Source organism: Cheilinus undulatus, linkage group 22 (genome assembly GCF_018320785.1).
Source record: "Cheilinus undulatus linkage group 22, ASM1832078v1, whole genome shotgun sequence".
NCBI classification, from domain to species: Eukaryota; Metazoa; Chordata; class Actinopteri; order Labriformes; family Labridae; genus Cheilinus; species Cheilinus undulatus.
In genome coordinates this window covers 8,950,873-9,504,001 of record NC_054886.1, presented here as the reverse complement: position 1 = coordinate 9,504,001, position 553,129 = coordinate 8,950,873, and the positions used below count along the sequence as shown (strand labels likewise).

General features: G+C 39.8%; 6 protein-coding genes across 36 annotated transcripts; 3 read left to right on the top strand and 3 right to left on the bottom strand.

The window, feature by feature from the left end:
* The first annotated feature begins 1,733 nt into the window (after positions 1-1,733).
* On the top strand, positions 1,734-15,758 carry LOC121504930 (leucine-rich repeat-containing protein 72). 3 transcript variants are annotated; one of them, XM_041780039.1, is made up of 6 exons: positions 1,734-1,771; positions 1,867-2,068; positions 10,093-10,342; positions 12,773-12,955; positions 13,046-13,123; positions 15,449-15,758. In XM_041780039.1, the coding sequence occupies exons 3-6, from the start codon at positions 10,179-10,181 to the stop codon at positions 15,645-15,647; spliced, it is 624 nt and encodes a 207-aa protein (XP_041635973.1). In that variant the 5' UTR covers positions 1,734-1,771; positions 1,867-2,068; positions 10,093-10,178; the 3' UTR covers positions 15,648-15,758. The 3 variants fall into 3 exon arrangements, with proteins under 3 accessions (XP_041635973.1, XP_041635974.1, XP_041635975.1); XM_041780040.1 differs by lacking the exons at positions 1,734-1,771; positions 1,867-2,068 and adding an exon at positions 9,127-9,188; XM_041780041.1 differs by lacking the exons at positions 1,734-1,771; positions 1,867-2,068 and having other exon boundaries at positions 10,079-10,342.
* Positions 15,759-26,025: 10,267 nt separating this feature from the next.
* Positions 26,026-33,750, top strand: paqr9 (progestin and adipoQ receptor family member 9). Its single transcript, XM_041778788.1, has one exon. It carries the CDS (start codon positions 27,313-27,315, stop codon positions 28,465-28,467), a length of 1,155 nt encoding a protein of 384 aa, XP_041634722.1. The 5' UTR covers positions 26,026-27,312; the 3' UTR covers positions 28,468-33,750.
* Positions 33,751-39,179: 5,429 nt separating this feature from the next.
* On the bottom strand, positions 39,180-58,527 carry aco1 (aconitase 1, soluble). Its single transcript, XM_041779955.1, has 21 exons — positions 58,436-58,527; positions 54,736-54,868; positions 54,476-54,644; positions 52,143-52,280; positions 51,957-52,026; positions 51,684-51,867; positions 50,641-50,780; positions 50,351-50,522; positions 50,166-50,266; positions 49,808-49,924; positions 47,849-48,008; positions 47,308-47,443; positions 44,561-44,645; positions 44,172-44,328; positions 43,850-43,974; positions 43,657-43,761; positions 42,113-42,255; positions 41,682-41,829; positions 41,464-41,586; positions 40,524-40,709; positions 39,180-40,443 (listed from the first exon to the last, which is right to left on the bottom strand). Exons 2-21 carry the CDS (start codon positions 54,842-54,844, stop codon positions 40,324-40,326), a joined length of 2,688 nt encoding a protein of 895 aa, XP_041635889.1. The 5' UTR covers positions 54,845-54,868; positions 58,436-58,527; the 3' UTR covers positions 39,180-40,323.
* A 25,430-nt stretch (positions 58,528-83,957) lies between these two features.
* Positions 83,958-361,699, top strand: ank2b (ankyrin 2b, neuronal). 24 transcript variants are annotated; one of them, XM_041779233.1, is made up of 52 exons: positions 83,958-84,375; positions 261,027-261,128; positions 270,132-270,230; positions 271,428-271,526; positions 272,389-272,487; positions 274,356-274,541; positions 282,365-282,388; positions 285,429-285,527; positions 287,755-287,853; positions 288,200-288,298; positions 288,407-288,604; positions 290,619-290,717; positions 290,869-290,967; positions 291,049-291,147; positions 291,233-291,430; positions 295,453-295,551; positions 296,574-296,672; positions 296,956-297,153; positions 298,683-298,781; positions 298,948-299,046; positions 299,230-299,328; positions 299,411-299,509; positions 299,625-299,697; positions 299,992-300,045; positions 301,264-301,405; positions 304,350-304,361; positions 304,643-304,727; positions 304,887-304,990; positions 307,084-307,122; positions 312,665-312,889; positions 316,036-316,134; positions 318,899-319,053; positions 319,191-319,402; positions 321,330-321,534; positions 321,620-321,716; positions 321,797-322,025; positions 322,394-322,519; positions 322,603-322,725; positions 323,378-323,410; positions 325,704-325,725; positions 329,244-331,349; positions 331,788-333,812; positions 334,319-334,396; positions 334,509-334,640; positions 335,889-336,038; positions 337,136-337,367; positions 337,901-337,961; positions 353,078-353,161; positions 354,297-354,461; positions 355,708-355,896; positions 356,027-356,118; positions 358,205-361,699. In XM_041779233.1, the coding sequence occupies exons 1-52, from the start codon at positions 84,289-84,291 to the stop codon at positions 358,431-358,433; spliced, it is 10,056 nt and encodes a 3,351-aa protein (XP_041635167.1). In that variant the 5' UTR covers positions 83,958-84,288; the 3' UTR covers positions 358,434-361,699. The 24 variants fall into 24 exon arrangements, 21 of the variants coding, with proteins under 21 accessions (XP_041635167.1, XP_041635168.1, XP_041635171.1 ...); XM_041779232.1 differs by lacking the exon at positions 83,958-84,375 and adding an exon at positions 161,535-161,703; XM_041779241.1 differs by lacking the exon at positions 83,958-84,375 and adding an exon at positions 245,299-245,439 and having other exon boundaries at positions 329,244-330,791.
* A 6,157-nt stretch (positions 361,700-367,856) lies between these two features.
* Positions 367,857-498,930, bottom strand: camk2d1 (calcium/calmodulin-dependent protein kinase (CaM kinase) II delta 1). 6 transcript variants are annotated; one of them, XM_041779152.1, is made up of 18 exons: positions 498,643-498,930; positions 490,327-490,421; positions 434,770-434,829; positions 422,367-422,421; positions 416,910-416,975; positions 413,250-413,322; positions 403,125-403,227; positions 398,896-398,979; positions 398,273-398,367; positions 395,898-396,020; positions 395,725-395,808; positions 395,480-395,522; positions 392,507-392,547; positions 382,715-382,763; positions 370,650-370,725; positions 370,468-370,562; positions 370,147-370,375; positions 367,857-368,081 (listed from the first exon to the last, which is right to left on the bottom strand). In XM_041779152.1, exons 1-18 carry the CDS (start codon positions 498,702-498,704, stop codon positions 368,078-368,080), a joined length of 1,437 nt encoding a protein of 478 aa, XP_041635086.1. In that variant the 5' UTR covers positions 498,705-498,930; the 3' UTR covers positions 367,857-368,077. The 6 variants fall into 6 exon arrangements, with proteins under 6 accessions (XP_041635086.1, XP_041635089.1, XP_041635087.1 ...); XM_041779155.1 differs by having other exon boundaries at positions 392,507-392,544; XM_041779153.1 differs by lacking the exon at positions 413,250-413,322 and adding an exon at positions 412,322-412,394.
* A 25,887-nt stretch (positions 498,931-524,817) lies between these two features.
* On the bottom strand, positions 524,818-549,838 carry arsj (arylsulfatase family, member J). Its single transcript, XM_041779824.1, has 2 exons — positions 549,511-549,838; positions 524,818-528,375 (listed from the first exon to the last, which is right to left on the bottom strand). Exons 1-2 carry the CDS (start codon positions 549,804-549,806, stop codon positions 526,977-526,979), a joined length of 1,695 nt encoding a protein of 564 aa, XP_041635758.1. The 5' UTR covers positions 549,807-549,838; the 3' UTR covers positions 524,818-526,976.
* Between the last annotated feature and the right edge of the window lie 3,291 nt (positions 549,839-553,129).

The window sequence follows — 553,129 nt, the reverse complement described above, 5'->3', positions numbered from 1 at the left end:
TAAAGAAAAAAGTGAAGAGACTTTATGGGTCTCGCCCCTTACAGGTATCACACATTGTAGACAACAGTAAAACTAACACTTAAACTACTAAAAACTCAACTAAACCGATGCATTTTTGTAAAATAAAAACTAAACTAAACTAAAAAAAAAACAGCAGTAAAAACTAATTGAAACTAAACTGAAAATTAAAACTAATGACAACTCTCAAACTATTACATCCTTGGTCCAGACTGCTTTGACTCTGGCCAGTGACGTTCTAAAAACTGTCTGGTCACATCGCAGATCCTTAGTCTGAACTGGCTTTAGACCAGTGGTTCTCAACTGGTTGAGTATCAGGACCCACCATGACCACCCCAAGACAATTTGCAACCCAGATTTTTGAACTGCTCAAATTTGTGGAATAGATATTTTGGACCCTGAAGACCAAAAAAAAAAAAAAAACATACTGAGAAAGAGACAAGACCAAGCAAACGTGTTCAAAAGCACATCCTTAGTAACAGACATGCATACATCTTATTTTACCTTATTCTCCAGAGTCAGCATGAAAATTTGGTTCATTTTTGAGAAATTATCGTATTATCTTGGGACAAAAAAGCTTTCTTGTCCAAAAAAAGAGATAAATAAGAGGAAAGCTTGAGACAAATGATGAATTTTACTCATAATTATAGGAAACCTTAAAAATACATGTATGGATTTACCTTTTGTCCACTTAGGGCTTCTGTATATAGAATTTCTGCCTCCCTCTTTTTTCCTAGCATACATTGGCAACCCAGTGAAAAGAGCTTTGGGACCCACTTTTTGGTCCCAACCCACCAGTTGAGAACCACTGCTTTAGGCCGTCAAACACTGAGAAAGTTTTTACTTATAAATGCTTGATGTTAACTGCAAAATGAACAACACATAGGCATAAATTAATGCAGCAATTTGAAAATAAACAATGAAAATAAGGGCCTCTAATGGAGCAAATGACTGCTTTGAGACCTCACACAGGTTTACATGTAAGTTAGTGTCTTTGCATGAGGCAGATAAAATGTTCTGGTTTCTCTGGTTTGTTTTCCAAATATTTTAGTTGCCAAAATAATTGTTGATATTGCTCTCAATAAGCAATTTCCTCCAGGTCCTGCAGCGCACTGCATCCAAATCCTGTTTGTTTTAATATATTTAATTTGTGTTTAATCAGATTACCACAATTTAACAGACAAACAGTGCTATTGTAAAGGGGCACTGTTTGCTTTTCATGTTTGGAAGTGAAATGGAATAGAAATAATATTTGTCTGACCTGGAGGGAGGAAAAAAGGGATTATTTTGCACAGATAGCAGTGCTGAATTCAAGCAAAATATCACAAGTTTTGCATCATCATTTATTTAGTTTAGTAAAATGTGTTAAAATCAGTTCATAATGTTGAGAAAAAATGCTTTAAATCACAATATATTCTCTTTATACTGATTTTGACTTGTGAAGAGAAAATATTGAAGTAAATTCTGAGATTAAGTTATTTAAATAAGACAAGGTCTTCAGGAGTTTTTTTTTTTTTTACAATCAGTTCTTATATTTTCTTTATTTACAGATGGGTAAAAGAACATGCATACAAAAATATGGATTTTCTTTTGTTTTGTTCAAGTTAAATTAGATGTGGGACATAAATCTCAGATCTTTCAGATGATCATTCCGATATTTTAATAAAAATCTGCCCCTGTAATTTACAGTGACTGTAATTTCTCACTCCAGTAATGTGCCGTTGTCCATGATCAGCAGTCCAGCTTTCACTGCGTAAGTTAGCAGCTTGTATTATATAATTTGTAATCATATTATCAGGTATTATCATGTCCTCTCTGCTGTGTTTAAGCCTGTGTTGTTGTTGTCAGCTCTCCCTCTTTATGAGAATCCGCTGCTGTTATGGAGATCTGGGCCAGTGGGTCCCGCGAACCACAAGGTTAAGCGCCAACGTGATTATCCCCATCATGTGATCTACAGACCGGCCATGAAAGAGAGCTTTTTATATGAGCTGTAAGAACTCCTCAGAGGTTTGCATGCATTGAAAGGATACACGGGATCCTCTTCAGCTCGGTGAGTCGTCTTCATACTGACCAGATACGTTCGTTACATGTGTGTGATGAGACTTTGTCTGTTTTTCACTGCTGAAAAGTCAGGGGGTTGTCTTGCTATACTGTATTTGAACAGTTAAAGATCACTAACAGCATGTTTTTCACCATAAAAACTAAAAAATGACTCAAAAGTTTAAAAATCTGTATCTTAGATACTGGTCATTCTGGAGAGAAGCCTTTCATTTTTTGATTCAAGTGCATCTTCACTGATTTTTCACCCCCAGTGCTGACTAAAATGGAGTCCTAGCTGATAGCTAACATGCTAACTGACAAGCAGCTACTCACTTACTTCAGTGTGTCTTCTTTGGGCATGTGCCATGAAAAAGACTGACAGAAATCACACAGTCATTTACGATACTTATCTTTTAACACAAAGAACAGCCTCATTTTAAACAATATAAATCTTTGTGCTGGTTTCTCTCAGAGTTTACTCCACAGTAAGTCATCCTGTTGTACTGGCTGTAAGGAGCTTTTTGTTTTCTGTTTTGCCAAAATACTTTCAATATTTTTGGCTCACTAGGTGAATATTTCTGTTATTATTTGGCTCCTGTGTCAGGTTGTATATCATAATATCCTCTCATCTGCCTTTTGTCTCTTGGAACTTTGTTCACAAGTTAAAGTGTCTTTTAAAAAGTGCTACTAGGACTGCAAAGCGTGTGCATCTATCAAGTTTCTGGGGGAAATGTCAATTCCTCTCATGTGGATACAGATGTGGAACAAGAAAAGAGGGAGATGGCAAGGAACCAAGACTGTCAGACAGGAAGATTTACTTGATCTACCCTCACTTTTCCCAATCACAGAGGTTGTTGGATTACTTTACAAAGTAGAGATGGTTGTGCATTAATAATATTCATATGTGTGTGTGAGAAATCTGTTGTGCTTTGACGTGTGCAAACACAGAAACAAAGGTATTTGGCTTGAAGCTGTTAAAGGTTTGTCGATACACAGCCAAGGCGTAGATATCATACTATTTTAGACGGAGAACTTGAAATATGCAGGGCAAAGAAATACATTTTTAATGGATGCTGTGTAATGTGATGTGATTTCTGCTGTTAGGACATGGTGTAATGATTTCTGGGCCTAGAAAGTAGACAAATACTCTTTCATAGATTGAATTTTGTGTGGATATTGTGTTTATAGTAGAGTTGTCACAATATAAGAATTTGAACAAGGATATGACAAACTATTTTGATGCCTGTTTCAGTACCACTGCATCATAACATGACCCGAAATGATGAAATTAGTTGTTTTTAATTTCCAAACTGCACATTGCAAAAAGCAACTGAACACATACTTTAATTAGATGTACTTGCAATGGTATTAAAACGTAAAATAAAGAAAATTTTCTCAAAAATGTACACCCCACATCATATAATTTCTCTAAATGATCATTAGAAGAAAATGTCTGCAGGAGTACTGCTATTGAGTATTCAATGAATATTCAATTTTCCTTATTTAGGTTGTTTCATGTGCAGTGACGCACTGATATGTAGTGGTGTGATGCATTTTTTCAGAAAGTTGGAGGTTTCAAGATAGAAAGAAAAACTTTTAGGGACCAGGAGACATTGCTGACCCTCTCCTTTGCTTTTTGTTTGTTTCAGCATGTCGTTTAATCTATTCTTTAAAAATAACAGGAAACTCAAAATCAAACAGGCCACTGTGACACAGGGAAGAGTGGCTCATCCACAGGTTTAAACAGAATTTAGCCAAAGACGCTGTTTCTTTGATAATTCAGCCCATTTTGCATACAATCAAGGATTTTTGAGCTTCCTGTTTTCCTGGCCTTCTAACATTTTCTGATCAAAAAGCATACACCTTTCTAATACCTTCCAATCCTGTCTTATTTGTCCATACATGCATGGTCATACTAACTGTTAACTACATATAAATATAAGCAAAATGGCTGCCACATGTCCCTACAGTCCATTTGATGAGTCAGCTGTGCATTCTCAAATAATCTACAGTATGCACATGCCACGTGACAGTCAACACAGCAGCAAAGACAATGATCACTGACAGTTTTATAGACAAACCAGGTCTACCCTGTCTCTAAACAGAGCCAAACATGGCTGTCTAACTAGCTGCGGCAGAAGCACTGGGTTGAATGGGTCAACGTTTCAACTTGTGAAATGATGAAAACAAGATCAGTGTTTCAGTTCAATCAGTTATTATGTAAACTGGTGACTTTTAGCTTAGTGCGTCGCCGTCTGTTTGTATTGATTAGTTTTTTATTCAATCGATTAATTTCATCCTTCATTTTATTTGTTTAAAACACACCCATTTACATTGGTGCAGAGGTACAGACAACAATACAGATACACTGTATGGACAGAAGTATTGGGCCACACCTGTTAATTATTGAATTTAGGTGTTTCAATCAGTCATGTCCACAGGTGTATAAAATCAAAGTCCAGCGTTCTGCTGAATCCAAAGCTGAAGAGTTCTGAACTTCCACTGGCATTAATGTAAACACTAAGACTGTGCAGCAGGAGCTTCATAAATGGGTTTCCACTGCACGCAAGCCTCACATTACCAAGACCAATGCCAAGCATCAAATGGAGTGACATAAAACACCGACACTGGACTGTGGAGCAGTAGAAACGTATTCTGTGGAGTGATGGATTTGGCAGATGCCAGGAGAAAGTTAGCTGCCTGACTGTATTGATCCAACCGTGAAGTTCAGTTTGGAGAACTTGAACATTTCACACAGAGCCCTGACTTCAACCCCACCCAGCACCTTTGGGAGAAGTGGAATTGAGATGGCGAGCCAGGCCTTCTGCTCCACCATCAGTGCCCGACCACATAAATGCTCTACAGAATGAATGGGCACAATTCTCACAGAAACAGCCTTCCAAGAAGAGTGGAGGCTGTTATAGCTGCAAAAGGGGGACCAACTCTAAAGTACATGTATGTGAATATAATGTCATTACAGCCCCTGTAAGTGGAATTGTCAGGCGGCTGAATACTTTTGTCTATATGGTGTAACTGAATACTTGTCTAATGAAGATATTTTGGCATTTTAATGAAAGACCGAAGAAGGAAACATTCACAAGGACTCTTTCTGTCTTCACACCTCTGAATGCAGTCTGCAGAAACTCACCAGATAATGGACACCTAATACACCAATTACATTAAACTGATACGAGAGCCTGTATTGGTGATCGGTCAGAGCTGACCTGATGTTACTATTGATTATTGATGTTGATAGAATGTTAGTTCTGATCTCTGAGTTAACCTCACAGTAACCTCGTCCATCGTGTCTCCATGTTTGTAGTTTAATCCCACACATCAGGATGATGTATAAAGTCTGAGCTCTACTGAGCACCCTCTTAACAGTGTCCTCCATTAAAACATTTATATACGATATGCAAACACAAGTTGAAATAGCAAGTATACCTCCAGCCTAAATCTTTCTCATTCTTAAATTAATAAATCATTAACTCATCAAAGTAAAACAATTAAATTATACTAAATGAGAGGATAAACTAAACAGTATAAGAGGATGAATACCAACACTTTTAATGCTAATTGGAGCCTCAGTTCTTCTGTATGTAACAGCTGAAGGTGACCCTGCTCAGCTTGTTTTGAATCATTCCTACCTAGTTTCCCACTGGTTAAGCTTTAGATATCTACCTAGAAATGCAGATTCTCCATGAAAAGAGCAGATTTTTGTGTCTGGGGCACTGAATTTAAATTTTGAGCTGAAATGCAGCCCAGCTTATTTGAAGCTCTTGAAGAAGTTGCACATATTTATCAAAAGGCTTCCTTAGAGGAAACATTAGAAGTAGCACTAGTGCTGGCGGCACTAATCTTTAATCCAGAACCGGTGTAGTCCAATATTCTGAGCATTCAGCGTCCTCAGTGTCAACTGTTTTTGTTGCCATGCTTAAAATGTTTTTTGTTTGTTGCTGTTCTCATTTGAAAGCCGTTCAACATCTGGAACAGCGCTGTGCTCGTTATTGTCTCTTCTCCCTCACTTGCCAATCAAAACCATGAAGGAGCGGGGCTTTTGACAATAGCAGAAGAGAAACCGGTCCCGCTTGTCTTTTCTGGAGGGTAGTTTTAAGGTTTGCAGCTGCTGCCTGTGTCAGGACAGGATTCCTTTACATTATCTGCATGTTTTTCTATGTGATAGTCCTATGAAATACAGAAATACAAAGTACATAGAGCTATTTGTCAAAACGCTACAGATTTTACCAAGGAAAGAGGGATATATTTTCTGCAATGTAGCAACAATGGCTGTCTAGAAGCTTTCTGGAACTGAGGTCCTAAAAACACAGGCTATGGACACATAGCCTTAAGGTTGTTCAAACATGAACACTCTGCATGTGATTTAAAACTTGGTGTTATTTTGATGTAATTTAAATATTCAAAAGTGTCAAAGTGTGAAAAGATCTCAAGTCATTCTTTTTAACCAAAAAGCTGAAGATACATGGTCCTCTGTCTAGTTGTAAAACATGTTTACAATTTTACATTTTTCAATCACTGGTGTTAAAAACAAGGACATAGAGAGTGCTGGGTATCTAGGACTTCAATATTCATAGCTGTGGTGTTGAATCATTCATCTATATTGATGATTTTTATTTCTAACATGTAAAAATTCTGGTATCAGGACAGCCTTAAGTTGAACTGTCCAAAAGTTTTTGAGCTGACTGTGGTCGTTTGAGGAATGCAAAATAGGCTGAACACATGAGCCATAATGAAATACAATCATTAAATTTGGAGTTTATCTATCTCTATAAACAGATATCTTTACATAAACAGCTTTTTTACTTGCTTTAAACAGACTAGGGACTGAGGAATTTGTTTGTCTTCAGACTAAAAACCTTGAATAATTGGCCATGGAAACCAGAGGTTTATGGTTGTCAGATGATAGCCGATGGGTTTCAAGATTGTAGATAACGTGATAGAAGTTGCGCTAAAGATCAGATAGTGTTCAAGAGTGTGGTTCATCTCTAAATGTCAATGAGCCGCTGGATATAGAGCAGTAGAGCTGAAATTATTAGAATGGCATGTGATGCAGTTAGGTTAATATTTAGGAGAGCATTAGAATAAAAGGCTTGACTAATGTTTGGCTGACCAACTGATGGGATCTTTAAATGTGATGCGAATGGAAAGAATGTCTGATTTATTCAGCTGAATAACATCAGATATTTCCAACAGTTTTCAAAAACAAAGAAATGCTTTATTTTACAGTTGTAGCAGGATGTGTCTGATGGTGGCTGTGAAAATACATGTTCATCTTATGTGGAAACACTGCTGTTCTGTTGCTCTGTTGTATCCATGGACTGTAGAAAATACCAGACAGAGTCTGAGTGACTCCAGCCGTGCGGTCACTGAAGAGGGCTTTTCAGTCCAATCAATGGTGCGTAGCTAAAACTGGAGTGTTTATGTTACAAAATTAAACAATTCAGAGCTGAAGTATAATTTTGACTCCATTCTAAGTTTAATGGCCTTCAGTGTTGGAGTTATTGGACGGTGTTGATCCATTTAGTGTTGATTCAACACTGTAGAGTCAGTCCCACTGCCATGTGAAATCTGTGGGGCTGAGTTTTCCCATCATGCCCTTGGGTAGAGTGTTTATGTGTTTTAGATATTGCCTGTTGTACAGTGATCTCTTTTGCTCATGTTTCAGTGAGTTATGGCCAGTTTTGATGTTAAATACTTCTGCACCATGAATGAAGTTATCCACTAAGTTGGTCTTGCCTGTAGTAGGTGATCTGTCCTTTTCTCCTTTGCTATGAAACCCTTTACTTTGCCACACTTGTTTAATGCAAGGCCACAATCTTTCTAAAGAATGAGAATTGTGCTTTTTACTGTGTACATAAATGTATACCCCAAATATATTTATTTAGAGTTATATAAACCCAAAGAAAGTGTTGAATTTAACACTATGGGAGTTGAATTAACAGTGATAATTCTGATGTGAACTGTGTTGGAATAACTGGTTAAAATAAAAAATAACAGAAATAGAGGGGACACATATAAAGAGAACAGATTTTAAAATATGACAGCTGCAAGATGATTGGATTGCGAGAGGTCATGTCTGAGAGGGATTGGCTCAAAGCTTAAGTGAGTAAACGCCCACTGATGATTATTAGAGCAGGAACAGGTGCGGGGAAAAGGGGGGGCAGGTGAATGAGTGGTTACTAATGAATGAAAGAGTGAATTGAAGTGAAACTTCTTGCATCCTGCATGAACTTACGCTAAGCTTCATTAGTCGAAACTTCTTCTTAATTCCTTTTACCCATTTCAAAATGCATTTTAGGGACAGAAAGTAAAAGCAAGTCGCAGTGTGATCGAGGACTTTGTCAAATAAAAACTGGGCTCCAAGGTCTATTTGTTAAACAGTAAACCGTCTGTCAGGACGAGGGGAGTTAGGACACAATTGCGGATAAGGCAGAGGGTGGGGTTCTTTAAGTTATCCTAACAGGATAACCACTAAGATCGTAGGCGATCAATAGGAAGCGGGGAAAGAAAACAAAAGCTATATGCTGGTAAGAAATAACCTAAAAGCTCCCGTTCAAAGTGCAAACAAGAAACTAAACCACTGCTGCCAAGCAGCTGACAACAAACTGAAACAACTTGGGAGATTGAGTAAACTCAAATGACATGCAAAGGCAACTAGATCAGCTTAAACAAGGAAACCAAAAATGGCTGGGTAAAAACCCTCAGCACTGATACTCAATGATCTTTCAGTGACCAGTAAACTAAGTCTTCCTTTAGAAAGGTTTATAAATGCTTGTGAAAACTCTTTCATGCAAAACACACACGAGAAAACCCAGGGAGATGCTCTCAGAATCTCTGAAGGTGAGACAATGAGTCAGCAAGGAGAGCTGGAGCTCAGGAGCATATATAAGCTTCCCACACCTGGTCATCATCAAGGCTAATCAGCCACACACCTGACTCTGCAGGTGAGTTGAATGATTGCATCACCTGCCTCAATGAGCTGCAGGAGTGAGTATCCTCACACCGTCTTTTTGGTTTCATGGATGACTTTAACATTAGTGAGAGAGAAAAGCTGTTCAAGGGAGCGAATGCCACAAACTGCTCACAAAGCAACAGCTTCCCTGCCTCATTATGTGAGAGTCATTCAAAACACAAACAGCGGTTTACTGTTTAGCAAAAAACACCTTATGGGTTGCATTTTTTGTTGAAAAGAGTGCTCTATGAGCTCAGTGCATGTATCATTTCCAGTGGAGGGGAGTGAAAGTGGAAGATATCAGCTTTAAGCTCTCATGGTTGAGTGTTTTCTATTCACTCAATTTTTCTTTGCAAAACTAGAATAAGAGTAAAGTAAATTAGTAGTAGAGTAAAACTAGAGCAAGCAGCAGAGGTGGAGCTGAGCATGGCATCTCTACTCGTCATCTTTTATCATCAGCTTAATTCACTATGCTGTTTTAAGCTGTATTATTTGTGCCCATGTGATCTTTAACTGTTGTTGTGAGTTGTGGAGGCATTATGTGTGGACAAGGTGATTCTTCTTATTATAGGCATTACAGAGGCAGAACAGGATCAGCAGAGCCAGCAGGGAAGCGACCACTGTGCCGTACTCTCTCACTTTCATGCAAAGCTAAAACACAAAAATGTGAATTGAAAGGCGAGGGCATGTAATAACACTCTGTTGCAGTATCTTTTTGTTTCATTTGGCCTTTATTTAACCAGATGAAGACCCATAGAGATCTCTTCGACAAGGGTGACCTGGCCAAGAAACATATTCAAAAGACGGATTGAAATCAATAAATTTAAACAATAATTTAAAGAGTGCAAAGCTCATTTGCAATTTAAGTGCAGTATGAATGTCTGAAGTCATACTGACAGTGTAGCTCCTTTAGGGTGATGTTGTGGAAATGCACTTCAATGCATTTCCACAACTGTGTTTTTTGATTGAGAGCCTGTTGGGGGCAGAATTTACTCCCTGTATGTTTAAAAAATGCAATATTAAATACCAATTAATTCAGACTATGTTCTTGTTCTTTATTCCAGGTTTGATCATGACAGATTCATCTGAATTCTCTCCAACTCTTCAACCATAAAAGCTGGAGCTGAAGAGGTTAAACTGGCGCCGTCCCATGGATCATCAATCCTCAGGCCAACACAGTCAAACCGGCCAAGCCCCAAGCTTTCAGTGGCTTTCTTTTGCGTACCAGGGCCTGACAGAAATCCCCTATGAGACTATTCTAACACAGACGGAGAGCCTGGAGGTGCTGGACCTGAGTAACAATTCACTAGAGGAGTATCCTTTTATGAACAAGCAAGCGAAAGGCAGATGGGAAGCATGGATAACCAAGTGGTTTGTTTTATGCTCTAGCTTCTTGCCTTCACCAACAAAGATCCTGATTATTTCTGTCCATGTAAACATGGCTGGTGAGACACACTGAGGATGAAACATAAGAAGTCAAAAAGTGAATGTGATGAAGAATTTCTACTCCTATGAAGGGTTGCAAAAGGGGGATTTGCATGTCATGATTGGCTTAAATACATCAGTGGACATCTGATGTGTTTATAAAAAAAAAACACAATTCACTGTTTATGACAAAGTCTCAATTTTGTTTTTTGAAGGAGTTACAGGCCAATATCCAAAAGCCAGTATAGGCCAAGATTTACCATTGATACAAGCCAATATACGTTGATATCTACAGCTGACAAAGGCCAATATTAACAGCTGATACAGGCCAATTTCCACAGCCAAAATTTACCATTGATACAGGCCAGTATATGCTGATATCTACAGCTGACATAGGCCAATATCCACAGCCAAAATTTATCATTGATACAGGCCAGTATACACTGATATCTATAGCTGACATAGGCCAATATTAACAGCTGATACAGGCCAGTATTTACAGCCAATATAGGCCAAAATTAACCTTTGATATCGGCCTATATAGGCTGATATCTACAGCTGAAAAAAGGCCAATATTAACAGCTGATACAGGCCAGTATTTACAGCCAATATAGGCCAATATTAACCTTTGATATGGGCCTATATAGGCTGATATCTACAGCTGAGAAAAGGCCAATATTAACAGTTGATACAGGCCAGTATTTAGAGCCAATATAGGCCAATATTAACCTTTGATATGGGCCAATATACGCTGATATCTACAGCTGACATAGGCTGATATTCAAAGCTGATACAGGCCAGTATTTACAGCCAATATAGGCCAAAATTACCATTGATAGGGGCCAATATAGGCTGATTTCTACAGCTGGCATAGGCCAATATTAACCATATTTATAGCTGACATAGGCTGATCTTAAAAGCTGATCCAGGCCTATATTCACAGACAATATAGGCAGAAAATAACCCTTGATACAGGCCAGTATTTACAGCTAATATTGGCCAAAATTTCCATTGATACGGGCCAATATAGGTTGATATCTGCAGCTGTCATAGGCTGATATCAAAATTTAATACAGGCCAGTATTTACAGCCCTTATAGCCCAAAATCTACCATTGATATGGGCCAATATATGCTGATATCTATAGCTGACATTGGTCAATATTAAAAGCTGATCCAGGCCTATATTCACAGCCAGTATAGGCAGAAATAAACCTGTGATACAGGCTAGTATTTACAGCCAATATTGGCCAAAATTAATCATTTAAAATGGGCCAATATAGGCTGAGATCTACAGCTGGCATAGGCCAATATTAACAGCTGATACAGGCCAATATTTACAGCCAGTATAGGCCAAAATTTATCATTGATACAGGCCAACATATGCTGGTATCTACAGCTGATACAGGCCAATACTACAGCCAATATAGGCAGAAATTTACCATTGATAAAGGCCAATATATGCTAATATCTACAGCTGACATGGGCTGACATTAACAGCTGATCCAGGCCTAAATTTACAGCCAATATAGGCAGAAACTTACCAGTGATATAGGCCAGTATTAACAGACAATATAGGCCAATTTAGGGTGATAACAACAGCTAACATAGACCAATATTAACAGCTGATACAGGCTAATATTTACAGTCAACATAGGCCAAAATTAACCATTGGTACAGGCCAATTTAGGCTGATATCTACAGCTGACAAAGGCCAATATTAACAGCTGATGCAGGCCAGTATTTTAATCAGCTATAGGCCGTTAGTTACGAAATGCAGCACCTCATCACAGCAGTGATGTTATTGTCAGAGCAAGACAAACTTCAACTGTCTGTCAAAGCACCAACTTCATTATTCTGCTTTCACTTTAACAGTTGCTTTGTTTACATTTGTGACCTTTGCACATGCAGAGCGCCGCACTCTCACTGGTCAACTTCACTGATAAAAGAAATAGAAGAAGGCAGAAAGAAAGCTCTTTTGTCTGGAGGTTGTGACGAACCTAAATGTGGCCTTTACTGTTGTCCTCTATGTCACACAACACAAGATGAAAGTGTTTCAGGGCTGACAGGTCCCACATATAGTTGTTTGACTTATTTATGAGAGCCCCCATCTAATATCTGCACTGACTATTTTTAGGCTTATTTTGCCTTTATTGACAGAGGATGAGAGACTGGGAAAAGACTTTTGGGAAAGGAGCCACAGGCATAACTTGAACCAGGGCTGCCTGGGTACATGGGGTGGCAACCTAACCATTAGGTCCTTTTTAGGGTCTCTGTAAACCTCTTGTCTCCGTGTGTTCTCCTTCATTGAGTCCTTATTGGAACCCGGCTCTGCTGGGACGTCTGGAGAAGCTCAGTACGCTGATCCTGGACTGCAACAACTACACGTCGCACATCAAGTTTCCGTACATGCCGAGCGTCACCACAGTGTGCATCAACAAGAACAAGATCAACAACCTGCCCGTGTTCGTGGAGGAAATCAAACGGAAGTTCCCCAACATAAAGTAAGGCCGGGGCTGCTTGTTATCTCTGCACAGGAAATACTGCAATAAAAGCAAGAACTGATAATCATTACTGCTTTTATGATCCTACAGAATCCTCAGTATGATGAACAACGAGGCAGCGCCGAGCTACTTCAATGGAGGAAGTCTGACCCAATACAAAGACTACAGGTCGGCATCATGGTTGCTTTCTGTGCACCTGATATTCTCTCATCTCATAACTGACGAAACTTCACATTTAACAGGCTCTTTGCTTTCATATGTCTGGAAATGTAAATATTATAGGCTTATTCAGGTGTTTTAAACCACATATACTGAATTGGAGAAAGAAGGCTGGAACATTTCCCTCTTAGGATCAGGCAGTGTGCAGCCTGTTGGACTTGTGAGTCTTTCTGACTCCGGCATCTCTAATCAGTGAACTGATTCACAGAGTTTTGCATATTTTGCATTCCTTAGTTTTGGCGTATCGTTAAAAAAAGCTAAGCTCCTGATTCTCTTATGTAGAACTTATGTGGACCTAAAAGGCTGTGAGGGATTATAAAAACATCTTATAACGAATATTGACCCAGCTTTTAAATCAATCTTAAAATGATTCCTGGAAGGCCTTGGAGTGATCAGAAAGCAGCTAAAACTGAGTGCATATGCTCCTTCTTTTTTATATTATTGTAGTTTATCCAGAGATTGTTCTGGAAAGAAGGAGGAACAGTGTTAACTTGCTGTGTGTTGTAATAGGAACGGCGTAACCTCTCTTAAGAGAAAGAAAGCTGCTTTAGTCTCCGTCTTTATATGAGATTAAATTTAAGTCCTAGCTAAGGATAAAAACCAGACTCGTGATTTGTAATTTAATCTGTAGTGACGTGTTCATAAAGAACATGTGAGCCTTCAGTCTCTTTATAATGCTAAAGCAGGTGTATTCACTGTTACTCAGGCCTTTTGTGTTGACTTAATTTGTAAAACTCGTAATGTGATACTCTTTTAGTGTTGCTGCTTACTGTCTCGTCATCTCATGTTCAATCTCTGCCTCTGCAGCCACCTGTTGGCTTGTTTTACAAACCCGTTAGACATTTAGTGTATAAACCACCGTCTCCCAAACTTCAGTTTAAAACACGGAAAAACCTTCATTTAACCATAACGAGAGACTCAAAGTATTTGTGCCCTTATTTTATTTCATAAACAGAGGATTTCAAAGCTAATGCCTGGTTTCCAAAAAAATTAACGCCACAAGAAAGTCATGGTCATTAAGCGTTCATTTTGTTTAGACAGGCATCTGCAAAGGATAAGGATAAACTTTATTGTCCCCGGGGGGAAATTTGTCATGGACATAAGTGCAGAGCTACCTATGCTTTCTTTTCTTATGTTATTTGTATGTTTTAGGGAACATGCATTGCAATTTAAGGATTATTTAAGAATTTAAATTGAATTTTGGGGGAATTTTTTAAAAGGAAATTTAGGCTTCATGATACTCTGAAACATTTGAGAAATGTTTAAAGAAATTTTAGGGTACTTTATATGGGAAACTTTAAAATTATTGTGTAGAAATTTCACTTAAATTTTAGTTTTTTAAAAATTATTTATTTAAGGAATTTATTTTGGTAGTAGACGTCATTTTTGAAAAAAAAAAATCCTGTTCAAAGACAAGGCTGAGCTTTTAAACTTGTCAGGCTCTAATTATCCCAAATAAGTGGGAGAAAGTAATATGTATTCAAAACAAAATCTCAGGTCTCAGGAAGTTAAAGCAGCACAGTTGAATGTTTAATGGGGTCACCACTTAATTCAGCACCAGTTAAACCATTACACCCACCCTAGACATCAGACTAAATGAATGTTGAAAAGATGACATGTAGGTTCAGCAGGACATCCTGATACATTTTAATCAGGAGAGACTTAAATATGAGTGAACCGTTATTTACTTTACAGATTTTGATGGAAGAGAAATATGAAATGTCTTTGGCGAACAGACTCCATCGTGATGACGTCATGTACTTGATGGGGTAAAGAGGCTGACTGCTGTAATAGGACAACCCCCCTATAGAGTCCAGACACTGGTGGCGGTGTTGATGAGAGATTCAGGATCAGATGAGGAGTAGACTCCTGACAAGCTGGACCAGGACAGTAATGAGGTGGCTTAAAGGGGGAGACTGAGGTGTGCAGGATGAAATTAGCAGGAGACCTGTGAGGATCTGGACTGGATGCTGATGATCTGAATGGAGGTGGCTGGGGTGGAGGAGGGTCTATCGTCCACACTTGAATGACTGTGAACGAGAGGGTGGCAAATGTAAAATATGACAGGTGCCTGATGAATCTGAATCTGTTTAGCTGAGTACTTAAGAGAGTGAGCGTCCAAAATCAGCTGATCGCCAGAGCAGGAAGAGAGAAAGAATGGAGGAAGGGAAAGATATGAACGAGTGGCAACTCATAATGAGTAAGAATTAAGTAGAAGTGAGTGTCAAACTGAATGGTTGTCTCGTTAACGCTTCATTTTCTTTGCCTTCATAGACAATATGTGATCAGTCAGATTCCAGGCCTGGAGATCCTGGACGACACAGAGGTCCTGGAGAAGGAGCGAGCACAGGCCAGAAAAACGTACCGGCTCCAGCAGAGCAGACAGAGACAACGACAGAGGCGGAGGAAGGAGGACTCGTCAAAGAAACAGACGCACACGCAGAAAAAGTCAAGTGCCATCATAGACCAATAGTTTAGAGTTTAAGTTTTGGCCCCTCCCCCTTTAAATCCCACCTTTATCTGCTGTTTCAACATGTTTACACTGAGTTAATATTCAAATGTTTTATAAAGCTGCGCTATTAAATAAAAAAGGAATTATTCTACAGCTCATGTGCTTTTTTAAAAACATGAATACTAGCCTGGATCACTTTGGAAAAAAAATATTATATGTGTCTAAAAACATCAAGTAATTTTGGTTTATTTAAATCATTCTGGGATCATAAAGTAGAGTGGGTTGTAGTTTCTTAGTTCCACAACTAGAGGGAGCCAAAGTTAAACAGACAGCAGCAGTGGACACAGTGGCCTTTTCCTACTTACTGGTGTAAAAGTGCTGGATTTTCAGCTTCCTTAATGCAAACAAATGAAAAAAAACCTTTGAGTTAAGGAAAAATAGTCAGTGAAAATTTAAATTTTGATGTAAATCATGAATTGAAAAGATGATAGAGTTAGAATAACACTTAAAGAGTTACAATGTAATGGTAAAAAAAATACTGACAAATCTTGAATGGAGGACTTTGATGTGCACTAGGAAACTTTCAAAGTAACCTGATCATTCATTTTATTCCTTAGTTTTACTTCTTAATAATCCAACTCTTTATTTATCTTTAATGATTTTTTCAGGTTTCTCATCAAAACCTAAAGTTTTGAACACATTGATGGCATTTTTTGATAATGATAGTCATTTTTCTGAGCCAAACTTGAAAGCATCAAATTGAAAGCTGTTGCCACTGTTGGTTTCAACATTACATTTATAATTTTAACTAACTGGACGTCATACAAAGTTTGAGTTTGTTCGCTGCTCTGAGTGAAGATGACGAAGAGGGTTCACACTTCTTCAGCTTTTTCACCTCATCTCTGCTTGAGTTTTTGCCACTTTTATGCACAGGAGTGAAATATCATGGCTTTTTAATGTCCAACAGTTCAGCACCAACATTCTAGTCTAATGATTCTAATTTGTACTTAATATTCACGCATCAGTGGAACTTCTCTCCACCTGAATAACTAAATAGGTTTTATTTTTCATCACTAAACTCTATCTAAATTTATCTTGCTGATGTTGTGTTAAATCAGCACTTTCACTTCCACAGTTAATGTAAGGTTTTGTATGATCAGCACCCAAACAGAAGACTAACTTCCAGTTTTCTTACTGAATATTCTCCATTAAATCAGAAAAACAAAACATGTCCAGAGTCCTCCACTCCTTTAGACATTTAAAGGTTTCAGTCTGGTGTTCAGACTCTGTACATGCCCCATTTTTAGAAAAAACCCAACAACATTGCAGAGTTTAATTCTAGAGAAGTGGTTTGAGGTTCCTCTTTTTTTAACAGATGCATGTGAGGCATAAAAAGATGACTTCACAGAGTCTGTTTAGGGAAGTTTTTTGAAGATAAAATAACCGAGTAGGGAAATATTTCCGCACAATGTTTTCTTCTTGTAAAAACATGCCATTTTATTACCTTATGATAGAAACCTTTCTCAGCGTTTTTCTTTTTTCATATCAAACCGCTTGTCTAAACCCACGCTATCTTATCTCACTTCCTTCCTGTGCTGCTCGACTGTGCTCTCTGGTACCTCTGCTATCTTTACTCCTTTTTCTCTGTCTCCTCACCCTCTAAGGCCGATATCATTCACAAACAGACCAGCAAACACCAGCAGTCCTGCCAATGCTGCACCAATCCAAATCTCTCTGTCGTCTCTTCAACAACGTTAAGCAAATATGAAGCTTCTAAAAGCTGTCGTTTTTGTCTGTGAGCAGCTCTGGTTGCTATTTAAGTGTCAGAAAGCAACACAGAGCAGATCCCTGCAGATGCCGAGCTTTCTGTTAAAGTTCAGAACATGCTGCAGGAGGCTGAGCCTGGAGATTGTTCAGTGTCGACATTTAAAGGTCATAATTTTTATTAAACGCTGGTGTTTGTGTGCTTTTGGGTGAAGTGTGTTGTCGCTGTTGAATGTTGGGAAGGAAGTCGAATTTCCTTCAACAGAGCAGACGGCCTGTATCCTTTGGATGGTGTTTGTGGTTCTGACTGTTTATATTTGAGGTTTAAAGCCTGTTTTCCTGTTGACTTGTGGATTCAGCGCTGCCTCCAAACTCCACGTAATAATTACAATAAACACACAAGCTGTCATTTAGGGAAAACAGAGAGCTCAGATCTTCACTTTCAGGCTCTGCAGTTTAACTTTAGTAGGACTACACTATTCTTAAAACTTCAAGTGTGAAATCTTTATCAGGCCTTTTATAAAGCATGCAAAAATTATTGGAAATACCTCATCGTCCCCTTCAAAAACATGATGGAATATCCTGGCCTATTTGTCAAATTACACTAAAAGTCCCCTTTAACCCACTGCATCAGGTTTGATACCTGTTTTCAGCACAGTCACCTTTAACCTTTGCATTGTCCTCCGATCACCCTGATCTTAAAGGGATATTCCAGTATTTTTTAAGGTGAGCTATATGAGGTACCTAGCAGTAGTTGTAGCATTCACCTCCAGTGATTCCAGTGAGCGTTGCTCCTTTAAGAAGGACTGGCCAGGAAGCTAGGCTATACAGCATCAACTACATTTGTACAAGGGCCAGCTTTTACTTGGAAGACGCCAAAGAGAAGTCTTGGAAGACTTCCCCAAAACTAAATTTAACTAAACATTTTTGCCCATTTAAAATATATTTACTCATCATTTTATTTTTTCTTTCAAAAATGTAAATAATTTCTGCCTTTGGCAGCGAGATCAGCCCCAGTTGCTTGAAGTGCAACTGCCACTAGGGGGCGATTGCGATGTTTTGGCTGCATTTTTCTGGGGCTGGCATGTTGTCCATCACTGGGTTTGAGGCTAAAATGCTGTGTTGTGATTGGTGGAGAAAAGAGGGCGGGAAACCAGTCTAATATTGTGGTTCCCAGGCAGGAAAAATGTACGGGCGCTTTACTCAAGAACGGACTAATGAGTGTTATCACACATCATATTCACTAATTATGTCTGATGGATTTCTGTAAAATTTTATGTTTTACATTTTAGAGCCCAAAGGGAGTTTTTGAAATAACATACCCCAAATACCACAACATATTTTTCCTATGCACATTTTCTGGTTTCAGAAATCTCCAGGGGACCAGATGGGAAGCTCTGGCGGGCCTGATGTGGCCCCCAGGCTGCCAGTTGTTGGTCACTGCTATACAGTGCAACAGATGGGTACAGTTTCTCTGTGGAGTTTTTGGTAAAAATGACCTCCAAAACAGTGTTGGCTCAAACATACGCAGTTTCCAAAATGTTTGAAGCATTTATTTGTTACACAGAGTTAAGCCTCTGTGTTTTAGTCACTGTTTTGCAATGCAGGCTATGGCTACCAGTTGTGTGCTTTTGCATAAGATAGGGACAAAACACAGACAGGCTTTATGGGTGAAAATGTTAAACGCTTAAAGAAAATTCAATAGAGCATACGTTTGAGCCAACATTGTTTTGTGGCCCATTTTTACCATAAACACCCTAAATTCTGCAGAGAAACTGTACCCATCTGTTATACTGTACAGCCCAGCTTCCTACAACCAGCAAGTCCTTCTTAAAGGAGCAATGCTCACTAAAACCCCTAGAGGCAAAGGCCACCACTACTGCTAGATACAGTTGAAACCAGAAATTTACATACACTATATAAAAAGGCACATAACCTTTTTTTTCTCACCGTCTAACATTAAATCAAATTAAACTTTTCCTGCTTTTGGTCAATTAGGATTACCAAAATTATTTCTATTTGCTAAATGCCAGAATAATGAGAGAGATCATTTTTTAGACAATTTTTTATTATATTCTTGAGAGTCAGAAGTTCGCATACATTTCATTAGTATTTGGTAGCATTACCTTTAAACTGTATGACTTGGGTCAAACGTTTTGGATATGCTTCCACAAGCTTCTTACAATAGTTTGCAGGAATTTTGGCCCATTCCTCCAGGCAGAACTGGTGTAACTGAGCCAAGTTTGTAGGCCGCCTTGCTCGCACATGCCTTTTCAGCTCTGCCCATAATTTTTCAGTGGGATTGAGATCAGGGCTTTGTGATGGCCACTCCAAAACATTGACTTTGTTATCCTTAAGCCACTTTGTAACCAGTTTGGCAGTATGCTTAGGGTCATTGTCCATTTGGAAAACCCATTTGCGCCCAAGCTTTAACTTCCTGGCTGATGTCTTGAGATGTTGCTTCAGTACTTCCACATAATGTTCTTTCCTCATGATGCCATCTATTTTGTGAAGTGCACCAGTCCCTCCTGCAGCAAAACAACCCCACAACATGATGCTGCCACCCCCATGTTTCACAGTTGGGATGGTGTTCTCAGGCTTGCAAGCTTCCCCCTTTTTTCTCTAAATGTAACGATGGTCATTATGGCCAAAAAGTTCAATTTTAGTTTCGTCAGACCACAGAACATGTCTTCAAAAATTAAGGTCTTTGTCCCTGTGTGCGTTTGCAAACTGTAATCTGGCTTTTTTTATGTTTCTTTTGGAGTAATGGCTTCTTCCTGGGAGAGTGGCCTTTCAGCCCATGTCGGTACAGGACTCATTTGACTGTTGATAATGACACACTCTCACCAGCTTCAGCCAGCATCCTCACAAGGTCTTTTGCTTTTGTTCTTGGGTTGAGATGCACTTTTTGGACCAAAGCACGTTCATCTCAGGGACACAGAACCCGTCTCCTTCCTGAGCGGTATGATGGCTGGACATTCCAGTGGTGTTTATACCTGCGTCTAATTGTTTGAACAGATGAACGTGGCACCTGCAGGCATCTGGAAATTGCACCCATGGATAAACCAGACTTGTGCAAGTCCACAATTCTCTTCCTGATATCTTGGCTGATTTCTTTTGGTTTTCCCATGATGTTACACAAAGAAGCAGTGTGTTTCAGGTGTGCCTTAAAATACATCCACAGGTGTGCCACTAATTAACTCAAATGTTGTCAATAAACCTATCAGAGGCTTCCAAAGACATGACATCATCATCTGGGCTTTCCCAAATCTTTAAAGGCATAGTAATCTTAGTGTATGACTCTCAAGAAAATAATAAAAAATTGTCTAAAAAATGATCTCTCTCATTATTCTGGCATTTAGCAAATAGAAATAATTTTGGTAATCCTAATTGACCAAAAGCAGGAAAAGTTCAATCTGATTTAATGTCAGACAGTGAGAAAAAAAAGTTTATGTGCCTTTTTATATAGTGTATGTAAACTTCTGGTTTCAACTGTACCTCATACAACTCAACTTAAAAAAAAATACTGGAATATCCCTTTACTGTTCTTCATGTTTTGCAGCTGTTATCTTGTTACATAATGAGTTAATGTTATTTAAATTCACTGTGGGTGGGAATGATGATCACAAAAGGGAGAATGCATGGTGTTTGTAGTCGACTTATTCATTGTACAGCAAAAAAAGAACATGCAACATCGCTGTGAGTCCTCAAAAAAACTTCTAAAACTGATTTTTCATTTAAAAAATTGCATACAGGCTACACATTCATCTCTTGTAAACGAAAGCCACAATTCCAAAACTTATCAATCATGATAAAAATAATGATAATAAACCTTTAATAAAGGAAACACTTATTATAGGTAGGTTGCAATAGTTGCAATGTTTTGGTCTTTCTGCACTGCAAGGAGTGGAAACACAGATGTTGACAAAGTTTGTGATGAATAAGAGGATAATTTAATTTAAGCTAATTTTGATTCCTTAACACAGCAAATATCCCCAGAAGAACTGCAGTAATTTGAATGTTTTTCTGTCTCTTTCTTCAACACAAACAGGCAAAATCATATCATTTGTAGATTATTTTTTCACTGATTATGTCTAGGCATGTTTTTCTTTTTTAGGTGGATAAATATCTCATTGAGGATGCGGTTGTCTCAGAATATGATTCATTCAGCTTTATAAGGTAGGGAAGTGGACAAGAAAAACGGAAACGGCTGTAAAAATGCCTAAAAACAGCTACAGCCCATCAATCTCTCTTAGTAGAAAGTGGTGCAGTTTGTGGTTTTGTGTCTCATCGTTTTCATTCCTCCTCAGGCTCTGTTAATCAGAAATCTGTGTTAAAACTCTGAGTCATCAGCTGGAACAGATCCTGCTAACTTGTTCAGACTGAGCTGTGTGTTTCTGTACATCTCTGTCTGTGGACTCTCGCTTTAGTACTGATCGATTACCCCTCAGTCCTTCTCCACTCTCTAATGTCTGAATCTTTCCCTCCATTTATCAAACATGCAGCATTAAAAGAGTAAAGACTTTTCTTATTGAATAACAGAAACAATGGTAGGTTTATCATTTCTATAGCCAGAAGGGAGAGTTATAAAGGCTGTTTGCCTCTCTTTAAAAACATGACCAGTCAGGTAAAGGACTCACTGCATATTTGTTTCTGCTCTGATGAGTCTTTGTCTTGTTTACACACGCACACACGGCTCCTCCGCTTTAAAGAAACACAAACATGGACGCCTCTGTTGGAGACTGAAGACTCTGCTGCAGGCTGAAGCTGCCGCTGATAGAAGCTGCAGTGAAGGTGAGCACCTAGGAGTTTTGAAGGGTATTTTAGGTCTTGGAGCCTGTTTTTCAGGGATAACCAGACATGCTGTCAATAAAAAAATGATGAAACAGTGAAAGGAAAAAACTTGAGAGCTACAAGGAAACAAACCGACACTCTTTGGCAGTGGAGTGTGTGTGACTAAAATGTAACAGCCTTATAAAATCAGGGAGTTCTGCTGATTTGGTTAGTTGTTTGACTTTGGTATTTACTGATTACATCCAATCGAAAACATAGTTCATATAGCACAACATGTAAAGGCTGGAAACGTAAGTGGTACTAATGAAAAACAGCTGGAGGAGCATTTTGCAACTAAGTCAGTGACATGACCGGGTATAAAAGAAGCATTTTAGAGAGGTAGAGTCTCTCAGAAGTAAAGATAGGCAGAGGTTCACAGATCTGTGAAAAACTGTAAAAATTATGAAGCAATTTTAGAAAAATGCTCATCAACGTAAAACTGCAGACTTTGAAAATCCCACTATCTACAGTCCATAATATCATTTAAAAAACTTGAACAATGGACAAGGCTTAAGGTCACTATTAGATGCTGGTGATCTTGGGGCCCTCAGGGGCCACTGCATTAAAAAACAGACATGATTCTGTACTGGAAATCAGTACATGGGCTCAGAAACACTTCCAAAAATCACTGCCTGTCAACACAGTTGGCCGTGCCATCCACTAATATCAGTTATAGCTGGATCATGGAAGGAGGAAGCCACATGTGAACAGGATCCAGAACCACTGCCACCATCTCTGGACCAAAGCTCATTTATAATGGACTGAGGCAACATGGAAAACTGTTCTGTGGTCACATGAATAAAATTTGAAACTCTTTTTAGGCTGAGTGTCCTGAGCTAACATAAAAATGTCTCCGTTAAACATCTGATATGTTGTTTATGTTCTATAATGAATAAACTATGGGATTATGAGATTTGACAATCATTGACTTCTGTGTTTATTTACATTTTACACAGCAGCCCAACTTTTTTGTAATTAGAGTTGTACATTTCTTGGGAAATAGTTAGAAATCCTGGATAATATGAAATGCTTTTAAAGTTTGATTATACGTACTAACCTTGTTTGGTGTAATTTAATTTCTTCATCACTGGCAACAAGCCCTCTTGTTTTTAATTGTCATAAAAATGGTTGCAGTCTGACTAGAAGGTAACTGAGACCTCAACACTGCCCTCCCTGGTGTAACATTTCAGTCAAAGTGAATCAGGAGCATTATACTGGTCTCTCTGAGGGTCTGTAACATAACCCCACACAGCCGTGTATGTCTCTTACGTAGATGCAGGCGTGGTCCTCATCCATTTAACCCTCTCTGCCCGCCAATCACTGATTAAAAAAGCATGTTGCAGATCTCTCCCGGTCTGCCTCACACTCAGTTGTTGACTTCTTCTTATTCCTCCGGGGAATTTGGAAAGTGGCCACTAACCCTCCACCTCCTCCACCCCATCCTGCAAAAAACTGCTGCTTCAAAGACTTCCTGACATCTGGCTGCAGCCGCCATAGCTGGAGGGTAAACGAGAAGATGGATGGGCTGGGCTGGCTGATGAGCACGGTCTGATAGAGGGAGATACAGTTAGTTTTCTCAGTAGGAAATGTGGCTAAAGGGCAGCAAATCAAGACTTTAAAATGAATTACCTTTACTTACCTTTACGTATAGAGCTTTTCAGTTATAGCCTATTAATAAAACACAGGCGAACCTCTGGTCATCTTTACTTCTGGGAGACTCTGCCTCTCTAAAATGTTCCTTTTATACCCAGCCATGTTACTGACTTGTTTGCATTAACCTTATTAGTTGTAAATTCTCCTCAAGCGGTTTCATTATTTCTTGCACAGCAACCCAACTTTTTTGGCTTGAGAATTGTAAAAACATTGTACAGTCATAGTGCCATTAAACACAGAACCTATGATAACACAACAGCACAAGAGACGACAGCGCTTAAGGTTAAAACAGTAAATTCACTTTAATATTATAAATATTTCTGTCAGGACATTTTAGTCGCATTACTGTGATTTTATGGTTACTGTACGGTCCGTCCATTAACTTTATGGTAAAAACAGAGGGTCAAAACACCTCCTGAAAAGATATAATGAGAGTCAGATAAAGGAAAAGGGGGACACAGGCAGGGACTGGAGCTCTAGCGGGATTACTCAGTGGGGACAGAGTGTGCATTTTAAGCAGATAACAGCGCTGTAGGCACGGCACGGCACGGTATGCTTTTACTGCTGCAGTTATAACATTAATCTGTTTTATTGACTTTAATATCCGTGTCAATGCCATCAGGCAAACAAAGAGCAAAGACAAACGGAGCTCTAAAGTAGTTCAGCGTTCGGTTAAACTACCGCGAGACACGTCCTTCGCCAGCACGAGGCCGGAAACGAGGTTTATTTCGCTTCAAAATAAGACATGGGATTTCTTTCTTGAGTTTTCAATTCAAATTCAAATTTAATTTTGACGGTGATTCAAAGCCTGTTCTAAATGTTAGCTGTATAATATTGATTTTAAGAAAAACAGATGAATAATATCTTGTAAACTACAACACGACCTATACTAGAAAAATATTAAACATTTTTTTATAATGTGATCTAAAGAATATTTGGCAGAAAAACTAAATGTATAATGACAAAACAACAAGAAGAATAAAAATATTCAAGGCCAAAACAAAATAAACAACCTAGAAAGGGTCTTGATATTAAATAAAAGTCAAGATGAATAGAAAAGAAAAATATAAGTCCTCATCCCACCCTGCCCAGCTTTCCATGCACAAAATTAAAAAATATATCATATTAAAAACAAACAAATAAATAAATAATGGCACTGAAGAACTGAGATAACGCTTTCTTAAATTCATAGTAAGAAAACACTGGATGTTTCATCAAAATGTCAAAGTAGAAAATAGGATAAAAAAGATAAGAAAACGCTTTAGAAAAGTATATTTCATTTGTTTAAATGATATGTTAAACATATTATCTAGAGGCTATCTATTTAACAAATAGAGGTTGCTGTGCAAGACAGCAGAACAAAACCATCAAGTGCAAAATAGGTATAAAGAAAAACATACTAGATAATATCTTAGAACGATTTAGAATTATTTTTTAAAAATCTTGTATGTAGTGTAAGACTCTTGCAATGCCATTGTCTCTTGTGTTTGACCAGGAAAATACAGAAAAACAAATATGCAACATATCCATTTTAACAAAGGACTTCGTCTTCCAAAAATATAATATAATATAATATAATATAATATAATATAATATAATATGACTGGGTTTCTACCACAGTGCTGTTTTTTTTTTTTTTTTTTATTACTAAATTAACAAATTTAATAAAACGTTCTTTTTTTGCTTCTATTTCCCCTCTTTAAGTCTTCTCCGAGCCGACACATTATAACATATTTTTCCGCACATTTAATAAAGTCTAATGTTGTGTTCACACCAGTCAATGGTTCACACCAAGTGCGAGTGAAATTACTCGCGAAAGAGAATTACATGTAAAGTCAATGTAGATGCGAGTTGACGCCAGTTCGCCTCTGGCGGCACGTTTCGCGCGAATTGAGCGAGTGATATAACATTTATATTTAATATGTAATTTCAGGTAGTGTAAAATCAAATATTGGTTTGGTGAGAGACATTTCAGGGCTGATATTAATCGCATGCATTTAGTTATGTAACGGAAGTGGAAACGAGTGTTATAACCTCTAATGACACGTAACAGTTATGTTTTATTTTGAAACTCCTAACCGGAACTGCAGTATTTTGGCGCCTTTAACTTGACACCCGTGCCGCTACCTGTCAAACAGTGTCCGTTTCCCCACAGTGTTGGACTGAAATGCCGGCTGGTGTTTTCAGCCTCATACGGCTGGATGTTCACGGCCGTTTAAACGATTATAATCTGGGATATTTGTTTGAAACATAAAAATGGCGGATTTTAAACGTGACGTTGCACTATAGACTGGACGCCGGCTCCGACACAGTCTCTCTCTTGTCCCGGGGGATTTTGTTTGTCTCCGCGGCTCCTCTCGGTGCTCAGAATGGGAGCTGGGTGATCTGACAAGCGGACGTGGATTCAGGCTCATTACCCGGGAACAACGGGAGCCTGCTGGAGCCTGGCAAAAGTCCTCAGTGCTGGCATGACCTACATACTTAACGGGCTGGCTTAACGGACGATCTTCAGGACATCTCTGCAGTATGGAAACAGCTACCGACGTCCTCTTCAACCTTGTAACACGGCAATAAGTGACCTTCAGTTTTATATGCTGCTACGGAACTATGCAGAACAAGACACGTGAATGTGCACGGGGCTGATAAGAGAGGATCCGAATGCAAACCTATGCAAAATAAAGGAGTGGGAGAGCCAGGATTGCGTGCTGGAGGCTTTTATGACCTTTTTGTGACGCTGTGGGCTCATGAGGAAACCAAAATGAAAAATTAATCAAGCAGGTGGCTTGAGGATTCGGGATACTCACTCCATTTTCTCTGCTGTACTACCAGATAACCACCCAGTTTTTTTCTAAATGGATTATCTATAACGGCCTGCAGTGGAGCTGGGATCAGAAGTCCAAAGAAGAGGAAGATGTTTTTCAAGCAGGAGCAACTAATGGCTGCCTTATCTACCACTAATAATAGACTGAAGGGCAGTAGGGCTGCACGATTAAGGCAGAAATCATTATCAGGATTATTCTGACTGATGCTGAGAGGATGAAAAGTCACGTATGAGAATTTCAAATAAGATTGGGAGGGTTGTAACCGTGTAAGTCTGCAAGTCTCTTTACAGTGTTTCACGTCAGACGCCTAAAAACCAAAGTGGTTCCATATGACAGAGGTTAACCCTTTTTTTGTTAACTGACTGCTGCCTTTATGTCATCTCAGTTAATGTGGCTCCTTTCTGCTCCTCACTTAAATTAAAGTGAGAGCTGTTTTGGTGGGAAGGGCAGAGCATAAAGCAAACAAACTCAGTATGCAGCAGGGTAATCATCACTGCCCTTTCCCCACAAAGATGAACTGAAAGAGGGACTTTGCCTGGTGTCATACAGGGTGGCGTTTAAAAGCAATAATCCCAGCTTTCAAGGACTTTCAAAATTTACTTTCCTTTGCAAATATGCTCCTGAAATGTGGCCAGCCGTTACCTCTCTTGAGGCACACGGATGTGCCGCCTCGAGTCATAGAGAACTTCATCCTGACCGGGTACCGTTTCCCAAACTACAGCCTGAAAGATTGTTTACTGTCAGCGTTCAGGCCGACAAATGAGACAGGAAACTTCTGGACGCACTTCCTCCCAGTGTTTGTCTTTTCATACTATTTTGTGGATGTTTTTGGCTGGGAAGGTGCTCCACATGGCGATTCCCCTTTCTTCTACCCTTTCTGGAACTACTTCATTGGGGTTTTCTGCCTGCTAATGGCGAGCAGCATGGCCCACCTGCTGAACTCGATGTCCCTGGTGGTTAGAGAAGTCTGCTTCTTTGTGGATTATGGCACTATCAGCGCTTACACTGTTGGATCCTCTTTGGCGTACTACTATTACATCCACCCTCAGGCGGGGATAGTGGAGACAGGACGCCACAATAGATCTGACCTGAAACATGAGCCCACAGAGGCTGTTACATCATCCTATGCAATCCCAGAATTCAGTGTGTTCTTTGAGAACTTGTACATCCCGAGTGCGTGCATTGTAGCGATCATCTGTGTCCTGTCCTGCTGCAACACCCGCCAGAGATGGAGGAAGCACCGATACGTAATCCGAACCCTTGTTTTCCTGCTCCCGTTCCTCGTCTCTTCCACGCCAGTCTTCTACCGCCTCCTCACCAGATCGCCTTACTCCTCCACCTCGTCCTCCTTCGCTGCCTCCAGCTCCACTTCCACCTTCTTCTACCGCCATTGTTTCTGGCTGGTGGTGTCCGCCGTTTTCAACATCAGCAAGGTTCCCGAGCGCCTCGCCCCGGGTCGCTTCGACATCTGGGGGCACAGTCACCAGTGGTTCCACTGCTGCACGTTCCTGTCGATCCTCGATGAGCTCCACATGATAAAATCCGAGGTTAGGGCGATCCTGCTCAGCCCGACTCTGCTGCTCCCACCTTCCACTCTCTCCCGTCTACCTGGACCTACTGTCATTTCGACCTATGGGGTGATGCTTCTCCTCCAGACCACCATCATCTCCATCATCGTGTGGTTCTCCTGGCGGGCCAACTGCATTTACGGACCGCAGAGGGACCAGCTCGCGAAGGAGAACCCCAAGAAGCACATGAAATGTCACTGAACTCTGAAGACTTCTCTTAAATTGACCTAAATGTGAATAGAAGTTTGCACGTTGACCCAGAGCCATGCCTCTGGAACAAAAAAAGAAGCGCACAAGAATTACAACACCCTCCTCCTGATTTCATGTCAGTTTCATGTTTTAAACCTTTTGAGAGCGTTGTGCAAGCTCTCATCGGGTAAATATGGGACAAAGAGAGATGAGAGGATTATAATCGGAGCTCACCGCAGGGTGGCTGTCTGGTTGAATGGATATTGGGAAAATTCACCAGCTCGAGCATGTTCCAACAGGACGTCTGGTGATTATAAAAGCTACCTCTAGAGACTGTTCACTTGAGGATGGAGGAAAGGTGTTGGTACCCAGGAGAATGTGTTTGATAATGCGGTTTAAGCATCAGCCAGGCCACATGTTGTCTACTGCCGTTGGACTTCCCTTTCCTTTGACTTTATAATGCATCTTCCTCTTTGGTTGCAATTGAACCTTGTATGGAAGACAAAGAGGGCCAAATAGAGAAAAAATGAGCTTGCAATTCAGATTAAATCTGTAGACTTTAGCTATTTTTTCAAGGTGACTGTCTTTAAAGATGCACACAGGGAATAAGAAAACCAGAACTCAGCTTGGAGATTTAAAAAGAATTTCAATTTTTCATGGAAAACAAAAAAAATGGAAAACATGAAAGACCTTTGAAAATCAACCAATGATTTTCAGATTTAAAAGTAAATTCCTATTTCTAACAAAGAATGAACTATTTTTTTTTAGAAGAAACATGTTTCAATAAAATTAATGAAAAAAATTAACAAATATTAGGAATGCATGATATTGGATCTTTGCTGATTACTATCACACCGATATGTACGATGTTATTTCAGCTGATTTTGATATGGATACGGAAATATAAATGTTGTCAGACCTAAAACTTCAATCTTTAAAACACACTCTTAAGTTTAAGTGATAGGTTCTTTGCAGATGACATCACGTAGCGGCAAAGAACTCCAGATGGGGGGCAAGTAGTGATTTCTGCAAAGAGAAATGCCACCGAAAACATCATGTTTTACGCTGTTACTACTTTGTCAAGCATTCAAAGCATGAAGATAAAAACATGTAATTCTTAAGCTACTTTTGTGTCCTGAGAGTAGAGACATATTCAGACAAATATTGATTACTGTTATACTGGTTGCAAGTATCGTCAGAAATCTGCTGATAATTAACTTTTTAAGTTAATATCTGCTCATATCAATACGTAAAAAATATCATGCATTTCTAATAAATATAGGTCTCGGGCACAGTTCATGTGTACTTGAGCACTGTCTACAGGATATGTCAACTGTGCTCGAGTACAGGGCACTGATGAATGGGTTGAATTGTAAAGTTAATCCTAAACGTCTCTGGAATCTTGAAAAAAAAAAAATCTGCACAGCATGGGTCCATTTCATCCTCTGAGCTCCAAGGTAAATGTGGAAGTAAAAAAAAAAAGAAAAAGCTTTTTGTTGGCATCTTAAATAATAGAAATGTACAAACCATCACCCCCTACATCAGACTTGCATATGGAACCGTGCTCGGGTATGGAAAGATCTTACTGATATGAACAGACCAGTAGAGGAATGAGGGAGCAGTTGTGCTCAGGTATGGTACAAAACAGTTGTGTCTAATGTGAAAATGACCTAACATACAAGAAGTGGGCAGTAGTGATTTAGGTTTGGCAATCTTAGATTTAAGGCATGCCATGAAACAGTAAGGTTTACTTGCTGCTTAATGGCATGTCTTAAAAACAAATGAGATCTGCAAAAAAGCCTGTTTAGTTCAACTGTTTCCTTTTAGATGTCATCGTGTAAACAGCTCAACAGCTCCGTTTTTACAGGACAGGACGTCTAACAAAGTGCTGAGAATATTTTCTTTCAATTTAGTGAAGCACTAATAATATCCAAATCCAGCTATTTTAGATCCCAAGGCAAAACTATTCAGCTCTCTGCAATCAAAGACATGTCAATACAAAGCTCTGTTTTTGTTTCCCTACCCTCAAAATAAAAGCCCATATGGAACTGTTTAAGGGAAATAACCAAGCAGATTGGACAGCAAGCATTCTCTAAGTATTACAATCTACTAGTATCCTTACTTTATTTGCTCTTATATATTTCTCAAATGGTCCTTTTTGTCCTCCATAGAACCCATAATTTGACTTCTTGTGAGTCTGTCTCTTTGACCTTAGTAACATCACTTCTCTTCCTCTGAAATAACCGCTCACACGCCGTCTCATTTCCTCTCTTCCTCCATTTGACCCTTGTAACAGGAAGTGGGGTGGCCTTGACGAAACTGAGAGCTCCTATCAGTGAAGCACTTTCAGGCGGGGTTGGTTTAGAAACCCCGTGGTTGAGAAGCCATGCTCGATTTTAAACCTCAGAAGAAGCATGTTCCGACGTCCTGCTGATGGGCTCGGCCAGGACGTTTTAATGTGAAACGTGTCTTAGTGCTGTTCATACGTCTGCTGTATGTTTGGTTTCCATCACACTGATGGAAACTTCCTCAGATTATGTCCACAATGCTTACACTTCAGATTAAATGTGATGCATATATTTTCCAATCACTGTGGAAAGCTTACAGGATTTTCCTGCAGTACACAGAGCTCAGTAACACTCTGTGGATGCAGATCCAATCTATCATTCCTAAACATCTCCGGGTTTACAGGCCAGTTAATGATCTGCATTGTGAACATGATTTAATGAGGATGCTGCTTTCTTTATGTGATGTACAGTAATCTCTTAGAGAAAAAGCCATAGTTTAGGATAGTTGCAGGTGAAATGTAGGCAATATTTTATGTTGTATTAAATCATCAGGACCTTTATGGATAGATTTGCACTGACAGATCAATCAGGTTAGTATCTAACATTGTCTCTTGTACCTTTCAAGTATTACCGTTATATTGGAGTCACAAAGTTGAACATCCAGGGTAATACCTGCAATCTTTAAAGGTGTTTCCATATGATCTTTGATTGGAAAAGTACAGCAGCCTAAAAGTGCCAGGCATGTAGAAAAAACAGAAGGAGGAAATATTATGTAAAAAACAAAATTAGAAACTCCTGAAATCAAAATTTTCCCCCTTATATATAAGTAGTTTCCTCACACATTCTAAAAACATGCTTGTTATGCTAACTGGTAACTCTAAATTGCCCATTGAAGTGAGTGTAGCCTCAGTCCTCTGCAACCCAAAATAGTACAAGTGGTATGGATGAGTGGATAAAGACCTCCAAAATTATGCATTAAGATTCAACATGGCAGTTTCATAGAGATGAAGTCTCACAGAAATGTGAGATCAAACGTGACTTTGAACATGATAACCATCTGAAAGAGCTGCAAAGTTGCAGCAAAGTTAGCATTGTTTCCTCATAGCGATAATCGAAAGACCCGGTTAGTCAGGGCATTTCTGTGCACTTGTTTTCCCCATGCATGTGTTGGTTCTCTCTGGCTTCCTCCCACAGTCCAAAGAACATGCTCATTATGTTAATTGGTGACTAAATTGCCCATAGATGCGATCGTAGCCTCAGTCCTCTGCAACCCCAAAAAGTATAAGTGGCATGGATAGATTGATGAAAACCTCCAGACTCACACACAAGACGATTCACTGTGGCAATTCCATAGACGTCAGGTCTCACAGAAATGCGTGATCGGACGTGACTTCAAAGAAACTATCTTTATATGGAGAAGTATTGACATCATTAGCTATCCTGGCGTGGGTTCTTCCCAGTCTGCTCGTGCTCAACTAACATGTTTGATGTTTAAGATTGCATTGTAGAAGCTCTGGCTTAATCAAGAGAACTAAAATATATGACACCATTCACTATGGGATTATTTGGACCCGGCCTCCAATCATCCAATGCCCCTAGTTATTTGAGGTGTGTGGGTGGAAGTGGTCCCAGACTTAAAGTCGGTCCTAAAATTGTCTACTTTAGTAGTTCTCAACTGGTTTAGCATCAGAACCCTCCTTGGTCCCAAAGTTAGTACATTTTTCAATCATAAGGAAAAGTTTCTAATGAAAATAGATGGAGAAATTTCCTTCCTGGGTTGTATGGAAGCCCATTAACGCCAAGTAGAAGAAAAAAAAATGTAAAGTGTGCTTTACTTTTTACATTACTACAGTAATACTTGGACCTGTGATTCGAACATGATGGCAATACTTGAAAGAACAAAGTGAAATCACTATGTCTTTATTGAACATTTATCTGCATGCCGCAATGTCAAACATTTTTTCTGTACAGTACGGATCAATTTTACCTGCACAAATGAGGAGATTCTCACATTTAGTCTTGTCTGTTAACGAAGTTTGCTCCCTGAATTCAGACCCTTTAGTCCTTGTTTTGTTTGATTAATGTTTAGACTGCAGCTCAGCTGGAGTTTGATTTTAACCCAGTTATGAAATTTAATGTTTAGATTATGCTAATTGTCTGTTTATGTCATGTTTTTAGTGTACTGTTGAGAGAATGGAAACAGAAAGACAGAGAGTTAGCTTGCTGCTAATGGCTGCTCACCAGGCTTAAATAGGGCATACTGTAGAGTTAGCCTTTTAGACCCTAGCGTTTCCCCTGGCGTCCCACATAAGAGAAAATGAAATATTTTCATTTTATTAACTCATATTATTCAGTTTGTGGTCCATAGACTTCACAGATTTGTATATTTTACATTTTTCACTAGTTTCAACAGTTCTATTTCTGCTGAGTCACCATTAGCTTCAGTTTTATTCAGACAAGACTGCATTTTTAGATGATAGGAAAAGAATAGAGAACTTTTATCATTATTATTAGAGAAATATTTCGTTTAATTGATTTGCACAATGAAAATGGACCATCACTACTGAAGCTTGATTAACTGTTTTCTTTGTGTGTTTTTAATGTGTTTTGAGTGATTTGTACGGTGGTCCTGAAGGTCAACTGCAACAAGGCACTGAATGAAAAAAGGAATCACACGAATTGCTAAAATATTTAATGGAATGCAAAAACATTTAATGAAACACAAGACATGAAAATTTTTTTTAATTTTCAAGGGATGATTTAATTCATAGAATATTTCTGAAGTAATGAAATCATTTTAATTCAACTGCAAAATATTTTGTTTCTTGAACTCATTTGACATTACCAGAATGCTTTGTTGCACTTATGATTTTTTCTTTTAATTTTTAATGCCATAGGAAATATTTCTAGTTCACTTTTTTGATTTCCAAAGATTTTTTTTCAATTTATTGAAATTAATATTATTTTTGCTTAGTGAAAAAAAATGTATTTTTGAAAAATTCTACATTCTTTTTTCTCGCATTTTACTTTTTTCTTTTCTTTTTTTTTTTTTTCACCCTTAAGCCCTTAAAGACATTTTTCTTTAGTGTTCCTGGAATTCATTATAATATCTTTTTTTTTTTTTTTTTTTTTTGCATTTACTGTCTCCCCCCACCCCCTTTTTTTGCATTTTGTGAAATGCTTTAATATTTCCCCTGAAACATTTAAGGGTTCTTTTTTTTTTTTTTTTTTTTTTTTTTGCAGTTGACATCAGGGGCCACCGTAAATTTCATGGTGTTGAGCAGCCTTTGAGGGAGTTTCATCATGTCACGTGTGAATAACTGCTGTCAGTCACTGTGTAATGTTAGAAATGTGATGATAACCACTGTATTACTCATGCCTGCACATGCAGCGATGCATCACTCTGCACAGGAGAAAACGCTGAGTCATTATTAATGTGATGAGGACCATGCTGAGAGTCTGTTCGTGGTAATCATGCTGTTATGGTGCACTTTAAACTCTTTGAAATGCTCCTTTAAGCAGTACTGTATTATTCAGACGATGCGTTCAATGTCAAAGGGATGTTTCTACCTCACGGAGCATTTCTGTCACAGAGAGTCATCGTTAAACTGTGGAAATTAAAATCAGTGTTCAGAGTGAATGTTGGAGTTAAACGAGCACTCAGGGCGGACTGAAGAATGACATTTATAAATTATTTAACATGTCTAAATTATAAATTAGTAAAGATGGAGGATGATTACTGTCTGTCTGTTAATGCTGAAAAAACCCTCCATTATTTTAACTGATGTGTAAAACAGCACTAATGTCAGTGATTTCAGATTTCCTCAATAAATTCTGAAGAGAAATATTCCTGTGGTGTTTCATTTATTTTGGATGTTTATCCTTAGGAAAGAACATCAGCTTGATGTGCATGTTATGGATGTTATCTAAGTTAATTTTGCTTAATCTTTTCCAAAATCGAATATGAACAACAAGAAGAAATTCAAACAGAGAATATTCAATTATTCCCTTGCAGTTTGATATAGACATATATGATGAAATAATAATGATCAACATCATCAGCGGCATAGTAAAAATGGTGGTAGAGAGCCAGTCAGAGAAATCAGGAACAATAGATTTATTATATGGAAGCCCTAAGATGACACAAATCTGTTATCCATTATGAGCAAATCAGTTTTGATGTCTGAAGATCCTGTGGGAAAAGCAGCATCATGTCGTCAGTTATTAAAAATAATATTTTTGTGCTTTATGGGTTTTTTTTTTGTGTTCAGTTAAATGTTTTTGTTTTAATATCTTTTATTGCACCAAGTTAAACTTTTCTGCATGTTTCATGAAATCTTTACTTACTTACTTACTTTATTTATCTTTATGTATTTATTTATTTATGTATTTACAGAAATAATTGCTTGATTTGTAGACTATTTTTGCATTTTTTAAATGTTTATGGGGTTTTGAAATCTCTGTTTTGTTTTTTCTTACTTTTTTCCTGCAAATGTTTTTTTTACTTTTCAAAAAGATTTAGAAAGCTTTTTTCTGGAAAAGCATTTCAGGAAATAAATTTGTGCATCAAATGTATTAATTTTTTTACTTTTAAAAAATATTGCATGAAGATTTTTTTATTTTTTTTTTTGCTTATTAAAAAATACAATAAAACATAAAAACATTGAACAAAACATGAGTGTTTTGTTCAATGTTTTACGTGCTTTATTTATTTGCTTTTTTTTTTTTAATGAAACATTTTGTGTATTGTTATTTGTATTTATTTCACTGTCTGAAACTACTTTTTTTTTTTTTTTTTGCTTTTGGCTAATGAGTGAAATGTTTTATGTCCGACATAAATTTTCTGCTGTTTTGCAAAAACATTTTTGCATTTTACGAAACTTTTCCTGGGCTTATTGATTTATTTATTTATTCATGTATTTATCTATCCATTGCGTTTTTTTGGCTTTCCTTATTCCTTTTCTGTTTTTCTCTGTCTGAGCTGTAGTTTCTCTGAGCCGTCAGCACACAGCCGTAGACTCTAAGGGTAAAGTGAACCGAGCTTTCCAACTCTTTAAATAATTCAAATGTCTCCTGACCATCAGTGATTTGCATGCCCAGCCCTCAGCTGTTTGTCTGTCTCTGTATTTATGTTTGTTTATTTTATATTTGTGTGAAGAAGCTTCAAATGAGTTTATCCTCTCAGAAAAACACCTGCAGCTGTTTTTGTTGATTGCACTCTAAACTCCGCCCCTCAGTCCCTTCTTCACCATTATTCTGTGACAGATGGAGAAATATGACACAGACAGGATGTAGGTTTTACCATCAGGCAAAGGTAGACGACTGTCCAGGGCCTCAAGATGAAGTCAATGTAGGACGTCTATTTTCAACACAAATAAGGGGCTAAGAGTGAAAGCATAGCATCAAAATAGGTATTGCTTAGCCAGAAAAGTCCCTGTGGAGGACCCCTGGCTCTTAAAGCAAAGCCAAGGCTCCTCAGGAAGCCCCCGAAATATCTTCATATCATGCTCATGACCTTTTAAAAATACTGGATCAATGAATCAGAAGATTACTGGGTGGTAAAATGACAGCCAGTATTTAATCTAAACTAAACTCAAGGATGAACTGATTAGATTTTGGAGGTTAAAGGTCAAGATTAAAACCCACTCAAGTCCTTTTTAACTACCTGGCTTTAGTTTAAGTGACAGAAACAGAGCAGTTTGTCTTATCATGAGCATTCATGAGAAAAAAATCTGCTCAGTGAGGCCTCCTGCTGGTGAAATGAGGACTTTTTTTTTTTTTTTTAACTCACACTTTAAAAAATCTAAATCAGAGGGCCAAAAATGGTCAAATTTGACCTTCACATGTAAGAAAAGAAAAAGGTTCTCTCTACATTTAACTTTTGACAACACTTTTAAAATATTTCTAGATCAGATGCCAACGTTGATCAAAGCGTGTTGTTCCAGCTGTTTTTGGACTCAAAGAGCTTGATGAAGCTATTTTTAAAACTCATATTCCCTGAGGTATTAAATAAAACAAAATTTTCAAATATAGAAGCCAACGTTAACAGAGAACTGCTGTGTTGTTATAAATAATTCAAGGCTGCAGAATAAAAGAATGAAACAGGAGTTATAGTCAAAAAAGAATCACATTTATTAATCTTCAGTAATCTATGGCTTTATGTGTTCACATAGTGTCATGAAACAAACACAAAAACAGGATTATTTCAGTCTTAATCACATAAAGAGTGTTTAAGGACAGAAAAGACACAAACATGTTTGAATTATAAAGTAAGGCAGTCGTTAATGGAGACAAAGACGATTTTAATAAAGTTTGGAATGTCTGAATGAAGAATGAGCGTGCTCAAAGGATGAAATGGACGACATGGTAAATCTTTAGATCAAGCTTCTTCATACCTGCATATTCAGCTCAAATATTCACATCTCATAGAGCTTCAGTAAATATATTTATAGATTTATCTTTACAGAGTCAGTACACTCAACCAGACACACAAGAGAGGAAATAATCTGGTGATGAAGATTTAAAGTGACGGTAAAACTTTTATCTTAACTGTAGCTTTAAAAACATCATAGTAGACATTAAAAAAAAACAACGCAACAGGTTATAAGAAAACTTTTCAGGACAAACATCGCAACAGAATGCTTGACAAACATGTTTTCTATAGATTTATGTGCGTGATTATTCAGAAAAATGACCCAGACTGATACATTTGGGCCAGAATGGTTTAATCTGGGCTCTCCGACAGATCACAGATTTTCAAAATGAACCAATCTGGAAATAAAAAGAAGAGAACCGTTTAATCAACTGAAGTTGAGCTCGAAGTAGAGCTGCGTTTCCACCAGGTGGTCTAGTGTGATTAAGTGTGGTTCGGTACAGTAAACCCTAAAATAGTCTGCATTTCCACAGACACCCGTACCCTCTCTACCTCGAGTCTCTGCGGTTCCAGCTGCTGACTGGCAGAAATCATAGGGAGTGAACTGCTTCATTTCAGCTGTCGTTTTTATAACTAGATCTAAAAGATGTCCACCGTGGTCGGTCCAGATCCTCAGCTGATAGAATCTGTGTATAGAAATGTTGGAGCCGTAACGGTACCTTAATAAAGACACAAGATGAAGCTGGATTGTAGTAGCTCAGCATTCCTCAGCCTTTTTTCTGTCAAAGCTTTGTTAAAAAAGTGAAAGGTCTAAGACACCCCAGTCAAAATGTATTATTAAAAAAACAAACCAACATTCTACCCTGTAGCTACCAGGGGATTCATCTAGTAGTAGAATTAACAAGATAAACAAAATACACCTATAGCAGTGGTTGGACCCAAAAGTGTGTTGTATTTGTTTAGTCCTGTCTTTTTTTAATCATGAATTTTGATCCATCCAAGATCAGAACTGCGACATTTTCATCAAATAAATATGGACTGTTGAATTGTTTTTTATATTTGGGTCGTGATTTGAAGATTCAAAGGCCACATATTTTATCCCTTTAGGACAAGTTTATATCGGTCTCAGAGGTCCCCAAAACATGCCTGTGAAGTTTGTTGCTGAAAAAAAAACACTTCATTGTTGGATTTTTGCATGTCTAAAAAGCCCTCTGTTTCAGCCCTGCTCAGAAGCTGATCCTGTGTCTGTGGCATTAAAAGTTAATGAGCTGTCTGACTCCACCCCTGACCATGCCCCTCCCAGTAAATGGATGTCGATGTGTCATATTCATGGTAATTCCTGGTTGGATTTAAAGCAGGGATGAGTTAGACTACAATAGATACAAACATTCAGTTAGTGATGAATATAAGCTAAACCCCACTTATTCTCTTCCCCTGACCTTAAAGGAAAATCAAAACTTTAAAATTTAGCAGATTCGAGGCATCTAAATGGGTTATGATTTAAAGCCTTATAAAAAGTCCCGTGATGTCTGATTAACACGGCTGTTTTTATAGTAAAAGGCTAAAAAATGTAGAGTCCACTGATATTTATCACAGATTAAATACAGCAGCCTTTGTAAATTAACCTGATTCCTATTTGGTTAAATACTTCAGTTATTTCTGTTAATTCTTCATAAAGTGAATGTATGATGCTTTAAAAATTTAGATGACAAAATATGAACGTTTAGAACTGTACCGTGTGAATTTGTCACATTAAAAATAAAAGGTTTAACAGGTGTATTTTAAAGGAGACATATTTTACCCTTTAAAGACAAGTTTATATTGTTCTCAGAGGTCCCTAAAACATGTCTGTGAAGTTTGTTGCTGAAAAAACACTCCAGTATTGGATTTTTGCATGTCTAAAAAGTCCTCTTTTTCAACCCTTCTCAGAACGAGCTGTTTCTGTGTCTGTGGCTTTAAATGTTACTTAGCTGTTTGACTCCGCCCCTGACCACGCCCCACTAAGGAAATGGATGCAGCACTCCTGATGTTACAAACACTTTTATGCATAGTTTAGGACCTGACTGAGATTTGAACCATCAATCTCCCAGACTGCAGGGGATTTTTCTGGTATTTGAGGAGATTGTGGACAGGCCAGGGGCACATATTTGTGTTAGAAAAGCCTGAAAAAGAGATTTTTGCATAATACGTCCCCTTTAAGGTTAAAGATTTTTTGGGTCTGTTTGGCTTTATTTTGATGGGACAGCTGAGGAGAGACAGGAAATATTGGGAGATAGAACGGTTAAGATGTGCACCAAACATGCGCCAAGACTGGGATTCAATGCAGTGCACTGAGGACTACAGCTTCTACAGTCCAGGTACATCAGTCCGGTTTTAAAGTACACCCTACACTTTTGCAAACAGCTTTAACAACCACTGAGCGATCTTTTTTAACAGATTACCTGCAGTAAAAGAAGTAAATAAATCACTGACACCTTTAAACTACAAACTTCCTCATTAGTCACTTTCACATCCATCACTGATGAACCAGGCTGATGTGAGCCTTCAGGCTCGGCTTCATGTACTTAAATCAGGTCCATATAAACAAGGAAACCTGATCTATGACCACATATGAGTGTCAGAGGTCCAGGAAACAGTAGGATATCTGTCAAGTCCAAATATCCAAGATTTAAGCTGTTATGAGTCTATTTTTCTCCAGTTTCTCCCACTGCTCAAAGAGCAGACAATCATGTTTTGCAGTCCGGCTGAGCAGTCATGTCACGCTGAAATGTCAGTGTAAACCCTCTATTGTGTGTAGCTCCACCTTAGGGACGGATCGGTAAACTTGGCACCTCTATGGAAAACTGCCAAAAAAAAATAGGACGGATCCAACTTTTGATAAGGGAAATGCAACTACAGACGTTTGGTACCGCACCAAACTGAACCGAACCGCTAGGTGGAAACGACCTATAAGACACTGAACCACCAGAGTTCCTCTCTCTCTCTCTCTCTCTCCAGGCTCTCTTATTTCAGTTTATGTCTGCTGTAGTTTACCAGAAGTAGCAGCTTTCTCATGGTGATATTTGTTGCGTTTTCTAGCTGTGAATGTCTCTGCACCAAATGTGGACGATTAGTTTTGGGCAGTTTTCTTCTTTAACAGTGATTGTGTGTTGAACTTAGAAATAAAAACCCGACCTCCTCCCCCTCCGTCTTCTTCTTTCTCTGTACTTATTCACTTTCTGACATCTTTCTGATCATGTAGTTGAGGATTCCTCCGTGGTGGAAATACGCCAGCTCCACGTCGGTGTCGAACCTCATCCTCACCTGGAATGTTTTACCTGTGTCCAGCTGCGAGAGCGAGGAGAATGAAAGCATCAGTACTAACTTCACACGTAGTATAACAGCAGATATGAGTTAACGTAACAAACCTTGACGTTGACGATCATCCGCGGTGTGAGCTGTTCGGGGATGATGACGGTGTAGCGCTCTCGTCCCGTCAGTCCCAGGCTGTCGGCAGTGTCTCCGGGTAAATACTCTAGAGGAATCACCCCCATCCCAACCAGGTTACTGCGGTGGATCCGCTCATAGCTCTCTGCTATGACTGCTTTAATACCCTAAAGAGAGAAAACGCTCGTTATCAAGTCTGGAAGTTGTCACTTTCTCGCCCCTATTGCCCTGTTTACATGACAATGTTTTCGAGTGAAAACGCAAAAGTTTTGTAGCGTTTTGACTGTCCGTTCACACGGCAACAGCATTTTGGTGCCTAAAAACAGAACTTTTTGGAAAATGGGCCCCAGAGTCAAAGTTTTTCAAAGCGCCCCCGTCTCCATGTAAACAGGGAAAACGGCACTTTCTGAAAATGAACATGCGCACTGCGGCTACAGTAAATATCCATGTGCGAGTAGGTTTACAACGCACGCGCGGATGGGAAGCCCAAAACAAAGTTGGCCGTCACTAGTGTACTGTTCATGCTCCTCACTCTTTTGAATTTTACTGTACTTCTCCAACAAAGTGTTGATTTACCTCACCATCACTTGGATCAGCTGAAACGTATTTCGTGCCTGCACCAGATTCTGACTCTACCCATACGCCCTTTCGACGGTGTATGGGTCAAGTCAGAATCTGGTGCAGAGGCTAAAATCACACCACCATCTACTGGCCTGGCGTGTATACCACATTGTTTTTGGTGTTTCCCGCAGTCTCATGTTAACGGAGATTGTTTTGAAAACGTTGCCATCTGAACATGGAACTGTTGGAAACAAAAACGGAAAAGGAAGCAAAACGTTGTGGTATAAACGGGGCATATGTCTTATTTTTTTCAAATCCTCAAAAACTAGGCAGAGAGCAGGAAGTCAAGGCTGATCTTACCTGTAGAAAAGGACCTTTTGCCGCCCAGTCTCGTGAGCTTCCCGATCCATACTCTTTACCAGCGAGAACCAGCAGAGGGATGCCGGACTGCTGATACCGCTCTGCAGCGTCAAACACATCCAGCTACACACAAATATCAAACATTTATGTAAGCAGAGGAAACAAGATGTCTGCATGAATCTTAAAAACAAGAGAGAAGAAAGATGCTTCCTGCTGACCGTGTCTCCGGTGGGAAGGTGGATGGTCTGAGGCGCCTGCTTGTTCAAGAACTTGTTAAACAGGCGGATGTTTGCAAACGTCCCTCTGGCCATGACAGCATCATTTCCTCGTCGTGAGCCGTACGAGTTGTAGTCTCGAGGGCTCAGACTGTAAAAACATGACAATGAAGCAGAATACACGTGTGGAGAGACTGCAGATTAGTTCCTGCAGTTTTTAAAGCACCTGACTTTGCTGACACGGAAAATCAAAGTTCTGACATCACACAGGAAGAGAATTAAAGAGTGGATCTCAAAATTTCCTCTCCAGAAGAAGAGCTGGGTTTGGTTGTTTCAAGTTGCCTGTTTGGTGCCTTTTAGTTTATTTAAAGCTCACATTAATCATTTAAACATCACCTAAAGGGAATGTAAGGTTATAAGAACAGCGTTATCACCCTCTGCTGGTGAGGTAGCGCGCTGCAGGGCTGTTCCTGGCGATGTTTCCTGCAGGAGAGATGTGGTCGGTGGTGACTGAGTCTCCCAGGTTCAGCAGCACGTGGGCGTTTTCTATCGATTTAGGAGGATGAAGCTGCATGGTCTGAATAAATGAAAAAATGAGACAGAGGGTCAGCCAAGAGCAAGAGAGTAAGATAAGGAACATAATAATTGTCTGAATAATAACCCAGCAGTAGAGGCAATAACTATAAAAGTAGTATTAAGAACTGAATAGATTAATAGATAAACTTAGCACTAAAAGTAGGGAAATTTGTGTTTGGTAGATTATTTCTTTGTTGTAACAATGCTTCTTGGTAATAAATCTTATACCGTTAGAAAGCCTGTTTATAACCCTTTTAAATGGTGCCACATTTGTAAGGATCATGCATTAGTGGGATGAGCAGCAGAGCTGAGTATGTGGGTTGCGCCCATGAAAAATGTGCCAAATCTTTTCTGCCAATGCCTTATTTTGCTGTTGCTACTGACTCTTGTTTTGAGCTTCTGGTACCCCCTGTGAGCATGGGCCCTGCTACAGTGGTCAGTAGATATCTGCTTCAAGAATCAGCATGCCACGTTTGACTGATCTGAATAGGGCCCATGGGATAGGGTAACTTTAAGCTGGTGTTCCACTAAACCAAGTTGCGGCATTGTTTGGAGTGAACCCTAGAACCATCTCCAAACTGAGAACAAGTTCCATATAATGGGGGATGTTAGAGACAGGCCGTGAAGTGGGCATCCCAAGAAGACGACACCCCAAGAAAACCGTTTCCTCACCCTGTCAGGACTTAAGTATCATAAGCTGTCCTCTACAGATTTGCAGTCAAGATTTGCAGGACAAAATGGCCGACGATTCTCTGCCCAGACAATCTGGAACAGAATGCACACAGCCAGTCTCTGGTCTCACAGGGCTGCCAGGACTGTGCTGTTCGTGCCAGAGTGACCAGCACAACCACATTGGCTGACTTGTGACAGATGCTGGTTGAAGAATGGGATGCCATCCCACAGCAGTGTGTGACCAGGCTGGTGACCAGCATGAGGAGGAGGTGTCGGGCTGTTGTGGCTGTATATGGTTCTTCCACACACTACTGAGGCTCCTGTTTGTTAAATGAATAAATTGTTAAATTGTGTTAAATTGTCAATATGTCTTGTTTCTTCAAACTTCAATCATGCCATCCACCAAACACCAAATAAGAGTCAATGGCAGAATCAGCTGTTTGGCATTGGCAGAGAAGATTTGGCACATTTTTCATGGGCACAACCCACATACTCAGCTCTGCTACTCATCCCACAAATGTTCCTTACAAATGTGGCTCCATTTAAAGGGGTAATAAACAGGCTTTCCAATGGTATAAGATTGATTGCCACGACACATTGTTACAACAAAGAAATAATCTACCAAACACAAATTTCCTTACTTTTTGTGCTTAGTTTAGATTAAATAACTGATTAACTGGAGTATTTTCTAAAGTTTGTGAAGGTGTTTCTGTTTGTATTTTTTTTTTACCAAACCATCGAAGAAAGGTGGAGACTTGATGTAGGTGGACTCTTGGTCCCAGGTGTAAAGTTTGTCTGAGGGAGCGACCAGAGAGTTCCAGCGTTCGTTCACTTTCTGCAACAACACAACAAATAGAATTTTTTTGTATTAGTTTATCAGCACCATGCCACTGAAAGCTTCTTTTTAGGAAAACTATGGGTACCTCAATCTTCTCGTAGACTTCTTTAAACATAGACGGGATGACGAACGTCCTCTCAACCGCCTGGATCTCCTCCCGTGTGGGCCAAATATCCCGCAGGAAAATCTCTTTACCCTCAGAGTTAACAGCTAAAAAGGAAGCAGAAAATGAGAGGGATGTGGTAATAGTGTAGAAAACAACAGAAACAATACAAAAAGAAGCAGTGAAAGGCCTTTGGGGCTTTAGAGATTAATGTTGAACAGGGTTTGTAAATTCAAAATAAAAAATGAGACAAGCTGAAAGGAACAGTAGTTTGTTTTCTCTCCCTTGTTGCCTCCCTACTCACCAATCGGCTCCTTCTCAAAGTCTATCCTCACGGTGCCAGCGATGGCGTAGGCAATGACGAGCGGTGGAGAGGCCAGGTAGTTGGCTCTGGTGTTTGGGTGAACTCTGCCCTCAAAGTTTCTGTTTCCTGAGAGGATGCCTGCTGCAACCAGATCCCCCTGAAACAAAAATATGTAAAAACACCTCAAATTATAGGGAAAAATGAAAGATTTATGGTCGTTGAAAACAAAAACAAAAAGAGATGACGAAAAAGTAAAAAGGAACAAAACTAAAGGTAGGAAATAAAAGTCAAATAATACAAATTTTCCTCTTAGCAAAAGCTATGTAAAATCAAGGAATGCCTAGAATGAGCTGACTGAGGTGTGAAATGTGTAATCAGCTGATTGTTACCTGTGTTATCGCCTCCACCACAGGCTCAGGGAGCGGCCCGCTGTTTCCTATACACGTCATACAACCATAGCCGACAACCTCGAAGCTGAAAGAAAACACAAAATACTTTTTTTATAAACCATCTTTTAAATGCGACTTTAGCTGACACTGTATCCTACAGAATAACATAATGGCACAAGCCTTGAGTATGAAGCTTCTTCTTCTGTGTTGGTTTTTAAAAACTAGATTGCCAGTTACATTTCAGACTAAGTGTAATAACACCATCATCTTTTATCGGTGGTAGGGCTGTGAGCATTGACACATTTTTTAAAATTACAAACAGTTTTGTCATTTCAAGCTTATCACATACTACATGATAATCATACTGATTTCCACCCTGATTCTCTCCTTTCAACCAAAGTCAGCAAAGACCTGGCTATCAGATGGTTTAAGGAGAGTACACCGAGATTTAGACGGTACAGAGAAAGCAGCTCAACATGAACTCCTGAAAAGCGTAACTACTGCTCCGTTAACAAGTGGACATCAGTAAGTCATTTTGTACATGCACTCCTGCAAATTTCTTAATGTATAACATTGTTAAGTGTGCACTTAACAGAGTAAGCAACTTAAAGCTGTCTTCAAGCTCTAAAGCATGGTTTCAGACCACGCTGGTGTAGCAGTGCAGCACTATAATCAGTCTGAAAGTCAACATAATGAATATATCTATTTGACTTTATTCAATGTACTAATCAACAAACTGAAAATTGATTTGATCTTTTTCTCAAACATGACAAAAAAGCTGGTGCCAGTGTGGCTCAGTGGGTAGAGCAGACACCCACAAATAGAGACTATAGTCTTCAATGCACTAGTCCTGGGATTGATGCCCAGTCTCAACGCATGTTTGATGCATGTCCCATTCTCTCTCTCCATATTTCCTGCCTCTTTTCGGCTGTCCTATCAAAACAAAGGCATAATGCCAAAAAAGTTATCTCAAAAAACATTACAGAAAAGTTCAGAAATTACACAAGAAGTGAAAAAGACTATTCAAGGACAACGCATCAGACTGTGTACATTTAAAAAATATACATGATGCATCCAAGAAAGAGCAGAATTTGGCAGAAAGCTTATCTAGTCCTGCCCCTTAGTTAATGAAACATTAGCAATATGGATCTAATAATTCTAGTTTTCAAATGCAAATACTGGAATTTCAACATGCAATTAAACAAGCAATTATTGTCATAGTCCAGCATTTGATCAGGTATGAGAAATTAATCATTTGACAGCACTAATATGTGGAATTATTCTTTTCAGTGTTGTAATATTATTCAATTTTCTATTCCCCTATATGCATTATGTTTAGGGGTGTAACGACTTTTGTATTTGTCCAATGTAGAACCACGACATATGCCCAAACTATCAACAATAAGAAAAGAAAACAAAGGCGGCAGTATTTACCTGCCAATATTGGTGGCAGTAATGCTGATAAGTGTTTGCTGAATGCTATTAAACCACCAACGAAGAAGAAAAATTGCCTGCCAGTGCTGACACTGGCTCCCACTGCAAAACACCTCTCTTCACCTCCGCGCTGCTTTAAAAAGGGTGCCGATGCAAAAGCAGAGAGGGTCGAAGATATTACAGCTGCACGGAGCTACACGGACCGGAAGAAGTAGAGAACACCAACGACAAACGTGTTTGCAAGCGCTCGTTGTAACGTCGCATCCTGAGCTAGTCTGGGATCCTTCACTGACGAACATGAGTCAGGATTTCACACAACCACATTTTTTATTAAAAACAGTTACAGCTGTCCTTAAAAACAACAAAAAAAGGATACACTGCTCTTGAAAGCATGTGTTTAAATTTTCACATTATGTTGCTTTTATTTTTAATTTTTCAAATAAGGAGATATTTGTTTGTGTTTTTCCTTTCATTTTGCATATTTTTTTAATCAATGAACCAAACATGTATCAAACCGTGACCCTAAAACCGAGGTATGAACCAAAATCATGACCTCTGTGAACCGTTACACATTTAGTTATGTTGGGTATTTGTTTTCTTTTTGACATATTTTATTGGTATATCTAAAACAATTTAGGATTAAAGTTTGTGAGGAGCTCTATGATTTACATTTAACCTTAATGTGATGAAAAGCCTTAAAGTATGATGAAGTATTGAAACTTGGAGCCATATAAAACATAACTTTGGCAAAAATGTATGTCACATTTAAGCTGAAGAGGATCGGCATAAGGCTTTCAACGGTTTTAAAGATATAAATACTTTTTAAAAAATAATTTACCAATGTCTTCTGTTAGTGATGGCTTTATTTCATCAGTTAGACCATATCAGCTGTTACTGATTCTCTGTACTGTACTGTTTTGGATTTATAAGCTTGATCGCTTGTAGACAGATTTACACAAATGCAATGACAAGAAGAGTCCAGCAGATGTTGCCACTTTCACATCATCACAAACCTCCACTGCATTTTATCATCTGTTAGATGAGTTTACCTAGCCGTCCTCAAATACTGAACTTTTTCATGTATGACATGTTTTTATATTAAAGTAAAAAGTTACATAAACTACAGCTAATTAAAGCTTATGGTTTGTTTTCATGGGCTGTGTCCTTCATAAAAGTATAAACTCTACCTGCTGACATGAGTAAAAACACATAGAAGTGATTTATTTCTAACCTACAACCTTTTCTCTGCTAAAAATTAACATGCAAGCATGTTTGGTAGTCCACAGCATGAATGAGCAGTTTGACCATCTTACCCGAGTTTGGAGAGGTACTCCATGACTCCGCTCTCCTTCAGGTAATAGGTGACGACCCCACTGCCCGGTGACAGACTCGTCTTTATGTATGGCTTCACGCTTAAACCGCACTCGATCGCCTTCTTAGCCAGGAGTCCTAGAGAGAGAGAAGTGACCATTAATGACTGATCGGGACTGAAAACATCTTTTACAATATAACAGAATTTTAGGGCTGGTTGGAACAGATGAAGATTAATCAAGTCCAGTTAGTTTTTCTGATTGGCTCTTATCTGGGTTTTGCTAAATGAGGAAAACAAAAAGCGAAAACCAAATTTGAATCAGACATTAATATGTTCTGCTAGTATAATAATTTTTAAATAACTGATATAGATAAATACAAACAACAATCAGATACAAACTTTTGGTGCCTTTTCAGGATCTCATTTACAAAAACGTTGGGAAAACTGCTACTTCCAACTTTCCTCTGTACGCCTCTGGTGATTTCTTATGGTTTTAAAACTGTCCTAAAGTTTTATTCCATGGAGAAAAAGCACTGGATTACCTGCTCCAAGCATGACGGACGGGTTGCTGGTGTTGGTGCAGCTGGTGATGGCAGCAATGACCACCGAGCCGTGGCTTAGTGTGAACTCTTTTCCATTAAACTGGAAGGGAACAGACGCGCTGTGACGCTCAGGAGACACCTGGAAACCTTTGAAACCCGTCTGAAAATGTCACCAAAAAACAGGAAAGGGGTTGTTATGTGAAGGACATAAGCTCTGCCAAACAATAATTTTTATTTGTACATTATTTTGTAGAATACTTATTTTCCATCATCTTTCATTTGATGTTATTGTATTTGTTGGACATAATAAACATTTATCCTCTCTCAGCCTTAGGAGCATTTAATATTTGCAGTGCTGTAATAAAGTATTTGATCCTTTTCTCATTTCTTATTTTTTCTTTATATTTGTCATACTTATATGTTTCAGATCACCAAACTAATTCTAATATTAGACAAAGATAACCTGAGTAAATACAAAAGTCAGTTACTGAATAAGGACTTCATTTATGAAGGGAAAAGAAACATCCAAACCTACCTGGCCCTATGTCAAAAAGTCATTTCTCCCCTTGTTAAATAATGGATTAACTGTGATTAACCACATTTTCTGGAAAGCTGAGTTCAGTTTGACTATCCACATCCAGGCCTGATCACTGCCAGACCTGTTGAATCCAGGCTTTGGGACTCCAACTAACCAGGATGTGAGCCATTATCTACAAATGGGAAAAATTTTGAACAGAGGTGAACCTTCCCAGGTGTGGCTGGCCTACCAAAATGACTCCAAGAGTGCATTGACGACTCATCCAGGAGGTCCCAAAAGAACCCAGAACAACATCTAAAGACCTGCAGGCCTCACTTCACTCAGTTAAGGTCAGTGTTCGTGATTCAACAATAAGGAAGAGACTGAGCAAAAATGGCATCATGGGAGAGTTCCAAGGCCAAAACCTTTGCTGAGCAGAAAGAACACAAAGGCTCATCTCACATTTGACTAAAAACATCCTGATGATCCCCAAGACTTTTGGGAAAATATTCTGTTGACTGACCAGAAAAAGTTGAACTTCCTGTTTCACATGGTGAAAACTAACACAGCATTTTATCAAAAGAACATCAGACCAACAGTCAAACATGGTGGTGGTGTGATGGTCCTGCTCAGGACCTGGACTGCTTGCTGTAATCGATGGAACCATGAATTCTGCTCTCCACTGGAAAATCCTGAAGGAAAACATTCAGCCATCAGTTCAAAACTTTAAGCTCAAGCACACTTGGGTTATGGAGCAGAACAGTTATACTAAACATACCGGCAAATCCACCACTGAATGGACCAAAAAAACAAAATGAAGGTTTTGGGAGTACCCTGATCAAAGTCTGGACTTAAAACTGTTTGAGATGCTGTGGCTGACCTCAAACAGGCCATTCATGCTGAAAAACCCTCCAATGCAGCTGAATTAAAACAATTCTGCAAAGGAGAGTGGGCCAAAATTTCTCCACAGTGACGAGAAAGACTCACTGACAGTTATCACAAATGCTTGCTTGCAGTTGTTGCTGCCAAGGATGGAACAACCAGTTATTAGGTTTAGAGGGCTATCACTTTTTCACATAGGACCAGGTAGGTTTGGATGGCTTTTTTCCCTTAATAAATGAAATAATCATTAAAAACTGCATTTTGTATTTACTCAGGTTATTTTTTTCTAATATGAAACATTTTAGTTTGATACATATGCAAAAAAAATGAAATCAGGAAGGGGAAAACACAAAAAAAAATTTCATTAACCTGCAGATTAGTCAATTGATGTTTAAGACAATGCCTTTCACTGTAATCAAAACAAAACCAGAACCATGGGCCCTTAATATTCTTGATCCTCTAATCATTGCAGCTCTACATATATTATTTCTTCCTGAACAGATCATTTAATCCTTGACTCTTTCTACTAAATACACGCTATCAAGTGTGCTAATTCCCACCTTTGCCCCTAGGCAGGTTTCAAAATCGTTCTTCATGTCGGACACTGGGATCCGGTCTTGGGGTCTTTTAGGTCCACTGCAGCACGGGACAACAGTACCCAGATCCAACTCCACGACCTGAGAGAGAGACATTTCTATTATTTGTTGAGATCCTCACAATGCCATCTTTATTTTCTGTTTTTATTTAGGTTTCATGAACAAGTTCCTGCAAAATAACGGAGGAAAAAGTCAACAACCAGCTCTGATGTTTCACTCTAAAACTTGGATGTTTGCTGGCTGTTGCATCCTGAGCGACTAAAAAGTGCTGATTAATCAATCAGAAAAATTACAAAAAGTTAAGTAAGACGTGCAGGCTGACCTGGGTGAAATCTGGATCCTGAGAGACGTTGTTGTAGTCTCTAAACATTGACACAGCTTTCAGGTACTTTGTGATGTAGGCCAGCTTCTCTGCTTCTCTTCCTGAAATTAAAAATATATAACTGTCTGCACTAAATCCAAAGAGTGTAAAATAAATTCGGAATAAAAATGTTTGTTTGAGCTCACCGGTCTGCTCGAGGTACTGAATGCTGACATCGTCTACAGGGAAGAACGCCGCCGTGGCTCCGTACTCTGGACACATGTTAGCGATCGTAGCTCTGTCAGCGATGGACAGCTGAGCGACACCTGGGCCGAAAAACTCCACAAACTTCCCCACAACGCCCACCTGACGGAGGTGCTGAAAGAAAAGGAGAGAGAGAGTCAGAGATGTGAAACGCAAATATTTTCTATATACCTTTTCTGTTTTAGTGATTGAAATGACAAAGGCTGAAATGTGTAAACAGCATTGTAAGTACCTTAGTCACAGTGAGGACGATGTCGGTGGAGGTAATGAACTTGTCGGGGGTCCCACTCAGCTTATATCCCACCACCTCTGGCAGTACCATACTGATAGGCTGACCGAGCATCACGGCTTCAGCTTCAATCCCACCAACACCTAAAGGTTTAACCAAAAGAGTTTCAACTAGACAGACAACGTGACAGTTCCTGTAAAGTGGAAACCAAAACATTTTGAGTTCTGCATAGGCAATAAGCGCCGCCTTTCTGATACTTAAAGTCAAGAGTGTGACTGTTTTTATGATTTACTTTAATTCAGACAATGCTGATATCTTGTTACTCCTCTACTCACTTCTGTGTTTGCACACAGCCCTGCAGTCTCATGTACTTATATAGACATAAAAGGGGCATTTCTCTATGTTAATTAGGAAAAATGTGCACAAGCTCCCAGCTCACAAGGACAACATCAGTTCAAAAACACAGGAGTGAACACTTAAGCAGTTTAAGAACACGTCATGAATCTGACAGGGGTTTCTCTACAAACTTTAAGAATAAATTTAACAAAAATTGGAAGGATATTGGGAAATGAGGCCATGTGCTGAGGTGATTGTTGACGTTCTGCATTTTATTGAACATGCTACCAGACATTCCTTACATGTAATCAAGCTGTGACTAAATTATGTATTTAACTGATACAGACCTATGTAGTTATCTGCTGTTCACTGTTGATGTCTTTTGTTGATTATGTGTTTATGCTCTTAATGAAAGACAAACTCCCACAGGAGCAATGCAGGTTTATCTCATTAAAGTCACATTTTTAATGTAAGGACTAGCTAACCAGGGAGCATTTATATCCAACTAAAAAACACTGGAGAGGTTTTTATGATGAGCTAGGCTTACTATCAGTAGATACCCATGGCTGCTCACACGTTGCATTTTAAAATGTAAAAGATCTTCTTTATTGGGACTAGAATCTGTTCTGTATTTTTGCTATTTACAGTATCCATCGACGCGTGTGGATTTAAAACAATTGGCAGAAGACTTCTGAAAGTCTTGGTCTTACCCCATCCCAGGACCCCCAGTCCATCGATCATGGTGGTGTGAGAGTCGGTGCCCACTAGGCTGTCAGGGTAGAAATATCCTTCATAGTTAAACACCACTCGAGCCAAGTACTCCAGGTTGACTTGATGAACAATTCCTGAACCAGGAGGAATGATTCGCATGTTCCTGAACGCCTTAGAGCCCCACTGAGAAGGACAAACATATTCAAGGGTTAACACATCTCTTTACATGTCTGATATTTAAATCCAACACTAGGTTCTGTTTGATTTAATACCTTTAAGAACTGAAACCTTTCTCTGTTACGGTCAAACTCCAAATCTTGGTTTTTCTGAAGGCTGTCGGACCTGAAGGGAAAGAAACGCTGTGTTTAAATGAATGAGAATGACATAAAACATACACCAAAGTAAGATGGTAAAACTGCAGCTGTATTCTTAAAAAAGGTTGATGAATGGGGTCTTACTTTCTGTTAAAGTCCACTTGGATGGAGTGATCAATGACCAGGTCAGCGGGACAAACGGGATTGATCTTCTCTGGGTCACCACCAAGTTTCATCACCGCATCACGCATGGCAGCAAAGTCCACGACAGCAGGGACACCACTGCAAGCAGGAGGAGACAGTCCATTTCTGGCATCAGTACCTCTGTTAACCTGGGATTTACTGTTATTTATCAAGGGCTGAGTATGCAAGAAAGTTACAGAACTGCTCCATTAGATGACTTCAGCCTGGATCCATGAAGCAGCACACATAATCTTTATAAGGACAAACAAGCTCTGTCATCTTAAAGTCTGTTTTTGTCACTGACAGGCTCAGATTGTGTCTGACAACATTACAGAGAAAGAGCTTTTTGTTACAGAGAGAGATGCTTTATTGATCTATAAACAGCCATTACATCTCTTTAAATAAAGCAACCAGACTCCTTTGACAAAAACAGTCATGTAACCTCACAGAATAAAGAAGCTGCTGTTCCACTGCTGCCTCTGTGGGCAAGTTTGTGTATGATATTGTGCAATTTCGAAAATTAAACGATTAGTTTGGATCCAGCACAATACTGAGCCAGCATTAAATAGCAAAAAATGAGGCCATACCACATGAAAGTCCCCACATTCAAGAGTTAAAGTTTCCTGCAGCACTGCAACAGTCAAAGCACATTTTATTGTTACCAGCTGAGGGGAAAAAAAAGACTAATTCAGGAACATTTAGATCCTAGAAGTTGAAGAAATACAGGAAATATCCATGAGCTTCATGACATCATACATGCAATTATCACAAAAGTACAAAATTAGGCTGCAGAGCTTAGATCAGACCCAAAAATTTAGCCTGACTGTACTCAAGCATGTGCACATTCTTGTCCCATCCCATTATATATTTATGGACCTGAGCATGGTTCAAACCTCACACTTTTCATAATTTGGCTGTTAAAATCAAAGTTTTAACCAACAATACTGTGTTGTTTGAACGGCAGATCTGTTCAGATGAGATTTTACTGAGCACAATACAGAAGCATGTATTACAGACTATCGTTTATAATAAACGGAGTAGTGAGGACGAGGAGCAGGCCTGCAGACATTAATACATGCTAAACACACTGAGCGTTTTGGAGATCCCTGATCTGTTAACAGAGACTACAGTCTGCAGTGTTGTTCACACAGCTTAAACGTAAACTGCATCGCAACAGATGTTCCAGTGAAGTTTTTGTTTCTTGTCCCTTAACCTGTGTGATTTTGCACACCACACGTCCTCTGTCTCAGTCATCACCTACTGCAGTGTATCACAGTGTGCCTGCAGGTGTAACCAAGCTCTCAGAGCCACTTTTTAACAGCTTTTCTCCCTCATTATGTTAAAGGCATTCATTTCAGAGGAACTGATTCTGGCAATAAATCTCATGGAGAGCAGCTTTAGTTAAAAACACACCATATTCAAGAAAAGTTAGCAAAGGAGCAGGGCAACGCATCACTAGTCCTTCTTTAAGGTTGTGGGGCCGCACCATCAGATGTTTTGAGATTATTTCTAGAAAAATGAAAACATAAAAGGTCACATAACATGCAAAGTTCCCTTTTTCAGGCCTTTCTAACATAAATATGTGCCCCTGGCCAGTGCACAATCCCCCCAAGAATCAGAAATCCATTCTCTCCCCCCTCTCTTTCTCCACCTTTCAGAAAATGTGTGTTTTTTCAGCAACAAACATCACAGGCATGTTTTGGGGACCTCTAAACTTGTCTTAAAAGGGCAGAATATTTGACCTTTAAGGATTGAATCTGACACTCTTTGTCTTACTGTATAATTCCACATCCCTTGAGTCTGGCACAGGCCAGCTCGAAAGGAGCGTCCTGGCCTGCGGACAGCCAGTTGTGCCCTTGGGCAGAGAATTGAGCCTAAAAGTAAAGTCAAACATACTCTGACTTTGAGTGTCAACCTGCAAAAAAATTGACCCTCAATTTTCCAAAGTGAACCTCAGTACAAACAGATATCTGAGAGCTTCACAGACCCATCCAAAACAAAAGCTCCCAGTTTATAAAATAAACTGTTTTGAGGTCTATCATTTAAGGGTGGCACTACCCTCAGGGTTTGTTTCCAGACAAGATAAAGCTTCTCCACTGTCAAAGAAACATTAAAAAGCTCTTTTCAAAGGACAAACCTGCCACAACTGTGGCTTTTATGTGTAAGATTAAGAATCTTTTGTGCGCATAAAGTTCTGTTAGTCAAAAAAGGGGACAGGAAGGATTTCTTTGGCTTCTATCAAACCAGGGATCAAAACAATTAGATGTGTGCAAATAAATGTAGTGCTGACATACGTAAAGTCCTGCAGGATGACGCGGGCCGGTCTGAATGGGACCTCCACTGTCTGAGTCTGAGTCTCCTTCCAGTTCAAGATACTTTCCACATCTGAACTCTTAACCAGAAACTCGTCACAGTTTCTGACAGCGGACTCCAAAAGGACCCGGATGGAAAAAGGCAGACGGTCTAAGAAACAAAGAGAACATTTGGTGAACATCTCACAAATATAAAGAACTCCAACTACCAAATAAAAGTGACAATATTGAAGTTCTGTTACCATATCTGGGATCTCCGAGTTTGGTAAGATTGTAAAACTGCTGCTTTGGTTCGTCTGGATCGAGAGGCTCAACTATATGTTGAAAAGGATTCTTCACAGTCGTAGACATCCTCCTCTAAATGTCAGTACTAATCTAGACAAAGAAAAGAGAAAAACACATTTATTTTAAGAACCACTGAGTTGGATATTGGTACATCTTATTGGAAAGCAGCAATACATTAACCTGCCTTCTCATTTACATCAACAATCGACTCCTTCATCTCTCAGCAGTTACCGCCTTCGCAGACCAGCCGTGTATGCTCCAGCCAAAAACTATGTAGTAAAAACCTTTACAGGCACTGTTTCCTCTTCCTTGTCTGAGCTTAATAGTCCCTTTAAACTTGATAATTTTACAAGCATTAAAGATTCTAAACAGGATTAAGGATTATTCCAACACTGAATGCACATGGTCTGTTACTGAAATATGCTGAGTCATTGTTTGGGGTAATTTCTGTTGCATAACTCAGATGGTCTTACATGAAGAACATACAATGTGGTTCTGAAAGTGCCATAAATAATGCAGAACACATGTAAAAAAAGCCTGGTCAAAGAAAGAAGGAAGAAGGACAAGAGGGAGAGAGGAAATAAGATAGAAAGAAAGGAAGGAGAGCAGAGAGAAAGGGTTTGGCAAAGGAGGGAAGAAGAGACCACAGGAAGCAAGAGAGGAAGGAGAAAAGAGAGGAAGGAAGGAAGGATAAGGAAGGAAGGTAGAAAGAAGGGAAGGAGAAACGAAAGGAAAATGGAAGGAAGGGCAGAAGAAGAAGACATGAGGAAGGAAGGGTAGAAGAACGAAAGGAAGGAGAGAAGAGAGAAAGGAAGGGTGGAAGGAAAGAAAGGAGAGACCAGAGGAAGGAAGGAAGGAGAGAAGGGAGGAAGGGTGGGAGGAAGGACAGAATGAAGGAAGGAGAGAGGAGAAGAAGAGTGGAAGGAAGAAAGAAAGGAGGGAAACAAGGAAGAAAGAAGGAAGGTTGGAAACAAGGATCTATGGAAGGAATGAAGATATATAGGAAGGAGGAAGGCTAATAAGAGAGAAAGAAAGGAAAAGAGGAAGGACAGAAGAAGGAAAGAAAGAAGAGAGGAGAGGAAGGGGGGAAGGAAGGAAGGAAGGAAGGAGGGAATGAAAAAAGCAAAGGTGGGAAACAAGGGTCTATGGAAGGAATGAAGAAATAAAGGAAGGATGTAAGGAAGAAAGGAAGGACAGAAGAGAAGGGGGGAGGAAGGAAGGAAAGAAAGGAAGGAGAAATGAGAGGAAAATGGAAGGAAAGGACGAGAAAGGTAAAATAGGAGGCAGGCAAGGAGGAAATGAATAAATAGATATATGAAGAATAAGCCTAGGAAATCAAAGAAGATATCAGGTACTTAACAAGCAAACAAACAAAAACAAAACAATTATCTTGTTTGACATGATTTCCTCTTCTCTCAACCTCCTAATAACCTCCTAACAGCGCAGATCATGATCAGATCAAACAGGGCAACAGTGTCTGTTTACTAAAGTCTAATTAAAAGCTCTGGTTTACAGTCTTTCCACAGTCAGTGTGGAAACAGATTAACCTTTATGGTTTCAGTCCACGTGGGCTGTCAGGCCTGCAGGTTAGTGAACTGTCGGTCCACGTTTTACAAATCTTACATAACTAAAAACTCTTAAGCAATCAAAACTTTTGCCATAAAAACATGCAGCTTAGCATTCAAACTATAAAGCTTACACAGAATGAATTTAGTAAATCCTGATTTGTTAAGATCAGTTCCTCGAGAGGTGTTATCTGGGTGAAAGGTGAGCTGATAAAACAGAAGCCTTTGACAGGGAAAGCACATCCTGAATATCCACATAGTTGGCACGCTGCGGCATGGCTGCAAAGTGCAAAGTCAGTTTGTGACAGCGCTGTTACTACAGAGTGATATAACACAAAGGCACAGAGCAAACAGCAGCTTTGACTTGATCTGAAAACACCAGCTTAATGTGGAGACAGGGGTAAAAACCATACTTTACTAAGCAATACTTCATAGATAAGCAGACACTTGGCCTCTTTCTGTTATTAATCACAGGGGCTGAACAACCATTTACACAGAAGTTCCCACTGTTCAGGAACACTGCCCACACATGTTTCAAGTTCAACCCTGGTGGCTTTAAAACAAGATCAGCTGCTTGGTTTCTTTTGAAAAAGTCAGACTTTTTGAATTAAAATAAAACTTAAAACATAAAGCTGATGTTGGCATGTTTCTCAGTTGAAAAAAAAAGTTTATACATTTGTTGATAGGGTACAGGTTGTGATTAGATAATGCCACAATATATTTAAAAATCAGAAAAAAACTGTATTGAGACTAAAATACTGGGATAAAATTGATTTTGAGGTCTCTTGATTCTCAACCAATGGTAAAAATGTCAAATGTTCTAAATAGAGACATCCATGTGAGAATCTGGGGGTGATAGCTGATTCATATACCACTGACTGCACTACAGCATCTCTTTCCCGACAATATACATATTGTATTTTGCTTCTTATGTACAATGTTGGACATGCAACTTGATGTTTTGATGCATTATGCTCATATCAAGATTGCATATGTGTATCCAAGCTATTTTTATGACACATTTGTCTGTTTGGATATTCTTTAATTTTGGTTTTTAAACCGTTACCAGGGACAATGGATGGAAAGTAGCCAATGACATATTCACACTGTCTTGTCCTGCGTTTGTATTGGTTATAAATATGCACAGTCTATTTTAGATAAAGCCTTTAAATTACTTATTTTGCTGCAACACTCCAACTAAACACTACACCTGTGCATGCTGCATTATTTTTCTGCTAGCGGATGTCCATCAACAGGGATACTGGCTGTTAACCTGATGTATCAGTACACCCCTGTTTATAATACAAATATACACAAAAATAAATTTGTAAATGAATTGAACATGAGTTATGAAGGCTGTTAAGTATCATAATTATTTGGTTACATCAGAGGAGCTGTGGTGAACTAATGAGGAAAACAAATCTGCAGATTTAATAGATATTGTTTTGTTAGTGATTTCTCTCAATACTAACTGTCATTTGCCATTATAATACCATTATAAAATCTGTTATTTAGGCTCATTCTTTGAGGGTTGGGTAGGTGAGGGTTTTGTCTTTAATTAAGCTGAAGCAGTGAAAATATGTTTACATCCATCTGGCTTAGTGTAGCCCATCTGTAGCTTTATTTACAGAGTGCTCTCAGTGTGTTTATCCTAAATAAAAGTACTTCATCATTACCAAACTTGTACTGAGAAACTAATAAAATAACCCCTCCTTGGTTTTCATTTATATATCTAAAGCTCCATTTCAAACCCTCTGACCTGAAATGGCCTTTCTCTGACGTAAGTTAGCATTAGCTAACCTGGTCAAACTTTAACATGAGCTCACTATAGCGGTTAGTATGGAGACACAGGAGACAAAAAACATGCTTATAGAGAGCAGAGCTACTGGAAATTACATACAAAATATTAACATAGCGAAATAAAGCGCACAAATGTTTACAATTTGATACGAAGTCCAAGTTAGCTAGCTTTATACTTCAGCACCATAAATGACAGCAGAGAGCCTCCTGCTACGTCAGTTAACTTCTTTACGGTAATTTAAGACCATTTATATAATATCTTATTAAACCTTGGTAGATTTTAAAGACTTACTTAAATGTGCAGCAGAGGAGAAACAAAAGAGCACGGCCGTGTGGCTGTCAGCGAGATAATCTCATACAGAAAACCCTCCGGCAGCCGCTAACTTCCGTATAGTCAAGAAACTACTACTACCACACACCACCGGTCAGACCTTCACAGTAAAAGCACGCACTAGAAATGTACGATGATGAAAAAACAGTTAAAAAAAATAAAATAAAATAAAATAAATAAATAAATAAATAAATAAATAAGTCAGAACTTTGGTTGGATAGCCTCACCAGGGTTATAATAGTAAACTAAAACTAAATTACTAAAACTAATATACAAAAATCATTTGAGTTAACTGAAACTCAAATAAAAACAAAACAAGAAAATTAAAACGAACTTTTATTTTATGCTTAAAAACTTACTAAAATAAAACAGAATTAGGGACAAAAACTCAGTCTTTGACAGCAGCAGACTTATTTACTTATTTGTCCGAGACTGGAGACTGTAATATGTCATAATTTAATTGTGGGAGATTTACACGATGGTAATTTTGAGTCTAGTAAAATGCCAGATTTGAATAAATAAAGATGGGAGTGAGGGTGACCCATTTAAATATGTTTTTAAAATTTTATAATGCTTACTGCTTATATGCTAATGATAATCTGATGATTATGGGTTCAAAACACTTGTTTAAAGAATAATTATGTGGTGATTGTGCACATTCTCAGTTTTATTTTGAAATCCTTCCGGAGATTTGTTTCCTGCTTCGTGCTGTTTTGTTTTGTCTTCACAGAGATTGGGCCCCTCCTCCGCACTGGTCCACGGCACTCTCGCACCTGCACGCAATCACTTCAATCACCACGTCCTCTTAACCTCCGCTGTGAGGATCTGCAGGCGCCAGATTGTTCCGCTTCAACCGTGGTATCGGCCTCACGCTCGCGCTCTGAGAAACTCAATGATTAATCGTACATCTCCATTGCTTACCTGTGACTCTTTGTTAACCTTGCTTCTCCTCCATCTCTTCCAGTGCCTGCCAGTGCCGCAAACCCAATCTCTACAATGGCGGCTCAGACTACAGGAATTCAGCCAGATTTAAGCCCGACCGTGACGTCGCAGCTCGTCGTCAAAACTCGGGCACGATTCTGAGAGTCAGGAACGACTAATGGTCTTGTAGTGTGACATAAGTAACGACGCGTCCAAGATGCCTCACGACTACGATTCAACAAGACTAGCATGTCAGAATTTTTCGTACATCATCGTCTAGTTTGACACCCTGACCTGACGTTTTATTTTATTTATGCTATCACATGCATACCTTAAGTTCTATCTAAAGGAGAGCCAGTCCATATTGTCCTCCTCTTGATACATCCATACTTATTATCCATAATCCAATCCATTATTGTTTCTTATTTTCCTTTTTTTGAGCAACAGACCGCTACAGTCATACAGAGTGCTTCTGTTACAGAGTGACTGACACTCTTTAGCCCGCCCCCCGTCAACCTGTGAACTCGTACTCAGTCGCGGAGACAGGGGTGACGTCAGTATACAGTGAGCGGTCGGGATCACTCTTGCAGTGTGGCCAGGCTGTCGGCCAAGACGGGACAAGATTTTGGTCGCATAGTCTGACATGGTGCCGTCGTGAACGACCAAAAAAATCGTGTAGCCTGAGCCGGCCTTTACTCTCATTAAGGACACTCTCACTCATCTCACGCTCAGGACCTCCAGCCTCCCGTCACGGACTTCCTCACTCACCTCTTGCTCAGGACCTCACGCCCCCCCCCCCCCCAAGTTAGGAACCTATGCAGCTTGGCAGAGCTTGATTAGATCCACACGAATGCCAGCAGCAATTTAATAATAAACTGTGTATCTACTGTGGTCTAGCTGGACACTTCATTGCCTCCTGTCCTTCGCTGTTAAAAGACCTGGCTCATTATTGACTGAGAGCACTATGGTGAGCCAAACCTCCTCTCCCCCCAGCTCTCCTCCTCGCATGTCTATTCCAGCAACCCTTCTCTGGGACCAGAACACCGCTCCCCTCCACGTGCTGATTGAGTCAGGTGCTGATGATAATTTCATTCACGAAGGGTTAGTCCATCAACTCCAATTACCTCATGAACCCCTTCCCTCTCCCAAGAAAGTCAGTGCTCTGGACGGACGTCTCATCTCTCAAGACACGCACCAAACCACACCCCTCACCCTTATCCTCTCCGGCAATCACAGGGAAACCATACAACTGTTCATTATTCCCTCTCCTGTCACACCTGTTGTCCTTGGTTACCCCTGGCTTCTGCAACACAATCCTCAGTTTGAATGGAAGAACTCGACCATCTCCAGCTGGAACCTTTCATGCCATTCTGACTGTCTCCTGTCTGCCAACCCTGACTCCCAGACTCCCCAGAAGTCCCCGTCTCTCCCCAATCTCTCCAGTGTCCCTCCTGAGTACCATGACCTCGCTCCGGTTTTCTTTAAAGACCTGGCACGATCCCTGCCCCCTCACCGCCCATATGACTGCACCATTGATCTTCTCCCCAGAGCTCCGCTACCTACCAGTCATCTATATAACCTCTCTCGTCCAGAGAAAGAAGCCATGGAGGCTTACATCCATGAATCCCTCGCCAATGGACTCATATGCCCTACCTCTTCTCCCCGGGGGCAGGCTTCTTCTTTGTGAAGAAGAAGGACTCCTCTCTTCGCCCCTGTATTGACTTCCGAGGACTCAATGACATAACCGTCAAAAACAAGGCACCTCTCCCTCTCATAGACCCCTCCTTTGAGCCCCTCTGTCACTCCAAAGTCTTCTCCAAGCTGGACCTCCGTAACGCCTATCATCTCATCAGGATTAGGGAGGGTGATGAATGGAAAACAGCCTTTAACACCCCCCTTGGACACTTTGAGTACCAGGTTATGCCGTTTGGACTCTCTAACGCCCCTGCTGTCTTCCAGACTCTCATGAATGACATCCTCAGAGATATGCTTAATTGCTTCGTCTTCGTCTATCTGGACGACATCTTAATATTTTCCAAGGATCTCCAAGAACACAGACAACATGTCCGCTTAGTGCTACAGCGCCTCCTAGAGAAGAAGCTCTATGTCAAACCCGAGAAGTGCGAGTTTCACACCCCCTCTGTCAACTTCCTGGGCTACGTCATAGCCCAGGGACAACTTCAACCAGACTCTGCCAAAATCAAGGCCGTTACTGATTGGCCCATCCCTACATCCAGAAAGGAGCTGCAGCACTTTCTGGGGTTTGTCAATTTCTACCACCGCTTCATCAGAGACTACAGTAAAGTAGTTAGCCCCCTCACACGTCTCACCTCCTCCAACCATCCCCTTCCAGTGGTCACCTGAGGCCTCTGTAGCTTTCTCCCGTCTCAAGTCTCTGTTCACCAGTGAACCTGTCCTCACACACCCCGACCCTAAGCTTCAGTTTGTTGTGGAAGTGGATGCTTCAGACACCGGTGTTGGAGCCGTGCTATCCCAGCGGAGTCCAGAATCCAACAAATTACACCCCTGCGCCTTCTTCTCCCACCATCTGTCCCCTGCTGAGCGTAACTGTGACGTGGGCAACAGAGAGTTGCTGGCAGTCATCTGGGCACTACAAGAATGGCGGCACTGGCTGGAAGGCACTGAGACATCTTTTTATCATCTGGACTGATCACAAAAACTTAGCTTACCTGCGCTCAGCTAAATGCCTCAACTCCCGCCAGGCTTGTTGGTCCCTTTTCCTCAGTCGTTTCAACTACACCCTCTCCTATAGACCTGGCTCTAAGAACCTCAAACCGGACGCTCTGTCACGACAACACTCCACCTCCTCCTGCCCCATTGAACCCCATTATTCCCCCCTCCTACTTCGTGGGAGCAGCTACGTGGGAAATAGAACAGGTCGTGTTAAATGCTCAAAAGGATCAACTGGACCTCCTCATCGTCTTTATGTACCGGATGCTGCCCATTCTCAAGTCCTCCAATGGGGGCACTCTTCTAAACTCTCCTGCCATCCCGGGGTTGCACGCACCCTCCAGTTTCTCCAGGAACACTTCTGGTGGCCCACTATCTCCCCAGACACCAAGGAGTTTGTCCTAGCCTGCTCTGTCTGTGCCCAAGGTAAAGCCTCACACCAACCCTCTGCTGGTCTGCTGCGCCCACTGCCCATCCCCAGCCGTCCCTGGTCACACATAGCAGTCGACTTCATCACCAGATTGCCACCCTCTGAAGGTAATACTGTCATATTGACTATCATTGATCGATTCTCCTAGTCAGTTCACTATGTGCACCTCACCAAGTTACCCTCTGCTTTAGAGACTGCTAACCTTCTTGTGCTCCACGTGTTCAAATGGCACAGCATCCCCAGCGACATCGTCTCGGACCGCGGGCCTCAGTTTGCCTCCCAGGTATGGAAAGAATTCTGCAGGGCAGTGGACGCGACAGCAAACCTCTCATCAGGTTACCATCCACAGACTAATGGCCAGACAGAGCGGGCCAATCAAAACCTTGACACGGCTCTGAGATGCGTCACCGCCCATCATCCTGCCCCCTGGAGCTCGCACCTCCCATGGATAGAATAACTCCCTCATAACTCCCTCACCAGCTCCGCCACAGGTATGTCTCCATTCATGGCCTGCTATGGATTTTAACCACCTCTTTTCCCTAGCCAGGAACGTGATGCGGCGGTTCCGTCAGTGAGGGAACATCTCAAGCAGGTCCAGGAGGTGTGGAGGAGAGTCCGGGCAACTCTCACTCAGACCACCGAGAAGACTAAACGCTTCGCTGACCTCCGGAGATCTCCTGCACCCGAGTATAAGGTGGGACAGATGGTGTGGCTCTCCTCTCGGGACCTTCCCCTCCAGGTCGAGTCTCGTAAGCTCTCTCCCTGTTTTATTGGACCCTTTCCTGTTGTCAGAATCATAAACCCCTCCGCTGTAACCCTGAAACTTCCATCCTTTCTCAAGATCCAACCCACCTTTCACGTGTCTCTCCTCAAGCCTGTGTCCTCTATTGACCTCAGCCCTCCGGCCGTTCCCCCTCCTCCCCCCCGGATCATTGATGATCATCCTGCTTTCATGGTGGCGATAGATTTTGGATGTGAGGCCCCAGGGTCAGGGCTACCAGTACCTCGTGGACTGGGAGGGGTATGGTCCTGAGGAGCGCTCCTGGATCTCTTGCAAGCTCATATTGGATGACTCCCTCCTTAGTGACTTCTATTCGACTCACCCAAAGTCAGAAATAGGCGAAATTTGGTAAAAAGTGGCCAAATGATAGGTCAAAACTGGCAAAAACTTGTTGAAAGTGTCAAAATAGTGGTAAAAATGGGTTACAGGTGGTCTAAAAAGAATAAATGTAAAATGGTGGTAAAAATGTGTTAAAAGTAATAAAAAGGGGCAAAATTGGGCAAAAAAGCAGTCAAACAAAGGCAAAAGTGGGTGAAAATTGGAGCAAAGGTGGCATAAATGGGTTGAAAGTGCCAGGAAAGTGGCAAAAAAGGGTTAAAGTTGTAATAAGGTGATAAAAAGGGGTCAAGGAGTAAATAATGGCCAAAAAATAGCAAAATTGGCCAAAAATTGGCAAAAAGGTTGCAAAAATGTGTTAAATGTGGCAAAACGTTCCAAAAAAGAGGCAAAAAATTGTTGAAAAGTGGCTAAAAGAAGCAGTAAAAATGGGCTAAAAGCAGGTGAAAGGGTTAGGGTCAGTTTCTGTTATCTTAATTTTCCATCAAATATGTCCTGGGTTAACCCCTGTTATGTTTGAAATAGAAGAAGGATCCAAACCATGGTTTTACATACAGAGTTGCTGATATGCAAACTGAGCAAAGAGCATTAATGCACCATAAAATCGTTGATGTATAAACATGTAGCGCAGTTACTGTAGATATATGAAGTTTTACCATCCAAAATGACTCACTATGTCTGTAAGACTCTTGTTTCTGTCCATCTTATGGACATACAAATCTTAACTTTTAGATGCTATGTCTTCTCTAGGTGGTGCCGTTTATCTTGGTGATCCTGCTGCAGCTCCTGCAGATCCTCCTGCTGCACACCCTTGACCTGCTGGTCCTCCCTCTGCTTCTGTTGCTTCTGCAGATCCTCCTGCAGCTCCTGCCTATCCTGCATTTCTTCCTGATGCTTCTCTTGCTGCTAATCTTCATGATCCTGCTGCTCCTTCTTCTGTGGTGGGTCTTGCTGCTCCTTTTGAGCCTGCTGCTTTTCCTGTTGCTTTTCATCTTTTCCCTGGAGCTTATCTTCATGCTACTCCTGCTTATCCCCACACTTAATCTTTGTGTATCCGTACTCTTATTCTCCTGCTTTTCCTTTTGCATATCCTCCTGCTTATGCTCCTTCTCCTAATGCCTATCCTTATGCTTTCTCTCACGCTGCTCTTACTTTCCCCCATGCTGGTGCTGAGGTTGCTGCCTCTTTACCTTTACCTCCTGTCCTACATGATGACCCTGAGCCTGACCCAATTGCTGATGCAGTTGATCAGCTTCATGCTGATCAATGGCAGCAAGCAGCTGATCATCCAGAGGAGTATGATCCAGAGCATGATGTTCCAGAGGAAGATGTGGAATCAGAGTCTGGCAGCGAGCATCCCAAGGCAGGCGAGGAGCCAGAGTCTGGCAGCGATTCCTCTGAGCTTGGGGACAATGATAGGGATATGATCCATCTCCCATCCATTGCTGTCGAGATCATCAGACTAGGTGATTCCGACAGCTCTGTGCCAGAAGCTGAGCATAGCTGTGTTGACAACCCTGTTCCATCAACCTCTGGACTCAGCTCTTCGGTGAGGATGCTTCGACCATGGGAGGACAGCGACTCTGAGGAGGAGGAGGAGGAGGAGGAGGAGTAAGAGGAAGAGGAAGCTGTTCCACCGACATCTGGACTCAGCTCTTCAGGGAGACGACGAGCAAGGAAGGACAGCGACGAAGAGGAGGGTCCTGCTGCCAAGAGGCTGATGACAGCGACTCAGACTGATCCTGTAGTCGTCCACCAGAACTCTTTGGTCCTGCGATATGGAGGATCATTGGTGCTGCACCAGTCCAGCCAAAGATTCTGGAGGACTACTTTGCTCTGGCAGGATTTTTGACACCCTGAGTGGAATCTTACACCAGGATTTATAATTTCTAGGACAGGCAAAACGCCTGTGAACAAGCCTTTGCATCTGGCTGGGCTCAAGACAACGGACCCATTCTCAGGCCATTTATTTCTGTAATTGTTGGACCTTTTTAAATTTTGCCTTTGTGTCTGGCAGGGCTTCTTGTTTATTTATAGTACAGGGATAACGGACCCTTTAGACCTTTTAACAAGCCTTCTTGTCTGGCGGGGTTTGATAACCCGAGTAGCGTCTTGCACCAGGACATTTCCTTTTTTACCAACAGCAGGGGAAATGGACCCTTTATGACGTCTGGCCTTTGTGTCTGGCTGGGCAAGATAGTCCTCAAGGAGCCTCTGCATCCTGCAGGGCTTCAAAGATCCCAGGTAGCGTCTTGCACTGGGATTTTAACAGACTACCTCTTTTTCTTGAAGCAAGAGGAAGTATCAACTTGTCTTGGATCCTGAGGGATCCTGAGGCATCGCTGTTCTTCACAGGAACAGCGATGCCTCAGGTTACTCTTGCATCTGGCAGGGCTGTCGACACCTTGTGTATTCAGCAGGACAGGATCAGAAGAAAGAAGACGGACCAGAAAGCTGCACAATGAGAAACTCCCTAAAGGCTGTTGGACCACAGCTCACACCAGGATCTGGACCTTTCAAAGGCTTGGTGAAACCTGCACCACATGGACCTGGATCAGTCTGGAGTTAGTGGAGCTCATGCAGCGAGAAGAACATGAAGAACAGTCTACCAACCTGGAATTAATGGAGGACGTCTCAAGCAAGCTCCTCCCATTCATGTAACACAAACAACAAAGGTAAGTATGGAGGTCTGGATCAGCTCAGACGATGGAGCAGACGCCTCGTTAACAGAGGCTTCAGTCCTGGCCTCAACATTTCTGTTTCTCTTTAGCCGTCATATATAATAAAGGTAAATCCAAAATGAAGAAGACGAAGAAGGTAAGTACGAGTTTCTGACCTTAAATAATCTACAAGACCAGGATGGAAAGCAGTTATGTGATTGTGTAGAGAGGTACCAGTACTGCTTCGACTTTCCAGACTACAGTGTTTGCAGATACGAGCCGCTTTCACACTGTCACTCCTCAAAATGTCAAGAGAATTTCAGGCAGACTGTCCCTGAAATCCTCCTGATCTGGTTGGTCAAACATACATCTTACAGCAGGAGATTTCTCTGTTAGACCGACAAGGGGTCAGGGGTCTCCTGCGGTAAGACATGATGTAAAAAGAACAACATGGAAGTGGTAGAAGAAGCAACACTACACAGCCGTATGAGAATATTTGATGTTTATGCGCAGCCTTTAGCTTAAGAGAACTGGAAATAAGTTTGATTTATGTAGGTAAAGAAAACAATGGAGCATGTACTTGGGATTTCTGTTTTTAGGATTTTGTATGGTATCGGAAGAAATTTTAATTCTGATATTAGTTTAAAACAATTCTACTGATGATTGAACCTACTTCTTTTATAATTTATCATATTTAATCTTTAATTCAGTCATTCAAATATATTTTTCTGTCTTTACTAACCTTTATATATCACTCACTCTCACTCCACCTTATGAGCTGTGGTGACAAAGGTAAGCATGAGCTTCTGACTTAAAATAGACTCCAGTGTTGATGTACTTCTGCCTGTCTTAAGGCCGCATTTCCAAGGTTTGAATCATATTTTAGCTTAAATTAGTTTTTATTTTCAAACAAAGAAGACTATTTTTTTCATTCTGAGACAAAGCAAAAGTTATTCTGAATTTGACTGAAAACATCCTGCTTAAAATGCAACCAGTCACTTGATTTTGAAATAAATTGAACTTCTTAACTTAACTGTTAATCTCAGGGCACATTTTTAATAAAACACTTCTAAAGGATCCATCATAGGCCTTGATACGCCCTGTAGTGACTTTAGTGACTAGCAGACTAAAATGTAAAGACAACAAAAGAAATATGTGTTATTGTTGTGTTAATGTGAGTGTGTTTATATTATCTATCAATCCATATCTAACCAATAATGTAACGATGATCTTACTAACCATCTCTCTCTTGACTTTTACTAAGCTGGACCATGTGAGACACTGCTTTTTACTCTCCATGACAAAGGTAAGTACAAGCTTCTGACCTAAAGAGACTCCAGTGTTGTAGTACTCATGACAACCTCTAGACCACACCTTTAAGGTTTGAATCTTATTATGGCCCAAGTGACCAACCAAGGGTCAGCGAGGACCCTATTATTACTCTGAGTGCAAAATTTCTGGCGATTCAAAGCCTTCAATGGGGGCCTTAATATGTGTGAAAACTCTGGGTTTTTTTGCTCAAAAACAGTCCCCCCGAGAAATAGCCATCTGGTGGTTGAATGGTGAAAGTCCATCCTGCAGTTTTTTCTAGGGGGCGCCAAAAGTGAGATAGAGCCCTGGGTAATACCTACGTGCACGAAAATCGGTACACATATGTATCATGATGAGACGAGAAAAAAAGTTACATTATGACCAGCCTCTTAAATGTACAGGAACTGAACTACAGACACCGAAAGGTCCAAATTTGGCATTTTTTTTGGCCTTTTTCACTGATGGACTCTTTGCATATTTGAATGACCTTGTCCAAGGGCTTTTATCTGATTGACTCCAGAATTGTTTTACCCAAACTAGACAACCTTGAGACCCAAAGTTGTGCGGACTGTGAGTTTTCACCATAGGGCGGAGTCATTATCAGAGCACAAACTTGAACTTTATTTTTTTAATTTTCGGCTATGAAATTACACTAATTTTGCCTTATAACTTTTTAGTGTTTATTTCAATCATTACCAAACTTCACAAGGATAATCACACATTAGTCCTGAATATATCTATGTATCAATATCATTACTTTGTCACAACACCCTCTTCTGCCAGCCGAAACATTTGCACCACTGATTTTTGATGTGTTTTTCATGTGTACTAAAACTGTTACTAGTTTGGTGCAAAACATTCTGCTTAAAATGCAATCAAATCCTTCATTCTTACTAACTTGAACATTTCAAACTTCCTGTAAGAGTTTGTGAATGGCAAGGTGTATTTTTAGGTTGTCAAGCATGAGAATGCTGAATAAACTGGCTCCATACTCCACCTGAAAACTTTTTATGTTATATTGTTTTCTAAGTGATTTAGAGAATATTTGTCAGTCTCACCATTACTTAAACGTTTTGAACTTAACTTTAGTTTGTGTTTGTCCATATAATATTCTAACTGATCTTACTAAACATTTTTCTCTCCTCTGTTCCAGACATAGTTGCAGCTAAACACCAACCGTGTTATTGCTGGGAAATGGCTGTGTGGACAAGTGCTGGTGAGGATTATGGCTAGATACAGTAGATGTGATTTTGGACCCAGCAGAATGAATAGCCACCCTTAGCTCAGCCCTCCAGGATACTGTTGCCTGGGACCCCTCTTCTTGTCCTCAGCCCTCATCACTTCACCCCCATGCCACCAGTTTTGGATGGAGGTAGTTGCCCACAGCAAGAGCAGATACCATGTGTCAGCCTCACTACCTGGCCTGAGTCTCTCTAACCGCTATGTGGCTCTATCTGACCTGCCCCAAGGAGAGCTGCTAGATATTGAGCCGGGTGTGTCACATCATGAGCAAGATCCCTCGCCGCCAGCCGCTTTCACTCACACCTCCACTTCTTTAATGCCAGTGGCCAGGCATCCTCAGGCGATGGGGGCTGTCTACTACAGGGCAACAGGATAGTATGCTACCTCACCTAGTAGCAACCTCCTCCTCCTCCTCCTCCTCCAGTTGTTGAAGGAAGCTGCTATCCAGAACTCAGGCAGTCGTTGCCTTGGAACAACTGGTTGACTATTAAACTCCAAAAGTGGTACCCCCTTGCCACAAGGAGCCTCCTCTGTGCCTGAACATCATCATCAGAGCCTAGACCAGGTGTGCTGCGAAAAAGAAGCCCCGACAGTACACCCCTTCCACAGAGTGGGTGGTGAACCCCAAGGCAGCAGCCACTGCCAGTGACCATCCTCACACAGCCTCCTTATCTCATCTCCTTAAGCCGCTGAAGATTCTCATTATTAGTGTTTCCATCATCAGACATGTGAAGGTCAGAAATGCAGGTACAGGTACTGTCCTGGAGCTACAGGAACACGGCTACATTTGGCTGTGGCACTGGTCATTTCAGTGGGCTGCTTAACTTGAACACCTGGCTGTCTTTGGCTTGCTCTTTTCATGGAGTGAACTTTGTTAATGATTTTAATGAATGTTGGGAACGTGGGGAGCTCTTGACGACCTCCACCTTAACCACACAGGAGCTTGGCTAGAGAATAATGCTCTCTAGACCTGACTCCCCCCCTGCAGAGTTCTACGTTGTTTCGTCTCCTCTCTATTGGACTTGGACTGTTTCAGACAGTTCAAGTATTCCCATGAAAATTTCCCATAGATCTCACCATGTCCCCAGAAGTGGTCTCAGTGCGAACTTAACTCAGCTCTCTCCTGTCCGTAACGCCTACCAGTATGATGTTTTCTTTTTCATAGAATTTTTCATCTGTATCATTTTCATCCATCATCCAGTTATTTTTGTTTTTAATCTGATTCTGGGTCACAAAGAATAACCTCATCAGTCACAGCATCTTCAACCTGATGCATCTTCTTCCAACACCTTCAACTGACGCCTGTCATTGCTGTTGGCTGTAAAGACAAAATAAAAGACTTCACAAAAAGACACTATGTAAAATTAACAAACCACAAGATTGATAAATGTTTTTAAAAAAACCAAACAAACAAGGAAACTTATTACAAAGGTGTTGCATACCAAGGTTTTGACACCCCTGGTCTGCATGCAGCTGAGTACAATGACCACTAGATGGTGCTGTTGATGGAGAGATTACAGCTTCCCTTAGTTTCTGAGGCTCTGCAGAGGTTTGACCTTTGACCCCATGGTGCTGCAGAGTGGAGCATCAGAGGAGAGAAAACATGTCAGCATACTTACTTTCTTTGTAATTTCATCAAAATACTGCATCACTTTCAATGAATTAATCTCAGAAAAATGAATGCATCAAAAACCAACCAGAGTTTAAACTCAGTCTGACATCTGCAGCTCATATAACCTTCCTAAGTAGCTTTTTAAATGTGATGAATTAAGTCTGTCCATGATTATTAATTGTGGTTAAAGAATACATTTTTTTCATTTTCTCATAAATTAAATCCTATATAACCTTTTTTTGGAAATAACCATCCAGAAGCATGGTAATACAGTAGGTCTATCTGCAATACAATCCTTCTTACATGAATGATACCATTAATCGAGAATGATAACTCACCAAGTGTTCAAATAAGGATGATGAATATATTTTTAAGGATATATATTTGAAGAAGACAGTGGATAGAGTCAGAAACAGGGATGAGAGTGTGGGGGAGAAACATGTAAGAGAGAGCCACAGGCCAGACCTTCTCTACCCAAATCATGATGATCAATATTTTTAATTGACAGGAAGCAAAAATCATCTTCTAATCTCTTACTGAAATTAACTATTATTTCAAAATCTATTCATACTTTATTTTGTATCAAGTGAGCAAATCTCATCCAGAATTGTTCCTTTTTTCCCTCATTATTGAGGAAACAGAAGAACTCTGCATACGCCGCCTGCTGGTAATGATGTTTAGATCCATATGTGTTGCTGTATGTGTGCTTTATGAGCACCGAATGAGGATTTAGCTTCAGAAAGCACTTTGTAAATAGTTTTACCAGCTAAAAGTACAGCTCAGGATTATAATAACAATGGATATTTTGTTGAAAAAGATGGATTTATGCATTTAAAAGGTTATAAAGACTACCCCTGTAGATTTCACTCATCTGCTGTCATATATTTTGCAGAACCCCCTTACATTTGGTGTCTCTTGCACAGCACGGATGCATATGCTTGCCTGTTAAAGTCCTTATTGAAGCCTCTGAAGTGTTTCTAACCAGCTTAGTCACCATATTTGGCAGTTAATCACTATACTGCACACATTCATATCATTATACTCCCTGCACGGCTTAGATACATACTGATTTGTCAGTGACGTTTATTATGATCTGATCTGATTGTCCTTTGCATGAATGTCGGAGTATCTGCAGGAGGAAGGTGGTAGAGTGACTGACAGCTCAGTCTGTTCCTGCGACTGAGACATTTTTCCACTGAGACACACAGTCTGCACCAACAATACACACACACATTCAGAAACACACAATTGTTGATGACTTCAGAGGGGGCTCGGCTCAGCCTGCAGGCTCTGATTGGCTGTTTAAAGATTGGGGGTGTAGTTAAAGGAACATCAATCAGTTCTGACTCCAGAGAGCCGGGATACAAAGACTGAACATGGAGACTGAGGGACATGAAACCACAACATATCTATCTAAATATAAGACAAATGACTCTACTTTCCATCTCTGCTGTCTTTTAATCAGGTTGTTGAAAAGCTTTCTTTTTTATAGATGTTTTTGATATCTCTTTGCCCAAACTAAACTTCTTTGCACCCAAGGATTCTATTAATCTGCATGGTTCCTGCAGATTGTTTAAATCTTAAATCTTTTTTAAAAAATTCTTTATCTAAAGCTATAAAATGACCTTCAAAAGTCCTATTTTGCCCATGAGAGGGCAATAGGTAGCACTCTGACCATGACTTTATGCAATATTTTATCATCCCTTTTTGTGGATTTACTTCTTGAAGTAAAAATAAAATTCATACATGGCACCTATTGCTGCAGCATATTAGTTACTAAAAAGGAAAAAAAAAACAATAAGTAAATGCACATTAAATGAAAGTGGCAAAAATATCACCTGAAGATGTGAAAAAAAATCAGTCAATGAACAATGTAAGATTAAAGACCATGTAAAGTGAAATTCAGAAACTGAGTCTGTATCATCTGTTTAAATTTGTTAAAAGCTGAGCTGCTGCATTCTGAGTTGCTGGAGGTTAAAGAGAACAGCCGGTTTTGGGCATAGGTGAAATAGGCGGATGCCTAGGGTGTCATGTTATAACTACTGAACATATTGAATAAAGCCCTAATGTAAAACTACAGACAGTTAACAAGACAAATGGTGCAGACATTCAGAATTAAACTAAAAGCCATATGAAGACTTATAATAAGTTGATCTATAACGATGGCTGCTGAGAATTTATCGTGCACAAATTTAATGTATTTGGATTAAATTAAGAGGAACAAGAAGAATAGTATAGCATAGAAATGGAGCATGATGATGCAAAATTTCTTCGCTTAAAATCTGCTTCATCTCATCACATCCAGCATGTTGTAGTAAGCTAGATGTTGACTGAAATATTAGATTGACAGCTGTGGTCTTTGGATTACACTATGCAATAAAGTATAAAGTACTTTTATTGTAGAGAGACATATACTGAAACAAAATTAATATTTTTGACTAATATGACTTGCAAATAAACTGGAGAATTGGAATACCATTAATCCTGAGGGAGAATTCCCTGGACCCCTTCTGAGGTTTGGGCTGTACCTGAACAGGCCCAGTGACATCCCTTTACGTCTGCACACTGTAGTTATCTCAAATTATAACAAAAGAGCTCTACTGAATCACTGTTTTACAATCCATAGTACACTATGTGAAAATATTTCTTGTAAAGAATCTAAACAAAACATAGATGCTATGCTAATATTAGTGAGTAAAGTTGGTTAACTCTTCTCCAGGTGATGACAAAGTCCTGGGGATGGGGGGCATCCCACCCATCTTCTTCAGCTTATCTGGGGTCAGGTCACGGTTCTGGCAGGCAAAGTAAATCAACACAGACATCCTACTACCCAGCAACGAGCAATCCACTGTTTTCCGGCAGAGGACCATGGCCTCAGACTTGGAGGTGCTTATTCTCATACCAATGGCTTCACACTCATCTGGAAACTGTCCCAGTGCCAGAGGTCCTGGGCTAAGGAAGCCAACAGAACCACATCATCTGCAAACAGCAGCAATGAGACTGAGCTCCCTGAACTGGAAACCCTCCTACTCCTACTGCGCCTTGAGATCCTGTCCATAAAAATCACAAACAGAATTGGAGATAAGGGGCAGCCCTGACAGAGGCCAACACACACTGGAAATGTGCTTGACCTTGTGCTGAGGATGTGGACACAAGTCTCACTTTGGTCATACAGAGACCTGATGGCTTGCAGCCATGGGCCCTGGAACCCCATACTCCCACAGTACACCCCACCTGACCCCACAAGGGACAACTGTAAGCCACAAAACACATGCAGACTGGGGGAGCAAACTCCCATGTTCATTCAAAGAGCCCTGCAAAAGTTAAGAGCTGGTCCACTGTCCCACCACCAGGATGGAATCCGCCTTGTTCCTCCTGAATCTTAGATTTGACAATTGGCTGGAGCCTCCTTTCCAGCACTTTAGGGTACACTTTCCCTTGGAGGCTGAGTGTGATACCCCAATAATAGGAGTAGACCCTCTGGTCCCACTAGATGCTTGCTGCAGAAACTCCAGGAAAACGTCCAGTGGGCACGAATGGAGCTCAAGCCTGGTAAATCCTGCAGCATCTTGGTTGTTAAAGATCAACTAACAGGCAAGCAGTTCAACATCAGCAGCAATCAATCCTAATAGCCCTAGAGAAGCCCACCAAGAGCCTCGGAAGATGGCATAACGCAGACCTAAGAGACAGCAAGCAACTGGAACAACTATGGCAAGACACAGCTAACAGCGTCAGGCAGATCAATAACACCGCGCTCCCAGGGTCCAAACTGAAATTTTGGGGCTTTCAGTTTGGACTGCTGCCAAGACTCCTGTGGCCGTTGACCATGTATGAAGTCTCGCTAACTCATGCCAATCGGTTGGAAAGGCTAGTGAACTCTCATGTGAGGAAATGGCTCAGACTTCTACAATGCCTCAGCAGCGTTGGCCTCTACAGCAATGGAGCTCTGTCACTGCCAATCTCTAGCCTGGTGGAAGAATTCAAATGTGCCAAGGCGAGACCGGACATGTCCCTCACTGACTCTTTAGACCCTGTCGTGAGAGGTGTCACTTCTACCTTAGCAACAGTGAAAAAGTGGACTCCAGCCACAGCCGTTCTACAGGCGAAATCTGCTCTCCTTTATCGTGACATTGTAGACCACATCCAATGAGGCAGGAGGAGGCCTTGGCCTTGGAAAATCAACCCCATCTTGGCCAAAGGCGTCTACAACAGAACGTCGAACCATGGTAGTAGAGGAGGAAGCCAGATGTTTTGGAGCTGTAGCACAAGCCAAACAGGACTGCTGGATGAGGTGAGAGAGTGTTGAAAAGAGGAAAGTCACATGGAGCGACTTCTGGAGCATGGAATCTAACAGGCTGAGCGTAGTCATCCAAGCCACATAGGACGTTCTGCCCTCACCCACAAATCTGCAACTATGGCTCGGAAAGTACCAAAAGTACCCTGTGTACAGCCCAGGCAGCACTCAAGCACATTATGGTTGGCTACATGACCAACCTCACTCAAGGGAGAAACACGTGGAGACACAACCAGGCCCTCAGGTGTTTAGGCGATAAACTTTAGTGCAAATGGGTATCCATCAATGCCCAAGCCTTCAACAACAAGGACGTGCTGACAAGTTGACTTCCAGCCCCTCAATCCCTGATCTGGGCCCACTGAATGCAGCCAGGGATTGGCAGGTGCGAGTGGACCTGAACCAGAAGCTCATCTTCCCACTGGAGATTGCAACGACCACCCTGCGACCAGACCTCGTTCTCTGGTCCAACCCCTGCTAGCCTCCTTACATCATCGAACCAACAGTACCCTGGGATGATCCGGTAGAGGACACTTACAAGCATAAGAAGCTGTGATACTCCAACCTCGCAGCTGAAGCAGAGGACAGATGCTGGAAGATAAAGGTGTCCCCGGTGGAGGTGGGGTGTAGGGGCTTTGTAGCAAACTAAACATCAAAGACCCTTAGAGAGATTGGAGTCATGGGACAGGCTCACAGAAGAGCAATCAGAGAGCTGGCCAAGACCACCGAGAGGACTAGTTACTGGCTGTGGATCAAAAGGAGTGAATCACCTGGGCAGCTAAGGCAAATGGCTAACCACGGGACACACACCCAGGACTGATCAACCTGTGGTGGGCTTACCTCAGCAGAGGGTGTACTGTGATAAAAGGCCGAAACACCCTATGACAATGAGGTGCACAACTGATGATAAGGCCTCGTGGACTTATAGCAGCCATCATGGAATCAGTAGTGGTGCAAACAATAGGGATTGTAACACCAAGTCCTTTTATCAAATCATGTAAAAATATTGAAATTATATTCCATTTGTTTTGTAGAATCTATTTTTTCTTTAAATTTTTCTTTCTTGGCTTTGTAAAAATACATTATATTTCAGGTTTTTATATTTGCATAAGTAGTTAGTAAACATCACAAAATATCAGATAATATGCAGATGATACCCAAAAGGTGACCTAAATATCAGTATTTGAAGATCAAACAACAACTCAGTAATTAGAAATCTGGCAGTCCATTTTCTCTTCCTTAAAATAGGTTCATTAATTTTTCACTTTATTGATTGACGAATAGAAACCTCACCTCATAATAATTAACTTTAAGCAATATCAAATCACACATTATCAGAGGGAGAGAGCAGAGCATTGTGGGATATTTGAGCCCTCGGTCAAACGCACACTGAGTCAGATGGATGTTTGACGTCACACCAGCTCCACAATTATTCACCCTGCCTGCAGACAAACGCAGAGAAGACTCATAAAGACGATTTCTGCATGAAATGACTTGAAAGAGCGGCCTGGACACGAGACGGTCAGAGAGTTACATAAACAGGAGGTCCTTTTTGGTCACAGAGGGACACCGTACCAACATTTTTAGAGGGTACAGGTGACAGCTCAGCAGTGATGAACCACCGGGGACGTGAGATCAAGATGCCACTGATTCACTCTGTCACCTGAGGCACAGATGGAGTCCCAGTTCAGCTTGACTTACTTTATATTGACCTTCAAACAGCAACAATTGTGCAAATAATGCAATCAGGACATTTTAACATGTTTTACTGAGTTAAAATAACAGTAAGAGCATTTAACTATATGACATTAAGCATAAAAAAGACATTTAATTACAAACAAAATATACCAAAATATATCTAACAGAGATAACATTTCATATTTTGCTTAAACCATTAATCTGATGTAGAAGCTGCAGCTTATACACCGGACCAACTTATAAACCAGTATTTCCATACTTTGAATACTTGACATAGTCGAAAACAGCTCAATTAGCAAGGCCTTTGGTGGCGTATCTCTATGCAGAAATCACTTCTTGTCCCCTATCAGCTCTCAACTGCTACGTTCAACATCTGAAAAGAACCTGCACAGTCCTGAAATCCCAGTCAAATGCTCTTTTGAAACTGTAAAAAAGCCTGCTTCCTTTCTCCCAGACCTTTCCACTGTCTCTTTGCCAGACAAAAACAGGAGAAGCAGTTAGTGTCTTGGCTAGTAGAATGGCTGTGTTTTGAACTAGAAAGTTGAAATAAAGTTGTATGTAGACTGCTGAGGGTTAATTTGCAAAGAGGAACAAGCCTGGCACAGCTAGCTGCTGATTTTAGCTACACCCAACTCAGTGCAACAGCGTCACATGATGAACCCACTGACACCATGACACTGTGATGAATTTGGTTGTTATTGAAACATTTTCTCCAGTTTAGCCTAAAAGCAATTTCTATGTGTGTTTTGCCAGATGAGTAAACAGTCCCCTGGGGACATTAGGAAACACAACAATTACTGGAGGAAGATATTTACACTAATATGGAAGAACTAGAACCACCACATGGTGGTAATATGCCTCTGCAAAGATTTCCATTTGCCAGACAGAGTACAGGATGGTTCAAGAGCAAATGCTGGTGTTTTCTGTTGTAGAAATGGGCGTCTAACCTGACACGCCAGATGGATTTGTTTCACACATCTATATGGGAAAAGCTTCAATAGGAAACGTTTGGGAAAAGGCAGAGGCTTTGAAAAAAACCCTGAGTGTGATTGGATGAATGTTCTGTCTGTCACATCTCTATGGGCCAATCAGAGCAACAAAACACGTGATGTAGCCGCTATCGAGCTGCGCGTGCACAGCTACTGAGGCATAACACGAAACATGGCGACTATAGACATGTAGGTACCCGACAACTCAATGCTGTTCTTGGTTCTTTTTTAAATGTTGTCAAGTTCTGATAAAACTGGCACTTTAGCAGCACCCACGCTAAGCTGTTCCGCCATAATTGCACCAGCCTCTTGCTACAACTTGTTTACGTCACGATTCTGCCGCACCCGAAAGTACTGCCCCTCATCACTGATTGATCCTGTCACTTTCTAACCAGGCCCAAACGGTTCAGACGGGAGCTTTGCAAGATGGATTCATCAGTGAAATACAAGGAAACGGGCGTATCCATCTGCTTTGCAAGGTTAATGGGCATCAGCATAAAAACGAATAAGCAAGGACCAACCAGTCAGACTAATGGCCTTTACCTTTGACCCTGGACCTCCATATTATAAGGACTTCATCCTTGAATCTTAGAGGGCATTTATGCAAAATCTAAAGAAAAATCCCTCAAAGCATTCCCAAGATATGCTCACAAGACTGGCTTGACAAGCAAGACATGAACATAAGGCCTAATGACCATATTCAGTTCATTCTTTGGTTAAGGTGAACTTATGTGCAACATTTGGTGAAAATCTAAGCATCCTTAACATACCATGCTTACAAAAACGGCCCAAACACAGATGGACAGACAACCTAAAAACATGTTCATGCCAGACCAGTGTGGAGGCTTAAAAAACAGAAGAAAATACAGAGTGAAAGAGAAACAACCTCAAACACAGTTGAATAAATCAAACATTTCATCATCTACAAAAGTTGGCAGTCATTTTGAAATAACTTTTAAAATAACTAAGTTTTGTTAAATCAATCTACATGCAATTTTAATCAGAGATGATTCAGTGGATTTATTGCATAATATTTTAGAGTGTATGAAGCAGAAACCCAAGTATTCATGAAAACAGGAGTCCACACAAACAGAGCAGTGAGTCTTTGTCTCTCCCTCGGGCCCGCTGCGGTCCAAATACTGAAGATTTTCACCCAGCTGTGATTTCCTCTGACAGGTGAACTGAGTCATTCCTGCCCGACGCTAAAATAACCTCTGCATGCTCACACGCTCATAAACACACAAATAACCACGCAAACACCGAAATAACCACGCACAAACATGTCTGACTGACCCAACCTTTGGATTCTGCTCTGTCTGGATGAAACTGAAGCTGTCTGAGAGCCGAGCTAAAATGATCCATCAGTCTGTGATTAACAAGGTTTGAGACCTTTAAGACTGAGATCCTCCTTCCCTCATCCATCTTTCTTTAAATTACCTCAGACGGCTCACTTTTGTCTCCTGCCTCTTTAATTGAATCAAAGCCCCACCCACAAACCGCTCTATGTGTGAGCTGGTTAAAACTCAGAAACAAAAGGATGGCTTACCTGCAGCTAGGTTGGACTAAAGTGCTGTTTAGGGTTGGAGGGATGATCTATTGTCTGTATTTCATTATTAACGCTAATGCTAAGATGTCTTGTACCTGCAAAATGATGAAAGTAGTGATCATTTGTAGACATTATCTCTGTGAAAAAAACAGAGTTTAAACTTTAATTTGTTCTTGTTTTTTTTTTTTTTGTTTTACCACTGAGCTAATATTCCACTTTAATCCCACATCCCATGGAAAAACCCATAGGCTTGTGGTCAATTAAAACTTCATGATACTATCTTCAGGGCTGTGTGTCATCACTATGATACTTTATAGACACCAGACACTTTAGGGTCATTGGCTCTGACAAGCCCTGGGATTGACTGGTGACCAGTCCAGGGTGTATCCTGCCTCTTGCCTCTTGCACCAACTACTGGCCTAGAATGCACAGTCCTGTACCAAAGTTTTAGGCTTTGAGGGCATTAAGGGTTAAGGGTTGGGGCTTGAGAGGAGGGGAAGGGTGGGCTTGGGTCCCGTCCACATGGAGACAAATTCAGGACTGTATGCTGGCGTTTTTTGCCGTATCGGCGTGTCATCTACATGGAAACAACGTTTTTGTAAATGCTACTTTTTGAAACCGGGTCCCTGAGTGAACAAATCTGTAAATGCTTAGTGTTTCATCTGCGTGTGGACATCTTTCTTGAAAGGATTGTGTCAGACATAGAATAGCCCACTTAAGCTGCATGCGCAGGTCAAGCCAAAACAACAATGGCGGATTACAAGACTGTGTTCGTGCTGCAGAAGCTACTGAGCTTATTTTAGCTTTTGCAGCAAAATCTGATGCTCCTTTACCACCACAGCCAAAAACAAATGGTCATGGAGAACAGCATACACCAGATGTTCTTATATCCACCACAGATAACAACCAGAAGGGCAACCAGGAGAAAGTTTTGGGCAGTTTTCCATAATCTTCTCTCTTTTGGTGCATTTCCATGGCAACGTCACAGTGCCACTAACAGACTTGGCATATTTACTACAGTGGTTCTGTGCTTACGTGGACATTTCCGTGTTTACGGAAAACTTTTTCAAAATGAAACAGAAATATATCGTTTTCATCTCCGTAAGGACAGGGTCTTGGTCTAGCTCAATAGCATCTCTTTTGTCCAGGCTTTGTCACCCCAGGTAAACCCCCAGAGACCTCCCTAGATCTACGCATGATAGGAGAACCTGACACTGTGGCCACTGAGATCGTCCCAAAGTCTGACACTACGGAGGAGGAGCCTCACATCCCTATTGTGGAAGGCTTTCTGCTTTACACCTATGAACATTTGATCAACTAGCTGAACCAATGTTACTTTATTTCCATCCTGTACGAAGAATACAGAAAGAGGAGGTGCTCTAGGAACTACATGGTGCCAGATCCACCCGGCCTGTTTAATGGCCATGTCTGGCCCATGTATTTGAAACAAAAGAACAGTTGTTGTCAAAACGCTGCTGTCTGACGATGTGGCTGTCCAAGCCATACAGCAGCGAAGTAGTGACGTCCCACTGGGAATAAGCTGGTTCAAAGAATCTGGATCTTGATCCTGTTTCAGGGTATTTTTTTCAATATTTTTCAAATATAATGGACAAAAGAGATGATCATATCTCCACACTGCTTTACTACCTCATCATGCACTTAGAATTTGTGCTTGATGGTAAAACATTAACATTTTATACCAAGGGTGTCATATGGGTCAAGAATTTCATGTATTAAATGTTATGTTTGATGTTGCTTTACTGCACAGCTTGTACGGACAGGATGGCCTCTCCCTGAATGACGAACCTCTTCGAACAACATTTCCATTTTCACTGAATCGTTTTTGTATAAATGTGGTCTAACTAAAGTAACAGTGCCAAAATCAGCGTTCCCTGTATTGGGAATGAATCTGGCTCTACCCTGTCTTTTCATTAGAGAGAAAGGTACCATTTAAGTGACTCTGACATAGATACTTCAAGGCACTTTCTTACATAATGTTGCTTGAATTGGCTTTTATTACTTAATAACACGCCAACTGACTGATGAAGTTATCCGCACATATTAGGAGTTTTTGCCTGATTTTTATCCTTTTTGACGAATTACAGAGAAAACATGGTTCTTTGTCTTTTCTTACAATGACTCCTCCACAAACATATCGTCTTTCTTTAATTTGGGGTACAAAGAAGCCATCTCCCCTTCTCCTTTCTTCTGCTCTGGGGTCACTCTGAGAGGCAGTCAGTGTCACCTCCCTTAACCAGTTTAACCAATCATGTGGAACCAGCTGGGACCCCCGTCTTCATCCAAGCACCACACCCCCTCCTCTGCATCGCCTGTGACAAATCAGACCACTCAGTAAAGGTCTCCTCTCCTTCTTTTGGTACCCCAACCCCCACAAAAACAAACCCCCATCCCCCCATAGACCGCTGCATGGTTAGAAGAGGCAGGTGTATTTGTGATGATGAGTAAAACCTTGATTTTAGGGGGTTTGGAACATCCAGACGGTGGCAGAAGCATCAGACAAACATGATCGTGCACGATGAGAGTAGAAGATCATGTTGTCAGTTTTGTAAGTGGGCGTTCAAACAGAAGCAGAGGATGATGCTGCATGGATTTTTACCGTGGACGTGCAAAGTCACAGTTTTTCTAGAACAAATCTGTGAGATCTGACATTTTGAGGACAAAGAGTGAAACAAATTCCAATGTTTCCACTCCTAATTATCACTTTATACAGTGGAAAAGGTGCAAAACTACATTTTATATGATCATGCTTTGACAAAATACATATGCCCCCAAATATACACATATTTTCAAGTTTGGTCTGATTGGGACCTGAACAATTGACAATTTAGTCCATCCAGGCTGAGCTCTTGCAGCTACAAGGCCTTGGCAGTTTTATTGGATTTGAGACCATACTTAAATGTTGGTCAGTGATCAATGACGGTTGCTGCATTTTCCTCAGAGGGGGTTATAACAAAATCCAAGTTTTATATGTTATCTAAGTAAAGCATATCAATGGACATTACTACACTGTGAGGTAAATTACTATGGCCGACACGGTCGAAAGTCAGTATTGGATGCTGATGATCTTTGGGCAGTTAGGGGGCACTGCATTAAAGACAAGTATGACACTGCACTGGAAATCATTGCATGGGCTCAGGAACACTTCCAGAATTAACACAGTTGGCCATGCCACCCACAAATGGCAGTTAAAGCTGGATCATGCAAAGAAGAAGTCATATGTGAACAAGATCCAGAAACACTGCCGTCTTCTCTTAGCCAAAGCTCATTTAAAATGGACTGAGGCTGAATGGAAAACTGTTCTGTGGTCACATGAATCAAAATTTAAAATTCTCTTTGGAAACCACAGACGCCATGTCCTGTGGACTAAAGAGAGGGACCATCCAGCCTATGGTGTGGGCAGCTTACACATCAGGAAAGACACTATCAATGCTGAAAACTAGATTGAGGTTTTAGAGCAACATATGCTCCTATTCAGATGTCTCTTTCAGGAAAGGTATGGGCTATTTCAGCAAGAGAATGCCAAACAACATACCACACCCATCACAACAGCATGGCTTCACAATAGAAGAGTAATCAGAAAATGACATCATAAATGAAAAATCCAGCAAAGACCCAGGACTGCTGAGCAGCTAGAATCATACATCAGACAAGAGTGGGACAATATTCCTCCCCCAAAACTCAAGTCCCAGATGTTCACAGACTATTGTTAAAAGAAGAGAGGATGCTACGTGATGGTAAACACGGCCCTGTCCCAACTTTTTCAAGATATGTTGCTGCCATCAAATTCAAAAAAGAGGAAATTTTTTTTCATAAAATGGTCAAATGTCTCAGTTTCAACATCTAATGTGTTGTTTATGTTTTATCATGAATAAATTGTGGGTTTATGAGATTTGACAATCATTACATTCTATTTTGTTTTTTTTTACATTTTACACAGTGCCCCAACTTTTTTGGAATTGGAGTTTCATAAAGTACGATATGTATTTTATTTGTAGAGATGAATGTACATTATATAAGTTAAAGAAAGGCGTTTTTAAGTGAACTTAGGATGTCTTTTTTTTTCTTTCTGGAGGGAGTGATGGGGGGAGGTTGCCATAGCGACCCCTATTGACCAGCCACTACGGTTTGAAAATGAATTTGCAGTTGGTGGTTGATGTTTGAAAGCTTTTGGGTTTTGAATTTGGTTTCCTCATGCCTTAAAACCAACAAATATCCCCAGCCATGTCTGTCCAATTACTAGCAGGAGAAATGTCTCAACTAGGACCGTCCCATTTCTCTGTGTCCCAAATGCCAACATTAAATCTTTAAAATACTTAACTGTCCATGTTTAAAAAGTTGAAATACCAACGCAGCACAGACTTTTCTGTATATGTGACCATCAGTGTTGTTGCTAATGCTGTTGCAAAGGTAGGCTCCAGGTAGGCTTGCATAGAGCTCCAGGAGAGGTACAGCTTCCTTTGGGAGGTACCAGGCAATTAATATGCTTTGTTTTCATTTTTACAACTATGGCACTTTCCATGATAAAAAATCCAACCTAACTATGAATTAAAATTAAAGTCCATATATGGAGGTATGAAACGTGATTATCTTGTCTATTAAAATTGTAAGGTCATAAAGCTTTTAGAGTTTTGTCTCTTTCAACTGAAAACCAACAAAAAGAAAAAAAAAAAAAAAAAAATCAAAGCCGGCTTTCCACACCATTGCATGTCTGATTACAAGCAGCAGCCATGTCCTGACAGTATGTTATGGTCATCTAAACATCTAACAACACTGGTGGACAGCTGGGTCTATACTGAACATATTGTGTTGACAACATGGGATTATGTTCTGTCATGCCAGTGAAATGTCGCACTGAGCTGGAATAACAGAGACATGCTATGAGGGTGAAGGAGAACAGCAGCAACCCAGATTCACAAACCCACTCTGTCTGACACAGAAGAAGAGGAGAGGAAGAGAGATGTCAGGGAAAATGAGACTCTCCTCCTGCAGATTCAGAGCTCAGTGAAGTGGGACGAAGTCAAAGCCAGGGAGGACACTGTGACACAGAAGCAGAGTGTGGAAAAGTGAGAGAGACACCCGGGGGAAACGTCATCTGCTCGGACTGGACTACCGGACTGTGAGCATACGAGCCCCGTCCGGAGGAGAAGGAGGAGGGACAGAGGCTGCACTGTGTGGCCGGACAGAGAGGCACTGTGCTCGGACAGGAAGCCAGCAGCGGCGGCGGGGTTTAATGCTGGAGAACACCGAGGAGAGTGACACCGGGACCAGCTGTTTAATGAGTGAACATGGCCTCCTCTCCTGTCCCACCAGCATCGTTAGAAGGAGGGACACCGTCACCCATGGAGAATGAGGGGACGGCTACAACCCGACAGGTCTGTGCCCTGATTGCATGCCCGATAACGTTCCATTTACGCTTAAGCTCAAGGGAACCTCAACTGAAAGACAAAATATTCAAGAATTACTTGAGATTACTCGACGGAAGGATCGTGTAAAATCCACAAATCACACATAAGCTGATCAAGGAAACTCTACTCTTTAATTCGGCTCATGTTGAATCATTTGTTGAACGATTTATTTAGAATAAAATCAAAATGTATTATCGCTTTCTTCGAGTAGCCCTGCTGCACAAAGTCAACTGTCACGGTGTTGGCTCTGCTATGAAAGACCACAAAAGTTAACATTTTACTGAAATATGAGCAAACTGGTGATTAAAAGTTACACCGAATTTGAGATAACACCTACACACGTATCTACCACGTTAAATCAGTTGTTCTTATGACTGTTTATTTGCTAGTTTACCTGGAAATGTAAATACTGTACAATCTTAAATGAGGTTTGCCGTGATAACGTCCCATTCATCAACGGTCAAAGCTAGCGAACCTCAATTGATGCTATGCTAATTTGAGATTTAATTGGGTCTTCACAGCGGCAAATGCTTGTTCAGTCAAGATGTGTCACATAATCTGGTTCAGGAAACCATATTCTTCAATTCGGCATACATTAAGTCGTTATTTGGTAGAAAAATATCAAATTGAATTAAAATATAGTAACGCTTTAACGAGTGGCAGCGCTGCAAAGAGTGAACAGCATAGGCAGTTTGCTCTCGCTAGGACAGACCATAAAACTTAAAATTTCACTGAAATATGAGAAAATTGTTTATTAAAATTTACGCCGAATTTATCATTAAACAAACATACACATTCTCATGAACAATTCAGTTGATGTTATGTTGATTTATTAATCAATAAGCGAGGAAACACAAACACGGTAGAATCTCAAACGCAGTTTGGCGGGATAACATCCCATTCACGCTCATGTTCAAAGCTAGCGAATCCCCATTGATGCTATGCTAATTTAACAATTACTCGACTTTCTGCAAAGGAACTTACATGTGAAGTCATGATATTATCATGACCTGATTCAGCAAAGCGTAATCTTTAATTCGGCTGTCATTTAATTGCTTGCTCGACGCTTAATTTCAAATTAAATTAAATTTTAGTACTTCTTTTCAAGTAGCTTCGTCCTACAAAATAAAACGAGACGGGCGACGTCGCGCGGTATGACGGACCATAAAAGTGAAGATTTTATTGAAATTAGACAATCTTGGTGAATACATATCAGGCCGAACTCAACATTAACCCCAAAGACGCATGCTTTAGTGTATGTTACTTAGTGTTATGTATGTATATTTATTCCCGTGCGAGGGAACATAAATATAGTGGAATTATGAACTGGGTTTAGTGTGACCTACTGTCGCTGCTGTCACTCGTGTTTGCACATTGCTGACACTGATATTAAACTCATGGAGGATACCTTGTCCCATAAGGAGACTGCAGCAGGCTCTCCTTGAATGTGACACTTGCATTGCCATTCAGATTTGCTGGAAAGTCATAAAGTTGTCCTTGGTAATCCTGCTCATCCAGAGCCAGACATAGCCTCTGATGGTTTTCTTCTATGCTCTGTTAAATAATCATATCACGTCTGTGCTCGGGAATTCAATTTTTGCACTCTTTGGTCATAGTTTTACACATACCGGGCGACGAATGCTTTCCTCTGTGCAGCGCGCCAAGCCGCAGGTTATGGTGCTTGTGAATGAGTCATACTCAGCACAGCCAACATGTGCGTCTGTCAGATAGTACTGAAGGCTCTGACACTCATATTTAGACACCATGCAGCATGTTGTCTTTGTAAAGGTGATTTTGTTTACGGCCTGCTTCACACAGGGGCCTTCACAGCAGCTGTAGGGTGGTATCAGTGTCACCAGTCTGCAGCTCTGATGTCCTAATGTGTACTTATGGTTGGAGTGACAGGAATGCAAAGTCAATGCCAGGTTACTCTGCTGGCTCTCAGACACAGATTCAAAGGATATGAGAGAGAAAGACTGGCAGAAATGAGGATTTAATACCCAGAAAGTCACCTGAATGTTGATGAGTGTCACGTCTCTCCTGTTACGTTTTAACAACCCTCCTTTTGGGAATAAAGAAATATAGCTGGACACTTTATAGGACCATTTTTACAAGGATATTTTTATTAGGGCCTGCAGGATGAACTATAAACACATGGTTACTTTAAGAACCCACTACAAGGTCACCTTATAATAATAATTCATTATTGTAGTGTTGTGCTGCTGCAAAACAAAATTTTGGAGCAGAAGCAACTGATTATAAAGGAAACACACCATGATAAAACACTTTTTAGTTTTTTGACATGTATCTGCCAACGCAGCGTCAATTTCAAATTAACCTTGCAAAGCAGACATCCAGATTCCATGTCCATTATCAGGTGGATCCATCGCGCAAAGCTTCAAGCTGATATGATTGTCCCTCGCTCAGGGAATGATCGGACCAATCAGCGTCATTTGAGGAGGGAGGTGGTCGCTACAGGGCTGGTTTAAATGAAGCAACTGCGAGATTCAGGTCGAAAAAACATGCTCTTTAGGTCAATTTGTTTCTCTAAATTGCCCATACTTGTGAGTGAGAGCATGCCTGGTTGTTTCTTTCTTTACTTCAGCTCTGTGATTAACTGGATGCTTGCTCAAGGACAGTTGGGACTGGCTCTAGCCATCTTGATCCTGTTCTTTAGGGTCAGATAGGCATTCTTGTAGGTCGTTTCCACTGAGTGGTCCGGTTCAGTTTGGCATGGCACGGCAGGTAGATATGTGATGTGTTGTTATAAATCAAGTTTCCTGACATTTAAAGTACTGTACAGAACTTTAAGGCATGTTTGGGCCAAAAATTGGGCTGCGTAAGCCACCTGAGGGCACTAGCAGGCAGGAAGGAGGATTGACACAACCCTAGTAGAGCTCTGGATGTCTTGGCATAATACCAGGTGCATGGGAAAATAACCTGTTAACAAAATAACAAAGTCCACACCTTTAGGGTGGAGTAAGAGGTGGAGGGGTGAGTATGCATGGCCTTGGGTATTGTCCAAGTAGGTAGTAGGGTTGCCATGAGCCTCTGGTCATTCTGTGGATGTCCCAAGGGCCCAAAAACAGCTGGCGGTCTCTGGGCGTCTAAACAAGGGGTGAATAGGCCCTGACTACAAAGATGCCGTCGAGCTTGACCTTGGCTGCTGAGTGAAACACATGTATTGACGTGTGTGGAGCCTGACTCTGCCCCATTGTGCTGACTTTATGAGACCGCACTTCTGGCGTGCATCATATTACAACATGACGACATAAGTCAGTGCACCCTAAGAGAATTGTTGTAGCTGCAGCCCTGCTCGGTGAACTCATTGGTTGATGTTGCAGGCCTTTTACATGCAGATAGGTTGAAGACTCAGTTATTTATTCTGTGAAGAGTCATCTTATCAGTAAACCTCAGGCACCAAAACACCTGCATGAACTCTTCATTTCCTTCAGCATCTTGCTATCTCCTTCTCATCATCATCTATTGACAGTTTCATATTTATAGGCAGCTATCTTTCTCTGACAGAGCTGACATTTGCAGAGCTCACAGGTTTAAGTGTAATGTAGAGAAGAGGTTTCTGTAAAGTCGAGTTTTGGACGTCAGAGAAAAAGATGGAGGAGGCTGAGCGGCAGAGCTGTGACCTGTCAGACTCCACAGCTACAACACTCCATCATGTTTGGTCCACAGTTTTCCATCCAACCGCTAATGTATTTCCTTAAAGTGAAACAAATAACCCTCGTAAAGGACTGCATTATAATGGACACAGCCAGGATGTTTTTATCTTTGCACATTTTTTCATCCTGAAGAAAAACCCAGGCTATTAAACATCCATCAGCATGGCCAAATCAGTCTTTTTCTCTGGTGGTTTGCTTTGAGATTACAGCCTTTAATAATCTGCGTTTGATTCACAAATTCATCAGAGCTCAGTTATTTAGGGTCTATCAGTGTAAAGTCTCAGAAAGCAAATTGGTTCTGCAAATGCAGTCGACTGAAAAGACTCGACTTGAAACATCTCTGTTAATAGAGGTTTTACATAACTGAGACCAAAAACCTTTTAGTGCAAAAGCCTAAAATACTGAAATATTTAAGGTTGGTCTGACCTTGAGAGGCCTGTCTGATGCTATTGTTACTTCAGTTCTGTTCTTGGATTTCCTTACATCAAAATGTGAGATCTGATGAAGTTTTGTCCCTTCAAGTCTTAAACCAGGTGAAACTTTTAGGCCATAAAATCTGCAGCATTAGAGTCACATTTGCAGCAGCAGACATGAGGAAAATAAACAGCTACTAACCAGAAAACAAGGATCTAGGATTTAAAGGTGCTGTCATACCTAGATTATTTGGAGAGGTTGTTCTGAAACACAGGAGCATTTAATCAAACCAAGTCGCAACAAAACAAGCAAGCTTAGAAGACCTGAGGCCTGTACTACAAAGCTGGATTTTCTCTTACTGAGATAACTTCAGGATTAACCCTGGATTTGCTGTATGATGAAACTGGTTCACTTCTTACCTGGATAAATCACCGTGGTAACTTATGCTGAACGGCTAACCTGCTCTGGAGCAGGTTATGTTCTGGATACGAGATCAGCGAGTATAAAAACACCGCCTCCTGACCAATCAGTTCTCTTGGAAAATGGCCTGCCCATTCTTAGAAGATCCTGGTTGGTGCACGGGAGAGCGCTAAGGAGAGAAAGAATATTTAGGGATAGATGCAATCGTTTCGATTTACCCGATGACATCCTGTACGAAGGTATAGATCAGTGACACTCAACCTGTGGTTCTGGAGCCACATGTGTTGTCTTTGGTGATGATTTGAGGATATCTTATGTCTTGATTTCAAATATTATCCCCCCGAAAACCATAAAAAAAACCTTTGACTTCAGAAATTATCCATTGCAAGTCACATTAATCTGTTTGTTTCCCACGATTATACAGTTTGCTTTAACTGTCAACCAATTTCCCCCTTTTTGCCACTTGTAATCTATTTTTACTGCTTTAAGCCCATTTTGGACACTTCTTTTTGCCACTTTCATCCTGTTGTTGCCAATTTTTCACCAGTTTTTGCCTATATTATCCTGCTTTTTGCAAATGTTTGCCCTTTTTGGCATTTTTTTCACCCACTTCTAACTTATTTAAGCTGCATTTTGTCATTAAATGCCATTTATTCCCCCATTTTTGCCACTTTTTACCCATTTCCCCCATCTTCTCTGTTGCTTTTTGCCTGTTTTGGTCACTTTTCACTCATTTTTGTTATGTTTTTGCTAGTTTTTGATCATTTTTGTCTCATTTTTTTGGCCTTTTTGACCCATTTTGTCACATTTTTGGCACTTTTTACTCATTTTCCCATCTTTTTCGCTGCCTTTTTCTATTTTAGTCACTTTTCACTATTTTTTTCCATGGTTTTGCCTCTTTTTGATCTTTTTTGCCACATTTATCTCATGTCTTTGTCACTTCTCATCCATTGATGCCACTTTTTGCCCATTTTCCCCACCCTTTTACTGATTTTTGTCACCTTTAACTTATTTTAATCACCAATTTCACCACTTAGATTGAGGCTCTTGCAAATGTATTTTTTGTAGTAATCTTTGTTGAAAATTGCAATATGGCGAGTGTCCACTTGAGGCTGGCTGCAGGAACACCTCACTGCGCACTGATTGGCACATCTCATTTGATTGACAGATAGCTTGACAGGCACACTACCACCAAAGCTTTAGTGCTTTAGTGATAGCTTAGTTGACAGGAAGTCCAGCTCAGTGGAAAGGCTCTTGTCTGCCATTAGGTTGATCCAAAGTTCAGTTGAGACAGCAATTTCAATATGGAGACGGCCACGGATTGGCTTTAAAAGCTTTACCCTTATATTGTGTCAAATTTGACCTGTTTTCAAGTTTATGTAAAAAGTACCATTTGCTTTTCTGTACTGGAACGAGGCGTCATATAATCCTCAGACGCAACTATTTTAACACAACAAAAGAAATTTTCACAATTTTAGTAAATTCGAAAGGTCTCAAGAAAAAAAAGTGACATTTGTGGTGTTACAGGTCAAATATGACCCGGCAGAGAATACTGGCTTTTGTATGGATCACTTAAAAGCTGTGGGTTGCTCTGTGGATCAAACATGGCTCAATTTGCCTCAACACACACACACACACACGCAAACACCCCAACACACACACCTTCATACAGACACACACACCTTCATACAGACACACACACTTTCATACAGACACACACACCTTCATACAGACACACACACCTTCATGCAGACACACACCTTCATACAGACACACACACCTTCATACAGACACACACACCTTCATACAGACACACACACCTTCATACAGACACACACACACCTTCATACAGACACACACACCTTCATACAGACACACACACCTTCATACAGACACACACACCTTCATACAGACACACACACCTTCATACAGACACACACACTTTCATACAGACACATACACCTTCATGCAGACACACACACACTTTCATACAGACACAAACACCTTCATGCAAACACACATCTTCACACATACCTCCCCTGACACCATATTGTTGTTTTATGTTCAATTTATGGTATGATTTTCAATTTGCTCTTGCTATTCTGAGTAAAATGAAGTTGGTTTTATAAAAAGAAAATTACTTTTTGCCTTTTTCCTAACCATAAATCTATACGGGTCAGTTTTGACCCGCAACACCACCGATGTCACTATTGTTAATAATGTTAAATAAAAAAAAAACACAAGCAATTTTTTTTTTGGTAGATATGCTCTAATATTAGTCTATTAGACTTGGATAATATACTTACTGATTATCTTCACTGTAGGCGATAAATTAAGTAAATTTAAACAGTTTTTAAATTGAAAACGAGTGGTATGTTGTAACAGAGGAGGTCTATTTGGCCAAAAAAATAACATTTAAAACTGTATTTACATGGATATGAATACATACTAAGTTAGTTATGAGGTGAAAAACAATATTGGATGATAACTAATGTTTTTTAAAGTATTTTCAAGCTGAGTTAAATCACGGGTCAAATTTGACCCGCTAACACTAAAGACATGGGCAGCTTTCTAACAGCTCACATGGGTTAAACAAACGACTGGCGTCACACAGGTTTTGTCCAGTTCTTTTTAAAGTCAATGATTTAAACTGGCGTAGAACTGGTTTCTCCTTGCTGCTCCCTCTGCAAGCCCCTCTTTCCAACCCTCCTCCACCCCAGCTACCCCCTTTCTCTGCTTCTGACTTTATCAATGTCATTCTTTTGTCATTGATGCCTGCTCTGCTCTGGGTTTTTTTGCTCAGGCTAAATGTGAAAACCTATACAAACTACTTTTTACAAAAAGAAAATTTAAAGGAAAGAATCGATAAGGGAATCAATACAGAAATGAATCAGTAAACAGAATCGATAATGGCATTGATATCAATAAAAATGTTTTAATTCCTATCTCTATTTTTAACCTTGCTCTAGCCTGGCTGCCCCTTTTGCAAGCCCCTCTTTGAAACTCTCCTCCACCCCAGCTCCTCCTTTATACTGCTTCTGACTTAGCCCCCGTTTACACGATAACATTTTCGAGTGAAAATGAAAAAATTTTGTAGCATTTTGACTGTCCGTTTATACGGTGCCTGAAAATGGAACTTTTTGGAAACGGGCTCCAGAGTGGAAGTGTTTCAAAACGCCTCCGTCTCAGTCTCCGTGTAAACAGGGAAACTGGCACTTTCTGAAAACGGACATGTGCACTGCGGCTGCAGTAAATATCCATGTGCAAGTAGGCTTACAACGCATGTGTGGATGGGAAGCCCAAAACAAAACAAAGATGGCCAACACCAGTGCACTGTTCGTGCTCCTCACTCTTTTGAATTTAACTGTACTTCTGTGTGTTGGTTGTTGGTGTTGATTTACTTCACCATCACTTGGATCAGTGGAGACGTACTTCATGCCTGCACCAGATTCTGACTCGACCCCTCAAAGGGCAGCCCGAGGGCGCTATTGGACATTGCAAAATCACACTGCCATCTACTGGCTTGGGATGTATACTACATTGTTTTTGGTGTTTCCCGCAGTCTCGCGTGAACTGAGATCGTTTTGAAAACATTGCCGTCTGAACGTGGAACTTGGAGCAAAACGTTGTCGTGTAAACGGGGCCTTAATGCCATTCTGTTGTCATTGATGTCTGCTCTGCTCGGGGAGTTTTGCTGCTTCCCTGCCTGAAACTTTTCTTGTAGGCACAGGAAAGACGGGAATGTGTGCTGTTCCTGCTTGATGCTCTCCACATAGGCTTGTGGAAGGGCAGGAGGATCCCAGAAAAGCCACGCCACCAAATATAAATAACAGCAATAAAAGCAAATTAATAACTGCTAATAAAGAATATTAATAACTGCAAATCATGTGTTTGCTTGACAAGGTAGTCCTGACTGAACCGTATTTCAAGCATCTTTATATTTGGCTCTAAGGCCAGCATTAGATAGATTTTCTCATCAATGAATATTAGGTATAAATCATGACAATAATTTAAAGATGGCATTGCTTACCATCTTATATAAAATGGAGACTTTAAGCCTGTATAAACAGTAAATTCAAGCAGGAAGCCTTTAATTTCCTTGAGACCCTGCAGCTCTGAAGATCACATGACCCTCCTGTGCTTTCACCTCAGAACCTCAGATCTATAAAACCTCATCAGATCATCACAGCCTTCAGTTTATTTTTGTCTGCATGTGTGAAAGTGGAGCGATGAACATGCAAACAGGAGTGTGAGGCTGTGCTGACGGACGGGGCAGTAGGAGGGGGGTGAAGGTGTAGTTCGCTCTGACTCTGCTCCTGCAGAGGAGGACATCTGCCACTCCATTTTTACTGTCTCAGCCAAGGTCAGAGGGAGATTGAGAAAATCTGATCTGTGATTCAGAGAGAGAGAAATGGCTCTGTGGTAGTGATCAATTAGAGGATGTTAATGTGAGAGTCACTAAAGCTGCACATTAGGGTTTATATTTCCTTCTCTGCGAGAAAAAACGATCGATACGAAGGAGATTAGGTTAGGGTTTGAGCCTGAGATGTTTGTGGGTTTACATCCCAGAGCAGAGAGATTCATGTAGAGGAGAAAGGGAGGGAAATTACTAAATGATGATTTAGAGGAAATTTTCATAATTTTGTCACATCCTGCACTTTAGTAGTTTTGGATTATAAATGCAGTTAATCTACCTAGTTTTCTGTGTGCTTCGGCACGGATCAGCAAACTTATTGAAAAAGGAAATACAGATCAAACAATCATCAGGGAAGTAGGATGCCTGTTTTGAAAGTTTAGGATTCAGAAAGTTGAAGCTAGCAGGTAGAGATGTGTTCAATTACTCAAATTATGGAGTGTTTTGTCACTCTGATTGGCTCGTAGAGATGTGACTGACAGAACGTTCATCCAATCACACTCCGAGCTTTTTTCAAAGCCTCTGCCTTTTCCCAAATGTTTCCTATTGAAGCTTTACTGGTGTGTCAGGTTAAGTTTTTGTTAGGGATGCACAATAATTATCGGCACTGATAAATTATCGGCTGATATTGCATATATTTTACATATTTTAATTATCCCGATAATAAAATATTAACCAATAAAATCCACCGACAATAAAGGCATTTGTTTTCTTTCTCACGAGAATACACATTCTGAAACAGTAGGTGGCGCCGCAGTAGAAGACCCGCTGTTAACCACCAGAGAAGAAGAGGAAGCAGCTTCAGTGCCGTCTGTGCTCAGTGCTAAGCAGCGCTTAGAGGCACTGAGGATAACACGACAGTGTTTGCAAAATTTGCCCCGCAAAGATCCCGAAGAGTGGAAAACAGTCCTCGAGTTTTAACACAATGGATCTTATATGTCACTCAAAAATCATCATCCTAACGACGTTAAAACGAAGCGGCAGTAGCCGCTAGCGCTAGCCGCGGGCATTAGGACTAAAGTTTGCCAGAGCCAAAAGGCAACACTAATAATGACAAAATCAGTCTCACAGGCTCCTGATCCATCGCTGTTTGATGTGCTTTCATTCGGTCTGATGGACATTAGGAAAGAAGTTTACCCACAGACCACAGTAGACTTTACAATCTTAACCTATCACTGATAAGACTTATGCCAGTGCATATTTTTAATCTTTATGTAAAACATCAGCTCTATTTCTGACTTATGCAGCAAAAACAAAAAAGAGACCCCCAAACATTTCAATTTGGTAAGCATGACGGCCTGTTATCATTTGGTTTTATGTCTGATTTGACAGAAGTCAGCTGAATCCTTGTTTAGTTGATTGAAATGTCAAATTGGACCACTTGTGATACTTAAATTTATTTCAAGGGAAAAGGGGAAAATGTCAGTTAGAATTAGTTATAAATATCTTTGCTCACTACATATTAACCCCTTCTCACCCCCAGATGTGCATAAACAGATGAAATAAACAATTGCAAAAAAATAATTGGTTCTTATCGGTTATCGGCCATCACGAGTAGGAAATTATCTGTTATCCATATCGGTTCAAAAAAATACTTATCGTGCATCACCAATTTTTGTAACATTTTGGTACATTTTGAGTTTTGTTACATTTTTGTGTTACATTATGGGTTATTGTACATATTTTGTTAAATTATGAGTTTTTGTCCAATTTGGTTAAATTTTGAGTTTTTGTTTCCTTTTTTTACATTATGAGTAATTGTTACATTTTTTTGTTAAATTATGAGTTATTTTAAATTTTGTTACGTCATGAGTTATTGTTACATTTTTAGTGACATCATGAGTTTTGTGACAGTTTGTTACATTTTGAGTTTTTGTTACATTTTTCAGTTAAATTATGAGTTTTTGTTACTTTTTTAACATTTTGAGTTTTTATGACATTTTTTGTTACATTATGGGTTATTGTACTTTTTGTTACATTAGAAGTTTTTGTTGAATTTTATTGTTACACTGTGAGTTTTGTTACTTTTTTTTGGTACGTTATGAGTTTTTGTTACAATTTTGTCACATCATAAGTTTTTGTTATGGGTTTTTGTGACATTTTGAGTCTTTGTTACATTTTTTGTTACATAATGTGTTGTTACATTATGAGCACTTACAAGCCTCTTATATTAGTCCTGCCTGTCTGAGATCTGATTAGTGCAGTGCCACCTAGAGCTTTCTACCTAACGTGCCTTCATTCCCATTCCTCACTTTCTGCCCACGTCTGACTTTTGCGCATCTTCATGATCATGTGATTGCAGACAAACCATAAATCCCATGATATTTGTAATTCTTTTTATGTCGACATTTCCATACTAAGTAGCCTGTACCTTAACTCTTCTTGTTCTTCTGTGTTTAAAAATGGGCCTTTTGATGGTGATTTTAGTGTTCTGGTGTCTTACACTGATGCACAAAAATCCTTCAGTAACGTAACTTTCACTGAATGTCATCCAGGGAGTCACAGCAGGAAAAAGAACAAAATTATCATTCTAGTAAGTAGGTGAAGCAGTCAAAACAAACAGCAGTAGTGTGGTAAACATATTGATTTCTTTACAAAGCTCATTTGGCAGAGAGGAGGGTATCTTTTTCAGACTCTGCTTCTACCCTCCTGAAGTGTTTTCACAAAGATCTCAATCTGAGAGTCAAACTGAGACTCGTCCTTATCTCTGTCTCTCCATCAGACGTCTCATCTCCACCAAAATAAAAGGAGCTTGTTGAGAAAAGAAATCTAAACTCTGCAGGAAACACAGAAATCAAACATTAATCCGTGTGAATATTCTTTTATAAAGTGTGGATGTAGAGGAGTGATGGTAGAGGTCACGTCTGTGATACAGAGCTGGAGGGTAAACGTGGCTTCCTCCTCTGCAGTCCCACCGCCCAGCATCGCTCCGTCTCTGCCTCCACCTTACAGAACATGACTCAGCATTTTACCAGCACAGCAGACGCTTAAGGAAAACGTGAGGTGCAGCACGCTGTGGCTTCACCTTAAACAAACAAAATGCACATCTTCTTAAAGAAAACATCCAGAGAGCTCACAGACATGACTGTGAGTTTAAGGTGAAAAGTTTAAGATCATCCGTCGGGATTAGACATTCAAGCTTTAAATCCTCGCTAATTTATTCTGTTTAAGGTGCAAAGAGCCTGAAGGCAGTCTGCCCAAGTTCACCCTTTACTCTAGAGGAGTTGAAATGATCTGAGGTCTGCTGGTTTAAAAGAGAAGGAAGAGGATTTCAGGAAAACTTTATAAATAAAAAGATGAAATGTAATGCACTGTAATAAATGCATCAGGCTACAAATCCACCTCCAAATGTTGGCAGGCATTTCTCAGCAGATGTCTGTAAAATCTCATTCATCACCGTCCTGCCCACCAGCCACAACAAACATCGTCCGTTCAGACAACTCGGTCAATAACCCACACATCACTGCAGCAGAGAGAGGAGGGCGACCTCAGGGTTTTTATTCAGGGAAGGCTGCATTTATGAGGAAGCGTGAAATGTTTTAATTCAGACAGAACAAATCAAATAGATGATTCATTCATAGCACTGGCTCCCACAGAGTGAGGCTGTACTTGGGTGGTAGGGGTATCAGAGCGTGTCATCCCACCACCTCATACTGCAGGTTTATTCTTTTTGTGCGTTTTTGACAGAAATCATCAGCAGTATTTTGTTAAAAGACCTTCAAATGGTTGTGGTTGTGAAACGCCTTAACGAGGGTTTGAATCTGAGGAGAACGAGGAATTATGCTATTTAACATGGTCTAGACTACAGGCCTTAATAGCGCTGCTATCAAAAATGACAACTAGTCCTACCTGTATATGTCTTCAGCTTGCCCTGTCTATCATCTTCAGCAGGTGACATCCTTTCGACTCTGTCAGCAGTAGAAGGTGACACAGGAGAGAATTTTCATTCATTTCATACTAGTCTGCCTGGATGCATCTGCAGGAAAGTACCAGTTCACTCAAAACTGAACCATATTTTCCTTTGAAACAAGGAAGAGTCATATCGAAAGCATGTCTCTGCAGAGAACATGTTTTTGCACATCTCCCGACCTCCCGGCCTCACTTTATTCACGGAAAAACTCCACTGTTCACATTTATGGCAGCAGTAGCCTGTCAGGAGAAGCACATGCCTGGAATCTTACTTTGTCTTGTCGCCCTGATTGGTCCATCATGAATGTGACATAATGAACCTCCAATCGCCTTTTATGAATGTTTTGAAAAGTCCTGCCCTTCCCTTTCTATGGGAGTTTTCCCAGATCAATGTGAAATGTATCCATGCAGTAGATAAGGAACAGTCGATCTGGTATGTCAGGTTAGCTCTGCTGTGGATATCTTGTTTAGAGGGAGAAGGTGGAAATCCTCCTCTCCCCTTTGATTACAACAGGTGTCAGGGATAGACGCAGTCAGCTGTATACTAGATTTTAACCTAGTGTTGTTTTTACTCCAGTCCCATCAAGCTCATTTGAATCACTGAATATACTGGATATGTGGCTGTGGCAGTGTAGACTGTGGTCTGTGGCTAAACTTCTGTTCCTAATGTTGATCAGACTGAGTGAAGCCACGTCAAACAGAGCAGGCAGGGATACATCTATGAGAGCAGTGGTGGATCAGGAGACTGATTTTTTTCATTATTAGCATTGCCTTTTGGCTCTGGCAAACTTTCTGCAGTTTCCAATGCCTGCTGAATCAGCACTCTGCATGGTATTAGCCTTTGGCTTGGTCCTTATGCCTGTGGCTAAGGCTAGTGGCTTCTGTCACTTTGTTTTAACATTGTTAGTATGAAGACTTTTAAGTGACTCATAAGATCCGTTGTGTTAAAACTCGAGGACTGTTTTCCACTCTTCAGGATCTTTGTAGGGCAAATTTTGCTAACACTGTCGTGTTATCCTCCTTGTCAATACTGAAAAACGCCAGTACTGCCGTGTTGTTAGCCTCAAGCACTGAGGCTGCTTCCACTTTTTCTCTGGTGCTTAACAGTGGGTCTCGTACTGTGGTGCCACCTAACTTGTTGGTTAATTTTTATTATCGGGATAATAAAAATATGAAAAATATATGCAATATCGGACGATAATTTATTGGTACCCATAATCATCATGCATCCCTAATGCTAATGTCTTCCGTTATAATTACACCAATCTCCTGTTGCTGCTTGCTTAAGTCATGACTCCGCTGTGCCTGAAAGTACTGCCCGTCGATGCTGATTGGTCCTGTCACTTTCTAACCGGGCCCAAATGGTTCAGATGGGAGCTTTGCAGGATGGATTTGCCTGTGAGAAACATGGAAACGAGCTTGTCCATCTGCTGTGCAAGGTTAAGAATGACTCACACCCCTTGTGAATTCCGTTGGAATCCTGTGACCTGTGGGAGTCCCGAAAAAATGTAAGCCTCTAGTCAGTAGTGGCTGCTTGCGCTTCATGTGCAGAGGGTTATGTATGATGTGAGAGACTGAGATCCAACTTGAATTTATAATGCACCTCAAAAAACCGTGTAGCACAGATCAGTTATCTTGTAGCAGGTATGACATAGATGTTGCTTGTTACAGCCCTACCGTAGTGCTTAAGTTCAGGGTACTCTTCTGCAAAAAAAAATCTGATTAATCTCCCACCCTGCAAACCACGTTCACACTACCACCTACTGCACTGGACTGTGTACATACATGCTCAGGCACAGAACAGTTTCACTAATGTGAAAGCAGACCAGCATGCTTGGGCACCATGCAAAGCAATCGTGCCTGAAGTTAAAATGCCTGTGAGCTCATCTGGAAATGCTGAGGGAATAAATTAATCAAGTAGGACCATTTCAGTGTAGGTTTCTTTTTGTAGAGTGGAGAGCGCTCCTAAAGATAACACAGCTTTAAGGCTAGTCTGCATGGACTCCAGCCACCTCTAATCCAAAATCACTGCTGCTTTTTCCTGATGTTTGTCTTTGCCCTTTAAACATGACTGTATCATTTCTATTTGAGCTTTAATTCTGAACTGTCTGTCTGCCCTCTCAGTAATCAGATATCACTCAGCCTCTCTACAGGGCGTTTGAGGATTATTGGCGGGATCAAACCCCACAGATGTGTTGCTCAGCTGGCAGTAGACGGATGTACCGGCCTCAGACTGCAGTGTCATGATGCCGTTTGGACTCATTCATCTCATTACGGTTTAAATCACATCCTTTCCTCCTCCGTCTCCTGCTCACATATTCTCTTTGTTGTTTCTCCTCATCTGAACTCTCGCTCTCTTTTACTCTTCATTAGCTAACATTACGTCTCTTTCTCTTCTCTCCATCTCTGAAACCCACAAATCCCATTACATGATCGTTCTGCAGACAGTAATGACAAACCAAACCATGAGAGTGTCAGAGGCCTGAGGAGAGCAAAAATAAGATCATTAGACGGACAAAAATCATCATAATCTTTCATTGAAGTGGACCATGCTATAAGAAATAAGATCAGGTTACTGTTACAGCTCTGAACAATACTCACACTGACTTTAAAAGACCCAACACTGACTGAATTTCCTCTAAAGTTTCAGATCTGTCTTTCTATTTTAGGATGTGTTCAACATCAGAGCTACAACCAGAGGAAACAAAGATGTTTGGATTTCTGGGACATGTCACCGTCTGCTATTTTTATCTCATTAGTGGAGAAGCCTAAAGCCTCGTTCAACTCAAATATTCACTCCTCTTAGTGTGATTGTGGGAAACCAGTGTTTACTCTTGTTGGTTAAACATGAGCTAGAAGTACAACATCCTTCCAGAAACATCAGAAAGCAGACACCAGCATGCCTGGGTTTATTGGCTACATACAAGCCAATTTTAGGTCAGAATAACCTGCAAAGATTGGGGCATAACTTGATCCAAGGCTGGTCTTTATTGAGTCTGAACCCCTCAGATCCAGATTTGTAAATAGGTTCTTTGCAGTCACATTGTACTGATGACACACAAATGTCTTCTGGGGGTCAGTTAGTGGGGTACAGCTATGGGAATAGAGGAAAGTTGGTACTTTAAAGCTCTTAATGGACCTGCTTTTATCATCAGAAAATTTCTACACAGATTGAATACAATCCCTACACTTTACGAAAAGTGATTTACGACAGTTGCACAGATTTAACTGGCGTGGGGGTGGTGGGGAGGTGATCAATGTCAAAATTAAATAAGTCCTGCAGACTTCCTAGCATCTGTCATCTCACCAGATGAGATTCTCCTTTTGTCTCAAAGGAGACAAAAGTCTAGAGAAGTTTTGTTCTGAGCTAAGAGGCTATCTAAGCCCCTTTAACACAAAAATCCAAATTTTCTCACAAACATGCTTATGATTGAAACAGTGATGAACTATCAACAGAATAAATCTTGTAGGTTAAGAGACCAAGAGAGGTTGAGCTGTTCACGAGCGAGCCCGTACAACACGGCTCTTAAATGTGAGCCAACATAGCCAGCTCCTGTTTGAGTGCCAGTTTCCTTTCCTCCATCCTTTGTCGTTATTTAATCCACATTTAAAAGCTAAACTGTTACCAAATGAACAACCAGCTATACGGAGCTGAGTCAAATGATGTGGATCTCATAAAGGGTCGGATTTCCCGTCAAGACTGGAGAGACGTCAGCTTGGGAAACACGGTTAAGATCAGAGTTTAATGTGTTAAACCATGTCAGAACTGGACTGAATTAAATCACTTTGTGTAAATGAACCATTCAGGAATGTTGTGACACCACTCGTCCAGGTCAAGCTTTAACCTCTGGTCCCGAAAAATGAAGCCAATGCAGAACTGCAAAAAATTGCAATACGACAGATTGCCCACTTGAGGCTGGCTGCAGGAACACTGCAAGTAACGTACATGACACACGTTAAAAAGCTGCTTTCTACAGCCTGGTTCAAAAAAACTGAAGTGCCTTTTAAGCATAGACTGTAAAAAGAATTGAAAAAAGCATGTGTGATGTTAGCAGTTTAATTACAGTAGGTGGACTCAAACAGCTTTTGAAGTCAATCTGCGGTGGCTTTCATATTGAAATCACTGTCTCAACTGATCTTTGGATCAACCTGACGGCCTACCCACTAATCAGTTATCTAAGATATTTTGAATGCTACGAACTTTTCAGTGTTTACAGTGCACTAAAAATATTAAGTCTTGCACACTCAAAGTAGCCTAAGTCCTGCAAACTTGAATTAACATTTGAATCTCAGTTTTGAGAACTTAAAATAATTGATTTTAAACTTGTAGTGAATACTTAAATAGTTCATGTAGAACAAGTACTGCACACTAAAAACAAACGTTTTTTGTAACTCACAAAAGTCATGTGTAATTTACTTGTTATTTCTGAGGCAACAAGTTTTCATATTTTTTTAAGTAAGCTCAACAAATTTTGTGTTAAAGTGTGAAATTGTTTGTACCACAATTGTTTCGATTCGACTGTGCGCTGATTTGTGCATCTCATTTGATTGATGGATAGCTTGACAAGCAGACGCTACCCATCTGTCAACCTGAATGCTAACTAGCTAGCTTAGCTGACAGGAAGTCGGGCTAAATTACATTTTAGTCTTGTTTTAGTTATTTTTACTAAACTTACTTTAGTCAGTTTTAGTCTTTAAAGATCTGTTTTTGGCTAGTATTTGTCTAGTCTTTCTCATGGTAAAAAGGTAGTTGAAGAACATTTTTTGTCATAGTTTTACTTGATGAAAACCACACTGTAAAGAGAAGGGCCTCATGTGGCCCCTGGACTACCAGTTGGCCACCATTGGTGTAGATCAAGACAGACCTGTGTGACTAAAACTCAGTTTTGATGGCTGCACATGCAGCATTTTGCCTATGAGCTACTATATAAACACTTATTTGTCAGCAGCATGTTAATTGTTAATGCAGTTATTTTATGTCCTGCAGCACATTCTTGTATTTGCAGCACGTCTTCTTTGATTTGTTTTTGACTTTTGCCTTTTCTGAATTTGCAGCCTTTTTCTAATGGAAATAGTTTTGGTGACTGAAGAGCGATTGCCCTTTTTTAGCCTCCTAACATCTGCATGAAGATTCGCTTTTATAGCTGTTTCTACAAGAAACCAAACCTTTTCTTACTTCTACAAGTCTGGCTGATATATTGGCAAAGGCAGCTGTAAAAAAGGAAATCTGATTTAAAGGGTGTTTATGATTCCTTAAAAGTTAAAGCTAACATAATCCATGAGTTGCACAAGCTCTGACTAGAATAAAGGAAATGGTTGCTAGAGGGGGTTTATGTGTTCCTCCATGCTGGTTCTGTCCTTGCAGTTGTGCATTAACTCAACAGTTTAGTGGATTATAATAAATCCTTGTTAACACTTTAGATGGAGGGTGATAAGAACAGAAGCATTCATGTTGTATCATCTAACCTCAAACTTATCACAAACATTGAATTTGTTGCTCCCATTCTCCTCAGCCACTCTCTGAAGTGGACCTGCAGGCGCTGACAGCATATTTTCACTGAAGTGGGCTCATAGAGACTCTTCAGAACGGCCTGCAGGCGGTGGGCGGTGGGCATGTGTCACATTGGTAGCATGCCTTCACTCGACCTCCTGCAGAGCTTTGTAAAGTCACTCAGCGTGTCTGTGTGTGTGCTCATGAGGACAAGCAGGACGTTTAAAGAGCAGAGAGGCGGACGGCTCAGAGAAGAGAAGGTGCAAACTGGAGTCTTCTTTTGATTTACACCACAGTGTGTTTGCCGTCTGAATAACCTTCAGTGTGCAGAGACAGTCAGCAGCCTCCAGAGGACAAAGATCCACTTGTATTCACACAGAAGGAGGCGGATTTTAGGGAGCTGTTCGTTTACTGAAAAAAAAAAACAATTGTCCACTTGACCAGACAGCCTGTCCTCACTGTGCGCAGCATCTTTTGTGTCTTTGGCCTTTGAACAAAACATCAGAGCCCTAAGTGCTGTGAAAACATGCTTCCTTCACCAGCTAGCTTTACTGGTATAGTATGAAAGTACAACAGTAGTATAAATAATAAAAAACTGATTTTAAACACCAAACAGCAGGTATGAATAAATATAGAGAAATATTTAGCATCTTAAGAGTTTGATTTATTTCCCAGGAATTACTGGAGTCCAAACCGGAGTGAAATTGAGCTTAAATTTTGACATCATCAGTGGGTGGAATTTGAAACTAGTACTAGCTATGAGTCTGATGGCCAGAACCTGACATGCTAAGTAGACTGTTTGATATATCCAAAGGATAAATTTCACATCCATCTGGGCAGCACCTTTTAGATGGTGTTTGGGAAGGGCAGAACCTTTGAAAAACTTTCATTGCAGTTCTTAACTCTTCTTATTATAAATGAATTTCATCCATGCCCACTCACACTGCTGCTGTAGTTGCATTAATGCTAATCTCTTCAGCAGCTGCCATTGTTTACAGGCTTGCAGTCACTTCAGCAAGACCACGCCCATAGCTACCGCCTCTTTCTTCTTAGGTGACACTGATTGGTCAGGTCAGTCTCTGACTGGCCTTAACATTTCAGCATGAGGCTTTGCAAGATGAATCTGCCTGTTGACAGACATGAAATCTGGACAGTGTTAACTTTGTAAGGTTTGCAAATCTTCTTGGGACAGCTCACACTAAACTAGAAAGATCACTTTTAACAGCTTTTCTCCCTCATTATGTGAAATTTATCCATGAAACAAAAACTCTGGTTTACTGATTAGTAAATACACTTCAGTTTTTACTGACGGAGCTGCAATATTATGGGCGGGGGGGTGATGTATGTGTTACCAGGATGAGCTTGACTAATTGAACTCAAGCTATAAACATGAATGTGATACAGCAACAGAATGTAGGAGTTCATGCTTTGTTGTTACCATGACATCCAGCATTGCCATGGCAATGGTAAACAATTTGTGCCTGTTACAGCAGCTCCATCATGACAGCCGCTATAACAAGACAGGTCCCATTATAGTTACAATATGCTAGAATTTCTCTGGTTTTGATACCTATCAGTAAAATATGAGGTAATGAGAAACCAGCGAAAATATATTTTTTGTATTTTTGACATTAATATAGACATTTTAGATCAAAATTCTTCACATTGTAGCTTCAAAGTGTGGTTTAAGGATGAAAGTTTTAGGTCTGAAATACATTTATATATTGATATCATTAAGTTCTTTGTAAATGTAAATGATGTATGATTTCTGCAGAGAGAAACGCTACCAAAAGGCCATGTTTTGAGCTGTTCACAACTATGCAGAGTGTCCCAAGTGCAGAAATATAAATATTCTTAATTTTGAAGCTGCTTTTGAGTCCTGAAATTAGTGAAATATTCTGGCAAAAAACAGAAGCAGTCCAGGTTGATTCAGCACAATTCTGTCATGGTTTAGCTCATTAAACTCTGATCTTACCTGTAATTCCTCAGCTGTTGTCCGTCCTCTCTTGTCTGTTGTGATGGGAAATCAGTCTTGTTTTAGGGATCCAGATCAGCTCAGTAAAGCTGGTTGTTTGGTTTTCAAACAGCTCTTCATTTGGTGCCAGTTTGGCTTTTGTAAATGTGGATTAAGTAGGAGGAAAGGAAACTGTCACTCAAGCAGGAGTTAGCTACTGCGGCTAACATAAGGAGCTGTTTCTGGATCGTTTGTGAGTGGCACATCCTTACACGGTCTGTCACCCCTCAAGGTTTATTCTGCTGATAGTTCATCACTCTTTCAATTAAGCATGTTGGGGCAAGATTAGGATTTTTTTTTAATTTGACGATTCTAGACAATGGAGGTCTGAGTAAAACTGTGATATTGGTCACTTGATTGCGGACTACCTATGCTGAAACTTGTGGTTAAGAAGGGTCTTCTTTAATTGGAGCATTGCTGTGACACTCTTGGATTATGGGTAGTGTAGTTCTCTTCCCCAAGATCATGAATAAACCTGGATTTTTTAAAAATGAGGCTGATTACAAACACGCTTTTGTCTTCTACAGAGGCCTAGATCATGGTTTCACACTCAGGTAGCTCATTAGTATGCCTGCTTTGGATAGTTCTGACATTCTGTCAGTAATCAAATGAGCAAAGCAGCATGACAGCACGATACTGTGGCTGATGGTGACAGTAGTAGAGTGGGTGCGTCTTATCCCTCCCTCTCTCCTAGTCCTGTTCATGACGTTATAAAGTATTCCAATGTCTCAGCTGAATCTCTGTGGCTTATTTCCTCTTTAAGAAATGTATCTGGTGTTCTTCTTGTGGTTTATAGGAGCAGTAAGCAGACAGATGGATGTTATACCAAACACCATTAACCACAGTCAGCCCCAGAAGCACCACTCAGGGCCTGATGCCTCCATATTGAACTGTGACTGACTTTAAACCGGATGCTGATGTTTAACAGGCCAAGGATGGATTTGGTGTGGCATTTAATGAAAATTCCTCGAGTATCCGTCTTTCTGGAGTCTTTTAAAGTAACAGAGGGAAGTGTCAGCCCCCTCCTCTGTGAGCCCCTTTCTTCAAAAGCTCAGCCCTCGATGCTCTTACTCCAGCCTGGAGCTTAATCTCAAAGTGTAAGCCTCTTGAGTTTTCATTTGTCCCTGGGATTTCTTTTATAGCACGCGACAAACAAATATAGGGACTGCACATTACAGCTTGTACTTTCTTACATCAGCGTTGTAAGCTCTTTGTTGCAGCAGTGAAAATCGAACCTATAGAAAGCAGGAAAAGCTAGTTTCATTTAGCCTAGATGGATGTTTCTGGTTAAGATCCTGATTACAGACTTAAATACAGTCTGAAGATGAATGCATGCCTTCCCCCCTCTCTTTCTCTCTAAAAAAACAGGTCTATTTAAAACAGCCTCTAAATAAAGGCTGTTTTATCATCTGACCTGCAGCTATCATAGAGGTCAGTGGAAGTACTTCCTTATCAGACGCAGGAGCTCAGGAAACAGCAGACATGATGTATGCACTGAATAAGCTATATTTAAATCCACGTATGTCAGTTTGGAGTATTTTTTCTAGAATAACAAAAATCAGAGAGTATGTAGCTAATGCTTCTTTACCATTAAATGTGAATTAATCCCAAGTCGCTGCCTCTGATAGTAAAGATGTGAGGCATATTCAAACCGAAGGGTGCATGTCTATATTTAGACGTGAGCCTGGGGACAGTTTAAGCTGCAGCGTGTTAAATTTTTATGCTAAAGTCACGATATTTACCATATTTAAAGGCCCAGTCCAGATAGTGTCTCTATCTGTTTGAAAGCTGTAAATCTAAACACTCCCATGGTGCTTTAACCCATAGGGATTGTTTTAATATTAGTCACACTCAAGCTGCTACAATAGCTATAAAATATTATACATTAAGAGTTTATTCAACTTTTATTGTGCTATTTTTTTCCACAATATTAAATATTCATTAATTTTTTAAAGATTTTAACCCTTAAATGCCAGATTTTTTGTCATGATGCCACTATGTTTTTTGAGTTAACAAAGAAACAGAAAAATAAATTATTTTCAATATACTACGTAGGTATTTTTTTGTGTTGATTTACTACAGCCAGGGATATGTCAATGATTAGTAGCAACATTGATCTTTATGCATTATCATTTTTTTGTGGAATGTCAAATACTGACTCTCAAGCAGCTAAGTGCAAAAAATGTGCTTTTCATAGGATATCTATAAAATCACTTTATATTAATATTTTGTTCTGCTTTCATTGTGCAACATTTTCCCCTACAACTGAACTTATTATTCATATCAAATATGAATTAATATTAAAAGATTTTAACCCTCAAATACCTTTTTTGTCATGATGACACCATGATTCAGGATGAAAAAAAATAAAAACAGGAAAATAAATTATTTTAATATGATAGATGCAAGGTACATGTTTAGTGTTGAATTATTACAGCCTGGAGTATGTCAATGATTTAATAAGTATGTCAGTAATTTAATACATTGTAATTTTTCTTGCAATGTCAAAAACTGACTCTCAAGCTGCTAAGCACCAAAAATGCACTTTTCATAGGATATCCATAAAAAACTATACATTAATATTTTATTCTACCTTCATTGAGATGAATTTTTCACCTACAACTGACCTTATAATTGGAATCAAATATTCATCAATATTTAAAGGTTTTAACCCTTTGAATGGCAGTTTTTGTCATGATGCCACCTTGTTTTTTGATAAAAAAAAAAAAACAGAAACAGTAATTGTTCTTGTTATATGCAAGGTAAATGTTTTGTGTCGTACTGTTACTGCCATGGATATGTCAATGATTAGCAGAAACATTTATTTTTATGTTTTATTATTTTTTGCACATTTAGCAGATTTTTTCTCCTTACGTCAAATAAGCGCAAAAGGCCCTCATCTAGTCGAGAGTAGTAAAAATGATCATTTCCATGGTAAAAGCCCAGATTGACACCCAGGTATAGTTAAATGTATGCATTATGCTTTAATGAAAGTGAGACCAGAAATTGCAGTTTGAATGGGTTTCAGTGGTGCATTTTTTGCGCTTAACAGACAACTCTTGCTTGTAAACAGTGTAGTTTAGACCTACTGAAGGAAGTGAGCAAGAAATAACAAGATCAAACAAAAATACACAATCTTGCCAAAATTCATGCCATATACACGAATACAGGCTAAACTATCCAAAAATGAAGAATGATAGGTGTGTATAATATGCACAAACTCCCCTAAGGGATAAGCTCTCTTAAGTAAGTGATCTGTCCTAAGGGAGACTCAGAAAATCCCATGCAGAAAACAAGAAAAAAAGAGCAAATATGTCACTCTGATAACATGATTTGATTTCACCAGACATAAGTGGAAGAAAATAGATGAAAGTCGGGTGCTTGATATCGGATTTTTGCCAATGTACAACATGCCTGTATGGCCAAACTCATACATATATATATAGGCACCTTTTTTTTTGGAAAGGAACACCAAGTGATGTGTTTGCAAAGAGAGGCTGGTTCAAGTGGAGCTTTCTATATTCCTGACTTGTTAGAGATGTTACATTATGTCTAAAATGGAAAATACAACAAATGTTAAGCTTGTCTGCATCCAGCTTCTACTATCTCAGCTGCTGTCACAGTCAGCAGACAGCTATAGCTATAACTGCAGTTGTGATGGCCACCGAAGATGGTGGCAGACACAAATTGGCTGTTGGGTTCACCTGTAGACAAAGTGCAGTTTCTGTGCAGCTGTGAAGCTCTTTTAGTACTATGTTTTCACCTTGAGGGGTTTGTAATCCTGCTAGCTAAAAGTTGAGCTAGTTGAGCTCTCATCTTGCAGTAACTTTGATGATTGTGAAGTACAGACTCTGTCCACCTGGTCACATGTTGCCCTTTAGGTTGGTTTTAGATCAAATGGGCACTCTGCAAGGTTTATTAACTGAGCAGTATATTGCAGTTGTCTGTAGATACAGGATTATGACCTGATGAGGGAGAAAAGATGTTAAAAAGTGACACCAGCCTGGTCTATGTTGTTATCCCAGCACATTTTAAATGGAAAATAGTCATTAAAAATGCATCTTATTCACTGGATTCTATGGTATTTGTTAGCTTGATTGAGTATGAAGCTCCTCTGAAGAAAATAAATGTCACTCCAGGCTTGTCTTTGAGTCCTTGTTGTGGATGATCAGCTGTACTGTAGCTGCAGTAGGGTTGATGTGATCCGTGGAGACGTTTGGAAGCTGTCTGTTTAGAGTAGAAAACAAATTAACGTCACTCTGAACATGGCACGTTTTCTAAATTTAAAGTCTGATAAGTCTGTTACTGTTAGCGTGAATTAAAAGTGACACTTCCTCTCCCTCATGTTGGCACCATCAAAAGGTCAAACAGTGTCATCTCACACAGTCTGCTGAGTTTTGGCTGTTGGCTCACAGCGGAGGAATTTGATTTATTTTTACAGCCTGTGAGGAGGTGATAGAGATTTTTAACACGGACTACAGATCCCTGCACTAGACTAGAATGTTAAATGTCTGTTCCAAGATATCCTTGGTGGTCTTCTTTATGTTGTTAAAGCAGACATTGTAAGGCTTGCACATCCGGACTATACTTTTCGATAACCTTTTCTCTGAGTCGCTTGAAGTGTTCTTTTTTCATCAGGTGCAATGGTAGTCATTGGTAGTCACTTGAGACACCTTCACTGCACTCGTGATCCCCATTTGACTGATTATGAGACTACTAGCACCAACTAGCCTAACCTATTTTAACTTTAAAGGGGGTGAATATTTATACAATCAAAAAAGCCAAATTATATCAACCCTAATTGATTTATAAAATCAATAAAAGGGTAAAACATCCAAGCAGGTGAATACTTTTTATAGGGGCTGTATCACTGAGGGTGGGTCTAAACTGGCTCATCATCATTTGGCCTATTTATAAATGATCGTCTATTACCTTTCTTTAGTATAAGTACCAATGTGGCCTTCTGTGAGATGGAAGCGTTTAGTGCTGCTGCCAGTATGGAGGACGAGACTGCACACGCTCTGTCCTCTCCCATTCGTCTCTGTCACATCCATCAGTGTCGTTAACCCCCCCCTTCGCTCCGAGCTGTCAGTGAAGGGGGATTGACGCCCAGCAGACCTTGAGGTGAAGGTTGTTGTGGGTTTGAACCCCCATTACGGCTGATACTGTGTATGCCGAACACCACACGGCGGATCGATAACACTGATGAGGGGCCTGTCGTGTCTGCAGGATGCTGCGTTAGCACAGTGGAGACGAACGGGGAAGGTTTCTCTTTGAACTGATGGTTAAAATAGTCCTGTGGGTGAGAAAAGAATCTGCTGTATGTGTTAAAGTTAATTTAATTCAAAGAAAAATGCTGGTTAACACTCTTCATCACACACATGAACGCTGACTTTGCCTTCCAGTTGCATGAGTGGATCAGCCCAAAGCTGTGTGCATGATTGTGTGTTTGCAGGATAGATTACTGTGCAGGAAATGTTTCACATTTCTGCAGATTGGGTGCATCAAAGGATTTCTTTGAAGGTTTTTCTGCTTCTTTCTCTCCACAGTATTGTTTTTCTCGTGAACGTATCTGAAGAATGTGACTGTTGCGACTAAAATCTAAATATAGTAAATCATTCTGGATGTAAGGAGCTCAGTGACAGTGATATGGAAGAGGTTGCTGAACAGGAGATGGCTGAAGGATATTGGAAAAAAAACAGACATTGGGATAGGTTTTCTTTCTGCAATATATATGATGTATTTCTCATTAAAGAAAGAGATTAAACTAGAAAAAGCAGTGCCTTTTATTAAATTTGAATTACAATGGTGTATTTTTTCTTTAAGCAAAACACAAAGACACACCCATGGAGGATGAGGAAAACAAAAAAAAGAGAGCAGGTAGTCAGAGTGACCTTTTTCTTCATGAAATTTCAGAGTAAACTGGACTCAGACTAGCATGTCTGTGCTGTAGGCATCCACTCAACAAGGACCAACCTTGTGGAATTCAGTGTCTGCCTTGAGCATCACTGTGTTGTATCTGTGACAGCATAGTCAGCTGTAGCATGAACATACATGCATAGGACTCTGCTTACTCAGTGCTGAGTTCTCTGGTCACAGATGATTTCAGATAGACATAAATACACATTAGTCATAGAAAATGTGCGGTTTTGGTTTACATCCAACAACAGAGGTGACAGAATGATGTGTTTCAGGTCACATGACAACACTTACACGTCCTGCAATTTGACTATTGCACATGTACACATTGCCATCATGGTTGAAAAATGATACTTACAGGGTAGCTGCAGCTTCTTAAAAAGGCTAAAATTGCACACTTAAATTAAAGGCCTTAAAAAGTCTGAATTTTACCAGTGAGAGGTCTTGTATTTTAGTAGGTACTGTGACTAAGGCCGGCCACACACTAGATGATTTTTTAATCTGGAGCAATTTTTAAACTGTGGGAGACCACAGACTTCAGGACAATTTCCAAAGATTTTTCATCTTTAATCCTCTGAACACACACAGTAGATGAGTCAGCCAGACTGTCAGATCACTGGAGACCACACACCTGCCGACCTGCCTACAACCTTGTGTGATCACGTGACTTCAGAAAAAAAGAAAAACAAAACACGGATGTCTGTCGATACCGTCTTGCTGTCTCTCCACAACAGGCTGTCCTGGCATGCGTTACTGGTGAAGCAAAAATCATTATACAAGGAAAGACTCAGGATGAAATCATGGCTGAAATTAAGTTAAAGTTTTGTTTATGGTTGTGAGCAGTGAAAGTATGTATGATCTGGCTGTGATGCTACCCGGTGTGCTCGCTCTCATTGGTTGTTGTGGGTACTCCGTCAGCGGCACTACGACCTAGTTTGATATTTACGATTCGGGATTTTGGAGGCCACGACGAGATTTAGAGCAGTAAAACAATCGTGTTGACACCACGCACATGCAGACTACCCAGACAAATAGTCATTTGCAATGAGGCTCCTCTCGGGATACGCCCCCATGATCGTCGGGGGAGGCAAATCTTGCCCCAAATTGGGCTTAAAATCCTGTAGTGTGTGGCCGGCCCAAGACATGTCTGCAGAATTCAGGGAATTCAGTGATGGATGTTCTAGATTTCCTGGGGGTGGACCCTTAGACCCCTTTTTATTTTATCTGGATCACTGTGATCAAATACACTCTGAACTAGTATAAAGCACCCATCCATTTCTCTAATATCTAGGCTACCAGGTTTTCCACCTCTTAATCCATGCAGGCCACCCTTATTTTAACAGGTTACCCCTACTAAAGCAGTATTCTGCTTTTTAATAGTTCTACAGTATCTGCTAAGCTTACCTGCTTAATATCAGCAGATGTGCTGCTATATACTGATAAAAATCAGAATCAGTATCAATTTACTGATATTTAACAAATATTGATGATAAATTCATCAAATTTGGTACAGGCATTTGACATTTCAGCAGCTCATTAAATCAGAAAATTCCGCCCTGGTCTGGTGTGCTGAGAAATCTCACATGCCTCTCATTTTAGGCTGTTTACTGTGCAGAAAGTGGTATTTATTTTTCTCAGTTCAGGTTTTAAAAAGTCTTAATATTGATCTTTAAAAAAGTGCAGGAAATACCATTTTTGGTTACGAACACGTTTGTCTACAGTTTTACTTGGCAGTGAGGGCTCTGCTCCCTGCTGGCAGCATGCATTTTCTTTCCAGGTAGAGCATTGCTTGAAACACCCTATTATAACAATGCCATCAAACATAGTGAAATTTAGTTCAGCAGCAATCTACTCCGTAGTAGCATCAAAGTGAATATGAGGGGAAAACAGAGCTTTTTGCTATAAAGAAGGAGACTGGGGTGGAGGAGGTGAAGCTTTTCCGGCAGTGGTGTTGGCGGCATTGATGCAGCAAGGATCAGTGAGAGGAAGGTAGTATTTAAATGGACCACATTGTTATGAGGATGAGCTGTGATTGTCTGCCATCAGCTGGGATCTGGCCGTCAGCTGATTGCTGCACGCAAATGACTTCTGTCATTCTACGCACCTACTGCTGAGCATCATATCATTCAGCGGCAGTGATCGGTGTATTGAATTCTGATTTGCTAGGAGGTTTTTGTTGATTTTGATCCAATTTAATGTAGCCCCTAAGGTGCGAGAAGAAAGTTAGTCTCTAGCCCTTGTTTAGGCGAGGCTGACAATGAGGCCCAATCATCTTGACCTCTAGAATGGGATCAGTTCATCCTCGAGTCAGAGTGGATAGAGAAGATACTACATTCACATAAAGGATGATTATGATGTCTAATGACCTTGACATTTGACCTGTGTGTGAGCAACGATTAAGGGAAATTTGTTAAAGCGTTCTGATGATATTGCATGAACAAGTGAGCGATAAATATGAGGCTTAATGATTTTGACCTAAGATCAAATCTAACCTCTTCATACTCGAGTTTGGATGAACATTTTTGCAAAGTTTGAAGGACTGATGTTAAAATATAATGTTTAAAGGCAAACAGATGGAGCCATAATGCCTCTGACCCTCGCTATTCAGGGTGTCATCATCAAATTCTTAGATATATATCCATTAAGGGACTTTAATGCCACATTTTCTTTCCAGGCATACACTGTTCTGAAGGCATGCCACCTTTATTGTATTGGTAAAGTGTCCTTCTTTTGAAAGCTTTTGGATCAGAGCAGGTTTGGGAGGTTTTGGGATAAATTCTTTGCTGTATGAGCTGTAATAAAGTCATGACCTTTAGTTATATCATCAAGATCAGCCGTCCTTTTTCTCTAACATCATCTAAAATCAAGATTTTTCTTGGATCATTTGCAGCATTTTTCAGATCACTGTGTGCATCCAAAATGCATCTCAATGACTTCAGCCTATAAAAAGTGACAACTCCCACCCCAGAGAGAGAGGCTGTATATGGGCGATGTCCAGTGAGCCTCCCTCTGAGCTGGACCGACCCAGGAAACTTTAATTTAATCCACTTTTAGTGTTTCCATTACACCTCACTACAAGCCTGAAATGTGAAATCAATTATCCATGGTGGTGTTGGGCTGAAAAATAACACAAAACATGTTGAAAGAGGGGAATTCTCCACTGCCTTTTCTTGATAAAGGCTTGGTGCTGCTCGTGCTTTAATCCCATGATAGAATATTCTGAGCAGAAATTAGATTAGCATTTTAGTAGCGCTAATCCAGGCCGGGTTTTAGCTGGAGGCTTAGCCCGGTGCTGCAGCGGCAGTGCTGGATGTATGTAGAGATGACTCAAACACACAATCAGAAGAGCTGGGAGGAGGCCAAATGTTTAAAATGCTAACAAGATGAATCAGAGCGTCTTTGGGGAAACTTTAGCAGGACTGAGCGGGTTTTTGATTGGTTCATGCTTGGCTTCATGTGTCCACCCTGCAGTGTTCTCACCGCCACAATCTGCTCTGTCGTCATGATGCTTGAAGCAGAGGAAAGGCTCTCATAACAATGATTTGATTTCATATCCATAGTGGCAGTAAAAATGGGTGTTTTCCCATTCAGTGTTAGAGCTTGTTGCATCACTGTATTTGGATGTTCTCTTTATTTTGTAAGCCTGCACACAGGGAGAAGTTATAAACCATCATACCTGAAAAGAATGAGTTAAATAGGAGCAACTAGTGCTTGTCTTCTTCTAAATGTGACTGTAAAGGCTGTTTGGCATCTCATCATGCTGATCAAACCAAAGTAACTGTGTTTGTTCTTCTCTGACAGGATTTAAATGAAACCCCTCCGGCCCTGTCAGCCATGTATGAGCTTTGTGTGCCTGCATGTTTACATGCTGCTGACTTTAGACTTCATCACATCAGTACGTTTACTTGTTTTCAGTCCATCCTGAGCTGATGCTGCAGAGCCGGTAACATCTCCTCGCCATAACGATCTTAAACAGCATCTGCCCCTCTCTTAAACCATGCATGTCTCTTTCTCTTCCTCTCTTCTGCTCAGGCTGATGTGTAGCTGTTCTGTTTCTAGTCCTCAGGCCTCAGTTCTGTTTGTTTTCTCTCTTCCTGTTAAATCAGCCCAGGCGTTCTCTGGTTGTTCATGTTTTTTTTTTCTTGTTGTGTGAGTTTACTCAATGTGATGTAAAAGTTTGGACATCTGACAAAATCCAATTAGCTCTAAATAAATTTAACAATTATTCACTTTGTGTTGGTGTGAGAGCAGGAAGTCTCCTGCTTCCCTCATGCTTTTAAATTCTCTATATTTCCTTAACTGAATGTCCCAAAACAAGTTCATCTTAATGGCCAAACTTAGATCAAGAATATCAAGGCGTAAGCATCCTCCAGTTTTCCCCCTTTCAACCACACAAGTCATTGTAGACCCTAATGTGGCCATCATTACTATTATTTTATGGTTAAGGTTGCAGAGGTTTTATAGTCCCTTACAAGTCTTCACTCCTGTCTTAATGTCACATAAGAAAGACTTCATCATAAAGGATACATACATAAGGTAGACAGAATAGGTAGAGTAGGCAAACTCCATCATTGTACTCTTTGTATGATTTTTTCCCCAAATTTTAAAGATTATCTTTATTCTAAAGAGGAGAACATCAGTCAAATTCCTCACAGGGTCACTGTGTCAGCGGGTGTGATGTTAGTCTGATATACTCTCTACAGCATTGGTTCCCACCCTGGGGTCTGGGACCCCCTTGAGGGGTTGCCAGAGATTTCAGGTGGGGTGCGAGGCTCTGTTTGCTTTGAGGTTGTCAAGATTAGATTGGCATACATTAACTAAGATCATTTAAATAGTTTATACAAATGTCTTTTGGTATAATAAACATCCATCTATTTTCTATACCGCTTATCCCGTTGGGGGTTACGGGCGCTGGAGCCTATCCCAGCTGTCATTGGGTGGGAGGCGGGGTTCACCCTAGACTGGTGGCCAGTCAAGCGCAGGGCTGACATACAGAGACAGAAAACCAGGCATGCTCACATTCACACCTATGGCAAATTTAGAGTTGCTAATTAACTTGACCAGCATTTTTTTGGTGGTGGGAGTAAGGCGGAGTACCCGGAGAGAACCCACACATGCACGGGGAGAACATGCAAACTCCACACAGAAAGGCAGACCAGGGACCTTCTTGATGTGAGGCAACAGCGCTAACCCCTGCGCTGCTGTGCAGCCCTATAATGAACATATATAAAGCTATTACCTTTAAGTTTTGTCTATGAAACAATTAAAATTTATGTTAATTTTTGACATCCAGCCTTTTGTTTGTGAGGGCCTGGGGGTCCTCAACTCATTCAAGTAAGATTCAAGTAAGGGGGGCTCATAGGAGAAAAGGCTGGGAACCACTGCTCTACAGCATAGCTAACATTAGCAGCTACCTCTGCTAGCCTTCGCTCCTCTTTGCAGATTACTATTTTGCTTTGATATTTGATCTCCTTTCACTTCGATTAGGTAGTTATATGTGAGTTCAACCCTCCACAGCCTACATACCACTTTACTTCCATTACTACTTAAAAAACTGTCATACCCCGCTGCTCCTACTACATGCTAACAGCTGAGCTTCTTATATATGTCTTGTGAAGTGCCAGGGGAAAGGTCAGACTGAAGGGCAGCAGCCTCTAACTGAAGCTACAGCGGCCTCTAGTGGCCGGAGGTTCATTACAGTTTAAAAGAGCATTTCAGTTGATTTAACTGACTTGTAAATCACAGGCTGGCTAATTTGGTTAACAAATTTAACCATTTAACTGTTTAACCACACACATCTCTAGTGCATACCTCTGGGAGCCTACTGCTTCTGACTCAGTCAGTGTAAATCTGTTGTCACTAATGCCTGCTCTGCTCTGTTGCTTCTCTCCCTGCCTCATTTCCTTGTAGGCACAGGAACATGTATTGTTCCTGTTTGGAAGGGCAGGGGGGTCTTAGAATGGCCACACCACCAAATATGAATAACAATAAGCAAATTAATAACCTCTATTAAAGACAAAAGGTGAATTTTTCTTGAAAAATCTGTTTTCAATCAAATCTGTTTTTATAGTAGAGGAACATAAATGATCCTTTAGACAACAGCCCTTGCTTTCTGGCGCCACATGATCTGAAGAGAAGGGTTAAATGTATCTACTAAGTGATGTTTCAGTTTCATTGTCTTTGTTTCAACTACGCTACACACTTATACTAATTTAATTTTCCATTATCTCCAAAACCTTCCTAACTTAATTCAGTTATTGATCTAATTTTGCCACTCCCAGGCCTCCATAGTTTGACATGAGTGAAGTGAAGGTGTGCTAGCTTCCTGATCACAGGGGGCTCTAATCCATTTATCACCTTCACTTAGCACAAATGGTGTCTTTCATGTGTTCAGACTGACATGAGTGTTTCATGCTTCATGGTGTAAGCCATTCTGGCAGTGTTTACTCTAATTGTTGTGTTTGTGAGTGACTGGTTTGTGAGTAGGTTTGTAGATATGACTGAACTCATGTTTACACTGAGGCTTTATGTAGAAACAGATCTGTAGACATGATCTTTGGACTGGTCCTGAATTTGGATGTGTTCCCAGGGAGACAGATTGTTGCATGAAAACATCCAATACCTCTCTTTCCTTTCTTTTCCTTTGTATTTTTATTCTTGGGTGGAGTGTCTTTCTGTTAATTTGTCCGAGTCTGTTAACATGACAAATAAACACGTTTTTCCTCGGTATCGCTCCTTCACTTCTCAGAAAGTGGGAAATGAGAACCATCTGCCTTTGTTTCTGTCGTTCCTGACATTTCTTTGGTCTTACTCTGTTTTCAGTCTCTCTGTTTGAACAAATGGAGCTTGGTTGTGCTGACAGAAGATGATTTTACTGTTTCAGACATTCAGAAGAGATACACAGACCCTCTTATGTCAGACTCTGCCCTCTGAAACTGTAGATAATCGTACTCCGACTGTATAGATTAGATTTGCATCTATTATGACATGGAGACAATTACAGTGAAAAAAACTCAAATATAATGACTAACTGTTTATCCCTGTAGGATATTTCTGGTGTCATGACTTTGGTTTCACACATACTCGATGAATGAGTCATGATTTGACAATATTTTAGCTCATCTTTGATGCACAAACAGTAAATTCACAGCTTTCATTCATTTGATTGGTGCAGAGGCCTGCAGGGTAAACGTAGCCTAGAGCAGTAACAGCCACAGTTGACCACTGTGTGGCGCTATGGCACTATGACTAGCACAAGTGTCATCACTGAGAGTTATGGAAACAATGCTCTCAGATGTCACACAATTATATGCACGATATAACATGTTATGCTGCTTTAACATTTGTGCCTCCATGTTGCTCTTCATGCATTTATCACTTAAATTACCAGTCACATCCGACTCTTTTAGTTAACTCCAGAGCTCTCAGTAGCTGCGGTGACTCCATGATGTCAGACGTCTTGAATCCACAAGGTCACCAGAAACCGTAGTCTGCGTCTCGGTCTGCTGCTCCCTGCACCGTCACTGACCTTAGCCCCATTATATCTCCAAACCTCCACTTAGTCCTGACAGAAGCATTAAGTCACTGCTTGAGTATGGAGCACACATCTAAGGTCTAAAAAAAGGAGACTTTACCTGAGCTGGAAAATAAGAAATAAAATCTCTGCTCAGGCTGGGTCATCTTTTAAAATCTAGATAAATATATAAAAAACTGATTTACTGGTGTTAATCAGTAATCCTGTTTCACTGACTTGCATTAGCATTAGGTGTATGTTTTTAAGTGTCAACTAGCCTGCATCTACAAGCATGGCTGTGTGTCTGAAGTTGATAAATGGACTTTAAAACAAACACTGCAAAAAAATGGGTGCCTTGATATAAGGTAAAAACACCAAATCTGAGAAGAAATGTACTCAAAACTAATGAAATTATCTGTCCATGCAGCAAGATTATTTGACTTGATAAGATATCTTCAAATAAGATTGTTAAATCTAGAAATAAGTAAGTCTGCAGAACCCTTCAAAAGAGTTAAAACTGTTAGAAAATGTTGGTTTTAAGCTGAGATTGCTTAAAACTGAACTACAGCCTAGAATTATGTGTAATATACTCAGTATAAGCAAATATATTTATATTATTATTATATATTTACTTATATTTCAACCTAACAAGCATGCTATTTGTGCTATTTTTAACCAATTAATCCACTTTTACTATCAATTTTTGCCACTTCTTTTAGCCACATTTAACCCATTTTTGTCCCTTTTTCCCATATTGTGGCCCATTTTCGCCTCTTCTCTTTAACATTTTTAACCCATTTTTCTTGTTTGTTTGTTTGTTTTTTTACCTTATCTGCCACTTGTAATACAATTGGCTAATTTTGACTATTTTTAATCACTTTAAACACATTTTTGCCATTGTTTGGTTACTTTTTGCTCAATTTGTCCACTTTTTTAAAATCACTTTTAACCCATTTTTTTCCACTTTTCACCCATGTGTTGCTCTTTTCAATTATTCAGTTCTTCTTAATTAGAGTTCTCTCAATCTCTCCTGCTTTATTTTCTGGCATCCTGATATTTGCGAACATTATGACCTGGCTCTGAAGTCGACTTTGCTTTCCTCATCATTTAGTTCAGTGTGCCTGCACACAGTTTTAACATTACCTAGTTTGTTGTCGGGCAACTAGAGCAGTTGGCAGCAAGAAAGATGCACTCTTAAGTTATATCTTGGACTTGTAGTGTTTTTTCACAATTAAGTTGACAACATATGTTAAAGCCTGTGAAAACAAAGAAGATGGATGGTCCAGGACATCTTTGAGACAAAGAACGAGAAATTTCCATCAAGAAAAACCCCAAAAAGGTGAAAAGAAGACCTCAGTCTCAACTACAACTCCTGGCTAGCTTAAAAGTTAACAACTGCCAGTAACTGCAATGTAGCACTTACTAATCAACAGGAGACTACTGAATGCTACCTACTGAGGTAGCATGGGGCGGCGCGTACAAACACAGCGGACCAGCGCTCCATCACTAGCAGCAAAACAAAGCCCAAACTTACACCAGAACTGACAGCGTGCCCACTGAGTTTACATCTTTCCTGATGGAGATTATCGGGAGAACGTGGCGCTTGGAGACTGACAGGATGAGGACGTGGAGCAGCACAACACTTACAGCCAGGTGGGGAGGAGGCAGAGACGGCATTGTCGGGAACGTGAAAGCCGGGAACAAGCCGGAAACAAGCCGGGCTACAGGCTAGGCTAAGAGCATCCCCACACAAACCTGTAGTACCAAGCATCTTTCCCACGGGTGCCCGCTACCTCGCCAGCGGGATGGATGATGTGAGGCTACGGATTTCTAGCCACCGCTTGGACGACTGTGTTTGCTGCTACAGAGGAGACTGCCAAATGTAATTTTGTTGTGTTTTTAAAATGCGATGACAATAACTGTCTGTCTATCTATCTATCTATCTATCTATCTATCTATCTATCTATCTATCTATCTATCTATCTTTCTATCTATCTATCTATCTATCTATCTATCTATCTATCTATCTATCTATCTATCTATCTATCTATCTATCTATCTATCTATCTATCTATCTATCTATCTATCTATCTATCTATCTGTCTATCTATCTATCTATCTATCTATCTATCTATCTATCTATCTATCTGTCTATCTGTCTGTCTGTCTATAAAAAAGTATATCGGTTTTGAGGGGTTTACATTTTTTAAGAAGACTATATCGTACCAAAGCTTTTTGTTGCTTTGATGAGAGTGTTAATTATTTGGGTTAAATGTATTGGTTATCACAGCTTTTCTTAACAATTGACCTTGGTTTTGCTGACCTCCATGATCCCCCAGTTGGCTGGGGCCCGGAAAGCTAGCCCCTGTATCCCCCATTATGGGGGCCTTGACTGTAACATTATTCAAAGAGTCTATTTTGTATCGATATAAATATGGTGTGACTTGAGATTTTGGCTTAACTTCAGGTGTGCCTAGGGCAAAAAATAATAATAATAATAAAAAAAAAAATTTAAAACCACTGGTCTGGATTGCACAAAGACATTGCCAGTTCCAGTGATTTCTGTGTTTTCATGTTGCAATTACGGTCATAATTTCACTCAGTTTTTTAGTATTCGCTGCATCCCTGTCTTCATGGTGTTAAATAAAAGACTGGAGAGCTTTGTAGAAAGATGTGAGCCTCTCTCTGAGTATTACCTTCATTAACCTGCTGTAGTTACACCTTGTTCCTTCATCCTTGAGGACTTTAAGAGAATACGGCTCAGTAATAATGAAGCATGTAGGAGAACAGAGCTCATCTGTCTCTGTTCTCATCTGACATCGTTTAAGGCTGCCTGTCACCGTTACCAACAAGGCTAATTTGATATTTAGTGTTTGCATGTGATAAAGGTTTTAGCCTGGTTTGGAGGAAGTAAAACACTGAAAAATGTTATGTTTATTTCTGTCAGCGTTAGTCTGAGTTCACATCCTCAGCGCCAATGAGTCGTGGAGGCTGTGGGGTTTATGGCACCGATGATTCTGAGAGCAGAAAGAGCCAGACGTGTGAAACAATCTGTGTCAAGTCAGAGCTCTCTTCTCTCCCCAGAGAAAGAGCAGTGAGCCCATAAACTTTACTCAACCCTTTTTAAAATGCGTCTCAAACATCTGTCGTTGTCGAGTCGTGTTTCAGTCTCTGCCTTCTTCAGAGCGTCCAGCCTGTCAGCGGGGCCTCAGACGGAGATTTGGTCCCATTTTCACCCTCGTTTGTTATGCCACTTATGGTTCTGAATCTCAGACGGGCCTACATTAGAGAGACAGTGTTGGAGTGTACAGTCTTAACTTGGTAATCTGTGAACATATTTGATCAGAAAGGCTTCCATGTGATAGTAATGCTGAGAAAGAGAACTAAATCACTGATATTGGAAAATATGAGGCCACTGTCTCTACCCTTGATGTTCAGACAGCAGCTTCATTTTAATTCAGCTTTTTGACTCTTTAAGAGCATTTGTTGTTCTTCCAGCCAGCTTAATCTCAGTCATCCTCTCTTAAAGCTGCTGTCTGAATCATCAAGAGTGTTAATTTGTCACATCATTTCTTTGGATCTACTCTTTAAACACTTCCCCCTTCCTCTACTCACATGTAGAAAGTCACATAACTCTAAGAGCTGCTCTGTTTTGGTATTATTGACAGAAATGGATGGTGTCCAGGTTTAACAGCGCCGTGACGATGGAAATAATGATGGCAGAGTTTCTGCTAAAGTGTCGCCTCTTTGGTGAAGTTTGAAGGAAGTTGTTTAAAACTCAAAGCTGCAGACAGAGTGTCGAAGGCAGGGAAAATTACCACCTTTACTGTTCACTTTAAGACAGACGGAGAAAAGGTCAGTGAGTGGGAAACACTTAAAGATCTGGAAAACATTCATTGACTGTAAAAATACAATGATGTGTGTGGTGGAGTCTGCTGTGTTGAATGTAGACGTCGAGTTCCTCCAACAGCTGTTTGAAGCCAGTGGAAATACATTAAAAGTCATCCAGTAGCATGCTTGTTAAACAAGGAGCTCTAAGGAACACATCAGGACTCAAAGATGTTAGAAAAAGATGACTCAGCAGTTTCTTTTCTGTATTGTAATTTTTTACAAGTAAAACAGGAAACTACACCAGATCTACTGTCATGTATGTAAGTTTTAGGCATGTAGGGTGCTAAGTATTCATCATGCAACAACTCTGGCTAAAAAAAGCATGGCCAAAGTTGAGCTTGGCAACTATTAAAATACAGTACGTGTTGCTCGGCAGCCAAGGTAAAGCTCAATAACATCTCTTCTGACTGCACCTTTTCACCCCTGGTAAGTTTGAGAACCGCCTGCAGTTTTCAGGATCTTAGGACATCCACAGAATGACCAGGGGCTTTCTACCAATCCCCATACCCACCTGAACTGTACCCTAGGCCAGTGTTTCCCAAACTTTTTTCCTGGTGACCCTTTTTTTGAAAGGTTCAAGCCATTGCTTTTCAACTCTGCCTTCTTCACTGTGCTTGACTGGTTGGTTGGGTGATGGCGGGTGCTAGCTTGGATAATTCTGGACTCGATCTGGTCCTTACCTGGTGTTTTCTGTTTAACAAGTCTGAATGGGGCCAGTTCACCTCCGTCACATAGGCTTTCATTGCACACTCAGCCCATACGGCTGTCATTGGCTGTGTAGTCTGTAATAATGAGTTTCTTTTGTATTAGCCAAGCATCCATAACTTAGCTCTAATGCAATGACCTTTGGGTCTTGCTCCCACACTTTGGTAATGAGTACCCTAGGCCGTGCTTATTTGCCACATCCACAACTTACTCCACACTAGAGATGTGGACTTTGGTATGTTTTCAACAGACTATTTTCAAAGGCCCCTGGTAATATGCATGGACATCTAGAGTATGACAGGGGTTGTGTCAATCCTCCTTCTTGTCTGATTGTCCCCTCAGGGACTTGCCACATCTACTCTGTACTTCAGCCCCAGTTTTTTGCTTAAACATGTCTAAAAGTCCTACACAGTACTGTGTGTTGTATCTTTTTATGTGGGTTGCCCTCTGACAGCTTCTTTTGATCAGAGCTGTCACGTAAACAATCAGCAGCATAACTATGCCGTTAATGTGTTCGCTGTATTAACAAGCTCCAAGGCTGCTGGTCGTGGGAATGAGCTCATTAGAATGATATTGTGTTGAGCGTCTGCCTCAGGCATCGTGCAGGTGTATCTGTGACAGCAGCTGCATGGCCTGCAGCATGAACAGGTTTACATCCAGGAGACAGACTTTATATGCACAGTGTTCGGTTTTCTGACTGTTGATGATGATATCAGACTAGAGAAAAACAAAAAATATTTTTATACTGCAAAAAGTGTATTTAGTTGATTTAAGTTAAAAACAGTAGCTTTGCTATGCAGAGATGCAGAGTAACAGGACATCTGCCTCTTATCGCAGAAATCATTTCCTCAAACACAGACAGAGTCCCCTTTAAGTCACTTCTGCACTAACATCTAATCTCATTCTTTCTTTTTCCAGTCATCATCTCACACTCACTGCTCTGTCACATTAGTTTAAATCCTGGACGTCCTGAGAGGCTCTTCTTTAATTCCCTGGATGTCAGGCTGTCTTTGGTGTCTGTGTTTGTCCCTGTGTGCTTGTGTTTGTGTGTGTGGGAATGTTCAAGATGGAAAACATCAACCGTCCTCTGTCCTTTATGTTTCAGCGACCCTTTTTTACCCTGAGCTGTCCATCCTGTCAGACCAGTGAGTCAGATCCTTTTCTCCTCTCTCTCTCCGGCCCTCCTGTCCCCTATTTCTCTCAGTTCTCGACAGTTTGGTGTCTGATTTAGAGTTTCAGATAGCAAAGCTCTTCTTTGAATGCAGCACTATGGATATAACGTATAACCAATACAAAAATCACTCTCAATGATTATTTTAAAGAAAGGTGAGGTGTTACAAAGGCAAAAGGAAACCCTGCTCAGATCTGGTTAGGCTCAGAGCAATGTGAGTGCAGACCAGTAGGGGACTGAAGAGGGGGTAGGATTGTGCTTTGGCATAGTTGGGGGCAACTGGGCCTAGTGTGAGTGCACCCTAAGGTTGTGAGTGCACAACAAAACTTAATGGACATGGCCCCTTTGAAATCCAGGTACGATTAGTCAAAACCCCCCATCCAGGAATACCCAAAATAAACTGAGTGCTGTGTTTGAACCATTTGAAATCCAACAACATCTAAGGTGCCTTTAGAAAGGTAAAACTCTGAAGTTTATTCCCAAACTGTCTGACTCACTGTAGCTGTGACTCATATTGAGTAGTACAACATATTTTTCTTTTCCATCTTAATGTTTTTAGTGAATATGAATGGGTACCTTTCACATTTGAATAGATACGGTACCGATGCCCAGTACATGGGAATCGATACAGGTACTCAGCGGTACCCATTACCACCTACTCTTCCACTCTCTCACCTTCACAAGGAGCAATATAGTACCATTACATGAATTAATTTGGTACCCACCCCCAATAGTGAAACAGAGGCCTGTTGATGACTGCAGCTAGGAGGTATAAGCTTGAAAATTCAACTAGACCAAAGCATGAAGCCTTATGCCTCCCACAGGCTACTTTTTAGCAATCTTGTATGTTTCTGACATCCTACACTGTGCTACATCACCTCATACAACATCAAGTTTGATGTGTGCAGACTGTACGATGACAGCTGCCACTAAACACGTATGAATCGCAGGCTACTACGTTCACCAATATGCAAGAAATAAATGTCATCAATGTGTGCCATCCATCTTTCCTGGCATGAACAACAAAGGCGTTGTAACTGTAGCATTCACCTGCTTAGAAAAACATCTGGGATCAACATTTTCATAGAATCCCACAAACTTCTGCATTTTAGCATGTTTGTTGGCACCATGTGCAGCATTTATCATTACATAATTTCTTCCTGCATTCATTTTGGTTGGTTAGTTGACGTAGGTTGTGGCAGCAGTCACATTGTGAGAAAGTCATCTAGGCTTATCCCAGGCTATCTTTGGTCGCAAGACCATGACAACAGCCGTCTGCCAACCTGTCTCAAAGTACAATGTGGGGCCACCTTTGTAGAGCCATGACCAAAGTTATCCCCACGATTGGTCATCTTTCATCTAGAATCACACAGTGCATACTAGACCTTATTTCAGATTTAAAGATGAGAACAACAAAACAGAAAATAAAAATTTATACTAGTTTTTATAAGAAAAAGTCCAGGTGTTTTCAAACTGGAGACTCCAAAAAGCAGTGCTGTAGAATTCACTAATAATGTGAAATTGTGTTTAAACTCTGCATTATTGCAATTATGATTTTGATATGGTATCATGAGTCAGTGAAAATACAGAGAACAATGACAGTTTAGAAGTTGGTATTTCTCAACTGAAAACATACAGTACTGCTTTCATAATAATTTAATATTTTTCAACTAATAAAAGTTTTCAACTACTACTGAATACTAAAATAACTGCAGCATTTATGAGGCTGTATTATCCAGCCTGACATTAGGATTGTGATTGTAATTTGATCAATTGTTCAGCATGACCAAAAAGGTCCCATAGCCATAGTCCTACGATAAAGGCTGCTACTCCTGAATGCTTCAAAATTGGTCTCTATGGAAAGAAGACACTTAGAGGAGTCCTGTCCATAGTCCAGGATCATTGTCAGTGTTACTGGAACAGAAATAGAGGAATATATATAATTTAGTGCATTTTTGAAAATTTGTGCATCCATATTGAGCATTAAAAATGATTTTATGTTTACATATTATCCTGGATATCACAAGAGAAGTGGGCACTTCCCTTCAACCCAGGCTGTTACTGTGCTGGATGTTGTAGACTGTTAACAGTGAGAAAGGTCCCAGCTGGTCAAATGAGGGGTCAATCTAAAGGTCAGGAGTTTTAATATATAGTAGAGCTGATCATTTCCTGGAAAAAATACATTATTACAGTGAATTCAGTGGACTACTAAGAACAACAATGCTAATTTGAAATGATACAACACCAGTCTATGGATCTTCATAATTGTAATCCCGTGTTTGACTAAATGTTTGGCAGGATTTTGATTGTGGGGACTTTCTGATGAAGCTGTACTGGTCAGAATCCTGAGAATCAGGTCTTTCTGCTGGTATATGGCATGGGATATACTTACGAACAGTCACTGATTCAGTGGTACTGTTTAAATGTGAAAATTGTTCTTCTGCCTTTGTGGATGAAAGGAAGCAATCCTAACAAAAGCCCCTTGGTGATAACTAAGGTTAAGTCTGTGGGGTTTTAGTGACAGCTCTGGCCTTTTAGGGGCTCTGCAAAGCAATACTTGCAGATCTTCTTCAATACTTGTTTCTTAAAGCAAGAAAAGTAAAAGCAAGAAAGCTAATAATCAAATGTTTGATGTGGAAACTAACAGAAGCTTTCAAGTGTTGAGATGGATAGTAAACAAGGAAATCGATCAGTCACATCCAGTAGAACAAACGTAAAAGTTTCAGCTCCAGTCCACTGAAAGAAAAAGACCGTACGGCCCCATCCATTGATGTTTTAGTGAAACCCTTCTAAGGATCCAGATCCTCTCCCCCTCAGCTCCACTAAATAACTTTTTGTTTTTCCTTCCTCCTCTCTCTTTACTATCAGAGCTCTGTGTAGCTGCAGACCATCGATCATGTCAGAAGTAAAGGCAGGCAGAGACAAAGGCAGCACCCAGTCTGTATAGAGAGAGATCTGTCACCTTTGACTCTGGAGCTTTGTGGAGAGGCATGTGTGATTCAACAAAAACTACTGGATCCCCCTTATTCCGCCTGAATATAGTGTGTGGTTTACACTGAAGCCACATACTCTCTGAGTAGCCATAGTTACATACAGTATACCGCAGTTTAACTTGCAGAGTCTGCCAAAGAAACGAGCTGATGCTGTAGGCCAGAAGCTGCAGGCGTTATTAGTCATTACTAACATGGTAAAGAATAACGGTGCAGATGCTGCTCTCATTCAGTCACTGTGATTACTACTGAAGTTAAAAACTGTAATTCACACATAATCCTTGTTATCATGACCCACTTTCTAACTGTCCTCAAGCAACATGTCATCAAGCATTTGGTAAGGTAGGTGTTACAGTAGGACGCTTAAATTCTGCTTGCGGTGCTGCGTGAGGCAAAAATGATGAATTATTACCAAAAAGACTGAAGAACAAATTACATAGAGTACAATAAATTATAACCTCAATCCCATAAAAGGTTGGAAACCAATATTTTATTCACAGATGTTGAAACTGAGACATTTTACCATTTCATGAAAAACATTAGCTCGTTTTGAATTTGATGCCGGAGTTTCCCTTTTCTGATCCTCCAAATGTTTTCTATTGGTGAAAGGTCGGGACTGCAGGAAGTTCTGCACCTTTTGTGAAGCCATGCTGTTGTGATGGATGTGGTATGTTGTCTTGCTGAAACAGTCAAGGTCTTCCTTGAAAGAGACGTTTGGATGGGAGCATATGTTGCTCTTAAACCTCTATCTGCTTTTCAGCATTGATAGTGTCTTTCCAGATGTGTAAGCTGCCCACGCCATAGGCACTAATGCAACCCCATACCATCAGAGATGCAGGCCTTAGAACTGTGCCAGGATAAGAAGCTGGATGGTCCCTCTCCTCATTGGTTTTCTAAAAGAATTTTAAATTTTGATTCCTCTAACCACAGAACAGTTTTCCATTTTGCCTCAGTCATTTTAATAATGAACTCTGGCCCCTCGAAGACGGTGGCGTATCTGGATGCTGTTCACATGTGTCTTCTTCTTTGCATGATCCAACTTTAAGTGTCATTTGTGGATGGCCCGTCCAATTGTATTGACAGACAATGAGCCCATGCAGTGATTTCCAGAACAGAATTATGCCTGTTTTCAATGCAGTGGCCCCTGAGGGCCCCTTTAGCCTTATTTACAGATTCTCTGAATTTTTGGTGGATATTGCAATTTCACATTTTTCTGAAATTGTTCCACAATTTTTAGACCCAGTTTATCACAGATTGGTGAACCTCTACCCATCTTTACTTCTGAGAGACTTTGCCTCCCTTAAATTTCTCCTTTTATACCCAGTCATGTTACTGACCTGTTGCCATTTCACCTAATTAGTTGCAAAATGCTCCTCACACTGTTTTTCATTAGTACCATTTACTTTTCCAGCCTTTTCTCGCCCCGTCCCTACTTTTTTAACATGTGTTGCCACCGTCAAATTCAAAATGAACTAATATTTTCCTGAAATGGTAAAATATCTGTTTCAACATGTTTTAATTCACATTTACTACAGTGCCCCAACTTTTTTTAAATCAGGGTTTTATTCTATCCAACATCATGAACTGTTTCCTCAACTTCCTGCACCTAAACCTTAAAAAAACTGACAGTAGGGAGTAGCTTCAACAGATGTTGAATATAAGGCATAAATCATGTCTACAAGGAACTATAAGGGACACATGAAATGTTAGATATATCCTGCACTGTTTGTTCCTGGTGAAGCTGATACTGTGCAGTGTTTTAGACTGTTTTAATGCGCATAAAAATCCTTAACGACTCAAACTGTCAGATTGTTTAATTCTCTCCTGAAGCACAGAATCCCTAAAGTTTCCACCTCCTCTTTAAGTGACAAGATTCCCTGAGAACATGCTTCTTTATTCTCTGTGAAGTGGCTCAGCGAGGACATCCTTTATTCTGATTGGTCTATTATGTATGAGTCTACCTTCTCTAAGATCTCACTGTTCCTGGAACCAAAGGGCTTTATGTTGAAACAGTTTATAGAGGGAAAAATATTTACAACCCAAAAAAGGTATAAATGTTCTTCTGTGAGTCCGTGCATGTGCATTAACTTTATTTGGAAACTGCATGTATGTTATGACAGAAGAGACACACTGGTTAGAAACGAAGCCTTTTTACACCCTCTTCAGTTTGGTTTCAGATGTCATCATTCACTGAAGTAAGCTGCCTGTTTATTACTTGAAACATGAAACAGTCTCCTGATGAAGGTAGTATCTGCAGTGTTCCTGGATTTAAAGAAGGTATCTGACACCATGAACCATGACATTTTAATTCCAAAATTTTTCATGTTTAATTTTTCTAAAAGGTCAGAGTAAAGGTTTAACTCGTATTTATTTCAAAGGTCATCAACAATGTGTCGCGATTAATAACATCAAGTCTGTTTTTACAAAACTCAAACAGGAATTCCCCAAAGAGCTGGCTAGTGCCAAGTTCCAGTTTATATATTAATGACCTGTCAATTATGTGTCCTTATATTGGTCTTCAGATGTACGCTGATGAAACATTTATTCATGCGTCCACTAAAACCTGTAGTGCTGGTGTAGATTAACTAACTAAAAACTTTCCAACATTTGAGATTGTGTTCAAACTGTGACTGTTGAGTGGTTATCAGTGTAACTGTGACTGTTGAGTGGTTATCAGCGTAACTGTGACTGTTGAGTGGTTATCAGCATAACTGTGACTGTTGAGTGGTTATCAGCATAACTGTGACTGTTGAGTGGTTATCAGCATAACTGTGACTGTTGAGTGGGTATCAGCGTAACTGTGACTGTTGAGTGGTTATCAGGGTAACTGTGACTGTTGAGTGGTTATCAGCGTGACTGTGTATGTTGAGTGGTTATCAGTGTAACTGTGACTGTTGAGTGGTTATCAGCGTAACTGTGACTGTTGAGTGGTTATCAGTGTAACTGTGACTGTTGAGTGGTTATCAGCATAACTGTGACTGTTGAGTGGTTATCAGCATAACTGTGACTGTTGAGTGGTCATCAGTGTAACTGTGACTGTTGAGTGGTTATCAGCATAACTGTGACTGTTGAGTGGTTATCAGCATAACTGTGACTGTTGAGTGGTTATCAGCATAACTGTGACTGTTGAGTGGTTATCAGCGTGACTGTGACTGTTGAGTGGTTATCAGCGTAACTGTGACTGTTGAGTGGTCATCAGTGTAACTGTGACTGTTGAGTGGTTATCAGCGTAACTGTGACTGTTGAGTGGTTATCAGCGTAACTGTGACTGTTGAGTGGTTATCAGCGTAACTGTGACTGTTGAGTGGTTATCAGCATAACTGTGACTGTTGAGTGGTTATCATTGTAACTGTGACTGTTGAGTGGTTATCATTGTAACTGTGACTGTTGAGTGGCCATCAGCGTAACTGTGACTGTTGAGTGGTTATCAGCGTAACTGTGACTGATAAGTGGCCATCAGTGTAACTGTGACTTTTGAGTGGCCATCAGCGTAACTGTGACTGTTGAGTGGCCATCAGTGTAACTGTGACTGTTGAGTGGCCATCAGCGTAACTGTGACTGTTGAGTGGTTATCAGCGTAACTGTGACTGATAAGTGGCCATCAGTGTTACTGTGACTTTTATTGGTCATCAGCGTAACTGTGACTGTTGAGTGGTTATCAGCGTAATTGTGACTGTTGAGTGGTTATCAGTGTAACTGTGACTGTTGAGTGGTTATCAGCGTAATTGTGACTGTTGAGTGGTTATCAGTGTAACTGTGACTGTTGAGTGGTAATCAGCATAACTGTGACGGTTGAGTGGTTGTCAGCGTAACTGTGACTGATAAGTGGCCATCAGTGTTACTGTGACTTTTATTGGTCATCAGCGTAACTGTGACTGTTTAGTGGGTGTCTGAGTAAAAGTGAGTGTGAAGAGTTAAATCAGAGTAACAGTCTGGGTGAAGAAACCATTTCTGTGTCTGGAATGTTTTAGTGTGCAGCGCTGTCTAACACCTACCAGATGGGTTGGGTCATAAACAGTTTGTGTCTGGGCTGTGTGGTCTCTGCAGCGATGTTACCTGACTTTTTCTTGACCCTGAACTTGTCTAACCTTGCAAAGCAGCTGGATATGCCTGCTTCTCACTGGCAAATCCATCTGGCAAATCTCCCATCTGAACCGTTTAGGCCTGGTTAGAAAGTGACAGGACCGAACAGCGGGGGGCTGTAGTTTCAGGCGTGGCAGAGTCGTGATGTAAGCAAGCAGCAACAAGAGGCCGGTGCAATTATGGCAGAAAACATTAGCGTGGATGCTGCTTAAGCGCCAGTTTTATCAGAACTTTATGACATTTCTTCATTAAAAGAAGGACAATGAACAGCATTGAGTTGTTTTCAAAAACACCAAAAGTCGTGTACTGATATGTTGCGTTGGTTCGCGTTATGCAGTTCTTTATGGAATATACTGCTTTGGTAGGGGCGCAGACGCAGCTCATTAGGGGCTATGTCACGTGTTTTGTTGCTCTGATTGGTCCGCAAAGATGTGACAGACAGAACTTTCATCCAATCACCCTCTGAGTTTTTTTAATCTCTTCCTCTTTCCCAAACGCTGTGTGTGAGTGGTTTTCCAGATGGACGTGTGAAACACATCCATCTGACGTGCCTGGTTAGAACTTGTCAGGGTCAGGAAACATTTTTTTCAAGTCTGTTATCAGGTTTCATCCATAGCTACTGTATAACTCTATTCCCTATATCCCTTTATCCTTTAATGTAGTTCACTCCAGCTAAAAGTCTTATTACATTCACACTCTTGAAGTATTCACTAGTTTAAATCTCTTAAAGCAGACTATTGCATTCACAAATGCTATTAAGGTCTCCGTTTGGAAAGCTCTCTCATTTTCTGTAGTATACAGCTGCTTCTGTTTCTGTCTTTTCCTACTCAACAGCAGACTGTAAGTCACTGTTGTGAAACAATTTAGTTTTCATTCATCACTTTTTCTTGATACTAAATAGGCTCTATGCACTGCAGGGTGTGACGTATTTCTGGTGGAAAATAAGGCCCCATTACAACTTCCACCCAATTATTCATGCTAAGCCAAAACAGAATCTAAACTGTCCAATACTCCATTTATTCGTCAGTTTGTTTGTTTCGATTGTTGTTTCTGTTTACTCTCTATCCTTATGGCATCCAAACATGCTATAATGATGTTTTAAAAACAGGTTAATAGCACTCCTGGACATCATTGCTGTGTGCTACAATATACATCTTCGGCTAAATTTAACTCATCATTGACAGCCAGCTTGGGTAACTCATGCAAACAGCGAGTCATAAGCCTTTCTCTTCTGCATTTAATTTCCAAACTGGAAGTTTGGGAGTCGCCTAATGCTAATTGTGAAAGCATTTTGTGCATAGAGCGTATTTAATATAGAACTTTCTGAAGGGGTCAAAGGTGCTTCTCTCTATGTTTTATTTAACCTTTTTTACATATCAATAAGGTTAGAGCTTGATTTTTTGTAATTTTGACAAGATTAAACTCTGTTGACTGTTAAATACAGGGACCTTAAAGATAAAACCTGTCTTTCTCTCAGCTGTTTTGAATTCTAATCATTTTGTGTGTTTCTTTTCTTTTCCAGGTAAGTTTCTTAAGTTGGATATTGGATGTTGGATGCAGACCAGAGGCCTTACAGTAGGTGATTTTATCTAACTGTTTTAGCTTTTCTGCCACGGTAGTCGTCATGGTTTTACATCTTTGCTCTTTGTGTTTGATGTAGTGCTTTTATCGGTATTGACTTGGACAATACATTGTTGAGTTGGCTCTTTCAATGGGATGGATGGGCATTAAGGAGACTAGCTGCCAGTCTGATGGACTGGGGTTGAACTTTGTGTGTAATTGGTTTGGAGAGTTGGAGCAGCCTCCTGTCTCTTATTTGATTTTTTACCATCAGTATGATCTGAGTGGAGGCTTTCAATGCTAATCATCCTGTCTTAATTTTGTTGACTTTTGTTAATCTTTCTGATCACTCTGCACTCTTGTAAAGTTTGCTTTCTTGATGCTAGATGCTTTATCATCATAATTGTCTGCATGTCTATAAGACTGGAGCTGATAAAACATGAAGAATCACGTCTGTTTACATGAGCAAGCAACCTTCTCTCTAATGAAAATCAATGATGACAGAGCTGTCTGTGTTTGTTCAAAACAATCAATAGATCCTGAACTACACACACATGTCACAGGATGACTGATTGTGTATTATTCCTTAAGAAAGGCTGCTGCTGTTGGACAGACTCATAGATTATTTATGAAAAGGCCCTCTGAGAGCCTTAATATGTCTGTATGTGTGGTAATTATCATAGATATCTATAATTAATATAATGACAGATGTCATACTGGGATTCTAACAGCAGGGGGCAGCACTGACACACAGTTACTATTCAGTGTTATTAGAGCTGACCAGTTTAAGAGACTGTATTTAATTGAGTTTGTATGTATTGAACCCTGTGATTATTTAATGATCTTTGCATATTCCTCAGAGCAGTCATTTCACTCTAATTGTGTCTTGGCTGCAATTTTGAGGAATAATGAGATAATTTCAAAAAGCAGTAGATAAAGAAAAGTGATTTAGGCTTCATTTGCAGTAACAGAATTGTATGCTGTTGATAGTTACGTATATGCATGGATCTTTATTAAAGTAGATCATTTTCAAATTTAATTATTGATACAACAAATTGCAGATATTTTTAAATTTTTTTCTTACCAGGCAAAATATTTGATTCATGTTTGTCCTCTAGCTGCTGCAAGGATCTATAAAACAGTATCCCCTAAAGAGTTACATTCAAAAGCATTTGTTTGCAGAGTGCAAAAGCAAAGATGATGCCTAAAGACGTAAACTAGAGTAGTAAACTACAGTAAATTAGTGGGTGAAAAAAGATGAAAATGACATAATCCACCTTACCTTTTTGTCTGGATTGTAAAAGATTATCAGCAGTCTGCCGATATCAAAATATGATCAATTCAAAGTGAATCAGAGAAAATGAAGTGTCTAAAAATGCTTCCATAGCAGACTTGGCAAATTAATTGTTTCATCGTGTAAATATCAGAATTTTTTTGTTATTCAGTGTTATTTCAATGTGTTTATTCCAATCAAAATATGACAAAATCTTCTTAATTTTGGTCTATATCGCTGCAGTAGGGGCTGCATGGTGGCGCAAGGGTAAGTGCTTTTGCCTCACAGCAAGAAGGTTACTTGTTGCCTTCCCGATAGGACCTTTCTGTGTGGAGTTTGTATATTCTCCCAGTGCATGCGTGGGTTCTCTCAGGGTACTCCTGCTTCCTCCCACCACCAAAGACATGCTCCTTAGTTCAGTGGTGCCTCTAAATTGGCCGTAGGTGTGAATGTGAGCATGCCTGGTTGTCCTTCTCTATATGTCTGCACTGCAATTGACTGGCGACCAGTCCAGGGTGTACCCCACCTCTTACCCACTGACAGCTGGGATAGGCTCCAGCCCCACAATGAGCATAACACACGTATCACACGTGGCGATAAAGTCATATCTAGTGAAAGTTATTCAAACGTGGGTGTTTTATTTGACCTTTAATGCACTAATAATCATAAATTCTGTCAAAAGAGCAGAAATATAAAACCAAAGCTCCAAAATGAGGCAGGGTGAAACGATGTGTCTGGAGAGCTGCAGGGCTGGTTTCAGTCATTTGGAGGCCCAAGGGCATAGACCAAAATGAGGCCCCTCCCCCTTTAACTAAATAATTAATAATGAGTGGAAAAAAATTAGAAAGCATCTCTTTTATGTTAATAAAGCCACAGAACTCCAGTAAATGCCCCAATGTGAGATATAAATACCCAAATAGCCAACCATCATTCATCATTTTCTTTGAAAAGCATCTCAGAGCTCAAACTCAGCACATTCTAATATCTTAACAAATCTTTAGGCCAGGTGGAACTTTCATAATGCTGGTGTTGGGCCAAAGATTGGTACCTCCAAAACGACCACTTTTCATGGAATGTAAAGTTTATAATTTATAAAAATGATATAAATATGAATTATAAAAACAAATTGAAATCATGAAAAATTGAGATACAAGGTTTTAGCCTGATGTCAGTGATAAATAAAATAAATATATGCTCATTATCAGTGACATATTGGTTCTTCTGCTCTATACAGACATTTGCATCCCATTTAACCTCATAATTATCCACAAATCCACTGTTTTATTTCATTTCAACTACAGATTAACTGATCTATTATCTACCTTACATTCACCCTCCTGGTTTGTATTGTGGCTCTCGCTAAAGTATATTTTAGACAATGTGGCTCTTTGGTAGAATAAGGTTGAGTACCACTGGTCTGACTGTTACAGTTACAGGGTGGAACTGTGAAATAGCACTTTAAAGGGGTACTATGTAGTTTTGGGAAAGACATTTTAATCAAACAAGAAAAATCTTAATTGGTTGATTTTCACAAGTCAGCATAATTTCTTCAGTTTCATGATGAATAAACCAAATAAAAACACAAGAAAAGTACCATTTTATACTTGGTGCATATGTAGCAGACCCCACCAGCTCTCTAGTGTCAGTGTTTTTCTGACCTCATTTTCCTCTGAGAATACTTGGTTTCATCAGTTACTAAAAATTATTTCTGAGGTTTGTATTATTACCTTATTAGTATTGTCCAGTATTATTAGTGAGTCCAAATACGTCGCCATCATTGAGTGCGCGTGTGTAATGAACAAAATCTCACTCCAACCAGGAACCCAAAGTTGTCAACCCTGCATTAAGCATTAAGTTGGTTCATCACTGATCCCTATAATAAAGATTCAGCTATTTGAAAAAAAATTGACATGTCAATATTTGCAAAATATGTAGAATTTTACATCTCTGCTGGAAAAAGGTATTGTATTTTGAACACACATTTTAAGTTAAAGAAATACTGCACTCTCTGCAAATTGAATATTGCTCTAAGACATATTGCATTTTTGATTCTGGGTAGCTGACTCCAGCAGCTGGCCAGATTTGAGCTTCAACAGCTCAATTCAGACAGCTGCAGCCGTTTTGACCTGTTTTTTTGGCTGATTTACTTTATAATTTTGAGTGCATGGTGAAGCTTAGTGACTGATTTTTTGCTGTCCTCAGTAAAATATCTGAGCAATGCTCTCTTAGGATGTACAGTGTGTATGCAGAGCTGCAGAGTTTAATACTGAATGACATCTCTGCTGGTGCAAATGAACCCAGACTCCCTTTAACAAGGGACTGCACATCTCCCAGCTCTTCTGTTTCTGCTGGTTCCTGTTCAACTGAGTCAAAGTTGATTTTGCAGCGACTCTATACACTCTCTGAGTCTGCAGTAACCTGATCCCGGTCTGTGCCAGTCACACACTGTAGCTCCAGTCACTGATCTGATATCTCTTTTATTTATAGCAGACTGTCAGCAGAGTTATTTTAGATGGGGACAGTCAACGTCTCTTCAGCTCTGTGTTCATGTATGTGTGTGATGAAACACTCTGACACATTAGTGAATCATGTGAGCAGCTGCCAGGAATAACACTGAAGTCTCACGATAGGTGTGAGTCTGTTGAGAAGGTCAGCGGAGAGAGAGGACAGGGGAGAGCGGGCACAACAGAGTCATTGTTCAAGGTCTCAGATCAGTCTTTTTAGGGTTAATCCAGGCTTCATTTACTACTGTAGGTAACTCTACATGAGGTTTAAAGATCAATACAAGCTTTAGTCTTACAGAAAGTAACCATGAGGATGTGTTGGCAGGGAGGATCCTCAAGAGGGCGCCATAAACCTGTTAAAAAGTATGACCCCAAACACCAAAAATGTTAGGACACTATGTGAAGTGTAAATAAAAAGTGAAAACAGTCATTGGCAACCTTTATGCAACTCATTTCAGCACAAAGCCATATTGTTGGAACAATATGCACATTATTAATTTGATGCCTGCAGCACATTGCAAAAAAGTTGGGATAGGAGCAAGAAAGACTGGGAGAGTTGTGGGATGCAGAAAATGTCAGTGATGGTCCAAGTTTTTCCTCTTTGTGAAAGACTGTGTAGGCAAAAACTCCAGCAGTTTCTGATAAATGTTTCTCAACATGCAACTGCAATGAATTTAGAGATTTGACCAATTTCAGTCCATAATATCATCAACAGATTCAGAGAATCTGTAGAAATCTCTGCACAGAGGGGGCAAAAACCAGCACTGAATGAACACAACCTTTCCCTGAGCCAGAGTCCATTTACACTAAAGTGGAAAAATATGCTGTGGTCTGACGAATCCACATTTCGAATTGTTTTTAGAAATAATGGCAATTGAGTCCTCTGGGATATAAAGGAAAAGCACCATCCAGATTGTTATCAAATTGCAAAACCAGCATCTGTGATGGTGTAAGGGTGTTAGAGGAGGAAGAGGAGGAACAAAATGATGACAGCACATCAAAAGCAAAATGCAAACAGGCTTTTGCGACACAAATGTGCTAGAACTCAACAATATTATAGTTTGCATTAGTCAACATGCAGACCTGTTGCAACTGCATGTACTGAGAACGCACAGAAAAATAACAGTCGCAAAATAACTCTGATAGCCTAATTTAAACTTAAACAGCTGGGATAACACATACAGTAGCTCTACGCCGTAGGAGCACCTCTCAATTCCCAAACGATTCTATAAAATAATTCAGATTTTATCACAGAAATTCACAGGTGAAATAAAGCCTATGAAGTCTGTTATTTCTCTTCTGTTTGACTGCTGAGGAGGTGGTTTTTAACTAGTTTGAAAGGTGAAAAGCTGTTTAGAGATCAAAAATCAGGTTTTGAATGCAGCATTTCATTTTAAGAGCTCAAGATCTGTTACTGGACTTGATGGTGGTTTTGAAGAGAGGTTAGCTCCCGATCTGGTGATACTGCTTCTCACTGAGTTTAAGTGGCCAGTGGTGTCCTATCAGTCTGTGAACATGACGATGGGTTTGACACCGGCACCTACCTGGTAGCAAGCTAGCACCTGCTGCCACGTCTGCAGCTGAGGGGTTCGAGCCATCAGGATTTCCACTTACATTCTCTGTAAAATAAATCTCAAAACTTCTCTCTCTGCTCCAGAAATCCTTCCTCCTCTAGTAATATTAGTAGACTGGGCTGTCATTGGCTTGCGAGAGTTGAATCTGAAGGCAGGGATTAGATGAGGCTGGAAGTGCTGATTGACATCACATATCCAAAACACTGTCAGGCAAAGGCAGGGCCCTTTAGACTGTGGGGCCCACCAGCGGGGGGCTGCAGGGGTATACTTTATGGCCCAGCATACAGGGATGTCATGTCTGCAAGTCATGGCATATGTGGTTTCGAAAAAGAATTTCAAATTTTGATTCATGTGACCACAGAACAGTTTTTCCTTAGCCCATTTTAAAATAGCTTTGGACCAGAAAAGACGGTGGTGTTTCTGGATCCTGTTCACATATGGCCGCCTCTTTGCATGATTAACCTGTCATTTGTGGATGGCACAGCCAACTGTGTTGACAGACAATGATTTCTGAAGAGTTTCTGAGCCCATGCAGTGGTTTCCAGTACAGAATCGTGTTTGTAGTGTAGAGAAAAAATACATTTAAAAAATACAAACATAGAAACCTGCACAAAACTCTGATTTTTGTATAAATATTGTAGTAATGTTGAATCCAGTAGTTTGTACTCAAAAGAGTATGTCTAAAGGCTTTCAGGAACTTAAATGAAACATGTAACATACTGTATATTTGAGAAATATTGTCTAATATTTTGGCAGAATCTTGCCTTGTAATATTTTATGTGACAATAAATAAATCAACAGAAAATAATACCCTTTTCCTTTTTTCTTCTCTGTTAAACTAGGCCACTGTTTGCTCATTCTCTCTTTGATTTCTGCTCCTAGAGATGTTTTACACTCGTCTGGGGACGGAGGTGGGCGAGGCGGCTGCTAACGAGGAACAAGATTAACGAGCAAAGATCAGGAATAATTCATTTTTATAAAGAAATGGGTCTCCTGTGGATCTTTTCCCCAGTGTCATAGCTGTGAAAAAAATCACTATTAATGTGAAGCTAATATATCTGCTGTAAACACTCTCCTACAGGTCTGACGTTCATTCTGACCGTGTTGTGCATCTTTAACGACTGATATTCCTTCTTTGAACGCTCTCCTCCACGTCTGCTCCTCCATCCCTACTCTGACCATGTTTGTGCATATTTAATGACTCTGAGATCATCCCGGTCTGCGGCCCCGCCTGTCTTTGTCGTCTCCACATCAGCCCTCCTCCGGCCCCCTCTTCTCCATCGGTATTTTCCTCTTCAGCGTTTCCCCCCTTTGCCCCGTTGCCCTGACAACAGACAGACACCTAGGCGAGGGTTTCCGTGGAGACGGGACAGATGAGGGTTTCCCCGCCCCTCTGGTCTGACGGCTTCTCTCCACCTGTGAAATCTGATTTAGATGATTGATAAATCCTCAGGCTTTTTCCTCCTCAGCCTTCAGACGAAGCGTTCTGAGTCTGTTTGAGGAGTCAGGAAATGAAAGTGCAGCTCTGGTTCAAGGTTCAAATAGATTTGACGTCTTTCTTGATACAGATTATGAGTGTGCTGGTTTTATGGCAGATTGTGGATTTGAGGACTTGAAGGGTTGAGGGCAGAGGATTAAGAACATCATCATCTTTATTTTTCTTTCTCTTAAAGTCTTCGTGTGTCTGACTCAGCTCTAACTCTCAGTAAACAAACTTCTTAAGACCGACTGTTCACAATTTAAAAAACAACTGCTTTGGTGAATATAAACAACTATAAATGGAACCTATAGTTATTATTATTTTGTATATGAAACCTAACAATTCCTGCCAACAAGATACTAATTACTGTAGAGCTTCAGTGTGTTTCCACAGAAGGCATGATTGTTTCATACCGTACCTGAGTGTGGTTGTTCCCCCCTTCCTTTTTTCCTGGTCTGCTTTCACTTTCGTAACATCCCTCTGAGCCAGAGCACACTTGGATATGAACACAGTCAGATACAGTAGGTAGTGAAATGCATGTATGGTTTGGTAAATCCACAAAAAAAAGGAAGCAGCAATAACTTGCATTGACAATCGCTAAAGTTTTGTTTGGGCGGTGAAGTCTATCCTGCGGTCCACTATAGATGATTTTATAATTGTTACTATTTAAAGATTTTGGGGGGATTTTAGGCCTTCATTTGCAAGGATGGACAATGACTAGTGTCAGAAAAAGGGATGAAAGAGTGGCGAATAACAAACAGGAAAGGCATCACACGATGGACTTACCTCCGATTTCCACAGCGAACGCACCGCCAACCTCCAGCGAATCATACTGCGGAGCACATCGCTCCCTCTCTAGTCCATCAGAGCATTTCCACAGCTGGCGCTCCAGACTGGCAGCAGCATGTGCCTGGACCGACACATCGCTCAACTTCATTTGAGGTACGCTGCAGGTCTATTTTCAGCATTGGCCGCTGCCAAACCACGTCAATACCCGTCGATCAGAAAGCTCCAGAAGAGGAAGTCACATGTGTAGAATATCTGGTTCTTTCAAAATACAACGGCACAGCACTCTAGTGGGCGAGGTTGCTCGCTTTCGGTCAGACCAAACCCGCAGCGCTTCGGTGCTTGACGCAGTCCTCCTATGTGGAAATTGCGGGTTAAACTTGTCAACCACATACAAGGAGTATGACCTAACTGCTAGGCCATCTGCAGCCTGCGTTTTTAAGACGCTAACAAAGGCCCTCTTCCTATTTCCTCATCTACTCTGCAGTTCGGAGGGTCAAATGGGCCTGTGCTGCACAGCAACCTGCAATGCCCTGTACTTGTCAAAAGTTGTGTTCACATCCTCCACATACCATGCCTAATTTCCCAAATTCCACATGCTTTCCATATGAAGCACACTGTGGAGCAAATCACTCCCTTTCTAGTCAGTTTTTGCAAGTCCACTGCACGCTCTCCACTAAATCTCATGTCACAGAAGTGCCCCTTGACTGCTGTCCACTTGAGATATGCTCTATACTAGTGCTACTCAACGTGTGGCTCTTTTATGTCTTAATTTTAAATATTATTCCCCCAGAAAACCTTCATAAAAGGGGAAACTTTTTTTTTTGGCCATTTTCACCATTTTTGCCACTTTTCACCCATTTTAGCAATCTTTTGCTATCAAAACCCCCATTTTTTTTCCTTTATTTGGGGCCATTTTGCAACTGCTTCTGCCACTTTTTCCCCATTTATTCCACTTTCATTAAATTTTTGCCCTTTTTTTGCCCATTTTTTGCTCACTTAAGCTACCTTTTGCCATTAAATACCCCCTTTTTTCCTATTTTTCACCTATTTTCGTCACTTTTCTTTACCATTATTTGCCACTTTTTGTCTAAATAAGCTACCTTTTGCCATTAAATACCACTTGTTTCTAACCTTGCAAAGCAGATGGATACGCCTGTTTCCTTGTTTCTCACTGGCAAATTCATTTTGCAAAGCTCCCATCTGAACTGTCTGGGCCAGGTTAGAAAATGACGGGACCAATCAGCAATGAGGGGCGGTACTTTCAGGCACGGCAGAGTCATGACGTAAACAGGCAGCAGCAAGAGGCCGGTGGAATTGGCGGAAGACATTAGGATGGATGCTACTAAAGTGCCGGTTTTATTAGAACTTGACAACATGCGCACGCACAGCTCGATAGTGGTTATGTCACGTGTTTTGTTGCTCTGATTGGCCCGTAGAGATGTGACAGACCGAACGTTCATCCAATCACACTTTTCATCCATTTGAGCTAATTTCTTACTTTTTTCCCTCTTTTTCTCCCCATTTTCTCCCCTTTTTACACATTTTTGCTGCTTTTTAACCTTTTTTACCACCTTTAACTTATTTTTATTGCTGCTTCATGCAATTTTTGCAAAGGTATTTTTCGACAATTTTGCTCTTTGGTTGAACAGGGTTGAGTAATGCTGTTCTATGTATTTTCAGTGCTAGCTGTAGCCAAACTGCATCAATCCACGTAGAGCAGATTGTTCCAGACAGCAAAATAACTTAAAAATACAACACAATGCATGGACTCCTGAGAGTAAATCATCACTATTTTAACATTAAGTCCCATCCTGTGGCGCAGGCTACAGGTCATTTGGAGGGCAGAGTTGTCCAGAGCTACCACAGCTCCATTGATGGAGAAGAGTTAAACACAGAATTTGACACGAAACCACACATCCTTTGTAGCAGACATAAACCTTTTAACTTCCCCATGTAATCACCCATGGTAATAGCAAAAAAATCATGGAATAGTATTGAAGAGAACAGCAAATCCTCCCCCAAAAGGCAAAACAATATTTTTACAAACTCTTCTCGTGTGAAGTCATAGTTCTCAGTGATCTTGTGGTCTCTAGTCTCCAATTGCTCAGGACTGCCCCTTGCCCGAATAAAGGAATGCTTCCAGTCGGCGATGGCACATGCCATCAATCGGAGAAAAGCAATTCACATCAGACAGAATATGTGGAATTTAAGGGTTAAGTCCACATGAATCATGCCACCTCGAGACCACCTCTTTGAGTGGACTTGGCATCTGGGACTTCTTGTTGCTTTTCTCCTGCTTAACCTAAACACAGACTGAACTTTGACCCCAAAAAGGGGTGCAAAACAGACCATGTGCACAATTAGAGCCCTACAAGTAAATGACATTTAGGATTACATTAAGTTATTTTATCCATTTTAAATATTGAAATAGAATAGCGTTTTAGACATTAACTTACATTCATAAAACTAATCTGGTGTTTTAAAGTAAAAGCACTGCTCATGTTGACCCATACTGGTCAGTGATAGCTCTTATGCACTTACTCTACAGTGAATTTTCTCTGCTGTAAGCTATTTTCTCTAATGAGTCTCTGTACTGAAGTGAACCCAGCAGATTTTCATCACTTCCTCCTCTACCAAGCCACAAACAGGTGCTCCACTTCCACAGTAAACCCTGACAGGTCGTTATTAGACAGAGGGATTAGAGAGGGTGGCTGGGTCATGAGGGAATACCTCCTTTCTTCTTCCTCTCTGTTCTCTTTCCTCTGTCGTCTCTTCTACCCTTTATTTCATCCTGTATTCTCCCTCTGTTCCTTTCCTCCCTCTCCTCGTCCTCTAACAAACATCCGTCCCGTTTGATCTCCATCTCTGAAAAGCAGCAGCTAACTCAAAGCATCTCTGCGGTTGCTATGGTAATTCACTTAGATACAATTACTATAGCAACACTGTTTCTGAGGGACAGGGAGGAAGTGCTCGGCGGGAGTTCAGGTGGAGACACAAGAATCATACAATATGTAGAAACTTAGACACTACATTCTGTTGTTTGTGTAGAAGTGAGGATGTATGAAGGGTTTAAGGAGGTATTTAGAATGAAAATCTACCTTTTCCCCCTCATGTGAAAAATGGAATTTCCTGAATGTATCAAGTGTATGTTGAATTCCTCTTAGCTGTTATCCATTGCACAGTTTATTTAATCATTTCACATTCACATTAAAGTAAACATTCAGTGTATCACTTTACACTTTTTCTGCACAATGAGGATCTACAATGGCTTAAGAATAAAAGACTTGATGAGAGAAACATTGCAAAAGTAATTTTGTTAATTCTTGCATTTGTCAATTTATTTTGCCATCTGATAAACAACTGATGCTTCTCGTTTTTGTATGTTTAGTTCTGAAACTTGCACAAGACTTTTGCATAGTAAATAAGTTTAATCAAGAAATGACAGTGATAGTAGAGACACAGATGAAGAAATGCATGTCTTATATTTTCACATGCTGCTGAGTAAATTCGACTAGTTGCATTATTGTCTGCAGCCATTTACCTTACAGAACAGTGATTCTCAACAGGCTATGACTCAAGATCCACTGTTACCCTCTTAATGAGAATCAAAATATATTGAAATTTTTCAGTAACTTGGATGAAGTTAATGAAAACTTTGCCATTAACCTTTGGGTTGAAAAAAAAATAGTCCTGTGCAGATCCTTCTTGCTGTAGGCCTGTAATGGTGAGTTAGCCCATCTGAGCGTGACACTGGGGAGAAGGAGAACTTCCAGAACCCTAGTCATGACCTGGATGTCCTTGCATATTACCAGGTGCATGGGGAATTGTTGAAAAAAAACCCCATAAATAACATACATTTAGGATGGGGTAAGGGGTAGATACATTGTGACTAAAGCCGGGTGTACACTGTGAGGCTTCTGAAAAGTATGTTCATTTCTATGCAATCAATACTTAGTCGGGCCTCCTTTTGTATGAATTACTGCATCAGTGCGGCGTGACATGGAGGCGATCAGCCTGTGGCACTGCTCAGGTGTAATGTAAGCCCAGGTTGCTTTGATAGCGGCCTTCAGGTCATCTGCATTGTTGGGTCTGGTGTCTCTCATCTTCCTCTTGACAATATCCCATAGATTCTCTATGGGGTTCAGGTCAGGCCAGTTTGCTGGCCAATCAAGCACAGTAACACCATGGTCATTGAACCAGCTTTTGGTACCTTTGGCAGTGAGGGCAGGTGCGAAGTCCTGCTGGAAAATGAAATCAGCATCTCCATAAAGCTTGTCAGCAGAAGAAAGCTTGAAGGTCTCTAAAATGTCCTGGTAGATGGCTGCGTTGACTGTGGACTTAAGAAAACACAGTGGATCAACACCAGCAGATGCCATGGCAGCCCAAATCATCACTGACTGTGGAAACTTCACACTGGAGTGCCTCCCCACTCTTCCTCCAGACTCTGGGACCTTGATTTCCAAATGACAGCAAAATGTACTTTCATCTGAAAAGAGGACTTTGGACCACTGAGCAACAGTCCAGTTCTTTTTCTCCAGAGCCCAGGTAAGATGCTTCTGACGTTGTCTCTGGTTAAGGAGTGGCTTGACATGAGGAATACTACATTTGTAGCCCATGTCTAGGATTCGTCTGTGTGCAATGGCTCTTGATGGGCTGACTCCAGCCTCAGTCCACTCCTTGTGAAGCTCCTCCAAATTCTTGAATGGATTTTGCATGACAGTCCTTTCAAGGCTGCAGTTATCCCTTATGCTGGTTCACCTTTTCCTACCACCCTTTTCCTTCCACTCAACTTTCTATGAATATGCTTGGATACAGCACTCTGTGAACAACCAGCTTCTTTAGCTTCTTTACCTTTTTTAGCTTACCCTCCTTGTGGTGGGTGTCGGTGACTGTCTTCTGGACATCTGTCAAGTCTGCAGTCTTCCCCATGATTATGTAGCCTACTGACCCAGACTGGAGACCATTTAAAGGCTCAGGAAACCTTTCCAGGTGTTTGGAGTTCATTAGCTGATTAGGGTGTGACACCAAGACTTTCCAATTTTGAACTTTTTCACAATATTCAAATTTTCTGAGACACTGAATTTTGGGCTTTCTTATCTGTAAGCCATAATCATCAACATTTCAAGAAATAAAGGCTTGAAATATTTCACTCTGTGTGTAATGAGTCTATGGGTTTCACTTTGTGAAATGAGTGACAAAAAATATTGAACTTTTCATGACATTCTAATTTTTTGAGATGTACCTGTATCTGCAAACTTTCCAATGGAATTACTTTGAATTCATTTCAAAATTTGATAACATGAAGGACATTATTATTCAGTTATCCCCTGCCAATGTAAACAAGTAATGCATGTGAAGTACTATTTTATAAAGTTTGAAAAGATAAAAGAACAAAATCCATTCAAAGCATGCATGTGATGGAAAAATACAAGTAATTAAAGCAAAAGCAGTGACAAATTGACAAATACATGTCTTAGAAAAGCAAGGCCCTGCAATATCTGATAGGAAAAACTATAATTGATCTTAAATCATTAGCTGCGGTGACATGACCAATTTTTTTCACAATCCAATTAAGTTTATTCTGGTCAGAGATTTAAAGCTGTCTGTGCACATGTCGATGCCATTGACAGTTCTGTGTCATCCAGTTTCTACATCATACATCATATGAGCAGAAAGATAAAACCTGATGTCTTTCCTCAGGGATTCTAGTCTACAGTTTGGGCTCTTTAGTCCAGCACACAGACGCTCCACTCCTGAATCATGCAGATTGTTTCAACCCATGTTTAACTCTCTCAGATGTGAGGGGTTGGACTTCAGGGCTGAGGCCACAACTTCACAGTGTGATGGACTCAGTCCACTGTTATAAAATCTGAAACGATATTAATGTTACATGTTATGTATTTATAGAAAAGGATTATTTCTTTTTAGTCATAACTGATCTGAATTCACTATTGGTAATGTAAAAACAATAATTCCCATCACTCTCTTGTAAATCTGCAGACTTGTAACTTCATATTTTCTTTATCTTAAAGGACAAAATTGAAATACATTTAGACTTCCTGTTGACATTTATGAAAGGGATTAGTTAACACTGATGGCGACTCCATGTAACAGTCAAAAAGTGAAAATACACAAAAAGCTACTCAGTTAACATTAGGGTGATATACGTTTATAAAGTTAGTCTCCACTCTGTTATTTCATCTTATTAGTCCCACCAAACACAACAAAGAGGGCAGACTTGTAGAGCTAGCCCAGCATTGTATCTAATCACTTTGTTTTTATATTAAAAATATATTCTTCAGCTTTAACCAGAGAACACCTACCCTATCCCCAGTGTGTTTCTGTGTCTTCTGCCCCAGCCCAACATGAAGTCTGAACTCTGACTGACAGAACTATTTCACTTTTATTGCTTGGTTGCGTGTTTGCGCTGGAAACCTGTTCCACCAGCTCAGAGTTTTTCTTCCCCTTGCTGTTTACCACAAATGGAATATTGTATATGTTTTTCTTATCAGTCCAGGTTTCTTTATGACCATATCCCTCTGCTGATTACAGAGTCAAATCTGTGAATCCAAGCTAATAGGCTAATGCATGTCTAACTGCATATAACCTATCTTTTAGGCATATATTATCAAGTTTGCTCAGTCTGAAGTCCCCACTTGAATCCTCTTTAATCCAAACCTTTAGATATGATTTACAGACAGGTATCAGTATGGTCCCGTCTCCTTTATCCTCTGAGGTGGATCGATAGCTGGCCTGTGTGACCCTGCGTCATCAGTCACCGCTGCCTGCTCTGCAGAATCAGACACTGGATCAGATGTAACATCGTCACGGTATAGATCCGCCCGTTATCTCGATCAATCCCTCATCAGAGCTTTATTTAGCCACCCTCACTGTGCAGGTCATCAGCAGCTGCCTGTAGCCTTATTAGACCCTGGAGCTCTCGGTGACATCGTCTCACTCGATTCTCACTGTGACTGGGAGTGTTTGTGGAAGTTTACAGTATGGCTGTTTCAGTTCTTCAATACTTTCAATGCAAAATGTTTAAAATGTATACAGTCTCTGTCATTTTAATGAAGGGTAGTGTTGGAAAGGACTATAGAGCTAGGACAGCACTGCCTGAATCCCTCCAATACATCAGTGAAGTCTCAGTGCCAAAACATTGCACAAGTGTTGTGCAGTTTAGTCAGTGTGCAGGAGTTTGCCAGCAATTTAGTTTGTTAATTATACCCAGGCCTGCACACAGGATTAGCTGGGCCCCTGAAAAACCCAGAGAATGGGCCCTCAGCAGCTGTGATTTTTGTGATGATATCGATGCATGTGTGTTAGATCAGTAGCATTGGTGCTAGCATTCGGGCTAACAGTTACCTCCTTTTTAGACAGAAAAATGTGTCAGTTCTGTGTTATTATTACTTCTGGCTACTTTTCATCCCATTTTCAACACCTTTTACCACTTTTAACCCATTGCTGCCACTTTTCATCCATTTTTACCACTGTTTTTACAATTCAAACCCCAGTTTGCTTTATGTTCCCCTTTCTTGCCCATTTTTTTTGTCACTCGTATCATTTTATTGACATTTCAGCCAATTTTTTGAATTTTTGGCCCCTTTTTTGCCATTTGTTTGTTGCTGTTCTGTCACTTTACACAGATTTTTGCCACTTCTTTTGCCACTTTTATCCATTTTTTGCTATTTTATTTGTCACTTTTAACCCCTTTGCTCAATTATGCTGCCTTTTATCCATTTTTGCCACTTTATTTTGCAATTTTTTCTTCCATGTCTTCTATTTCTTTTTGCCACTTTTTGGACATTTTTGACATTTTTTTTGCAGAAACTGTGCAGGAGTTTGCCAGCAATTTATTTTGTTAGTTATACCAAAGCCTGCACACAGAATTGGCTGGGCCCCTGAAAAACCCAGAGAATGGGCCACAAATTTTGCAACCTGAAATGTGTCAAAATATGTTTGATATCTTTTTTGCAGTAAAGTTGGTCTGTCTACACATTATGCATACATTCAAGTGTCAGTTTATTCTAGAATAGTTCACAAAAAACTACTTTTCTTGTTTTTGTTTGTTGTTCTTAATTAAAATGTCAATGTCATAATTGATCCCTTCTTTTTAACAGCTCATATCATATTTGCAATATAAATCCAAATAATCAGAATTAGATGATTATCAAGCAGGAAATTCTCATCCTGATACTGTGCCTACTGTTGAGCCAAAGTCCCCTGATCCACCTGTGATCACTCTGCTGTGTTTGACATTTTGATTGTGGTTTCTGGAGAGTATATGAAGACAGATTTCTAAGATTCAAGGTTATTTCTTCTTCTTAACTGTCCCATGACTCCCCGTCCCTCCCTCCCTCCTTTAAAACCCCAGCCCTTACTTGATTACCCCCCTACCCACTAATAAAATATTCAGAGAGCCTGGCGCTCAGCCAGATGCCCCCCTTTCCCCGTCATGGCAGGCAGCCAGCTGACAGGGCACGTGGCTCTCAGAGGGGCACCGAGGGCCGGGACACAAAGAGCAGGGTGGGCTTTGAAATGCAGAACAGACGCTGTTTTCTGCTTATAATGAAGCCAGTTAGTGTTGATTTAAAAATAGAGACATGAACCCTCTTTTAGGTACTTCTCCTTTTACCTCAGTGAGGTAAAAATCAATGAATTACATTTAAACAAGCTCTACATTTCTCTGTTATCTGTAGATTCAAAGCTGAGCGGGGTTAAAAAGTCTAATTTAATGCTGCTTCTTCCTGCCAGACATAAGAGGGACTACAGGGCTCTGCCAGTATTTTAAGTTGCTTTAATTTCAGTATTAAATACCTGCATTTTTCGTATTGATTTATAAAAAAAAACTTCTAAAGGACAGTAAAGCCAGGTTAATGTCATTTTAGATAATTGAAAGATGATGCATGCTAACATGAAATAAAGAAGCCTTAGTTTCAGGGGTTTTATGAGGATGTGTGTTGTCGCTGTAGATGAGATTGATTCAGAGTGACGAGTAAACACAGAGCTGCAGAGCTGGGTGATAATTATCTGTGAGTTAATCAATATCAGCCAGTGTATGACGCTGCATTTTCAGGATTAAATATGGATCAAAATGGCAATGAATGGGATGTAATTTTAGGACTTGAAAAGTAATAAAATGTCTCTTAAAACAAACATATCAAACTGTGCTGCATGAGGTAATAAAATAAGACATCCCAGGATGCACTGGGTCAGTGATGTCACACATGTTTATTGGGTGTTATGTTGTGTGTTTACATGTGCACACAGTTTATAGCTCATTAGGTTCACCTCACTACACTTACACAGTCTAATACAAAAAACATCCAGTAAAACCTGAAAGGCCTGTTTCTAATGGTAAAAATCTTAGTTATGATTATTTGGATAGATTACGAGATCACAATATATCCTACTGCAATTGTCAAATAGCAGAATTTGTGTCAATATTTTGAAAATAATCTACAAAAAAAATCAGATTTGTCTTGTATTTATGTTTTTCTTAATCAAAATGATAATGACATAAAAATGGTCATTCCCAGCAGTGCAGCAATTTATATCAAACTTGCAATTCGAGTTTAAATATTTTTTTCCAAAATTATTCAGTCCTAGTTTAATCTATTTGATATTGCGTTGGTTAAAATATAGATTAAATTGTTGGTTGTTCTTATTATAAATACATAAGATGAGGAACTTATAAAGTAATTGCATATTAAATTGCAATATTGCCGGTGTAGCAGTTGGCCCAGATGTAGCTTTAGTCTAGAACTGGTTCTTCATTAAATATTGAGCCTTACTGGAGCTGCACAGTTGATTGAATATTAACTGTGGTCACAATTTTTTCCCTCCTGCAATCAAAGAAATATGACTCAACACAGATCTTTTGACGTTCACTTCTTACATGATTTTGCTTGAGCATGGATATTGTGGATTAGTTTTTAGTCATTTTTGGCCACCTTTTACAGGCAGATGTGGACCAAAAATGCCCAATACATTTTTTTTTTTGTCCAGATCCAGCTGCAGCAACAGATCAATAGTTGAATGTACACATTTTAGATGAACCCAACACAAGACAGAAAAGTCCTTCAACTAGTAACTAGTTGGCAGTGTTGGGAGTTACTAAGTGAATAATCAAAATGCAACCTAGGGCTAAATGGTAGACTCAAGGTAAGGCTTTGTGATTAAGCTTTAGGGCACTGACTCATTTGAAAAATGCTAAATTACATTTGACATGATCAAACCAAATGGAAGGCATTCAACTTGGGTGTGACAACATTCCCAGCACTGACACCCGACTTCTGAGATAAAATGGTACGCAGCATAAGTAACTGAGTGATGACTCAGCACAACATTTTGGGATTTTATAGAAAATCTGTACATATTGATGAATTTTTCATGGCACTAGTTTCGAACCAGAACATCCAAGAAGTCTTCTGAGAAGGATCGAGGACAGTCAGAACTACGGTGTGGTGTGCAAATCGACACAGACAGACAGAAAGACAGACATGTTGCAAGATGTAGTATGATGTGAATGTGATATGAAAATTTCTGCCAACATAAAACAACTACCAAACCGTCTACTTCTTTGTGTTTTTTCATTATAAAAAGGGGTTTATATAAAGGTACTGGTATACAAGTGACAAGTGAGCTTTGAAACATTGGGATACCAAATATCAGCAACAGTCTAATATCATGCATCCCTAAAACAAATGCAGAACACTGACCTTTTTTAAAAAAATGTTATCATTTATATTTATGTTTTTAGAGGGTGCCCTACTCCCACACATAAATGAGTAAATCGTAGGGGTGGGGCTAAGTGGGAGGGACAAGAGCTGTATTGTGATTGAGCCTAAGTGCCTTCACTTGTTTGAGAGGTGCTAAACTGTTTTTGATAGGTAAACACAGAAACATGAACCATTCAAACAGCTTTGCTCTCCAAGCTCACATTGCTCTCACATTTTTGCATCTACATCCCTTCCTGAACACACTACTTGCTTGTTCCCTCCCAGCATGGCCCGTCTGTCCTCTGAATGTAATTCCCTGTAAGACTGGATCGTGTGAAAGTGAAAACTCTTGATTTTCAGGGCTCCTAATGGTTTGAGGCCCCGGGGTTATTTGCCCCACTTGCCCTTTTGGTAATCCACACTTGTGCGTAATTAGGGTCTTTGCTGAAAGCTAATCCCCCCGTGTTTCTAAACAGAAGAAGAGCAGACGCTCAGTTTGGAGCAGCTTTGAAAGTGAGTGACAATACTTTCTAGAAAACTCACTCAGAGATTCTCTGTCTGCTCTCGTTAAAGTGACGGCTAACGGCTCAGAGCTGCTAAATCACTCTGATGGTGATGGGAATCCTTTAGAACCGGGAGGCATTCAGTGTCTCTGAGGAATGTGGGAGTTCCTTTTGTCTCTCTGTTTTTTTTTCTCTTAATGGAGGTGGTGTCAGGCCGGGTCAGTGTCATCACCGGCCTCTGTGTCTGAAAAGATGTCTTCTTCTTCTCCAGGTCATAAAGTGAAGAATCTGGGTTTCCTCTTTTGTGTTTTAATTTAACAAGACTTGAACAAAGACTTCCTTTGTTGTTGGCCTTATCACACATGCTCTCACACATGAAAACACTCCAGCTGATGTGTATTTACTTGTTTAAGCGAGGTCTGACTATCCACATCATTAGTCAGAGTGATTAGAGCTGCTGCTTGAACTCCAGTTTCACTTCACCGTATATGTGGTCGACCTTTTAAAGAGGGAGAGAAAAGACGTACCCACCTTTAAAACAAACATCACACAGATGCTGCACAAAGCATCAAAGCTGAGATCTACAATACATCAATGAGCCGTGACTCAGCTGGAGCTGCAGGTCTGTGAACATGGGTGGGTTTGGATTCATGGAGCGGAGTAAAACTTCAGCTTCCAGCTGTTAGAGAGATTCTATCGGCCTATAGTTAAAAAAAAAGGCCTCAGCCACCAACCTGTGTCTTTTTGTAAGCAGTCTTTTTTTGTTTCTCTCCAAATGGAAATCAACAGTAGAGGTGTTGAAAAAAATCCCCATGATGCATCATGATACAGACATGAACAACTGCATCAGTGCACAGGCAGAGGACAATCATTGCAGACTGATGTTGCCTTTAGATTTCCCCCTGCAGTTGAACCATAAATGGTTAAATAAGAGAGAAGAAGAATAGTCTTCTTAAACATGTGAATCCCTTTTCTTAAAAACAGAATAAAAATGGGATAAATAATGGTTAATACTGGCAATAATGTGTCAACAGAGAAAATGATAGGCGAAAGTGGCAAGAATTAATTTAGAAGCAAAAACAGGCAAAAAAAAAAAGAACAAAAATGGGTTGTAGGTGGCAAAAATGTGTTTAAATAGGCAAAATTGGTGGGAGAAAGTGATGAAAATGGGTTAAAATTTGGCAAAATTGGTGTAAAGTGGCAAATATGTCATTTAAAGGGGTTCCTCATCTCCGTGTTGTAAACCACTGGTTTGCTCTATACATGCTTATTGGAAGTTTTGCACCAGCTGAGATAGTTTGAATGTAGGCGCAAGTTAGAGCTTAAATATTACACCTACCACCTACAGGTGTATCACCTCCATAGAACATGGTTGTCATGGTGATTGATTTAAAAGGTGGGATAACTGTGAGGGTGTCTGTTTGATGTTTCTGGGTCAAGAGAGAGCATTTCCACCATTGAATTATCTTGTTTTCTTGACAATTACATGACTATGTGGTTATTTTATTCTGGCTCTAGGTTTAGGCTGTAGGCCCAAAACATTTGCCACACAGTTGGAATCATAGCATTGTCCAAATATCTTGGTATGCTGAAGCATTAAAATTGGCACTCACTGCAGATAAGGGACCTAAACCCTGAAAAACAGCCCCATTATTATCCTCCTCCACCAAACTTTACAGTTGGAACTATACAGTCAGGCAGGTAACGTTCTCAAAGCATCTGCCGGACCCAAACTCTCTTGCAGGCTGAAGACTGTTTATGCACCTGTCAATCATTTAGACCGTACAATAAGCAGAAAATAGTTAACAATCTAAGGCAGTCTCTTTAGGATGTGGGTTTAAGTCTTTTACACTCAGGACTTCCTCAGGAGATAGAAAGTACTAAAATCCTCAGTCTAGCGGAAACAGAGCGTGTCAGCTTCTTTCTCTTGTCTCTCTCTGCTGTATCAACTCTCTCTGTCAGAGTGAGAGAGTAAAGGCGTTCATGGATGTACCAACAACTGTAGAATAATACAGTAATGCTGAATAAAGGCAGAGATCTGATTAAGGGGGTCTCTGTGATTTTCTGGTTTTACTCCGTAGATTGTCTTGTTCAGCTGGTAAACATCACCCAGAGGGGATTTAATCGCTGACTCTGTCTCGTTAGAAAATAATTGCGTTGCTTGCTCTAACATATTGCTGTTGTTAAATTTTAATGACCCGTCCTGAGCTGTGTTTGCAGAATACTTCTATTAAACCTTTCTGCAGTGTTGGATGAATTTCATGTAAAAGTCCATGCCCTGGGTCAGTTCTTATATTTCAGGAGGTTCTGTGAGGAGAACAAGAGCAGATCTGAAAGGCTGGCTTTATTTTTGTCGTTCATCAGCTGGTTTCTGCTTTGACGTGTTTTTTAGAGAGACTCTTTTCTGTGATACAGACGGGTCTGTTAAAGCCTCCTCGCTGACCTCATGTCTGCTGGAGCCCTTCAGAGTTGTAATATTTTCCAAGTATCATCCCCAGCTGATGAATTACACTCACAGATAAAGACTGCATTGTTCATCTCACATTTTAAATCAGATTTTGAGGTTGCGGTTTCTTATGTTTTCCTGTAATGACATAACTAACACGCCTGTTCAGTTTTGGGTTAATACGTTATGGAAGATTACAGATTTTAATCTAAACTTTCTGATTACTTTTTACAAAATGAAAAATAAATGTGAAAAAGTCTTAATAATGTCTACAAGCTTTACTCTGCAGAGATTCTCAGAAAGGCTTTTGTCTGATATTTTGTCTGCCTTGAGTTGGCCGACTGGTTGCAGCAGTTGGCAGACTCGGGTTGCCTTGAGCGTTGCTGATTGACTGGATTGGCAGGCAAGAGGTAGTGCATATTAAAACAGAAGAATAAATCTGAAGCATGACATTTAAAATACACAGAACTAGAACACTTGTGGCTTGAAAACAGAATCTGTGTAGACTTAAAGACTGTTCTGTGAAGACAGCTTTTCTAGGGCAGGAGCACCGACATGATCAGTGAGGACCCATTGAAATTGAAGGGGTTATTTTTTTCTGTCTCTTTGCGGCCTGTTTTGGGAACCTTAATATATGTAAAAAGTCCAAGAAACATTCTCAAAAATTATCCCCCTGCAGGAAAAGCCACCTAGGGGTGAGTCCCTTGGGCTATCCTCTAAAACATATAGCACCCGCTCTACAAACAGCAAAAGGTCAAATTTTGGCATTCTTCCACTGACGGACACTTTGCACATTTTAACAAACTAGTTCAAGGGATTTCATCTGATTGACTCCAGAATTTGTTTGCTGAAACTAGACAACCTGATTATCTAAAATTGTGAAAAGCTTGGGTTTTCATCATAGGGCGGGGCTGCAACCTGAGCCCATACTTAAACATCGTTTTGTCTATTTTTTTGCTGTGAATTTAAACCTATAATGCCTTATAACTTTTTAGTGTTTATTTCAATCATCACCAAACTTCACAAGGATAATTACCCATTGAACCTGCATCCACGCATCAATATGATTACCTTGTCACAGTGCCCCCTTCTGCCATTCACTCCACTGATTCTTTTGTGTTTTTATGTGTTGCAACAAAAAGAAATCAGCCCCTATACACTCTTCAACCCAGGCTCATGAATTTTGGTGTGCATATGGGTCATCATGAGACCTACAAAATAGCCTCTTGGACCCATGCCCAAATCTCAACAGGAAGTCCACCAGCATCATTGCAATTTCAAAATAAAGCATTTTTGATAGTGCCAAATGACTTTGCAGTCTGTTTTGGGGTCCTTAACATATGTATGAAGTCACCACATTTTCCCCAAAATTGTCCTTCTGCGGAAATAGCCATCTGGGGGTAGAATTTTGCAAGTCAATCACACAGTGGCCCCATGGGGGGTGCCATAAAAAAAGATAGGGGAATAGGTAAGACCTACAGGCATGAAAATTGGCAAACATATGTATCAGGTCTAGACGAATAAAAAAGTTTCTTGGGGCCATCTTCTAAAACATACAGGAAATGCACTACAAACAGCAAAACATGAAATTTTTGCATTCAGACACTGCACATTTTATCAAACTACTCCTAGGGATTTTATCTGACTGAGTCCAGATTTTTTTTTTTTTTCTCAAACTAGACAACCTGGAGATCAAAAGTTATCAAAAGCTGGAGTTTATACCATGGGACGTGACCGCAATCAGGGCTCACTTTTACACTACTTTTTGTCTATTTTTTGCAGTGAAATGGCACCAATTATTGTGTTTGTGTTTTATACACTTTAAAACAATTTTGCATTCTTATTTTTTATGAGGTGTAACGTGGTATTGTTTTCTGTTTTTTGTGGTAATAGTATTATAATGGATACAAAATTTAAAAAGATTGCAGATTTAGATGGCTGTTCAAGCACTATGACCCCCTGACCCTCCTTTTGCTTGCATGTGAAATTGTGGTTGGAAGTTTGGTCTCTATCTGCTTCTGAAAACAGCCCATTTCCTGATAGTGCTGTTTCATAATAAAACCATTCCAACAACATAACGACTAGGGACCTTAGTTACAAGTTCTTGCAATGAACTTATTTGGAATAAGATGCTTTATTAACATGTTTGTTTTATCATAATTCCAGATAATACTCCTTAAGCTGAAAAGTACATGAAATCAAATAAATACAATATTTACAACATCCATACTTTTAAGAAACATGACTTAATCATTCAAGCATACATCCAAGTTTGACCCACATTAAAAGACACAGAATTAGTTTGTTAAAAAAAAAATCAGATAATTGAGAAAAAAAAAACATATATTATGTAGTCATACTTGCCATTTCTGCCCCACTAATCCCAGAACTTCAACAGAAGTCAAACCAAAGTCTGACACTAGAGCTAAATATTGAAAGCCCAACAACTGTCTCTTCTTCTTTTGTTTCTCAGATGTTTTCCAGGATGTCTAAGTGGCCTTTTTGTAAGATCTTTGAGTCTGATTTTTAAATGAATCAGTGTCTGCTTGAAAAAATGCAGATTAGTTCTGTCTGATGTGATTTCTCCTCCAGAGCAATGAGAGGACGCAGATACTGAAGTATTTGAGGAGAAAAGAGGAGTGAGGATGTGACTGTGAAGTCTGCAACAGATGGTGTGGGGCTAATAAGGTGTGTGATTAACATACCCACCTGTGTCTGATGATGATGATGATGATGATGATGATAATGATGATGAAGATGATGACGGTCTCAGAACGTCTCATCTGCCTCAGTTTGGTCTGGTTTGGAGAGCTGTTGTGATTCCAGTTTACACATGAACACAAAATGCTGCTTTATCATGGCCTGATTTTGACTTACCTGGTAGGTCCACACCAAACAGAGACCTCTAAGCTAGTGCAGAGATGAAGGCATGTAGGGCTTCATCTGTTAGACATGAAATTCTCATGTATGTTGAGAGGTTTTAAGCCTACATGTCTCTACACTGATCTGAAACAGAGGGAAGCATGTTAAGATCCTTCCTCTTCAGATCTGGTCAATAACTGTCAACACAGCGAGGATTACACACCAGACAAACTCAGCAAATCCACACCGGCCTGTCACTCTTTGTTGTCTGAAGGCAGCCAGCTCTTAAATCCATGTGTAGACCCCCCACTCCTCGTATCTCACCCCTTCCTCAGTCAGAGGCAGCTTTCTGAGTTCCTTTGAAAAGCATTGATTGGTGTGTCTTAATGATGGCCTCTGGCTGTTGGCTACCATCACAGCAGACTGGAGCAGCCTCTCGTTAACAGAGATGAATAATTAGACATTTGGACTTCATATTTTTCTATCAGCGTCTTTTGTTCACATCTTGCCTGAAATAACTATCATCCTGGTTAGAACAGTAGTAGATCACCTCTGGACTGTATTACCTGTTGTTAAATTAGCCTGAATTAACCCTAGTCTGGGTGTTTAGACTGAGATTCTGTCGTTTGGAAGTTTAACCCCTTTATTCATTCTCCTTCAGATCCATTCTTATTTCGGCCATGCTAACCATAACAGAGATTTGAAGACCTCCTTAACAAGGTGTTCTAGTAAGTGGCAACCTCCAGTGTTGAAGTGCAAAAAGCTGCATATTCTCAAGTGTCCACTAGAGGCTGTCTGAAAAAGCCAAGGAATCCCATTTGGTCCTATATTAAAACATCTGTTTTACAGTAGAAGTAGACGTGTTTACAGCCTAGTATGGAGACTTATTTTCAGGTCTTCATTGGTACACACTTTACATTGTGTACATTTTTGATAAGTCATCTCTTTTGATTGTATTTACCCTTTGAGACCAGCGTTGTTGTATACAACAAGAAGGGATGTGTGTTACTCAAAGCTGAATAACTTTTGAACCATAAATCTTAGCCATTTACTTGTTTTTCTCCTCTTAAAGCTCTCTGTTGTGCCGTTCTCATGATGCCACACCTTTGTAGCTCTTACAAAGGCTTTTCTAGCGAGCTTGGAACTTGGCTGACATTCCGGGGTCTTTAACTCTGGTACTGAACTTTTTATTCATTTATAATCAATTTTTTAATTGTTTGTTGTTTCCCACAATGCATTGTGACTGGGCAGTGACAACCAATGGCTGGCTGTTCCGTAGTCGCGTCATGCTTTGCCAAACAGCGCCTGTGCAAGCACTTAGAAACTGGAGAAGAGAGCCTGAATGACTCATAATAGTGAGAAAGAGACACAGAGAGGCCGTGAGGTGTCCCTCAGTGTCGCTGTAGACAGGAACTGCTTTAAATAATCATTCAAATTCCCGAAAGTGCAAGGACTTCTTCTGTGAATATGAAGCCTAGCATTAGTTCATGCAGTACATGGTAGTCGTACGCCCAGCTGTGATCAGGTGACTGCCAGCTGATCCCAATTATCACCTGCCAGCTCCCACAGCAAATCATGGCTCTTTCTCTCAACACATATTCTTAAAGCCCAGGTTGCCTGAAAAAGAAGATGTTTAGAGCTTGACTGTGGACCACAGGGTTATGTTTAATACGCTTTTTAAGACAAGAAGTCCTGGTGAGACACAATGGTTAAAAAACAGCACAAGGTCTCAGAGGGGTAAGGCTAATGGTGGTGATATACAGTGCTAAACAAATTTATTAGACCACCCTAACCCCAACCAAAGTAAGGTTTATGCCACAGCTGCCCTAAATTAACAGTATTATTAATTATCCAAATCATTTTTTTATGTTTCTGCAATGGTTACTAAACCAATATGTAGAAGCTTTTTAACCCAAATGATATTTTTAATGCTAAAATATAATTATTATTGTTATCCATGAGTTTTCAAATTCACTGCTTTACAAAAAAACTGAAAAAAGAGTAAAGCACATTATTATTTCTTGATTATTATGTCAAATTATAGTTATTTACTTGCATTCCAGAACAGAAAAATGAGTTTTAGTGGTTGAATGTTATGCTTGATTCATTTCTGACTTCTCAGAGAAGCCCAGCGAGCCAGTTCAAAGTTGGATAAATTCAGTTTGAAAATCCTCATTCCTGTTCAAAATGGTAAAATGTGGAGAGCTCACTGAAAATGAAAGAGTCCGTATTAAAGCACTTCACGATGCTGGATGGTCTCTGAGACAAATATGACAGGTGGTCTAATAAATTTGTTAAGCACTGTATATGCTGTCAACTCTGCAGATGTGGATGCATCATGGCTGCCAAAATCTCCAACATCAGTTTGACACAGCGACTACACACGCCCTCGAGAATTAGCACAAGGTGGATGCAGGATGCATTACTCATATTTGGGTAGAGGTGGTGTTGGTTTCTCATTTTGTTCTCATTTCATCACCTGCTGGGGTCATCACCTGCTGAGGTCATAAACCAATGCAGTTGGCTAAAAGTCACCAGTTAACCAATTAAATCAATAACCAGGAGCATTACTTCCATTCAAGGAGGAAAAGATTGGAACAATGGAGTGCAGATGGTGCTGATATTATCACTTATTCTTGGCTTAGAGTTATCACCATACTCACTGTCTTCACTGTGGTTTATGTCATGCTGATGACATAGACAGATGATGATGCAAATGCAAGGTGAGGCAGCGAGTACATCTCCCATCAAGAGAAACTCATGAATTGCCATAACAAGCGCTCTGGCAGGGTTGATAGGCAGGTAGGTGTGTTCTAGCTGTTTGCCAGGAGGTTGAAGGCCTGCCTCAGCATTTTGGAACAATTTTAAAAATCTTAACCCTATACATGACAAAAAATAATGGATGTTTTGTTTTTATAGTAGAACATCATGACCAACACGCCACACCACATACCAACATTCATTCACAAACTAAAACAGTCCTCCTCTGCCCAGAAAGTCCAATGAAAAGTATTTCCAAACTTTGGAGCAAGTCTCTTTAGCCAAAAATATAAATCCAGTGCTGAAATCGCCTTGAAATTGTCTGAAAAAAGTTAATAAGCTCACTTGATGAGCTAATGTTATATTTTGATGTCTGCTCAGTTAAAAAAAGAACTAATTGAATGTAATTTAAATGTCATGATGACCGATCTGTTACCAATTTTGTCTTTTGCCTTTCCCCCAAACAACAGAAAAGTGTTAATAGTGGTATTTAATGAGTAATGTTGTCCCACTCTTTTTTTAGAGATTTGTTTTAATTCAGCCACATAGGAGGGTTTTCCAGCACAAACAGCCTGTTTAAGGCCATGCCAGCATCTCAGTCAGATTTAAGACCAGACCTTGACCAAGCCACTCCAAAACCTTCATTTAATTTTTTAAGTCCATTCAGAGGTGGACTTGCCGGTGTGTTTGGGACTATTGTCCTGCTCCGTATCACAAGTCACGAGCTGATGGCTGGACATTCTCCTTCAGGATTTTCTGGCAGAGAGCAGAGTTCATGGTTCTATGATTTACAGCAAAAGGGGTCCAGGTCTTGGTCCAGACCATCACATTACCATCACCATGTTTGACTGTTGGTATGATGTTCTTTTAATGAAACGCCATGTGTAACAGGAAGTTCAACTTTTGTCTGGTCAGTCCACAGAACATTTTCCCAAAAGTCTTTGGGATCATCAGGATGTTGATCAAATGTGAGACCAGCCTTAGTGTTCTTTTTGGTCAGCAGTGGTTTTGGCCTTGGAAATCTCCCATGATACCATTTTTGCCCAGCCTCTTTCATATTGTTGAATCATGAACACTGACCTTAGCTGAGTCAAGTGAGGCCTGCAGGTCTTTAGATGTTCTGGGTTCTTTTGGGACCTCCTGGATGAGTCGTCGATGTGCCCTTGGAGTCACTTTGGTAGGGCGGCCTCTCCTGGAAATGTTCACCGCTGTTCACAGTTTTCTCCACTTGTGGGTAATAGCTCTCACTGTGGTAAAATCTTAGAAATAGCTTTGTAACCCTTTCCAGACTGACAGATGCCAGTGATCCTTGCCAGTTATCACAAACGCTTGCAGTGATTGTTGACAAGGGTGAAACAACCTGTTATTAGGCTGTCTTTTTCACAGAGGTCCAGAAAGGTTTGGATGCTTTTTTCCCTTAATAAATAAAATCATCATTTAAAAACTGCGTATTGCGTTTACTCCAGTTATCTTTGTCTAATAATTTGCTGAAGGAGTCACCTGTTTCATGGTCAAAAAAGAGAAAATATTGGCCATAGTGGGAGCATAACACCAAAAGAAGTGATGAACAAAATATTGGCTCAACAAACAGCTACATTTTTGTTTCAAACATTCCTATCAGTCCGTTTTTTTATTTTCTACTGGTCTTATAAAGAATGGGATAAACATCTGATGCGCCTGTAATATTGACTTTTATTTTAAACCCTTGTCTCCTCTCTCCTCTGGTTTTAATGGTGTTCAAAAAAAGGAAACCAATTAAAAAAGTGTAAAATCACTGAATCCCACACATGTGGCCGCTCTCTCTCTGCGTGTGGCAACTATTTTGGTTCTCCAGCGAGGGTTTCCAGATAAACACTGGTGGCAGCTGCTGCCATAGCAACACCATTGTGCTCCCTCCTCCCGACCACTCCCCCCTCCTCCCCACCCTCTCTCTCCGCCTGGCTCGTTCGCCCGCTCGCCCCTCCACACATTCAGTCAGAGCGTGAGGAGCAGAGAGGAGGAGAGAGGTCGGCTCGCTCCGCTTCACTCCAGGAGGCAGAAAAGAGAAAAAGTGAATAAAGACGGAACACAACCAAGGAGGAATTAACCAGACTGAGGGAGACCTGTTTGTTTTTGGGGGGACAACATGAGTGAGGACAACCACTCCCACTTCAGACTGGACCCCAGCGACCGCCTCAACGGGCTGGGACAGAGGAGAAAGAGACCCAAGAAGGTAAATGAACAGATGGAGCCACATGGAGCAGAGAGATGGGGGAGCTGGAGGAGAGACGGGAGAGGCTGTTTGGATTCTTTAAATTTTTATTTATTTATTTATTTATTTATTTATTTATTTATTTATTTTTTTTTTTTTTTCCTTCAGCTTCACTCCTGATGATTGTGTTTTGATTTTCCTCTCCATCTCCATCCTCATCCTGGAGTAGGGCTGGGCAATATGGACCACATATCAGACCTCTGTAGTTCTTATTAGCTGAACGGCAGGTTGACTGTTTTAATGAATATTTACATTACATACATGTTAAGAAAATGAACATCAAACCAGATAATTTTACATCAAATTTGTCAATCAGTGACTAAAAAAGCTGATGTTTGCCGATCCTCCTCCATTCTAGGAATAACCAAGAGAATCAGGAATACAACCAAAAAATAATGGGATGATTTATAAATCAATGTTTTTTAGCTGAGTGGCATTACACCATGTATATCTTGGTATTTTTCCAGCTAAATGTCCATACACATAAGGTAAATGTGAATATGTTTTAGCAAAATGCTAATACATGATACATACATTAAGTTTTATTAGTAAAATGGTGATAAACGTTAGGTAAATCTCAATATATTTTAGCTTAATGCTAATACTGGATATAAACTTCTATATATTGGTAGTTATTTTTAGATAAATGGTGAAACATGACTCATGTCAAGGATTTTTTTTTAGCTAAATAGTGATATTGGATATACTTAAATCTTGATCCTTCTTTGGTTAAATGGCAATAACCATATGAATGTCAAGTAAGTGAATAGTGAAACCTTAACTAACAATATTTTTGGATGTAATGCATGATACATGTCCTACTGAGACCTGCGCTTCTGTTTGGAATGCATTTTTAGCTTCTTACTTTTTTTTTGGAATCAGTAGGACCTGATAGATTTATGTGGCTTTCACACTAGGGGCCCGGTCCTGGATCCGAGTGCACTTGAGCCCAAAGTTCAGTTCGTTTTGGTAGTGTGAATGCAAACGAACCGCGCCCGGGCACCACGCCCGGGCCCCCTTGGGGAGGTGGTCTCAGGCGCGATTCAAGTGGACTCTGGCACGGTTCGGATGAGATGTAAATGCAACCAGAGCGTTGTATCAGCTTTATGACATCATCGTAAAAACTAAACTTCTTACCACAGCGCAACAGTATGTTCACATTTTTCCTCAATAAAGGGTGGAAATCATCAGAGTCCAGCCAATAAACGGTCAGTTGTGACTCACCTTACAGATGAACAAGAGTTGGAGTCATTGAGAGGAAGTGCAAAGGCAATAAAAGTCTCCTGTCACCTCAAAAAATGCTGTATCTTTGCAGCGTGAGCCCATTTAATCCTCTGAGCTGGAGTAGATGTGCAGATGCGAAGTTGCTGGCATCTTAAAAGTGATTTTTATCATCCATGGCGGCAGGATGGACTTTTTGCTGGGTCAAAACAAAAATAATCTTTGCTCAGGTCATGACCCCAGTGGTTGCCATGGTAGCTTCTTCTTCTCTCTCCTCCTTTGCGGGGTTGTAAACCATCTACGTGCATACCGCCACCTGCCTTTTCAGACCGAGTATACACAAGTGCGCCTGGGCACTGTTCGATGTTGCTAGTGTGAAAGCAAGCCGGGGGGCCGGGGGGCAAGGGGGGAGGGGGAACCGCGCCGCGGTTCGAAACAACTGGGCCTAATGTGAAAGCAGCCTTAAAACCTCAGTCTCATCTTGGACCAGAAATCTCCTGAAGGTCCCGTTTCTGCAGAAAATCCATGATGGATCTCTTTAGAACAGATGTTTTGGCTGTCTGTTGACCAGTTGGTCACATTTCAATTAAAGTTTCCAGAAAAATCTGTTTGAAGTCCTGGAAATGTTCAAGACTATTCCCCTTAAAATTCTTATCAAAGTCCCAAAAAATGTGCAAATATGTTCCCCATTCCCTGAGAATTAGCTGTGAATTTCAAAGGACATGTCCACCGCCAAATTACCATCATACCCCCCACCCCCGAAAAAATACAAATAAATTTCACAAATGTCCATGAAAAGACTTGAAATATTCAAATGAAAATTTCCCCAAAAAATTTAATCTAATCCCCCTAAATTACTATTAGATTCCCAAATTTAAATACCTGATTTAATGCATGAAAATTCTCAAACAATTCCCCCCAAAACTTCCAACAAAACTCTGAAGCTTACCAACAACAAGTTTCCATAAAATAACTGAACATTTCCAAACAAATTACTATAAATATACAAACAACTTCCCTAGAGTTTCCCTGAAAATTTCAGAGCAAAGTCTCCCAACAGTTAAAACAAATTAGATTTTTTTAGTGGACTATGCAGACAAGTATGTCTAAAATTCTAGTTGCAGAAATGATTACATTGTAGTAGGAAAGCCTAAATATAATTCCCTTATATACCTGCATGGTCTTAAGAGGATATGTCAAGGTTTTTTTTTTCATCTAAATGATGATGTATGACAAGTTTATCTATGATTTTAGCTAAATGGTTGTCACAATGCCAGAATAACCAACTTTTGTGTGAGTTAAGTTAAAATCAAACCGCATTGAAACCTGTTCCACAGTGACAAAAATAAAAGTCAAAGATCCCCAAAATGGGGCAGTTTTTCTGTTTAATGGTCAGAAATTGGTAACCTAGACACTGAATCTGTCATAAACATTGGCAACATCTCCATTTGTTGAGGTTTTTCCAATTTTCTCCTCTCTGAAATATCAAAATGATCAAACCTCCATTTATTAATGATCGGTTGGATCAACATGTACTAAAACCTTACCATCCGCAGTTATATTTTTAACAGAAGGGAGTGAGGATTGTCAACATTGCACAAATACGTTGGCAACATTTGGGAGGAACTCAGTAGGAGCTAGGTTTTCTTTCTCATTTTTGATCATTTAAAACAACAAATTACTCAGTGTTGGGCGTCATTTTTGTTGCTGTAGAATAAAGCAAGCATTGGTATTGTTTGATTTCTATCCCTTGGCTTTTTCATGCCTTCATTGGACAGTGGATGGGGCTGGAAATTGGGAGGGAGAATTGAGAATGCCCACCCAGGCCACTCACATTGAAGAGAACAGCCTCTGTAGATGAGGCTTTTAGACCACTAGGCCACAGGCTCCCCTATTTTACTGATAATATAGAGCTACTGAATTAAACTGAATCTATAAGATGATAATTCCCTGCACTAATTACTCTCATTAATGGATATTTGACTTTCATTACACATCTATATACTTTACATCCATACAATACATCCATATAGCTTAAGGAGTGGAGTTATTGCCCAGCCCTATGGTGGAGTAGCTGCCCCCCTCAGGGAGCGCTCCATCTCTGCTGATTCCACCTTTTTTCCCTGATGATGGATTACACCTCTGCTGCTCCCTCTGCTCTCTCCTCTCTCCTGTTTTTTCTCCTTTTCTTCTTCCTCCCCTCCTCTTCCTCCTCTCCATGTGTTGTTCTCACAGTGTCCCTGCTGCTGTTGTTATTGTTTTGAACACCTAAATGTTGGTCGTAGTAGAAGCTGCTGCTCTTACACGCTGACAGGGTGGGTCCCTGCTCCGCTCTGCTCTGCTCTGCTCTTTGTTGTTGTGGACGCTGTTGCGCTCTGATATCAGAGGCTTTTTTTTACATCACTGTAACTGTGTCAGTCATGTTTGAAGTCATTTTAACATCCATGTAGGAATATCGCTGCTTTGTTTGGCTGTTATGGATTATAACGCCCATCATGAGCATGCACACGCCCGTCAGTCTCTAGAGCTGCTGTTACTAAAGGCACAGATTTGAGGACATGGCATTTTAGGGGAAAACTGGCTGTCATCAACATATGAGCTTAATGCCAGGCTAGATTTGTTGTTTCTATTTATTTTATAGCAATGAGTGTCCATGCTGTCGTTCAGACATGGTCACATCTGGCTCCAAATACAACATGATGACAGGAAAAAATACAAAAACCAGTTCACAAATCGATGGGTGGATTAAAGATGGCTGCACGTCTCTTACAGCTCATGATCAATACATGACAAAGTCACAATAAGGAACAAGAAAATTGATTGTGTTAGGTTTTTCACGATACCAGAAACCATTCTAGTTAAAATTAAACAAAACTACAGCCTGATCAGAAGCTCTATGCACCGAATATGTGCTCATTTCTTGTCTTTAATAACTTGTTATTGTAAGATGTTTCCTAGCAGCAAGGCCGTCCATAAGGGGGGATAAAGGGGAGAGTGTTCTGGGGCCCAGTTGAATGAGGGTCCATTGGTGTCAGCAAAACCAAGGTCCATTATAAAATTAAGCTGTGATACCATATTTTACATTTAGCCTGATTAATAACTACTCTTATCAAAGCAACAATAACACAAAAATATATATATATTTTTTATACTGGATTACAATATTGCCTTTTTAAGAATGAATACCAATTTTCTTAAAACAGAATTAACTTTTTTGGATAGTGTTAGTAATGTGGATGGGCACACTGAACTACACCATTTAGAAAGTAATGTCATACTTCATAGCTAAGCTATGGTGTGTACAAATGTCAGGATACCAGAGATTAAAGTAAAAGAAACTGACAAAGCTTGAAAAATGTTGCAAAAGGCAAAAAATGAGTTTAGAGTGGCAAAAATGGTTTGAGGTGTCAGAAATTTGGTTAAAAATGGCAACAATGGGCAGTTAAAGTGGCAAAAAGCAGTTAAAAAATTGGCAAAAATGTGGTGAGAAAAGGTTTAAGGGTGGCAAAAATAGGTTGAAAGAGGCCAAAACAGGATAAAGCAGCAAATATGGGTTTATTTAAAAAAACAGTAGCAAAAAATAGGGGTAATAATGGGGAAAAAAGGTTAAAAATAGGCAAAAATGGGTTTAAAGTGGCGGAAATAGGTTAGAAGGGGCCAAAATGGGATAAAGCAGCAAATATGTGTTTAGAAAAGAAAATGGTGGCAAAAAATAGGGGTAAAAATGATGAAAAGTGGTTAAAAAGTGGCAAAATGGGTTTAAAGTGGCAAATATGTATCAAAAGGTGCAAAAATTTACTTAAAGTGACAAAAATTGGTGTCAAAATGGTGAAAAGTGGTTAAAGAGTGACATTACTATATTAAAAGTGGCAAAAATGGGTTGAAAGTGGCAAAAATTAGTTAAATGTAGAAAAAAATTTGGCAAAATGGGCAGAAACATCGATTAAAAAGGGTTCAGAAATCACATAAATAAATAATTTGAACATCAGAACCCAATAATAGTTGACACACTTTTGGCTAAAAAATGTGGTAACTATTAGCCAGGATGCACGCAGCAATATTACTGATCCAGCACACATGCATTAACATAGTCAATAAAACAGAACTGGGGAGGAACCATACACCAGGTTTTCAGGAGCCCAGACAGTTCTGACTGGCAGCTTTTGGTTAAAAAGCTTTAAAGCTTAGGTTTTTCAATCACCAAAACAGAAGCTTTATAACACAATTAAAAAGCACAACCTTGGGAATTTCTTTAGCTGTATGTGCCAACCAATGAGGAGGCATGCCTCAGTTATCCATGTTTGGAACGCCATCAGAGGAAGAAAATAGCCGTTTAATGCCAGTAGAGTTCGGCTGTCTCTGTAGGTTACCATAGACAGTAGCAGTGAGCGGGTTTCTCCTAATCCTGACATCTAATACTGTCATCTAAATCTGACCGTCTTTAACATTACAGCACCAGAACACTGACTGACAGCTGACAGTGAATGATTTTTGAGCTTGGGCTTAGCACTCCACTGATGGTGTGATGAATGAATGATGATGTGATGAATCGGGTGCTGCAGCTCCACATGGTGGTCAATGGTAGCTGCTACTGCCCTAAGCTCTGCCTGCCATCTAGACACGAGGTCATGTGACTGAATGCAGTAAAGAAAAATTTAAATATTTTGGTCATTCTGAAACAAGTTGAAAAAACTGATTTTGTCTCAAGGTGCAAAAATAGATTTAAAGTGTTTTATAGATATTAGCAATAGATTTATTTGATTTCACTTACATGTTTTCTGATTAAGAGTTCACCCTGCAACACCTGAAATACATGAGAAAGTAGTCCATGTTATCTACCATCTTGTTTCTTTGGGAGTCATGTGGAAGGTACTGCAGGAGTACAGGAAACCTGAGTCATTCCTATGAACTATTGTATCGCTGCACAACAAAAGTAACCTCCAGTTTCCACATGCACATCCACAGGCGAATCATCCTGCGACAAACTGCTTCCTTTCTACTCAATCAGAGCCTGGCACTGGCCTTCTCCTGAAGCGCCACTATGCTTTGTTGGAGATACGCTGCAGGTCTATTTTTCGGCACTGGCTGCTGCCAAAAAGAATGAATCCGCTCAGAGCAGATTGATTCAAACAGCTGGAAAAACACGCAAAGTACTCAAAGTACCCAAGCACGCAAAGACTCCTGACAGTCAAGCATCACTTCATCATCATAACGTCTCATCCTGCAGCAGGGGCAAAAGGTTGTCGGGAGCTCAGTTGGGTTATGGCAGCATTTAGAAGGAAAAGCAAACTTGTGAGGTAAAAAAACCACGTAATTTTACATTAAACCACAGATTCTTTGCAGCAAACATTAACCTTTTAACTTCATCATTTACCCATCCATGTCAGAAGCAATAAAATCATGGAATCAAGTTGGAATTAATGGCAAATCAGACCTTAAAAAAAAGCAAAATAATCCGCTGTTGACATACTATTCCTGTGTAAACTCACAGTTCCTGTGATCTCTGCCCTCTTGTCTCAAGCTGATCAGCTTTTACTTTGTTGTGCAGCACTCTAGACACATTTAAAGTGTGCAAAGTTGCTCCTGGTCAGAGCAAAACCACAATGCAGCCAGTGTACGTGGACTTCCACCATGGCTGCCTCTAAGCCACTTGTTCTTTCTGGGATTTTCATGAAGAGGATTGGAAGAGGGTTTCTGGCTTGGGTACCTCAGAATTTTATCTTTGCTTCATGCAGATGATGCAGTTCTTTTGGCTTCTTCAGTTAGAGGCCTGCAGCAGGCACTGGTTTGCAGCTGAGTGGGAAGCAGCAGGGATGAGGGTCATCACTTCAAAGTCTGAGGTCATGGTTCTCTTCTGGAAAACAGTCGATTGCTCTCTCCACTTGCCAATAGAGAGTGAGGCTTTGCCTCTAGTGAAGGAGTTCAAGTATCTGGAGTTCTTTTTCAGCAGTATTACAGACATCATCCCAGATCCTCATGGTGAAGAGGGAGCTGAGCCAAGAGACAAAGCTTGCAATTTACCTGTCAATCTGAATACATTTGCAGGTAAGGAGAGAAGGCTTGGTCAAGGTTAAAGAAAAGTGATAGAGACTGTACAACCAGCTGTCCATCTTTCACCTGAAGGAAATTGTTTCTGATTAAAAAAAGCAAAAAGACATCATTTGTTTGTTCCAACATCTCTTCAGTTTGGATCTCTGTTACTGATCCTGATGCTTCTTTGGCTTTTTGTCCAGCTCTCTCTGTTTTGCCTCAATCGCGCTCTCTCTTTTTTTATACATGACAGTCCAATGTTCCCCCCTCAGGCTGCAGAGGACAGAAGTCCAGATTCAGACCTGATTGCGTTTGTTTCTGTTTGTTTGAAGGAACTGAAGCTCATAGAAGGAGACAGCTCAGCCTATTGGACCATATCAGCATCTTTTTTTTAACCCAAAGTAGATATGTAGGGATGTCCATCAACCTGTTCTTTCATGCTGGCCTATCAGACTGAATACTGTCAGTCTTTGAGCCATGTCAAAATTAGAAATAAAAGCGACATTTCAGTTCTGTTATTAAACACGGACCGTCCTTTCATGGACAGAGGAGTAATGACTACCTACACCCCCAATTAGTCAAAATAACAGAAAACAAACCAGAGCAGTCATTAGCATGCAGACACGCCTCCATTCATGGAGCAGGGCTCCTGCTGCCAGAGGGCGTGTCTGAGTCTTTAAAGACCGGGGACACATGAAGGAGCTCATCAAAACTAAACCTGAGGATATGTTAACGTTAACGAGCTTTATTACTGGCTAATATGTTAATGAAAATAATTAAAAATTTAAGACAAAGACCTCCTCAGAATGCTTAGATCAGACAGCAGGTGAAGTTTGTAGCACTTTAAAAACACCAATCTAGACACATTTCTATGTTTGAAACTCCAAAAAAGCTCTCTAAGACTTTATCTTTGCTTCTCTGAAATATTTACAATATCAACCATGTTTGATTTAGCTGCTGACTAATCAAATGTGAACTGATTTGTAAGCCATCTAAAGCCAGGGCTCTGGCAGTGCAAAACGATCAGGCTATGATGATGTAGAGCAATACATTTTATAAACAAGGGTGGTTTTCATTCTCTCTTCTCTTGATGACCTGGATGGATTATCACTGATTCATATAGCAGAGGGAGGGATCGATCATGGATCTGCAACTTTTGATGAGGGTGGTGCACAACTGTTTTCTCTATGGGCTGGTCTCATCCATTAAGGAAGGATGGTGTTACATCCACAGAAAGGTTTCTGACTCACCAGGGTGAAAGCTTAGTGTCAGTCCTTCTTTTTATCTCCTCTCTCCAAACAGCAGAGCCATCATTCCCACTACAGAACAAAATAACAAGAGCCTGCATGTGCAGTAGAGCAGAGGTGGACCCAGACTTTATGACCGAGGAGCCCAACCAGGCTTAAGCAGGGGACGCGTGACATTTTTGCACACACATGCAAGGATCTTCATTTATTTACTACTAGGGTTGGGTTGTCGTTTGAGTTTTTCTGATACCAGAGCCTTAACAGTTCCTGAATTGATACTTTTATCAATGTTGATTTTGTCAATTAAAACTATAACTAAAAATGTTCATCAGCAGCTTTTTTTCCCTGAGAAAGACTGGACTAAGACTAGGAAAAAACATCCTTGATGACAAAAACTGACCTAAAGTGTATGTCTGTAATTTTTTTTTTCTTTTTGTCAGACATTCAAATCCACAATATTTCTCCTCTGTGAGTATTTTTGTCAAAGTACGATGCATCTGTATCTACTCTGTCTCTCAACTGTAGAAAGCAGGCACCCCAGGTTTGGTGGGGTGTATAGAAAAAGTCACCATGACTTGGTACCAGCTTCATTTAAGCTTTTATCTCATAATTTGACTTTTTATCTCGTAATTATTACTTTTTATATAATAATTTAAACTTTTTATGTCATAATTTAAGCCTTTTATCTCATAATTTTGACTTTTCTCATAATTTCAACTTTCTCCATCTTATAATTGTGATTTTCTCTTCATTAATTTGGCTTCATATCTCCTAATTTTTACTTTTTATCTCATGATTATGACTTTATACCTCATAATCTAGATTTTTTAATCTCATAAATTTGACTTTTAATCTTGTATTATTACTTTTTATCCCATGACATTGACTACATTTGCTTTGAAAGCATGCACCCCCTTGAAGGCACCAAATGAAAAGCTGTTTGGGAGCTGAAAGGCGGGGTCTTATTACTGAGCTGAGACAAATCATCCAGATCTCAGGTCTAAACAGGGTAATAATGACCTAAATGCTGACTAAGACCTTTCAGAAGGTCAGTCAGAGAGAGCCACACCCTAAATTAAACCCTGTTTATCATCTCTTTGACTCTAAATGGGAGGATTATTGACTAAATGAACATCAGGTTGTGTCAGAGAAGACTTGAAACTAGAGAGGGCACTTGTCTTCTTATATACAGTGTTGAGTCAGATTTGTTCTTTTTGTCTGCTGGGTAGAAATAACAAACCAATGCTGCAGGACTAAACCATGCCACTGCTGTTATCAATGCTGTTATGCTGCACCTTTGCTGCATCATTGAATGCAGCAGATCAGGAGCAGGAGAGGCAGAGAGAGCAGAAAAGAAAGCAGGTGTGCAGCTCTGTATTGCTGAATCTACAAATTAAATTGTTGTTGGAAGCAGAGGCGAAGCGTTTGGCAGCAGGGGGCCGTTCAGAATCAATGCATGAATTATTGATACGCTCCCTCCCCCATGCTTAGACACACGCCCTGGTGGTGACCTATGGGAGCTGATCTTCACTGTGCAGGAAGGTGTTGTGCTTTAAACGTCCTCCATGTTGGACGTACGCTGCTGCTGGTGAAGTGGTTTTAATACGCCGTGTTCTTGGCTCTTGGAAGGACGCTCTAAGCACTTTAATCTTCCAGCGCCTCAATTAAAACTCCCCCCTCTCACTGATCCAGAGGAGGCTTTAAACACAGCTGACTGGATCCATACAGCTTGTTGTTTTAGTACGGCTAGAGTATGAGAGGAAGACTGGGGTGGGGATGAAGAGGAGGGTTTCAGGTTCTGATGAGCTCAGGAGAGTTTCGGGTTCATGGTGTTCTGTCCTGCAGGAGAGGACGGATTGGAGAGTCATAGGGGTGTTTGATTTCCTGAGTTTGTTTTTGATGACTCAACGGTTTCTAATCTTGATCTATGAGCGATTTATCAGCATTTTCGAGCTTCTTGTCCTTGTATCAGTTTAAAAGTGCCTTTCTTCATAAATCAGAAATGAAGTTTTGCATATTTAAGGTGATAACGTTTATATAACATGTTTTTAAACAATGAAATCCTGCCTAAATTGCACAAAAATATTGCTAATTTTCAGAACTGAAATGTCTGCAATATTTTTGTGCAATTTAAGCAATTTTTAACTGGAGAGAGGAAATGACCCATTGTTTTTGCCTTAGACTTATATTTTTTGCCTCAATATCATATGCTGATATAATTTGCTTTTTACCAACCCTGCAAAGCAGATGGATTATCCAGATTCCATGTCCATCATCAGGCGGATCTATCTTGCAAAGCTCCAAGCTGATACAAGAACTCCACACAAACTCCAAGCAGGCTTTCATGTGTTGCACAGAGGAGAGGCTTCTGTTTAGTCACTCTGCCATAAAGCCCAGATCAGTGGAGGGCTGCAGAGATGGTTTTCCTATTGGATCCTTGTCCCATTTCCATGCAGGATCTCTGGAGCTCAGTCTGAGTGGCCGTCAGGTTCTTGGCCTCCTCTCTTACTAAGGCCCTTCTTCCACGATTGCTCAGTGTGACCGAGCCACCGGCTCTTGGAAGAGTCCTGGTTGTGCCAAATGTCTTCCATTTGAGAATTCTGGAGGCCACCGGAGTTAAGTTCACAGTGTAGTTTTGATAGACCAGAGCAACCCTTGCGGGTACTTTTCCCAAACTACGCCAGCCCCGCCCCTTACTGGGGGAAGACATTCCTTAAAAGCAGCCAAGGGGATAGATTGGGTCATTAGGGATTTGAAAGCTTAAAATAGGAAAACTGTGCGGTTATTGGAAGCAAAAATCTAATAACCAGTGAGATAAATACATAATATAGGCCATTTATGAAAAAAAAACTTGCATTGTAACAATATGAACTAAACTAAAATTTAAAAAAGTGTGTGTAGATACTTAACAAAAATGCATTTTTAAAAATGTGAGCAGCAGACAATTGAAAGTAGAAGCTTTAGAATTTACAAGAAGGTCATTTGAATTTAGAATAGTCACCAGTCTTCAACATTAAAGATGATGTTCAGCATCCAGGGGGTTTGACAAATTTTGATGCTTAATTGATAATCAAAGTTAAGTTTCTTCTTCTTTCCAAAGATTAAATACATTCTAATGTAATCAGGAAAAGAAAACTCTGAGGTGCTCAGTGTTTATGTAGAAATAATAGTCCATTCTGAATCCTCTGATATGACAGCAGATCTCATTAAATCTCCATCTGATCTGATCCTATGTAGTCTTTGATTAAACTCCTATTAAACCCACTCTCTATAATTATCTCCTGACTCAGATCTGATCAGTGACGGCTAATAACGGCCAACTTCCTGCGCCGTCGACACAGGAGACCCTCCGCCCACCATGATGGGCAAACTGTCAAAATCTAAACTCTCACAGCGCGGTGGGAGACAGAAACACCTCCTGAGGGGAGGTTAGAAAAATCTCTCCTCACATTTATAACACAGAAATAACTTTTATTGGATTTTCTGCTGTTTTCACACTCACTATATGCCTGGGTTTCCTTTCTTTTTAAAACAACTCGGAGCAGAAATAGAATCACTTTAGTGTTTTCTTACCAGGGAAGACCTACTTGTGTCCACAGAAGTGTTTCTGTTGATTTTAGTTTTACTTTTAATAAATCTGACAGATAAAACAAGGTGACTCTTTCAAAGCACAACATGCAAAAATCTCAAATTTTAACACATTTGTTCAACTAACTTGTAAAAAATAGATCCCTGTATGCATTTAAAAGCCACTGACAAGTCCAAAATTATTTTAAATATCTAAAAATGAGATGTTTATCTAGATGTGCCAGGTGAATGAGGCCTAAAGTAAGTGTTCAGAGGTATTTCTGACCAGAAATAGGATGGGCTGATGTCAGAGTATTGCAGGTGTAGCTAATTTTTTGTTTTAGCATGTACTTCTCCTTGTTATCACATTAATGAAGTCAAAGAACAGCAGATCAGTGCTGGTCTTGACTGGTCTTGACGGAAAATCCTGAGTCTGGCCAGTCCGAGACTGAGACAAGACGGAGTAAAAATGTCCTTGAGGTTGAGACAAGACATTCAAAATATGCTCTTGAGACCAGTCTCAAGACCAAGACCGTTCTTGAGTACTACATAATACTACCCATAAATAAAATCATGTTTCATTTGCTTGCATTGAATTTACGGGAATATATTTGGAGTGTTCACGTCAGTGCTCTACTTTTTCCATGGAAAGTGTTTATAGGAGCTGTCAGGAAAAGTCTGGATAAAGTTATGGTAGAAAATGTACCATTAGCATTCACACATTGCAAACTTGACATGAAAAGTGGAGGTTTTTGTACATGTGTGAAAACATAACCAGTGCAACATGAAGGCAGGAAGTGCTGAGTACAGCAGCAGCTACATTCTGGTTTTTTTTAGCTCATATAACTCAGATCTGAAGATTAAATTCAGTTCAATGTTAGGTCAAACTGATTCAGAACTCTGCATTTAAACATACGTAGGGTGATAGAGATGGATAGTTTGAGGGGCTTTGGTTCTCATAAGTAAAAGCAGTCTATCTTTACGTATACATTTTCACATACCCAAGTCCACTATTAAGGTTTGGTAATTGCAAAATCATGAATTAGTTTTTTCTCGTGCACCTCGGAGTGCTTTATTAACCCTGATCCTCTGGTTCTGAGGTTTAGTCTTGTTACTTGTAAAGATAGATGTGTCGCTCTCGGTCAGTGCACATTGAGACGTAGAAAGTCAATCCTAATACGACAATGTCTATCGACGAGTGTGACACAGTTACTTCCTGCTGTCTGCTCTGATTTATCAAGAAAATAACTGGGAGGAAAAAGAGGAAGTAATCAGACCACTTAGATTATCTGGTGACGGTTCTGGTGGTGACTCAGCTCAAGGAAAGGTTTTAAAAATCAGATTTTTAAAAAGGTTTTCTCTTCATGTTTATGCTCATAGACTGGGGAGAAAATCTTCACTGTGCAGTTTTAGTGCTGAGGCAAGGGCTGCTGGGAGAATTAGGATTATGTTAGGTTATAGTCAGGATTGGGATTAAGCTGTCAGTGGTGTATGTGTGTAAACAGTGATGTATTCTCCTTCAGATCGACTCCTTCAATCTTAAATCAGAGTGTGTCTCTTTTATGTGCAGTCATGTTCAGTCTGATATGAAGCGTGTTTCCATGCCTGCTGTGTTTGACCCGTGCATGCTGCCTCCTTTTTTTTGGACGGACGACAACCACACAGATGGTGTGTGAGGATGACACCCAGACGTCACCATAGCAACCAGCGGCCTTGCCGCCAAAAAGAAAAACCTTTAGCTGAAAACATCTGAGGGGACATGTCAGCTCCAGCAGCATATTCTCTCATGTCTGAAGAGTTAGAATTTAAAATGAACCGTGCTGTTATATTTTCTTTCTTTTCCTGGATTAAAAAAAATATATATATTGTCATTATTTTAATAAACAGCTCCCTGCTGGTGCAGGGCTTAGTACTGGTCAGTCAGGACCTTTCTGAGTTTGCATGCTCTCCCTGCCCTTGAGTGGGTTCTCTTCCGGTATCCCGGTTTCCTCCACAGTTCAAAAACATGACTCTTAATCTGGTGTGAGTTTTAGCACCAGGTATTGAAATGAAACAAAAAACAGAGACAGGAAAAATAATCGATTTACGATCATCACAGAAGTCCTGGGAGAACATGCATGTATGAATTTAGTCGGTTTAGTCAGTTAGCTAGAGAACTTAAGAAAGTTACACATAATCAAGGGAAAAGCAGCTTTACTTTCCAGAGATGATGATATTTCATGGTGGTGATTGAGGTTCTTCTTCTTTCACAGCAGCTCATGTTATGTGCTGCAGCATTTGCACAGTGTTGACCTTCACCAAGGTGTTCTTTGTTCATCCAGATGAATTGTTTTGTTTGCTAATGAAGAGTGAAAGCACTTGTTTCCGATGTCATTGTACAAAAGACCGCTGGTTAGAGAGTGCAGCCCTGATTTCACTTCCTGTTGGCTGCAGTGGGTGGACAGTCTTTCCCTTGTAAGGATCTAGCTTTGTCTGAGGCGTCTGCTCTCTATCTGTCTGGAGCAGACTCTTATGTAAATGTCTGCATTTTAATGCAATGATAACAGGACCTAATAGAATGCATCCGTTCACCTGTTAGTAAAGCAGGTAGCAGGGGTAGAGGCTGTGACAGAGGGGTGTGGGGCGGGGGGTACTTGCAGCATCACTTTAAGACAAACAATTTTCTCCTCCTTCCAGTACATTTATATCAAGTTGTTGAAGTATTTACAAGTTATTAGAGTATAACTGCTTCCTTCCTACTGCTTATTTTGCAACTACTGGCTCTCTATCACCCACCACTGTACACTCTTCTCTCTCTACCAACTTAAAGCTCTGCTGACTGGAGGGTATCAGCCCTACATGGGTATAGTTCTCCTTCTCGAAGCTTCTTTGACAAAATTTGATCATCTAAGCTGACTGGTAGCAAATTAAAGTTTCAGAATTTTAAATTTGGTTTGACAGTTGTAAAATGACTTCAGTAATGAACACTCTCGCCATACATTTTACCATTTTATTGCAAAATGGATCTACAGTTTTAATTGCTGCAGGGCGCGCATGGCACACACCCATATGGATAGAGACATTTTTGACAATACGTACTGAATACAGTAGGATTAGTTCAAAAGCAATTCATACATAGTAGCATGAATCTCAAGGAGGGTGCACCAAGCTTTAAGCTATAAAGGAGGAGGCTGGGGTGGAGGAGATTAAGCTTTGCATCAGCATTAATGCAAGCAGGGATTAGTTAGAAGTCTGTCATACTTGATTAGCCCACTTGTTGAGAGAAAGAGCTGTGATTGGCTGTAGCAGCTGGGGGGTGATAGTTGAGATGAGGAGCATAAAAATAGAACAGTTTAACTACAAAACTAAAATAGAAATCACACCTGTGCAAAAATTAAAGCAGTATTCTATGGAGGTTGTACACGTTTGACAAGTAATCCCTAACACCATGATTTTAAGGTGGCAGTGATTTAAATATTAAAGAGTACATAGAAACAAGACAAAGAGCCGTCTCCTATAACAGCTATGCAGCTGAAATGCCCTAGTCCTCTGCGACTGTGAACCTGTGCCAACAAATAGAAGAGTGTGTTTAAAGACATAGTGTCTTTTCTTCCTATAGTTCTGTTTTTATCCCTGTCCAATCATCAGTATAATTGCGTTGACGTTCAGAGGTCTGTATGTTCTGCAGAATCTCCTCCCTGATGGATGTAAAGTGACAGATGTGAACGTTTCCTCTGCTGAAGTTTGAGTGCTCGGTCCGACACTCAGCAGGCGTCTCTCTTCTCTCTTATGGACGGACTAGGATGATTAATTGATGAGTGAAGTTATCCATTAGTAATGCCTGGGGACACAGGGTGGCATGTGGATCAATGGAGCTTCTCTGGTTCAGATGATGCGAGGCATTTTGGTATAGTTGGACAGTTTTGGCCTCAGTGAGAGGTCACAGAGATGAAGACCGTGGAGACTTTTGTTTGGTGTGACTTTCTCAAAGCTTCCTCAGGGATGTTCTCCATTGATTAAAGATTGAATAGTGAACTTGATCTTCTTTTTAAGTGCACACTTGAGACATTTAACATCCCTGCAAACCATTTTTCTACTAGATTCTGAAAAAATCCTGCAAGTTTAATCACCACTTCAGTTTAATGCAAAATATAAAAAAAGATTGGATTTGCAGCCTCTCCACAGAGGACTGTTTGCATTGATGAGCATAAAGTCGATGTTTTTTACTCTCACATTAAATATTTAAGACCATCCAGTTTATGTTTCTTGGATGCTTCTCTTATCTGCTGCTCTGGCTCCAAATCACTTTACCTCTCAGATTTTCTCATCTCTGTTTTTCTCATTCTGGCTTTTTTCCATGGCACCTGTGGCCTAAATCCTGTCTGCAGATAGAGACTTTATCAATGTATCAAAGAGAGGAAAATAACAAAGACATGTCTGAGATAAAGAGGAGTTTTTGGCACATATTCATTCACATTTAAGCTGTTTTCCAAAATTGCCAACATTATTTATGAAGTATGGTTTTGCCATTTTGATTGAAAGCTTTAAAGTGACATAGCAATGAAGGTTCTGTAAGAAAAACCCGCCTTGTTTGTCTTATAACTAAGATTTCAGACCATGTAGAGGAGGATAAATGATGAGACTAGTTGTATTATTTATTTACAAGTTCCTCTACAGCCGTGGAGCAAGCTGAGTGTCAGAGACAGAAAACAAAAGACCCTGGATGTTGATGTCTCCTCAGTGTTTTGTTTTCATGCTCCAGCCTTCAGCAGAAGTAAAACTTTAGCTGCTGAGGTTAGAGACGATGATCAGCTGTGATCTCGGAGCATTCAAGCACTTAAAGACTCTCCACACGCAGGTTTGTTGTCTCTGCCTTCCTCAGGTCACATGATCAGGACTGAGCATCTACTGTATATTCTGCTGTTACGGATATATTTTACCACACCTTAGTGATTAATCACATTTGTGCAAAATCTAGATTAAAAATATTAAGCTACCTCAGCTGCATCTCTCAGTTTTGCCTGGTTGAGTACAAGCAAACTGGTTAAAAGTTTTCACTCACTCTCTTCAGCACATGCATGAATAAATATATGAAGAGTGAAGGTGATTCTCTGACTATGGGGTATTTACCTCACCCACAAATTCCACATACTCTGTTTCTACAGCAAGGTTATCATAGTGAATGAAAACTAACTAAATAACTAAAACTAAAATGTAAAAACCATGTGTGCTAACATGGCTGATTAAAAACATTTGTGATCCTAAACGGGTCATTTTGGAGAGCTCGGTGACTTCAAGTGTGATGGATGCCACCTCTGCATTAAGACAGTTGGTGAATTTTTATCCCTGATGTATATTCCACAGTCAACTGTAAGGGGTGTTATATGAAAGTGGAAGAGTTTAGGAACTGCAGCGACTCAACCATGAACAATGCTAATGCACATGGTATGTAAAAGTTGCCAACGCTCTGCTGATCCATAGCTGAAGAGTTCTGAACTTCCACTGGCATTAATGTAAACACTAAAACTGTGCAGTGAGCGCTCCATGAATGGGTTTCCATGGCCAAGCAGCTGCATGCAAGCCTCACATCACCAAGTCCAATGCCAAGCATCAGATGGACACTGGACTGTGGAGTAAGGGGACAGATGAATCCTGCTTCTCTGTTTGGAGGATGCTGGGTGAACGTTACCTGCCTGACTGCATTGTGCTAACTGTGAAGTTTAATGGACTAGGGATGATGGTATGGGGCTTGTTTTCAGGGTTAGGGATTGGCCCTCTTATTTTAATGCTTCAGCATATGGGGACATTTTGTCCTATGCTTTGCTTCCAGCTGTGTGGCAACAGTTTGAAGGTCCTCATCTATTCCAACATGACTGTGCCCCAGTGCACAAAGCAAACACTATAGAGACATGGTTGGATGAGTTCAGTGTGGAAGGACTTGACTGACCTCAACCCCATCCAGCCCCTTTGGGATGAACTGGAACAGAGATGGTGCGCCAGGCCTTCCAGGTCTAAATGCTCTGAAGAATGAATGGGCACAAATTCCCACAGAAATACTCGAACATCTAGTGGAAAACCTTCAAAGCAGAGTGGAGGCTGTTAAAGCTGCAAAAGGGGGGCAACTCCATATTAAAGTACATGCATATGAACATGTCATTACAGTCCCTATTGGTGTAATGATCAGGCAGCTGAATACTTGTGTCCATAGTGTATTTAGCTCGGGAATGTGGATGTTTACTAGCAAAAAGGGTTGAAGGCCAGGGGTGCTAGTGCAGCTAATGTTAGCCAAAGGGGTCACAGTCTATAACTGGCATATCTGCTGACCATTGAAGCATTTTCATTTCTTTATCCACATAAGATCACCTTCTGGATTGATATACTAGTTGACAATCCAGTTTCATGTAATACTGAAAGCTGACATTTCTTATAAATCTCCATTTTATCTCTCTAGAGTAGTTGCTATCAGTCTTTTACAGACATAATCTGGCTGTCAGACAAAGTTGTAGCTCTAACTCTTGAGAGAAAACATCTTCCCTCCGGCTCGTATGAATCATGTAGGAGTCTAAATGCTCTGCTTTGATTTCCTGACTACATAAACAGTTTATGGTTGGAGGTTCTGCTGAATGTGTGTTTTTTTTTTTAAATGCGGCGAGGACGATGACTTAGCTTCCTCTCAGCTGGTCTGAGATGGAGGCCAATCTCTCATATGACTGTGTGTTTTCCTCTTCTATTACCTATCAATCAGCTGCAAAAATACAAAAATCCTCCCCAGAATAATCCTGTAAAGCCACTTTCTGGTTTCTAGTCTAGTTTTATCCACTATAATGTGAACGTGGGTAACTAGAGAAAGCTTTCAGAGAGCAGCGAGCTACAAATAGCCTCCATCCATCCTGATTAAAAGCCATATTGTGTAACCTTTTCCTCTTAAAGTGAAGACACGTTTGTGTGAGTATTTATTAATCTGCCCGGCCTGCCTACATCTCATCCTGATATACACACCTGACAATGTGGAAATGCTGCAGATTTACAGTATTAACTCACCGCCATCCCATGAAATCCCAAGGCCATGACGCCATCAGAGACCTAGGAGGGAAAATGTCCCATCATAGTCACTGAAACAGACAGGAAATGAAAGAATGGAGAGAGATGGGCCAACTTTGAGACATTTAGGGGGTAGAAATTAAAGTCAGAAAATCCTGTTCTACTTTCTCTTTATCGCCCATTCTGTCATTGCTCTAAATCTTCCTCTAATCTCTTATTTACTCCACGATGGAGAGAATCACTGGACCGGCTCCAGCTCTCCTTTAACAGGCTCAGTCCTCAGTCAGGGTTTGGTAGGTGCAGATGGAGATCAGAGTTTGGGGCTTGGTTTACAATTCAGTAGTAAAATGCAGCAGATGTCAAGACCTGCTTTTAGATCACAACAACAACATATTTGCAAATGAATGCAAATAAAATCCTGCCGTTTGAAACTGCACACAAAATGTTGTCAGTGTTTTTGTGCAGTTTTGTCCCCTTTGCTATAGTCTTTTTTCAAAGACCCATAAACATAACTTTGGTGTCTTCATGAACACAGTGACTCAAAAACAAGTGAAATTTAAGGCTAAGCTGCTCCGCAACTTGGGTTAAATTTGACTAAAATTGTGCAGATTTACCAAATTTTTGATACAGTCAATCACAAAAACATGGCTGAGTGTATATTTTTAAAACACATTGTATTGAAAAGTATCTGTAAATTCAATATTCTGACTAATTTAAGGTCTGTTTTATCCTGGATTAGACAGATAGCAGCCTCATATAACCTTTAAACACATGAAACGATGTAAAGGAATCCAGTCCTGCAGATGTCTGCAGCTTGTCTCCATCTTTAAAACCTTTTTGCTTTTGGATCAGCTGGGTTTTATGTCCCTTGTAATCCATTTCTTATTGTTTGGGTTCACAGTTATTAGTTTGGTTGGAGGGACAGTGTCACGGCATAAAATACAAGAGATCAGTGCATCTGTCTGCACGCTAAGAGCTCCACTGTTGGTCTCAATCCTCAATCTTAAGATGACATTTGTTCTTTAAAACCCTCTTACACAGATTTTAAAGAAGTTCTGAAGTTTTCTTATGTGTTATTCAAAATCTAAGAACACTCTGAACAACATTTGAGTGCTGATATGAGAGCATAAAATTATTAATTTAGCCCTCATCAGCACTCAAATGTGCTTGATTAAGAATGACAAAATGCAATAGAATTTCTACTTCTATTTTACTGCATTTTTTTCAGTGTAAGAGTTTTATATGTAAGGGTTAATACCCAACGAGGTGTCCAATTATCAGGGATTAATGGATAGCATGGAGGCCTGAATGCACGTCGGATGGTTGCTTCCATTAAGTCCATTAATCCCTGATAATTGGACACCTTGAAGGGAATTAACCTGTTCATACCATGCTCACTTGCCGAAGATAAGAATTAATAAAACCACTAATTTATCATTTCATATGTTTTGCGATCAAAATACAAAGTTTTACTAAAGCAGCAATTCCTTTTCCCTAGCAACGCCTGAGGGCTTGACTATTGACTGGAATTGTCATTAGGGAATGCAGGTTGCTATGGTTACTCCTATAATCAAACAGCTGTGGAAATTAATTTGGAACAGTGTAAAGATTTTTTGACTGGAACTACTTGAGCGGTCCCATAGGTGTATATCAGAAGATAATTGACACCAATGGAACCTCCAGAACCAATCAGAATCAAGCTTTCACTAAGATTGTAGTATAATATTAAATCGTGCAAAATACTACTTTAATATTGTCACTATATCCACTTTAGCCCTGTTAAATTATTCGATACATGACTGTTTTTCTGTCCATCTTTATTTAGTTATATCTTGCCCCTTCTCCTCTCACTCCTGTGTGCCTTCTGTCTTTGCACACTGCCCTGCAGTCTCATGCCCTTATAAGGGCATAAAGGGGTGCTTCTCTATGCAGACGGGGGGAAATGTGCGCATGCTTCCAGCTTATTGAGCACCATAAGAACACAGAAGAGAATATGTTAAAAATATGTCATGAATTCCACTGAGGTTTCCCTGAGAAACTTTAAGACGAAATTTAAGAAAAATCTGAAGAAGATATTAATTAAGGAGGTCCAGTTAGTTCAAAACGACCTTTAAGTATTTCAGTTGCATTACTAGTCCAGACTCTGATGACCTAACACACCTTAGATGGAAAGACAAGAAAGGAACAAATAAAATCTTTTTTGATGGTGATTGAACAGCCAAAATATGCGCTCAGTCTTCTTTTAAGGAAGTCATTACACCACCGTACATTTTCAAGCCTTTAAAAGCGATGCTGATAAAAATAAAGTTCTCTAAGGGGACCGTTTCCCTGCTGCATTGGTACCCATCAGATTCCACCACCACTCCTTCTCTTTGAAATCATTCTTACATGAGTTCCCATCAGCTGCCAGCTCCATCAAATAATCTGGGCAGGACTCCACACCACCACAGAGCTCATGGACAGGCTCTGCTCTGCTGCTGTAGCTGCAGCCAATAACACCGGTATTACAAAGGACTCTTGTGAGGATGAATTTTTAGCATAACCATACAAAGAGTCACTTTTCTCTGAATCTGTGCTCAACAATGGATCCAGGTATTATTTTACTGAGGTAGAAGCAGGACCATTTTATACTGGGATGTTTTCGGCGATTTTTTAATGGTATCAAAAACCAGCTCAATAACAAGACACTAGAGCTGCAGCAGTGAGAAGGCAATGAATCTTATACATAACTCTCCTTTTGTGTGTGCATTGATTTAAAAGTGCTTTATACTGTATTGCTTTGGCAGCGTTGTGTTTTATTGGCTTGTTTTTCTGCAGTTCTTTGTTTCAGATGGAACCATAAAAGCTCAAACATTACCAACGTTTGATTTCTGATGACTGTTTTGAGCTTTTCCCTCATAGATATAGATCCATCTGACAGTCACTAAGGAGAATCTGAACCCCTTATACATGTGACTGAACATTGGAAAGACAACAGAGAGTATTGGAGGTCGATTTGATTAGATAAAGCTGCAGACACCGTGAATGAGAAGAGAAAGCATGGATGTAGTCTGTGAGGTCTGCATGCAGATTTCAGTGGCAAGAGCCCACAGGAGGTTGGTGTTTGAGCATGAAATACAGCCCCAATTCCAAAAAAGCTGGGGCGCTCAAAGTCAATGATTGTTTGATCTCATAAACTCATTTTTCATTCACAATTGAACAGAAAAACATTTCAGATGTTAAAATTGAGACATTTTACCATTTCATGAAAAACATATGCTAATTTTGAATATGATGTCAGCAGCATATCTCAAAAAAATAGGGACGGGGCGGCAAAAGGCTGAAAAAAGTTAGTGGTACCAGTGAAAAACAGCTGGTGGAGCAAAATAACGAGGCTGATTGGCAACAGGGTGGGTACCATGACTTAGTAAGAAAGAAGCATTTTAGAGAAGCAACAGTCTATTGTTCTTTAAAAGAATTTCAAATTTTGATTCATCTGACCACAGAACAGTTTTCCATTTTGCCTCGGTCCATTTTAAACGAGCTTTGGCTTTCCATTTATATGTGTTTTTATATTTGTATTTTATTTTTAAATCATTACTTTAATTTTAGGTTTCTCTTATTTATTTATTATTTATTTAATTTTTTATTTATTCATTCATTCATTCATTTATTCATTCATTCATTAATTATTCCCTTTACATTAATTATAGTTTAATTTTAATTTCACAATGTATTTTATTTATGTATTTTTATTTTATGTAGCCTTTTGTGTTAGATCTTTTTCTTTTACTTTAATTTTAGCTTTAATTTTTTATTTATTTTTTTGTTTATTTAATGAATTTTTTATGTGTTTACATTATATTTTTCATTTTATTCTTTTTACTTTTTTTTTAACCTTTCTATTTGTTTGTTTGCTGTTCTGAATTTATTATTATTAGGAGTACAATCCAGAAACACTCATTTAAAATGGACTGAGACAAAATGGAAAACTGTTCTGTGGTCAGATGAATTAAAATTGAAATTCTTTTTGAAAACCACATGCTGCTGCATCTCTAAAATGCTCCTTTTATACCCAGTCATGTTAATGACCTGTTGCCAATTTTCTAAAGTAGTTTGAAAATGCTCCTCCAGCTGCTCTTCATTAATTATTTTGACAATCATGTGTTTTAATTTATATTTGACACAGCACCCCAACTTTTTTGGAATTGGTGTTGCAGATTTCAGAAATGTTTTTCAGAGCTTTTGCATTAAAAATACTCAGACACTTTACTTGATTTAGACGTCTTGAGCTGGATAACATCCATAATTTGGGACGTTGCTGCTCAGACTGATTTTGACTCTAATTTAGCTCAACCACAATAAACCTTATCTGAAAATCAATCAGGCCCGACTGTGGGTTAGGGTTTTGACCTCTTCCCTAAGTCCAGACAGTCGAGACAGCTCCGGTAGATCTGTGGATTGATTCAGCAGAGTTTATTTGCTTCACCTTGTAACTCCTGACAGTGCTGTCAGTCCAATCAGAAGAGAAACATCATTATTTATGACTTCCTCTGCAGAGCAACATTAATTGATTACTCACCAAACCAATGGGGCCACTGGCTCTAAACCAAGCAGTTTCTGCTGATCCTTGCTGTCTAGAAAAATCAAAATCTTCACCACAAATGGATCAGATTTCACAAACACTGATCAGTTCTTGGGTAACATCCATCCAGGCTGAAATATCTGCTGTCTTTTTCCATCTCTTAAGGTGTGGTTGAAGCTTTCAGTGTTCCCCAGACAAAAGAGAGTGTCTCAGTTTACCTCCACACCTCAGTGATCCTGATAACAGCAACCATCACAGCCCATTTTTACCGTTTTTACTCATTCAGTGTAAAATAACACATCCGACATCCTGTTGTTTCACATCCTGATCTGTGAAACCAGCGGAAGAACCTCAGACAGCAGGAAGGACACAAATGTCCAAGATGTTTTAGACCAGGGGCTCAAAGGGTGGACGTTAATGAGGCCTGTCAGGGTCGATGCAGTCATCAGAATAATTTCCCAGAATGCCTCAGTCTATACATATGGCACGCTGTTAATTTACCATCTGTCCTGTTTATGGAGAGGCTTATTAAGTTAGGTTTAAGTTTCTGTGGACAGCTTCTGAAGGATAATACAGCAAGGACATACTCTTAATACTCCTCTGAATGAAAACAGTAATGTAAGAGCTGTGATTTCATCTTTAAGACCAAATTCAAATACATTTTTTGTGTATAATCCTGTTTAAATCAAACTGAAATTAAAGCTACAATATGTTTTGCTTTAAAAAAATCTATATTGATTTAAGAAATGACAACTTCTACTAGTACTAATTTTTGGTGTGTTTTTTAAATTTTATTCCCCTCATCCTAACCCTAACCCTAACCTTATGGTTGGACTGCATAACCCTAACCCTCTTTGGCTTACCTTGGTTTGTTGTGCACTATTTTTAAATGTATCTTCCTTACCCTAAGGTGCCAAACTCCTAGCCACTTTTGGGTTTTCCTTAGTTTGTGGCATGTAATTTTGAAATTTATCCCCCTAACCCTGACCGTTAGGGTTCAGGCGCCCCCTCAGTAATTTTTTAATTTTATTCATATAACTCTGCTTTGTGAAGAATAGCTACTTACTGTGAGTGACAAGGGCACATTCAGTACATGATTCTGGTTTGGGCTTGGGTAATGTACATCACTTAGTGCTCAACGGTCAAGGTTGGCCCACTGTGGAGGTCTGCAGCTGAACACCCCACCACAGAAGTCTGCAGCCAGATCCTCTTGCTAAGGTGTGATTTTGTTACAGAATGTGTTCCTGACTTTAGACCAGTTGGCTAAACTCATTTATTTTTGGCATATCCCAAGTTTTGGGCACAATTAATGTGGACTTGGGCACGGTGCGTAGCATTTCCCACTGAATGATGTTATCCGTAGGTGGTAAGGGTAGCAGAAGGTCTCATTTGTTGGTTTATTTTGTGTCTTTCTGCTCTTTTGACAGTGTTTATCGGCTGTACTTTGTAATAAGATGCTCAAATAACATCAGTCTCCTTTAAAATGCTTTACTTGGTATTCCATTATCATTGCTGTAAATGTGTCATTTTTAAACATTTGCAGCATATTTTAGCTACATGGTGGTGATAACTGTGATCATTTTGTTCTCAAATATAATGTTGCTAAAAATACTTCTAATAAACAGAAATATAGGCACTGGTGAAAGTTCTCTACCACAGAGTTTAATGATTAAGGAGTCAAAATTTAGTGTAGTCCTTTAAATTCAGTGTATCTATGATCTTAATCTTGGGTTTTGTGCTTCATGTATTACAAATCCTGGAAAACACACAGGGGAACAGGGACTAAAGGAGAGTAAAGAGGATATTACCCAGCAGACCTCCTTGATAGAAGTGCTCACAGTGAATTAGCCTTCACCAGCTGTGGATGTGAGTGTTTGACCTCTCCCTCACTACAGACTACAGGTATGGAGATTACACCACCCCCCAAACCCCCCAAACCCCCTCAAACCCCCAGCCAGCCTTTATCAAAAGATTTCATTTGGAGGCTCTGACCTCCCCCAGACTCCCTGATTGAAGACTGACCTTTCCGTGGAGGCCGAGGGCTTCGCTGTGGATTTGTTCAGATTTGATGTGCTTTCTGATTCGGAGGTTTTGTTCCTTCTTTTAAAGGGCTGCTCTGTTTTGGTTCCACATTCTAAACATTCTGTTCTGAGCTGTTATTGTCAGAGTTTTGAACAGAGTAATGAACCTCCAGCTCTCCTGTTTTAGCTGCTTGTTAGCCGTGTACGTTGGCAGGTGTGTATTTGTGTGTCAAAGCCTGGACGGCTTCCTTCAAAGGACTCGCTGGGTTGGCCCCGGGGCTGACAGCTCAGGTGTACTGATAAACAAAGGAGGTGGATACAGAGGGTCTATGTGTGCTTTCCTGCCCTGTTTTTCCCCTCTGAGTTTTGATAAGAATAGAATTTGGGGGATATTCCTGCCATGCTTTGGCTGTCAGGAGATTGAACTAGTCTGTTTTGGTTTCAGGACTTACCCCGCGGAGAAATGTGCATCGGTTTTTGTTTATCTGCCACATTTCTGGAATATTTACCTCAGTGAGACACGGATCCTTTTAAAGAACATCCAAAAAAAAAATAGCTTGTTTTTCACTGACAGGCTGAGGTTGTTAGATTTTGACAACAGAACAGAGGAAATACAACAAAGTTTCAACTTTTTCTAAGACATCAGACACAGCTATCACATTGATTCTTTCAAAGCCACCAGAATTAAGCCAGGCATACGCTGTGTGGAAGTCACGCTGGCTTTCAGTGTGATTGTGTTGTTTGTCATTAAATATTCAGACAGACCAAGGCTAGATCAGCTGCTTCTGACTGGTCAGATGGATTTCTGTCATTTTGAAATTTTTGCCGTATGTCTAAACATTTCCAGCATTTTTTCTTTTTTCAACAGTCAGACAGATACAGCTTAAATCACCACTTAAACAGCTGAGAATGCCTTTTTGAACAGGAAGGACATAGGTCTACCTTTGGAAATAGTAGACTGAATATTTGTATTTAGCTGCTAGATGTGAGAGTGATGGTGAGAGCAGTTCTGTCGCTGTTGTAGCTACTTCAATTTAACCCTCTGAGGAAAGCTTAATTGTTTACAACAAGGAGAGAAACATGTTATTCAAGGTTAAATAACTTTTGAACTGTCAATCGCGGCCACTTAGTTGTTGTATTCTTTGAAAGCCCTCCCTTTTGCCATTATAATGACGCTATCTATATGTTGTAGCTCTTACAGAATATTTTCTCGCAAGCCTGGAACTTTGCTGACTTTCCGGGGTCTTAAAAGATGAAATCCACACCAGTAACTCTGAAACTGGAAGTCTTTTTATCCATTTCTAATCAATTTTTTGACCGTTCCTGCAGTAAGCCAGATAGCCCACTGCTATATTGTCTGTTTATCCCAGAATGCATTGCAACTGGGCTGTGACTACCAATGGCAGGCTGTTCTGTTGTCACGTTGTGCTTTGCTGAGAGCGAATGTGCAAACACTTTGAAACTGGAGGAGAGAGCCTGAATGACTCATAATAGAGAGAAAGAGACACAGAGAGGCTGTGGCGTGCCCCTAGAGTCACTGCATTTTAAATAATGGCTCAAATTTCTTTGTAAGAATGTGAATAATTTGAATACTTTTTGTTACAGAATGATTGCTGCTGTGGTAGCTATTAGCTTAGATGAAGCTTTAGAACAGTTTAATTAGAAGTGGCCACATTTCTTAGTCAAATAAACAGTAAAGAGCCACAGAAGTTGCTCCCTGGTTTTGTAGTGATTACATTATATTGCACATATAGAACTGTTGTCAACTGACTTGTTTCAAATATGATCACTAATTTCCTTTGTCTTTCTTTTCTTCTAGGTAAGTTTAAATGGATGGGTGGACTTTGGGACCAGGGCTTTGTCAAAGGTATTGTTGAGCTGTTCCTTAAGGCCTATTTCACACTGGGTGTGTGTTTGCTGCATGGAGGTTGCAGCGTGTCAGCTTGTGCTTTCATGGCTTTCATTTCATATCGAAAGCTTTCAAAACCCTGTCCTTCTTCTGAAGTTTTACTGAAATAAATCTCCTTACAAGTGATTTAATTCATCTGTATAAATGAGCCAGGAAAATGTGGACACCGTGTACCCTAACTTTACCCTAATTCCATGTTTTTGTTGCTGAGGTGGTTCGTATTGACATTCTCAATTGCTTGCAATTTTCAGACAAGTTGCATGATTGAATTATGTTATTATAAATCAAAAATGCATATATTTTGTTTGAGAAATTTGCTGTTTCCTTATCAGTATGAATGCACACACTTTAAGGTCATTATATTAGCCTAAATACATGACCTGACGGCCTCATTTCCTTTTAAAGGTAACGTTCTGTCCATAACATTTAGGTTCAGTTTCTTTTCTTTTTCAGTTTCCTACAAGTCTATTGACACTGCTCACGTACAATTGAAGTTGGCTTAGTTTCGTAGCTGCGTTTGGACAAAATAAACCACATTGTTGATCTAAGCGAGGCCATAATGACATGTTGAAACCTGGTGACGTTTTTGTGAACGATTGGAGCAGAAGTACCAATCCTGACTTTGTTTCTTTGGCCTAGTCTTTCTCTTAAGCTTGTCATTAATCCATCACTTCGTCTCCCTCCTCTTCTCCATCTCAGTGTTTTTTTTAACTTTCCCTTTCTCTCTCTTTTCTCTCCCTCCTCCCCCTGTCTGTCCATCTGTGTGTTTGGAGCCATAAAGCCACGACGCCTTAATGACAGTGGGGCCACGGTGGTCGAGCTAATCCAGTTAGCTCAGCTCTGTATCGGGGCCCGCTCGCTGTGCCTCGCCACCAGCCTCACCTTTTGTTTCTTGTAGTCCCGTTGGCGTGTGCAGGCGTCTGTGCAGATGCAACTCAATATTTTTCTCAGCCTTTACGTACACATGAACAGTCGCACCCACACAGAGACAGGATATCCTGTTAAATCAGCTACTGGGGAGTAAAACCTGATTCTTCCCTGCTGTGGATTAAGGACGCTTGAGTGACACCTCTGGCTGCGTAGCATAATAAAGCAGATAGTGACAGAGGTTGAGTTACGCTCACAAAAACAAGCTTTTTGTGTGAAATTCTTATCTTTTTAAACACACCTGTCACTCTGTCGTGTTCGTGGTGTTTTTGGCAGGCCTTTTTTTTGTCTCTTTTATTCTTGACTTGTCAATCGACACGCTGATATTAGGATAGGCACTCCTTCATTATGACCATGAGAGGAGCTCTGCCTTCAGTTTTCTAAAGGCAGTTCACTGGTTCAGCTGAACCCCATATTGTCCTTAATTCTCCCAAGATTGAAGCTTTGAAAGAATAGATTTTTAATGCATTTTACAAAGATTAGATGGACTTGTTTCTGTCACACTGTATTATGTAATACTGGTTTAGCACTGTCTTTCACTGCACACCATTTCCTCTAAACTAACACTGATTACATAAAATAACATCCTTTCTGGTCTTCATGGTCAGCCTTTTCTCTTAACTGAACAGTTGTTAACCATACAGAAAGTGTGAGTCTAATAGCTCAGCTATCCCTGTGGGTTTGATGGCAGAACATGATTTACTACTCACTGAAAGGGAAAGGGACCCAGATCAGAGCCCTGGGGAATACCACAATGCCTGGGCTAGAGGAAAGATAGATGTCAGAGTGGAAGTGGAAGCTCTGGGTTAAAATGCAGTTAATTAAAAACCATTGGAAGAGGAGTTAGGTATGTTCCTCGCATGCCAGTCTATATATAAAAAATCAGCAAAAGCTGATAGACACTTATCTTGCAGTTATTGAATAATTTCAGTATCTAATGGGCTATTTTTCAATTTTTTCGCTCCTTAAAAAACAAGCACTTAAAAAGCAGTTTATTTGTTGTCTTACTAAGTATGAACTTACACATTTTATACCTGCTGCTGGCAAAAAAGTTCAATAGTGCCCTCTAACTTTTTAGGTGGCTTTGGTTCGGGCGGGGTGTGGCCTGATGGTTCAATGGCACCCCCTACAATATTTCAGCCCCCAAAGCAGGTTGAACCTACAATAATGAACATCACTGTGCTCATACATCTGGACTACACCTACAAAAAGGCTTTTGGACCAATGCCAAAATCCCAACAGGAAGTCCACCATTTTCATAATTTCAGATTTTTAATGCCTTTTTGGACTGAATTATAGGGTTTGTATCGGAACTCCTCCTAGGACTTTTGTCTGATTGACTACAGATTTTTTATGCTCATTCTAGATAAGAAAAAGATCTTAAGTTTTGCTTATCATTACCTTTATCCATTAGGTGGGGCCACAACCAGGGGCCAAATTTGGCCTACTTTTGCAGAGTAGAGCAGAGTGCAGACACATTTATTCCTGTCAAAGCTGCTTGTTCTTCCTGTGTACATGATTAAATGTCCTTCAGATTTCTCTGGTAAGACCACAGACTTAGGCTGAACCTAACTAGATGTAAATGTGTAACCACTGCGCCCCTTAATGACAACAGGAAGTCCACCATTTTCATTCATTTTTTTTTAAATGCGTATTTGCGCTGCTCAAAGGGCCTTTATTTGAATGAACTCCTCTTAGGGCCTTCATCTGATTGGCTCCAGGTTTTTATGTTCATTCTAGAAAAGAAAAAGATCTAAAGCTGTGCTTGCCATTATTTTTCAATGATAGGTTGGCTGACAACCAGGGGCCAAAGCTGGTCTACTTTTGCAGAGTGTAAACGCTTTTATTCCTGATGAAGCTGCTTGTTTCTCTTATACATGATTGCATGTTCTAATTCTAATGTTCTAATAATTTCTTTGGTAAGACCACAGTCTCAGACTGACTTGATTAAACATAAATTGTGCCCCCTAATGACAACGGGAAGTCAGAAAATATAGTAATTTCTTCACTCTTCTCACTCTGTAGAACATCGCAAGCTAAGATTCAGAGATAAAGGTGATACAATATCTGTCCCAAACACTGGCAGCTTTCATTGGAGGACTTCTCTGTGGCAAATGGTGAATTTTTTTGGTGTCTTGCCAAAATACAGAAAGTTTACATTTTAAAAGTCTATAGCAGTTTCAAAGTATGTTTTACTAAGTAGCAAGCATTATGTTTGCAGCATGTGAATTAATAAATTTTTTTTCTGTCCCAACTTTTGCTGAAGTGTTTAGCTGGAATCATGTGATATATTTGACTTAGGGTGTTCTCAACCCAATCCTCTTTGAAACGCCACAAGTTGTCCAAGACAAGGTCAGAACCACAGAGAGTTACTCAAAATACGCAGCATTACCCCGGTTCATTCAGTGGCTAAGTAGGAACTCTAAGTACCAGAAAATCCTGCATCTACATGCTGTTGGCAGCAGAACTGAGTGTTTTGGAGTCACATTGTTTGGCATTTTGTCCACATTCCAGAGTTTTTGTGAGTCACAAGGTTAAATTCATAGGAAGCGCCTGGCCTGGCGTGAATTAAAGGCCCCGTTTGGAAATGACAAGGCCCATCATACATATGAGAGCGTCTCTGGAGACTTGACAGCTCAGTGAGCAGCTAAAGGCCAGTCCATTCATCGGAACAGAAAGATGTCGTTGTTATGCAAGACCTCCGCCTGCACCTCGGGTTCCTGCAGCCCAGCGCTTCTCAGAAGTGACACAGAGGGAGAGGGGAGACAAGGCAGCGCTGTCATGGGTATCTTGGAGATCTCTGTTGATGTTTTGGTCGCTGCATTTGCTCAGATAACTGAGTCTGAGTAGAATTTAATGAAATACAAAGAGAGGGTCAGAGGATGAGAGGTCTGGTGAGAAGGCTCCACAGCCGGAGGTCAGAGATAGACTAATTGGTCTGACTGACGTGGTCAATTAGAGGCTTGTCTTCTTTTCCACATTAACAGGCTGATTTATAATCTGAGATAGCAGCTCCAAGGCTGTTTCATTAGTGTGTATTACACCAGTGGGAGATCCAACTTCCAATCCAATTGACTCTCTAAATCCAGACTTTAGTTGTTGACGTGATGTAGTGCACTCTTCTTAGTCAACCTCTGTCTTAATACAAAAGATGTGTAGAAATTTGAACACAAGATTACATGCAGTTGAATATGTTTACTGTCATTTTGAGAACAGGCAGAAGTGGTTTTGTTGTCCCTCGGTTTTTAGGGTCTCATTAACCTGATGTGGTGAGGGGAAAATAATGGCAAGGAGCTTGTAAGAAGCACAGAAGATCACTCTAATAAGTCTCATAGAAGAGAAAGGCTGGACATATTTTTTTAAAATAATATCATTAGTTTACATATTAGTTGTTTTTAACCTCTACCTTATTAATGCAAGCTTTTACATCAGTAACATTACTTCACTTTGGGAATTAGCAGCACATCTTTTCACACATTGACCAATCAAAGCATTCGTGGCTTCCTTTTTCTACATAGTTTATGTAGCTAATATAACTTAATTTGCTTTATATGTAGCTAAGGGAAGTTATGTAGTTAAAATACCTGCATAGCTCATGTAGCTAACATAGCTATTTTAGCTGTAGATTTAGCTATGTTAGCGACATAGCTATGTTACCTTCATTATTTAGCTTAAGCTAACAAAGCTGAAGCGGGCTACCGTTTGCATTACTGTTTCAAAATTGTGTCCAGCTTTATTAAACCTTTCATAATCTTACATAGCTGTATTTATTTTAGCTTTAGTCAGTTAGTTATATAGCTGCATACCTATGTAGCTTACACAGATGATGTAGCTTTGTTTAGCTACATGAGCTACATTACCTACAAAGTTTATGTAACTTTAGAATTGTCTATAGTAGTTTTATCACTACGTTACCTGCATTGCTAATATAGCAGCTTAAGCTTCACAGTTAGCTGTATGTTTGCCAAGTAGCTAAATTACCTACATAGTTCATGTAGATTACAGTTTCATTAGCTTCATTAGCTTTAGATGTTGCTAGGTTAGTTTTGTTGCTCCTTTCTCTACATAGTTTAAACAGCTTATGTAACTTCATTAGCTTTATACAGAGCTATGCTAGTTACAGTGCTACATTACCTATATGGCTTACATAGCTGACATAGCTTTTATAGCTGTAGATTTAACTATGTTAGCAACATAGCTATGTTACCTTCATTGTGCAGGTAGCAAACATAGCTGTGTTAGCTTAGATTAAGCTATCATAGCTACGCAACTTACGTAGCTAACCTAGTCAAGGTAGCATTGTAAGTTTTGTTAGTTTTGGATTTAGCTACATTAGCTACATAGCAGCATTGCCTACATAGTGTACATAACTTGCATAGCTAGCATTTCTATGTTTGCTTTATATTTAGCTCATAAGCTACATAACTTTGTTTTTTAATTAAGCGTCATAGCTACTTTATCTCCGTAGTTGATGTAGCTTTGTTAGCTTTATCCTTAGCTACATTTGCTTTGCTAGAATGCATTTATGGAGAATGAGCTTTTTTCCCTATAAGCAGATTTTCTACTTGGTTTTGGAATCAGGTTTTGCAGATCAGGTTTTTGCATTTAAACTTTTGGTATCCTTCCCTTCCCTTAACCATTTGTGGAAGTTTAATGCAATTTTATTTTGAAAGCTTTAGCGTGTATTTCCTTTTTGACAGTGGAAATACTGTTTTGATTATACATGGGCAGCCCTGAACTGAGCAGCCTGCGTAGTACATGTTTAAAACACTTATACAAAGACAATAAGAATAAGAACAGGGAATTAAAGGTTTGATTTTAGGCATATGTCTCCAGTGTAATCTGAGTTATCTACAAAATAATTCGATTTTTTGCTTTTTGTTTTCAAAAATGTCCCTCTGCACTCCTTATTTAGACAAAAATGTTTCCATATCTACGTTTTATTCATGAGGGACTGCTAAAATAGATTCATCGGTTTCTAGTTTACATTTAAAGACAGAGAATGACCACATCCATACATAAATTTACCTTCATCTCAATAACATACGGGGAAGGATCCACTGTGGCGTTAAAATCTCAATCAAGGATTCGTTCTGCTCTGTTCCAATAATTCAAATGAAAGTGTCAGGTCATAGAAAATGAGATTTGGAAGCAGAAGTAATCTCATTGGTTGTTATTCAGTGTTTTATTTCTTCCATCTGAATCCACATTTAGTCACCTTTGACCCCTCCTCCTGTCACACTCATCATATTTGCCTTCCTCTGATACAGACTCGAACACGCCCTGCCTCCATCATCCATCCTTCACTCTCTGTCAACATCTGCAGCTTTTTTTAACCCCTTCAGTGCTGCCTCAGCCCATCACAAGAGGTCAAAAAGCAAACATTAAGAGTTTTTTCTCCTTAAGATGCTAATCCAAACCCTCACACAGCCAATAGAAACAAGCTCTCCTCAAGTGTAATAAAGCAGCAGCCCCCACCCCCACCTCTAGTATCCTCAGGCTGTGGAGAATAATCAGCATCCCTCCCCCCTGTAGCTCCTCACCCACCTCCCCCCGTTATCCTCCATCCATAATTCAACAGCCTGTCCAGATGATGGTGTGGATGTGGGTAGAGATGTACCTGAGCATCACCCCGGTGTGTCTGTGTTTACGTGTCAGACACAGGCGATGAATATGGACGAGGGAAAGTGTGTTTACAGCATGTCTGTGTATTTCTGAGTGTCAGGACAGGCTGTGGGGGGTTAAAGTGGTCACATGTCAGCCGCACGCTGTGATAGGAAAGGTGAGCTGGAGAAGAAAAGGTTGAATTGTTTCCCCTGTGAAAACCCAGAATAATCCTGCAGAACAAAAACTATATGTTTATTTTTGCTGTTTTTTTTTTTCCAAACACCTGTAGAGAGTTATTGAATTTGCCAACGGCAACACCGTACTAATTTGGTCATTACATAACAGGATGAAAAATGTTCCTTATCATCTTTTTTATGTCTAAGGTGCAACAATAACAAGCAAAAAATACATCTTTGATTATATACATTTGGGCAAACTGGTATCATCGATCAAGGGGGACAAAAGGAAGAGCTTTCTGGGGCTCAGCCAAACAGGGGGCCGATGGAGGGCAGCAAATTCATGGTCCATTGTAGAGTTAAGCTGTGCTGTCAATATACATTTTTCCAATTTTATTTTATTCCTTTTTAGAATTTATTTTGGGGCTTTTGCCTTTATCATTTTAGGGATAGGGCAATACATAGCGCCTGAAACAGGGATGAGAGAGTGAGGAATGACATTCTGTGAAAGGGCCATGGGCCGCACCTGAACCAGCACACTGGCCGTAAATGAACCACCAGGCCAGCGGTGGGAAACTCAATCATAGCAAGGGCCAGATTCTGTGTTCAGGTCTAACCTGAGAGCCCTAGAGGGTCTACATTTTATCATAAACTCTCAACCTTATTTTCAACAGCAATGAATTATGAGAAAAATAAACTTAACAATGATGATTAGTCAAAACGAAAGTTTAAAAGCTCAACATCTGAGATAAGAGTCAAACTTATTAGTTCAAAAGGTCAAAACACCAACGATAATGTCGAAATGATTTTTTTTTATTGGCAAATATATGAAAAAGAAACTTGTGATCATGTTGTAAAGGTCAAATATTAGAAAAAATTCAAAATCATAAGTTTTAAAGGTCAAAATATGAGTAAATATATAAGATTGTGAATCAAAAAGGTCAAAAAATGAGATGAAAAGTAAAAATTATAAATTGAAGAGGGCAACATATGAAGTGAAATTCATATGGATGAGTTTAAAAGGTTAAAATATGAATTAAATTTTAAAATAATGAGTTATAAAGGTCAAAATATGAGATTGCAGTTATGATACATGTTTTCAAGATTACAAAAAGTCAAAAAGAAAAGTTTAAAGGCTTAAAATTAGATAAGGGTCAAACATATTAATTCAAAAGGAAAAATCAGGAAATTAGATGTCAAAATACATTTTTCAAAAGGCAAATATATGAAATACAAAGTTGTGATCATGTGTTAAGGGGTCAAAATATGGGATAAAAATCGAAATAATGAGTTTAAAAGATCAAAATAAGGGATTAAAAGTCCAAGTTTAGAGTTGAAAAGTTCATATAAAATTTAAAATAATGAGATAAGAAGGTCAAATATGACTTAAAGTGTAAGATTGTGAATCTAGAAGGTCAAAATAGGTGACCAAAAAGTCAAAATCACAAGTTTAAATGGAGTGCTACAGCGTCTGTTAGACCTGTAAATGTGTCTGTTGATGCTGCTGTAGCTCTGGCGGCCCCTGCTGGCAAGACATGCAACTACGTGAACATAAAATCCTTTGTTTACAAAGTGTGTTTCCTACCCAGAGTTACTTTGTTAACTTTTTATCACAAAGTTTTTCTTTCTTTTTTTTTTTTCTGAGGGGATAGTTTGACATTTTACACCAAAAGGTTTTTGCAAGGAGAAGTTTCTGGCTGAGAAAAACAAGAGGACAAATTGAAAAACGGCCTTGAAAAGCATAAATACTTTTAAAAGGACATGAAAGCAGACAGAATCATCCAAATGGCATGCCTGTGATCTGATAAAGGATCAATGAATGTTAAAAGTGTTATAAGACTTAATAGAATTGGCTTAATCTCTTTCTAGGCATCAGGGTCAAAAGTTTATAATAGGAAACAATTATTTGTATTTTTCCCATATATAGTGTTTGTATTTTATTTGCTGTTTATTACTTTTTTTTGCGGGGGGGGCTTGCTTTTGCTTCACATCTCTACTGCCATAAACAGATCTAATTCTAATGCTGTGATTATGTAATCAACCCCAGAATGAGTGAAGCAGCAGCTGACAGCTCAGCATGTGGCATCCACACATTTAAACCCACATATACTGACCTATATACATCCATCCATATGGTTCATGATCAGCCAGATGTTTTCTCTCAGATTTAATATGAAGAAGAATAATAATTTCAGATGCTGCTTTGTATTATAGATGGTGCTGATGCATTTGACTTTTCACTGGATTTGAAACTGTTTTTTCATCATTGTACTTTCAGAAATGGTATAAGAGAAAGTCACATGGCCAGGCACCATGAAGTAAACATTTTTGTGCCCTTTGTTTTGGTGTACGTCCAGCTGTGGCCATGAGCAGATGACATAACAAACGTCATAGAGGAAATAAATCCTCCCAGGCGGGGCAGTGGGTTTTGATTAACAGGTTGGATCAACACTAATCTGCTCCTGAGATATGGAGGAGAGCTCAGAGTCCATCCGTAGCTCATACTGCTATTGGGTTCATTTGGCTTTCAGCTTCAAAGACACTGATCTAATTGAAAATGATTACTTGGTGCTGTGTTTGAGATCATTTTCCCCACAACTGAGAAAGGCAGAAATCTTTTGTTTGTATCTGGAATGTACAGTATGTATTTTTGCTCCTCATGCACTCATATGAGTGTGTTTTGACACTCGATATCTTGATTTAGCAAAAAACCTATCATTGGAAATATTCCTTTTTATCGGCAAATATATTTACTTGTTCTATCTTACATTTCCCTGTCTCTTAGACCTTGGCTGTTCTTTAAAAGGATCAAATTCTGCACTTAGGGCATCAGACTCTAAACATAAAACTTGTGTTCGTGTTCAAGAAATTAAACGATTGTGAACTTAATTAAAAATGCAGTGTGTACTATTGGCTGATTGATATTGTATTCCCTGTATTTTTGTGCTCTTTCTTGGTTTTAAGGACACTTCCATTTTACTGTTTGGCTTTGTTGTGTACCTCTTGACATTGAAACTGTAGGGAGAAGTACAAAGAGAGTCCATTTATGTTCTAGAGCTGTCACAACACCAGAAATGTACTCTTCTCGCTTAAATACAGAGATAAAATGATATAAAATACCTGTTTCAATAAGGACTAATTTTGGATCCAACTAGAGCAGCATGCAGCACTGACTGTCCCCTCAAACCTTTTTGTACGCCAGGGTTTTGCATGTCAGAATGCTGGCAGTGCTGCAAATGTGTTGCAGCACTGATGTCCATCGGACTCAAGAAGTACCACCAGCTATGAATTATCATGTCTGACTACTTCCTGTTTAATGGCGTATAATGCATAATCAAAGCAACAGCTTAAGTCTTGTATCTATGAGCTTTGAATGATACTATAAGGGTGGCATAAGAAGTTAGAAACTAATTTCTAGCTTTCTTATCTTTCCCAAAGGACTAACAGCTATGTCCTCTCATGTCTGACTACTTCCTGTTTAATGGCGTGTGTATAATGTATCGCCAGGGCAACAGCTGAAGTTGCAGATCTTTGGATTTTACATAATACAATGGAGATGGTCTAAGGATGTACGAAACACATTTCTAGCATCCTTGTCCTTCCCAAAAAAGGACTTATAGCTGTGAAAAATCATACCCAACTCTTTCCTGTTTTGTGGCATATTATCACCATGGCAACAGTAAAGCTGAGGATCTGTTAGCTTTGCATGATATAATTGGGTTTTATAGGGATGATAGAAACTCATTTCTAGCACCCAGATTTTTCCCAAAGAATGGACTAACAGTTATGAACTATCATGGCTAACTACTTCCTGTTTAATGGTGTATAATGCATCATTATGGCTGCAGCTTAAATTGCAGATCTGTGAGCTTTACATGATACAATGGGGTGATAAAGGGATGTTAGAAACAAATTTCTAGCATCCTTTTCTTTCTCAAAGAAAGGACTTACAGTTATGAGCTGCCATATCTGCTTCTTGTTAAATGGCTTATAACAGTGATAGCTTAAGCCACATATATGTGAGTTTTGCATGACACAGTTGGGATGGTATTAGGATGTTAGAAACAAATTTCTAGCATCCTTTTCCTTCCCAAAGAAACAATTTACCGCTGTAAAAATTCAAGTTTAACTACTTCCTGTTTAGTGGTATATAATGCATCACCAGGGCTGCAGCTTAAGTTGCAGATCTGTGAGCTTTGCATGATACAAAGGAGTTTGCATAAGGATACTAGAAAATAATTTCTAGCACCCTTTTCCTTCTCAAAGAATACATGAACAGCTATGACCTGTCATGGCTAACTACTTCCTGTTCGCCATGAACAGGGTTTGAATTGCTATCACAAAAATACTGAGAAATGAGATTGTTCATTTTTGAGAATTTAAAAAAATTAACTTTTATCCGATTTAACCTAATTAATTTCCTTTTTTTAGCTTTGATCCAACATGACAATACATTGTATTCATATTGATAAGAATAGGAAGCCTTAAGCACAAAAACACTCAGACCATAGGAAGTGGTTATGACACAGCAGCAGGTGGAGTTTCCACGTCACCTGTGTCTGTTGTCAGGAGTCCACTCCGGCTCGTCCCTTCATCTATTGTCTCTCTATCACACCAATCTGATTCTAGGTCAGTAGAAAAGTCTCCTCTATTTTTGTCCACATAATCCCCTTTAAGAATGCACACACCCCTCACTGTTCACTCGTCTGTGTGTCTGTGTGCTGTCTGTTAATACCTCCAGCACTTTACACACTAATCCACTCACCGTCGCCAGCACCGTCCTATACTCTTCCCCCGTTTCCCTTCCCCACAACACACTCCCTCACACACGTTTACGCCCACCTCCACCGATCTCTGGACGCTCTGAGTCACACTCACGTTGGATATTTTACCCCCGGGGTGTTTGGGTCTCTTTGTAGCACCCATGAGCGCAGGGATGGTGGTCGGAGCAACAGGCCAGGTAAGCTTTGATTAGCCATCGGCCTCTCTAACGGCTGCTCACTTTAGAGATCTGCTCTGAGCTCTGCGTGTCTGCAGGGTTGTTGTCATGTCATTGAACTGTATTATAAAGGGTGCATGTGGAGTTTTGAGCTATTTTAATAAACACGCCATGAATTTAGTCAAATGTATAACATTTGAAAGGAAAAAAAAACATCATTTAAATGATCCTTAATCTCTTAACTGTCTTTGCAGAATAATCAACCTGTTGCATGCTGTTCAGCAAATCTCCTCACCAATGCTTTAACTGATTCTGATTTGTTGTTGGAAATCACACACTTTTGGGATGTTGGTAGCCTGGTTGTTATGTCTGCATGTTTAGAGCCTGTTGTTCTTGAAGCACACAGCCAGGGTTCAAATCCGGCCTGTGGCTCTTCTCCCACATCATTCCCCACTCTCTCTCTCTATCTCCTCTCTATCCACTGTTCCATCTGATAAAGGCATAGAAGCTCAGAAATACATCTGAAAGCAATCATATATACATTTATACATTAATATAAATGATGATTTCAAGCAGTAGATTCCTTATCAGGCATGATTAAGGATTAAAAAAAACTTTTGAACTTTTTGAGCTTGGTCATTTATTTGTAAAATATTACAGATTTAATGTGGCTGATACCTCAATTTAAAACTACATTCCTTGCTTACTTCTGCCAGTGCCTGCTTGTAATGTGGTATTAATTCCAGACAATGACTGAAGCATATGAAAGTTGTTGGCTGCTATTAAATAACAAACAAGAAAAAAACAGATAATGTAGTAACACGGCTGAGGTCCAGAAGTTGTTAGCGTGAATTACCATTTACACTTATACAATGCAATGCTATGTGATATCAAACATTATGGTAATTGCTTATTTGGACAATGATTAGATACATTACAATACTGACTTTTGGACAGTTTTAAAATATGATTTGATGTGATGCAATGCCATAGGATACAAAACAAAACGATAACGATAAGATAGCATACTGATTCTTTAGGCAATTATGACAAACCATGATATGGTATGACATGATGTGGTATGATACGATCCAATACTATTCAGTACCATATGATATAATGCAATACAGCTGGATACTGATACTCTGACAAAGATACAATGTAATACAATGACATATGATACAATACCTTACATTAAGATATGATACATTAGGATACAATACTATGATGCCATGCAATATAATACAATATCATACCAATCCTTTTGCCAATGATAAAGTGTAATAAGACACAATTCAACACTTTACACTAAGATAAGACACAATATGATACCATGCCATGCCACATCATATGATATCGCCATGATATGGCGATATGGTAAGATACCTTTTCTTTATGATAAGAATATGATATTCTACAATAAGATATGATTCTAAAATTTTGGACAATTATCACATATCACAGGATCAATGTAGAGTGATAAAATAGGATACTGCACTTTTGCACAATCATCCAATATAATAGGTACAATACATTCCACTGAGATGATACAATAAGAAATGATAAGATTTGATACAATACCACACAAAATTATATAATATAATATGAAACAATATGATCAAATAAAGAGTCTTTATACACTTATTAGATGTGTTACTTTGCAGTATGACTCAATATGATAAGATATGATCTGATAAATACTACATTTTTGGACAAATATTCTATACCACACAATTTTGCACAATACACTATGACACTGATCCTTTGGACAACGATACAATGTAATACAATGTAATATGATATTATATGTTTGGGAAATGATACAACATGATTCAATATGAACTGATTTGATCTGACATGCTGATAAAAAATAAAAGATGTGACGGAATTCTAAATCTTTGGACAATGATTTGATCATGCATATCAAAAATCTGACCTCGTATGATTTGGTTTGATTTGTCTCAGCAGCCTGCTATCAGTATTGAATATTATCTACCCTTTTAACCCAGTTAAAGACAAAACCACAGTTTTGTTCATGTTTGACTTTCCCTCCATGTTTAGCCAAAGCCACTGCTCTGCACCCCCACTACTTCAGCCATGGGTAGATGGTGAGGGATGATCCACTATATGCATAAATTACCATAAACGGTTATTGAGTACAGATTAACAAGATACAAATGTAGTTGGCTTAAAATGTTGGAGGCCTTCTCTGGTGAAGTTTATGTCCAAAATATTTCCAAACAGCAGAGAGAGGAGTTGATATCCTTCATCCTCTTAATCCTGGCTGCTAGCTGGGTGGAATTTCAAAATAAAAGCATAGCTTAAAGATGACAGCATAGAAAAATGTTTTGACTATCAATTTGAATGGGTATTTAATAAACCAGTAGACATATCCATCCATGTCAATGGATCTTTACACCCATAAGAGGCGTTATGTTCTTCATAAATAGAGAAAACTGTTTTCTTATGTTGTTAAGTGCTGAAATTGGGGCTTCATCAGATTTTGCATTTGTAAATTAATCTTAATGATGCTGAAAACCAAACAGTTTGGTTCAGTGAAAATAGAAGATGTGTTCTCATGCATCTTTAAGCATTACTGTGACCATCTGCTTCAGTGTTTTCTCAGTATGTGACTGATGAAGCTGAGCCACTTCCTCTGTCACAATTTAGCCTGAATGTGTTTTCTCAGAAGTTTTCAGCCTCCTCCTCCTCCTCATGTTTGAAGCTGAGCGTTTCTCTCTGTGAGGTATTTCCTGGTCTTAAATTAAACCGTCAGCTGGGAGCGTGTTTGACTCCTCGCTGTGGTTTCTTCTCTCTCTCTTTCAGAGGGACAGCGGTCTCCACTTCCTGGGTTTCTAACCCCTAATCCCCCCATAACCAGGATTCCCTGCTCCATCTTTTCACACTGGATTAAAATCTGAAAGTCTCATTAGGCAGACAAAAGGCCGTGCTGCTAGTTAAGCACGTCTCTGCATCAGTGTGCAGCACTCCACTTAAAGTGGTGCTCATAAAACATCATAAAAACGATGTGACTGCATGCTAATTATTATAATCCGCTTAGACATGTCCAGAATATGAGGAGGTGGAGCTAAAAGAGACAGCTCTGCATTTATAATCATTGACAGTTCAGTGGTTTACTTTAATGCCCGGCACATATTTAACATTAAAAGTACAGTGATGGGTCACACAACTCAGCCTGAAGTGAGAGATTTTGACTGTTTTACTTGTAAAAATGACAACCCGTGCTTATCAAAATATTCTCTGATTAGCATTAGCATTAGCATACTAACCATAACAATACCATCAGCCAGTCTGATTCAAACTACAGCTGCAGCTGAACAGGGCTTTAAAGAGCAGTATAAGCTCCGCCCCTCCTACCAAAACAGCTCCCACTTTGATATAAGTGAGGAGCAGAGGAAAGCCATGCCACATACACTGTATGGACAAAAATGTTCAGCCGCCTGACCATTACACCAACAGAGTTGCCCTGCTTTTGCAGCCATAACAGCCTCCACTCTTCTTGGAAGGCGTTCCACAAGATTTTGGAGTGTTTCTGTAGGAATTTGTGCCCAGTCATTCTGCAGAGCATTTATGAGGTCAGGCACTGATGTTGGACCAGAAGGCCAGGCTCACTACACTCCTCAAACCATGTCCATATAGTCCTTGCTTCAAGCACTGGGGCACAGTCATGTTGGAACAGAAAAGGGCCTTCACCAAACTCTTGCCACAAAGTTGGAATCATTATCCTCCTGAGACCGAGCTCTTGTTTGGAATGCATCTTTAGTTTCTCCCACAGATTTTGTATCAGAAGGATCTGATTAATGTAAAACCAAAGCCTTGTCTTTGAACAGGTTGTAGTTTTTATCAAAAATGTCTGCCTTCAGGAAATAGTCCACAGGAACCTGTAAAGGTCAAATATGGACTGAAATTTCCACTTTGAGTTCTGGAGATCTTAGAAAATTCACAGATTTTCAAAACATAAAAAATCCCTTAGAATCCCCTTAAATTTGAAAGACATTATCAAACATTTCTGTGAAAATAATTAACCCTGTATGTCCTGATACCTCAAATAATAGCCAGAAAATTCTCCATTTTGGAACTGAGATGTTATTCACCTTCTACAGAATTCCAATAAAAGACATGGCATAAAATTTTACATATATTTTTGTATCACATTTGATAAATTAGGCATTTTTGGCAATTTATAATCCACTGTAGGGCATTTTAAAATTATTTTTCAGATTCTACAAATGTTTTCAAGGATATTGTTAATCATGTTTATTAGGCAGAGGTATCATGAAATTGAGTATCAATAATGATACAATTGGCTTTAAGTGGTTGAACATAAAAAATAATTAAATGCCCTGAAATTCCTTGAATAATCCCGAAGTGAAACTTTCTAAAAAATAACTTAAAAGTCCCCTTCACCCGAAAAAAACATGAAAATTCCCACAATTTCCAAAAAGATTCCGCCCAAATTTCTAACAGCAGAGTTCACTGATGGAGAGCCAGACTTTAATGTAATGTAATGAATGTAATTCAGGGTCTTTGTAGGTTTAGATTGACCTTCACTGGAGATAAGGGGTCTTAGCCCTAACCCTGAAAAACAGCCCCATACTATCATCCCTCCTCCACTAAACTTCACAGCTGTCATGATGCTGTCAGGCAGGTAATGTTCTCCCAGCATCCTCCATACTCAGATTCACCCATCTGACTGCCAAACAGACGTGATTGCTCTCTCTGCAGAACAAGTTTCCATTGCTCCACAGTCCAGGGTTGATGTGCTTTACACCACTCCATCTGATGCTTAGCATTGGACTCGGTGATGTGATGCTCCCATGGCGGCCATTGAAACACATTCATGAATCTTCCTGCTGCACAGTTTTAGTGTTTACATTAATGCCAGTAGAAGTTTAAAACTTTTCAGCTTTGGAATCAGCAGAGAGTTGGAGACTTTTACACACCATGCACCTTAGGAGTGTTCACTCTGTTCTTTGATTTTACATGGCCTTCTGTGTTGTGGCTGAGTTGCTGTTGTTCCTAAACTCTTCCACTTGATTGTGGAATATCCAGTAGGCAAGAAATTTCATCAACTGTCTTATAACGAAGGTGGCATCCATCACAGTACCATGCTTGGAAGTCACTGAGAGCTAAAGGAAATAATAGAAAGGCAGCCACTGGTTGATTTTGAGGTAAAAAACATCAGAGTTTGTTAAACAGCTGTTGCCACCCCTATCATGACTATTTAATCATTAGATATTCATGCATATATAGGTATGTATAAGGATCATGCTGTTGAATGTTTGCCCTATTATGTCCATCTACAGTGAAGATGTCCTGAGTAAAACCAGCGTACCTCTGTTCAGATTTGAGTGTCTGTATTTTCAGAGGGTGGTCCTTACTCATATCTCTGCTGTTGAATTAGAGCAGAAACTGGGCTGCTGTAAATGAGTGTGTAAAGATAAATAATGTGTGAAGCAGCGATGGATGATGTCATCAAGGCCCCAGGGGAATTCTGGGACGGCTCATTTGGTTCGGTCGGGCGTGGTGCTGATAAATTGACTCTCTCCCTCTCTCCCTCTCTGTCTGTACTCGCTCGCCCCTTTTGTGTCCTCCCCAGCAGAGATGGAGTCACCTGACTGTTCACTATAGTACACTCAGCTTCGTCGTCTCCATCACTCTGACATTAAAACATCCTCTGTTTGTGTGTCGGAGTGAGGGCTCACATGTAGAGAAGATCTCACTAATGAAGCCCAGGGGACTCTCAAACACCCCGTGGAGAAGTGTCTCTGCCTCCCTCTGCTTCACGGTTGCTGCTGACTCCTCCCATTACTCTTGTTGCTAGGCAATGGGTGATGGAGAGCAGCGGCTGTGTTAGAGTGTTACTATGAGGAAGGAGAGGAAATGATTGGCTGCAGACACAGAGTGATTTCACGGTTTTAATGCCTCCCACAGTGATGCCAGTCAGAGAAAACAACACAAAATGCTTCATTAATTATTATAACATCAACGCCACAGGCCATTAGAACCACATTAACTCCTTTGTTTGGGTCTACAGGCACTATATCAGAATATAACATATCTGACATGTTTAAGGCTACATCTGTGGTGATGTTAATGTAAACACTAATCTACTTTTCTTAATATTAGTATGCTTGTCAGTGATAAGGTACACATAAAGCAGCAGTTCTCTTTCCATCCTGCTCTTAAATCTAAATATTAACTTATCTTCAAGCCTAGCTTTACCTGGGAAAGGACAGTCATTGATTTTCATTGATATTGATCCTCTAATCCGGACTCCTTAATAATCTCAGTTCTTCTTATCATCACTACTGATACTTAACAGTTTATACTGGTTAGTTCCTCCTACTTCAGTAGGGCCTGTTAAGTTTATAAGCCCAGCCGTGTCTTTGACCAGGAATTCATTTTTACCAAAAGTCATGTCCACAAATCTCCTGAAGGTCCGGTTTCTGGATCGGTTTTCGAGAAGATGTTTTGGCTGAGTGCCAGTGAGAAAGGGTGTCTGTCTTTGAGAGAGGGATGGTGGAGTCTCTATGATGGACCACGAGAACTGGTTAAGGCCAGGCATCGATAACATGCACACTGAAACTTCTGAAACTTCCTGCAAAAATTCTGTAAAATAATTATAAAGAATTGCACGAAATTTTTTTCCCAAATGGTTCAAGGAAACTTCTAAAAAAATCTTATGAAACAGGAAATTTTCAAGCAATAAACCCCTAAATTTTCTTATCAAATTTCCAAGTACATTCCCCCAAATTTTATAAAATTTTGGAAACCAGAACAAATTCCCTGAGAATTCTGTGAAAACTCTTTAAAATTTTAAAGGACACCACCCCCCAACATAAAAAAACAAATTTCCTAAAATTTCCAAATAATTTTCACAAATTTCTGTTAAAAAACTCCAAAATTTCAAAGCAACTCCCCAAAAAATTCAGATTATAAATACATTTCCCAAATTGTCCAAATCCCTGAAACATTTTCAAACAAATTCTCCCAAACATCCAAACAAATAAACATATCACAAACAAATACGTCAAAAGTTCCAGTGAAAGTTTCATAAAAATCAAACATTAACTTCAAACTACCAAACTTCCCATCAAAATCCCCCAAAATTCCAAATACATTCCCCAAACTCCCTGATTATGATGCATCCAAGAGTGAGGAGACGCTTATCAAAATAAAACCCAAACACAATTAACTGCTCATTTCCACATCCACTTATTGGCAGGGGCATCCATGGGACATTTAAGTGACTTTGCAGTAGTGGAAAAAGTCTGTTTCAGGCCCACATGTTTACAACTCTTCAGGGTTGTTTGGGCATTTCCAGAAGTGTAGTGCATGTGTGAAAGGGGCCTGTAGGTATCCATCTGTTTCCTTATGGATTAAAAATCAAACAACCACAAAGCCTAGTGGTTTAGTTTTACTTTGGATGTGGTTTCTTGCTCTCTTGGGATTTTGTAGCACCAAAAGCATGGAAAATTAGTTATAATCTAATGTATTAATGTATTTTGTGTTTGTCATTTTAAAATTTTGGATTCTGTGGCGTCAAAGCTGCTATTTCCTTTCAGTTTTACTAGTGTTGAAAAGTTTTGCATCATGACAGCATAAGAACTTGTACGGTTGCCTTTTAGTTAAGGCCGTCTCTTTTAGGCTTCACCTTTTATTTGATTAGAGCAGTTCACCTGAAAGTCAAGACTGAGGGCCTAAAATCTCCTAATCCCTGAAATAAGAGTGGTGTAAGTAAGGACAGTCAAACTGAACTGATTTTTCTATTTAAAGCTTCTGTCTGATGGATTATGGCAGCTGAAGAGTGAGATTACACTGATTTACATCATGAATTAAAGAGGAGCATTAATCTAATCTGACTGTAATTTCACCAGGTTAAATAAAAGGAGATTACTCTAAAATATCACCTCTCTCATCATGTGTGTCAGCCACACTAGAGGGAATCGTTTTGTCACATAATCTCTGACACATTAATGATGCTGTGGTTAACTGTGTAACATGATTCCGGGTCACGTCGAGCTCTTCCCGTCCCCCGGGTTCAATCAGACGACACAGAAAAGCTGGGATGCTTAAAGAGCTCCATCCTGCTTTGTTGTATGTTGATGCTAACGGACTAGCGACACACTGACACACATTACGGCTCAATCTGAGCCGCGTTTGGATGCTTTGACAGAGGCCATAAATTAAAGACCCTCCCCACAGAACAGGAAACACCCACATGCATACAGATCAGCTCTGATCCACTAGCACAGACTCTACCTTCCCCCATAGAGCTGATTCCCCTGTGCTATCATGTCAGAGGTGAAGGATGGGCTTTTAATGGCTCTGAGGAGCCGTTTATCAAACAGAACCCCTCTCTATGTGACATATGTTTGTGATCACTTATAAATTCAGATTTAGACTCAAACAGAAGCTCAGGTCTGTTAATGAACCTGTTAATTATGTTATTGTTGGAGGAGATAAGGCGTGGCCAGGTTGGCCGAGTCTCTTTGTCTGCAATTCACCCCAGAGACCCCTCCTCTGAGAGGACACATGTATGAAAGAGGGCCCTCTGGGAGGCTGTAAGGATGTTTTTGTGTTGTGAGGGCGTCTTTCTGTCTGCTGTGAGGATGCGTAAACAGCTCAGGATGTAAACATGATTCTCTGTCATCATAAAGCAGAAATGAAGCTGGCATTAGAACAAAGAAGAGTTTGTTATTGATGAAATTAAATCAGTTTCTTTAGTTAAAGTGCCAAATCCTTACAAACGAGTATGTCTGGAGTCTGCTCTTTGTTTAACATTCATCCACCATGAGCACAACACTGATTAACACACAGTATAGTATAGTGACCCTCAAATTGCACATACTCTGGCTGTGCAGAAAACTGCAAACATGATGGACTCAGCAGATCCTTCTCTTAGTCAGCCTTTGCAGTTCCACAGCTAATGCCCTGGTGTAGAGTCATTATTGTTGCAAAACTCAAGAGTGCATTTCAACAATTTGAGAGCATGTTGTAGTGATTTTGGGCTCAGATTTTTCTACAAACTTTCCATTAAAACCTGCTCAAAACTACCCCCTTTTGTTTGCACTTAAACTGCTGCTTGCTCTCAAATCTTTATTTACTCACTCAGATTACAGCTCTACTCTTAGTTCCCTCCTGATGTCTGAACTCTTCCCCCTATCTCTAAGGCTGAGCCCAGACATCCTCCAGAGAAACCCTATTTCAGCCGCTTGTATCCGCAATCTTACTCTTTCAGTCGTTACACAGGGTTCATGACCATAGGTGAGGGTTAGGAGGGAAGCATTGTCTTTCGGCTCAGCTCCTCCTTCACCACAACGCCAGCAGAACTACTGATGCTGCACCAATCTGCCTGTCAATCTTGTGCTTCCTTTTACCCTCACTTGTCAACATCTTCACCTGAGGCAAAGACTCACTCCCCATCAGGAAGGAGCAATCCACCTTTTTCCAGCTATGGCCTTGGACTTGGAGGCAATGACTCTAATCCAGACTTCTTCGCACTCAGGTGCAAACCATCCCAGTGCCTGCTTGAGGTCCCCAGCTGAGGGAGCCAGCAGATCACATCATCTGCAAAAAAGCAGAGGCAGAATTCTAAGTTTTGTTGCAAAAATATCATTTGGAAATAGAGAAAAAATGCAGCGGTACAAGATTATGTACACATTCCTTTACAAGGATGAAGGGACTACATATCCTATAGTGCATTGCTGTTCATTGTTAATGATAGCTTTTCAAGCTGTCAAACCATAGATGTACTTCTTTTCTACACTAACTGTATTTGTAGTGTTCACATTTTAATTGTAATGTCATATATCCTAGTTTGTGATTGTCTTGCTTCACACTATAGCAGCATGTTTTCACTGACATTTCCATGTTACTGGTGACCCAACCAACCAATCAGAGACACTGCTGTGACACTATCATGGGTACTGTGGAATTTGGATAGTAAGCTATGAAGGGCCGTAGTCCTCGGAAACTGGTTGTGGGATTGGTTTTAGTGTTTGGTACGTGTCCCCCCCCCCATCTCCCTATATTTCCTGTATTTTTTAAAGCTGTCCTGTCAGAATGGGGGGGGGGCAATAATCCATCCAAATTCAACACCACTTGTCCCATTTGTGGTCATAGGGGCCTGGAGCCTGTCCCAGCTGTCATTGGGTGAGAGGCAGGGTACATCCTGGACTGGTCGCCAGTCAACCGTAGGGCTGCATATAGAGACGAACAACCAGGCATGCTCACACTCACAACCAAGTTAGAATGACCAATTAGCCTAACCAGCATGTCTTTGGTGATGGGGGAGAGTAACCCACACATCCACGGGGAGAACGTGCAAACTCTGCACGGAAGGGTCCTGACTGGGAAGTGGACCAGGAACCGTCTTGCTGTGATACCCCCAGCCCTCCAAAAAGAATGTCTTTTTCGGGAGCATATGCCACTGTTGTGGTGTATACCACTATGGAGAATAATTAAATCTGTTATGGAGAAAAGTAAATGTGGTTTCTTCTAGTGGTCGACATATCATTTGTTCAGAACCATAACAGAAGTAGATTATTAGTAGTCCTTTGGACCCATGACATTAAGAACTGACATGCATTTTTTTATGATACACAAAATGTTCTTAATTTAGCAAAAGTAAAACTGCTAATCAAAAAAGGAAAATTTAGCCCTAGCTCTGTCAGCATGAGTAGCGGCACAGTAGCAGCAGAAAACAGGAAGTGATGTCATACACCTACTCTGTCAGTGGCACCCAGGCTTAAATGTTGACTGGCAAGTACTCGTGACATCTAGCCATCAGATTGTGTTGTATACAGGACATTTGGTGAGACTGTGGAAAATAAAGCTAGAGGAGATGACACACTTTGCTGTGGAGCAACAGTAATCTAGTTTTTACAACTCAATTTGATCAGTTATCAGCAATTAAAATGCTGATATCTATAATCAGCCAAAAACAGAATATCAGCCTCAGTAATCGGCCTTGCCGATGATCTGTCTACCCCAATTTTTACTTATTGAACAATACTGCTGAGCACTATTTCTGCTCTTGGATTTTTTCATGAACCAACTTAAGGGAAACAGGAACAGGGTCAACCAGTCGTGCTATTTAGGTGAAAGATCATTACAGTAGCAACACAGTAGTCATTAACTGGAGCTACAGTGGCAGTTAGTCGTGGGTGGCTCTATTACAGTTTAGGCAAAGTATGTGAAAGTATTTTGGGCCTGAACTGATCGGAAATATGAAGAATTAGGTTAACCGGGGTCAAGCAGTAAGGTCGCACCAGCTTCAGGTCTGGCCTTTTACTCCTCTCCCACATCATTCCCTGCTCTCTCATCAGTGTTTCTGCCTCTATCTGCTGTCCTCCTTCTATCAATAAAGGCATGAAAAGCCCCAAAATAGGTCTAAAAAATGAGACAGAATTAGGGTAATAGAGCAGTTATTCTGCTGCTGGCTACGGATGGTTTAGCCGGCTTGTTATGCCAACAACTTCTATGGCTGCAAGCAATTTATGCACGCTCATGTTTGGAGAGCTGGCGGTTCAACCAGGAAGAAAGACAGCAGATGAAAAAAAAACAAAGCAGTTTACTTTGTCAGCTTTATTGCAAGAATGGGAGAGCTGTTGTGACTTTGCATGCTTGAATATCATCACTGATTTTCTCTCTCTGTCTTCTCTTCTAGGTAAGTTCATCTGGATGGGTGGATGTTGGGACCAGGGCGGTGTTGGAGGTATTGTTGAGCTGTTCCCTCTGTGTTGCTGCTATAGGACTCAGCTGTGCCTGCTTCTTATTGTTGTATTGATTTTGACACTCGGGTGAGCACGGCTCGAGCCAAGGAGTAAAAACTGTGAGCATGTTTGCTGAACTGTAACAGCCAAGACAAGCAGACAGAGCCCTGGGATCGTCTGTTCTGTGGTCACATACACACAAATGTTGTTTATTCTCACTAAAGCAGTTCTATTTTTGAAATAAAAAATATTCATAATCTTTGCCCACAGTCACTAAAAGCAAGCTCAAATAGCAATTTTCTTTCCATGCTTAGGGCCTGGACTTTGTTTTCCTCTTGCAGCACACCTGACCCGCTAACACGCTGACATGTTTCCAGCTAATCATCTCTCCTGGCTCTCCCACCCTTGAGCCTCTGAACCAATTACCTGGGCTGACTATCCATGAGCCCTGCAGGCTCCCAGGTCAGGCTGTATCATGACCTCGCACTGGGACCAGCATTTGCATGTTTGGTATCTTCTAAGACCAGTTTGGAGGATTGTTAGGATGGTGAGAGCAGCTGGAGGTCCTTTAATCTCTGAGACCCTTCAGCAGATTACAGATATAATACACCTCGTCTCTGCTGCTGAAGATCTGACCGGATTAGAAACCAGGAAGATTTAGGGGCACCTACTTCTCTCTTCTTCCACACAGAGACCTGATTCCTTAGAGGGGGATACTGTACTTTAAAACCTGGGCCCTTGTTTTAGTTAGCATATTAAAAATTTCAACAAACAAGCAGAAAGTGTTTGCGTTTTTTCCACTCAGTTTCTCGATTACATACGGTACTCTCACTCTGAAGTGTGTCCGAGATAGTTCTTCGGTTGTTGCAGAAACACGAAAGTTGCTTTGGTGTTTAGCTTCCCTTTATACTCGATTTAAATGATTTAAAAACATCAGATTATGAGAGATATGAATTCAAATGCAATCTCTTTCTCTATTTACATCTTGTTCTCTGCTCAAAAATTGTCAGATGCATGATGGGAAATAATCTCAAAGGGAATCGTATTCTAGTCTTGTAACCCTAACCCTAACCCTAAACCCCAACATTATTGGCCCAAACAAACCTTTTCTTACTAAAACCATCCATTTAGTGCCATTGCACCCACCCCTTCTGAGATTCTCTATCTTTAAGAAAAATTAAAAAGAATTCCACAATGTGAATATTTGAGAATAATTAAAATATATTTTTAATTTTTTTTTATTTTATGTGTTTTAATATATTTATTTTTATTTATTCTGTATTAATTTTCTTTTATTTTTCTATTTGTTTAATTTTTTATTCTTATTTTTATTTATTTTTTCATTTTTATGGATTTGTCTTGTGCTTTATGTTTTTAATGCTATTTGATTTTTCCAGAAGCATTTTGGCCACCCACAGGGTGTTGTAAAGGGCTAGATAATTGAAGTACATTTACATTTACATTTAAGAAGAAGATCAATCCTTTAAGTGATCCTTTCAGTATTGTGGCTGGACACTAGTAATAACAATATAAACCTGTAGGTGACAAATGTAACACTTTTTAGTGGCTATTCTTTGATATGAAAGATTTCCTATAAAGATTATACCCTGAAAATGTAAAAACATGACGAAGATTTAACAAACACCTCTAAAGCAGAACGCTGCAATCCTCTCTGGTGCTATTTTTCTTATTTTTACCGGTATTGAAAACGTCCCTTTTATGCAGCAGCTGTTAAACTTAATTTCCTCTGCAGATCCGGCTGTAGATCATCTTTTATTGCCTCTGTTTGTTTACAGAGCATATCTGCATGGAGTCTAAGATTAATGCTCATACCATCATAGCTGTGAGCCTTTCATCTGTTTGCAGTTGTAGAAATGCACTGTGTACAAGCTACTATTGCTGATGCCTTCGTGCAAATGCCTTCAGCCTGTCTTTATCTACTCTAGGAGCTAATTTTTTATGTATTTTTACACTTTAACTGGCTGTATAGTTCATGGAAGGTGGATGCTTTTTGGGGCAAGGATCCATTTAAACTAAGATTATACGTACATGAATATAATTTAAAAAAGGGGAAATAACACATGATTTAAAGCATCGGATAGAAGAAATTCATGTGGAAAATACAAATTTTTTGGATCTAGGGAAGGAATGTGCTAAATGTTAACATATACAAGAAAGAAAATACTGAAAAATACCCAACATTTGGTGCCAACAGGAGAATATATGGCTAAATATATGGATATGGGTGATTGGCAGATATTTACATTGTGGACTTCTTCTTCTTCTCTTGTTTGTTTCTTGCTTTGTTCTGCACCTCTGCACATCTGTGGGTGAATTTTCTCCTTACACACTCCTTGTATTTACTTGTAATGACTGTCCAGGCCAGCAGGTGGCACCATGGTGTTTGTAAAGTAAAATGGGTGAGGCCGCAGCAGAGATGAACATCCCAGTCGATGTTTTCAGAGTGTGATGAGCGAGGATGTGAAAGATGATGGGCTTGATTTGTTGCTCATTCTGGCATGTAATGTACTGTGTAGATTGGTGTGTGTTATGTATGAGAAGAGGTGATGTTTGGCTGTATACACTGCAGGTTTTTCTTCCATTTATTAATACCTCACTGCTGCCTTTCTCTTTGTTACTTCTTCTCTTGCTTAACTGTGTAGCAGACTGGGGTTTTGTCCAGGATAGGTTCAATTTGATGCTATTTTTGAAGCGCATGAGCTGTTTTGAATGAGGGAGAAGGACTGTGATTTCAGCACCATGGACAGTGATCAAGCTGAAACGAGCTCGAGTGGTTGCAGGGATTGTTTCTGTCTTTGATTTGCAGTTTGTGTTATTTGATTTAGAAGTGGTGTATGCCAGGTACATATAACTTTAAAGACAAGTACCATAAGATGTCCTTGATTTCTCCTGGACAATAGAGAGCCAAACAACCTTCATAGAAAAGATACCTGAAAGACAGACAGAAAGAACAAGACGTACTGACTTAAAGAGGACACATGCAGTATAACTGCATTAGTTAAGGTCAACAAAGCAACTGTAACTTCAGTGAAATCTGGGATATAAGTCTCTCTGGTATATAAGCCACAGTCTGTTTTTTTGGAATCTACCAGGGGAAAACCATATAAACTGTCTTTCTGCATGATTTCTGCAAATTTCACAACTTGCAATTTCTGTGCAGCTTTGGGGACTGTCTGCTTACTTAATATGGAGTTTGTGCATCAATGAGCAATTATACAATGATTGTTGTGAGAAAGACTCACAGCCCAGGAGTGGCTCTGCCCTCTGTCACTTGTTGTCTTTAATTGAGTAGTTTTTCAGGCAAACTAGACTTCAAAAGGTTTGTTTACTTAACAGCAGCCCCCTGTTGTCTCTTAATGCAGGATTATGACTTAATGAGGGAGAAAAGTTGGTAAAGAGTGGTACCCATCCCTGCCAGTCTAGTGTGTCGTTGTGAATCACAGCATGTTGTGAGCTAAGAAGTGGACACTTGTATTACACAAGAATGAATTAACCACTAATATCTGATTGCTCTTAGTGGCCGATGACACTTGGATGAGCTGCACTTAAAATCATGAAACTGTATGTCAGAGCATTTAAAACCAATAGCAAATATATTGGCTGTAGATATAGGCCTATGCACTCTGTAATCATCGCGTTATATGGGCTCTTTATATTGATGTATAACTGCTGTAAATATTGGCCTCCATTAACTGGAAATATCAGCCAATTACAGCTGTAAAATTCAGCTTGTATGGGCTGTACATATCGGTCTATATAGGCTGTAAATATCAGGCTATATTGGGTGTAAGTAGTAGCCGATTTCAGCTGTAAAAATTGGCCAACATAAGATGTACAAATGGACCTATATTGGCTGTAATTATCAGCCTATGTTGGCTATAAATATCAGCCAATTTTAGCTGTAGAAGTAGTAAATATAAGATGTACAAATAGACCTTTGTTGGCTGTAAATATCATCCTGTATCAGCTGTAAGTACCAGCTTATATTGGCTGTAAATATCAGCTAATAACCACTGTAAATATCAGACAATTCAGCTGAAAAAGGGCCAGTATAAGATTTACAAATGGACCTACATTGGTTGTAAATATCAGCTAATTTCACCTTTAAAAATGGACTGATATAGGATTTGCATATGGACTTTTGTTGCTGTTAGTACAGGCTTGTATTGGCCTGTTGTACCTGTATTGGCTTACAATGTCAGCTTACCTGAGCTATAAAGCTGGCCTAAATTGGCTGTAAATTTTGTCCTATCTATACTGTAAATATCAGCTTATTTTGGCTTTAAAAATCAGGCTTACTCACCTGTAATTATTGGCTGTATGTACCACATTTTTCTGGAGTTTTAGGCAGGAGTAGCAGACTTTTGCCAGCAAAGTTTTTTCTTTGTGTCCTTAAACCTTAAAGTGTGTTCTGAAGTGATTTTTGGGGGGGCTCAATATGTTTGAATATTAGCAATATTGGTTTGGCTGAAACACATTGGGAAATATCAGCATATGAGATAATGGCAAAAGTCTAAAATCATGCATTCCTACAAGGCAGTTATGTATGGATAAAGCCATGGATTGAAGCTTTCAGTTGCTCTTTATGTCATGTCTCTACCTGCTAATTAAGCTGAGAAATAAAGATCTTAATAACGGCTGAAATTCTGTGCAGTTTTTCAGAAAACCCTCCAGTTTTTGGAGGTTGTTATCAAAAACCACTTATTTAGGGGGCTTAAGGTCTGAAGGGGTTAAATGATCTCTTTGCATTTCGTTTATTTGCATGTTTAACCACAGAGGCATGCATTAATCTAATGTTTGTCTTCATGTCATGAAATCTGGACATGGTTTGGCTCCTTTTCCTGTGAAAACGCCCACCAAGCTGTGTGCATTCACAGGAGTCTGATACAAACTCAGAGGTAAACCCTCCTAACATCTTGTTTCCTGTGCTCTTGTTCTTCATATTTTTTGCCTCTTGGAGCTAAAACGGTGTAAACATGTGCTTGATAAATCTGTGTTTTTCCGTGTGTATTTATGGGAGTATATTTGCTCCTGAGCTGTGAAACCTCCCAACTACTGAAGCGGACCGTACCATCACACAGCAGCTGAATGGGGGAGGATGGAGAGAAGTCTCCCCCCTCTGACTCTAGCTGAAGTGGTTCCTCCCACTGCTCTTTTCTCCAAAGGACACCGGCTGATGCTTCCGTGTCCCGTCTCCCCCTCCCACTCACGTATCATTGGCTCTGACTCCTCCTACATACCGGCTTTCTATAATCCCCAAACACCCCTCACTCTGCCTCCCCCCTCTCATCCACAATGAGTGGGGATGTCATGAATTTGAAGAGTCCAAATCGGAGGGTTCCCAGAGCATCTGCTGCTACCTCGGCACAGAGGGAGGCGGGGCTCTCCTCCTGACTCTCTGCCTCCTGATTGGTCTGCTCAGCCTACCTCTGGGTGGCGTGTACCGGCCCACCCTTGCTCTCTCTCCATCCTTGCCTCAGATGCAGTTATCCAGGCAGCAGAGAGGGAGCTGGACCGACTCTCTGCATGGGTGAGAAGAGGAGCAGAGTGGATCCATCCTCTGACGGTTTGTCCTTGGGCTCAGACACCTGGCCAGATTATCAGGGCTGGATGAAGCAGGCGCTCTGAGAGGACTTTTGTTTTAGTTTTCTTCCTGTGGGAACAACAGAGCAGTCATGGCTCACGCAGCGGCTCACATTAAGAAGGCCAGGTCCGAGATGGACCAGCCTCCGGACCTGAAGGCTCTGGAGAAAGCCAGAGAGAGGAGGAGGCGTTCCCGGGAACGGGCTGAACGCAAGCGCAAGGTACTCATCATTGGAATCCTCCCTTCTGGGAAATCATCCATTTCCCCTCAGTGTGATCAAGAAACCGGTCACTTGATTGCTCTTACTGTCACCCCCTCCCCCTGTCATCATCATGAAGTTTGTTATCAAGAACTAGGCAGAGAGTTCTGGAAGCAGACATCATCTTCATCTTCATCAGATCATCCCTTCCTGCTTAATGTGACCAAGATGGTTACTTCATCCTACTTCCAGTCATCCCTCCATCTTTTATTTATCATTGAAGCGTCACGCCATCCTCACCAGACTTTATCAGACTCACTCAGGACTGCTCCATTATTGAAGAAATCATAATCACGATCAATTTTATTGATGCTGATACCACGATTATTGAACACGATTACTCACTGGTTTTACATCAGCACTGCATGCATTTATCAAACTTCAACACTTCAAAAAACAAAATGAATAAAAATTAATGAGTGAAAAAGGTAAAATAGTTTTGTACAATTAGGGGTGGACAATATTGGATTTTTGTTGATATCTCACATGCTTATACAGATTAATTTTAGCCTATATAGATAATTCAGTATGTATTTCAGACCTAAAATTCAAGTTCTTTGAACACATTTTAAGTTGAAGGGATGAGGATGAACAAAGAAAAAGACTTCAACCAACTTACGTCAGTTATAGCCTGATAAAGACGGATATTTTAGAGCTATTAAAGCTGATATTAAAACCAATATAGAACCATATTTACAGCTATTACAAGCAGTAATTTACAGTTAATATGCATTGATATTTACTGTTAATAGAGGCTGCTATTTACAGCCAGTAAGGTGGCTAATATAGTCACTGTAGCCTATACTTAAAGCTGTTACAAGCTGAGATTTACAGCCAATGTAGGCCAATATTTATAACCATTATTGGATGATATTTTGAGGTAATTCAGATGGATATTCACAGCCATTATTGGCCAATATTTACAACTGATATAGGCTGATTTTTTCTGTTAATTTCCGCTTACATTTACAGCCATTAAGGTAAATATTAAAACCAATACAGGTAGGTATCTACAGCTGCCATAGGCCGAGATTCACGGCCAATTGGGACTGATATTCACAGCCATTAAAGGCCAAGACTGATATTTACTGTTGATAAAGGCTATTTACAGCCCATTTAGGCCAATAATCACAGTTATTAAGGGGGATATTGTACCAAATAAAGAACAATATATACAGCTGTAACAGGCTGAGATTTACAGTCAGTTTAGGTTGATATTTACTGTTAATATAAGCTGCTATTTACAGCAAATATGGGCTAATATTTTTAGCCAATACAGGAAGATATTATGGCCAGTATAGGCCGATATTTACAGCTGCTATAGGCTAAGAATTACAGCCAATTGGGGCTTATAATTACTGTTAATATAAGCTGCTATTTACAGCCAGTATAGGATGATATTTACAGCTGATATAGGCTGAGATTTACAGCCAAATGAGGCTGATATTCACAGCCATTTTAGGCTGATGTTTGCAGCCAGCATAGACCATGATTTACAGCTGATATACGCCAATATTTACATCCTGTAAAGGCCAATATTAACAGCTAATATAGGCTGATACTTATGGCTGATATAGGTTTATATTTAAAACCCGAACAGACTGACGCCTACAGTTTATATAGGCTGATACTCATGGACAACACAGGCCAATATTTGCAGCGGATAAAGGCCTATATCTAAAATAGATATGGGCTTAATATCCGTCAATACTGATATCATGCTAATAGTATCATGCATCTTTACATGCAATAGCAACATAATACAAAAACACTTGGTTTAACACCAAACAATGAAATATTTTCCACACGACAAAACACTGACAAAATGAGTGTGACGTGGCATGTTGCACAGTAACTGTTTAATCAAGATGATCTTGTTTTCATGATCATGGAAAGCCAAAACTGTCATTTAAACTCAATCAAATTCCCAGCATGGTAGAACCATGGTAGAAGAGTTTAAAAAGCAGTCCACCACTGGTCCTTACAGTCTCTTTTAACTTTAAAAACTCAGAGACAGCTCAGTGGACAAGTCAGAAGACATCCGAACCTTGTGATATCAAACTTTTACTTTTTACTGTTTTGTAATTGTCTTTTCAATCCATAACAAGTTCCTTTTTCTGTGGTTAAATTTGTTATAACCTTCAATCTACCAATAAAGAAATCATACTTTCCTTTTTTTTGCATACATTTTTGATAATCAAATAATTCATCCTGGACTCTAGGATTGTGGGTAGTGTAGTTCTTTCACAATATTGCAAATAAATTATAACATTGCAAATTTGATACCTCTGTTGAAGCATTACTGTTGTTCAGCACTATCCCACAGTAGGTCTGCCTTAGATGGTTAAAGCTAATGACTACACTGTAGAGAAGATGACTGGATTTTAGCTTCTGTAGCCACACTGTTCTGCTTTATTTTTATCTACAACTTCATGAATATGTATTCGTATTCCCCACCCAGTGAATCATCCACTCCAGCTCTGTGTCATTGTTTTTTAAGCCATCCCACCATCTTTAATTCATCCTTAAAGTGTCTCTTCACCTTTACTTTTCTGTGCAAAGACTGCAGAAGAGCTTGTTTGCACCAAACATGACTTTGTTTTCATATTTCCATCTCCACCTTCCAGAAAGTTGAAGATCTGAGGCCCAAAGTGTGTTCAGCAATCTTCTACCCAAAATCAGCCATTAAAACATGAGGAAGCTTCATTTCTAACATGTTTGCTGTCATAACGCTCTCTCTGCTTCCCATCCACTGAAGCGTCTTCCTCATTCTGTCATCGTCATCATCATTACCAATGACCCCTGCACGAATCATCAATCACTTGAATCAGTGTTGTCGTCTCCTTGCTCTAACCTTCCCCGCGTGGGCTCCATCATTACACACTCTTTGTACAGTAAAATTCCTGCAAACACCTCGTCTCACTCTGCATGTTCCTACGCAGATCTGTCTCTGGTGCATTGCCGGGCTGTGCAGTTTTCACTGTTCGCTTGTGAGCACACATCCTGCTGCTGCTGAGAGGCTGAATCTCACTGGTCAGTTAGTTTATAGTGCAGGTTTTTGTGCAGGATTGCTGTGGATGACACTTCTTGACAGCACAGCAGTGATTTCTGACAGTCATGTGCCATCAAGCAGTTTATCTTGACTTTGTAGCATCACAGCTTGTGATATACCCACATGTGGAGGTTAAAATGCCAAATTCTGCAGCACTTTTTTTTTTTAAGTTGCAGCCAAAGTTGCATGGCCTGAAGCTTTATTCTAGTGGGCGGGCCTTGCTTGGCCTTGACTGATGATATTACAGCTGATCTGGGCATCAAAACACCATCATCATAACTGCTGCAGCCCAGTCATGACCTTTGCGGCTGTCTTTGTGAAATGTTCCACTCCTGTTTCACCGTCCCCCTGTCTCCTCTTTTCACCACTGATATTATTGACTGAACTCCAGGAGATTATCACATGGGATTATTGGTCGGGCCTTTCCCTCTCTCTGCATCTCACATAAAAACACCTAAAAGTGATTAATAGATTTAATTTAGTGGATTGTACGGAAAGCACCGGAGGGCGGACGCTCAGATCACAGCGTCCAATGACGGTGGAGTCCTGATGGATTAACCCTTTAAATGCTACATCTAACCACTGTCATGTTTACAGCTAAAGCATGTGGTTATGAAATACTAAAACACATCTTGGACAGAATATTGGATTTCCTCTGAAAACGTCATCATAGATGCAGAGATTATATAACGAATCAAGGAAAATGCATGCTCCATTACACACTCAGGGATCATAGAGCAGAACAAGCCATGCATTAAAGCGCTTTATAGGAGGATTTTGACTTTATGGCCTTTCATCATCTAGAAACAACCTTTTTATGAAGGCTAGACTACGCTACAATCAAAAATAATTTTCCTGCCTATTTTGACCATCAAACCTTAAAAATCACAGTCATGAGCTTGTGCAAACATTTGTATGTTTGGTGATTTTAAAGCCTATATGTACAATTTTCAGATCCTTCATAAAGTTGAAACTGCACTATTGGAAAGAAAGAAGTAAATAAGCAAATGCACTGTGATAACTGTGTAAAGAAGAACTTAAACTTTCTCTTTTTCCATGATTGTTGCAAAATACTGGAAGAGGAATAAGAGGAGATGCAAAGGCAATAAAAGTCTCCTGTCACATCAAAAACCGCCCTATTCGCCCATTTAATTCTGCATGTAGATGTGCGGATACGAAGAGTGACGTTACTAGCACCTTAAAAAGAGATTAAAAAGTGATCATCCATGGCGGCAGGATGGACTTTTTTTTTGCCTGGTTAAAACATAAACAGTCTTTGCTCAGGTCATGACCTGAGTGGTTGCCATGGTAGCTTCTTCTTCATTCTTCTCTTTGGCTGGTAAACCAGCTATGTGTGTGCCACCACCTACTGTATCAGACTGAGCACAGATTCAGGTGGGCACAGATCAAAGTTGCTAGGGTGAAAGCAAGTCAGCAGGGGGAAGGAAGAGGAGGAGGAGTCGAGTCAAAAGAATCAGGCATAATGTGAAAGCCTAAGACTCCCACTAAACCAACATTTGTTCTCATACTTGATAATGAAAACAGATAAGTGTTTGTCCGACAGGTGAGTATTTCTACCCAGAATCCTCCTCTCTGAATCAGAAATAAGGCATACTAGACGGCAGTATTCAAATGTTTAGACACAACAGGTTATCATGCCACAGGCCTGTACTGGCTGATACATTTGTTAAAATGGTACATCCCTGCATGATACTGCAACTGAAACTTAATATCATAGTAAACTTGATATCAAAAAGATCAAGCAATACTGCTACCTGTTTTGGAATCACTGCAACAAAATAAAAGTCTGAAGCACCCAATAGTGGGTAATGTGTTTTTTAACTACCAAAAAAGGCACAAATGGTCTTATTTGAACGCAGTTGCAGTAGTGATTAATTCTATGTATTTGCAGCAATTTTTGCAGGATCCATTCCTCTTAGAAAGACCAGTTTCATGAAATTGATGCAGTTTTATTTTAATTTTTAGTGCTTCATGGTCATAAAGATCATAATAATGGATTGCACCATTTGCAGACACATTTTCATTAGTGGGGATGCTGAGCATCCACACTATTGATATTTGCATCAGCCATTTTGTTTGTTATTCTTCTCCCATGCTGGCTAGCTCCTCCTTCATACTTTGTCGTATGGATACCATTTAAACTTTAAAAAATTCACTTTCTTTATCATTTGACTGCTATGACTTTTCTCATTTCTAACTTTTATAGTTTTTAAAATATAGGTATTGTCATGCTATTTTCAGCTATTTCTATGCTTTTTCAGCCATTGAATGCAATTTTCAGCTACTTTTAGGCCAAAATCAACTACTTTTATGGTATTTTTAGGCTATTTCAGCTTTGTTTAGGCTACTTTCAGCTATTTTCGTCCTTTTTTGAGCTATTGAATGCCATTTTCAGCTACTTTTATGCCAATTTATGCTATTTTATGCTATTTTTATGCTATTTTCAGCTGTTTTTGTGCTTTTGGCTATTTTCAGCAGTTCTTCCACAATTCGGCTCTCAGCATCCCCTTGCAATTTCAGCTGAAATTGCAATTTTAATCTAGTTTAAAATGATTGATTTATTTATCATTTATTTAACATGAACATACAACAACATATACCATGCATGGATCCTAGATGGACGTAGTTTTTTTTTTTTCTTTTTCTTTTTCTTTTTTAGCAAAGTGCTCGTGTATCACCTTGCCACGGGAGGCTTTCAGGAGTTCAGACTAGAAATCAAGGAAAAAACATAATAAAAGAAAAGGTTTGGTGTAAGTAGTTTAGATATATGTTTTATGTGTCAAAACAATTTTTTTTTCCTTTCAGCTATGTTTGATTCCTTTGTTAAAAAATAATAATGTTATGGCGGCCAGCCCCATGTTTCCTGTCTCTCTTCAATTATCCTATGTAATTAAGGCAGAAAAGCCCCAAAATAATTGTTTTGACAGCTCGAAGCCCATCAGAACATCCTGAAGCATCTTGATTTTGTCAACATGTGCAGGCTTTCAGACTGTCTGCAGTAGGTGTGTGTCTTCATGCTCCTAATAAGCACGTCTAAGACGCAGAGAATCTAGAGAATAAAGGGCTTGCCTATTTTCTCTGTGAGCGTGGCAGCTACACGCAGTGAAACATCACTCCTGGTAGCTGTTTTTCTGCTTTATACACATAAAAGTTTAATGGCTTTTCACGCAAGTGCAGTGTTTAATCAGCAGGAATTCTACTCTGAAATAACATGGCAATATTAATGACAACTACACATGAACAAATAACCACCACTGAGAACTGTCTGTAGAAATTTGCCTGTAGGTCTGGTGCTGTTTCCTCCCACAGAGGAGTTTAATGCTCTCTTGTGCACATTAGTCCACATCTCAGATTGTTCCTGTGTATTTATTTGTATTATTTATCCACTCAGACAGTCACTCCACTTCCTCTCACTCAGCCTCATAAATCAGGACTGAGTAGATTTAAAATCACAGTTATGATCTGTGCATGAATCAAACTTTCTCTCTTTGTGAAATCCCGTCTGGAGGGAGAAGGATTAATTTGGCACAAACGTCCATGCTCACTCACCATACATCATCATGAAACTGTGTAGTAGTTTTTATGAGCTGTTCAGGCTCTAAACAATAAGTAACAGATGTTGCTGAGGTTTATTATTCACATTAAAGAATCAATCAGTGCTGAGGAGTACAGGAATGGGTACCCAAAGCTCCTGCTTTAACATATCTGTGTAGATTCAGAGGAGTATATGAGCTGCCAGAACTGCAGCAGTCCCAGCTTTGAGCCTTTGCAAAGTCATCATCACCTTCACCTCTGAGCTGTGAATGATTCACTGCTGCTTCAGGCCTCCTCTCTCTGTTTACAGCTGGTCTCTTGGTCATCTATTGCTATTTTTTTTAGCAGTGAGACTGCAACTAAAGACAAACTCCATAGTTATATCATCACTGTTTTTGTCTGTCAGCTAAATGACTGTACTGTATTGAGTAGCTGGGGTAAAAGACAAAGAAAAGTGCATTATCTTCCTGTCAGGACTGTTCCTGTTTTTGTGATTCTAATGAAGCTAATTTGTGTTTGTTGATGTGCAGAAAACAAACAGAGTGAATCTTTATCAGTTGGCATCTCGTCTCCATCTGTGCGTTTTGTCCGCTCACGCTGCAGCAGGATGTCAGGAAACAGCTGATTCTTCACGCTGCTGCAGACTCCTAAATTAGTCCATGCTGGCCACTGTAGCCTGCTGTTTATCTGGCATGTTTTCCCACACTCACACACGCTGCAGATTAAACTCTTTTATTCAGTTTATTTGATTGCTATTCAGCTCACACCTTTTCTATTATCAGATCTAAAGCAGAGTGTTGTATTCTGCATCTTCATTCTCTGTTGCTCTGCATCTCTCTGCTGTTTCTTCATCTTCTGTCTGCAGTACAGTCCTGACAGCTTCACCTGACTCCTCTGCAGGTATAATGCTCTTAGAGCAGACAACACTTCAGCTTCTTTGATTCTGCGGGGTTGTTATCTCTTTAGCTCCAACATGTTCCTCGTCACACTTCCACTCTACGCCCCCCTCTTTCCCCTCGCTCTCTCTCTGTTCCTCTGCAGCAGAGTGAGATAATGCTCAGCTGTGAAATCTGCGTTCACCTTTTAACTGTCCTGGAGTCGACCAAAGCACACGACTCTCCTTAATAGCTGTGTTTTGTAAGGTTAGGAAAGCTGCAAAGCCCCTGCAGAAACTAGAAAACTAGCATATAACATAACATATAAATGTCCAGTAAAATCAATCAACATTACTGCTTACATCTTCCTCATTTTCATGGCATGGTCAAGCTGACCCTAATGATACACTGCAATGCATTTCAGCATCAAGCCTTGATCAGAGAGTTGTAGTTTGACTTCCTGGTGAAGTCTACATGACCAGGAAAGGAAGGCATTTTGATGGTTCAAACCAGTGATTTCCAAACTTTTTGTGCCAGGCCTCCCTTTATAAGAACATTCTACACTGAAGAACTCTTCTCATGTAGGATGTAATAAATGGATTGGTTTTGATACCCATCATTATACTGGTGAAGCATAGCCAGATATGACTGGTCATATTCCCTTCTCAGTTTTTGGTAGTTGTTAGCTTTGCCTTTACCTGGAATTTTCTCTGAATTTGCCATCCTTTGCTAGTTGTGCAAAATGGAATGCATTGCTTTTCTTTTTGGGAATCATCAGTTTAAAGAGAGGGCCTTGGACTTTGTTTGATTCAGAGTTGTAAGCATTTCATTTTTTTTTAAGTTTCTCAGGGGCTGCCTTTTATTGATAAAAAAGTCACACTGATTATAATACTTCTAGAAAAATATGACAGTAGCATCTTTTTTCCTGAACTGATCCCCCTGAAATTGCACATGCATGCGTTTTACAAGCTGAACTTCCACTTACAAACTGCACTGAACAAATCAGTGTTGGTGTCTTTATGTTTTGTTGTAATTTCTACATTGTAGCTTCTGCAGCTTGTCTGAACTACCTTGTCATCCAGAGGCGTTTATGCTAACAACACTGCCAGCTGTTCAACTTCCAAACTTCTCCTCCAAACTTGTTTGGCTCTCACATTTCATCCTTAATTACCCGATCGACTCACCCAGAGGACCGGTTCAGAGTCTAATTGAAATGAATTGAACGATTACATAATTCCCTCCTCTAATCTCCCCCCTCCCTCCTCTCTCTCTCTCTCTCTCTCTTTCTCCGGCCTTTTCTTTCCTTTCTGTCTCTATCTCTACATCATAACAGGAGATTGCTCGTGTAATACTAATCCGCCGCCGGGCCCTTGATGCAGAAATAATCCATTTGCCATTTTGGTCATGGTTGTTTTTATGGCCATTTGTGTCTGACAGAGCGATTCAGTCTTAACCTTTTCAAAGTATTACTTTGCTTCTCAGTAAATGGATCTCTGCTGGATAATACTCAGAGCTTTTTCTCTTATTTAGTTTGCAGATTTGATGCACATCATAATATAAAAGTAAATCATAATGGATTTTGGATACAATTTATTCCTGATGCAGGAAAGAGGATGAAAAGATGCAGCAGAAAGTGTCGATCCAGGTGCATCATCACTCTGTCGGTGCGTGACTCATTAGAGCAGCTGCGTTTGTCCAAGTGGGCTCTCTGTCTCTGCTCACCTTTTTATCTCTCTCTAGTACGTGGGCTGAGTTTACAGAGAGGAAAACACACATGAAACAATGTGGAGAGGACTTTTTGTCATGCTGTAGCTAATAATTTCCCATCGCTCAACAGCTGCATGAAAATATGTCCAAACATTCACTGTAATGAAGGGATCTTTCAACAGAAGAAGCCGCTTAAAGCTGCAAAAATCAGCAGGTTTCTTAAAGGAAGAGTGGAATTTGATCTTCCCAGAGAGACACGTCTGAATGAAAGCATAAGTCGCTCTTAAACCTCTCTCTAATTGTCAGCATTGATAGTGTCTTTCCAGATGTGTAAGCTGCCCGCGCCAGTGCAACCCCATACTATCAAAGATGCAGGCTTTAGAACTGAGCCAGAATAACAAGCTGGATGGTCCCTCTGTCCACAGGACACAGCATCCATAGTTTCCAAAAAGAACTTCAGATTTGATTGAACCGACCACAGAACAGTTTTTCATGCAGCCTCAGTCCATTTTAAATGAACCCTGGCCCTCAGAAGACGGCACAATTTTTGGATCGTGTTCACTCATAGCTTCCTCTTTGCACACTGTAAGACTGAATTGTAGAAAGTTTTTTGAAAATGAGTTGTTAACTTAAAAAACCAAAACAGCTATTACAGCTCTATTAAGTAAAAAGAACACATTTTTAGTTCTAAGTAAACATTACTCGATCAAAAAAGCTTTTCCCAGAATGCAGTAGGACATTAGACACTTTTGCACCATGTGTGAAGTTACTGACTCAGTTAGTCCAGTCCCACCTATGGGGAAAACTTCAACATAGCTAGAATGATGTTCTGAACTCTGTCGAAGAGCAATCTCTAGGTCAAAGGTCACCGTTTGGTCTTTCTTTCTTCAGTGTGTCATGATTGTTCAAGATTAAATCATGTAAAAGACATAAGGGAAAATCATGGTGGAGGAAAAACATATAATAAGGCACACAAGTTTCTTCGGCCAGTAACCCCAGGCCTATGATTCACACTTGACAGGCATCTTAATCAAATCACATGGCTCACATCCTCCTAACTTAGCGGTCTATTTAAGCTGCAAGATTTCTGGTACCTTCCTCTGCTCTGCTTTGCAGTTGCCTCGGTCAGCACTGCACTCTCGCTTCAACCCACCTCGGCCCCAGCATCCACCTGTTGACTCCGACTGGGGGTTTAAGATGTTATCTCATCACTCAACAATTCTGCATATAACATGAATCTGCGAGGAATGTTTCATCAGAGCTTGATGCCAAACTATGCTAAGCTGCCATAACAAATGCTTAAACTACAAATGTGAGATGACTGAAATAATGTAAAAATCAAGGAAATAACCTTAGACCTCAGAGGTGTAATTGTCATTTGTGAATGGCACAACCAACTTTGTTGGCAAAGGATGATTTATGGAAATGTTCCTGAGCCCATGCAGTGATTTCCAGTACAGAATCATGCCTGTTTGAATGCAGTGGCCCCTGAGGGACCCAAGATCACCCGCATCCTTTACTGACCTTCAACCTATTTTACACTGAGGAACATTTTTCTGAAATTGTTCCGCCATTGTTTAACCTGTGCCCATCTTTACTTATGGGTGGCTCCACCTCTCTAAAATGTTGCTTTTATACCCAGTCATGTTACTGACCTGTTGCCAATTAGCCTAATTAGTGTCAAAATGCTTCTCCAGCTGTTTTTCACCTTACGTTTCCAGCCTTTTCTTACCCTGTCCCAACTTTTTTGAGATGCCTTGCTGCCATCAAATTAAAAATGAGCTAATATTGTTAATGAAATGGTAATATGTCTCAGGTTTACCATCTGATATGTTGCTTTTGTTCTGTTGTGAGTAAAATATGGGGTTATAAAATTTGACAATCACTTGACAACCTCTTTTATTTACAATTTACACAGCGTCCCAGCTTTTTTGGAATTTGAGTTTTACCTAGTCACATTTGGATTTTCTTCCTGTTGACTCTGCTAACAGGTTGTAGGTTGAATGATGAATCTGTATGCTCCATGCTTCACTTTTGCACTAAAACCATGCATGCTCAGCCTCTACTGTCTTAGTGGACATGACAACATGACTCCTGCTGTGCTTGGAATTAATGTTGCTCAAATATAGGGTGAGAGTCTGGCATGGAAACTGTGGCGCATGCTCTGAATTTCTAGTCCAGGTTGGGTCTGATGAAAGTGTGGACATTCAAGGTTGTTACTCTACATGTTTTGTGATGTTAAGCTTTAAAGCCACCTCCATTCATGCATTTACAACTCCCGAAAATGTTCAAAGAAGGCCGAGATTTAATAAGAACGGAGTTCCCTTTCCCCACGTCCCTCCACGGTTGCGTGTGTAAACATTTTGGCAGAAAGCATGCTTTCTTTGTCTTTCTGGGTTGGTTTGGATGCTCGTCTCACCCCTCCACCCTCCCTTACATTATATAGCTGTCCTGCTGGCAGAGCCGCTCCTCTGTCTGTTTTTATATCTAATCTGAGGCCACAGCTGGCTGCTCAGCTGATGACATTTAGAGTGAAATGTTTGTGGACAGGATGGTAATCACTGCCTCCCCCCCTCTCACCTCCTCTCCATCCATCTATGGATCTGTGTTCTGATCCTCTGGAGGTTTAACTCCACATGTTTGTACACTCTGAAAAACACCAAAAAGCACCGGCCAGCACCAAAACAACCTCTTCATGTGCCTGAATAACCAGGTCTTTTCAATCTAATGCTGCAGAAAATGGTCAAAAAACCAAACTCATATTCTAAATGAGAAAATCTGCTCTTTACTCATTGCAGATCAGTGATGCCCCCCACTGTAAAATCTTCCTAAAGCCTCCCTAACACACACACCTACACAAACACACACACCCCACTGATGCTTCATGCATGTTGAGCATGCACCGCTGCTGGATGCTGGACTGGGATTGGCAAAATCCAGGATTAGAGCATCTATAATCTGGTTGCTGTGGCGCTGTGGGACCCTGCAGGTCACGAGAGACACAAAAAGACGAGGATTGAACTATACTTATTTAGCAGAGATGCCTCAAATGACCAAGAACCAATCATTTTTGGACGACTTTCATAAAAAACAAGTGATTGGAACATTGGAATTAACACTTCTGGTCACTGATCCTAACACCTGTAGATCATAATCTGGCTGACAGAAGCACCATGTGTGCTCTAGAGTAATTATATAATTGAACTGCCAGCCAATGAGTGTTAAGCACATCTGCATTGTGAATCAAATTAAGCTAAAAAGGAACCACGTTGGATTGTCAGCTTGTAAACAACTCTGGTAACTCATCTGCTGCTGCTGTGGGTCAGTCGTCCTAAAAACTAGTCCACATTGAAAACACCAAAACTCACTGTAATATGCTGTAAAGAGCTCGGCATGTCATCAGTAGTCCATCCTTCACTGTGCAGGTGAAGCAGCTCACTCACGGACAGCAACATGAAGGACGCGTGCTTGCTTTACTATTCATCTGTTTGAGCTTTGACGCAGGCTCTGTTCCTATGAATGGATTTGTTATGTTTGTGTTTAGCCAAGCTTCCATTTGTATTGCTGTTAAAATGGCTTAAATTATGTTTTAATAGGGTTAGGGCTGTGGCTCTGATGGTGGTCAAAGAAGCAGCTGTAAACACTGTAACTTCATACATTTGCTGCTAACCCTGATCCATTGCAGTTAATACAATGGTTGTTTTAATTTTATATCAATTTAATAAGTCTAAGATGGTTCAAGTCTGGGATTGTGGCTCTGTTCATGGTCAAAGGAGCAGCTGTAAACACTGTAACTCCTTACAATACTGCTACTTATTATAGCTTCATTGAAGATCAGCTTCAGTTGTCATCAATTTGATATTAATTTTAAAAAGCCCAAATGATTCAAGGTTAGGGCTGTTGCTCTGATTGTGGTCAAAGAAGCAGCTGTAAATACTGTCCCTCCATGCAGTTGCTTCTATTCATAGCTTCATTAAAGCTAAGTTTCAACAGTGGTTATATCAAGTTGATATTAATTTAATAGGTCCTTCATAATCTAAAGTTAGGGCTGTGGCCCTGACAGTGGTCAAAGGAGCAGCTGTAAATACTGTAACTCCGTGCAACATACACTTGCTGCTAATTGTAGCTCCGTTAAAACTTTTACAATAATGCTTCCAACAAAAGCCCCTTCTTTTTTGTTGTTTCATGCTTTTTTGAAGGAGCCATATCAGGAAATGTTGTGTTTTAATTAGCGGTTTAACACAACTCAGCCCAACAGAAATGATCTTAAAGCCACTGTGAACTGAACACTAGAGACTTAAAACAGCACCTCTCTGTGATCTTATGCACACAAGAGCTGCATGATATTACTGGTTAGTTTGAGGGGGAGGAGGGTCAGGTTATGAACAAGCATTTATGCATAATCCCTATTTTTTTCCCTATTTAGACTTTTGTAAGACCACAATACAATATTGATTTCGCAAGAGCAAATTTAGTGTAATTCAAATTTCTATATATACTGCCCATCACTAAACATAGTGCATGAGAAATATGGAGTGTAGTGTTGTGAAGTGGTTTAAGTCAGACTAGGTTCTGTACCTTTTAGGATTTTTATTCCCCTGTGTTGTGTTTTTGCAGCAGCCTTGACTTTTCTAACACTTCACTGTCCTCGTGGTAATGTGTTTAAAAGTTGGACATGTCTTTCAGTTCAGCAGATGATTGTGTGGCTCAGTTATGCAAGGGGAAAAGATCACCCAAAGGAGCTTATCCTGAGAGCAAACTCCTCCTGGAAAAAAAGGAAAAAGCTAACTGACTAAACATCTTTTCGCAGAAGTTAAGATTTGCCACTTTATGCTCAGTTTTTGGAACTTTTTGTCCTTTGAGGTCTTGGATCACGAGCATTTCTGGCCTTAGTGCGGCATTATAAAAGCTCTGCTTACTGAGCAGAAAATATTTCTCACCATTCTCTGGAGGTACACAGCCAGACGGTGCAAATGACTTTGAATTTTTCAGGTTTTAAGAGATGTGGCTCTGAAAGTAACGCCCCAGTACAATAGAGGGGGATGGATTTGCTTACGGGATAGAAAAGACTGGAATAAATAAAACTCTGGTTCTTGTTGATGTCGACTGGTGCTCTTGTAATACATATTTCTGTCTGAAAGCATTTTCTGTTTGAGGTTGTTAGTCTGTCTTGCTAATGATATCCTTAGTCATACTGCATAATGATCCTTGATATTTTTCATATATACAACTGGCATATACTTTAAATTGCTAGTGAAACAAACACATTCACCTCTTAACATTTGCATTTATTCAATTGTCTCACCGAAAAATATTTTATTTTTATTTAAGTTACATTTGAACACATGTGACTCTTTTGGTTGGACAGTGGTCCGCCTGTTTAGTCTGGACCATGGTCCAGGGAAAGTTTCATATCTGTCATTTAGGTTTGGCTCAAACTGAAAAGTCAGAAAGTCCAGACCACATGACATAGGTGTGAAAGCAACCTGAATGGACAAAAGTATTTGGCCACACCTGTTAATTATTGAATTCAGGCGTTTCAATCAGACCTGTTAGCACAAAAATCAAACACCTAGACATGCAAATCTAGGTGTTCCAGTGCTCCCAGTTGAGTCAGAGCATCTCCAGTCTTTAAATTTTTCTTCTGTAGTCATAACCCATCATGAGAAATTTCCAAGTTTTTTTTCCATAATCCTACTGAGTTCATCCATAGTAGCATGAATCTGAATATGATGGTGCAACAGTTTTATGCAATAAAAGAGGAGGCTTGGGTGGAGGAGGTGCAGCACAGTCCATCAGCATTAATGCAAACAGGCATTAGTGAGAAGGGCATCATCTTGAAATTGACCACTGTGTTGAGAGAAAGAGCTTTGATTGGCTGTGGGAGCTGGGAGGCGAAATTTGGAAGAATTGAATACTAAGAGCAGCTGTGTGTCCTTATGTATGTCTGTGGGTCCCCATGCTGTTGAAACTGGTTATGATTTGAAAATCATCTCATGTGTTGCTGGCCTGTGCAGACTTATTGCTGCTTTTACATCCAGGTATATCTTTACAGAGAGAGATAAATTGCAGTATGGTGCTGGGATATTGTGAGGATGGTTTGTGCTTTTTTTCTTGGTCAGCACTACTCAGATCAAACCCTTCTCATGCTAAAACAGATTTTACATTTTGATGATTCCAGGGCCGAAAAGTGAGAGGTGATAATTTGAATCAGTGTCACTCCATCTAAACTCCATCCATTGTGACGCAGTGCCCAGAGGTGTGATATTAGTGCTACTACCTGGGGACTGAGTCTTTCACTTTCCACATCCTGTTTCTCCTGCTTTCTCCTCTCTGAGCTCTTCGTCTTCTCCTCCTCTCACACGCTGCTCTGTGGGTGTTTCAGTGTCTATTTTGGTCTGCTTCATCGTCCCCTCCACACTCACCGGTTTCTCCTCTGTGTGAGCTCCAGAGACGTTAAGGTTGCAGTAAACACTGGAGTCACAGCGATTGAATTAAACGGAGTAGGAGAGGACGCTGGCTGAGATTAATTTAAATCTCTGGATCCAATCCAAGCTCTGACATCCTTACCTATAAGTATGCGTGAGAGTCTCTGTGTGTTTTCTGATTACTCACTGTTTGTCCTTCAGGCCATCATGTAATGACAAATGAAGACACTGAGGCGGTAAACACGCAAGAACTTTAAATCTCATTGACACCTTTTTTTGATATTTTTCACATCCGGTTAAACAAGTTCTCATCACAGGAGATGCTCGGCTTAATAACTGAATTAAAAAGTCTAATTTAAATGGTGCCTTTACTACCAAAGCTTTCCAGACTCAGTTCTAATACAAATCCAGTCACTTGTAGGGAGAGTTATTGAGGCTGTGGGGGTCACTGTGGCTCAGTAGATGGAGTCTTGCAGTTGTATTCGGTTGGATCCCCAACTCCTGCATTCATGTATTGACGTGTCCTCAGGTCAGGCACTGAACCCCAAATTGCCCCCTCTCCCTCCCTCTGCTGGTGGTCTGTAAATGTGCATGGACCCTTGATAGCAGCCCCTGCCATCAGTGTGTGAATCTGGGAATGTATGAGTGAACGGGTAGGTGTGACCTGTGGTGTTAAAGTGCTTTGAGAAGTCAGAAGAGTCGGAGCCCTTGGTTGTCGGCACTAACCTGAGTATTTCATGTCTTATTTGATTGTTGGATAGAATCTGTCTGTAAAAAAGGAAGCATCCATGATTCACGCCATCTCTTGTCTCTGCGGGTATTTTGGTGGTGATGTTTCTGAGGTAAGATCTGACCAAAGTTAAATGATCTTTAGGGAGAATCTGGGGCACTAGTGTGTTAAAAATAAAAGTAAACAACACAATAGAAGTTAAAGAACACAAGTGAAAGGGTTAAATGGACATGCAGATGAAATGATAAAGAAATACATTATGACCATTAACTATGATGGACTCAGAGGAGCAGCTGGTTGTTCCACAGCAGGGAGTCTGCAGCGCTCTTTTCGGATTGGTCAAACTGGTTTTAAAGAGGCTGCAGGACAACAACTGTTGCTTTTTAATTCTCTAACATCTGGCCGATCTGAGCAGCCAGTAGCAGGCAGACAGTAGAACCAGTTTGGAGTGGTTTGGAGCTGAAATATAAGGTCAGAGGGAGAAACAGTTTCCTGTTAGTGGTGATTGAACAGGCTACAGGTGGAACCAGAAACATGATCATCAGTAAAAAAAAAAGATGTGGGCGTCTTCAGTTTAAAATGGATTACAGGGCAGCAGAAGAAGATGTAACTTTTAGTGTCACTGATTTAAATTTGATGGGTTTGAATTGAGTGGATGGGACTTAAATCACTCATATGATGCCCATGAATTCTCTTGAAAATCTTCTGATCTACCTTGTACTCTCTCTTACCTGTCTTTAGACTGGCTCCGTTGTGTTTTATATATCTGAAGTTTGTCTCATGACACCTCGTCAGAATCCTGCAAGGTCCCATTATTTCCATGGAATATGGGGGGAATTTATTTGTAAATATTTGGGAATTTCAGTTTGATTTTTTTAAGGCGATTTTTTTTCAGGTTTATATTTTAGGGGGACGTTTTAGAGAAATTTCAATGATTTCATTTTTTTTTTTTTTTTTTGCATGTTTGAAGTAATTGTCTATTATTTCCATGGAATTTGGGGGAAATTTATCTGTAAATATTTGAGAATTTAATTTTGATTTTTTTGGGCGAATTTTTGGGAAATTTCAGTGTATTTTTTTCTGGCACGTTTGGGGGAATTTACCATTATTTCTGTGAAATTTTGGGGAAATTATTTGTAAATATTTGGGAATCTGATTTTTTATTTTTTATTTTTATTTATTTTTTTTGTGGTGGTCCATCGTGAAAATAAAAAGTAAAATAAGTCCTCCATCCCTCTGTCAATGACTGACACCATTTCTGACTGAAGACCCCAACAACACTGAGCCAAAACATCTTCTCTAAAACTGATCCAGGTCTGAACCTTCAGCAGAAACAGGACCTTCAGAAGGACGTCATTTTTGGTCAAAACTAGTTCCTGTCCAAAGACAAAGCTGAGGTTTTAGACTGATGAGGTCCGACTGATCTCAAATAAGAGGGAGAAACTAAAACTGCGTTCCAAACTAAAGCTCAGGTCTCAGGAGGTTATCACATCAGTTTTATTTTGGAAAACGCCGCCGACCCGTCACCTCTTCTTCTCCCTCATCTGTGTTTATCGTCGCTCTTCCTTCCATCTGACATCCTCTGCAGGTCTCTTATGTTGTAGCTGAAGACAAATCCATGCATAAACCTTTCTCTGAATCTTTGTTTCCATAGCAACCTGGCCTCCAACTTCTATAATTCATGTTTCTTTTTTGTGAAACTGAATGTGTTTTCTTATGGACGCTGTATAAATCTGTGCTCCTCTCTGAGAGAGCTGCTGTCTGATGCTGGGTAATACAGAATATCTACATGTGGCAGGGATGTGCTTTATATAGCATGGTGGATCTTAAATCCCTGATTTGTGTTGGCTAGGATATCTGGGCCCCCGTTGCATTACCAGTGTGGACTTTGTGTTTGCTCTGTATATCTGATTTATGCATCAGATCAGCTGTAAAGAAAATCCCACGTTTTTAAACCTCGCCCCAATTTTTTAAAAATGTTTTGAACAACTTTAAGCTAAAAAAAAAAAAAAATTGGAATTGCTCCAGTGATGCACTAAAACCAACAGCTGTGAAATGTGCTGTAATGGCTGAAATATTTAACCTTTATTTAGTCGGGTCAGACACTCATGTCAGGGACCAGGAAGTTTGGATTGAAGTGTTTTCAGTAAGGATTTGAAAACATTCAGGGTCTCTTAGTCCTGCAGTTTAAAATCAGTCTGTGGATCATTGCAAGCAACAGGTGCAATTTATTTTACTAATTACAAAAAGAAATATAAAAAGAAATGTGCAAAGTCCTTTGTGATTAGACTCCACTGTGATGATTTCATGTATTTGAAGGGGTAGTGCAGCAAACAGCATCAATAGGATACCCCTATGGAGTCTAGACACTGGTGGTGGTTTTGAGAGATGCAGGATCAGATGAGGAGTAGACTTCTGAGAAGCTGGCCCAGGAACCAATGAGGTGGCATGGAGGAGGAAACTGAGCTATGCAGAATGAGCAGGAGACCTGTGAGGATCTAGACTAGTCACTGAATGGAGGTAGCTGGGGTGGAGGAGGGTTGCAGCGTTTGCATAGAATGCTGGCTGACTGTGAAAGAGAGAATGAAAGAGTTCAAATCTGACAGGTGTGTGATGATTGGTCAAACAGTTGTGGTAAAATCTGATTAGTCGAGTTCTTAGAAAAGTGAACGCCCATAATCAGCTGATCATCAGAGCAGGAAAAGAGAAAGAACGGAAAAGGGAGAGGTGTCCTCCTAAATGCCAGTGCTGCAGCTCCTCATAGTGGTCAAAGGCAGCTGCCACTTCGCTCAGCATCCATTCCCTGCAGCCCTGAGTCATGTGACTAACAGCTGTAAATGTTGATGTGAAAATTGCACATGCCCACATTGCAAATGCAATGACACACAACATCTTATTGCACATATATTTGTTTTAATGCAAAGGAAAAAAAGCAAGACAGTTTTGAGTAGGATTGGATGAAAATCCAGTCACACAGGCCCTTTTATTAAAAGTAAGCTACACAATGTCAACATGGACATGAAAAATAACTTCAAATATGTGTTAAAAATGCTAATATTAAATAAAAATGCTCCCTAAATTGATTATATTGAATATATAATAGATTATCATGTTAATAGCATGCTACTGTCAGTGGTTCTAAGCATAAATCTGATCAAATCTGTTCCAACACAAACTTTATAGAATTCATGATCTGAGCCCACCAGTTGTCAAGTAAATAAATAATTAATACCAGGAATATTGTGGAAAATGTGTCTTTGCTGTGATATTTACCTAAAATAAGACCTAAATAATGCTAAACTGTAATGAGGGTGCTGTTTGCATTTACCGACTCCCCTTAAATTCCCTATCTAAATCATCTCTCCTCCCTTTTCCTCCCTTTAAATCCGTCCTCCAGCTCCTGTACACAAACGGTCGCATTTCCCCCCACAGCAGGAACACAAAACAGAACAAGTAGCTTTACCGCGGCCCCTCCTCCTCCTGCAGCCAGTGAGCCATATGGCTGATCACAGATTAAAAGCGTTTGTTGTCTCCACCTGCCCCGCCCCGCTCTGCTCCGTGGATTACAAACTGGGGAGGGAGAGCAAAGGAGGAGGAGGAGGGGTAAATTTTCTTTGCATATAAAATCATCTCGCTCCTCCTCAGACGTGTGATGACTTTGTGGAAATCTCTCTTCTCACCTTAATGAGGCCCAGCGTGACTTTTCCCTCTTTAAACCTCACTCACGCTGATGCAAACTCTGCTTCATCCCTGGGCTGGCCTAATAGGATGAGTGTTTGGGCAGATGATGGCTGTTTTCAGAGGAAATTGAAGGAGACGTTAAGTTAATTACATCCAGCAGAAGGTTAATGAAACTAAAAAGGAGCTAAACTTTGCTGAAGTGATGTTTGGGTGAGAAGTAGGACCAAGCATTAATGTGTGAGATAGCTGTAAAATAAGCCGCTTATTTAGACAAGAGTTTTTCCTAAAATGTTAGATTTCTTAAATGCAAAGGGGGTTCCATGTTATTAAACTATGCCAGATAATATCCGCGATCCATCACATAAATGAGATACAGCAACAGAGCGGCTGCTTTTAGGAGCAGGCCACATTATCTGTAGCAGTCTGACATCTTAGGTCTCCATGGCAACGATAAACATGTCCCATCATAAGATTTATGGATATCTAGTAGTGCTGGGTAATTATTTGAGTTTCAAGTAGCGATTTTAGCTTCCCATGATGAAGACAAAATGACTTAAAATAAATGATTACTGTGCCACATGTGCACTCGTCTTGTCATGTGTAGTAAATGAAGCCCACCCTCCCTTCCTCTCTTTACAGCCTGTGCGCACAGAGTTGTATCTAAATGCACTAAATATTCATATTTTTGGTTAACAGTGAATCAAACCGTTTAATTTTCTTGTCATATGTTACATGCAGTTCACTCTAAAGCCACTGAGTGAGCTTTAATACTCTGTGATGTAAAGAGAAGTCAGTCTCTTTTTCTCTCTTTTATTGTGACCTGGATCTACAGATTTACTTGGCAGAGACGGCTTTGCTCAAAAGATGCTCCCTGGGTTAGCTAAGCTTTGACTTTCCAGGGAGAACATAGCTAGAAACCTCCATATTGGATAGACACATTTATGACGATGTCAATAAAATTAGTTCAAAAGCAATTGATGCAAAGTAGCATGAATCTGAATATAAGGGTGCAGCAAGCTTTATGCTATAAAGGAGGAGGCTGGGGTGGAGGAGGTGAAGCTTTGCCAGCAGCTGCAGCGCGGTGATTAGTGAGAAGTACGGCAGATTTAAACACACCACCTGTTGAGATAAAGTGCTGTGATTGGCTGTCGAAGCTGGATGGTGATGATAGAGATCAGCCGGCTGTCAGCAGATCATGGCTGGGTGTATGAATACCATGTCCTGCATGAACTAAAGCTGAGCTTCATTTATTTAACCATTAAGAGTTTCTTTAAAGGGTTAAAAATCACCATAATACAATTAAAATTTGATATATGTGTTTTCAGACTGAAGTTATTTTAAAAGACTGACTGTTTAGAGTGGAAAACTACATATGGACAAATGCATTAGGATATTAAAGGCCTTTAAACGTCACATTTTTACTTATTTTTTTAAATCATAATTATTATTATTATCACTGTTATTAATATTATTTGTTTTTGATTTTTAGGCCCTGAAATGGGTCAGTGATGGGCAGCGACACAAATTTTAATGCATTGTTGTTGTGTTTTTGTTTGTTTGTTTTTTGTAGTGTCAGACAAAAAAAAAAAAAGAAAAAAACTCAAACTAGAAGACTTAACTACTTTTTGCCAGCTTACTAAAATCAACTGTAAATATATTATATATTGTTTCCACTTTAAATTGGTCAAATTTTTATAACTACTACAGCCTGAAAAACAAATCTCAAATTTTAATTATATTTTAATTTTAACCTTTTAAATGCCAGTATGTTAACACAACTCCACTTTTTTAATAGGTTAAAATAAAAAAAAAACTCATCAAGTCAAAAATCCCATCATTTCAGTAGCAAGGCATCCTTACAAAAAAACAGCAAAAAGTGTGAAATGTTGCAGGACAGTCTGAATGGGGAAAAAGTAGTGCCATCAGGTGGTTAAATACAAAAATAAAAAATTGAAAGCTAGTAGCCCAAAATGAAATCTTAATGTAAAGGAATGCATCAGTTTATTTAACATAAATATGTGATCAAAAATGGCATTTTCAGGGGTTTTCAATGAGACATTTTTTGTCCTTAGGAACAAATGTGTTGGTTTTTGTGTAGCTTAGCCATTTAAGGAACTGAGATGACAATTCTAAAAAGTGTTTTAAAACGCATATCCTCTGGCTAATTTAGGTTATATTCATTCAGCATACTTTATTACCTGTCTTGTGAATCTGTCCTTATGAAATCTAGCAAACAAAGACATCTAAGCACTTGAATATATGGCTCTGATGTGGGTAAAACTTGTGAGTTAATAATGTATGAAAGGATGGGAGATTAAAAACACAGACGTCCTCTGTGATTATTACAAATGACCAGACATGCACGATAATCCCATGTGAAGAGGGCTTATGACTTTTCTGATCTATTCACCTTTCAGAGTGATTTCTCTTCAACGTGCCGCTCCCTTGCCCTCGTATCGTGACTGGTTCACTGACAGTACAAAGGTGTAATGTTAATGTGGATCTGTGTCAGTCTGTAGCCCAGAGCACAGGCTTATTGATCCTGTTGGACTGGATGCAAATTAAAGTGACACAGACCTTTTCACGGTTATTGATCGGTTGACGGAATTAATAGTGTGGAGTTTAATACAAGCTTCAGCGTTCTGCTGCAGCTGCATGTCGGTGTTTATATCCTCTCATGGATGTTTGTGTTATAACTGTTCATGTCCTCGTCTGATGACAGAGGAGGTGAATGTCCTCGTTCATGTTCAGTCTTTAGGTCAAACAATACTCTCACTGTGTAAAACATCGCCCAACTATTCTCATTCAGTGAGTATGTGAGCGTGGGGAGAAAGGCCCGTCATTGTTGAGAGTCAGAGGCACGGCATGAGAAAGCAGCTTTGGAGTTTTCTATGAATGAATGAATAAAAAACGAGTAAACAGGCATGTGATATCAGATATTTACTAAACCACAGTAACCAGAGCGAGAACCTTCTAAATATGCTGCAAAAACAAAACAAATTTTTGATTTCTTACTAAGGAGTCAGCTGAGATTTCAGATATTTCTTATGTAAAAATGGCTAATAAAACCACTTCAAGTAAAGATCTAGAGCAACAAGGAGTTATGAATGATGATTTAACTTGAACCTTTGAGGTCGGGGGGTAAACGAAGTAAAGATGGTGTAACATGTCAGGGCCCTGCTCCTCTCCTGGAGGTGTAAGGTGAGAAGAGTGACCTGTTTTCGTATAAAAATATCAGGTCGTTGGAGCAGCGGTGTGGTAAAGGCAGGAGGTCAAGGTTCAGCAGCGTTATATGCACGCACATAAACCCGGACTCAGGTCCTTTTGCTGCACCTACAAAGAGATTATTATGCATAAATAAACTCAAGTGGGAGTAAAAAGTATTTTTTAGCATGAAGAACCAAAACAGAATGTTTCATGTCTGAAAATGTTGAAAAATGTGACTTTATGGACGATAGGAGCGTTACATTTGGCCTCCAGTTTCAATTGTACTGTATTAGATGTAGAAATAAATTAAATCTTTTTATATTTTAAGCTGTGAGGACTGCTAAGGACCAAACTGTAGGATATGTAACAGTAACTAAGTTTGTTTTCATCTGTTTAGACCCAGGTTATGCAAATTCCTCCACCAGGGGACTCTCATTTAAAACAACAAAATAAGACAAGTCAAGATGTGCTGCTCAGCTCCACCCACCTCTCTTGTTTACTTCCTCCAAACAATAAACAACTGTTTTGGTTTCACTGATAAATTTCACATAATGAGGGAGAAAAGCGATTAAAAGTAGCCCTCCTGGTTTGTGTTGCAAGCTGCATGCAAAGCTCTCTGCAAATGTTTGCAGAGATGCAATGCTAACAGTGTTATATACTAAACCACAATATGATTAGCATAATAAATCAAAGTTAGGTGCGATGACACCATGCCATACACTCTATGTTGTGTGAAGAGGACATATAGTTTGCAGTTCCTGTGTCATTATACTTTTCTTCAAATTAAAGCGCTAAGTTAACTTTTCCCATAGAAATATGAGTGAGATTGATTCAGTAAAGACTTGAAAATATTTGTCATATCATAGATACCAATTTGCTCCTATTTTCTATGCCAAAATATGACTTTTAAAAAGATGCAGGTCTAATTTTCCCTCTAATAGATGAGACTAGTCCATTAGTTAAGTTGTTCCTGGAGAAAGAGAAACGTTGCAGCAGGTGTTCTTGAAGCATGCAGTAAAAGTCAGGATATGTTTTCAGACTGGGTGAAGGCATTTAGGAAAAGGTCGCATGGAGACAGGTTACACCTTAAAGGAGCTGCTGCACACAGTCACATGTCCACCAGCAGGAGGAGACACATTGACAGTATTATTTACTAGTATTAATTACCAGATTGAGTAAATGAACCAGGATTAGAGTGATATTTCTGACTGATGGATACTATTTTCACTATGGAAGGGGACTCTATATATGCATGGAGTGAGAGTCTGGTAGAGGATGCTAACGCTCTGTGGATCACAATTTACTCTTTTTCACTTTTATTAATCCAGAGTATCGCAGCTTAATTTGGACTTTTTCCTGATTGTTTTATTGACTTTACAGTAGTTGACTTGAGGAAAATAGAGTTTAAGCTTTAAAGAGTTTAGAATTACTCACCTAGGAACAGTGCTACTACTACTACTACTAAGCAGGTGGCAAAAGGGGTTTGATTCCCATTTGATTTCCATGTAATACCCTCATGACTACTCAGGGGTTGGCAGTGTCCTGGCATGAATTTTATTATTTCAACTCCAGGGATTCCCAGATAGTTGGGATGACCATCCTGTATGCTCTATACAACTTTTTTTTTCTGTTTCTGCTATTTTAAAAATAGTCATCAGCAGCATATTGTATGAAGACACTCTAATAACATCACTTGCCTTCTGAAATGAGTACATGATGATAATATCAGCAAACCATGCAAAGCAGATGGAAAGCAGATTCCTTCTCTGTCATCAGGCTGATCCATCCTGCAAAGCTCCAATTTGAAACAATTGTGCCCAGTCTGAGAACAGACCTGACCAATCAGCAGCATCAGCAAGTTTTATCCAGCTGCACCATTCATAAAATATGACATTGCCTTACTGTCAAGCTCAGGTTACTAACGGAGCAGCCCATGCCTATTACTGTTGTCTGATTGGCCCATAATGGATGTGACAGACAAAACATTCATTCAATCGCCTTCAGAGAATTTTTGAAAAGTTCTGCCCTTTCCAAACACTTTGTATTAGAGGTTTCCCAGATGAAGGTGAGATATATTCAATTTAATGGATATATAAAGTAAGCTATCTGGCATGTCAGGATAAATATCAGCAGTAAGAAGCTGCAGGAAAATTGTCTAATGATAGCATATGAAGATTTATGTTTGACATGAGACATAACTCCTAAATCTGTGCCTTTGAGGGAGGGACATACCAGAGGATGTCTCTCTTGTGTGTGGAGATGGTGATGCATTTTTTTTTTAAGCAAAAATAAATGAACAAATGGTACTTGGGTGACTGTTACTATATCTGGATGGCCTGCCTTATGTCAGGAAACTCACCCAAGGTGGTGTTAAGTACCAGGTATGACATTTAATGGAAAATATGGTCAGGAAATATACTTGGGTGACTATTACTATAGCAACAGCATATGAGTTTGTCAAGAAACTTGTCCGAGTTGGTGCTAAACATCAGGTATGATATTTAAAGGAAAAATATATGGTCAGCAAATATACTTGGGTGACTGTTACTATAGCAACAGAATATAAGTATATCAAGAAACTTGTCCGAGTTGGCGCTAAACATCAGGTATGATGTTTAAAGGAAAAATAAATGGTCAGCAAACATACTTGGGTGACTATTAATATAGCAACAGTAAATTAGTATGTCAGGAAACTTGCCCAAGATGGTGCTGAATACCAGGTGTGATATTTACTGAAAAAATAAATGGTCAGCAAATATACTTGGGTGCCTGTTACTGTGAGGCTAGGTATGATATTCAATGGAAGAAAAATTGAGTCGAGTTGGCTCTAGTTGAACTGTTTTCACATAACAGAGCATCTCAAACACATGCTAACGGATACCTTAAAATGTTAACTTTACCATTTTCGTTGAAATCAGACAATGTATCTGAGCCTGTCATGGTCGTCGTTTTGGTAGAGTACTGTGTTCTTTGGACAGGGATGCCATTGAGGGATAAAAGACTTGCTCATGACTTACCAAGAACCTCTCACTCTTGAGTTCTCATGTGTTCCTTGCAATAGGCAAACGGCCTATTAGCTCAAATTATCAACACTGAGAGGCTGGACATCTCTCCATACTTAGTGTGTCTGTCACGCCCCCTCCCCCCCTCCTGTTTTGGCCTACTGCCCTATACAGACCACCATCTCTCTGCTCTCTACATGCATAGCTCTGCTGGTGGGTGTAAAAATAGTCTGGGTGGGGGGAGCGGGGAGGGGGTGTGGGTCAATGGTCAGAGCTTGCACTGTGCTGGTAACAAGACACAACTCTGGTGAAGTGGTGTGACAGAGAGCGGAGCTCTGGGGCTGAAGAAGAGTGAGGACTGAGGGGATCGGCCCCCTGGATGGTAGCCTGTAAGGATTTTTAGGGGGGAGGGTAGTGAGCCACAGTGGATTACAGTGATTAGAGATCCTTTACATTCTGATGGGATAGACTTGCAAACCTTGCATCATGGGAAATGCTGCCATGTGTAAGGTGTGTGGCTCGGACAAGGGCCTGAGGACGACGGCGAGTCTGTCTAACCTGGAGCAGAACGCCTGGCCCGACTATTACTGCGAAGAGCATTTTCCTGGACAGCCTACATTGATGCTGGTAAGAGATTATGCATGCACGCAGGTGCAGGAGAAGATTTGTTTCTGCAGATGAGAGGGTTAACTGTAGGGCTATCATTCGTTGTGATGAGGTTAAGTCCAAAATGACTGAACTGTTGTGATCTGTTGTTGAGCCAGAGTGGCAGTGCAGCAGCTGGAAACCACCCATTGTAGTGTCTCCCTGCTCTCACAGAGATGTAAAATAAGTCCACCACTTTTCTTTGATGTCTAATTTTAGTTTAAGAAACTCAGTGGACAAGCCACAACTGATTCAGATATTTTACTGTTATTTATTATCCGTAGTAAGTTCTTTTTTCCAAACTTAAGCTATTGTTGTAACTTTTTGATCTAGAAGTTCCTTTCTTCTTTCAAACTAAAAGTATCTGTCCGTAAATTTCAGCAGCTGAATGATCTGAGGTGGTGTTCCCATTTGCGGCATGGGTGTTGCAGTCTGCAGCTGAAGGAGATGCTCCAAGAGATCAGTGTAATCAGGTTGATTTTGCCTGCCAATTATAAAGAAAAAGCACAGCTAAGAGATCAAACCTCTTGCTAACTTTAGCTTATGTCCAGAAAAGTGTAAATGGTGTGACATTAAAAAGGATCCAAGGGGGCGTGAGTCATTTTGTACATGCACTCCTGCATATTTTTTAATGTATAACTGTTTTCAACAGTGTATTTGACAGATAAAGCTCTTTGAAGCTGCTGTAAAACTACAGTGAAAACCATGATAAAAACATTCAGTTGTGTGAGGCATGTAACAGGAAGTGCAAGCCTCACTTTGAAACCCTAAGCTCTTTTTATTTTAGTGTCCAGCTGAATGACAGCACCTTGTTTCATCAAATGACAAGCTGCCACACTCCCATGCAAAGCCGGACACCTTCACATGTACCTGATTCATTCCTGTTTCTAATGACAGCATGTTAAAAGAGCCCTGGACTTAAAAGATTGGAGTGTTAGAGCTTTTTGCAGAGCTACTGTGAGGGAAGCAGGGTGCAGTGTTGCTACCTCTCCTCTCCCTTTAAAGGCCGGTGTGACATTTTTGTTCCTAAAGCGTCTGTGCACAGCAGCATGTGGACTCTGGTGGCTAATTTGAAAAGAGATGTAATGACTTTAGCAGCATGCCGCCGCTACTGTGAGGCTGCTGGGAATATGAGGGAGGAAATCACAAATGAGTTCTGCTGTTAAATGTTAATGAGCAGCTTTTTGATGGAGCAATATCATAAAATTGTGTGAGCTCTGTGACAGTATTTGGTTTGTTTCAGAATGAGGTTTGTTTTTCTTAAATACCATTATTTTTGTTAAAGAATCTCTGAATTACAAAGCCATTTGACCTGCAAAGTTTCAATAAAGTGATTCTGGTCTGTTTGTGCTTGTGTGAAAGCTGTAAATGTATCCCTGGTGCAAACCAAACAACAGCACCACAACTGCCTGGAGAAGTGGGTCTAGAAGTGCTGTTTTTAGATTTCTGCTGCGATTTCTAACCCATCTAACATGTGCTGAAGACCACAGGAAGACCTAACAGATCTTTGGAAACAGTTTGGGTGGATGTTTACTATTGTGTAGCATCTCCTCTTCTTCTAACAACAATCTAAAGGTCTGGACTGCAGGCAGGCCAGTTCAGGACCTGGACTCTTCTACTGGAAAGCCAAGCTGTTGTGATGGGTGTGGTATGTGGTTTAGCATTGTCGTGTTGAAATAGTCAATACTAATGCAACCTTCTACCATCAGAGATGCAGGCTTTTTAACTGTGAATTATACATTTTGATTCATTTGACCACAGAACAGTTTTCCACGTTGTCTCAGTCCATTTTAAATGAACTTTTGCTAAGAGAAGAGGGCAGTGTTTCTGGATTCTGTTCACATATGGCTTCTTCTTTGCATGATCCAGCTTGACAGACAGTGATTTCTAGAAGGGTTCCTGAGCCCATGTAGTAATATCTGGTAAGGAATCATGCCTGTTTTTGATGCAGTGGCCCCTGAGGGCCCCAAGATTAACCTTCAACCTTTTTTACACTGAGAAACATTTTTATGAAATTGTTCCACAATTTTTTTGACACTGTTTTCACAGATTAATGAACCTCTGCCCATCTTTCTTTCTGAGACTCTGCCTCTCTAAAATGCTCCTTTTATACCCAGTCATTTCACTGACATGTTGCCAGTTAACCTAATTAGTTGCAAAATGCTCCTCCAGCTGTCCCTGCTTTTTTGAGAACGTAATGCTGCCCCCATTATGTGGACTCATTTCAAAATGACAGGTAGACTGACCTCTCTGGTATCATATGGCGTTTTTAAAGAGGTTGTATCTGAACTATATAGGAAAGGTCATTGCAACTGCTTTAAACTGTAATTTATCAACCAGGGATTGGATTTGTGTTTGTACATATATCTGAAATTATCTTAACCATGTATTATTTTTTCTTATTCTGCCTTTTATTGCATTACTGCAGGGCACCCCTGAAAAGAGACTTTGGTCTCTGGGGGTTCTCCCTGCTTTAAAGAATAAATTAAAATAAAATAATGCTGCTTCCATGAAGTTCAAAAAGAGCTAACTGGTAAAATGTCTTGGTTTCAACATCTGATATGTGGTTTATGCTCCATTATAAGATTTGACAATCATTGCATTCTATTTTTATTTACATTTTTCAGAGTGTCTCAACTTTTATGGAACTAGAATTGTAGTGTTGTGTTCATTTTGACATTATAACGTGTCTTTGGAGCAGCCACAGCCACGCTGGAGTTGACTTGTCTTTGTTTACTTTTCCCTGCAAGAGATTCTGACCAATCAGAGAGCAGTCATCTTGTGCATCACACATTTTGATCTGTATGTAAATGTACCCATGTGAGCAAGACCAAACTCAAGATATTCACCCAACAATGGACAAACTGTTCCATGATTCAGACCAGAACAATCGAACTTTAGGTGTAAAAACGCCCCAGACTGTTGAATAACGTGATAATGAGATGAACTGGGATGAATACATAACAGTTAAAGAGCACCATCCAGAATACTGGATCTGATCTTTAGTCAATTAAACCTCATCACCATCAAAAACTTTTCACTACAAAACAGACTTTGAAAAGTCATAAATGTCGCATGTTTTGCCTGATGTATGTTGGTGGCGTGCACAGGAGGGTCCAGACGGCTCTAATTGGTCCGTGTGTAGGAGGAGGTGGTGGACGGTCCTCCTGCAGTGACCCCATGCAGCTGAGCTTCTGGTATCTGATGGATGAAAGAGAGAAGGATGAGAGGATGAACATGAGGAGAAAAGTCTGTGATACTACAAAGAGATGGACTGCTTTTGTTGCAGCAATTATCACAGTCATATCCATCTTTTTCCTGCTGGTGCCCAGAGAAAATCTAGTTTTGCTAAAGATGAGCAAAGTTTGTTCATTTTTAAACTTTAAAGTGTTTTAAGGACTGAAGTTTACATTCTGATCTACATTTAAACTACTGGCTAAAATGAAATTGTAATACCAGCATATTAGGTATTGACAGAAAGCCAAGATTGTGCAGCGCTACTTTCTTACTTTAAAATTCAGTAGGAAGCCTTTATAAAGTCTTGTCAAAGGTAAACGGTTTAGCTTTATATCCGTTGTTTCTTATAAAACCAAACAAAAGGGTTTTGGTGCTTATATAATATTTCTTACGTAATGTTTATATATAGAAAGCCTACAGTATACTTATCTGTATTGGTGCAGCTTCATTAAACATCCAGCCTTATACATTATGTCTAAGTATATCAGGGACCAATGATCCTCCTCATCCACCTCTGTCTGATGCTATATGCTGATATCCCCACAGGGACTGCTCTGATTGGCTGGGAACAGCCTGAGGCCATTTTCAACTCTTCTTTCAAGGCTGGATTAAAGTATGCAGATCAGCTGGCATTGATCAGCATATTGATCGAGAGTCTGAAAACGAAAGGACGCTGAATGGGATGTCTATACAAATCTTCAGTATCTTCTGTTGTTCCAGTTCTGTCAGCTTTAGCTCTATGAACAGATGCCTCATATGGACTTGGCATGGATGTCTTAAGTCATTTCAGTGTTGGAGAACTCTTATTACCTCATGAACAACTAGTGAATCACTTATAGTTTATGAACTTCCAGGTCCGATTTTGTGCACGGTTCCTGGGCAGCCGTCTGTTGTGTGCTGCTCATTATTACTGCAGATCTTAAGGACAATGTTCTGAAAAGAAAAAGGAGCATACTCCATGGTGAGATCTGTTCATATGTCTGCAGTAGTGCTGCACGGTTAATCTAATTGCAATTGCAATGTTAGGCTGTGCAATTGCATATTCCCATAAAAGGCTGCAGTTATTTTTGCATTTAGTAGTACTTAAAGGGTTAACAAAAATATCCGCAGAAAGCTTTGTGAGTTTGCAATAGTGCCACTACTGCACTTTGTAGAGGTAGTCAAAGCAGTACAGTAAAAACCTAAGGTTTTGTATTTTTTATTCTACTTTATATTTGTATGTTTTGAGTTGAGAAATACACACCTCATAACTCTCATTATTCTTTGTATTGTTCTTGAATCACACTGATTCCTAGTCTGTTGTAACAGCTACTTAACACTGTGCTGCTGCTTCCTCATACCTCCTTTCCAGTCTTATTGCTGTTGTGAGCAGCGATGGTAGATTTTACTCCGGCTTGTCAAGCATTGACAAGTCAACTTGCATCTTCTTACACAAAAGTTCGAATACCTGACAGACTAAATCCCTGCTATTCATGTTAATGAAAGACTTTTAATTTGAATAAGACATATCAGGAAATGTAGTGTATTCAGCACAAGTCACACTAAAAAGATATTTTCTCCTTTTTCATCTTCTAAGGAGCCCTTGGGAAGCCTGCAATGAAAAGTATGTTTTTATTTATATACTCTTGGTAATTAGTGTCATTATTGAATCAAACTAAATGGAAAAAAATCAGACTGATATTTAAGAATTAAGTTTGTATCAAATAAAATAAAATACTGTGGGTGCCCTGCTCCTCCCTTAAAAATGTCCAAATGGTGTAGTCCAGAACTGCGAAATAATGCATGTGAACTTAAATTAACCATAGTAGGAATATAGCTCATACATCAGGATGTTATGGTTCAGAAATACATTTAAATGCACAGACATTTATATGTTATCTTCTTTCTCGGGGCCCAAAATCCCTAGCTACACCCCTGCTTCTAAGTATGTTCAGCTAGACAAATGCATAAAGTTAAGATAAAGATTTATATTATTTTAGCCTGAAAAGATGCATCCATAGTACATGAGCGATGAAATGTTAATTGAGTAAGTATGTCCACAAGTACTTGAGTATGTCTCATCTAGATCTAAAGAGTTTTATTTCACTTCATGCAGGCTTTTGTAGCTTTAACTGTTATGGCCTGCATTGATTGAAGTGCTGTTATGATCTCTAAACTGTGGAGTGTGTTCATGGATTAATCCATGAGGAGCTTTTGATATAACTCACACAGACAGAGTGGACAGTGAAGAGAGAGTGCTGTTGCTATAAACACAGATAGTGTTTTTTCTGTCCTGACAGCTAGGAATAGACTGCTCCTTCAATCAACATCACAAGGACACAGCTTCTGTTTATGAGGGTCTTATTCCTGTTTCTCTTGTGTCTGTTATAAACGGTTTGAATTCAGAGGACATTATGATAAGATACAATAAAGTTTGTTATGTGCACCGTAAAGACAGTTTACACCATGCAATGAAAGACTTACTCTGACAGTCTTTATTTTATAGAAAAAAAACCCCACAATGCAACAGACTATGCACTTGAAAGAGGGTTAGAAAAACAAATAGCAACAATTGTAGCAGAAAACAGGAAGTGATGCAACATACCAGATGCACCCAGGCCTCAAAGCTGGCCTAAATATCATAGTGTATAGTATTAGATTGCAGTGTTCCAAAATCAATAGATACTGCATTTTAATGCATATTCACCCCCACTCAGGTAAAAACCCAACTGCTGACTTTTATTGTGGAGGATTTGTCCGTAGTATCTTTGATTTAGCTCAGCTTTAGCAGCAGTAACAGCAAGTTTACATCACGTACAGACCCTACAGCCTGCTTCTTTGAATCATCGCAGGCCTAAAACAAGCAGATCATCAGTTTAAACAACAGTTGTTTAAGCAGTTGTAATACGAGTCGCTGCAGTGCTGGGCTAAAGACAGACTCATGGAGTCTCCGTGTAAAGGCCTACTTCATGTTGCTGAGATTACAGACATTTGGCTTGTAACCTGGCAGCTTTTTGGTGTCAGAGTGAAACATGCTGTTGACTGGACGACTGAGCTGCTGTCAGCCCCAGTTGTTATGCTAGAGAGTGTTGTGGGGACATTAGGTGAGTCCGGGACTGAGTGTCATCAAAGAGAATACGTCCATATTTATGTTCACTCTGTGGTTGAATCAAGCTGTGAACAAATAGAAGATATTGTGTGTGATCAATGGCTAACAACCTATGCAGAATATTTTCAGTAATCCTCTGAGTTTGTGACTAAAGCCTGACAGGATTCTGGTCTGGATAGAGGCTCTTAAAGTCTGTTTGTTCCTGTTTGGTCTATTTTTGTCCTCACTGTTTGTCATCCTGTGTTAAAGTAAATCTGACATCAGAGAATTAAACTCTGAGTTAACAGACAGATCAGAGGGAAATAAAACCTCCATGTTTACTCTGCTAACTCTACTGATAGACAGGCGGCTTTGTTACCATGGTTACCTGCAGAGAGGGCTGTGGCTGTGGTGGATGCGAGGATGCTCCCAGCGTGGGCACTGCTGTTTCTGAGCGTGTATTTCTGTAAGAGCCAGTGTCTGCAGAGGTTAGAGGGGGACTGGAGTACATTATTGATGAAGACGATGACTTTGTAAATGAATGTTTGATGTCATGTGACGGTGGAGGAGCTGGAGGGATGTGCTTTGTCACGCTTGGCAGGTTTGATTGAGTCATGAAGAGATGGGTCTAGACACGAGCTGAAGCAGAACAGGGACAGATGTCTGTCAGAAAGAGAGAATATTATTACAATTTACAGGCTGAGATGAGGAGTTTGATTTAAATGGGGATATTTTTTATTCTATTTGAAGAACTTGTTAGTCTTTTTTAAACTAGGGGCCTACTTTCTGAATATGTTATTCAAATTTGACCTTTGGCTCCCTTCCCTCCCCGCTTTATCCTCAGACAAACAAAAGCCAGGAAAAAATTGTCTGTAAATGCAGATTCAAACTTAGAAGTCACAGTTTTCTTCATCAAATATATCTAATTCCTCAGAAATTACACTGACATAATGACAAATGTTTTATAATGCCCCAAATGTTTTCTATTGGTGAAAGTTCTGGACTGCAGGTGGGCCAGTTCAGCACCCAGACTCTTCTACTGTGAAGCCGTGCTGTTGTATGTGATTAAGCATTCTCCTGCTGAAATAGTCAAGACCTTCCCTGAAAAGGATGTTGTCTGGACGGGAGCATATGTTGCTCTAAAACCTCTATCTACTTTTCAGCACTGATAGTTCCTTTCCAGATGTGTAAGCTGTCCACGCCATAGGTGCTAATACAACAACACACCATCAGAGATGCAGGCTTTAAGACTCCCCTCTCCTCTTGAGTTCACAGGACATGGCATCTATGTTTTTTAAAAAAGAATTTCAAATTTTGATTCCTCTGACCACGGAACAGTTTTCCATTGTGTCTCAGTCCTTTTTAAATAGGCTTTGGCCCGGAGAAGACAGTGGCTTTTCTGGATCCTGTTCACAGCTTCTTATTTGCATGATCTGCTTTAACTGTCTTTGTGGATGGCATGGGCAATCGTGCTGATTGAAAGTCTTCCTGAGTCCATGCTGTGATTTCCAGTACAGAGTCAGATTTTAATGTAGTGCCATCTGAAAGCCCTTTTCAGCCTCGTCTTTTGCAACCAGAGATTTCTCCAGATTCTCTGAATCTTCTGATGATAGCATAGACTGTAGATGGTGGGATATTCAAGGTCTTTGGTATTGGGTTGGGGAACATTTTTCTGAAATTGTTCCACATTTTTTGACAGTTTTTTTTTTTTTTTCACAGATTGGTGACTTCTGCCCATCTTTACTTTTGAGAGACTCTGCCTCTCTAAAATGCTCCTTTTAACCCTGTCATGTGGCTAACTTGTTGTCATCCTGATTAGTTGCAAAATGCCTTTTGTTACCCTATCCCTACTTTTTGAGATGTGTTGCTGCCATCATTTTCAAAATGAGCTCATATTTTTCAAATGGAATGTTAAAATGTCTCAGTTTCAACATCTGAGATGTTGTTTCTGTTCTATTGTGAATTAAATGTGGGTTTACTAGAGCTGGCAATCACTGACTTTTTTTTTTTTCACATTTTACACAGTGGCCCAATTGTCTTTAATTGGGGTTGTACAATTAACAAGCTTATATGAGGATTTTGCTTTCTGTTATTCTGATCTGTCGATACAGGCCTGAGAGATTATTATTCTGCCGTTCCAGCTGGTTTGGTGGTCAGTTATCAATTCAGTCAGGCCTGAAACTTTGATGGCTTTGTCCTTTCAGCCCTAAAGTAAGAAGAAACAAGGCAAATATCCAAAACTCTTCATCATCTCTTGCCATTCTTCATCTCAGAAGTGTTATTTTTCCAAGCAGTGAAGGGTAAAACATCACTGGCCTTGATCCTTGTCTAAGCTCCCTTTGTTCGATTCAACTTTTACATTTCTTTTCCTTTTTACAAAGACTCAGGCTGTTATGACCTTCATGTTACTGAGGGCTTTTAAACATCGTCTTATTTTTTTGTTCTGCTGAGAAATCTTTTTTTTTCTCCGTCACAGAGTCAGTCTGACTAAGCTCCTTTAAACAGGAGTTATGAAAGTATTTCTGTAGGATGCTGGCTCCAACAATCCAGCCTTTCTCTCTTATATTCAACAGTTTTTCATTCTAAAGACCCACTTATCCAAGAGTCATGTATGTCCAAGTGTTACCATGGCAACCAGCCAGTGGCAGGAGGCTGATTAGGTCAGGGTTTTGCATAATGTGATACTGGAGGGAACGTCGGGATATCATCATCAGACGGGCTTTATGATGGGAACGGCTGCTCTCTGCAGCTCTGTTAGGAAACAATGGTGGCCCTTTAGGAGCATGAATGAGGCTGAATGAAGAGGTCTGTTTCAAGGATGAGGAAGAAGTATTTACTTTAGTGTGAATGACCAAGCTTGTTTGTTTGATGGCTTCTGTCTTTATGATTTAACAAGGAGAAAATGTTCAGGTCACAGCAGCATAGAGACAGGAAAATCTGAGTGACAACAGATAAGAACTGTAACAATGTAAAGATTGGGAAACTAGGTTTTTTTTGGTTGTTGTTGTTTATAAAAATCTTAATTTTCTTAAGATATATTTTTGGGCTTTTTAGTGCCTTTATTGGACAGAGGAGGACAGTGAATAGAGCTGGAAATGGGATGAGAGTGGGGAGAGACATCCAGCAAAGGACCACAGGCTGGATTCGAACCCAGGCCGCCCACGTACATGGGTAGCGCATTAGACCACTAGGCCATCTGCGCTCCCAAAATCCTTAATTTCTAACAGTGCCTTTGTCCATTATTTTACATGTTGGAAATCCTGTTTATTGCCCTTATAAATGGCGCTACATTTGTAAGGATCATGCATTTGTGGGATGAGCAGCAGAGCTGAGTATGTGGGTTGAACTCATGAAAAGTTTGCCAAATCTTCTCTACCAATGCAAATAAAACATTTTACTGTTGACTCCTGGTGTGACGTCCCAAGAAGAGCATTTCCTCACCCTGTCAGCACTTAGGAACCATAGGTTGTCTTCTACAGGTCTGTAGTCAAGGTTTGAAAGATGAATAAAGCCACCCCAAAAGCACCTCAAATAGCCTCCATGAATGGAGAGACAGAGAACCTGAAAACATGACGTCTTCGACCTCCACTAACCCCAGTGCTGAGGTACAATAAAGCTTTAACTCTGTCATCCCCTATCATTCTTTTAAACTCATTGAGAGCTCACTAGTGGCAAGTTGTTGTGTCCATACAGGTTCAATTATCCAGCAGTTTGCATAGCTAGCTACCTTATGAGCTTTAATATTTTGAACATTTATCTTTCATGGACAGACTTAAAAAAATAAGCCAGAAGAGATGGCTAAAACCATAAAATGTGGGTGAATCAAAAGACACTGACAAGTGATGCACCTCTGGGAGCTTCCCCTGTCCATGCAATGCTGCCAAAAAAGAAGTTTGCTGCTTCACTACATAGCCATTTTTTTCTGTCTACCGTCTTTGTTTGTTAAAACTTGTAGTAAAACCATTGACCTACATGAGCTGTTAATACATTTCTTGTAGTAACTGAAGCTGTTGGCATGAAATACCTCTGCTATCTGCTTAAGCTTTGTTGTTAGCACGCTCCATGCTATGCACAGGTCCACCGGCTCAGTGAAGGCAGTGACTTAGCGCATGCATGTGCTGGCTGCAAAGCAGGATAGCATCAAATGGAGCTGTCAAGGATCCGTGCTTTGGATCAGTACATCGTTACCAATATCCAATCTGCTTGGGTCTGGATCTTGCACATATCCAATCCAGGATCAGATCAGCCTGTCTCTGATAAGTGAATACCAGTGGTAAAACTAGGGTTAGGGTTGACCATGACTATAGCATTTCTTTATGTTCCTTTTAAAATAAAAGAGGAAACAGATGGCACATGTAAGATTTGGGGTAGCTGGAATATATCAAACATGTTTGGCCAAAGACCCTTATACTATCAATCAACTTAACTGCAACTTAATCCATAAAGTTCTGAAAATAGTTGCGCGCAACCTACAGTACCTTGTTTGTCTTTTGCTTCTTGTTCCCAGTATAACATGCACATTATACGGTCCTCTATCGTCCTCTGTGGTCGTCAAATGTCAGCGTTTTCTCTTCACACATAAAGGGCTGATTCTTGAACTGGAAGAGTTAAAGTCACAGCTGTAAAGGCCGATAAACTCTGGCAGCGATTTGGCACGTGTCGAGTTTAAATGACAGTAAATGTCACTGCCTTCCTTCCTGGTACTGACATGCATCGAGTCCTTAGAGGAGGAGCCGTTTATCACATCAGGTGTCTTGTTTGGCACATGGCAGGTACTTTCTGTACTCTTCACCAGGCTGTAGAGATGTTGTCTCTTTGATAAATGTTTGAAAGGATGCACTGAAATTGTCAAACCACATACAACAGATTTCAGGTGTTTAGAAGCTCCTGGTTTTCTGCTGCACATGGACTGTTGAGCTTTTCTGCTCATAGTTAACATACAATTACATATAACTTGTTAGATTAATTACAATAAATAGACAGCACAAAGCCCGATTTGCTCTCTTCCTCTCCAGTCTGGCAAATGTGGCTCATTTAACAGGAAGTGAGACAGTAAAGGTCGACGCCACCTTACCAAACAAGCTCCCTGTTTCTGCAGTTTTTACTTTAGCTGTAATCTTTTACTGCACGCACTGTAAACCTGCAGCGATCTTTCTAATGTGTACATAGCAGTTAAAAACTGTCGAAACATCTGTGGTGTCCTTCGAGTTGATCTTGGCTTTGTTGCAGAGAAGCTCCAGCAGCAGTGAATGTGAGTGATGCAGTGCAGCTCTCTGCAGCAGGCAGACAGACGCTGACTGCAGGTCATCCAGAAACATCCCACCTGCACTGTTAGTATGAGTGTGAAGGAGACATCAGTGCTGCAGAGTCACAGCTCAGTTGGACTTCAGCAGCTCTGCGTTATTCCTCTCTGCAGATTTTATGTGGAAAGTGGGCGAGTCAGAGCTGCGACTAATATCTGTCAACTCTGAGAGCTTACTTATGAAGATTTTAGTCAACTACGACCTTGGCTGCTAATAATAGAACGCCACGCAGCTTAAAACAAACAGAGGAGCTAGGGCTGGGCAGTATGGACCAAAATCAGAGCTGATATTTGTAGATGAATGGGGATGTACGATATGTTTGGTATGATCCTAGTTAAACTCAAACTTTATGATAACACTGCAATGAAAACAGAAGTCCAAGATGAAAAATATGGGGCATTTGTTTAGTGTCAGTGTAGTTCAGTGTCTGAACTGTACAAAAATATCACCTCCATATAAGGTTGTAAAAACATTTCTTCCTATTGTTTCAAAAGTTATGATGTAAAAACAGTATGATCCTTGCAAGTTTAAATCACTTTGCCAGTCTTTGCCAATGTGTTTGTGCAATTGGCACAGTGTGAAGAAGTTTGCAGGCATTTTCTATACTTAAAATAAATGTTGCCAAATCCTTTCTCAACAGTCAGCAACATTTGGAAAAATGTGTGGATCTACTGAGAAGCAATTTTCCTATTGTTGCCAAATTCTATTTATTTATGCGATTTAGATCATGTGGTGAATTTTGCTGCAACTTTTGATAACTAAAAAAGTAATTTAGCTTGCTCACTCTTGCCAGTTGGCAACATTTGAAAAAGTTGACATAAGAGGTAAAGAGAGAGGGCTTTCAGTTTGTTGCAAACACAGTTGTGCAATTTAGAAAGTGAGCCAAAGTCCACCTGCAGTTGTTGATAATTTGAAACAACGCATGTTGCCAACTCACTCCTTTCTAACAGTTAGAAAAAGCCTTGTTCTTTGCAAGATGCGCCAACTTTTGCACCAAATTTGTGCAATCCAGTGGGTTTGTCTGCAATTTTTGTTACTGACAAACAATCAGTGTTGCCAACTTGCTATCTGAAATGTAGCTGATGAAGGTTTCCAAGTGTTGACAATATATTTGTGCAATTTAAACATTGTTCAAGGCCTTCCTGCAATTTTCAGTAATAAAAAATGTTACATTTTACAAACTTGCGTCTTGCCAGTTTAACAAAATGTTGCAGTTGTTTATGCAATATAGGCTGTGTGCAGGAGTTTGCCTGCAATTTATAAAGTTTAACTGCTCCTCCCTAGGCAGCAACATTAAAAATGTATGCAGAACTGATGAGATGCAAAGGTTTCCAAATGTTGTCAATATATTTCTGCAATTTACATAGTGTGCAAAATTTTGTCAGCATTTTTTATTTTAATTTTTTTAGAATTATTTTTGGGCCTTTTCATGCCTTTATTTGAAAGAGGAAGAACCGAGGATAGACTTGGAAGCAGGGAAGAGAATGGAGAGAGACATGCGGTGAAGGGCCACAGGCCAGATTCGAACCTGGGTCGCTGTGTACATGGGTAGCACCTTAAACCACACAACCATCTGCGCGCCCATTGTCAGTATTTTTTGAAACTTGAAATATATGTTGCCAACTCTTTGCCTTCCTTGTCAGTCATCAACATTTGGAAAAATTGGTGGAACTAGTGAGAAGCAAGGTTTTCCCATTGTTGCCAAATACCAATACATTTCTGCAACTCAGACCATGTGGAGGAGTTTGCTGCAATTTTTGATAACAATGAAAAGTAATGTAGCCAGTTTCCAACATTTGGAACGTGGGTGTACGTGGTAGCGAGAGAGGGTTTTTTGGAATATGTTGCAGACACATTTGTGCAATTTAGAAAGTGTGTTAAGAGTCTGCCTGCAGTTGATGATAATCAAAAGCAATGCATGTTGCCAACTTGCTCCTTTTCAAGATTTGTTCTATGCAGATTCCGACTGCTTTCCATACATGTGCATTCTAGAGGATGTTTGTCTGCAACTTTTGTTACTGGAAAACAATAAATGTTGCCAATTTGCTATATGCAACTTAGCAACATTTGGAACATGGGTGAAACTGATGAGGGTTTCCAAGAGTTGAGAAAGTATTTGCACAATTTAGACATGTCCAAGGTTTGCCTGCCATTTTGAAGGATTAAAAAAAATAGTACAATTTGCCAACTTGATCTTTGGCAGTTTAACAGCAACGGATTTTGTAAATGTTGCCAATGTATTTATGCAATTTATCAGTGCAGGAGTTTTCCTGCAATTTGTAAAACTTAAAACAATAAATGTTGCCAAAGTGCTGTTGTCAGCAACATTTTGAAAAGTTTGTGGAATTGGCAAGAGGCAAGGATTTCCAAATGTTGCCATTGCATTTTTGCAGTTTCCACACTGTGCAGGGGTTTACCCTAGTGTTTTACGGCTAAAAACGCTAAATGTTGCCTACCCACTGCTCCCAGTCAGAGACAATATTGCAACATTTAGAAAAGCTTTTCTCTTCTTCAGAGCTAACCACTTTTCTATACGTTACCATTGTATTTATCTCCATATTTGCAATATTTCAGGAGGAACTGGCTAGTGTTTAGGGTTTCCAAATCATCCCACTGCATCTGTTTCTAACTGGCAAGGAGTTGAATATTTATTGTTTGTTCGTTAAGATATTTTTGCAATTTTGCCAGTGTTTGGGGGTTTGACAGCAACTTTTTATAGTTAAAAACAATAAATGTTGCCATCATCTTCTGGCAAGATGGCACCATTTGGGAAATGTGTAGAGCTGGTAAGGAGCAAGTGTTTAACTCATTCTCAACTGTATTTTTAAGTCAACATTTCAGTGCAATTTTGACCATTTTCAAGGGTTTGCCTGCAATTTTGGAGGATAAAAAAATAAATGTTGCCAGCTGTATGCTTACCAGATGGCAATATTTGGAATGATGGTTTGTAACTGCCACAGAACAAAAGTTTCCCTCTCTCTTTGCAAGGTCCATCTATTTTCCATATAATGCTTATATATTTGTCATCAAATGCCAGATAAAATGAGGCAAGGGTTTCCAAATGTTGAAGACTTATTTTTCCACAACTGGTAAGAAGCAAGTTTGCAACATTTACTGTTTTTAAGTCAATGTGTTTGGGCAATTTGAAAATATTCAGGGGTTTGCCTGCAATTGTGGTTGCTAATAAACGATAAATGTTGTCAACTCACTTTTAACCGCCTCTTTTTGGTGCAAATTCTGCAAAAGTGGGGAACTTTTGACAATGTGCAGGGAGTTTTCCCTGTAATCTTTTAAGCATTAGCTCAGCATATTATTGCATTCTGACTCCTTATCAACATATTGATCCAAGCAATATTATCTTACCCCACGTCCTGTTTGTAAATATGTATTCATAAATCTAAACTTCACATGTCGCCCATCCCTAAGACCAGCTGCCGAAGCATCCGTGAGCAGGACAGCAGTTTCCTACGATTATCTGCTTCAGTATTTCTGTGCCCAACCTCTGACCTCCCGATGGAAGCAGTAGTGCAGTTTGCAATGCAGTAAAAAAAAAAAATCATCACAGTTTTTCTGCAGGACGAGCAGAGCGCTGGGAGCTCTGACTGCGCCCTCTGTGAGCCAGGATTTCGCTTTAGTGGAGGGGAAAAATGCTGAATCATTCTGCCTCCTTACAGCTCTGGTCTGCTTCCAACTGCAGCTCAGTCAGCATCCAAAAACAGACGGGGGACGTGTCCTTCCCAAAGCACAGATACACTATTACTGTGCACCGGGGAACAACAAATATGTCTGATTTTGGTGGAACAATCACCTCACATAAACATCTATTGTTGTAAAAAATAGCTTCTTCAAACTAAAACGTGTCTGTGAATCACTGCAGAAACACATGGATGCATTAGTTTTATATTCTGGAAAATATCTCACTGTTTTTTTTTTAACATGTATTTTTTCTGTGTCTCTTCCAGTCGGACAGTAACACCAGTTTCCTGCGAGCAGCAAGGGCAGGAAACATCGATAAGGTTTTGGAATATCTGAAAGGAGGAGTCGACATCAGCACCTGCAATCAGGTAAGACACAGATGAAAGTAAATTAATCACAAAACTCGACCTCCCTTTGACTGCAGATCACACACAGAAAACATGATATATACTGAGGGATCGTTCAAACATCAGAACTAAAGCAGCAGCACAGACACAATTAGACTCAAAATGAAGAGTCTGTCACCGTTGTGAACGTAAAGAGGATGCCCAGAGAGGAAGTCCGGTAGTCACAGCAGTTGCAAAGTTTTAGATTTAACTTGTTTGTTGCCAAGAAGCCCAGCATTATCTTGACATGTTCCCTTGGTTTCATTAGCTAATGTTTGCTCTTCCTATTAGGGATGACTTAAATTCCTATGAGTGTTGAAACTGCTCTTGAAATAACCAAAATAAAAGGACAAAAAAAGGGATATTTACAGCATCAAGCTCATGATATACCTCCCACAGATAGCTCCAAGGTTACCACCCCAGTATCATTCATATCATACATGATAAGCTTCATGCAGCTACAAGAAAAGCAGAGAAAAAACTGAAGCACAGAGACCAACTACTGTGGAAAAGACGGATCATCTTACTCAGTTACAGCGGTATGAGTTGACAGACAGAGGTGACAACTTTGCAGAGAAGAAGTTTTAACTCATCTGGTTTGATCTAGGCTTTTGGGGGCTTATTCACAAGCCTTTCTCAGGACACTGAAACATAATGTCATACAAAACACAACTCATATTTTTGTATTGATAGTGTCGTCACCCAGCTTAAGTGTCTGACAAAATGACAGAAAAGATCTCTACCAGGAATGTGTTCAAAATGACAGCTAAGTCCGGCCTCACACCAGAGGACTTTGCTAAACTTTTAAAAGACCCTCTCACATCTAAAGACAATCTGTCAGCTGAGTTTTTAGTCTCAGACTAAGATTTTGCAATAAAAACACAGGTACAGCGAGATCTGACTGCATCTCTGAGAAGAAAAATGTCTGCATCTCTTGGGCTATGATTATGTTCATGTTTTGAAAAGTTATCTGCTGTAAAATGCTTAGACACGACACTGGCTCTCATTGGTTGTGGATGACGTTTGTTTTTGATATTGTCGAAGACTGAAGAAAGACTACCTCAAAACTGCTTGAATGGAGTCTTATAACCACCTTACACCTAACAACTGAGACAAACGGGAGTGCACTGCAACTGTAGCAAGACTCCTATGGTTTTACTCCAACTTTGTAATTTTGTCTGCAACTTTGAAATTGCACGAATAGTCAGTAGGTGCCTTAAGTTGGCAACCTCACTAGTCATCACCAGACTGAGGAGAAACAATGCCAGTCATGTGTTAAGTCTGAAATATAATGCAGCTGAGGCCTGCATGGTGGTGCAGTGGTTAGCACTGAATGGTTAGCAGGATAAAGGAGGAGCTGGGGTGGAGGAGGGTTGCAAAAAGCAGCTTGCAGAGGAAGCAGCAACAGGAAAGCCTTCAAGAGCAGCTTAAATATGGTGGCATTACTGCATTCAGCCAATAGGAGGCTTAGCATGAATCAGCTGGCAGTCAGCTGATGAGGGCTTGCATGAGATCAGCTGATCTCAGTGAAGTGGCAGTGCTTGACACCATGGCCTGTCTGAAGTAACACTACATGCTTTAAATCTCGAAGTGTGCATTTCCCACCTTGAAACATACATATATTAAGTAAGTAATTAATGATATTAAGTTAAGTTTTCCTTTTTTAAAGTGCAATGTCATCACTATTAGAAACTTCAAAGCCTTTCTGCAGGCATCTTAGTAAACTGTTCAAGTAACTTGATACAAATATCGTTACAGCCTTATATGCAGTTATGCAACTGCACAGCCTAATATTGCAAATACAACTGCAGTTAGATAACTTGTGCAGCATTAGTTTGCATGTTCCCCATGCATGCATCCTCCCACAATCCAAAAACTTGCCGGTTAGTAGTGTAAAGATAAAGTGATATGGATCAATAGCTCCACTTCACGACAAAGATCTGAGTGTTTCAGTCAGTGGAAGCCTTGATTGATAAAAATGTAGCACAAATTGGTTCCTGCACCATCTTTAACATCATAAATCAGTTTACTGAGACTCTACCATCTATCATAGCTCATCCTCCATACTCTAGCTCAGCATCTTTAATTTCTTGAAAATCAAAGTACCAGGATTCTATAATTGGTTTGTATCAGACTGTTTTCTGTTACCTGTGCAGCATCAAATCCACACGATGCATTATTCAGAGTTTAATGCCCTCCTCTAATCTCCATTCACATTAAGTTCATTATGAAAACCTGCTCTACGTTCCTGCAGGAGAGAAGACCATCTTTGATCTTTATTTAGGCCCTATCATTATGTAGTCCCCTCTAAGCCCCATTAGCATTCCTGCCATGCACAAGGCCATAGGGGCTGCAGTGAAACCTGATAGGAGGGGAAACAGTCCCATCCTGGTAACAACCATAACGACCGTCCTGGTAAACAGAAGTCACATGGAGTGGAAATGCAGGGTCTGCTTGTCACTCTGTGGTGTGTGGAGACTCTGTTTGTTGTGGTAGGAATGATGCAGGCGTGCATCACTCAGGCTCTAGAGGATACTCAAAGCCCTTATGCGTGTACATGTTCCTCTCTTGTTGTGTTTCACGCCAACAGTCAAGCAGATTTAATGCAAAGTAAGGAATGATTGAACCTCAACCCAGAGCTGACTATTAAGATCATACCAGTGTCGTTGTGGAAGTTTGCCAGTGGGGAAAGTTAACCTTTGCTTTAAAAAACTTTGCTGAAGTAGTTAGACTGGTTGGTAATTGATGTTTTACCCTAAAACATCTTCAGGTGTTTGTCGTACATGTCTGTATTTTGGTGTTCAAGCATGCATTAATCACTCACTTTGACAAAAAAGAACAGAACATCAGTCACAGCTGCACAAGGCCAGGCTCATAGGAGCTTGATGACTCCATTACTGTGATGGAGTGGCATCACTGGTCTGACTGGTTTATGATAGATGCTTTTCAATACACAGGAGACTTGATTTATTCAGTCTCTGCATGCTTGGAAGCACCGTGGAGGAAGTCATGTTGGTCTATATGTGCTGAGTGTAAGATCAGTGAACCAGTCCTTTATTGTCTGATGACGATACAGCGTCTGGGTGCAAAAGCTGAGCTTCTGGTGTAGCCACTGGTTAGAAATAAAGGACCTCTGGTCGCGGATTCTTCTGCCAGGTGTTTTCTTTTCAACTAGAAAACTGAAAAGAGAGAGCTGGAGTTAAGAGACTAAATCTAAGAGTGGAGTTTTGCCTTCACTTGGATGTAGATGGCTATTTATAGAGTTTAATTAAAGCTAAATCAACATCAAATGGCTGCCAGTGGGTTTCAGGATTACGTTATGGTGGATTGCTTCCGTAGCTGTCAACCTACAGTTAATGAACACAGTAGAGGTAGTAGTAGTATAACTTGGAGGTATTTTCAATGATTCAGACATCACAATGGAAAATATTCAACACATGAAGGAACAAACTGGAGCAGTCACTGCTGAAAGCTCAAAAAAATCAGTAAGGAAAACCTAGAAATATGCATCAATGACTTTTTGTTGACTTTTTCCTGTAGAATGGAACACATACTAAACTTTAACTCTAGCTGCATCTCCATTACCCTTAGAAATGTGCAAAATTTAAATAGTGCAATAAAAATCTGGTAAGGAAACACCTAAATTTAAAAAAAAACTCAGCATTTACAACTCACAGGACGTAAGATATGGTGTCACATGACCAGTTCACTCAGACAACATGGCACGGTACGTCTGGACTTTTCTTAACATCATACTCATACCTTTATATGTAGCTTTTGCTAAACATTCGGACTTTCTCTGAACTATCATTTGTCTTTTGTTCTGCATTATCAAGGCAACCGCTGTAGATGTAATCATATCCGTACCAACACGCAACAGGCTTTGAGTGTCCAGCTTCCTTGCAGTGGAGTCGCGCCAGATGAGATTTTACAAGAATTACGAGGCTCATACCCAAAAATCCCTTCAATGGAAACACATTCAAAGCACAATTGTACTTAGTCAAAAACTTTAAAGAATCGCTTTGGTTTTGCAAAAAACTGTAATAGAAATGCAGATAACATCCAAAAATCTATTAAACTTGCGGCATGATTCTGGGTGCACTCGCTTGGGAATCTGTACATTGTTTGATACACAGTCTCTTCCAAAAGTATTGGAACAGTTGGCCACATTCCTTTATTTTTGCTGTACACTAAAAACATTTGAACATGAGACAATAGATCATCATTTCAGCTTTTATTTCCAGGTATTTATGCCTTGATCTGTTACACCTCTTTGAAGATAGCACTCTTTGTTTGAACCCATTTTTCATGTGAGCAAAAGTACTGGAACATGTGACTGACGGATGTGTCTTGTTGCCCAGGTGTGTCCTATTACATTGATCATTCACACAATAAATAGCACTAAATGTCCACACTCAGTTTCAGATTTAGGTTTTGCCTTTTGAGACTGCATTTATACTGTATAACCCCCAAAGTCCAGACCAGTGTTAGTTCTCTGTATGAGGCTCATGCATGGTACACTTCCTGGTCCTGGCACGGATGGACGAGGTGGGCTTTGCAATGGTATGATTGCCTACAAAGTGTGCAAAACATTCATGTGAAGAATAATTAATATGGCCGTTCCTTCTGGTAGTCAGTGTAAACACTAGTGGAGTGTTAGAGAGTGTATCTGACCAAAATGACTTGAAATAATCCTAGTGAGAGTGCACCCTAAACTCAGATTAGACCTATAAGTCCTGGACAGACATCCATCAGTCACTGATTTCATTTATGCCTGATGGCAACATCATAAGAAACTCTAGGGCTCTATGTTTCTGTGATAGTCAAACTGTAACCGCAAAACACTAATACACATGCAATTTTAGGAAATAAAACTCACTGTTGACCACTTTTCTAGACCTGAACAGCATGCAGTGTAAAGATCTGGATATTTCTTTCGGTGCCAGGTTTAGACCAAATCTTTAGCTGGATGCTAATGGTGCTATTAAACTCCTGGAACTGCAACAGGTTACACATTCCCTGTGATTTCTCTACTAAAATGTTATGTTTTAAATGGTAATGGACTTGAGCTTGTATAGCACTTTTCCTACCTACCCATTCACTCCAAATTCACACTCTGATGGCAGAGTTTGCTTTTGGGAATTGGCCACCAGTATCAGCTTATCCTATTCATACACGTCTATAGACTGCTGAAGCAGTGGGAGCATACTGGGGTTTAGTGTCTTGCCGAAGGTCCCATCAACATGTGACTGCAGGCGGTGGGGACTGAACCAATAATCTTCCCACTGTGGGACGACAGGCTCTACTGCACCACAGCTACCCTACATAGTAACACCTTATAAAAGGGGGTTTCCTCCAATTTACCACATAAATCCACTGAGACTGTACAACCTTACTGTCCCATGTAAATCTTACTGATATTTATAATAGTCAGATAGCTGATGGTCTGTTAGACTTTGAAGGCTTAGAGAGAGAGAGTTCGGTCCAATAGGAAGAGCTAAACCTGTATAATGAGTCAGATGAGTCTGTGATTCAGCAGCAGCTAACTGCTGATAATCTTCATTGTTTTCTCTAATACTGAGAGAAATGGGCGTCAGTGTTTAACTTCACTCTGATTGTTATTACTCCATCACAAACAGCACTGATGAGCTGATATTTTCTCTGATTAACATTAACCGCCTCTCTTCCTGGAGACCACCCCGGCTCTGCTAAATCACATTCTTTCTGCATTGCATTTACATTGTTTTAAAGCTGGCGGTGCTATAGATCTAATAATTGGGAACCCTCAGTGCCTGAGAGATTCAGCTCCTGCAGGCTGACAGAATCAGGTAACAGATATGATGGATGGAGGAGTGGGTGGACAGGGCACCAGTACCTGATGACGGGCTGAGTGGTTTCCTGGAGATGATTGGGGGGCAAGTTAGAGAGTGTACGGAGATTAATTCAACACCCACGGGTTTAGGCAGACCTGGAAGTTATCAGTTATGTTCACTGTATAATGAAGAGAGCAACAGTGAGAGTCTATTTTAGGTGAATCGAGCTTAGCAGTCGTCCAAGCTTAGAGGTGAAGCTAAAATATTGTGAATGAGTTTGAATTCAGCTAAATATCAACAGAAATCTGTCCACTTTCACTCTTTAATAACTGCCACTGAATCATGTGTTTTTAGTGCATCATGGTGTAAACATGTTGGTTTTAATGCAGGGCTTTTTGAGGCCAGCAGGTGCATGAACATGTCAACTGATCCAAAAACAGCAGAGCTCAGCTGGAGCACATTTTAAGCTCTGCTACCAAACAGATGCCTCCTGCCAGCTGTGACTAACCCTGAGGCCACATGGACTAAAGAACAGTGAGCATTCGCACTCTTTGGGATCCCACAGGGAGCCTCTGTAGGACCCCAGGAGTTCACTACGACCACTGGCCTCAGGGGTCTGCGTGATGTAGAATGGAGGAAATTACTTATCGACTCAGTTGCTCTTTTTATGCCGCAGTAAAAAGCTGGTGGCTGAAAGCGTTATTCAATCAGAGCTGGGTCATTGATAGAGGAGGGGGGACAAGAGAGGGGTAAACCTAAATTCACCTCCATTCCTTTGCTTCATGGTTTTAAAGGACTGTAAAGGAGCAACAATATGAAAGCTCAAATAAATCCACTGATTCCTGCTCAAAACCAAAGGCTTAGACACGCAAGGTTAGCAACCAGCTAGCAGTTTGGTAGCAAAAGATTCAGAAAATTTTCTCAGCAGATGCTTTGGTCAGAGCTGAACAAGAGTTAACAGTTCTTTTCCGTAAATCATGCTGCATGAAATGTATGGCAGGCTTATCATATATTTCACCATTTTATTGCAAAATGCATGTACAGTTTTACTTGGTGGAGAAGGCTCTGTGCAAAAGATGCCCCCTGGGTTAGCTAGAAACCTCCATATGGATAGACACATTAGTGACATGCTGTACTGAATACAGTTAAATCAGTTCGAAAGAAATCAATCCATATGAAGGTACAGCAAGCTTTTTGCTATTAAGGAGGTGGTTGGGGTGGAGGAGGTGAAGCTTTGCCAGCAGCAGCAGCAGCGTGGTGCATCAGCATTAATGCAAGCATGGATTAGTGAGAAATATGTCATATTTAAATACACCGCTGTGTTGAGAGAAAGAGCACTGATTGGTTGTGGGAGCTGGGCGGTGATAACTGGGATCAGCTGGCCTCTGCATAAAGTAACACTGAGCTTTATTTATTTGTTTCTGTTGAGTATGTAATTTGTAGACTTTGTCAGTCTTGCAATAATGCACGTAAAGCGAGATTTAAATCCCAGTTGCTAAGATTGCTAATGACTTTAAGCTGAATATAAGCAAAACTAGGAATAAGGTAGTCAAGACGAGGTAAAATTGTTGCAATATTTTATTTTGTTGGCTTAATTGTGCACCTAAAATGACAAATCCAGGAGCAAAACATAATAACTATCAAAGTCATGTTTTGTGGTTTGCCATAACAGAACAAAAAATAGGTGATAATTTGTCAAATAATTTGCTTTCTTATTTGTCCCTGTTTGCAAAATCTGATGTAAACTATACGAGCCATTATGCTAAATCTAAATATTTCCCATAATGAGTTGCTAATAGCTTGCCCTAACATCGTGCGATGTATGCAAGATTTGGCACCAAAATCAGCCTAAGTAGATTGTTTCCTATTACAGTGTCCTAACAGCCCATTAGTAATGCAGCCCTATGCATAGTGTTGTTTTTACCCCATCACCCAGTTTCTGTTTTCTTTTTTATTGCATGAGCTGATATACAGAAGGAATGAAGGAGATGACAAGACACCAAGAGTGTCCTACAGGAAACCATTTCTTTCACCTTTCTCACTCAGATCTGGTTCCCTTTGTTTTACAAAGACGAGAAAGTTCTGCAATGATAAATGTCACGCTCTGCCACAATACTCTTCATCTCACTGCAGTCAAAGGCTTGTCAATACAAAGTAGCACACTTTCATATGTCCTCCTTCAAAATATTCTGGAGATGCAGTAAAGAGAGTGTGTATGTTTCAGCATACCAAGACCTTCTGGACAATGCTATGCTTCCAACTGTGTGGGAACAGTTTGGGGAAGGCCCTTGTCTAGTCCAACATGACTGTGCCCCAGTGCACAAAGCAAGGACTATAAAGACATGGTTTGATGAGTTCAGTGTGGAAGAACTTACACAGGGCCCTGACCTCAACCCCATCGAACACCTTTGGGATGAAATAGAATGGGGATTGCGGTCCAGGCCTTCTGGTCCAACATCAGTGCTTGATCACATAAATGCTCTACAAAAGGAATGGGCATAAATTCCCATGCCAAATCTTTTGGAAAGCCTTCCAAGAAGAGTGGAGGCGAAATAGAGATGCAATTTGACTATAAATGTCCTAGGTTTGACAATGTTCAGCTAGTGTAGCCTCTTTGTTCTAGTTACAGTCTCTTATTTTGTGATTTTCTCTCACTTTAGTTGCTTTGAGTCATCACTCAGCTGATCAAACCAGTCACACCTCATCTGTGCCAACAGTGCTGCACATGACGCTCGCCAGTCCAATGCAGATATTTATAGAAGCTATGTGTGAAATATAGCTTCAACAAGAATCAGTGAAATGTATGTAAAAAGTCAGCCTTTATTCATCAGTACTAAAGACTACAATATTGGAAAGATATGGGTCAATGCATCTCTTCAGATCTTAGAAAAAGACGAGGTTTTCTTGACCTGGAAACACTCACATAGAACTATTTATATCATCCTACTGAGGCCTGGCTCTGCTCCACCACAGCATAGCATGGCTCAACATCCAACAGAGCTCTGATAGGGAGCTTTGGTTTCAGACTGTTGCTCCTCATGTTAGACGAGTGAAGGCTGGATCAGTGAGTAATGGACGAAGAGGAGGAGGAGGAGGTATCCATGTCTTTGTTTTTGTTGATTTTTGCTCGTTGGACTCTGTAATGACTAAATCTTTCTTGTGTTTTTTCCAGAATGGTCTCAATGCTCTTCACCTGGCAGCCAAAGAGGGTCACATAGATCTGGTCCAGGAGCTGCTGGATCGAGGAGCGTCGGTGGATTCAGCCACAAAAGTATGTGATCTCAGGAACTCAGAGCTCTATGTGTGTTAAAGCCTACTTCACGATAAGATTTTAACATTTAAAATTTAAAGTTACTGTTAACTGAGGGTTCTTACCTTTAGATTAGTAATAATAAAGTCAACTTCAGTTGTCTCCTTTATACAGTTTATTATTATTTGGTGATTTTAGCTTGAATATGAAGAACTGTGGAGCTACGCACTGACGAGCGTCTGAAGTTTACGTCTGTTATCGTTCATTGAGAACGAGCTCCTATAAACCATGTTGAAATAGAGTTAGTGAGACAGTTTCACTCTACAGGAAAGTGATATGAGTAGTAAAGTAGTAAACACGCAGGTCCGATGGTTGAGCAATGCTGGGCGGGCCAGACTAACTACTGATCAAGTTTCTAATGTGGGGACTCTAAATGCCGTTGCAACAGCAGACGTGATCTATTACCTCTAGGGACGTCATTTAAGTGCCTTAATAAATTAAGACAGTGCATTTGTTGGTTAAAAATATTGAAGTGTTTAATCATTTTGGAATAAAGTAGCATTTGGATGTCAAATAAAAAAAGTAAAATGCTAAAGCTCTGAGGAACAGATTTGTATTCTTTCATACAGAGAGTAAAGGCTCACTCAAATCTGTAAATATATGCAATTACGAGGAAAGACTGTACTTTGAGTCACATTAAATTTTAAAGGGACTAAATCAAGCGTAAAGCTTAAGTTCAGGCAGGTCAGTCAACTGCTTCTTAAGCCTAGCTACACTCTGCTGCTCCCTCTGCAAGCTGGTTATGCAAGCCCCCTCCACCCCAGCTCCTCCTTTATTCTTCTGACTTGATCAGTGTCATTCTCTTGTCAACAATGCCTGCTCTGCTCTGCTTTTACATGTAGGTTTGTGGAAGGGCAGGGGGATCCTAGAGCAGCCAAATATGAATAGCAGCAATACAAATTAATAACTGCTCATAATAAAAAAAATCATGCAAATCATGTGTTTCTTGACAGAGTCGTCCTGACTAACTGCCCTTTTTCTCAGTGCTACTCATAACTTCAGAGGTTTACACCACACTAAATTGTCAGAAATTTACAGGGAACCTCAATGAATATGGTCAACATAATGGATATTGCTGACTTAAAATGTTGATCTTTTTAAAATTACTCATCAAAATAAATGTTCCTCCTAAAAAGCCTGTGTTTTTTCTCCATCCAGAAAGGAAACACAGCTCTCCACATATCTTCTCTAGCCGGTCAGGCTGAAGTGGTGAAGATCCTGGTCAAACGGGGAGCCGATATCAACGCACAGTCTCAGGTCAGTCACTGAACTCCATGCTAAAGTAGAGCTTGACGATATGGCCTTGTATTCATATTACTGTCAATTTTTACATTTTGTTTGCCTTTGTAGTACTGGAATTATACCTCAGTATTGAACATTAAAAGATAAAACCAGTTTCAAGTTTCATTTCTCTCCTGCTGAGGTGTGACAAGCTTCTGCTGACTATACCACATTACCTCATGAGGGTATTCACAGTAATAGCACCCAAGAGACATAACAACTATAGTATCTAATTGGGAAGAACCTGTTTGAAATAGCTATGTTTATCATCGTTTAAGCTTACCTTTAGCAGAGATACTGGTGAGTTTACTCAGTTACAGAGTTTACAGCTGCTTCTCTGACTTCAATTATCACTACAGCCTTCCTCTTTGCATCATCATGGACTTAAAAACGTGAGCCATGAGTTAAAGCACAGCTTTAAACAGTTAATTAATCTATTAACAAACAAATCACTGCAGCGCTGGGCTGAAGACAAACCAAGTTGATCCATTGCAGCGCACAGCTTGAAGTGAATCTGAAGCTGTTGTCTGTCACTTATTACTCCGCTACGCTAATGCCTGCAGCAGTTTAACCTGATGTGTGAACTGCAACACAGCACGTGGATAAACCAGTGATGAAAGTGTTGGAAAAATCAATTCAGTAACAGTTACTGGTGATGGTATTGCTGCTCGTTTACCACCCACCACTAAAGATGTTTGATGCTAGTACTTCACAAATCACTTAATTCTTGTTTAATTTTAGAGGGAACTGACTTTACTATGGGCTGTGTTTGATGCAGTATAAGTGAAGGATTTTTAAACATTGTGGTGAACTGTTGTCTTGCTGTGTTTTCCTACAGAATGGATTCACTCCTCTGTACATGGCTGCTCAGGAGAATCACCTGGATGTGGTACGATATCTGCTTGAGAACGGAGGAAACCAGAGCACAGCTACAGAGGTGAGATGACCTGCTATTGCTGTATAAATACAGTTTTCTGAATCAGTGCCATATACAGGGATAATAAATTATAAAGGTTTGTTGTTCAAGTTGCTTGAAACTATCCAAAAATTTGAGTGCAGATCAGTTTTTGAATGTTGTTTTTATAACATGACAACACATACAGGACATGGATTGACATACAAGCACTGATCAATCTAGTGAAGTGGATCTTGGAGGAATTATACTAGTTTAATGACATTATAAAGTAGTTTTAACTAGATGTAAAAAAATGTTTATGGTCATTAATATGTTTTAGCAGGATATGAAACAGATTGGCATTTCTTTGGGCCTTATCCTGCTTATACAAGCCCCAATTCTAAAAATGTGAATAAGAACAGAGTACAGTAATTTTCTTTTCAACCTATATTCAACTTTATACATCCCAGAGACAAGATAGTTAATGTTCAAACTAATAACTGTATTGCTTTGTCGGAAATAGACACACATTCTGAATTCAGTGCCTGCAACATTTTCCATAAAAGTTGGGACAAAAGCACGGAAAGACTAGAGAAGGTGTGGAATGCTTAAGTAACACCTGACAGTTCACAGGTAAGTGGGTTAGCTGGTAACAGGCGATAGCACCATGATTGGGTATAAAAGGAGCGCTCCTGGAAGGATCAGTTATTTGCAACCAATTATGGTTCAAAGTCCACTTTGTGAAAGACTATGTGGGCAAATATTTCAACAATTTATGAAAAAGTTATTCAGCATCCTCAACCATCTACAGTTGATTATATCATCAAAAGATTCTAAGAAACTTGAGAGATCACTGATCTCTGAGATCATGACTCCACATAGAAAGGAGGAGGGGTCTAGACTGGCCTGCATTCAATCTAGACCTGTCTTCCATTGAAAATGTATGGATATGCAAAATATGACAACAGAAACTTAGCAGTTAGCAACTTCAGATGTACATCTGAAGAGAGAATTTCACTTTCAGTCCTTACAGTGTTGTTAGAATAAAGGTGATAGGATGCAGTGGTAAACATGCTCCTGTGCTGAGTTTTTTGGAACACACTGCAGGCATCAAATTCAGGAATTGAGTATGAGTTCAAAAAAAAAAAATAAATAAAAATTTGATCAGTTTGAACATCATCTCCATGCAACTGTTTTTAAACAAATATCTCATCTTTGATTTCTACTCAGGATGAGAATGATTTTTAAATCAATGTATTCTGTTAAATTTGCATTGCTCTTGATGTCCTAACTTTTTTGGATTTCAGGTTGTATGAGAGTTGTTTTCATGAAACTGCTTAGCAAATTTACACTGTCAGGAATTTATGAACTCCCTGCTGCCAATGTTAGTCAAGTTCTTACTGAAATTATTGTAAGGGAGAAAATCAGCCCCCAACACTGAGTATAAATGACACTGATGGAAATGACAATATGTCTTCATGAATCAAAGAATGTGACAAGCCTGTGACTTTATGGTGCTACTGAATGAGCCGACTATTACCAAGGGATTTTAATGACTTTCTGGACCAAATTTCTACCAATCCTAGAGTTGCCAACATGCTCATTATGTTTGATTAATGTCAACACACTGGTGTCTGCAGTAGGAATGTTATGGGACCTCCCTGGTCATTAGGACACGTCATTAGGGAGTCTTGATGTCAGCAAAATTTCATGACAATTTGTCCTGTATGAATTATCATACTTTTGAGATTGCTATACCTGGGCAGCTAATGGGTCCCATATGGGAACTTCAGACAACCATAGAAGGGACTGATGATAGTGGAACCCCACAGGAAAGCCCATTTAGACCCAAACTTGGACTTTTTGTCTGTTCATTCCTCTTCATTTCTCCTTTTCCTCTCTGTTCCCAGGATGGCTTCACCCCTCTGGCCATCGCCCTCCAGCAGGGCCACAACCAGGTGGTTTCTGTCCTACTGGAGAACGACACTAAAGGAAAAGTCCGTCTTCCTGCTCTGCACATCGCCGCCCGAAAGGACGACACCAAGTCAGCCGCCCTGCTGCTTCAGAATGACCACAACGCTGACGTCCAGTCGAAGGTACGATTATAGCGGTGTTTGACTCTGTGGAGCTGTTGAAGCATGTGTGGTGTGGGCTAATGTGGTGCTACCTATTCTGCCGTGCTGTGGCTTTAACAGCCTTTTAATGAAGTGAGTGATTTTTGATGTTCAGAATGCTAAAGTTGAAGATTAAACACGTGGGTTTGGCTACGGCTGGATAATAATCTTTGACATTGTTTACATCTGCTGTTAAATACATCTGCATAGATATATAGGCAATAATCAACAATCGGATCTCATTATGTCCTCTTAATGACAGGGTCTCCTTTTTCTTCCTCATTATGTGAAGTGTTCAGTAGGTGGAAATCTGGCATCAGACAATAACATGTCTCATTGTGTGGATGGTGTTCTGTGGGTGGAGCTGTAGCTGTAGTAATGACATTACCGCCTGTGCTAATGACGTTTGTGCTGACAATGATGAGGTTTCTACCCACAGTGATGATCCCTGAGCTTAGATTCCTACCTAACCAGAGTCTGGATGTTTCTGCACACTAATGAAATGAGCAAGGGAGCGTTCATGAGTGTGGTTATGGTCAATTTAAACCACAGTGGTGAGGTTTCTGAGTAAAATAAACACACCATAGCCCGTAGAGAGGAAATCTCTCCACGCTGAGGTGATTTATGTCTCAGTAATTGTGATATTTCTTCCCATGCCACTCTCTATTCATTCATTGGTCCCCAACCTGAACCACGCCCCATAGGGGAATGGAGCTCTACCTCCTTGAAGTGGGTCCAAGCTGACAGATCACACCCATGCTTTAGGATGCATTTGTTCCACAGATCAATGCCCTGTCAAAACAGGAGGTAAATCCAGTTTTTTAAATATATTTTAAAGTTGTCCATACGTTTTAAAAGCTTTATGCTTTTGTATTCATCTCACTTAAGCCTTGTTATGCATCTGCAGACAATCAAGGTAACTAACTTGCAAAGAGCTTATGTATTTACTTAAAGTATGGACTACTTCTCACTCCAGTCTTAGTTGAACTTTACCCTTTCTGCAGGCTACTGTTGCTAATAGTGCATGGTAAAGGTTCAATCACTGTTTTAGCAACGGGTAACACACTCGACAACTTTAGGCCAAATTTTGTGCCATATTTTGCCATGGTCCAAGTCAAGACTAACCAGCAGCGTTCATGGTTGATAATAAAGCCAATACAGATGTGTAGAAAAACTGCAGTTCCACTTAAAGCTGTCTTCAGAAGCAGCAAAGGCCACATTCCCAGTGTTAAAATGCTGATTTATGGCACAATGCTGCTCCAGAAGTTGAACTGTTTCAACTGAGAGGTCTTACTATACTCTTGTGAGGCCTGGACTGATGGGAAATGGCTAATGGATTTGAGCTTGTATAGCACTTTTCTAGTTATCTGACTTCTCAAAGCACTTTCACGCCACAGGTTGCACCTAACCATGTACACCACTCACTCTACATTCACACATTGATAGCAGAGGTTGCTATGGAGAATTGGCCATCAGTATTAGCTAATCCCATTCAAACGCACCCATACACATTTACACACCACCGATGAAGCAGTGGGAGCAAATTGGGGTTAAGTGTCTTGCCCAAAGACACATCAACATGTGACTGCAGGAGCTGGGGATTGATTGCTCAACCTTCTAACTGTAAGACTCTACCTACTGAGCCCCTGATGATCAGACTGATGGCTAGAGGTGCCACCTGGACATCTTTGTGATGACTCAAGACCTTGTGTGTAATGCTGATATGATCAGGAAAGCCAATCCAGCTCACTCCATACTGGGGGCCCAGAGTCTTTGAAGCTGGGCCAGATGTCAGGGAAGGCCACATGCATCTTGGACTAATCAGCCCGGAGGATACCTGTAGAAATGGGTGTGGAGCAGGCCTGCACTGGCCAACAAGAGGCCTGAGCGCTACACTACCACTGTGACATTGCAAAGTGCCATATGTACCCATACCTGACCTGAACTAGCCAGTTAGCTTCCCTTTGCACGGTGGCAGACGTGGAACAGCTCGTCTGAGTTGTCCATGGTGAAATGAAGCAAATTCCACTCTAAAGTGAGTCACTTAGAGAGTGTTTTCAACATGGTGGCTGCCACTCAAAAGCCCCCTTCAGTAGCCAAAATGCCGACTCACTCAGGCTTTGTCTGATATCTAGAATCATATTTCTCCAAAATGTTTGCAATTTAAGATTCCAGATTGAGCTGTTTGTAACAGAGTACCTGAAAGTGAGCAGTCTCGGAAGCATCACCAACTAGACGTCGCATACTTTTGCAGCTCACAGACACAACTCTGGAGACATCTAAACATACTTGTCTGTTGTATTTGTTTTCCTTATGGAGTCACATTTGATCAGGTGGGTTTCTGTGAGATCTCATGTCTGTGGATTTTCCACTTCAAACAGCAGTGGTGTGGTCTCACAGTCTAGTGTACGCTCAGAATAATAATGTTGCAAAACAGTAAAACCTTTGCTCTTATCTATGGCTTCCCAGGATTTTGAACCCCATAAAGATTTGAGAGTCAGCCTTACAAACGGCATCAATTTTGCACAACAAACCTCCAAGACTTAAGCATACATGACCCATAGCCTCCCTTTCCTTATATGGATGCTACTAACAGCAGATGTAAACAAGGTTAACCTCTAAAATATTGACGTATGACTCAGTGTTTGACAGGAGACGGCTAACTTGTCGTGTTGTTCTTCCTCCATGATCTTAAAGCTGTGTCTCCATTCGTGTGTCTTCTCATCTCTGTCTCTCTCTCCTCCGGTCTCATTCAGCGTGTTTCTACTCACCACGTCACTCCTGGTCCTGCCACTAACCGAGTCTCTCCCTCTTTTTCTCCCCTCTCTCTCTCTCTCTCTTTCTCTTTAAATGCTTCCTCTCACACACTTACCTCCATCACCCCTTCCTCCTCCTCCTCCTTCCTCGCTGCACACCGGTGTCTAAGTGTAGCACTGTCCACTGCATGGAGTGTGCCACTGTCTGCAGGTTGTATGGTGCTGATATTTACGGCTGCATGCAACTAATCGGGGGGTGGATGTTGTATTTAAGATTGCTTCTTGACCATCTGAAAGGGATGGGAGGGGTTCAAGTTTTGATATGGTGATGATGGGGATTTACACGTACCTCTTGAACTAGGAAAACACATTTTAGGACTGTTTTTAACACCCAGTAGGTTGTTGAAGTGGTCAGTTCCTGTACTTTTAAACCTGGGTCTCTTTTTCTGCATGTTATTTTGTCTAAATGACTAATAGATACAACATGTTTGAAACTGCTCTGGTAGATTGCTTCATTGGGGCACAAGCAGCTGTTATTTCCACATTTCATACCTTCAAATTTCATAGAGACCGCTCTCCAGTGACAAAAACATTTAGGCCACACTTACATGGCAACCGTTTCTAACAAAGCAGTAACCTTTTGCTGCATTTTGAATGTTTTGGTGCCTAAAACTGCCTCATACTCTAACCCGGCAATACACCATTCCACTGAAAATAATAATACTAATAAATATATTTGTGTAGCTCTTCCACTAACAAGGTTTGACATGCATAAAGAAATGCAAAATAGCGCCCTATATTTAACATTTTCTTGGTGAAATTCCTAGATTTTATTTTTGGCCTTGAAGCTGAATATTTTTTCAACAAATAAGAAGTGAAAATTTACTTGGTTTTCAGTGGATCCTTCTTGTTGATGGATCCTTCTAATTTTAATCATAGATGCAAAGATGCAAATACTGACCAAGAGTTGAATTAGAGCCACTTTTCTAACAATTCATACCCGTTTAAAGCAGATGGATTGTCCAGATTTAATGTCTGGCATCAGGTGGATCCATTGTGCAACGCTTCAAGCTGAGTCGCTTGTTCCTGATTCGAGAATCCGACTCTGGACTCTTAAGCCCAAAACACACCAGCGCCATCCAAGGCGTGTCAAAACCATCACCCCCATTACTTTCTATGAGCGAACCCACACTAGCGGCAGCCATGGACGCGCCACAGAACTTTAGGCCACTGCTCTATTGCTAATGCTGGCTGGCAGAGTGTTTCCCTGAGAGAACAGCTGTTTTGTCCATCTTGGTTGCCATAGTGGCAGCTCTGTTCCAGGCAGTTTGAGGGGCACAGAAAAAAAGCGCCATTTTTGTTTGGTACCAGATTTGTTTGATACTAGAGCTAAAAGCCCACCCTGGAGGGCAATCCCCAGCCAATAAAGGCTGATATTTAAGCCGATATAGGTCAATACTTACTACCTATATATGCTTACATAAGCAATCATTATAAGCCAATAATTTGGGATGATGCAGGCTGATGTTTACAGCTGATAGAGGCCTGTATTTAAAGCTGATATAGGCAGATATTAAAGCTGATGTAAGTGTTGTTACAGAAAATATAGGCCAATATTTACATCCAATAAAGGCCAATTATTGATGCCAATACAGGCCTACATATAGGCCAATATTTTTGGGATAATATAGGCTGATGTTTACAGCTGATATAGGCGAATATTTAAAGCTTATATAGGCAGGTAGTAACAGCCGGTTGAAGTCGATCTATTAAAGCAAAAAACAATCTATATTTACAGCCAATAAAGGCTGATATTTACAGCTTATATAGGCATATATTTGAGGATGACATAGGCCTGTTTGTACAACCAATATAATTTTATTGCTATATTTATGGCCAATATAGGCTGATATTTCTGATTTTTACATCAGACAAAGGCTAATTTTATCCTAAAGATTTTTTCCTCTTATCCTGACCAGCTTCAGCAAGAGTTAAATTTTACCAACTGGTTCCACTGATAGTAAAGAATCATAGACTGATGATGCCTGTTAATTCATGTTTACTCCTCAGCGGTGGTACACGCCTTCTCTGTCATATGATCTGTTCCTCTGATTGGCCCGTAATGAAAGACACTTTGTCAATGGAGTGTTAGCCAGATGGATGTGAAATATATCGCATGCAAATTCTAATATGACAATATAAAAAGGGTTTTGCTGGGAGGTGTCAATAATAGGGCTGTTGGTTTTAATGTCTTAATTGCATGAGATTAAGGTCCAAAACTAGCATATTACATATTTAAATCCCTTCAATTATGTGCCTTTTTGTCCTGGTAGAAGCGCTGTAGTTAAGCCCCAGGGTAGCAGCTGGTGCTACACACCATAGCACCTTCCTGCTCTCACAGTGATGGAAAATAAGACATCACTGCACCTTTGAATGTGTCATTTCACTTTTAAAATCGGAGAGGTTGCATTTCAGCAGTCACAGCCTGAGTCACTGCTATTAGTGAGGTTATCCATTTAGCAGTGTCCAAACCTCTGCTGTATCTATGAGTCATTTTGCTGAAGTATATAAAAGTATGACCCAGGTTTTAAGTGCTGGAATTACCCTGTAAGTGATGTGGCTGGAGTGAGTATGATCTACCACACTACATGTTTGTTTATAGCTCTACCTTCGCGTTAGTAAGGCTTCTATATTCACCACACTGTACACAGGAAAGGTTTATGTTGTTATGTAATGAAACACAGCAGAACGGTCACAGTATATGCATTTATGTAGGATGCCATATGTGGATCAGCTGCTGTGATGCAACCTGTTCAACGTGAGTCATAAGAGAAGCCCAGAGGATAAATCAGATAAAAACAGCAGCTTTTACAGTCCTACTCAAGCACATGGACACGTTAAAGCACTTTCTGCAGTGATACAGTCTACACTTCTCCTTTTAAAACACTGAGAATGATGTTCAGTGACAGCTACCAGAAACCGGCCAGCATGTCATTTTAAAGCATTTACACACAACATGCAAAGTTTATTTGTATGATTATTTTCCTAAGGATTTCTTTATCCTCATACACTTAGCAGTACTGTAAGTGTATGAGGTCAGTGCTAGTCAGTGCTAAGTTTTTTCAGTCTTTAACCCTCAGATGGTAAATTCACACTCAGGGTGTTCCTGACCAAAATTGGCAGCCTATATTTTTTGCATCAGATTTTTAACCAAGATCAGACATTTTGAGAATTTAACCCCTTAGAATGCCGGTGTAAGCACAAAAACCTGCCTTTTTCAGCCTTAATTATGCTAATAATGAGCCACAACTTTGATGTTTATGCATTTTGTTTTTTAAGATTTCCATTAATTGCTACACTTAGGGTGTAAATGGCCAGAAATTCACACCGTACATGAAAAGCAGAAAAACAAAAAAAGAAAAGAATTTTTTCCTACTGTTTTTGAATGTATGTTTTAAATCAAGATCAGACATGATGATAAATATAAATATAAAATCTTGAATAATTTTTGAGAATTGAACCCTTCAAATACCAATTCAAGTGACAAAAACCCTAACTTTGTAGTGTTAAACAATAAAATAAAAAATATTTATTTATTTATTTATTTTTTGGACTACATGCAAACGTGTTAATGGCCTAAAATTGAGGCTGTACGTAAATGGCAGCAATAATAAAAGGTCAACATTTTTCCCACTTTTTTGCATTAATTATTCATTTACTTTAAGCAAGACTGGACCTGATCATAAATAACGATTAGTATTAATAAGTTGGGGGCATTTAACCTTTTAAATGTTAGTTTAAGTGCAAAACCCTGATGTTTGTAATGTACAAAATACAAAATTAAAGAAACATTTTTCATATAGTGCCTTTTAATTTGATTTCCTTGATAGGGATTATCACAGTCTTTAGTATGTTGATAGTGAGCAATAAATTTGATTCATATGCATTATTATTATTTTTAAATTGTGAGGTTTTAATAAATTGTCACACTCATTCTGTTCATGACCAAAATGAACACCATGTATAAATAGCAGCAAAAATAAACATTATTTCTTTAAAAACTTAAATAGAATTAATTCTTAAATCAAGATTAGACCTCATTATGAATAAAAAATACTGATTAATTCTTAGGAATTTAACCCTTTCAATGCTAGCTGAAGTGCAGAAAACCCAGTTGCTTTTAAATTAAAAAAAACACAAAAAATTGTCATATTTTTCATAAACTACATGCAAATCTGTTTTCATCACTTCCTTTTATGTGTTAATGATAAGCAGCACATTGTATTTGTATGTACATTATTTTTCTATTTTAAGATTTTGACAAATTTCTACAATAGTTTCCTTACAGAAAAGCATGTAAAATGTCATTTGGGAAATCTGGTAAAATGTCTGACATTTGGAAAAACTGCAAATTTGAAGCAATGACTCCAGAATAAAGGCCTAATATCAAAAATGTCTATTTTTTTACATTGTGATGGCTGGAGGATCACAAACGGTGGTTTTAATGGGTTTCAATGGGACATTTTTGGTCAGAAACAGCCTGAGTGTGTACAAAAACTCTACAGAGCCTTTTATCGACAGGTTGCAGGTTTTAGTATTAAAGTTTCAAAACCTCTGATATGTATGTCACTAGCATTAATACAGTCAAAATAATCCCAAAAGAAAAAAAAATGACCAAAAAAGGAAAAATATGGCCTCAACATCCTCTGTGGGTTGATATGATATTGTTGTTAAAGATATGTGATCAGACCAGACAGCAGCAGATGCACTGAGTGATTATTACTCTTTGCTTCAGACAGACTTGTATTCCATAAGTAGGTTAGAATTGAACGTCAAATGAAACTTGCATCCATTAGAAGACGTTCGGCTTCCTTATACACCACAGTACTTTTTGCACCTACGCTGCATTAGTAGAGCACATTTATTTGCCACCCCAGCCACGTCACTTACCAGTCTCTGACTCCACGGCTGCCTCTGAGCGTCCGTGCGTCAGCCTTCAGTGCAGAAATGTGTTTAACGGCTGTTTCCTCCTCATTCCTCCTGCTTCAGATGATGGTCAATAGGACTACTGAGGTATACCCACGCTCCTTTAATTCTACACTGATTAAAGTCCCATTTATTTATCCGTTCTGTCCCTCCACCATTTATTTCTGTCACTCCTACAGCACTGCATGCTGTCAGTAAAGATTCATTTGGTTTATTTCACAGATTTGTGTTGGTTTTGGTTTATTAAGGTGTCGACATGCACGGCTACATGAATGGCCAGGCTAAAGCTGCGTGTTCTGCACTCAGCCACGTAAACAGCTTATTCTAACCTTTGATTTCTCCATGTTTTTATGTTTATTTTTGCTCTTGTTTCCAGTTTTGATCAATTTTTGCCTCCACTTTGAAAGCCCCTTTTGTTTTAATCCTTTGCGACCTTTAATCAATGCATTTATCTTAAAACAACATCATTACTGAGATGTGTGGTTTCATGGTTTTATGAATTGCAAGGATTTAAAGTTGATGAATTCACTCCTGATATATACTTGAACAGTGAATGTCTGAAGTCTACGTGTTTGTCTCGTGACGCTGTCTGTCTGTGTCCTGTTGCATGTGTTTTTTAGAAATGCACTATGAACTGCTCAGTGTTGACTTAAACAGTACTGTAAAATGACTATGAATAAAACTTTATACTGCAAATACATTGTTTATGGAAATCCAGAGCTGCCAAAATTCATTAACAACCATAAACTAAAGTTTTAATTCCATCTGTGTGCCCATGATGTGATATGGTGTTGCATATGCATGAAGGCCTACCAAATATATAATAACTACACACTCAGAAATGAGCCATTTCTATGTCTGTGGCTTTAAATGGTAATTAGCTTTCTGACTCCACCCCTGACCACACCCCTCACAAGAAATGGATGTGGCACTCCTGATGTTACAGACACTTTTATCCAAAGTTTAGGACCTGACTGGGATTTGAATCATCAATCTCCCAGACCACAGCTAGCAGAGTAACCCAATGAGCTAGCCAACATCTCAGCCGGTAGCTGAGAGGATTAGTAGAGGAGGGCAGAACTTTCCTCCAAGTAGTGGAGGACCAACCAAACCTGGGGGCCACTGCTTAGGCCCCATGTGAGGTCACTAGATGTAAAATCTGAGAACGGCTTGTTTCGGCACACATTTTCTGAAAGGTGGAGAAAGAGACGGGAAGAGGGAATGGATTTTTCAAGTACTTGAGGGGATTGTGGACAGGCCAGGTTCTCATATTTTTGTTAGAAAAGCCTGAAAAAGTGATTTGTGCATAATATGTCCCCTTTAAAAGAAGGGCAAAGAACAAAACTGAAAGTTTTTTTTGGTGGTAAAGATGTTTTTTGTTCTTCTCTTAACCAGCTATGTAGGGTGATGTTTTTAGCCAATAAAAGCCAATATTTACAGCTGATATTGACCAGTATTTACAGATGATATAGGTCAATATTTACAAATGATATAGACCAATATTTACTGCTGAATTTGCCAATACTTACAGTTGATATTGACCAATATTTACAGTTGATATGACCAATATTTACAGTTGATGTTGACCAATATTTACTGCTGAATTTGCCAATATTTGCAGTTGATATGACCAATATTTACAGTTGATATTGACCAATATTTACAGCTGATGTGGACCAATATTTATGGCTGAAATTGGCCAATATTTACAGCTGATAAAGGGTAATATTCACCTAAATAGGCAGATTTGCCTGATATTTACAGCCTATACATGATGATAATCATTGTCAATCTAGGCCGATATTTTCAGCTAATAAAGGCCGATATTAAAAATCCATAAAAGGCTAATATTTAGATGATCCAGGATGATATTTACAACCATGTTGGCTGATACTCAATGCAGACATCTACAGCCAACATATGCCAATCTTAGCAGATGGTGGAGGTTGATATTTTCAGCTGATATTTATTATAACCCATATTTTGGCTGAAGATATCAGTGGAAAGTGCCATACCTGCTGACAACAATATTATTCCAAACATTCTGTGCACTCCTTATGATGAGTGGGTCTTATACATTGATTTTCTAGTTTAAAAATACTGCTCAGTTTAGAAGTGATTGTGCACTTTAAATAAAATTAATTTCTCAGAATAATTGTATCTTTCATGCACACACAAATGGAAACTTCAGGTTATCTTATTTTAATTTCACAGTTCTGGTTTTTCATATTTACGAGCCTCAAGTCAAAGTATTCAAATGCATGATTTTCTATATAAATCTTAAATTAAGTCCATATAAATTAAACCTCTTTACAGTTAGAAACAATGCTAAATGATAACAGCATGAGAAGCTTCTAAAACTTTAAAATGCTTGGACAAAGACTTGTTTTTAGAGCATGTTGCATAGCGGCTGCATTAATTTGCACCATTCTGATCTTTTGACTGTGTAAAGTTTGTAAACCATCACGTTAGTCACTGTATTCTTCACACTCTTACAAACAAACTTTTTCACATTAAATCGGACCACACTAACAGAACGGCAAGGTAAGGCAAGAATTTCACAACTCTCCAACCTGCTCTGCAAACTTCTCTAACTTCTCTCATGTCTATTTGTCATTTCTAACTCTGGTTCTTCTCTGATGTACAGTTAACATAGTGCACTTTGGTGTTCATGTACCCTCCTCCTAATGTGCTGCTCTATCACCTCTCTATCATTTGGTTTTTGGTTTGATGGGTACTTAATTTAATGTTGTTCGTCCATCTTTATGTCAATTCTGATGACGATCTGTGTGTACTGTACATCTGTTTTTGCTTTTATTTCATTTAAAGTTGATTTCTGAAGCCGGGAAAAGGCTTTCTTTACTTTCTGCATGAGAGTGAAGTGTCTGAGTGTTTCGGGTCGTGTGTATGTGGGTGCAACATGGTTTTGAATTTAACCGATTATGATTTTGATCCATTTTCTTTTCTTCTAACTCTTTATTTGATTCACCTGTGATGCTTAATGCGACTGCTGCATGCTGGGAAGATGAGGAGACACAATAAAAGGGCTCCACTGACGGGATGTAAAGGTTACGGTCTGACCTCTCCTCCTCTCCTTGTGTCTGTCTACTTCCTGTCTGTCTTCCAGAGCGGATTCACCCCCCTCCATATCGCTGCCCACTATGGGAACGTCAACGTGGCCACGCTCCTGCTGAACCGAGGGGCGGCGGTCGACTTCACAGCAAGGGTACGGGTTTAATGACACTATTACAGCCACTTTTGGGGGGTTAAACCTTTAAGATGATCTCTACTGACCTTTATTTTGGAAACAGAAATGCTGCAAAGCCAGAGCTTTTAAACATGGCAGTAAAATGTATGTAGCTACTAGGATCAGTAATGTCTGAATCTAATAAAGCAATTATTACTGATAAAACTGGGAGGAAAGGAGTGGTTTTGTTTGAAAGTTCCTCTTCTGGCCTTTCAGACATCTCTGCTCCCTTCAATCGATATCAGCCTGAATACAAATTCACATCTCCTATTTTTAGCCATGTGAACAGTGTAGTTAAAAATAGCTCGTTTCTCACCTTGTATTCTGCTCTAAAAAAGAAAAAACACACCTCAGCCCGCAGAATACATGTAGAAGAGACGCAGTTCTCTGTGGTTTACTCATAAAGCAGAGGGTTTCTGCAGAGATTTTAGTAACACTGCATGATTAAAAGGTTCAGAGACAACATTTTCAAAATTTCTTGAAAACGTACAGACTTTCTGCTATTTGGAGTGGACAAATCAGACAAAATAAATTGAACTAACTCAGCACAAGTTCTTCAAGTGGTTTCTAAAATTCAACTGAAAATGCGGCCCTGGTTTAAGTGAGGGCCCTGGCTGGGCCTCTCTAGGACGGTGGTTTTCAACTGTCTTTTCCCAAGGCACACGTAAGATCGAGCCAAAATTTCAAGGCACACCACAAGCATATCTTAACAAGTGAGCCACTTAAACGTTACATTAAATCAAACGAATAGTGTTAGCTCAGACAGGCCATGGAATCAAGCACTGCCATAAAACTGAGATCAGATGATCTAACAAAAGTCCATGATGATGGCAAGCTAATGCACTCTAAGCATGCTACTGGCCAATTGTATTCATGCTGCTATATCCGAAGCCTGTCTTCGCTTTGACACTCCCCCTGCAAGCTGCTTTTTACAACCCTCCTCCACCCCAGCTCCTCCTTTACTCTACCTTTAACTTCACCAGTGCCATTCTGTGGTCATTTATGCCTGCTCTGCTCTGTTTTTTTAAATTGTATATTTGTAGTAATTACGTATGGTTGTACAAATTACTACGACATACCAAGACTTGGCTCAAGGCACACCAGTGTGCCTTGCCACACCATTTGAGAACCATTGCTCTAGGACATTCAGAGTCATCCCTAAAGGCCGGCTCAGACTACATGAATTCAGACAGATTTGGCCTGACTGCAACGTCATGGCTCATCATCAAAACTCTGACTCTTTTTTGCATGTTGGGAACACTAAACACTCAGTCCCTGTTGCTGAGAAACACCCCCACAGCATGATGCTGCCACCACCGTGCTTCACTGTTAGGATGGTATTGGACAGGTTATGAACAGTGTCTGGTTTCCTCCTTGGGGTCAAACAGTTCAATCTTGGTTTCATCAGAACAGAGAATCTTGTTTCTCACTGACTGAGAGTCCTTCAGGAGCTTTTTTGCAAACTCCAAGCGGGCTTTCATGTGTTTTGCACTGAGAGGCTTTCGTCTAGCCCCAGACCAGGGGAGGGCTGCAGTGACGGTTGTCCTTCTGGAACTTTGTCCCATCTCCATAGAGGATCTTTGGAGCTCAGTCAGAGTGACCACCAAGTTCTTGGTCTCCTTTCCCCCCATTGTTCAGGTTTGGCGACCAGCTCTTGGAAGAGTCCTAGTTGGGCCAAACTTCTTCCGTTTGAGAATTCTGGAGGCCACTGTGCTCTTGGGAACCATCAGTGTGTCCTTCCCTAGATCTGTGCCTGTCAACAGTCCTGCCTCTGACCTCATGGCTAGGTTTTTGCTCTGATTGTCAGCTGAGAGGCCTACTATAGAGAGGTGTGTGCCTTTTCAAATCATGTCCAATCAGGTTAATTTGCCACAGGTGGACTCCAATCAAGGTGTAGAAACATCCCAGCAAAGATCCAGAGAAATGAGAGGCACCTGAGCTACATTTAAGGATTTAGAAACTGATGTCAATGTGATATTTCAGTTTTTCAGTTTTTATAAATTTGCAAAAATTTCTAAAATTCTGATTTTACTTGTCATGATGGGGCACTGAGTGTAGATTAGTGAGAATAAAAATTAATTTTATTGACTGTAGCATCAGGATGAAATATAAGAATGAAAAAAAAAAAGGTAAGGGGGTCTGAATAGTTTCTGAATGTGAGGTAAAAACATTTTAAAATAAGTTGTTTATCTTTCTCCCTCTACAGAATGGGATCACTCCCCTACATGTGGCGTCCAAACGTGGAAACACGAACATGGTGGGTCTGCTGCTGGACCGAGGATCACAGATTGATGCTAAAACACGGGTGAGTTTCATCCTGAATCATCCAAAACATGAGCAGCTCATTAAAATTATCTCTGAGTGATGACAGATGCGAGAGTTAGCTTAATACTGTTGTTTTCGGTGCAGCTCAGCACGTCATTGGATTAAAGTGAGTATCATGCAGGACTTTCTGACCTCCGCTGGCTGTTATTTTTATGATTTCCAGAGTGCAGGACTGCTGGGTTATTAGCAGATTTGATTGTAACCGACACAAACATGCAGCGTCTGTTCGTCTCTGGATGCTCTGACCACATTAACCTGGTTATTAAAGGACATCTGTATGTAAACAACCACATGAGGAAAGTCAAATCTTCTCTTTACCTCTGCAGGATGGCCTGACTCCTCTTCACTGTGCAGCTCGGAGCGGACATGACTCTTCTGTGGAGCTGCTGCTGGAGAGAGGAGCGCCTCTGCTGGCCAGGACAAAGGTGTGCTACCTACATCTTCACCTTCTAGAGTTAGATACATGGAAGCTTAACTCAAAACCCTTTTTCTGTACAACAATAAAAGTAAATACACCCTCTTTAACATTTCAGAACGGGCTGTCTCCGCTTCACATGGCGGCACAAGGCGACCACGTTGAGTGTGTCAAACACCTGCTGCAGCACAAGGCTCCCGTTGATGATGTCACGCTGGATTACCTGACGGCGCTGCATGTGGCGGCTCACTGTGGACACTACAGAGTCACCAAACTGCTGCTGGACAAGAGGGCCAACCCCAACGCCAGAGCGCTGGTACGATAAAAAGATAGAGTGTCACTTTAATCAGGGCAAGATGAGATGTATATGAATAAAGGGGAGAATGGATCATTGTGCCAAAAATTGTTGAACAAATTCCCAAAGAGATAGTCGCTCTTATAATGGTTGCATTGATCTCTTCAAAGCTACCAAACTCAACTAACAAAAGCAGTAATATTACCCTGCAGAACAGGGAAGATGCTGGCCTCTGCATGGATCTATTAGCTTTCTTAGCATCATTGTGTGGTCACTTTTTACCATTTTTGTAAAAAAATGTCCTGCAATAACACAAAAAAGCACGACTGTTTAAAGCATATGTAGACCAACAACTCCTGTGCTCTGCAGGGTTTAGAGATTTACAGAAAAATCTGGGGGGTATGTTGCACGTGTTTACAAGATGCAATCAATTTTGGAGGGCTTCCCTAGGTGTTAAAAAGTCCTGTCATCCTGACAACACATGGCTTTCAGACATGTGTAACAACAATCTGAGCTTTCAACTTTTGGTGGCTAAATTAGTAATATCTACTAAAATTGACCTAAAATTTGCAGCTGTTATAACCTTTGCTATGACTGCTGGCAGATACAGTTGACAATCATTTAAACCCTTTGTTCTCATCTGGTTGATCGTGACTAGAGTTGTTCCGACTCCAATACCAGTATCGGAAATACATCCAATACTGCTTGAAATTCAAGTAATAGTTTTGGCGAGTACAAAAGTTTATTCAGCGATCCGATACCGTTTGGTTTAACTTTATATTTTGCTTCATTTAGCCATGCTATCTGTTAGCGCTATAAACCAGAAATCAATTTTTCTTCGCTGCAGGAAAACACTGCATGCACGAGCTACCTTTTTTAGAGCAGTGAAGAAGAACCAAAGAACCCACTGCAGCAACAAAGAATGGTGTCTGCACAACAGTTTTTTCTCCAAATGTGGTTGTTGAAATGCCTTCCAGACTGGTGCTGTCCTACACGACAAGAAGTGTCACAGTTTATCAGAAGTTAAATAACCTTTGAACCATAAATTGTTGCCTCTTACTTGTTTTTTTTCTTGAAGCTAACAGTTGTGCTTTCCCGTTGACGCTATTGATGCCTCTGAATCCCTTACGGCAGCATTTTCAATGAGCCTAGAACTAGCGTGACTTTTCAGGACATAAATGATTAAATCCACACCAGTAAACCTGATATTGGGCATTTTTTTTTACCTATTTAATCCAATTACAATCATTTATTACTGCTAGCTTGAATGCTAACCGTCATTTTGGTCACCCTTTGTGAGGGTCTGTCAGCCAATGGCAGCCTGTTCTGTAATCACGTCATGCTGCCTGCATAGAACATAATGAAAAAAGACAGAGAGAGCCTGTGATGCAGCCCCCTGTATTATTCTTATTTTAATATGTAGCAGTAAAGCTCAGTAATCAGCAGGAACACAACTTTAAGGTCACAGAGATGCTGTACATTATGATTCTATTTTTTTTAGCCATGTTCTGAGTCAAATATGGGTCCAAAAAAATGTGCTAGTCTGCACAGTCAGTCCAGAAAGTTTACACCAATATCGATCAGTACTTGGTATCAGCCGACACCCAACACCTTGGTATCAGAATCGGTATCATCTAGTAATGGCCCAAATGTGGGTAATGCAAAGCCATTTACAGTGGGTCCTGGATATGTGCCTGGAACAAAAACATGAGGCAAAAGTCCATGATGTGCACTTATTTTGAAGGATATGTCTCTTTGGTTGGTTCCATCACGTTTTGTTTCTTCTTAAGTCCAAATTGCCTCATTTTTATTTAAACCATTTGGTTATGATGGAAAAATTTAAGAAATTTTGATCTCATTTTGTTGTTATGGTGGTGGTGGTGGTGAGCCCTAACACTAGACCAGTAGAGAATCACTGATTTAGACCCTTTATCATGTTTTTCTAAAAGTAAATAAATAAGGCCATGGTTAGAAATACCCTGATTTCCCAGTAAATAACCCTTCTTGTGATGTATTTTCCATCTTTTCTCTACAGAATGGCTTCACTCCGCTGCACATCGCCTGCAAGAAGAACCGAGTCAAAGTGATGGAGCTGCTGGTCAAATATGGAGCCTCCATCCAGGCCATCACTGAGGTAAATCAAAACATCCAATCTAACCACAAAGTTAGTTTTAAATACTGTTGCAGTGACTTGTCAGAAATTGCCAGAATTCATACTTTTTTGCATTTTTACTATGTGATGAACTCTTCTTCAACATGCCCTTCATTTCTTCTTTTACTTCCAGTCTGGTTTGACTCCCATCCATGTCGCCGCCTTCATGGGCCACCTGAACATCGTCCTGCTGCTGCTGCAGAACGGAGCCTCGCCAGACGTCAGCAATATCGTGAGTGATGGGAAACAAGCAAATCAGTTTATTAAAAGGTTGACTAATGTTTAGACTCATGTTATCCTATGTTTTGTGCAGCGTGGAGAAACAGCGTTACACATGGCAGCCCGGGCGGGACAGGTGGAGGTGGTCAGATGTCTGCTGAGGAATGAAGCATTGGTTGATGCCAGAGCACGGGTGCGACTGCAGTGAAACTGATTATTTTAACATTTTCTCCAGCAGTAAAAACAAATATAAAATCCTTTTTCTTTCTTCCCATCAGGAGGACCAGACTCCGCTCCACATCGCGTCCCGTCTGGGTAAAACAGAGATCGTCCAGCTGCTGCTGCAGCACATGGCTCATCCCGATGCTGCCACCACCAATGGTTACACCCCCCTTCACATCTCTGCCCGGGAGGGGCAGGTGGAGACGGCATCTGTCCTGCTGGAGGCTGGAGCATCACACTCACTGGCCACAAAGGTGGGTGGAGGAAAATTATTTAATCTTTAAATTCAACTGATGCTACAGCAGGAGAGCTGGTCAGCCCCGGGGTTAGGTCACATCTGGTGGACAGAGGCTGTAGTCCTTCAAGGGGTTAAAGTCTGAGCCTTGGCCCCTATCTCAATATGTCATTTTCAACTCTTTCTCCAAGATTGTATCCTCTCCTACCCTATATCTTTTCCTATCCCATCCTATCCTATCCTATCCTATCCTATCCTATCCTATCCTATCTTATCCTATCCTATCCTGTCCTACCCTGTATCCTATCCTTTCCTATGCTATCCTATCCTATCCTATTTTATTGTGAACATCCACACCAGGGAATGTGATGTTTTCAGTAACAGCTTCATCTGACCTCAGCAGGAGAGAAATGAAACTTAAACCAACAGGTGCACTTACAAAGACGTAAACTCAGAGACACTTCTTAAGTCATTTTTTTGTGATCCTATGCCATTATATAAATGAAATATGCCATCACAGGCTTTGTTGGGAGAGAGTATTAGTAACACCTGAATCTGCATTTAAAAGCATTATTCCTTTTAATTTTCTAATACCATGATATAATAATAAAGAGCATAAAACTACACTGATTTTGGCCATGTTTCCCATCTCTAGAGGATTGTCAACACTAACATGCTCTATCAGCAGAAGTAGTTTTATTGCCAGTCTTCCAGCAGCTCCTAATCTTTCCACCAGGACTGTTTTCTCCATTTTGGCTCTGTAGAGCGCCATTGTACATGATGTACTGATTGAACCATTAGCCTTGATGTAAGTTCAACTGCACTACAAGCGGTGATCCCATGATGCCTTTCTCCTGGAGCATCACATAAAGAGGTTAGACTTTACGTGCAGGTCTCTGTCTGTTTGACCCACTTCTGCTGAAAGATTGATGAGAGAGCTCATGTGCTCAATGTGACATGAAGGCTGAATACTTGTCAGGTGATTTATCCTCACCGCCGTCATCACAGGGCTGTTTACAGAGCCGAAGCAGCGCTGTCATACCTTCACTTTACATCCTGAGAGAGGGATTTAATTTATTCCTACAGCATTAAGAGGAGACAAAGCCATTCCTGTAGCTCGTCATGGCTCACTGCTGCTCTTCATAATGTCTCTGCTGGTTCCTCTCTGGAGACCGAGGGTGTGGCCGTCCTATGGGACTAAACTAAAACTGGAAATTATGTTTTTTCTGCACGCTTGTCATCATCACTGTCATATTTTTCTTATCTTTGATTTGCGTTATTTCACCCTTCTTCTCTGTCTTAATAAAGCCCCTCCCCCTCTCTGCTCTCCATCTTTGTCCCCTCTTCATCCTATCACCTCTAACATCAGATTAAATCCATCTTTGACAAACAAAGGATTGCTCTCTCTGTGTAGGGCTGGGTCATAAACACAGATTGGTCATGTGGTTTCTGACAGCTCCTGTATGCATTAGAAAGCAGTGAAAGTGCTCCCTCTGCTGGTGTCCTTGGGTAAAAGGAAGAATTTGAGCATATACATTTGTTTTTTGGTTGCATAATGTTGCATCAGCATGTCTGCAGGCTGGAGGTTTGTTATTTTTTTGTTACACATAAGGAAGCAGAGTTGACATTATCAGAAACAATGGGTGGCATGTCTCTATTATGCATTCAAATACAGTATGCTAATGTTGTTACTTAGATATTTGTGCTGCATAAATTCTCTGTGAGGCCTGTGTTCAAAATGTGGGATTGAAAGCATGCTCTCTTAGTCTCAGCATCTCAGACCTGACCAGCGTCTCTTAAAATTTTCATTAAGATTGAGGTCAGAGCAACTGGTCCAAAATCATTAGGGCATCTGGATTTCTTGCTTTTGAACTTTGCATTCATAGAAATCTGGATGATCCTTTTCCTTTAAAGCTCAGAGGCCATTACTTGAACCAGGGCTGCCCGAGTACAGGGGTCATGACCTAACTACAAGTCCATCTGCACCCCGTGATGGCAGCTTTTAGCGCCATCTGAGGGGTCAAAGGTCACGGGTATTCAGTGTTGGTTTTTAGCCTTGTCTCCTACGTGCAGAGATCTCTCCACATCCTCTGAATCATGAAGATGGTCAGATCTCTGAATTCTTTGCAGTTGCATGTTGAAGACAGTTGCTGATAAACTTATGGACTATTTGCCCCTGCAATCATCCACAGTGTGGAGAACCTCATGCCTTTCAGTAGTGCTCCTTTAAATCAACCATGGCACTATCACTTCTTACTGACTGTACCTGTAGAATGTTCCAGGTGTTTTGACCATTCAACAACTTTCACTGTTTTTGCTCCTGTCCCAACTATTTTGGGACATTTCTTAAGCGTCAAATTTAGAATTCGTGTATATTTCCACAAACTTTATCAGTTTAAACATCAACTCTCTCGTGTTTCTCTTGTATTCAACTGAATAAAGGTTGAAAGGATTCTTATATTCTGTTTGTATTAATTACACAAAATATCCCAACTTTTTTAGAATAGTGGTTTTTACATTTACAAATAGTATATATTTTTCCATGTGACTGCGCTACTGCACAGCTTGGTTTCTGGCCATCAGTGTTTGAGGGATGAATACCCTGAAATAAAATGTCCCAAATGCATAAAAACAAACAAAGATCAGAAAAAATACAGCTCACCATAATGCTGAATCAATGAGAATCATCTGTCACAGTAAACTCTAAGTAGAATTGAAGGTATTGCCTTTTATAAGCAGCTTTCTCTATCTCTGCAGTCAAAGGCTCTACTCCAGTCTCCTTATGCAGACTTTTCCCCGTTGCAAAGAAGCTCTCCAAAGATGTCTGTTTTATTCATTTTCGTGAGCTTTTGGCTGTAATTTTTGGGTATCATGTGAATGAGACAAGCGTCTTTACATATCAAGAGGTCAGAAAGCACAGAGAAATGACATAATGGGATGGAATCTGAACATTTTTCAGAATTAAACAGACTCTGATGGTCAATGAAATGGAAATAAATGAAGCTCAGTGTTAGTTCATGCAGGACAGTAGTCATACGCCCAGCTGTGATCAGCTGCAGCTAGCTGATTGGCAATTATTGCCTCCAGCTCCCAGCCAATCACAGCTTTTCCTCTCAACACAGTGGTGTATTTAAATATGGCGTACTTCTCAGTAATCCTGCTGATGCACCACACTGCTGCTGCTAGTGAAGCTTAATTTTCTCCACCCCAGCCTCCTCCTTTATAGCATAAACCTTGTTGCACCCTCATTGAAATTCATGCTACTATGGATTAATTGCTTTTGATTAATTTTATTGTATTCAGTATGCATTGTTATACATGTATCCATCCATATGGAGGGACTATTTTCAGAATAGTTTAGTGCATTTATTTCTTTCAGGAATCTCTTTCAACACCAGTATAATGAAGACTGTACTGGTTTACATCAGGATAGAATGAAAGTCTATCATCTGAAATTGTTGTTAGTTGTTTTGTCTCAGTGAATTGGACTGGTAGATCTAGCATTGCCTGTTAAAAACAAAGAGGAACTTTAGTTGAAAAGGGTTTAAACCTTAGAATGAAATATAACATTTTCACATTTAAAAACACAGTTCACAAGAGCAGCTATTATCATGTGTGTCATACTGTTAATGTTACTATGGGTAGCTAGCGATAAAAGATAGGACGGTGACTCTCTAATTGATTGTGGTGTAATTGCACTGGTTTAAAGCTCCGAAGGAAAATAACAGTCTGGCCATATGTGGTTTTCCTGATTTCCTGATGCAGTCCCTCCTGTCTGCACATCTAACTCCTCTCTTTGCATCATTTTAAAATTAATAAAGCCTGATAGAGGTGGGGGTGCTAAGCCATGTAGAAACCTTAAAACTAGACAGACATCTTTGTAATTAATCAGGTTCTCCTGACTGAACTGGCTATATTTCTGCAGGATGTTGCAAAGATGAAAATTGAATATTTTCATGTCTAAATTTCTGAGTGCTTGTTTTTATAATGTGTCTATATTTCTCTGGTTCAAATAGCTGTCTGGTTGTTTTCTCTCTACAGAAAGGCTTTACTCCTCTGCATGTGGCCGCTAAGTATGGAAGCCTGGATGTAGCCAAACTTCTGCTGCAGCGTCGTGCTCCGCCTGATTCTGCAGGAAAGGTATTTGTCCAAAAATAACATTCTTTTTTAAATCTCCCTTATTTTTAATGTTAATGTACAGTCAATTATATGTTAAGTCTCTTTTTTGTAGTATTTTTATATTTTTGATATTACCTATTTTTATATTTATGTTTACATATTTACAGCCAATGAGATGTTTCTTGATTTAAAGTCCCTGTAAAGTGAAAAAAACCCGTTATTTTAGTTTTTTTTGTATGACAGGCCACTGTGTTATAAACCGCCAGGTGAAATTTGAGTCACGAAAAACATTTCCAAGTGTATGAAATAAGCTTTATAGTCAGGAAAATGATGCAGCAAAATCTGGAGAAATAAAATACTTAGAGAGACAGAAGCTGAGGATTACATTTACTGTTTTCTGGCACAAATCTCTCTCTTAAGATACTTGTAATGACCTGTTGTCCACCGTGGCTGATAGATTTTGGAAATTTACCTCACACTGAACAAAAAAAACAGCATGTAGCTGGCTGATTTTATTTTATTGTAGCATTGGGGGGTGGGGTAATTCCCTAACAAGACCGGTGATGTCATTGGCTCAGATTTCTTCCCTGCTCAAGTTTGGATTTCACTTTACAGAGATTTTAAAGTTGTTTAAAAAGAAATCCTCCCTTCTGTACCTTTTCCCTGTATATGGAGTTTTTAAATCTAAGGGGATTGTTCCTGTTGTTTCTGAATTGAGGTTATGTTGACCAGAGGAGCTCTGGTAAGACTAGTCTATAATAAAACCAGCTCTTACTGCCTTTAGATTAACTGAAATTTAATCCAGGAGACATTAAACAGATAACAGAAGCCTTTTCTTTTGTTTTCTTTAAATCTGTTTGTCTCTCATCATAATTAAACCTCAATCAGAGATGCTTCCAGCTTTGACAGTCTAATACGATGATAACTGATCTCACCCTGCAGATTTATCACTGTAACACTTCCTCCATGTTTTTTATTTTAACGGCTTGTTGCTGCACTAACTGCTGTCTAATCCTCGCTTGCTCACCGTCCACCCCCTACAGAACGGCCTCACCCCACTCCATGTCGCAGCACATTATGATAACCAGAAGGTGGCGCTCCTGCTTTTGGACAAAGGAGCGTCCCCGCACACTATGGCCAAGGTGAGAGTCTGTGGTGACTCAGCACTTCCTGTATCTTCTGTGAAGGAGATCAAGAACGCATGAGTAAACACACTTTAAATCCCTGTAAGGTATTATCATCTGGAAAGTATAAATCCTCATTTTGTGCAACTTTAGCAAACCCAGAATTTTAAAATAACAGAATGAACACTTTTACTTTCATTGCATATAGACACTTTATAAGATGGTCACACTTTTTTTTCCTCAATTAAGTGATTTTATTTAGTCACAGCAAGCACTAAGCCTGTATCCCTCCATGTCTCAGAACGGCTACACTCCCCTCCACATCGCGGCGAAAAAGAACCAGATGGAAATTGCGACGGTGCTACTGCAGTTCGGAGCAGAGACAAACATCCTGACCAAGCAGGGCGTCACGCCGCTCCACCTGGCCTCTCAGGAGGGACACGCTGACATGGCCGCTCTGCTTATCAGCAAGGGAGCGCAGATCAACACCGCCACTAAGGTACTGCTGTCACCTGGGTTATTGGCTTGTGTAGCCGTGCTAATTATGTGCCCTCTCTCTCACAATAAGATAAAACTCATTCACATATCAGGAACTGAGATAGAATAATGTTTCATCAATGATTTATAAGATCCTCCTGAAGGTTTTCGTTGAAGCTCCTTTGGCAGCAATTACAGCCTTGCGTCTTTTTGAATATGACACAACGAGCCATTCACACCTGGATTGGAGGATTTTCTGCCATTCTCCTTTGCAAATCCTCTTAAGCTCAGTCAGATTGGATGGGGACCGCCATTGTTGGACAGCCATTTTCAGGTCTCTCCAGAGATTTTGGATAGGGTTCAAGTCAGGGCTCTGGCTGGGCCCCTCTAGGACATTCACATAATTATCCCTGAGCACTGAAGAACAGGGCCAAATGGGGCACAGTTGGCCTAGTGGTTAGGTTGCTCCCCATGTATGCAGGGGGCCAGGGTTTGAATCCGGCCTGTGGCTCCTTCCTTGCATGTCTCTCACTACTTTCTCATCCCTGTTTTTGATCCATCCACTGTTTTCCTCCTCTACAATAAAGGCATAAAAAGCTCTAAAATGCATCTAAAAAAAGATTGATGCCAAATAGTTAAATCTTAGTTTCATCAGCTTAGAGAATCCTGTTTCTTACAGTCATGCAAACTCTCAGCAGGCTTTAATGTGTCTTAAACTGAGGAGTCTTCCACCTAACAACTCTACCATAAAGTCCAGATCAGTGGAGAGCCACAGTGATAGTTGTCCTTCTGGGACTTTGTCCCATCTCCACACAGGATCTTTGGAGCTCAGCCAGAGTGACCATTGGGTTCTTGATCACCCCTCTTTATTAAGGCCCTTCTCTAGCTCAGTTTGGCCTGGGGGCCAGCTCTTGGAAGAGTCCTAGTCATGCCAAACTTCTTCCATGTGAGAATTCTGGAGGCCACTATGCTCTTGGGAACCATCAGTGAAGCAGACATTTTTCTGTAGCCTTCCCCACATCTGTGCCTGTCAACAGTCCTGTCTCTGAGCTCTGCAGGCAGTTTCTTTGACCTCATGGCTTGGGTTTTGCTCTGATATGCATTGGCAGCTGTGAGGCCTTCTATAGAGAGGTGTGAGTCTTTCCAAATCATGTCCGCCTGTGCGGACTATGCACTGGTGGACTATGCTACCGGAGCTAAATTTACAGTGTTGTTGCAGAGGGTCTAAATACTTATGTCAATAAGATATTTTAGTTTTTTTATTGTCAGGGAAGTTTCAAACATGTCTGAAATTCTGTTTTTCACTTAGTCATTATGTCATTGTCATACCTGCAATCATTTTTTTATTTGTTTAACAGTAGTTGTACTTCTGTTCGAAGCTTTTGCTTTTTTTATTCTTCTTCTGTGTTCATCGTTTTACACAAGAACAGCAAATTCCCCACAATTGCAAAGTGTACTTGGATATAAATCTGATTCTCATTCTGTGAAGAGGAGAGGGAGGTTGGGGTCTGAATCTGTGTTTTCACTAACTGTTGGTTTTCCTTCCTGCAGAGCGGTCTGACTGCTCTCCATCTGGCAGCTCAGGAGGATAAAGTGTCCGTCGCAGAGATTCTGGCGAGGAACGGAGCCAACCTGGACCAGCAGACCAAAGTATGAACCGTCAACACTCTCCGTTTTCTGCATTTCGCTTTCACACCTTCTGGTCAATAGAGAATCCCATTCTGCTGATATTATGTTCCTTAAATTCAGCATATTTACTGACTTTATTTTATGTGGTTTATAAAAGAAGAATGCTGACAGGTTTTATGTTTTTCAGTTGGGATACACTCCGCTAATTGTAGCATGTCACTATGGAAACGCCAAGATGGTCAGCTTCCTGCTTCAGAATGGAGCCAGCGTGAACTCCAAGACCAAGGTACTGAAATATATGATAATTTTGATTTATTATTACTAATATTATCACTATGTTGGCTGCAGCCCTACATCAAAATGTAGCCAGTTTTATTTCAGTACATCATGGACTTTTTCCAGGATCTAACTATGAAACATCTTCTAAACTTCATCAAAGATTTAATTTGCTGTTGTCTTTCCTTCTCAGAACGGATACACTCCCCTCCACCAGGCAGCACAGCAGGGAAACACACACATCATCAACGTACTGCTGCAGAACGGCGCCAAGCCCAACGCCATCACTGTGGTATGTAAAAACACAGAAACATTCATATTCAAGCTGTGAGTACAAATAAGCAGACACTCATTCAGCTTTTTTCCTTGTGCAGAATGGAAACACGGCTCTGGGCATCGCTCGGCGGCTCGGCTACATCTCTGTGGTCGACACACTGAGGGTTGTCACTGAGGAGATCATCACCACAACGACGGTATGTAACACCTTAGCAAGTTTTAGGTAATGGCTTTTGTACTTTTAGAACTAAAGTCATGCTAAAGGAAATATTATTTGAGTCTAACTGTATCTGTTTCCTCTCCTGCTGCCAGACGGTGACGGAGAAACACAAGCTGAACGTGCCAGAGACCATGACTGAAGTGCTGGATGTGTCTGATGAAGAGGGTGAGTCATGATTGAGGATGCAGCTGGTTAACATTAATGCACAAATTTAACACTCCAACAGAGAGAAAAACCTCTTCAAAACAGAGCTGAACATGGAGATAATGTTAATGGCCAAGAAAACATCTTTTAGTAAGTCACTGCTGAGTTTGCAGCCTTTATTTCTGGTACAGAAGATGTAGTTTAAGGAGTTTGCTCAGCAGCTTTTTTTTTTTTAACTCCCCTTTAAATACGTTTTTGAGGGTTTAATTTTGGCTTCAGGGTTCAATACTGAATGTCTGTGCTGTCCACCTGCAGTACTCAGAGCCATTGATGATGGCGTTATGTCAGACGACCCTCTGGATGATGACGGTAGTCAGCACGAGGATTTGTGTAAAGATTTGCTGTGCTGATTTTAAAGAGTGGGGTTTTTGCATGTTGAATGAGCCTGAAGAAACTGCTGATTGGTTAAATTCTCTGCACTAACTTAACTAAGAAGTTTGGTACCAGTGATTCAGATAAGGTGGTTATAAGTAATATCGTCTGCCTTCAGCATGATCTTCTTTCTGGAAACTCAAGCAAAAGAACCCTGTCTTTCCATGTTTGTTAGGCCTGTATAGCATGAGGAAAATACACGATGTGTGACAACTTTGTTTAAAATTGTGATGTGATATTACTGAGATAAACACGTTGTGTGCAGTGTGAAAATTAGCTCTACATTTCATCCATTTTCAAGGTATAAGGTACCCTACTTTAACCTTGCAAAGCAGATGGATACGCCTGTTTCTTTGTTTTTCACTGGCGAATCCATCTTGCAAAGCTCCCATCTGAACCCTTTGGGCCCAGTTAGAAAGTGACAGGACCAATCAGCGACGAGGGGCAGTACTTTCAGGCGCAGCAGAGTCGTGACGTAAACAAGCAGCAGCAAGAGCTGGTGCAGTTATGGAGGAAGAGATTAGCATAGATGCTGCTAAAGCGCCAGTTTTATCAGAACTTGACAATAATTCTTCGTTAAAAGAACAAAGAACAGCAGTGAGTCGTTTTCTTTTCAAAAACGACAAAAGTCGAGTACTTACATGTCTGTAGTCGCCATGTTTCATGTTATTCGTCAGTAGCTGCGCATGTGCAGCTTGATAGCAGCTATGTCACGTGTTTTGTTGCTCTGATTGGCCCATAGAGATGTGACAGACAGAACGTTCACCCAATCATACTCCAAGTTTTTTTCAATGCCTCTGCCTTTTCTCGAACGTTTTCTATTGAAGCTTTACCAGATGGATGTGTGAAACAAATCCGTCTGGCGTGTCAGGTTAACCCTACTTTATTAGGCTCCACATTTTGCTTTGCTTTTTATTGCCACTGAAGAAAATAAACTAAATGAAAGATTTATATGAACTTTTAGAAAACAACTTGCACATTCCCTAATCATATTAACAGAAAAGTAATTCAGAGATGGCTCGACTCTAAGAAACATATAATTATATGACTATTCAAATACATTTAGTACAGTTTTTGTGCTTGCTTTGTACTTTACATTCTCTTCTTAGCTAGTTAACTTTGGCAGCAAAGTCCTAAATAATGTCTTCTCCCCAGGTGACGATACAATGACTGGTGACGGAGGAGAGTACCTGAGGGCCGAGGACCTGCGGGAGCTTGGGGATGACTCCCTGCCGGGACAGTACCTGGATGGAATGAATTACCTCCGCTTCAGCCTGGAGGGGGGGCGCACCGACAGGTAGGTCACATTCTTCAACATTTGACTCATAAAGCCTTAAAAAGGGGAATTATTTATAATTAACCCACTGTTTCTTCCTTAAAGATAATGTTGATGTCTCTTTAATTTATGTTTAAAAAAATCCTCACCTGATTCATGGAGCAAACTATAGATCTGTTCAAGGGATGTATGATTTATCAGCATGATATCAGTTTAAAAAATAAAGTATATGTATCAGCAGATATGAAAATGCATGCCAATATTTGCAACTGATATACTGACCATTTAAATTAGAATATATTAGAAGTAAATCTTGGTCTCTATTAGCTTTAAATACTGACTGCATATAAAGTTGCTAGAAAAAGTATGTGAACCCTTTGAGAGTTCTTGGATTTCTGCGTAAATTGGTCATCAAATGTGTTCTGATCTTCATCTAATTCACAGCAATAGACAAACACAGTCTGCTTAAACTAATACTGCACAAAAATGATATGTTTTAATGTTTTTATTGAACAAAACATGTAAACATTCACAGTGCAGGGTGGAAAAAGTATGTGAACCCCTAGGCTAATGACTGGTTGACCCTCCGTTGGCAGCAATAACCTCAACCAAACGTTTCCTGTAGTTGCAGATCAGACCTGCACAACAGTCAGGAGGAATTTTGGACCACTCCTTTTTACAAAACTGTTTCAGTTCAGCAATATTATTCGGATGTCTGGTGTGCATCGCTCTCTTGAGGTCATGCCACAGCATCTCAATCGAGTTGAGGTCAGGACTCTGTCAACACAAATGTTAGCATGTGCCAGAGATTTCTGTAAGTCTTTAGCTGACACTCTTAGGAGTCTTCTTCACCTCACTGAGCATTCTGCACTGTGCTCTTGCGGTCATCTTTACAGGACGACCACACCTAAGGAGAGTAGCAACAGTGCTGAACCTTCTCCATTTGTAGACAGTCCGTTTTACCATGGACACATGAACATCAAGACTTTTAGAGATACTTTTGTAACCCTTTCCAGCTTCATGCAAGTCAACAATTCTTGATCGTAGGTCTTCTGAGAGCTCTTTTGTGCCAGGCATGGTTCACATCAGGCAATGCTTCTTGAGAACAGCAAATTCAAAACTGGTGTGTGTTTTTTATAGGGCAGGACAACTTTAACCAACACATCCAATCTCATCACAGGTTGGCTGACTCCTGGCTCCAAATAGCTCTTTGAGAAGTCATTAGCCTAGGGGTTCACATACTTTTTCCACCCTGCACTGTGAATGTTTACATGTTTAGTTCAATAAAATCATAAAAACATATATTTTTTTGTGCAGTATTATTTTAAGCAGACTGTGTTTGTCTATTGTTGTGAATTAGATGAAGATCGGAACACATTTGATGACCAATTTATGCAGAAATCCAAGAAATCTCAAAGGGTTCACATACTTTTTCTAGCGACTGTAGGCCTGTAACTTCTGTTGATATCAGCAGTTTTTATCTGCTACAATAATTGACATATTTTAGTTATGTAAGCTGGCTTATATAAACTGTAATATGTGACTATATTGGCTATAAATATCAGCCTATATTTGTCATTAATATTGCCCCATGTTAGCTGAAAATATGGGCCTGTATTGGCTTTAGATATCAGCCTAGGCAGCCATTGGTTTATGTTGATATGAATATTGGCCCATATTGGCCATGAGTATTGTCTTATATTGGATGTAAATATCAGCATACATTGGCTGTAAATTTCACCCTATATTGGCTGTAAATAATGGCCTATATTGGCTATTAACTGGCTTATAATAGTAGTAAACATACACATATATCTGTTGTTAACACTGGCTGTGACTATTGGCCTGTATTATCTTTAAACATCAGCCTATACTGGCTGTTAATTGGCTTATATCAGCAGTAAATATTGGTCTATTTTGGCTGAGAATATTGGCATATATTGACTGTAAATATCAGCCTATATTGGCTGTAATTATTGGCCTATTATGACTGTTAATTGGCTTATATCAGCAGTAAATATTGACCTATATTGGCTGTAAAGTTGGCTTATGCTAGCTTGAATAATGGTCTCTATAGGCTGTGGATATTGTCCTATTTTAGCTTTAAATATTGGCCTATTTTGGCTGTTAATATCACCGTAAAGTAGCTACAGATATTGACCTATATTTGCTGTAAATTTGCTTATATTAGCAGTCAATATTGGACTATATTGGCTGTAAATGTTGGTTTTGAATTGTGTCTGATATTGGCTGTAAATATCAGCTCAAATCGGCTGTAAATATCATTCTATATTTTCTGTCAATATAAGCCTATTAGCTGTAAAATTGCCCTAGATTGGCTGGAATATTGTTCTCTACTGGCCATGAATATTGCCCCATATTGGGTGTTAATATTAGCCTGTATTGTCTGTGAATATAGGCCTATATGAGCTGTGAATATTGGCCTGTATTGGCTGTCAAAAATTGGCCTGTAACTTTGTTTCAGATATTGGCTATCATCCACTGTAAACATTGCTTAAACCAGCTGTGAAGGCCGGCCTACAGCAGCTGTAAATATTGGCTTTTACTGACTTTAGATATCGGCTTGTATCAGCTGTGAATATTTGACTATATTGGCTGTAAATATAGGTCTATATCAGCTGTTAATATTGTCCTTTATCAGCTGTAGATATTGGTCTGTATGGGCTATGAGTATCACCCTATATCAGCATATCATATCTGCCAAAATTCAATATTATTCACAGGTATTTCTAATCCGTTTATAAAATTTAACCCTATTAATCCACTGAGTTGACCCTGTTCCTGTTGACTGACTGATCCTTTCTGGCTGTTGATGATCAGTCAGTGTGGTTGTTCATTTCTCTAACATCTTCACTAACCTCCTGTGTTTATATATGCGTGTTTGTGTTTTGTAACCTCTCCTGCTCATTCCTCATCGTTGGTCCCCCCTGTCATGACTTCATAGTCGAATGCAAAGGTATGTGCTGACATCGGCCTTAGATGTGGCCTTTTATCGTTCGGCACTGCTTAAATAACTTTAAAGTTGGAATTTAGGGGTTTAGTTTTAGAAACGGACGTGATATTTTACCAACCTGGGGGAGTGTTTGTTTTAATTTGTAGATTTACAGTAGTGAGTAGACAATTAGAATGTGAATGTACTTCAGATTTTATAACCAGTAAAATTTGAAAAGTGTTAGATATGCTAGTGAATGTGAATGTTTCCATCTATGCCAACAACAGCCCTCTTCTCTTCTCCAGCTCTGACAGGTCGTTCACTCCCACCCACCACAGCTACTACTCCCCCAAACATGAAGGTATCATGGACGAGATGCTCAGCTATCAGGTACACAGAATCAGCAACACATTAGTGATATAACCATGGAAGTAGCTCGATCTTAAAGGCCGATTAGCATGGCTCTGATGTGATGCTTCTGATTTACCAGTGATGAAAAGAACCCAAAAAAGTCCAAATGTATAATCACTACTTCTCGTTTGATTCCAGGTTTCATCACTTGCCAGGGAGAACGAGCGCGATTCATACCGGCTGAGTTGGGGCACAGAGCACCTTGACAATGTCGCCCTCTCCTCCAGCCCCATTCACTCAGGGTAGGTGCTGTCACAGTTAAGAAGAAACAAAACAATCAAAGTGAATTAAATAACAAATAAGATGATATGAATATGGATGCATCTGAAGCATTCATGATTATGCATCAACAATCACTCCAATCTGAGCCAGGTCCTCAGAGATGAGCTGCCATTAAGTTCGCTAATGGCAGCACTCCTTAATTGGTTAATTACCTGTCATTTAATTTCAATCCTCTGTTAGTCTGAAGTGTTCACAGTAAAGCTGTGGAGTGTTTCCTCTCACTCCTTGGATGTTACTGAAAATAAAGCGTACATCTTCAGCGTCAAACATTTTTGTAGAGTATAAAGCTTTGTAGTTTTTTTTTGTTTTTTTTTAGCTCTTTCCACTTTAAAACCACTTTCAAATTATTGATTAGGATGGTTACCACCATAAACTCAAAAAAAAAAAAAAAAAAAGGTTTAAAATTGCTCTTTTTCTTTACAGAAAATGCTTCTTAGGGCTACCCTAAAAATTGAAAAAAAAGGAAAAAAAAACTTTTTTTTGTATCAGAAAAAGTTATAGATTTACAAGAAGCCACACTCAGAATTTTGAGTCTAAAAAGTAGTAAATTTACAAAAATAAAAAAAAGAATTTTAGAGGATAAACAAGATGTTATTTATGAGTACATGACCTTGAAATTCTTAAGTTTATTAAGTCATAGATTTAAAGTAACAAACTACATGTATCAGAGTCATTTCCTAGATGAATAGTGCAGCGTCTAGCCAAAGTCTGGACGATTATGATAATTAAATGATTCCGGGCTTAATGGCGAGTATTTACTTACTGCTCAGCAGGGCTGAAAATTAACTTTTTCACCCACCTGCCACTTTGATTGGTGGATTCTCAAATCTACCAGCCGCTCACATTTTTTTTACCAGCCACTTTATTTTAATAAGCATCATAATGAGATGAGGTGTAACATGAAAATCAAGGATTAAAGTGGTATTACTATTTAATATCATAGTGTAGTATTTAACATCTTGTTTCTAAACCCATTCATACATTTTCTACACCCCTTATCCTGTTGGGGGTCATGGGGGTCTGGAGCCTATCCCAGTTGTCATTGGGCGAGAGGTGGGGTAAACCCTGGACTGGTCACCAGTCAATCACATGGCTGACATACACATACACTCACATCTACGGGGAATTTAGAATCATCAGTTAACCTAACATGCGTGTCTTCGGTGATGGGAGGAAGCCAGAGTGAGAACCCACGCATGCACGGGGAGAATATGCAAACTCCTGGCTAGGAACCAGGAACCGTCTTGCTGTGAGGTAACAAAGATACCTGCATTCAGCTGGTGGTGGATGTAATTTCCCACCCTGCTGCTCAGTCCCAGTAATGTGTACATCTGATTAGACTTAAACTACACAACTTGTTGAAGAGAAACAGCTTCATCAGGGAGCATTTTATAACTTAATATTTTCAGAAATTCAAGGTTTTGGTGCTCCTAATTTATGACTTTTTACATGCATAAATTTAGACTTTTTCTCATAGATTTCTTACTTGTTAAACTCAAAGATTCTGAGTTTGGTTTTTAGTGAATTTACAACATTATAACCTCAAAAGTTTTTTCCTCAATAATTAAGGGTCCCTGCTTATTTTATTTTATTTATTTATTTATTTATATTTGAGTGTCCCTAAATTGCCTGCATACTTTACTGCTTTTTTAAATTCATAAAGTAATTATTTATCCTTTTTATATGATGTCTGTAAATGCCATGGATAAAACAGCAAAGATTTCTGGGTCTTAACCTGCAGGTAAATTAGTGTTTCAGGTAATTTCTCAGTAATGAAATATATTTTTAGACTCCACAATCATGCTTTAAAACTGAAATTTCACAACAAACAGTAGTCTGCATTTATCACATATATGCATGCTTTGGGTGTTCAAAAATCTTTTTGGTAAAATGCAGACATACTATGATTAAAGGTGGTAAAATGAATGATATTAGAGTATAAATGAAATCATGTATTTTTGTTCTTCCTGCTTGTTTTCTCTCCTCTGGGCTCCTCTTCCTCTCCTCCTTGACTCTGTATTCTCTCTGTCTGATGTGGTTTTGTTGTTTTTAGCCAATCCTCTCCGTGCCATGATCATGGAGACCACAGCAGGTGACCTTCTGCACCTTGGTTTAATCACTCATCTTCATCACTCTCTTCCTCCTCTCACGTTGTGCTCTCCTGCTGGAGAGGTGTACATGTTGCTGTCCTCCACAGACATCGCCTCATTGACCTTATCTTTCTAATCTAAGTGCTTCATATTCTCTATCCAGGAGGTACTTTTGTGCATTTCGGGGTCTAAAATGATTAATACAGTTGGTATAGAAAGTTTTTGAAATGCTTCACTGGATGGCTTGAACCTGCATCAGTCAAACAGGTTGAAATTGCTGCAGCTTGGAGGCATGCACGTCAAATAGAGGGTCTTGTTTTTGCCACAAAAGGGTCAGATTCCCCTTCAAGATCTTTGAAACATTGTAGAAAAGATCACAAAGAGACACAGCTATATTGTAAAGAAGAAGTGTTACTTTTTGATACCAGAAACTGTTAAAATTCAATGGCAAACTCAGTAGCCGGTAGACTAAAGCTAGGTAGGTAGGCTTTTAGAAAGGCGTGTCTCTGCAGGGATCCTTTCTGTCATGTTGTCAGACACTTGGAGTATCAATCTGAGCCTCTCAGTGACAAAAACAATCCATCAGTGGACGAACATGCTACCTTATAAATGGCATTGCTGCAATTACAGCCTGTTTAAACATGTACAGATTGTAAAATATAGAGATACCTTCTTGGTAAATCTGAGCAGAAATGAGGTGGTGAATGTGGCGGACATGTTTGTGGGTTTCATACAATGTGAACTGTGCATTTTCACTAACATACCCACTGTTTCATGTTTGCCTGAAAAGAAGTGTTTCATTATAAATATTGCTTTATACCAGATACCTGATTGCACTTAAACATTTGTGATCTTTCAGGGATTATGAGGACATCCGTCACTGTTTTGTAACAGCTTATTGTTTGTGAATTTTAACACATTTATTTCTGTGTGTTTAAAATGTGTGTTGTTTGGTTTACTGAGGGCAGGCTGTTGAAGCTGAAGCTGTATTATCACTTCATCACATCTACACCCCCACTCATTGAGATGTGTGATTCATGTACATGCAGTGTTTACCTCTTTGCATGGGGGGTGAGGTCAAAGAGTTTCAATATGAAGTCTTAAAGTCAATGAAACATGAAAAGATGGACAAGAATGCAGCAACTGATCATCATTCCTGGATTGTGTTGAGAAAATAGACACTAAACTTTCTCAGTTAGCATGGCTAAGATTGAAAAAACATGATTCTATAAACAAGACTTTTCTGTTTGTCCAACATTATACAAAATGAAAATAACTTAAATGACCTCATAAAACCTTAAAAATCAGCCTAGTCAAGAGGAACATGTAGCTACACTAGCTACCTGTAGAAACACACTTCTGACATTGACTGTTTACAAGAAGTGGCAAAAATGATAATACCTACGACTATAAGTACGTTTTGAAGCCTTTAGCTTGAGCTAAAGCGAGTATAAAAAAACATGTGTGTTTGGGCTAGTTGTTATGGAAGCTCATTTCCGCCAAATAAAAAAGAAAAATGTGAAAGTACGAAAATTCTTGGAAAAAAATCTCTATATCATATCCTAAGTCATAATTAGAAGAAAAACATAAAAAAAAGAGATATAAAGTTAATATTATTACTTTTTACCTAATAATTTTAACTTTTTATCTCATAATTTTGACTTTTTATCTCATAATTACAACTTTTTATCTAATAATTTTGACTTTTTATCCCATAATTACAAGTTTTTATCTATAACTATGCCTTGTATTTCATAATTTGACTTTTAATCTGATAATTATAACTTTTTATCTCATAATTTTACTTTTTATCTTATAATTATGACTTTTTATCTCATGATTTTGACTTTGTATCTCATAACTATGACTTTTTATCTTACAATTTCGACTATTTGTCTGAGAATTATGAATTTCTGTTGCATAATTATGGCTTTTAATCTCCTAATTATGTCTTTTATCTCATAATTTCGACTATTTATCTCACAAGTATGACTTTTTATCTCATATTTTTACTTTTTTCTTATAATTTTGACTTTTTAGCTCATAATTATGACTCAGTGATCTCATAATTTCTGCTTTTAATTTCATTGTGACTTTTTATCTCCTAATTTCGACTTTTTATCTCATAATTATGACTCAGGACTCTTTTTTAAATTTTCTAACTTCCACCTTTTTCTTTTTTAAGTGGTGGCAATGGGCTTCCATAAGTGTTAAGATTAATGAGCAGGATAAATTATTTTTTATGGATGTTTATTCATCTGCCAGGGTTTTTCTTAAGCAAAACAGTAACAGAAGATAAGACAGAGTGTAGCAGAGTGGTTCCCTAATACTCTAACCCCCACCCCCTGATTGCCAGGATAATTAAGGTAAGCTCAGGCTACAGAACAGAGATGTTCTGATTCTGATACCAGTATCAGAAATACGTCTTAATACTGCTTAAAATGCAGGCAGTGGTATCTGCAAGTATACAAATTTATGCACCGCTCCAGTACCATTTTGTTCAACTTCATATTTTGCTTCGTTTAGCCACGCTTAACGTTTGCGCCATAAACCGGAAATCAATTTGTTGCTGGAAAACACTGCATGCACGATCTACCATTTTAGAGCAGCCAAAGGACCCACGGCAGAAGCAAAGTTTGCAGGCTGTGTGACGATTACTCTCGGTATGTGATTGTAAAAAACCTTCCAGGCCGGTGCTATCGTACATGACAAGAAGTGACACAGTTCATTAGAAGTTAGATTAAATCCACACCAGTACACCAGATATTGAACGTCTTTTTTATCCATCCACAATCATTTATTACTGCTAGCTTAAATGCTAACTGTTGAGGGACTGTCAGCCAATGACAGGTTATCTGTTATCAGAGGCTGTGCTTTATTATTCTATTTGTTTAGCCATGCTCTGAGGTTTTGCTCAGCTCTGCCAATTTCTACAGTTTACTTGTTTTGAATTGAGGCCTCTGTTCATTGAAGAACTCTATCCGGTGTAATAATCAAACATTAAGCCATAGTTTTGGTTTTGTAGATGAATTTTAAAGATGAAGGGGGAAAAGCTGTTAAAAGTGGCCTTCCTGGGACGGCTATTTTGCTAAGTTGGTTAGAGCAGGTGCTCAGATACAGAAGCTAGAGTCCTAGATTCACTGGTTGCAGGATAAATTCTTGATCCCCCACTATATGTATTGCCCCCACTCTCCCTATATTTTTGTGTCTCTCTTCAGCTGTCCTGTCTTAATGAAGGAATAAATTGTAATAATGACAATTAAAAAAAAGATCTTCCTAGATTACACTGCAGCAATCCTAGAATGCTCTACACTCAAACCAGGAAGGCCACTTTTAACAGCTTTTCTCCTTTTTAATGTAAAATTCTTTGAAGAAACCAAAACAGTGGTTTGATGTTTAAAAAATACACCTTACGGAGTGACGGTTTTAATGAGCAGAGCCATTCAAAATAAGAGGTAAGCCTTGGAGACTGGCATGCTGTGCAGCAGGCCTGGTCTTTAACATTAGTAAGATACAGCAACAGAACAGCAGCTTCAGTAGCAGTACCCACGGTATTCTGTTTAAACTTAACATCCAACATTTCCATGGCAAAGATAAACAAGCCATGTCTGACATGATGGCTCTGCCATGACTGACGCTATAATAAGAGACATCCAATTACATTGATATAAATAAGATTTTATTTGGCTTTAGAGACACAATATGTAGACTTTCTGTGCTGAAAAATCCATATTAAGTTAAAAACTGACCATTTATTTATGTATATTTTTAAAATGAGGCCTAAGAGTATCTCCAGTGTTTCCTAAAGTTTTCAAAGACAGAGAAATTTCAGATTTTTATGAATGTGACAGACATGTCTTCTTATGAAGGCTGCCATAGGTTACAAGTTTTGGCTCCGCCCACCTTGGCAGACTCTTTCTCAGTACTACTTCTTGTTTTGAATTGAGGACTCTGCTTTATAAAAAGGCGCATCTTAAGGCATATTTACTAAACAGAAAACCAACATCTTGTTTTCATTTATAAATTTCTTAAAATCAGGTAGAAATACACTTAAAAAGGCACTTCTGCATTCATGCTGGGAGCAGCACCAGAGCGCATGCTCCTTCTACCGATCCCAGAGCCAAGGCCGCTTCCAGCGTGGACACAGAAGTGCACTTTTTAGTGGATTTCTCTCTCATTATGAGAATTTAATGAAAGAATACACCATATTGGTTTTTCTGTTTCATAAATATGGCTTATGAGGTGACATTTTACTGAACAGAGTTCTCAATTCAGAACAAGAAATAGACAGCAGGGATGGGCATAGCAGTAGAGCGCTTGTCTGTGCTCGCCTTATTGTGTCATTGTGTTAATGTAGAGCCCCCTGGTGGTGGAATTTCACATATGGTGCATTTAAAAACTTTTGAACATATTTAAAGTGATATAAGACCACAACTAAAAAATACATGTAACACAGAAACAGACTTAAAAAAAAGACATTTCTGTAGAAAACTCTGCAAATTGTAGGTTTAACAATAATGCACTGTTTCTGTTTCATGAATGAGTTTCATAGAATGAGAGAGAAAAGCTGTTTCAAATGTGATGACGCCCTCTGACTTTGGGCTGCAAACTATTCGCAAAGCATTCTCGCAGTGCAAAACTGGATGTCATCATCGCTTTTAACCAGCTTTTTATCCTCAATATTTAAGAAATTCATGCATGAAACAAAAATACTGGTTTGTTGATTCGGGATTACTCAATGCCAAGGGCAGTTTGAGTTTCTTTAAAAACTTTTATGTCTTTTATGGCAGCCATGACAACTATAAAAATAAAGGATTTCTATTGATCTGAAAACTGTTGAAATATACAGTACTGTGCATAACTTTTAGACATGTTTGAACCAAACATTTTGGCTGAAATAAGGTGTGGTGTGGCGATTAAACCACCTGAGGGCACTGTCAGTTCAGAAGGAGGATTGACACAACCCTGGTCATGATCTGGATGTCCTTGCATGTTACCAAAGGCATGGGAAAATAATCTGTTGAAAAAGTAATAAAGCCGACACCTTTAGGGCAGACGGATGTGGCCAGTAGGGGTGGTCCAGGGTACTTTCTGGGCAGGTCAGGCTGTGGATGTCCCAAGGCCCTGAAAACCGCTGGTGGTCATCTGGCATATTACCAAGGGTGAAAAGGCTCGTACAAAACATTTGCTGTTAAGCTTGACCTTGTCAACACGTGTCACGTGTCGCCCTCTTCACCTGCTCTAGCCCTGCGTTCTGCCAACAGCCACGTGAAAAATCTTTGCCTAAAAGTTATGCACAGACCTGTACATCCTCAGCTAAAAATCTACATAACATAGGTGTAGTTATTAAGTTAGTCAGTTAAAACTGAGACATTTAAGGGCAAAAATGTTGCATATTTTACCAAACTAGGGTGCTGATTTCAGCTAACTGTAAACACTTTGGCAATCAACCCGTCAGGTAGCTTTGGTGTCTATATTCTCATCACTAAATTGGATCAATAATAACAATCAACTAATTTGTGGAATCCTCCTGTTTCTCTGCAGCTTTCTGGTCAGCTTCATGGTGGACGCCAGAGGCGGAGCCATGCGTGGTTGCCGACACAACGGCCTACGCATCATCATCCCACCCAGGAAGTGCAGCGCGCCCACTCGTGTCACGTGTCGACTGGTGAAAAGGCACCGCCTGGCCACCATGCCCCCGATGGTGGAGGGCGAGGGTCTGGCTAGCAGACTGATCGAGGTTGGGCCATCTGGAGCTCAGTTCCTTGGGTAAGAGTTATGAGTTTATGATCAAACAGATGGATTTAAAGTTTGTAAAGACAGATGCAAACTTTGACATGTACTCACTAGAAACCAATGATGACTTAATGACATTATAGGACAGGTTTGGATATTTTATGTACAGTAAATCCACTTTAGATGAAGTAAAACATTTAAATTGAAAGCTTTTGTGTGTTAAAGAGGCAATGTACATTTAAATATATGTTCAGAGAAAAAGCAAAGAAAATTTGTCTCCCAGATCAATCTTCAAGAACTAAGATCTATTATTTCCTCTTCAAAAGCATCAGCCTGTCTTTTAGTCTCAGTTCTAGTCAAGCCTATTAAGACAGTTTTCCTCTCGTTAGTGTGTCTCCTCCGGACATGATCACTGTGACATGCCAGGCACCTTAGCCTTGGCAGAGGGTTAACATGAGTCTGGATCTGCTTGAGATTCCTGCCCCGTAAGGGAAGGTTTTTTTTCACCACTGTAACGGGTGATTAGTGCTAATTTTTATTAAAATGACACTGATCCATTATAATACGCCACATCAGAGAGTACGGTCTAGACCTACCCTCTTTAAAAAGTGTCCTAAGATCACTTTGCTTATGAATTGGCGCTAGACAAACAAGGATTGATTGATTGGTTAACCTCAATATACTAGATCCCAGAAACAATCAAATAAAATTGATGCCTATTTTGACACCACAGCAACAAAAATACAGATTCCAGCCACCAAATATCAGGACATTTCTTGTTTCAGATTGCAAAATTGTAGGAAAACTCCTAATCCTGCACAAAAATGTTGGGTTTATTTTATTAAGGGTTCTTTTTAGCCAAACAGATGAGAATCCACTTTTCTTTTTGTCTGAACATTGATTGAAAATAACTTAATCAGGAAGAGTAGCCTTCCCATTCAGGCTGTCAGTGCTGGTTTTTATCCCTTTTATTGAGAAGCTTTCAAACTTGCTGCCCTTTTTCTTTGAGATTAATTTAACCTCTGCTCTGCTGTACTAAACCTGTTTGTGTATCTGCTCTTGCTTTTTTCCTCCCAGCAGCAGGGATCTGTTAATCTTTGCTCTTCAGCATGCTCTGGTTTCTTTTTGATAACAGCTGCTGTCTAACTCTTTTAACCTGATCCCTAACCCTCAGTGAAGAAGCTTTTCTTATTAACTTCACCTGCAGAATAATGCACCATGATTGGTTTGATATGTGGCCCCAAAGTCTGCCCTCTAGTGGTCAAGTCTGGCAGAATAATTAAATAAGCTACAGTTAAGAGTTTCACCATTTTTAAGTTAATGAAAGATGATCAAATTTCCTAAATATCTTGATTTTAGGCTCATAGAATATTTAGTTCCACTGTACTCTGGCTTGGAAAAAAGTTTTAATATGAACTGAAATTCTTGTTCCCACTTTTTGGTTTTCTTTGAGCAGTGGGAACCTTTTGAAAATTTCTTACAGCACTTTTAAACTCTAAACACATCTGTGCGCTTCTATAAATTCATATACTTAAACACAGTTTTTGTCATAAATTATAAGCTAGATTTTCAAGCCCCAATTCCGGAGAAAGTTAGGACGTATAAAATGTAAATATTAATAAGATACTGTGCAAATCCTTTTCAACCTATATTCAACTGAATATGGCAGAAGGACAAGATATATTATCTTCAAACTGATAAACTGTCAATATACTGACATTCTGAATTTGATGCTCACAACATCCTCCAAAAAAAGTTGGGAGGGGAGGTTGTTTACTACTGTAAAACTAAATAAACTCTGAAGTGAAGACACTAATTGCTGAAGTACAGGAAGAGGAATTATGTAGTGTAGGCCCTGCCCTCTTTGACTGTGAAGCCATGATGTTGTAGCTCGTGCAGAATGTGGTTTGATGTATTAATGAAGTCTTCAAAGACCTGCAAGTGACCCATACCATGGGCACTGACACACGTCCATGCCATCACAGATCTTGGCTATACGATTTTGCATTGATAACTTAATTAATAATTAATTTGATAGTCTGGATGATCCTTTTCTTCTTTTACCCAGAGGACTTGACAGCCATTATTTCCAGAAACAATAAAAATGATGACTTTTCACACCAAAGCACAATTTTCCACTTTAGGGCCCGAGCACAGGTTGTAATATCATCAAAAAATTATGATGTTTTTGATGCCTGAGGGGTCAAAGGTCACACTGCAGAGCGATGTTCATAAATTGTAGGAATCTTTGCCCATGCAAATGGTCAAGTGAACAACTCAGCCTTTCAGGGGCGCTCCTTTTATGTCTATTATCCATGAGCCCCCTAAGAAAAGCTTAGCCCCCATCTAGCCCCAGGATCCTTTCCTTTCTGTCAAAAATTAACATCATTTTTAAGTGTTTTTTTTTTTTATTAAGAAAGTCCCCCAAAACAGGCCTGCATAATTGTTCTTACAAAAATACATTTATTAACCATCTAGCCAGTGCTTTATTATGTTTTCATTTCATATATGCTCATCTGACTTTACTAAACCTCAGTGCAGACAAAGTGTTACATCCACTCATGATCTCTGGCGCCCCCTAGGGCGCCCCAGCCTCCAGGTCAAGAGCCAGTGATTTATCCTACATCCTTGTGGAATGTTTCAGGTGTTTTTTGAAACTTTTCCAGTCTTGTCTTGCCCCTGTCCCAACTATTTTGGAACATGTTTTAGGCATCAAAGTCACAGTGTGTGTATATTTCCCAAAAGATAGTGGTACTGGTCAGTTTGAACATTAGATGTCTTATCTTGGTGCCGTCAATTGGATTTCAGTGGAATAGGATTAGAAAATGACTATTTTGTTTTTATTCACATTTTCACATCCCAGGTTTTTTGGAATTGGAGTTTTAGATAAAAACAACAACACTGAAATAAAAAATCTATAAGGGACTCTTATTTTCTTTTTTAGAAATTATTGGTAATATTTTATGAAATAATGAAATAGTATATTCCCTATGTTCATATTTAGAAAATCATCAACCCCTTATTGTTTCATCTTTTGACTCCGCCTACCTATGTCGCAATGGACATGCAGTCTATGATCCCCTCACTGTGAATAACCACCCTTTTATATGAGAAACCGAGTTTCCTAAACATGACGTGTGCTCTTTCTCCCTCACTGCTGCGTTGGGACGCTCTCACAGTAAACTCCACCTCCCCAGTGCTCCCCCTCCTCTTAATGAGGGCGAGAGTTTGGTTAGCAGAATCCTGCAGCTCGGCCCGCCGGGGACAAAATTCCTCGGGTAGGGTGGAGACAAAAATCTTCGGTTATGCATATGAAACAATCCATGGATGCCGACTGTAGTGTTTTCATTTTCGAACCCTTCATTTGCACGTTTTCATGCCAGTGTTTGTCCCCTGCAAAGTCATATCCCATCACCGTTTTTAAAACCCTCTTTTCTGCTAAGCCTTTTCCATTTCTGTGTCTTTGTTTTCAGAGCTGTTTCTCTAAAGAGATGTGTCTTAGGCCATGTTTTTGTTAAATTTATGTGTAAAATTTCAAGGATTTGTGACCTGTGAACAGCTAGGAAACATCTGATTAAAAACCAAAACATGCTACAAAAAGTCATTTTAAAGTTGCAAAAATAAAGATATTGCATGAATTAAATATTGCCTATTGCAAATATCAGTGTGTTATTATAAAGTTGACTTTTGTGAAAAAGTTTGTGAGTAATAATATAAAAGTTCCCTGTCATTAAACTGATGTTCAAGACAACTTTATTATAATATTATTGTGGACCTCCTTAAATTAAGCCTATAAATATCACTGATTTAAGAAATTAAATATTTTAATTTAAGACAATATTAACATGATGCATTGTAGTCTGCAAATATGCATTCAAGAACAGCAATGCTACATGTAAACTACAACACTTATAAAGTACACAAGCATTTATTGTGGCAAAAAGTGAATATAGCCATGCTTTTCCAGGTCACTGAAGCCTTTGAATTTCACCTGTAAATATCAGTAGTTAGGCCTTAATAGCTCATGTCTGTCCCTTGATGTATTTTAGCATGCTTTTTATAGAGTTATGTTTTTGTTTGTTCACACCAAGTAAGTATATATGTTGACTTATTATTATTTACTTCAACTATGTATATTTTTAATATTATTTGGGATCTTACTGAGTATAAATTTAAAAAGTTATGGACTTTCTCCAGCAGATTTCTTCAGCTAACAGGAACGAAGCAAGCTGTAAGGCTGCAACTTTATACTTAATGGCAAAATACATCCATGACAACATTTATTATTGAACAGCAATAAAGATAACACTATGTAACGAGCTAGCATTAATGGCCATTCTAATACTAGGATTGGAAACTAATGAAATGAAGAGGACTGATATTGGTAGTTATTGCTGCTGCTGTGGTTGGTTCTTTTGGGAATTTCTTTGGCATTTGGAAACTAATCAGTTAATCCTAAGCCAGCTATCCCTCCAGTAAGTTCCAGGTTTTCCATAGGGTCTCCTCCCTGTTCATTTAAAACCATTTATTCAAGAGACACATATGAATTGCAGTTATTGATATTTGTACTTATTGCAGTTACTTTTATTTTGAAGTATGGCTCTGTTCTGGAGTCCTCTATCTGTTCCTGTGCATACAAAGACAGCCTAAGGCAAGGGTGTCCAAACTATGGCCTGGGGGGCCAAATGTAGCCCATGGTCCATTTTTAATTGGCCCTCAGCAAATTCTTAAATAAAAAGAAACTATTACCCACAATGGATCCATGACTGTAGTGTACCTCTTAGTTTCAGCACAAAGTGTGGCTGATTCTGTAAACAAACATTTTGACAAGAGGATATTTTTCCCCTTTTTTTAGATGTATTTCTGGGCTTTTTGTGCCTTTATTGAGAGGAAGACAGTGGAAAGAGTCAGAACAGGGATGAGAGAGTAAGGGAGAGACATGCGGGAAAGGCCGTTCGCGTACATGGGGCGTGCCTCAAACCACTAGGCCATCTGCACCCCAAGATTTTTTTTTCTTGTCTATATTGAGACAACACTGGAAACGGTAAACATATTGACAACTAAAATAAAAATATATTAATTTATAAGACTCTTTTTGATTAAGGCAGCAAGTAACGTGCCAATAGCGTCTCACAGACAGAGTCAGTCTGACCAGAGCCCCTTGAAATCTGATTGGTCTCCCCAAAATAGTTAAAATGACTGGTTGTTTGCCTTGTCAGCCATTAACTAGCCACTTGAGTCTACTCAATTACTAAACATGTCTTCACTGACATTAGATTAGTTTCTTTAACTTTAACATCCTCAAGGTGAGGTATGTAAGCAGCATAATGGAGCTGGGGTGAAGGAGGGTTACAAAAGTGGATTGCAGAGGGAGCAGCCTAAATTAGGCAGCAGGAGCATGATCAGACAGTTGGTTGCTTTGAGTGAATCAGCTGGCTATTAGCTGTTCAGGGCTTGGATAAGATTAGCTGGTATCGATGACTCTGCATGGCCTGCCTGAACCTAAACTGTCAATTTGTACAAGCCTAGAAGAGGATGCCAAGACGCATCTTAATCAGGTGCCTGGACCACCTCAACATGCCCTGTTTGATACAAAATAGCAGCAGCTCCTCATCATATCTTTGTCCTGAGCAAACTCCTTTCATTCATGGTTGCGTTCTTTTGGTCATATCCAAAGCTCAGGTGAGGTTTGAAAGAAGACTGGTGACTAAACAAATAAGTTTTGCCTGCCACACCAGCTCCCTCTTCACCACAATGATCCAGTCCAGCTGTAAAGAGTTATCAGTGGTGAACCAGCAACTCCCATATCCTGCCAGAGATGAATGCTACTTTTGTTCATCCTGTCTGAAGGCTTGCAACTGCTGCATGACTGTAAGCTGAAGCAAACTGGAGAAAATCCCAGACTGACTGTATTTATAATCATTTCACTACTCTAATTTAAGATAAAGCTAACTTTTCCATTGGTGACAGACACACACTTTGATGGGCCCTCATCAAACATCAAATTTACTAACTCATCCATCTTCACCTGTCCTCCTCCAGTCCTGTGATCGTGGAGATCCCTCACTTTGCTGCTCTGAGAGGTAAAGAGAGAGAGCTGGTGATCCTGAGGAGTGAGACCGGAGAGAGCTGGAAGGAGCATCACTGTGAGCACACGCAGGAGGAGCTGAACCAGATCCTCAACGGCATGGACGAGGGTCAGTCACTCAAGGAACTATTCATCAATAAGAATACATTTATTATTTTATCTGAGGGTCAGACACTGAGAGGATATAAATGCATTTTGCTTTATTTTCACATGTAAATGACTCTGACGTGTTCTTTTCTCCTTCAGAGCTGGACACGCCAGAGGAGCTGGAGAGGAAACGCATCTGCCGTATCATCACAAGAGATTTCCCACAATACTTTGCGGTAGTGTCGCGCATAAAGCAGGACAGTAATCTGATCGGACCTGAAGGAGGGATCCTGAGCAGCACTGTCGTTCCTCAGGTTCAGGCCGTGTTCCCTGAAGGAGCGCTCACCAAGAGGATCAGAGTCGGACTGCAGGTAGAGGACTAAAGAAACGTTCTTCACTTAAATGTCAGGGCTACATTTTGGTCTTTTAGGGTGTTTTGCAAACCAAAGTCAAGGCACGTTGGTGTGCAGTGCATGTTTCTCTCCTGTTTTCCGCCTGATGCACTCACATTGTTTGAACAGCAAATGAACTTAGACTCCTGTTTGCACCCATGGATGAGTCTGCCTTAACCTCCCGAGACCTTAGCTTTTGTTTATTATGTATTTTCAGTTTCTAACACTTATTTAGTATTAGTAGGACCTGATAAGTTTAAAAGCACAGCCTTGTCTTTGATCAAGAAGTACTCTTGAACAAAAATATTGTCCACAAATCTCCTGAAAATCCTGGTTCTGCAGAAAATACACACCTGGATCAGTTTTAGAGCAGATGTTTTGGCTAAATTGTTGGGGGTCCATCAGAAATAAAGTCAGTCATAAAGAGAGGGAAGATGGAGTCATTTTGATCATGGACCGCAAGGTCGTTAAGGCCAGACATAATCAACATTTCCATCAACGTTCTGAATACTTTAAGATATCCTGTAGATATCCACACAAATTCCCTAAACTTTTAAAGAAGGTTTTTTTTGTAAAAATTGGTAAAAATATTTGTTTAAGTCCCTCATTAAAAAGTACCCCAAATTTTCTTTGTAATTTTCCCCAAATGTTTCAGTGAAAGTCAATCATAAAGCCTAAACATTCCACTTACAATTCCCTTAAAAATTCCATGAACACCTGAACATTTTCCAGAAAGTCCCCAAATTTTCAGATTCCCTCTAAACTTTCTTATCAGATTCTTGAAATTTACCAATACAATCCACAAACTTTCATGAAATTCAACAAAAATTATAAATAACTTTCCCAAATTTCCATGAAAATAAATAAAATTTTAAAGCAACTTTTCTACAAAATTCCATGGAAACTACTGAAAATTTTAAGGAAATTCATCAAGATTTTGAAGCTAAAACTTCTTAATTCCTAAAAATTTACAAATGCATCCCCTACAAATTCCATGAAAATAATGGAAAATATCCCCCAAACTTATTCCAAGGCACCTAACTCCCTCCTCATTATCAGTCAAATTCACAAAAGATGCAAATAATTTTTCCAAATTTCCATGAAAATGACAAAATATTTCAAAGCAAACTTAAGCATGAATTACATGAAAAATCAGCTAATTCCCCTAAAATTTATTTTCAGATTCCTTAAAAAAATGACAAAAGCATTCCCTAAAATTCCATGGACATGATGGAAAATTTTCGCCAAACCTCCAAACAGATTTTCTGAAATTTCCATAATATTTCTTAAAGTTTCAAAGGATAGACATCCCCTCATGTCTAATAAAATTCCCCCAAATTTGCGTATAACTCGTCAAAATTTCCACTAAAATAATAACAAATATATATCAAATTCCCTAAAATTACAAACACATGTCTCAAATTTCAAACAAATTCCCCAAAACATCCATATACATTTCCTAAATTCCCATGAAAATGGCAAGAAACTTCAAAGGCTATCCCAGAAAACTTCCTTTTAAGCTATCAAAAACTGTACAAACATATCCCCAAAATTTCTGTGAAATTCTTGAACATTTCCCAGAAATTCCCCCCAAATTTGTCAACAAATTCCATCAAATTTGTATGAAAATTTCTAAAAATTGAATCACAAATTCCCCTGACATTTAAGGAAAAATATTTAAACTTCAATGGACTTTCCACACAATTAACTCAGGGACTCAGAAGGCTCAAACTTGGACTAGCCAGCACTTGCCTTTGCAACAGAGATGAACATTTTCTGTAAAAATGTATTATTTTCCCTCCATCCTTGTACAAGAGTCCAATAAAAGACCTGTAATTTCGGCCCCACTTCAATCTGATGGTAATACACTAAAATTAAAGTCATTTTGTCCTGTTTGCTGTCTCAGACTCAGCCGGTGAACGTGGACATAGTGAGGAAGATCCTTGGAAACAAAGCCACCTTCAGCCCCATCGTCACCCTGGAGCCCCGCAGGAGGAAGTTCCATAAACCCATCACCATGACCATCCCAGTTCCCAAGAGCAGCACCGACCCAATCCTAAATGGCTTTGGAGGGGACACGCCCACTTTACGGCTGCTCTGTAGTATCACTGGTGAGAGAAAAAGATGATTAAAGCTTTATTTGGACCAGTCAGACGCGTTCTAGTCCATTTAAAATGTCTTTGTGTCTGTTTTCAGGTGGAACCACGCCTGCTCAGTGGGAGGATATAACCGGAACAACTCCGTTAACGTTTATCAATGACTGCGTCTCCTTCACTACAAATGTGTCTGCTAGGTAACATGAAATGAAACTAAATCAGTGACTCAGAGTCATCAGCCATTAAAGACCTAACATTACTGATTCTCTCTTTACAGATTCTGGCTCATCGACTGTCGACAAGTCCAGGAATCGGTCAACTTCTCCACTCAGGTGTACCGAGAGATCATCTGCGTCCCCTACATGGCTAAGTTTGTCATCTTCGCAAAGACACATGACCCCATCGAGGCCCGTCTGCGCTGCTTCTGCATGACAGATGACAAGATCGACAAAACTCTGGAGCAGCAGGAGAACTTCACCGAGGTGGCTCGAAGCCGAGACGTAGAGGTGAGGAAGAGAAAAATGACTCATCAGTTTACTCAAGGACGACTGTATTCTAAGGATAAAAAAGTTACAGGATAAAAAAAAAGTGGTCTCTGGGCCAAAGTTCATTTGAAACGGACTGAGGCAAAATGGAAAACTGTTCTGCGGTCAAATTAATCAAAATTTGAAATTAGTTTTCTGCCATCAAACCAAATGAAATGGAAAAATCTGTTGTGTTAAACATCTGATATGTTGTCTATGTTCTATTGTGAATAAAATATGGGTTTATGAGATCTGGCTGCATTCTATTTTGATACATTTTATACAGTGCCCCAACTTTTTTGGAATTTGTGTTGTACTTAATAGTCATCTTTTTCTGTTGTTTGTTCCAGGTGCTGGAAGGCAAACCGATCTATGCAGACTGCTTTGGAAACCTTGTCCCCCTCACCAAAAGTGGCCAGCATCATCTCTTCAGCTTCTTCGCCTTTAAGGAGAACAGACTCGCTCTCTTCATCAAAGTGAGCTCCACTCCTCTTTTGGTTATTCTGGCTCCTACTGATCAACATTCACTGATTGATGCTGAACTTTTTAACCGTTTCAGATCAGAGACAACACTCAGGAGCCGTGTGGCCGTCTGTCGTTTATGAGAGAACCCAGAAACTACCGGTCACTCACACAAAACGCCATCTGTAACCTCAACATCACACTCCCCTCATACAACAAGGTAAGAACGGTGCAATGTGGTCTGACTTTCTATGTGTATTTCATAGACAATGCAATAAAAGCAATAGCTATTTGTATAAGCTTATCTTGTCTTTACCTCTGTAATGCATGCTAATCTCATGCTTTTCTATAAAAATACAACCTCTCTTTTGTTAATGTTCAACTTCCAAAGTGCTATTTCTATCAGGACCTAAAATCCCTGCCTAATTGTGTTGGCTTTCCATCCACCCAGTCAGCCACTTTACTTACATCGCATCACCAGTACAGTTACTTTTCCTCACATTAGAGGACAAAATAAATATATCAGATGTAAAATTCAATAAGATTTGCATCGAAATGGACTGTCTAGCACTTTCAGACATGTTATATAAATGTAGTTGATGAGAGAAATGCATGCAGCAGATCATTTTAGTATCTTAAAAGGGCATAATTTCCCCCCTAAAATCAGAATTTGATTGAGCCTAACACGCAGGTCTGCTCTTTCTAATGCATCCTTCTCTGCTTTCTCTTTCCCTTAAATCACACTGACTTGTTGTCCTTGTTGTTATGGTAACCACACATTTCCCCGTTGTCTTTTCTCCTCTCTTTGAATGTTGCTTAATGTTGTTTCTATCTGTACACCTCTGCTTCATGCTGCTTTTTGCTCCCCAAAGGATTCAGATTCAGACCAAGAGCAAGAAGAAGAGGTAAAAGCAGCCACCGCTCCCCCTCCCCTCCTACTAACAGGCTCTGCTGACATTTTCCTGTCTGTTTTTTTATTAGAATTAAGGACACATTCATACAAGCGCAGAGGGACATAAAGGGAAAAGATATTTGGGTTGATTGCTTAAACTTTTAAGCCCACAGGCACCTGTAGCCTTCACTTAGGAATGAGAGGATCTTACAAAAGTTTTCTTGAGTAAGAAAGTATCTAGTTTTGCATGATCTTACAATCACTTCTCAGCATCTTGCAAATTCCCTTTGGATCTCTCTGACATTACAAATACGCAATCAGTCTTGCACAATTTTCCCCAGATCCTGTACAGAAGTTTTTCAGATTCTTGCAAAAACATCTGCAGACGTTTCATAAACTCTTGCAAAAGTTTCTCGCCATCTTGTAAAGATTTCGTAGGATCTGGCTGGAGTTTCTTGTGATCCTGCTCAGCTCTCACAGGATCAAGCAAATGTTTATAATGATCAGATTAAAGTTTTTCATACTTTGTTAAAGTTTCTTGTGAGCTCTCACAAGTTTTCTGGATCTTTTATTAATGTCTTGTGGTCTTGCAAAAGTTTCTCAGGATCCAACAAAGTTTCAAAGGATCACACTTGACACCCTCTGGACTGTCAAAGTTCTTCAGGATTTCACAAAAGTTTCAGGAGATCTGGTAAAACTTTCTCAGGATCTCCTGAAACTTTTTCTCTTCCATAATTTTGCAGTAAGTTATCAGGATGTTACAAAAGTCTCAAAGGATGTTAACAAAGTTTCTAAGGATCTTGCAAGGTTTTGCATAATTTTCTGTGGATCTTGCAAGACTTTCTCTTGATTTGCTAAAGTTTCTCAGATCAAGTAAAGGTTTTCAGAATAAGCTAAGATTTCACCCAATTTCAGAAAGTTTCTTTATTGATTGTCTTAAAGTTTTTTTCAAAGGATCTTTCAAAGCTTCTCATCATCTTGTTACGCTTATTTAGATCTTGCAAAAGTTTATCAGGATTGGATGAATTTTTTTAGGAAAAACATTGTAAAAGTTTCTCCAAATCTCAAAGAAGAAGAGAAGTTGAGCAAGATTGGACAAGCGCTTTTTATAAGGATCTTGCAAAGGTTCTGTAAAATCTAAAAATGTTCTGGAAATCTGACAAATCTTTCTCAGGATCTTGCATACTTTTTCCATGGCATGACTTTGCAAAAGAATTTCAGGGTGACACCAGAGTTTCTAAGGATCTTGCAAGTTTTTTTGTTTTTTTTTTTAAGAAAGGATCTTTCCAAAGTTTCTCACCATTTTGTTACACTTATTCAGAATCTTACAAAAGCTGATCAGGATTGGGCAAAAAGTTTTCAGGATTGGATGAAAATTATATAGGAAAAAAGTTTCTCCAAATCTCAAAAAAGTTCAGCAAGATTGGAGAAGAGCTTTTTTTTAGGATCTTACAAAAGTTGTGCAAAATCTAAAAATGTTATTGAAATCTGACAAAATGTTCTCAGGGTCATGCATACCTTTACCATGGCATGACTTTGCAATAACTTTTTCTGCTACCAAGTTCCTTAGGATCTTCCAAAACTTATCTTAGTATCCCAAGAAGTTTCTGTGGATCTTGCTAAACTTTCTCTTTGGTTTGATAAGGATTCTCAGGATCACAGAAGTATTTAGGATCTTGGAAAAGTTTCAAAGTATCATGTAATGGATCTTTAAGTTTTGCGAAAGTTTCTTAGGATCTTGCAATTTTTTATTTTTTTCATGATCTCACCAGAGTCTCTCAGGATCTTGCAAAAGTTTCTTGGCTATCGCACAAATTCTCATAAATTCCTTTAGTTTCTCAGGCTGTCTTAAAGTGTTTTTTAGCATTTAACAAAAGTTTCAGGGAATGGTTCTTGACAATTTGCAAAAGTTCCTTAAGATCTTATTAATGGTTTTTCAGGATCTTTTAAAACTTCCCTTCGATTTCATTTAAGGTTCTGGTGATATATAAAAAAGTTTCTCATAAGATTTCTGCAAAAGATTTTCAGGATCTTTCAGTTTTTTTCAGGATCTTGCAAAGAATTCTCAACTTAATCTTTCCCCTTCATGTCCCTTTAGGGTCAGTAAAGTTATTAAATGTCATACTTCAGAAATTTTATTTAATTTTCTAAAACAGAGTGTGTTTTTTTCAGTGATGTTGATCATTTTCGCTGTTGTTTTTTTGTTTCTGTGTTTTTTTTTCCAAAGTAGCCATTTTAATTGTAATTTCTTGGAAAATTTAATATAAATGATGACTAACTGGTTTTGTTTTTGAATTGTTTTACAGGCCAGCAGAACACAGGAGAAATGTAAGACATTTTTGCCTTTTCACTTCACAACATTTACTAGAAATGCTGTTTTATTCTTATATAATGTATCTGCATGTTATTATTAACCTTATTAATAAGATAATAAGACTAATATTGTGTGTTTGCTATGATTCGCAGAGGAATAACTAGATTCACATTGCTAGCTTAGCACTTAGCTTAATCACAGATCATATACATCGTTTCAAAGCCCTTTAAGCTTCATGTTTACGTCTTTTTTTGTCAAAAGGCCTGACCTGCATCCACCCATGTCCATGTTCTGTTGCTCCAGAGGCTTAACTTCACTTTACTTTCTTTTTTTCTTATTTCACACCTGCCTTCATGCCTTCAATTTAACTGTCTCCCCTTCACAATTCGAGGTCGAAAATATGGAGAAAAGGCTAGACATCTACGTATGTATACGGACATTTATCACATTCAGATGTGGTGATGTTTCTGTGACAGCGGTCTTAAATGTAGAGCTGGCATTAAGCCAGCTGTAGCCTCATCGTAGTCACAGTGCCATGACTTTTGATCGTTGCACAGGTTTGGTAGAAAAGTAGCTTCTAACAAAGTCGGGTGAAGTGACGACTGTCTTCATAGGTGGATGACGAGTTAGCAATTTATGTAATACAGTCGTGTGAGAATCTGCAACAAACATTAGAAAATTTACCCAGCTAAATAACAACTATTGGATGGCCATGCTCTCTCATACCATCCTCTAGCTATGATTGAGTTTTAATCAAAGGTCAAATCAAAGAAGTGTTACACCCCTAGTATTGGTCTTATTCTAGAGCAGTTTTGGATGAGATCAGAAGAGGTGATGTGATATCCCATCACCAATGCAAAGCCGCTAATCCAGCCTTCCTCTTCGGTCTGATTCCTGCTGCGTCCTTTAGTTTGTGCTACGCTTTGGCATCAAAATGCTTCTAACTCTGATAATCCAAACTCAAAGCTTAGTTGCTTGCACCCAGAACCATGAGTTCCTGAAACTGGATGCTTTTGCAATCAAAAGTGTCCAGTTATAGGAGATTACAGGCCTATATATTAGCGTCCTTTACTTGTAGTCTTTCTAGTGCAATAGTAAACAAATCCCTCCAAACCCTCCCTTAATAGAAGAGGCTGAAATAATATGAAATATATTTTCATATTAACCCCAAATTGCAATAAAACTATTCTGCATGCATGACTAAACAGCTATGGATTTAAAATCCCATGTACATATCAATTTACAAGCCTGATTCCAAAAAAGTTGGGGCACTTTGAGAAATGTAAAAAGAAACATAATTCAACGATTGTCAAAACTCATAAACACATATTTTATTCACAATAGAACAATGACAGAACACATATCAGAAGTTGAAACTGAGACATTTAATGATTTAATAAGCTCATCTTGAATTTGATGGCAGATAAAAAGTTTTACATTTTGATTCATCTGACCACAGAACAGTTTTCCATGTTGCCTCAGTCCATTTTAAATGAGCTTTGGCCCGGAGAAGACAGCACCATTTCTGCTCACAGATGGCTTCTTCTTTATAGGATACAGCTTTAATTTTAATTTGTGGATGCCATGGCCAACTGTGTTGACAGACAATGATCCATCTAAAAAAAAAAAAAAAATAGGTATGTGGCAACAAAGACTTGAAAACTAAGCAGTACTAATGAAAAACAGCTTGAGGAGCATTTTGCTACTAATTAGTGTTAACTGGGGACAGGTCAGTAACATGACTGGGTATAAAAGGAGCATTTAAGAGAGCCAGAGTCCCTCAGAAGTAAAGATGGGCAGAGATTCTATGAAAAACTGTCAAAAGGTTGTTGAACAATCCCAGAAAAATGGGAAACTATGAAGACTTTGAATATCTCACCAGCTACAGTCCATAATATCAAAAGATTCAGAGAATCTGGAGAAATCTCTGTGGGACAAGGCTGAAGGAGCCCTCAAGGGCCACTGCATTAAAAATAGGCATGATTCTGTACTGGAAATCACTGCATGGGCTCAGGAACACTTCCAGAAATCGTCTGTCAACACAGTTGGCCGTGCAATCCACAAATGACAGTTAAAGCTGGATCACTGATAGAAGAATATGTGAACAGGATCCAGAGACACTGCTGTCTTCGCTGTCCCAGTGCTCATTTAAAATGACTGAGGCTTCATGGAAAACTGTTCTGTGGTCAGATGAATCTGAAATTCTTTTTGGAGGCCATGGACACCATGTGCCGTGGACTAAAGAGGAGCTTAAGCTTGTTATCTTGGTTCAAGAACATGCATCTATGATGGTATAGGGTTGCACTAGTGCCTAGGGTGTGGGCCATAGGCTACAATGCAAGCCCAATATGAACAGAGGCAAAACAGGAAACTGTTCTGTGGTCAGACGAATCAAAATATGAAATTCTTTTTGCTGAAATCAAATTCAGAATGAGTTAATATTTTCATAGAATTGCAAAATATCTCAGTTTTGACATCTGATATGTTGTTTATATCGGTTTTTGAGACTTGACAATCACTGGCTTCTGTTTTTGAATTGTGTTAAACTATCGACCATTCTTTTATTGACGTTGCAACACAAAAAGGTTGGATAACTCACCACATAACTGCATGAACACATCCTAATCTAAAACTCTGAGCTCCTTTTAAGCTTTTAACTGGAGATTTAAACCTTTATTTTTCCACTCATTCTTAACCCTTTCCCATCCATCACAATTTCCCTTTGCTTTGCATGGAAATAACTTGGCTTACATAAATGTGTGTGTGTGTGTGTGTTGTTGTGTGTCTGAGTGATTTTGTCTACAGTCTTGTCAGTTTGATTTTGGTGTGCTGATTTTTCACCCTTTCTTTACAGCAACATATGCTTGTTATTTTTTTGTCACTTCAGTTTTCATTTCAGATAATTTAAGACCAATCAGAAGGCGAAGAGAATTAAAATATCTTCCCCTCCTGCAAGATGTCATATTAAATGGATCTTTCTTCCTTTTTAGATCATTTCTAAGTCTGCTTTCTGTTCAGAGTAAAAGCATGGCATATCATGGTGTTTTTGTGAAAGTAATCACTGGCTTTCTTTGGTAGAAGTGTAGCATTTTCAGTTGTTTTTTCAGTCCATTTTTGCCTGTTATTCCATCGACATTTTCAGCACTCTTGAGATGTTTTATTTTTGTTGTTTGTTTTTCCATCGTTGTTGGTTTCTTGGAGCCAGTCATTGTTGGAGTAGTATTTCATTTTGGTTTCATAGTTTTGTCTTGTGAGTGTGGGTGCGCTGAGTGTATAAGCAAGTTATTTCCTGCTCATATCATTTCCCATCGGCATTATTTAGCCTTTGCTTTACCACAGATCCCCAAAAGTTCTGAAAGTATAAGCCCAGTTCCTCTGCTACCCTGATGTAGAAACCTGTTGTGAATCTGTTGCCCTGTGATCCCTGCAGTGTGTTCCAATCTTGTCCTGACCGCACTCTCCAATGTCTGTCTCCTTTGATTTGAATTTTTGATTTTCTTTACTCCTTACTTGTTCTTCTTCCATATGGAAGATGAAGAGACGGAGACATCAGTCCTGAAATCAGAGCTGATTCGAGAACCAGACCTCCTATCCGACGTGTCAGAGATGAAACAGGACTTGATAAAAATGACTGCCATCTTGACTGCAGACTCGACAGAGAAAGCGCCTTCGTTAAGAGGGTGTGGTCTAGAGAAAGGGACTGAGGATGTTTCTGGAGAGCCGTTAGAGATAATGGAGAAGGACTTAGAGAAAGTCAAAGAGGACCTAGAGAAAGTCAGTGAGATACTGAGGAGTGGAACGTATGAGGGTGAGGCTGCAGCCGAGTTAGCCAAAGCAGCTAGAATGGCAGAGGAGTGGGTTCTTCTCTCAGACAGCGAGATAGAGGAGGCCAAAAGGATGGCAAAATTAGAAACTCAAGAGCCCGTCTTACGGGAAAGTAGATCAAACAGAGGGGCTCCCAGACCTAAAGCCATAAAGGACAGTGGTGACCTTAAAGAATACCTCCTGGATGCACCAGTCGGCTCCAAAACGAAAGCTAAAAAAGAGCCCGTCGTTCAAGAAAGATTCACTGATGTTGTTCTGCGGAAAAGTACAAAACCCACCACTCCAACCAAAGTGCAGGACAAAACAGCTGCTGGTGATGTTAAAAAGCCAGCCAGAAGGAAGGGGAAGGACCAGGTAGAGGAGACGACAGAGGCTGGTGCTCTGCTCAGTGTGCCTACAGCCCCAACCCCGAAATCACCCGTGTCCCCGGTGGTTGAAGAAACTCCCATTGGGTCAATAAAGGACAAAGTCAAAGCCTTACAACAGAAAGTAGAGGCGGAGCAAAAGAGCAAAAAGGTCACTGGAAGCAAGCCTTCACAATTGCCTGTTATCAAACCTTCTCCAAAAGCCAAAGAAAGCCCTAAATCAAAGCCGGGCCCGCCTAAATCCCCCAAAGCTGAAACTGAAAAACTTGAGGAGACCATGTCAGTCAAGGAACTGATGCAAGCCTTCCAAACGGGGCAGGACCCCTCAAAGAGAAAGTCGGGGCTCTTTGAGCTCAAAACATCCACAGAGAAAACAACAAAATCAGAAACCATCCAGTCTAAATCAATGGCCAAAGCACCAACCACACATGTCTCTGCAGAAAAAGAACTGTCTCTGGATTCTAAACCTCGCAAGAAAGCTGCTGAGACTGCTCAGCAGGACAAAGAGAAAGAAGTCAAGCCAGACGCTGGTGCCCGCTCAGAGCTCACTGAAACTGTAGACTTTGGAAACAGTGGCCTTGATGACAGCTCTGACAGCTCCAAACATGAGGGTGTGGCGGAGTCACTAAGTGCCAGTTCTGGAGATGCAACCCCTCAAATGAGCTCAGAGGAAAGCTTCAAACATGAGGGTCTTGCCACTCCAGAAACAAGCCCAGAGAGTCTTTGCCTTTCTCCCAAAACTGGACAGCAGACATCTACAGCTTCCACTAAAGAAAGTAAAGAAACAGAGAAGTCTGCAGACTCTGGTGTTGGGACCACTGGTGACCAAAAGTCTACCGAACTGACCCTCCCTGTCTCTCCCAGCAAGGCCGCTGAAGACCAAGCTACAAGTGAGTCTTTATCTCTTAAGAGGAGCGAGCCTATGCCGTCAAAACCTCAAAAGCTTACAAAGAGAGTTTCAGAGACTGTAGAAGGTTTTCTTAGCGATGATGATAGCCCAGATCATCAGCTAGAATTGCCTTTAGTTGGTTCTCCAACCTCTAGATCCTCTTTTCAGCGTCATGAAAGCTTAGAGCTGGCCTTAAAGCAAGACTCAGATGCCCTCAGTCCTTTAGCTGATGACTCTTTGACAATCAGCCACAGAGACTCTCTAGATGGTAGTCCTCTCATGGAAGAAAACTCCTCCCATAAGTCCCCAGATTCCATTGAACCTAGTCCAACCAAGGAATCCCCCCCTCATGACTCATTAGAGAGCAGTCCTGTAGAGCAAAAAAGCCACCCATCCTTCCCATCAACTCTAGGTCCATCTAGTAAACCCTCTATCCATCCAGAGCCTTCCAAAGCAGCAGAGTTCCCCCAAGATGCTTTGCGTGGTAGGCTGCTTCGAGACCATGAGGCTAGTGCTGATGATGACAGTTGTGAGCAGACGTCTCAGATGACAAGTTCGGGTAAGAGTCCCCTCTCTCCTGACACTCCTAGTTCTGAAGAGGTAAGTTATGAGGTAAACCCCAAACCCCCAGACCATTCATTCCTAACCATTCCATCCAAACCGGCTGTCATCCCTGAAGACCCAGAAGAAGAGGAGACATCAGACAGCTATGAAGCTCAGAGAAAGATTACTCCAGAGGAGGAAATGTTTAAGATGGCAGCCAAAATAAAAACATTTGATGAAATGGAGCAAGAAGAGTGGAGCAAAAAGAACTCTAGAAAAGATTTGTGTCCCTCGACAGAAGCCAAAATAGGGGATGACAGCTCTGAAAAGTTAGACCCCACAAGTGAGAAGCTTTCAAAAAGTGACAGTGGGCTCAGTAGACCCGCTGAGGATTCAGAGGTAGCTCTTGTTGTTGATCCCCATATTAAAGCTCAACCTCCCTCTCCTTTTTCAGCAGGTTTGCATGAAGGATCCTACAGCAAAGAGGTCAAGAGCACAACAGCCAGTATCACTTCAGAGGGACCTCAGTCTGTCTCAGACCAGCAACACTCAAAATCCAAAGTGGAAACAGCACAAGAACAGAGGATCCCTCAATCTTTAAAAGCTGATAAAGACAGCACTGCGAAAAAGGCTGCTGTAACGCCAAGCTCTGCAAACAGGACTGATGAGCAAAAGGAGGAGAGTTTGAGAATGTCAAGAGAAACCAAGGGAGATACCAAGGACGGTCAAGAGTCAGGTGGTAAACAAGGTAATAACGTGACAGATGAAGTGAAAGGAGACAAAAAGGGGCAAACAGGAGCATCATCAGCAGCTGGACTCAGTGCAACTGTTGCCTCAGGTAAAACAACTGAAAAGTGCAAAACAGACGTCTGCCTCTATGATGACGCAGAAGAGGACGATGAGGCACAGGAACCTCCAAGGACTGAATCAAAAGGCGTCACTGCAAGGGTCGACACCGACTCATGGTCGGCTATGAGGGAGGACGATGACACTTTTGCAGCTCGAGTCAAAGAAGAGGAGCAGAAGATACTGAATCTGGTAGTGGACCGTCAATCTATGCAAGCCACCCCGGACACAACACCCGGTAGAACGCCAACAGAGGAGAGCACGCCAACCAGCGAGCCTAACCCCTTTCTTTTCCAAGAAGGGAAGCTCTTTGAGATGACTCGGAGTGGTGCGATCGACATGACTAAGAGGAGCTATGAGGAAGAGGGGGCTGGCTTTGCCTTTTTCCAAATAGGTGATCAACCTGTAGAGGAGCCTGCTGTAGAAGAGGCCAGGCAAGAAGGTGTTAGACCAGCAGCAGAACCTGAAGTTGGCCTCAATCTAACATTAGAGATTAAAAATGAAGCTGAGGCTGAGAAACCAAAAGAAAAAACTGACCCTCAGATTCAGTCTCCACCTGAAGGTGATCAGCAGACCTCTAAAGCTGATACCTCAAAATCTAAAATCCCTAAAATGGGCATAGCAGCGTCAGCCAAGCCTACAAAGAAAGATCAGACATCCCCAGAAAGTTTAGATGCTAAGACTGAGAAAAAGGTAGATGAAGCATGCTTAGACCTAGAGACGAGTTCTTCTGACCAGTTAATTACAAACGTGCAGACGGCAGAAAGCACAGTCACTAGATCAGTTTATCCTGAGCAGGGACATGAGTCCTCTGATTCATCTCCAGAGGAAACACAGTCAGTCATAGAGGCCCCAAAACAAACCAGCAAGACCAAACAAAGTGCTCCCGGTAGTGTTAAAAAGACACCCGCCAAAACACAGGCTAAGCCTGCGTCTGCAGGTCGAGGTAAATCCACAATCCCCTCTCCATCTCAATCAACAACTCTTAAAAAAGAGCCCTCCTTTACTTCAGAATCTAAATCGAGAATCCCCATCAAAGCTAGCACCCCTAAGTCTGAGTCTAAGGTCAAACAAGCTGAATCCACCCAAGACAAAAAACTGAAAGTCCCGGTCAAAAAGGATCCAAGAAGAAAATCTGAGACAGATGCAGGTCCCTCTGTCGATGTCAAAACCAAGACATCTTCTCCCAAAGCCAAGAGCTTCTGTGAGGGAGAGTCTACCAGGCCGTCTGCTAAAAAAGACAGCCGCCCGTTGAGCGCCGAGTCACCAAAATCTAAAAGCTTCCAGTCCAGATTGCCAGTGCGAGGAAAAAGCGGTCAGACCTCTCCTTTAACGACACCGACTAAAGAGAAAAGCGAGGCCCAGAAACAGTCCATTGAGTGCTTTGAAGAGATAGCTGACGAAGCAGCGAAACTAGTGGCCAGGTTGGCTCAGGCAGAGACAGAGAAAGAAGCAGCGGCGGCCAACTCAGACGATGAGAGCAGTCTCATCGATCCATCAATCATAGAAAGAGAAACTTTCCCTGAGATGCAGTTCCCTCCCTCAGGAGACGTCTTTCCCATTAGACCACTGTGGGACGACCCTGTTGAGACACAGATGCAGCGAATCCCAGACGATAAAGTCCAAAGTCAAGGTATCCCCCCAGTTTAAGGGGCCATTCTCTATCTCTTTAGCCTTATTAGAACACTGTAGCTGTAAAGGTGCTGCCTCTCTGTCTCTTGTAGTTCAGTCCCATTGTAGTTGAAGAATCCATGTGGCTGTGTCACTTTAACTGTGTTTGTGTTCGTAATGACGTCTCTCTTTCCTTCTATGTGTGCTGAATATCTCAAGATTGACTTAAAGGCTTTATGGAAGTTGTAAAAACAACTACCAACTGAAAACTGTAAGGCTTAAAGAATGTAATATCAGTACATTCCTAGTGGTATTATTGTACATTTTTTTAATAATAGTGTAGATATTTCTCTTTAGAGCATTACTTATAGGCCTGTTATGTTCTTGGTCTATATTATGATTCCTTGATATGGCTCAAATTAAACAATATAACAAGAAAGCCAGTGACGACTTTATCTTTTGTAAATGTGCCTTGATTGTTCTACTTCGGGGCGTTGAGCGCTCACAGCTGTCTGGTGGTGTTTGCAGTAGATCCACAGGATGAAGCAGAGAGAAAGGAGCAACGGTTGGCCATTATAGCCGACCATCTGGGCTTCAGCTGGACAGGTGAGTCACACCTTAATGCCCGTGATCAAGCTACCACATAGTTGCTATGTCACAGAGAAAATAAGTTTATCTAAGGTTAATCTTTGAAATGATTTCTCATTTGTCTTACCAGAGCTGGCGCGGGAACTGGAGTTTAGTGAGGAGAGAATTAACCTGATCAGGATTGAAAACCCAAACTCACTTCAAGACCAAAGTCATGCCCTTCTGAAGCTCTGGGCTGAGAGGGAGGGGAAACACGCCACAGGTGAGCTGATTGTTAATCTTCAGGGGATGTAAAATAAATTCTTACACTCACAGTGTTGGTGACCAAAAATGGCTGCATACTTAAATAACAATTAAAGGATTTAAAGTGATTTTTTAAAAACTTTTTTTGTACTCTTTATTTTAAACAAAATTAGACCTAATCATTAAAATCAAGTATAAATTAATTTTAAAGAATTTAACCCTTTAAATGCCAGTTTAAGTGCAAAACCCCTGCTGATGTTTGGCATGTAAAAAACACAAAAAATGAAATATTTTTTGTATACTACATGCAAATTTAGTTTCCTTGAAGTGTATAATCAAAGCCTTGATTATGTTAATAATAACAATAACTTTGATTTTTATGCATTGTTTTTTTATTTGACCATTATAATAAATTGTTGTCTAAGTGGCCAAAAATGGACATCAAACACAAATATCATAAAGATAACACACATTTAAAAAGGTTTCTACTTTTTTAACATAAATGTTTTTAATCAGCATCAGACTTGATCATAAATATTAAACTTTATTTAAATCTTATAAATTTAAACTGATCAATGCTATATTAGATGCAAAACCTTTTTGTTATGTAAAAAACACACAAAAAATTGAATATCTTTAATATGCTACTTACAAATTGATTTCCTTGAGGGGGATTATTACAGCTTTGAGTTTCTGAATAGTGAGCAAATACTTCGATTTTTATGCATCGATATTTTCTTAAATTTTAAGATATTTTTTGAATTGTTGCAACAGTAACACTAAATGAAACCAGGAAAAAAAAAATGCAACTTACCCTCATGAAAATGTCTTAAATCTGGTCACAAAGAGGAAAAACTGCAAATTTGAAGCAATGACTCCAGAATGAAGCCTAATATCCTGCATGTTCTTTACTGAGATGGCTCGAGGATCAATAATTGTGGTTATAATCAGTTTCAACAGGATGTTTTTGGTCACCAACTGTCTCAATGGGTACAAAAAGTCTACAGAGATTATTAGTGACCCCTGACAGGTTTTGATATGAACATTTAAAAAAAAACTATTGAAAACAAAACTTGCTTTCCAAAATTTATATTGTTAGCATTAATACAGTCAAAATTATCAAAACAAGAAAACAAATAAAATCACCAGAAAAGCCACAAAATGGCCTCATTGCCTTCTAAGGGTTAATCAGAACTTGTACTTTTAAAACAAGTGCAATTAGGAGATTTAATTCAGATTTTAACGTGTATATTTTATCTATTAACAGAAACAACGCTGATCAAGAGACTGACTAAGATCAACCGTATGGACATAGTTCACCTCATCGAAACCAAGATCATCAAGTCTCATCAGGATGACACCTCATCACATACCTATGCAGAAATTGAGAGGACCATAGCGCTGGATCATAGTGAAGGTATTCAATCTAAAACTTAACCTTTTCATGCAGAACTCACTAAATAATGGAGCAAGATCTATCAGGGCTTGAGCACTGATATGGCACATGGGTCATTCTTGAATGCAATAAGCTATTATTATTAACTTGTCAAATTAATTACCTATTTGGGTAATTAAACCTGCTCCAAAACTCACCAAATTGTGTCCAACAGTAAAAGTTGTGAAAATAATCTTGTGATGTTTTAGTAAAAGGGGGCCAAAAAATGGCTCCAGAGCACCTCCAATGGGTTTGACCTACATGCATGAAAACATGGCTGACATGTAACATGTGCCGATTTGCAAGGTCCACATTTTTAAAACCACGTTCTTGGTACTTCATCTGATTTACCCCGGTTTTATTCTAGCTTACTGTAGACATGAGTATAATTAAAAGTGTTTAAAGCTTTAGTTTTTGTCAAAGAGAATGGCCATAGCTTAGGATTAAAGATTTAGTTTTTCTTTTTTTTTTAAATGCCAAAAAAATATTCCTTTTAACTCTGAAGTGCTTTTTTTAATCAATATGAAATTTTTTGAAACTCCCAACCTCAACACATTCATATGATTTAATTTATTTATTGCAGATAAAAAGTGATGTTTATTTTTTATATTTTTAATTTACCTCATTTAGGCAAGCTGGAGAAGTGTCCACTTAAGCATACACGATGCAAAAACTGCTTTTATTTGATAATTCTCTGTTTGCTCGGATAAAATAGGTACATATTTTTAACAAACATTTTCAGTTTGTCAATTCCACAAGGATGGAGATCATCTTTTCATACTTCTTGAATGAAAGATTTGAAGGCTTCCCATTTTTAAAATTACCTGTTTTAAACCAAAAGTAAATATGCGGATTAGGTCAAACTACCTCCATTATGTATAAGTTGATTTGCTAACATCCACTGAGGTGAAACTGTTTTATTAAACCCATGCATTCAGAAGAAAATGGCTTTCACTAGCTGCAAACTATAGTAACCGTTATACATAGAGTTGAACTCTTTTATGTCAATGTTGAAAGTTGTGATGAACTGCTATCTCATAAAACATGGTTTTATTTCCCACCATTTTCCCTCTCACCAGGTTTCTCTGCCCTTCATGAAGACATCGACAGCCCCAGGCCAGGCAGGCGTACGGAGGCTACGCGTAGGAGTCCAGGATCTGGACAAGACGTTCCCATGGTGTCAGCAGAGGACCTTTCTTCCAGTTTGTCATCACTTGAGACGACGGGACGATCAGAGACAGATTCCACGGCCAGCGGCCTTCTCAGAAATGCCCAGAAAGAGAAACTACAGAAAGAGATGGAGACAGCATAGTAAGTTATTTGTGTAACTTCTGGTCAAACATGTCCATCTTGCAAATGACTGTTGGCTGGAACCATAATACCCCAGTACGTCAGGTCTCCATTTTCAGATGAATTGCATAGTGGCAATTTTCAAGACAATGGAAACATGGAAGAACCTGTTTTCAGAACTTCCTGTTTTAAGTTGTCAACTCTCTTGCACGAGGCTATTGACTGGGTCCATGATTCACATGTGCATTAAGCTTCCACTTTCAGATGATCTGCATATTGGCAGTTTTCAAGACAATAAAAATTTGCAGGTACCTGGTTACAAAACTTCCTGTTTTAGGCACCCAAAACATGGTTTAAGTGTGTTTAAACAGCCAAAATTTTACCAAAGGTTAAGGCGTTTGGCTAAAAATCATTGTGTGAACGTGGCCTTAGGTTTTCGTCTGTTACATGGCTTATATTAAGATTTTGAATGTTTCGTGAAGAAACAACATGCTGATCATATATTAGATTGCCAGCTTGTATGCTCATATTGATCTTTTGTGTGTCTTTTACAGCTCATCACAAAGAGTATATGAGGAACTGACAGACACGGTACACACAGGCAGTTACAAACAAGTAAGTCCTTTCTTCACATTGTACCGCACCTCTCCTTACAACCTCCGATCCCATGCGATAGACCCTGTGTACAAAGGGGGGCCAAAGCTAGGCTCTGCACCTCCTTACCCCACTGTTGAACCATATGAGGATGATGAGGGGACTGTTGGATGTGACGGTGCAGAGGGAGGAGAGGAGTGGAGCTTAGAGTGCCTACAAACCAGCCACTCTGATTACAGTGCTCGGTATTTGTCACCAGAGCCTTTGCGAGAGTTGTCTAATCGATCTCGAACAGGTGTTTGCGAAAGTCGACCATTATCTATGACTGATTTTGAAGAAAGCTTGATCGAGTGTGATCAAGCTGAGCAAGACTTTCAGAAGCTGTCTATGGAGCTTTTGGAGACAACTGGGGTCTCAGAAAAGACCTCGGCAAAGGCAGAAAGGCTGGATACTTCTGTGTCTTCTACCAGTTCTGTTGATGCATTGACAGAATCTGTGAAGGCTAAACCGATGTCAGGAAAGCACATGGCTGAAGTTTCACGTCGACTCTACAAAGTCCTTTATGGGTATGATGTTGACCAGGAGGAGTCAGAAAGCGAAAATGCATCTGTAGATCCTATGAAGTCATACCCAGATGAAATGCAAGTTGGCATCAAGGTGATTGAGGACGAGCCATTGCTTGATATTGATGTTGAGGAGGACTCAGTTTTGAGGGGTGTTGATGTCAAATACCTTCATGGCAGGAATCAAACCAAGGAAATCCAGGCAACATCAGTTCATTCTGCTGACCAGGTGGAGTCTGAAAGTGAAAATGTATCTGTATATCCACTGAGTTTAATGAACAAAGATGAGATGCAAGCTGAAGATGAGAAGGATGCAGAGGCCCACATCACAAAGGACTCAGTTTTGACTGTTCATGGTAGCAGTAATTTTGAAGATACTGCAATTCAGGCAATAGCATGTGCTTCTGAAGATAGCTCTATCATGCTAGTTCAAAAAACAGAAGTCCTGAGCCCAACCAGCTTTGTTCAGGTGTCCCATGACTCAACTTTGCAGCTAAAAGGTGATAACTTGGCAGCTCTAGAAGGAGCTGAATCCAGCCTTGAGACAATGCGCTCAGTAAGACCTGATGATACTGAAAATGAGGTTGAGGTATCTCTAGAATCTTCACTTGTATCTGTTTTACCAGAATCCCCATCAGAAACCTCTTGTGAGCATCATATCTTTGTTCTCGACCGATCACCTTCACCTGAATATTTCACTGAAACATCAATATTACTGACAGAGAGTAGAGCCTCTTCACCTGACTCAGAGTCCTCAGTAAATGAGCTGAATTTTCTCACCCCTGATTCTCCAGTACCTCAGTTTAGGCCTTTATCTCCTCTTCCACCTCCAGCTTTACTTTGGGAAACTGAAGTTGGGGCTTCTGTCCAAGCATTACCGAGTGGCAAGTCTCTGCTGTTAACAACAGAGGCAGAGGAAAGGCCTTTAACGCCAATGATTTCAAATAAAAGACCATTTGGAAGGCCATTGTCGCAAGGTAGCGATTATAGTGGTGAAAGATCGATCTCCCCTGAGTTGTTACTGTTTGATAAGGATGACAGAGCAATGTCGCCTGAATCTGTCATTTCAGAAACCATTCAGTGGTTCTTTATATCCTCGGAGTATGCGTTATCTGGTTCCCATGAGATTATTCCATCATACCATGAATACTCTGGGTCCATTACTGAACAATACCAGCTTCAGGTAGACTTTAGGCAACTGGTCGAGTCTCGACCAACATCCCCAGAATCTGTAGCATCTGTAGACGAATTCAAAGCATTGCCACCTGATTCACCTATACCTGAATTCACTCACAACTTACCAGAATTGGTTACTGCAATGATAGGTGAGAGATCTTCTTCACCTGAGTCAGCGTGCTCTCATATAGAGTGTGGCTCTGTTTCTCCAGGGTTATTTAGCTATGATGTTAGAGCTTCATCTCCTGCTTCAGTTGCATCTGGAGATGATTATAAATCACCCTCCGTGAAATTAGTTGAGTATGCAAAGGAGTTGCATGAATTATTACCTGCTGATGATGATATAAAACCAGCTGAAACATTAGAAACATTTACAATTAACCAGCTGCAAAATGAAGAGGAACCAGGGTCTGACTTTGATGAAGACTGGGTTGTAATTTCATCATCTGATATTGAAGAGAGACCACTTTCACCTCAGTCAGACCATACATTAATGCCTCCAAATCCAGAAGTTTTAGACGGTCAAGCATCTACTCCTGAATCAGCAAAACCCAAAGAACATGTGGTCCCAGATCAACAATCATTGCACGATCCTGTGCTGTCAGACATAAAACATGAGGTTGTTTCTCATTTCAAGGGCAAGCCTCTATCTTTGGATTGTGGTACTTCTTTGAGCTACAGTGAGCCATTGCAAACTCCTTTGACTGACCTAGCTCCTGATAAGGAAGTGACACTTGAACTAAAAGGAGCAGCAATTTCAATGGGAGAGGCATCTGCTAGTAAAGAGTTAGAGACAAAAACAAGCATAGAATCCAATGTAGAAAAGTTGAAAACTAGAGAAGAAATTTCATCTTGTATTTTGTCAAATTCTGAAACTGAAGCTCCCAAGACATCAGTGGAACACAATGAAGCTCTCACTGACCAAAACCTAATAACATTACTTGCAGGAACTGAGGTTTTGTCAAGGGGTGTAACCACAGAAGAATTATCTCAGGAGCTGTTAGATGAAGACTCCAAAGAGGAAATTCACAAATCTAGGACAGCAAAATCTGCTAAAAAGAAAAAATCAAAGAAACAAGTCAAAACTGAACATGAACCTGAGCAGAAAGTCACTGGAACAGAATCGTCGGATTTTATGACTACAGCAATTGAAGAGACAAAAGAACCTGGCAGGGGTTCATCACCTGTTTTGTTCTCAGAAAGTTTACCAGAAGATACTCAGTCTTCAGCTTCAGTTCAGCATGAGATACCTGTACCCTTACCTGACTGTTCAGTGCCCGGATTCAGTTTAACGTATGATGCAGAACTTTGGAAGCTCATCTCTCAAATTCACGACCCGCAATATGCTGGAGAGATATTCACGAGTAAAACAGCAATGTTTCATTTTACTGGAACGAGAGCAGAGTCCTACCAGCCAGAGTCAGATGTAAGACTTGGAGAAGAAGCTCTGCAGTTAGAAAGCTTCCAAAGATCACTTTCACCAGATTCTGAAGCAGAATACAGACCAATGTCACCACAATCCCTGTTGTTGATGTATGCATCCAGACCAGATTCCTCCAGCTCTGGGAGATCTGTAGATAGTCAGAGAGCTTTAACACCAGATTCACCTACTCCTCAGTTCTTTGCCTCTGTCCCTGAACACATTTACCACAGATCAGTATCAACAGAGTCAGTATTGTCAGATGTGGAGACTGATTTTGATATATCGTATCTCTACGATGAAAGGCCAGCATCTCCTGATTCAATAACATCTCTAAACATGTACAGAAAACTCTCACCTGACTCACCTATCCCTGAATTTGGAGTCCCTTCAAAAGAGCCAGTTTTGATTGCTAGATTGGATCGATCTTCATCTGTTGAATCTGTACTGTCTGATGTAGAAAGTGGGTCTGTCTATTCATTATTGTATGCTGGGAGCAGACCTTCATCCCCAGGCTCTGTCAATGAAAATGGGCCACTTTCCCCTGAGTCGCCCATTCCTATGTTTGGACAGGCTTTGCCTGAGCTCTCAGTTTGGCCTACAGATGAGCGGTCTTCATCACCTGTTTCAGTTAGTTCTGATGTAGAGTATGGGTTGGTGTCTTTTACAGAACAGTCGACTGAAATGAGACCATCTTCTCCTGATTCAGCAGTATCTGGAGACGACTTCAGAGGTGACTCACCAATACCAGACTTCAAACCAGCAATGACTGATCCAGTTGCCAGTGCTTATCATAGATCGTCGTCTCCTGAATCAGCAGTTTCTGATGTTGAAGATGGATTATCAAGCATAGATGTAAGCATTTTCCAGCAGAGACCTGAAAGTAGACCGTCATCCCCAGGATCCGTAAATGAAAATGGGCCACTTTCCCCCGAGTCGCCCATTCCTATGTTTGGACAGGCTTTGCCTGAGTTCTCAGTTTGGCCCACAGATGAGCGGTCCTCATCACCTGTTTCAGTTAGTTCTGATGTAGAGTATGGGTTGGTGTCTTCTACAGAACAGTCGACTGAAATGAGACCATCTTCTCCTGATTCAGCAGTATCTGGAGACGACTTCAGAGGTGACTCACCAATGCCAGATTTCAAACCAACAATGACTGATCCAGGTGCCATTGCTTATCATAGATCATCTTCTCCTGAATCAGCAGTTTCTGATGTTGAAGATGGATTATCAAGCATAGACGTAAGCATTTACCAGCAGAGACCTGAAAGTAGACCATCATCCCCAGGGTCCGTAATTGAAAATGCGCCACTTTCCTCTGAGTCGCCCATTCCCCAATTTGGAGTGACTTTGCCTGAGTTCTCTGTTTGGCCAATACAGGAAAGGTCTTCATCACCTGCCTCAGTCAGTTCTGATTTAGAGTATGAGGCGATATCTTTCACTGAGCATTCTTCTGAAATGAGACCATCTTCTCCTGATTCAGCAGTCTCTGGAGATGACTACAGAACTGACTCACCGATACCAGACTTCAAACCAGGAATGCCTGAATCACTTGCCATTACTTATCATAGATCCTCTTCACTAGAGTCAGCAGTTTCTGATGTTGAATATGTGCAATCAAGGGTAGACATATGGGAGCAGAGACCTGACTCACCAGAAGCACAAGTATCAGAAACTGAAGTCAGACCACTGGGTGATAGCACAACATCAACCCTAAAGGCAATAAGGGTGCCGGTGTATAGGCTTGTTTACGATGCAGATCTTTGGAAGCTTATTTCTCGAATACGTGACCCTCAATATGTTGGGGAGACTTTTGCAAGTAAGACTGGTGTTTTTGAGTATGCTGGGACAAGAATTGAGTATGTTCAGGAGGATTCAGATGTGACAGCGGAGGAGACAGAGGATGATGGGAAGTTGCCACCAAATATTGAGGAGGAACCCGTCACTCCCATGGATGAAGACAGGCAACTAGTGAACGGTGCAAGATTTAAAACAAATCAGCTGATAAGTCAAATAAATGACCCACATTATACAAGAGACCCGGTTGCAGGATTAGCTGAAGATTTAGAAGATGCTGAGACTTTTGGTGAAGAACACATTCAGCTTGCATCAGATGCAGAACAGAAAGGAAGATCTATGTCACCCGATTCTGAGGCAGAATATGTTCCACTATCACCTGAAGATCTGAAGTTGTTGAGTGTCCTGAGATCTGATTCCCTAGAGAGCAGGGACTTTGTTGAAGAGAATAGATCTTTAAGTCCAGACTCCCCAGTTCCTCAATTTTCTGCCCCGATTTCTGAACCTGTCACAGGATATCAGAGGGCACCATCCTCCGAACCTGAATCTGATTCAGAACTTGACCATTTAGATTTTACTTTACAGACTGGGTCAAGGTTATCATCTCCTGAATCAGATGCCCAACTGAGTAAACATAGACCCCTCTCTCCTGACTCACCAGTGCCCGACTTCAGGCCAGAGTTGCAGCATCCTCTTACCTCAGTGACTCGCAGTCGATCATCCTCACCTGAATCAGGCACCTCAGATCTTGAGGATTTATCTGTATATTTACCATCAGACTTTAGAGTTCAAGAAAGACCAGATTCTCCTGATTCAGTGACCTCAGAAACTAACTTAAGGCCACTCTCGCCAGAGTCAGACACAGAATTTAGACCAATGTCACCTGAGTCAGCAATGCTAATGTCAGAGTTAAGAGCATCATCTCCTGATTCAGCATCATCTGTTAATGAGTTTAGGGCCTTGTCTGCTGATTCACCTATACCTCAGTTTGAGCAAGATATGATATCAGAATTTGTAGCATTTGGAAGCAGACCATCTTCACCTTTATCTTTATTATCAGATGCTGAATTGGATGTAACAGATATGGACTTTATCGAAGATCAGGAGCGATACTTAACACCCGATTCTGAATTTGAGTTCAGAGCACTTTCTCCTGACTCACCGATACCTGAATATAGACCAAATCTACTTAGTCCGACTCCACGGACTGCTGAATGTCGATCCATTTCCCCTGAATCAGTTTGGTTTTCTGATATAGACTACATGGATGAGTTGTTTGACTTAGAAGCTGATGATAACAGACCTTCATCACCGGATTCAGCAGCCTATGGAGACGAAGGCAAGTCCTTGCCACCAGATTCACCTGTACCGCAATTTAGACCAAAAGAAGCTGAGCGTTTTCCATCTTTTGTTGGGTTCAGGCCATCGTCCCCAATATCTCCAACTACTTCAGATATTGAGTATGCACCTTCTATTAGTTCCCCACTTGATACTGAAGCTAGACCACTGTCCCCGGAGTCTTTAGAGCTTGAAAATGAAGATCGACCCCTGTCGCCTGATTCTGAAGCAGAGTACAGGCCTTTCTCGCCAACATCACTGATGTTTATGTCAAATTTCAGATCATCCTCTCCTGATTCGACTGGCTCTGTTAATAAATTCAGAGCTCTGTCACCAGACTCTCCAATTCCAGAGTTTAGACAAGTACTACAAGAATCCTTAAGCACAAACATAGAATGGAGATCCTCTTCCCCAGAGTCCATGTGTTCAGATTTGGAAGCAGAACAAGACTTGGACTTTCCAGTATTTGAAGATCGTCCATCCTCTCCTGAATCATTAACATCTGTGAGTAAATACAGGCTTTCTCCTGATTCTCCAATACCAGACTTCAGAAAGACTTTACTAAAGTTACATAAAGATTTTACTGCTCACAGATCATCCTCACCTGAATCCGCAGATTCAGATGATGAATATAGACCTCTTATTTCACAGTTTGATTCCATAGAGAGGGCAGAATCTCCACAATCTAGATTGTCTGATTTTGACCGTAGATGCTTGTCTCCAGACTCTCCACTACCTGAGTACACCACTGGTTTACCCAGTGTGGAAAGGGTAAGATATGGGTCAATATCACCTGAATCAGACTATATAGATGAGGATCTTGAGACAGACCTGTGTATACCCTGGCTTTTTGAGAACAGAGCATCTTCTCCTGGATCAGTTGTGTCCAATGAAGCGTTTAGACGTCTTTCACCAGTTTCACCCATTCCTGAATTCGTGCGGGAGCTTCCTTTTTTCATGGTGGCTCACTTTGCTTCAAGGTCTTGTTCGCCTGCCTCAGAAAGTTCAGAAATTGAATATGCACCTTTGATTTCACAAATGTTTGATTTTGAGGAAAGACGAGACTCCGCTCAGTCAGTGATGTCTGATTTTGGTCATAGATGTTTGTCTCCAGACTCTCCTGTACCCGAGTACACCTTGAGCTTACTAGCCAGCGAAAGAGTAAGGTATCGCTCTACATCACCTGACTCTGAATATGTAGATGAAGACTTAGAGACAGACTTGTGTATCCCCTGGCTTTTTGAGGACAGAGCATCATCTCCAGGTTCAACTGCATCGAATGAAGAGTTAAGACCTCTTAGACCAGATTCACCCATTCCCCAGTTTACACCGAAACTCCACGATTCCTACGATTCTTATGTGGCCTTAAGGTCTTGTTCACCTGTATCAGAGGCTTCAGAAATAGAATATGCACATCTGACTTCAGAAATCTTTGATTTTGAGGAAAGACCAGATTCTCGCCAATCAGTGTTGTCAAAATATGATCATAGATGCTTGTCCCCAGACTCTCCGCTCCCTCAGTACACCACAAGTTTACAAACTATGGAAAGGGTAAGGTATCGATCTACATCACCTGAATCTGAATTTGTAGATGAAGACTTAGAGACGGACTTGTGTATCCCATGGCTTTTTGAGGAAAGAGCATTGTCTCCAGATTCAGTTGCAACCAATGAAATGTTAGGACGTCTTTTGTCTGACTCACCCATTCCTGAATTTGCACATGAACCATATGAGTCCACCCTGCCCTACATGCACTTTAGGTCCACTTCACCTGAGTCTGTGTTGTCAGATTGGGACATTGATTTATCGTTGTCAACTTTCTCAGTAAGCAGACCTACATCTCCTGAGTCTTTAGAATCAACCAGGCTTTCACCTGATTCACCCATACCCCACTTTACCCAACCAGTTTTTGAGCTACCTGAGACCATGTTTGGATGCAGGTCAGCATCTCCTGAGTCTACCTGTTCAGATGTAGAGTACGTTGTCCTAAGTCTTGGATCCTTTGTCTGTGACCACAGACTCTCTTCACCTAGCTCAGGAGGATCTATGGATGAATATCGGGCTCTGTCTCCAGATTCACCCATTCCTGATTACACACCTCAGAATGTCATTGTGAATGTTGGGTTTAGATCAACATCTCCTGAGTCAGTTGAATCAGACATCGAGTATGCTTTGAGCGAGCTTTTGGTTTCCATGAGTTTTGATGGCGACGATAGACCAGATTCTCCCGAATCAGTAGGGTCGGAAGTACAAGAGAGGCCACTATCAGTTGAGTCCCTACCAGAATACAAACCATTGTCACCTGCAGAGTTGAAGTTTCTCAGGAACATCAGATCAGTATCTCCAGAATCTACTCAATCACTAGATGGACACAGGAAGTTATCTCCAGACTCACCTTTACCTTGGTTTACACAAAATGTTCTTGAGACCATGAAATTTGAGACACGCTTTGGGTGTTTGTCCCCAGAATCAGTAGTTTCAGATAAGGAGTATGGTTCTGAGTCATATGACCTAGAAGTCGCAGACATGACACCATTATCCCCCCAGTCAGAGAGGTCAGACGATGAACCCAGAGCCCAGCCTCCAGAATCACCAATACCTGATTATACAAGGGCATTTGTGGAAAATATCACGACTTGGAGAGATTTATCACAGGGTGAATCTTCAGATTCAGAGGATCTGTCACAAACTTTTGACCAGTTTTGTCTGGAATACAGGCAAGCATCACCGGAGTCCATAGAATCAGAAGAAGAAATATTACAGTTGGAATCTAAATCTGAGTTGAACGATCTGACTGCAACTGAAGCAAGCATTGAAAGCACCATTATTTCTGCAGAAATGGAAGCAGCATCAGCAGAGGAAGCCGTAATCATGGAGTATAATCTCATTTATGAAGCAGAGCTCTGGAAGCTGATCTCTCAAGTGCGAGATCCTCAATATGCAGGAGAAACGTATGCAAGTAAGACAGGATTTATGCAATTTATTGGTAGCACGGTAGCACATGATGAGCTAGATAGTGTAGTTAAAGATTCACATGAGCAAGATGCTTATGCTACAGTACCACCTGTGGAGGAAGCGCAACCATTGACTAGAACAGACATAGAAACAGTCGACATTAGTAGCACATCTGAGGTAGAAGTCATCTCCAGTGAACCTGCTCCAGAGTCACCTCCACCAATGATTGAACCTGTTCCATCTTCTGGAGGAGCTCCATACAGACAGGCTGAGTACGCGTTTGAAAAACCTTCCTCTGATGATGATCGGGTGGTTGTATCAGTTCCTGACGCAGTAGATGACGATGTATGCGGCTCACCAGATTCTCTGGCTGAGTTTAGACCCATGTCCCCTAGTTCTGTCATGTTATTCGAAGCAAGAGCATCGTCTCCTGAATCTGCAGTATCAGTCAACGAGTTAAGGCAACTCTCTCCAGATTCACCCTTACCTCAGTTTACAATGGCGTTGCCAGAATGTGTGTCATTCCTGAGATCATCTTCATCCTCACTTGCAACTCTAGCGTCAGATATAGAATATATGCCAGATTTATCTGAAAATGTGGAATCTCAGAGAAGGGCATCCTCACCTGAATCCATGCCTGAGTTCAGTGAGAATAGGTCACTGTCTCCAGACTCTCCCATCCCTCAGTTTTCAGTATCAGTGGATGACTACACCACTATACATAGGTCATCATCACTTGAGCTAATGGATTCTGATTCAGAGTGTGAGTTAGTGGTCACATCGTCAAGAGTGGCTGATACTGATAGACCATCCTCACCTGAATCCATAGCCTCTATCAGTGAGTTCAGACATCTGCTGCCTGACTCTCCAGTTCCTGAGTTTATGAGGATACTGTCGTCATATTTCATGGATGCTCCCTACGTAGATAGGTCCTCTTCACCCCTGTCCTTTACATCTGACTCTGAGTTTGTAGCTTTACCTATTGACTGTTGGATTGATGACAGTCCGAGGCCGATGAGCCCTCAAAGTGTTGACTCTGAGGATGAGTTAGACTTTAGTTCAGAGAGATTTGATAAGTTTGTCTCTGAACAAGAATTTCTGAGTCATGGGACACCTGCTTTATTGAACGATCAGTCTATATCATTGCACGGCAAAAAAACAATGGATGTTTCACCACTGCTGTTTAAAACTGAAGAGACTGACTTCACAGAAGGACAAGAAAATCCAGATTTGCAAAAAACTGTTGGACCACAACCAGACTTGAAAGTGGAAACTTTAGAAACTGCTGTTTTTGTGGAAGACCTTCAAGAGAAACTATCATCAGTTCAAGATGAAAAGAATCAAGAAAAGGAAATCCTAGACACCAATATGGAAGAACTGAAGGGCAAGACAGACCCACTGAGGGTAAGACTGAGAGCATGACAATCAACCAATGACTCACATGTTTGGGATGAAATCTTCTAACACGTCACCTGGATGATGGAAATAACTGTTTGTCTTGCTTCACTAATAAAATGGACTGTTGTGGAATTTTGTTTTAATAGAATGGGAAAAAGGTTGTCATAATGCCAGATTTATAGACTTGGGTAAAATTCTAGTAAATATCAAATGATTTTTATACCTTTTAATACCACAGCAACCAAATAAGAGGTCGTCGGCACCCAGTCTTGGGTGTTTTCCTGTTTATTTTGTTGTCAAAAACTACAGGTAAACTCCTGTAAAGTGACTTAATTGCACAAATACATGGCAACCTTTTAGTACTTTTTGCTTGTTCAGTAGTGGAATGTTGCAGTAGGTTTTCAGGAGTTTACTTCCTTTTTTGAGTTGTGCATTCAAATGTTTGCAATTGTTCAAAGGGAATTTGATTTTCTAAACGTTTTTCTTTTTTGTGGATAGATTTGGAAACAGGGATGAACGCATGAGGGTGAGACATGAGGGAAAGTAGTCACTGGCCGGACTTGGGGTGCAACCCAACCACTATGTTGCCTGCACCCTGGAAATTTGATTGTCTCATGCATAAACAAGAATTTACATCTGAGTTTGTTAGCTTGATGCTAACACATAATGGAAATTGCCATTAATGTGCTCACAGATTTAGCATTGCCTTGTGCCAACTCCTATGTAGGGAGACAATCAACTTCTCTCTAAAATGTAAAGTAGAATTTATCATCTGGTTTACAAGTTAGATACAAATTTTGAGTAAAATAGTTTGTAAAGCTAAGAGAAAACAAATTTTGATTTGATTTAAGTAAAGAATTAAACCATACAGAAACATTTTTGACACCACTTTAACAAAAAAAAAATCCCTAGATGGCTTACACTCTTTTGGTTTTAACTTTAAAAATTCAAGACAGACTCATATGTTGATAATGCATCAATTTCAGTTCATTAAGGTTCAATGATTTTTTTTTAAATCCCATGCTTTGTTGACCCTTTCAGCACACTTTGGTTAAGCCTCATCAGTGTCTCCTAGCAGCTACAGTCAAAAGTTATCTACTTTTTACTCTTTACTCATTTCATTTTTAATCCATAACAAGTTCCTTTTTCCATGGTTAAATACATGTCAAAAGTCAGTCACCCTTAGTGTAAAATAGTAGAACAATCTAAAATAACATAAAACAGTTCAAATGCAAAATAGTTTGATTTCAAAATGTGACATAAATTGGAGATTAAATGCAATTAACTACAGAAATTCTGAGATTAAATGTGATTTTAAGAACTTATCCAATGAGAGCCCTATTTCAAAACAACCAAATCTCTGTTTTATTTTTTTTAATCCTTTTTATTTGGAAATATACATGCACAGAGTGACAATATGCTTACAATACATATTTCCAGTTTTTCTTTTTTAAATTGAACTAAGGAGAAAAACCCTCCCATCCCCTTCCCAACAGAACAAAGGATACATAACTCCATCTATAAGATTCGCCCTAAGATAAAATAATTTAAAAATAAATAAATAAATTTCAGGCAAGGATACACTGTATGTTTTTGACACATGTAAGTACATGTGGGTTTTAAGTGTAAAGTGGGCCAAATGAATAAATAAATCTTAAAAGAACAGAGTCATAACACAGACTACATACAGACTAATACATGCAATAGCAAATCAAATCTGTTATTTTAATGATCAAGGGATCAAAAATACAGTAACTTCACAATCTTTAAACTATTTTTAAACAAAAGAGACCATGTGCAAAATTTGGCCTGCAATTTAAAAAAATAAATAAATACTCAATATCTTATTTGATACATCTGAAAAACATACTGTATTGCCCAGCCCTACCTATATCTCCCGAAGTCTATTTAGCATTATAAAGACCATATATATAGTCTAGACATACTGCCTGATGGTAAAACTGCATATGATTACAACCATGCACTGGTAAAAATGAGGAAAAAGTTTTAAAGTGATATCAAATTTGCATTAATTCTTAAATCTTTTGTTAATTCACAACTATTCCTAAATAAGTATGTCAGGAAATTGATTTAGAGCTACAGCTGTCAAACAGCCTTGCAGGTATTTGTGTGGTGCTTCAGTGTTTATGAATTTGCTTGCCATTGCTGCACTTATGTTGTTCTTAACCCAGGGAGATTTGGGATGGATTGAAGGTAATTCGTCACTGCTGCTAGCCTGGTGGCATGTTCAAATCTTTCTAATGGTGTGTACAAACCAAAACAGTTCTTATGCAGCTTTTTTCCTGACCTTATTGCATCATGTTGATATTTGCCCACAGGATCATCATCAGATATATGAAGAAGCAGAGCTTTATACAGACACTGAAGTGCAGAGTGATCTTTTGCCTGCTTCAACAGCAGAACAAGATTCCAGTAAAATAGATGAGCCAATCACATCAGTTCTTCTACAGCTACCCGACAAAAGCTCCTACACAACCCACAGGACCGTCACTCCGATTCTACCATCGTTTGAGAAGACATCAAGCCAGGCTGAGTCCTGTGAGCTCTTCTCACCCATGTCCACTCAGTTTTTGATTCCGCCGGACTATGAAGCGGTGTTTTCAGGACATCAAACTTTGAGGGTTTCTGAGTGTAGCCAAGCCTCCTTGAATGACTTGAGCCCATTGTCTCCGGTGTTCAGTGACTCTGTTTCAGCTCAGGTCACGAGTGAAGCCAAGGAAGAGTCTGAAAACCCTGAAGAGTTTGAGTTTTCCCCCGGCTTTAAGAAAGTCCTCTCAGAATTTGAGAAAACAGTCTCTGAATTTGAATCAGATGATCCAGACGTCCCAAAAAGGAAACTCAGTAAAGGATCAGAATCACCACAACTCTCCGAATCAGATGTGGAGTTCTTCGACTGCAGACAAGCCTTCTCTGATTTCTCCGACCCTGAGGATGTCAAACTGGATCATGAGATTGTCTATCATATCTCTGAACCCCCGTCCCCCTTACCTGGGAGTAGTCTTGATCTGAGAGTGCTGAAGGGGAGCCCTCAGTTGGCGGCTCACCCTTTCCTCCGGGTCGAAGACTACAAGCGCTTCTCCTCCGGGAGTGAGAGTCTCGGTGACTTTGCGTACGATTCTGAGGGTTCACGTGAGTGTCGAGCTGAGGGAGACCTCCCTGTCTGTGAGGAGCTTCCCTCCAGAGATCAGGCAGGATATTACGATGATGATGACTTCCTGGGAAGGGTAAGAGAAAGCATGGGCGCAGTGCTGCACAGGCTGGTGAACTGCCTGGCCAGGCTGGTTGCTGGAGCTGAAAATACACGATTGTGCTCTTTATGGACTAAATATGGCTGATGAGTGTGCATGAGTGCTTAAACTCGAAGGAATAACAAAATTTAAACGCTGTGATGGGTTTCTGTTTTGATTTTTGAATATTAACCGACTGAGGAGGTTGGTTTTGACTTTGGTGGTCTGACGTTTGGTAGTTCCTCACTTAAAATCAGAATTCATGTCTTGTTAAAGCTTTTTAAAGTCAATAACCCATTGGTTTTTTGGTCACATCTGCACCTGTTTGCATTCCTTGCTTTCTGCTTGTTGTTTTTTTCCCCATCAGTGTGCAAAATACCCAGCAGGAGGGTCTACTTTGACCAATATGTGTCTAGGATTTCTGTATTTTGCACACTGGTTTAGTCCCATCCCTGCACGTCTGTTTTATTTGAATGTTGCATCCCTGATCCTTCTAATCATCTCCCTTCACTGCTGTCTACAGCTTTTATTTCCTCTATTTCATTTGTCTGTCAAACTTTCTATGGATAAAAGTGAGGTAAAGGGAAAAGAAGGACCAGTGTGTGTGTACAGAGTTTGTCTGACCAATCAGAGCTGATGTATTGATCCATGCTGGTTGTGTTACCATCTCTCAGGAGATAGAGGAGGAGCTAGGGTTTCTGTCCTCTGACAGCTCAGAGGAGGAGGTGCTGACCACCAGGGTGGTCCGACGGAGAGTTATCATCCAGGTAAACAAGCATGAGGTGAAGCTTGGTGTGGATTGACGCTGGGTTAGAGGGGAGCTTTGGTTTGGTTTGGAGTTGATGTTCGGCAACATTTTGAAAAAGCTTTATTTTCATTTGCCTCGTTTTCTTTCATAATTCACCAAAGCATAATTATTATAGGAAAATTAAAGCCACAATGTGTAGAATTTTGGTTCTTTGATTGTGTGGACTCCTCTTGTGATGGTGTAAAGAAATGCCTGGGTTTACAGCAAAATATATCAGTTCCTTTAAAAAAAACATCGTGACCTTTTCCATCATAATAACTAGAAATGAAATGTTTCACTGTAAAATTCTACAAATAGTGGCTTTAACGCAGTAAATATGTGTTTTTGCTTGTGTGAATTTAAATCGTCATGTTCTGCTTAAAATGTTTTCTGCTGCTAATGACTGATGTCACGTGTGCTAACATGCTTATTAATTGGTATTTTGTGTTTTTCAGGCGGATAATCTCCCAGATATCCCTCCACAGACTGTCACAGAGGAGAAGTACACAGACGAGCATGGCAACATGGTCATAAAGAAGGTAGGGAACATCTACATCAAAAGTAACACTCAAAATCAGAGTTCCATTCATTTAAGGCAAGGATGTCCAAACTATGTCCCAGGGGCCAAATGTGGCCCTTGGCCCTTTCGACATTGGCCTGCAGCAAATTCAGTAACATAAGTGAAAAATGGCACTCAGTAGAACATGAAGCTCATGCTTGACTGCAGTGTATATACAGTCTGTGTGACAAGTGTAAGTTTGTGTTATCTTGGGGGTTCTTCCAGGACAGTAATACAAAACTAAACTCATCTGTCAATAAGAAAACACAGAAAAAATGTACAGTTTGTGAAGATAATATGAATTTATTTGAATTAGTAGATATTTTATCTGTTTTCTTATTGACAGATGAGTATAGTTTTGTGTTATCTTGGGGGCTCATCTGGGACAGTAGTACAAAACTATACTCATCTGTCAGTAGGACAACACAGAAAAAATGTATAGTTTGTGAAAATGGTCTAAATTTTTCTGAATTAATGTATATTTTATCTTTTTTTTTTCTTGACAGACGAGTATAGATTTTGTGTTACCTTTGGGGCTCGTCCAGGACAGTAATACAAAACTAAACTCATCTGTCAATAAGAAAACACAGAAAAAATGTACAGTTTGTGAAGATAATATGAATTTATTTGAATTAGTAGATATTTCATCTGTTTTCTTATTGACAGACGAGTATAGTTATGTTACCTTGGGGGCTCTTCCGGGATGGAAATTCTGTAAACAAACATTTTGACAGGACAATTTATTGATTGGGACTTAACCTGAGACAACACCGTAAATCCTCTGATACATGGAGCGTCATTCTCATTGTGACCAGGACAGATCCAGTGATAGCCGAGGTCAACCAGGGCTCAGCTGAAATTTGATAGGCCTTCTTAAAATCCTTGAAATGACTAGCTATTTATGTTGTTAGCCATTAATTAGCCATTTAAGCATATCCAATCAATAAGCACATATTTTCCTAAATTAGACTGGATTTTCTGACTTCAATATCATAAAGGTGAGGTATATGGCAGTGGCCCCACCATCCTGATAACCAGTATTTGGCCTTCAGAGGAAAAGGTTTGGACACCCCTGATTTAAGTTAAGTACATTCTTCTTCTATAACTTGAACTAGATCACGCGGAAGGTGATTCATAAATACGTGTCCCCTGATGGACTGGAGACACAGGAAGTGACCATCGAAGGCTCTCGTCAGGAGTCGGTGCAGATCGAGGAGGGCGACACCGTCTCCAGAGTGGTGAAGAGGACTGTGCTGCACAGTGAGGGAGACCAGAAAGAGGTCAGAGTTTCATAACAACTGTATTCAGCGTTTTTAATAGTTATTTTTCTGATTTGTTATAATTTGGTCACCAAAGAGTGCTCATACAGAGGCTCAAATTTGGCCTGTGCCTCTTTTCCCACATGTCGTTCCCCACTCTCACTTGTCTCAATTTTAACTCTCTCCGCTGTCCTGTCCAAAGGCAGAGCCAGAAGTCCAGACATAAGAGGGTCCAATGGCATGCCTCCCCAGAAACTTTTTCTTATTAGGCAGTTATGAGCACTATTCTCAAAATACAAATGTAGATTTTAAATGTTGAGCTAAATAAAGGGGTAACCTGACTTGATTGAGGTTCCTGAAGACTTTAGACTCTCTTCCAAGAGAGGCTTCTTCAGTTCAGAACTTATTTGGACTTATTTTATATCACTGTGGCTGCAGGGAGATGCTGATGTGGATAACCAAAGTGTGCTGAATTGGACAATAAAGAATATGATTAATGCATCTACTGACAACCCTAAAAAATGGTAGATATTTGCATTGCCACAACTTTGCAGGGTAGGGCTGCAGGTTCCTGGTTCAACCTGGCCAGGACCTCTCTGTGCAGAGTGTGCATGGTGGGTTCTCTCTGGTACTCTGACTTCCTCCCACAGACCAGAGACATGCTTGTTAGGTTAAGTGATGACTCTAAATTGCCCGTGGTGTGAGTGTCAGAGTACCTAGTTGTCTGACTCTATATGTCAACCCTGTGAATAACTGGCCACCAGTCCAGGGTGTACCCCACCTCTTGTCCGATGGCAGCTGGGATAGGCTCCAGCCCCCTGTGACCCCAAACTTGATAACCAGTGTAGAAACGGATGGATTTGCAGCGTTTTGTAATTGATTTCTTTTAAATGTATCTATCATAACACTAAGAAAATAAACTACTTTTTTAACTTCCTAAAAGATTTAGGGCTTTTTAGGAAACATTTAGGTTTTAAGTCTTGTAAGTGTTCCCCTGCTCAGTCTACAAAGGTATACAAACCCAAAAAACAAATCTTGAAAAGGTAACATGCAATAATAACTGGGAGGATTAGAAGACATAATGTTAACTATTCCCATCTTAAGAGTGTTATAGCTCTGCTGCCTACCTAAGACTTCCAGCGATACCCGTATTTTCCAGCTGACTTTCCAGAAATAGAAATGTTGTTATTAAAATATTGATGAAACATGGAGTACACAAAATCTATGCAGGTGTTTGACAGTTCATCTTTCATCATCTTCCCTCCAGTTGACCTTCTCTGAGCCCCTGGCCCTCGGTGCAGCCACCACATCAGAGTTTGAGGCAGAGCCAGTGCAAGGTCGAAAGGTCAGCAAGGTTGTCAAAACAACCGTGGTGAGAGGAGAGAGGATGGAGAAGCAGACGGGAGACGTTTCGCTGTCTGCAGATCTGCCCTCAGCCAGAGAGGACTTTGAGAAGGTCAGTGTGTCCAAAAAACATTAAAATCCTTCCATCATGGGCTCGGTTCATCATTTTCCTCTTCATTTTAGAGATCAGTGACCACTAAGGCTGATTTTGTCATCATGTTTCATCTATCTGATCTCCCCAGGCGTTGAGTTATGCCGGAGGTTTTGGGAAAGTTCTTGTTCCTCATGTAGTAGAGAAAGAGATTGTTCAGGACGACGGTTCTGTGGTTAAAAGGTTGGACAGCAGCATGGGAGTGTGCAGAAATGACAAGAAAATCACTTAAAGAGAGCAGTTCACTGCGCTAACATGGAAGCATGGTGTGATCCTACGTCTAACATCTGATGTTGCTTTCAGAACTTTGATTTTAACCTTGAATGGTGACAAAAGATAGTCTGGGAGAATGACTGGTGATGCATCTTTGATATTTTTGCCAGTTTGGGTTGGGACTTTTTAAACCAGTGGTTCTCATCCGGTCCAGTCTCAGGACCCACCAATTTTTTTTCAATGACAAATCAAGACCTAAAATTTGAATAAAGTTCAAAAAGGCATGTTTATTCAATAAATAATGTTGCAGTTTGGATCTTGGATGGACATGAACCACATTTCCCCACAATTACATGTATTTTCTTGCCAATTTCCACAGACCTTGAGCAAAGACCTTGCTATCATAGGAAGAGCAACTTTTGTTAATGCAAAAATGAGAAATAAATGAGTTGAAATAATGAGAGAATTTTTTAATTTACCAATTTTCATACAGTAAAATAAAATTTATGGATGCATGCCCACTAGAGACTTCAGAACTTCACTGATCCTTTGGCACCATTGTTTCAGACACTTTTAGGATGTGATCCAATTTTAAATTGTAACACTTCATTTAGAAACCTTAAATCAAGGATCCAATGACACTGTTCAATAAAACCTTAGAAAAGGTAAAGTGGCTCACTTTATAAAGTGTTTTGCTGATTGAAATGTCAAAACATATTAACTTTTACTTCTAAGTTGCAGTGAACTCAAGGTGCGTTGGTGTCCTTCACATTGTCATTCCAGCATCTACCACTAGAGGGCACCAGGGTTAAATGTTTTTTAAATTAAGGCTTTAATTTTGTTTTCTTTCTCATGCATGAAATTTGCCAATATAATATCTGAATAATTGATAGAATCAAAGGAAAGATATGAAAATAAAGCTGAAATAAAGTAGTTAGGCTTACAGTACGTAATGTCAACAAACTAGGAAGAATTCTGATGTCTGTTTGTGGATAGTGGAGTCCAAGCTCTGAACAAAAACGTTCAGAAAAAAACTGCCTTGTCCATCTGAGGTTTTGAGTTTCTCTTTGAGATTAAACATTTCATTTTTAATTTAGAAAGCACATGATTTATGACCAAATGCATGTTTTTTGGCGTATGGATGTTTTTAAATACAACTGCAATTCCAAAAAAGTTGGGACACTGTTAAAATATAACTTAAAAACACAATGCAATAACTGTCAAATCTCATAACCCCATATTTTATTCATTAATAGAAGATAAACAACATATCAAATGTTAAAACTGAGACATTTTACCATTTTATGACAAATATTAGCTCATATTGAATTTGATGGTGCCTACACATCTCAAAGAGTTGGACAGGGCAACAAAAGGCTGGAAAAGTGAGTAGTATCAATTAACAACAGCTGGAGGAGCATTGTAATTAATAAGGCTAGTGACACGAATGGGTATAAAAGGAGCATTTTAGAGAGGCAGAGTCTCTGAACAAATTTCTCCAGATTCTCTGACTCTTTTGGTGATATTATGGACTGTAGATGGTGGGATATTCAAAGTCTTCCCAATTTTACATTTTTCTGAGTAGAGGGACCATCCAGCTTGTTATCCTGGCTCAGTTCTAAAGCCTGCATCGATGATGGTGTGGGGTTGCATTAGTGCTTATGGTGTGGGCAGCTGTTGAAAAGTTGGTAGAGGTTTTAGAACAACATATGCTCCCATCTAGACAACGTCTCTTTCAGGAAAGGCCTTGACTATTTCAGTAAGACGATGCTAAACCACATACCATATCCATCACAACAGCATGGCTTCACAGTCGAAGAGTCTGGGTTGAATAAAATATGGGTTAATGAGATATGCAAGCCATTGCATTCTGTTTCTTTTTTGGAAGCTGGGTTGTATAATGACTTAGATTTGTAGTATTGGCAGGTCACAAAAATGATGGTTACTGATACATGAGTGAACCTGGGTTGATCCATCTGTAACCACCAGTGATGAAAGTCTTTCAGTGTCGTTAGATTGGGTCTAACACGTTTCCTTTTTGTTCTTGTTCCCTCAGAAGCCAAATGCGTAAGTCTCGGACCCAGAAGAGGACTGTGGTGAGGGATGCCCAAGGGAAGCACGTGCACCTGGAGCGTCTGGACGACACCCCGGACGCCCTGCAGCCCGACGCCCTGCAGCAGCACCTGCACCTACTGCTCCAACGCTACTGTGAGGATGACCAGGAGGTGGAGGAGGAGAAGGAGGAGGAGGAAAAAGAGGAAGAGGAGGAGAAGTTTTTTGACTGAGCAGCTGCTCCCTACATCTTCCACTGAAGCCTTTGGTGTCGTACGCTTCCTCGCATCCAGATGTTCCCCTTCTCGTTGTCCTGGCTGATCACTGGATTTTATGTTGAGTAATGGAACAATATTTTGTGTCTTTTCCTCCACGTTGTGTTTCTTTTGCTCTTTTTGTGACCAAAGATCGCTCCCTTCAGTTTTGTCAGATGTTTTTTTTTTTTTTTACTGTTCAGCTGCTTGTGGTGTTTTTATGGAACGACGCACCAAAGGTTGATCAAAGTCAAAGGGGGCATCTCAGACGTTTCACCTCACGCACGGGCCTCTTCTTGAAGAACTCTTGTACACATTTGTAAATAAAGGAGATAAAAAATCATGCTTGGACTTCTGGGGTAAAAAAGTCCATAAAAAGATGGAAGCATTTAATACATTAGCCCACGTAAACCTGCTGTACATGCACCGATTCAGCTGGAGAATGGCCACCGTACAGAAGAGATTAATGTTACATAGAGAACAAACCGGGAAGAGTGAATGTGTGGATCATCATGGACTCTTTCTACAGCCAAACATCGCCCTGCTGATCTGTTTACACCGGCTGTGCGATCACACCGCTCGTCTTCCCATGATGCATCTGCCCTTACTTTTATTTATGTGTCTGTCTTTCTGATGTGTGTCGTGCATTTACATTTTATCTGCCGCAGAGCTGCCACCTCTGTGGACGTGTAAATACGCCGTGTTTATAGAAAAAGAGAGGAAGGAAGAAAATAGTCCTGAGGAATGTTTTGATGCAGACTGAGCACTTAAACTCCCCCCATGCCGTCCTTGTAGCTTCACCCACAACTGTGCTGCTTCTCTTCACCTTAAACTCAAGCTCACGCCATCCCTCCATTGAGCCTTTTTAAGGATAAACTGGCTATATCTTGTGTTTTTTTGTCAACAAATCACATGTTCAAAGTAAAACCAACAATGAATCTGCTCTGCAAAGACCTGAAAATCAAACACCCTCTGAAAATGAAAGCTTAAATCCCATTAGTATGTTGGACCACTTTTTTTCTCATTTGCAAGTAATTGAAAAGAGATGAATCTTTGGAGTAGAGGTACAAATCGGTTCCAGTACTCTCTTCTCTTCTGCTTCCAGACAGGGCAGAGATTCATGGCTGGAAATGAAACAGAAACTTAAGATTGAGCCCTAAAATGAACTCTAACTGACCTATATGGCACTGTCAGTTGCACAAATTATACAAAGTCTTTTTTTTTTTAACTTTTTTTTGGTTGGCTTTAAAGACCGTCCTAAACCGTCTGCTGAGGTTCCAACAGGGAGATCAGCCTTGCCATGGTCAGTGTTTTCACAGTTTTTTTCAAGTTAATAACAAACCTTTCTACCTCACTACACGAGGTTTAAATAATAATGAGTGAAATTTCATAATATCAAGCTTTTTTTTTAATGGATAGAGGCGTTGATGTCCACAGAGTCTGGAAATTGCACCTTATTAAAATTATTTAAGCAGTGTAATTTCCTGGATTTATTTCCATGCATGTTGCTTGAATTGGTCTAAACCTGCAGCTCTCTCTGTCTTTTATTAGGAGCAGCAGGCATTGCAAGTGTGACCCTAACATCACTGCTCTGTGAATGAGTGTATTCCTGGCTACTTTATTGATAAAAATAAAGATTACATTAATTTAAATGCAGATACTACTTAACTGCGTGATCTTGTGTCATGGAAATGAATCCCATTCTGGGTTATATTTATATTTACTCATTTTTAATTGTTATCTATTTATTTAAGAAGGGCAGAGCACATTAATGAACATTAGAACAAAATACTTCATATGCCAGATTTAGCAAAACTGCTAACATACAGCTGTAGTCCTGTGGCAAGTAACATTAAAAAAGAAAAATGAACTCAAGTCAAATTTAATTTAATTGTAATTTGCACTTAATGGCGTTATTTATATTTTGCGGTGTGACTCTTCTGGGACATGCAGGCTCTTGCCATTCCTGTGCCTACAAGGGAAGCCTGAGGCAGGGAGAGAAGGTAAACCATCAGAGCATAGCAGGCATCAGTGCCTACAGAATGACACTGATTCAGTCAGAAACAGGATAAAGGAGTAGCTGGGGTGGAGGAGGGTTGCAAAAAGCAGCTTGCAGAGGCAAAGTGTAGCCAGGCAGAGCAGAAGATATGACAGCATGAGTGCTAAAAAGTGAATTCACTGGGAATCATGATGAGGGCTTGCATGAGATCAGCTGATTTCAATTATATGGCAGCCTAACGCGAGTTTCAACTCAATTTCTTACAATGTGAAACCGTGTAACAACAAGATAAATGTAAACGTTGCTGTAAAAAGTGCTTGTTTGCAGAATATCTGCACAATTGGAAATTTATATTTCTATATTTCCCACTCTTACTTTAAAGCCACTTACTTGTTTTTGGTTCATCATTGTTAGAAAAAACTAATACTGGTATTCACCCACTCCAACAGGTTTATACCTTTAAAAACATGTTTTTAAAGTTTACATTAATAAGTGAACTTAAAGGTAAGAATAGTAAACTGGATGGGAAATTAAAAAGCATTGAGCTCTGAGCTGATCCATTGTTGGTTTTATTCTTCTTTAGTGGTTTGTTGATTAAAATAAAATGAGATATAACAGCAGAATTATCCTTTAAGTCCACCTCACATAACTTAAAGATGCTTTACTTTAAATGCTGATGTTGATTTTATATTTTCTTGTTTTCACTGCTATCAAACAATCTCCACACTGACTCAGAGTCCATAAATGTCTTCAGTTATCACATGAACACATCCTTATTTATTTAGAGCCGTCCATTTGTGATCCGTGTTTGCTCCAGCAGCTGACGCTGAGAGATGTGTGTGTTTGAGTGTTTGAATGTGTTTTAAAGCTTAAAGATAAATGAGTTTTTTCTTTCTTTGCCATGGCAGACAAGCAGGATTGGATTGAATTGTTGTACAGACTGAAAAAGTATGTTTGGTGTTCATCTACAGCTGAGACTTTATGTAATGATACGATCCTCACGCTGCCATTTTGTTTGATCCAATGGAAGAATCAAAGAAATGTCAAAAAGAAAAACCATTGATTTGATAAATCAGCATCTTGTTTCCATTGTGATAACAATATATACATATTAACAGTGCAAATATCTATGCGGGCATGTACGACTTTATCAAATTATTACTAAAAAAATGAACCTGAAACGCTAACCAGGCATAGCAGCTGCAGTGTGTACATGGCAGAACAATAAAACTGTTCATGTGTTAAATGTGACGTGGTGTCTTTCTTTCTATCAGCAGCTTAGAAAACTCAAGCTCATCCGAGCCAACACAGACTGCAGTGTTCTGGTGTCATTTGTCAGTGGAGGAACTTTGACATTTTAACATTATTTTAAGCACAAAAACTTTCACTAAGCCAATCCCCAGTGTTAAACAAGAAAGCTTATAAAACAGCTGAAATTCACTTTCACTTTACTACAGAAGAGAGGATTCTCTTGGTGGTTTAATGAGCCTGAGCAACAACTTAGTTATTTACTCAATAACACTAACTCTTAAGTAATATAAATGGGCTTAATATTATTAACATAGGAGTATTTTTTATCAATTATTGCTATGGGCAAACCATCTCCAGCAGCATTAAACCACATATTTGCCTCAGTAGTTGTACTGGACTTGGCTGGCCGTGTTTATACAGTGGCTGCTTTCCTATGGCATCGAGCAAAAGACAGGGGAAGATCAGGACAGATATTTTTGCACTATCAGCAAGGCTTGAAATTTAAACAGTTAAGTAGGATTTATGAGAGGACAAATTTAAAAAGAGTAAAAAGCCAAACGACGACTGTGAAAATATACATTGTATAGAATGACATAATATTGTAATACAATACAATGGCTATTTCTGACATAACTTATTAAAGTATGGCATGTTATAGTAAGATTTTCTGCAACATGATCTTACATACAGTAGTAAGGCATTTTTGACATTGATAAACATCAAATACTACGGCAAACTCAGCATGCTATACTATGAAAGTTTTTGACGACTTACTTTAGTTCTTGCTACAGAATGACATTTTTGCCATAACTCACTTAAGAATTACTTGCTTTACTTTGAACTTTTTGCCATTACTCACTTTACTATAACTTGCTATACTTTGATAATTTCAACTTAAGTCACTTTGGTATAAGACACTATACTATGACATTTTTGGCAAACTCAATGCAGTTTAAAATGCTTTACAAGGACTTTTTTTGACATGACTCAATTTGGTATAACATGTTATGTTTGACATTTTTGACATAAGCTAAGCTAAGCTAAGCTAAGATAAGATATACTTTATTGTCCCCACGGGGAAATTTGCCTTGGGCAGTAGTGCAACGCACACAGCTCATACACTGATGTACAAACATCAAGATTAGGAATAAAATAGTCTGTAACACATTCACTTTCCTTTAATATGATATAATATGGCATTTTTGACATGACTCACTTTAGTAAAACATGCTAAACTATGACATTTTTTAGTAACTCACTTTGGAAAACATGCTATGTTTGACATTTCTGACATGACTCACTAAACCAAAGCAATTTATGCCAGAAATGTCACATCATACTAAACTAAAGTATGATATAATATGATGTTTTTGACAAGACTTACTTTAGTAAAACATGCGATATTTTGACATTGTTTACATGACTCACTTTGGTAAAACATGCTAAAGAATGACATTTTTGACTTTTCTTGGTTTAACATGTTACACTATGACATTTTTGACATGATTCACTTTAGAAAACATGCTGTTTAAGGACATTTTTGACTTTTTTTGGTCAAACTTACAGTTGGCAATACATTTACATTTTTACACAATTCACTATAGGATGACATGCTAGACTATGATATTGATGTTATGATTTACTATAGTATGACATTCTATACTATGACATTTTTTACTAACTCCCTTTGGTTTAACATGTTATAGTGTGACATTTTTGACATGAGTCACTTTGGAAAACATGCTTAGCTATGACATTTTTGATCTAACTCACTATAGGACAACATACTAAAGTATGACAATGTCAACATTCACTTTAGTATGTTATACGATGACCTTTGTGACATAACTCACCGACCACTTATGGTGTAAAAGACACTAGCCTTACATAATATGACTTGGTAGACCATAAAATACATCAAGTTATTCTATGCCTTTTTCTAATAAGTCTCAGGTTCAGCCTGGAAAAGGGATTTTTTCTTTCTAATTTCACTTTGCTCAATTTTTCTTTGTGACGAACCCATGGTTTATTAATTTGAAGTCTTTTTAAAGTAAAATAACAAACGTACTCTCTCTGTAAATTGTATTCAAAAAAAATATTTGCACTGTACAAATACACTGTAACTGACCAAATCAAGTCATTTAAAAACACTGTATTATAGCATGCCAAACTGGAGTGTGTTGTGACAAGTCACAATTTATGATTTCATACATTAGTAATTTATGTCAGAGTCATGGTACTGCACGTTATACAGTAATACACCAATATGTTTTACACTTACCTATATCTCTGTCCTCTCCCTTCCTATACAGTATTTGGTTTGACATTTAGCAGATCATCTTGACCGTGTTGCCATAATACACTGATTTTGATGTCATGGGACTGACTGATGAGACACTTGCATTGATGAGCAGTTGATTAAGTTTATCTAATACATCTTTAAAGAATGTAGATAACATTGTTGTACAGAGTATGAAAGAGGCCCTAATGTTAATCCCTGTGGCACACTTTCAACAGAATGTTGAAGTTATTCAAGGATTATACAATTTAAGATTATGTTTCAATGATAAAGAAATCAGATGGCACAAAACAATTCCAGTCAGTTATTTGGCATAAATCACATATTTTATTTGATATTTCTTAAACATACATCAGGCTTGTCCCATCATGGTTAACATTATATACCAGTGTCCCATCGCCCCATGTTAACACAAAGTGTGGCATGTGATAAACAAATAATTCTCAATAAACCTTGTGACTGTTTATTTATGAAATTTAATTTCCTATTAGTTTATTCTTTTTAAAACATTCCAAAACACCCTGATCTGTGTCTAACATTTATTATTTTAAGTGATGTAAACAATTCCCCAAACCCCTTAATTGAACAGTGACTCTAAAGTAACACAATAGTGTAACATCACGGTGATTTCAGCTTTTAAAACAAGTTAAACAAACAATTCCTTTTGCCACAAAATGAACAGGAAACTTATTTCCAGCACTTATCAGCTGATTTGGCATTACCGTCAGTGTCATTATCATGCTTCTAAAGTTCAGTCCAGTGTAAAAGCTGGTTCTGTTAACGTAGTTCTGTATGGCGTTTACCAGTTGACCAGAGAATAAAGGAGAGTCTCACCAATCAGGGCTCAAAGGGCTTCAAGGAAAGCAATAATCATATGTTGAGGGACAAGCATCAGTATCACGATATAAAAAGTAAACACATCAAAATAGAACAATTGATAAAATTCACATAATTAACTCCTTACTGTATAAATATGATTTGAATGGAAGGAATATCAGAATTCAACCATATTCATGCAGCAACCACTTTAGTCTGAAGATGTGCCTAGAATGGGAGGCTGAAATTCTGACCAAATTGTACAAATAATTTCAGTACTACAGAAAAAAAACTACTTTTAAGATAATCAATAGTTAGTTTTTGGAGGGAGACAAGGCTTTTTTCATGTTAAAACATATATTCTAACTTATCAGCTTCAATTAAAGCCAGCATTTGGCAAGAGCTTATGTTAGCATTTTACTAGAAAGTGGCCTTAGATTGGAGGTGGTCAATGCAATTATAACCTTAGATATATGTTGTGTGACATGCTAAGGAAACTGTAAATTCATAGGCCATACTAACATTAGCAAGAACATGCTATAACATTAGTTGGCTGATGTTGGGTTCAGAGTTATTTTCCCCATTAGCTACAGTAGGAGCTACCATTAAGATACAGCTAATGCTCACTGTTAGCTAGGCAGTGCCTGAACGCTTGCATTACCTTGGATAGACGACATCGATGCAATTTCGAAATCCTCTAATAACAGTAACAACGGGGGGGAAGTAATGCTAACACACGTTGTTGCTAGTTAGCTAAAGAGTAACCAGGCATATTCACAGGGATCAAGGCTAACATTGTTATCACCTTGGATATACCTGTGTTGTACAACAAGCTAGAAAAGGCTTACATTCCTAAATAACAGTGAAATGGCAAGGAGGTAGGTGAATGCTAACATTAGCTGCCTGATTATTTTTAAAGAAATGTATTCATTTAATTCCTACTCTTCATAAAGCAATTTAAAAATCCTTGGCATTCCAACACTTTTAAGCTAATGAAATATCAACTATAAGTTGCTAACTGCTAAGTTTAGCTCTACCCTTCCTGTTGTTTTGTATCACACTTGTATTACACCTAAGAAGAAAACAAAACAAATTAACAAATAGGACCACTTTAAAGCCAACACAACTGCTTATGAAGAAATGCAAACTTTACTCTTTTACTATCAAGTTAACAGGAAAGCTAGTTGCTGCCAATTGGCCTTGGCTGTAGCTGAAACAGCTAAAGCCACAATAACATACTATAGCATTTTTTACTGAAAAGTAAATAAAATACTGGACTTTTAAGCTTACAAAAATGCAACTAATGTTAGCATTAAACCTCTTCTTATCTGTTGTTTTTGTTGCCTAAAAATGAATACCCTTTCCTTACGTGTCAGACAATATATTTCTAAGATAAAACAGCATTCACTCTCTCCATGCTGAAGCTAGTAATCAGCTAGTAGGTAGAGTTGGGCTAAAAAAAATCAGCCTGATAAGGCCTTTGTACTGTGTTAAATTATAATTATTTCAAAGGAAACTGTTAGCATTCAGCCAATTTTAATTAGACTGTTAAAATATCTATTAAGTTGCTAATAACACGTTTGCTTTGGCTATTGTCTAACAGTAGCTTATGGCTTGTGGTCAAACATGTTGCTTTCCCATGATAAATGGCCCAATGTCTTTTCATATCATATATTTACCATAAAATGTAATTTCTGATTCCCATAGATCTCAAAATAGTAAAACCATAATAAAGGTTTACAATTTTAATAATTAAAACCTTTATGAGCTCATAGGTTGCTAATTGCAAATTTGGAATGTTATGTTAAAATACCAAATATTAAATATCCCATCAGCAAACATTTGTTGGTTTAAATGCCTCTCTATTGTTTAAATCCACTTTACAAATACAGTCTACTATTAGTAGCAACTTAGCCAAATGTTAGCTAATGGTCCAGTTTGCCACTAAGTTGCCATGCCAACTTTGCTATTAGCTAAAGAGTGAGCAAATTTGATGATTTTTAGTCTGTTTACTCCTTGTTTCATACATCAATTCAAAAGGAAACTTCTAGCACACAGCCACTGTCATGCTAACTGTAAGGCTATGTTAGCTGGTGTTAGATGCTAACTTCAGTTGTTGCTTGATGTTACTTAGCAAATCTTCTCATTTATTTTTGACAAAGTTGAATCTGATTTAGGCCTTCCTATGGTTGTGTAATCCATTTTCAAAGAACTGTTAGCATTTAGCAAATTTCATTAAATTGTTACAATAGCTAGAAAGTTGCTAAATACTTAGCCTGCTTTGGCCATTTTTTTAATGGTAGCTTATGATTTATCAAACATGTTGCTTTCCAAAGAAAAAGTCCCAATTTCCTTTTTTGCAAGTACCTGCCTCTTTCGTTGCTTTTTGATTTTCCAATAATAAATCCATATTGGTCCAATTTTAATAATTAAAACCGTGAAATTAGCACACAACATACCAGCATTTGAACTTCCCATTCTGAGCATGGTGCCAGAGGAAAATGGTCCCTGTGTGAATATGATCAACAGCCTTATAGACTTCTATAGAGCTCTATGTTTACATTCTATCAAAAGATATTGTGTGATAATGGAGGTCCAAATAAAGTTAATATTTCCCTTTTAAACATGTAGTTTAAATTCCTAGTAAACATAACCGGTGCTGTTGTCACACCAGAATGAAAATGAATGTGACAATGCTACTGCTAGAGATTAAGAGAGCGATTTACATCGATTACCAAAATCTATACATCACCAAAACAAAAGCGAGCCTATGCCTGAGCTTTAATAGATTGCCATTCTGAGGCGATACATGAGTAAAAAGCAGATATGTGATATATTGGTCAAAAAATAAACATCACAACAGCTCAAAAGTCATCAACATGTGCAATATTTAAATGAAAAACTGCCACTACATGATGACTGAAGTTTCACAGATGTCACCAGCCTGTTAAAAATGAACTGGCTCCTTTAGAAACCGTTTCTATTTAAATCTAAAAAACATGCTGCCAGTAATAGAATGAACACTCGTACTAGAAAATGACAAAATCAAGACTTTACTCCCATGGTTAAGGTTTGCTTTTCTCCAGTACAAGAATCTTCAGTCCAGCAGCGACAATATGTAAACAACACACTGAGTGGGCGGAGCTCTAGCTATCATGGGCAGGGATTGGCTGAAGGAACTGTTGGACACTTGGTGGGCGGGGTCTGTTCAGCTGGCTGCTGTAGGCTGGAGGGTGTTTGTAGTCAAAAATCGTCTTCTCAACTGAAAAATAAAACACAAACATTATTTACATGATGAAAAGGGCATCGAGTAAATGCAAAATCCACTGTAAATGATCAGGCTTGTTGCTGATGCCATTGTTTGCTTAGATAGGTCATATAGAAGCATAGGTTTTTATCTTAGTGAATTTCAGAACCAGTCAAAAACTCCTCAGGGGAGCTTTAAATAATCTAAAAACTGAGATTTTTCCAAAGAAGAAGATCATTAAAGTTTCAAAAATTAAGTATCTATGGTTTTACCAAAATTTTTATAGTGATGACAATCTGAAAGGTACATAAGAACTGTGAATTACTAAAGATTTCAGTTGTGAACAAGCTGCAATGGCAACAATTTATATAGAGGTCATTTAGACAGTATTCAGAACCCCTTCACTTTTAACAGTTTTGTTATTTAAAAGTCATTTAAATTCACTTTTCTCTTATTAATCTAAACTCCCATCATGGCAAAGTGAAAACTGAATTTTGGAAAATTTTCAGGTGTTTTAAACAAACCTGAAATATTACATTGACACAAGTACTGAGACCATTTGCATCAACGCTTGAAAACTGTGAAGGCTCCCAAAACATATTGGCCATCACTCTCAACAGGAAGAAGGCACAACCAGGACTCCTCCAAGAGCTGGTTGCCTGGCCAAACTGAGCAACCGTGGGAGAAGGGCCTTAGTAAGAGAGGTGACCATGGTCATTCAGACTGAGATCCTATGAGGAGATGGGACAACAAGTTCCCAAAGGACAACCATCCCGGCAGCCTTCCACTGATCTGGGCTTCATGGTAGAGTGGCTGAATGGAAGCCTCCCATCTGTGCAAAAACATGAAAGCCTGCTTGGAGTTTTCAAAACTGTACCTGTGAGAAACAAAATTCTCTGGTCTGATGAAACCAAGATTTAACTGCTTGGCCTCAATTTTAAACAGTGTCTGGAGGAAACTAGGCACTTGTCCAGTATCATCCCAACAGTAAAGCATGGTGGTGGCAGCATCATGCTGTGGGGATGCTTTCAGCAGGAGGGACTGGGAGACTGGTCAGGGTTGAGGGAAGGCTGAATGGAGCAAAGTACAGAGATATCCTCAATGAAAAGCCTGTTCTACAGCTCTCAGGACGCCAGACAGGGCTAATGGTTCACCTTCCAACATGACAATGAACCTTAAGCCTGTTACACACTCTGCAAGAAAAGAGAAATTTGTTTGTTTTCTCGAGGTGGCAAGAACAAGAACAGTTAGTTCTGGCCTCAGCATTTCATACTGTATGAGAAACTCAAATGCAGAACTCCTCATAGGGCTCTCCCACTGGAATGACAACCTTTCTGCTTTTCTACATTAAGCCACACCCACTCAAAGTTTCTGACCAATCACACAATAGTTGTTGGACACCACACAAGAAAATAGCTCTGCCCAGATGATTTTTCAAGACCAAGCTACAAGTCATCTTTTTCCTGCAGGCCTGGGAGAGAAGACACATTTTTCTGTTCTTGCGTAGTATGTAACAGGATTTAGACCACAGCCAAGACAACACAGGAGTGGCTTGGGTGTGATTACGTAGATATCCTAGAGCGGGCCAGCCAGAGCCCTGACTTAAACCCTATCCAACATCTATGGAGAGACATGAAAATGGCTGCCCACCAACAAAAACAATCTGATTGAGCATGAGTGGATTTGCAAAGAAGAACATCATTGCACAAAAGCACTGGCTTTGGTGAGTGGGCTGTAAGCTCGATTAGCAACCGTCTAAACAATTGGTAAAGCATGAACTTATCAAAACACTATGATAGAAAACTACTGCCTGTTCTCAATGCAAACTGCTACTACACATTAAGCTAAAATGGAGTTGTGAGTGCTTTTAGTGATGCAATATGAGATGATGTTGGATGTACAAGCAGTTTTAGCAGCTTCAGCGTTATTCGAGAATCAACACTAATTCAAAAGCCTCTTTCAATCAAGGCTAAGTATTTGCCCCTAAAAATGTAACCTACGAGTCACTCTTTGAAAGATCTGGATAAATTATGTCCTTAGTTCCCAGTTCTATAAAGGGGAGTTGGCGATGGCGTCTTACTTGGTGGGCACAGTGGGCGAGCCGGAGCGGTGGAAGTGGATGTTCTGCCACTTGCTGTCTCGGCGGTGCCAGATGCGGGTCTCCTCTGACTGCATGGTGCGGGGCATGCCGTCTCTGTCGATGTACTGGGTGAGGCGGATGTAGGCAATGCAGGCGGCCTCGTCACCGATCAGGTGCACGTGGGGGTTGAGCAGGATGGTGTGGATGGGCAGTTTCCCTTTGGCCAGAGCTGCAAAGAAGGATAAAGGGTTAAGCTGCTGTAGAGTTATATAAAGAATCTGTCCCAATGGAAGAAGTTGTCCAGTTGTGATAAATCTTTACCATTCTCAAAGTAGAAGCGGTGGAAGTCTGTTCCCTCCACCAGGTTGCCCAACGCCTCGGGCTCAAAGGACGTGAGGCCGGGGTCACAAATCTTCCTGAAGTAGAAAAACAAACATACAGGAGTCAAACGAAAAGCTCTGTTAAATATTAAGAGTGAAGTAAATCAAAGTAGTATGACTGACGTGTAGGCCTCAAAGTCTCCATTGTTGATGGCCTCAATCAGCTGCTCGGTGACTTTAATGATCTCCTGTTTACGAGCTGTAAAGACAAAGAAAGACAAAGAGGTTCATCAGATTTAGACACAAATCACCTTATCATAGTGAAAAGAATAAGTTAACAAGGAGAATTCTGGTGTTTTTAAATCTGCCTCGTTGTAGTTTTGAGTCTAAATGACTAGGAGGAATAAAAGTTTGGGTGCTGTTCCAGTAGACTAAGTTAAGAAAGCCTAAGGTATACCAGAAGTGTAACCTTAGTTTTTGTTTGTTTCATGGCCACTAGCTGATGCTGCTCCCAAACTTTTGTTACTATTAGTCACTGAGAGTAAAGCAGATGTATGAGGAAAGAGGAGCATGCTGATAAAGTGTCTGTTATTACAGACTGGTGGAGAGATTCCTCCATGGAGCCAGATGATAATGTTGGTCGATTTGTCTCAGAGTCAGGTGTTTTGGTCTGTGGAAAAGTTCAGTGATGGCTGAATAAAGTGTGGACTGTGTCATTCATATTTAAGACCATTATATTGGTGTTTTCTTTAGATATGAACAGTTTTAGCAAAGCTAACACCGTCATCTCTTGCTATTTCATTCAGAACTGGGATTTAAAGTACTGCTGAGCACAAATTAGCAAGTAACAAGGAAATAACATCATCCCACAGCCTGGTGTTGATTATGTTAAACAGCACTCTAAAAAAAATTCCTTAAATATATGCTTCTCATTACTTGTTTCACAAAGTACGGAACAACTTGCTTCTCCAGTGATGTTCCCTAAAAAGTCTGTAGACACTTTGACGGCCGGGACCATCAAAACTGAACCTAACTGAAACTTAGGGATCCACAAATGCATGCATGACGGGCCAAACAGAGTAAAAAGATACAGTGAGATAGTAAACATGTACAGCTCCAGAGCTAACCTTAGCTGTACAGGATGCTGCTGCCGTAGTGTTTGAACACTGAACTTTGTTGGCTAAAATCCATGCTGAAGCTTACTGGGAGATATGCAAAAACATCCTCTCTGCTAAGAGAAGCTTTCACTGATGCTCTTTGCTCTTGTTTTGAAAAGAAATGTAGTCAAGGTCTTGCCAAACAGCTGCTTTTCTACAGCTATATCCAAGCTAATCGCTTCATCAGCAACCACTGTATACATCGGCTTACAATACAACAAGGCCCCACCCATAATGATCACGCGAAAACATCTTTTCTGCCAAGAAGAGCTCTCAGTGTGACTCTTTCCTCCTGTTTTGATAAAGACAAGTGGTCCAGTTCTCATAAAACTACTGCTACACCATAGCAGCACCCAAGCTAACCCCTACGCTGGCTGCAGCCATTGCTATAGTTGCACAGTACAACTTAAAGCCGCCTGTAGCTACTGCTGTGTTCTGCTTAAATGAGCGTGATTTACATTTAAGACTGGAGCTTTCCAAGATGGATTCCACTGATGACACTCTGGCAAATCCATCTTCGCTGCAAGGTTAAGGAGAAGTGAGCAGTTGGAAAAACTCTGATCTGTTTTCATGGTCAAACATGAGAGAAAATTATGGTAAACTTGGAGTGTTACATTTAAAAAAGATGGATAAAAACCATCAGCATTGGCTAAATTGTTCTGTAAAACAACTGTATAAATATTGGCCCTCACTTTCACAGTAGGTGCATCACTACTGAGAACTACTGTATGTTAGCTGTGAGCTAACAGTATTGTCACATCTAGTGCTGCACAGTTTATCTAGCCACAATTGCAATCACAATTCCACGCTGTACAATTACATAATTGCTTAAAAGGCTGTGATTATTTTAGTATTAAGAAGTATTTGAAAGGTTTGCAAAAAATGCCTGCAGGAAAGCCTTTAAGTTTACAATTGTGCCACTACTGCAGTTTGTAAAAGTATTTTGAAAGCAGTACTATTAAAACAGTAATCTCTCTATATGTATCTATATATATATTCTACTTAATATTTGTATGTTTTGAGAAATGCACAACTCAAAACACTTTCTATTCTCTGAATTTTCTTTGATTACAAAGCAAGTAGACTCATGATACCATTTATGAATTTATATTATAATTTGCAATACTCTCCGGTATAATCACAACCGCATATTATTATCAAATTATGAGGCACTAGTAGCATGACTGTTAGGGATGTAAAGTTATACTCAGCCCATGATATGATTCAAATTCTGATTTTTCTTTAAAGAAACAATTTGAAAATTATATTTTCTTCTGTGTTTGTTTTTCTTTTACACAAAGAAGTCTTTTTTCAACTCTTAACTTTCTGATTCAAAAACCTCCAAACCTGCACATTTTTCATACTTATTACCTTGAAAAATAAACTTAAAATAAGAATGTCTCTTTTGCAAGCAGAAAATGTAAAATTGAAACAGTTCCCAAACAAAATAATGTGACACTAACATTTCAGTACATGTCACTTTGAATCACTGGATCCCAGCCTGGGAGCTGGGACCCCTAAGGGTGGTGCCAAAGATCGAAACAGGGTTTGTCTATAGATCTGGATATTTTAGCTAAAACAATGATAAAACAATCATCACATATTTTATACCAGTGGTTTTTAACTGGTGGGATGCAGTGACCTTTTCAGGGGGTCAAAAATGTGTTCTAGGAAAAAAAAATGCACAAAAACTTTTTGAAATTCTTTTAACAAATGCTTGTTTTGTCCTTTCTCTTTCATTTGTCACATATTTTGTACTGTATGGTTCAAACTGTTTCCATTTTTCCTACTGTATGGTTCAAACTGTACCATTTTTCCTTAAATAAATCCATTTGTTCGAAAAAAACATTTGAAATTTGGATCGCAATTTCTTACTGATGATGGGTCCCGAGGTTTGACCAGTTGAGAACTACTGGTTTATACAAATGTTTTAGATAAGAAAAACATCCAGACCTAATTCCTTAGGGTTTTTTTAATGAAATAATAAGAGATGCTGATTTTTGACAGCAAATAACTTTTTTTACATGTGGGTCTAAGAGGGGCTCAGCTTTTCTTAGATACAAGAAGGAGGTTTGGAACCAATGAATACTAAGATATATGTTTTCTTTTTTGATATAAACCTAATGCAGTGATAAAACAACACACCACTATACATATTTAACATGAAAGGACAATGAACAACCTCTAGTTACAAAGTTATATTTAATATTTCAAGATTTGGCAGTGCAAAAGAAACTAAGTTTTGCAAAGAGGGGGATCCCACCAGAGTCCGATGCTATAAGGGGGCCGTATGAACCCCTGGTTTAGTCACTTTTACTGTAATTTAGACATTTAGTGTTAAACTGTTTCATGTTGTCGCTCTAAGCTATAACCGTGGAATAAAAACACCAGAATTCCTCTTGAACAGAAGCACAAACATCGACCATTAAAGCACAATGTTCACAGACGTCATCAGAAACAGACAGAAAACCAGAGACACAAAGAAATCAACAGTCAGAGACCAACAGTAAGGTTAGTCAGCATGGATCAACAGTGGACAACATCAACATTACCTTTCATGCTAAGTAGGTAAGCTAGGAAACAATGGATGCAGAGAGTAAGTGCTGTTGTTGTGGCTGACTGTCAGAACACAGAGCAGAGACACGGACAGGATGGAGACGGTGAAGTGGAGGAGTGATTCATACACACTGTGATTTATTTTACCTTCTACAGTCGGAGACCCGCTGCTGTTCCCGGCTAACTGCACACTCACAGTCTGCTGAGTTATCTGAGCGTCCATTCGCTCCACTGACAATAAAACCAGCAAACTAACCACAAAAAAGTGACGAATCTTCTTCTCCTCCATAACTTTGCTTTCAGAGCTGCAGCCTCACGGCGGCTTTTAAAGAAGAATGAAGACGGGCAGACCGTTTAACCAGAATACCTTCACGTGATTGGCTGATAAAAACCTTGACTCAGCTGAAATAATGGTTGGAAATGCCCTTTTGGTCCAGCTGTGGACTTTACTTGGCAAACAACAAACTCAGTTCTAATATTTGCAGAGGCACTATCAGATTGCACACCGACCCCTGCAGAGACTAACTCATTCTTTGATAGTTGTTTTAGGAAAATAAGGAGGATAATTTGGATTTTCCTCTTAATATTCCAACACCTGCTGATGTGTAAGATGCCAAACATGTAGGAAAAACTGGAGATCAGAGCTGGACTAGTACTACAAAACCATAATATCTACTGGGAGTTTGGTCTTCTGTCATTTGTGAGACCAACAACTAAAGTATGGAGAAGAAACTACACCATTAGGGAATTGTTCTGCATTTATTTGATAAAAAAACTAATCTTTTGGCAAATTTTAATCCCAGAAGTTTTTCCAAGGAAAAAAACTACAACTTTTGTCTTGGGGTTGAGGTCAGGGCTCTGTGCAGGCCAGTTTGAACTCATCAAACCATGTCTTTATAGTCCTTGCTTTGTGCAGTGGGTCACGGTTATGTTGGCATAGAAACAGGCCGCCCTTAAACTGTCGCCATAAAGTAGGAAGCATAGTATTTTCTAAAATGTCTTGGTATGCTGATGCATTAAGATTAGCCTTCACTGGAGTTAAGGGGCCTAGCCCAAACCCCGTAAAACAGCCCCATACCATTATCTGTCCTCCATCCAAACGTCACAGACTCATCAATCTGACTGCCAAACAGAAACATATGATTGGCCGCTCCACAGAACATGTTTCCACCGCTCCACAGTCCAGTGTCAGTGTGCTTTACATAACTCCATCTGACTCTTAACATCGGACTTGGTGATGTGAGGCTTGCAAGCTACTACTCAACCATGGAAACCCATTCATGATGCTCCCACTGCACAGTTTTAGAGTTTACATTAATGCCAGTCAAGTCACAATAGTTACGGATTTTTCATTAGTTTTCATTTTTTATTTTGTTTCCACTTTCTGTGTTAGATTTCAGTTTGGTTTTAGTAAGTTTTTACTGCTGGTTTGTTCATTTACTTTAGTTTCTATTTAACAAAAATGCTTTTATTTAGTTCAATTTTTATTTGTTTTGGTGTAAATTTTAGTTGTAGCTTGTTTCAGATACATGTCAGGGCCGAGTGAACACCATTCATTTTTAAAAACATATTCAAACAGGCCACTCTTATCTCTTATTTATCTGTTGATGTTTGAATACAACTCAAAACATAAATCTACCACTGTGTGAAGTCTTGACCAATCAATTCAGGCCATTTTACACTACCCAGACTTGGGTGTAGGTGCCAGTCAGTATGCTTGTGTCAAAGACTAAAACTAAGGATATTTTGTCTCGTTTTTATTTCATTTTTGTAAGTGCACTATACAGTTTTAGTTAGTGTGTTTTCTGACAAAGCTTGGTTTTATTTAGTTTCAGTTAAATAAAATGATTTTAAAATTTTAGTTTTAGTTATTTAGTTAGTTTTATTTAAGTATAATAACCTTGATGCAAGTGGAAGGTGGCAATGGCAACTTCTAGCCTTAGCAGTCACTGACCCTGCTCTGTGATTTTGGCTGTCTGCATCATAGCTGAGTTGCTGCTGTTCCTAAACTCTTCCACTTTCTAAAAACATCACCTGCAGTTGACTGTGGAATATCCAGCAGGGATGAAATTTCACCAAGTGTCTTATTGCCAGGGTGGCATCAATCACAGTACTAAACTTGAAGTCACTGAGCTCTTCAGAGCGACCCATTTAGGATCACAAATGTTTGAGACTGCATGGCTAGGTGATGATTTTATACACATGTGGGAACAGGTCTGATTGAAACACCTGAGTGGCCAAATACTTTTGTCCAGCCTGTGTAGTTTTGGCAGACATATTGAACTACACTGATTCACACTAACATATGCCATGCTCATATTGCCCTATCACATTCATCCTCCTATTTTTAATCTGCTAGATTTCTGGTCTCCCAAACTTCCTCTACCTTTGCCATCATTTGCCGACTTGTACCAGCACTAGTCTTGAAATTCCCACCTCCAACCAAGCGTCCACCTACAGGCTCCAACTTCAGGCAGAAAAAACACGTTTTGTGCCGCAGAAACCCAAATAATCCTAAATAACACTACCACAGAATGGAACTTATTCTGTACCTGATCAAAGAACCCTTTTCTTATAATTTCTTCTCATTTCACTCTGTTTAATAACTAAGAGGCATCAGTAGGTCAGCCTCTGCTGGCAGGACACTGAGATGACTCGTCAGTATGTGAAGTGGAAGTAATGTCCTTTGAGCTTCTCTGTCAGCTGTGTGATAAATAGTTTTTTCCTCCAGGAGCTCTTATTAGAGCAAAAAGAGAGAGAGAGAGAGAGAGAGAGAGAGAGACGGAGGGCTGGCACACTAATGGGTAGAAACCCACACAGAGCTGAGGGTGATAAACACAAAGACACTAAGCAGGTCAACGGATGCTTGGCGGGCGCTGGGCTTTCGTGCCAAAAGACACGAAGAAAAGAAGCTTTTACTGTTAGTCTAGGATGACACAACGGGTCAAACGGGGACAAAAACACTAAAAGTGAGGATAAATTAAAGGTCTCAAGCTTCTGTGTGGAATCTTATTTAAGTAAACTGCATTAAAGACATGATATTCAGAAACAAAACTACTTGTTTGATATTCTGAATCTTTTCAAGAAACCAAAGTACATTGATTTAAATTACCTGAGCATGCTTCTGACATATTCAGATCATTCTAAGTAACTGAGACTCCACAGGCATATTAAAGAAAAGATAATAGTCTTTCTAAACTGCCAAACTGAGTAAGGACTAAAACGAGGTTATATGTGCCTGCAAGGGCTTAAGTTGTCTGACAGTGAAAGTACAATGGTGGGCCAAGAAGAAGGGATGAGATGAGGTCTGATCAAGCGGTGATGACCTTTAACCTTTCACCTTTAAAACCAAATCAGATCATCCTTGTTTTGTAGTGGACATTTGTGCAAAGTTTGAGAAAAGATCTTGTAAATGTTCTGGAGACACCACACGTTGAAACTTCATAAAAAATTTCATAAAAAATATTTGCTCATTTTGTATTTGATGGCAGCAACACATATAAAAAAAGAAGCGACAATGCAAGCAAGTTCTACCGAAGAAAACAGCTGGTGGAGCATTGTACACTAATAAGGTTAATAAGCAACATGTCAGTAATATGACTGTGTATAAAAAGGGCATTTAAAAGAGGCAGAGTCTCTCATACATAAAAATGGGCAGAAACTGAAAGAAAACTTTGTTTAAAAACTGTGAAACAATTACAGAATAATTTTCATACATGTAAATTTGCAAAAACTTTGAGTATCCCACCATCTGAAGTCAATAATATCATCAAAAGATTCAGAAAATCTGGAGAAATCTCTGTGAGAAAGAGACAAGACTGAAGGTCAATATTGGATGCTTAAATCTGGGTATAAAAGGAGCATTTAGAGACTTTGAAATCACTGCATGGGCTCAGGAACACTTCCAGAAATCATTGTCTGTCAACACAGTTGGCCATGCCATCCACAAATGACAGTTAAAGTTGGATCATGCAAAGAAGAAGCCACATATGAACAGGATCCAGAAACGCTGCTCTCTCCTCTGGGACTAAGCTCATTTAAATTGGAATGAGACTTATGGAAAACTGTTCTGTGGTCAGATCTGAAATTCTTTTTGGAAACCACTGATACCATGTCCTATGGACTGAAGAGGAGAGGGACCATCCAGCTTGTTATCCTGCCTCAGTTCTAAAGCCTGCATCCCTGATGCTATGGGGTTGCAGTAGTGCCTATGGCGTGGGCAGCTTACACATCTGGAAAGACACTATCACTGCTGAAAAGTAGAGAGAAGTTTTAGAGCATCTTATGCTCCCATCCAGACAATGTCAGAGAAGGCCTTGAATTTTCAAGCAAGACAGTGCTAAACCACATTCCACATTCATCACAACAGCATGGCTTCACAATAGGAGAGTCTGGGTGCTGACCTGGCCTGCTGGTAGTCCAGGCATTCCACCAATTGTAAACATTTGATGCATCAGAAAAGGATACATTCCAGGAAAGAAGACCCAGCAACAATCCTACATCAGATAAGAATGAGATATGGTCCTCCTCAAACCTCCAGTACCTGGTCTCACTTCCCAGACGTTTAAAGACTGTTGTTTAAAGAAGAGGGGATGCTACACAATGGTAAACATGGACCTGTCTCTACTTTTTTGAGATGCCATCAAATTCAAAATGAGCTAATATTTTTCATGAAATGATAAAATGTCTCAGTTCTATCATCTGATATGTGTTTTGTGTTCTATTATGAATAAAATATGGGTTAATGAGATTTGACAATCCTTGTATTCTGTTTTTATTTACATTGTTACACGGTATCCCAACTTTTTTGGAATTGGGATTCTCCTCTGAAAGGGGTTATACATCATACCTGGGGAGGGTCCATTCACCTGGGCTGAGCAACTCCCTTTATTTTGAAAACTGAAGGGGTTTTTGAGTTAATAAATATCAGTGTTTTCATTTTTAAAAGCCCAAATTTCAAATTTTGTCACAACACCCTCAGCTCTACTTGAACCTCTCTGGAACTAAAGTATAATACCCATAGCTATTTGCTTTAAATGAGAAACTACTGGCAAGTGGAGTAGGAAATAAAATGACATGTTTCCAGAAACTCAGCGGTTTTAACCGAGCAACTAGCCCCACTTTGCCAGTAATATTGTACTCTGCTGTTCTGAAACTGTCCATCTAGGTAGCCCGATGGCACTGGTTTGATTTAAAGTTGTCTATAAAACACCAGAGCACGCTCTAAATGTCATACAAAGTTAGAATTCAGTTCACACATCCTAATATAAAAGACAAAACTTTGATTAAAGTCTTGGAGTCCAAGCCCCAACTATAAGCGAAATAAAAGCCCAGAACAAGACAGAAAAACTTTACAACTCTTGGAGTACCCGAAAGTCTTTGTCACCACCAAGAATTTGCATTTATTTTTGGCCTAAAAGTTACGTAGCACATTTTTAGATCACTGTTTTAAAATCTTCGGGAAATTCCCTGTTTAAATCTCTCCTATTCCTATAATACGGCCACCAAATGGGAAGTTGCATCATTACTTGATGTGGTGCCAGGTTATAGAGAATTCTCAAAGACCAAGTTTGAGAACCGTCCTCTTCAAGAGAAGTCAGGGTGTCATTACCTCTTGTGGCCTGTTGGGGGTGCTGCTGGAAAGCAGCTCTACACTTCACCACAGTGGGGGAGGTGACATTCAGTCTGGTTTAAGAGACTCTCACAGAGATCTAATGGGGTTTGTTTGGGAAACTTGAAGGAAATAGAGAGAAAATCAAGGCTAAAGTGAGAAAATAAATAGCATGAACAAATTTTAAATAACTAAAATTTCCATTTTCTGCTACAGTTGCCTGAGGAGCCAATCTAAAGTTATTGTGGAGGTTTAGAATAAAATATATATATTAACAACCAACAACAAATCTTTGTCTTTAAAATTTTCCATTTTTATTTCATAAATAATTCACTATTCCACTCCAAGTAAACTCAAATATGTTCAAAGATATTAAAAGTGGGGAAGTTTGCAGTGTCTTTTTAGAACCGGGACTTTGACTTACACTGGGAGTCGTCGGGGCCCAGGCTGGGCAGGGGCCCCCCGTGCTCGGGGTCAGACCCTTGCATGGGGGAGTGATGGGGGCCGCACTGGCATGAGGCGGAACGGTCAGTGATAAAGACCAGTAAAGAAGAGGTGAAGAAGAGGAGCACGTAGGTGGCCACCAGAGCCCACAGGATGTAGTGACAGCACTCCTCACCGGTGGGCAAAACGAGAGGGGAAGACCAGCAGGAGGACAGAGGGGAGGAGAAGGGGGAGGAGAGGAAGGTGGCGGATGAAGAAGAGCAGGAAGAGGAGGAGGAGGAAGAGCGAGAGCGAGATGGGGAGGCAGGACGGTAAGAGGAGGAGGGATCGAGGTGTCTAAGATGTAAGATCTGAGGTCTGGAAGAGTAACTGTGGGCTGAGGATGGATGTATGGATGGATGTATGGATGGATGTATGGATGGATGGGTGGATGGATGGATGGATGGATGGATGGATGGATTTAAAGTAATGGTACATTGATGATAGGGTGGATAGATGTATTGAAGTTATGGATCATGGTTGGATGATGGATGGATGGAAAGTAACAGTGGATGGATGGAGTGGTAAATGTTGGATTGATGGATAGATGGATGGAAGGTTATGGTGGATGGTTAGATGGGTTGATGAGTGGATAGATAGAAAGAAAGTTATAGATTAATGGTTCAGTAGATGGATGGTTGGAAGGATGGGTGGATGGATGAATGACAGGAAGTAGGAATGATTGGTTTACATTTAAGGGAAGACATGAAAACATGAAATGAAAAATGAATGACAGCATGCAGGAAATGACAGATGGTTCAACCAGCTGCTAACAGATCAGTTGAGAAAAGAGCCTGTGAAATGTTGAGGGATGATGAAGGGAATAAAATAATCATTTTGAATACTTCCTTTCTGTCGAGTGTGATGGTGACTGAGAAAAAATGCTAAAGTCACTGGTTTTACAGTAAGATCTCTATTACAATAAAAGTCCTTGTGTGTTTAAGGATAAATATCTATAAGTGAAGCATGGTGCTCATTTTAAAGTGATAATGCATCCATTAAGGCAGAGCAAACATTTCTGAGACCCTCAAACAAGGAATTTCAGGAAGATTGATTTTGTTACAGGGAGAAAACTTAATGAAAGTATTAAAAAATGAACACTAGAGTAAATACTTGATATTATAAGGTTCAGATGTCTTCTGACTTGTCTACTGTGCTGTATGGGATTTTTAAAGGGAATTAACACATTAAGGAGCAGTCGCTACAGTGAGTATTATCTCTATGGGGATCCATTTCTTAGTGTTTTCAGACGCCAAGAATAAAATATCACTTTACTGAAGTCTTTCAGTGGCCAAACAAGAACTTTTCTTGGTCATACTTGATCAGGCACATTTGCTACTGAAGATAATGTTGCAGCCTGTTTTAAAATGCAGAGAAAATAAAGTTTAAAGTTGAACATGTTTTCCATATCATTCAGTAGAGAAGAAAAGGAAATGCTAGCTGCTCTTCTATCTTTCAAATTCCTGCAGCAGACAAGTTCCTCCACAAAAGAAAGACTGTTGAACTCACAAAAGACGCCAACATTTCTATCCTCCCTCTTCAAATTTCCTGAAAGATTTCAAACTTTCTAAACACTATGATTGCTAGACAGGAGGTATTATTGAGCTGTTCTAAAGAACAATGGCAGAAATACATGATAAGAAAGAAATTTTGTCTTTGAGATAAAAACGAGGACGAGCTGTTATCATCAGAGCGGTGAAAGACAATATCAGCGCTCTGTTGAATGAGATTACTGGATCCAATAACAATGGAGGCGTTTTTATGAGCTACAAGATCTGAGTATGAAAAGATTTGGAGAATCAGAAAACTATCATATTACGAGTTTTAAATATTTCATCCCATGTTATGAATGTGGAAAGCGGATTTTCTGATGGGTTCGCTGTTCCAACAACGGTCAACGCTGCAGTGAACAACCAGAAAACACAAAAACACGACCACAAATAAACTCCACTCAACAGGAGCAGATGTCTGAATCCGTCAAACTCAAACACAAGACAGTTTCAAAAAGCCTAAAACATCATCGCTTTGACTTTCCCTCTTTTCAGAACGCTTTAGGTCAAACATGCTCATGGTACCGGGACATTGACATGAGTAAATATAGACCATGATAAATAAAAACAGACTAAGAAAAAGAACATGCAGCACATTCAGACAATGAAAACAACCAGAAACAGACAGAGATGTTGCAGTGAAAAATGTTAGCAGCCTCAACCAGGGGTGTCCCAGCTTTTTCAAAGAGGTGTATCAGTAGCCTCATCATCATGATAGAAAAGCCTGGACACCTTTGGCTGATATAATTTATAATCTGGAACAAACATGATAACATTTGAGCTTCCCTTGGTGAGCCTGATGTCAGAAAAATGATCACTGATTGTTTAACTCTTCAGAGGAATTACTATCAAAGATGTTAGTGTAGTCGTTATTGGTCTGAACCGTCCTACCTCTCACATCCTCGTCTTCGATGGTGGTGTTGGCACTCTCACTGGACTCCTGTCAAACAGATAAAAACCATGAGTTAAAATATCTTAAGATGGCTCATAACACTTTTATTTATACAAATATTTTACCATGTTTCAGATTTCTCTTGATGCTATGAATATTTTTTTTCCCTGATAACAGTTAAATTAGTCAGCAGCACCTTCTCTACATTTTGAATAAATTCTGGGTTGTCATGTTACCAGAATTTTAAAAGCCATTATGATAATAAAAATGTAATAATATTGATAACTGGAAACCAAACTAGAATCCCTGGGCCTTGGGGTTGTACCAGGAAGCGAGCTCTCAATAGCCAGACTTTCTTAGGGTAAAAAGCAATCAGATACCACAAGGCTGGACATGAACCTTCTCTCTTAACTGAAGCTATGCATATTCCATTGAAAAAAGGCATTCGGTTCCAAATTTTAGATATCAATGCCAGGAAGTACAACCCCAATTCCAGAAAAGCTGGTGCACTGTGCAAAATTTAAGTTTAAACAGAAGTCAATGATTGTCAAATCTCATAAACCCATATTTAATTCATAATAGAACATAACATATCACATGTTGAAACTGAGACATTTTACCATTTCATGAAAAATATAAGCTCATTTTATTTTATGGCAGCAACAAATCTCAGAAAAGTTGGGACAGGGCTGTGTTTACCACTGTGTAGCATCCCTTCTCTTTTAAACAAAAGTGTGTAAATGTCTGGGAAGTAATGAGACCAGTTGCTGGAGTTTTGGGAGAGGAATGTTGTCCCATTCTTGCCTTATGTAGGATTCTAGCTGGGTCTTTTCTTTTATGATGCTCCAAATGTTTTCTGTTGGTGAAAGTTCTGGACTGCGGGCAGGCCAGTTCAGGACCTGGGCTCTTCTACTTTTCTATACTCTTCAGCATTGATGGTGCTGTTCCAGATGTGTAAGCTGCCCCCGTCATAGTCACTAATGCAACCCCATACCATCAGAGATGCAGGCTTTAGAACTGAGCCAGGATAACAAGCTGGATAGTCCCTCTCCACTTTAATCCACAGGTTTCTAAAAGAATTTCAGATTCAGATTCATGTGACCACAGAACAGTTATCCATTTTGCTTCAGTCCATTTCAAATGAGCTTTGGCTTTTCTGGATTGTGTTTACATATGGATTCTTCTTTGCATGATCCAGCTTTAACTGTCATTTGTGGATGGCACGGCCAACTGTGTTGACAGACAATGATCTCTGGAAGTGTTTCTGAGCCCATGCTGTGATTCCCAGAACAGAATCATGCCTGTTTTCAATGCAATGTCCCCTTCAGCCTTGTCTCTTGATATTATGGGCTGTAGATGGTGGGATACTCAAAGTCTCTAAATGCACCTTTTATACCAAGTCATGTTTCTGACCTGTTGCCCATTAACCTAATTAGTTACAGACTGCTCTTCCAGCTGTTTTTATTAGTATCAATTTCCTAGCCTTTACGGCCCCATTTTTACTTTTTTGAGATGTGTTGCTGCCATCAAATTCAAAATGAGCTATTTCTCATAAAACAATAAAATGTCTCAGTTTCAACATTTGATTTGTTGTTTATGTTTTATTGTGAATAAAATAGGGGTTTATGAAATTTGACAATCATTGACTTCTGTTTTTATTTACATTTTGCACAACGTACCAACTTTTTTGGTATTGGGGTTGTAGTAATTATTAACCATGAAAAACTGACAGTAGATGATCCCTTAGACATACATTTCTTTGAAAAATATCATTACATCACCCATTGAGAAAATTCTGAGGTATGAATACATAAAAAATATGAAGTCCTAAAGCAATTAGAAGCCAAAGTCCCAACCAGAGATCAGTATAAGCTCTGTTACCATGGTGATCTCACCAGGTTACAGTAGAGCCAGCTTCATAACACAGAATACTCTGACTTTAGGCAGGAAAGAGTGTTTTTATCCTCTAATCGTGCTTTTGGGTACAACCTCCTTGTTAAATATTAGACAGTTTCCTGTCTTGTTACCAAAAACTTCCTGGTATTTTTCAAAATATGAATGTATTTCAGCAATTTAGACAATATGAAGGAGTTTGCTTGAAGTTGTTGACGGATAAGTTCATCTCTTTTGCACTTTTTTCAATACTATCAATAAAACATCACTCTTCTCAAAGTCCCATATTTTTAAATGATAAAATATCTAATCATTAAGACATAGTTCTGCTTATTCCTTTCAAATAGTTAGCTGTAAACATCTTTCCCATCATTTTTATACCATCAACACAAAAACACAAACATAAAAACTGGGTTTAAAAATACAACAAAAGCTAACAAGCTGAGCTAAGAAGCATACTGTTAATTCTACACATCTCTCTTACTTTGCACAAAAACAAAACAACACCACTAAAACAACACCATCATATCACTGCACAAAAGCAAAGATTCAAGCATGCACATGTTCAAACATTGTTGGATTATACATGATCATGTAGATCCAAACATCTGCACAGGGAAATCACCTAAACACAGAGGATGGATTCTTGGTTATTGTAGAGAGGATTTGGCTGGCGTTCGCCTGGGATTGCATGATCTGATGCCTAATCCCTCTGTCACACAACTGTAAAACTGACTCTGACGTCACAATGACAATGGCAGCACATGCTTGTCAAGGGCTTAAATACTGACGCAGTCTGGATAGTACACAAAATTACATCATGATGATGAAGAGCAGTGAGTCAAAGAATCACATGCAGCAGCAGATAACAGCATGCACTATCTGATGGTATCAACCATCCCTGTTCAGACACATCACGTAGTTTATCACATCCAGTGGCACACAGTCATCATCATTAGAAGCAACCTTAAAGGGGTATCTGTATGTGTTTCCAACCTGGGCCTGGTTTTATCATACATTAGAGGTTATACATGAATAGGGTATGGAAAGTCTGTGAATTTCTGCCCTTCAGTCTGCAGCAGTGTCAGTAATGTTAACATGGCAGTGCTGGGCATAAAGGCACATCTCATGGAGTCAGAATACTATGAAAAAGTTCAATCTTTCTAGACATCTGTCGAGTCAGCAGTCTTCCTCATGATTGTGGTTATATGAACTGAACCACAGTGAGAGAATGAAGGTTCAGGAAACATTTGCAAATTAGAATTTTCAGCATTATTCATTTATTTTGAGATAATGATCAAGATTTTAAAAAGAAATAGTCTCCTTTTTGTGTGATGAATCAAGAACATATGGGAGTTTCACTTTTTCAAATAAATTAAAGCAAAAAATTGCAGTCATGAGACAACTAAAAACCTTTTTTACCAGTTAGTTTTTTTACACTTAAACATATGACAAAGCCACAGGCCCCAGGTGTATAAACTGCAGAATTGCCCTTTAAATCTCTACTCTAAACGTTGCACACATCAGCAGCAGACTAGAGCTCTGGAGTCACATGTGACCAGCTGTATACCTTGTTTCCATCAGCTGGGTTGTGGATAACAGTGGTTTGAGGCTCCTTGATTAGGGAGAACCAACAGAGGGAAGAGACGTTGGTGCAGAACAAGAGTGAGTTAGTGTGAGAAAGAGTGACACAGAAGATTTAATGAGAGACAGGAAAGAAAAGTAAAAGTGAGGGAGGAGGTGAGGGAATAAACAGAGTGACTACAGCATACTGATGCACAGACAGATGGGATTTTATGGCTCGTGAAGTCTTGAAATTTTCCTGAACACCAAGTTTATCAAGTTTTACGGCACAAGACGATCAAGTTTTTACCCAGCAATGTCAAAAGGATGACGAGAGGTGATAGAGACAGACGCCAGGATGAATGATCTCCTATCTGTCCTGGTAAACAGCAGTAAAAATGTGCTAAAGCTACGATGTCAAGAAAAGGTTTAAATGAACACTTAACAGGCAGGCAGTGGACCAATAACACTCAGCTCTACACACACGATTAAGAAAGAAAAGTGTGTTAATGGAAATAAGGAAAAGAAAAAAGAAAAAAACCTGTTTTCATGATGTATTTTCTTCTCAGTGATAACTGCTATTGCAAAACTGTTTGCTGTACAAAGGCGCTGCATCACTGTTTGCTGCACCATCAGTTTTATTCCTTTCTTTTGAATGTCAGCTAGTTACACAGGATTTACATAGGAAATGGTTAGTTCATTTTCTATACCTCAAATATAACCTTTCAGCATCAACCCATTTAGGAATTTTGTGTCTGATCTAGGGATGCACAATATTCAATTATTGCCGATATCCAATATGCCGATGTTTCCATTTTCAATTTAATCAATACTAAAACTGACACAATAAATAAATGATACAAAAAATGATATAGGCCAATTTCTACAGCTGATACAGGTCAATATTTCAGCCCATATAGACCTATATTTACTGTTGATATGGGGCTTTACAGCAAATGTTAGCTGATATTTACAGCTGATACAGGCTGATACTTACAGACAATAAAAGTCAATATCCAAAGACAGCATAAAGACAGCACATAGATTTACAGCCAATATAGTCTCATATCTTATCCCAATGTGGGTATACACAGCCAATATATTCAAATAGCTACAGCTGACAAAGGCCGATATTTACCGCTGATACAGGTAGATATCTACATCCAATAAGGGCCAATATTTACAGCTGAAAAGAGTCAATATCCACAGCCAGTAGAGGCCTAAACAATTCAATTCAGGATTATATTTACAGCTAATACAGGCCTGTATTTGCAGCCCAAAAAGGCTGATATCTAAAGCTGACAATAAAGCAATAATTATAGCTAATACAGACCTATATTCACAGCTGATATAGGTCTTTATTTACAGAAAATATTAGCTGACGTTTACAGACGATATAAGCCAATATCTACAATCCATACAGGCCAACATTTACAGTCAATAAAAGCCAATATAGGCTGATATTTAAAGCTAATATAGTTAAATAGCTAAAGCAAGCAAAGGCTGATATTTACAGCTGGCACAGGTAGATATATACAACCAACAAAAGACAATATATATGGCTGAAATTAGCCAATTATGGTTGATATTTACAATCTTTTCATGATGATATTTACAACTAATATAGCCTGATATCTGCAGCCTACTCTGGTTGATAATTAAAGCTTGTTTAGACCTATATAAACAGTTGATATAGCTCTTTATTTACAGCAATATTAGTTGATATTTATAGTAAATATACCTTTATATCTACAACCCATATTGGCCAATATTTTCAGCTAATAAAATACCTGAATCTATGCCAAAGTATGCCAATATCTGCAACTGATATATGCTGATATCTGTATTCAATTTAGGCCGAAACCACAGTTGATGTAGGCTGGTATCTACAGCCAAGAGCAGTTGTATATTATGACTGAAAAGAGTCAATATCTGCAGCCAAAAAAGGCCCATATTTACAATCAATTAAGGATGATATTTACAGCCAGTATTTGCAGCCCATACAGGCTGATATCTTCAGCTGATATAGGTTGATATTTATAGCTAATATAGATCTATATTTACAGCTGATATTGGGCTTTATTTACAGAAAATATTAGATATTTACAGCTGACACAGGTAGATATATAAAAACAATATAGGTCAATATCTATGGCTGAAAAGTGTCAATACCTGCAAACAATGAAGGTGATATTTACAATCCATTCAGGATGACAGCTAGTATAGTCTAATAACTACAGCCTACACAGGTACAAATTAAAGCCATTATAGACCTATATAAACAGTTGGTATAGGTTTTTTTTTCTACAGCAGATATTAGCTGGTATTTAGAGTCCATATACAATACTATCTGCAGTCCATACAGGCCAATAAAAGCCAATATCTAAAGCCAATTTAGATGAATATTTGCAGTTGATACAGGTCTTTTTCTACACTAAATATCAGCTGACATTTACAGCCAATTTTTGCCATATCTACAGTCCATACAGGCCAATATATACAGCCAATAAAAGCCAATATCTAAAGTTAATTTTGGCAAAGAGTTACAGTCAATATAGGCTGATATTTTATGCTAAAGTATGCCAATGTCTAAAACCAATATATGACATCTATACCTAATTTAGGCCTGTATCTACAGTTGATGTAGGCTGATATCTACAGCTGATACAGACATATAGCTACAGCCAATATAAGCCAATAATTGCAGCTAAACAGGGTTGATATCAGCAGCCAATACACCCTGATATTTTGAGCCAGCAAAGACTATATCTACAGCTTATATAGACAAATATTAAGAGCCATTAAAGGCCTATATATTCTGCCAATGTAGTCCAATATTGAAAGCCAATAAATGCCAAAAATCTACAGCAGTTGTAAGATGATATCTACAACCAGTACAGGCTGACAATTACAGTCGATTCTGGATGATGTTAACAGTGGATTCAGAATATTTACAGATAGTAAAGGCTGACATTTATAGCCAATAATGCACAATAATTACCGCTAACATAGGACAACATCTACAGTCATTATAGGCCTATTTCTATGGCTTCTTTATCCATATATTCTTCAGATTTGTCTTTGGAATTCATAGATTTCATACCACAAAAAACTCTCATGGTAGCATCACCTGGCAGGCAAAAATGACTTCCTCCTGCTGTATTTTAGTAGATTTTCATCCTGATGGGAACTTCTGTGATTTAAAACACTGAAATGATTTTTTTGACATGCAATGGCCCCTGTTGCCATTGCAACCATCATCAACAACAAAGGAGAATGTAGCCCATGTACAGCAATGTGGCGATGCAATAAAGCAAGCTAGAGGACAGCTCATGTTGCACAATCCCTACTCATTAAAGAGATAGAATAAAGAGAGAGAAACAAAGCTGCATTATAAGAACAGACGCCACTGAAAGTCTGCACAGAGAAAGAGTTAGACCGACAGACGTCGTGCAAACATGCAGGCAGCGAGCAGGCAGACAGTGTACCAGAGAAGGAGTGGGGACAGGCTCTTTGGGGCTGGTGACCACATTGGCCTTGTTGTTGATCTGGAGGGACAGAGTGGACACAAAGACAGACAGACAGACGGACAGGACAGTGACAGAAGTGACAGGCTTAGTGTTCAAAGGTCGGCCCCTTTAGAAGCTACTGTGGAGGAAAAAGTGGAACAGGAGTGTGCTGGAGAGCTGCAGTCAAGGAGTGTTAGTGAGGTTTATCCATCCAGCAGGTAAAAGCAGAGAAATCAGCCTACGAAATATACAAGAAAATGTGGAAAAGAGAAGCATTTTTGGTTCTTTCAACTGAGATGGAGAACATTTATCGTCCGCATGCTTCTTATAAAACAGATGAAGAGCGACAGCCCGTCTGAGGGAAACAAATGACCCAATTACTCTGTGAAAGAATGATGAATCACTTCAAACTTTTCTGACCTGTTGATTAAGCACTGCCTTGTTCATATACCTCAGTGAAACCACATTATAGCCGCCTGTTTTCTGTCAACCAGCTCTTCCATCAGGTTGAAGTTCACTGCAAAGTAGGCCTGTCCACACAGAGCTTTCTCAATGACAGATTCCCAGATCCAGAGTCATAAATAGTTCCATAACTCCAAGGAAAAGAGGCGTCTGAGGGTCACATGTGAGCAGGGACTCACAAAGGCCCAGTAACATTCAACAAAGTAGGAAACAGGAAGTGAATCACTCGTCATGGTACATTCTTAAAAACAAAACACTGGACTGATGCCACATGAGAGGAATCTGCTCCATAAGCTCAGGTACTATTTCACCTTCTTCAACTCTGAGATCAAGGAATAGGAAAACGGACAACTTGATGCTATGTGGGGAAATACCTAAAAACATGACAAACAGAAGACTACAAGCTAAAAAACTAAAAGACTTACTTTAACTGGGGAGACACAACTTCAGACTGAACGATTCAAAATATGTGAAAGTAATAATGACTGGAAAAAGATCTAAATAATCACAGCATTTGAAATTTAATAATCCTGATAAATCACATCTGGAGGTGAAATGAAAAGGACTGCATTAGAAGAAGACTCAAATGCATAATTGTTATATAGAGCTTCCACGTTAATGATTTTCTCTGTTCTTCACATATTCAAAAGTGAATGGACAATTTACTTTTATCTGATCAGGCATCCAAAGGCAAGGGAGATTAATAAGGGAATAAGAAGGGAGAAAAAGGGGGGAGGAATAAGAGTAAGTAAGAGGGGAATAAAGGGGGAAATTAAAAAAAGAAAAAGGGGACAGATGCAAGGGGAAAAGGGGGATAAGGAGGGAAAATAGGGGGGAGGAATGGGGGGGTTAGGTAGGAATAAGAGGGAGGAAAGTAAGGGGGAATAAGACGAGGGAAAGGGGGTGATAAGGAAGGGGAATAAGGGGGAGGAATAAGGGGGAATAATAGGGGGGAGAGAAGAATAAGACAGAAATAAAGGGACAAATAAGGGAGAATTAAAGGGGGAAAGGGGAGAAATTTGTGGTAAAAATGGGGGGAGGAGTAATGGGGCCAAGAGGGGTATAAGGAGGAAATAAAGGAAAAATAAGGAGAAAAAAGAGGGGCATAGGGGGTGAATAAAGGAAAGGGAAAGGGGGACTAAGGGTAGAGGAATATGGGGGAATAAGGTGGGAATAAAGGGATAATAAGAGGAGTGAATATGGAGCAAAAAGGGGGAAAAGGCAGGGAATAAAAGGTGGAATAAAGGGGGAATAGTGAGGTTAGAAAAGGGGAAATACAGTTTACATGTACTAGAAACAAAAGAAATCAAAAGGGAAAAGAATAACAATAAGGGGGAATAAATGGGTAAAAGAAGGGAATAAGGAGAGAATAGGACAGTGGATAAGGAGGGGATACAAGTAAATAATAAAGAAGAAGAAAGAGGGAATGAGGGGAGAATAATAGGTTTGTAAAGGGGAAAAAAGGGGAGAATAAAGGGAGAATATTGGGGAGAATGAGGGGGAATAAGTGGGAGGTAAAGTAATAAGGAATGAAAAAAGGGGGAATAAGGAAGTAACACTACATGAACAATAAATAAGAAAAAAAAAAGAATCACAGTTTTTGATTTTTATTCTAATTTACATAACATCTCATCTTTTTTTAATTTGAGCTTGTATTTTCATTTACCTAAAGAGGACCCAGCAGAAAAAGTTTGGTATCCACTGCCTTCTGGTATCCTCAAAGTGGATTTATTCTCTATATAAGATCATGTTGTGCCTCCCCAGCCTTTAACACACTGAAGTGGGATTTGAGAATAAGGGTTTTTATTGCTAACTACTTTCTGCAGAGGACAGTCTACCTAATGGGCAGCTACAAACACAGGCATACCCTCAAAAGCTCTGTACCGTCCGTCTTCCTTTTCTGCATTGAAGCAGTAACGACACAAAGGGAGACAATATTAAAGCTTAATCACTAGGTTGCATTAAGCCAGTTTTTTCATTCTTCCCTTTATAGAATTTTTTTTTTTTTTTTGTGGTAGATGAAGAATTCAGCTAAAATCTGGGGTGAAATCCAGAAAGACTTTGACTATAGAGGAGAATTACAGAGCAATCCAATCTTCTGACCATTAAATGAGAATTTAATCAGCGGTTTAAAGTTTCTAACAGATCCTCCTCCTCCTCTCACACTGGCTGACGATGCAGAGCGGATAATTATGAGAAAACTTTTGTCACATCCTCTAAGGAAATCTAACTTGACTTCACACCAAAGTATTTGGAGAATAACACGTCACATCATCATCTAGAAACACGTAAAAACAAAAGTAAAAGACACATTCTGGAAAACAGAGAAGTGTGGAAAAGAAAAAAGGAAGAAGCTGAACTTACTTTGACACCATCTGGTTTCTTGTTCAGCAAACTCTTGGCTGCTGTTGAGAGAAAAATAACAATACGAGGAAGTCAGCATGCAGCTTCAGTTAACACGTACACAAAAACCGCACATGCACGGTGTCTGTTCAAGGCCGGCCAGTTACGAGCATCCTCAAAGTAAGCTCTGCAAGGAGTGGGAATGTAAATGAAGTCAAAGATGAAATAGAGCTTGGTGAATCATTAGTCCAGAACGTGCAGTCTGATGAATGTGAGAGGACTATAGGAGGCTCGCTCACAGTGCTGTGATTCTCCAACTGAAGCAGTGGATTGTTTTAACTTAAGCTGCCAAAACACTTCATTTATGAGACTAAAAGTTGGCTAAAATCATGTGAGCAGTGATTTATCATTGCGTGCAAATGAGACACAAACAGATGATGGATGGCGGCAGGCAGAGGGTTAAATATGCTGTAGTGATTTAATGCAATTGGAAGATCACTGGACTGATGGGTTTGTTACATCATGAAATTATGCATGTTTAGTAAAATCTTTACAGTGGCATCAAATGTTTTTAGCAGCCATAGTGGAGGAAAAGTTGTTAAATTCACAAAGCTGTAAGCTGATTTACAGTTTGTTTATCAACCATGGTAAAAATAATTTGGATTTTTCCAAACAAGAAATGACAATAATCCTCTTTAATCCTCTTGAATGAAATTATCCTGGGCCGGCTGCTGAGAAGCATCCCCACAGCATGATGCTGCCACCAGCATGCTTCACAGTGGGGATTGTGCTTTTGTAGGGATGAGCAGTGTAAAGAATTGGACAAAGCCTGTGTGACGTCAGTTACAAAAGGCGAACTCAAACAGCTTTAAGCGGCCTCCAGACTGAAATCCCTGTCACTACCAAACTTTCGATCAACCTAACGGCAGACAAGAGCCCGCCCACTGAGCTCAACTTCCTGTCAGCTAAGCTATCACTAAAGCTAGCCTTTTGGTGGTAGCGTCTGCCTTTTAAGCTATCTATCAATCAAGTGAGACCTGCCAATCAGTGCGCAGAGAGGTTTTTCTTAAATAAAATCAAAACGATTGTGGTACAGAAAAATTCAACCCCGTACAGAAGTGGTTCTCAACTGGTGGATCGGGACCCAAAAGTAGGTCACGGAGTAGTTTTCAGTGGGTTGCGATTAGGTGTCTGTAAAAAAAAAATGGAGGCAAAAGTCCTCAAGTCCTTATTGGATATGCATCGATACCTTTGATTTTACCTTGTTTTACTGTGAAATTAGGTAAATTTTAATGTTTGATCAATATTTCAACTAATTTATCTCCTCTTCTTGCAATAAATGGCTAATTTTACTGTGATAATGAAGTAATTTCACAACTTCTCTGGAAAACTGGAAAAAACTGACACATAATGATGGGGAAAGAGGGTATAAAATTTGGTCCAATCATGCGCCAAACTGCAACATATTAAATTAACTAAACATGCGCTGTTGACATTTTCTTGAAACTTGGGTCGTGATCTGTTGTAAGACAGACTGGTGAGTCTTGAGGCTGGACCAGTTGAGAACCACTGCCGTACAGTGTGTGCTCATGAAGACATTAGCTAACGAGACATGTTTCATTTTATGAATCAGGCCATAAACCAGTTTATTTCTATTGTAAAGAAATGTCTTTTAACATTTGCTGTGTACGTGACTTCCGATGTTTCTGCAGTTGCTTTCTCTTTGCCACTCTCCCATAAAGCTTTGACTGGTGAAGAACCTGACCAACAGTCTCTCTCAACTCAGCTGCTAAAGCCTGTAACTCCTTCAGAATAGTCATAGGTGTCTTGGCGGCCTCTCTCACCAGTCTCCTTCTTGCACGCTCACTTAGATTGTGAGGATGGCCTGATCTAGGCAGATTTACACATATTGTGCCATATTCTTTGCATTACTTGATGGATTTAACTGAACTCTGGGGGATGTTCAGAGCCTTGGAAATGTTTCTGCATCCATCCATTGAGAGTGTTCTTGTGTCTTCACAGTGTAATGGTATCAAGGAATACTGATTAACCAGTGACTTGACCTTCCAGACGCAGGTGTCTATATATTTACAGTCACTTGAGACACATTCACTACAACCGTCATCTGTTGGATCAGACCTCACAGGCCATGAATTCATGATCCTTGGACTACTGCAGACCAGGAACATGTCCCAATATAATCCGGTCGTCTCCCCAGCATTCACTATTTAGCTCTCATCAAAGTCACCCACATTCTTACGCCTCACCAACTTTCCCCCTGTCCAAAACGTCAATGCTGAGGACAACTCTTTTGCATTTTGCTTTAATTCCCCACAAGCAAAAAAAAAAAACAAACCAAAACAAAACAAACAAACAAAAAAAAAACAGCAACAAAATCAAGCAATCTTAATTCTCAGGTTGCCTTTTTAGTGTTGCAGTTTTCAAGTTGAGTGCCTTTTGCTCTTGAAAATGTAAAAATTCATTTATTTTTCCTCCAAAATGGCCACCAAGGATGCATTATGCCAGCTGAAAGCACATTATAGTTTATTAGTATTCAGGGCATGCCTCAGTATGAATAATTAGAGTTTGACACTGAAGAAGAAAACTTACCTTACACAAGTTAACACACAAAACAGGGGGAAGAAGAAGAAAAATTAACACTATGGGCATGTTCAGAGTTTAATGAAATATTAAGGGAAATATTACATTAAAAAGGAACAAAACAAATCTAGGTCTGAGCCTCATTTTTCACAAACTGAAGCGATCAATAAAGTCAGAGTCCGTCTGAATGTTTTGCCCTTTAAGATGGTCTGCATCGATCTGAGCGCTCCTCCTGTCAGCGAGTTTATTGGCTTTAAATGGCAGCAGTTTGAAATCAGCTGCTGTCAGAAAAGCAGCATCTTAAACCAAAACTCAAATAGACAAAAATACAGCCATAAGAGGGTTTTTATGTAAGTGACTCAGAGGAAATGTGAAAGTTGGCGTCATTATTACCTGAGAAGTTGCGAGTGGCGAGCATAGTGGTGAGGATAGCACCCTAAGGAGAGAGAAATGAACAGAGAAGGAACAAACTGAAATATTTACACAGTCTGGGAAGTTAATGATTAGATATTCAGCTGCCTAGACTGCACTTCTGAACAATTTATCAGCTCAAAATGTAAAAAGAGCATGGTTTCCCTTTAAAAGACAGAATCTATCAACTTTCACCTAAAAACAAACATACAAATCTTCTGACTTACCTTTAGTTTCCTTCTGGCATTGAATTTCTTCAGGCACTCCACGGTCTCCTGTCTGTGCATCATGGATGCCACAGTGGAGCGTTGCTGTAGACGTAAAGAGGCAGAGGCTGTTAGCAGAATAAGACTTCATTTACTGGTTTAGGGGTGAATGGGTGAGTCTGAGTGAAACGTACGCAGATCCAGGGGTGTTTGAGAGCGTCTGTAGCCGTCACTCTCTTGGCCGGGTTGATGGTCAGCATCTTGTTGATCAGGTCTTTGGCCTCTGGAGTCACCGTGTCCCACTCAGGAGATGGGAACTGTTGGTTTAATAACAGTTTCAACAGAAGATTAAATTCACCTCTCACACAAGGCTTAGATACCCCAACTAGACATGTCAAATACACAGTTTCACAAGTCCGTTGCGTTATCCATGAGGGACACAGTGTCTAAAAAGAAGAGAACCTTTAAACAACACAACATTTACCAAGAAAAGCTTTCAGTGTGGCTCTTCGCTCTTCTTTTAATAAAGAAATGCTGCCCAGTTCTGATCAAAACTGCTGTAGCTGCACCCATGTTAATATTTTCACCATCTGGCCTTTTTAACAAGCTAAACCACATTTGTAGCTATCGCCTCTTCCTTGAAAAATGATGCTGATTGGCTTGGTCATTCTCAAGTGTATCAGCTGGATTGGAGCTTCCTGAGGACTAGGGTGAAGGATTGGGAAAACAACCTAACTGAAACTGTTTTTCTAAAATTGCAAATTTAATTTTAGCTGCCTATTCCTGTAGGCCAGGACAAGTGCTAGGATGAAATTAGATGTTGTATGAATTAATTCAAATGACATATTTCTATTTATCTACCTAAATCACAGTTGAAAATGACTGACTGATTCAACCTATAGCCTTGTATGCAATCACCATGACAACATAACAAAAGAACAAACAGACAAACTGAAGTGCAGTTTGCAGAAACAAAAAAAAAATTGCGGTTTTACCACTCCACATACTCATAATTAACACTGTCTGTGAACTTTATAGTACTGTCGATACGATACATGTTGAGGTGGAAGATGATCTGCTGTTATACAATCCTGCAACAACTGCATAGATGCAAACTCATAGATCCCACTACATTAGAGCATAGAGCATAAGAATCTGGTACTAAGTTCATTGCTTAAAGAACTGACTACCTGGAAAAGATGGATGTTTAAAAACACATGCAGATCAAAAGATGAAAAATATGAAAATGCTAAAATAAAAATGCTAAAAGATGAGACATGTCTGATAATATGGTTGTTTATATCATATTTTTTTCTGGGGGTGGGGGTCCACAGAAAAGATTACTTTGAAATCACTGCTCTACAGCCACTGTTCTTCATCGCAGATAATGACAGCTAGTATTGTGGTTTGTAAACTTCAAAACACTTAAATTAAGTTCCTCAAATATGTGAGAAATAAATTAAAATTAAAGCCTGACCAATGGATGGGCCTGCTGATTTATTCAGCTTATTATAGCCTGATAAAAATAATCCATATTCAGTCAAAAGTTGGCCAACAGACACCAGTGTTTATACTTTTTTTCCCGCTACCAAAGATTAGGGGATGAGACTTGGTTTTACTTAAGGCTGGCTCAGACTACACAACGGTTTTGTCCTTCACTTCCTTGCTACATCACATGGGGGCATTTTAATTGGATTTTACCAGTGACTTTTATGATGGTGCTTATCCACTTGCGTAATAATAAAAAAGCCCTCTGTTGTACCATTCTAATGACGCTATCCACACCTTCATAGCTCTTACATAATGTTTTCTAGCAAACCTGGAACTTGGTTGACTTTCTGGAGTCTTTAAAGATTAAATCCATACCAGAGAATGAATATTGGATGTCTTTTAATCCATTTATAATCAATTTTTTGATCGTTACTGCAGTTAGCCTGCCTCCATGTTTTCCTTTTTGCATCCCAGAATGCATTGCAACTGGGCTGTGACAACCAATTGCAGGCTGTTCTGTCATTACAGCATGCTTTGCTGGACAGCATACATGTGCACAGACTTAGTAAATGCAGAAGAGAGCCTGAATGACTCATAATAGAGAGAAAAAGACACAGAGAGGCCATGATCTGTCCCTAAGAGTCATTGCACTTAAGATAATGACTGAAATTCCCAAAGCACAATGACTTTATATGTAAATATGTGAATGTTTTGAAGACTTTTTGTCACAGAATGATTATCGTTTAATTTTTTAGTACCAAAAAAGTGGGAAAACAAGTTGGTACAAGACAAAACCCTTAGTCATTAATGTTTACTGTGTTCAATACATAAAAATCTTTGAGTTTTAATTCCTGATTGTTTTTTTGTTTGTCTTTGTAGTCCCATTACTTTTTCAAAATTCAAGCGACATTGCTGCAGCACACAAATTCCCAAAGTCGGGTCGTAATGAAGAAAAGGATGTTAAGTGTTCGACTGTGCACCACAGGGTTGATATTTACAAAGCTTTTTAAGACAAAAAGTCCAGACGAGACACAATGGTTAAAAATAGCTTAGGGTTCAGAGGGTTAATTAAACTCACGTCATAAGCTCCAGCTTTAATCTGCTGGTAGAGTCTGTGTTGGTCCTCGTCCCAGAATGGAGGATATCCCACCAGAAGGATGTAGAGGATCACACCTGTACGCACAAAACACACAATAAACCCCCACCATTGTTTAAGATAATCCTGACAGACGGCTTACATCAACACCCATTAATCCCCCTCAGAGCTGAATACCAAACTAAGATCCAAAACTTTAATTCAGTTTAATATAAACAGGTTTACAGCTGTGACACGGACACACAAAGCTCTGTGTTACAGCAGACGGTGTTTTGAGTTTTTGATCAGCTGCCAGTGAAAGATAAAAGGTGCTCTATGTGGCAAGGAGACGGTCTGACCACAAACACAACAGAAGTGAGTCAGCACAAATGTGTGAAGGTAACTGGAGTGAGGGTGTGTTTTATAGAGTGTGTTAAACATCGTTGAGCCCAGGTGTTCCTGTCCATCAGAGGAGGGAGTAATGAGCCACAGTGTTGATTAATTCAGAGGTAGGTGGTCTCTGGACTCCTCTAAAGTAGACACTAACAAACTCAATGACTGAAGAGTGACTGAAAAAATGTCTTAATATGGGTAAACAGCTGCTGTGTGTTAGCTCAGAGTCTCACCACAGGCCCACATGTCCACCGGCTTTCCATAGGGATCTTTCCTCAGCACCTCTGGGGACAGGTATCCTGGAGTGCCAGCAAAACCTGAAACACAAACATGAAAACACATTAACACAGAGTACAGACATGGTGACAACAATGGCAGGTGTAAACAGAATCAAGCATGCATTTTAATGTATTTCTATAATTTCTAAACTTTCATTACTTTTTCATTTCATATTCATCTTGCAGAGGTCGGGGCTCAAGTCACAAGTTTCAGAACTTTGGACTCATTGACAAAATCAAGGACTTAAACCAGTGATTGTGACTTGACTTCACTTGGACTTAAGCCATAACACTTGAAAACACTTGAGATTTACCAGATTCTATAGTACTTGAAAAGAGCCACAGGTAATTCAAATTAAGACCTGAAGATTTCCAAATCTTTACGATAGACTTGTAATGGGGTAAAGAATTGACTCAAGGCATTTCTGTCTTAACTTGTGACTTGACTTGAGATGTACTCGTCTTAATTTTGAACAAAACTTGTGATGTGCCTGTCTCTACTATGGACTTGACCTACACTTGACTTTAGACAAACCTGTCTTTAATTAGGACTTGATTCAGGACTTGATTCAAGACATTTCTGCCTTAGTTATGGACTTTCATTCAGACTTGCCAGTCTTCACTTGGGACTTTGCTTGAGACAAAAAAATTGACTCCAAATGTGTCTGTCTTTACTAGGGACTTGTACTAAGGTACAGACTTGGTATAGTACCTGTCTTAACTTTTGACAAAACTTGGAGGTGCCTGTCTCTACTTGGGATTTCACTCTGACTTGACTTGGGACAAGCATGCATTTACTTAGAAACTGACTTAGGACTTGATTTGGGACATTTCTGTCTTAATTTCAGCCTGATTCGTGATGTGCCTTTCTTCATTTGGGACTTGATTCAGGACTTGCCAGTCTTCACTTGGGGCTTACGAGAACTTCACATGTACCTGTCTTTCTTGGGGCTTGACTTGTTACTTGACTATCTTAACTAGGGACTTCATTTAGCACAAGGTTTTGATACAAAATGTGCCTTTCTTTACTTGGGAGTTGACTCAGATTTGATTTGGGACTTGACACACGATGTACCTGTCTTAGCTTTTGACAAAACTTTGAGGTGCCTGTCTCTACTTGGGATTTTACTTGACTGAGGACAAGCATGTCTCTACTTGGGACTTGACTTGATTTAGGACATTTCTGTCTTTATTGTAGCTTGTCTTGTGATTTGCCTTTCTGTACCTGGGACTTGACTGAGGACTTAATTCAATACATTTCCATCTTTATTTTGGGGTTGACTTATGACTGGCCTGTCTTTACTCCACATGTACCTGTTATTCTTGGGACTTGACTAGACACAAAGACTTGACTGGGTACTAGACTCTCTTTACTAGTGACTTGTCATAGGACAAGGTATTGATCTAAGATGTGCCTTTCCTAGCCTGGGGCTTGACTCAGATTTGGCTCAGGGGAAGCCTGTCTTTAGCTGGGACTTGACTCAGGAATTGACTTGGTACATTTAAATCTGTACTTCAGTTATGACTTGGGAGGTGCCAGTCTGTATTTGCAACATGACTCCCGACAAAGACTTGACACTGCACGTGCCTGTCTTTACCTGAGACTTGAGTTGGTCTTGACTGTTGATGTGCTTGACTTTACCATGGGCTCGACTTTGGATGTGCTGACTTGACTTGGGACTTGATATTGGATGTGCCTATTTTTACTCTGGACTTGTCTGTCATTATTTGGGACTTGACTTGGGACTCAAGACCAAAGACTTGATACTTAATAGTGACTCGCAAAATTTACTTAAATTTCAGTGATATGTTGAAGAATTTGGGGACACATATTGCAATTTGAAATTTAAAGAAAAATGACCAACATAGGCACTTCTAGTATTTTTTTCAGATGTCTAAGGGTTAAAAAGCTCTTCTCAGCCACACATGACCTATTTTTACACCCTGAAACTTACTTCTTCCCTCTCTGAGTGTAGAAGTCTATCAACGCTTGTTAAACCTCCCCCTAACAGCATGTTTCACAGTCAGGATCAGTGCTCCTATAAACTTTATGAACCGGGTTAACAAGCTCAAAGAAAAGAGTCGGACTCATGAGCGGCAGCATGCAGCCTAGTTTCAAGTATCAGCAGGCTGCTGTGGGCGATGAGACGTAGTATGAGTCGTAGTAAAAAGAGTGAACTGGTTCCAGATGGAGCACTGGGCTGAGGGAATAGACCAATTATTCCTCTGTTCTCTGGGGAATAAAGAGAAGAAAGAGGACTGGAATATATTCAACACAGAGATGAGCCGAGGGCAGTGGCACACCTCGTACTTTCACTCAGGTCGGACAGGCTCTGGTGATAAAACGACACGGTAGAAGGTTTCATTTTACCATTGAAAGAAACATAAAACTAAGACGAAACAGAACAGCACAGTCAGGCCCAAGAAGAAGTTATTTACATTTAGAGACTGGATTTGTGACTCTGTCAAATTCAGCTGTTTTTGAGGGAACATGACTGAAATATTGACAGAAAGAACAAGGGAAAAAAACAATGTTCACTCCAGGTATGTTTTGAAAAATTCAGTGACACCAGATACTGGATTTTGCCATTATTTACCAACTCATTTTACCAATGTCAGTACTGTTAAATGCATACATTTTTCCAATCGTAAAGGACACCAAGTCCCCTAGGTATTTCACTATGCATCTGATCTTTTTTCCCTTTATTGATTCTGCTGTTCTTACTTTATTTATCCATGTCTTATCCTTCCTATTTCATGTCTGAACACTTCTCTGTTCCTTGTTTACACTGAAAGCTACCTATAAAACATGCTGGGATCGCTCCTAGCATGAACCAGGAAGGCCACTTTTAACCGCTTTTCTCACTCATTATGAGAAATTCCGCCATGAAACCAAAATGTTGGTTTACTGTGCAGTTTTTATTGAATGGAGTCCTTAGAGTGTTTTCATGGAGGATGAGCTTAAGCAGACTGTTTCCTTTGATTTATTAAATGTTATGTTATCAGGCTTTGCAGGTTAGGTTTTCTCAATTTCAATATTTGATTTTCTAACCCTTACCATAACCCCAAATGTAATAAAATTTCTCAGTTGTTTTCTTTAATCTAATGTCTCTATCTGCTACAGAAGCTGAGAGATGAACATTAAGTAATTATCATAATTCTGTGCTGTTGCTGAGATTTTAGGTTGTTTTCAGGAAACCCTTGGGTTTTAGAGGGTGCCTTTAGGTGGCCTTAGGTCAAAATCAGCTCCCTGAAACAATCCTGACAAAATGCAAGAAAAAAAACAAATTCTTCTGATGTGTAGAGAAAAACTAAAGATTTAAAAACACCTTTAAGTTTCTAAATCCAGCTGATGTAGGTTCATTAATTCCATCTAAAAATGCACAACCAGGAGATGATACTGTATGTCTTAACCCGACATGTCACATAGACTGTTTTATATACCTTCTGCATGAATATATTTTACATTCACCGCCCAAGGAAAGTTTTCAGGAAGGGCAGGACTTTTCAAGAAAAATCTTGGCAGGTGATTGGAGGAACGTTCTGTCACATTCATGACGAGCCAATCAAAGTGAAGAGACAAAATGACGTTGTAAGCATGCGCTACTCTTAAGCAGACAGGCAACTGCCACCTTGACTGTTGATGGCGGAACTTTTTGGTGAATAAAATCGATGCCAAGGCCAGTTAGGAGACATGCAAAAATGTCTTCTCTGCAAAGACAAGCTTTCGGTGTGGCTGTTAGCTCTTGTTTTAAAAAGAAATGTGGTCCAGTTATGATTAAACTGCTGTTTTCCTACGGCTACATCCAAGGCTACCGTTGCAGTAGCCATTGGATACACTGGCAAACCCCACCCATAATGGGCGCAAGTTTTTCTTATTCTTTATTTCATACAGAAATGTGGTCCAGTTCTGGTAAACGTGCTATGCTAAAGCTACATCCAAGCTAATCACCACAGTCGAGACAGTCATTGCAAATGAGTGTGACCAAACCCCGCCCATAGCCCCTCAAATGGCTCTGATTGGTCCGAACAGTGCTAGGTTTTGCACAAACGGTGTGGATTGATGACAGAGATGGAATCCATCTGCTTTGCCAGGTTAGATATATCTCACTCATAAAAACAATGAAAATATGTGTCAGAATTTATCAAAAACAAATGTTAGCTTAAAAGTAGCATTTACTCACCAAACCATGCCTGCTGGTCTCCCTGCACTTCAATGGCGAGGCCGAAGTCTGCCAGTTTGACCGCCGCTCCCTTCAACTTGCTGGCGAGGAGCAAATTCTCCGGCTTAGAGTAAAAAATGAGACAGACAATCTTTTAACATCTTGCAGAGAAAAATTGATCCTTCAGATTAGAGCCTGAGGTAGAGATGTTTGTGTTCTGTCATGAGCAGCTCAGGGGTTTTTCTCAGCAGCAGGAAGGGTCATAATCAGAGTAACAGCATTAAGAACTGATGTCATGATGGGAGTCTGAGCAGTTAGGACTAATAGCTGCTCTGGAGGCAGACTACAGCAGCTGTTCAGTCTATCTGCTGCAGGGCGGCCTGTCGGAGTCGCAGACCAGCCTCTGACTCCTGTTTACATCCAGGTTCAGTCCAAGGACACGGCCCACCTCGGCCTTGCGGCGCCCCAGAGATGTCATTCCACCAGACGCCGGCGGGCTGAGGTGAAATTGGGCGTGCGAGCCTGGCTGGTGGACGCAGATCGGGTGAGAGAGGCCGAGCGTGACTCACGCCAAACCCCCCGGCAGCAGTAGAGGAAAACAGTTGAATTATGTATTTTCTGACATTTTCAAAGCAGTTGTCCTAATCAAGCCAAATTAGAAAATATTCTGAACAACTGAGCTGTAAAATACACTTACAACATTAACAGAGGAAGATGATGATTAGAAGGGAAGCAAATATCAAAAGTTATTTTAAAAGCACTCGGGCTATTAAACATGAAGAGCCAAACAAGCCGTAATTCATTCGGAGACTCTCACAAACAATCATTTCACTAAAACTACATTTTAATGTCCTCTTTATTTTTAAATGTTGATGCAGTTTAACATTTTAGAGGCCACAGAAAAGGCTGCTAGGCTGCAGTCAAATCCTTGAGGCAATCAAAGTGCATCCACTCGTCCTTGTTTTTGCCTGATTGCATGTGAAAGTGGTTAAAAAGTCCTTAAAAGTGAGCTTTTAAAAGCATAACTAACTCCCAGACCTCTGTTTTTAACTACAAAACCATGTAAATGTGTATTAAGCAGTGTTTTTGATTAAGGTCTACATTTAAGCACATAATAATCAAATTCTGCAAGGAATGCAAAGCAAATGCTTTAAAGGTTGAAAACAGCTATGGCACTTGAATTTCTTATATGCTGATGCATGTAATACCAACTACCAGCTCCACCAATATACATCTGCGACACTCTAAGATTATGGGCAGTGAAGTTCTCTTCCTGGCGATCCTAAATAAACCATGTTTTACTTAAAAAAAAAAAAAAAAGGTTGCCATCATGTCAACGTTTGTCATCTAGAACAGTGGTTCTTGACTTTTTCAGCCTGTGACCACCAAAATAAAAGTGCCAGAGACTGTGGACTCCCACTGTACCTGAAGGTGGTTAAACACAGCCATGCGCAATCAAGAAGTCATGTGCAGCAAGGCCGCCCATAAGAGGGGATAAAATGGAGAGTTTCTGAGGCCCAGACGAACTGGGGACCCAGGAGGTCAACAAAATAATGGCCAATTATAAAGTTAAGCTGTTGTATCCATATTTTATATTTAACCTGAATAATAACTACTTTTATCAAACAAACCAATATTTTTTTCATTCTTTTGTGCCAAAGTAAATAGCCTTAAAAATGTAAATCCCTTTTCTTAAGAACAGAATTAAAATGGGTTAAAAATGGCTTAAATTGGTGGAAAATGTGGTGAAATGGGACTTTGAAAGTAGCAGAAATAAGTTTAAAAAGGCAACAAACAAATAATAATGGCAAAAATAAGTAAAAGATGGCAACAATGGGTTGAAGTGGCAAAACCAGGCATAAAAAAGTAGAAAGTTTGGTGAAGTGGGAAAGAAAAATTGGTTTAAACTGGCAAAAATGATTAATCAAGGCAGAAAAATAGGCAAAAATGGGCAGAAGTGGGTTAAACTGACAAAAATGGGCATAACAAGTAGTGAAATGTGGTCATAATGGGTGTAACAAGTGGTAAAAGTGGTTATTAGTGGCAATAATGGGTCAACAGTAGCAACAACAGGCAGAAAGTTGTAAGAATTGGTGTAAAAGTGGCAAAAACAATCAGAAAAAGTGGACAAAAATGGGTTTTAAGTGGCAAAACTGGGTTGAAATTGGCAAAAAAGTGATGAAATAAGTCAAAATTTGGCAAAACTGGCGTTAAGTGGCATATGTGTAATTTAACAGATATTCATGGTTCTTTAAGGCAACTGCAGACCCTCTCTCAGTGTTTCGCTGCATAGACAGCATGATGGTGACGGTACAAAGGGATGAGTGGGCGTATGTTATCCCCCTACTTCCTGGCCCTGTTAATTAAGTTTTTACGACCAAGGTAGACCCACCTCAGCTGAAACCCTGGGGTTTAACAACTCTTCAAACAGGTTTGGAGACAAGTCAAAATCAACAAACCACACTTAAAAATTTTGTTTGAATGGAGTTTGGTTCAGTCTTTTGACATCACCTGCAGACTGCAAAGAAATGTCAACTTTTCAAGATAATTTGAAATAGCATTAGGATAATTAGCACTAAAGACTTGCTATGATTTAAAAGGTATGGTACATTTGAATAATTTCTAAACCCAGCAGGTGTAAGTTAGAGTTCTTTACGCCTTCACATGTAATTTTATGGCACTAAAACTTACCTAACTTTGGTCTTGCACCTTGACAATGTCTGTATCTCAATTATTAGACAACACGGTTATTTCTAGCTTTGCACACATGATTTAACAGATGTCTTAATGACCTCCAGAATGAATCACGGCTCATACAGCTTTTGTCAAACTCCCTTTACATTCTGCTCAATCTACTCATTCCAGCAACCATCAGACATGACGTTCAGTGAAATCAGCTGGAATCCGTTTCCATCAGTCAGCGTTCATTTTTTAGGGCTGCTTGAGCAGTTAGTAGAGCGTGTGTGATTTCTGAGTCGTGCGGTTCCTCAAATCTTTGATATGAGTCAAAGATCTGAGGACAAAGAGGAGGGAGGGAGAAGAGGGAAGAGTCGGGGTAGATGCATTCATTAGTATCATGCAGTCATTGCAAACTTTAACCAACGTATGGACCGAATACCCCAGTCCTTTTTTAAACCAGTAGAAAAGAATGTTACCTCCAGGGTGGGTGAGGGTTGAATGATGGAACGGACAAAAGGAAAAGTTAAAGGCTGATCATGTCAGAAAGTACAAGCCCAAACATTTAGATGTGGATGTAGCCTAAAAGTTTGTTATACACTCTTACTGCTACTTATGAAGATCATAGTTGGTCTTTATGGTCTGTCTAACAATCTGATTATGAAGTTACTAAAATGAGGGTTGAAACACAGGTCTGAATGGTAAATTAGTTACCTGATACCCTATCTACACAATGCATTTACAGGGATTCTATCCAATTTGAGTGTTCAGATATCAAGTGGTTATCCTCAATGCTCTCTGTGGATGCACCTCAATGAAAATGGTTGCATCTGACAGCTCAGACTGCAGGCAGAGGTGGTCTGGGGTGTCTTCATCCTGACTGGATTGGTTGTGTAGATGCAACATGTACCCATGCACAATAAAGACCTCCCTAGCACTGATGTGATCTGCATTATTCTGCCAACAAACAAAAAGCAAGGCTTTGCTGTTGTCTGTCCAGTCTCACTCGGAGTTACAGGAATTGTCGCTCTATTTTCAGCGATCTGGATCATTTGTCTCAACTCAGTAATAAGAGTCAATCTGAAGCCCAAAAGACACTGGCACCTTCTGATGTGCATCCAAATGATCTCCCCTGTTATTTTCTATATACAAACCCAAACAGCTGGCGGCCAGACATGCCAAATTCATGCCACCATTCCTAGTGCTGCCGGCCGTGGCAAGCAAAGTGTTTTCCTGAGAAAACAGCTGTTTTTTCTACCATGTTCACTTGTTCAAGGTGTAGAAGAAGTGGTACACCTTATCTGCTGGTGAAATACCACTAGTTTCAACGTGTTGTCATTTACCCAAAGAGGCAGGGAGGTAGGCTTTGAGCAGGCTCTTGACCCTTGGTATCAAGTGCATTGCCAAGCAGTGGCGGGTCTGGAATTTCACTGCTTTGGGTGCTAGGGGCGCCAATTAAGGCATGTCATATGAAGCACACTGCAGCACTGGTTTGTTTTGGGCTTTTCATCTCTTCATTTGGTAATATTTTATGCCATGGAAACAGTACAAAAGTTAAAGAAACCGCTCCTGTATGTAAAAGGAGAGTTCTTAAAACCTGCTCATCCACAAACGTCACATCATAACTCTTGGATTCCCACGTAACTTGTCTTGGATTAAATTGTCATTTAATCTAACCACTACCTCACAATTAATTTGCTTTATAGTACAGCACCGTGTCCTTTTAAATGCATGTTTATCCTCCAGACCTGCCCCATCTCTCCGGGTATCCCCCCCAGCTGACCTCTTCATGACGCATGCAGCCACCCCCATGGCCTAGCTCAACCCACAGGGTCCCCGACACCCAGCATGCAGTGGATCAGGCTCTCCAAAGCGCATCAGAAACCAGAAGAAGAGCAGCTTTTGCTGCCATCACCAGCAGCTCTCCTGAGAATGTCAGCATTAGACACAGTCTTGCTAATGATACTGCAAAAATGCGCTGAAGAGAAGTCATCAAAAAGGGGTCTAGCCAGCTTCTCTGGCCATTAGTCAGCATCCAGTCCTCAAAAGAGTCTGGGAAAGACCAAGGACCATAAGATCATCCCATGCTCAGATAACAGGAGTGCCACCCATCCTGCCGAGTGAACCCATTGGCAAAACCAAGTCTGTAGTTGATCTCAGCCTATCAGAATTAGCAGATCAATGGATTTCGCTGCCAAGGTAGGTGAATTGCCCAACAATTTCCATGGACACAGATTTGATGGCAGCATCCAAGGCGTCCCAGAATGCCTGGATCATCGTTTTGGCTCAGGAGATGCGCAGTCCCATCGTATTAGCCTCCTTACTTAGCAATTTAGAGGCCTACATGAGGCCGTCTTTGACATGAAGTTGGTAAGCTGTTAAAAAGGCAACTTGGCGCCAGTGTAGCTCAGTGAGTAGAGCAGGCACCTATAAACAGAGGATATAGTTCTCAACGCACTAGTCGCGGGATTGATTCCTGGTCCAAGTGCATGTCTTCCCCTATTCTGTCTCTCAAATTTCTTTTCTCTCTTCAGCCATCTTATCCAAATAAAGGCAAAGATGCCCAAAAATAACTTTAAAAGGGCATCTTAGCTTGTGGCTAATTTGCTCCCATGCATTCTTAACAGCAGCAGCTTCATTGCACACGGCGTGTTCAGATACCAAGCCACAGTAAGAGAGCCACAAAATGATGTATGGAATGTTGTTTGGATAAGAGGAGGGAAAGTGAGTTCTGACATCAGGTCATTTCTGAAGACCAATCGTTAATGCAAAGTAATGATGCATGGACTAAAGTGCAGCCATTGGTATCTGTATTCCAATAAGGATTGTTGATGCAAAATGTAAAATATAATCGAGGCTTTTTAATATTGCAGATACAATGCCTAAGAAAATAGAAAAAAACCCAGTTGCAAACTAGTGTGTTATTTCTCTTTTAAATACGGATGTTGAAAAGCTGTTTCTTCTTATCTGCACAGTGAGAAGATTTAATGAAGTGTTTTTAATCTGCTTTATGATCACACAGATGGTGCCATACGGATGGAGGCTGCTCAGTGTGCTTTCACGCCTGCTGATGCATCATCATTTTTTATTTCTTTCACAAATCAGTGAATTAGTAAAGCATTTTGACAGCCTTTAATTATTCCATACTGTGTCTGTCAGGCTTGTGGAGAGGGTTACAACAGCTCAACACATCCAACATCCTAACATCCAAACATACAGGGGGATGATTACAGATGCATTTCATTAATGGCAGTGTGCATCCAACCTGACTGTCTGTATGAAGCCTGAGTGCCTTGCATGTGTGTAAACTTTACTATGCATATCAGACTGATCAGGATTCATGCTCCCTTATTGCTAATATGTGACCAGGAGCTTCCTGTGAGTGTAAGTGACATTTGCAGATACTTCTGCAGTCAAAGACTGCATTTCTCAAGGGTGAATATCCTTCATTGAGCTCCCATAGGGACCTGAATTTGGAGATGAAGATCAACTCTTCAAACAAGACACAGCTTCATTGAAGACTTTTCCCTGCAGGAGCTGTAAAAGTTTGACAATGTATCGCTTACACCAATATCTTGAGTCAAATCCCACCATTATTTTCTGCAAAGTTGCATTTCATGGCCTATTGGAAAAACCTGATTGGCTAGGATCTATAGTCCCTCAAGGACCTTGAGGCATGCAGGAAGTATTGGATTGTCAAAGACAGGATCTCAAGGGTTGAATAAGTTATGAGATTGACAGATCAGTTCAGTATCAGAACATGGTGGTGAAAAGGGAGCTGGGCCAAAAGGCAAAGCTTTGGATTTACCAGTCCATCCAGGCCCCAAACCCTCACCAATTGGGAATGAGCTTTGTGTAATGACTACAAGAATGGGACAGTGGATACAAGAAGCAGAAATGAGTTTTCTCAGGAGGGTAGTAGGGCTCAGCCTCAGAGACAGGATGAGGAGCTTGGACATCCCGGTGAGTCTGGAGTAGGTCCACTGTTCTTTCCCACTGATAGGAATCAGATAGCAGCCATAGCTACTTTCTAGCCAAGGTCTTCCAGAGACCTCTGGCAAACCCAGAACTCACTGGAGGAAGCATATATCCCATCCGCTCTGGGGTAGCCTTGGAACCACCCAGGGGGAGCTGGAAAGAAGGTTGTCTGGCTTCAGAAAAGCAAAAGGAAATGGTTGCATAAACAGATGGATGGATCTCCAATCCCATATACAAACTTTAATAAGACACTCCCTTCTGGTCAAACCTAACACAGTACATAGATGATAAATTTAGGTCATAAGAGGCCAGAGGCATTATGTTTTGGCCATTGCTGCCACTTTGTTTCTGCAAGTGGCCAATGAGGAACCAAATGCATTTACTAAAAAAAGGATAAGCATTTAAAATGAATATGATGTTTTTAAGAAGAGTGAAACCTTCTGCTATGACAGCTTCACAACTCTATAAGAACTTGCAGTTCTGTACTCCCTCCCTAAGCATGTGTTAGTGTGTTTTTGTCTCTGTTTTGAAATCCCTGTTTGACGCAGAATCATTGTCTTGAGGAATAAAATGACATAAAACACACAATCAGGCGAGCATTGCTTTCCAAAGTGCCTCACTCTCTGTTTGTTTTGGTTGTGTTTGTTTTTTGCCTTTGTGTTTCTGCACTGAGCCGTGGCTGCTGCCAGGCAACAGCCAATCAGAGCACAGAGAGAGAGCCCATGCAAAAATACGAGTCTACTACTGCTGAATATCAACCAAACCTCAGACACACCTGCTTCATTTGATTGGCAAAGAGCTTTGGGGATGAAACCGCAGTGAGAAAAGGGAGCATTAGTGATGGGGACATGACCACTGTGGGTGTTTATTAACATCCTTCATTCCACCAGGATCAGACTAAAAGGTGTGACCTATTATGAGTCTATAACTTTAAAAAAGGTAAAGTTTCATGGCCTAGTCCCAAGTTTAATAATCCTAAGAGCAATCAATGGACTTACTGCTGATTGCCTCCATCCTAGTTACAGTAGAATTGAAGGGTAAACACTCAAATAGTCCCTGCACATACTTAGACCTTATCTGCTTGTGCTCAAACAAAGTGATCACATTTGAGTGACCTTTTAAGGCTTTATTTACAGCTAGCAAGCTTGAGCTAAGAGCTGAAAGAAATGTCTTAAAGTGCAAGCCCAGTGTTTGAGCACAAGCATGACAAATCTAAAAACAAGCATCAAAAATCAACATAGATTTTAATTGTTTCACTGATAAAACCCTAAAAAATATATTACACGACCCTTTAAAATATATTGAATTATTTCATCCTAATTGAATGAAGGTGAGGCTGTTCCAGCGCCATGATGTAACACTGGAGGAAATTAAGATTTTATTAGGAAATGTGAGCTATTATCTGTTTGTAAAGCTGGGACTAGGAATGCGTGGTGATATGGTGACACTGTGTCCCTGGGATGTTGAAAAATAGCCAGGGTATTGTTCGATTAGCATCATGAAGACAGTGCTGCTTAATGAGCGCATATTTATAATAAATGCAGTTGGTATATGTCTGTGTCCTCCAGCAGGACCAATGTCTGTGTGTAAAAATGCTATTAAACATGCTAATTCTGCTAATGAGTTTAGGCCAATGTGGCACATTATGAACATGCATATAAATATACTGGTGCATATATGCTTGCGCACAGTGCACCATGGCATAACCCTTCATCATAAAGACAGGGTGGGCCACTATGCGTTGGTGTGTTTTTAATGTTTCTAGTTCTTAAATTAAAGGTTTTCTTTTATGCATTTTTTACACCATCTTGGGTGCCTAGATTTATTTGGCCACTGTTTTTGGACAGAAGTTTTCAATTCTTTTCAGTTTGCATTCCATTTTCTTAAGCCCTTTCTATGTGAAATGTAGAGGAAGTAAATCGGTGCTTGTTGATTATTCTAGGCTCTAAATTAGTCTGTAACTTTTTATAAACTTTTTGTAAAGTGAACTAACACCTACATGGAGCAAGCCACTGATGCATGACATGAAAATAAATACAATTTGAGGTCAATCTTTATCTATTTAAAAGCCCTGGGAACATTACTTCCCATTCTTATATCCTGTCCAACAAAAGGTAGAGATTATTATTTTCATATTTCCTCTTAACGATAGAGAAAAAGAGAGCAATGAAGCTATTATGCAGAGAAAGACAGGAAAACCCTCTGTTCTAATGTAACTCTGCTTATTTGTGAGTTTTAAAAACAATGCTTCAATTTTAAATCACTTTCAGCACCCCTGTAATCAAGGTTTTGCCTGCAGAGATGCTTGCTGTGCTTGCATGTGCATGCAGGCCAGTGCTCGTTATAATGTGGGTTTTAAACACCTGGCTGTAATACCGTATAGCCCAGTAAAATTGGACAAACAGATACCACCCAATCCTTGCTGGAACATGACGGTGTAATGTGTCTTTGTAACAGTCTGAACAGTGCAAATGTAGGAAAGAAACACGTTAAAGCCCCAGGATGAAAAGAAAAGAGAAGAGAAGTCTGTGTGTCTTTTTGGTCGCCATGGTGAGTGAACTTACCTTGAGGTCGCGGTGGACCACGCCCATCTGGTGGCAGTGGAGCACGGCCTCTAGGATCTGCTGAATGCAATGACTGCATGCAAACACCAAGGGGGCCATGGGTTAGTGACAAGCTACCACTCACTGTCTGTGGCTGAGAGCTCGCTTTGACACTCGGGGAGCTGCTGGCCGTGTTAGAGAGGAGGCTGAGCAATAAAGGAGGAAAACATCCTCTAAACAGGCGAAATGAGGTGCAATTTAGGCCGTTTAAAAATGTTAAATTCCACTGGCATGGCCAGGAAAGAAAACAAGCTCTGATTTGATCTAAGACTCACACAACATGGCCAGATCTCTGCCCGAGTCCCAAAACAGAAGTGGTGTTAGCTCTTGGCTAACTGGGGGACGAACCCTGAGAGACTGAGGAGGGGGGTGCAGGAGCTGATGGAGAGCCAGGTCTCCATCAGGCAGCACTGTTCAACAACATGAAGGTGATGTTTCTCCTTTATGGTGCCCAATAAACAAATAAAAGCTCAATAGTTTACACTTTGATGTGTCTTTTACTCTTTGTTGCAGCGTTTGATGTGAACACAGCGTCCTCCTCATCTCTCAGGTGTCGTCCTCTCAGCCGCCGTTTCAGAGCATGGTTTGGTTCCACACTGATGCTACATGCACTTTGTGCCCTGGCATACAGGAGAGGCAGGCCATGATGGGATCTACCAGCCCCCCCTCGATACTACATGACCCACCGCCTCCTCTCCAGCCAGCCTACCCATAATGCCCTGCAGCAGGCGTGGTTAAAACACTGCGTGAGGGTGACTGGTGGAGGAGGGGGCGCTCGGTGAAGGGTTAATCTGTCGACTGGTCAGGCAGTGAGGAGCGAGGCGAGGTGCCGTGGGCGAGCGGGCAGCTTCTTTAGTGATTTTGGTTGTTATTGTGGTCTCTTACTAACCTTTAGGTCCCTGTGAACTATGCCATTAATGTGGCAGTGATTTACACTTTCTAGAATCTGCTGTATGCAGTGACTGTGGAGGAGAGAGACACCGGGCCAGAAGCAGAAGGAGAGGAAGAGGGAGAACAAGTAAATGTCAGGAAACACAAGAACAGAGGCAGACTGATCACAACAAACACATGAAATAACAACAACAACAACAACAGCAACACTGGATCCACAGAGGAGAGGGTTTAAAGGAACAGTTCAACTTTATAGGATACAGCAGCGCCACCAGCTGTAGTCCTGTATGCACTGTGTCTGCATTGTATTACCTATACTTTTTTTTTTATTTCTTTTCTCAATTTTCTCTTCTTTGCTGCATCCACTCACCAACATTAGAACTGAATACATTTGAATGTATGACTGGTGTAATGTAGCTACATAATGCTTACCTTTGAGGGGTATAATATAAAATTAGGGCTGTCAAAAGATTACAGTTTTCTCTAGGGGTAATTTACTTCCTGTTTGGATATGACCCTACTTCACTGGAATATTTTACCATGAACTTAACGACAGAAAAAGGAACCTATTATGGATTGAAAATGAAATAAGAGAGCATAAAAAAGGTTCAGATGACCTTTGGCCTTTCTGTTAAAGTAAAATGAGACATTAAGGAACAGTGCTAGACTTATTTTGCATCACTGACGCTGACATGCTTTAAGCAAAGTGCATTGAAAGTGGCAATATATCGTAATTAATCATGATCAAAAAAATGTGTGCACTAATTGTGGACCTCGCTTAATCCTGATTAATTTAGTTAATCTTGACAGCCCTAATCCAGATAGTTAGCTATCTTGAAAGACCATAAAATCCAAATTTAACATTTAAAGGTACACAAGCTGTGCTCTCTTTTTGGTAAAATGTAATAGCATTCATTCATCCATGTGATAGCAGGCTAAACTGGATTTCTCAGCAGTTGGCATGAGAATTACTAGTCAATTAACCTAATTCTTTATATTTTTTTACTAATTTCATGCCTATAAATCCAGTCAAATGATCCGTCCTAACTTTAATGCAGCCACTCACTGCTGGTAGCCACTGTAACACCAATAAATAGCTACTGCCATGCTGCTGTGATGCTCTTTAATCAGATGTAAACAACGCTAAACTAATAGCACTCATAGCATCTTACAGGAACAGATCAGTTTAACACTGTTTTGGCCTAGAAAATGGGGATGAAATTGGGATATTGCGCAAGTATTGAGTGACAACATTTAGCACAGAAATATGGATGCTAACCTACAAAGAGGACTGAAGGTCAGCGGTGCTAGCACTGCTAATGTTAGCTACATTCTGCATGCCAACTTCATATTGTCCACTCACTTCTGCTAAGAGCCCACTGTACTCAATTGTGATTGCTTCCTTGGTGTTTTCGTAAGACTTGTCGACTGTGCACAAATATATTTGCCCTTAGTTGGATGTGAAATTATTAGCTGTGTTGCTCTTTTAGCACCATCTTTAATGCTTAAATGGAGTTTTTGCATCCATTAGCTATAATATGGATAGACAGACTAACAGAACTGATGTTATGCTGCCCACCTCAACTTGTCGCTGTTTGTCTTGAATTGAAAAGTTGTGAAAATCAAAGTAGCACTCCACAAGTTTCATTTACTGAACAGTATACCCCCTTGTTTTCTTTAAAGGACACAGATTTTTTTTTTTTTACAGGATTTTGACATTTTCAAGGAGGAAAGAGGTTGAAAGTTGCACCTAACCCTACTGGTAGTGAATGATGGTGGCAGCTGCTCTTGTGATCAGAGAACATATCTTAGCTTTTTCTTAGAGTTCAGCCAACTTTTTGGATGGTAAAACAGGTATTTAAAAGTGCTCTTCAACACTGGGTTTACGGTAAGTTTATTGACTGTGTTTAGCTGCAAAGAAACAAGCTTTTGGAAGAAAAGTAACTATCCAGTGCAGCTTGTGCAAACTGTACTACTAGCACAGATTCTGCTAATGTTAGCACCACTGGTGTTTCTTTGACAGCTGCAGCCAGTTTTCCATGATGAAGTCCAGGAGCAATCTAAGCTGGCAGATATCCCAATCAGTGACTGCTTTCTAGCCCTGAATACTCTGATATTTGACCTTCGCAGCCGAAAAGATCCACAGCATGTGCAACCCCAGCTTCTACACATCAAATCAGATTTATTTAGCCTCTCCACAAGGAGATAAACTTTCATTATGCCTTTTCTTAATGCAGATTGAATTTTATCAGTGGATTAAACTACAATCTTGATTGGCACTCACAACAAAGCCTCACTAGATTATCAATTTGCATCTTTGCATTAACTTTTTCTGCACTGCAGCATCAAAAATGTGTTTGTTTCTTTTTTGACTAATTTTTAGAAGTGCTGATAAGTGTTTTAATAACTTACAGATGAAGTGAGACAGGCAGTTTTGATCTCCTAAGAAGATATTGTCACACATCACTATAGTAAATAAAAGTACATTGTTGAACTGTCCCTTTAACATATTTCGCAGGAAGAGAAAACAGGAGAGGGCACAGTGCATTTTTCAATCTATACAGAAATTTCAGATTTAATTGAAAGCCTGGTCTATACTTCTGCATTAAGTCGAAACCAAATTTAACTACATGAGTATGTAATATGAGTGTAATATGTGTGTAAACGTTACTCAGGCACTGGCAGTCATGAGTGCTCCAGCAGACCAATCACAGAGCTTGTAGTCTGGGTCATTTAAATGCTTAGTTACAGTTTTGGGTAGGTGGACGTCGACTATGTGAATAGGCTTCTGTGGACCAACAGCTTGGGTGCAGCTTTGGATGTAGCTTTGATGCAGAAGCATAAATCAGGATGAAGAACACATTTAGATATTTTTCAAACACAGTGCATTCAAAATACTCAGACCCCCTTCATTTTTGTCTATTTTGTTATGTTGCAGCCTGATATTATGGTTGGAAAAATCCTTTTATTCTCATTGATCTACACTCAGATCTCGCTATGATGTTTCAAGATTGAACTGATCCGCCCCAACAGTTGGTGGAAATCAGGCACTGCTCATCACCTGCTCAATACCATCCCAACTGTGAAGCATCGTGGCGGCAGCATCATGCCGTGGGGGTGCGTATCAGCAGCAGGGGCTGGGAGACTGATCAACACAGGAGTGGCTTAGGATCAACTCTGTGAATGCCTTGGGGTATAGAGTGTAGATTAATGAGAGAAAAAGAGAATTTAAAGGACTGTAGCATCAGGATAAAAAAATGAAAAAATGAAGGGGGTCTGAATACTTTTGAGATACAGTGTATATTTCATATATAAAAATTCCACTCAAAAAAAAAAACAGATCTCTGAAATCAATGATCAGGCTGCACCAGAAACATTTCTTTCAATGTTCAAGGAAAATTCTAAATTAACAGTTGTTTTTATAGCTTTATAACAAAACTTATTTCAGGCAGAGTTCTTTTTGAGTGACTTTGAAGAAAACACAACAGAAGTTAAATTTGGAAAAAGCACATTTATGAACTTTACAGAGGAAGAAAAAGAAACACAAAGATCTTTAAAGCTAAAAAGGCACATCAGTTGTTTGAATATGCCTTTAGAGCCAAAGTTTCACATTTTAACATTAAAGCCACATATCTGACAGCAACAGAACCTTACTGACCTGGCATCAGCTTCACTGTAGTACTCTCTAGCAACGATATCCTCAAACAGCTCACCACCGGTCACTCTGCAGGAGAAAACATGATTTTAGAGGAAGTAAAACACAATCATTGGTGAGAAAGCACATGTTTGTGTGTAAAATCAGTTCACTGTTGAATCACAGATGTTCATTCCTTCATCCTGAGGGAAAACCGGCTAATAATGTAGCACGGATCTCATAAGAGGAAGGTGCTGAAATCAGTACGATAATCAATTACTGCAGATTCAGTCCCACAGTGTGTGGTCATTGTTTATTCAACTGGAAGAAGTTTCATGTCTTTCCACGAGCTGATGGCAAAGAGCCGGAGTGCTTTTCCGAGTGAGCAACGCCGACAAGAAAATCTATCTAAAGAGCAGAAGATGAAGAGCACTTAACGTCCCACTGTGATTTAGGAGAAAAGGAGGGAGAGAGAGGCATGTTCAGGAAGCGTAGAAATTAATCCATATGTGAAACAGCTGGGATTCTTTTATTCTGAGTTATCATTTATAATTACATTACAAGACAGAGGAGTCAGTTGTTGTTTTAAACTGGGAGTCAATTTTATTTCTATATTCTGGGGTCTAAATAAGAACAAGATTTTGGCACTGTGTCATTTATTTTTATTGCCAGTGAGTGTACGGGGCAATGGAGTTTACAGTTGTTTCTCTAACCTCATGTAATGCCACGGCATGCTTCTTTAAGTCATTATGGAGTTAAACCAAGAGAATCATGAGTTCAAACAAACATTCAAGTTTTTTTAAGCCACTGGGCACTGGGCTTAAGATGATCTGAGTTGATCCGTTGAAACTTCTGTAAAAGCCCCAGACAGGCTGACAGAAACAGTCTGTAAAGTGAGCCGGTCGCTATTTGTTGCTGTTATTACATTAAACTTGGAGTGGAGAGAGCACTCATTTTACCTCACTGCTGCCTCTAACATTAATGAAACCGATACAAATGGGTGCTGTTAGGCTTGTTACTATATGTTTAAAAAATAATAACGCAATTTATCACTTAGTTTGACCACAACTTCCTCCCTTAGTCCTCCAGCGTGGATGTTTACGTGCCTGGGGGTGAAGAGGTGAGAAGCGAGTCAGACACAGCCAGCAGTGATGAGTGAGGAGACAGACCCAGGTCTGCTTAACAGCAATTTTCTTTTTAAAAAGCTGGGGAATGTTAGTTAAGGTAAAACTAAGATTGTTGGTACATGCTGCAGTGATGAACTGTCCTTAAACCGGAGTATGAGTCTTGCGTCCACCTTCAGGCAAAGCACATCTTTGCTGATGTTAGCAATGGGATCAAGCCATGATCATTCCACTCTCTTTAGCTGCTTCAGGACCGTTTTCTTTTTCAGCTGCTCAGATAAATGCTAACAAGTGCTCCAAAACTTTGAGCAAATCCTGTTTGTTCACAGTATTAATCCAGTGTAGAAATCCGAGAACTGGTAAAATTGCAGTTAATCAGCAACCTTTATGAGCTGAAGACGGAAAATATGATGTGTTCAGGTACCTCAGTAAAATAGACGTGTTCAAATGTCACATAAAAATAGGAAAATTTAGTTTTTAAGGAGAGAGCCAGAGAGCGACATTCAGGGACATCCGGGCCGACCGTGTACATGGGGTGCGCCTTAAACAACTAAGCTGCCATGGCTACAAATTAGCGACACTTCTGACAGAAAAATGATTCATACAAATACAATAGGGTTCTCACTAACCCTAGGTTGGTACTAGGCCCTAATAAATGGGAAGAAAAGCACTATCACTGGACTATTTGTGTCAAAACTTTGTAGACAATGTCCTGAGCAGCCTCTATGAGGCCTCTCTTTTGGTCAGAAAAGAGAACAAGGAGCAGGAAAAAATGTACGGACCATTAAAAAAAAAAAAAAAAACAACCAGACCAAGATGCTGACTTACATGGAATTAGTATTACCTGTGGACCTCTGTGTGAGCTGAAACATGGCCGGTAATTTGACCTGGAATTTTTACTTTGCAAATTGCAGACATGGTCTGTTCACACAGAATTAAAAATACTGACATTTCCAGTTACCAGGTGTCTCCAGGTAATACTAATCAAAGTGAATAGGACTCCAGCAGCCAAACTTATTGTAACTGGATTTTACCTGCACATCTGTAATGTACCCCTCCATCAGGGGGCTCCAGAAATCAGCTCTCTGGAAACTCACAGCAAACAAAACCGCATATCAATTTTATAATAAATGGTTAAATATATAATGAGGGTTTTCCTGAATGAACTGTCTTTGTTTGTTCAAGTTAAGCAAAATTTGCTCCCTTCTTGACATCCTTCACATCCCCCTGCCAGGCAGTACCAGGCCTCTACAAACAGGGGAACAGATACTTCTTGTTCCATCGTGGCAATCTGTCTTGTCTCCAAGTGCTGCACATATTAAACTGTTAACATCAGCATCAATACACAAAAAAATAAAATCTAACAATGCAAATGAAAACACAGAGGCAGACACTAATAAAAAAAACACTATGTTAATTTTATTTTAGATTTTTTTTATCTAACTAGAACCTTGCAGGTTTTCTATTTTGCATGACAGAGCAAAAACGCTGGAAGTTAAAGATTTAAGTTCATTCACTCTTCTTGAAATCACATTTTCTTCTTACTAGCTACATGGTTCTCTCAGCTGAGTCTTTGAAAAAACTCAATCCTCCTGTGTAAAATCACTGCTGTTGCCTTTGAAATCTTTAAAAGTGGGTCAGTTTGCTCCAAACCAGAAAAATGAGGTGAAGGATGTTCTGAATGGAAACATTCTCCACATTCTACAGTTTGGAGAAAAATCCCCCACTGTGTATCTCCAGGGGTTTCCACATTAAAGTTTCAAACTTTTAATGACTTTGGTGTTGTGACAAATTCAGCGGTAAGAGCTCAGAGGAGTCCCAGTGTTATTGTTGGCCTTCATTCAACAGTGAGGAAGTGACCCAAATATGAAGCGTGTTAGGATTTCCTCTGATCCAGCTCTGTTGAAGCGATTTCACTCTGCACAATGAATCCAAGGTTGTAATCGAGGGTTTTTAAGCTGTAAACCTGTGGAAATATTAAAGCTGCTTACTCTACTCATGGTAAGCTTGCTTTATGTCTCATCATTCTTCTAGCAGTGTTTACTATTCAGGAAAAACACCAGGGTTAATTTCCAGCCCCATGTAGTCTACTTGCCAAGAGAGGAAACCCTTCTGTTCTTTTTATTGCCTGTAGTCAAACTAAGGACAACATTTAAAATAAATCTGCAGCAATTTCCTTTCTGGCTGCCAGATTAAAGAAAAGCAAGAGCAGACGATTCACAGGAGAGAAGAGGAATGGAGGGATGTAAAGGAATGAAGGAAGGAAGAGTACACAGAGAAAGCCCAGGTGTAAAATATGGGAATAACTGTGATGCACTTATTTCACTTATTCATGAATACACACTCTTTGAGGATGACTACTACGAGACAGCGGTTGTTGAATTAAACAGCAGCATATTTTAAGAAGCTGCATGTTTGTTGCTTTTTATATTTTTATCTTTTCAAACGTCTCATGCAGGGAAGAGGGAGTAAGTTTAAATTTCATGCTTCACAAGGATAAGTCAGTATTCATGGTGGCTAACAATCCAGATCACACTGGGTCCTAACTAGGGATGCACACAATTAGCTAGCTCTTGTTGGAATGGAGGGGTAGTGGAGACGATCTAATATCAAACTTTAATGTTGTTTCAATGCATTACGTTCCTTTTGATTCCAAACAAGCTTTTTAATCATAGTCGCATGCTCATGCTCCAGTTTGGTTCCACCTTCTCCATGTGGGTTGACGCATTTTGGCAGCAGCATATCTGGAGCGAAGCAAAGCAGAGCGGCGCTGCAGACAGACCAGGGTGCATGCTGGGAAATGCAAAAATTAATCTGAAAAATCTTGAAATGCTTTAGTGTTGTTTTACTCTTTATTTCATACAGAATCATGGTCCAGGTCTAATACAGCTGCCGTTATGTTGTAGCCACATCCGAGCTCATCACAGCACTGGAGAAGGCCATTGCAATCGGCTAGTACAACTAAACCCCAGCTACTGTCTTGTTCTTCTCAAAGGACTCTGATTGGTCCGAACTAGTGTTCATTTTGACAGCTAATTTTAATTTTAGTTTCAGTCTTATTCTTGAGGTTAAATGTCTTAAGTTTTAGTCACATTTCAGTCATTTCTACCCTTTATAGTTTTAGTCTACGAAAACTCAAAAACATTTTAGTCTAGTTTATTTGAAGAAAACTCAAAAACATTTTAGTCTAGTTTCAGTCTACAAAAATTCGAAACATTTTAGTCTAGCTGTTGTCGACGAAAATTAAAAAATATTTTAGTCTAGATTTAGTCTACAAAAATTCAAAAACATTTTAGTCTAGTTTTAGTCTACAAAAATTCGAAACATTTTAGTCTAGCTGTTGTCGACGAAAATTCAAAAATATTTTAGTCTAGTTTTATTCGAAGAAAACGCAAAGAACATTTCAGTCAAGTCTTAGATGATGAAAACGCAAAAAAAAATTTAGTCTAGCTTTTGTCGACGAAAACAAAAAAACATTTTAGTGGCGGTTCATGTCCACTGATGCAAGTCTGTACGGCTCTGAAAGTATAGTCACTCACTCAGTCAGGCAGGCAGTCACATACAGACCAATGTGCAGTCAGTCAAAAGCAGACTGTGACATAACAACATAAGGACATTTTGTAGCTGGACTGTGTTTTGGCCTGCTAAAACAAAGTAAATGAGATATAGGTGTAGCACAAAGCAGGGCTGTATATTTCCTCAAGAAACTGCCCTTTGGGATGCAGGTGGCCTAGTGGTTTGAGGCACTCCCTGTACGCTGTCAACCTGGGTTCGAATCCCTGGCCTGCACGTCTCTCCCCAGCTCTCTTGTCCCTGTTTCCAATTCTGTCCACTGTCCTCCTCTATCAATAAAGGCATAAAATGCCCAAAATAAAAAAAAAGCTGTCCTTTGTTATGCTCTTACGCTGTAGTGCTGTTTGGACAAAACCATGTTTTTATTTTGAAAGAGACTAGTTTCTCCTGGTAGAAAAAACAAAGGAAACCACTGAATAACAGCTCTTAGAAGTAAAAGATTTCAGAGATGTGATGATTTTTTCCTCATTCCCATGGTGAGCTGTTGCTTGTGTGTTTGATTCAATCCGATGTGGTCGTTTCGATGCTTCAAGTCGCTGTGCATGTGAACACGATGTGACTGAGTGATGACTGAACACACAACGCTGCAGAGACAGATGGAGCCAAGAAGAGGAGAACATGCCACATCTAATCTCCCATGATGCCTCAGTGATCTGACAGGCAGCTGTCAGGTTCCTGGCTCTCCTCTAAATGATGTTTTCCTGTGTGTTTTTTACATCTTTCACCATGCAGCATGTATGAAATGTGCATTGAAATGACATGTAAATTAATAAAGTGCACTTACAAGTCAAAGACCAGATAGTGGAATCCTTCCTCTGATATGCTGTCGTGAAGCCGAACTGTTAGAAAGAAAAGAGACAAAAACATTGAGAAATCAGTTTTTAAATTATGCAAAGAGCTTCTCTTTTGCAGCGGTAATTGTGAAAATGAACCGCAATTTAATGCAAATTAAACTCCACCAGTGACCTGTCGTTTCTGTGTGTGATTAAAAGTTTTCTCAAGCAAAGAAAACATGAGAGAAAAATCAAACCCCAAAAAACAAAATCAAGCATTCTTTTCTGCTTAACTTCGTCTACCGCTCTTTTACTAGTCAATAAATGCTAAAAATGTTTCATTTGGGATACATAATTTCTTTCTGACAGATTATGCTGAAAATTTACAACATTAATCTCTCCTTTGAATTATTGCAAAGCATGTTACAAGACAACAGTCACGGTTACAAGACGCAGCTAGCCTAGCTTAGCTTATGGGCAAAAAGAGAGGATTGTTGCCCTGGAAACTTTAACAGCCATCTTTTATTAGGGTGTGATTATCTAGATCTTAAATCCATGAACTTTAGTTACATCTAGCATAGAGCTAAATTCACAATCATAGCATAATAACCAAATCAAGAGAAAATGGCCTGGCTGTTAAGAATTTTCTTAGCCTGGCTTAGCTTTGACTATGAACGGAGAGAAAGTGCTAGCTGGTTTCAGGACAAGGTTAGCCAAGTCTAGCCTAAAATCTTTATCATCTACCTTGTTTCAGAACATAGGTAGCCTTGCCTGAAAAATTCGAACAATTTTTTAGCACAGAACTAGCTCAAGTTAAGGTAAAACTAGCTTAGCATAATGACCAAAGCCAAAAGAAGACAGCTGTCAAGTTAAAGGAATTTTAATCTCACTTTGCTTTAAGATTAATGGTCGAAAAGAAACAATTCTAGCGAGTTTAGGGACATGGTTAGCTTAGCTTAGCATGATGACCAAAAGCAATAGAACGAGCTGAGAAGGCGGAGAGAAAAGGGCTAGTCAGTTTCAGGAAATGAATAGCCTAATTTAGCCTTAAACTTTCAGAGGCAGCTGGTTCAAGGACATGGTCAACTTGGCCTAAAACATTTAAACTATCTAGTAGGTTTAGCATAGAGCTTATTTTAAGATGTGGTTAGCCTAGCTTAGCATAACTAACTCAAAAACAAGTGAAAGACACGGTGAAGTTTAAGGAGTTTCACTGCCAAGCTAAGCTTTGCTTTTCACTGAGTACAATGAGAAAAAAAATACTGGCGGGTTTCAGGACATGAATACCCTGGTTTAGTTAAAAAAATTCTGGCTTTCTTTAGGACATCTGTAGCCTTATCCGAACAACCTTAACTTAGCTTACTATTATGACAAAAGACTAAACTTTAACATTTAGCTAGGTTTAGGTCATTGCTATATCTCTTGAAAAACTTCCCATTTTTAGCACAGAACTAGCTCAAGTTATGGTCAAACTAGCCTAGCTTAATGACCAAAGGCAACAGGACACAGCTGTTGAAGTTAAGGAATTGTAGTCTCACCCTGCTTTAAGATTAATGATAAAAGAAAGTGCTAGCGAGTTTCAAGACACGGTTAGCCATGTTCAGCCCAAATATTTAACAGCCAGCTGATTCTGGACTCTGTTAGTCATGCCACAAAGATTGCTAGTCCAAGATGTGGTTCCCCTTACCTAGCATAATGAACAAAAGCAACAGGAAAACATTGCCATGGATTAAGACTTACTAACTTAGCTTACCATTGTGACACAAGGCAAAACTTGAACATTTAGCTAGTTTTACAATACTTCTAACACTGCCTGAAAAACTGGTTTGAGGACACCGTTAACTTGGTCTAAAACATCTAAACTTTCTATAAGGTTTAGCATAGAGCTTGTTTCAAGAAATGGTTGGCCCAGCTTAGCATTAATGACCCAAAAACAAGAGAAAGAAGCAGTCAAGTTTGAAGAATTTAAAGACTGCTCTCCAGACTTCTTTTACATCATTACTGAAAGCTTCAGCAGGTGATGAGAGAAAAAAATTCAATTTGAATTTCCTCCCAGGAAACACCAGCAGACATGATGACAGCCTCCAGTGTCTGTGTCTGTTTTTACCTTCAGTACTTACAACATTATCACAGAGAGAAGATTTAAGATAAATACCATTTATCTTACTGTCAGAGTTGAATACAGACTCTCTGATCCAAGTGAAAAACTTTAAATTATACCTACATTACACACAGTTAAACTAGGGATGCACAATATTGGAGTTTTTGAGCAACATGTTAATATTTCAACAGCTGACACATAGAAACTTTTCATTATACAGCACACATTGAATTCATATTTAGGCATTAGAGATTAGCTAAAAATGTTGCAGAAGTACTTATTGTAATGCTATTGACTGGAAACAGGTACCTTTACCAAAGAGGAACCAGTCACACTGTTCTGTTCCCATCCATGTATAGAATCTCAGAGATGATCTATATACTGATGCATGTATAAATCATTAATTCACTTTTATCCTCTCTCAGAGGGCTGGAGGATTCAGTTATGGACATTCTGAATGGAGGTCAATAAGTAGACACAGTTATCCACACTAATGAAATAATAATGTCAGCCTATATTCAGTGACACAGATGTAACAGTGGTAGTAAGAGCATATGGTTAAGCTTTGTGCTCATAGTTGTAGACTTTCCTTTAAATTTATGGTTAAATCTTCCTCTGTCTGATGGACATACTTCCACTGACAATGCATGTTTTTGCTGCAAAGCACAGGTTTTAATATAAAGGCCCGTTTGTGCATGCTTGACCTTTGAAATTGTAGGGTTACATACCAGTATTGGCTGATACCAAGCCTAAGGCTATTTTAACATTAGACACAATTATTTCATACCATTCCCTGTCATACCCCCACCTATCTGCCCCACTGGCCCACTTTTATATTAGGGACATTGTTCTGTGCCTGTGCACACTTAAATGTGCACAGTTCGATACAGTAGCAGGCAGTATGCACATTGTTGGTTTTCAAATTGCCAAAAAAAAAAAAAAAGAAAAGAAAAAAGAAGAGATGCAATGCATGCTTTATTACTTTTGAGATACCAAAAAAAAAAAACCTTCTTCCAACCTCTACATTTATGCTACAGCTCAAAGGCTAAAATGCTGCACAGTTATGAGAGTTTTAAAATCAATCATGGTCAATATAAATTTGCCTTTTCATTAAAAATACAAAAACCCCTCTTGAATATCATAGAGAAAAAGATTTCTACAAAGTAATGACAATTAGATAAAATATGTAAGGTAACATAAGTGACTCCATAAATATTCACCGATTTCAAGTCAGTATTTTGTAGAGTCACCTTTGGCTGCAATCACAGCACTGAGTCTGTGTGGATAAGTCTTAATCAGGCTTGCACATCTGGACACTGCAATGTTACTCCATTCTTCTTTTCTAAACTGCTCAAGCTCTGACAGGTTGCACAGGGATCGGGCATGAACAGCCCTTTACAAAACCAGTCACAATATCTCTATTGGATTGAGATCTGGGCTTTGACTCAGTCACTACAGAAACTTTACTTTGATATCATTAAACCATTTCTGTGTAGCTTTCTCTGTATGCTTAAAGTCATTGTCTTGCTGAAAAATAAATCTTCTCCCAAGCCATACTTCTGTTGCAGACTGATTAAGATTAATTTAACCCCCTTCCTTTCCAAGCCTTCCAGGGCCAGCTGCTGAGAAGCATCCCCACAGCATGATGCTGGCTCCACTGTGCTTCACAGTGGGGATGGTGTGGTGTGCAGTGTTCTGTGTCTTATCCGGTGGCCAAAAAGCATAACTTTGGTCTCATCAGACCAAAGAACTTTCTTCCACTCGACCATGGCGTCTCCCACATGCCTTTTGGTGAACTCTAGTCCAGACTGAATCTGATTTTTCTTCAACAGCAGCTTTCTCTTTGCCACTCTCCCATAAAGCTTTGAGTGGTAGAGAACCTGGCCAACAGTTTTTGTATGCAGAATCTCTCCCATCTCAGCTGCTGAAGCTTGTAACTCCCTCAGAGTAGTCAAAGGTGTCTTGGTGGTTTCTCTCACCAGTCTCCTTGCACAGTCACTCAGTTTGTGAGGATGGTCTGATCCAGGCAGATTTACACATGTGCCATATTCCTTCCATTTCTTCATGATGGATCTAACTGAATTCTGAGGGATGTTCACTGCCTTGGAAATGTTTCTGCCTCCATCCACTGACTCATACTTTTCAGAAACGTTTTTTTTCTGAGTTGCTTGGAGTGTTCTTTTGTCTTCATGGTGTAATGTTGGCCATGGATACTGATTAACCAGTGACTGGACCTTCCAGACACAGGTGTCTTTATACAACAATCACTGAAACACACTCACTGCACTCAGGTGATCCTCATTTCACTAACTGTGAGACTACTAGCACCAATTGGCTGGACCTCTGTTGAATTAGGTCAGTCACTTTAAAGGGGGTGAATATTTATGCAATTCATTATTTTACTTTACATATTTTTATTTGATTGACATTATTTGTAGAAATTTGGTTTTACTTTGACATTAAAGAAACTTTTTTTGTATTTTTTTTCTCCAACAAAGCTACATTATATTGACCATGATTGATTTGTAAAATCAATAAAAGGGTAAAACATCCAAAGGGGTAAATAATTATAATAGCCATGGTAAATGATACTCAGCTGGCTTACTCAGGTATATTTACTGCCCCTCCTACCACCAAAGTGCAGTCTTTGTCTGGAGAAAATACAGCACTGATTAGGTTGATCAAGAGATAGCATGCACCTGTTCTTTGTTTTTTCCAACACCCACCTGACTGGTCGGTGCTTTAGTGTAATTTCAGTCGACCCCTTTTTTTTCCTTTGGTTGACTACAGTCTAGTATTTGAATATCTAATGTGCCCCAAAGAGAAATAAACACTGGGGTAAGGCTGCCTTGAATCCATATTCATGCCCCTACAGCTGAATCAGTCTGCAGATATTCCACTCTGCCTCTCACACCTGCTGCTCCATGATCGGAGCTCAGGTGTTCAGAGCGAGGCGGACTGTCAGCGAGCAGAGCCGTCTCTTCCACTTCACTGAACCAGAGGAGGGTGGAGGCAGCACAGAGAGCGCTGCCAACTCTGCCAACTCTGAGGTCTCACTGACCCAATTAACCACGCCGCCTAATGGACATGAAATGACACGGCGTAAAGAGACAAAGAGGGCGAAAGTGAGACTAACACGCTGCTCCTGATGAGGTCTGTAGTTCCTACTGTGCTGTTAGCTCCAAGGTTAATGAGGGTTTCCGGCAGTGAGACTGTTCTGTCTGTGCAAAGCTCTGGAGAATGTTGAATTTATTCTGAACAAAGGCAGGTTTGAGTCAAAGAAACTTGTGCATGGAATTTTTTAATGATATAATAAAACAGGAGTCTCAATCTAGTGGCCTGCAGTCCGCCCTCCACCCGCCTCCACCCTCAACATGGCCTCCATCATGATGCCAAAAATAAAATACAATGCATACTGCCTCTTTTTTTGGTGTTATATTGTGAAGTTGCAAAATACCTTTTTGTACTTTCTCTTTAAATAATTTTGCAATAAAAACACAATTCTATTAAAAGTATTATTAAATTATGAACTATTAGATCTGGCAATTTAATAGTACTTTTGATCAGTTAGGGACCAAATCTAGACATTTTAGCATTCAGTAGTTAATTTCAAAATGTTGTGTTAAATGTGCACAACAACTGCCCTCTACAGGTAGAACCTGTTTACTACAACTGAATTATTTTATTTTGAAAAGTTTCTTCTGGCTGATCTGGTGCTTTGTGATGTATCTCTACGGTTACCTCCCACCTTTTCCATGACAGATATTTGTGCCTCTGCTAATCAGAGACATTGCTGTGACACTCTAGGATTGTGGGTAATGTAGTGCTCTTGACCAAGACTGCCAATAAAGTCATTCTGAAAAAAAAGCTTGATATCAAACCTGCTTGTGTCATCCACATGATTAAACTTCTTTGTCTTCTCATTTAAGTAAGAGAAGACCTCAGAAGTTTCATGGGCAATGGCAGGATCATCCAGTCAGAGATGTTGCCTACACTCAATGATTGTGGGTAATGTAGTGCTGTTACTTGTGTCCTCTGCCTGACCATATTTCAATGTTTCACACTCAGGTAGCTTGTGGTAAGTCTACCTTGAATGGTTACGACATCATCGCTAATGATCCAATCAGAAAAGATGCAAAGACTGAATGATGTTGTGGCTGATAAGGGACAGTAGGAATGAGGAAGTGGGAGAAGACATTTTTGAGATCAAAGGGTAGATGCCCCTCAGCTGAAACTCCTGGGTTTAGGTGGTCTTTCAACAAAAGAGCAGGGAACAAAAACAACTCAAGACACTACCCACAGTTCGCGGAGTTGAGTCTATAATGAAGGCATGAAGCACATCATAAATCGAGCATTTAGGCAGAGGAAAAAAGCTTCTGTATGCATGTTAATACACTGAACTGTGACTTCATCAATTAGCGTCTGTATGCTGCAGCCACAGTGAGGGACAGAAACAGGAGCGTGCAGAGGGGGTGATTAGCTGCAATCTATCATCTCTCCATGACCTGTGCGCCTCCAGGACTCTGAGGTATGCAGGTGAGTTTGTGGCCGACCCCTCTCACCCCGGACATGGATTTTTGAGGCCCTCCCCTCTGGCAGGAGGCTGGCAGGACCAAACCAAACCAGTCTCATGAATGAACAGTACTCCAGCCCTCCCCCTACAGACTCTCGCTGAACCTCAGAATCAGCACATTCAATAATGCATGTTTATACAGACTTTATGTGTTACATTAACACTCACTGGTCTTTATCTTCACTGTTTAGAACTAGAAGCTGTATGAGCTTTACTCACATGGAAAAACGCACTATAAACTATTCACAAGTAAGCCTGCACATCTGTGCAGTTTCTCTTTTCTCCTTGGTCAATCTTGACAGCATTTCTTTTGTACAGGCCTTTTCACCCATGGCGATGCACCCAGAGACCCTCTGTGGTTTTCAGGCCCTTGGGACATCATTAGCATGACCAGGGGGCTTGTGGAGACTCACTACCCACTCCGACAGCAACTTTAGATGTGCTTACTCACCACATCCACTTCTTACTTTGCCCTAAAAGTGTGGAATTTGTTATTTCTCAAAAAATCATGTCCCTTGCCCTTGGTAATATGCAAGGACATCCAGAGCACTGCTAGAGCTGTGTAAATCCTCCATCCCACCTGATGGTATGCACAAGTATAACTGATTTTTATCTGTTTAAAAGCATGCATAAAATTACCTAACAGTCCTGGATCCTGTCTTATATTAGTTTTGGGTTACTATTTCTTGCATTTCTGCTAAAAAAGGAGGAGAAAGAGAGCACAGATATGCTTTTACACTGAGACAGGGGAGAATAAAAAAGATAAACTTCATTTGATTCTCTGATGTAACTCAGTTTACGTGCAAGGTGTGAAACAGAGCAACAGCGCAACGATAAATCACTTCCAGCGTCCCCATAATAAATGCTCTCATAGTTTCTTTTGACTTGAACACCTAAAGAGGTGCTCTCCAACTGTTTCCTTGACATACAGCTTTAAAGGGGACATATTTTACCCTTTAAAGACAAGTTTAAATTGGTCTCAGGGGTTGGCAAAACAAGCCTGTGAAGTGTGTTGCTGAAAAAAACACTCCAGTATTAGATGTTTGCATGTCTAAAAGCCCCCTCTGTTTCAGCCCTGCTCAGAACGAGCTGTTTCTGTGTCTGTGGCTTTAAACGTTAATGAGCTGTCTGACTCCGCCCCTCTCAGAAAATGGATGTGGCTCTTCTGATCCTCCTCTCAGCTGGATCAGGAGAGCAGGGTGGAATTTTCTTCCAAGCGGGGGAAGGCCAACTGAACCTGACACGGTGCTAACTCCCCACATGACATCATGAGGAGAAAATCTGAGAACGGCTTGTTTTAGCACACATTTTCTAAAAGGTGGAGGATTTTTCTGGTACTTGAGGGGATTGTGGACAGGCTGGGGGCACATATTTTTGTTAGAAAAGCCTGAAAATGTGATTTTTGCATAATATGTCCCCTTTAAACACCTGGTTGTTTCTCCTGCATGCATTAGTCATGCTAAATTTGGGTGTTGTAGGCAATTTACATGGAAGAAACCACAAAACACTTGCTTTAAAATTTGTTCAGGCTTGTTTTCAATCAGATTTATTAGTCTCTTGTCCACTTCTATGACTTTAAAAAAGGTATAACTCAAAAACGTTTAAATGCAGACACTCCATACAGTCGGGGTCGCTTCCCTGACTCGGCTCATGGATGCATGTCCACCCTCACTCTTCCTGTCTCGATAAACTTGTGGAAAAGCTTAAAAATTCAGCCATCTATACACAAGGTTTTCCTGTGGTTATTGAGGAATGCAGACAGCTAAAGCTGACTTAAAGTATTCAGATTTAACACCAAGATTTGATGAACCACGCACACAACAATGCTTCTTAAATTAAATCCTGGATCATTCAGCTCAGTAAATCTCCATTTAGAGTCAGAATAAAGCTGCTCTGACAGGCACAAAAGAAAGCTCGGCTTATTCGATTTAGGTGTTTCAACAGCTGATTTGCTTCTTTTCAGGTTATCTGGGATCTCATCTTCTAATTTCAAAAGCCTCTATTGATAATTCAAAACACAGTCAGAGTCTCCTCTGATGTTGTGAATAAGAAGTAGGATGGTCAAAAGGGTTTCAGAGCTCAGAAGAGGTGAAGACAAACAGCTGAGATCCTGAGATAATAGGCATACAGATTAAAACAGGCAGAGATCCTCCTGTGGGGATTCTCCATCATGCCTCGTTTGTAGATCGACATCTATGAGAGCTACTGTCTCAGTCTCACCATGACAGACCCTCAGAAACAAGGGCTTTCCCTGAAGGAGGACGTGAAAGGGTTAACAATGGGAGCAGCGCAGGACGTCAGTCATTATCTGGGGGGAGATGGAGCGATCTCTAAAGGACTGGCAGGTGAGAAACCTGGACCTCAGGTGGTTGAATCAGTCCATTTATCAACACATTATCAATCTGACTGCAGATGACGATCATGCACCAAACTAAAGCCTGTTCCAGTTCTTAACTAAACCCAACCTCTCTGACCTACACCCTCCTCTGAGATGGTCTTCACTGACTCCACGACAATAGACTGTCACTCCAAATAACCCCCTGCTCCTCCATTAGTCTGCTGTTTTCAACCCCTGACCGTCTTTCTTCCACCATCAGAGAAGAAAAAAAGGGACCAAGCAGCAAACAAAGACCAATTTTCACTGTGTAGAAAGTCGCTTCTGAAGTGGTAATTACAGTTTGTTGGCCTTTGTGCCTCCCGAAGCGAGGAGGAAAGAGCCGGGGAGGAGGTAGAGGGTTTATTTATAGATGGTGAAATGGCACAACCTGGAGAATTAGAGAAATCAGTGGCACTAAGGACAATAATACAGCTGCAGACAACAGTAAACATCAGTGGGATGGCTCAGGTGACAGTAGCCTTCTTTGGGGGGAAATTAAGTTTCCTGATTTAGTCCAAGTTTACTAAAATAAAACTTCAGACGTGCCCAAACTAGAATAAACCCATAAAACTAAACTAAAAAGGATATGGATATAAATCACTGATGCAGTGATGTGTATTTCAGTTTATTATTGCATCTGATAAGTGCAGGGCTATTTTTAATCACTTAAACTACAATTTAAGTTATTTTAAAGTTTATTAACTATATGTTGTAATAATTGTCTAACCCTGCAAACTAAAACTACTGAGGTAAAAATAGTGAAGTATAAAGTGTCGTTTTCATAAGACCTGATGTGCATTCATACCTTCTTTCAATTCTGACCATGGTAGCATTTTAGTTTGTTTTTTTCAAATTCTGACATATAAAACGCTGGTTTTCCCCAAGTTAAAAGTTCATTTCAGTTGTCTTCCCGAGATCTCAGCTTACTTTCCTCCCTTTCTAAAGATAACAAGCTTATTATTTAAGACACAGATGTCAAACTCAAGGCCAGGGGGCCAAATCCAGCCTGCAAGATGATCTCATATTTCTGTTATAACTTGCCCATCAGTATGAGGTCTGCAGATTTCCTCAAACATAAAAATGTGAACTTGTCCTTGATGATTTAAGATACCTTTAATCACAAATCTGAAAAAGGAGGAGTAAAAATTATTAGATAAGAAGTCAGGAATGTGGGAAAAGAAATGAGTTTGTGTTTTCATTTCACATTTTCAATTTAGCATCTCACAGTTAGGACTGAAACTTAGGATTCTGACTTTTTATTTCATACTTTGAGCATTTCAACTCATAATTTTGACTTCTCATATAATATTCTGAGCTTTAAGATTCATAATTCTAATTTTTAAGTGATATTTTAACATTTTTAACCAATTACTTTGTATTTTATCTCATATTTTCAACTCCAAACTTTTACTTCATAATCCCTTAGTTTGACCTTTTAGACTCATAATAAAAATCAGATAAAAATCAGTTCTTTTTTTACAAAAGTAACAGTCCTCAGCTAACTCTGATTGTCAAGACTGAGACATGCAGCTATTGTACACCCTAATGAAGTAAGTTTAAGGGATGCACGATATTAGATTTTTGCCAATATCCAATGTTTACTAATTCAGTTTAGCAGGTATCAATAGATATATATAGTTCAGATAGAAACAAAGTCCTTCAAAACACAAAAAAAGTTTGAGGATGAAGAAATTTACTAATTTCAGTCCGTAAAACAGACTTCAAAGTGTAAGGAATGATAATGAATAAAGAAAACAATTTAGCTGACGTAGGTCTATTGGTCAAGTTTTAAACTCCTACCAACTTATTTGTTCGCACAGTTGATATAGATGTATTTAACAGCTGATGTTTGTTGTAAATATAGGCCAAATTTTTCATATCTGCCAATAGCAACAATTGGCCGATACCGATATGCCAACAATATTTTGCATTCCTAATAAGACAAAATATAAAAACTGGTAAGATAAAATCTTAAGTGAACTCCAAGAAATCACTTGTAATCACAGAAAAGTAGAGTACACACAATACATGCCTGCATGCCCACATGTAAGATTACCAACCGCTCCTCAGAAAGACAATTTCAATCAAATTTTGATTCACAGGTGAAGCTCTGATTCACTGATGATTGAATATTATGAAGAATGATTTAGTCCAATCCTTTGTTGTTTTGTGTTTTTTTTTTTTTCAGGCACGTTTGCCTTTATAAGATTGAACAGCTGAGGAGAGACAGTAAATATGGGGGCCGAGAAAGGGGGCTGACATGCACCTAACATGCACCCAGACAGGTTTAATTCCCACAACCAGTGTGCCAAGGACAACAGCCTCTGTATATGGGCCCTGGCTCCACCACATGAGAAGTTTTTAAACACAAGTTTTCATCATACACCTGCACAGATGTTTTACTTTAATAGTCAGCTGAAAGGACAAATATTAAAATCAGTTTTTACTGGGCCATAAATCTTTTATGTACTGATCAAATCAATGGCATTATGAAATCCTGCAAACAGTACAAACTAAATATTTAATTTGCTTAAGAAGCACACATTGAAGTCAGACAGTTAAAAAAGATGTCAAAAAAAAAAAAAAAAAACGTGAGAAGAGCTCTGAATGTCTGCCAGTAGAGGAGCATAAAGATAGAAAAAGTTGAACAAAAGCCGTGGCTAATATTCACTATTTTTTTTGCATTTTATTTTCATTTATTCCTTATTATTCCTGGCACTGATTTTATAATTTCAAATGTTCTTAATTTCTGTGTTTTAAACAGTACAACATGGAACAATCTGGAACTGACACTACTACCAGCTCATAAAAACCAATGGTGAAATTTAGAAATATGCATTCAGGACTCCTTTTGGGGTTTTTCCCCCTGTTGAACTGAACCTGTACCAAATGGTGACCCAAAAACTGAGACATAAACTGAACAAAGACCTCTGTAAACTGTTACAGCCATAAAAGTACTCTAGAATAGAGAATAGAATGCAGCTCATCTTGAATTGTTTAATCAGTGGTTAAAAGTAATTTTACTTTTATAAAGTTAATTGGCCATTGTGAGCAGACTTTTACCTCTGAAAGCAGGTTTTAATCACTTGGGGGGTTTTTTGGATAAAGAAAAGGGTATAAGGACACCTACTGTGCCATCCTTGCAGATATAGCATGCTGTCAAAAGCACTCAGGAGGAGAATGGGAATACGATGTATAAAGTGAATATTTCATGCATCTATACATCTCCCGAAGCATCTCCAGGCTAACCTTTGTGTGTTTGGAAACACTTAGATATCTATTAAACATAAGCCTTCATGTAGCACGCTGAGAGTGAGGACAGAAACAGATATGGTAGAAATAACAGGAGGGGGCTGTGCTTACCGATGTTGGGATGCTTGAGCAGGCGGCAGATCCGGGCCTCTCGCTCCAGCTTCTGGTGATCTACAGAAAAAAAAACACACACTTCACATCTGTGCTCCTGAAATTCTTTAAAACACTCAAAGGAGAGATCAACACTCATAACAACGCCCACATTTGTCTACAACATGTCCCTCCTAATGGGAACAAATGAGCAGTAAAACTAACATTCATAAGTCGTTAATACATGCTGCAGGGAAATGAAGCACATCTCCTCTACGAAGAATAAGTCTGGTAGGGCTGCATGTCATTCTTAATGTTAATAGGATTCAGAGTAAAAAGAACAAAGGAACGGCAAGTCAAAGATCAGAGTTTCAGACAAAGGAACAGCAGAATTTGGACGAATAAAAATCACAATTACAGACAAGGCAGCAGATTCAGGGGATTTTTTCTTGCAAATACTCTTTTCTACAAGGATTTTAAATTCTAGAGTGTAGTAATCAACCTTTGATACAGTCAAGTGTCTGATTCTTACTCAGCTACTTTATTACTGTGTTCAACTTAATTGAATGTAGTTGGGTTTATTTGGTAGAAGTGGGAAATGGGGATTCAAAGCACCATCAGGTGTCTCATTACTGGGAGAATTGGGAGTGTGCGTGAACAGAGTTAGAAAAAGATGGTTCAAGAGATGAAGTAGGAACCAGTCAATTGATTTGGATGAGGAGAGTGTAAGTCAGGCAACAAGCAAGGAGAAAATCCACTTTCATTTTCATTCTTCCCTCATAAAAATCATAACGTAGAGGGAGGTAGGGCATACAGTCTAGATCGACAGGGGGGAGCTCTAGCCTTAACAAGTATCTTAGGCATTAGCCTCTATGTTCTCCTCAAAATTTTCATCTTTCCTTTCTTGTTTTTTCCCTCTTAAAAGTTGGGGACCTGTGGGATAGGGCATACAGCCTATTACAGAAGTGGTAAGCTTCAGCCTAAACAGGTCTCTAACCCTGGCCCTTCCTTCTATGTTCTCTTTCTGACTTCTTTTCTGGTCCTTCATCTCACATCTCTTCCCCTTATGAAAATGGGTGAGTAGTGGGGGGTAGGCCATAAAGCCATACAGGGGGTGACCTTTGGCCTAAACAGGCTCCTCACCCTCTTTCTGTCTTCATTGTTCTCTTTCTTACAACTCTAAACTTTTTTCTCTCACCAAATCCCTCATGAATATGACACCCTTTGGCTTTAAAGGGTGCTTACCCTCTTTATGCCTCCTAGTTCACCTTCTAATGTTTCACTTAATCTCTAATCTCTTCGCTCATGAAAATGGGGGAGTAGTGGGAGGTAGGGCATACCACTTAGCCTGGTTTGGTTGAGCTCTAGCCTTAACAGGCTTGCCCCCCTTTGTCTACCTCCCCTATGTTTTTCTCCCAACTTTTTCCCTCCTACTTTCCTAAGTCCCTGCATGAAAATGTGGGAGTAGTGAGATGTAGGTCATACAGACTGGGCAAGCTCTAGCCTAAACATGCTTTTAATCCTCATTTTGCCTCCCTTTTCTTTCCTACAACTCCTATTCGTTCTTCTCTTCTCTTCCCCTTCATGAAAATTGGTGAAAAACTAACTAGGCAGGGGAAAGTTCTAACCTAAACATGCTTTCACGCACTTTTTGCCCTCTAGTCCCCTTTCTTACATCATTTTTCATCTCTAATCTCTTCCCTCATGAAAATGGGGGAGTAGAGGGAGATAGGGCATACCACTTAGCATACCGCCCTGGTTTGTTTACAAGTTTTATACGTAGTAAAGTTTATATAACCAACTATTTTGCTTGGTTTTATGCAGATGACATTGCAATGTAGTTCTCCAACAACCAAAAAAAAGCCACAGCAATCATCTATCAGTCCAAGATTATGATGATCTAATGTAGACATGTTTATGCTTCTGCTCTCAGACCACATACTCATTTTATGCCCGACCTGAATTTAACCCTGAAATTCAAGAGCCGATCAGACTTTTCTGACACAGAGGTGTGATAAACACTCATATCTTAATCCATAAATCCTTGAACACATCTATATTGGTGAGTAGCACAAGATCTGACCAAATTTTACTCAGAACTTAATCTGGATTTATTCTGATGCATCAAACACTTGGATTTATTTACAAAACTGTCATGACTGTGTTCTAAAGCCCGTTTACGTCAGTGTGTGACTGTTTTAGGAAGCATTATCCCCTTTGATTTGCTTAAAATATCCCTGTTTCTCAACATTATTGCAGTAAAGAAACCTTGGACTTAAAACAGATCTAAATGGAAGTAAGACTGACTATTAAATGACTCCATTAAAATAAAACAAATCAGATGTTTTGGCTTGTAGTTTGACTTTATTTTGGCATTAAAACTTTTAATTTTTTGTTTTATGAGAAGGTCACAGCAGGTCCCTTGAAAAAAAAAAAAGGCTGATTGAAGTAAGTAATTATTTACAGTCTGTGCCATTTAAAAAACTTCAACACAATGACGATAATTAGACTCAAACACTGAATAAAACTGTGGCGTGTCACTGGGGTCATCATCAATTCAGCTGATTTGCTTTTCAAATTACGCTGATTTGACGTTAAATTAATGGAGACAAAATCATCCAAAAGCTGTTGAATATTCAATATTTTAGCTCATGTTTAAGCATATTTTATTCACTATTGTGGGCTATAAGAAGGTTCAACATGGCTAAATCAGGAAAGCCTTTCTATGTAGAGTGTGGTTTTGTTGAAGGTGGAACTCATACACAGTGTATGCAAGTGTTGGCAATTTTTGCAGTTTTATTATTTATTAAGATTATGGAAGCAAATAATGTATACCGTGGTGGTTTAATGTATATTTGACCATAGAAATCCCACCTAAAGTTGCCTTTTTTCCTTTAAAGTTTTCTTTCCTCATCCTGGGTGCCTCAGCTTCATCCTGCTGAAAGATGATGGAAAATTGACCTTTACTTGGATCTCTGATTGGCCCATTGACCCATCTCTCATAGTAACCGTTGCTAGGCCATTTCCAGTCAGACAAACCTTCAGTCTTTTCGGTGCATCATGGGGAAATTGTGATTTTAATTCTGATGCGTCAACATGGCACTTGGGGCGCCTGCAAGACCAGTTAAAGACATCTACATCATAATCCAGGAGTATTTTTCATCCTGTTACTTAAACCAAGGATTTAATATGATAAATGCCTTCTTTGGATCGAACTCTTTGGACAACCACAATGACAGTCAATCCTATGACAATCTCAAAACTGATGGTACAGATGATAAACAGATGGAGGAGTACTCTGCCACAGGTAACCAGATATAAAAGAAGCATTTTAGAGGGGCAGAGTATCTCAGAAGTAAAGATGGGTTCAGAGAATCCGGAGAAATCTCTGTTGGCAAGGGACAAGGCTGAAGATCAACTTTGGATGTCCTAAAAATCACTGCTTGGCACACGAACACTTTAAGAAATCAGTGTCTGTTGGCTGTGCCATCCACAAATGAAAAGAAAAAGCCATATGTAAACAGGATCAAGAAATGCCACAGTCTTCTCTGGGCCAAAGCTCATTTATAATGGACTGAAGCAGCACAGAAAACTGTTCTGTGGTCACATTAATCAAAAGTTGAAATTCCTTCTGGAAACCAAAGATGCCGTGTATTGGAAACTTAAGAGGAGAGGGACCATCCAGCGTGTTACCCAGGCACAGTTCTAAAGCGTGCATCTCTGATGGTATGGGGTTGCATTAGTGACTACGGCGTGGACAGCTTACACATCTGGAAAGGTACTATCAATGCTGACAGGTAGATAGAGGCTTAAGAGCAACATATGCTCCCATCCAGACAATGTCTCTTCCAGGAAAGGCCTTGATTTTTTCAGCTAGACAATGCTAAACTACATACCACATCCATCACAACAGCATGGCTTCACAGTTGAAGAGTCAGCGTCCTGAACTGGACTGCCTGCAGTCCAGGGCTTTCACCAATAGAAAACATTTGGAGCATCAGAGAAGGCAAAATCCTGCAAAGAAGACCCAGGACTGTTGAGCAGGTAGAATCCGACATCAGACAAGAATGGGACAACATTCCTCCCCCAAAACTCCAGCAGCTGCTCTCCTCACTTCCCAGACGTTTACAGACTGTTACTAAAAGAAGAGGGGATGCAACACAATGGTAGACATGACCCTGTCCCTACTTTTTTGAGATGTACTGCTGCCATCAAATTCAAAATGGGCTTATATCTTTAATGAAATGGTAAAATGTCTCAGTTTCAGTATGTCTGTCTGTATGTCCTACTGTGATTTAAATGTGGATTTATGAGTGCCCCAGCTTTTTTGGAATTAAGGTTCTATAAGAGTACAGTAACTGCAATGCATTAACAATTACAAATTTATGCATAATGTGCATGAATTAAGAGTGCTAATCTTAAACATTCTTCAAGTCCAGACCAATCATAAACCATCATAGTCTGTTCTCCAATAAGCAGTGAGTGGAACCTTCTCTGCACCAATGAGAAAGACTTCACTAATCCCATCATGCCTCCAACCAGAGGTGCTCTTCCGTCTCCAATCATGCCCCTTTTTACGAGTCTCTAATCCTAATCAGACCAATGGGATGTGCTTTTACAGGAGCTGTAATCCCAGGCGGTCACCGGGTCAGCGCTCACTCCTCCACATCAACCCCGTCCATCCGCTGCGCAGCACGCCACTAATCTGTGACATAACGGGATTAACAGCCTGAGTGCTGCTCACTCACCATCTCCAGGCTGGCTGCAGCCTAACACAGCTGATCTTTTCCTCGCCATCGCGTTCATTTCCTTCTTTAGCTTCACAGAGCCAGTCTGCTGCCTGATAGTGCAACATCTGTGGCTACTGGGCAGAAAATCTCAAATACAGTCAGACTGGTGCAAGAAACAACTTTTAACTCCTTTAAGTTTTCATCAGTGATAAAAGTCTTCACATGTGCATGGAACTGAAGAGAACAGTTTTCTCATGCAATGTGCAGGAATCATGCAGACATGCATGATCCTGCACAGAGACAAGCAGGAGTCTGATATAAATATCTATCAGACTCGCCCATTTTATACAATTCATGCAACTTCAGCTAATAAATGTTCAGGCTTTACTCATAGAGTCAGTCCAGACACTAGACCAATGAGAAGTGGAAAAATAACAAACTAAGTGTACTTTTTCTCCACAGCGAGGAGGTAGGATGAAGATTTTTACACTCCAGCATTCATGAAGGAGCTGAAGTGGAAATAAAAGTGCAAAATTAGAAACATTTGGTGCATTGTTTTTATTAATGGTGTTAAACTTATGTGCTTATAAGCCCTCATCTAAAATCATTGCAGCACTCTGAGTCAAGTAGTAAATCGAAACTTATGCAAGTTTCGATCATAGTTTTATTTTTAGTCACTTTCTTGTTACTGATTTGACTAAGTCTGTTGAACTTCTCCTTTTTTTGCTACTGTACTTCCTGCAGTATAACAGAAAAAACTGCTTTAACAGCTACTTTGTAAGACAAAACCACACCGATATTATGCATGGTGTAGTAAAAACCTGCAGGGTTTTTGTGGGATACAGGTTTTAGGGCAACATATGCTCCCATCCAGATGTCTCTTTCAGGGAAGGCCTTGATTTTTTCTGCAAGAAAATGCTAAACCATATTCCACATCTATCACAACAGCATGGCTTCACAGGAGAAGAGTCTAGATGCTGAAATGGCCTGCCTGCAGTCCAGACCTTTCACAATAGCCACATCCAATTCCTGAAAGGGGTGTGGTCAGGGGTGGAGTCAGACAGCTCAGTAACATTTAAAGCCACAGACACAGAAACAGCTCGTTCTGAGCAGGGCTGAAACAGAGGTTTTTTTTTAAGACATACAAAAAACTAATGCTGGAGTGTTTCTCACATGTTCACAGGCATGTTTTGGGACCTCTGACACCACCATAAACTTGTCTTAAATGGGGTAAAATACATCCCCTTTAATAGGTCTCCTAATTTCCCAGATGTTTACAGACTGTTAGAAGAAGACAGGATACTACACAATAGCAAACATAGCCCTGTCCCTACTTTTTTGAGACTCCAGCTATCAAGATGTCCTCCACAGCTCAGAGCTCTAACTTTGTCTAAAAAGCTCTCCATTTTCCTCTGTTTCTTGATGTTTTCTCAATCATAAACCACAAGTCCTTGGTTTGATTCACACTGGAGCTGGCCCATTTAAGAAAACCCAGAAAAGCTCGTCATCAGGCCGCTGGAAACGAGGACAGCAGCTATTTTCACTGCAGACGACCAATCGGATGAGCTGCTTCTGCAGGGCTTCACACGTCTGGTTCTTCATCTGACGCTTTAAGGCTCAGTCACTTTGCAAATCAGACGTCAATGCGCCCAAAGTCATATCAGGATATTCTGACAAAACCTCATTAGAAAGAGTAAAGAGTCATTTCCTCCATTTTCACCTGCTGTTATTTCACTAACAGGTGAGTAATGGCTTTGTGAGCCAGGGGACCAAGAAGAAGAAGAAGAGTGTGAATCCTAAAAATAAAGAAAATGGTGTTTAGAAAAGCCCAGACCGCCCACACACATCCTGAAGCTTTTCTTATTCCCCCTGGCACAGCTCTGCTCTCATTTCCTGGCTCTCACTTATAAATACTCTCTGCAATGTTTGTTTACCTGTGAGCATTCCTCCACTCTGAAAAGAGCTATAAAAGAAACATTAAATCTTCATACAGATGATTCTGATGTCTCATAAAGCTATTAACAGCATTAAAATGTATAACCTAAGGTGGCTGTTTGGTTTCTTTCCAAGGTTGCCTCAAGACTGAAGATAAGCCTACTGTTGAAGACATGCATGCATGATGGCTAACACATATCCCTTTGATGATTTGGTGAATCAGCTGTGCACATCCTCAAGAATTAACATGATGCAAACACGAGACACTGCACGACCACAAGAAGGAGACAAACAGGGGGGATGAGGTGTTTTAAAGTTATTGGAGTGTTTCTGTGGGAATTTGCGCCCATTCATTCTGTAGAGCATCTATAAGGTCAGGCACTGATGTTGAACCAGAAGGCCTGGCTCACAGTCTTTTCCAGTTCATCCCAAAAGGTGCTCGATGAGGTTGAGGTCAGGGCTCATCATAGTCCTTGCTTTGTCCTCTGGGGCACAGTCATGTTGGAATAGTAAAGAGCCTTTCCCAAAACTGTTGCCTCAAAGTTGGAAGTGTAGCATTGTCCAAAATGTCTTGCTTAAGCATTAAGATAGGCTTTCACTGGAGGTAAGGCTGAAAAACAGCCCCACACCCACTACCAACTGTTTTGTCCTGTCCAAAAGTGAAAGTTTCTGGGTTGATATCCACAAAGATTAAAAGGGATATTTAAGTATTTTTGTAGTTGGGCCTATGAGGTACGTAGCACTAGTAGTTGCATTAGCCTCCAAGAAGGACGCGCTGGTTGAACTGGCCAGGAAGCTAGGCTATACAATGTGACAGAAGTTTTTGGTCAAAATGGGCCAAAACATTGTTGGCTCAAACATACGCACTATTAACTTTTGAAGTATCTTATTTTACAACCCAGAAAGCCTCTGTGTAATTATCTTGCAATTCGGGCTTTGGCTACTGGTTACATGTTCTTGCATTGTGTACGTTTGGGCCAACATTGTTTCGTGGCCCTATTTACCAAAAGATCCCGTGGAGAGACTGTACCCATCTGTTATAAATAGCCTAGATTCCTGGCAGGTACGACCAGGGAGTCCTTCTTAAAGGAGCAATGCTCTCTAAAATCACTGGAGGCTAATGCCACTTCAAAAATACTGAAATATTTAACAAGTATACTCGAGACAACCTTTAACTGGGAGCAGCTCTTTGTTGGCATCTTACTGTCATCTACAAATAATTAAGCTCAGTACCTATTTGCAATACTGAAGAAAAATCAAGCTGTTATTTTGAGATTTGAGCAGAAATCATAACAGAAGCGTTCTGGTAGGATAGTGGAGAGAGAAATAGAGAAAACAGAGAAAAATATTCAGGACTTCCGGAGGAGAACTGGGAGAAAACTTCCTCAACTTCTTAGAGTTTTCTCCAAACTATACTCATGACTGGCTGAACATGGCAGAGTCAGTCAGACAAAACTCTCCCTGGTATCGCTCTGCTGGTCTTTATTTCCCTCTGAGACTGGCGAGGAGCCTAAACACACATCCTTCAACACTCACCGCCTCATGAATAACACAATAACAGGAGGGATGTAAACAAGCCTTTCAGAGGCACAGTGCCGATCCTGATTGTGCAGCTCCACAGAGGGATCCTGTGTCGGTCTCTGAGGTGCACTCTGGTGCTTTGGCTGACAATCATCATTAGTAATCATAACCATCGTGCCGTTATCACTGCTGGAGCTGCAGATCGTCAGGAGACTCCGGGCTGTGGGTGTAATTGCCGGCGCTGTCATAAAAACAGCTCAGTCAAAATGAAATTAGCCGGAGCTTTTCAGGGTTTCACCGTGCGTGTGGTTTCATGTGTGGAAGAGGATGATGAGTGGGAGAGGCCAAGTCAAGCTGAGGTCAATCAGGACAGAACACAGATGCTTCAGCTTGATGTTCATCAATAGAGCAGCGGTCTGCTCACCCTATTAGCATGAGGCCCAGCAAGTCACTGCAGCAATACTTCACAGTGGCTTTCCAGTGACTCATTCTATTGTCAAACCTGAACTGTACTTTGGTTTATTTTGAGACATTAACCTTTAAAATAGTTTCAAGAGTTGCTCCAATTCATTTTGCAAGTAGAATCTGCCAGCAACAGACAGAAATATAATTCCTGTTATCAAGAAAGGTGAAATAAAAGCACTGTCTAGCAGAGCTCAGCAATTAATTTAGATTGAGGTTTTTTTTAGGCGGATGTTAAAGTTGTGAAAAAGGCAACTTTGCCCAAAGACAGGATGGGAAAAATCTGCTCTTCACATTAGGATTGGGCGGTATATATTACCTCATTCTTTAATTTATAGCCCTGATTCTGTGGGAAGATCCTTAAAAATGGCAGATGACATGCTTAATTGTTTAAAATAATGCATACTAACTTTAAACTCCCAGCTTCAGACTGAAAACATAAAAACAAACTATGGTGCATATTTACAGAAATGTCTCATTTCAGCTCTCATATTCCTCCAGCATGTCAGTGTGGGCTTCCCCAGGCCAAATCCCTCTCCACAGCAATAAAATCACACACAAACTCATCACACACACGTAGAGGAGGAGCTGCAGCTTAGTTGTAGCCCGGTCCTCCTGGCCCACTTAAAGCCACATGGGATCTTCCAGCCGGAGCCTGGACCGACTGCATTAGCTCAGCGACCGCACAGAGAAGTCCAAAACCCTCACAGTAAAGTATGACAACAGACTCACACAGCTGATGCCGCCATCATGGTAACACTGGCTAATGGGGGCAGCAATAAAACATGTGAAATGGTTGGAAAAACTATGAGTCAGTACGTTAAAACCACCAGTTCAAGAGCAGCAGACGATTATCGCCAATGGTGACTCTGGATAGTTGTCATGTGAGAGAGAATAGATGTGGAAATGTTGATGAGATTCACAAAAAGAGAATCGCTGTGGGAATGACTGGCAATACATGAGCACTGGAGACCAAACTTTACCATTGTTTTTTTATGATTTAGAGAGCAGGAAGGAGCTGCTTGTATTTTTAAGGAATGACTCAACTGTTGTAACTTGACCTGAGCCAAACCACAGCAGGAGAATCATGTGAGTGACTAATGAGAATGTGTTTAGCTGAAGAGCCACAATTTTTACACTTAGTCGCACAATTTGATCCTGAAAAGAAACATAAGAAAAACGGACGGTTGATTTTATGAGCTTTGAAATTAGATAAAAATCTATTGTAATCAATTTTATTTTATCTTTAATTTTAGAGCAGTATCTTTATAAATTCATAGGGAATGGGATCCTGTCATCACACCGCAATGGTTTCTGGGAGATCAGCCATGTTGGTAGTTATTGCAGTCCGTCAGGCTCATTAGAAGTGCAGTAGCGTTAGTAAGTTTTCTCTGTCGTCATAATTTTCTTCCCTCACACTTTGAATTCACAGGAAGATTAAGGCGTTATTGTGTGACAGGGTGTAGCACCACTTCACATGACTGTAATGGTATAAAAATAGACAATTACTGTCTTTTTTTCACTTAAACAGTAGAGAACAGTTAAGATTACATGATCAGAATCAGCTTTATTGGCGAAGTGTGTGTGTACATACAAGGAATTTGACTCCAGTAACTTGATCTGAGTGAATGAAAAAATCTGACATTAATTTGTCTTTCTTATGTCACTAAAATGTAAAAACTGTATCCATTTATAGCTCTCTTGTTACATTTTGATGGATATTATGTTAATAGAACTTAATTTTAAGGAAATAAAGAAAGAATGATAATATTAAAAAGGGGAAAAATTAATGTTGCAACAAATTTTGTAGTAAAATTATTTCATCAAAGCAAGGTAAGAGGCAACATAACTGCATTAAACGTACTTTGTTGACAAACTTTTTCAACAGGCATGATTTTAACTCTAAATTTATGAGCTCACAGTTGTAGCAGACCTCAGGTATTCAGGAAGTTTGGTCTATAGGTGCCTAAAACACCAAACACCTTCTATCTCTTTGTTTACTATCCAAGCCACCAACATGGCCACCATACCCCATAATGCAACTGGACATGATGTAGGTTCTCAAGCCCTATATGGCTGTAGGTATATGTTATTATCAATTTATTGAATTGTAATTGTCAAATAACTTTTATTTTTTACCGTTTATGCCAATAAAGTATTTTGGCTAAACACTAAAAGATTTTGTCAATATTGGCACAGATTCCCACCTTTCGAACAAAGTAACAAAGGCCTGATTATCTGATGGTTCTAATGATGAACCTGACAGATTTTCCTGTGTTGTAATGTGAGTTAAGAGGGATTTTACCCCCTACCACAATGGATGCAGCAAATAGCTAAAAAAAGAGCTAACCTTGTGTAGCCTGTATAATGATGAATAGATTTAGCAGGTAGCTAAAAGCTAGTGGGCAGCTAACAACTAGCTAAATCCAGCTTGTTTACTCATTAACTGATGTAGAAGGGAACACAAAGCTGCTTACATATAGCCAAAATTTACTTGTTTACCCATTTGTGGATGTACCAGGTAGCTAAGAGCTTTAAGCTAGCAAACAGCTTGCCATATTAAACTTATTTACACATTAATGGATGAAGCAAACAGCTAGTAAGTTTCTAATATCCACACAAAATTGGCTTGAAGAGATAAAGCAGGACGCTTAAGCTAGCATGCAGCAAACAGCAAGCTCATTTAGTTTGTAAGCTAAATGATGAATATCACAGGTAGGTAACAGATAGCTTCTCTCAGCTTGTTTACTCATCAGTGGATATAGCAGGCAGCTAACAACGAGGAGAACAGCTGGCCGATTTTTACTTGTTTACTTATTAGCTGATGCAGCAGGAAGGTACTAAGCTAGTTGGTAGCTTACAACTAGCTGTTAAAATTATTTGTTTATCATGAAGGAAAGAAGCAGGTAGCTTACAGCTAACACATAGCCAACAGTTAGCCTCATTGACATTTACACACTGATAAAAATGGCAGGTAGATAACAGCTAGTTTTTTTTTTATGTTGTCTACTCATCAGTGGATGTAGCAAGTAGCTATCAGCTAGCCTAATTATCTAACAGGTTGCCTCAATGGCTTGTTCACCCATGAAAGGATGTAGAGGGTTGCTAACAGCTTGCCAAATTTAGCTTGTTCACTCATGAATGGATGTAATAGGAAACTAACAGCTAGTAGGTAGCAAACAGTTTGCCATATTTATCTTCACACATGAAAGGACGTAGAAGGTAGCTAACAGCTAATAGGTAGCTAACAGCTTGTAAAATTTAAGCTTGTTCACTCATGAAAGGACCTAACAGGACACTAACAGCTAGTAGGTAGCTAACAGCCTGCCAAATTTAGCTTGTTCAAGCATGAATGGATGTAGAAGGTAACTAACAGCTAGTAGGTAGCTAACGGCTTGCCAAATGTAGCTTGTTCACTCATGAATGGATGTAACAGGAAACTAACAGCTAATAGGTAGCTAACAGCCTGCCAAATTTAGCTTGTTCACGCATGAATGGATGTAGGAGGTAGCTAACAGCTAATAGGTAGCTAACAGCTTGCCAAATTTAGCTTGTACACTCATGAATGGATGTAGGAGGTAGCTAACAGCTAATAGGTAGCTAACGGCTTGCCAAATTTAGCTTGTTCACACATGAATGGATGTAGAAGGTAACTAACAGCTAATAGGTAGCTAACAGCTTGCAAAATGTAGCTTGTTCATGCACAAATGGATGTAGAAGGTAACTAACAGCTAATAGGTAGCTAACAGCTTGCCAAATTTAGCTTGTTCACGCATGAATGGATGTAACAGGAAACTAACAGCTAATAGGTAACTAACAGTTTGCCAAATGTAGCTTGTTCACTCATGAATGGATGTAACAGGAAACTAACAGCTAATAGGTAGCTAACAGCTTGCCAAATGTAGCTTGTTCACTCATGAACTGAGGCAATAGGTATAGCTTGCAGCTAGAAGGTAGCTAACAGCTAGCCAAAATTGTCTTGAGAAGATTCTCCTTTCTCATGTTGTGTGCTGTGTTGGTCATTTTGTTGCGCTACTCACACACTATTATGGGGGCTCTCACATTTTCAAAATCAGTTTAGATTTTAAAATCTCTCAGTGTGCCAGGCCTAAAAGGCTAACAATTGTTTTTATGAAAATTATATACAGGTATAGAAATCTGCTATCTGAAAATGTAGATAAACACACACACAGAGCCGAAGCACCAGGAATGCTCCATAACTCTTGTGTCAAACTTCATTATTCTAAACTCTGAGCTCTCTGTCCAAGCAGCTTTCACTGAACATCACCCCCTGCACTCGTTCCTTCCAGTTCATCCAAGCTCTGTGAGCATTTTTGTGGATGAACGGGGGTGTGATGATGTGGCATGTGAGTGTGTGGGCAGCCAGGTGGCAGCAGCGGGGGGAAACTGCTGTCAGCGTGCCGCCTGCTATCACCAACGGGCAGACATTCAGACAGCATCATGAGCGGGGCAGTAAGACATTCGTCAGCGCCGTGTCTGACAGTCCAGCTTCCTGACGAGTCACTCTGAACACTCATCTCTCACTGCACATGCAGTGAAGTGAAGCAGGCTGTGTGGATGATGAAAAGATACTCGAGAGGTTAAATAACAGCGCAGTGAATGATTAAAGGAAGACAGTTACACCAGTAGTTCCTGTAGGAAACACTCAAGGGACTGGTTTGGCCTGCACCAGCTCTGTGTCAGTTAATTTAAATGTTAAGCTCTATCTAAAGATGGAGTTCAAGCTCTTTGGCCCGCATTAGATACTCTGTGTCCTTCCTAGTTTTAAAAAAGGTGGTTTAATATTACCCAGATAACCGTTTAAACACTTGTGCTGACGGCTCAAACTGCTCATGTGAGGATGAAGTTGATGGAGTGTAAACAGGAAGAGGACGGGCCCAGCTGTTAAACAGAGAGAGGAGGAGGGGGGACGATGGACCAGCTGGGTTCTAGAGTACAGTCTTCAGGGGATTTCAACATCTCTTTACATGTTTTCATCAAAGTTTGCTTCTCTTCTTGAAGCGTCTTTGTCAAATAATTTATCTAGAGAAACAAAGACCCAGATTTTTTTACAATCTAGACCTATATATCTAAGTGATTTAAAATGGTTTTTTTTACCAGTTTATCCTTATATGTGCTTGGAGTCGTCCTGCATACTTGAATAGTTGCACATAGCTTGAAAAAAGTGAGACGACAAGACCAAGTTGCAGGCTAGAGGCTCCAGGAGACATGAGCCGCTTCTTGCATCTATGACCAAGCTGCTGGGAGTTAAGTTGCATCGTGGGTACTGTAGGCTCCAGGTTTGGACAATTGGAGTTGGAATAACTATTTTTTTATTATCCTGTTTATTGTAATTGACAGAGTGTGGACAAATAAGAACTTTTTAAAGAGTCTGACTCAGTGTGCAGATGCATCACCTGCAGCCTCTCTCTCGCTCTCTGACTGGAGGCAGCAGCAAGCAGACTGAGCTGAGGTGTCAAACTGCTTTAACAGATCTTCGCCTGTCTGACACCTCAGGCTGGCCTTCATACACTGAGGAGAAGAGCTGCACACTCACACTGCTCTGCAATGCTCTGACGTCTGAAGTCTGGTTGGTATGATACATGCAAAGCAGAAAAAGCAGCATTGTGAAGGGCTGAATGGAAAAAAACTGACATGGCTTTTTTTTCTTTCTGCAAATCATATTTGCTTTATTTAAATAAAAAAGAAACTTAACCAGATACATGCAGTGTATTTTTATGTAAAGCAATTGCATTTTATGTTTTTATTATTTGGGTCTTTAAATCAGTTTCAGACTTCAGAAACACACTGAGAAGGAGAAACACACGTTTCTTTGCAGGATCAATTTTACTAATAAGCTTGTTACATGACACCTAAATATCATTTACCATTTCTAACAAGCAAAGCGACCACTGCATTAATGAGCACCGACACAGCGTGCTGTTGATAGTGGGAATACGCTCGATTAAGATCCACATTTAGTGAGCATATGCCTGGAGCATCATGCTGGTGTATCTGTGACAGCAGAAGCTTCAGCTTCATCCTAAAATTTTTTAAATACAGGTACACAAAGACTCTTCCTGCCCAGTGTTTGGTTTTCTGACAGCTTTTCCAGTGAGGGCACTATATAATCCATTATAATCAGCTCATCATGTAGTGGAAAAGGACGGGGGAATGACTGAGTGGTTTTGGGAACATTCGTTAACTGATGTTACAGGTATCTAAAAGCTTTCAGGTAGCTAACAGCTTGCCAAATTGACTTGTTTACTGATGAATGGATGAAGCTGGTGGCTAACAGCTTGCTAAATCTAGCTTGTTTATTCATTAACCAATGTAGAAGATATCAGAAAGATTGTAGGTAGCAATCAGCTAACCAAAAATGGCTGTTTACTCATGAAGAGATGTAACTGTTAGCTACAGCTTGCTAAATTTAGCTTGCTTATTCAGTAACTAATGTAGCGCATACTCATCAGTGGATGTAGCAGGTGGTTAACAACTAGAAGTTAGCTAACAGCTAGCCAAATTTAGCTTTTTACTCATTAACTGATGCAACAAGAAGGTGAAAGCTAGTAGGTAGCTTGCAGCTAGCGAAAATGGATTTTATTATTATGAATGAAAGAAGCAGGTAGCGCACAGCTAGCAGATAGCCAGCAGAAAACCTCATCAACGTTGTTAACTAATTAAAGGATATGGCACGTAGGTAACAGCTAGCTTTATTTATCTCGTCTACTCTTCAGTGGAAGTAGCAGGTAGCTAACAGCTAGCCTCGTTAGCTAACATTGCCAAAATGGCTTGTTTGCTCATGAAAGGATGTAGTCGGTTGCTAACAGCTAGTCAGTGGCTAACAGCTTACAAAATTAAGCTTGTTCAATCATGGATGGATATAGCAGGTAGCTAACAGCTTGTAAATTGCTATTAGCTGGCCAAATTTGGCTTGTTCACTCATGAATGGATGCAGCAGGTAGCTTACAGTTAGCCAGATTTAGCTATCTTACTCTAAAGTCAAGTTCAACTCTGAGAGGATTCTCATTTCTCATGTTGTTTGTTGTGTTTGTTATCTTGTTGCACTACTGACCCTATATTAAAAAAACAGTTTCATCTGTTAAAAGTCATCATGGAGGCTCTCACATTTTTGAAATAAGTTGTTAACTGATGAAGCAGGTTTCTAAAAGCTTGTAGGTAGCAAACAGTTAGCCAAATCTGGCTCATTTCCTCATGAATGGATGTAGCTGCTAGCTACTGCTTGCTTAATTCAGCTTGTTTACTCATAAACTGATGTGCTAGATAACTTCAAGCTTACAAGGTAGCTAACAGTTAGCCAAAATTGGCTTATTTACTCCTATGGCAGTTATCTTTAAGCTTGTAGGTAGCAAAAAGCACTGAAACCACTTTTAACAGCTTTTCCCCCCTTTGTGAAGTTCAAATATGACACTGAAAACAAATCAATAACAAGACTTTTCTGGTTCATATGCATATTTACATTCCCATTCATGTTACCTATAAATATTTAAACCCAAATATTTAAAAATGTCTTGAAATAATGGTTTATAATTTGTCCCTAGGGCAGATTTGGTCCCTCAGTCTTTGTCTCCATGTTTATCACCATGTTTTTTGTTAATGAAAATCCTCCTGTCAGCCTCCCTTTGAGTGAGAAAAAGATTTTCTATCTTTTGTTGAATGACCTTTCCTCCTCTGTTGAATTTTCTCTCTCGAACATTTTCAGAAAACTCGAGAGCAGGAAGTAATCACGTCCTTCAGCCTGTTTTTCTAAAGGAAAGATCAGAAAAGTTCAACATGTGACTCAAGCTGTAGAGTTTTTAAGATTGAACCAATTCTCACACAAACTTCCTGTTATATAAAGAGGTGAAGAGGTTACTCTAAACCATTTTACTTCAGATAAATACCCAAAGATCCAATTTACTGATTCAAACGTGGCTCTTCTCTGAGCATCACTGCAGCCTCAGCAGAGTGGCGTCACATCAGGACACATCTGCCTCTAACTACCACAATAGTGACACTCAGAAGTCCTTCATCCTTCGCTCAGCCTCGTCTCTGAACTCTCTCCGCATTGATTCTCCATTCTCTCATGAGAATGATGCTTCAGGAGGTTAACGACTGTATCGATCCTCTTAGACAATAAATCTTGACCTTTCAACAATAATAACACACTTTAGCTGCTGATGGATGAGAGTGGTTATGATTAGAGTTATGGTTTCAGTCACCGCTGGGAAATTAAGTCTCATTAAATCCATAAACTCAATAAAATAACTGTAAGGAAATTAAAACTTTGTCTGGCAGACTATCAGAGTATAATTTACTTTTAGGAATTTCCTGTAAAGAGTTTGCCTTGGCAGCAGAAATATTTTTATGAGGCTGAGAACAAAAATAGCAACAATCATTAATATCATTTTGACAGTTATAAAAAATAGGGATGTCCTGATCATGCTTCTACAGTCAGTAAAAAAAAGCACTGTAAGAGGACTTTTGGCGTTCACACGCAAGCACAGCAAGTGAGAAATAATATTATTATCTGTAGAATCTGAGAAATTGCAGTAATGTTCCACATGCTTCTAAACAGATAAAGATTTGACTTAAATATCAGACTGTTTCAGTGTTGTGCTTCAGTGTGGAGGTCTCTCCTGAGCAGTAGTTCCCAAACTGGGGTCCCAGGACCCTTGGGGGTCTTGTGATGTTTTGATCTCGTGAAATCTCGAGGCACCCCTAGATGACAGCTATCTCGAGTTTGGTTTTATTGAGAACTAGGGAAAAACGATTTCCAAAAATAATCTAATTGCATTTATTTTTTATTTTTTTCAAAATATTGCAATTGCGATTTAATATGCGATTATTCTTGGGTTAATCTTATGTACTTTCAACAAATTCAAGCAATAAATAATTCCATAAATAAGACCATGTGTACTGAAAACAATGAAATTGTTTCCAAAGCAATTAATCCATATTAGCATGAATCTGAACATGGGGGTGCAACAAGCTTTAAGCTATAAAGGAGGTGGCTGGGGTGGGGGAGGTTAAACTGGGGTATGACTTTTGTGAAGTAACGCTAGGCTTTATCAGTTTTAGATAGAATGAGCTAACTACTTTTGCTTGTATTGCAAATGTGATGTCATTTGCTTTGTTTAGGGGAATTATCGCTTTTATGTGACTCATTTTGATAAAGAAAAACAAACATAAAACACAAAGAGGAGGATTTTTGTAAACCATTATAAAAAAACTGACACTTGAATATTTGCATAATGTGCATAAAATCTCTGCCGCTGCAAAAATTGATTTATGAAACAGGTATTTTGACACATTTCAAGTTAAAGAAATACTGCAACTTCTGCGATTTGAAAATTGCAGCAGGCCATATTGCGATTTAATCTAATTTGCAATTAATTGCCTAGCCCTATTGAGAACAGCAATGGCTGCTATGGGCATAAAAGGAGAGAAACTCATTGTGTGGCCTCCATCTTCCCCTGACCTCAACCCTACTGAGAACCTTTGGCGCATCCTCAAGCAAAAGATCTATAAGAGTGGGAGGCAGTTCACATCAAACAGCAGCTCTGGGAGGCTATTCTGACATCTTGCAAATGCAATGCATCTGGCATCAAAACGTTCTCCAGCTTTTCTGCGGACATAAACATGACCGTGCTGACCGAAGAGTTAAACTTGGACTCGTCCGTCCAGAGTACCTTCTTCCAGTCATCAACAGTCCAGTGTTTGTGCTCCCTGGCTGAGGTGTTTCTGGATGTTTGCAGGCCTCAATAATGGCTTCTTAGCAGCTATTCTTCCCTTTAAGCCTTGTTCCGTCAGTCATCTGCTTATGGTCATTCTGGAGACTCTCAGACTTTGATCTAGAAGCATTCATCTCTGCCTGAAGATCAGCAGTGGTCTTCCTTGTGTCTCTAGTACTTCAAATCTGGAGGTGTCTGATGTCTGCTTCAGTTAACTTTGGTTTCCTGCCTCTTCCTTGGCGCATTTTGTAAGTACCAGTCTCAGCAATTGACTCCAAAGCATACTTGACCACACTGTGAGAACACTTTATGTCTTTCCCTCTTTGTCTCAGAGACCATCCAGCATCATGAAGCGCTTTAATGCAGACTCTTTCATTTTCAGTAAGCTCTCCACGTTTTACCATTTTGAACAGGAATGAGGAATTTCAAACTGAATTCACCTTTTTATACCCAAATTTGAATCGGCTCACTGGGCTCCTCTGAGAAGTCAGAAATTAATCAGGCATAACATTCAACCACTAAAACTCATTTTTCTGTTCAGAATAGTAAATAAATATAATTTGACATATTAATCAAGAAATAATAATGTGCTTTACTATTTTCTCAGTTTTTTTGTAAATCAGTAAATTTGAAAATTCATGGATAACAATAATAATGATATTTTAGCCTTAAAAATATCATTTGGGTCAGAGAGCTTCTACATATTGGTGTATTAACCATTGCAGAAACATAAAAAATGATTTTGTTAATTACCAATGCTGATAATTTAGGGCAGCTGTGGCATAAACCTTTCTTTGGCAGGTGGTCTAATAAATTTGTTAAGCACTATAACTTTACCTGTTAAGATGTTTTTGATTCAAATAGCTTTTGTTTTCAGTAAATATGACCTCCTAATGCTGCACATTCAACAAATGACCATTTTCAGTTCTTTAAAACCTATAAAATGTAAAATGTAAAACCTAAAAAAAATAAAATGTTTTGAAACTCTGTTGTGCATAATAATTTGAAACAGTGCATTTTGAAAAAATAAATTGTTACCATTGGGAGGTTTGTTCAGTAAAATTTGATTTATGCTCAAACGGCTGATGACTTGAAAATTATACTGACTGTCATTTGCATCGACTATTTAGGAAAATTTGAGAAAAATGTCATCTACATAATAATTTGGAACGTGGCATAGGGATACCATGATCCAAGAGCCAGAGCTGTGCCAGGCCATGCCAAGCCATGATAAACATGTGAGCATCCAGACAGTGGTACTGATGGTCCAAACAGACAAGTATTATTAAGGGATTTATCACAAACATATTACACAGCACAGTAGTCATGACAGTAATTAAAGCAAAACCGTGGCTGTTTTTCAATAACTCGGGTTAGGAGGTATCCAGGGGTCAATTTCTTCACAAGCAAGAGATGAACCTGTGGCTCCGTAGCCTTGACCACTGACCTCCAACCTCCAACCCTGAATCAGTCCATCCTTAAATCAGATCAAATATTTGTGCAAAGTCTGGAGAAAAACACTCCAAGGATTCTTGATATATTGTGGTCAAAAGCAAGGAAAGAGTACAAGGTTAAGTGATCTTGGCCTTGGACCTACAACCTCCAAAATCTAAACATTTCATACTTGAGTCAAACAAACTTGAATCCTTGAGATACTGAATTAACAGACTATAGATGGCAGGCGGCATAATGACCTTGGCCTCTGACCCACAACCTCTAAAATGTAACCTTTTATCCTGCAGTACGAGTGGATATTTGTGCAAAGTTTGAAGAAAGCCCCCATAAAAGGTTTTTAAGTTATTCACAAGAATTCCCCTGACAGTTGAAACCTGTACCTGTGCTGGATCTGGCCTTGGTGATCACTGTCACAGAGGCATAGAAAGCGATGAATGCAACAAAGCAGAGACACTCAGAGACATCTCCTGCTTCCTGACTTGTATTTTTTATGCCTCCATTCAAAGGAAGCCTAGCTTCTGTTGCCAGACACACGTCTCCATCTCTACCTGTTTACTGTACATTTCTTTCATGCTGTGAGATATTCATAGAACATGTTCTCTATTTGTTATAGCACCCAACACACAACCATTCAGGGCTGTTCTTTGCTTTTTACTCTCTAAGGAGTCAAGATGGAAAAGTGAATCAAGCTGAAAGGCAGCTAAGCAAGTTGAATCTGTCTTTTCTGTCCAGGATCTCTGTTTCTCTGTCCTCCTTTCAATCCTCCAGACATTTAAAGAACATTTTTTATCAATCAGTGCTCTTACTCATACACCAGTTCCTTCATTATGGGGGAATACTGCCTCACTAATTGTGCATCTCTGTGCATCACTGCCTCTTTGTGCAGCTGACAAACATGTCAAAGACCACAGAGATCTGGTTTACAGTAACATCTATTTTTGGCCCTCTTTTCCTCCCCCCTCATCTGCGCATGCAAATGAGTCTGCATGATGCTCGGCTCATTCAAATCAGAGCCGTGGGTCCAGGCTCAGCATTGTTTCGACAATATGCTCAGTGAGACTGGGGACTGTGTGACTGCAACTAAACAAGGTGCAAGGCCCATTTTAGGGTGATGGATATGCACAGAAACTGTTACTTTTGCTGCAAGACGATGTGTGTGCGTGTGGGGGGGTGTGTGTGTGTGTGTGTGTGTGTGTGTGTGTGGGGGGGGGGGGGGGGGGGGGGTAATGGCGGCAGTGTCTTTCTGGCTATCTGATTGTTAATTCAAATAGTCTGGCAGCATGCAGAAAGGATTTTTTTTTAGACTGGAAACAGCTACGGTCAAAGCCACCCAGCCCCTGTGACCAAAACAGTAACTTCACAACTTCCTCTAACAGTGAGTTTGTTTATGTAATTCATACACAAACAATGAAGTCCAGCTGCAGTCACGGCTTGATGAAAGCCCACTGTCATTTTCCCTATACACAAGGAGAGGAGGATATTGGGTTTTTGGATGGAAATGTGCCCGACTTTGGTTGACCCCACCAACTAGGTGGCAAGCGATTTAGCAGATGGATCACAATAGCATGGTGTACAGCTATTAAAACATGTAAAATAAGAGAGTAACGCCTGCTCACTTCCTCAATGTTTGATTAAGATCAAACTATGACTGAAACGTTGTCTACCAAAACTTTTGTGAAGCGTCACTTCTTCTTTTACTTACTTCTTTTTGGCACATGCACAGAATGTGCAATGTTAGTCATGTGACCTGAAGTACATCATGCTGAAACTTCTGTTGTGTTTGATGAAAACAAAACCTGCATGTTTTCTTATTACTGAGACTGATTTACCGTAAAACTCTGTCTGATATGACCTTCAGTAATCAACTGAGCGGTGCACGCGTATTATGTGTTTCCCAGCATGTAAGGTGATGCAGGCAACAAAACTGCTTACACAGATACATCGGCATGACTTTTGAGGCAGACGCTCAACAGAAGTTGGATCTCAGGTGATGGTATTCCAGTCATCAGCAGCACCTAGTCCCAGTGATTGTTAATGCACTGGCCACATATAATATCCATTAAGGCAGTGGTTCTCAATCTTTTCAGCCCGACCCCCAAAATAAAGGTGCCACAGACTGGGGACCACCACTGTACCTGAAGGTGGTCAAACACAGCCAAACACAGTTTTAGAAAAAAGGTAGAAAAAAGTGTTGGAAAGGGTTTAAAATGGACAGAAATGGGTTGTAAGTGACAAAAATGTGTTAAAATTGGTGGTACAAAGTGATGTAAACGGGTAAAAATTTGGCAAAGTTGGTGTAAAGTTGCAAATGTGTCATTTTAAAGATATTCTTAGGTTTTTTTGAAGGCATCTGTGTCTCGACCCCCACGTTGAGGATTACTGCTGAAAGTTTCAGAGCTGCTGCCAGAAGGCATGACTGTATGTGATTAAAGTAAGACACAGTTTAGATCTGAAGTCTAAATATGAGTGGAAGACCTTGAAGAGACACTAATTTACTGTTCGATTGAAAAGAAATTACTAATGCATATAAAATAAAGAGCATTTATCTGGTTTAGTTTCCTTTTTGATTAAAAAATGCAAGACATATTCTGCAGAAAAAAAAATATAAATCGCTACAAGTTTTTTCTAATATCTCCACCCCGATCCAGCTGTTTTAATCTGACATCTTTAACCAATTCTGTTTGACTTTTACTTGAATGATACCAGAGTTTAAATAATGGTAGTGAGACATTTATTCCCATGAAAACAAATAAAACATTGAGAATAAATGTGGTCTATTTTTTCCCTGAGTACAGTAAAAGGAGGCGTTTTCTTTCCTCAACATGTCCTGAACTCCTGCCAGTGTCACACATCTAAAAGCCTGTGCAAGTCTGTACCTGCAGCAGCACCGATTACAGCTCTGAAACATGCAAACAGCTGGGTGTGACTCCACATTCCTCAGCATTTTTGTCACAAAGCAGAAAACCACTCAAAGCACACAAACGTGGACGCGAGGATTAACGTTTCCACCAAAAGCCTTAAAGAACAACAACCCACCCTCTAATGGCCAGCTTTTATGCTTTAGTTCACATGTGCGTGCGACATAAACACTTGTTTTTCTGCAGATATTCTCAGCATTCCTCTATGGAGGGAGGACAAACTGTGCCTGATCCCCGTGTAAAACATGCTGGTTATTATAGAGGGTAAACCCATGACCTGCCTGTCAAACCCCAGGCACATATGACTCCAAGAACATCCCCCGCTGGCGACCTTTATTCACCGCCGCCCACACGCTCACATCTCTCACTTTCCTCTTTTCCCTGCATCTATATGTTCTTCAATTTCTGCTTTTAACACTTCAAGCTTTCATCATCGTTATTCTATTTTCTTTCCATCTCTATAGGTAGAAATCACCTCATAGGTAGCATTTAAAGATCTACTATTGCTGCAAACGGATCACTAGAGCATACACTAGTGTTTTAGCTCATTGTGGTGTCATGTCTTTAAGTATTTTCAAATGTTTTATATCCCTTGAATCTGTAAAATCTAGGCTTAAAGTGATGTGAGATGCTAAATCCCTGAAACTGATGGAAAAATCCAAATGTTTGCTTCAACATACCACATTTACAAACATGTAAAAAGCACCTAAAAAGGTCAGAAACCCCTACATGTATAGATACATTCATGACAATGAGTACTGAATACAATGAAATTAGTCAAAAGAAATTAATCCATAGTAACATGAATCTCATAATGAAGGTGCAACATGCTTTATAGTATAAAGGAGGAGGCTGGGGTGGAGGAGATGAAGCTTTGCCAGCAGCAGCAGGGTGGAATTAGTGAGATATAAGTCATATTTAATACACTGCTGTGTTGAGAGAAAGAGCTGTGATTGGCTGTGGGAGCTGTGAGGTGCTAAATGGGATCAGCTGGCTCTTCAGCTGATCATCCGGCATAGAGGTACTAAAAAATGTAAGGCTGCTTTATGATCCAAGTATTTGAAGTATTGTGATTGTTTTTACAGTTGACTTGCACCATCTCCCTCACGCCATGTGCCTTCTGTGTTTGCACACAGCCCTGCAGTCTCATGCCCTTATATGGGCATGAAAGGAGCATTTCCTTAAGCTAATAAGAAGTGTGCACTTGCTTCCAGCTTAAAAACACCTGGCATTACTGGGGAATGGATGGTCATGCATCCATTAGAAGTGGACAAAAGTACTTGGCCACACCTGTTTATTATTGAATATAGGTGTTTCCAGCAGACCTGTTGCCACAAGTGTATAAAATCAAGCACCTTGTTGTGCAGTCTAAGTAACATCAAGTGTGGTACTATGATGGATGATGATTTGGTGAAGTTTCATCCCAGGTGGAAATTCCGCAGTCAAGACAGTGGAAGCATTTAGGAACAACAGAAACTCAGTCAAAGCAGAAGAGCACACAAAAATGAACTGGAACGGTGATTGTGAGCCAGGCCTTCTTGTCCAATATGAGTACATGGGTTTTAATATGTCATTAAGGTCCCTGTTGGTTTAATGGTCAGGCGGTTGAATACTTGTGTCCATGTAGTTTAAGTCCTTGCCTCTTCTTGTTACCCTTTCTCTACCATCAACAGAGCCTTCTGCAGGCTAAAGAAACAAGATGCCTGCATGCACATCAGAGCAGGGGTGGATCTCAAGGCATTTTGACCAGGATGTCTGATTTTGGCTGAGACTTATGCAGGGATTGCATGAAATTTGTGCGCTAAAACACCAAGGATCATGATTTACTCATCCTTTTCCACCACCACTCCAAACCTTGAAGAAACCCTGATTGACTAAAACAGCTCCTTCACAGCTCTCGACTGGTATGTCTCTGAATTTTGCTTAAGCCGTGAGTGATTCAACATTTCAGTGTCAGTTTCCCCCCATCTTCCAGCCAAGTAATTTCAACATGTCCACATCTGAAAAAAAAAACCCTGACTATTGGATATGACTTCAGTATTTTCCAACATGTGAGAAATATCAAATGATGTAGACTCTCCAGCTCAAAAAATGACAGATAAATTATCTCTTTCTCAGAGGAATCCACAAATGCTCATTTTGGTAATTTACGTGTGGGGAGCTGTGCTGACAGAAGAGTGGAAAACTGGAAAACAAAATCAGCAGTGATGAAAAATGATGATACGTTACTGAAATATGAGCAACTGACCTCAAAGTTTCCATCAGTGGAGGGTCAGGGGAGGACGGAAGACGTGGGAGGATTGTAATGAGTCCAGTCGGACACAGACACGCTGTATACGCTGTATTAACTGGATTATTGTTGAATGTACATGAGTCATTAAATTTGCATTATGTCTGTAAGCAGAGGCATCCTTTAGGGAGTCACAATGGTCACTGGAAGTTTCTGCAGGAAATTAAATCAAAGAATGCTTAAATACCGCTGCAGGGCAAAGCAGTTATGTTGCATTTTTACTGCAAATAAAAACATAATTTGGAGCACCCTGGTGGTCTAGGAATTAGGGTTGCAAAGATTTTTCTGTGTTGTCTGCATGCTGTTCAAAAAAGTAGAAACTATAAAAGACAAAAATGTACAAACTATGCACCACAGTCTGGTTAAAATCTCCAGTTAGGAGGTCATTAAACCCTCCCGAGGTTTAAATCTGGGTCCTCCAAAGGTAGAACTTTATTGAAGTAAATGTGCCACTGGAATAGATCCCATGATATCAGATATCGTGATTGATAAGACACAACAGGTTCTTTCTGATAACTCTGAACTTGTAAAGCTGCCAGACTCTAAATGAGACCTCATTCTCCTAGTGATTGCTCAGACTTAGCCTGCAGGCTTCATCGCCCTGATTTGGTAATCCAAACTTTCATCAGTGTGGAATTTATTCTGCTGTGATGCACTAAGATTTCTTTTTCACATTTCACAAAATCAATCAATCAATCAATCAATCAATCAATCAATCAATCAATCAATCATTACATGCTTATTGCAGATACTTAATTTAGGAATGGGAGGTAACACAGTAATATTGTATCCCAAGTCCCAAGTCAAGTTATTGCTTTAATTACTGCCATGAAAGCAGTTCACAGGACTCTGACCTTCTCTATCCTAGGGACATTTTGTGCCATAAAGTCTGTTTGTTTTCTAAGCCAGTTTGGCTGTGTTGAATGAATATAGCTCAAATTTGCCAGAAGATCTAGAGTTTTTGTCTCAGTGGCTAAGCTACACAAAAACCGACACATTTGTCCCTAATGACAAAAAAAGTCCCACTGAAAACCACTGAAAATGCCATTTATGAAGTAGTGAATTCAGTCTTTATCTCATGTTTATTAAGGCCTGTTTATTATCCAGATAAGTATCCATGCATTTTCTACACTGCTTACCCCGTTGATGGTCGCAGGGTCCTGGGGCCTATCCGAGCCGTCATTGAGCAAGAGGCGGGGCCCACCCTGGACCGGTCGCCGGTCAATCACAGGGCCGTATATAGAGACGTACAACCCTGCATTACTTACACCCACACCTACGGGCAATTTAGACCTAACCTAACGAGCATGTTTTTCATGGCTGGAACCTGTTGCGAAATGACGCATGCACGGGGAGAACAGGCAAACTTCATCAAACCAGGAACCTTCTTGCTGTGAGGCAAAAGCACTAACCCCTGCACTGCCGTGCAGCCCAGAGCAGAGCATCTCTGTTGCAAAACAACACACATTTCAGGCCAAAGAATAATAAATAAACTAATGCAATTTAAAAATTGTTGCAGGAAATATTGCAATTTCATCTAAATTTTGATAAATTAATTAAATTAAATTAACAGTGGCATACTGAACATAGTCTAAGATCCATAATGACTCTTGTGCCATGTCCAGACACCTGGCAGAGCGCAACATTGATTTACTGAAGTGAAAAAAGCCTGAAAATAGGGACTTTTAAGAGCCAGGAGACATGGCTGTCTCTCTCCTCTGCTCTCTATCAATCTGTAACAGACTCTAGTGCTAACATGTACATTTTAATGAAATGATAAAGGGACTTAATACAGCATGTTTGCACAGGAGAACTAAACGGGCAGCAGGGCTAGATGCTGCACCTCAAAACAAACTGCATCTTTGTCAAGCTGAGGATGTGATAATGTCTCCAGGTTCTTTAGAGCTTAACTGCAGTGAAGCAAATGGTGATCAGCATAGGTTTCTCTGCTGTGATTGTGTCCATCTCTCTACCTGAAATTCTCGCTGCCCACTGTTCTCTTATTTTCTCACCTGCATGCTCCAGCTTTGCTCCTAGCCTCCCCATCAAAGAACAGCTGCTGTAGTGAGTTCTGTGCAGGGCATGCATCCTGATATGTTTTGGATTTTTAAAAAAGCCGAGATTTTGGTCTCCATCCCTTGTGTGAAGCTAGACCATGTGATCTTGAGAGATAGTAGATGTAAAATGTCTTAATGAAGCTATTTCGTAATGTCTGGGTGTTAATTAAGTCACAGTCTTCCTCTGGCACTGATTATTCCCTTTAACCTCAGTCTGACTGGTATGACTTCATCTCCTCTGCATACTCTGATTTCTTTCTTTTGGACACGCTCCCGCTATGACGGCCAAATAAAACACTTTGCTGAAGCAGAGGCTGAACCGCTCGTCCATGATGTCATTTCCTCACTCTGCTGTTTTTCCTCCAGTCCTACCCTCAGACTAGTTATCCCCTTACAGTAGAGTTTATTGTCCTATTTGGAGTGATTCGAGGGTGTTTCTTCATTTAAATGAGGCTGTTAGTGCAGGAGCAGATGGATGCAGCTCAGTCTGGGTTTATAGTCGCTCATTACACATATAGAACGCTTTAACTCTGAACTCACTGGCCTCCTGTCTCATTTATCCCAGGGTCAGGTAACATCTCACGGCCTGAGCGACCACATGTTCCACCGCTGCTCTCTGAGGTTGTGCTACAGGTGTGAGTCAGAGTCAGCTGGATAAAAAAATATTTGTTTAATGAGTCAACGTGTCGGCCTGGAGGCCGTGCTGCACAGAGGTGACTCTGTTAGAAACTTTGATTAAGTCTAACCTTGGAGTAACCCGCTCTGAGCCTTTAAACACAGCTGGGCTGGTTTAGGGTGCACAGGAAATGTTATAAAGGACCTTAGGTGGCTTTTATCTTTTCCCCCTTTTTAAAAAATAAGCCAAAGTTAAAGAAGAATTCTTGTTTTTGTTGTTAGGGTTAATCTCTATCATATAAAGTGTTTGTAGCTTACTGCTGGGTTCTTTTGTCGAAACAATTTATCAGTGCTCATATTTTACCCTTTATGCCACTTTTCACCCATGTTTGTCACTTATTTTTGCAACTTTTAACCACTGAAGGCACTTGTAACCAACATTTGCCACTTTAAAGCTATTTGTAGCCAATTTTGGCCACCCTTTTTTTTTGGCCGCTCTATCCCATTTTTGCCAATTTATGCCACCTCTTATAACCACTTCTGGCCCATTTCTGCCATTAATAGCCCATTTTGCCACTTTATAGTCACTTGTTGCCCTTCTTCAAGACTTCTTTTGCTACTTGTAGCCCATTTTACCACTATTAACCAGTTTTAGCTGCTTATCCATCCATTTTTGCCACTTCTTTTAGCCCACTTATTCCTTTATGCCACTTTTCACCCATGTTTGTCACTTCTGTCTGCAACTTTTAACCATTTTAGCCACTTGTGACCAACATTTGCCACTCTAAAGCCACTTGTAGCCCATTTTTGCTACCTTTTCTTGTCCAATTTTGGCACTTCTATCCCATTTTTGCTGTCTTGCCTATTTATGCCACCACTTTCAGCCACTTGTGGCCCATTTTTGCTACCATTAGCCCAATTTAGCTGCTTGTAGCCCATTTTTGCCACTTTATAGTCAATTCATCCACTTGCGTCCCTCTATAGTCACCTGCAAACCATTTTTGCAACTAGTTTAAGTGCCCATTTTTTGCCACTATCAACCAATTTTTGCTGCTTTTCACCCACTTTTGCCACTAGAGTATGTGGAGGTTCAGGAAAATGCCTGAAATGTGTAACAGAAACAGTGTAATTGTCCTTTAAGCTTTCTCGGAAACAAAGAGTCAAAAGTTTAACAAACAACACTGTCCTCAAAGTTTGGCAAGGGCTGAGCAGCCCAAACATACACGCACACACAACAAGAGCCATTCAAGAGCCAAACATGCATTAGAGCATCGCTGTAATCTGATTCAGGCGATGGGATTAAAGAGGAAAGTGATCACACTATCAGCCTCAGTGATGTGTGTCATAGACGAGTGTGCAGAAAAACCATGGAAACATCTTCTATTCTCTGTTTTTATGAGCACCATTCTGCAAGAGTGAATATGAAGGAATGCACAGAGCACTTTAAACTCAGGTGGCTGAAGTTGGGACAAAGAAGATTCAGACTTGTCCTCTAAAAAGTCAGGAAGCATTAGAAGAGTTATGAAGGACTATTAATGATGGCAGAGAGTTTGAATCAAGCTTGTTCTTTCCGTTGTTATTGGTCTAAAATCCCCCGTGCAGCTCATTCTGACAGATGTATGACCCATAGGAAACAAAGGCAGCAGAGGATGTAATCTAGAGAGGAGGAGGAGGAGGTGTGTGACTCTTTGGCTCTGATACCGCTGACCGCAGCACGAGCCTGGGATTATAAATCCTGGATTACACATGCAAACACACACACACACACACACAAAAACACAAATCCAGAGCTGGATTTGGACCAGCCACTGATTTGACTCAGGCGTGGAGCATCCTGTGTCACATAAACACAGAATCATTATATTACTGTAGTAGTTTGCATACAAAAGGCTGGGCTGTAAAGACGATAATATGAACATAAAACATATAGAAAAAATAAAACATATATATAAAAATAAAAGGGTTCAGATGTTTTGACATGCAAACTCTGCACAGAAAGGCCCTGACCGGGAGGCGAATCAGGAACCTTCAACTCTGTGCAGCCCTGATTCGTGGTTTTAAGTTTCATTTCTCTCCTGCTGAGGTGCTTTCAGCCGCTACTGAAAACAACTTAATCTGGGAGTCATGAAATTTTTGTGAAGAATCTTTGGGAAATATTTTGTTTATTATTTACAGCTGCATCCCTGACCTTTTATAACACACACCCACAACCACACAGACTTAAAACAAGGAAATCATGACTTAAAACACCTTTAAACATTAGGCCATTATATTAGGAACTACTGTATCTGAACCACAAACCAAGTTGCTCCACTGCAGCTCAAAGCCTGTGTTAAAGCCCCAGACAGGCTGACTGAAACACTTTGCAAAGGGAGTACACTCGCTGTATGCTGCTGTTTTAAATAGAGGCATAAAGGTGAAATCCCACACCATTCTGACAACTACACAACAACAGAAGCATCCGGGATATTCCCGGATCAGAGTCTCCTGTTTGGGAACACTTTGTTTACCAGTGAAATACATTAGCGGACAGAGACATGGATGAGACAGAAGTAGTGCTGACATTATTCAGCGGGTGCGTCGGTGACAGCAAATCCATCGGATCAATTCATGCATTTGAAATGGCACCACACAAATGATAGCATCGCTGTAGAGAAAGTCAGGAAGTTTCACAGCCTCTTCCTGGCAATTTCTGAGAGGACAAAAGTGCTAAAAATTATTTTAAAGCAGCTGGTTTACAAATATATAAGCTGTTGAGAAAACAGGGTTTTAACACCCATTAAAGTCAACTGAGAAGTAAAGACATTCTAATTTTCTAATTGTAATTCCATGCTTTTGTGAATCAAATTAAACATAAATGCAGTACCTTCGACTGTCGGCCTCTAGGGAGGGGGAGAGAGGGACTCCGTCATGTCTACAGCTTGGTCATAGCATTAGTAACAGCTATCCTCAAACTCCAGGTGGACTCTAACCTCGTCATCTGCTCAGATGGGCTAAGAAAAGTGCTGCCAAACTTTGTAGTGGGTCCCATCAGTTAGAAATGTAGTCCAGTGGTAGCATAGACAGCTAATTAACATGCCATATGATGCTGTGTTCCAGGTCGGCCAGGAAATTTAAGGATGAGAGAAAAAGTTATTAGTATGGCAATGTATCAATACAGATAATCTAGTATTTAAAAAAATTGTATTTTTATTTACGTAAGATATTTTGGAAGGAGGTTGCAGCTTTATTCCCCTTAACCTACAAGACTGGAATAATATATACTGTATAAGCAAGGACACCAAGGCCATAATAATGCATGTCTTTTTTTTTTCTTAATCAGCTGATTTTGTCTGTTTGTTTTTTGTGTGTGTTTTATCAACAATAAAAAATATTTTAAAAAATGTAAAAAAAAAAAAAAGAGAAACGCTGTGTTTTGTTTACTTTGATTACCATACTGGAAACGTACCGAACTGTGACTTAAAACAAGGGTACGAACTAAAGTGAAGATTTTCTGTTATCATACACATTCAACTTGCATGCACACATTCCAGCTCATTGCTGTGTTTCACATTAATCATTCTGACAAAAATCAGGTGACTTTTGTCTTGTTACCTGGCAGGTCTTCAGCGTCGTCTTGAAACATGGTGATGACTGGACTCAGGCTGAGCTGCTGTCTGTCACATATCACTCTGCTGTGCTAATGCCGGCATCGGTCGTGCCTTATATGAGCACCACAATGAAATTTTTAATCTGTGATGACGTTGTCAGTAGTGAATGTGTTGATACTGGTTAAAAGCCCACAGTTGTAGAAATTCTTCTAATAACTTTTATCATGCCGTTTATATCCTAAATCCCTAGAATAAAGTTAAATGTCTGAAACACAGCAGTGTTCATCAGTGTCTACTACTCTCCACTGCAAATCAAAATTAAGAGGGGGCGGGACTTTGACACCAGCTTTGTCAACAACAGTGGAGGGCAAGAAACTTCAATGTTTTCTTGGTGATAATTTCTTGAAAGATAAAATATGCACAGGCCCTTGAGTCACTAAAAACACATCATTTCCTGATATCACCGTTTCATAATAAAAGAATTCAAACAACAAAAACATTAGGGACTTTGACTTTTTCCTGATTGTTTCTGAGGTGTTCAAACTTGATCCGAAGTTGTAAAATGATTGTATTAACACCCTTTTCTAAAGTCCAAATTGGACAGAGCATTACAGAGGCCTCCTGCTGGTATGTCTGCTAAATTAAGAAATGCTCCTGTGTGTCATGATCGGCACAAGTCCTATAGCTCCATTAAAGTGCACAGCTTGTTAGTTTTTTTATCGTCTGACTTATGAGTACATTCAGACTGCTCAGTCTCAGCTCCTCTTTGTCTCGCTTGTTCAACAGGTCATCACCTGTGGCACCAATTCACGTTTAATGAGCAGCAAATTGGACTCAAACCCAAGACAATTCCAATCATGCACACAGAGAAACCAGAGGGAAAGGCCACGCACACGCACATCTCCTTTCCTGAAGCTCACTGAGTCAATTTATAGAAGTGAGTCACCCTAAAGTGGAGGCGTTTAATCTGCGACACAACCTCAATTATCTTCCACGGCAGCAGAAGCAGCAGTGGTGATCGTAAGAACACGCTAATGGACGAAGGGATGGCGGTGTTAAAAAAGTCTGAACATTGGTTTATTTATGAAGGATAAGCTTTGATATGAGGAGAAATGAGTCACAGGGAGAGTTAAGAGAATAAAACCACCTGGAACGCTGAAGCACTGTTTGACATCAGAGACACTTCTCAGTGAATGAGAGCAAAACTGGATCCTTAACAAGCACTACAGGAAAACCATGTTAACACTCAACACTTTGCCTTTAAACTAGAGCTGTTCCAATTCCGATACCAGTATCAGAAATATATTCAATACTGCTTAAAATGCAGGGGTTAGTATCGACAAGTACAGGTGTGTATGCACTGATCTGATACCGAGCTACCGTTTTCAGAGCAGTGAAGCAGCTGCATGGCAATTATTCTCTGTATGTACACGACAGGAAGTGACACCAATTATTAAAAGTCAAATAACCCTTGAACTATAAATCATTGCCTCTTACTTGTTTTTCCTCTTGAAGCTAGCTGTTGTGCCATCCCTTTGGTCCGATCCTTATGGCCTTTCTAGCAAGCCTGGAATTCACGTGACTTTATATACTTTTCAGTCCATATCAAGCTCCTTTTCTGTGGTTAAGTTCATTCTATATTCTATCATCTATGAATAAAATCAGGTCGCTATCCAAACAGGAAAGTTAATTACACTGTCACACACTGCAGAGCACCAGGACAAGGTGCTGCCGATAGCAGGAATACACTAACTTTAGATATACCGCAAATAAGCGCACCTCTGCCTCCAGCATCATGCAGGTATATCTGTGATGACTAGGGATGCACGATATTATTGGCCTGATATTGGTAAACATCAGCTAAAAAAAGCAAATATCATATCGGCAGAGATCAAAATTTCTACCAATAGTTACGTTCGACATTTTGGCCGGGAATAGCAGCATATATCCACTGTAATATTTGGCCATATATACAAATAAATTAATGGAGTTTCAGGCTGGACCGACAGATTTATGTAAGTTGAGGTCCTTTTCTCTATTCATCCTCATTCTTTAAACTTTAAAGTGTGTTTTAAGAAAAAAGTTTGGGTTTTTTTTCATCCTCAAACCTTAAATTGTGTTCAAAGGACTGGATTCTCGGGTCGTTTAACCACCTGATAGTCTGGGGGACTCGGTCCGGTTTGGAGCGAAAATTGCAACATTGTTGCTTTTTCCTTTGTTTTGGTTCGCATTCACACTGCTCTTGGGACAAAACGGACAAAACCGTCTTAACACCTACAACCTCTGCCCGTTAGGGGCGATGTCTTGGGGTTTCTGCTTTTGCACTGGCAACCAGCGAGGCGGTGAGCTGTCCAGCATGTCGTTCTTTACATGAGACGAATAAATCAGCACCAACTATGATGCGTTGCTATGGCTACACAGACACCCAGCGAGGTCCTGACATGTATTTAGGTGTATTAAATCACACATAAATCTGTATATAATTACACTTTATGCCACTTCCTGCCTTGGGTTTACAAGTTGATCCGCTGTGCTTTCACACCTCAAACGAACCGCATGTTTGGGAGCAGACAGAGACCCCCGGTTTTCAAGCAGAATCCGCTTGTTTGGTCCGCACCAGTGTGAGCTTATCGTGCAATATCGTGCATTCCTATTTAGATATATCGCAAATAAGCACGCGTCTGCCTCCAGCATCATGCCGGTGTATCTGTGATGGCAGCCTCACTTGTAGCCTAAATGTACATGCAAGAGAAACAGACTCCTGGTGATATCTGACTTAATTTTACTGTAAATGAAGTGGAAAAATGAAAAGCACTAAGCTTTTAAATTGCATCAAACAACACAGAATTGGTTGCATGATGTGCATCAGTCAGGTGCCTACTTTTGCTTGTCCTGCAATGCAACTAGGCTTCAAAATGATGTGTTGTTCAGCCCTTGTTTGTGACTTTGACCTTTACTATGACCACCAAAAACTAACTAGGTTATCCCAGAGTCAGAGTTGACATTTATGCAAAGTTTAAAGAAAATTCTTCAAAGTATTTCTGAGATAAGAATGTCCATAGTTCAGTTATCACCTGCATGGAGGTTAGTTAAGGCTCTGTTTTACTTGAGTAGTTTTTAGCGTGAAACAATTTCTGAACTTCTCCCAAATTCAACTTAATCCTCCAGGCTTCTTTCGTTGTTTAACTGATTAAGAAACATGATCATCTGTATGAAATGTTACCTCAGCTTAACTAATCCTCCAGCGAAATCCCAAAACGTTTGTTCCCTGTCCATGTTCCAGCTCTCTCTCTGCGTTTTCATGTTTCCACCACAGAAGAAGAGCCAGAGGAATCCCTGAATGTCAGAGGAACCTCCGAGTAAACATGCTGTGTCTATGCAAAGTGACCATCTGTTAAGGAGACTTCCCTCGTCTCTAAGCTCAATATTTATGACTGGAATAAAAATACGGCCAACAATGTTCTGGAGCCAACACTTACAGAGAGCAAAGCAGAGATCAGATTTAGTAAACCTGGACTTGTGCCTTCTCTATGCCTTAAAGCAAATCTCTGTGTACCATAGGAAGTTGTGCAACCAAACTTGTTAAATAAAACTATATAACTCCAACACTAAAGATGAGGGATACCAAAGTGGCCCCATCATCCTGAGATTTTTCTAAACATGGTCCGCAGTAAAAAGAATTACACCCCTTATCTTAGTTGTTGTATCTGGCACTGCAGAGGGGATTTTTCTTTTCACAGATCCATAATATCCTCCATGCTGCAGTTTCTCCTACTCTGTGGTTGTAGTTAAAACAATGACTCAGATCTCTGAATGATGCAACCTCTGATTTCATCCAGAAAACGCGAGAGAGACAGGAAACAAACTGCAGGGAGAGAAAGAGAGAGACGAACCAGGATTTAGTCCAACATTGTCTCTGGAGGGATCAACGCCTTCCACATGTTTCTGTCACATTTTCAGCTGTTAGTGAACTGTCAGTGTGAGCCGTCCTAACATTAGAGGGAGGGTGTGTTAGTCCAGAGGGGACTCCAGCCTCAGTGATGTCATAACCAGTAATTACTACAGGATAAAACTGCCGACAGTGTTTTAACAGCATCAGGAGTAAAAGGCTCTGTGGATGTTGTTAACTCTAAAGATGTGTGATGTTGTTAACACAGTGAGATTTAATGCTACAAATTAATCCTGTTACTGTGGAACAGCAGGCCTGCCCACAGAATTATCTGGGCCCCTGACAAACTCAAAGACTCGGCCCCTGATAAACCCTCCACAGTTGTGATTTATTGATGATTTCAGTGAGTGTGTGCTGGATCAGTAGCATTGGTGCTAACATCCTAGCTAACAGTTTGCTCATTTTGTAGCTGACAAGTGTCAAACTTTCCGTTGGTTCTGATGTTGGAATTACTTATTCATGCAACTTTTTAACCCCTTTTCCAACATGTTTTCTGCCCAGTTTTGCCACTCCTATTTTTGACTCTTTTAACCCATTTTTGGGGTTTATCACCCCTTTTGCAACAGTGCTGCTTTTTCTTGCCATTTAAACCTACTTTTGTTGTTTTTTGACCTTTTGTTGCAACTTAAAAACAATTTTCACTGTCTTTTGCTTCTTTTCCATTTGCCCTTTAATATCATGTTTTTGCCAAAGTTTTGCCACTAAATGCCCATTTTTATGCCATAGCTGCCCTTAATTAACAGCATTGGTAATTACCAAAATCATTTTTTGTTTCTGCAATGGTTAATACAACAATATGTAGAAGCTCTTTAACCCAAATGATATTTCTAATGCTAAAATATAATTAGTATTGTTATCCATGAATTTTCAAATTTACTGATTTACAAAAAACCTGAAAAAATAGTAAAGCACATTATTATGTCTTGATTAATATGTCAATTTATAGTTATTTACCTGCATTCCTGAACAGAAAAAGTTTTAGTGGTTGAATGTTATGCTTGATTAATTTCTGACTTCTCAGAGAAGCCCAGTGGGCTGGCTCAAATTTGGGTATAAAAAGGTGAATTCAGTTTGAAATTCCTCATTCCTGTTCAAAATGGTAAAACGTGGAGAGCTTACTGAAAATGAAAGAGTCCACATTAAAGCACTTCATGATGCTGGATGGTCTCTGAGACAGGTGGTCTAATAAATTTGTTAAGCACTGTATATACCACACATCATATACTGCCGGAAAGCACAGATTCTCAGCTCTCAGTGAGTTTTGGAATTTTTTAGATTGAGCAAACTTTCGAGGAGTTACAATGTTGAGAATCCGTGTAGCGGTCTCGCGATACTTCTGGTGTTTTGCTATGGTGTTTTGCTATGAATGCCCACGTCATATGGTTGCGAGTACTGTAATGAACCATATATGTGCGCATGCCCACAATTCTCAGCTTTCCAACGCCGTTGGAATTTTTCTGATCGGACAAACTTTGACAGAGTTACAGTAGTAATACTCTGGACATATAAAACACAGCGCTGGGTCAGTAGGTAAAGAGTTAAACCCACTGTGGCAAGTCTAAGCCCATTTTTGCCAATAATGGCCAGTATTTGCAACTCTTTTTGCCAATGTTAATCATTTTTCAACTATTTAGAAGTATATGCTTCTTTTTTTTTGCCAGTTGTAACTCAATTTTGTAAGATTTCTACAAATTTTTGCCACTACCTTGACACTCAACAGTTTTTGCCACTTTAAACCCATTTTTGCATTTTTTTTAGTCCATTGTCGCCATTGTTTTGCTACTTTTATGGCATTTTTAAATCCACTTTTTTGTTTCACGTTTTTTCTGTTTTTGCTCATTTTTTTTTGCCCTTTTTGCTACTTCTCTTGCCACTTTTGTCACTTCTGCCACTGTTTTGCAATATTTCATATTTGCCATTTTTTTACCACTAGCTCGTTGAGTGAGCTACCAACCCAATGTTTGCTGCCTTTGCCCATTTTTACCACTTTCAATTATCTGCGTTTTTATCATCACCAATAAAAGGGTAATCCTGTTTTAAGAAAAAGGGGGTTCACATATTTAAAAAGTTCATATTTGTACTACAGCATAAATAAATCTAATTCAATGTTATGTCAGGTTAACAATTAAACATGGTTATCACAGCTTAACTTTACAATGGACCATGATTCTGCTGATCCCCATGGGGGCCCCAGTTTCACTGGGTTCCTGAAAGCGCTCTTTACCCCCCCACCATTATGGGCAGCCTTGGCCTGGCATGTTCTACAAGGAGGTTTTATTACAGTCTTGTGTTTATATGTTTTATGCATTTATACCAAATAGATCTCTCTTAAAATCACAAACTAATCACTGAATTAGTGGGTAGGGGAGCTCTGATATCAGGTCGTCACTGAAAAGGTGGATTACATGGACTACAGAACAGTTTTTTTGGCATCTTAACACCCAACCTGATCATTAATGCAGACTACAAACAGGGCCTGCATGTTTTGACCTTGAATCCTGTGCATAAATATGTTTCTCAACTTTTTACACCTCTGTGGAGCTGAGAAGAATCTGTTCTAATTTCAAGGACAGATCCAATGAGGAAACACCCACCATGTACCTGCAGAGTGACATGAATACAAACGAGGGAGGCTGGAGTGAAGAGCTCTGGGACTTCATCTCCCACAGGTCATAGACACCTTATCTCTCTAGAAACAAGAGCTAACACCAGGATCAGAGATCAGAGACATGGACCATCACCAGCTCCCTCTCCTCATTTATAATCAGTGGAGATAAAAAGGGACAGAGAGGTGTGGAGAGGAGCCTCAGAGAGTCTGACCCCCTGCTCTCACCACGGGTTTATTAAGGCGGAGGAGAGCACCGCTGGAAGATGCCGTCTTCAGATCAGACAAAGAGGCTCTAATTAAAGCAGGCAGCTCGTCCCTCTAGTGCTCGGCCTACTTGGCTAAATGAGGATTTAGAGTAAAGCCCAGAGGGAATACTCCAGTTTATCCGAAGAGAATGAAGGAGGCGGCACCTGTGAGAGCAACGGCGATGAAAGACGAGACGCCTCAGGCTCATCTCCTGTAACCACGACAAACTGTGGAGCACAAACAATACAAGGTGATCAGAGCAGAGGAGAAAGGAGTATCTGCCACAGACAATGAGAGCAGTTCTAGCAGGTTTTCAACATTGTCATCAGGCATTGGATGATCTAACCAGACTGCTGCTTCGAGATATGATTCCAAAGTGGAGATGCTCAAAAACTTCTGATACATCAACTGAAATAATTCCACCAAGTTTTAGATATAAACAAAAACGACTTATATTTAACGTCACTTAAAATATAGACAAACAGTGCCTCAGTCAAAAACGCATTAAAAACTACTTTACATACTTCCTTTTAATTCTAAACATTCACAGGAACCTCCAGACAGTCCTGTAAGTCCAGTTTAATTTCATTTAAAGGCTGAACAGAGGCTCCTTTTTTCCTCATCAAATAAAGACTCGACTTCAGAGAGGCAGAAACACTAATCCTCAGAAATCCATGCAGTGTTATTATTCCAGCAGAGAAGAGACAACGCAGCTTATCAGTATTGATGAGGGGCCTCCTGCGGCCCTGATTGAGCTGCTGATAGCAGACAAATCAGCTTAGCATCCACTGACGTGTTTCATCAGACAGTCCATACCGTCATCCTGCTGAGGGTTTGAACACAAAGGCCTTTCACTGATATAAAAACATTTCCTCTATGGCTGACACTAACTATTATTTAATAATCAGGTCAATGGCTGATTATTTCTGTCAATTAGTCAATGAAAGGGAAACTTAAATCTATCCTTTTATAACAGAGAACAGACACAGATGTCCAAGCTGTTGATATAAAATGAAATCATAATCAAATGTTGAAAAACTAAATGTTGACATACTTCCACATCAAATAGCTTTAAAGGTGCAGTGTGTAATACTTAGCCTACAAGCATTTAGTAGTAAAAATTATACATCAAAGTGATAAACAGCCTATCTTAATTAGTGTTTCATCACCTGAATTTAAAAAGGTTATCTTTGTAATTAAGCCAGAATAAGCCTTTTATTCATACAAAGGGAGGGTCCCCTCCATGGACGCCCCCATCTTGGATTTTTGCATGTATTTACAGTTCCTCAGAAGGAACCACACAACAGATACACATTTTTTATTCCACTGATGCCACAGTTTCCACCAGAGATACTAACATCACAATATAAAATTTCTACATTGTAAAATCTAGATTTCTGAGATTAATCTCGGAATTCTGAGCTATAAATGAGATTTTTTACTTTACTCTCAGAATGCTGACCTTAATCTCAGAAATCTGTTTTTTTGGGGGTCAGGATTCCAAATTTAATCTTAGAATTTTGACTTTAGTTACAGAATTTTGCCTTGACTTGATTTTGCTCTGAATTCTTAAATTATAATCAGAATTCTACAATCAAAGTCAAAATTCTAGGAGTAAAGTTCAATTCTTAGATTAAAGTCAGACTTCTAAGATTGAAACCAGACTTTTGAGATTAAAGTCAGACGTCTGAGATCAAAGTCAGAATTTTGAGATTAAAGTCAGACTTTGGAGAACAAAGGAAAACATCAAAGATTAAAGTCAGACGTCCAAGATCAAAGTCAGATTTCTTAGATCAAAGTCAGAATTTTGAGAGTAAAATTTAAATTCTGAGATTGACGTCAGAATTCTGAGAAAAAAGTAAGACATCCGAGAAAAAAGTCAGACTTTTAAAATCAAAGTCAGAATTCTGAAATTAAAATCAGACTTCGGACATAGTAAAATATTCTAATGAAAGCGTTTTCATTTTATCAAAATATTTAAGCTGTTTTAAATATTTTTGAGTAGTATAAAAAAATTGTTGGCTGCATTTCATGGAATGTTTTTCTCCTTTTCACCAGAAATTTTTGCCATTGATAGAATTTTTTTGCCCTTTATGAAATAATTTAGTGTAGGTTTTGAAAACTGTTTTTCCATTTTATGAAACATTTCCTTTTCTGATTAAATGTTTTTTTTCCGTTGACTGCTCGGGCCGCCGTAGCTGACCTCTGCAGCATGTGTTTATCTATCCATGAATATTTCATGCTGTTGATTCTCGCTGCCGTTTCTCATTATTCTCTCAGGTCGTCCTCTCCTCTCCAGTCTAAACTGAAGTGAAACAACATTCATTTAAAGTGAATGACTTCAGTGATACATCTTTCTCCTGCGCATTGATTGATGAGGAAATTAGGCGAGCAGAGATGAAAAAAACCTTCTGCCAAAGAAACAGGGAGTCCTCGGTTCCTGCTGACAGTTGCTCTATAACGCGGCAGCCTGATTTCTGTTTTTCATGCTCCCTCGCCTCGCTCTAATGAGATATTTTTAGCCTGCCGCGAGCAGCTGTGCATCGCTTACAAGACGAGGGAGTCTGGGGTGAATTAAAACAAATATACAATCACAAACTGTCATTGCATTTCTGCTTAGTTCTCAGCAATCTCAACGCTAACAGTTCCTCTGACTTTGGATTGATTGATTATCGACTGAAGTTCAAAGCAGCTCCACAGCCTTTTGTCTTTCCTGGATCAATCACAGGGTTGAGCTCAATCAGGTTTTTACACTCGTTTATATAAATAAAAAAGAAACAAGACTCCATCTGTTCTGCACCCAGAGCAGACAGTCAACATGACGTTTACAGCAGTGTGTAGGCGTTTTCAGGCCAGAAATGTTGACAAGTTTACGCTTAGTTAAACTCACAGTCATGTCATCAACAACAGGAAATAGAAGAGCTGGGTTTGAAATATTTATGCTTCAAGTTGTTGTATAAAAACAACATACAATTCCTTCTGCTGTCAGGATAACTGACAGCATAAAGCAGAACATTATGACGAGACAGGTGAGGTGATCCCTCAGGTAAAGGTGAACTCACACTGGTTCCTCCTGTCCTGAACTGTGCGGAAACATGACTTTCCCCTTTCTCCAGTCCCCCCACTGGCCTGCACAATGCTCCAAGACTGACTGAGCCTGTGCACCATTGCTGGTTGTCATCAATAAGTCATCATGTCACGAAATGACACACATGGCTTTGTTTACAAGATGCACAACAAGCCCAATAGAGAGGAACACAGAGAGCCTTTTCCTCCTTCAGTCCCTACTTTTTTGAGATGAGTTGCTGCCATCCAGTTAAAAGTGAGCTAATATTTTTATGAAATGGTAAAATGTCTCAGTTTCAACATCTGATTTGTTGTTTATGTTCTATTATGAATAAAATATAGGTTTATAAGATTGGAAATGATTACATTTACATTTTACATTGTGTCCCAGCTTTTTTGGAATTTGGCTTGTACATGTCACCTATGGTGCAGTTAACAAAAAAGTCAACAGGTGGGAGCAGCTGCTAAAATGTCATTACAAAGCAGCAAACATGTATTTGAAGCTGCTGGTGCCTCTGGAGTCCCACAAACCTCAAAGTGTAGGGTCCTCCAGAGGCTTGCAGTCGTGTATAAACCTACTATTCAGCCACCCCTAACCAATGCTCACAAGCAGAAATGATTGAAGTGGGCCCAGAAATACATGAAGACTCATTTTCAAACAGTCTTGTTTAGTGATGAGTGCAGTACAACTGTGGATGGTCCAGATGGATGGAGTAGTGGATGTTTGGTGGATGGCCACCATGTCCCAACAAGGCTGTGGCATCAGCAAGGAGGTGGCGGAGTCATGTTTTGGTCCAGAATCATGGAAAGAGAGCTGGTAGGCCCCTTAGGGTCCCTGAAGATGTGAAAATAACCTCAGCAAAGTATGTAGAGTTTCTGACTGACCACTTCCTTCCATGGTAAAAAAAGAGGAACCGTGCCTTCTGTAGCAAAATTATCTTCATGCATGACAATGCTCCATCTCATGCTGCAAAGAATATCTCTGTGTCATTGGCTGCTATGGGCATAAAAGGAGAGAAACTCATGGTGTGGCCCCCATCCTCCCCTGACCTCAACCCTACTGAGAACCTTTGGAGCATCCTCACGCTAAAGATCTATGAGGGTGGGAGGCAGTTCACATCAAAACAGCAGCTCTGGGAGGATATTCTGACATCCTGCAAAGACATTCAAGCAGAAACTCTTTAAAAATTCACAAGTTTAATGGATGCAAGAATTGTGAAGATGATATCAAAGAAGGGCTCCTATGTTAATATGGAACTTTGCCTGTTAAGATGTTTTGATTGAAAATGCTTTTGATTTTAGTAAATATGACCTCCTAATAGTGGAAATTCAACAAATGACCAGTTATTTGAAACGTATAAAATGTTCTGAAATTCTGTTGTGCATAATAATTTGGAACAGTGCATTCTGAGTTTTCTTATTTTTGAAAAAAAAAAAAAAGTAATAATTGGGAGGTTTGTTCAATAAAATTTGAATTATGCTCTAACCGCTGATGACTGCGGCTGTGCAAAAAAACTTGGCCAACCTCCATTTGCACATGACAGGACACAAGCCTAATCAGTAGTCAGCATCTACAGCTAGGCTTGCAACACCTGGCTGAAGTCAAAATTTCCCTCAACTGAAAGTCGTTTACTTGTACTTGCACAAGTGCATGAGCAACCAAACTGTGCTAAGGCCCACCTCATCCAACAAAGCCAGGGTCAATGACAGTAAGGCGACCTTACACTAAGTCACACGAACTGGACTTTGGTAGGGCCAAACATGCTCGGGCACGGTACAAATCAGGTATCTGCTGTTCTGCATCTCAGTTATGTTTAGTTCAACTCATTTGTGATGAAACATGATTGTTCTCTGACATCAGCTGCTAGGGATGCACAGTATTATAACCTGCCGTACTTTTTTACAGCTGATTTTTTCATAACAAGGGAGAAAAGCGATTAAAAGTGGCCTTCCTGGTATCATTTCCTGGTAAATATTGAATATAGTCCCTATTTAAAAACAAAACATGGAGGTAGGCAGACATGGACGTGAGTCTCTAGTCATCATCTTTTGCTATTGTTTTGATTGAGAGCCCCCTGGTGGTGGGATTTATATTTCTTTATACTACCTTGCACTACTGATGTTTTTCTTACATTATAAAACCATGAAATAGCTTCAAAATTCTTTTATCTTTGACCGAAAATGGCAAATAAATGTTCAAATGTCAGAAATTTTCTGGTCCATAAAGTGCTAAAATTACCAAAGAGAAAGAGCATCTCAAAATGTTGTTTCATCCAAAGAGCAGACAAAATGCAAGAGGGGATTTCTTAATGAATGAATGCATGAGGCTGAAATGTTGTAAAATATTAAGTGGCATCAGCCTGCAGAGCTCGGAGCGACTAATTAGGATCAGAAGACACTTAAGAGGGATGGGCTCCTTAAACGATGAGGACCATCTCTGAGTCATCTCCTCTGCTCGCTGCCTGGTCATACGAGACGCGGGCCATGTGGGTCAGAGAGGACCGGAAGCTGAGCTGTGATACAATAACCACACAAACGCAGCGGCTCTAAAGCTCAGCACGCACAATATCTCTCCTTGATCCTTCTCTTTCATGTCTGGTCTTAGCAAGGCGCTGTGTAAATGGCGTGTTGAGCCTCTGACATTAGCTGCTAAGCCAACCACTGGCACTGAAAACACACTCACACTGATGGAGCTCTCTATTTAGACAGGCTTGTACTGTACGTGTTTGCAGGACTATGACAGGAAGTACTTAACAGCTGCTAGAGCTTAGGAATACAGAAAAATAATCACGCAATTTCTTACAAGTATGACTAAAACCTTAACCATATAGATTTATAAATGTCATGCTTTAAAATCTAGTCATATATAGTTTAATAATTCTGCCAGTAATGACATGAGTGGCTTCCAGCTGTGCATAAAGTTTTCCTTGTTTATGGAAAGTCGAACATCTTAGCAGCAAACTTGGATGGTACCCATTTTTGATACCATTAAACCTCCCATGAATGTCCCTTGGTAAATGGCGTTACTGTCCCATGCTAAAAAACCCTTTTACTCTCTACAGTCTCACTAAATGTCCCACATACATCACGATCTGATTGGCAGGACGTCACAAGTGCCAGCCAATCAGCACTCCAGCCTGGGTGCCACTGACACAGTTAGAGTATGGCATCACTTCCTGTTTTCCTGCTGTGTTGCTCTGTGTTCTTTCTCATGCTAAACCCTGGGGTTAAATTGAACATTTTCTTTCTCTTTGATAGATCGTGCAATTTTAGAACGTTTTGTACAACATAATAAATGCATGCTGGTTCTAAATATCAGTTACTGGTCACAAACTGCCAACAGCCAGTACCGTTTTTTGCCCTTAAAAACTGATATATTTTTATTTATTGAAGACCTTTTGGAATTAGGTTGCGACATTATTCCTAATTTAAATGTGATTTCTTCAGCCTATTTACCTTAATATATCTAGCTTTTTTTAAATATCAAAAAAGCTCAAAATTAAAGAAAAATAAATTCTGCTTGCTTCAATTACCGTACCAAAAACGTACTGAACCGAGACTTCTGTACCCCTATTTCAAACCACACATTACATTTGAAAGCATTACACTGGGTGGTGCCTGTTACATTTAGACTTCTGGAGACATCACAGTGGGATGTCTTTACATGACACACAAGTGAGAGCCCATCTAAGTAGTGCGTCCTTTTATTCATTCTTTATTCATTCTACTGGCTCCACTGAGCTTTCAGACAGACATGGTGCTGTTTCTGGAGTCTTAGAACCTTGGTGCTCTCTGGCAAACCAGCCCTCATTCACAGCTGTTTAAGTGGAACCAAAGTGGGAGGACGGCACTCCATGTTACACAGGCAGACGTAAACAACACCGCATTAACTATCAGCGAGCTTTCATTCTGTTACTTCAGATTTTTGTTTTTATCCAAAAATCCAGCACACACCAACTGTTGATGATGAGAAGACGTAGAAGATGATTACGTATCAGGTGAAATATATGTAAAAAATACACTTATTCTTCATTTTCCACTTGTCTACAAAACCTAGAATAGGACACGCCCATTGATGATGTCACAGTTCAGGAAGAAGAACCATCTTCCTTTTGGTCCCAGCTGAGAACCAACTTTTTAGGTTGCAAACCAATTTTCTATCAGTTTGAATGCGCTGGCCAGTTCAAAATAGGGCTGGAGAATGAATCGAAATTTAGATTAAAATTGCAATATGGCAAAATGAAATTTTCAAATCACAGAAGGTGCGATAATGCTTTGACCTAAACTGTGTGTCATAATACCAGTTCAATACATTTTCTTTTTTGAAGGCTGAGCAATTGATTGCATATTTGACTAAATCACAATACATCCTGCAATTTTTAAATTTTAGATGGTATTTCTTTAACCTTAAATACCGCTTAATACATTTTTAATAACTTTTTTTTTTGCATGTTCTGCTCTACAAATCATGCAAACATCAATGGTCAGTTTTAGAATAGTTTACCTAAATCCTAACCTGACATGCCAGATGGATGTGTTTCACACATCCGTGAACCTTAGACTGTGTTTGGGAAAGGACAGAGCTTTTAAAAAAAGAAACTCAGAGGGTGATTGGATGAATGTTCTGTCTGTCACATCTTTACGGGCCAATCAGAGCAACAAAACACGTGACGTCGTAGCCCCAAACCAAGGTGCACCACTACCAACAAATAAACTGAGAGCTGAATAACGCGAACCATGGCGGCTGTAAACATGTCAGTACTCGACTTTTGTCGTTTTTGAAAAGAAAACAACTCACTGCTGTTCTTTGTTCTTCTTTTAACCAAGAAATGTCATCAAGTTCTGATAAACTGGCGCTTTAGCAGCATCCACGCTAATTTCTTTCGCCATATCTGCACCGGCCTCTTGTTGCTGCTTGCTTACGTCACGACTCTGCCGTGCCCAAAAGTACTGCCCCTCGACTCCTGATTGGTCCTGTCACTTTCTAACCGGGCCCAAACTTTTCAAACGGAAGCTTTGCAAGATGGAGTCACCAGTGAGAAAAACGAAAACAGGCGAATCCATCTGCTTTGCAAGGTTACCTAAATCCTACTTTCTTTGCTTTTTGTGTATTTTGCTTATTAGAAATGAGAATGACATAAAACCATCATTCCCTTCAATACAACAATTCATATCGAATTTGTGATGAGTAAAAACAATCGCAATAAGATACATTTTCAGAACTGTTCAGACTTTGTTTAAGCTATTTAATTAAATAATCTAATATTGTGTTATAATAGAGAAGGATTTACAGTTTTGTTGAAAAACACGTAAGATGAGGAACTTTAAAAATAATCACATATTAAATCGAAATATTGGGGAAAAAGAAACACAACTAGATCATTTACTCTAGTCACTCAGCCCTAGTTAAAAATCAGGTTTGGGGGAGCAGGTGGCCTGGTGGTTGGGGGCGCTCCCCATGTATGCGGGCGGCCCAGGTTTGAATCCGGCCTGAGGCCCTTTACCGCATGTTTCTCCCCTACTCTTGACCCTGTTTCCGACTCTATCCACTGTCCTCCTCTGTCTAATAGAGGCACAAAAATGCCCCAAAATAAATCTTAAAAAAAAAAAAAAAAATCAGGTCCAGGAACCGGAACCAGCATAGAGCCCTGCCGGTCTGAAAGAGAGTGAACAACATAAACAGTCATGCTTTTTGCCGACTGAACTGTAATGAATGTGGCAGCCAGAATATTCGACCAATCATCTTCCAGGTACTTTTTAAAGGTTCCGCCTTGCACTAAGCCAGTTTTGCCAACTTAGCGACTTTGTCACTAAATTTAGCGAGCTTTCAGACCCCTCTAGCAACTCTGTATCAAAAAGCGACTGGCAACAAATCAGGCGACTTTTAGCCAATAGCTACTTTCCTTACTGAGGAGTTGGCAACGCTGCACTAAGCAACACTTAATCTGTTGGCCAGTTAATGGAAATTTCCATCATGTGTTTGCATCAAGCTCTCAAACTCAGATCTACATCCCTGTTCGTCTGAAAATTTTCTTCTATTTTTTGCCTGTGACTTCCACAGAGGAATTCCCCTGACATTTGCATCCCTATGCAAAATAATTTTATGTTGAGTAATGGTTAAATCTCAAGAGATCACATAGAATTCGGTTTTGCTTTGAGAGAATCACAGTTTATTTCTGCAGATTTGGTCAGCAGTAGCTTGGACTTAAAAACTTGCTCTGCCTTTGTTTTGGGAACATTTTCTTATTCGAGGCTTGGATGGTTTCATATTTATCACTCACCATCCTTTTGTTGCCTGGCTGCGTACAGCTGACTGAGTCTGAAATAAACCTCAGGTTAAAGAGGTCAGGTCGTCACCTCTGTCACCGGCTTAGTGCCGACTAAAAAAGCAGTTTGCTCCATCATGTTGAGCCAAAGTTTGCTTTTGTTTTAGAGAACTGTGAGTGTTTAAAGAGCAGCAGCACTGAAATGAAGAAATGTTCTGATTGTTTATTGTTCAGCTAAATGAGTCTGAGCTGAGTGATTCACTAACATCATCACACATAAGCACAATTACCAGCAGTGAGACTGTAATGGACTTCAATGCCTATTTTACCCCCCAGACTATATTTAGCTCTTTGTTTCCATGGGAATGAAGAGTTCATGGTGAGCGGCCCCGGCCCCGGGTATTTTCCAGAATGGGCTGTTTCCTGAACCATAGCTGGCTTTTCCACAGCCTGGTGGGTTTGTCAAGTGATCATTTCCACTCGGCCGAGTCCAAGCATCACTAGGTCTGTGTTCAACCGCTGTCCTAGTTTCCCTTCATACAGAAGAGCTGCTGTCAGAACAAGGCAGCTCTCAGCCCAACACATCTGGATTATGTTTGATACGCTCTGGGCTCGCAGTGTTGAGGCTTTTATTTTTTTAAGGGAATATTTTGATAACCAATTCAACTGGCATTAAGGAGTTTGCCATAACAAAGGTACATGTATTCATAAAAAACACCCAACTGTCCTTGTTCAGGACCTCTGGAAATGCACTTCAAATCTGAGCTCCCAGAAAGGGGGAGCGCTCCACAGAGCATGCTCAGATCATCATGGCAACCGCAACAACTTTTAGAAATAGCTTTAAGATCTCCTGCTATCATTAAGGTCTCCTTTTTGGGAACATTCTGGTTTCTCTGGAAAATAAAACAATGGACAAAGGCAAGCCAGCAAAACAGAGTGCAGACATTATTCAGAGAGGACCGGGGACTTTACTGGCAGCACATCTTACATCAAAACAGCAAAATCACTGCAACTAAGTCAAAGACATCCCTTGGGTAACATAGCCCCTTAAGGTATTTAACCCTTAAGAGATCCTCGGGATATTTTGTGCCATTTAGTTTCTTTATTGTCAAGCCATTTTGGCTGTGTTGAATGAATATAGCTCACATTGGCCTGAGGATATTGAGAATAGTTTTTCCTTAAATTAGCCTAAATGGCTAAGCTACAAAAAACAAAACAAACAAACAAACAAAAAAAAAAACGACACATTTGTTCCAAAGGACAAAAAAATGTCCCATTATAAGGAACCCTGCATGATCAGACAAGTTCATCTTGTTGGATAGTTATTTGTTTCTCTCATATGCATACTGAACTAAAAAAACTAAACCGCCATGTTTTAGTCCACACTGGTAGTGTGACGTCACATTTCTGCAGTGCTTTCACTGTTTCTATGCAGTAACCGCTGTTTCTGACAGGCAGCCAATGCTAGGGCTGCATCTCAGAGATGCTGCTCGTCTCACGCTCGCAGAATTTTGAGATTTTAGGTTTCTTCTATATTTTATTGCATCATGAGCGGTTATCTGTCAAACTAGACAGGAAAATGATAAATAAAGAGCCATATTTGCCTTGTTGTAGCAAATATGTACGTCCACATCGGTAGAATATGTTTGAAATCTGTTTCTTGATGAACCAGATGAAGGCCACAAGCTAAAACGTGTCTGTTTAATGAAGTTGTCCCCCCAAACTTCTACTCTTTATGAAGCTTTCTGTTTCCATACAATTCAAAATGTTGCAGGAAAAAATAAGCCCAATACAAAACCACTTCTGGTTTGTGCTTTTCAAAGTAAAAGCCTATTCCTTTGGAGAAACTCCCTTCGTATGTACATAACTCTTTAATTTTGAAAAGCTCCCGGCATCCTTCCACTATACACTGAATCAAATCCCTTGTAGGGAGTTTTATTGAGGTAAAACTTTGGATGAATGACAGAGCTTTGACAGCAAGGAGACAAAACCAACACGCAGCAAACTCTTGTCTGGTATGAAAGCTGTCATGGCAGCAACAGCTGCAAGCAGAAAAACTGTCTGAAAAATGGTTACTGCATAAGAACAGCGAGAAGTGACAGTGACCAGACCAAAACAATGCAGCCTCCTGGTGATTTTATAAGCTCAGACTTACTCAAAATGCTGATATCTAGGATATCTGGTGAGAAGTTTTAGTTTAACATACATATGAGAGATACCAGTATCTATCCAACATGTCTGATCATGCAGGGTTCCCTCTAAAAACAATTGAAAATGTCATTTTTTATCCTAAATTTATCTCAGCTTTATCAAATACATTCTTTTATGTTAAGATTTCATTCTGGACACCTAGCTTTCAATTTTTGATTTTCATATTTGTCCAACAGATGGCGCAACTTTTTTCCCAATCACAGCATGCAGCAAAATTTCCCACTTTTAAATGTCTTCTGCAAGGATGCCTTGCTACTGAAATGTTAAATGTGTCCCTATTGAGTTGTGTGAATACACTGGCCTTTAAAGAGTTAAAATGTCCAAAATATAATTAATATCTGATATGTATATTTTAGGCTGAAGTAGTATTAAAAGACTGAACCGTTTAAAGTGGAAGAAACTATAAATATATAGTATTTTTACAGCGTTTTTTGGGAAGCTGACATCTTCTGTCATCAGGGACAAATGCCTTAGGATATTAAAAGTATTCTTAAGGGTTAAATAAGTTCAACTGGCTAAAGTGATAGGAAAAATACCATTGGCATTTGTGTAACAGCAGAGCTACAACCGTATCGGCTGTTGTGAACATGGGCTTTAAAAAACTTTACCGCTGCTGCAGTTAGCATGAGGACTCACAACACTGGCTTCATCTGCCGCAGAACAGTTATCCTCCTCATCTGCTGAAATCTGTCATGAAAAGTGCACCCAGACTTTGCAGCAAGTCCTGTTAGTTAAAAATACCATCCCATTGTTTAAATCTGTGATATTAGCCTTCAGAGGGAGTAAAAGGATGTTATGACTGAATAAGGATGGCTTTTAGTCTCCTTTTATCAGGTTACAATGCCCCCTGTAGGAGGTCCCAGTACTCTACAAAGTTAGATAGGCTGGCCAACCACTAAATGAGTTTAGGAATTTAATCACTAAACATGATCCGCCTCATTAGGTGCCTGACTGGTGCATCCTTACCCAAAAACATAATGCCTCACTACTGATGGTCTGGAGGCATAAAAATATGTGCTACAAATCTCTGTGTATAACTCAGCGTAAATAATAAAATGACTCAGCCTTGTGTCAGACATATTTTACATTCAGGGTGCAAAGAAAAGGCTGAGTTAAAAAGAGTCTCAGTGATGCTGCTCTCTATCCACTGCATCACCTCTACATTTTATCATCAGCCCACTTTAATCATCCCTCTGTGTGGAGGCGTGACCTCCAGCTGAGCTCTCACTTCAATATATTATAATCGTAAACTTCTACTGACATAATTCATTACTTAAAGTCCACATAAAGCTTCCTACCGCTGAGGAAACCATGAGTAAATTCTGTCCCTGCTGCTGTATTTCAGCAGGAGTCCAGTCACGTCGTCGCCCCTGGAGCTCCCATCATCACGCAGCTCTCTGTGTTTGGAGTGACGCCACTTTAAACATCCCTGATAGGATGAAGCTTCCCGTTTAGGATTCTCCTCACGACGCAGCAGCAGAGCTGGCTCAACTCTGGGGTTTCCCTCCGCTGAACGTGACCTTCAGTTCAGCCCGCCTGCTTTAATATCATCAGCCGTCATTCTGGCAGGACACTGCTCTACTGTATCTGAGAGCCTGCAGGCATGATGTGTCTGCACCGCTGTCATGAGGAAATACAGTAAAACACGTCATTACTGAGTATGAGGGCATAAGTGCATTTTACAGCTTTAAAATCATCAGAAATAGAAGAAGTATTGCTCTATTTATACATCTGTGACCCACACTTATCTCTGTATCATCTTTTCAGTGACAGTGACACTGGGACTCTTTAGCCATTGCGTGGTTGGTTATAAAAAGTGATGGTGAGCCCGACTGTAGCTCTGTGGTTAACGAGATGAAGAGGTGACCACAGAGCTGTGAGATCAAAATAGTAACCAAGATTGGTTGTAGACAGTGGTGGACAGGAAGTGCTGACATGGCCTGCCCTGCTGGTCTAGACACAGTCACAGTTAAAACATTTTAATTTGCCATATAATGTATTTTTTCATGAGTACTGCATATGCTCCCATAAGTTTCTTTTTGCTAAATCTCCAGGTCTTAGAGTCTGCCTTACAGCCTTCAGATTTTGAAGAGAATCCCTCTTCAGTTAGAATAAGCAAGGAAAATAAATCAATCGTCTTTGTCCTCAGCAGGGATGCAAGATATTAAAGACATGATATCAGCATCGAGGGATATGAAAATATTCTCCCCATATTTATAACCAATACATCAGCTGTAAATATTGGCCTATATAGGCTGAATTTTCAGCCTATATTAGCAGTAAATATCAGCCTTCATCAGCTGTAAATAGCTGTTGGTTGCATATATTGGACTAAACTGGCTGTACACATCTGCCTATATCAGCTGTTAATATCAGCCTAAAAGAGCTTTCAATATTGGTCATATCAGCTTTAAATATTAGCCAATATTAGTTGTGAACATGTGCCTATATCAGCTGTAAATATTGGCCTAAAATGGCTGTATATATTGGCCTATATTTGCTTTAAAAAGCAATCAGATGAGTAAGATTACGTTTGATTTGGAGACAAGACCAACAGACCTATCTCTTCAGAATTCTTATTTTTGTTCACTGAGTTTTGCAAATTTTAGGTCAAAATAGGAAAAAAAAAAAAAAAAGCTTGCAGAATGCAGACCCAAACAATCGATCAGGACATAGCGACATACCGAGGTGGAAGAATACATAGCTGGAGGTTGCAATGCAAAATAGTGCCAAACAGAAAAAGAAATGCTGCAAAATTTCCATTTCAGTGCACTTATAAGCCAGTTATGCAGAGTAACTGTAACATCTGTATAGCCAAACTTCCTTGCCAGTGCCTCCAGCGGGCTCTCTTTAAAAGGGACAACACCCCCGGAACCTCTGCAGGATAATGCCACTACTATTGACAAGAACCTTTACAACCCAACTTCAAAAATACCACTTAATAATATCACGCAAACATGCACGCCACAATTAAAATCATGCTGTGATGCAGCTGCAACACTCTAGCTTGAGATGACCACATCTAGGCGATGTGATGTGCTCTGCTTCTCACTCAAATCAAAGTGAGAGCTGTTTGGATGAGTGTGGCAATGTACATCCTGTGCTGTGAGGAAGAGAAGGTGTTCCAATATTTATGACTAAACCTAAGAAAATAAAGAAATAAACAATATTGTCAGCCTTAAACTTCTTTAGTTTCTGTGGTATTGATCCTGATTGATTTTAAGTATCAAATTTGCATCTCCTACCATCAGAAAAATCCTGGTTCACACCTTAGTTTTAAACTTTGGCAGGACAAAACTCAGTTTATCAAAGAGATCTTGAGCAAAACTCTGAAGTTGGATACCAAGTATAATAAACCTGCATCTTTTTTCTTTAAGGTCACTCCGTGGCCTCAGAAAGATTAAAAGCCCCTCCAGAAAACCTTCACAATACCAGCAGACCAATTAAACTTATTTCCTGCTTCCTGAGAAGTCAGCCTTCACCTCGTACAAACACCAGAGCCTCTGTGAACGCTCACCCAGCCTCGGAGAGTGGCTCTACTTCATCTCATGTTTCCATTTCAGCCTCATTTTCTCCTTCAGGTGAGAGCGGCTCGCTCTGCCCAGGCATTCAGCCAAAGCAATCCCAGCGAGGAATCAATCATGGACTCCCCTCTATAAACATCTGCCCTCCTCTCTCTCTCCTCACCTCCGCAGGAATGGCACAATAATTACACCCTGAAACCATCCTCCTCTCTCTTTCAAGCTTCCTCATGAGGCCTTGTCATGAATGAACAGGTTATTGTTGTAACTAGACCTAACGCCTGAGGGTTCAATGCCTGTGTAAGGTGGACAGTGATAGTGCAGTGGTGGGTCAAGACGAGGGGCTGTGGTGGTTTATCACCTTGACCTCTACAATCTTTTTAATTAATCCTCCAGTCTTGTTGCAGTAAGAAATCTCTGAAGAGACTATCTATTACAGCCTGTTATATACAACAGCGGTAAACTTAACCCTTAGGGGTCAACAATTACGCTGGCATGATTTCATCACCTGCTATTCTTGTCCCGATAGCATGAAAACAAAGCCACATTCACAAGCAATGAGAGTGGAAAGTGTGATTTTAAAGCATTTTCCATTTTTGTTTGATGTCAGTAAACAGGAAATATGATCATTTGACCCCCACTGCACCTGAAGGTGGTTGAACAGCCATGAACATTCAAAAACAGTCATGTGCAGACAAGGCCGCCCATAAGGGGGATAAATGGGAGAGCTTTCATGGGACCAGCCAAACTGGGGGACCATGGAGGTCAGCAAAATCAAGGTCAATAGTAAAGTTAAGCTGTGATATTTAACCTGAATAGTAACAGATGGGATTTTGAAAGTAGAAAAAATGGGTGACAAGTGGCAAAAATAAAGAAAAATGATGGCAAAATGGGTTAAAGTGACTAAAACAGGCATAAGAAGTGGTAAAAGGGGATTAAAAAGTGTCCTAAATCAGTTTAAAGTGGCAAAAAGGAGTCGAGATTTTGGTGAAATGGGAAGAAAAAAATTTGGATGTTATTGAAATGGCTAAAAATGGGCGTAGAAACTGGTTGATAGTGGCACTAATGGGTAAAGTGAGGCATTAATAGGTGGAAAGTGACAAAAAAACGTTTAGAATTGGCAAAAATATGATGGAAAGTGTTCGAAATGGACAAAAAAGGGCTTTTAAGTGGCAACAATGTGGCGATATTGGCAAAATAGGGGGGGAAAGTGATGATAAGGTGGTGATGGAAAGTGGTATAACTCTCAAAGCATTCTTGAGATAGCACATCCACACACAAAGGATGAAAACAAAGACAAAAACATTAATTCTTGTCTTAGAGTAGATTCTTGTGCAAAGCCTAAGGGTAATCCCTCCAATTGTCTTTTGATGAGCACAAGCAAAGACATGAGGCCTTATGAACTTGACCCTCTTAAATCGTAACACTTCCTGCTTGAGTTTGGACAAACATTTGTGGAAATTTAAAGAAATTCCCTTAAAGCAGTCTTGAGATATTCCAATTGAAAGTAAGGGAAGAAAATGACTTTGACCTTCTATTCATGACCTTCAAAAGAGAGCAGACATCCATGCAAACTTTGAAGAAAATTTCCCAAAGCATTCTGGATATATCGCAGACAGACTGATGGATGGATGGACAGGTGGACAACAACCTGAGGACAAAATACCTCAGGGTGGAGGCATAGCAACCACCATGAATATTCAGTGTTTCTATTTTTAGCTCTGTTTGTGCCTTCCTTCTCCGTCAAGCTGTGAGGAAACCCCCATCTTCCCCATGAGACACTAACATCTGTCAGCGCCACTGCACTCCTTTTCAAGCCTTTTCTCTCCTTTTGTGTATTTTTGTGCGTCATGCTCTCCCGTCAGCCCGTTAGGGTTTCATGCCAGAATCAATCACTGCCATAGCATCCAGGCAGCGGCGGCCCACGCTGCACACATAATGATGGAGCAAATGAAAACAGGTGGAGAAGGTAAAAGAAAGAGAGCGATTACTCCCCGAACAAATTCACAAATAAAGGTCAGTAGGAGGAGAGGAATCTGAGCCTTCAGTGGGGCATGTTTTTGGATGTAAAAGACAGCGCTGTGAGTCAGGGACATCTCATCAGAAATGAGGCTCATATCGCTCAGTGAGTCACAGACAGAGCTGACGGCCTACTTCATGCTGGTGCCACCTTGATGAAAAGAAAAATGGAAAGTGAAAGTGGATTGGAATCTGTGGCTGAATGTGAGCGACCGCTGCGATGACTGATGTGAAAGGCAGAGGCGTGCAAACACGTACAGTCAGAGAGAGAAAGGAAGTGGGTCAAAAAGAAAGGGTTTGACAGCGAGGGTTCACAAAAGAGTTAACACAGCTGCAGCGTGATCCATGACAGCAGCGTTTCTCTGAAGTTAAGACAATTACTCACCTCTGGCAGACAACTTCTTAGTGTTGATTATTTTGGCGGCGTATTCCTGCCCTGTGGAAATCTTCATGCAACGTCTCACCACTGAGAACGCTCCCCTGCAAAACAATTCTACATCAGACACTGTTTGGCAAAACATGCAACCATAAATCACTTTTTAAGTGTTGAGAAAAAGCTGATCCTCTTGTAGTTATAAATAATGGATGCACAACTGTCATCATCTTTCTCTTTTAAATGTAATTCTGACATTGCAACACAGATTTCTTTGGATTTGTTGCACACCACTCATGCTACATAATTAAAACTTGCATCCAGAGCACTTTCTAACTCTTCTTTTTGAAATCATGAAAGTATATTATGATTGTTGTCAAAAGTTTTCTTTTAATGAACTGATAACTGATATTTGAAACGGATATACAATTATAATAATGTATAAAATCTACATAACATGGCAATGGTAAAATTGCATGACCCATAAAATGAAGGAAAAAATCAATTTAGCCCTGCAGCAGGAAAACAGGAAGTGGTGCCATACACTCACTGCGTCAGTGGTGCCTTAGCTCGAATGCTAATTAGTCACTAGAGGTCTAACGGTATTTGCGTTCATCCCAAAATGGTCACAGTTTCGGTATGGCGAACATGTCTGAATTCTTTCTACAGTTTGTGGACTGGAGGGAGAAAACAGTCATCATGGAAGGCAGTATTACCCGCCAATTTAGGCGACAGAACATGTTAGCTAACCGCTTTAAACAACCAATGAAGAAGAAGAGAAACTGGCAAAACAAAACACATGAAGAAGGTATAAGTACGTGACAGTGACAGGGAAAGAGTTAGCTGTACTGTGAGTGGTTTTATACAACACAATACTCTAAGCCAGGGGTGTCCAAACCATGGCCTGAGGGCCAAATGCAGCCTGCAGTCCAATTTTGATTGGCCCTTAGCAAATTCTTGATACAAAATGAAACATGGCCCACATTTGAACATGAACATTGTGCTTGACTGCATTGAACTTCATAGTTTCAGCACATGCTGGTAATACCATGTTAATTCTGTAAACAAACATTTTGACAAACATTTATTTATGCTCTCATCATAACTAAATTGGGACAACACTGTAAAAAGTGAACACATTTTCAATCAAAATAATGATATCTTGATTTATAACCCCCTTGATGGATTACAGTACCAGGGGTGGAGCCAGTGGTAGCCAGGGCTGAACAGGGCCCCCTAAAATCTGACTGGCCTCCCCAAAATCCTCAAAATGATTTTCCTTGTCAGCTGTTAACTATTTAGACATACTCAGTAACTTTGCATAGCGGTTTTAAATAACCTAAAGGGAGGGACCATGACAGTGGCCCCACCATCCTTATGTATTTCTGTATGTGGCCCTCAGTGAAAAAAGTTAGGACACCCCTGCTCTAAGCTGTTGACAATGGCTGCTCCAGGTGTGGTGATTAGCTCGGATGTAGCTTTAGCATAGCGTCAGTTTTACTAGAACAGGACCATGCTTCTGTATGGAACAAAGAAAGACAGCAACAATCAAAGCTTTTCATGAAAGAAAAGATATTTTTGCTCGTCCCCCTGTCTGCTTCGACATAGGTTTGTGAGTTTTACGATGGAGTTTGCCGGTGTATCCAATGTCTGCTGCCATGGTAGTCGTTAGCTCAGTTTTAGCTGTAGTACAGCAGCAGTTTAATCGGAATAGGACCACATTTCCTTTAAAAGCAAGAGCAAAGAGCCACACCAAAAGCTTGTCTTGGTAGAGAAGGTGATTTTTTTTCATGCTGGCCTTGGCATCAATTTTACTCACAGAGAAGCTCCGCTGTTAACAATCTACGGCAGCGCTAGCCTGTCAGTTCAAAAGTAGTGCATTGGCAAATGTATTTTGTCTTGTCGCTCTGATTGGCTCGTCATGAATATGACAGACGATATTCTCCAGTTACCTTACAGGAATTTTTTAACAAGGCCTGCCCTTTCCAAACACTTTCTATGGGAGCTTTCCCACATGAATGTAAAATATATTCACGAATTGGAGATACAAAACAGTCTATCTGGGAGGTTAGCTGTTTACTACAGACAGGGCTTTAAGGGTCCTTCAATTCTCAACCCACAGACACAAGAGATATCCCAATTACACACCCCGAAATCAAATCACTCTGCCAGAAATTCGGTCAGGCATTTCAACAGGTATTCCTGATAGCTGCAGTCAGCCATGTGCTAGGTTTTAACCTTGTCTTGTTTGCTGACATCTGGTTTATCTGGCTGCTGAATCAAATAAGAGATTTTTTGTAGGAAAAAGGCGGAAAACTGGCAAACTGACCTGTTTGGGGTGAAATGTGAAAGAAAAGAAGAAGCTTTTTATTAAAAGCATCAGTATAGGCATCAGCTAAATTGTCATATTAAGCATAAGTGTGTGACTGTCCCAGTCAGTGCATCTCTTAACGTAACATAAACATCATTGTAATGGTTTGTTTCAGCATTAAAAGACTGTTAACATCAGATGTCTGAGCTTTAAGTCTGATTTATACTTCTGCATTGACTCTGTGCTGTAGCATACATCATTGGTTTGCAGAGCCTAACATGAGCCTCCCTAAAAAACTCCTCCTATGTCTCCTCTCTTTTCTTCTTTGCAATAACTGCAATATAATAATCATGATGATCAATAATGTATTCCAGCTCCAACAGAAAATGCTTGATTTGAGTCACAATGGTTTCCTGCACACAAGCATGCAGGAAACGGGGCGACTGGACCAGAAACTGGAATAAAAGTTGCACCACCAACAAGCGTTTTGGCGGGGTATTTCACAATGCAAAAAATACACCGTATGTAGTGCTTATGATGGTGTAGCGTCAAAGCAGAAGTCTATCAAATCTAGCTAAAGCTCCTGTTTGATGCATGCATTTTTAGGTTTTTCAACAATTAATCATGAAGAGCAGCTGTTCTAACTAGCCTCCAGTGTTTCTTCCCTATCAGCATGTCCATGTAACTGTGAGCCAGGGAAGCAAAATAAGTGAAAAGGGAATTTGGTGTGGGTGTCATCAGCAGCACAAACACGTTGGGAAACTCCTCTCAGACTTTAGTCTGGACAATCGCAGCATTGTGATGAATATCAGTGACTGAATGTGGGGCTGTTCTAGCTCAAGTTTTCACACATTTTGCAGCATGCAAAGTGTCTAAACCCGGACTATTTGCCAATAAAGATCTCAGACAAATTTAGAGCAATTTTATATCTTTCTTAAACTGTAGAAGACTTTTTATTTACAGTACTTTAGGAGACCCCGTATTCATTCACCTTTGGAAGACCTCTTCTTCTTTGCTTTGGATTAAATATTGTAGCTGGTTTGACTACAGATCAATGACAAACTTATCATTTAAACCGTTAAAGCATAAATCAATCAGTGTGTTGGTACTTTGCCCAGATGGGGATCTTAGACTAACAGTCATTCATCAGTTTGACTATTATATCAGTGATTGCACCACTGTGTCTGCAGGAATGTTGTTAAAAACTGGTTTAGAAGTCTGAGAATCCTCAATGATGGGGCGACTTCATGTGCTGGTTTACCTAAACTTTCAGAGAATGTGGGCCAGCAGGAAATCTCTAGGGATGCAGTCATTTAAAGACTTGGTGTTTCAGTTACATATTTTTGGAATGAGTGGTTATTTTCAGGAAATCTTTCCGAGGAGGTGTGAGAGCATTGTTTGCACTCTGCAGAGAGGGACGTCCCCAGTGCTGTGAATCTAACTTATAACTGGTAAGACAGGAAGTTCTAGCAAAGAAAATCTGAATATGCTGTGAGTGCTGAGAAGCGTTTTTATTGGACAGCTTCAAAGGACGGATTCCTACTGAAACCAGGGGAAGATGTCTCGCTCTGATGCAGTTTTAACAACCAAAAACTCACAGCTCTTAATGTGCAGTTTACTACCAGGGTGAATGGAGGCAGCGTCTGCAGAAAGCTGTTCACTCAGACAGAACACCAGTCTCTCATTGGTCTGTCATTGAGTCAGCAGAGACATTAACACTAATTAGCCACAGCAGATATTATCTACGTGAAGTTTGTCATTTCAAACAGTCAAAGTGACCCTCAGAGCGGCTCACAAGAGGACCTGCAGTGATTTGTTTCTGCTCTTAGCTGATGAGAAACAGGGAGGAGGATCATGGATCCTATAAAGGAGAATCTGTACAATGTTTAAGTATGAGCTCACAGCACCACTGATGCGTAATCACCCTTTATATTCACATACTGTAATTATCAGTTTAATGCTCTGATGCAGAAGAGAGTCTCTTGTGCAGAAGAGCAGCACTGTGGTAATAACAATCAGAAGAAAACACAACACATACGTTTTAATAAAGAAAAGATCCCTGCAGAAAACACAAGGGATGTGTTCAAGTAATCAAGAGTTTGATGTGGCCATCAGAAGCATGTGCTGTTTCAGGCTCTATTTCAGCTCATTTAATGTTACATGTGTACTCAAACTTTCTTGTATTGTCAACTTGAATATACTCATAACGAAATGATAGGAATTTTGTGCAGGTTTGGTTCATTGGTACACAAGATTAGGTTCAAACCTAGTAGGCTTCCACTGCCGTAGATTGCTAATGGTGGAGTGTCTCATGAATAAATTGACGCCAAGGCCGGTCGGGGACATGCAAAAACATCTTCTCTGTCAAGACAAGCTTTCAGTGTCTTCTTTTAATAAGAAATGTGGTCCAGCTTTGATGCTGCTACATCAGGGCTAACGGCTACCACGGCAACAGCCATTGGATACACCAGCAAACCTTTGCCAAAGCAGACTGGGAGAAAAGGGAAAACATCTTTTCTGTCATGAAATAGCTTTCAGTGTTGTTGTAATTCTTAATACAGAAACATGGTCCTTTTCTAGTAAAACTGACGCTACACTAAAGCTATATCCTAGCTAACTGCTACCACAGCAGCAGCCATTGGATACAGCGGCAAACCCGGCCTGTAATGATTGAAAACCTATGCCAAAGCAGACTAACCTGACTTGCCAGATGGATGTGTTTCACACATCCATCTGGTAAACCACTGATAGACAGTGTTTGGGAAAGGGCAGAGCCTTTGAAAAAAAGCTTGGACAGTGATTGGATGAACGTTCTGTATCACATCTTTATGGGCCAATCAGAGCAACAAAACACATGACGCTGTAGCCGCTACCGAGGAATAAACTCTATATAGAACAGCATAACACGAACCATGAGGACTATAGACATGTCAGTACACAAATTTTGTCATTTTTGAATAAAAAAAACAACTCAATGCCGTTCTTTGTTCTTCTTTTAACAAAGAAATGTCGTCAAGTTCTGATAAAACTGGCGCTTTAGCATCCATGCTAGTCTCTTCCGCCATAACTGCACCAGCTCTTGCTGCTGCTTGCTTACATCACGACTCCACCACGCCTAAAAGTACTGCCCCTCGATGCTGATTGGTCCTGTCACTTTCTAAGCAGCAGCCATTGGATACAGCAGCAGACCCGACCTGTAATGATTGCAAACCTATGGCACAGCAGACTGGGAGAAGAGAGAAGACATCCTTTCTGTCATGAAAATCTTTCAATGTTGTTGCTTTTCTTTATTTCATACAGAAAAGTGGTCCTGTTCTAGTAAAACTGACCCAATGCTAAAGCTACATCCAAGCTAATAACAGCACTTTTGGCAGCCATTGTAAATGGCTGTAAGTCCAACTAAAACCCCGCCCATAGCCTCCGCCTCCTTCTCCTCAATGACTCTGATTGGTTAGAACAATAACCATTTTGGCACAAACGTTGTGGACTGGAGCTTCTCAAGATTGATTTACCTGATGACAGACATGGAGTCTGGCAAATCCATCAGCTTTGCAAGGTTAATATTGTCCTGCATCCTTATCAGTAGCATGGTCTAACCCCATTAAGAGATGTCCGAAGAAATTTCATTCTAAAGCACTGTTTAAACTCAACTAAGGAATCATTATGAGTAAAAATGATCTAAGTAGCCTCAACCGTCTTGTCCTAGTGACCCAAATGTGCTGAAAAAAGGTTTTAGACCAGTTTACACTAAATTTTTAAACATCCCTCCTCAGACAGCAATCAAACCTTCCTTTTTCTTTAAAACAACATCTTCAGTGTTCCAGAAAAGCATCTTGATTTGGAACTTTTCTTTCAAATTTAAGGAGAAAAGACAAACAGAGGAGCTGCTGTAATTAAGTAGCTTTTTTGTCTATGTGTTAAAAGCCATCAGTGGTTCTCAAGTGGTGGGTTGGGACCCAAAAATGGGTCACGAAGCTCTTTCCAGTGGGTCAGGAATGTGTGCCAGGGAAAAAAAGTGACAGAAAGTCTGTATGGAAACCCTAGGTGAAAATCCAGTAAATTCATACATGCCACTTTTGAAGAAAAGTAAATTTCAACATTTGTCTGAAGATTTTTTTTTTTTTACATATTTATCTTCTTTTCTTTGGATAACAAAGATTGTTTCCCAGGATAATGAGGAAAATCCTCAATAATTTACCAAATTTCCAATGCTTTTTGGGAAAATGGAGTAAAATAAGATAAGCACGCTTATCCCTCTGTAGTACTAGGCCTTTTAAAAATGTTTGTTTTGCCCTGGCTCTTTGTTCAATTGTGCTTTTTTCCATCTGGGATTCAAACTGTGACATAATCATTAAATATATTTGACTGCTTGGAACTTCAAAAGATTTTAGGTCAGGATATTTCTGAAGGACGTGGCAGGAGTGAAAGTACTAAAATAAAGGACACCTGTGAGGCACCAGTGTGCAAGTTTGTCAAATTTTTGCCACCTGGGGTCAACTTAGAAAGTTATTTGTCAAACTGGCCACTACGAGAGCACCAAAACCATAAGTTATCAAACTTTGACAACTTAAATGTCTCCAAGTAAGCCCTTTTTTAAAAAAAAAAACTTGGCCCACCAAGATGGAATCTCACAGGGTCATTTATTGATTTTCTTCCAAAGGGCCATCCAAAAGGGCAATTCCAAATTTTATTTAAATAAAATCAGGGCACCAAGGGGGGTGATCCCCTTATTTGCCCCCTCTAATACCACCAGGGGTGCGACATTGTCTGAACAACCTGGTTGGAGATTCATATTCTCCTGTTCTTTAAGCTGGTAAAGAAAATCAATAAATGGCTCTACCGCTCCTTTGCAGCCGTGAATACGTCTGAATTTAACCAATCAGTTCAGAATTCAAGACACATTATCGTTAAGAAATCATGCACAAGCAAGAGAGATGTTCCCCTGCTGACCTGCTGTGACACTTGCACTAAATTCCATACAGTTTCTTCTTGTTTTGACATGCCTGCTATATAGCATTGGAGACACAGCTGGAGCCCTTTAAATAAACCAGGTTTTATTAACTGAGTATGCTTTCCATTGCTTTTACCAATGTTTTAGTTAAAAATGTCCACTTTTTTAAACAGGTAAGGCATTAAGCAGTCAGTCTGTAATCCGAGTGATGCGTATTTACGCTGGACTGGTCTCAAACACCAAGTCCATCCTGGTATTTACTTAAAGTAAAAGGCTTGCTGGTGCATTACCTATAACTAATTTAAAGCGATCACATCATACTGAAGTATTCGGCATACCTTCCAGAGCACATAAAGGTCATTTACTAGATTATTTTCACTTTTATTGTGGATAAAATAGGCATATTTGACAGGTTACGCGCTGTTTTTTCTGTGGAATTTTCAATGAAAATGTCACTTTTTAAAATCAGCAGTAAAATCATTGTATAAATCGACCTTCCTTTTAATTCCTCTGCAGCTCAGAGAGATGCGCAATTGCGCTGCATGACTCCAACACCAAACTCCGTTCACATTTCTGCTTGTTTTCACTTGCCTTTGTACCACTCTAAATACACACGACCGAAAGCATCAATTTTAACTTATAATAAAGTGTCAGAAGCATGACAAATATTCGGCATGGCTTCCACTGAACTCAGCTTTGTTTCTTTAAAGTTATTCAACTTAATTTGGAGCCAGTGTCACCTCGACGCGATGGGCGTTAACGCGCAGGGAGAAGGCATTCAGAAAGTTAAGACAAACAGCAGGATTACGCGTGATCATTCACGTTTCTTCTTTGTTTTTGCACCCTCTCCTTTAGTTTCAAAGCAAACTCAGAGCAAACCTTTAGATTTCAGAGTGAGAAGTAGTGAGAAGACGTTGCCAACACGCGTTAAGGTAAGAACAGGTAGGCGAAGGTCGCTCAGAGTTCTTTCGCTGGATCTCATCATCGATAGTGTAAGCGCGGAGCAGAAACCCTCAATACTGACTGATAATTTAAGTTTAAATATGTATAAAATATAAAAACTTACTTCCCCAGCTCCTCGTAGAGCTGGTACTCATCGGTAAACCTCGTGCAGGTCGTTGAAGCCATGTTCAGGTGAGCGTGGAGACTTAGGAACCAGGAAAGCCTTTAATATTCTCCACAAATCCTGTCACTCCTCTCCGTGTCCCAAAGTGTCAACAAGGAAAACAAAGTTTAAGTGACTGAATGATGACTTCCGGGGTGCAGTCAGAGCTCGGTGTCTCTCCTCCTCTCTGTTTGGAGCCCAGTTTTCCCTCCTGGAGTTGACAGAGACGTCTCGACCTGCTGTTGTGTCGCTCTCTACTCTCACTCTTGGATTATTTGACCGAAGGCAAGTCAGAGTTTACCTACAGCGGCCCACATCCGGTGCTCGTACTACAAAATAAAAGCGCAATTAACGCACGCTTCAAATGCGACTCAAATTAACAGAATAGGGAAAAATAAAAAACATAAAGGCTCAAACCACTAGCAGAAGGGGAAATAAAATGTTTTGTTACATTAATAGCCCGAGTGATACTGAGTAGATAGGTGGGTGCAGCAGTGTCTACAGGTCTATGTATATTTAAGAAATCTGTCTGATCCTTTACGCATGCACAATATTTCTGACTTAATTTATAACATTTTTTCCTTTGTTTAATGACAACAGGACAATCAGGGAGAGAAATCAGGGAACAAGATGAAGGAAAAGATCCACAGGTTGGGGTTGGGGTAACTTTAGCACCATTCTGCAAGCCAACTATACTATTTAATCTAATCTATTTGAAACTGTTTAAATAATAAAGATATCATATAAAGCCAATTATAGTTATGCAAGAGCCAAATTATATAATCTCCACCCCTTATCTCCTTTGGACTTGCAGGGGCCTTGCACTGCCATTGCACAAGGGGCAAGGTCACCAGTCCATCACATGGCTGGCATACAGAGTCACATCTATGGGCAATTAAGAGCAAAAAAATTTCCCAATGAGCATGTCTTTGGATTGTGGGAGGAAGCTTGAGAACCATGCACAAGGAGAACATGTAAACACCAAGCAGCCATGTCCATGGGGGATTCGAAGACGTTTCTAGCCGTGAAGTGCAAACATGCTCCATCATGCAGACTCCAGCTGCACCACAGATTTCAAAATTTCTACTGGCATTTACAGACGATATATCCACTGTACATATCAGCAATGTGTTTAAATGTGCCTCAGTTCTTCACCTTCTAATATAAAGTGCAAAGTTGGTAGTGTTTATTATTTATGTTTATTATTTAATGAGAAATATTGCATTTTAGCCCTTTATGGCATAAGTAAACATGGCTTAAAGCATGTCATCACAGAAACCTAGGGAGGGCATGCATATGTTATTTTGCTTCATTTTTCTGTGGTAGCGTGTAAATTTTGGTCATTTTCTGGAAACCTCAAGAGTTTCTCAGACTACATTGAAAATCAGAGCTTTGCTGTCCCCTGATTATGAGAGCTTGAGTAGAGATCTGGAGAAAACAACCAAAATTTACCTGCAAAATGAAGAAAAATAGCCAGTGTGGGTGTATGATTGCTCAAGGCTTCCATACATTGTAGACTTTTAACCACTGTTTTGTTTTTCTCCAGGAACACATTAACAACCCACTAAAGACAGGTCTCTGGCCCACTTTTGGGTCCTGGTCCACCAGTTAAAAACCACTGGTAAAAGCTTGAATGTACACTTAAAATCATAAAAAATATCATTATTATATAACAATAATATAAAAGGGTTTTGGTTATTTTATGCCAAAATTTAAATTTTGTACATTTCATATAATTCATCTGAGTTTTCTGCTTTTTCTTTAATTATTTTTTTATTTTCCATAAAGACGTGCTCGTCACACTCACCTTTAATTTGCATTTTATTTTGTAGGATTCTCCTTCCGCTACTACGTCAAGCTTGAAGCATTTTTTAAATTCATTGCTTCCTTGTTAAACCTTCTGCACACTGGCGCCATCTCCAGGCTTTAGAGTGTAACTACACCCATCCAGCTGCTTCTGTGGTGAGCGTCAGCTGAGACTGTAAAAGTTTAGTAGTTTAAACCACAGCTCCATAAACACGAGGTCCACCACCGAGAGGAGATATTTCTGCTTCTGTTGCTGTTAAACTCTGAGCTATTAAAGGTAAACATAGATGTTGACACACCGGCCATTAAAGATCAAAATGACAGCAGTTTAGTTTGTTTGTCTGCAGGATCTAAAGTCAAAATAGAGAATTTCACATGAGAAATTAAAATCAAAATGTTTAACTTTTATTACAACCAACAAATTAATCAATCAAAGCTTATTGATACTCTGGAGATTATTCAAATAACTATTTATAAAGTACCTTTCAGACAGAAACAGCTGCAGATCAAAGGGCTTTACAGTGAAAAGGAAAGACTGCTAAAAACTAATGCACATCAAAATGAGTTCAATAAAAAAAATTAACAATTAAATATAAGACAATGGATTTAAATGATAAGAGACAATAATTCAAGGAAAACAATTAAATGATTAAATAATAAAGACAGGAAACATAAAAGTCAACAGAATGTCCAAGAATAATACCAAGAAGACTTACTAAAAATTTAAAACTGATATTTGGAAAAAACAGAAAGTAATACAAAAATGTGAACATTATCATAAAAGCATACATTGAACATCAAACATTACAACAATGAACCAGAAGACAAACAAAACAGTGAAATCATCAAACATTAGAATTAGAATAAATAAAACACAGAACAGAATTAAGTGCTTTAAATAAAGACTGGATCTTTAATAGTAAAAATCAGAGGAAGTACAGGGCTAAAATAAAATAATAAACCAAAATAAAAAGGCAAAACTGTGTCAAAGGTAAGTAAAATAAATAAATGAATACATTAAAAAACATTAAAAACCTTGAAATCATTTGCACTGCATCCTGATCAACCTAAAATAAGAGGATACATCCTAAAGGGAGTAAGATTTAATAAGTAGCCTATGTTTGTGTGTGCAGTATCTATAAAACTGATTTCAAAATAAAAGCGTGACCACGCCTCATTTTGTCAAGCAGAATTTTCTAGAGGTGACTAAAAATACTACAACCAGCTGACCAGGAATTTATTTTGGGTTTCTGATGCCTTGACCTCTTCAGTTTTCTGCAGCAGCCTCTTTCATGACCTTTGACCCCTAAACTGTGACTGAACTCAGACCCGTAGCCAGCCTAGTGGAAGGCAGTGACCTTTTATTCCAAAATACAACGCTTTTAAGGTTATTCTCTACCTCTCTAATGCACTTTGAGTTAAAGAACTGCATTATGTTTTTAAAGGCATAAACAAGGCAATAAGAAAAGTTGGGTCACTGTGTAAAATAGAAATCAATCAATCAAACTTTATTCGTATAGCACTTTTCATACATTGAAGTGCAGCACAAAGTGCTTTTACACACAACAGAAAGTTAAAAGACAAACACATGAGGGAAGGAAAACGCTGTCTTAAAAATCAGAATGAGGAAACACTGGAGGTTAGGCTAGAATCTCAAAACAAAGTGACAGTAAATGAAATAAAAACAGAATGAGAGGGTACTAAAATAGGAATAAAAACAAAATATAGCTCAATAAGACTGTATGAAATAAGTTTAAAAAAACACACACACAAAAAGAGAGCTTGATAAAGTTATGTTAAGAGGATAAACTACTAAAAGGCTATCCTAAAATTAAGATATAGTAAGATAAAACCTTAAACACAGACAAAATTAGGATGATAAACTAAATTTTACCTAAAAGCCAGGCTAAAATGGTAGGTCTTGAGTTTGCTTTTAAAATCATTATGCAAATAAAAACATAATGCAAAGATTGTTCATCTCATAAACCCATATTTGATTCCCAAGAGAACATAAAGAAGATATCAGATGTTAAAACTGAGACATTTTACCATTTCGTCAAAAAAAAACATCAGCTCATTTTGAATTTGATGGCAGCAATATGTCTCAAAAAAGTAGGGGCAGTGTAACAAAAGGCTGGAAAAGTAAGTAATACTAATGAAAAATAGCTGGAGGAGCATTTTATAACTGATTAGGTAAATTGGCAACAGGTGAGTAGCATGACTGGGTATAAAAGGAGCATTTTTCTGTCAACACAGTTGGCCGTGCCATCCACAAATGCCACAAACGCTCATTTAAAATGGACTGAGGCAACATGGAAAACTGTTCTGTGGTCACATGAATCCAAATTTAAAATTCTTTTTGGAAACCACAGACACCGTGTCATGTAGACTAAAGAGGAGAGGGACCATCCGGCTTGTTATCCTGTTGTTCAGCTGTGAACACTGGCGTATCGGCCATTACAACAATGACATTCTTGAGCTCATATCTGCTGATAATAGCACGCATCCCTGATAAAAACTGATCTGTAGAGCTGCTGGTTGTACAAACTCACATGGAGAGGTGAAAGCAGCTCAGTGTTTCCTGAAGGCACACTTTGACTCACATAGGAGGTGAGACTATATGAGGACGCTCAGCCAATCACACCAATCAGATCACTATATTTATAGATCTGATTTAAACTCTGATGTCTTTCAAAGGGGCAAGAAAATTAAACTATCATTAAGAGGAAATGTGTTAAAAAGTACCCCCATATCTTGCAGCCAAAGTTCCAGTTCCTAAAAGTCATCTGAGAGTGATTTGGTTCACCTTGCACACCTGCAGTAAATCTCCAGTAATCCACAGTTAGCTCTTAATCTGCTCTAATCCAGCTATGAGGTAGCGCAGTAGTAAATTAACCTCTGGCTGCCTTCTGTCATGTGTGTTACACAGCCAGAGTGTCTATGTGCTTACTACCATTAGATCACTTACACATAATGCTGTCTGAGTGTACGCTGTTAAAATAAGACGTTATCACCCTCATTCAGCTGTAATCACACCTGGATTACTGCCTTGATAGATGCAAATCTACAGGTAAAGATGAGCATTTTGACTGATCATTAACTGATCGGTCTCTTACCAGCACATTCACCATGAAGTCAACCTTTTCTAAGAGCAGAGGAAACTCAAAAACCTGAGTTTTATAGACATCTGCTGCCCTCTAGTGGCGTAACAAAGTCACAACCACACACAGCCCTCCTGCTTTGTTTTTGATTCATGCAGGTTTCACACAGAAAACGGTGTAAAATACCTATTTTTTAATTGGAGGTCATAAAAATTCAAGAAAGAATTTTATTTATACATGAAGAGCAATAAAGGGGAGCAGTTTAGTTATGGTAAAATTATAATATCTTACATTGTACTTATAAAAACTCTCAAAAGCGAGTAGGAGCAGTGGCTTAGCCAGACTTTTCTGACTGGGATGGCAAAGCTCTAGTACTGGTTTATTCATGAAATATATGCAAAGGTTAAGAAAAAGTAAGCAGCTGCATAGGGCCTTATGCTCCAACACAGTAAGAGGTGTATTTTGAATAATAAGGGGTCAAGAGTGATTAAAAAAGAATCAGATTTTTGTGGGTATTTTGTGGTACTTTTACTTTTTTGAGTGCATTTTGAATCAGTACTTTCATTCCTACTTGAGTTTTAATCAGATTAACTGTACTTTTACAGCAATTCTTTTGCTCTTTGTACACCTCTGTTGACTAGACAGTAGCACACACGGAGAGAAAAATGTCCCACTTTTGCACCATGGGAGAAGTTTTCCACTGAGTTAGAGTTCCCTCTTGTGGCTGTATGTGCCTCTAAAGGATGCATATCACATATTCTTCATCAGTATGCATTGCCTCTCTGTGAGGCTGATACGCTGCTTTTTTCTTACCACAGATTTTCAGCAGCTTCTGCAGCTCTGCCATCTTGTTAACACCTTCAGAAGTGTACTTTAAAAAAATATATATAGTGTGCACATTTATGTTGCCTTTTAGCCCACTTTGGCAAACAATGACAGCCAGTTAGGCTATAGTTTAGAATACTGGCCAACCAGAACTGGCCTGTTCCTGTAAACGCCGTTGATTTAGATCACAGGTGTCAAGTCAGGAATGAGGAAATGAAATTAACGTGTTTTCATTTCGTATTTTCATTTTGCATCCCAAGATTATAACTGAAACTATAACTGAATTTTTATTTCATATTTTTACCTTTTAAATTCATAATTTTGACCTTTTCCCTCATATTGTGACCTTTTAGATTCACACATTTTTATTTTAAATCAAATGCTGACCTTTTAAACTCACAACTTTGACTCTTAATCCCATGTTTTCAATTTTTAAACACCTTATCGAGAGTTTTATCTCATATTTTGCCCTTTTAGAGTCACAATTTTGAATTTTATCTTCTATTTTGACTTTTTAAACTCTTGATTTAGTAACTTATCTCATATATTTGCCTTTTAAAAACCTTATTTTGACTTTTAATTTGTATTTTGACCTTTAGGACTTATAAAGTTGGCTTCTATCTCAGATTTTGAGCCTTTAAATTAGTTTGTTTATTCAGCATGTATCTGATAAGGACACATAATAACACTGATGCTGTGATATTTAACCATTTTGACTTTTTTTCTTCTTTTTTTTTTTTTTTTAGAAATCTTAAACTCATTTATCATCACTTTTTAATTTCCACCAAATTCATTACCTGTGAAAACACAGTTGATAGTTTTCAGTTAAATCTTGACCCTGTTAGGCCCTCAGGTTAAACCTAAATTTAGATTCCGGCCCCTGCTGTGATTGAGTTTGACACCCCTGCTGTAGATGAACGTATAAGAGTGAACATTTCTGCCTAATTATTGAAGTTTTTTACAATAAAGGTGCAAAGATAGATAAAACCAAAAAAAGGCAGAAAATGCTTAATTTGTCAAAATATAACAAATATGACTTCAACTTGTCTACTTTTACCTACTTGGACTTTCCTACTAGGGAGTAAAGACACAAATTGTGCAGACTTTAAAAATCCTATTCCTATTTTTTTGTCTTTATGCATCTTAGACCTTTTTAAAACTGTTAGGGTCTTTTTCAAAAGTTAAGTTGGAAAATTCAGCAAAAGGAAACTGGTATGTTTTGAAACAACAATCAAAGGCAAAGATACAGAAAAAGAAACAGAAAATAAATTTAAGTCATGAATCTCTTTTAAAAGATTTTTTAAGTTAAATTTCTTCTATAAATGTCGTAAAAGAAATGCAAAAACGTAAACTTACTATGCCATAACTAGTACTTAATCCTTTTTACCGGACACAGCAGGAAGGGGGCGCTGTTCTTCCTCTTAAACTGAGATTAAATCTCTGCATGGGAAAAATCATTGTAGAGGAAAATTAAACTCCCCAGCATGTAAAGCATCTTCAAAGGGGTAAAGATGAAGAAAAGTGTCATGAAATGAAAAAAAATGCAGTTTTTTTTTTTACAACATTTACCACCTTCTGTTGTGTCTCCTCCATCATATTTTCACCGTGGTTTCACATCAATCACTGGAAACTGAAAAAGCTGCAATGAAACTTAATATCCTGTTCTAATTCTTTTGTCTTGATCAGTCTCTTTAAAAACTTGATGACCTAGCACATATTTCACCTGCTGTTTCCTCCAGGAGACCAAACAATGACCTAACTCAAGTTTTTGAGATCCTCATTGTAAGAAATAGATGTTTTATTTTCCCTTAAACTCAGACATTGCAAACATTTAACATGGCACGTGATCAGCTGACCCTTATCGTGTTGATGAGAATTATTAGAAGCTCCTCTCCTTCCAGCATTAACACCAAAAACATAAACCTGAATGAAGTGAAAAACTTCTCCAGACCAAACACTTTCTTCCTCTTCTATTTCTGTTTACTAGCAGGTTTCTGCCATGCTTAAAAAGGCTTGTACTGCCATCTGCTGATGAAGCTAAATATGAAAAATCAAGTGTTTATTTGCCTTTACACTAGTCATTGGAAACATTCATACATTTAAAATTTCTCATGACTATTCCCTCCACAATAAAAGAAAACATCATCCGTGTTCCACACAAAGGATCAGTTTTACGAGATGATTTCTAACCACTGAAATTATGAACTTTGAAGTGACCTCACATTCTCATGAAATCCAATGACAGAGAAGTTGATGGGTTGGTCCCCACCTACACGTCCTCACCGGTTTAATGTTTCGTTTTTCATTATAAAGGTAAGTTGTTGTTGACTGGATGCTCTAACCCAGGAGTGTCACAGCAGGGGCCGGATTCTGAGATCAGGTGTAACCTGAGGGTCAAAATTTAACCATAAACCGTCGACCTCATCTTCAGCAGTAATGAATTGGGGGGGCTTAGCACTGATGATAAATGAATTTGAGATTAGAAAAAGTCAGAATGAATTTTAAGGGCTCAAAATTTGAGATGAAAAAGTCAAAATTATTTATTGAAAAGGAAAAAACAAAATTAATAGTCAGAATTATGTTTTAAAAGGCAAATATATGATATAGAAAGTTGAAATCCTGAGTTTAAAAGGTCAAAATATAAGATAAAATTCAAAATCATGATTTGAAAAGGTCAACATATGAGATAAAATTTAAAATCTTGTTTTTAAAAGGTGCAAATAGGGCATAAAAATCAAAGTTGTGAGTTTAAAAGGTCAAAATAAGAGATAAAATTAAAAATCATGATTTTGAAAAGTCAAAATAGTAGTTAAAATTCAAAATCAAGAATTTCAAAGGTCAATATATGAGAAAAAAAATTCAAAATCATTATTTAAAAAGTTCAAAATATGAGATATAATTCTAAATCAAGACTTAGAAATTTCAAAATATGAGAAAAAAAAATCAAAATCATGAGTTAAAAAGGTCAAAAAATGACTTAAAATTTAATGTTTTGAATCTGGAGGGTCTCAATATAACATAAAAAGTCAAAAATAATAAACTGAAAAGTAAAAAATATGAAAAAAAAATATAAGTTTTAGTTGTAACTGTAAGATCCAAAAGTGAAACTTTGAAATGAAAACAAAGTATTTCCTTTTCACACATTCCTGTTTATCTAATTATTTTTACTCTTTACTTTTTCTAATTTTTTTATGAATTAACATGGATATTTAAATCATCAAGGTTAAGTTTATATTTTTATACTGGAGGAAATCTGTAGAGCTCATACTCATGGGCCAGTTATAACTGTACTACGGACCAGATTTGGCTCCCAAGCCTTAAGTTTGACACCCCTGCTCTAACTGATGAGGAGACAAGTAAAGGTATGGATATATGGTATGGAAATGCTGTTAGAGACTTCTCCTAGTCTTGACATCAAATATTGTGTTAACTTGGTTAAAAGATGGCCGCCCTTATCTAACATAAGGGCACCAGAATCAGACAGAAGGATTCTCCTCTATTATAGATATACGAGCTCGTAAACATCACTTAAGCTCAGTTCTGGCAGAACACTTTCAGATTTTCGTGATTTAAACAGAATCCCTGTTCCATATTTGTGACAAAAACACACTTTTAAAAGCATGGTCCCTATTTTTCTGAGGTTTTCAGGTGATGTAAACATGCGTCATTATAAGGACATGGAGGATAATATGCTGCAGCTCCATGTAATGGTAGCTGCTGCTATCTTAAGCTCTGTTTACCCTCCAGACCTCTGTGTAGGTAAACACATAAACCTATCTATTGTTACTACAGTCAACTATTCAATGTTTATTTCAGACAGCATTGAAACTACAATCCAAGTCAGGAAGCAAAGCAAACTAAGTGTGTGACTGAAGCATTAATCTCCACTCCTTCAGCTCTCAGAGATCACTGTAAGGCTCATGTTACTCTAAGTCATTAAACACAGCGAGGACTCACAGGTTTGAAGACACAGATTTCTACTGTAACATGCACTGGGACTTAGTCCTTCACTTAGAGCTGGCCTGGTCTGCAGACAGCATGTGGAGCTCATATAAAGAGATGATCTGATCCTCCATGTGGTGGAGGGAGAGGCTGGGAGAGAAGGTCAGCATGGAGCCCCAGGAGGCTGCAGGAGAGGAGAAGCTGACTGCAGTAAAACTCTTCTCATATGTGCTGTAAATATATAACACTTTAAAGGCTAGTAACAATGGCAGTATGGATGATTGATGAATGAATAGAATATGGTTGTATGCATCAAGATTGTATTTAACTGACGATCAGAGCTGACCATTACTGCCAAACTACCAACACTAAAACTCTGCTCTTAGACTGTACAGATCTGAAGGTAAAGTCAGCACAGTAAGGATCGGCACTTTGGCAGACATACCCTAACTTCTAGACATGCTCACACACCTTCCACACTCCACGGGGAAATAAATGGAAAGGTGATCTGCAGGCTGAAGCCATGACATCATGAAATCTGTCGTCCAGTCTTCTCCAAACTTCCACTGGCTCTGAATTCTCTCACACAGCCGGCCCGTGACAGGTGGAGAGGTTTAGAGTCTCACAGAAAATGTAAATGAAATGTAGCCAGTCTTTTTCTTCCATGACTGCCAGAGAAGAAGAAGAAAGGTTTATGGAGGACTTCTGCCAATACGTTGAACAGCTGAGGGCTCTGGACTAATGCCACGTCAGGGGGATGTGGTTCATTTTTCTGATCCTGCCTGGCCTCCCCGGACTTACAGTAAGCACTCAGGAGATTCACTCACTAACACAAGCAGGGAGAAGAGATGGAGTCCTATTAATGAGTCCTGGATGGTGTGGATCTTTTGGATGTTTAAAATGTTCAAAATCAAAGGCCACAATAGTTTGGCCATTTTTCGTCAAGTTTTCAATGCTATTGTGGAGGGTAGTTGAAAAGAGCGGCATATAAGATCATTGCGATCTATGTGCATTCAATTTTCATGTGACTGATTAATCAGTATTTTTGTGGGACTACCTAATCAAATTTAACGCATTACTTTGACAGCACCAGCTACAATACATTACCATACAACACAATACAGTAGGATATGATAAGTTATGATAGGATACAATACAATACGTTACATTCATAGACTGTAGAAAGAATTGGACAGAGCCTGTGTAATGTCAGTGGTGTGATTACAGTAGCTGGACTTAAACAGCTTCTGAGGCAGATTCGTGTCAGCCTCCATATTGAAATCACTGTCTCAACCAAACTTTGGATCAACCTAATGGCAGACAAGAGACCCCCCACTGAGCTTGACTTCCTGTCAGCTAAGCTAGCTCTAAAGCTGACCTTCTGGTGGTAGCGTCTGCCTATCAAGCTGTCTGTCAATCAAATGAGACACGCCAATCAGTGCGCAGTGAGGTTTTTCCTAAATACATTATAATAGAAACGATTGTGGTACAACATGCGGTAAAGGGCCAGAGGCCAGATTTGAACTCGGGCCGCCCACGTGTAACGCCTTAGGGCGTACTCACACTAGGCCATTCGTACCCTGCCGTGGCCCGTTTCAGCCTAAAGTCTGGTACGTTTGGCCAGTGTGAGCACAATCGTTCCGTGCTTCGGCGCGGATGGACGAGGTGGGCCTAGGCATGGCATGGATGCAAATGAAGGAGCACAAGCGTGGGAATGTGACGTGGCGTGAAGTGACAACAAAAGGACCCGCCCCAGCGTAGAGGTAACAGCTGCAAACTAGAGACAGCAGGATTTTTCAAGAGAGAGAGAGAGAGAGAAATATATATTTTTTCTTATTGTATTTCAACAAGTTACAAAGATTTTATAAGAGCTGAAGAATTTAACTTTGCACAGCTCTACGATCTCTTTCTAATGGATCACAGTCCAGTCCACATTTCTGACCAGTTTCTAGCAAAGTCAGACTTTAATGACTGTGAGAGGAACACCTTTCATCCTCTGTGCATAAAGGAGAGTGCCAAATACGCAAACAAATGTGTGCCAGGGTTAATCACAGCTGATTTTACTTCTTATTATAAAATTATAATGCCAAGCTATCATCCACTGAATTAACTTACCTCTAATTCTACTTCATGTTGTCAGGAAGTGAAATTGTGATCTTGATCACTGATGTTTGGATGGAGCATCGGTAATCAATCCTGTGGTGTTTTCACTTCCAGCTCTCATCAGAGGGTTAAAATTGCTCGTGTCAACATTAAAAAAATCTTTCAACTGAACATTTAATCCTGCTCTGGACACAGGCTGTCCTGTGACGTGAGAGCTTGTTTGGGGAAGCATTGAACGGCATCCAAACGCAGAGAGATGTACAGTTCATGACCTGTAAAATAATTCCGGGGGGGGGGCAGATAGTTGGGGTTTTATTCAGCAGAAGTGCCTGGAACTCTGATCAGGCTCAAGATTATATGCTGTGAGCGATAATTCTCCGCTATGAACCACTTTCTCTCCCTCTCTGTCTCTCTCTCTCTCCTCACTGTATGGTTAATGTAGCTACTGATCCCAGGTAACTCCAGTGTCAGATCAGATATTGTATAAATCTGCTGCTATTTTACAGCCTAAACAACAACACTTATGTGCACTGAGTTATCAACATGTATAAATTCATCAACGGTGGATACTTCGTGTGATGACGTTGGCGCGTGACGTTTTCGTGCCCAGGCCTGGATGTGTTGAACAGTGTGAGTGCGGGCCAAAGGGGGGACAGGGGAGGGGGTTGAACGGGCTTTAGAATATGAAAGTTATGATCTGAGTCCTTATCGATACTTTCTATAGTTTGGGGGAAAGACAAAATAAGGGCAAATATTTAAACTACAAGTGGTCTTAGCTGAGTAGTGCTTGAGTTAAAAACCTATGATTCAGTCTGTCACATCTATTGTATATCCCTCAAATATAAACACATATTCACTGTATTTACAGAAGTTTCTCATCAAAAACTAAATTTTCCCCTTTCTATGCGGCATGTGAACACATCATAACATATACAATACAGTTGTCTAATTTACTGAGGTTACCTGGATGCGTCATATTTTCCATCTTCAGCTCGTAAAGTTCGCTAATCAACTTCAATTTTGCAGATTCAACTGCTGATTTCTACACTGGATTAATATTGTTATCAAACAGGACTTGCTACAAAGTTTTGGAGAATTTTTCAGCATTTGTCTGAGCAGCTGAAGAAGAAAACTGTCCTGAAGCAGCTGAAGAGAGTGGTATGACCATGGCTCGATCCCGTGTTGTTAGCGTCTTTGCTAACATTAGCAAAGATGTGCTCTACCTGAAGGTGGAACTTGAGGCTCGTTGTGCTTTGGTGTAGACAGTTCATCACTGCAGCATGTACCTACAATTTTAGGTTATATCTTAACCAACAGTCACCAGCTTTTTAAAAAGAAAATTGCTGTTAAGCAGACCTGGATCTGTCTCCTTACTCAACACTGCTGGCTGTGTCTGACCCCCCTCTCACCTCTTCACCCCCAGGCATGTAAACATCTACACTAGAGGACTACGAGAGCAAGTTGTGGTCAGACTTAGTCATATGATTAAACTGTTATTTTTCTTTAACGTGTTAAGGTTTCAAGATTAATCACAGGCGTTGCGTTAAGTGCAACACGATACAGTATGACAATACAACATTTTTTGACACAATATGATATGCTGGTAATGATATGATGATATGATTTTTTTTTCTACAATTTTAAATGGGTATGATTAATGATATCACACTGATTACTTATCTGGGATAAGGGCCCCCATGATGGAGCACCAAAGATCTCAGTGAGGGTGCAAGGCTTTGTCTGCTCTGATTTGCCAAATTACCAAAGCGGTTGAGAAAAAAAAAAGATGGGCTCTAAGGTTTAGGGTGCTTTCCCCGCAGACTTGCTTTCACACTGTTAGTATCGAACAGTGCCTGGGCGCACTTGCGTATTTACTCAGTCTGAAACAGCAGGTGTCAGTATGCACGTAGCTGGTTTACAACCCCGCAAAGGAGGAGAAAGAAGGAGATTGTTTTTGTTTTGACCTGGCAAAATGTCTATCCTGTAGCCATGGATGATTAAAATCACTTTAAAGATGCCAGCATCTTCTCTTTTCGTATCTGCACATCTACTACAGCTCAAAGGATTAAATGGGCTCACGCTGCAAAGATACAGCATTTGTTGAGGTGAAAGGAGAGTTTTTACTGCCTTTGCATCTCCTCTCACTGACTCCAACCTGTGTTCATCTGTAAGGTGAGTCACAGCAGACCATTTATTGACTGGATTCTGATGATTTCCGCCCTTTATTGGGGAAAAATGTGAACAAACTGCCGCGCTGTTTAAAGAAGTTTAGCTATTACGATTATGTCATGAAGCTGATTCGACGCTCTGTCCCGTATCCGAGCGCGGTTGCATTCCCATCTCACCCGAACCGTGCCAGAGTCCACTAGAATCGCGCCCGGGACCACCTCCCCAAGTGGGCCCGGTGCCCAGGCGCGCTTTGTTTGCATTCCGCTACCCAAACGAACCAGACTTTGGCCTCAAGTGCACTTGGATCTGGGACCGGGCCCCTAGTGTGAAAGCCACCTTAGAAATCACTGCGATTAAATACAGGGATATGATATGATAGATACCACATGATACAATACATTATGATAGGATATGGTATGATAGGACATGACTATACGATACACTGTTACACAGTACATTACCGAAATATGATACGTATGATATGATACAGCATGATACAATACAATGGTATGATATGATACATCAATGAGGGTCCATACAGGATGATATGATACAACATAATACAATGATACAATATGATATGAGCCTTCTTGCCTAATTTTTGAAGTTTCGTGCTTTCTCCTTTTTAACCATACCTTGTAAAACAAAAACTTGGATTCTGAAAACCCCCCAGCATAAACCTGGTTTAAATCCGTCTGTGTGTTTTATTTGTTGTTTTTTTGCCCGTTTCCTCACTGTGTTTTTCTCTGGATGTCTCTGTGATTGTACGTTGTACAGGAAAACCAGGGTAAGTTTACATATCAATCCATCACATAACATGACCCAGAGTTTAAACCAGGTTGAAGAGGAGGTGAAGGTCCAGCTGTGGAACATCAACTACATACAGGTCTGACACACAGGACCCCACCCCCACCCCAGGGTGACGAACAGAGGAGAGGCTTTCTTACTCAACTCTCTAACCTCTGTGGATCATGTAAAAAGCTGTTAGATTGTCATTTATCTCTCAGCATCATTTAAATTACACTATATAAACTCCTGGGTCCCTTATGTGAAACTACATAAACAACATTTAAAAAAATGGCATGAAGGTTCAGGTTCTAATAAACTAGCAAAACCCAGGACAATTGCAAAGCCTTCAAAACAAAGGCCATAAAATGATCAGCTAAAGTGAAGTAACAGGGTTGTGTTACTGTGGACATAAATAATGACATCAGTTCATCATTAATGTCTCAGGTATGTGGATAATTAAATCAAAGTAACAGAGAGAAACAGAGAGATTAAGAATCCTCTCAACAGGTGGTGTGAGCTCATGTTGCTGTCTTCATACTTGTCATATAAACGTTAATCAAAGCAGGATGTGAGAGTTTATGTTTGAACAGAGAGGAGATGAGCTGAACATGACATCAGCTGACAATTAGAGGAGAAACAATGTTCTGTCTGCACTCAGAGAGGGAAAAGTCTGCCTTTTTTCCTGATTTGGCTGTTTTACATGTGGGTTCTGTTAATGAGGAGTAAATATTTGACCATAAACACAACTCCAGAGTAAAGATTATGTTACTCCATCAACACTGGATGTGTGAACAAATACTTGAATGTTTGTTCTCCTCTACATTTGCTATAAATGATAATAATGTTAAAACATACCGTTCTGCATTTGTTTAAATTCTGACAGTGGTGGCAAAAGTGATTGTGCATAGCATTAGTATTGATTAGCATTAGTAAGTATTAGCATTAGTATCCAAGAAGAATTTCCCTATCAGAACAATTAAGTGACAACCATCCCAAAAGAAAATGTGACGACCAACCCCCACTGTGACAACAAACCCTAAACAGAATGTGACGACCAAAATGCAACTGTTACAACCAACCCCAACTGTGACAACCAACCTCAACTGTGACAACCAACCCCAACCGTGACCAACCAACCCCAAAGACAATGTGATGGCCAACCCCAACTGTGACAACCAGCCCCAAAGACAATGTGATGACCAACCCCAATTGTGACAACCAACCCCAAAGACAATGTGAGGACCGACCCCAACTGTGACAACCAACCCAAAAGAGAATGTAATAACTAACCTTCTAACAACTAGTAAGCTAACAACAATCTAAACTATAGCTTTCCTTCACACTTTAAAGGTAGCAGTTGTTTTGTACTAAACACATTGTGTAAAAGCCTAAAAGAAAAATTACTGAGGGGCTGAATATTCAAAATTTGACATGAAAAACACAAAAACAAGTGCCCTCACTTCAAGTCCAGCTGTCCTACTCCAAAGAGAAGACTTTGAAGTTGAGCTTAAGTCCCAATTTGGAAATTTCCATACCAAATTTTGTGAGACAGCACCCTCTGGTGGCGAGATAATGAGTGTGACAACCAACCCATGTGACAACCAACCCTGTTCTCCCCTATGGTATTGCGTTGTGTCCTGTGGTGTCATTTTACATTGAATCATCCGGTATTGTATTGTTTTATACCATATTATATTGGAGCTTCTTGCTAGCATCAAGGCTAACAATGTCTAATGTCTAGTTTGCTAGCAAACAACAATCTAAACTACAGCTTTGCCTTCACACTTTGAAGCTAGCAGTTGTTTTCTTATAACCCTATTGTGTAAACATACTGAGGGGCTGAATATTAACAATTTTACATGAAAACTACATATAGTCATCCCACTTCAAGGTCCGCTATCCTACTCCAGCGAAGACTATGTAGATGAGCTTTGGTCCCAATTCTTGAAATTTACACACCAAATTTTAAGAGACAGCACCCTCTGGTGATATAATGGGTGTGACAACCAACCCCATTTTCTCCTATTGTACTGTATTGTGTCCTATGATTTTATTTCACATTGAATTGTATTGTGTTTTCTTAGACCGTATTGTGTTGTAAAATGAGTGTGACAACCAACCCATGTGACAACCAACCCTGTTCTCCCCTACTGTATTGTATTGTGTCATATGATGGTATTTTACATTGAATTGTATGGTATTGTTTTAGACTGCATTGTGTTGTATAATGAGTGTGACAACCAAACCATGTGACAACCAACCCCGTTCTCTCCTGCTGTATTGTATTGTGTGTCCAATGATATTATTTTACATTGAATCGTATGGTATTATATTGTTTTATACCGTATTATATGGTCCATGATATCATGATAAGGCTCACAAAGTAGTATACATACTATATAAAGTAGTACAGCATTTCAACACATTGCATCACATTATCATATTATATTTTATCTTAAAGTAACACACTACTTGCAAATGCACCACTTTGCATCATATTCTGTCGTATCAGAAAGTGTGGCATAGGATAGCATGAGCCTATGTTCAAACTGTATTTCTATATATCCTTTACTAAAATTATATCTAATAAAATCACATTTTTCTGCAGATGTTTGCAGATGTAAATGACTACAGCTTGAGTGAGTTAATTCAAACCACCTGTATGATCATTGTGACATAGTTCTATGCTATCACTGTCAGTGCCACTTCTAATGAAATCTTGTTCTAATACCTTAAACAATCACTATAATTACTATTTATTCTGGGTTTTTCTTATCATATGTGATGACAGATAGGCCTGTAAAGGACAGACAGACCACAGAAACCTCCCCATGGTTTAGACATATCGAGCAAGATTGAATAACAGACATACAGTAAATGTGTTACAATGTAAAACAAAATCTATGTGATGTAAGCAGATGTGCTTTAGATTTAAAACTACAAACATATCAGTATGTGATGGAAACAGACTCTAGCAGTCTTGTGTTTATTATAAACCTGAAGCTTTACTCTGGCCATGTTGAATAAATGTTATTAAGTATTAAACAGAAAAAAACACCCTGTTTGATTTGAAGGTGATGACGGATAACACTAGATCATCGCACAGATTATTCTCTGCTGTCTGGTTTGGATTAGAGAAAAAAGTCTCCAGGTTTGGAGGGAGAAGAGTGACCAAAGGAATACTCTTTTTGCTGTGGAGTTTGTGGTAAATGTGGCTCAGTGTTTACAGCTCCTGAGAGATGAATGACAACTTGTTTGGAAGATCACGGCCTCCCTTAAAACACAGCTGGGGCGCTGACAAACCCCCACAGGTCTTGACTTGAGCAAAAACCTGCAGAGGACCTCCGCTGAGCAAGGCAGAGAGCGAGGAGAGAATCAAAGGAAACAGACAGCATAAAAAACTACAGTAAGATTAATGAGGGGGATAAAAGGAAAGGAAACCGTCTGCAGGAGGAGGAGACGAGAGGATGAACACAGGCACCAAGAATAATGAGAGGGAGTGGGAGAAATATGAAGATATTAAGGGAGCGGTCCCAAGAAGCAGAAACGTAATAAAGTGCTGGACCTCTCCTGAAGGCCAGGAGAGGTTCCAGTTGTGCACGGCTGAAATTGCTCATTGCAGGAAATCCCCACGTCTGCAGAGAAAAAACACAGCAAGAGAGACTGTCCATCAAAATAATGCACTCATCTGTCCTCTCATACTCACTTAGAGTCTCCTTACAGGATTCAGGAAATGTCAGAGTCTCTTAGAATCATGTGGGTGGATCTGTAATTAGACAAATATATGATCCTAAAGGGATGACAGCAACACTTTACAACAAGGTGGACAAAAATGGCATGGCCATATGGCAACCATTGTTAGCTAAATGCAAGTTAACAGCATGTAGATGGTTCTCATAAAGTTAATGATTTCTCCATAAATACCTTTTGTGTTTGTACTTTGCAGATGGATTCAGTCTTGTATAACGACAGTTAGCTACAACTACAACTCCAAAAGTTGTTAGCAATCATGTGAGTCATGTAATGAGGGACATCCATCAGGAATTCATAGAAATGGAGGAAAGTTTGCACTTTACATCTTTAAATGTCATCAGAAAAGTTCTACATACAGTACACTGACTACGCCTTGGCTGCCAAAAAGTACATTTGCAAATACTGACCAAAACCATGATAAAACAGTCAGAAAGTAGTTTATACAAAGGTTGTTTGATAAGAAAAGCATGCATAGGCCTTTTAAGTAACCTTGCAAAGCAGATAGCCTTATTTCTCACTGGTGAATCCATCTTGCGAAGCTCCTGTCTGAACCGTTTGGGCCCAGTTAGAAAGTGACAGGACCAATCAGCAATGAGGGGCAGTACTTTCGGGTGCGGCGGAGTCAGGATGTAAACAAGCAGCAACAAGAGGCCAGTGCAATTATGGCGGAAGACATTAGCGTGGATGCTGCTTAAGCACAGGTTTAATCAGAGCTTGATGACATTTCTTCAATAAAAGAAGAATAAAGAACAGCAGTGAGTTTTTTTCTTTTCAAAAATGACAAAAGTCTTGTACTGACATGTCTACAGTCCCCATGGTTCACGTTATGCAGCTCTCTAAGGAGTTACACGTCAGTAGCGGCGCACTTTGCTTTGACGTTGCTCTGATTGGCCCGTAAAGATGTGACAGACAGAATGTTCATCCAATCACCCTCCGAGTTTTCTTTTTATAAAGGCTCTGCCCTTTCCCAACCACTGTCTATGGGAGCTTTACTGGATGGATGTGTGAAACGATATATTTCTGTTTCATTTTGAAAAAGTTTTCTGTAAACACAGGATCGTTTCAGGAAATGTCCGCGTAAGCCTGCAAGTGGTGCTGTAACGCTGCCACGGAAATGCACCTAAAAGAGAGATGAAGATTTTGAAAAACTGCCCAAACTGCTCATTGTTGCCGTTCTGGTTGTTCTCCAAGATACCTCTAAGAACATGTTGTGTATGTTGTTTTCAGTGGTGGTAAAGGAGCATCAGATTTTGCTGTAAGAGCCATAATAAGCTCAGTAGCTTCTGCAGCATGAACACGACCCTGAAATCCACCATAGTTGTTTTGGGTTGACCTGCACATGTGGCTTAAGTGGGCTATGCTATGTATGACGTAATCGTTTCAAGAAAGATGCGGATGGCTGTCCACATGGAGATGAAATGCTAAGCGTTTAAAGATTTGTTCACTCAGGGACCCAGTTTGAAAAAGTAGCGTTTATGGCCTCCCAAAACATAGTTTCCATGTGGAAGAAATGCAATACGACAGAAAGCTTTTAGGCATACTCCTGAATTCGTCTCTGTGTGGACGGAGTGATCAAGCCTATGCATCCCTTTCCCTTTCTTTGCATCTCTAGCACCTAAAGACTATAATGGTATTGTCTCACACTTTGGGAATAGCTAATAAACACATAAACTAATGTGACAGAAATAATTAGAGTACATTTAGTTTTACCATATTAACCATATTAAAAATGTTGCTCGTTAATATAGGGAAAATATAGTTTAAAAGACATTAAAATCTATAGATATTTGTAAAACGACGCAATATTTTTTTGCTTGGCTGGCTGGTTAAGGGGGGCCCTGTGTGATTATCTTCCTTGGGCCTCAAAATCCCTAGCTACGCTCCTGTCTGGATAGGTTTTAAAGTGTTGGATACAATAAGACACGGTTGATCCAGCATCTTTAATTCTGCCGATGCAACTTAATCAAGCGTCGGGTGGGCTAGCCATTGTTTTTGTTGCCTGTGGCTGGAGGTGGCGTGCGCATGCATCAGTTACATATGACGATAAGGTAAAGGGTGGCAGGAGAGTCGAGTATCATGTCTTTTGCCTTTGACTCCATGCCAAGTCTCAAGTCACTGATGTTTCTGACTTGTGCAACTAAAGTCTAAGAATGAATGAATATGTCAGCAGGAAGTTACTCCTCTTTATCTTTCATAAGGTAATTAATTACTTTCAGCTGATCATCATACTAGATATTAACCTGGCACGCCAGATGGATGTGAAAAGCTTCAACAGGAAACGTTTGGGAAAAGGCAGAGGCTTTGAAAAAAATTCGGAGTATGATTGGATGAACGTTCTGTCTGTCACATCTCTACGGGCCAATCAGAACAACAAAACGTGACGTAGCCGCTATTGAGTTGCGTGTGTGCAGCTACCGAGGAATAACGCAAAACATGGCGACTATAGACATGTAAGTTCTCGACTTTTGTTGTTTTTGAAAAGAAAACAACTCGCTGCTTTTCTTTGTTCTTCTTTTAACAAAGAGATATCCAGTTCTGATAAAACTTACGCTTTAGCAGCATCCACGCTAGGCTCTTCCGCCATAATTGCACCGGCTTCTTCCTGCTGCTTGTTTACATCCCGACTCTGCCGTGCCTGAAAGTACTGCCCCTTGTCGCTAATTGGTCCTGTCGCTTTCTAACTTGGCGCAAGTGGTTCAGATGGGAGCTTTGCAAGATGGATTCGCCAGTGAAAAACAAGGAAACAGGCATATCCATCTGCTTTGCAAGGTTAACTGGATATTTGATCAATACTGAATAATTCCCCATTCATTCGTTACATTTTCGTGCCTTTTATTGTAAGGTGGAGCATCATTCTGAGGGGTTAATCAATATTTGATCTCTATATTCATCCTCTAATTACCTAGCAGTTAGAAACATATTCATATCAGTGTAAATTTGCCTGTTTTTTGAGTATCTCACTGTTAAGTGTTATTGGGATGACTCATTTTTAACGTTTGAGCTCTTCATGTTAAACAGGATAAACGATGCTTCATCTTTTCTCCTCTTTGAATAGTTTTTCAGGGCAGGACTTCCTATTACATCACTTTCAAACACGATTTATGCTTGTTCAACCACTCTGAGAAAATCCCAACTACGTTTTCAGTTAGGAATGTCCCACTTTTGCCAAGAGGCTGCAGAGCTCAGCCCTGCAGACTGTAATGCTCAGAGAGCATGCAATGCAAGCGTTAAATACATTTCGGCAGTTTGGGTGGGTGTTCACGAGATACTTCATGGATTATGTATTAATTCTGATGCTTTTAGACAACAGCTGCTTGATATTTGTCATGTTTTTCAGTGTTAAACTTTGGGGAAAGATCCTCCAGAGCCAAAAATCGCTTAGTCATGCCGTTTGACATGTAGGTCTTGGCAGCAGCGAGGTCGGCTCTTTCCAGCTGGCTGCACATAATTCGGTTAATTTGCACCTTCATCACGCAAGAACCTCAACTATAGGTTTCACATGATGCCACAGCTGAAAGAAAACTGACACAATTCAGCAAAATCCTTGACTTTGAAGTGAGCTCTGCCATCCATCAGCTTTATTTTTTTATATCAGTGCCAATGAGCTCTAATGGGCTTTCTTAATGTGAGGCAGCAGAGAGCTTGATGTATCACCCCCAGCTCCAGAAAAAAGAGCCGTGGTGTTCCCATAAGAGGGATGGTAACTGAAAGCAAATGTGAATTCCCACAGAATCCAGGGTTTAACTGTTCCTACGGCCCATGGGAGAGGAAATTCAGCCCGACGTAGCAAAACAAGAATCCGATCTGACTCTCAGCTGTGATATATGGAGGGCATCCCCTGTGTTTAATGTTGAGGGGTGACAGCAGGCTTATGGCCAGGTAAATTCCTGCTCCCGTGGGTACAATCCATCCTGTGGGCACAAAACAAAGTGAGGGAGTGAAGGAAAACCGCCACGATTAACCCCAATACCCCTCACCTGCTTTGGATTTACAGATGTTAAGGACCAAAAGAGTCATCTCCAAACCCTGATGAGCTGCTAACACAGATGCTGCTGTGAAAGTTGAGTCCTAGCCTGAACAGGCTGAGGTCATAACTTGGCTTTCAATCCAGAGCAGAGACCCAGGGATACAAGTGAGAGTGGATCGGAGGGATGTGCGTCGCAGCTTGGAACTCTTTCTAGGGGAAAGCCCTCGGTGTTTCTTTAGTGTGAAACATTCTCAAGCTCTCCCACAGCCTTGGATTGGGTCTGACAGCTGCTTTGTTAGATCATTAAAATGAAAAGTAGACAAGAAAGGGGAGCTCTCAAGGGCTGGAGGCCAGCTGACACAAGATTTCCAAAGACAAATGGAGAATCTAGAGGGTAAAACATCAATTATCAATGAGTAGAAGGGTAGATCCAGGCTGTTTTCACCAGGGTAGCTGAACTTATTGAACAAAGAGTATCTAGAGATATCGTTCAAACCATGCTTGGACTCCCTTTCCCCTTTTTTTTGTCTTCATATTAGTGACAATGGGGGTAGCCAAGCATGCGATGCACTCTGATAAATTAGGTGCTAATTTGCATGTAGTTGGTTTGCAAATCTGCCAAGAAAAGCAAGAAGATGCAACTCTGCTAATCACAGAGGCTAACATTAATTTATCATCCCGGCAGACAATAGAGTCTAACCTTTATTATTTTTAAGGCGCAAACAATGACTCTCCCACCTATACATCTACTGTATATCTCACAGATATGACAGTTTTTAAAGAAACAGGAGACATTTAAAATCTTTACCGCCCTATTGACTGCCTACTACCCTGCACTAGAGCCTGGTTTTCTTCAAATTTCCCATGTACCATACCCAAGCATGTACAAATCATAGACTGTAGCCGTTTGATTACAATAGGCAGACTCAAACAGCTTTTGAAGCCAATCCCTGGCGACCTCCATAATCGCTGTCTCAACTGAACTTTGAATCAACCTAACAGTAGACAAGAGCCCGCCCACTAAGCTCGACTTCCTGTGCTTCATTTTCCAGGACCCGAGGTTGCCACTTGGGTTGAATCTACTTGAGACCACCTCTTCAAGCAGACACAGGCACAATGTGCAGTACGCTTGTGTTCACCCTGAATGAATAGCTCCAGTTTAGACCATGCAGAACTTTAAGGCCTTGGGTTTGGGCCAGGAAATTGAGGCTGAAGTAAGCATATGTGGGGAGTAAGGCACCTGAGGGCACCATCAGGCAGGAAGGAGGATTGGCACAACCCTGGTGGTGCTCTGGATGTCCTTGCATACTATCAGGTAGGGCAGGTAGTAGCGACTAAAGTTGAACTTTCTGGCCATAATGACCATTGTTACATTTGGAGTAAACAGGGAAGCTTGCAAGCTTGAAGACACCATCCCAACTGTGAAGTACAGGGGTGGCAGCATCATGTCGAGGAATGAACATTATGTAGAAATATTGAAGCAGCATCTCAAGACTTTAGCCAGGAAGTTAAAGCATGGGGGAAAATGGGTCTTCCAAATGGACAATGACCCTAAGCATATGGCCAAATTAGTTACAAAGTGGCTTAAGGACAACAAAGTCCATAGAGAATTTATGGGTGGAGCCCGACTCAGTTGCACCACTTCTGTCAGGAGGAATGGGACAAAATTCCAACAAACTTTTGAGGGGGGCTTGTGGAAGGAAAAACATTTGACACAAGTTGCACAGTTTAAAGCAGTGGTTCTGAACTGGTCCAGCATCAGGACCCCCCAGTCTGTCTTATGACAGATCACGACCAAAGTTTACAAAATTGTTCAACAGTGCATGTTTAGTTACTTGAATGTGTTGCAGCCAAAAAGTATGATACCCTCTTTCCCAAATCTGCCAAATCTCTAAAAACTTGTTGAAGTTGTTTGAAATATTACTGATGTATAATGCTAGTGATGCCAACCAACATTCACTGCCCTTTTCATTCTTTATTTCCAAAACAGATTTAAAAAATGTGTGCTATATAATCTAATTGAGGAGATCTGGCCCAACTACAGATTATCCAAACAGTAAATGTCCTGGGAACTGCTGGCTCTCTGATTGGTTGGCCAGCAGACCAATCAGAGAGCCAATACATTGTGAATTTAAACTAATATTGATTGCACTGATTTTTTGTTGGATGACCAGTCATATGCATTTTTTTCTTTTTTGCCCCATGAAGGTCAAGTATTGAACTTTGCCAATAAGTTTACATTTATTTTTCTGACATGAAATCAGAGTAAACATTTCCTGTTTTAGGTCAGTTAGGATTACTAAAAATATTTCTATTTGCTAGATGCTAGAATAATAAGAGATGATTTTTTTATGACTTTCTTCAAAGTCAGAAGTTTACATACATTTCCTTAGTATTTGGTAGCATTGCCTTTAAACCGGTGGTTCTCAACTGATGATTCAGGACCCAAAAGTGGGCGGCAGAGCAGTTTTCAGTGGTTCACAACTAGGTGTATAAAAAAATGGTGGCAAAAGTCCTCAAGTCCTTATTGGACATGCATCAATATCTTTTATTTTACCCTGTTTTACTGTGAAATTGGGCAAACTAAAATGTTTGGTCCCTATTCAATCTGGTTCACAGTGGTAATCTCAACAGGGTAGTGTGGTTCCAGTTCACCCACTGCTGTTGTAACAGAATGATACCAGCCAAGATTACCAAGTGAACCCAAGTTTTATGATTGCCTTCTTTATATTTTCATTTAAAGAAAGCTTTCATTGGCTGTTTGTTGGAAAATCCTAACAATTTGGACAATACATACACATCTGTAGTAGCCTGTATTGGCCCATTACTTCAGTAAACAGCTTGTCAGTTGAGCTCCATTAAGAACAAACAGAGCATGCTTCATTATAAAGCTGCTATAAATATTTTAAAGAAGGCTGTATTTAGAAGTCATTAAATGCCATTAAAATGTCTAATTGGTCAATAAATTACACTAAACCATCTGCAGGGAAAACTCAAGGACGTCTCAAGTTCATCAATCTGAGTCTAAGTTTGGAGACTGTTTGCATGGAAACCAAGCAACATCTAAAAAATGTATTTTTACAGATCGTAAGTTAAGTGTACTATGAAAATGTCTCTGCTTTTCTTCATCCCGACTTCCTGTTCGGAAGACGAAGGCATTTTTTAACAAGTGCAAGAAAGCAATTAGGTCTTTATCGCCACTCAGATCCCACTTTACTGTAGTTTCCATGAATAAATGTGCTTCATGGCCACGTGTCAGCTTCATACAGAAGTTTCCATCTACAGGAGGATTTCTGTCAGCAGAATAAAGGAAATCTGGTCATAATAAAAAAGAAAGCAGACATTTTGGGAGATTGTAAGAGACAAAGAACTTTGTGTCTGGGGCTTTTATTTTGTTAGTTTGTCTTACATTCAGCTTGGCCTGGTTCCAGACCAGACATCATCTAAAGAGGGAACAAAATCTGTTATTCTAAAAGGTTCAGACAGTCTGTGCTTATAAAACCAACGAACATCCACTCACATCACATTAAATCCCACATCTGTTTCCAACACACTATACTGCTGCAGTCATCAACAGAATACAACCATGTCTCACTTTATTTCTCTGTCACCAAGATTTATGGCAACTGTCGAGGAAGATTTATTTCTAAACACTAAGAAGAATCTACAGAACAATCCAGAAGGTGACAACAGTTCAAGCATGCAACACGATCTAGAAAAATAAACATTCTTTGAATGCCCCGAATGTTAACATGAGGTTTCAGTTGTGTCTGGGCATGACAGTAGTGTTTGAACGAGAGGATCTCTGACTGGTTTAGGGCGGACAGAGCCCAACTGATATGTTTATTTCAGGGTGTATGCTGATATTCACCAGATTACATAGGGTGAGGCCAGTATTACATTGATATGGCAGTATGTCTACATCCTGACTCATGTGGTATGCTAACCCAGTTCCAGCTGATATTAGAGTATCTAATTTATAAGCCTACATCCATGATATAAACTTGTATACGATGTTATCATAGTGCTTTCTGTTCAAATGATAACGGATTTAATATAATTTATATTTGGATTTTAGGAAAATGTGGTCAGCTCAACAAAAAATGGGGTTTGGCTCTTAAAAGAAGTAGAATGTTAACAGGAGGAAGCCAGCCTGAAACTTCCTGTACTGAGAAAAGAGTGGCCGTGATACCTCAGGTATTATTATTATAAATAAAGGCAAATTATAAGTGTGGAGAGAGAGGCAGTGATATACTGGATACAGTGGAGATAAACTGGTCTCTTCGGACTCTTCATGAGACTCAAAACGAGATCTAAGAAAGTCTGAAATGTCCGATGCTCAATGAAACAAATGAAGTTTTTGTTTTGTTTTGATTAATACTTCTTATCTGAATAGCTTTCATTCCAAACATATCAATTAGAGTTCTTTTATTTTAGAGTGCTGAATGAGCTCTGGTCTCTCCTATCCTCCAGCCATTCATTTGTGCGCAATACGCATGAAGCACAGCAGCTTGGATTGACCTTCAAACCCCCAGACATGCTGATTGATTATATTAAATTTAAATTAATCAAAGGAGCATTAAACTTCTTAAGGTGCATTATGAAAAAAGACTTACTAAAACTGAGATTTCAGCATTAAATAAATGTCCTCTTAAGCAGTTTATTCTAGGCAAGGCACTGGTCACAACAGATGCATTTTGACCTGTGCTGTTCTTCAGCGTTGTTAATGTCAACCCACAAAAATGAAAATTGGTACAAATATTTATCTTTCCGACATCAACAGAAAACTCTCTTATGTTCATGGTGTTCAATTCTCAACAGGAAATCTGTCATTTGGAATTAAAGTGGAAAATTTTGTGGGTTTTTTTGCCATGTCAGGGGTCCTTAAAGGACTATCTTCTCTGAGGGAGTTCATCCAATCAAGCTGAATTTTGGTAGGTAGCTAGAAGAGAAAAATTTTGTATAAATCTCAAATGGTATGGTCATGGCGAGCCTTCAAATTTGCATATTTTTCAAGAAACTAGAAGTAGCCCATAACTCAGCTGTGGATTACTTACATAACTGAATGAATCGTTCCATGTATCGAAAGGTTTAAGATCTGAAAGCATTCATATGCTTATATTTTGCACAGATCATAACGCCTCCTAGTGGTGACAGGAAATTCAATGCTTTACAGCACAAGCCGATCCAAGATATTAACATCAAATTTGTGCCAGGAAGGGCTAAGGAGTTGACTCAACACTCTGCAAAAATCTGTGACTTGTTGTGGGAGGGCGTGGCCTTGGTGGGGGGAAAACCAAAAAAGTCGGTATTTTGTCCCAGTATAAATTTTTTAACAGTCGTACAGTTGAACAAATCACAGATAAGAAAACTTTGGTGAATGTCAAAATCTTGTTAAAAACAGCTTAAAGACAGAGTTTTAAGAACAAATGTGTTCTTTGGAACAATTAGTGAATGAGGCCCATAGACTACCAAACATGTTTGATCTTAACAATTTTAGATTGATGACTCTAAACCAAATCAGGAGTAGTAAAGAATTGTTTGTTCAAGTTATCCGTTATGAGAAACCTTGGAGTAGGCCATACCCGTCTGTTCGTCTGTGGAATCCTTTCAAAGTTTCCATAACTTTGATAGGACTCTATCAGCTGTAAATATTGGCCTACAGAGATATCAGTCGGGCTCTATTTGAGGCATCTAGAAAAGGTTGATCTGAACTGTTTTTATACAGTACACACTAAAGTCAAGTTAAAACTAACATCTGAAGAGAATACTCCTGAAAAAGAAGAGTCAATCCCTGAGAAAAAAACAGCTGTTGTTCAGTCTTTCACAAATCTGGAAGGTTACTCCTCTACCTTCCTTTTCAACTTCCTGTTCACTGGTTTCTTTTTCCATCTTCTTTTACCAAGATGGTTGTTAAACAAGTAATTATATCGCTCATCCACCTCCTGCTGCTCCTTTAAGTCTTTGTACCATGGTCCCCAAACGCCCCCGTTATACTGAGGGTTGGAGCGCAGGTCTTTAGCCGGGTAGCGTACCGGCACTGCAGTCTTGTTGTACTGCGATAGCCGCATTAGCATCTTCTTCACTATGTGAGGGTGTCGCTGAGATAAGTCCACCCTCTCATACGGGTCTGCTGTGATGTTGAAGAGCCAGACGGATTTACCACGGTCCCAGCGGACGCGTTCGTTGTGCCAGCGATTGGTCAGTCGCTGGTTGGAGAAAGTCTGTGGTGGCACCCAGTCGCTGTAGCCAGGGACGCCTGTCAGGAGCTTCCAGTGGCCCACACGGATCGCAGCCTGGATCGCTGTGTTCCATATGCCGTATCCGGCTTTCCATGAGCCATTTTTAGCTTTAATATAGATTGGATCGATATTGTGGAGGATGTCTTGGCGAGGAGATGGGCGTCCTTCACTGATAGCCTCCCAGACATCGTACCCATCCAGGTTTAGATCTTCTTCTAGAGTCCCTTCACCCAGAGTCACCAGTGTGGGGAACCAGTCAGTGATATGGACCAAAGACCGACATTTTGTACCTTTGTTCACCAACAGAGGGCTGTGAACAAAGCCCACGGCTCTGATCCCTCCTTCCCAGTAAGTGGCTTTACTCCCCCTTAAGGGCCAGTTACTCCCACCTGCTAACGGCTGACCCCCGTTGTCTGAAGAGTACACTATGACTGTGTTGTCATAGTACCCAAAGCGCTTGAGGGCTAACGTGAGGTTGTGGATGGCTTCGTCTAAGCAGGACACCATGGCTGCGTATTTACGCCGATGAAGGTTTGGTATACCTTTGTAACGTTCGAGGTAGCGTGCAGGAACCTGCAGTGGGGAATGAACTGCCTGATAGGCCAGGTAGAGAAACAAAGGCTGTCTACGAGGGTTGTGATTGGCTAAGATGCTGATAGCTTTTCGAGTAAACATCACAGTCGAGTATAAGCCGCGGTCCTGCTCCCAAGCTGCCTCCTCGCCTTCATACAAATCATACCCACACATACCGGGCCCTTCACATTTATAGTGACTGTAGTAGTCCCCGCTGCCCAGTAAAGAGCCGAAAAAGGTGTCAAAGCCGCGCTGGGTGGGCAGGCAGCCACGCTTGTAGAAGCCTAAGTGCCACTTTCCAATCATGTGGGTGGCATATCCCGCTTGTCTGAGCTTCAGAGGCAACGTGACGTTTTCCAGGGGGAGGCAGTTGGGCTGGGTTGCTCTGATGATGGAGTGCTGAAGGCCTGTGTGGATCTGATACCTACAGAACAAAACAGAAATCACCCAGTTAGAGATGCAATACAGAGGTGACGAAATTTAAATCTTTGATAGAAGCAAGCCATCCTTTAAGAAATGCTCTGGGAATGCTATATGTTTGAAATGCTAAGGTTTCAAGTATACCAAGAAAGAAAAAGGATGAAAAAGTGTGGATGATACTACATCAAATGTGTTTAGGTTAGACGTTAAACCAGCATCAGTCAATCAGGAAATATGCGAGAGGACTGTTATACCCACTGACCAAAAGGGTGGAACAAGTATTATTAACATTTACAGGAAAATGTAGTGATGCACGGTATTACCGGTATGATTTCGTTGTTTGCAGATGTTAGCTTAAAAAGCTAATAATCATATTAATATCCACTATAAATATCTGCCAATATTAGCTGTAAATATCTGACTATATCAACTGTGAATGTTGGTCTATATCCACTGTAAATGTCTGCCTATATTGCTTATATCAATGGTAAATATCAACATATAGCAGCTATACATATTGGTCAAGATCAACTGTAAATATCTGCCTATTTCTGCTGTAAATATTGCCCTATATCACTTGTAAATGTGAAATTTTGTTTGTAAATATTTGCCTAGTTCTTTGTTCATTCTTATTCCTTAAACTTTAAAGCTTGTGTTTAGAATTGAAGTGTTGGGCCTCAATTACATTAATATATATTAGCACCAGTTAAATTGAATTAGTAAATACCAGCATATCAGAAAAAAATCAGATATCATTCATTCCCAGCAAAATGCATGAATGTCCTGCCAGTAGGGGCTCAATGATGACTTTTGGCATATGCCAATGACCTTATTCCAGCATGATGGATAAGCTACATCTTCCTCCACGGCTTTCCATTATGACTAACTGTATCTGACATCAAAAAGCCTTAAAGCACTAATATGTTGGTGTACCTGTATCAGCCTGGTACCCAATGAAGGCCTCTGAGTGTAACTTCACTGTACGAGCTCTAACAAGCAAGGGGGCCATGCTGGCGAAGATGTTATGAGAGGCCAAGGATCCATGACATCTGACAAGGTAGAGTGATATGAATATTGCACAAATATGACTGCTACTATCAAAAACCCCTTGTTTGCAAACTGCTTGTGAAGAATGTGCATAATATTCATCCTCAGAAACATGGCCACATTAGTTAGTTTGACTTTGAAACTAGTGTTTTAAGTTGTAAAAGATACATATTGTTGTATTTAACATCCCTGTGCACTACTGGCTAAAGATCTGGATGTTTATATGAGACAACATGCGATGGAGGATGTCACCTATGCCAAACCATGGCGATTCCATCTGCTATGGCAAAAGTATTTGCACAGTTTAGACAGGGATAGGAGTTTTTCTGCAATTTTTTAGCATGCAAAACTTAAGATTCCACCAGCTTTGACCTCTATTTTTTGCTACAGTGATAAAAGGAATGTCAATATTGTTCGATTTTTACCAGAACCATATCAAACACTGAAATGTTGCTGATGTTTATAATGGTGACTGTTCTTTTCCCTCCATGGTGGATCATCTTAAACCAATAAGTCCATTCACAGACAGAATCTTTGTATTTTAGACACACACTGATAAATTGGTCTCAATCTTAATTCCACTGGACCAAACCCAAAGCAAACACATGAGCTGACAGAGGAGTTCCTATGGGCCTTTTAGAGAAGAGTAATGTAAAACTTAAAATCTACCAGAGCAGGGGTGGGAGGTTGGGTAGGGGTAATGGTTACTGAGAGGAGGGGGGGTTGGAGTAAAAACAGAAGAGCTGTCACTCAAGAGCTGACAGGAAACAGAGCTGTGACCTGGAGCTAATGATGCTGTGGCGGCCATCTTGGCAGCGAGCTAACACAGAACTATTGATGAGTGAAGGACAAACGCTAGGGGAGGAGGAAATCTGATATCAGAGTACTTTTTAAAGTCAGTTTCAATGCAGATGTACATCCAAAAGCTGACATGAATACAGTTTAATTTACATCTTGGAATAAATGACTGCAGCTCTTTATCTACAGGCCGTTTACATAACTGTTGATGAATCATAATTCAGAGTAAACAGTCTCCACCCAGTGGAGGTTAAAGACTCTCCCTTTCCCACAATCATCAATAACTCAACACTAGGAAATTTCGAGAAGACGGTGGTTGTCTTTTTCAAAACAGTGATGTAAAAATGCCTCAACAAACCGAACAAAGGCAAATAAAAAAAACAACCCTTTAATTACAGTAATATTTCTTTTTATTTCTGAGGAACGTGACAACTAAATTGCTACTCAACTGGTGGTGTCCTGTTTCTTTTTGACTTAGGATGCACTTTTGAATGAGTTTAACATTGGTTTGGTTATTATCGGCCCTGATTACAGACTTTACAGACTAGTATTTATAGCTTCCATGTGATATCATATGCTCTTGCCTGCCACCTACAGTTTCATATTTTTTATTCAGTTGTGTCCCTTTGCTGCATGAGGGTCCAAAGGGACAAAAACTCGATGCAAACATGAATTGTTAGATGAGATGGGAGTAAATTACTCAGTTCTGTAGCTCCACGTAGTGTTCAATGTTAGCAGGATTATCTGCACGAAAGCTAAAAATACATAGCCTCTGATTTAGATCAGTATTATTGGTCACCTTTTGGACAAACTCTGATATTTTTTTGTTTTCAAAGAAAAAGCCCCTCAAAGACATAATTCTGTGTCATTTTTGTCATCTCTAATCAGGTGCATGAAGTTGGTGAGTTTGTTAAACATGTCAGCATTTCAAAATTGCAATGTCATGTGACAGGAAGGAAGAAGTTGTTACTTATATTGAAAAATGCTGTATGAATAGAGTTTATTATCATCAGGATATGTGCCGTTGATGTCAGGTCAGTGTGTAGACAGCAGAAGCGAGAAAGACTCTGATGTGCCATTATTGGTCGAATCACAGTCAACGGGCATCATGGGCACAGTATTTGTCATATCACAAGAGTTAATCATTCCTGACATTCATAATTCAGCTCGATGTTTCACTATAGGTGGCAGCGATACAGTCAGATGGAAATCAAGGTTAAATTCTTGCAGTCTGATCCACCCATAAAAAGGATATTTCTGTATATGTTGCATTACAAAGTTGCGCTAAACACAATGGCTTTGGCCCATTTTGACCTAAAAGTGGGCCAAAGCTAAATGCAGGCCACTGTTGTTTTTTAAAGACTGCTGCCACAATCCTGTCAAATCCAGTGTAAACATCAGTAAATATGAAAGCATTGATAGCATCATGTAGGAACTGTGTGGTTTAGCACTGTTTTAATCCAGAACAGAGGGATAAAGTTGTAGAGGCTGTGTCAGGCTGTACTCATTCATAACCAAACAATAAATAAGGATTTTTAGCACAGGAACGTGGATATTAACAAATGCAAAATGAATCACTGCTAACTTCTGCTACACTCTGTAAACCGACTTTGAACCATTACAGTGTCAAAAATTGTCCGTCAGCTGCCATTAGATGGGTGAAGTCTCTTATGGCTTATGTCCCTGGTTCCCAACCTGGGGTCCGGGGCGTGAGGGCCTGTCCGCCCCGAGGTTTTTGAAATTAAGATCACTCAGACTATCTAAAATCATGACAAAACCCATATGAATGGTTCAAACAAAGGTCTTTTGGTAATAACACTTGTTTCTTGGGCTATTTTGTTTGGCTTTCAATATTTAAAACAAGTCAAATTGATGTTTATTTTTGACAGCAATAAGGGGGGGGGCTCAATGGAAAAAAGGTTGGGAACCACTGGCTTATGTAACCACTATAGCTAAACACACAAATGAACAGGATACAAGATAGCAAAGGCACTGAATGTTCATAGAGAAACTGTTGGTAGCATAGTTGACAAGTTCAGAGTTACAGGAACAATGGTTACACTACTTGACAGGGCAGAAAAAGGGAGGAGCTATCAATGGCTGCAACCAGATATCTGAGAAGGCAGGTTGTGAAAAACCCTGGAGAGACTGCAAAAGAACTCTGGCAAAACTTGGTGGCAACAGCAACTGAGGTTTCAGTGAGTACTGTGAGGCGAGTACTGAACGTAAATGGTTTCAATGCCAGAACACCAAGACGTACACCACACCTGACCCAAAAGCACAAGAAAAGTCAGCTCCAATATTAACAAAATCACATAAATAAGCCACAGAGATTTGAGGATTCTGCTCTGTGGAGTGATGAAGCAAAACTGGAACTTTTTGAGGCAGGTCATAGAATAAGTAGGGTGCTCTACTTAGTACTGAAGGTGCTCACCATGAAGGGGTTGAATCATTTTGAGATTGGAGATGTCATTTTAAGTTGCGTTTTCAGTTAAATTTGGAAAACCACTTGAAGCATTAGTTGTAATGAGCTATTTCAGTTGCCACTGTACTTTCACTGTCTGTCAATCATGTACCACGTTTAGGCATTTAACTACCAAGAAGTAGTTTTTAGATAAAGACTATACCAGCTACTATTTCAGTCATTACTCTGGTATGGATTAGGATGGCCATCAAAAGTTTTACTATGCTAGAAAAAATGTATTCAGCTCATGAGTGAGTGACTACAAAGTCAAGAGCTGAATGAAATCAATTAAACCAGATCTGTGGGATTAGTACTCAGATTTTTAAAGATCTGAGTCAGCTTTATGATCATTGGGACTCTCACTGACTGTTTTTGGCCCAAAGAGAGGAAACCCAGCTGGGACCATGGGAGCAGCTCTCAGAAGACAAGCACAATGAGCTCTGACTTCATCTCTGTCTGATTACTTTGAGTGAAACCAAAACACCCAGGAGACCAGGAGCTGGTGCCTCTTCCCTGTCTCGTCTCTTTTTGACCCTCCCCAGCTCTCTCCTGAGGTTAGCGGTGTGCCGTCGAGCTGTCACCACGGACAGGGAGAGAAAATTAGAGTCTGGTTTGGGTTTCAGCAGCGACTGGAGGAGATCCAGAAGGTGGTCAGGCCTTGAAAAACCTCCATCGCCTCTTGAGAATTTGAGTCCTGTAAGGGTTACACCACCGAATGATGGGTGCAGAGTTCCAAACAAAGCAATAAAGCCAAAGATTTACTACTGAAAACCTCCTGAACAGAAACAATACAGAGAACAGAACATAAAGTCCCATAAAATCACAGACTGTGACTGCAGATCCAGTACTAAACCGGGCCTGAAACACAGCTGGTAGACCATCAGCTTTTATTTCTGCAGGTTTATACATACTGCTGTTTCAGTCTGGTCAAGTTTACTTCATAAAAAAAGAAAATGGTCACTTTCCCACGGACAAAAAAGATATTTAAAGAAGTGACAGCTTCTCAAACATTCTTTGGGGAAGGTTGGACACAGGTTGTGATGCAAAACTAGTAAGGTTGAACACTTTTCATTGCTATGTCCTTTTAAATAATAGAATCTCTATTATTTTGATTAATAAACAGTGTTTGGTGAAGTCATTTCCAAAAGTAAGTTGTCACATTTCAAGATCACTGCCAACTATACAACCTCAGTTCCAAAAAAGTTGGGCCGCTGTGTAAAATGCAATAAAAACAGAACTCAATGATTGTCAAATCTCAAAAACCCATGTTTTATCCACACTAGAACATAAACAACATTTAAGATGATGAAACTGAGACATTTTACTATGTCATGAAAATGTTGGTTCATTTTGAATTTGATGCCAGCAACGTGTCTCAAAAAAGTTTGGACAGGGCAACGGAAGGCTGGCAAAGTAAGTGTTGCTGATGAAAAACAGCCAGAAGAGCATTTTGCAAAGTCTTTGACTATCCCACCATCTACAGTCCAAAGCATTCAGAGAATCTGAGAAATCTCTGTGAGCAAGGGACAGGGCTGTAGGTCAGTATTGGATGCTGGTGATCTTTGGGCCCTCAGTGGCAAGTACATTAAAAACAGGCATGAGTCTTTTCAGAAATCACTGCACGGGCTCAGGAACACTTCCAAAAATCATTGTCTATCAACACAGTTGGCCGTGCCATCCACAAGTGACAGTTAAATCTGGATCATGCAAAGAAGAAGCCATATGTAATCCAGAAATGCCACCATTTGTCATCCTGGCACAGCTCTAAAGCCTGCATCTTTGATGGTATGGGGTTGCATTAGTGCCTATGGTGTGGGCAGCTTACACATCTGGGAAGGTACTATCAATGCTGAAAAATAAAGAAAGGTTTTAGAGCAACACATGCTCCCATTCAGACTTCTGTTATTCAAAGCCAAGGCATGATCCTGGGATGGCTGTTTTGGAGGAAGACTACTCAGCTACCATCGTAGGACTGCTCTAATGTCAAGGATCCTCAAACCACTCCAATGATGTAACCACGCACACTCGCTAGCCTGTTCCAAATGCGTGTTTACCAGTTAGCACGGAGGACTCTTACCTGACTTGGAAGGAGCCTTCCTGCGGAGGAAGGATCAGGGAAGGCCTTGACTGTTTTAGCAAGACAATGCTAAACCACACACCGCATCCATCACAACAGCATGGCCTCACAGTAGAAGAGTCTGGGTGTTGGACTGACCTGCCTGCAACCCAGTTCAAAACATCTGGAGCATCAGCAACCAAAAAAAATCCAGCAAAGAAGACCCAGGACTGTCGGGCAACTAGAATCCTACAACAGACACAAATGGGACAAAATTCCACTCCCAAAACTCCAGCAAATCTCCTCACTTCCCAGACATTTATTGTTAAATTGCCCCGTCTCTACTTTTCTGAGATGTGCTGCTGCCATCAAATTCTAAACGAGCTAATACTTTCCATGAAATGGTAAGTTGTCTCAGATTCAACATCTGATATAAGGGTTTATTAGATTTGGCAATTATTGCATTTTGTTTTTATTTACATTAAAAGCAACCCAACTTTTTTGGAATTGGAGACGAAGAGTTTTGTAATTAAAACATGAATGTAAAAGCGATTCAAAGTAGGTAAGTTCATTTAACGATGGTAGGCAAAATGTTCAATGTCTTCACGCACTGCACTGAAATATACAGACTGTAGAGATCATAGCCTCGGCTAGGTGATAATGTCTGCAACAACTTTCTGTTTCTGCAGTAAAGTGTGACCACTGACCCACTGCATCACCAGCTTTTTAATTCAGGATGCAGTTAGTGGGTTGGCATTGACGCTGGATGATTCAGTTTGTTTTCTGGGGTTAATTATCCCGTGTGTCCTCTTCTGAAACATACTGCCATCTGGGTTTGATGCCTCTGAAACATTTGGAAACTAAGTTAGGAAGTTGTAATGTTTACAACTTGGCGCATGGATTCCCAAGGAATTCAGCGCTGGTTCCCAGGACCTTTAAAAACTTTTAACTCATCAGGATAATAATACAGCAGAAATGGTAATCTGATTCCTCTATTCACTGAGGTCAGGGTGGTGAATTCAGAATGAGACCACAGTGGGTTTGGTTTCATGAGGCGATGAGAAGAACGGTGGTCGATGCAGGGGGAACTCTGAAACCCAACCAGCAGCAGGCACTCTGGGGGACAGAGGGGGCTTTAGAGGGGGCTTCGTGGGTCTATCATTAGGTGACGACATATTAATGAATCAAACTAAGTAGAGATGGGAATGAAGGCAACATGTGTGTAAATACGGGAACATTTACTAAAAGAAATTAACCAATCCTGCCATGGGAATGTGTCCCTTTGGGAAAAGAAGACATAAAAAAGGATGTTTGATACACTGTTAGAGGAAAAATGCATATAATATAGCAAACTGACAGACTTTTCACTTTACTAAGTGGCTAAAAAATTGATTTAGTCAAATTTGTTGCAAAAGTAACAATATATTTGGACATTTATTCACTCGAAATGATATTTGAACCGACTGCATTGCATAAATGTAACAACAGCACAGCACTCTGCAGTTCTAGCCTTTATTCTACTGTCAATTTTAAATAGTGATTAATCCTGGAATTGCAGTAGTTAATCATGATTAAGTGCATTCTGTTTAATCGGATTTAAATTTCCATTATTTTGCATTGAAAATGTTTTGTAATTTTGGATTTTTCTACTGTTTTTGGCTGGCCACACACAAGATTTGCCCCCCGAAAGATTGCGGGGGCATCTAGCGTGGAGCCTCATCGCAAACTATTATTTGTCTGAATAATCCTTGTGAGTGTGTGGTGTTTTATGGCTCCAAATTGTGTTGTAGGCACCCAAATCGTAAATATCAAACATGTTTGACACTTATTCAGTCAGCAGAATAAAGGAGGAGCTGGGGTGGAGGAGGGTTACAAAAAGCAGCTTGCAGAGGGAGCAGAAAAGACGAGCCATGCTAGAGCAGTTTAAATATGAGTGTGATTAGCCAATAGCGTCAATCAGCTGATCGTCAGCTGACGAGGGCTTGCGTGAGATCAGCTGATCTCTATTATATGGTAGTGCTTGACTCCATAGCCTGCCTGAACTAATGCTATATGCTCTATTTGCAAAAAATCCGACTTACTACGGTCGAATCTTCTCCTAGTAAAAATAACTTTTTCATCATGTTTATCGCAGATGAAATTAACACAACACTGACCTCCAAAATCAAAACAGTTCATGCTCAAGTGCAAGTTTTTGCAAAAGCTGACATAAGTTTCGCTCTGCTTTGTAGAGTTGTGCTCACAAAATCGGAGCTCACAGTGGCCTTGACCCTCTAAAATCTGGAGGATATTTCTGCAAGTTTGAAGAAAATCCCTCAAAGTGTATCTGGGATTTCACAAATTAACTCTCTGGTTTATTCAGGCTTTAATTTTTCTTAATGCCATAAGAAAAATGATCCCTTGTATATATTTTGCCATATTGTCTAGTCCTACCTCCCACAAGCTTATTAAATGGAGAATTAGGCCTTGGTAGGAGAACATACATGTGTCTAAAATGACTCCCGGACGAACATGCTCCATTATCTTCAATCTCTTTGTGTTCTTTCCGTTTATACAAGGATCATTTTCCCACATCTGGCTTTCCCTTCCATTTATTTTTATTTGTCAGACTCTTTTGTAAGGATGCCAGGGGAGTATTGAGGAAAGACCTTGTAGAATGTGAAGTGAAGAGAAAGGATGATATGAGCCAGAAAGTGGAAAGATGTGGGAATTATGGAGACCACATACTGTACGTGTTCAAAGTTATGAAGACACGTAGCGTACGTGTGCAGGTCTGAGATTCCAGAATCCCCCCCTTCTTCTGCAGGTTTGTTGGTGTTCACATAGCGAAAGGTTACAGCCGTGTAATGAGAATGTCATGCTAAGTGCAGCCTGTGATCCCTCCAGTTCAACCCGCCTGAGGTCATGACGGAGAACGGCACAAGGTGGAGCGCAAAGACTTTTAAAGTAATCCTGTGTTGTTTCTCTTTGATGTGGGAGAGAACAAGACCTTGACTTTGAAATATTTCTGAGACACCTGAAGGACATTTCTAGGACTTTAGTGTTTATGAGGCCTTGAAATAATGACTGCAGACACTGCTGCCCTCTGGAGAGCTATCCTGCAGTTCCTCCACATGTCCAACCTGACTGATTTATAGGATCTTTAAAATCAACCACAGCCTAAAAACGCAGCAGCAGCCAAGGCTGTCAGAATTTAAATACCTCTTCATACAATTTTAAATGATAAAATCATAATTTTTAATGATCAGTAATAAAAATCAAGAATTTCAGTCATAATAGGAACCGAAAGCTGCAGAGAGAGAAAGAGACAGAGCAGTGGTAGCCAGTTCAGATTCACAGCCTGGAAAATAACTATATTTCATGTGATTTTTCAGTTGTCCATATTTATCTTACAAAAAAAAAAAAGCAAAGAATCTTTAACTGCCTGAATTATACCCTTTTGTTACTTTTTGATGCATTTTTTAAAGTGATATAAGCAAAATTTAGATCAGTATTTTCATAAAGTACCAAAGCTTTTAAACTCAGTCGGGCTGTTGTCAACTAACAAAAATTTGGTCTGCACCATGCTGTTGTTCTGTTGAAGTTTCTGGTCAGTTTCTGACATAGAGTGAAACGCAGTGCAGCAGGATTCCTGATCTTGTTGAAATGAAGACAACAGCATACAAACAAACATGTTACTATGCCTGTCCTTGGTTGATTTACAGTTCATTCTTTGTCTGTTATGACACGTTTTTGATATGATGATTGAAACACAATCATGTCTGTAGGTGGTGTTTTATTTTGAAATTGACAGGATGCTGAAGGTCTGAAGCTCCTGAGTCTGACTTCCTGCCTGAGTTAAACTATTCTGTTCATCAGCTTGATGCATGCTGGACAAAACTAAAAAAAATGAATGGTTGTGTATCTGAAGTAAAGCAGAGTGAAGTGGTGCTTCTGGCATCTATTTATCACATCCCTCATCCATCCATCCATCCATCCATCCATCCATCACATGGCTTTAACTTTGACATTGATATTTTGACTCTAGAGTCTTATTACCTTAAATATGTTTTGATTCATCACTTTATAAAGACAATAAATAAGAATATAGGGGAATGGATTTATTGCAATTAGTTTTCCTTTGGCAAAATCTCTGTGACCTCTATTCTGCATGATCAATCCACCTAAATTTAGCAAAAAACTCCCAGAATTCCTTATCTTATCTTGCTAAAGAGTGCTGTTGCATTCCTCTAGTAAAAGTCAGAGTTATATTCTCAAACTCTGCTATAATCATGCTATCTCTTACAGTTTATTTACTCAACCACTGAGCCACAAGGCCAACAAATCACACACATCATTAAATTCAAATCACCACTCAAGTCCCGCAAGACAAGTGCATTGGCCACTCCTGCAGCCACTGAGGTTCTGGAGGGTTCCCTGAGTAAACCTGCTGCCCAGACCGGGTCTACGTCTTGTATTCCCTGTCCACGTCCTCCCCACATCTGGTTCAAATAAGCAGCCTTGACTCTGCAGCTCTGCATTTAATCAAAGTCAGCCCGGGAGTTGTTCATCTTACTTAGCCTGTCTTTTCGGCAGGCGCTTCATTTGCTTTCCTGGTATCTCTACCTTTGACTTTCCCATGTTACCTTGCCCCATCTTTCCTTATCTTTACAGGATATGAGGCTAAACAAACCAGACCTCTCCAGAAACCTTCCTGATTCTTCACCTTGAGGATTCATTCATTGTCTCATCGTTGCACAGTCCTGGGGTGGAAGGATGGAGGTGACAGATGACTGAAGCAACAAGAAGAGGGTGACTGAGTGGCTGAGAGAGGTTTGAGATAAGTGTGGACAGATGGGGAGTGTGGAGAAGTAGGAGACAGAGCGAAAAGGAGCCACTTTGAGTAAATAAGTAGCCCCCCCCCCCACTCGTCTAAGTGTGGTTTAGACCAGATTTGAGTCCTCCAGGCATAAATATAAGAGGTCTGTGTCCAAAGATGACAGAGGAACTATGAGGGACTAAAGTCACTGTCAGTTTTGTGTTACAGCTTTGTTAGCTCACTGCATATTCTTCTCTGTTGGTTTACTGAAGAACAATGGATCGTTTAAAGGAGAGCAATGAAACATGATACACTCAGAGCTCTTTCTTTGTTTGACAAGAATGATTCCAGCTTCTCTGTGCAATAAAATGGTCTTATTGTGGATTAACAATCCATTTTGAGCGTTCTTTACCAAGTAATACCGTTCCTCCTCTTATTCTAACAGACTGTACATCATTTCTGTGGTTCTTTTACCTTGGCTTTGTATCCCTACATCCTGTGTGCAGTGAAACTGCTAGTAAACAAGGAGGCCAATTAGCCATGAGCTAATTAAGTGGCTAGTGCATCTTTAAGAGCCCTCAAGATCTTCCTTTAAAAGCTACAGTGATGTAGTATCAGCAGATCAACTGTGTGAGGTAGATTGATATGACAAGTGTACTTAATACAAATGGCCATGTAACCATAGGAGATGTATTTCCCTTAACAATAAATGCTAGTAAATGGTGATCACATACAACAGGGGTGTCAAACTCAATCACAGCAGGGGCCGGATTCTGGGTTCAGGTCTAACCTGAGGGCCAAACAGGGTTACCTTTTTAACCATAAACTGTCAATCTCATTTCACCAGTAATAAAATATGGAGAAAAAAAAACTTAGCACGGCTGATAAATGATTTTGGACATTTAAAAAGTTAAAAAGGTAAGTTTAAAGGCTCACAGTTTAAAAAAATCAAATTTATTAGTTCAACAAGGTCAAAACATGAAATTGAAATCGAAAAATAATGTTTTTTTTAAAGGCAAATATATTAAAGAGAAAATTAAATTATGGGTTTTAAAGGTCAAAATATGAAATAAAATGTATAATGATGAAATTAAATGTCAAAATATGATTCAAAATTTTAAATTATGACTCTAAAAGGTTAACCTATGGGATTATAAAGTCAAAGTTTGGGGTTGAAAATTAGATAAAATACAAAATAACTGGTTAAAAAGGTCAAAATATGACTTGAAATTTAGAATTATGATCAAAATATTATATGAGGAGTCAAAATTATCAATTGAAATTTTCAAAGTATGAAATAAAAAGTCAAAATCCTAAGTTTGAGTCCTAATTGTGAGATGCAAAATTGAAAATGTGAAATGAAAACACAAATTAATTTCTTTTCCAACATTCCTGACTTCGTATCTAAATATTTTTACTCCTTATTCTTTCAGATTTTACGACATAAAAGGATATCTAAAATCATCAAGGATACGTTCACATTTTTATATTTGAGGAAATCTGCAGACCTCATACTGATGGGCCAGTTATAACAGAAAAATGAGATCATCTTGTGGGCCAGATTTAACTGTTCCACGGGCTGGATTTGGCCCCCAGGCCTTGAGTTTGACACTCCTGATATACAAAATAAAAAATGCAAACATTAAAGGTGAAAACACACCCTGGTGTAGTCTATATCTGAGAAGAATGGATACCCTCTTTGTCCTCTTAATCTTGGCTACTAGCTGTAAGCAACTGCTTATTTACCACTATCTTTTTATTAAGTTTTGGTCGACGCACAGCTGGATCCAAACAGTGAAACAGGCTTGGGGTAGGAATTTCAAAACAAAAGCATTGCTCACAGATGCAGACACAGACTGATGTTTTGCTTTGTATTAATTTCATTGGATATTTGATCAATTGACTGATGTATCGATGCACACTGACGGATTGCTACACCAATCTGACATAGATGCTGAATCTTAAAGTCCATATCCATATTGGGTCACGTGACCAATGATGAGATTACAGAAAGAAGGTCTTGGTCTTGACCTGTACCTCACACAATCCTTATCACCTTCCAAAACTAAGGAGGCCTTACTGTCCTCTTCCAAAAAGAACAAAGGTTTTCTCTTTTCATTTTACATTTGATTAAACCAGATTAATGAAAGAATGATCTTTTGAGGCTGCCTGCTGTTTTCAAAGGCTCAAACACCTGCAGGCAGCAGAAAAACCTCCACGTGGTCGACTCTGAGGATGAGATTAAAACCATGTGTTTGGAGCAGATCCTGTTGTCTGAAACGTCAAATGAAACCAGCCGTAATTTGTAGGTACTTCAAGCCTTGTCTTCAGGTGTGCACCTGACCAAAGGTTACAGATGTGATATAAGAGCTGGAAAGTGTTTCTGATGGAAGGAATGTTAGAAAACGTCCACAAGCTGGACCTGTCCGAACAGGTACACCGCCACATGGCACTAAAGATGTGAAACATTCATCTCTGACACTCCAGCAGCGTCTTCATTTAATTACAAAGGAACCAAAACAAGAGGAAGGGTTGGCACATAACTCACTCTGTCATACGTGACGCTCTTGTAACATATCTGACATTTTTGTTGGTCCAACCTCTGCCCTCGCCTCAGCACGAGCCCCCTTCAGATCAGAACAGATCAGCAGGAGAACAATGAAAGTTTGAGGGCAAAATAAGCCTGAAGTTAGGAGAAAGTTCTGACTCTAAGCCTCTAATCTCATCAAGGCAGCTTAAAGGAAAAAACAGACTGAATACTTTCTGATAATGAGAGTTTCCCAGGCGGCGGATGGACGGCGTGGAAATCTGAAGGGCTTTGCAGTGGTTCCTACAGCAGCTGATCACAACTGGTTTAGGTAACCATAGTAACCCATAAATTATGGTGCTTAAAAGTCATAACTCTGTGGGATTTGCAGGTATAAACACAATGGGATTGAGCAAATCAAAAGCCTGTGAAATTAGCAGAATTCTTTGGTATTATAAGCAAGATGTGAGGTTAAAAAATCCAGAGAATAAACATAGCCAGCATCCATCGCCAAGCAGTGATGGTCAGAGGGAGAAGGTGTAATTTGTGGTCAACAAACAAAGTGAGAATTATCAGTTAAAATGAAAAGAAGAAGAACTTGAGTAATAGGCTATTACTATTTGAATTAGACTATTGACAATTAGAGAATGGTAGATACCGATTTGAGCTCCATCACACCAGATTTGTGTATCTCAACCTGAGTTCCTTTCCCAGGCTGATACCTGATCCTTCTGAACGGTGATCACCAATCTTTAAGAACTGACTCTCCACTTCGGCCTTCGAAGTTCTGGTTTGAATATTTGCAACAGCCACTGGACAAAAGTATTTGGCCAGACCTGTTAATTATTGAATTCAGGTGTTTAAATCAGACCTTTTCTCCCAGGTGTATAAAATCATCACCTAGCCATGTAGTCTCAATTTACACACATTTGTGATACAAAATAGGTTGTCCTGAAGAACTTCAAGTGTGATACTATGATTAGAAAGTGGAAGAGTTTAGGAACAGCAGCAACTCAGCCATGGAGCAGAAGCCCACATTAAATCACAGAAGGGAATCAACAGCTGCTAAGGAGCACGGCGCATAAACGTCACTAATGATCTGCTGATTCCATGGTTGAAGAGGTCTGAACCTCCACTGGCATTAATGCAAGCACTAAAACTGAGCAGCGGGAGCTTCATGAATGGGTTTCCATGGTTTTCCAAGTCCAATGCCAGGTGTCAGAAGGAGTGATGTAAAGTACATCGACACTGGGCTGTAGAGCAGGGCAAATGTGTTCTGTGGAGTGATGAATCATCTCTGTTTGACAGTCAGATGGGTGAATCTGGGTTTGGTGGATTCCAGGAGAACATTACCTGCCTGACTGAAATGTTCCAACTGTGAAGTTTGGTGGAAGAGGGGTAATGGTATGAGGCTGTTTTCAGGGGTTGGCCTAGGCCCCTTATCTCCAGTTAAAGCCAATCTTACTGCTTTAGCATACCAAGACATTTCAGACAATGCTACGCTTCCAACTGGAACAGAACCAGTAAAGGTGGTTCTCAACTGGAACCAAAGAATTGTTGGTTCTTCCTTGAGGACCAAGACATCATCAATGGGTGCGTCATATTCTAGGTTGTAAAAACAAGTGGAAAATGAAGAAAAAGTGGTCGGCTGTTTGGTTGGTTGAAATCTGGGCATCGACAGAATTCCAGGTAAAGCTGGAAAGTAGAACAAGGAACAGAAAGTTAGATGAGATTGTGAATGCTGGGTTCAGCCAGACCAAATAACCCGGGTATACACTGTGCGATTTCAAGCCGACCATACGACAGTCGTGGCAGAATGTCAACTCCTACCGTGTGACTGAATTGCTTACGATGCACGACCATTGCACAGGAGTTGTGCGCTCTCATTGTGTGGTCCGATGGTTGTGCACGCACTGTATGAGTGAAGTCGGGGCGGAGTGTGACAGAAATCCGTGGAGTTTCATTTTTATAAAGTCTCACACACTGAGGGTGAAGTGTTTCCAGTCATACTGTCTATCTCTCCTGCTATCTCTCTCTATCCCACACACACAAACAACGTCACCATCTGTGTCAGCTGCAGATCCGCGGGTAGGAATATTTCCTGCTCATCTATTTCCTTTATCATAGCAGGGGTGGGGGCATCAAAAAGTCATTCCAGCTGTTGTCATGGTAATTTAGGACGCTGTCTGACAGTTTACAAAGGAAAACAATATTCCAAAGTTTTTCGTTCTGCTCACATTTCTGCTCTCACTGTGAACTGTTTGGAGTCGTACGACCAAAATACCAAACATGCCAGAAATCCTTCCAACCAGTTGGGAGCAGGTTGTCAGGTCGTGTTGGGCCGTGATCGGCAATCGTACCCCCCTGTACACTAACCTGACACGCCAGATGGATTTGTGTCACACATCCATCTGGTAAACCTCTCACTCAGCGTTTGGGAAAGGGCAGAGCCTTTGAAAAAAAACTTGGAGGGTGATTGGATGAACGTTCTTTCTGTCACATCTTTATGGGCCAATCAGAGCAACAAAACACGTGAGGTAGCCACTACCGAGCTGCGCTTGCGCCCCTACCGAAGGAGTAAACTCTATAGAGAATGCAGCGAACCATGGTGACATGTCAGTACACTACTTTTGTCATTTTTGAAAACATCTCACTGCTGTTATTTGTTCTTCTTTTAACAAAGAAATGTCGTCAAGTTCTGATAAAACTGGTGCTTTAGCAGCATCCATGCTAATGTCTTCTGCCATTATTGAGCCAGCCTCTTGTTTCTGCTTGCTTACGTCACGGCTCCGCCAGCTGATTCACCAGTGAGAAACATGGAAACGGGCGTATCCATCTGCTTTGCAAGGTTTCCTGTACACAGCACGACAAGCGATGCTCGATCCGACTGAAAGTCGGCCCCACTTCAAAGCGACTCAAAATTTGTGGTTGAATCAGAGGAAAATCGCACAATATATACCTGGCTTTAAAGGGTCCGCATAGAGCACTGACCTAAACCCATCAAGTGCCCTTGGGATTAACTACATTGAAGATTGTGAGCTAAGCCTTCTGGTCCAACATCAGTGCCTGACCTCATAAATGCTCTACAGAATGAACGGGCAGAAACTTGTGAAAGCCTTCCAAGGAAAGGGAGAGGGTGTTATGGCTGCACTCCATCTTAAAGTGCATGGATTTGAATACAATGTCATTACAGTCCCCGATGGTATAGTGTTGAAGGTTGCAAGCTGTCTGACACTGTTTCATTCATAAATGACCCAATGAAGAACAAGTATTTCCTCTTAGCTTAACTGAAATGGTTATTAAACAGGATAAAAATAATTATCTTTAATTATTTTGCATCCAGCTCTTATTGTATTGAGTTAATGTGCTGTAATCACTTGATTACAGGCAGGTTCACGCTGGTCGTCTCTGAGTCAGTTGTTATTTAGGGTCAACATAATGAGGTTAACATGATTTATTATGCTGCAAAAAGCTTTTCATGTTTATCATTCTGTGACTCTGACAACCAGCCAGGGTGAAATCATTCCCCTGTCACTGATTATGTTGATCTAGAGATAATGTGCAGTCTGTTTTTGTTGATTTTTCCCCAACAACCAATCATCCATTGGTGCATGGGTGATTTCAGTCGTCAAAGTTCTTTGGTTGGCTGTAATATTATTCCTCTCCTGATTGGGTCTCTTTGCTTGGGTTGTGATAGTGTATTTTGACTTTCCAGTCCATTAATTCTATTCCTGATTCTATTCAGTCATTTATAAAGCAACGACAAGCTGACTAACAAGGTTAGAGCAGGGAAACATGTTAGAAATCTCTGAAAAGATCATAAAGAAGTCTAGAATAAGGAATAGTCATTATAAAAACTGATTATATCCAACGAGCATGTAGCTATAAGTTCAGACAAAGTTGGTTTCCATTTAAACAGCTTGTAAAACTTTAATCAGGCTTTAAGAAACACTCCAGTTCTGGATCTGATCCCTTACTCCGGCTGATTTCTGCTTCAACAAGTCTGTGCAGGAGTGCCAGAGAAAACCTCCGTCTAAGGTTGTTCTGAGTGGAGATGATCCAGCTGACACAGACCGCTCATGTTTTTATGCTAACACGCTGACAGATGGTGTTCAAACCAAACCACACAGACTCCTCTACAGCCCTCCATCCAGGAATACATCCCTGAATCAGCAGCTACATTTCCACGTGCATGTTTTCTAACTTTCCAAAGATTTCCAGAGAGCAGAGGATCGAGGAGGTGGTCGCACTTTCCTCATTATCTGCTCGGATTCCTGCCAAGACAGCCGCGGTGCCCAGCAGGCCTCCGTCTTTCTGCTGAGGAGGGGAACAGATGGAGGAGGCGGGAGGGGGCAGAAACCCCGCAGAGATTCATGTAGAAAAAGAGGAAACTGCTGATGTGAAACACACTGTAAGCAAACTACAAAGACAGACCACTAAGGATACTGGATCACCCTCTAATGTCTCTTAACAGCTGCTGCTCCTTCATTAGGAAATAAGTGGACCCCTCCCTCACAGAGAAATGAGACGACTCTGCAATAATCATGAGACAAGTGTTGGATTAATAGTGAACAGGAGGAATAATGTTGTTCTAATGCAATGCTGGCCTTCAATCCTCTTTGCAGGTTAATGTCCACATTCCTGTTCTGAACATTGTCAGAAAACTCTTTTGCTTCATGCAGGTAGAACCTGACATGGCGTCCACTATGCACAACTTTATCCTTACTTCTAGACCAAAAAAGTGCTAAACCACTCTGTTCCTGTGAGATGCCATCAGTTTTATCAGTTTATTGTGTTTACGCTGAGCTAAATGTTGAGGATTATGGCAGTCATCATTACCTGGATCTACAGTGGTTACTAGTGGCAGAATACAGTTTAGATAAGTGGTTCTCAATAGTCTATCCTTGGGACCCACCACAGCTTCCATGAGACAACATGACCCAATTACTTTTATATTTGTCAATCTGTTGGACTAAAAGATGGTGCTGCTTGGACTCTAGATAGAAGGAGGAGACAGGAAATACAATAAATAATAAAGAATAACATTTCCAGAGAGATATCATTCAAAATTTCTGAAAATTTCAGAGAAAATCATCAGATAAATAAAAAGAAAACTTTCCAGGAAGATTCACAAACACTACCTAACTTTTACATGAGAAATTTCTCAAATATAATATAATAGGGGAAGATTGCAAAATGTTTCTTGGGAAAGTCCAAGATAAAATCCCATACATTTTCCAGGAAAATTTTTGAAAGAGACTTCCATTGGAAATTCCTAAAGTATTACCAGAGACGATTACCCAAAATATCTGGAGAAAAACTCCAGATAGAGGGAGATTATAAAAAAATATTTTACATTTCCATTAGAAATTGCTGAACTATTCCTAGAGAGTATTGCTGAAAGTTTCTGGAGTTATCCTACATAAATCTGATAAACTTCCCAAATAAATCCCCCAAAAAAAGATTCCAAGAAGATTTACAAAAATTAACTAACTTTTGAGGTTTTTTAGAAATCCTGGAAAAATTATAGCAGAAGGTTGCAGAAATTTTCTCTGGAAATTCAAGATAAAATCCCCAAAACTTTCCAGGAGAAATTTTGAAAACTACTTATATTTTTTCCCTTGAAATTCCTTTAACATTACCAGAGAAGTGTGCTAACATTTTCTTGGTCATAACCCAGATAAAATATATAGAAATGTTGTAAGATTCATGAAAATATATAACTTTCCATTTGAAATTCCTAAAATATTCTTAGAGAACATTGCTGAAAGTTTCTGAGAAAATCCCAGATAAAATCTGATAAACCTCCCAGATATATATTCACAATAATTCCCTGACTTTTCCATTAGAAAATCCTAAAATATTACCAGAGAAGATTGCTGAAAGTTTCTGGAAAAATCCCAGAAAAAATCCCAAAAAACTTTTCAGATAGATTCACAGAAATGACCAAACTTTTCTACTGGGAATTTCCGAAATCTTACAGGAGAAGATTGCTGAAAGTGTCTGACTAAAAAAATCCGCTTAATACAAAACCTTTCCTGGAGAATTCCAAAAATAACCTGAAATTCCTAATAAAAAATCCTGCAGTATTGCTGGAGATGATTGCTAAATGTCTTTGGAAAAAAAATGTACTATCTGAGGTACTATCCCAGGTAAAATCCCCAAAACTTTCCAGGTAGATTAAAAAATTTAAAACCTTACTTTTCAATTGGTAATTCCTTAAATATTAGAAGATTGCTGAAACTTTCTGGGAAATTCCCAAATAACATTTTTAAAAATCCATTAAAAAGTCATTCGATATTAAAAAATCCAGGTAAAATTCAAAAATCTTTGCCGGAAGTTTGATGAAATTTATCTAACTTGGAAATTCATGGACTTCTTCTTGAGAAAACTGCTGAAAGTTTCTAACGTTTGTGGCAAACTAACTGGCAAAGAAGCAATAAATTAATCTGACGTGCAAAACAGAATGTCATCGCATTGGCTAAGTCTCTTTGAAATGTCCCACACAGGTAGATGAAATCTGTTTTTCCAAGAGAGACTGGCAGGTCTACAAATAAAATACCCATTAATTAAACAGAAAAAAATAATGATTGATGCAGCAAAACATTTCTAAATTTTCTTAAGTTCTTCAAGTCTGAAAAAATACGGCACAATAATGCAACATTTCAATGCATTAGGTCAATTTTCTGCAAAGACAAGCTCTAAGTGTGGGTCTTTGTGCTTCCTTCAATAAAGAAGCCTGGTCCAGTGTGATAAAAAACTGCCACTATAACTACATCTGAGGTAGTCACCAGCCACCATTGTTTATCGGCTTGCAATACAACTAAACTGCAGCTTTTAAAAGATATATTACTGGGCTTCTTATGCTTTTGTTTTAAGAGAGTAGGACAGCAAAACTACTTTGCAAAAATTGATTTTGCATCTGTTTTGCAAGTATTTGAATTGCTTCCTGTGTTTCTGCTCTGTGGCTCTTGCAATGAAAAGTTCTGTCAGTTTTTGGTTGAGTATCACTGATTCTAATGCAACACTGCATTTTTGCAATGTAGTTATCAAAGAAGCCTAGTGCAAGAACGGGAAAGTGCTAAAACTCCCACAAGCTGGGAAGAAAGTGAAGACAGGTGCAGGAAAAGCACATCCTCTGCTTACAGGTTCACTGAGGGCAACACTACATGACATAATCCCCAGTATTAACGCTACAGTGTCTGTCAGGCATTAGACAGATGATGGATTATCTGTTTGACATCAGGTTTTTGCTTTGCATTTCAATTTATTGCACAATTTTGATACCAACATAGAACTTAATGGATCTTGCTCACTCTGATGGGAGATGAATGAGGTTTCTAAATATTTCCGGTTTTAGAGCACGATCATGTCAGGTGAATTAGTGCCATAAGATATCATTTCCGTAATAAAGTAAGTCTATGTTAGGATCCGAGTTTTGCATCGTACCTGCCGGTCATGAGCTGGCTCCTGGACGGGCTGCAGAGCGGCTGAACGTAGTAATTCTCCAGTTTGACTCCCTGCGCTGCCAGCCGGTCCAGGGTCGGGGTTTTAATCTCCGATCCGTGGTAGCCCACATCCCTGAAGCCCTGGTCGTCCACCAGGATGAACACGATGTGCGGCTGAGAGCTCGGCTTGTCGAACTCATTCCCCGCGTTCCAGTTTTCCCACGACAACTGAACGCTCCACGTCTGAGAGACGATGAAGCTGAGGAACAACCCGAGCGGGACCCACAGGAGGAACATGTTTCAGCCCGATCCAGAGCTCCAGGCGCGGTCACTGCTGCTCGGTGGGCCGGGGGGAGACGGACGGAGCTCGGTGCACATGTTCGGGGGGAGCAGGGGTGCTCGGAGATCGGGTTCAGTCCTTTGCTCCACCGCGGGGTCCAATGACAGGTTCACAGTGAGCAGGAAAAGTCAAATACATCTCCTGGACAGCTGCTGGGAGACTTTCAGACTCTTTTAAACCCTAAGAAGCCAAAAACCTTAAAGTCAGTCCATGCATTCATCCAGTCTGAGGAGTTTGAGTTCGTAAACCCGGATCAGAGTCTCCTGAGACAGTGGAGCAGCAGCCAGGTCTGAGCTTTTAGCTGCAAGCCTCCTTCATGCTGTCAGACTCTCATACTAAACCTTCATATGTGAGAGAGGAGGAGGAAGGCTCCATGTGGACGTCCTCCGATCCTGGAGCTTACACAAATACACACGAAGGTGGTGTGTTCATGTGCACCTCGGAAAATCTAAAACTCCACAGTTTTAGCCAGAGAAATCGCCTCACAGCTATAAGAGTGGGTAGATACACAAACTGTAAAAACCATTGCACGGGTGAGTCCAATATACACCACCCAAGTTCAAAAAAAGTTGGGATGTTGTGAAAAATTCAAATAAAAACAGAAGTCATTGATTGTCAAATCTCATAAACCCATATTTTATTCACAATAGATCGTAAACAACATATCAGATGTTGAAATTGAGACATTTTATCATTTCATGAAGAATATTTGCTCTTTTAAAATTTGATGTCAGCAACACAGGTCACAAAAGTAGGGACAGGGCCATGTTTGATTCATCTGACCACAGAACAGTTTTCTATGTTGCCTCAGTCCATTTTAAATGAGCTTTGGCCCAGAGGAGATGACAGTGTTTCTGGATCCTGATCACATATGGCTTCTTCTTTGCATGATCCAGCTCAGGTCATTTATGGATGGCATGGTCAACTGTGTTGGATCATGTCTGTTTTTAATGCAGTGGCCCCTGAGGGTCAAAATATCATGAACATTTGATACTGACCTTGAGCTTTGATTTATCCAGGTTCTCTTAATCTTATGATAATATTATGAGATAAGATGGTGGGCCATTCAAAGTCTTTGCTATTTTACATTGAGGAACATTTTTTTTTTAAATTGCTCTAAATTTTGTAGACAGTTTTTCTCGTCTCTGGGGTTGGTTGTTACAGTTGGGGTTCATCATCACATCCTCTTAGGGTTGGCCGTCACATTGTCTTTGGGGGTTGGTTGTCACATTCTCTTTTAGGTTGGTTGTCACAGTTAGGGGTTGGTCGTCTCATTGTCTTTGGGGGTTGGTTGTCAAAATCTCTTTTAGTTTGGTTGTAACAGTTGGGGTTGGTTGTCACAGTGTCTTTAGAGTTGGTTATCACTGTTGGGGTCGGTCGTCACATTCTCTTTGGGGTTGGTTGTCACTGTTGGGGTCAGTCGTCACATTCTCTTTGGGGTTGGTTGTCACAGTTGGGGTCAGTCGTCACATTCTCTTTTAGGTTGGTTGTCACAGTTGGGGTTGGTCGTCACAGTGTCTTTGGGGTTGGTTGTCACAGTTGGGGTCAGTTGTCACATTCTCCTTGGGGTTTGTTGTCACAGTTGGGGTCAGTTGTCACATTCTCTTTGGGGTTGGCTGTCACAGTTGGGGTTGGTCATCACATTCTCTTTGGGGTTGTTTGTCACAGTTGGGGTCAGTCGTCACATTCTCTTTTGGGTTGGTTGTCACAGTTGGGGTTGGTCATCACATTCTCTTTGGGTTTGGTTGGTCACAGTTGGGGTTGGCGGTCACATTGTCTTGGGGTTTGTTGGTCACATTCTCTTTGGGGTTGGTCACAGTTGGGGCTCACTAAAATTCTCTGTTTATACCCAGTCATGTTACTGACCTGTTGCTGGGTCCCCTTATTAGCTCTAACATGCCACTCCAAGTGTTTTTCATCTGTACCACTTACTTTTCCAGCCTTTTGTTGCCATGTCCCCTTTTTTTTAAAGATGTGCTGCTGCCGTCAAATTCAAACTGAGCTCATATTTTTCATGAAATGGTAAAATGTCTCAGAGTGAGTGGTGAAGGAACCAACAGCCCAAAATGCGGAATCAGATCAGCAGCCATCGTCACTAACCGTCATATTTTGAAGTCATCAATCTTGCACACTGACTGAGCATGAGTGCTAAATGGATTAGAGATTTTATTGGAGCCGTTTTCACTGCTGCTCCTCGGTGGGTTGAGCTTTTTGTTTTCTTTCTCTGGATTTACGCTCCTGAAACCGGGCATTTGATTTATGCATCACCCCTGGAGAAAAGGTAAAGAAATTAGAATAACAGATCAGAGAGATACATTTCACATCCCACATACAAAAATCAGAGCACAGATGGGGTGAGTGTGGGCTAAAAGAACAACCATTCAACATATGCAACTTTGGAGAAATTCAATTTTATTTTTCCATATCAAAGCTGTGAACAAGAGAGTGGAAAGAACCAGGAGAATAGAACAATTATTTTACAGCTTTTCGAAACGTTTCCTCCGATGATCTTAAAACGTCTCAGGAGCAAGATATCAGGGTGGTTACACACTGAATACATCTGCAACCATAAATATCAAACATGTTTGGTATTCTGTCTCCTTTGCCCTAAGTGACAATTAACAGTCCCCCCTCTTTAGGCCTGGACCACTTCTGTCAAAGACTGGATTTAGTGCAGTTTTCTGTTTGCAGTTGTTCTCTTAGGGCCTGCGCCCTCAGCCTCTGTTTTTAGGGTGCTTTCACAACAGCGACCTGGTCCCAGATCTGTGCACATTTAAGCCTAAAGTCCAGTTCTGTTTGGTCAGAATGAATGCAAATGTACGACACCCTGCATGAAGAGGTGGTCTAGGGCATGATTCCAGTGGACTTCTGCATGGTTTTCTTCAAATTTGAATGCCACCGTGCTCTGATATAGCACAGAAAGTTAGATCGCCTATGAAGCATCGTCAAACAAACAAAACTCTTTTTGTTTTCCTGAATACACGGTGGAAATCATCAGAATCCAGTCAACAAATAGTCTGTTATCACTCACCTAACAGGTGACCCACAAGTTTATTTAAAAGTGAGCGCCCATTTCAGAATATTGTATTGAAATCATTTTAAGTTAGTAAAACTGCTCTCTTTAGGTAACAGCAATACTTACAATGTGCAAACATGCAAAAACCAAATAAACCTTGATGAATGGAGTTCATGGTTTGAAGTAGTGCTGCACAATTTGGTAAAATGTCTGATTGTTATCATACTGAGCAAGGTTGCAATTTGCAATTAGGATATAGTCCAT

Bases quoted from the DNA above. Each gene is read 5' to 3' on its own strand.
- ank2b (XM_041779226.1), top strand. From the start codon at position 338,262: ATGACTGATTTTGAAGAAAGCTTGATCGAGTGTGATCAAGCTGAGCAA. The intron at 352,603-353,077 runs GTAAACAAGCAT...TGTGTTTTTCAG, and splicing joins GACGGAGAGTTATCATCCAG to GCGGATAATCTCCCAGATAT. The intron at 354,462-355,707 runs GTCAGAGTTTCA...TCTTCCCTCCAG, and splicing joins GTGAGGGAGACCAGAAAGAG to TTGACCTTCTCTGAGCCCCT.
- arsj (XM_041779824.1), bottom strand. From the start codon at position 549,806: ATGTTCCTCCTGTGGGTCCCGCTCGGGTTGTTCCTCAGCTTCATCGTC. The intron at 528,376-549,510 runs GTACGATGCAAA...TTTGTTCTGTAG, and splicing joins AGCCAGCTCATGACCGGCAG to GTATCAGATCCACACAGGCC.
- aco1 (XM_041779955.1), bottom strand. From the start codon at position 54,844: ATGTCTACGACTGTGAAGAATCCTTTTCAACATATAGTTGAGCCTCTC. The intron at 52,027-52,142 runs GTAAGACCCCAT...CTTTCCCTTCAG, and splicing joins CAAGTGGACTTTAACAGAAA to GTCCGACAGCCTTCAGAAAA. The intron at 42,256-43,656 runs GTAAAAAAAAAA...TCATTTATTCAG, and splicing joins CACCTTTCTTCGATGGTTTG to ACCATGCAGCTTCATCCTCC.
- LOC121504930 (XM_041780039.1), top strand. From the start codon at position 10,179: ATGGATCATCAATCCTCAGGCCAACACAGTCAAACCGGCCAAGCCCCA. The intron at 10,343-12,772 runs GTATCCTTTTAT...GAGTCCTTATTG, and splicing joins AGTAACAATTCACTAGAGGA to GAACCCGGCTCTGCTGGGAC. The intron at 12,956-13,045 runs GTAAGGCCGGGG...ATGATCCTACAG, and splicing joins CGGAAGTTCCCCAACATAAA to AATCCTCAGTATGATGAACA.
- camk2d1 (XM_041779152.1), bottom strand. From the start codon at position 498,704: ATGGCTTCAACGACCTGCACGAGGTTTACCGATGAGTACCAGCTCTAC. The intron at 490,422-498,642 runs GTAAGTTTTTAT...ATTGTTTTGCAG, and splicing joins CTCTACGAGGAGCTGGGGAA to GGGAGCGTTCTCAGTGGTGA. The intron at 370,563-370,649 runs GTCAGTCATACT...TTTCTACTTCAG, and splicing joins GGAGACTTTGAGGCCTACAC to GAAGATTTGTGACCCCGGCC.
- paqr9 (XM_041778788.1), top strand. From the start codon at position 27,313: ATGCTCCTGAAATGTGGCCAGCCGTTACCTCTCTTGAGGCACACGGAT.